Source organism: Neodiprion lecontei, chromosome 5 (assembly GCF_021901455.1).
Source record: "Neodiprion lecontei isolate iyNeoLeco1 chromosome 5, iyNeoLeco1.1, whole genome shotgun sequence".
NCBI lineage: Eukaryota > Metazoa > Arthropoda > Insecta > Hymenoptera > Diprionidae > Neodiprion > Neodiprion lecontei.
The window spans coordinates 11,544,785-12,121,500 of NC_060264.1; the positions used below are offsets into that span (position 1 = coordinate 11,544,785).

The window sequence follows — 576,716 nt, forward strand, 5'->3', positions numbered from 1 at the left end:
GAAAAATAACAATTGAATACTAAGGGTTTTAGACCCTAATACAGCTACATACAGCGTATCTCACCATTGAGTAAAGGTTACAATTTTCATTCATTAGCACAACACATTTTTCCAAATTAACAAATGTCAACTAGTCTAAACAGATTACTGCCCCTTTCTGAAAATTACACACCAATGGTCATAATATTTATGACCTTCAATTTATATTTTACTCATTCGATTTCAATGAAGAACTTAAATGCAGTAATAACCAAAGATTCTAGGTGAATAGCAACGATAAAAGAATCAAAGTGAATAATAACAATCAGAAACTTGAAGTGAGTAGACAAAATTTAAACATTATTTAATTAATTAATTTCATTAATTACAAATCCTAAAACGATTAAAAGTAAACGAACATTATTCATAACAAGATCATCTCCATTGATCTTATTAAACGTAAATCTGTTATCAATTCTTTAAATCCATACGTCGATGCTCTGGTAAAATTAAGGTTTGTTACAACTTGGAAAAAATAGTAATAGAGCATTGACCTAAGTTATGACAATGAAGATTTAATCTGGTCAGCATTCATTCTTGTGACTGCGTACTGAAAAATATTTAACGTTAGTTAGTTGCGTTACTAACTAACACTTATACGATTGTTTTCCTGTGCCAAGATTTATTTGAGAATTACAGCCAAAACAGTGACTAAGGATATAATACTCCCAAGTTCTTCATTCACCGGGGTTTTGAAGTTGTTAGGAAACTACTACATATGAATAAGGTGATTTATCGGCATGTGCCTTTCAGAGGTTATAATCGCCGGTATAAGATAATCAAATGAAGAAATAAATTTGAATGAAATCTACGCAAGATTTATTGACATCGAAACTCTCAATGAGTATGTGGCAATATAAAATACGAAAAAGAATCAGAAGAATTCTCTATGATGATAATGTAAAAAATGATATTTACGAGGAGTCTTATCACGTCTATGTAGATATTATTCTGTAAGGCTTCTCGTGATCCTCTTTACCATGGCGTACGAAGTATATAATAACTCAAGCTTCCAAATGACCCGATTCTTTTTCTGCCGGACTGGTAATCACTGGTATCCCATCAAAGATCGCCAAGAGCTGTAACCTGCATTGCTCAAAATGTTAAGTTACTAGAGCCACTCGCGTGCCAGGAATTCACCGAGGTTTTCTTCATGAACGACCATCAACTATTCAACGTTCGTCATTAAAACGGTCTGTTCGTCCTGTACGGTTTTGACCGAACCGTTATCCCATGGGCTCATCAAGTGCACAAGTGCTTCACGTGTTCCCCATAATACCTATGTGAGCACGACTACGGGAGATCAAGACAGTGACGAGACGGTTGAAAGTTAAAACGCACGAAAATTATACGGAAGGCAATCTTGACCTTATAACAGACCTTGAACCCCCCATCGACACGGTGACACGCTAGAATCTTCTCCAAGTTAAATTCACTCCTTTCATCGTGCGCAGGTGTATGCTACGTGAATTAAGTATAGGTGTAGTTTTAGCAGCTCACTACTAATTACGCGCTTCGTGCTGTGAATTATTTATTATCATTGCCGTTCCACAGCGCTTCGAAAAAACATCACCATGCTATCTTGTGGCACGTATCCCACTCGTGAGGCGCATCTTAGTTCAACACTCTATTTTTTTCGATTAACAAAACTGCGGCAGATTTGTGCATGTTCATTTTCAAGAAATGTAATCTCTTTTTTGAACTGCGCACTTTCGTGGGCAGTATGAAAAATACTCCGTTCACGTGTGAAATTCTGCACGGGGTGTTAAATTCGAATTTGCGTGATCCAAGTTACCTTAAAATCGAGAATTCGATCGATAACATTTTATTATTAATGTTCTTGAACGAAATAGGCAGCGAAAAAAGCTGGTGCGTAAATCTATCTGACCTCCGTTTTCAAAACCGTATCAAACCTCTTGCTGAAAGCGTAAATTTTCTTGTCATGCTCTGGCAGGTTTACAAATTTCAGTGGTATGCCCATCAACTTAAGAAACTTTGTTTCATTCTTTACAATCCGCAAACTAATTTTGTCTTCTTGAAGTCGCGAAACATCCGGAAAGTAAAAACGAAACCAGCCTTGAAGTTTTTTTTTCAGTATAATAAAAGTACTTTTGTCGTTGTCTGAACTACATTATGGGATTATTAAAGTCATACGTTTCTTTTTTGTGTTCTATATTTCACTCTATCCATCACTCCAGGTCCTCCGCATCAGGCGCTACATCGTGACCTTGAGTTTGAAAAAAAAAAACTAATTCCGCATAGCAATACGATTATGCCAGCTCTCCTCACGTTGTTCTTAATATCTTGTTAAGCACATAACCTACTTCAAATTTCAGAAACCGACGAAGTATCTTGCGCAAAATATAAATTCAGTCTACTCTCGAGATCTCAATCTATGAATTACTGTAAGGAACGTACTTTAATTTGTTCAGAATTAACCGCGGGCTTCATTGTTCAATGGCAAGCAAAAGGAAATGGTGGCAAGTAGTTTTCAAATTGAGGTACACCTTTGCACGAAACATACGCGTACCGTGAAATGGAAGTCAATTGACCATCCGTAAACAAAAAATTTCACACGTGAATCATTAGATTTTTAATTATTACATTTAGTAAGTAATGAGATAAATTTTCAATTTTCAGGTGTCATGTATGATCTTCGGAGCATTGTTTTTGGATTAAAATAAACGAGGAATTTCACAAGGACGATACGCATGGGTAGTAATATGGTCACAGTTGGGGATGACATCATATGAGATCTCTCGAAGAGATAAACACGCCGTACCACCTGTTATAAATCCAACTACGTCAATAAAAATCTTCTCGATTCATGACAACCCGCGTGAAGATATCCTGCCGCGTATAAAACTCTACAACCAGCCTCGACGTTGAAGCTATCTACAGATCCCGACGCTGTCATGAGATCATCAAAACACAATTATATGCTTATACAATCATAGCGTCATATGCCAGTCGATGAAATATGAGCAACAATGCCGAATCGCTGGTGAGCTTTGATCTCACCGTCCCAATTATCTTCTTTCACGATCAAGGCGATTTCACTTTTCTATATTCGGTAGGTTACACGGTGCGTTTTATGGGGAAGAGACCATTTCATGTGGTCATGTTTTATAGCAAAAAGTTGGTAAGTTTGCGACACGTGAGCTTATCACTTTGGTTAAGAAAAAGTTTGATGAAGTTCAGAAATCTGTATATCTACGCATTTAAGTTTTTGGGAACCTTCGTGTTCTTGGTAACAATTTACTCTTTAGCAACGACACCAGCAATTATATCTGGCACCCAGGATTCTGATATAGGTATACATATGTATAGACTGTGACCACTGACTAAGGGAACTAAGCACCCAATTGCACATATGCCAAGTTTGTCATCTGTTTTGACAGGCTGACCAACTTTGTCTAGTTGAGCCTTGGCGTGCAATGCCAATACGTGAAAGCGTTTCCAGGCTATGATGACTTGAATGCAAACCTGTCAATCTTTTCTTCTTTAACACTTAATACAACATAACCTCAAAAGGCCGGTGAATTTCAATAGCTAGCATTTGACGACCAATCAATTGGACACCCTGATTAACAAACAAAAATTCAAAATGAATTAGCAGAATCCAGTAATGCACGCACATAATTTGGTCCATGCACATTTGGGTCTTAAGTTTCTTGACTATGATGGCCGTATTGTACATACATGATTATTAAAATTGTGCAAGACAAAATAAGGCGTACGTGGGTGTAGATTTCACGAAACGTAACGAGTTGTAATACTACAGTGAACTATCTTTGTCGGAAGTTTAACTTTTATTTATCTTCAATCGGCACAGTCTACATTTTTGATCGATAACGGAATATGAGTTCACGAAAGATTGGTCACCACAACGTGAACGTTAGCCAAGATTTTTGCGAACGTATTGTTACTAATGGTATTTTTTTACCGATTCATTCTGAACAAAGAAGAAGCCTCCGTGTGAAATATAAAGGCTGTGGCCGGATGCCGGTGTAATTTAGATAAATCTCGTTACCTTTATCAGGATACATATTTTTGTATCGAAATTCAACGCGATGTGTGGTCCGAAAAGCGATAGCCGTGGAATCGCCTAGACACCAACCGTATAGTACTGAATTAGTCATTTAACTGTAAGTTGCAATGTACTCTATTGAATCAAACGTTATTTCTTCTTTTTTTAGTCTCTAACAGTACTTCAGTTTGGTTGATTGACAAGAAATAAATTTGACAGGCTTGGTCTTGGATTTTATGAACGGACTGTAAGCGTGTAAATACATTAGCCATTCGCACTCTATAGGAGATAGTTCAGAGTGGAAGTTGAAATTTTATTCACTTCTTATCGTATACCGAGTTAATGATACGTAGTCGTATCATTTCCTTCCATGCAAACGATAGATGGAAAGAATTCAAACAAGAAAAAAAGCTAATTAGCCTCGTATGTGCCGCATATCTACCGTGCACGAATCGTGGGAGGAGTATCAAAAGTACACATGCACAGAATGAAATGTAAATTCTTTGAGATTAAAGTCCTGTCGAGTAGATCCGAGATACATGGCGTGGAGAGGGAACCTCCGCCAACAAGCGCAAATGATAATTAACAAGTCTTTTGGAAATGTGTCGACGGTGGATCAATGGCTCTGCTGCCCGCTCTTTGAAACACGAGTTACGTTTTAGTCCAGTAACTTCCATTTAATGGACTCCCCTCGTCATCTTCTTGTCGACCAAGTTCCAAGACATGCCTTTCGACTCTCCGTACGCAGGATTTCATCTGTGTTTGATAGATGTGTTTATATACATGACCGCATCGACGGAGATCAATTTGTTATTCTCCTAATCAATACCTCAAGATATTTAGTGCGGTTTACAGCGGATCGGTTATCTCATTTCTGTATTTTACACGCAACGAACATGTCTGGCAGGTCAGTTATTCACTTAGAATTTATTTTTGTCACACAAAGTTCTTCTCCTTTTCGAGTAACGCGATAGCAAGTACAAGTCGGAATTTGTCGTGCATGGTAAACCGTCTCATGTGATTCTTTCCTAGAGCTCGAAAAGTTTGGTGCATGGTATGGATAAATAATGGAAAATTCTTTTTGCCTACTCACAAGTAAAAGAACATGGATGATATCACAACACTCGCCGGGGTGACTGTGTATGCTCCGTATCACAAAAGAAGTTTACACAAAGCCTTCACGTCCGCAGCGGTAAATGAAACGTGAAAAAAATAAGCTGGAGAAAGAATAAAATGGAGAACCAAATCTTGTACAGTTAAGGACGAGAGGGCTGACGTGAAGTAGAATTAAAAAGGCGTAGTGCCCGGAGTGTGTGCCTTGTTCTTAACCTCGGGGGATGATGAGTCAGGTGTACTGTTACACGAGTACAATGTAATCACGTTTAATAATAATCGGATCTCGAAATAATGCCCACGTATCGGTTTGACCAATCTTTTAATCTTGATGGTACAGAGGCATGAGGCACGGGCTGGAACAGCACAAAAACCGGCTCTTTTCTGTCGATTCTTGCGCCCAGCTGATTGTCCGACTCGTGAGCCTCTCCTTGGCCATCCCGTGCAACTTTCGATAAATTACCCAAATTACATACCATTTCAGCCAGATGCTTCACCCTGAATATGTTCCAGGAATTCTCTGATTCTGCTTGACTTGACTCGTGAATTTCAAGCAAACAAGTTATGCGTTATTTCATACATGATACGCCATTTCTAGAATTCTTTTTTACAACTTTCAGGAGAATATTAACTAGCGCCAATTGCTTCAGAAAATGTACGAGGGAATTTTTATAATTTTTATGATTATTATCATGTATTATCCTGTATAATCTTATTTACACAGCTTTATCTTCAGCAGATCTTCATTGCTTTTCTTTTACTGCTAGACATTAATGCCAATTTCTTGGAGTTTCTCTGATACTATAGAATCAAACACTGTGAATCGCAATGGTTTAACGATCGTGCGGTATATTTGACCATACGGCATGAGAGCAACAAGGCATAGTTTTACAAACACGTAGAACACATTCATTGGGGGTATTTCAGATAATTTCAATGCAAGAAAATTGAAAATTGAATCAGTGAGATTAGTCACCGCTGGCAACAAGTTTCTAACAAGTTTATTAGTTATGTTTGAATTATTTTGAATCATAGATCTTTATCTGAATGAAAATATTGTACGAAAATAGATCGTTGATACTGAACGTTATCGTAACTTACTCACGTACCTGATTTTGAAAAGTGTCATATTCATTTGATGGATATTCTTTGAGAAACGTATCGAACAAATCGCTGTTTGTATTTAACAATAGGTGAAAATGGATAGGAAGACAGGATTAGCTGGCATTGCCAGCATAATTCGATGAGTGAGTACTATAATTGCACGAGCAAAGAGTCCGAGAGGAGAGCGTAAAATAATGACTGTCCATTTATCGCCGACAATGTATATATAATTACTACATTCTTGGTTGTACACTCGTGGCTATGTGCTTGTTACAGAGGTTACTCGAGTGTGCATGTATTCCAAGGTGTTATGTACCTCACGATTAGACGTGTATTTGCATACATGCGACAGGCGGATGCACATCGGAGAGTTTTGAGTAAGTCGGCGATAAATGAGATACAAATTTTCATTTCTGTTAAACGCAGACTGCGCGATGTGCCCACATTAATGGGACAAGGCTGCTCGTCGTCGGATCATCATGCGCTTATGTATACATATTACACATGTTACACCTTGAACCGTGTAATCGAGAAAGTTGAAATGTATTTCATACCAAAGCTTACGTGCAGCCTCCAGCGATTACCCGGAAAGTTATTTATTCCGTATTCCGCGAACGTTCTGACCATTTTTTATAAATATTTGCATACCTCGTTTCTTCTCCTTCCCAAGTAGATGGCAATGTTTTTTTTTTGCCCCGTGAATGTACACGCTACAGGTACACGCGGGGTGCGTTAATCGGATGAATCACGCAAGCGGCGAAAATAGAGGAATAAATGGGGAAAATGTGGGAGAAATCTCATTCAGCCGGGGAAGGTATTGTGCGAGTGTCGTGTGTGCCAAGTGCCAACAATGGGCGATGCATGGGCTCGCGCTGTCAGACTAACGAATATGCATACAACAATGGTTTGAATCATTGCGGCATTCAGTTAGGCTCAAATAATCGGCGTGTACTGCGACGAGGGATGCATACTACGTACCTACCTGCGAAAAAGCTCGCACGACTAGACATATGTGAATACCGCATGTAATCGCATTAGAACGTATTCACGCTCAGAAGAAATTTCACCTTGTAATAATTACTAGAAAATTCTGGTGAAGTGGGTAATGTTGCAATAGTAGCTTTAATATTGCTGGAAGTACAAAATTACAAAAAAAAAAATAGGAATAAAGTAATTATTCTATAACTATATATACATTAGGGTGATCCTTACTTAGGGTGCTGATGATTTTTCTTCAGACCACCCCACAAATCAACTATAAATAATTCAAAAACAATTTCCTAATTTTTTCAGATTTTTATATCAATTCTAACCCGTGCCTGTAAATGGATGGATATCACCATTTAAAATACACCTGTTTCAGATACATTCTCAGCATATAATTTATTGTAAGAGTGACGATGTTCGAATCAATCTGTAATTGCGGAGATTTAGTGAGTATTAGTGCTCTATCTGAGAAAAAATTCACATCATCATACCAACCAATCTCGACGAATTGCACACCCTAGAAATTTGACTTTTTCTTTTTATTTACAAGAAACGCAATTGTCTATATTACCTGGTATGATGATGTGAATTTTTTCTCAGATAGTATCACTCATGCTCACTAGAACCTCACATTCGTGTATTTTTTCGAACATTATTACTCTTACAGTAAAATACTATATACTAACAACGTGTTCGAAACACGTGTATTTTAAATTGGGAAATCCTTCCTCTTACAGGCACGGGTTACAGTCGATATAAAAATCTGAAAAAAATTGTGAATTGGTTTTCAATTATTTATAGTTGATTTGGTGGGGTGATCCGGAATAAATTCGTCAACATTCTAAATGAGGACCACCCTAATATATATGTTAAAACTATATTCTTTATTTATTACAGCAATAAATCTGTTTAATTTACTATATTTTTAACTTTCAGGCCAGCCCTTTTTTATTTAAAAATTGAAATCGGAATTCATTAAGATCACTACGAATTTGAAAAGTTGCGTTTTCACTGGATCTCGACATTTCAAAGTCTAGAGAATTAACTTCGACTATTTTCGGATGGAAGCGCTTTTGTGGGTGTGATTAATTTTTCTCCCGCCAAATCTCAAAAGTTAATGAATTGATTTGAATGATTTTGGTCTCAGTTGACGGTGTTCTTCAGGGGTGCCCTGGTTGATTTCGACGTTGACGTATATATGTCTAAATATCAAAGTCCATGTATCTCAACCGAAAGAAAGAGCTTAACAGCCCCATTATTTACACAATTTTCAACAAAAACACTTTGAACACATTTTCATTTGAGGCAGAAATAAAGAAATGGTACGAATTCTACGAGATCGCAACATTCGTAGAATTTATGTCATTTCTTGCCTAGGACACCCTCTTAACTTAAATCTCAGTAGATTTTGGATATGACTGGTTACGTAGTTTTCAGTTACTCGTTTAACAGCATCGAAAAAGAAATAAAAATATTCTTGAGAATAAATTAACGGCATTAGATTTTAGTCGACGTAGATTATTGTAGCTCGGCACTGACCAAATTTTATATATCATCAGTCGAGTAGCTTTTGATTTATTTATTTAACAAAATCAATATAATAAAAAATACAATTTCTAGATATTTTTGGGGTTCGAAATGCATCTGATCGGAAAGTTTTTAGGCTGGTTCATCAAGGTCAGCCAAATTAACCACTCTTTCCATGTCAATAAGACTTCAACATCAATTCATTGTTGCACCAATATCAAATTATTTAAATATTTACAAGAATATATGGTACGAGAGATCATTACAAAAAAAAAAAAAAATAGTAACATGTACTACATTTTCTGGCGATGGCTACAAAAGTCATTTTCATTTTATACCCAGAACTATATTTTCCGTTATCGATAACAATTAAAATCAGTTAAGGACTGTGCAGTCAGAGCAACTAGAGATTTCCCTCGGTGCAATGATAATAATTCATACAAATTACTGCGATCCTCACGCAAATTAAAACTAGTTCGCCTTTACCATTTTATCCATAACGTTCAATAGTCGATTACTTCATTTCGTAATCTGACTTAAGCAGACTGTCGAATAAAATGACGTACAGAGAATCGTAACTTCCATTTTTTCCATTTCTACCAAAATCGAAAAGTCCTTGCAATATTTTTACTACATACGATGGGCATTTGTTTTTCAAAAGATTAGAGATTCTTGTGATTGAACGGTCAAACGAACTCACCTGCTGTGACGTTTGATCGTCATTATACGTAGAGTTTCATTCGAGATACACGTATAATTATGTAGTACTGCTAGTCTACGCACGATGTCGCTACGATCTCCAGCCTCATAAGTAAAGGTGGCGCTTGTAGCACCAGCTACCGGACTTGTGTATGAAAATACGAAGCATGAGGCGTGTAGCTTATGATGCACTCTAGGCTTCAAATTGCACTGCTGAAAAAGAAGCGTCCATAAATTACGTCATTAAATTTTGAGGTTTTTTGATCTCCTCCCCCCGCTTTTGCTATCTTCTATCAGATTTAAAGACCCTTCCCCCCCCCCCCCCCCCCCTCCACCGAACGTTCAAACCTAGACTCCCCTTGTTACCAGAAAGAAATAATCACGCGCAGTATTCATTCTTACCTTCCGAAAATTTTGATTTGTGAATTTCGCTTTTTACACATGAGGTCATAATCTCTGCACGCCTCCCCCTCCCCCTCCCCCCCTTCAAAACCGAGAGATATCTATGATCGGGTAGCAGTAATAAATTTGCAGTGGCACTATGATCTCTTAAAAGAAACTCCGCATATAATTATGTGAAAAATTCATTGCAGGTATATTTGCTTGATCATTATTTAAAGTAGATGCATCTAAAGCGGATTTCTCTCGATTTCCGTGTGAGGGACAGCAATTGCTGCATGTCACGTGATATCTTGACGCGAATGGATCCACCAAAGGTGGCTCGAATGACTTGAGTATAACTGAGGACGCTTTTCCTATTCGGTGTCTAAATTTTTTATGCCTGGCCCCCTATCAACCTCAGTATTTTCTTTCAAAGCAATATGCAAAACAAACACGAATATCCTTCTTTCCTAGCACCATCCCCATACATATCTCACTATATCTTATTTGGGATAGAGGAATTGAATTCCGCCCATTCTGTTAATACATATATATAAGGCCTTTGACGTCATCTTGACCAGTTCCAAGCCTCATATTTTTGGTTTTTCCAAACATTTTTGTATGCATTACTAAAAAGGGCGAATAAGAAGGCCCGAAATATTTTTTATACCTATGCAATTTCCTTGTTAGTCCAGTATCCTTGAAATTGGGAAGAACCAATCGGAGAGTTCGATAGATTCTTCAAATCACAAAACGAACTCTAACGGGAACATTGCTCAATTAGAATCACTGTACTTAAAAGAGATCCTTCTGCCAGAGCAGTTCCAAAATACCTTCTCGTGCAACTGGATTTCTGAAAACCTCTGATCAGTACAATTCTGAAAAACCTTTTTGTGCAACAGTACTTTATCTCAAAGACACACTTTGAAAATTTATTTTAAATCTTCTTAAATAGTGTGCGAATAAAACGAATTCATATTGGCGATTACCAGCCTTGTCTTCTATCAATTAATACATTTTTAAACAACTACGTGTTACTTTTCTTCTGAACCATATTATTGTGAATTAATTTTTGTTACTGTGTTTCAATCCATTTATTTTTAATAAACCTCTTAATTCTTATCCATTAAATTTTTATGGCAAGTTGGTTCTTCCGTAAACAGACAATAGTCAAATCCCAGCTGAATTGCACGACCAGGCCACGATTTTTGCAAGCCTTCCGCCATGTGCAAATGTTTTATTTCACACCTCGTGCGAGCCTGACGTCCGGTATGTTGTCAACCTGACATATAGTTACGATAACTATCTCGAAGATTTGTTTTGTAAGACGGGTCTCCTCTACGAGAGTTCTCCGCGACTAGACTTCTCTCCTAACTCGAAATACGGCGGCCGTTGTAACGGTGACCGATGGTATCCCCGGTGAATCTCCGTAAAAGTTTTTTTTTTTTTTTGGTTCTTGATGTAATTTCTCAAGGTCTCTCGCCCAAGATTGGGACCATGATCTGGACCACTTTCTAAGTCTGTTCCTTTGAGACGTTTTTTGCATTAGTCGCTGACATTACTTCATTAATATAGGTACACGAGGATAGAACTGACGAACTGACTCGTAGCATGTATGACGTAAAAACATTATGAGGAGTAACTGCACGAGGGGTGTATATCTACTATCTAGTAATACAAACTCCACTTGATTCCTAACGTTGAAGTTCCTAACGCTGATGTAACTAACAGCGATGAAAGAGATAACCCGAGAGCGCCTAGATTAAGAAAAGCACCACTTTTAACTTTTTAATTCATTTTGGAACGTTTGGCATCCCACCTTATTTTTGGAACTTTTTTTTACTTAACTACTGTTTGGCAATAACTGCCGAGTTTTCTGGTTCCACATGATTCCTGAAATACTTACAAGTGTGAAAAATATATAAAATTTATGTAATTATTTATTGCAAAAATATCCCATATAAAGAAATGGTCAAGTTTCGTACTTTTCCACAAACAAAAAGCATTTTCTGCGAATCTACTATGAAAATTCGAATGTCAATTTTTACCACAAACATATTACACATCAAAAGCATTTACAGAATTTTTTCAAAGTTTTCTCCGGGCTGTTTTTGTTTGTCGCGCCAAATTGGATCCGTCATTTTGAATTTTCGAATTTTGAGTTCAGATTCGTAACCAATGACCCTAAAAATCATGCGATATAAAATTTTATCAAAATCAAATAATCTTTTGAATTTACCTCCGCCATATTGGATCCGCCATTTCGAATTTTTGAATTTCGAGTCGAGATTCGTAGTCAGCGATCTCAAGAGCCAACGCATGTAAAATTTCCATTAACTCGCATGTAAGGAAAAATGTATGTATGAAAGGGTTAAAAAAGGAATACGTTTAATGGTAAAATAAATCTCTGTACACATGTGATCAACGATAATGAGACAACTAATACTTTGGAGAACTCAGTTACGTTGACAATGAAGAGTCAACTCGCAGCAACCCATTTGAGTTTTGTATTGTTGGGTTATGTTACGTTTACGAAGATGGAGCCCGTTTCACGTCCGGCCAGCGGTGGCGCTGCGGGATGATTTTCCATTGCCAACGTAATCGACTTGTCTAAAAACTCAGCCGTCTCAGAATCACCAACATCATAATATACGTACAGAGGTTTCTTACCGTTAGACGTAATCCTCTTTTCCGTCTGGCGGTTTTCTCATGAGAATATGACATAACTCACCGTGATATGACACTTACACACGTTTGTTCTCTATCTAGATTTTACCCTCTGCGGTGTCAGTTTCCCTGTTTGTCGAAAGCGGTTCGAAATACGACTGGGATCGTTTTCACTTCAGCTTGCGAATAAGGCCTTGACGATTCCTATCCGCGTCTGCAAATCCCAACAATCCGTGATTCATCATCCAAGTTTCAAGAGTGAGGTGCAGGCACATAACAGTCGTAAATCAAGTCCCAAGTTCTGGAGTCAAAACGACCGGATCTTACGGGTCTCAATTCTTCGACCGGGGATGACGTAATTACGCTTTTTGTCTAGCCACGGAGAACGTGACTTGTAGATACAACAATCCGCCGGAAGATTCTAGTAAGGATCGTTACACAGGCAGACGCAATGGCCAACAAAAGCAAGTGTGTACGATCATGAACCATGCACATTTATATACATACAGCCGTACCCAGGAAGACGGCCCACGGTCTTGCGGACAACACCTGCGAGACACCCATGCGAAACCGCAGACACTTATTGACGATAAATTAGTTGTGAATTAAGCGGCACTTCACGGCGATGATGAGTTGTAAATAAAAAAAATAAAAAAAAACTAAATTATGCAAATTCACAATTTTGTAGTATAAACATTATCCTATTACAACGCTCGTAGTGTCTTCGCCAGCTGCCTTTGGCACGGCTTATCGTGAGAAAAAATTTGATCTGTGTACCCGCGTGTAATCATGCAGCTATCTATGGATACGAAAATCTGTTCTTATCAAAAATAATTGAATGAATCAACTTCACACGTTCATAATCGGGTAAATATGATACTGAAAAATAAGCCGCAACTTTTTCAAAATTCATAGAGTATAGCAACTTGCAATAAATATACGCAAGTCACGCAGAACATTTTTTACAAAAGTTTATCAACCGTTAGGGAGCACCTTGCGAACGAAGAATTCTCAAAATTTACGGAAATATTAACTGGATGGTGAATTATGACTCAGATACGAATGTAACTGTACCGATACGATATTTACATATTTTATTTTATCCGCTAAATTTGTATAATGAACACCATAAATTCGAGCCTATCGGTATTACGGGTGATAATTATAGTGGATTATGGATTACGTCGCGCACAGAATTTCATATCAGAGAAACGGTTATATTACCCCGATATTCATACACCTAGGCATAGTAACGTGTACCGTACTGTTACTCGGAGAATATACGTACCTATACTAAACGACTGAACCTTGTTTTGCACTTTAAATTCCATCAGAGTAATTTGCCGATATTTGTGTATGCTGCAGATAGGTTACACATATGGACAGGTAGTATGTGTATATACGATGCTGAAGTATTTCCCTCGGTCCAATATACACATGTCGCTGTTATAATAATTCTCGGTGTAACTGTTATTTGAAAATTTGCGTATCACACCGAGTCAAAATTCGCTCCAATAACAGACGTGATTAGCTGTGTTCGTAGGGGATTAATTTTTACTAAAACAGGTCAGTAGTCCAAACTCCAATACTCTTTACTACCTTTATTATGGTATAATCGTGCATTGAGCATTTATCAAATTTAAGATTGATATATTCGTTAATTACGAAAACCTCTAAAAATACAGAAATGCAAAATATTCGAATTATAATCAAGGTCACTGAGACGCTTGGTATTTTTTTCTTTTTTTGATCTAGTTTGCTGATTGCAACGTTTTTTGATTATTCAAAACGGAATCTTGATCGATCTTCTTTCACTTTTACATAATTATCTACTTTCCACTGTTGAAATCATCAGCAATCTGATAAAAATATGTTAAATTCGTTTTCACGAACAGTTAATCTGTACTTTATGTATGCACATCTGCTACGCGTTTAGCAGTTATCTTTCTATCAACACGATGTAAATTAGGATGTTAACTTCTCATTCCGCAGGGATGAAATAATGGATGACTGCAATGCAATGAATTGGAATCAGCATTCAAAGACGTAAAAGATAAGGATTTATTATAATATAATTAATACGTTTGAAAGAATCATGGGATTTGGGATGTTCACTACTAAATAGTTAATAGAAGTAATAGAAGGATTGGATGAAATTTTTAGATTTACTTCTCCGTAAGCACACTAGACTTGAAGTGATAGGTTAGACACTTTTTGTACTCTTAAATGTTCAGCACCACACTTGGTGCACAAAAAATCCAGTGGCCCTGTATAATATTGATCACTATTATTATAATTCATCTCGTGCTTCTCTTTAATTTGATAGTTCATATTTAAATTTCTTAAAGGGTTTATTACGTGATGTATGTAATTTTTCTTTTGTATCTGAAACATCATTTATGCATAAAAAATCCATTGGACCTGCATAATATTGACCATTATTATTGCAGTTGATCTTGTTTTTATTGCTAATTTGACAGTTCATATTCGAATTTCTCATAATTTTCTCTTGCGTTGTAATTAATTGTTCAAAATTTATATCTGAAATAGGCTTAACACTATCAGATTCAATATTTATAATTTTTTCTGAGGACTTTATACCTTCATAATTCTGTTTTATAATTACACGCCTTACTTTCACTTTTTGACGATATCTCTGTTGAGATTCCTTTTTTTTTTCCTCTTTCAGCAAATGCTTGTTTTTCTTAAATTTATGTTTGAACTCGTAGTAGTACCTTCTAATAAACGTTTTTTTTAGACTCTGATTGTGCGATCATTTCAAAATTATTCGACCTGTTTCTATTTATTAATTGAGTACTCTGATTTTCTTCCTTATGCAAATGGTCACCAACATTTTAATAACTTGCAGGAATACTGTTATTTAATAATAAGTACAATGATTATGTGGATTCAACGAATGCGAAACAAACTTTTCGGTCGCAACACGGTTTCCCAAAATTATCTCTAGAATGAGAATCAACCATCCAAATTTCATTAACAATTTTGCCTACTGCTACTGATAGTGATACTCCATTAGTACTAAGTATACTCCAAGTAAGATTCGTAAATAAATTTACTAAACCGGTATCCAACTTGGACATGCCATTCGATATTATCATCGAATCAATGACAAAATATCATATCTCCAAATTTAATCACAATATTTCCTATGTTGACCCTGATAAACAAACGGCAATCTTGAATTGATTACTGAAAAACGAAGGAAATCTATTTCAGTGTCGACTTTGCAGAAAATAGTCTTCCGAAAAAAACGAGCTCACGTATGTTGGTTCGCTCCTGCAGTTATACCGCATCCTTAATGTTAGCGGAGAACGTCAAGCGATACAAACGTTCTACAGTTGAAACTAGATGGCAACACTTTTCTACCCAGAGACTCAATTACAGATTCAAGAACCAGAAATCTGGATGGCAAAGCCGCACTTTTTTCTCATTGTCAGTGTACAGAAGCTGAGCAGGCGCGAAAAACGATAAATGGCAATATAATGGCGTAATACCTGTCGAAGATCGCATGATACCGCGTAAGCAGAAATCGTACATCCATGATGATAGTATCGCTTATAAGAATCCGAGTTATAAAAGAAGCGCGGAATACGACGACCTTCAGCCGTAATCACAGGCCACCTTGTATCAGTTTAACATCGTTAATGGACTTTTTCTAAGCGTTGTTACATCAACGCGTTACTTCTCGCTGTATTATGTGTGTAGTAGGCTGAATACGAGAAGAGGCAATTAAATATAACCGCGTTACAACCTGGTGAGTGCATTAATTGCACCTAACTCATCGGTATGGCGCGGCGTTACATACTTATAATATAATATAACAGCAATTATGACGCACTTAATTCAAACATAAATAATAAGATTAATAAAAAACGAAGAGGAACAAGTAGCAGATATGAGACGGCGATAAAAGCAACACAAAACTTCAGCTATTTATGCTGAATCATCAGGTGACGATTTAAACGGCCCATTGTTAACATCCGTGTGAAATGCGACGACGAGATTATCGACAAGTTCCTGGTCGGCGCCCCTGCATCGACATTGTTTACTTTCAAGTGTGTATTGATTTATTACACAAGATGACGCGCACTAGTGCATATCTTATACCAGCTCCTCTCTACCTGCATTTTTATACCGACAATCCATTGCTATTTTTAATAGCTCATTATACATGTACGAGTATATATATGTATACACTTATACCGCATTCTAAACTGGCGTCAGGTGCCGATGATGCGCTACAACTCGATGAATCAATAACTGTTATTTGTCATTGGTTTCACTTTTTTCGTCTGAGGAATTGCTGCTATAACTTGATCGGTTTTTCAATGCTGTTGCGACGTATGCGTTTGAATTGAAATATGTAGATTCGCAAGATTAATTCAATCATAAAAATACTATAAGAATTTATAACCCAAGGACTAACACAATAATGAAAGTCCTTACAGTTTCGCACCGTGGAACCGCACATTTCTGGTATTTTTCTATGTATTGTATCTAATAATGTTCAACCGTTACCGAAAAAACTACCCTCTGCCTATTTCTTCCCAGAATCCAAGAATTGTAACAAACTAACCGTTGCTGGTAACATCCCTCTCACATTTTCTCGGTCAACCCAACTCACTAAACAATTCACCCACTTTCTATCCTCAACCAATCCCAGTGTATCAACAAACTCCTACCCTTGGAAAAAATTCCTTTTTGCTCCTCCTACCGCTAACAACCAAAATATCCGAAAACCATTTCTTCAGTCTAACACTATCTTTTCGGTGGTACACACTACTACCGTCATCCTGAAACTTATACTAAAGTTCGTCAGCTCCGAGAATAACCAACGCTCTTTAAACTTATAGTCTCGTTAACAACTAAGCTATCTATCTAAACTACCACGTCAAGCAACTCAACGAAAGTAACTCGAAACCAATTTGTAAACCAAAACTGTAACTCTGCAACCAAACCGATTAATCCTAGATTATATTTTTGTAAATACTAGTCTGTGAGTTAATCAATTAATTATCTAACCCGCAAAAAATTTATAATACTGTAATTAGAATTATAGGAGTTTATGTTGTGCAGGACACCGTTTCAATAATTTTGACGCGGTGAACAAATCTAATATAATCTGATAAACAGGGTTCATGACAGGCTGAATAAAGATTACAGCTGCAGGTCTTGTATCAATTGACTCTATCGAGTAGGGATGATTCAGAATTTTTTGTTTTCAGCAATGAATGAAAACTTATCACTGAACGATATATTCGAGGAAGATTTAGGCTTTCTGAAACTCATGTTTCAGTAACTCGGTTTTATCGATCGCCTGTAGTTTACGATAGTTACACACTGTTCATGAGAATAGGGTCTCTGTCGTGTGAGCAAACGAAATTTTATCCCACTTGCAAATTTTCAGAACTATTACTGGCTTAAAATGGTTTTATAAACAATATTGATCAAAGTTACTGATTGACACAGCATATAAACTAAGGATGAATATTGCAATTTAACAGAATAGAACAAATGACGTGTTCTTATGTTACGTGAAACTATTTAAGGCGTGTTTCTATGATTCGTGTACATCATCGTATGTTAAAAAGTAGATGGACATTTTTTGACACCTGCTGCCTGTTTCGTGGGAGATAATTTTTGGACACCTGCTGTTCATTTATACAGCTATATCGCTTCGAACATCCTCGGATTGACGCGACTTCTGGGAGTTGAACGAGCATTTGATTGTTTTTTTTTTTGGGGCGTTTTGATACAGACTGTTGTCCATTTCACGTCTGAAAGGTTATACCTTCAAGGTTCATTCTGGAGTACATCTCTAAGTTAACCTAAGACGAGAGTTCTCTGCGTATGCGTAGTGTCATCCCTGCAAGAATTCTTAACCTTCTCATCCCTGCAAGCATGGTGTTAAAATGTTTTTATTTGAAACTACAAAAGAGTCGTTTTAGGAGGGTAACACATTTTTTTTTTACCTCAGGAGAAGGAAACAATGCACAGCTAATGCTGCTTCAGCTGTCGTAATTTCTACTTCAACGAATCCACTATTTTGGACAAGTGAAATTATTGACGATCGTTTTAAAATTAGAGACAAATTGTATATTATCAGCAGAATTGCGCATCATCGAGCTTACTCTAATACAATTAATTAATACTATTCGGCAACATCTGAGCTCTGACCAAGGAATATAGTGATTAATTCACGAGTCATAAATTAGAATGCAGAGATAATATGTTATTTGGTTATCAATTCCACGACAATATCAAAATTATATTACAAGTCTCGTTCTTCGAGATTACATTGGTAGTACCGCTACTGTTCACTAGATTGTGTCACGTTTCAGAGTAACAAAAACAAAACCAAGTTGCCCCTTCGGTATCCGTCATCCCGCCATTCTTCGTAAGGTTTTTTGTGCTAGTACGAGTCACACGCAAGAGTGTTTTATTTTCGTTTTTATTCTGAAATTCGAAAATTTTCATAAAATATTATCAAAATCGTTCCCTTTTGTGGTGAAATTTTCCGGTATATATATAAAGGGAGTTCTGAGTCAATCTGCTTTACCGATCGAATACGTCGAAATTCAGTAGTAACCGTCCAGGCCGTACTCGGTCGGTAAGGCAGATTGACTCAAAACCACCCTTATATAGCCACTATTTCCTTTTACGATGAAAAAATCAAATCAACACTTATGCGATAGAGATACAGTTCCAGAATTACGACGTGAAATAGGCGGGTTTGAAGAAAAGCTTCACCATCAGACAAAAGGAGCATCGAGGGACAAGGATAAAAGAAAATCCCCAATCATGACAATGATATTATACAAGGCAGGTTAGAAATGTTCATTATTAAAGTCCCGGAGAATATCGAAGCCGCGTACTCGATAAGAATGAGACCCAACCGTGCTTACGGACTGATGAATTTTGCACGAAAGAGGCAATAACCATCAGTGCTTTGAACAGATTTTTTGTTTACTCTCTCACAGACATCCTTGAGCATAACAAGGAGAATAGTTCTCAAAATGAATCGGGATCGGAGGGCGAAAATTTCACAGACAACCCGCCTACATTAAAGGTTCCGACAGAGCAGACGATCTGGATATAGGCAGTGCCAGTCTTGAGACTTGTCGAAAGATCAACACCTGATTTCCAGACAACGCTGTCAGAGCAAACAAATATGTCTGCTCAATCGAGTGATACAAGTTCATCTCCGCCAGATGAAAATTCTGGCCGCAAAGGAAAAACTTTGGATGAAGAGACTCGAAGAGCTCTTGATGAGGATCCTGCAATCCTAAAAAAGAGAGAATGAACCTTACACACAGATCTTGTGTCGTTATGGTCAACATGGCTTTGTTCTGGTCTTTCTAAAGAAATGAAAGAAGAAGTTCTGGACAAATATCCCAGGAAGGGAAATTTGTTGCTGAAAGTTCCAGAATTAAGCCACAAAATTGTAGTAATTTTGAACGAATCTGACAATAAGAGAGATAACCTTTTCACGCAAGAACAAAATTACGCAGGTTCTGCGATGTATATCCAAGGCGAAGCAATCACGATGATTGTTAACAATAATAAAGACTCCGTAGACGGGTTGAAATTACTGCAGAACCTTGTAGACGCTGGAAAGTTGTTCGCACAGTTACATTTCCAGATTTCATTAGTCCGGAAAGCCTGTATTACTTCGGTTTTATCAAAAGAAACGAAGGAATTCCTGTTATAAGACCAAGTCGTGTACACTTCTACGGTGAGAACGTTGGCGATACCACCTGAACAGCAAAATCAATGAACAAGATGGAAAAAGAGTTGAAAAATCAAACCCTAGCTCTCTGAGCATCAAAAGCACCTACCAAGAATACTCCTCAAAGAGCGTCGCGATCTGGTACCTGGTCAAACTGGAGAGGCTCTTTTCCCAAGGGGGAAACTTTGTATCACGACCATAAAATCGACCACCTCAGATCCAATTTCTCCGAAGGGTTGAAATACAACGGTGCAACACAAAACAATTTCCATAACCACAGCAAGGGCCAATCGCATTTAGGGGGAAACAGTAACAGATACAGAGGTATGATGATGATGACAGCGGGATGTCTGAACCGATTTTTTCGTTCTTGGAAGGTACCACCTCAGATAGGTTTGTTTTTGAGTGAATAACATGTTATAAGTAGTGATGACCAAAATTGATCTGCGTCTTGCGGTCTTGGTCCAAGATCGCATGTGAGCATCAAGACCAAGACCAACCCTGCAAGACTCGAGCAAGAATAAGACCGAACTGCAGAACTCTTGCAGTTTTGCTGTACACTTGTGCAATGTTTGAACTAGGTAAAGAATATGGAAGGGTCTTTTTACTCTAACTCGTACCGTAGGACTAACTAATATTAGTTAACATAGTAATAATACTATAGTAATAATAATAATAATACAATTCTAGTATATATTTTTGCGTTGGCCGTCATTAGTAGGGTAGAAAAAAGCAAGACTGCAAGAATCTTGCAAAAATCGTCTGAAAGTGCAAGACCGAAACCAAGACCCAGACTGTGTACGCAAGACCACTACCCAGGCTAAGACCACCATAGTCTTGGTCTTGGTCTTGCTTTTGCTCATCACTAGTTATAAGGTATTACTCAGCAGGCCACTAATAAGCACGATAAAACCAACAAATAGAGTTCTATCCGAAAATGAAATCAAAGACCTTGAGATTTCAATCCAGAGAATGTTAGATAGCGACGCTATCACGCGATGTACACTAGTTGCTGACCCATCTAGATCGTTATATTTCTTGGTACCTAAACCAGATGGTACAAGCCGGTTTTTTAATATGCTCAAGCACTTCAACGAATATATCGAAACTCAGCATTTTGAATTAGAAGACCAAAGTACTGCCACGAGTCTCATCGCACCTAGTGCTTTTATCGCCAGCCTCGATTTTAATGACGCTTATTTTTTAGTTATTTTGGACAAGGGAAGTTGAAAACTGTTGCGATTCATCATTCAGAATCAGACGTAGAAATTTACATGCCTCCTATTTGGTCTGTATACTAGCCCCTTAATTTTTACACAACGTGATAATGACAAAAAAATTACTCAATACATAAGGTTTTATCATAAACCAAGAGAAAAGCATGTCAGTTCCAAATACTGGGTGTAAATATCTGGGCTTCATAATAGATTCTGATGACTTAACAATAAAATTAACACTTAAAAAAGAAGAATCACTTCTGAAATGAATAGAGTTATACCTAAAAAAGAGAAAGTGTAAAATTAGAGATTTCGCACGTCTAATTGGCTACTAGTCGTGGTCTGTGGGGAGGGGGATACTATACGGAATGCTCGCCGAAAGCTACAAGTTAATAACTTGGAATTAATTGCGGCGTTTTTAGCGTTGAAGTGCTTTGCCTCATGCCTTGCAGGTCATTATGTCACCCGCTCCCGAAACAACCTACCCTGGTTGCCGCGAAATTTGACGGATGATCTATCGTAACAATGTCGCCATATCCGCAGCGAGCGTCAACGGCGTTGATATAAACGCGTTGAAACGCAGAAAACCACCAAGATTTTGTGAGATTTTTGAATGTACTGTCGAGCCAGACCGAGGAACCATTGCTTCCACTGTTCTGTGTGATGTCTAATAAACCATGTACCTACATTACTTCTCATAATCTTAAAAATCCGATCACCATACTTTTATTTTCATCATTATTAACATAAGCTTATATTGTTACTGCTAGTCAAGACGATACTAGTCAATCGTATAAAGTCTGATGAAAAAAAAAGGCAACTGTTGTTACTTGATGAAAGAGACACTCTGAACATCCACCAATGTAATTTCGAAAAACGAGACTCGAAGTATAATTAAAAATCAAACGAACTTAGCTGTAAGTGAAGTTCGACTGAAATTATATAAGAATCTGTGAGAGATGATTACATCCCTCCTCAAATACCCGCCCAAATTTCATTTCCTTTGTTTTTTAAAAATTAAGCATAGCTCTAAAATATGAATAATGGCAGGATTGTGGATACCAAAAGAGCAACATGGTTTTGTTTCTCTTTTTTTTGTTTTTGACTCTCTGAAACGTGGTTACAATACGGTAGAGAGTAGCGGTACTTTCAATGTAATCTCGAAGAACAAGACTCTCAGTTTGTTTGATTTTTAATTGGCATGCCTAACTTGAAAAAAGTTTTATTTAGCATTGGTTGATTCTACACAATCCTTGGACTTATTATTAAATAACAGTATACCTGCAAGAAATCAAAATTTCTGTTATCAATATGGTTCAATGTGAACGAGCTAAATATGAATGGATAAGGATATAAATAAAGATGAAAATCATAGTATTTAATCAATTAAAGAAAATAAGGCGAAAATTCTTGAAATGGTTGCTCAACCAAAGAGTAAAATAATAAATCGCAAAAGAAAAATGGATGACAAACGTAAGATAACAACAGCTAAAAAATACAATTTGCTGAAACAAGAAAAGAGAAGAGAATCTCAACAGAGATATCGTCAAAAAATAAAAAAAAAAGATATACAGTTACAAAGAGGAATTATAGAGGTATAATTTCATTAGAAGACATGATGAACATTGAATCGGATGGCGTTAAGCCTGTTTCACATGTAAGTTTTGAAAAATTAATCACTTTGCAACATAAACCTGTAAGAATATTAACTATCAAATTGGAGAAAAAATAAAATGAATTGTCGTTATATTGGTTAACATTATGCAGGGACATTGGATCTTTTATGCAGCAAATGTGGTGCTAATCATTTCAAATGAGAAAAAGTGTCCAACAAAGTATAACTAGAGAAGAGAGATATACCTAGAAATTTGACCAAGTCCTCCCGGGAATTGAAAGAACTATTTAATAGTAACCATCCCAAATTCCATGATTTTTTTAAATGTATCGCACGGAAATCTTGTCTTGGATTTAATGTGAAGCATGAATATCATTCGAGTTTACTTTCAGTAGCTGAAGTAATGATAGAAGCTAATTGAGCTGAAACAATAATTACAATAACTCTTTATCTTTTCCATCTTTTAATGCTAATTTAGCAAATTTACGAAGACAACGGCCTAGCTCCTATTGTATCAAAATACAGGGGCAGATATATTACCAAATAAATACGTCATCATATACGGCTGACAACGAAAACCCAAGTTACGGTCAAATTTGTCATGGACAAACAAAAGGCCTTGGATCATTGCTTGCAGAACAATTCAGAACGTGATATAGAAGCGATGCAATTACTTGACAAAATAATCTGTAGTAATAACATATTCGTTGAATCATATCAAATTTTACGAACGAATACATCGATTGACACAATTTCGAAGCCTGAAATAATTCTCTGGAAAATCTTTAATCAAGTATCAAAATTCTTAAGCTATGAGCCGGAGTTTCTTCTGTAATTTTCTTTGGAAAAAAAAGACATTAGCAAGTTCGTGACATCGTTGAGAATTATACTGACGACAATCCATATCCAGACCTTAATGCGAATGATAATATTAATCCACATAATCTGCATTTCTGCAAGTGTACAGTTTTTCTGCTCATCACGATTCTAACGTATAATTGATCTGCAATTAAGATTGTATCAATAATACCGGAATTCCACAATTTAATTGGTTGCGACATGACCGTTGCTATTGATACTGTAGCATTAGTTGTGCATTGCTTTTCTATGATATATTTTGCGAATCTCAGGTCACCTTGATCAACTGAACCTTAGTAACAGTTTCATGTTTTATTTTCAAGTGAATTGACATGTTTAATCGTTTCACGCGAAACAATGAGATCCGATTTTGCGACCCAGACGTGCGAGGCGAATGTAAAGTTTTTGAATCTATTTTTTAATATTACAACAGAGACTGGAGATTAGTTTTTCGCTCAGTTTCCTGTCCAACTAAAAACACTTGCGTGGCGGATTTGTTTTTTTTATTCTTGACGTTTATAAAGAATTTGCCACGTATTGAAATTGACTTTGAACCAAACCGTCACAGAAAATTTGTATAACTAAGCTGTAAAAAATTTGTAAAAATGTGTGATTCGAACATCTAAAAACTTGTGTACTGAAAAATAAAACTGTCCTATCAGAAAAATGTTTTGTTGTCGCTGTACCTACTATTCACGAAGATAGAGCAAAAATTTTATCATATCAACAAAATATTAACAACGTCAAGAAAATTGTTTTTTTTTTTTTTATCATATAAATATTGATCGATATCCATTCATATTTAGTTGGGAGAGGGCAAGTAATTATAGAATGTGATTGAATCTGTATTTACCGCGTTTGTCAGAATCGACTCATACCGGTTACTTTATAAGGATGAGGTGTACCAACGCCATTCGGGTACTGGAGTGTCTCCCATTATTTGCCGCAATCCAAGCATGGGAATAAAACGGCAAAAGCGAGTGAAAAAAATCTTCCAGTAAAAATAAAAATCAAAAATCAAATAAACGCCATCGAATGTGTACCTGGAAATTCTGAGATTTCTTCACGGAAACAATAACATTCAGTTAATTGAAATATACCTCCGTAGCACATCACGTGGATCACACATCCGAGTCCTGTTACTTTTACGTGGTTCCCTTTGTTCGCCGAGATGGAGTTCAGGCAAAGTCGAGAATATCACAAAGTAAGAGACGCTTTCTTAGCCCGTTCGTATATACACGCAAGTATATATGTACATATAGACCCGGATTTATGTCGTTGTAAAAAGGTGAATGGCCAGCGTTGAATTGGGATAGCTTTGCAACGCCTGGAGGATAGATAATAAAAAAAAATGTCTTACAAAAATATGTGCTTGGGAAAAGAATGATAATGGATTGCTTAGACGACGGGTGAAAAAAAAATAAACACTTTAACCGCTAATAAACGCCACCGCTTTACGTGCAGATAAATCATCATAGATAAAACAAAAAGATGGTTACAGAAGCTTCTTCAATAGCTCGTTAGCTTAATTTTAGAATTCATTCGAATCTGAGAAATTTTCTACACAGCAAAAACACCTCCAAAGTTTTGTTCTCTACTTTGAAATCATTTTTCTCTACTTTGCACATCTCTTCCTCAATGCAGACTTGCGGAGCTGAAATCGATACAGTAACGTTTAAAAATTGATGTTCCAAATGAATTAACCCAAGTCTTCTGCAGAATGATCATTGAAACAAATCTCCTCGTTGGCTGTTTTTTTTTTTTTTATTTTAACGATCATTACTTTTCATGAATACGCGAATCACTTTTATACTCACATCACGTTCATTTAATTCTGGTCTTGTATTTTTCGAGGTTATAACGATACAATGTTGTTTAAAGTTCCCAAATCTCTAACAATGAGACTCACTACATCACGCGTTCCAGAATTTAACGGAACCTCTTCGACCACGATTACCAAATGTTAATACCACGAAGCGATTTGTCGGCCTGTAGTTTTTCACAATTACGAAACACGTTACGTCGCTGATATTTTCGAGAATTTAAAATCCTCTAAGCACTTTGAGTGTTTTCGCTAATATTCACTGATTTTCCTCTGATGTCGCAGGAATGTCGCAAAACTGCTTTCAGCAACATTATCTATGACAAGAATTCCCTAAATACCTCAATTGCTGAGTTCTCTCATAAAAAGTATAAAACGAAGTAACTGAAATAGCCGCAGCTTTTGATATCTACATGCTGCATTGAGCATGAATTACACTTTTCAACTTGCCCCATATAAGACTCATTGGTCTTCTTTGTATAGTTTCTGTCGCTTGCGTTCAAGGTAATATTTTCAAATATCGGTACACTGGCCTTTGAATGATATCTAATTCTCGTATCACGGATCGCCTAAGATAGAATATTTTTTCCTATCGTTTGGGGGAAAACAAAACTAGCAAATTTTGTAAATTCATTATATTCAATGACTGCGTCTTGCCAAATGAAATATTGATAGTTATAGCATCTACATTCATGGCCTTGCATTACCTGGATTTCAAAAGAATTAATTGAAAACTTGGAATGACGTTCTGGTGAAAAATTACTGCAAAGAGGATGCGTTGCGAAATTTAAATATACCATCTTTCATCTAAGTCTAAAATTGTAACTCCCAGCAAAAGCAATCTACCATTGGAAGTTGATAATATGCAGAAACCGTAAACATTTTAAATCGAAGCTACTTCCATGCAATGGAAAAATGACATTTACGGTGATGCATAATTTTATAATTTCCATAATTTACACAATGTTGAACATTGCAAAATCTTCAAAAGGTTGCACTTTTTCCACGCTCGCGATATTTTCCGTCTAGAATAAATTCCACCTGATTCCTGATCATGAGTTTCAGAGTCTGATCTATTCCGCCGGCTCCTGTGTTATGTACATATTGTAGAAGGAGATAAGCGGAAAAAGATGTAAAATACATGTGCAGCCAAAATGAGCAAGTACACGATAAAAAATGTTGTGTTAAAATTGGTGATTGTTAACTACCGTGGCACAATCTTCGAGGTCAATTCGGAAGTAAAGTATCATAATATAGTGCTGAATCAACACCAAATTATAGTCTACGGAAGTACACTCAGAATTTCTTCTTTTTCTTTTTTTTGACAGTGTACCACCGCGATGTGATCCTGTGCGATAAATTTGACTTGACTAAACATATATTATAGCATTAAACTGCTAAAAGTGGCAAAAGGGGCTAACAACCTCGGGTGTATCGTGAAATAATTTGACTGGCGTGAAATGCGACGACAAAGAGTGAGATCGGCGTATCAAATCGAGCCAATGTTCCCCAACAATACCTTATTTATAAACTGGCTACGCCTGACAAGAGAGACGGAGAGAGTTAGGGAGCTGCTCGTACTCCTTGAGCAGCAGTTACGATGGAAGACAACAAGGTGAGGAAAGACGAAGAAAGACTGTCGATTCGTCAGCTTGCAAGCGATACTACCAGCGTTGCGGCAGCTGAAATTCAGGGCTAGGAGTGGAAGAAGACCGCCTCAGCCTTGGTTCATTGCACCGCAAAACTGATCAGACCAGACCACCGGGGATATCTACTGAGCACATTACACTAGCTTATGTACGTGGGTGTACATAGCTGTTACGAGATTATTGAATTATAATTATCTCGCAAGATCATGCCATGCGGCGTGGTGGCTGCACGTATTGTTGTTGGCCGGAACGAGTAGTACCAACACTACGTCCTGGTCTCCTGGGCCCGTAATTGGACCGGGAATGATCGGATGATGGTCGTGGCTGCGAGGCTCTGCACCATCGTGTACCTACAGCGAGTCGTGGATCATTAATTCCGCCCGTGTATGTTACTTATCGTTGGTTACTCCAGGAGGAGATTGTCCTACACAGACTGTTCCAGAAACCCGAACTGGGTTAGCTCCCCGAGTATGTGGAGAACAGTGGCCTGATGCAGGGATTTTTCTAACGCAATAAAGTATGGATGCAGGTTGCTCTTGATGCATAAAATTAATCGCAACGGAAAATAACTAATTTTTTTCTAGGGCGTAGGAACCAATTTTTTACTGACATAGAAAGCAAATTAGTACTTTGTCACTTTCTCATTTTGCCGTATTCGTTACAAATTCAAACCTCATCGGATGCAACACATATAGTCGTGTGTATCCGCCTCTTTTTGTACGTTTAATGCGACGAGTTCACATTTATGTTTTTGATTTGGAAAAGGTACAAGGTGATCGGTTATTCCTGTAACAAGGCAACATCTACTCTTCTATATTACGGATGTAACAGCCAAAGGAAAGAAATCGTAATTTGATTGATCTTGGACAATTGAAAGAACCTTCCTTCAAGGTGGCAAATAATGAAATTCTCATCTTTGGAAGAAAAACTAGTTGCTCATAATTTCACCGAGATGTAGTCATTGGTCCATTTACTTAATTCCAACATCGCACAATTCACCTGATTTTGGTAGATCGAAGCTCATTTTGTCTGTAAATAGATTCTTTAAAAACCGTGGAATGGATTGAATGTTTGATAACGAAAATATGTTTATTTTGATATGGCAGAGACGTATTAATTATAATCTAAAATACTGTTACATACAACATTTTAGTGATTGATTGATAAGCTACGGAAAAAACATGTTCGATTATTTATCATTTGGCGCAAAAAATTACATATACTTCATGAAAATTAGATGAATGTTTCTGAAATTAAAAAAAAAGATGGCGGAAATAGTATTGAAATTGTTTTACATGTATCAATAATCGAGTTCCATTGAAGAGTCACTACCACTGTTATAATTGAATTCAAGTTGTTTGAGTTGAAAGCTTAGAATTTTTTCGAAACTGTTCGACAATGCGCGACATTTCACAATCTTTTATGGTCGCGCTTAAGTCCGATAAAAGATCCACGATCCTTAGACTTCATCTTCATCCCTTTGTAATGCACTATTTCAATCATGAGATGAACATTTGAGCATGAATAAAATCAGGTCAGACGAGTCTTACCAAGAGCACGGTTCCAATTCTAATTATTTACGGCTATTTGCAGATTAAAACAAGTTCGAGACTGTAGGTGAGCGTGGCGGTACGCTAATTGCAGCCAACATTACAATCAATCCAGGGCGTATAATAATAATTGTACAGATATTGCACCCATCCCGAAATTAGGAGCCCTCCCTGTATGGGTGAATTTTATGAGTAAACCACGCGAACCCAGGATGCAGTCTGTCAGACCGTAGGTTTACGAAACTGAGTTATTCTCGTCATGGACATGAACTCGTGCTCTCAATCACCATTACACGGGTTCTTCAACGGCGTGCATTGCCACCCTAAATGCCCCCTCACTCTTCATCTCGTAAATCTGTAGCGTGTAGAAGTGGGATCATTTTTCACGAGCAGGATCCAATTTAGAACCTAATCTAACCCAACCCTTATGTCCCATTCCCCGTCATTAAGATCCAGAGAGGAGCTTATAAACGGGTATGCAGGCAAGGATTTTTACGCTTGCCAATTATTTGGGGGATTATATTCGGGGGACGATGCAAGTCGTGCCCCGGACCCGGCCATCTTTCCTAAGCCGTCGACATTAGCCAGTGAACCGGACCCCGATTGACTGCAAACCGTTTGCAATACCGCCATACATCATACTCGCGCAATTTTCTCCACTGTGTAATATTCTCGGGGTTATTTCTCACGGTTGATCCCAACCAGCCCAGTGCGATGCGATGCGATACGACGCAGCGCGGTGCGGCTTCTCGCCATAAATACCCGTTGCCAAAACACATGCCTTTTCCTTTTATCTTCTTGTGGTTTCAGCTTCACCGCTTGTTATGAGCACTCCCCTCAAGGAGCAAGGAATTTTTTAATACATCCCAACTTTCGGAACGATCGGATCTATGACCAATCGGGAAAAACCATTCAGCTACATTGTTATCCTTCCTTTTTAGACATTTAATTAACGTGCACTCTCCAAGCTGTCGAAGGAGTTTCTTAATTGCATTTTTACGGAGAACACTACACCTCATAAAAGTTACTTTTTATTATTTCTAAGGTAAACCCGTTCTTCGCTAACATTGGAATGTGCTAATGTGACGATATTGCCATTCATCGACAAGGCACAAGGAGTATCATTCTTTCTTTTACTTTTACGGTATTCACTAGATTACTACCAATACCTTCTGAAAGCGATGGGACTCCTATAATGAATATTTAGGGTAGGCCCGATAATCTGGAGCACTTGACACCATGGCGCCATTCACCCAAGGATATACAAATGGCTACAGTGCTTGGTGTACAGGTGTAACCATGCTTAAACCAAGGCCCAGGGTTTCGCAATCCATCCTGTAACTTAAAGTCTTCATTTCTTCATCAGCTGGAACGCAAAACGCATCCCGGTAACACGGCACTCGTCATCAGTGATATTATATTATCATCCTAAATCGGCACATTGTACTTGGGGCAGTCCATAAATTTTCCAGTCCAGTTCAGGAGTTTCAATTTGGGAATTAATTTTTCTCGTGATAGCCCCATACTGTAAGATAGTACTGAACTTTTTTTTTAGTTTTCAACTTATGGTTCGGAAGTTACAATTTTTGGAAAATCACATCCTACAACAGTCACGTATTTGTGGACGGTTCCAGCGCTTAAGATATCACATGAAAAAGCGACCCCTAGAAAAAGTGTTTGGCTTGTGATGTAATTTCGACTGAAAATTTCTTAAAATTGATTTTATACAAATGGAATTATAGGCTTGAAAAACTCAAAATTGAAAATATTCAAAGATGGCTGGTCTCGATTGTCTTGCAACTCCCACACCAAATTCTGCACGTAAATATGAAGATTTTAAGCCCTTGCGGAAGGTGCGCCGATATGGCGTTTCAGAACTACAGCCATTTCTTTCTTGTAAAGAAAAACCTGAACAATTTTTGAAAATTATTTTTATTCATTAACGATTAAAGATAGGCTCTACATTGCGATATCCATTCAGTCAATGGACATTTTTTTTTACCAAGATATACCTTCTATACTTTTCACCATTTCAGTCACTTAGTGCTGTGATCAGTATTCAAGATCGGAAAAAGGCGTGTTTTAGAACAAACGGAATGCAACAAATAAATATCCTAATTCTTAAAAAGCTTATAAAAATATGTGCAAAAATATGCCTGACGACCGAATAGACCAGCTTGGGTGTATCCTCTCTAACGGAGTTAAAAGAGGTTTCCTATCCTGTGGGTTCTGATATTCGGGTCGATCCCAAAAATAGTTGGACTTGGTACTGTCAAAACTTTAAGATGACCGAACATTAGCATTCCCAAAGCTCCTTGTCGTGGCATTCCACTGATTCGAAGATGTACAACGCGCGTGTCCTGCGAGCAAATTTTGGTCTCGAAAGTCCACGTGTAGTTTGGTACCTCATCTTGCGAAGCTATTCTAGCACTATACCACCGTAACAGACACGCCCCCGCGCCCCAGGGGCTTTCTGTATTCCTGCCCCGTCACTATCTGCACCTACGCGTGTCCGCTGACGTCAAAGTTTCAAACGGACGAATTTCATTACCAGATGACGCCAAGCCTCACATGTTTCAGGAGGCACGCGTAACTGGTGCTCGGTGGTTGCTTCTTAAAATTAATCCGTTCCGTCGTAACGGTGAATCCGTGGTAAAATACGGTAAAATCGTTAAACTTAAGTGGTACCATATATTTGTCTAGCTGAGTTTAACGGGGGTTACATGAGTTGAAACCTCAATTCAGGGTATTTGTGGACAGTCGGTATGGAAATGATTGTTGTAAATTTTGATTTTTTGATGAGATCAACACGTAAGGAAGATTTGGATTCTATTATCGATCCAAGTTCGAAGAATCGTGTGAAACAATAAATTTAACATCATGTTCAAAAATGTATTTAAACAATAAATGTATTCAAACTTAGTATTACAATGAACCAAGAAAGAGTTTAACCTACAACTATACTGACACAACGCTTGCCATGACTGACATGCAGATTTTTACTCTTTCATGTTTCCAAATGTCTATTTATCAAGATTTTCGTTTCAGAAATTTCAGATTCAGAAATTTGATCACCCATTTGACAATTTGCGTATAAAATGAATGTCTCATTATCAAGCTCACGCAATTACTTGTGATTACCGAGAGCACATGTGCACTTGAAAATGACAGAAATTACAAGTTCATTTTTAGAAATTTCCAGTTATTTCAAGAATTTTCAGAAAAATTTAGATATCTCTGGATATTTTAGAATTTAAGAAATTACTTAACATAATTGAAAAGGTTTTAAATCGTCAATGGTTTCTCAATAATTTTAAGCCATTGTCGCTATCTACCTGAGATTGACCGTAATATCTAAGCAAAATGTATGACAATGTTACGATTACGACATTTTACGATTGACTTCAATTTCGCAATAAATCCCAAAGTATTTCACTCAATTTGTCCCACATTTCTTTGCATTTCTTAATTTTTTAATTCCGTCTCGTACGTATATTTATATTGCACATCCCCTCAATAATTGCAGTTTAAGTAATAGAGTAAAATAGTATGATATCTGACAGCGTTGATATACGTGTATACAAGAAACATTAGACATTCCAATGGGTTGGATAATTCTCTGAATGGCTACATTTCACGTGAAATGTAACATCCGTGCCAATATCAGTACACTAAGCAGCTCGAGTACATACAAGGTATAATATGCAATGGCACAATGCATCCTGTATCGGTCAGATGAAACAGCGGGGTATGTAAGGGGCGATGTTCACACCCTACAAGCGTCTGTAAAAGTCTCCTGTTTCTTCACAGCTAAGTAATAAGAAGAATCTGCAGACGGTTTCTGATTCTGCATTGAACGTCAAGGAGACAGCATCCGGGTGTCTCTATTTGAAGTGCACGTATCCAATTTCCTGCGGCTGTCAACGGGTAGTAGTGTGGATGTATCCCAAGTAGCAACACACTGTCGGACATCACTGACTGCCGTGACCCCAAGCGGGACTAGGGGTACTGTCGGTAAATTGATATCCGATATCGGCGAGATGAAGCCCTTCGCCTCTTATATCTGTAGATATAAAGAAATATTGCCTTCTGAATCGACAAGTAAGTGCCTGCAGAGGCGACGACGGGACTCGCGATGTGAGACTGAAAAAGGCGAGGAAAAAGAAGTAGCAGAAGAGAAGTTATAGGAGGTGGAGCCGGAGAGTGAAAAAAACTCTTGGCGAAGTACCAGGTGCCTCTCATATAGCCACCTCACGAAAGGGTGTTACATCCCAGACAGTTCCGTTTAACGACAATTCATTGGGAATGCACGTCACGCTGGGTCAAATCGCGAGCCTCCACCCATTACTTTGAAGCAGCGAGCTGTACGGGCATTGTCAGCAATTCGGCATGCCGGTTGAAGGTGTAACACCAGAATATTTGAGCTTACGGTATCGGGTGCGGAGAGCGACAACATCTGCGACACCGGAACACTCGGTAACATCTTTCTATTGGCGATCCGTAGTTCACAGTATCCACTGATTCAATCCCCACCTTCCTCCCAGGACCACGTGGTTGTGATGTTTTCAATCTTCACCCCAGGAATTAAAAGCAGGTGGTTCAGGCAGTAGTCCAGATCCAATTTATTATAGTTTAATGTGTTGATCTTGCAAATTTGTTTCCCATGGTTTTGCTTATCATATTTGCATAACCTGATAAGCTGTATCAACTATGACGAATTTCATGAATTATACTTCCGGAGCAATGCAACAAGGACCCCGCGACGAATACTCACGAGCAGAGAATCTTTGAAAACATGTCACGTTGAAAAGGATAATGCCTTGCATCTCGATTTAGCCAGAGTTATGTTCACTCAATACTCAATCTTCATTTGCACAGTTTTACAATCAGTCGTGACCGTCCGCATTTCAACAGCTACGCGTTCATGGCCACACAAACTATTTATAGTGAATAAACAAACAAGAGAGAAAAAAACTGAGATTTATGTGGAGATAGAATGTGTTGAGACGTAGTTGAGTCGAGTTATTATTATTTTATTAATAAGACTAATTAGTTATTAAAGTGCGATACAGGTGTGTGTTGTGCTCGGCCGCAGTCAAGGCCTCAGTGTCGACTCCCTGACGCATGCCAGCGCTAGGTGATCGCAGTGTATTTTGCTATACTTGCATTTCGTACATTTCGCATACGCTATTAAGCTGTTTGCAATTAGGTACGGGATTTTTCAATGACTGTATATTGTGGGCCGGATTTTATTTTTTTAATAAACGACACCTACATAGTACTTTTGAGTACAAAGTGCTGCCTGCATGTAGGTAGCCAAAACTCACAAACCACGTTTTGTACGGACCTCCCCGACAGCGTGGGCGATTTCACGGCAAAGTTTCATTCTCTATTTTAACAAACTGTCAGTTACATGCTTCGATAGAAGCGGATAGTTTCGACAGTTCATTATAACATCGTTCAATCAAACTGTTGTTATGCTCGCCGGTAAATGATCATCCTTACACGTGGACAGATGGCGATGCTTGTATATGCAGTGCCATATTCTGTGTACCTTGGTGAAGTGAAGTGGTCTCTAAATCATGCCAAGTATCGAATAAAGCATTTCTGGGTTTTCCTAAACAGATTTCGCTACCATTCCTTCGAATGGAATTTCGCAGATATTCCTGAGACACAGATGTTGCGATGTCTGAACTATTTTTGGAAAACTACTGCTAATTCTTTACTCATCGCTGCTGAAACAGTCGTTGAATATACTCAGTTGCAAAGAAATGCCATTACGGACAACATTGTGGGCCAAGACTGTGTCAGTGACTTTTTTCTGAGCCTGAGTTACGAGTTTCCGTATAATGCATACGAATTGCTATTCATTTGGGAGACAAACGTTTGACGATGAACTAACGAGAGAGGCGGAGATTGTGGGCAGCGAAGTTGTGGCAACAATTCCTCGTCAGGAATTCTCTTGGCAGTCTAAACGACTACGGTGAGCTTAGTTGGTACGCAGTAAACGCGTTTCTCCGTCTGAGTTCATTGAGAGACTCCGTCGTGACGCGGTACAGACTCCGTTGCAATTCGTACAGAAATGTAGGAAATTGCTAGCCGAGGCAGCAACCTATGAGATCGACTCTGCATATAGCATCATTAGCCAGGTTCGTCTCGCGCGATCGTCTGCACATTGATGAAACTTATAGCCAAGTCAGGGCGCGTTCGGCTTTGCCAAGAAACGTCCCTGCCTTCTCGAGATACGGGGGTATCTCCCTCACGTCGTCTTTCGGTTCTGCTCTAGCATGTCGCACCTGCACGTTGACGTACTCTAGACTTAGGGTCTGCAGGAAAAGGGCATGTCGATTAATTCTCCACGCTAGGCTAAGCTGTTCACTCTTGTCTAATCACAATTCACTCCATCTTTGCTGGAGGCAAATTATTATAGCTTTCAAGCCATTTAAGATACCTACCGCAAAGGGAAACCGGAAACCTAATTAACGCCCTAACGGAATTGCGACGGCTGACCGCGATGAAATTCAAAACTTTCCACAACTTTTCGACTCTTAGATGTGGGACTTTCAGTTTTGTGGGTTTGGATTTTCAAGTTTCAGCTTACTTATGTAGAATTCGCAGTTATTATTTCATGTTTCAAAAGTACCTTTGTATGAAATATACCGCGTGGATGAGGAAAATAGTTTATGCATGAACTATAGATTTTTCTTCAAATCTTCTAGCTGATCAGTTGTATTTGGAATATCAATATATATAAATATTATATTTCTGAAGATAAATGCTCGTAAATTTGGAAAACCTTCACGCAATGCCATGTGATAAACACCAAGGGTCGTCGCGAAAAATGAAAGATAAAAAGATTTCACAGCCATCAATTGTGGCCTTCAGCAGAAATTAGCCTTGCAGTTGAAAGGGCAAAAAGAGTTACCTCTGAAATAATTTGTACGTATGTAACTCAACAGATATAAAATAGGATTCTTATCCAACGCCGTTTAAAATATGTCTCCTCTAAGAGCTTGAGTATTGTTTTATCAATAAAATTAAGTCACTTATATTAATAATGACGTATGAAGTAACTGAAAATATTAAATAATAACAACAGGAAAAACAATATGTAGGATATAAATTGAATTTTATCAAGCCACCGCGAAAATTTAAGATTATTATGGCATTCCAGTTTACAATTATAGCAGTTTTACAACACACAAAGCATAATTCTTATGGAGAAGAATCACGTCGTTCTTGTAACGAGCGTTGAGTCTGATGAACAAAGAACAACATCCCGAAAAAAAAGTTGTAGGCGGGTTAATTGAACCGATAGTTTTGTTTAGAAACAGTTTGACGAAATTTTTATTCATATAGCAAAACTTGAGAAATTTTTTCTCTAGAATTGAAAAATCTCAGACAAATATTTAATAACGTTATTATAATTGATTCGTCTTACAATAAGCTTTATTGTCGAATGACAAAAAGAAAAAGAATATTGACGTTTAATTATACAGTGAACGCTTTTTAATGAACAAGCTCGGTAAACCAACCACCAAATCACTCAAATTAACGAATTTATTTCGTTATATGTCGATGAATTTCAGAAGAACCAATCAGACGTGTACGAAACGACGAAGGAAAATTGACAGTTCCACTCCTTGACCGCGTCTGTCGATCCTCATTCGTTCCGCGAATTCAAATCGCCGATGCGAAGACGCGTGTCAATCCACCCGCGTTGGCCGCGGCGTGGCCGTGTGGCGGGGCGAATGCAAACGCCGGGAATGAGGCCTATCTAAATCGGTGCAGGACGAGAGCAGAGAGACTCCGTACGCCGGCATCGCCATGACACTTGACACTTGACATGCGGATCGCATGAGTCCGTGCCTTCACGCGTGACTGCCGCGTGGCCCCCACCGCCTACCCTCGTCGAATGCACTGTCGTGAGAACCATCGCCGTGCGGACCGACCTCCTGCCGCGGCTTGGCGCCATCGTTCGCGAACTAGAAATCACATGCAAAAATCTCATGCCTAGCGCTACCTCGGCTTGTTCGACTCGTTTCACCCTGCGCACCCCGATACGCGAAATGTCAAGTCTACTGCAGCCTACAGCAGATGCACATAGTTATACATAAACATAGATGGCCCCTGATAAAATTCACTCAACTTTACAGAGGTTGATATCATAAAAAACGTAACTTTGGCGTAACGATTGTGGTCCAAGTAACTCTACGGACTCCGATGATAAAACAATTATCTTCTATGCTTGGATACAGGAGTTAACTGTTTTATCATCGGGGTCCGTAGAGTTATGGTACTTGAATTATAATCGTCACGCCAGTTAGGTTATTTATAATCTACCTCTCTGAAGTTGAGTGAATTTTATTAGCGGTCATCGGCATATCGATCGGTATCCCCTCTCAAATTGGGCGAAGCCCGGTGATCAGGATCAACCGCAGACAATTTGCTATGTGAATTGCTGTGCAACTGATGAAAAATAATATACGATGAATTTGGGTTCGATGAGCCCATAGATTGGCGTACGATTCATTCATTCGGAAGGCTAGTTCGTGCGGTTATGTCTTTCGGGTAAAACAATTGGTAATTGTGAACCGTTTCCAGTAAACGTCACACCGTCATCAATGCTGCGCGTCGATGTTCTCGGTTCGGAATTTATTTTCGATTCGTGAATAGAGCATAAAATTTTGCAGCGTAGTCGACAACGTGGTATACGTATGAATTAACGAACGGAAATTTTTCCCGTGTGCAGGGATTCCAATTCTCGACCGCAAATTTTATCCATCGGTGCAACGTACGACCTGAATAAATAGAATGTCGTAGATTCTCTGGGAGCAACCCGATACTGAGACCTAGAACTACGGGCAATTCCGTCACGTATGGACGAATTGACCACCTGGATAATATAAATAAATAGGAGTCGTTGGTACGCATGACCGCCTAGCCGTTACGTGATCGATTGCTCGATTGATCGTCTTTATAGATCGGGTATAGCCGTTTCGGATACACGGATATACACATATATAATTCGCAGCTATTACGTGGGAATTAACGCTTATTTTTTAAAAGTATCTTCGCCTTCTATAACCGGCCACTACAGGTGCCCATGGCCGAAGCCGGTAAATAACTTCGTGCTCGAGTCGTGGTTACTAGACAGTCTCTATCTTTTCACATTTTTCACCAGAATGGGAAAAACATATAGTTTTGTATGTTATATTATATCCTGTTCATGGACATAAATATAATCACAAAACCATGGGCTAGACGTAATATGGGCACAAAATGAAAATGTATTTTGTAACTGTAACCAGAAAATCTAAAACGTGTTTCGATTTCTTTTGATCATGATCACAGATTCCATATTTCATGGTAACGATTGTAACAATTTCATATTGGCGCAACAATAAATTGAAATTAACATTGCATTCAACCAAAAAATGTGATAAACTAGACAAGTAGACTGAATGTAACAATAATCAGAAAAAATATTAGTGACAATCGTAATCGCACTTACAATAAATAGTTACTTTTACAACATTTTCCTATAATTCTAACGATATTAGAACCATTAGTCAAGCGATGCACGTTTTGTTAAACTTTTCGAGTAGAAATAGCAAATGAAATGTTTTATTGAGGAATGGATGTGACAGATAACATCTGTTTTTACTATTCATCAAAGAGATATATCATGATAGGTTGATGAGGCTAGAAGCTCTTTAATACTTTCTTCGTCCACGTCAAGGTTCAGTTTCTGCCTTATTATCATCGGCATGCACGGTAGTTTTAACAGTTTTCCCCATTTTTTCAATTCATTACCATATCAACGGGAAGAAATCTTCAAGTAGAAGTGAAATGATCTACATGAATATTATTCAACGTTGAGTGTACTGTTGAAAACTCAATAATACAACTATAAAGTCAATTTACATTTTCCCGATTGTGGAATATTATTGTCACCTGAGAAAAAATGAATGTTTACAAGATCAAAATCATCTCACACCGATTCAGCACCGAAAAAAATACCTAGTATTTAAAGCCAAGCAGACGATATCAAATATATCATTACACGATATTCTGCGTTAGACACGTTAGAAGAAATTTTGTTTGGCATCATATCTATTAAATTATAGTAAAATGATTATCGGTACATTAATATTTAAATATTTTTGTAATTACCGGAAAATGTGGTGCAAGTAGCGATTCGGTGTCATTTCAGCAATCAAAAATAAGTACAAAGTACAAAAAATATGGGATTCAGCTATGGAGAAGCGTGTCATAACCTGAAAGCAAGTGAGAATCAGTGACAAATATATTTTTCCAGCTCGTGTTTGGAAGGGTATCTGAAGGTCTCGCGAGCGTCATCGGTGGGTCAGTACAACGAATAAGCCAGGATTTTCTCTGGCGTCATCAAAATCGGGGATTCGAGCCGACGACGCGGTGAGGTGGCGGAAAGGAGGGAGATCTACGTCAGACGACGCGTCACAAACCTTACAGAGTGGCACTGTGACGGCGGGACCTGCACTATACACATATTAATATGAGGCGGGCTTATACCATGTCGAACGTAATGAACTGAATGGACGTAGCTGTGCCAGCGTTGACTTGATGCGGCTCTTAAGCGAGATTATATAAGTCCAATGGTGCTCTGGGATTCCCTGCCTGCGCACCATCGTCCACTCTCTATGATTCACTGAGCTATTGTCCCTCGCACATACCGTTGGTGAACCTATGCATACAATGCGGGCATATCCCAAGATCGAGAGATCCAAGCCTGATCTATGAATTACGAGCATCGCGGTGCGTTGTTGCCTGGTCGCTGGTTCGTTTTGAATGAACAATGTGCGTCCGTGCCGTTTTACAATCGGGACGCCTGCCGGGACCGGTGGATGCAGTGTGGATACGGCGAGCACGCGCATTTTCGATTTCTTGAAGTGTACATCCACCCTCGAGAGTTGGAGTCTCGGGCATAAAGGACAGTGAGGTGAAATTTATGTCAGGAGGTCTGCACAAGGCTACTCTGGGAGTCATGTAATGTTCGGTACCACTCTGTGCCCGCAACATGGCATCGATCAATGCAGAAGATCCCCGTCTATGTAGATTTCTATCTGTTTAGGAAGAGAGTCAGGCACCTCATCGCACGATCTATAGATCCCGCTCAATGCCATTTCATGGGATAATGCCTGTAGCCGGTTGTGCATGAAGGAGACATTCTCGCGGATGCTTGTAATCTCCGCGAATCCTTCCTACTTCTTGCGGCACTGGAGGCTACCTCTAAAGCAATCAAACGATACAACATAACCGTTGGAAGTTCTTCATTTTGTTGAATGAAGACCTGCACCTCGAACTGAGGAAACTGTCAAACTGTGAATGCACGCGTGTTTCAAAAGGTCAGTAAACTCAAGTTCGCCAAAGTGAACAGGGAGAGAAGAGACGCTGGGTTGAAAAGAGAGAGTAAAGTAGAAAATAAAAATGAATAACATTTCGAGTCCTGGGTAAATATACAGCCTCATATATGTATACACGGCATAAGAAAAGGGCGAGGCACGCCCGAGTCGAAAACCGAGAAGCGATAAAGAAAGCACTGGAAAGTCGCGAGAGGAAGAGGAAAAAATGTCGTAAAAATGGCTAAGGTAACAAGCTGCGAAATATAATAGGTCTGAGTTACGACTACAACTGTGTGGTCCAAGAGCGACCCTTGACCTCTCGGCTACATTCACATATCTCGAAGCCGAGTATAAGTACATACACTGCGCTTATACAAACTGATATAGTCGGTGAACGAAAAAACCAAACGTTTTGGGGTGTACGTCAACTCCGGTGGGTCTTAAAAATGAAGGCGGTTCATTGTTGGCACTCTGCCCATCCTGAGACAACCGGAATCATGTTCACCATAGGTACCTTATATGTTAACAAGAGTTGGTCTCATGTTTATTACCATAAACTGCAGTGTTGCTTTCGTGGAGGTAATTATTTTAAACAAGAATTTTTATACGGTTTTTTTTCCTGCAACGGTCGGATACGCCGTGTGCAACAGACTTTACTGATCTGGCTATCTTTCACATATCTTTGAACCAGCCCGTGGGAATAAGAACCAGAGAGGCAGTCGTCTGAATTTTTGGAATACGAAAAATATCTGGATGCAAACTATCGGAAGACGCCATCTACTTGCGCCGCAGTGGCATAAGATATATCACTGCGCCAAAGCCAAAGTCGTATTTAATTCTAATACTTATTTTGCGTGGCATTGCTATTTGTATATCAACTCAATGCAATTAAATATAACTCTCACATGCTTAGAGGTATGTTTTTTTTTTTTTTGTTTTTACATAGAACTTGAGATGCTCACACAATTTTTTTAAGCCTCCAATCGATCATTCTCTTTTTCGGATTTCACACAACGGAAAGTCGTGATTGATTTCTCTTCAGCTGAATTCTATGATATGCACGGTGCACCTCGGATAATCTTGGTTGTTCTTTGCTTTGAGAATTTGGGATTTTGAGGAAGTAGGAAAACTAGAAAAAACCTTCCGATAAATGGTAAAGAAGCCAGTGTAAGTCCAATATTACTCAAATCCTACAGTATGGTTCACCGTACTGTTGAGTACTCAATTTTTTTTAATGCTAAACGGTAGGTATTACTACCATTTTAAATTCTTAGTGTTTAATTTATTTACCAATTAACAGTGGATAATTTTGATTGTAACACAAAACAATATGGAACACCACAGAATTTGAGAATGTTAAATTCACGGCCTTATTTATTGCACTGTACGATAACAAAAGTCACCAAAATTACTCTAATCCACGGAGGAATACACAACTGGAACAAGTTTTTTAAACTCTCGTGCCAAGACTACTATTACTGGTCCAGTCTTCGTAGCAACAATGAACCATTAATGGTTATTCCCTAAATGGTGTGATCGTACCGGTGCTGGTGAAAGATACTGAACCTACATTTGTGTTATACGAACCAATGCAGAACTAATACCGACCACCCAACACTATTTTGCCAAAGCATGCAACATTGCAATATTAATAACGGATACCTAATATTGGTTTGCCCTTCACTATACCAGTACCTAGCCAAAATGGCATTGCTAGGTCAACATCAATGAAACAGTACTCAGCCGATTGTGTTGAACACCTGGGTCGGTGCTGTAAGCACAATCCTGGATGCCAGATAGACTTTGGCTTCGTTATCAGTTCTGGCAAATCCTTATAGAAAGGGTTGATTAGAAAAAAACTATGTCGGTTATTTGGATAATATTGTATTTCTTGCGCACAAAATTCAGAAAAAAAGTACATTTGGCTGACGTCTCATTTCCCAGTCCTCGTGCACGCTTGTCGACCTGGGACTGTGATGTGCATGGCTCTATGTAACACAGTTACCGCATTCGCTCTGCACCGCTGTTTCATAACTTTCGACCGCCCGCTTCGTCTCGCATACAAACGCGATACTGTTCCATAAATAACTGAACTCAGCAAAAGTCGACCCACCCACTATAACCGTGAATTGTATGCACAGTCTCTTTTTTCTCCTTGCACTTTTTCGACGGTACAGACGCGCGTAAATTTCTTCAAATGTTCGAGGAAAAGCCGACTTCATTCTGAAATTCAAATGATATCCGAGAGTAATGCTGTAGAAATGAAGATCATTTTGTTGAAATTTTTATTTTCGTTTTAGCTAGATGTAGATTAGGGTCTATTAACGTTAGAAAACAAATATGCACTATTATCATACTGATCATACTGTCGGAAAACATTCGAAATTTTTCAAACTCTAATAGTTTGCAGCAATTCCCAATTATACTTTCGAGTCCAACGTACAGGTTTTTTTCTGTAAATCAGACGGGCTTAAGAGGGCTGTTCACTTTAAAATCAATACTTGTTCGATAATTTTATTACAAAACAGTTGCACTTCAAGTATTTATTGAATTACTATATACGTTAGCTGCACCGTGTCTCCCTTAATAATGAAAATACGGGTTAAAGCTATGAAAAAGACGATATCGATTACTTAGACTACATTCGACTTTACTCTGCGATGCATCACCGTACTCAGATTATTCTCTCCAGTTCCACCATGACAATTTTTTCATCACATTAGTGTCATTGAATATTTAATTTTTCAAGATTGTACTAATATTGATTTTGATCAACAAGCAAGTAGCAATACTGAATTGATTATTAAGCAAAATGAAAATTTGGTCTGGTAAATTTGTGAAAAAACATATTGAAGTTTTTGTTGATAATTTTGGTTTTTTATTACATTTTTAGGGTAAACACCTTATCTTATAAATGTAATAATTTGATAAATACTTGACGTGCGATCGCCTCGCAATAAAAATATTAAACAAGTATAGATTTCTGGTTGTACAACCTCCTTGATTTACTTTCGTCGGTATGTACAGCGAATGAGATTGTGGTTAAGCTGTTAAGTGACCACATCTGACTTTTTGGGGGAGATCCATGATTCCGCGAGCATGAGAAGACCTCATGATTTGAACTTGCATGGGACTCATCTCCGACAGAACTCCTTTCACTTCCCGACCCTTGCCGCAGATGAAACGTGACTTCAGCGAAACACTAAAAATGGCGGGATCGTATAACCAGTAAAGCTCGGTTCCGCTCTTACTAATGAATACCGCACAGCGTAAGCCTGATCCTAATTAACACTGGAAACCAGATGCTCGGAGTGAAACTTGGGCAAGCAAGGAGATGGAGAATATCACAGATACGGACCAATTATGATCTGCTTAAGCCGTTGGAAATATTACACGCATGAACACGACATTTTTGTTCAATTTTAAATCTCATGTGTGTTACTTTTATGAAATATACCTGATCGAAAATTAAATACTTTTGAAAATTCCAGCACTAATCGCTTTCTTTCACCTCACAGGCATCTTTGAATTGCACTATTTCATTATCGAATAGACACGACCCACTTCAAGAATCAGATGGTAGGCAACTTTATGTTACCTGGGTTTATAGATACCATATAAATCTACAAAGAGTTATCAACAATGATGTCTATGATACCGACCTATGTAATAGCATGTACCACTCTTTGCCTACAATCGTCCCGCCATTACCCTACTAGGGGTAGACCATTAGCCAAGCTAGGGTTCATAGCCACAGAAATCAGCATTCAGTAACCGTGCCTTTCGAGCTCGTCGGCCAAAGACTTTACTTCAAATGTTTCCGCGCCCTGGACCGATCGAAGGCGAGTTTTCAGTTCTCGAAATGCAAGGTCATGTCAACGATAACGATACTCTTTCAGGGCTCGTGCCGGACCATAATATACCCGTCTACGCCGTCATCGCCGGTTCAGTTGGAGCTGGCTTGGCTAGACAAGCATTCGTGGCGTCGTGGCGCATTCAGAATTCGTTGAAGTAATGCTAATACTAAACTCATTCATTCATGGTAATACAACACTATTCTGTATAAAGGTAAGGGAACTCATGAAATCTTCTGATCTCACATTCTGGGCTTCAATCTACTCAATTCGTGAGTACCTAATTGTACCACAACCTGAGACCACAAAAAAGCACGAAGCGTTGTAAGAATATAGCATATTTCTCTGCAATAATATTTAAATGTATGGTCTGACAAGAAGTGACTTAAGACTATTGGCGAACGCTTTCTCTTGTAAAAAAAAAAACCAGATGAGCATATGAAATTATAAATTCTAACTTGTTTTTCTAGTATGCGCAATTTTCCTCGAAAATACAAAGATCTAGGACTAGCTCAATTTTTGTGCTACATTGGGCTTATCGTCAAACTTAATTCGTAAGTTCCCTTTTTATCTGATTTGAATCTACAGAACTGGGCAAGTGGAATAAGAATATCGTGGGATCAACGCCTCAGAAAATATTTCAAGATTTCCCAATTTTTCTCCTATAGCTTTACATTAATACGTACCTTGTTCATCCACAATTTGTTCGTATTAAACAAGAAGTTGAAAGAGCAACAAGTTGTTGTTCTTCTGTCTTTTTTTTTGTAATATCACGTTAAAACATATACCGCAGTTTGTTTTTGTACGTTGTAACGAAACACCCTGTCTACTATCGAGGCGGCAAATGCTCGAAGGCATCAAGGGATAAAAAGGGGTAAAATAATGCACCGGAGCGTCACGGTCCTCCGGTGCGAAGCTTCTTCACCTTCTTACTTTATGTGTTGAGCGTCAGGTCGGGTTTTTTTATTCTCATTTAGCCTCGAACCAACCTAGAATTTGCCGACTAGCTGGAGCTGATGGCCCGAGGGTCGTGTGTTCGCCGACTGAAACACGGCTATTCGAACGAATGTTGGTGATAATCTTAAGGGATAAGTGATCGGGAGCGGGACGCATGAAATAAGGGCAACTCACGGATATTTTAGATTTCGAACAAGAAAATCTCATTTATTACCTTAAACGCCCAGGTGATATAAAGATAGGTTGCACTCGCTAATTCTCCAACCTTTTAAACTCTTGCACACACGCTAACCTGTGACCTGTGATACTTTACTCTTAAAGGTACGTCTTTATTTACAAGGTGTTATCATCTGACTGATGACCCGTATTACCGGGCCAAGGCGACTTGCAGCCCCCCTCCACCTCCATCCCCCTCGAGGAGTACGTAGGCTCGAATACCTATATTTTTATCCCTTCGCGTTACAATATATACAATAATCCCTCTATTGAAAAACGGCATGGATCGAATCACAGAGGTAAGTTGAAGGTTGACTGAATCAAAGTAGCCACGTTATACTCAGAAACACGGTGATACACGGCAGGAGTGACATCATGTGCAACGCCAATGAGAAAATGCAATTCCTGTTCAAATCAAGGTTTTCCAACATGCGGGGACCCATTCCTGATAAGGAATCTCGGTGCAGTTCTTCCAATGCCTAGGGGAAATTGCAGGGAGAAAAGAGAAGAAAAGAAAGGGGAAAAGGTAGTGGGACAAAAACGGAGAACGGTGTGTAGTATCTCGGACTAAGTGTTCTAAGGGCGTATTATTTCCTCAACGTGACAATAGGTAAATTACAGTTAACAAACAAAAGGTATTTGTTAAAAAAGGGCAGTAAAGTTAAATACAGTTATCGCTCCAACCACAGAGCAGGACTGGCGAGATTGAATGAAATTATTAACTACCAAAATCCGAAATATTACCTGTTAGTCATGAGAATTCCTTATTGTTGCAACAGAGTCAAGTAGACCTGTTGGAATTGTAAAGAAGGATTGCAAAGTGAAGTGCTCTCGACCGCAGTTTCGTGACAACTTGTTTCTAAAAAACGTTTGCAAAATATGGTTGAACTATTAGTTCAGACTGAACCCGAAGTTGGCTGAGGGCGATCGTCTGATGACCAACTGCATACAGTGTATGCATCTGGTTTGACCAATTTTGCGAGGTACTGAGTTGGCCTTGGTGATATAGATTTTTCCGTTCCCTTCATCAAGCTCGGTTATTTGTGAACGCTATGAATACGCGACTTTATGCAAAAGTGAGTAATAAAATTTCAGATCTGGTTGGAATTGACTCTTCTTAAAATAATAAACTATTATAATAAAATATCCTGAGTGCAGAATACTCGGGTGTGCAGGACCGAACACGGCGGCATTTGGAGTCGTAATATACTCTGCAGAAAGTCCGCGCCTCGTAATTGCGCTCTTTCTCTACTTGACGATCATCGCTATCCTCACCTAGTTCTATCTCTGAATTCTTTAAATTTGATTGATTGTGTTGCTTCATATCTCTTTTTATTTCATTGCATTGAGCGGAATTGAAGAAATAAAATGAAAAACCTCTCGTTTCCCACGTCAAATTTGGTGACAATGTACAGTTGATTGATACAATATACGTGAAAGAAAGCTATTTTTCCAAGGATCCCAAGTTTTTAGTAATAAAACAGAATTAAGGAGTGAGCGGTCAGAAGCGAATTAATCAGGTTTTCCTTTTCATCTCAGAGATGCAAAAAAAATTATTATTTGACTATGCTAACGACTTATATGACTATGTTTTTTACGATAAATAATAAAACTAGTCTCTGTTATGTGTTGTGTTTTATATGGTTTTCAAATATAATTTTAAGGAAAATGCCCTTAAATGGTTTTGAAAACGATTTGGGATACATCCGGTTTTGGCCTATCATAATAGGTGTGTGCGATTGTGATCGAAAATAACATGGGCAATTTTACTTGATCACATGAATTTCAACTTTTTCAATATTTAATATATTCACGGAAGTAGTCTATGAAGGTCTTTTTTAAGGCTGACAAACGAGTTAAAAGGCTAAATGAAAGTTTATTCAAAAGTAATGTTTTTGAAATTACAAAAATCTAGTATCAACATAATTATGGATACGTTACATGAAGTCAACAAATTGATGAAAGGCTATAATTACTAAGATTTAAAAAAAAAGTAAAATATGTAAAATCATTTTTTTACGGAATAAGCATGAAAAAGTTCTTTTTGGGGGCTGGTTTCATTCCGTAAAGTGATTCTTCACAGGGTTCATTCCGAGTGAGATGGTTATAAGTATAAGTTCTTATGCACTTCACTGTATTGGACTATACTATGAGCCATCTCTTACCCATGGCTATCTCACCTGGAATTACCTTACCTCTAAGTTCAAAGTTGCGGTATGAAGTCTTTAAACCGTAACGTTGAAGCGCAGTTCGAAGTGCGCATCAGAACTCACGTAGTATCTACAGATGGAATTTCTGCACGACCCACAATAACAGGAACGTCAGGATCACCAATATGAAGATAAACAGCTTCGAGTTTTCGCATTGCTTCATGAACAACAATCACATCAATCGCAGTATCCGCGTCTACGAAACCAGCTGCAGCAGCAATCGCCGAATTTCCAGCAATCATCTGCCGTGACGGAAACAATATCGCATCAACGCAACCAGCATAAAATAAGATAATCCAGCGACAGAATAGCTGGCATTTTGGATACGAATCTGAGTCGTTGCAAAAACAACGTCCAAATATCAATTCAAACGAACTGTCAAGCCTGCTCAAGTAGAGGGAATATCAAAATTACGTATGGCTACAAATGCAAAATAATGCATTGCAATGATGCGTGCCCAGGTGCGCATGCGCGTTGTGCTGCTATCACGCTACCGAACTGACAGATCGCCATAACCTCAATCACCTCGTGTCATATTCGTTGATTTTTTACCACACCTATAATTTCGTTTGATATTGTTTGAAAAAGTCGGAACCTTTCTATGTACAGCGGGATATGTTTACTTCTTCTTACATTCCAATACTTGTTAGCCTTTTTCAGAGTTCGATTTCCTAGATTATTCTCTGTCATACATACCTCTCTATGTCGCGTCCTCTAAGCCGCGACGTCCTTCTCAGCATCCGTTTAAATTCTGTTATCGATTGTCATCAGCGGATGCACTCGCTCCCGTTCTTCGAGTATAGAGCGTGTCTCATTTTAATCGATTCAGTGAAATATCTCGAAAACCAAAAGTATGCATGAAAAATGTTTCAAACAAAAGTTGTAAGGTTTGAAAGAGAAGAAAAGATGAGAATTTCAAATTTTCCCTAACCGGACCCGCCAAGGTCAGATGCAGGTCAATCCTGTTTTTTTTACGTAAAATAGTCTATTTTTCATCGGAATCTGAAAGAGCATCACATTCTGCATCAAAAAGTATTTGTAACTGTATTCACGATAGCAAATTACGTACGGTTATAAATCACTTAAATAAATATTCGAAAACATTTCCACGTACTTACTTCAGCACCACTGAACTCTCATTTGACATTATTCGACTGTGGATAGTAGTACAGTTCTAGGAATAGTGCGACGCGCGTTGATAGTTCGATAATTTGTTATCGTAAATACGGTTTACGAATAACGTTTTATTCCTCAAGTTTCCGACAAAATAAACAAACATTCTTTGGAAAATAGTTGAATTTAGAACATTTTGAATTGATGAAACTTTGCTGAAAAATTAAAAAATTAAAGGTAAAACTAAAAAAAAAAAAATATTTAGAAAAAAGGTAAAAGGGGGCCACAGCGGGAGCGTTCACGTCGCGATCAGTCAGAATTGTTCGGCTGATACGTCTCATCATAAGTCGAGGTTACGTGGTAAGTATGAAAGTATTTATGGTATGGTCGGCTTACGGAAAATCTGATACTCTCATCTTTTCCCCCCTTTCGAATTTGACCACTTCTGTCTGAAACATTTTTCACTTACATTTTTAGTTTTCGAGATATTTGATTATATTGATTAAATAGAGACACCCTGTATAAGGGAGCTCTGCTCTGGATCGTGGCTAATTCTCGACCAGATTTTAAGAGAGCAACCGAATGGATAATGAGCTGAATTAGCAATCTCTCATCCACACTCTATCTTAGTTCAGTCGATTTATTATCTTCTACAGAGAATAGTACTTACGGTTTCAGTTTGCATTCAATGGTTATCAATGAGCGAATACTATCTTCTTTCGGTGCTTCTAGGCCAGAAACTCATTATCACAAGGTCTCAGTCGATTCTCAACCTTGCTAGCTACCCTTTAGTCACTCTCAGCATCAAGGTTACCTTGTGAATATCTGGAAGCATCTCTAAACTCATATGTTCAGTGTATTCTTAGCCCGGCTGGCCACCCTCTAGTTTCTCTCATCCTCAAGGCCTACTCTTCCAAGTATCTAAAGACCTCTCGATTATGGTCGCATCTGTAGGGACCAGTTATCCCACAACCTAACAGATGGACCATCTCACTAAGAATCACTCTAGGTCTACTCTTCCGAGTATCTAAAGGCCTCACGATTATGGTCTCATTTGTGGGGACCAGTTACCCAGCCACCACATAGATAGACCATCTCACTAAGTCTTACTCATGGTTTCTTGATTCAAGATTTTAATTACAGATCCCTCTCAGCACTTTCTACAGCCAGTTCTGACTCCAATCGTCAAACCAGATCTTCGTACTATTTTAGACAGATATAAAACGAGAAATTTCATGAAAAATGTGTTTAAAGCAGAGGTTAGAATGTATTGTACGCGCGTACGTCTACACTTCCCCCTCTTCCCATACACACTTATCCATAGCGAAAAGAAACTTATGAATATAATCAAATTAATTTCAGCAAAAATATATATATATATATTTTATGATACCTGTTTGAAACATTCAAAATTATAACGTATGTAGAAAGTATAACCATTAATAATGTGCATTTAGTTATGCGTTTTTGAAAATCAATCAGTCTATAGTAAGCAGTCAGGGAGGAAATGATTTTCTTTTTTGTTTTGTGATGCGGTATTTGCATTGTGTGCGGGAAGGTTCACGCATGCGCGGTAGTTAAGCGCAGATAAACGTCACTTCCTTCCCGCTAAACAGGGTAGAAATACGAACTCTCTGTCGAGGTGTCGTAAAAAAAAATAAAAGTGTTTTTAGCGGTAGGAGATAAGAAGTAGATGTTTCTAGGGCAAGGATAATGGTTTTAGTACTCGCAGTACCCAATCCGGACATACCGCATAAAGTACCTACTAATTCTCAGGATTGACTTGACCGATTCGTTTCAAACTTCAATATGTTATTGACGGAGTGGAGAGCTTTTACAGACACAATGGATCGATTTTTAGCCTAATGAATTTATGATAAAAAAAATTGTTAGCTCTGAAATTTTTTCTACTGTGATACTTTCCGAGAAAAATTATGAAACTATCATTTCATATTTTCTTCGGATTCCTGAACCCATATTTTTTTCAAAGTTTTAGTAACGGTATCCCGTAGTAAAAAAAAAAAAAATTATAAAATATTTTTCTAGACAAACTGAATTATCAAACAAGTTTTATCGATCCTACTATCACAGGTATGAATACGGAGTGATTTGTATCCAAAAAGATGTGTAATGTTTTCCTTTGGTGTAAAAACCAGTAATACCAACCTGCTCCACAAGACGTTGCAAATTCCATATCGCATCTCTAGGCGTTGAGGTGTGTAAAAGTCTGACATACAGATGTTGCTCACAGTGGTAAATATCTTATCCACCCGGAGTCAAGCGATCGAGGAGGCCATACGTCAATGCCTTCGGCACGCATGTCAACGGCTAACAAGAAATGCGTTCTCAGACTGTAGGCCAAGAGAGGATTCCTCTCAAGAGGAGGGAGAGGACATAACGGTTCGCACGGGTGACGTTTCGGTAAAAAGCGTGTTTCTCCTTCAAGAATCACCGCAAAGAGATGCGAACGAGCGCGTGTGTCCCTTGTGTATCGTGTGCCTGGAGGTCGACAACAATAGTCGGTCTAACGGGGTCGAGAGTGTCTCCTGTCAGCAACGCGACAGTACGCGTCCTCTAATGCCATGCAACGGCGGCTCCGATATGCTGATGTTATAGAAGATTTCGTGAGTCCCACCCAAGGCATACGGAGCTGCAAACTCAATATATCAAGTGGTGGATTAACAACGAGCAACGGAGAACAAAAAAGCCAGGAAGTAGATATTGTTGAGAAACCGGGTGCAAACATAAAGTGTCCCGCGGCAACTAATCGCCAGCGACACTAGTCAAGGAATTATTCACCGGGTTCAACCAATTATCATGTTTCACGTATTGCGACAGTCTCATTGTCAGAAATTTGGACGTCACTTGCGCATGCGTCAAATTTTTCGTCTGTTTGGACAGGCTGGCCAACTCTGTCTGGTTGGGCCTCGGTGCGAACTGTCAATACGCGCAAGCGTTTCGAGTGTATGTTGACTCTACGCAGGTCCGTCACATTTGGACTATATTAAATTCCCAATCCGACGTAACCTCGAGATTCCTGCGAATTTTGATGGCTAGCGCCTGGCGGCAGCTGATTTAGTCAACCTGATTTAAGCAGATGAAAAAGTCGATTCGAACTAGTTGAATATAACAATGGAATAACGTGATCCAGCGCGTACGCATTTGGATTCTCAGTTGACTGAGACTGTCACGGTATCCGAACAATCTATCTTATATCGAAACTCACCTATCTGTTTTGGACAAAACTTGAACACTCAAAAATTCCAGGCTACTAGTTACTACCCGTAACTAAAAATTGAAATCAACTTCGAAAGTTCTGAGAAAAATGACTTATTCTCCTTCTTTGCAGTTTTGTACATGCCTTGATGATACGATATCTGTCAAACTGTTGCATGGACTTTTAATTCCAAACGTAGGGTTATACTACGGAAATTTCGTTGACATTTGATTTTGACTACAATTCAACAACATACAGCAAAAGTGACAGCAATTTTGGCAAAATACTGTGCCCTACTATCTTTGGTGAAAAGGCATCGGTCTCCTGTAAAGTTTCATGTTTCTCTGCATCTTTTGTAGTAAGTGCATTCAGATATTAGTGAAAGTTTTCTACTGTGTAAATAATAGTGCCTCTATAAGTGATATTTTTTACTGCAAACGAAAATTACAGAAGTTATGCTTTTCAATTGACCATTTAGAAAATCTAGTTTTTCGTGAAATGAATGCTGCAACATGATGATTGTACGTAATTTGTTGCTATAAGTACATTCTCTCTGTTCCTTGCCGTCATAACCTCAAAATTCATTGTGGGCACGAGTATGTCAATAATTCACATTGAATTCTCATTTGTTAACATTGTGAAATAGTAAAAAAAAAAAAGAAATGGTTGAATTAAGCGCATCTTATATTTGACTTGTTCCATGTTAGTTTTCATTCATTGTTTTGAGACGCTGTAACATTTCACAAAATCAAATGGGACACTGACTAGGGCGCTACCAAGCGGCAGAAAATTTTGATAATCTTACCTATGAGGTGAACGGGTATTAGAGAGTAGTACTTAGCTTCATAACTCAATTCACGTAAAACATGCCTTATACTTGATTTAGTATCTATAAGCTTTCGCTTTATAAAACAGCGACAGTTTAAATATTTAAGTCAACGTTTAAATATGTAAAAAATAGGGAAATACAGGGGACACGTAAAAATCGGGAGTTGAGAATTTCAACATTATTCTTTTCATTTATTGACATAATCAAAGTGGTAATACTACCTATAGAAACATGAAATTCTAACTACATTATATTCTAATTCGTATCAATTACATAAGACTCTGTTCCTGAGTGTGAATATAATATAATATAATAATAATAATAATAATAATGATAATATGTACATATATATTTTCACATATAGGTGTGCAGATACATATGTGTGTGTATACGTAGAAACCACAAGACAAAAACAATCTCTTGCATTTTCATGTTTACGTACACATGTAATGTCTTTTGTACATTGCGTCTTTGGTGGAAACGGCAATGTAGTTTGTTTTATTGATTTATTTTATGTCTCTAGAATTCTAGATACATGCATTATGCATACACGTATAAGTCCGTGTTTGTCATATATCATGTGTAACATATGTTTCCTTTTCATTTATTAGTATTATTATTTGTATCCGTCAAGACCACATGATGGTTAGGATTGTGTACACTGCACAACACAACGGCGTCGCGTCGCATGGATAACAATAACGCAGCATTTTGGAATAATACAGTCAGTACGATAAATCTTCACGTTCAACATTAAAATAATATGTAATATAATTATTATTAATATTATTATCATTATTGTTATTATTATCAATAATGAAAGTAGATATTATCATTACTGCTGTTACAGTGATGATTGTTCAGTACAACTATTAGTATCTTGTGGTTGCGATTTTTCTGTTATTCTTTTCTTTTTTCGTCTTTCCGTATCCTACAGTTATTTGCATAATCACTAATTAAACGCCGTATAAATGCTTAGACCATCTACATAGAACTATTGAACTATCTACTTACCTATCTATTAAAATGATGAAAACATTCATGGTTTTAGGTATTAACGGTTCCAGTAGGTATACGATATTGCATCAACACGTAAGTACCAGTCATTGAACAATTGATTTTTTCTTAACTTTTTTCCCTCTAACTGAACAAATTTAAATCGATTTCTATTTGTTTTTATTAGTTTAACTTACTTAAGTTGATACATATTTATGCCATACATATGGGGGCGTGCCATGTGAGCTCAACAAGATCCTAACCCTTGCATTTTTGTTTTTCCTGAAAAAATTTGAGGGTATCGTAGAACCTTAAAGCCGTCTAAATTATTATTAATTTTTTTTTTTCTGAAAAAATGCTCCAAAATTCTGTGCTTTATTCCAAACATTCTGCCACAAGACCGATGATGGCTAATAAACTCGTTCTACGTGTCTAGACACCTACAAAAATTTTTAATCGTTCAAGGCACGAAAACATGTTGTTTCTGTATATACTAATTATAAAAATTAAATCTTAAATGTTTTCCGACCAGCAAAAATTCTTTCAAACTCCCTTTAAGAGTAAAGTTACTATTTCTTGGATTTAGAATCGAAAAGTTTATCAAACTTTCAAGGTGTCTTAGAGAATCTAAAAAATGATAATTATACGTAATTCGACCAAAGCGTGGACACAATAATAGATTGTGTATCGAGGAGGCAAAGTAGTTCACTTATGTAAAGTAAGTAAGTTTATAACATGAGTCGTAGGGGAGCAGGCATACGAGTCGAAGCCAGGTATGCTTGTGCGAGCCGAAGACGAATATTGCAAATACGCGAGGCAAACGCACGAAAACGCAAAAGCACGAAATTAACTCTTAGGATTTAAAAGTGGTCTGTTCAGAAATTTTCCACGCTTTTGTTGAATAAAAAATCTTGGTCTTTAAACACTTAGAAGTAGATCGTTTACCATCCTGGCTCTTGTGCCGAAATGATCGAAATAAAAAGTAGCATTTTTGCTACTCACGACAGATTTTATAATTGAGGTGTTTCTTCAAGACTTTCGACAGTTATTGTTAAGAACAGATTTTTCATGAAAATATAAGACAGTTGTTTTAACCTTTAGCTGGCACCCTTATCTGGCATAACAATGCTGACACCTTGGGGTCGATTAAAATAAAAAATTACTGTTGCGACCTTTTTATCTTTTAAAAGACACTTAAGTGAATGGTCTAAAAAAAATGAAGTCAAAATATTAAATTGCTTCGTTACAGCAAGCGATTTTCGGCTAGGGTCTTCAACGACCCCAATGTGCCAGCAATGTTATACCAGATAAAGGTCAAGTGTTTCTGATCTCCCATTATACCCACGAAAAAATTCGGAAAAAACAAAAATATGAGAGTTAGGTCCTAGTCGATCATTAAAAATCGGTATAATGTGGCAAAGAAAAGACAATTCCGAAAGCGCAAGGAGATATATTTTTCTCTACACAGTATCGCTATTTTCAAAAAAAACTTCATATTGCCACGTGTTCCGTTTACACAAAGTCGATGAAAGTGATGATAAACTTGTTTTCTTCTCTGTCATTCTCTTTTCTAAATTCAGCTTGCATGGTGTCATGTCAATGACCATTTTTATTATTACGGCTTTTCTATATATATTTTTCATGACGCGTGGCTTAATTTTAAACACGTAGCGTGCTGACTGGCAAACCGACTATGCAGACACACATTATTATATAATATATGAAAATTGAGCTGAACGTGATAAAAGATATATATTAGGGGAGCTGTAATACTGCAAATTATTATTGACGTTACTCGATGCCGATTTAATTTTGAAGAAAAAAAGAAAAAAACGAGTTCATTTTCATTGTCATAGATCTTGTGTAGGCGGCACAAATAAAAAATTGAGGTAATTTTGAAAATAGCGATACTCTCGATAAGAAAAATGTATCTAGTTGTGTTTTTAGAGTTGCCATTTCATTGACACATTGAAACGGCTTTTAATGATCATCAAAGTGTAAACGAAACCGCAAGATAATGAGAATAAGCGAGCTACTTCTTTTTCTATTAAGTATTGCCCTTCTTCGTATGATTAAGATTCTGACGTTAATGTCGGTCTGACCTTATTCCACTTTTTAGCCTTTTTCCTTCATTTAATTCATTAAAATTCGTTCGTGTCATCGAAATCGTACCCTTACGCAATCCGACGCACACAGCAGCATAGATTTCACTAAATATCGGTTGCAATCATCATTCTCGTTTCACTATAAAGATACAGATAAGTGTAGTGTAATGTTATCAAGTTACCATGTCTCTATGGCTTGTCAAAAAATAGGATACTACCATCATGTACATAACGATAATGATGCTAATAGAGCTTTGTCTATATGAATACGTAACAATAATGATAAAAACTGTACTGCATGCAGTGTGATTTAAAGTACATATGTGTATACAGATATATATGTATGCGTAATTTAATTGGTGGAGAAATGTATTGTACAACGTGACAAAAGAAATATGAATTAGCTACGAATTAAATTAGCGACAAATATTTCCTTTTGTTTTTTTCTCTTTTCTTTGCTAGTTACACTTGATTCAGTTATAAAATTAGATTAGGTATTGAAATAATTTTAGGAATGTATGCATATTTGCTAATATCTTCCTTAAAAGTTCTTAACGTATAACTATAACGCTTACGCTATGCTATCGTATCTTATCATGTCGTTCAAAGCATTAAAATTTAATCCTAATAGTCAAGTAGTAGTGTAGTAATAGTAATTTGATGAAAAAAAAATAATTAAACTGACAATTCAGTGTCTACGTTATGTGTCGATATTCACAACATACACGTGTGTAATTTGATACATGTATAAGTATAATTACTACAGCAATAACATATAGTAAATCGGTGTTAGAAAAATACGAATGTGATTATTCGCGTTATTATATCATTAAAATAGTGCGTTAAGAATTACTCCAAAACTTATCCAAAGAACACGTAATCAAGAGTTCTAGTTATTAAATTTCCGCCAGAATATTGGGAGTTTTATTTTCATTCTTATACCTTACTTCCCTTTTCTAGCCCCTTGGCGTTTCTGTTCTGCTTTCGAATTTCGCGCTCAGGTTGATACATCGATGAGAACAGTAACATCACAATGATAGAAATGAAACCTACCATTCTGAGGATTAGCCTATAATTGGTAAATATATTTATGTAGTAGATATAATATTATAAAAAGTGGTAAAAAATACAATCTTTTTTTTGAAAAAATTCTTTTTCTTAGTTTCATTCGTTTTTTTTTTTTTTTTTTTTTTTTTTCAACCACAAACGATCTACATGCTAGCCATTCGCCTTGTTTCTTAACTTTTCTCAATGTGCCGTTGCGCAGTTTCCGTTGGTTGATTTCTTTACTAAATTCCTATGGAATTTTAAATTGAGAAAAAAATCGTGCGATTTAAGTATTATAATCGTAACTGACGACTCGCTCCTTTCTCCGATTAATTTTCCATTATACACAATCACGGTGTCGAAAATAATGCAAATATCTACTTATGCACGATAAAAAGACGTACTAGAAATTTATTTCGTTCATAGTTAGTTGATTCATAGTTGGAAAGACCCGATTGATCAGCGATAAACTAAATCCGTTCATCAATACTGGACCACTAATAGTCATAATAATTACGATAGGACCGCTTGAAGAAAAAAAATCAATAAGTGTGTCTGAAAATCTCGGAAATTGTAGATATTTGTAGGTTTATCTACATGTCTACGAATGCGATAACTACTACGCGTATAACGAGGCATTTGTTATTTTTTCTTCTCTTTTCACTCGGTTTTCTTTGACTCGTTTTATTTTGTTTTTTCTTTTTTCTTTTTTTTTCAATGTAATCCATCTGTATCTAACCGCAGGATGGGAGTCTAAGATACGGTGAGAGTGAGATGTGCCGCGATTGAAATACTTGAGAAAATACCAATGATATCACAATGAAAATAACATCAAAAGACTCAGTAGATTTATGCGCCAAGTATCAAGTATAACATTTTAAATCTACACGTCTATGGTGTATAACGATGGAATTAAAGCCATCCGATGTTTCCACACATGAATATGATTTCATTTTTAAAAAAGACAAGAAATAAAAAAGGTATAACAAGTGTATATACCTATAATAATACACACGATCGAAAAATGTTACAAATTATATACATAATATTATAATATTATAAACATGATTACAAATAATAATTCAGTCACAATAAATGACCTGCGCGATTAAACAATAATAGGTATACGTTTACAGGACTTAGGTGTCTACACCGTAAGTGAAAATCAGAGAAATGCCAGTGTTTCAATGTCCGATCGAAGCCCTCGCTACTGGTGTGTGTCTTCTCGTTATCTTCTCGAGATGTCTAGTTTCATTCCCACTGAATTTTTTGTTTTTCGTTCTGGTAATTTTCGTTTAGTCAATTATTAAATGGTTTTCTCTGTACTTTAAGATACGGTGTTATGTATACGCACATATAAAACCGCCACTGCAATTCTCAGCTGCGCTATGATTTGTCAATATTATTAAGAAGGGATTCACAGGTTCGCTTTCGCTTCGTTAGGTATCGCGGTGATGGCTCTAAATATCGGGGGATGGGAAAAACAGGAACAGATCACATTATGCTGTTCAAATAGGCTATGACCATAAGTATGATAGTATATAGTAGATCGAAAAAAGAAAACAAAAACTTGACTCACATCACACTAGCCCCAGAAATAAGCGAGGGAACTTACGGAAAGGAAAAAAGAAACAGCAAGGACGCTTCGATAAAAGTAAATCACGAAAAAGTCCAGACTTAGAATATAATGTTAAAATTAATCACCCTATGCGTATAACACGTAATAAAAGACGAAAGCCTTGGTCAGCACACGAACACACACAACACACAAAATTCTATTATACTGCGTATTCTCACTTTCGTTTCGTGTTATCTTACCATCGCTATTACAATACACACGTGTGTGAATATACATACTACGAGATGAGAAAGAGAACGGCCCAGTGAAAAAAATTCCAAAAATTCATTGACATCTTAAACCTGTACAATTACTATTTGAGACATTGGTAATAATAATAATAGTAATAATGATAACAACAATACTAGCGTAAGGCTGACTTGTTTCTTTTCCTCCCGATCGTATGGGATCGAAATCATAAAGTACTAAACGACAGCAACGTGTAACAAGTCCAGTAAACGTCCCACTAAACACCTTGAAGCAAGGATATGATACAACGCGACACTTACGTCATACCAACGGCCAGATGCATCGTCTTGGTGGCAATGAAGATCTCTGTCTGCTGTTGCGAGATGGGCCGATGTTTGATTTTATTTCATCCATTTATCTTTATTTCCATTGATTTTTCTGTTCATTACTATCCTTATTTTTTTATTACTTTTTTTTTTCTACTAGAAAGCGAACTTGGCGGTCGGCAATCATCCAAGACTGGCCCACTGCACGAAGTCTAGTACTTCACGGACAGGGACATCTCGTGCCAATGCTTTCACCCGAAGATTTCTATCTTCCGTAAGTAATACTACCTCGCGTCGTAGCCTACGAGGTTGGCCTTCTGCTGAAAAAGTTTGTTTTTTTTTTTTTTTTTTTTATTTAAAAAAAATTAGAAGAACAAAGAACTGGATAAAAATTGTACAACTTCCTAGATACAGAATGCACATATGCTTTTTAAAATCACACGTGAGTGGGAGAAAAAAAAAAAATAGTAATTAAAAAATATGTAATTTAAGAATTGAAATTTCTGTATCGCCACGATCGCTAAGCGGAGTGCCTTTTATAAATTCTTCGTGAAATAGTATATTGCGTAACAAGGAGGCAAACTCGGTATTTTTTGGCCTAGCGTAAGTTTGCAATATGAGTTGTAGGTGTGTGTGCATACGAACCGAAGGCGAGTATTACAAAAACGCGAGGCAAAAGACCATTACCTCCTTGTTGCACACGATTCTTTATATAAGAAGAGTGCCTGTGTTACGCGTTCTTTCACGAAGCACGAAATTGAGGTTAGGGTCGTGTAATGTCAGATTGATTCGTGACTGCGCATGCGCGCAGTACAGAAAATACCACTTTCAACTCCGAGGACTTACCGGCGCATGCGCATTCGCAGACTCACTCGACCGTCATAGAAACGCATACTTTCTGTAATGAAAACATAGATGGAAAAACGCGCAAGGCATCCTCGCGTTATATAAATGTATTCTACAACTTGAGAACGTGTTTCGTTACTTGAATATAAGTTTCCCTATCTGAAAAGTGACCGTAGAAACATGGAATCTGAAATTTATTGTCTTTTCCAAGTATTCCAGAACCAAATTTGAATGTTTTTCATGATTATTTTACAATAACAATATGAATATATGGGGATTTTCTTGCGGTTTCCGCTAGCGTCAAATGATAAGCGTTCAAAAATTTGTTGCCACTTCAATACATACCGATGGACTTGGAATTTTCACGTTACTTTTAAAAATTTTACGAAATCACAGAAAATTGGATGCAGAATTACAAAAATTTGAGTACCATGCAAACGGGGTATCATTGAGTTTTTCGGGACCGTCTGAAACACGATAAAAAAATTGTAGAGAATTTCAGGAGTCATTGCAAAGCGATCGTAACACCCTGTCAGATGTGGTGTTTGTAGTTCTTAAAATCTTTGAGACTTTGCCTATAAATTTTTCAATACTATTTTCAGATTTTTCGAAGCATCCCGAAAGTTCTAAAACAATAAATTGTAATCGTAATAGTAGTTAAGAAAACATAACTTTTTTAAACCGGCTCAAAAATTAACGAAGAATGACAGCAAAAAAGAAAAAATGACAAGCTCGTTGTATGTACTTTAAGGTACTACTATACCGTTGACGTTACCACAACAAAACCGCAGCGAATTCCCCATATTGTACTGAAATACTTCGATGTTACAACATTCCAAAGATTTATATTTGTCATTTAGATGTTATTTGAAAATGAACAAAAGTTAGGAATATTCAACTTACCTAATATTACTGGCTTACACACATGGCTAACTCATTGTCATATCATATTGTACTTTTATGCAAAGTTTTCCTCGTTATGGATGAAATTTCCTGACAATCCCATAGTTCTCGGAATTTTAGGTCTTATGACCGCCATATTTTATTCTCATACCGTGTTCTAACTACCGTTACGAATTTAGTGGTTTTCAAGTAAAGGATAAAAGACCATGGTAAAATTTGATCCACGACAAGAGTCATTTAGAAAACCCGACCAGTCTCCTTTCCCTGATGATTTTTCAATTCATTTTCTGTGTCAAAGCTCCTGATGTAGGAATTAATGATAAATAATTTCAAATTTTTTTCGAGAATTGCTTCGTGAGATATGATTTTTTCAAAATCTTAACTTGGGGAATACGTTTATTTTTCAGGTTTTTTAGTTCGTTACCCAGAAGTCACATGGAAAAATCGAAAATGTCTTGTACAAAACCGGTCAAGTTGTGAACCTCATTCAATTTTTTTTTCAATCTTTTTCTGACACCGAGAGTACACAATTTTTCCGTACTGCAAAAAAACTGTGTAGTTGCAGAATCCCCATTCCGATTTTGCGTAAATTTTGACACAAAATTCTGCACACATTTATTCCTTTTTCGAAACCTTAGTGTAGATGGATGGACATTGAGTTTGGGAACAATGACCATTTATATTTTGTATTACCGTGATGAAATTTTCAGGAATTCTCAGGAAAAATCCTTTATAAGGACACAAGGATTACCTCGTTTTATGAAAATTCATCTGAGATCGGAAAATTAGTACTTCCGGTGTCGAAGAGAAAAAAAGTTCTGAAGACAGTTTACGACTCGATAGGTTTTGTAAAAAATATTTTTCCATGCGCCGCCTTAATTTCAGATTTGAATTGCTTAAAAAACAATTAGTTTTTGAAAGTGAGGAAGAATCTGAAGAAATTTGTCAGTATAGCCTAAATTTCAAGCGTTCGCACAAAGAAACAATTCAAAAATCGAAATAGATGAGGGTTAGAGACTCGTTGAAGTTTTTCGAAATGCCCGACTGACTATAGATCATGATTTTATATCTTCGTAAATTTCTCTAACACTCCGCTTTAGCGGGTTTCGAAAAACCGAATTGACTCGACCAACTCCTATGAATTAGAAAAATCCGGCACAAAATTCACTAACCACTAATAATTTTCAATTTTTAAACTATCTCCCTTCTGAGTTTGGAAACTGATAAACATAACTCTCGCAATCTGCGATGCGATTGAGCCTGATATGAGAAATCGGAGGTGCTTTAACCACCTAATGTAAGTAATTTTTTACAACTTACCAACGCTGGTATACTCCTTGCTGCTAGTTCGACATAAGCTTAAACAGGTTGCCAGAATTCTGTCGTCGTTCCTTGTTAAACCGCCCTGAAACAAATAATGCAATGCCTGACTTTTAGGTACCATGAACGATGACTTTTGACGTGAGAGAGTGAGCATGAAATGTAAGACTGGCGGCGCATTAGCAATGTCGCTCAGATAATATCACACGAAACGGTGAGTTAGAATTTTCACGTCGGAGATTCTAATTTCCAATAATTTCAACGTCGTTTAGCCTGTCAATTAAACTATAATTGATATTAAATATAGACCAAGTTCAGTCTGATGCTACCGGGCTAGACCTCAAATGTCGTTATAGACTCCAATGCTCAAATCAAATGTCGTTGGATAAATTTTTCAAACCAAGTCTACGGTAAATAATTAGTTGAAGTTTTGGCAATCACTCTTATATTAATTTTTGGTATAATAATGCCCTCGATCCTAATATCCTTTTCAGCTTCAACAGAGTATTTTACAAGAAAAAACTTACTGTTGCATTTACTGATTTGGGGACTGGCGCGCTTTTGTTGTTTACGTTACTGTTATTTTTGTAACTACAATTTTTCGCCGTGGTGAATTGGACTGTCGATCTAGTAACTCAAAGCATTTTTACAGAAACTTTGATAGGAAACTTTAGTAACATCAACAAAAAACTGCACTACTCTCTCATTTTGCCGGAATAGTGAACACGGCAGTAATTTTTCCACTTTTACCAAATGGAAAAAGTTTTCAGAATATGTTGACTATATTCTAAACAACAGACAAATAACTTTGTGACCTGCCATGGCAATATTCTATCGAATATTAAAAATAATCACAAATTATAATTAAATGTCTTGAATTCTTGTAATATGGATCAATGGAAATTACTTGAATTGCAAATCAAGTTTTTGAAAAATTGCGGCAAATATTTCAGATGAGATTTATACATGACGATATCAGTTGAAAGCGTTCAATCTTTATCGTACTGAATTCATAAAAATGACCTACAATTCAGTTTAAATTAATCTAACCTGTCAAAAATGATGCGACAGTTAAATTAAAGTTTGAATATTTACCCATCGTTTCTCAATAAGTACACAGATACAAATACCTTCATTATCTTGTCGTAAATATTGAGTTTTTCTTCAGAATATAATTCGTTGCAAATAAATTTCGTTCGAATACATTCTGTTTTGTACAATGAAGTGAAGCTAACTATTGAAATGAAACCCGATTACGCAACGCAAAATCAGAATTGATGAAACCACTAATCAATTTGCTGAAAAATAGTAATTTATACATTACTGTCATTGCCAAAAAATGTTGATGTTCCGCTTCTGATCATTCTTCGTAAATATCACCAATTGCTCTCATTCTAAATGACATAAATTGAACTCCCTGAGAAAACGTTGATTCCAAAAATATCCCGACGTAACTGACTCTTCATTTTCCTCATTTATCAAATTCGATTTATAATTAGGCGTCCATTAATTGTAAGAAATGTATTTGATAAGAGGTTCTGAGAATGATCGATTAAATTTAAGAAAATAGTCGGTTTTAGCCAAAAAGCTCATCGCTCGTTTGCATAAGGCATGATCGCACAGTGCGTATTTACCTGATTTTTTTCCGATCATAAATTAATTTATATGAACAAGCCTTTATTAATATTGACACAATGGACTCATCTGCATTGCTCCCAGCATTTCAGAGAGAGACTTTGTATAAGTGGCATCGAGAAAAAAAACGAAGAAGACATGAGACAGGTAAAACACACCGTTGAATTGTATGCCAAAGGTCATTGCATAATGTAACCAAGAACTTTCCGCTGAGATATGTTTCATCCATTCATTCGTTTCAAAACATTAACAAATGTAATATTGTAAATAAATGTAAAACAAGCGGATTTGGGTTGACTGTGAGCCAGCCTTTGAACTTCCAGTTATTTGTGCTCGAAACTAGTATATTTCGATACGAGAGGCCAAACGAGCGTTTTGCGCACTGCGAGTCTGACGGCAGCACGAAGTCGAGGTAGAGTCTCGAATTTTGAATCTGCCATTATGCATTTCGCGAATCCGACTTCAGATTCGTAATCAGCGACCCAAAGAACATGAATTTTTCAATTTTCATCAAACTCCGAATGTTTTAATTTTTTTCGAGCATATTTACTACGTCAAATCTTTATTTTACAAATGTGACTTCAGATATGTGATCAGCGACCCCAAACACCTTCGGATGCCAATTTTCATGCAAATCCGTTCATCCGTTGCGAAGATAACACCTTTTTTTATTTTATTTTAGTGAATTTGATTTTTAAAAATTATTCAAAAACTACTAAAGCAATCTCAGCCAAAATGTAATCAGGTCTAAGTCTGAAAGAGGTGCGTCGATTAAGACCAAGTTCATCAAAATCTAACTACTCGTTCTCGAGATATCGTCGGACAAAAAATTGATCACGCACGTACATACATACATACATACATACATACATACATACATGCATACATGCACACACACAGACCTCCATTTTAAAATGGTTGAAGGTAATTCTCCGGACCTCAAAACGTGGAGATCTATTGAGAACTCAACTTTTCATTTTCGGGGTGATTACAATAACTTCCTATTTTCTCTGAAATCAGAGAAACGGGAAGTTAAAAAAAGACACGCACACCCACACATGCAAAAATGGTAAGAGATGATTCTGTATCTTGTATCCTCGAGATCTCGTGAAAACTCTACTTTTTATTTTTGGGGTGACTATAATAACATCGAAGAAAAGGAATGACTATTGTCGACGTGGAAAGCTCAGGAGTATGGCTTGTTACAGTTCTGCAATAAGCATAACATAACCCATGAACGTTGAATTTAATATTTTTGGGTTAGATCGACGGACGGATTCACCATTGTCAACGCAACCAACCAGTCCATGAAACTGATCGTCTCAGAATCAGTGACTCCAAATTTACCGACGAAATCGTCTCTGAAGGTCTCGTGTGTGACATCCAAAGCGATGTCGACCATGGGCGCCTGCTGGGTCCAGTATGCGCACTAGCTAGAGATATAGGTATGTATCTATTATATATACCCACTGTCATGCACCACCATGAGAGGTACGAGCCAAGAACTGATTTTGCTACTCACAAGAAAAGCATCCCTGATTGATCTCTCTGATTTAATTTCTTTTGTAACATTTTATAGTAAACTAAAGATTAAGCGACACGTATTTATTTTTAACTGCCATTAAACACTCTAAGGTTGTAAAAACGACCCCTAAAGATGGGCACCCATCTGAGTTTTATCGGATAAGATTTAGAGGTTCCGCTTTCGAGTTTTTGTTTTGACATTGAAGTGATAGGTAAAAAAATGCCTCACTTAACTCACCGATGATTTCGCGTGAAAATATAAACGAAACTGAAAAGTATTGAGATACATTTTTTGTAGGAAACAATATTTGGTACCAAAACGGTGTCTAAATATTTTTGTCAATTTTGCATATTTTAAGAACTGTCGTTACTTAAAACTGAAAAAATTTAAAATTCACAAATAACAGTATCGGATTCAGAGAAGATCAATTTTTATTAAAATGATAAAAACGATTAAGACGAGTCGTATTAAATTCAGAGAAAATGAAAGTTTTCTAAAATGTTAAAAACGATAAAAAATAATCGTATTTAATTCAGAGAAAATAAACGTTTGTATCATTCCAACCACTTTTATTTTCTCTGAATTTAATACGATTATTTTCGATTTTTCGATTTTTTTTAGTTTTAAGTCACAATTATTCTCAAAATATGCAAACTTGAATAAAATATCTGACGTCCTTTTTTATACTAAATATTGTTGCCTACAAAAAAGGTCTCTTGATATTTTTCATTTTCGTCTATATTTTCAAGCCAAATCGACGGTCAGTTAAGTTAAGCATTTTTCTACGCGTTATTTCAATGTAAAAATGAAAACTCGAACGTGGGATCCCTAAATCTTATCCGATCGAACTCATGGCGGATGGCGATTTTGAGAATTTTTGAGAAGCACCGAAGGCGCGATGGATAGCGCGTAAAATTGGGGGTGATAACTTGCGGCCAATTACGCAGTGCGTAAAATTGAGTTTTTCGAAAGTGCGCATACGCAAAGAAAGCCCTAGTGTGTAAAATGGAGAACTTCGATTGTGTGCATGCTTCAACGGTTGTTTCTCCGCACTCTTTGGAAATAAAACATGTGGAAAATACACTTTTTCAATATTTTTCCCTCGCCAACAAACGCATATATTTAGTGAAACGTTGATACACGAATCTTTTTACTGTGGCCTAAAACTGTACAAGCTTTTATTTTGATGATTTTAAGGATCTACATGTCATATTGTGCAACTTCTCTTTAGAAATGGAGAATAAACGTAAACATGTAGATATGTAAATAGAAGAGGCAAATCCTGGATTGGAGACTGAAGATACGATGGACCAATCTTTTGTTTGCAAAAAAAAAGTTCCCTCCGATTTTTTCACTGACGTGGGATGATGTCACGAAATCGATATGCGGGAATTCCAAGCAAGGTTAGTGCGGCCGAATAAATATACAGTGAATATTACCTGATCGACGTCTTCCTCGACGGTAAAGGTGCTCGACGTTAGGACCGTTCCCCTCGTTGTAAGACAACGCACTGCTGGATTTTTGCTGCGAGCAAAGGCCAGGGCCACCCTCGATCTCTCGGCAACCCTGGCGACGTGCTCAGGGTTCAGGGCAGCTCTCGAAGCCGGCGGGCAATCGCGAGCGTCTCCTCCGCGAGCAAGACCCTCCAGCTCGTTGAGAACTAGAGTAACAAAAAGTTAGAGAGGTTGAATAAGGGGTTTTTCAAGTCTCAAAAATTATTTTGCATCAATTACAGTATTTAGCATCAATGGTAAAAATATTAACTTTCTCCGAGGCACATTTCGACTATCTTTAAATCAAACAAACCTCATTTCTCAAAAATTGCTACAGGTGCAGCTAACAAAGCGGAGGAAGGCGCGGTACATGGCCCAGGAATAGGCGATTCAATGTAACTTAAAAAATAAATTTCGTATCTGCATACAAATCGTACTCAAAACTTTAAACGCGTTTTTCTCGAAACCATGTTTCGAATTCGGTGATGACTGTAACTCGAGAACGGCTTTACCCATCGGTTTGAAATTTGTCTCACTTGTTCTATACATAGTTGTCCTCCGGATGAACGAAGGATTTTTTTTGGACAATTATTTTTTTTTTTTATAGCCAAAAATGTGAATGAAATTTTGGTCAAAAGAACACTTTTGACTGTCAACGTCCGCCATTTTGTAAAAAATTGAAATTTTTCAAAACCCTTCGCTCATCCGGAGCATTATATCACTAACTAAAGATCCCCCCCTCTTTTGTTGGTTTCCGATGATCCATTGCGGCGCGAGAGTGATCACCGCAACATCTGTTTTTTGCAGACGTCTCGCCCATTGCTCCTATCGGCTTATTTTTTAATATTTTTCTTTGAAAAAATTGTAATGTGTACTTTAAATATATATAATTCATATGGAAAAAATTTTGTTATAAATTATTTTGTCGTTTGGACAAAACAAAATTTGGAAAAAAGTCTTTTTTTGGACGTTCCAACTGCCCCCCCCCCACGCCCCCCTTAAAATAGTCAATGTTTTCGCAATTTCATTTAATTTTGCCCAATTTCAATAACTTAACATTTCAATGAATATTCATCATTCTTACTTGAAGGGAATAAGCACATTGTGGTGTATATACGTATAATTGCATAAGCGAAAGTCATACTAGAACGTTTTGAGTTCAATAGAAGCAAAATGTCTTGAAAAATGTGAGCCAATTTTAGTACTTGAGTCATTTGCGGAATTTTACATGTCTAATCAAGTTAATAAAAAATGAAGTTTAGTTTAAAAATATAATTTTTTTGTACGTAAATTTTTCCTATCGATGTACGTACCGACTAGAATATTCGAAATTCTAGGAACCGTACCAAAAGTACCTAATGTTTTCTGGGTTTTTATAGTTTGCGCGATATCCCCTGACATTTCCAAATTTCTCACAAATTCTCTGACGCTACGCACCCTTTCAGACAATTTTCGATGCTTGGTATGTCACTGCTATGGAGTTTATTATTTTCATTACGATTGGTTACGGATTCCAAACTTCGCGAAATTAAAAAAGTTATGAGCAGATACGTTGAGTCTCGTTAATACAACGTTGCAGTCGAACATTTTTTCCATATTCATCGAGAATATCAGTCAACTGCTAGTTTTTCAAGCCGTGGAATAGAGACGGATTCTTCTTGATACACTTGTATCAATTTCCAATCACTGCGGGGACCAATCTGAAGCTTCAGACGTCGCTATCTGAGCGAAACCACCCTACTGATAACGGTGACCACGATTTCATAATAACCGTTAATGTGATTAACGGCTTGAAATTTATAAAAGAATTTCACATGATTATAGAGTAGTCTTCTATGGAACGAATATTCGATGGAAGACGCCATTCAAATTAAAAAAACATTAATTTCAAATTCGAAAATTCGAACTCTGTTAAATTTACATAAATTGAAAATCGACTCCACAAAAGACTAGAGAATACCTTCATAAACGTCTTTGGTTTACGCATTTTCGTTAATTCGTTGGGCGAAAATCGTTGGTCACCGTTTTCAATACTGCTTTTTGCGAACCATACCTTTAATTTTTGTGTTACTATTTCAATTTTCAATTTTTTACTTCAAATTAATGCTGGATGTACGTAATTTGAAACACTATTTCTTCAAATTTTAACTCTCACTACCCCTTAATTTATATGATTTTGAAAACCGAGCACGTTTTCCAATGCTTTTGGGCTGGGAACTCGCCCAATTGTCTGGTGTGGTAAAATCGCAGCGTGAATTTGATGAGAGTTGGATGACGATCGTGGTCAGGGTCTGTGTTGGTCAGATTCCTTCCGGTTGTCTAGGATTCAGACCTCCTTGGAACGGGCATAGCCCCTGACTGTGGCAGTTCAAATAGGCCGTTGGGCGAGATTCAAGAAAAGTAGGTATTTGCTCAAAATCCGTTCCTCTTTGTTTGGGAAGCAGACAGGCGTTCCCTGTCCACTAACATGCCTGAATGCCGTTCGGCATCGAAAGGGAATGAAAATGGCGGTGTTGATGTAAATAACAAATAGGAGAGAGTAAACAGCAGGCTCTAGGGCGTCAAGAGAAACGAGGAAGGGGGATAGACCGCGGGCTCACCGGCAGCGAGTGAGAGTGCGAGAGTTTAAGAGTGAAAGAGGTGAGAGGCGAGGCGACTCCTTGGTGCTGTTTAAACAGTCGTGGGTCTCGATTGTTAGACCCTAACCTAGAACAAGCGTTACCACCTAGGATTGTCTAGCGAGAGCGTTGAGAGAATCCATTGCTCGTTCGTCAAGGCGCAAGTTCATTGCCAGATGTGAAACAAGATGAATAGACCGAACTCTTTCCAACTCCGTTACGCATGTGACAAGCTTGTCTTCTGCGCACAAGGTTCCCAATTCATCTAGTTAAGAGTGCGCACTCGATGTTGTATTAACTCAAGCTGTGACACTCTGACTGAAGATACACTTCCATTATGGACTTTACTCTCATCCGTGTTGTTTTGATGCATGGCAAGGGAGAGAAAAAAAACTTTTCTCTTTCAGAATGGGCAAATGGCGTTTGCTTGTATCATTAAAACCCATGGTGATCAAATGAGTCGGAGTCCTTGGAAGCCCCTCCACATGTTCCCGTCTGACTGTGGGGAAATTGAATCTTCGAGAGCCCCAGTTGCACGGGCGGCTTAGGAACGATATCCAAGTCCATTACGTCCAAGTACAAACGCGATTCGTCAGTTGTCAGATGCGGGAGTACGTGTATAACCAAGTTTGTGAAACGTGTGTAAACCCTAAGAGGATTTATCAGACCGACTCAAGTTTCGCGGTGATCCGTTATTCACAGACCCCGGGAGGCTACAGGACGGCGAAATTATTTACGACCCAAAATAAGATTCGTTAGACTTTCATCCCATAAACCTTTCATCGATTTCGCCAAATCCACTAACACCTGGCACCCTCATAAAGTTTCACGGCTTTTTAACGGGGCACGTCTATCTCAGCGAATAACTTAACAAATGGTCTCCGAGTTATTATAAATCGGTTAATACACACGTAAACCGTTTGCAGTCTTGTTGTGGAACATTTTTATAGAACAGACCAGAAAATGATTTCTAGCAATAATGAAAGGAATCGTCTGGCTTATTTCTTCTCTTCGAACGTGTTACCACAGAGTGAAGCTTTGATCACTATTCTGAAAAATTCAGATTCGTCACGAATCATGAATGAATTATTGTGAAGCCGTACCTTTGGTGCAAGTTCATACGGTTGAAATATGGTAATTATATGTAAAATTAAGTAAGATCCTGAGTGTTTTCAGTCGATTATTGCTGAACCGTTTCATTTGCCGACAGCGCGTACTTGCAGTCTTGTTACCAATCTTTTTGCACCGAACTGATGCCAACTTGACCAGCTATGCATAAAATTTACTCGAAACTGAAGATTGAAATAAGAAAAAAATATTCCGTGATGAGCTTGAAATTAATAATGTTAGACGACTGTTATCAATGCTGACTCATACTATACCAACCAGTCTTCGCTTTGCCATTTATTGGGCGTCAAGAATAATTCAGCCACATAATACGCATAAATAATTGTGATATTCCAATTTGCTAATAAGTTCTTCCATGCGTGGTACATTCATTATGTGTCAACTAGACACGATAGACTTTCTCAGGAGCATTGAACTACACTATAATATATGTAACTAATACCATGAATTTTTTGTTAATTTTATGAGTTATCTTGAAAACAATTGTCCAATCAATTTTTAAGGTCTTAAATCTAAAAATTTCTCCTTTGAACTACATATCATAACCCAAACATGGTAGAAAAATAATAAGAATCGATCAGTTTCCTTCAAGACTCTCTGTAACATAATCTAGAAGTAGAATTTTCACTAAGAAATTTGTTCAGTTTTCATCAGGGAATATAATTCTGACGATATGATTGCAATGTGGATTGGAGGCACAAAGTTTCATGAGATCAACCAATGAACAAATCAGTCTACATCATTTGATAAGCGACTGGAATCACTTCACATTTGCATCTGGTATCATCATTGGTAAAGGGCTACCGAGATCCTGTATTTCTTTGAAAGTTGTCTTCATTTCGGTGTGGTTGAAAGAATTTTATGACACCCTGTAGACGCATGTTCCTCCGAACCTCCCATGTGGCAAGGAGAGGGTAACATGTAGAGGACGATAGAGGCATGGAACGAAAAAGTCTGGATCTCGACCTGGACACGTTCGGGCGCCGCTATATTTCACCAGGCAATCCGACCTCATCCTCGTCGGCAAGGCGAGTGCCGCGCACCGCCCACGCCCGAGTCTGAACCAGCCTGAGCGCGCATAAACCGGCATGCATTCATGTATGAACCGTGAGAGCGTAACTGTGAACACTGAACTCTACCCGCGCCCGTTGCCAGACACGCCACGCGGGTAAAAGGGCGATCCTTGATTCTACATAAAAATACACTCTAGATTTTCGGACCGGAGGAATCGACTGATGAATAAAATACGCCGTGAAAGAGAAGAAAAAAGAAACGTACATTTAGATTAGCACATGATTGAGATCTGAGCTCGGGCATGTTCAGCCACGTTGTAATCGTTCTTTTGTACACGTCACTTTTCAGATAGATGAAAAATTCAAGTGGCGTGAACAGTTTCATGGTTTCTAAATTTCGTTACGGTCAACTGATCATCGGCAATTAAAGATAGTATCGTAAAAATTAGAAACAAATGATTATTTCTAAAGAAACTCGCTTGATTCCTGCAAAGTTAGCGAGATGATTTCGATTGTCAAAGTTCTCAAGTAACGAAAAAGTGATGCCAATTTTATGTACTTGAGTAGACGTTTTTTCTTTTTGTAATATGTTTAAACGTTCACAGAAGCACTTTGAAATTCAGCTTTATTAGGAATCACTCTATCGACGTCTATGGATACAGATTTTCTTTTCTAAAGCATAGAAGGTCTTAACAGTTTATATTAGATCAATTGATTCGAAATCTCACAACGATCGAGTCATGGATTTCTGGTTGGAAAACGGTACTTCATTCGTTTCTGCGCGACTACATCACCACCGGCCGACGATCAAGAACTTGAAGAGAATTTGAAGGTGCCACAACTTAATTTACACCACTGATTTCGATTTGTTACTTGGACAATTGAGTCGTTCATAAGTTAATTGCAGCCTGGTTGTACCTGTATTCTTCTGATCAAAAAGCTCTACTTGTACCGCGTTTTTTAATCTCAAACGGAAGTCTTTATAATAATTTCGAATCTTGTGTTTCCTTAGACGGGCTTATTCCTAAAATTTGATACGCAGCTTGATGGACGCTCACTGGTATTCTTCATCGTTTTCTTGAGCTAAATCGTTGACCTTGATTTCGAGGTGGGCAGCGGCCTCAATGGTTCGTGTATGGTCACGACGCGCCTTCGGCGGTGCGCCGTTGGACTCGAACACTTCGAACGCCAAAGGCCATGCATCAGTGCGTTGCCCTGACTCGCGCAAGAACCTACCCCGCGGGTTTTCCTGGTCTCTCTATAGCATGCAGCTGCAATGACTGACGGAAGAACATAGCTCGACGTAACGTCTTGGAAGACGATGGTGGTCATTATTTTATGCATCCCATTTGGGCTTGGAGTGCTAAAATTTAAATGTTTCATCACTCTGAGTGAAATGCCATTCGGGTTCGCTCTTTCGTTAGTAATCATCGGTCTATTTACAACAGCACTAGTTGAGAAAAACCGGCGCCTTTGTTTGTCGAGTAGCAAAACAAATTTTTAGAATTGATTTGGTTACATTAAAAAAAAAAGTAATAAGGAATCAGAGAAAAGTTGAACCTGGCACGAGAATTTCCCGAGTTATCGAAAATATTACAATCTAATTTTTTACCCCGGAATAGGATTTTTTGAGGAAGAACGGTTGCCAGGGAATCTCAACTGCATTCGGTATGCATTAATTGGCCAGACTAACGGCTTACCCCTCTCTCCCTCTCTCTCACCCCAATTCCGATAGGAATATCAAATATCAAGTAAATCACACGATGAAATCGATAGAACGAAAAGTAGATGTGAAAGTGAAATAAAGTGTCGGCCAGATTGATTGCAAGTATTGCAAGGTTTGTTATCGCAAGGTTTTAATACTTTGCGAGGATCTCCACATTTATGAATTGCTGCGCTATAAAAAAAAAAAAAAATATATATATATATACATATATGGGGTATTCTATGTCAACTCAACCAATGATTTTGCCTCAATATTTTTGATTCTCTTTAGAATTTTATGCACAATCCTCCAGCCTCAAAAAAACACTCCTGAATTTTTTTAGACTTTTATGTCCAATCGTGAATTTTCTACGATTATTCGAATCCGTTCGAGAAATGCCATTTTTTTTAAATCTCAAAAAATTCTCAAAAATCTTACTTTCCATGTCAATAATTTTGACACCCGTCCCATGATGAGACGATTTTTTTTATACTTGTTTTTGCATATTAAAGGTTTTGAAGAATCAAAACACCATGTTTCACCGTTCCGATAATTTTCAAAAAAATACAAAAATTACGGTACAGAATTTTTAGAAGTCTTTTTCTTTTGTAATAAATTTTGCTAATTTTAAAAAAATTTCGGAACCTTAAAGCATGCTGCTTGGTTCGTTCAAAATGTTTAAAGTGCAGAGAGAAAAAAAATTAGAACAACATTGTGCTATCATGAGACGGGTGTCGTAATGATCGGAATGGAAAGTCAGATATTTGAAAAGCTTTTGAGATTTCACATAATTGCCGTTTTTGGATAGATTTAAATAACCATAAAAAATCCACGATTGGAGATAAAAATCTGAAAAAATTCAGGAGTGCTTTTTTGAGGCTGGAGAATTGTGTAAAATATTGTGAAGAGATTCAGAAATGGCGCGTGAAAATCATTGGTTGAGTTGACATGAAGTTTAATTATATACGTATGTCTAGGTATGTAATTGCAACGTGCCAAAGTGGTGATTAATTATTTTTACGCATCTCCGACGTGTAAAGGTCAATGCGCATCTTAAAGTGATAAAATCAAGGGCCGGACAAGCGTGGGTGGATTCAATTGTAGATCTGCATCCAGCGTTAAAATCCGATAAAACGACAGGAGAACTGCAGACGTGGTTCCACGCGATCGTTGGAATATTGAATAATCCCCGCATGTGCGGTTGAAAGTGAAAGTATGTATCAAGGTGCCTCAAAAAAGAAAACTTAATTATTAGGGTTCCGTACTTCAAAAGCAAAAAACGGAATCCTTGTAGAATTACTTCGTCGTCTGTCCGTTCGTCCGTCCGTCTGTCAAGACCCTTTTTCTCAAGAACAATTAGAGGTATCAAGTTGAGATTAATATCAAATACTAAGGTTTATGGTCCCTTGGATGTGTAAAAAATTCAAGCTTCTAAGTCAACGCAATCAAAAGATACGGCCATTTATGTCACATATTTTCATACTCGCAAACTCACTCATCAAAATCTATAGGGTACTTTCCGTTGACTTAGAATTCTTAAATTCGGAGAGAAGCAAGGTCTTACAGCTCAAGTAAAGAAAAAAAATCCGAAAATAGTCAAGTTGTAGTTATATCACATAAAAAAAAAAAAAAATCAAATTTGTACGGAACCTTCAGCACGCGAGTCCTATTCGCACTTGTCCGATTTTTTTTCGATCGGCCACTCCATGAAACCATAGTTAATAACGTAATACTGAACTTGTTAAAAGTAAAACGCCGTGCAACGTTTCTTGCAGGTTTCGTATCAACATTTTGTATTCACCGTCTGATTAACATGTAAGATATCCAATTCGGACGAATGGATGGAGATTACCATTTCTCTATACAATAGACGGAACTTTATATGGTAGCGTTTGACAAGTCATTCGGTTTCCTACAAATCATGGCTATGGAGATCATTTGAAGTTCTACGATCTTCGAGATATAGAAATATGAATATTCGCGATGAATACGTCGAAATCAGATAAAATGGAACGTTATATTAAATGTTCAGCTGATGTATGAAACACTTGGAAAAAAGTCTCCTGGTAAAATGCTTCAGGGTGATGAGACCTTTTAATGGGATGAAGGCACTATCAATTTACCAACTTTGAACATTGGATATAAGTGACTTGCAAAAAATTAAGACGCTGCAAGTTTAAAATTAGAAACCGTACGAATAATATTGCACATTCCTGATTTTTATTAAATTCAGTAGCGTTTTAAAGACTCCTATTATGAAAAGTTTTGCACTGGATTGTAAAAGTATTAAGGTGTAATTTTCCACCAGGTAATTTGGTACATTTATGAGATTCGAATTACTATGACTTTTAACAATTATTGTATACTACATCACATTTCTTATAGTATACACTACATACTAAAGGAATCGAATCTCAGTATAGGAGCATTTTTTCAGCCAAGCCATCAAAAAAACGCTTGTTAAACGGTCGGTCTGGGTAAGTCTGGGGCATCCAGATGAAGCGTAAGCCTGGTGTACCATGAAGAATAGAACGGGTACGAGTGAAGGTGTCGATCGCGATGACGTTGTGGTGGCTAATATCGTCCTTCGTTCCAATCACATCCCTTAATCGCGTCGAATCGTTGGATTCCTCTTGGAGAGAACTTCCACGCTATATCTTCCGGAGTTTTACCGTTGGCTTTCGATTTCATCAGAATGATCCTTAACCCCGAAGACGAGAGCCCTCTCTCTCCGTTTCTCAGTGCCGTTTCCTTTTTTTTTTTTTTTTTTGCTCCAACCGAGCAAATTTATCACTCTCTCAAACTTCGAGTCTGTCTATCATCGCCTTGTCATTCTCTCGAGGAATTACACACTGTAAGAGAGCTCGCTTCGCACTATTTTTACGAGCTTGAAGATTGGCGGAATTCAAGTTAAAGTAATGGGATGTCAGAATTATTTAAATTTAGACTTTATGGAAGCATCACTTATGATCGCACATAAAGTAGTGACCGTTGCTGAAAATTGTGGTAATCCTACCACTGCGCTAATGATTCTCAAATTAAAAGGTGGTATGACTATACGAGTTTTGTCACAATAGACAGTCAAAGTTCCTTAGCGTCTGACGATGTTCTTCATACTGCTGTTTGTTGACCCTGTTTGGTTTAACTCTTAAGCAGGAAGAAAAAGATTCTTTGTACCACTGCATTCGAACTCAAGCAAAGGGGAATCTTGACCAGGTCAAGTTTGACGAACATCTTGCCCTGGGCCAACTAGGGGCAGGTTGTACACGCCACACCGGCTCCTCTGGCGAGGTATTACACACGGTCCTTAACTAACTCGAGACTCTGAGCATATCCAAGCCAGATGGATTGGTTCCAAGAGGATGATGTACGGCTGGTAATCAGGAGGCTGTATATCATCGATGGGATCTGACAGTCACTCGGACTACGAAATTTATTACAAAGATGAGTCAGCTCCGCACGCCGCGTGACCCTGACTCCTGGAGATGTCCTGGCCACGGCTGCAGCTAAAATCCATCCGAGAGCGCGGCACGTCGACTGGCGCAGCGTCGTTATATCGGATACCGGATACAATTCTGACCTTTAAATTGACGATTGACGTAGTTTCCGGTACGATATTTTCAGAAGAGAAACCAATTTAACTGGTAATCCTCCAAGAACCTATGGAATCATTGTTGACGGCACCGCGCGCATCACTATCAAAGTCTGCGTTGAACTGTAGCCAACATTGAAAGAGGTATGAAATAGTTGTTTTTCCATTGTTTATACGGTTCACGTAATAAAACTTTTAGAAGCTTTTACACTCTCGAGCTGTAATGTATTTCACAGGCAGGACACAGACCTGGTACTTTTGGAACTAAAAATTTTTACACCAACAAAAAATTATTTACCACTGCCTCAACGACGTTGAAATTTCGAACAAAGGCTATTTTCGGGAATTTCAAAATTGAGAAATCTTTATATCGTTCGGTGGCTATGTTTTGTGCAACGGAAAAAAAGGTGTTGTAAAGCCTGAGATGCTTGCGATTTTTTGTAGTACTGAAAAATGTATGTTGAAATTCGTAAGAACTTATTTTTCTAACTTTCAAATATTTCACTGCTCTTTATTTTTCTTGTTGCTTTATAGTGAACAAGAGCTTACGCGAAACTGGAGGAATGTGAGCCAATATTAAATACTGCCTCATCAAATTATTATCATTATTATTATTTTTGAAGTTTATAAAAATCCTTACAACGAGATGTTTATTGGTTTTTTAAATATTTTTACTGAATATGAATCTCGTATACTAAAACCAAATACACGCATCTCACCTTTGACAAAAACTTTTGTTTCGTCGTACAAAATATAGCCACCGACGGATTTAAGGGTATCTCAATTTTGAAATTCCCGAAAAAAACCTGTTCTTGAAATTTCAACGTCGTTGAGGCAGAAGAAAAACAAAATTTTCAGTCCAGCCCTTTCGTGTGTGCGATTTTTTAGTGAAAACATACAAGAATCTCGGAGAAGAGTGAAATCTAAAGATGGGCCCTTTTCTGATCCGCCCTAATATACACATGGTTCAATAGTTTGAATATGCATACCTATCGTCTACCTTCGTACAATTGACACGCCCACATATTTTTATCGGCCGCAATACCAGTTATAGCGATATTCTTGAAACCAATAGCTCTACTTGATGAAAGAGAGGAACCTTTAAATGAAATAAATACCTGTAACTAGATAGCTTATAAAATTACGGTGTACTTGGACACGATTAAGTGGCGAGGTTGACAGACAAGGTTCTGGTGACATATGGGCGCAATTTAAACAGTCGGCAATTGTCAGTTGAGAGGTAAATTCTTGATCATTAGAAGCGTAGCTGTCCAGATACGGAGATAGCCACGAATGCCATCTAATCGCTTTTGTTTTATTACCTTTTGCAAAACCCATACAAATGGGTGCAAGCGAGGTCCAGAGTGTTCAGCATCTGTTCAAATGATTCTCTATGATACAGTACGTTCGAAACCGTTCAAAAACGTTAATCTCACTGCAAACTTCAACCTCCTTACTGTCACTTTAATAATGTAAAAAAATAGCCTTGTCTCTTAAACCTATAGACCAGAAGTCCAAATACAAATTATACAAATACCGCATAAAATGTAGGTGATATACGCGATGATCACGTATTTTGTGTTGTAACTAGATAAGTATATATGCATTGACAAAGTAGCGACAACTAAATAAACTCAGTCACTCAATCTCGCGACTTTTTCATATCGTACCCAGTTACAAGTGATGGAAAGTGGTGGAGGAAAACTGCACAGCACGGCGAAAGCAAAGTAAGCTTCTCGAGAAAATCGAGAGTCTTAAGAGACATTGATCGATTGATGGCTAGGGAACATTACAGGTTCTTTGAAGGCCATGAAATCTGAAAGAATGTCAATCGGGAAGGCTAATATGGATAGTTCGAATGTAACAGGTAAACCTGAAACACATATATTCATGAAAGCGTTATTCAATTAATTGCCAATATTGATGCGTCAATATGATCGGTAGTGAGTCAGGTATTTGGAACGCACATCGAAGAGTCTCTCACTGTCAAGTGGACATTAGACTCATGTGAAACGATGAATTTCAGTTATATGTAATTCGGCAGGTGTTTTCCGGCTGATTGCACGATAGAATAAGGCACAACTGTTTATATACGTATAGATGAAATCTCACGATACTCTGAAGTGAAAACTTATGAATAAATAGGAGGTATTGAGTAATTTTTTGTTGTGAGAAAGGCTTCAAATCGCGTCTTTACCTCCCGTCTATGAATTTGTGTAATATTCTTTCAAAATTGTCCTTGGATGTCCATTACATCGGCGGTACAATAGTAAACGCGCGGATAGTTTGACGAGGAATAGGTACGAGGATCATGTAAACCAGGGTCAAAGGTCATGGTGTAAATCGTCGGCGTAACAGTCGTGGAAGCAATTCTGCTACGGCAGAAGTTAATATTCCGCAGGTAAAATCAGTCACGCAAATTACTTGGCACTTGGTAAGAAGTGGGATTACAATGTTTCATCGACGGGTTTTAAATCCGTTGAAGCGTGAGTCAAGTATAATGCTGCGTTTATAATTCTCGAAAAATTGATACTATGATGCAAAGAACGGTATTAGAAAGTCATCACGCCGAACGATCATAATGGCCAGAACTTGGATTACAAATAAGATAACGCTCCCAAGAATGACTATGCTGGTTCCAAATCAGTTATCGAGACTTTGTGCTAGGTGAAAATTTTTTCAATCCCTCAATCGGTAAAATGGCCGTTGCATTAATTCACATCAGTTGTATGTATGTATATACATATACATAGAAGATGGCGGACAACAAAATACAAACATTGCACGACTGTCAATTAATTTGATGTAAATTAGATTGAAAATTCATTTAATGCCGCGTTAATAAGTAGTAACAAATTGAGGTTTAACATTGCCTGAATAATTGATTCGAAAGAGGAAACAAGCTGACAGTTTGCGCGACCATCGTAACTCATTGGCAAATGCTTCAAAACATTTTGTACCCAGGCGCATGGTTAGTTCAAAGCGTAAGCAAATAACATACAACTTTTCCTCAGGGTCTAGGCACGACACGAAACGTATTATTGTAGAAAGAAACATACGTTATCATCGCAGTGATTGTTTTGTGATAGAAGCGAATCTTTAATGTCCTCATTCGAACACATCAATTTGCGTAGGTAAGACCTCGCTAACAAGTACAGTACCAGAGATGTACCTCATCGATTTTCTGTATTCTATGACAAGGTACAGTATATAAAAAAAAAATTGAAAACATATTTCCTTGGCGCGACAATTTGGTTGTCTAAGGGGCAAGAAACACCCTGATGGTTTACCACCAAAAAATAAGGAGAGCACCCCCTGAAGGTCAGAATACCGCGCATATTTTAATCTGTTGATGGTGAATGATGTTCGATTGGCTTCATCGAGAACATTTACGTCACTATCGAGAAATTGTAAACAGTATATTTTTGGGAGTAAATGGTAGGGGCGGTTTTTCCTCCTTGAGCAACTGACCGACTGACAATTCAGTTAGCAATAAAAATGCCTTTTAGCCAGACAGAAAAATGACGGCATTGATGCACTCGTAGTCTTCTGTTTCACTAATTATAAAGTCGCCAATTAGACCGATTACGACCATGAATCTCACCGGAATTGGGGTCTAGATCAAATATAAGGAGCGGTTCGATTACTTTGGAGTCAAAAACGGCTTCATTACCAGATCTGATACTTTGACTTATTTCCAAAAGTCTTTAGGTTTTTTTCTCGCGAGTATTCGCCCAAAAAGTGCAAATATAGCACACCGTTTCCTTCTGGAAACACGTCGTTACGAGTGTTTTTCGAAACTCGATTTGCAGCACGAAAACTTTGAGAATTGCGAAAGAATCTTGGGTCTGGGTTGCTTATGAATTTTTCTCCGTACCCATAACCCTACTGCTGGAAAGACTGCAACTCCTGCCGGGCTATAGGTTATTGGGTCGCTGCTATTACGCGATCTTCGTGAGAATGAGTCGCTCGGCAATCTCTATGAGCCTCTTATCCAAAAGGGGATCCTCTCTAGTTCCTGCATCGCCCCTTCATTATTTTTGACTATTCGTTCGTTAATGCGCCTGACGAATTGCCTCAGAGGCACGCGACCGCACGGAATAAATAAAGATCGTTAAGCTTCCACGGAAAGCCCAGGTCAACATAAAATAATCCTCAACCATGTCTGAGAACGAATCGGTAAGTCGAGAAGATACGTTTTGCAATTTTAGTACGTAGATCGCGGAATTTCAAAGTAGTTAGAGGTACTAATTGAAAAAAGGACGTGAAAAAGGACAGTGGCTCCAAAGTTTGAAGCCGGATCCATTTCTCACCCCAACTAGGATTGAGAAATATGAATTCAATGAAATTAAATAGAGAATATCATCGAACTAGCGTATATAATTTTGGATATATGTCAAAACGTTTAATCTTCTCTTACGCGCAAGGCGAACATGGAGGGGATACTAATAATGAACTTTGCTAGGATCGTGATAAAAATCGCAACCTTCAGTGTTATTTATTCACTTTGATGAGACGACGAGTAAAACAGGCCCCATTATGAACCCAATTAAAATAACATGCACTATTATTTCCATTCTTTCATCACCGTCGACCGGGTTAAAAACTAACAAAGGCTGGATGAGTTTTACACTTGGTGAAGATTACTTTCTTCGTGGGTTAAAAGAAAAAATAAAAACCAAAAAAAAAGTTACGTACGGCAAGTCGGAGAATATGTGGCAGAAAAGTGAAACAAATCTCAAATAAATTGCAGTAAGTGTACTCACCGACTAAAGGCACCATTAACGTGTAGATCGGTTGTGAACCGGAAGTTGCCTTGGCGATTGCCTGAAGCTGAGGCAGATAGTCAATGAAACAATTTGTGTCCGGAACCAGTTGCCTTGGTTTTACTTCGATTTCCACGGATACTGTAGACTTCTGCAATATCGCCTGCAACAGAAGTTGAAGAATTAAAAATGAGGGCTCATACAAATAAAAAATTCACGACTTTTCAGAATTATACACATTTTTACTAATTTTTTTAGTATTTTGCTTCCGGAGTGCAACGCACGTTATTATGCTTGCATCAATGTGTGCATAGGCATAAAGAACTACCTCATTCTTGGGGATAATAACCGAGCATTTTATTTATTCTTTTGTTTCCTTAGGCAAACGAGTAAAACGTGTGCATTGCAGTAGCGGCGATACAGACGGCTCGTTAGCACGTCTGAGTAATAATTAGTACCCTTAAACCTGTGAAGAAAAATTATCACGGATTTAGTTCACTATGGTACCAAGTAACCATGTACTTATTTGAAACGTTTGTATTCAAGTGCTGGAGAATTCACCGACTATCCTTACGTTTCGATACTTAAAAATGTTCAATTGTCTCCCCCTCGGATTGTACTCTCATTCTAAAAATATTTCAGGCTACTGAAATAGTCGGCTTTCCAATTTTATTTTCATTGGAAAAATGTCTTCCATTCATATTTTCAAAAGTTTTCCGAAAAATTTGCGACAGTAATAATGGATGGGTTGGTAATCGTCTTAAGAAGTTCGTTGGTAACACCCGCATTCCCACAGAGGATACTAAAAATCCCAGAAAACACTGTCCATTTGTGGTCGGACCGATTTGAGACCTCAACTTGCCGATTTCGCGCTTGACGGACGAAACCCATCTTATAAATTTTACGCGTTGCCACTCAGGTCCTCATCGACACGCCGAGGAAGTGAACTCGGAGGTGGGGGACAAAACTTGGAAAGTTCAATATTGCGAATGGTCGATATATCGAAACCTCGAACATGCGAAAATCAAGATTTCGAACGATTCAACTTTCGTTATTTTATTTTTGCATTTTGAAGTTTCGATATATCGACCATTCGCAATATCGACCCTTCCAAGTTTTGACCCCCATTCGAAATCAGATCCTCGCGTTCCACAGTCTCGCACGATATGCGCGACGCTGCTACGGTCGGTAGTACATAATTACAAATGGAATTTCATCAACGATCTCAGGTACCTACTTATTTTCATGTTGCACTTAGGAAATCAGCTTTAATTTGACTAGCAAACTGGAATTGCATTCTGCTATCGTCTGTAAATAGCGAAATTCGATAATTCCGGACGTTCGAAGTCTCCCACGGCGCTAATGAACCAATAGTATACAACCATGGACTTCGCAGCTTTGTTCTCGCGGAACGTAATATCATCCTGCAGGCTCCTTATTATGAATTGTAATGCCAGCTGGCTACGAGACCTGAGATATTTCTCACAAAACGGTAGTCGACAATCTTACGCCGATTATATTATACAATAGTCAAAATAAATGAGACTGTACCAGAATTATGAAAGTTAATTTTTTTACATTTTACCTCTCTATATTTCGACTTTTCGGTATTTCAACTTCCAACATTTAAAATATTCTGTATGATGGATATTAGGGTCTTTGAAAACTCGACATTGTGTTTCTTCTCTTTTTTAATTTTTCTGCATTCTTACCCCCAATCGTCAGTAAAAACAATAAAAGGGAGGTAACTTAGATTTCGACTTGAACGATGAATATTTCTAGCGTCGAAACTTGCGTCCAATATCGGAAAAAGAGAGCACCGTGAAGTCGATGATATAAAAGTTATTTCAGGTATTGAATTAAAGAAAACGAAATGGTGACTTTATTTCAGGGTATTAGTCGTAGTCTCGTCTTAGTTATCTTTTCACATACTATCAGTATGGAAGATAACGCAACACTATTCGGTTCAACTAACAATAGAAAATAAATCAAACTTCAACGTTCACAATGGAACTGTACAACTAGGTAAATCCTAGGTCATCTCACTCACGCTCACATTACTATAATTAGAACGATTCAAACTAACGAAGATAACTAAGAAGTGAAAAATAACGGTGATGACACAGCGGCGTCACACACAAACTACTCACACTTTTGCATATATATATACATGCTTATCACGGGTTATACAAGGGCAGAATAAAGAAATAAAATATCATTTGCAAAACGAAACAGCTCAATATAAGGTACAATTTGGTAAATTGAACTTGAAATAAAATACGGTGCCAAAACTCGAGTAATGACAACCGATCGCGAAACTTTTCTGTTGGTAATCTACTGCGCAATCACACGTACAGGCCAATTACGCCTAGAATTATGAGCAAACGAGTAGGAGAGTCAAGAGTTAAATAAGAGCTTACCTAACAGGGTTCCAAAACTCTATTAGAAACATAAAATCGAAGGGAACTTGATATAAAAAAAGAAAAAAAGCAAAACAAAGGTATTAAGGGAAGAGTTCACACGTTCGCCCGGAGTTGCTGGTCGTGAAGAAGTCCGGTAATTTTTGAGTCATGCCTTCGATGAGTCGGAAAATCGGGGAAGAGCAAAATTGGTACAGTGTATCACCGTGAGCAGACAGATGCTCACGTCATGTTTTCTGGCGAATGGAGCTGATTTTACTTCGGAAGGCGATAGAAAAAAGCTTCGATAGTAAGAATAGAGTAACAACATTTTGACAGTTTCGTGATACGGACCCAAGAGCTTTTTAACGGGCGCTACACAGCTTCATGAAGATTTTTAGGTGCTAATTTTTGCCATCGAAGGTGGATGTCTCTGGTATTGGCTGACTTGTAAGCCGGACTATTATTCATGCCCCCTTTCAGCGGGTTGCTGATGTACAAAATTTGACTAGCCGAAGCAATAAGCGTTGTGAGAGACACCGCTACTCCTGCTGAAGCATTAAGAATACCTATCGGCATGGAGGTGCACGATGGTGGTGCTGGTCCTACGAAGACCAAGGATGCTTGATGTGTTGCGGGCAGGGGAGGCAGTGAGGCAAAACACACTATTAGTAATTGTTCTATGGAACTAAATGACAGGCCATATATTGAGATCTTTTGATACCATGAATGCCGTGTACGACAGAGTTTGAGTAAATATAGCAAATGTTTGGGAGAGGAAGCGAGGGTTGTGTACGAAGTGATTTGCCACGTCACGAACATAGTGCCTATCAAAATAACGCCGACTCATAAAACGCCAGTAAATATACCATAATACGAAGGGTCTTTGTCTAGGTAAGACTACTTTATAATCATACAACAAACTCGATTTATACTGTCCGCTGTTAACTTTTTAAAGGGGTATTCTGGTCTAGAGGTCTGGATTTCTGGCGTTTTTTCGCGCTTGATATAAAAAGAAATGGAAACATTTTCACCATCCAATTTTGCACAGAAATTTGGAAAATTTTCAAAGAACTTGCAGTTCAATTTTTGCGAAATAAAAATGTAGATAAAGCAATTGCCATCAGAGAAGCACAACTTACCAGAAACCAATCTAAAAGAAGCAGGAAATCCTCCGTAGTAGAATCGGTCTCATTTTGAACTTAAAGTCTTTCAACACTTTTATCCAGCCAGAGCACTTCAAGTTAGACGATATGCGCACACCCAACGATCTTATTAAACAAAACTGTTTAGTAGCAACGTTAGATTTAACAAATGCTTATTGTGTAGTTCCAACTCCATTTAAAACTCCTTTGAGGTTTCAGTTTCACGGCCAATTTTTCAAGTTATATGCCTACCCTTTACAAAGGTAATAAAGTCTGCGGTACTCCACGTTAGAGACAGAAAATTTATACTGGTTTTACAATTAGATAAAATTAGTTTTGTCAAAAATTCAGCCAAGCTATGCGCGAATAACTTGAAATAAATCTCGTATGAATCGACTAATCTACCGTTTATCCTCAATGAGGATCAAAGCCGCAGATTATTTGCTTTCATTTTAAATTCACAAAAAATGACAGTCAAGTTTTCACAAAATACAAACTGCAGCTCATACCAATCTATGAATACAGATTGGAAAAAAAAGCAGTGCGAAATTGGAGAGTTTGTATCACTGGTACGAACATTCTGCTGATGCTTTCCAACTGTGGAATACAGATGGAGATATTTGAAGGATTTTTAAGAATAAAAATGTCTAGCCTGAAATGCAACAAAGCATTTTTAAGCTTGCATGACTTCACTTACAAGAGTGGAAATGAAACTTTATGAAAGCCATCAGCCCAATAGATGTTTTGGATTTTGCTATGGAAATCTTCTCTGACGTGTGCTTACCTGGATGAAATGCTTTTGTGGGTAGAGATAGAGTCAATGTATTCTAGGAGCTTAAATATGATCACATCACATTAATTATTTAGAGTTGATGACAGCTTTCTATGCTTTACAAGGTTTTGCAACAGATATAGGAGATATTACCACATTTCGGTGGTAAACAATTTGAAGAATTGACTAAGGTAGCTAAGGAAATCTAGAAAAAATGTGAGGCATGCAGGGTGTGCATGCTCAACTGTTAAATCTTTCTGGTTCGTGTACTATTGTGAAAGGTTCTCAGTTTTCTGACTCTTTCTCCACAACCCTTGCTGTCTGACTTTACTCAACTTCTTCTCGAGTCAACTCGGTCGACTATTCTTTCTCGAATCTTCTTTTTAATTCTTCCCAACTGACTCTCCATCTCTAAATTTGACTTTCGCTAGCCAACTGTTTCCTCGTTTGTAAAAAAGGCTTGCTATTATTTCTTATTCTCAAGGAGTGATTGATTTTTCCAAAATTTATCTCACCTGGACCTATAATGAGCTAAGCTTATCCCCAAAACAGTTATTTTGAAATCTTGCTAATTTTTCTTTGGATTTCACTCTTGAGCCAAGGGTAGGTAGTAGGAAAGTTACTTCCACTTCAGCTCTTTTTAAAGGGATATTTGAGTAACAAGCTTTTATATACATGTGGAAAAAAAATATTTATATGAGCTAATCTCAGTTCTGTAAGCGTCGTATTCGATAGCAAACGCCACTTGTTGCCTGAAAAGATTTACTGCCGCACGTGTATGTGAGTTGGTGAAAGTTCGAAAATATCATATAAGCAGATTTTTCCCGACAGCGGATGAGAAAAAGAAAATATATTGAAGATATTCGCAAACACAATAAACGTTGGTTCGCGATTTTCGGACAGGGGACCCGGTGTTCATTCCAGCTACTATTCGTTGAGTTGGAAAGAAATATTCTGTGCTGATAAATAAACCGTTAAGCCTTACTCAAAAGTGAAAGATGCTGTATATATCTATAGTGTTCTAAAGCTCTTAGCCTGCTAGCGTGTGAAAGAATGCGCTGGTTATAAAAGACACGTGTGCGACCGTTTCTAGAATATTCGTATGTTATTTTACTTTTTATCTAACTATGATTTCGAGTATATTCTCCATAGTCGATATGTTACCCTGGAAGAAAAAACCGTCGAATTTACCAGGAAATTCGAGTTAAATGGGTATCGACACAAAAATAGTTTCTATATTGTTAGAATTACAAGTACCTATTCAGGGTAATTATAATTGTCAATATTATATTTACTGATTATTGCAACATTAAATTTTTTTATTTAGTTTAATACACTTTCTCAATTGAATAGTTAATTTGTTTTCGCAACAACATTAATTTCTCACAATAGTTACAAGAAAATATCGTACGATTGACTATATCAAGAAGAATAGTAAGATTTACTACATTTTCTGATTGCAGTTAAAAAAATATGTTTTTTTCGATAATGGTAGCAGAGTAAAAACGTTAAAGATTGTGCAATAACCACAGCCAGAAATTTTCCTCGTTGTATTATGGATAAATGCATTACATGCCAGATTTTGAATAAAATATTCGTGTAATAACCCGGATTTGGATTCGCTTCGAACCGTAAGAACACACGAAAAATAGCCAACGAGTGACCTTCGTTTGAATTCAGGCCGGAATTCGCATGGACGATTATTAGATAAGTCTTCGACGATGGCATTTGCCGAAGCAGCGGTGCCTCGAATATTGACTGTACGACTGAGCGAGGCATGCGTGGAATCTATAGCAATTTCAATTGCTGTTTGAACGCAAACAGCATAAGAAGTGCTTGCAGCCAGTGGCAAATGTCAGACATGCTTGACGATGGGTTACAATGTAAAAAGAGGCCAAAATCGGAACATACCGTGGCGGTATCAGGAAACTGAACATCTAACTGTGCACGCACCAAATCATGTGGTTCCAGTGTCAGATTTAGCTAATTTCCGTTGAATTTTCCCTCTGCTTGCCAGGTTGACCAACTAATTACGGTCAGACGTAAGTCATGAGCATTGGTAGGTGTCTCGAAATTATGTTGCATCATAAATTTAAGCAATCCCAAACCAAACGATCTATATTTCCGTGAACTAAATTTCCTTTCCGCTAAAATCCCTCCGAATAAAATCTCTCGGACGGTTCTCCCTGGCTAAAATCTCCGGGGTAATGAATAACAAATAAATTAGCATAAATAAATATACCCAGCATACATGGAAAAACTTGTGAAATTTAAAATAAACGACTAGATTAAAATTAATGTCCGGGGAAATTTTGTGATGCCGAGGATTATGCCAGTGGGAATTATTCGAGTACGGCGATTTTTTCCTGCGGGAGAATTGATTCATTGTCGGAGGGATTCAATCCTAGAACCACACGCGTGTGGGAATCGTTATTTTCGCTTAACTACTCAGAAACAATTATCATTTGCGTGTGCTCCAAATAGGAATTATAATTTGCCTTGCAAACAGCAGAGAAAGGAGTAATTTGTTTACACTCCCATGTCGATCGAGCCCATTGCTACCAAACATATGACGTTTTGCCTGTTCAGCCTCTCGGTCATAGACAGAGCCAAGAGATTCATGAATGAATGCGGACTAAGCTTTAGTATTCTATCGGCATGCAACGTATTCATATTTAAGCTTATGTACACGTGTCGCATCAACTTACGTACGTATGTGTGAATGTTTATCGGTGCAGCGAGTCTATTTGAAGACATAATAATGGATGGACCTTACGAAAGTATAAGTAATGACGTACGTATAAAGTTTGAAGGATTAATGCTGTGATAAAATCACGAGATATATTCTCTTTGGTTTACTTTCTTATATCTTCACGTTTTGTTTCTCTCACCATTCTTTCTTTCCGTCACTTTTTATTTTTATTCCGTATATTTTTGGTTTCTTTTACTGGTTTCGAATGGAAATTGGTTGACTATTTAAATTCGTAACACAGTTCAGCGGGTCAATGACCCCGGCCAATGCTCAGCAGTCTCCGACTTTTGAGATCGAGATCCTTATCGCCAGTTTTATTACTTCGGAAATATATCTGGGTACGTCAGTTTAATTATGCCAAGACGCATCGCGAAATATCATATGCGAATTAATCTGATCGTGAGAAGCTTAGATAAAGAGATGGACGGTGTCGAAGAATCTCACCGTGATTATCGTATAATTATAACGATCGTTGGACATCCGACTGGCGCTATAACTGTTTCACAAACTCCAAATGCATTTGTTTAACCGATTTTCGAATATGGGTATAAACAGAGCAACTCGTTCATCAACGGTCTGCGCATCTAAGAAGCTTCATTATCCGTAAGGTAAGTTTGCCGTGATAATAACTCGGTCGGTTGCAAATAAAAATTCGATCCGAACATACCAGAAGATGCCTCCAGCTAAAGTATCAATAATTTTTACTCGAGAACGAATATTAATTCACCAAACGGGCTAGTAAAGAATAATTAATTATCAAAAAAATGCTGCTGACGTTCTCTAAAAGATTACGGCGAATTTCAGTAGCATTTTTTGTCGGTTAATGATTTTTTACCAACCCGTTTGGTGAATTGATTTTCTCGAATAAAAATTATTGATGCTATGGTTGGGAACAAGATCTTGTGTTTCAGAATTCCGAGGTAATTTGGCGAAAACTGGTTTGCATTAGGTATCCGAATGTGATGAAACTCATCGAGGAACGTTTCCATGGACATGAAATTTTGTACATGCATACCAGCCATTCTCGGAAACGTGCTCGGTCTCATTACCAACATCAAAAAATTCCTCATCATTTCGGATACTTACACATCATAAAGTAATTTACATTCAATTTTGTACTATACTGATTTTCATGTACGTAAAAAAACGAATAAATGAAAGAAATATGCAAAATTATTATTAATAGCATCATAAAAAGAGTTTAGCAATTTATTTTCTTGTACTGGCAACATGCAACGTTACTTTATCTCTTCTCAACTGGACCAGAATATTAACTACATGAATCTGCACAATAAATAGTATCGCATAAGATTTCAACCGCTAGAAGACTCAAACGTTGTATGAGAATTAGATATATTTGGTACATTTTACTAAAAAACGTTAATTTCTTTTATTGTGGGGATCAATTTTGGATAGCCACAAATATCTGGAAAGAAAAGTCACCTATTTTCTCAACTTTAAAAGGACTTGAAATTAGGATCTTTTTACTGTTTTCCACACACACGATTCACCAAAAGCTTTCAAACATATTTTCTCTAAATTGTTGTAAATTGGATGTATATATTTTTTCAATTGTGAGGAATGACTTTGTAAATTTATGAATCAATTTTATACCGTGGGAGTTCTGTAAAATATTCAGCGACATAATTAGAAAAAATTGATTGATAGAAATACATTGATACGAATCACCATTCCTTCGTCAGATCGTTATGTTACTTGAGATACAGGGTCGTCGCTTTAAATAGCCCTAGGCCAGGGTTGTGAAATTTTTAATGGAAGAGTAACGCATTAACAATTCAGTTTTTATTCTGTAATGTGAATAAGTTTCATTCATAATTAAAATTTAACGAGTAATGGAAATTATTTCCCATTAAAAGTTTAAATATAATGGTTAATGAGGATTATTTTTCATTAGAAATTAAAATTTAATGGTTAATGGATATATTTCGCGTTAAAAAAAAGTAATGCAATATCTACTATCATGCCCCAGGCGAATATCGCAGAAACAAAAAGAAATGTGAGTCTACTTTTGGAGTGTGCTGTTTTCAAATTTTGCAAATAGTGCCCGATTTTTGATAGGGAACACTTATTTTGGATATCAGTAGCTGATAGCGAAATCCCAGAAAAATCCAAGGACACAGAAAATAAATTTTTTGTTTTAAAAACTTTTTTGTGATATTTTTAGCCTCACCTTTTCTATCCCAATTTCTCAGAATTTGTTAATCGAGTTTCTTTTTTACCTTTATCTCTGCACACTTTGATTTCGTCATCTCAGTAACATTGTGTGACACATTTTGTCAGGTCTCTCAGTTTCTAAAATATTTACTTGTGCTAATTAAGACCGTTCTGTATAATAGTCGAGTTTACAGTTTGTTTTGGAAATATTGATATTAATTTTTTTCTACGCGGATTAATATTCCTTTCCTTTTCGAGTATTTTCAAGTTTAGCACAACTGCACAACAGCCGTATAGAATGTTTATTTTACGTCGTGACAAAAATTTTTACGGTTTCAGTTACAGTCAGGAAATTTTTGCGGTCAAACCAAAGAATCATCCTCCTTCATCCGTCCATCGTAATACGGGGAAAACCGCTTTTTTCCCCGAATGTCCCATTAGCAAGGAAGTTGATCGACGTCTGAATCTGTAATCCATACGTCTTTACTCCGGTTTTAAAGACATTGGTAAATTCCTAAACGGCCATACGTGTACCGTTGCTCAGTGGTTGGCCACTGCCGGATAGCGCAGGGCAGCCAAGTCCTGGAGGCAAGCGGTGGTCGTCTGCTACTTTCGTCGTGAGAACTTGGCTCGGATCACGCACGAGACCCGACGCCCGCGCATATTAAACGCGCACCGATACGCGCACCGAGGCGCAGCGCAACGAAACGCGCCGTTCGATTACGCATGCGCAACACTGGCTGTACGAATATATTCGAATAATAATATTTTCACGTTTCTACTGCCCGCCGGCACGCCGTCCGTATCAAATTTTAACACCACCCCGTGTCGAATCGGTGTCATACATACGTACAACTATTGACCCAGTGAAGACTGACGCGTCCGCACCGACGTTTCCTGATCGTATAAGGTATGGTGCGAAATAGGCAAGTGGAAAATGAGGAAAGAGAAATGGAAGGACGGCTGAATAACATGTACAACCACGCACATGGCTCGTCTTTGCCTTGTATCTGTAAGACAATAATGAAAAGTGTTGAGATTTTGTTTCTTCGGCACTTCCTTGCGATTGGCGAACAGGTCCTGTTATTATTATTTTCATATACTCATTTTTTTATAGTATTCATTTTTTACAATGTCAAGGTACACGTCAATGATGCGAAGGAATCAGAAGTGCCGGACTTCTAAAGATGCTTATTTAAATTATTAGCGTTTTTGAAAACTGAATTTTGGGTACATTTCTTCAATGACAAAGTTACTTATCGGAATTTTTTGTTCTTTTTTTTTTTTTTGGCGTATCCAAATATTTTCGACTATAATCAAAGCATTCGATGAGTTTTTAAATAAAACTTCCGCCCTTCGTAAGCCGACAAAGGTCCATTTCTGAAATTACGAAAATCCTAGTGAAATTACAATCGGACAAATTGTTGACTTTAAACCTTATTAAATAACCGAGTAGCTTGGCTGAAAATGGTGACCAGTTAGTTTCTGCATTTAATTAATTATCATCAACGTGACCCGTATGAGGTATAGATTTATTTTTAGAAAATAATCATGACCTCACTAAATCCGTGTATTTTACCAGTTTCTCAGCAATTGATATTGCTTCTCTAACAAAGAACGACTTCAACTTGGGACCCCACGCAAATAGAAAAAATAACACCTATAATATATTTAGACTTGGGTCGAAAGTATAAACTGCATTTTATGATTTACATCCGATTACATAAATTGATTTTCTTACAGGTTTTCAACGATTTATTGTAAGATTTTCAAGTCTCAAAAATTGTCGTCGTTCGTTTGTAATTGGTGAAAATAAAATTGCAACGTTCTTGTCACTCTGGCATACTTATCGTTAGTTGTTTTTTCTTGTAAAATTTAATCGGTCCACGATGAGGGAAGAATTTTTTTGATTTATTCAATCATTCATTATTCATCAACTCAATTATTTAACCTGAGTCTATAAATGTATAATAAAAAAAGTTCGAATAGACAAAAATAATCTTTCCGAATTCACCAAAAATAAATTGCTTTTTATATTAACGTATCGCACTTCATTAGGATAAAATTTTGAATCGAGCTTCCATTATGAGCGATAAACGATATGAGAATTTGGAATTCACGATACGTATCGTCAAGATGGTTACACGAAAATCGAGCGATGAATTTCTGGTTTGCATATCTGTTTCAAGAAGTACATGTGTGTACAACGGATATAAATTATCGATCGCGTAACTACGCATACATGTGTAATATTCTTTGCACGCGATACGAGTCTGCTATATTACGCATAATAAAGACTAACGATTTACGATGTACCGGTACATCAATTTCTTCCAAATAAATAGGAATAAAAATCAATTAAACTACGCTTCGGCTCACTTATAAGGATTACGTAATCCGAGGGGGTCAACATCCTTCGTTTTTAACCACGTGTATAATTATCGCGGAACGTGCGCATGCGTGAGAGCCGTGCCGTGTGTGCACACATTGCACGCGTGAGACACAAGCCTTGACTCGCTCGCAACCCTCTGCTGCATTGCTACGGCAGCACTGCTTATCGAGTCGTTCCATAATTCGTATTCTTACCTTTCCTGCGTTGCAAACGTGTCTCTGCAAAGTCTGAAATACGATGAAATCTGAGGAAGATATTTTATTCCACGGTGCATAAGCTCGGTAGATGTAAAACGGAGTAGGTAAGAGTTGATATCCCTGCACGCGAGATAATGCGCTTTATCACGTGAATTATCTCGGTTTGTATGCTTGCTGATTGTACTTCACATTGTTTCAATGAAAGGAGCAAGACGCAGGAAGGATGGGTTTTTAATTTCCGTTTTTTTTTTTTTTTTTTTTTTCCCCCAAGGTAAAGGAGAGAAGGGGAGACTATTATGATCATTCTGAAAATAACAAGTTGAGTTTTCACTAGATCTCGACGTTTACCGAGGCTTTTCTCAACTCACAACTAATTAAATTTTCCATGCGATCAGTCCAGTAATATTCAAGTTATTTGATTAACATGAAAATACAATAAATAATGCTACCTGGAGAATAGATCGAAGGATTTTGATAAGTTTTTGTTTCAATCGACGCAGTTTTTCTTAGCTTAGGACTGAACAAATTTTGTACTTTATCGGTGATATACTTTTTGAGTTATGTATATGACAAAGTAGTTCTTACGCTGGCCTCATCGACGTCAGCGAACTTAACCACTTGGTCAATTTCTTGTCACTAGGAAAAGTGGCGAGAGTGGAAAAAAGAGAGAAAACAGAGGAAAGGAAGAGATGCGGTGCTTAATTGAATGATAATACGGGGGAGGATAGTCATTATTTGCATAGGCAAGCGCGCGCATGAAGAGATGTACGCTATAGCTGTATATGAGGTATTCCATGCCAACTGAGAGGACATTTTCCCTGATGCCCGCCAATTTGTTTCATTATTTTTTATATGATTCTACAACCTAAAAAAGGGACTCGCCATTTTTTTTAAGATTTTTCGTTCCACCCATTATTTTTTAAAAAATGTTACAAACCCTTTTATGGTCCTAAAGAAAAACGCCATTTTTTATTTTTTTACAAAAATTCACATAATTTCTGGGTCCCAAAACAAAAATTTTGAGCCTTAGTTCAGAGTGGAGAATTGATTTTCTGAATTTTTTAAATATTTTTTTACAGGAATAATTTGTCTTATTTTGTATGTATACAAATTGTAAATTTGCTTCATTATTTTTTATGTGATTCTACAATCTAAAAAAAGCACTCAGAATTTTTTTCAGATTTTTCGTTCCAACCATTCTTTTTTAAAAAATGTTACAAACATAACACATGTTTTGTATACGTACAAAATAAAAATTATTCCTCTAAAAAAGTATTTAAAAAATACAAAAAATCAATTCTCCACTCTGAACTATGGCTCAAAATTTTTGTTTTGGGACCCTGAAATCATGTGAATTTTTGTAAAAAAATAAAAAATGGCATTTTTTTTTTTAGGACCATAAAAGGGTTTGTAAGATTTTTTAAAAAAGAATGGTTGGAAAGAAAAATCTGAAAAAAAATGGCGAGTGCTTTTTTTAGGTTGCAGAATCATATGAAAAATAATGAAGCAAATTGGCGGGCGTCAGGGAAAATGTCCTCTCAGTTGGCATGGAATACCTCATATATATACGCGTGCCGCTACGAATAGAAATGCCCTGATTATAAAGCGCGAGCCCTACTACGTCTCACTCTGATGGCTGTTTAATTATGAATACATTACTTTAGACGTTCCATGCCTGATACGCGTTCTACCTTCTCCGGTGCTACGATCTACGCGTTGAATCCATTTTTCAAATTTGCTCCAGTGCATAATTTGTATCTGGTATCAGGTGTTTATTACTTATGTTTACACACTTACACACAACCATGTGCCATGTACGCGTTATATAATATACTCAGGTATACAATTTAATTTTTACTACTCGATGTACAAACATGCTGTTTCAATCAAATTTCGCTAAACGTAAGTATAAGAAATGTGAAAAGAGTTTTGTTGCCAACTGAAATTGTTTCTCGTTTCTAACTACCAAGTTATGAAAGGTAAGAATTGATTTTTCCAGATAAACAAAAATATCCAGCGTATATATTATGGATCGGAGGACTTTGAGTAAAGAGGTAATGACTAACAATAAGTCACGATTATTTGTAACCCCATCTTTTTTTACTCCACCATACTCCACATCCTTCAATAGTTCCTCTTCTGTTGCATACTCCTACCCTATTACAACGTTTCACTCCTATCGCATTTCCCTATCCTATTCCACAATTTCTCTCCGTTGTTTTTGAGAAATTATTAACTCGACCGTGAAAAAACTATCACTCTGAATGATAAAATGACTGTTCCACTCGTTACATTGGCATTCATGAATACGAGAATATTGATTTTGATTATCTTTGGCATCGTTCAAGACTGTTGAAGTTGATAAGATATTGAGAAAAACTGCACGTATCGTTTTTGAAAAATTACAACTTCGGAATGGCATGGCTGTATTGGAAAAAAGGAAGACAGAATAGTTGTTCGTAGTGTATAAGATAATCGTTAATTTCGACAGGCAAATATTTAGGGTACCCACTAAAAAGATTTGCCAGGTAAAAGGTACAGTCCTCCGAACTATGACTGCATCTTCCGCATCGATAGTGAGTGAAGAATATTTTATAGTCCAGTTGATAAACTACAATGATATTAATTTTTTTTATAAATTAAAAAAATACTCGAAATTTATTAATAGTCAATGATAAAAATAGCTCCGAAAATGAGACTGCTTTTTTCTTTACGCAGGTAAGCAACTTAATCAAAAATTAGTAATATTTTTGTTCCTTTATCTATTTCCATGCATTCATTCGGATAGCGTCATATTTAACGGTTAATAACTTTTGACGTATTAGTCTGTGAAAATAAGTTAAATAGAAAATCTGTCGGAAATTTGATGACAAATAAAACAGATGATACGAATTTTATCAGTGCATCGACTTTTAAGGGAGTTTCAGGGGAAATGAAAATACGCGACATTAAAGAAGCTGTAATTGAAAAACGGTGAGTTGAATTAAAAGGGGAATTTAATTATGTGTAGAAAAGGTCTATATGTTTTTTATCCTAAAGTCAGCCGTTTTCGAGATGCGATGTAAAACACGTTTTTCAAGATGGCGACTACGCAGCAGGGGTGTAACCGCAGACTTTTTAAGTTAAGCTTCTTACCTGTCAACAAAACGAATCCAACATTGAAAAAACTTGTTCAGAATTTTACATCACGGGCCTATAAATTTAACCTCTATCGATTAGACTGACAAGTTTCAGGGTACCAACATAGACCTCCCATATGAAGTCAATTTCTTACAAATAATTACCTACGTGACAGCTGTTACAACATAGCGGCAAACGCATATCTGATACCGTGCCCTCTATCATTATGGTTTCAATTCCCATCGCCCGAGCATTACTTGGTCCGTCCAACAGTAAACACCAACGCTATTGCATCCGACTATATCTGCCTGTCTGTCGTTTGGACAAACTTACGATAGGTAGATATATGCAAATTCATATGCCACCAAGCTTCTCGCTCGGAGCCCAGCTGTCGGTCCTCGAGAAAAGGGCTGTCCATCCTTGAACGAAAAGCCTCGAGGAAGCAAGTTATTTTCGGCTTCCTTTTTACTGCCCGTCGGCGAGTTGGCCAGCATTCTTCATTCTTTGAAGACGTGTGGGCAGAATTGAGACACACGAAAGCTGGCATCGCTATCAATTACAGTCCATTGAGGTGGGTCCAAAAATCGACAATTTTCATTTTATCGAAGTCACACGTTTAATAGTTGTAGGAAGAGGAAATAAGACGCCTGTTGTAATTTGAGCCCTTAATGTTAATATTTAGTGGTGCCTGGCCGTAATTTTCCATTTTCCATTTGATCAACACTCGAAAATAATTTTAGTTATTTCTGAAATTTGTAGGTCAGTAACGAGGCAATGTACATAAATGTCTGATACATATTTTTATGGGGAATTCAATGCTGTACAAAAAAGGTCTGATATAATTTTTTGTAAACTCGACTCTTTCAAAAGTTATTCAAGGTTAGAGTTGAAATCGATCGGGTCATGTAGTGGTTGTAAATAGTGGAAATCGGGTAGGCTCGTAAAGCACACCTACATGTTATAGACCTACACACAATACAAGGTAACCCGGCGCCCCGGCGGCAAGGAAGATTGGACATGTACACCTGGCCACCCGGGGCACGTACCTCCTTCGGGATGATCTGTGGATCTTCAGGATCATCTCGAAGCGGCATTTCCTCAAGGACGCAACGCGAAGCAAAGCGACAAGGAGAAGATCGCCACGTGGCGGTAAGTGCAGCCCGCCAAGGAAGAAGACCCGCGACGTGATCGCGATCCTCATCCTTGGATAAGAACGAGAAGTACGAGCGACGTAACTTCTGATTCCTGTAAAGCTGCTCGAGCTCTGACTCTGCCTGAAGTAATCCTAGAAGTCCAGATTGATGAACCTAGTTCTTTAGTCCAGCAATGCTCGTTTCTGGACCAGATAAAACAATTCGCGACAGACTTCGTGCACTCGGTGACATCCTAAAAGTCCCTTAGAACTTCCGATAAGAAGTCATACTTACTTTTCATTACACCCTAAAGTGATCAGAAAAATAGTGAGCTACTACTCAATCTCGCAACAAGTCAGTTTGAAATATTCCTAACATTTGAGGATCTTTATATGATTTCACTAAAATTGAACTTTGTGAGGCATACGGAGAGGACAGTTTGGAATCAGCTAACATAAAATCAGGATGAATTTATATCCAAGTGATCATACTAGTTTTGGTTCAAAAAATTTACTTGTATTGTTTCGAATCGTGTTGCGATGATTATTGATTTTTTTTTTTTTTTTTAAATCCAACATGTTTATGGACAAAACAGTCTGATTCTTTACATTATTCCTTAATATCAACAATGACTCGCAATGTGATACAAAATTTGGAACTCGTGTGAATGATTTCTCGCTGATTGTGTAAGAGGATGGATACGTTAGTAAATATCGTGTGAGGTTTTCTCGGATCAAAACTCAATTATAGGAGCAGAAGTTGTGCTCTTTTTTTTTTGGGGGGGGGGGGGCTATTTCAGAAGTTAAGCATTTATTAATGGTTGCATCAACCCAAGAGGTTAAATCAAAGTCATAGCATAACAAATATTAAGATACTTACTATTATAATATACGTGACCTTAAAAGTAGAATGACGTACCAAGAATTACTAATTTTCTTTGCCAAATCGAAGCACAGCGAAATCTGTATTTCTCTGGGTCTTGTTAGACCATTGTGTCAATTTTGGAAGTAATTATAATGACAGCAGAAATTCCGAGATTGTTTCAAACGAACATGTTTGTTATGGACTGCCGAACAAGGAAGGGATAAGGAATAAGCAGCTAAAAGAAGAAATTTATAACCTAATAACTACTTGAAAAAACGCCAAAACGTAGACAAAAATTGTCGTCCTACAATTGACCTCCCACACCGAAAACCCTTACACCATAATTACGATAAGGTGGAAAGAATTTGCCTACATCAATAAACAATGGGTTTTGGTGGAATTGCAACCTTTCCAATAAGCCCAGGTGCCTTGCACTTTTCCGGTACTTTAGACTGATGCAACGAGGCAAACATTGACATTGTCACGCATTGCCACAACCTGACTCTCTGACGTGTCCGAAGTGTCTTGGGGGAAAAACACCTGCAGGGAATCACGAGGGTGTTTGTTCTATCAATCGCTGAGCTAATAGAGCAATTGACGACCTCTTCGTACGCGTTGGTACCTGTGACTTTCTGTTGTACACAGCCTGCAACATAACGGAGTATGTCTGTTTCCGTGATAAGAAGTGCAGGCGGTACTGTCCAAGTTTCATCGAAAGGTTGCAGATAAGAATTTTCCGATCGACATGTTGCCTGTGGTTGTGGATTCTAGATCACATGGGTCGTGAAAAACACTATAGTCGGATACAAAATTGAGCACACCTACCATTTTCGGTTTTGCGTTCGTTTCTTGGTGATTATGTGATTCTAAATTGATGCCTGATCAATTTCTCAACTGTACAGTTACAATTTTTCCGGTGATCATGTCTGGTTCGATCCATCAGCAACGTCAAGATTACTCTGTTAACTCACGTTAAGGTTCCCTACAATTGATTGCCCTCCCCTTCTATGAAATTCAGGACACAGAGGATTCGTAGCGAGAATAGGACACGCACTTTATGAGTTACAATATCCAAGGGCCATCTTTAAGGAAATTTCCACCGATATTTTTACATAATTAGAAATAGCTGAAATACCCGGGAGATGGGGGGATGATTCCTCTGAGTTTGAGGTAGATACGGCAAATACGGTAAAACCGACAAAAGCAGTAGATCTGAGAATGTTGATGAATCAACAATTTATGGAGATTCAGCCCAATACTGGGAGTAGATACACTTGCAGCAACATGTCACGCCCTTTTTTATGCGTATTTATTTGTTCTTATGCTCGGAAAATTAATCTTCTCCGTCATATTATTGAGAAACTTTCAATTGTAAGAAAGAGGGTTGAGGAGGAGGGGGGGAATGTGCGAAAACGAAGTAAATCACATCACGTCGAGAGGGGTGTAAAAAACTGTGTGACTCCCAAGATTCTCTCAGTATACAAGCCGTTCATGCAACTAACAAGTAATCCAATAATCATGAGGAAAATAATTTTGCGGATGAGGTGCAAGGACAGCCTAGCACCGCAGATAACGTAATCAAGTCGTTATCATAAGATTCAGTCGCGGGGGTGTCAGGGTAAGGGGTGCGAAAACACGTGGTAGAGAAGAAGTCTTCAAGTCCGCTGGATAAGCTTTTGGCTTCAAGTCGTGCAATCGATCCCCAATAAGTAGGCACTCAGCGGTTAATCGATCTCCTTCTAGACATGATGCACACTTCGTTGAAGTTTCCATTGATAAGTCTTCAGATTCCCATAGGCGTGTAACCTACTACCTAAAGCTACCTACCGTCGCTCTTTGTCTCTTTGGATTGTGTGAGATATTAAAGTCAAATATCTCTGGAAGATTCAACCTATCTCTACTCAAACAAGCAAGCATTTTTCTTGAAGTACTTCTATGGATAATTTTAATACCGTGGGAAGCACTTTGAATATCAAATGCTATGAATGGATATAAATGCGTCATCATTAAACTGGAGCCTTTGCTAACACTCTTATCCCAAAGGAAACTGAGGATTAAGGAAATGCCTAACCTAAGATCGTGAAAAGAGAAGACTGCCTCTAAAATTTCACAGTGGTTATAATACAGTAGAGCCTCGACTATCCGAGCCAATTGGGACCGGGCGTAGTTCGGATGGTCGAAAATTCTGATAATTGAATAGTAATGTTGGGTGACACAGTGTTCAGGGCTGCGAAATATTCAAGAGTTGTTACGGAGTTTTTTACCGGACACCATAAACACAAAAAAGAAAAACAAGTTAAGGCTTGCATAATAGAGGGTTCGGTTAAAGCGGTTGTGGTTCGGATAATCGGGGTTCTACTGTAAGTGCAAGACGAAAGTGGCGATGTGTTCATGTTCTACCTACACTACGAAGCTCGACGTTTATTTAGTAACGATAAAATCAAGTCTTTAATCGAATTCGTCGTGTTTGTGGCTGATTTCAAATAAAATCAAGTCTACAATTGAATTCGTCACGTTTGTGGCTGATTTCAATACTTGGGTCATTTTTGGCGTCAAGGGCCGTATTTTTGACGAAAAATAATTCGATATTCATAGAGAAAGTAAGATCCCCAAGTTAGCTGCTTTCTCTATTATAATATTAGTATTGTCAAGCAGGCCAAGGAGTGGTGCCATTATAACTGCAGATATTTTAGTCCACCAGATCCGCCGGGTGTCGATGTGATAACGGAGTCTGGCCGTTACTTAACCCGAACAATAGAGGTAATGTTCAGCTCCTCTTGGAGAGGATGACAGCAGAGGCTATCTCTGGTCAACAGATGATGCGAGGGGTCCACCACTATCCCTGGAGACCAAGAAATGGTTTATGCTTTAACACATGAAAGTTTTATTCTTCTTTATTCCCTCAGACCATGTACGGCCCATTGATGTCTACACGAGTTGTCAGTGAATGAAGGAGGTAGAAATTCGGTTGACCGTTTCTATGATAACGTGAATGATTTTGGTGTTGGTGGTCGAAGAAAATGAAAATCAAAATATCCTGACATTTCGGTTCCAATAAAAAAGCTCTTTTCATAGCGATTTACAAATTGTTTTCTCACTTACATTTCTTGACACGTCCCAAAAATTAATCGTAAAAGTTGAAGGACAATACATGAAGATAATTTTCGTAATTCGAACTCATAGTGAAATGTTGAGCATTGTCGTGATGTTGTTTAGGGAAAAAATATGGTCTTCCACTTAACAAGTCAAACATCATAACGATATTTTTCCATCAATAAATCGATCGTTTAGCTCCTTGATTTATTACAGATATGTTAATGATATTTTATTGCTATTCCATAATGAAAATGTGGAGAAATATTGGACATAATATATATTATTCTACAGCATTCTCTTTTTCTATAATATATTTGTGCAGTAGGATGCCTGTTTTACAACATTAACGGGAAGCTGCATTGAAATTAATGCGAAAAATTATCAAACAATGTCAATTCAATAGTTTAGAAGTTGTAAAAAATTTCAATAACCATTACATTAGAAATGGTCCGTTTTTTTTTTTTCAAGGATGAAAACTTTTCTTACATATTCTAATGCAAGTGAATTATGTCTGTGTATTATTTATATTCAAATAAGAGTACAATTTTCAATAGTATGGCTGAAACGTGATTGAAGATTCAGTCTCTCTAAACGAAAATCCAAAAATTCGGCTTGAAATCCCTGACATTTCTCTGATTTCTCTAGATTGTGTTAGTTCCCTGACATTTTCTAAACTTTTAGAAACTCTCTGATGCTAGACGCCTTGAATTAGTAAAAAGTGACGAATCTCAAGTTCCAGACTATAACCTTTGGTCCATGGTATTAGGTATTCTGGGAAGAAAATAAATTCTCTGCAATGAAAATGTAAGCGTGGCATACATTTAAAAAATCTCACTTGCAGGCTGTGTTACAGACATTTCCCGTATGTACTGTGACGTGGCAATTTTAATCAGAAATCTGTACACATTCATTTTTATGTCAAATATCTAGCATCACGATTCAGCACTTTTCACTAAAAAATAAGATTTTTGCTATTCATTTCTCTGTGAAATTTGATTGGCGTTATTTCATAAGAAAAAAATCCCTGCATATTAGATGTTTTGATTGGAAAAAGTTTTTTTTGTCTCCAGACAATTTACAGTCTACGAAATTGTATTCGGTGTCAAGAATTGCCACGTTTAGTATTAAGATTAGATAGTTCGAACAACAATTAAAGAAAAAGTTTCATTTTTTATGGATTGTTGATTGACGAAAACCTATTTAATCACTGAAGGCAGGATAAAATTCTCAATATTACCATATGCTTCAAAACACTACATCGAATTAGGCTACTCAATGTGAAAAAAATTTTCTTTAACGACAGTTTATGCGCAGGAACCGTTCTGACGTTTAGTATCGTAGAAAATAGAAGTACCGTATCTCTCGAAGCATTATGTTAATCGACTGCAGATAAAATGATACTTCAAGAGATCTGAAAAATCGTTGCAAATGTTAATTGAATTGATAAATACAAAACATGTTTTAATAAACAATCGTCGACCTTTATAGAACTATTTTAAACTACTAGGTACTGAGATACAGTGGCGTAAGTATTAAAATTCCTCTCATACGATTTATTAAATAATCAAGATTGATAAGAACAGGTTCAAAGAATACTACTTGAAACTCATATTATCATTTCATTTTCTACATCTGTATTCAAACATTTCCTATAAGTTGTACAAATATAAACGTTTTCAAGACTTACTCATAGTTCCAGAGTACCACGTCAAAGTGGATAATCCAGCATCGCATTGCAGGCGTAACAATAAATTAAGTTTCTTATAAAAAGTAGTGATATCCCCCCAAAAGAACCTCAAGTGCAAAAACCTTTTGCCAACTATATTAAAATTGTGACTACCTGCAAACATTTTTCGTTCATTTACGAAAGTACCGAAATAACTATCTACAAAAATGTTTCATTCAACTACAAAATCTTTCTAACTCTGGACTATTCCCAAGTTCATTTTAACACTTGTTTGGACGAAGAATTCGAAATCAAATAATGCGATTAACATGTATTTCAAGGACTTAAAAAAAAAAAAGTGGTAAAAGATAAAACATGAAACATGGAATTTTGAATTAACACTGCGTAGCATGAAGTCAACCACTTTGTTTTCTTATTTTGTATTATGCATAATTATGCATGAATTAATTACTGGGCCGTCAAGCACGACCAACTCATAATTTTGGATTCCATTTTTACTGTTTCTTTTTTTTTCACTATTCTCCTCTTGAAATCCATTAAATGTATGACAATTTCATTATTTGCTTACGAACTTTTTGCCTCGGCAAACGCTAAATGGACTCGGCAATCATCTAGATTTGAACATTTTTTGTAGATGAATGAGATATTTTTGTAGATAGTTACTTTGGTACTTTCGTAAATGACTGGAGAATTTTTTATAATGGTTATCATTTTATCGTACGTGGCAGAATCTTTTTGTCCCAAGGGAGCTTTTGGGGGGATTATGTATGAGCCAGTCTGGTCATTTGAGAATGCATTAATCTTGGCCGTGGCGTCAGATAGAAAAGAAAATAATCGAAAAAAAGGAGATAGAGGAGGAGGCGCATCTCCACTCTATCCGAATATCTCGACCTCAAGATAGGGTAACCTTAATTGTATATATTTGCAGGGTATTTATACGGCCATTCTATTCAAATTGCGAAGATGCCGTCGGCGGTAGCAGACAGGATGTGGCCCAGTCTATTTCAGGCTCATCCAGCGGCAATTCTATCTCTGAACATCGGGAGACCGTGCAGGACAAAGAAGTAACGTTTGCATTCTCGAATTGCTACCTGTCCACATGAACTAGTATTTTATTGTGCGAAAACAACTCTGGCTCCAGAACAAATAATTTCTATACTCATTGTTAATTACTATTCAGCGAGACGTTGGGATGGATATTTTCTACAAATACCTATAACTATGCAAACAAAGAATTTTGATCTTAATCTGAAGAAAAATTCACTAAAAATCAATCACAAAATTACCGACATCGGATGGGTTTAAGAACTTTACGGATATTTTTTGGCATTGTGTATGGAACATTTTCAGAGACGATTGATTATGGTAAAAGGGCCAAAAAGGAAGATTATCAACATGTATGATCAAATTTACGCAACGTGTAATGTAGTATCAATATTGAAAATCATCGGATCCTCCGTTGTTCACTATATTCATCGTAGTATGGAAAGAGAACAGATATGATCTGCCTGTGTAAATAAATAAGCGTTTATATTCTGGTTTCGATATCGACGAGCATCGGTTTCTACAGCAAGTATAAGTATTCGATAGGTGGAAGCTGCTGCGCGGATAAACGCGATGTACAGAAACGCATTTGACATACAAAGAGGATAGTTCTTTCGTATTCACGGCGTGGCTGCAGCGATTATGCAGGATCGTTGAACACACAAGGGGAATCTCCGTTCGCGAGTAAAATAAGGAATAATTATCGAACCTCTCTCTCACATCCACCGCGAATCGGCAAAGAAGAATCATCCAAGTATGACGACGTATACGAACGAGCTCTCGTCTATCCATCGCACGTAAAAGCCGACACGTGTTCCGTTGCAATTAAGCGAAGTACCTCATGCTCAATATTTACTAATTGACTTTTTGTCTTTCTCTGTTTGCAGCCCCATTCGAAAGATACTTGAGAAGAGACGCATAACCTTCGCATGAGGGATCGGAAGAATGAAATCGCTTAGTTAATGGGCGAACCGGCGAATAAACTAAAAAAAGACGCAGGGATGCCAAAAGGGGAGAAACGGAGTTGCGAGAAGCGAATTGAAGGCAGCAGACGCCATTGCCGTGAAAGATGTTTGTTTCTGGATCAATTATACTCCGCACGGAATATTGTAAGCCCCGGAACCTATAGACGCGAAGAAAAATGTGCATCTAGGGCTTCGGTTAAAATGAGCTTTCAGTCCATTATACGCAGGTGTGTGTACGACCTTGTTTCTTTTAACGGCTTATTCACGATCGCATTATGGAGGAGAACATAACTTGAAATCCAGACCGTGTCACATTCTTCTTTATTGTTCTTTCAACAAGTAACCACTCAACTGCCAAGGCGTCATAGCGGCGTTAAGCGCACCAATACCTTAACTGCCAAAAATCGCGGAATGGCGTCATAAAGTAATTCAGTGTTTTTGATGTCTCCGGTAAATATTGACTTTTTAAAGCATGTGTTTTAAGTACTCTTGAGGTCAAAGAATCCGATTATGATCATGGAAAGTTATTTTTGTCGCGCATTCATACAGTTTCGAGTCCTTAGAGTTAACAAATTTTTGATAATTTTCTCAAATGGCGTCATAGAGCGTTATTATCAACAACGGAATCTCGTGAAGTATGCTGTTATAATACGTGATTCCGGAAAAGTGTTTCAAAATCGTGATAACAATGCAGCGTTGAATCTATTAAATTGAAGCATGAATATTTTACGGTAAAATGGTTCGAAAACTGCTTCCTTGATATGGTCAAATAATCGGAGAACTCGATTCTTCGTGGATGCTGCATTATTTTTGCAGGTGAACAGCGTCACTGACGTGAACCTGATTGTTAACTGACCCGAGAGACTCACCACTGGAATTCGCAAGGTTATGGGGATGCCGCACTTTATTGCTGACCGATGTCGAACCGCATCCAACTTCGTCCAAATTGATGAATATTTGACTTTTGTCCAATTTCTCATGAGTAGATTGCAAGCCTGACGTACTAAAGGTAGGTTAGTTAAAAGTGGCACGTATCAATTATTATTATAAATTCTATCGCGATCATCCAAATTGAAACTAAATGGTGAAGGAGGTGGTACTGTTCTAAGTTGGTATACGTACCGCTTCATGCCCACCAACGTCTAGACACTTATGCTATCAGATACCAGCAACTTCAAACATACTGTTATCTAGCTGCTATGCTAGAAGCGATATCTTAATTCAATATTTGGATATTTATACCGGATTCAAGATCAATTCAACAAATGAAAACAAGGTAAGCAATCTATTCCAAGAAAAGCACAAAGGATCCAGTATCCAAGTGTCGCCCGTTTGTATACATAAAATAAACTAGGCTAATATTATTAGAAACAGGTTCAAGAAATTGAAAAAAAGAATTGTCTATGATCCTTCCAAAGTAATAATCATAACTGACGGCTGACGAAAAGTTTTTTTTGTGGTTCATAGAAAGACAGTTTCGTAACTTCAACAAACAGGAAACGTTGATTTACGTTCAGAAAGAGCATTTCGGAGAAGCAATGTAGTCCGGATGAAATTCTGAATTCATAATTCTCCTTAAAGCTCAAGATGACCTAAGGCATTAAACAGAAATTTAGATCATTCTTATCGAATGTTTCGTTTGCATTAGACGCATAAGTACAGTGTGCGTTAAGAATCGTGTGAATAGTTACAACAACTGGGATTTCCTTGCTCTCCCGTTCATGTGCCCAGTTTAACTGACGTCCTGCTTTGATGGATAGAGAAACGAAGTACATTTCTTTAGGGATAATTTCACTAGTACTGTTAACGCTCTTCTTGCTAGTCATATTGACTCAAGTTTAATCTACTCTGGTGTGTCATGTGAAATTGTATTTAGAGAATGAATCTCAGAATATAATAAATTCCACTGGACTTTACATTATTTTCGTTGGTTGGAATGATTTGAGTCCAGCGTAAATATCCAAATATTCAGTTCAAATATTGATTTTCACGTAACAGCATGGCAGCAGTATCTGTACACTTATCGTCTGTAACGTAGTTCCCTGGACGTTAAGGCCGTCGATCAAAGCCTACATCAACTTAGAACACTACCACCTCCTTCGCCTTTTCCTTTCAAGTCGCCTGATCGCAATCGAATACATTACAATAATCAATAAGCGCCACTGACCTACTTTAATTGTCAGTACACCAGACTTGCAATCGACTTGCGAGTAATTGGGGGAAAATCAAACATTCATCAATTCCAACGAAACTGGGTGCATTTCGACATGGGTCAGGGATTAAGTGCGGCATATCCATAACTGCGAATTCCAGCGGCGAGTCGCTTCGGTAAATTTTTGTTTTTAATGTTTATCTGGAAAAATAATTCCGGATCCACAAAAAATTGCCTTCTCAAACAATTCGAACCGGTTTATCGAAGCATTTGCGTTCTAACTTGTCGTAAAATATTCGTGTTCAAATTTAATAGATTCAATTCTGCATTGCCAACACAATTTCGAACTCTTTTCCAAAAATACGTGATTCTACGGTACACATGACGAAACTGACTTGTTAACAATGGCGCTCTCAAATGAAGAGTTGATTTCAGAAACTACAGCCACCGTGCACGGCATGGTTACCGTCCTAACAAAAACTTAACATTTCAGCTGCAATTTTGGTTGCCTATCTGCAGGCGTAATGTCGTTTGCATCGTGAAATTTCAAGGAATCCTCTCGGTATGCCTTTCTGAATTTTCCTTGCCGCGAATCAGCAATTTGCCACACTTAGAGGTGGACAGAAAAAGAGTGTGGCGAAAAACGCCGGACTAAGTGTTGACAGTTTATGTCAATCGATTGTTAATAAACCTTATGATAATATTAATACCTGTCTATTAACCTTTTAACGGTGGGGAAATATCAGTTCACAACGACCATTTATTAGACATGAAATTTATAAATAAGTTCAATGAATTTCTTAATCGGAGTCCCCAACCTGACTGCATCGCCGTTAATAGTTTAAACATAACTCGTGTATAACATTAGTTATATGATTTATACCGTATTATTATAATCCATGTACCTATTTTATTAGGGATAACGTACCGCATCTCCATAGCTTATGAAGTACATTTTTCACCACATATCATTTTCTATCTGCTCTTCTGGGCAATTCAATATATTTGTATTTCCGTAACACGGCGGGACTATTGCACACTTGACACGTAATAGGTTCTTACAGGTATACGAGACTTAAGTTTACTTAGAGAAATGCCGTTTAGTATTTTTGCCCAAGACACGTGAAGAATAGTTTATCTTCATTTCAAATGATATTCAACAAAATACAAGGGCAGATTATAGAGCCTCTCCATGTTCCACACCAAATTCATATCAGAGCTTACATTAAACGGAGGGGGTACGCAGTTTCCAATTCCCAGAAAGCTGTACTCGTTGTTATTAGCTTAAAGAAACTAGTAAAAAGTCCGATTGAGACCTGCGTTATCTTACATAGATTGTATAAGATTGGAAGTTTTCGGGCTAGAAATGCACTGCAGAAAATAAATTCACAATCAGTGTAAAAGTTACCTCGCCCGGAGAGCTTTATTGGCGATTCAGTGTGTTTTTTTTCTTGATTTGTTCTGATTCATTGACGAAGATTTTGCAAAAGAGTTCGGGAGCGTTAGTTTGTTGGGGAGGGGGGGTTCACGCCAAGAATATACCGGGATGCCTTCTATTGGAAGATGTGACTGCTTTGTAGGAGCCAGCGGGCGAGACATCAACAAATCATGAATGTAAGCATAAGGGCCAAGAGGAGCGTGAGGAGCAAGACATTAACGGGGGCCTCTGAACGTGGCTCTGGTAGTAGTCGAACATTTTTATGAATAGCTTATAAATTTCAACTTAACAGGGTGCTTCAGTCGATTTTGATAAAAATAGTACGTTGTGTACCAAGGGGGTATGGTGGTACTTTCAAGGCTAACCGCGCAAGGCGAAGACGAGTACTGAAAATCGGGAGAGGCTTTAAAAGGCCTAACCTTGACGTGTACACCGTGCTTTATATAACACACCATGTTTTCCGAGCTTCGCATTATGAAACTATTATGTATGCGGAAACGGTGTTAATGACGAAATGTGCTTGTTACTAAGGCGCAGGGGACCCGGTCGGAGGTCAAAAGGTAGGGTCATTTACGGGGGATTGGGGGGGGGCGACGGACTCTCTAACGAGGCAAGAAGAAGAAGAAGACAAAAAAATAACTTTCACTTTTAAGCCATGGGAGTCCGAAGGTTCAAAAGTATACTTTTCAGTCGTAGAACTTAAAAGTACTACTTTAGTCCCTGTCTAAGCGCACCAAAAAGCGAGGAAAGCATGTGATATAAACTAATATATCTCCAAAACGATGCCATGTATAGGACTGTTCCTTTAGGATTCGATGATTTATGAGTAATAGGATCTAACGAAGTCATATAATCATCGAGATCGAGAAAAAAATCTTGCATGATGAAACATCTCGGATGATCGGATCATAGTTCTCTTTCCCTTTATTTTCAACGTGTTTGAGGATTCGTTTGCGTGAAGTGAGTTTGATTGACATAATAAAGCTTTAAATAGACGCCTGCTGGTTGAGCTGTGAAGGAATGGCGTGCTAAGCAGCCGTAACTACTGACTTTGTTTTTTCATTTTATTTTCTATGACAGAGAACTCATAAGCACATCGGGAGAACTGAGGTTATTATATCCGCCCCTTTTGATAGGCTATTGCTGCATTTACTGAAACCGGCGTTTCAACTTTATTATTTGCAGCTCGACGCTGTAATTAATGCTGGGAAATAGGCGGTTGAACTTTTTTGAACGTAACGAAACTTCCTGTTTTCATTTTTTGCCATTGGGCTCGGTTGCATAGTATGTACGTTGGTAAGAATATCTTTTAACAAGTTTTTCCCATCTATACATATACATTGAAAATATTCTGAAGTTGAGCTTACGAGTGAAATTTTTATTGCAAAATGGGATCGAATCTGAAACCTCAGTTTTTCAGCCGTATTAACTAGGCAATGTCTGGTATAATTGTACTAGAAAAGCTCATAACTAAAGTCCTCTTTTCACAAAAGGGTGGATTTACGTAAATTGCATTTACGATTGTCATCGTTAGAGGTAACTAAAAACGGTTTTTTTCTCGCGCATAATGAGATGTGCAGTTATGCCTCGAAAATTGCCCCGACGCTCAAGAGTCGGAAAAAATATTGGTCTTTGTCGAGTGTTGGAAGTGAGTAATCGATTCTTAAACGGTTGTTTCTTTGAGAGATAAATATATATGAGAGTGCCTGCAACCCGACTGACGATGAAGCTGCATGCACCGCATCCACATATGAATACGCTTGAAACGCATTTGAGCGAATCACTTTCTACCACTTTGAGAAACCACATTTGCACGATGAAGAACGTTCCGAGCTGATATCTTACGCTAATGAGGTGGAGACCCCGTGTTTATATGTATGTGCGGTTATCGCAACTGCATTAAAATTCTGTAACAGTTTCGACGAAACAAGAAACAAAATCGTTGGAATCATTTTGGAATTTATCTGTCTTGTGTGAAAATGCGTAATTTATAAGTTGCAGCTCAAAGAAGATGCATGCAAAATATCGTTGACGAATGAAGCATATTGAGTTCCGGCAAAGTTACGCCCCGTTAAAGATTTGTTGGTTTACATGATACATGGTAAGAATATTATAAATGTCAAAAAATCAACAGGCTGCGTATTTTTGGATTTATGTGAGCAGAAAATTGAGCGCTGAAACTAATCGGCAGTCTCTGTTGTGAAATAAGAAAATAGATCCCAGCATTATACATCCGCCTGACAAATTGCACCCCGACGACGAGAGTGACACACTTGGCATTTTGAGTTGAGAGTTGGATTTGCAAAGTTTCAATTTATAAGCTTGAAAAGTGAAATTTCTGTAGTTACAAAATTGGCCGCTACAGAGCACAGAACAATAGGTTGCTTCCGTAAGCATGCAATGCTTTCAGTCACAGTTATTTGCTTCCGCTGAAAAATGACTATTTTTGAGTTGTGTCATTCTGGTCGCCGGGGGGCGAAATATGGAGCGTGAATTCAGATCTCACTGTTTCGTGTAGTCGTTTCGAAAAATTATACCACAACGACATACTTGACAGGTGCGTTCTTTTTCATAACCAACTTCCATTTCTTTCTTCGACTAGCGAAAAAATAGTCCATTATACTCATACTAAATGATAACCGACCTTGAGGTACACTAATTAGTAAATAGAAGCCCAAAAATCGTTCATGGGTAGGTATTCTGGATGCGATCTGAACTGAGACCATTCAAAAAAAAATAAAATATTACCAAATCGATCTGATACTCTTCTATGAAAAGATATAATCTTTGGTTCCTACATAATACTGTTGTGTTTCCAATTATTTCGAATGCCATTAACGTTCAATCATTCTACAACACTTTATAGGTTTCTCGAACATGAAGTATAGAAACATATTAATGTCAAATCATGTGCTGTGATGAGTTTGTTACTTATATTTAGAGTGACTATTCTCACTATCTGGAAAGTATAAAATACGCCGTTTGGACTGACACTGATTGTTAACTTCGGGCCTGATCCACCTCTCAGAAACATGGTCATGACTATTTTGGTATAGATACAATTTTTAACTATATCTGTACATAGTTTCTACAATTTTATTTTCAAGAGTTAAAGCACAAATGAGTTAGTTTGAAATTTTCGATTGATATACATGAATCTCTGTGGAAAAAATGTCTCATTCTGTCCCTACGAAGATTTCGCTACAAGAATTAATCAAATTTTAAGACAAAACAAATACAGCGCTGAATTGGAATGAAGAATATGCCCGCCAAGTAAGTCGCTGTAGAAACATTTTTGGATATCACTAAACGAAATAATGAGATCCAAATTCACGATCTATATTTGCAAGGTAAATATATAGTCTTGGCCTCATGCAATCGTTTCATAAGAAAAATTAGCGATTAATTTCTGTGCTCATATTTTTGCTTATGTAAGTCTGAAAAAATGTATACGGCGAATTTTTTGACATTTATGATGTTTCTGCCATGGGTTTCATTCATTTTTGTACGTCTAATATGATAGTGATGTCGTAACATCATACGCTGTTCAACTAAAAATACGTACTTGGTAGATTTTACGATATTCATAATGTATATGCGTAGCCGCTAAAGTTGTTCTTTTTCCGTGAAACGAAATTGGTTATTGTCATTGTAGATATGAAACTGTTCACCATAAGCCTGTGGTTCCAATTTTACAGACCATTGAAAGCCGGACTTATTGTAGCCCTTGGGCTGCGACAGTCACCTTCTACGTTGTTACTGAGAGATGGTGTGTTGTGGTTTCAATTATGCCTCTGACAAACGGAGGCCCAACTAATTCTGGCCTTTGGGCTGTGACAGCCACCTGCTACGTTGTTACTAGGGGATAATCTGTTGCGGTTTCGGATATGCCACTGACAACCGGGGACCTAACTTACTCCAGCCTTTAGGCTGCGAAACTCACCTTGCGCGTCGTTACTAGGGGATGGCGTATTGTGGTTTCGGACAACTGAGAGTCAAAGTACGATGCCCAGTAAAAGATCCGTAATAAATTCAAGGATATTTCCATAAGATTTTTAGGTTATTCAAGGACATTCAGGAAAAATAAAAATACATGAATGCAGAGGGCAGAGGACACTGTACATAATCTGCGCGATGTACGTGATATATGTTATTTCTACTACACCTGTTAGTAGGGAAAAACGAAAAACGCAATTCGAGGCAGCAATCTACTTTTTAAATACCGTTACTCAGTGAACACAAATAAATATATCATTCGCAGCAAGCCTTAAATATAGAATGTTTCCAGGATACAAGAAAATTTCAAGAATATTGCCACGGCTTTTTAAGGACCAGGAAAATTCCAGGACCTCAAGGACTTCCAAGATCATGCTAAGGTATTCTGGTCTTTTTGGCGATAAAGATCACTGAAAGCCTGATTTATTCTAGTCTTCAGAGTGCTATAACCAGCTTCTGCATTCCTACTAAGCGAATGAGTGTTATAGTCTCGTATACGCCAATAACTACCAAAAGAACAAATCAAATTAGCCCGGTAGATGCCAAAAGATCACTTAAGGAGGCTATTAAAATTGAAAAAAAAAAAAAAACTCTTCGTAATTAGTTTAAAATTTTCTACGACATCAAATCGAGTTACTTGATGAGAAAACATGTTTTATGTAATACACTATACATTGTATTTACTACAATGTTTCGATTGGAAGTAACTAGTCAAAAGATGAAATATGGAATCAGTTTTGTTTTCTGATTATCGCATTACGTTGGACAGGAAATTTTACAAAATCCTCAAAGATTCTAACACACAGATGATAAAAAATGACGCCGGTACGAGGGTGATATAATTTGTTTGGGCATCGAAATTTTCATCACTAAATCATATTTCTCCCCAAGTCTATTTTAGAAATTTTATTGGATCACGGAGCGCAACTCGTACAGAGAGATGAGAGAGCAGTGCGCTCACCCGACATTCAGTACTTGTCAGTAGTGTAAAGTAATTCAGTATTATGTCCATTTTTGGGTGTTACCTGTATCTCTCAGATCTTATTGTAGAATTCCTAACACCAAAACATATACAGAGTGAATTGCTAACGACAAAATAGTCCGTCCTTTGCTATAGCTTAAGGGAGTGCCCTGGTCAATTTCGATGTTGTATATATCTCCAGATATTGATGTCCACGTATTTTAAACGTAAAAAAGGGCTTGACAACCCCATTCTATACACAACCCTGAACAAAAACACCCCAGCACATTTTCATTTGGGTCAAAACCAAATAAATGGCACAAATTTTGCGAATTTACGATAGCGATTTCATAGAAACCATGCCATTTCTTTATTTTTGCCTTAAATGAAAATGCGTTGGAATGTTTTTGTTCCGAATTGCATATACGATAGTGTTGTTAAGCCATTTTTGCATTTGAGATACGTGGACTTTGATATTTGCAGGGATATACGTCAACGACGCAATCGACCAGGGAACCTCCTGAATGCGCATGCGCTACAATTCAAGAGCAGATCTTTGCCAGGGCAGCCAACGGTTACAAATTTAGAAGACAGTTCGTTGTGAAATATATAAACTTAAAAAGTTTGACAACTGTCGGTCTTGAGTATAACCGTCAGCGATAATTGTCAAAAATTTTGAGGTTACGTTCATGATGGTTCATGATCGCCCTGGAAAACAAATGTCCTCGAATTTTAGCGCATGCGCATTTAACTATAGCAGACGTCGGAGCATTCTATCGTTAGTAATTCACTCTGTATAATATGTGAAATACCCGTCGGTTCAAGCTTCGGACGATTTTCATTGATATCGCTTCGATTGAGACATATAATTTGGCGCCATATAATTTTGACCACCTCTTTTGAATATCTATTCACTCATACAACTTTGGAGCGAAAACTAGACTGACGAAGATGAACGGGACGGAAAAGTTTCTTGATTGAACCAACTGTGTAATACTAATAATTAACTGTCCATGCATCGATTGTATTGGAATTGGGCTCAAATGAAAACTTTTTCTCCCCCACTCTTTAAGATGAATCACTCAACCCTAGAGGTATTGCGAAATTAAAGAGGATGAGGATCAAGAGAATTGGTAGTCTCATTCCAAGTGCATTAAAAAAATAATATTATTACCGTGTAGGCTGTTGCAGTACATAAATTCGGTCGAGATGATATTTAAAATTTCCTCAATGTACTTTGCACAAAATTCTATCGAATTTCTTGAATACAATTTTCAACAGACGTGATGATACGCCTAATTCAATCATTTAATACCACTTGAAATTTACGCCTGTTCCGCTCACGTACTTTGGAGCTTATTCGATAGTTGTTGAAAGACTGCCCAAATAATTCACGGCAGCCCTTTTATACTGATGATTTCTTCAACAATTGCTGGCGTTATTTTTTGAGATCGCGTTGTTTATTATAAGAGTCTCCACTGATTATTCATTGGATGTATTGCATTCCACAGATAGCACCTTGAAGTCAAAGTACAATTTGAAATTTCATGTCTGTGCTATGCAGTCATTAAGCGTGTCAAAAGTATAAAAATACATAATGGGGTGGTGTCAAAAAAGGGTCCAACATACTTGTATTCTTTTAGCTCAAGTGAATTATTTTCACCTCGAAATTCCGAGAATTAATCCACGGATATCATTCTTCGTTGGGCGTCTGTTTGACAATTGCAACTGTTGATGCTGAAAAATTCTATGTAGCCGTTCTGTGTTCGATGCTAAAAACTGTGATTTGATACGTCAGATGGTAAATTATTGATGTGACGAGCAAGTTGAAACTAGCAATGTGATTTCACCAAGTCGGTAATGTCATCACTAAAACTCTTGAGACAAAGTAGCAACCCGTTGAAGGCAGGAGTCTGGAGTCAAGGGTGTTTTCGTCAAGAAAATTCCTGCATGCGCGTATTATAAAGAGGCATCCTTGAAGTCAATATGGGATTGAGCAAACTTGTATGAAAAATATAAAAATCGAAACCCGATATCCGGGGAATTTATTAACATTTTAGATGCCGAACCATCATACCGATGTGGGATTCCGTAAATCACTTTAGATGGCTTCAATCTCTTCGGACACTTCTGGAAGACAACTCGTTATCTCCGCCTTACTAGTAGAGTGCATTCTACCTGCGTACATTTCAAATTTCCCATCTTTGTTTGTGTTATTATTCAGCTCCAATTTGAAGGATCTAGATGCAAAGGGCAGGTAACTTTCGAGAGTCCCTACTACAAAAAAAGTACAAGTTCTATCTATACCGGTTTAGTCGTTTTCATGTCAACTTGAAACAAAACCGAATCCTTTACTATTTCAATAATATTACATAAATACATATCATGTAATAGTCTATGTCAGATGTGAATTTAAATCGAAAAATTTGGGTACATAGATTTGAATTATCAAAGTTTTCTCTTTGGTTTGGTTTTGTTGAGCTGAGAATCAACGTGGAATATTATAAGGAATGAACGAAATTGAGTTTTAAGATGTCGAAATTTACATTAATTCCGTTGAGTTTCATGATCAGTTTGAAAAATAATTTCTGTTTTTCCCAATCCTTAAAGCTTATTCAATTTATTCGATTTACTTTTCAAAAAATTGAATATCCCGTACAATCATTAAATATCGTTAAATCAACCTAAGATGTTAAGAGCATTTTATTTCCCTTGCTTGAAATAGCCACACAATATCTACATTGGTACAGAGGTTAAGACTCTGAAAGTCATGGTATTTTTTATCCATTTTAATTACTCATTTTTATGCATAACCGTTTACCATAGGATGCGAGGAAAAACTATTTTTAGTTGGTACAGGACACCCCGCAGTCAACCATATATCAAATAATAAAGTTTGACAAACTGTTTCGATACCAGCAATATTACGAATTACGCAGATAATACACCATCGATCTGTGTAACTGTATCTTACAGCACGTATATAAAATAGCAGGCGGACCGTCCGGTCCACTCCATCAGGCGTATATTTTGTATACCGTGAGTTCTTCTTGAAAGGCCCTGCTAGTAGCGCGCGCAGTTCAACTTGCTTGATTTTGATTGGCTGACATCCGTGCGCGCGGCCTGAAGCAAGCCTTCGCTGACAAGATGAAATTCCCTAGAATCGTCTGGTTGACAAGTGGCAGTCAACCATAACCTCACACCTATTAAGAATCGCCGGGTCACGGCACCGTCGCGATCCACTACGCATCGGTCATTCTGCCTGCCATGCTGGTAACATTTCTACGAAGTTGGCTACGCTTGTAAACTAGACGAGTCGCGATTGTCCAGCAAGTCCTTTCAAGAAGAACTCTCGGTACAAGGATGGTATTTTCTACAGAATTCCCTGTAGGCTATTTATAAACATATAATTCGTCGCGCCAGCGTTCCGCATTTATACACCTCGTAGACTTATATTCGTTCATTCTCTCAATTTTTATTCTCTTTGACAACCTCAAACGTATGATCTAGTTTCAACGGTTATATACGCCGTTATAACTCAGTGGCAAACATATTTTACAGTGTGTATCGTGCTCCCGATATTCCAACTTTTTGCCTCCATATCTTCTTTCTATGTACCAATCTCGGTAACTCCGTCGTTTATCCTGCAATCCGAATTAGCAGCGGGGGATTTTTTCTACTTACTGTAACGAACCGATTCACTCTTCTACGCAAAGCATACTTTTTTTCTCTTGGTAAATTAGCAGCGTAAACAGCCGCGAGCAAATCGCAGAAGCGGAAGAAATAACTTATGATTATCGCAGAAGATAATCGACGTGTTTACCACGAGAGTACGAAGACCGAAAACTATCTTGTAAAACTGGTATGAGATACAAACGCTTCCGGGTATACGTTGCGTCGAAAAATGTTAATCAAATCGTTTCCCTACTCTTTGGAAAACGATGATATTGTAATTTGATAGGCATTAGTAGGTAGAGAATTCACGATTTTGTACCGGCGATTATTTGTTCGGTTTTAATTATAGATTTGTCAACACATTTCCTTCAAGATTCGGTTGCTCAATTTTTGTTTGTGCGGAATTCCACGGAAAGAGATAATCTGCGATTGAAACAAAAACAGCAAACAAGATGGTGCTCGGAATGATGCATGAATTAGTAACAAATTGACGAGAATTGTGTCGAATTTAACTACATCGCCATGTTTAATTGATAATAATGATCAAAGTTTAATCACTCGTCGGCAACGAAGAGCGTTATAAAAGTAAACCAGAACATAAAGGTCAGTTGTTTTACATAGTGACATAATTCCCCCGATAAAACAGGTTTTTTAAGGGATTGTGCCATCGGACCGAACAGACTGCAGTAGCCACAACAAGCGTAAAACATACCTAAATGTTGAAAACGTTCCACATTAAAACAGGAATGTACACTTACGCCGATACTGGTTCTCATGCATTCCGGAACGTGTGTATAAATGATACCTGTTACATACGCTAATTAACCGTGTATTCAAACAAAATAATCGCCGGTTGCCAGCAGGGAAAGCAACGTAAAAAGAGCAAGGAAAAAAAAACCAGTGTGAAACAAGCACTGGATATCGGCAATCCTCATGCTATAATTTGTTTTTTTTTTCTTTTTTTCTCAAGGGGTTAACAAACGAACGGTGAGAAAAGTAAAATACCTTTATCGACTAAATAAATTTGAAGATCCGATTAAAAAGCTGCTGCAGTGTCGAACTACTACGCATATTAATGGGATCAAGACCCCGATTCCCGAATCCCTGCTGCTAGAGCGGAACGACATACGTTTGCAAATTTATCGAAGAACCGAAAAAGGCTCCGGACGTCGAACATGAAGTCTGCGATAGCGAACTGATAAGTTCTCAGTATCGAGAGCGAAAAGAGTTTTTGCGGTGTGTAAGAAACGGAGAACCAAAGAAACTACAACTTTATTATGCGAGATCGAGACCACTAGTAAAATCAAAGCGGGTATTTGCGAATGCAAAAGGTAAAAAATGAAACTCGATATCCTTTCTCTCGCGTTGATTTTTTAAATTTCTTTTATTCTTCCGTTGCGGGTGAGGCTTTTTCAGTACGCGATTTCGCCATCCCAATATTTTGCGAAGTTCTGATAACGATGTGCAAATGAAACTGCCCGAATTTCACCTGATACGAACACACGCGCAGAGTGTGTTTTACGAAACGTATGACGAGAGTGGGAGTTCTGCACAACGATTAGTGAAAATTGAAGTCATTTCAGAGAAAATTTCATGCCGTGTGAAAAACTCCGCATAATACATACCCACTGCAATATTCGTCCAGAAAATTTTAGACATTGAGTTGGTGAAGTTGAAAATAAATATTTTTTCTGTAAACAGTGATTTGAATTCGAAAAACTGTAGACGTGGAATATGGTTTAAGAACTTGGGGTGAATCAACTTATTTTACTGACAAGTCACTGCCAGTTGGGTGATCAACGATTATAAAATAATGCATTTTGTTTCAACATTATCTTTTTTAAAAAATCTTAATAAAAAATCAGAAATAAAAATTGGATGGATGAGAATGAAAATTCCTAAAAACACAAGGGTAAACAAAAATCAAGAGCGAATACTAAAAATTCTCAGAACTTCTATAGCAATACCGACTAACCTAAAGCGTTCAAGATCAAAAGAACTGATCAAAAAAGGTAAAATGAGCGGAAATTGTGTTTTAATGTTAAACTCGATCGACACAAGAATCTCGGTTTGGTTACAATTCTGTTGGTTTAATTGTGCTTATTCTTGGACTGTGTGCTCAATCGTTTGATCGATCAACCATCGTTTCCAATTAATCATTTTTTCGATTAATTGACGAACCAGCTTTTTCAATTATCGATTAATCACGCAGCCTTAGTTTATTCTGCTACAGGAAAGCTTCCAAAAGTGAGGAGAATGTGTGCCACGATTTCCTGGGGATGGAGACGGTGGGACTTAAAAATACAGCCAAAAGCCAAAAAGAGTAACGACCAGCACCAATATATCGTCGGCATAGCTATTTATAAGATGTAAACGACGCCTGGTGGTATGAAGTAAGAATTAATTCGCGAGCCGTTACATCTCATTCCCACATCCCGTCTCACATATAAGTAGTTATAATACCTCCGGGAAAAACGGCATCACACAGCTGTTTAATACGGAGGAAATTTTCTCGTTCTCGTTCTCCGCAAGCATCACAGATAGAAGGGAAACTTCATTAAAGAGCGATAAATAATAACGAGAAATGAGATTCACACGAAAACGCGAGAGTACAAAAAACGAGGGAGAAAAAGGAAGAGTAAGAAGAACGGGAAAAAAATTCCCAACATCCTGCTGCATGTTTTTTTTTTGGCCAGCAAGCCTTCAGCCAAACTTGATTATCAATCTTCCTTCTGCCTGCTCCTGCGGTCTCGACTCGACTCTAACTCACCCGGTTACCGCTTTTCCGGTCAATCTATACATAACTACGTGATGCGTATTAATGCACAGTTGCCAAATGGCGAAGAAAGGTAGTGGTTTTTCAGACGACGCGTAAATACGAAGCTAATTATTTTTAATAAGCCGTGCCTGATAGAAATTTTTTAATCCGAGATAATTCACCATGTTGAAGTTATAGTAACGTTATCGCAACGATTAATGCTGAGGAAAAACCGTTACTTTGTGATTTTTTAATTGCTTGAAATTCGGTAAGCCGTAATAAAACAAGATTTCCTCGAATTTTGAAATCTTCGTTCTTTCAAAGTCATTGGAAAAATAAAAAACTACTGATTTTTTCCCAATATTTCGTTACGATAACGTTACTAACTTCAATCTCGAGGTAATTCAGCTTTTAGAATTCTGCACGCTGCATCTTCTTCAGCTAATACACATCTCATGATAATCTCAGAAAATTGAACACCGAATTGTGCACGCGTAAAGTTTTTCGCCTGCTTGGACAGGCTGGCCAAATCTATCTGGTTTGGTCCCGGCGGAAACTGTCAATACGCGACGGCGTTTTGAAGCTACGCGGACTGAAGCGTAGTCCGGTCACATTTTTTTCATCTCAAATTCTTAGTGTAACATAAGATCAAAGCAACAGCGAATTTTTATATCTAACGTTCGGCAGCAACTAAGCAACCTGACAGACAGACGGGACATTTGACGCGAATTAGTTAAATCTACCAATGGAATCACATGATTTGATGCATGCGCATTCGGCTCTTCAGTTTCTTAAAACTGTCATTGTTGATGACACACATGAATTTTTGATATTTTATACCCGAGCGAGATTGATTCACCGTTCAAAAACCTGCTGCTGAAAACTTGTGGAACAGTTTGCAATGACGAAAGAATCATATTCAATAAATTCACAATTCGTCACTGAATCTTCTGAAATCTATCTCATTAAACATCGATGAGTATTTCTAAGATTTTCAGCAGCTTTTTTTACACCTCCAACAGTACATTTGTGCAAGTAGACACGCAAATTTATGTGGGTACAACAAAATGTACCTTCAACTCTCACTGACCTGGACTCGCTGCCGATGACGTTCCTGCTTCCTCTGGCGCCTTTCGAGTTCTTCTTTGCGTTCTATGAGTGACCTGATCTCCCCCGTCGGTGCTGTCGTCCACAACGAATTCTCGGTCGATGCACCGGAATTCGAGGATAGCCGTCTCATCACCGGCAAATCCTCCTCACCTTCGCTGTAGCTTTCGACGAGGATTTCTGAGTCACTCTATACGCGACAGAATTGGAAGCAACCAACGAAAAATTAGGAAATTGGGTATGGAACTGATGAAAAAACATAGGGACGTGCTTAAAAATCAGGGAAAAAGTTGTAAAATTGCAGATAATGAACTTCAGAAATGTTTATGACGTATTAATAAATTGCTGCTTCTCTTAGACGTGATGCGAAAGTAAAAGATTCTCTTTGTGGGTGCTTGAATTTGAAATCGGAGAGCTCAAAGTCTCGTTTGCACTCACTTGTTCAGGTGGTGAGCTAGGGGAACTTGCTGTTGAGGTTTCCACAACAGAAACGTACTCGCTGTCGCCAGTTTCACATTTTTGTAGCTTAAGAACCGGAGTCTCAAGACCGCAGAGGAACACTTGTCCGAAGAAGAGTATTTTGTGTATCCTCAAACAAACTTGGGCCACTTCCTGCGATTGAAAAAAAAACATACATTATATAGGTTACGTGATGAATTTTTATGATGACATAACTGTATACCCGTGATTTCTCCAATATTCGCAAAGAGAGACAGTATAAAAATTTACAAATAAAAATTCTAGTAGCTAAGTTTACTACTGCAGCACGACTCAATAACTTACCATATCTTCCTCTTTCTTGACGAAAACCGGCTCCTGAGGATTCGACATGAGAGGAGTGAATCCTGAGAGCGTGGAGTCTTCTGGTAGCCTGACAAGCTCCAGTCCTGGAACACAAAATCCGGCAAAGATGATGGAGAGATTCAGAATTCATATACACGCTTATAGATACTTATATAATACTATGAATTTCTATATATGCGGAACGATGCGTGCGCCTTATTTGAGCAACTGGAGTTACAACTCTCATTTCAGGTTTGACTGCATCATATTCCGCCACGGCCATCCCAAACATTGTCAAAACAAATAATATCAGACGTTTGGAACGACTGTGGCAGGATACGAAGCTTAAGCAATGATGATACAATATAAGTATGTATTGGGAGCTTGAATGCTCTATTGCTCGATACAAAACAAGAATATACTGAGCCATCACAGGATGTTTCGTGACAGAGTTCCAACAAGCCGCTTCGTGTAAAGTATAACAATTCCCACAACCATGACATGTCTTCGAAGACCTTCTTTCCCGATTTTCATACAGATACCGAAACGTCTGCAAGTCCCTACTATGCATATTTAGACGACTTGATACTTGAGTTTTAAAAGGTATTCACTACATTCTAGTTCTCTTGTTCAACTTGAATGGTGAAATATGGTTAGATTCTTGAATTCTTGCAAGGAAGTATTTTTCTCGTCACGTTAACGTAGATGTATCACTTTTGTCCACCATAGTATTGTATGTGGTGAACGATTGATCCATTTGTAGCTGTATTCATTTCGTAGATGCGAATAAAAGCCTGGTCAAAAATGTACAAAACTGTTTGGCCGGCTTTTACAACTGTAAACTTTGATTTTCAAACAATATATGGGTAAAAAGTTCCGTTTAATACTGTACGATATGTTTCTGTGAATTATTTTTCAAAAATGATGAAAAGACTTTACATAATGATAGAACAAATATGGCGCAGTGACCACAAACGGCGTCACTACCCTGCATGTTTGTTACCAGTTGCACCCAATTCTTTGATGTTATGACCACGTATCCGCATAAGAAAAAGTTCCAAGAGCGAAGCAAGCCATTAAGTAGTTTAGCATAGTACCTGAAACTTAGGGCACAGGCTACATTTGAGCTGAAATCGATGGAAGTTAGGTGGAAAAAGAGTCCTGTGACGTGTGGAAGGAATGACGCACGTGTTTGATCAGAGGTAAGGGTACTTTTGTCGCAGAGTTCAAGGTCTTGAGTTCATATTACTGGTTTGTGGACGACGACGCCGACGGTTTTTCGCGATAGTCAATAAATTGGGAATCGCCAATTTGAAAACGCAAATGGCAATCGTATGGTAATGCCCCCAGTTTCCTTGATTGTCGACATTCTTGTTGAGCACATGGGTTCAGCGTCCGAACCTCTCGGCGATACGTGATAGTTTTTTTATCAACACCGTGATTGTAACAGTATAGGAACGAGGCGGCTACAGTTATTCTCTGATGCGAAGAGCCTGGGACATGAAATTTAGTGTATTGTATACGTGTCGCAACTTCTGCATAATGAACTTCTTTATGCCTGTGTGAAGCGCCGCAGGACAGTGCAGAAATAATCAGACGGTGGGAATTCGGTGCACGCGGATACTCGTAAGCGCATATTTATCGCCTTCTTCGTGCTACAAAGTATCAGTAATGGACTCATCGAATCGTCACGTAGCCGCGTGCGTTATAAGAACAACGCTGCACTGTCAACTTCTTGGTATAATAAACTGCTTTTCGAATCCTCCGTACTGCACACTTCTGCATCATTCGCGTGGACAACAAAAGATTTGTAACATTCCAACACACGTTCAAAAATAAAATCAAATCCTGCTACTGCATACCGAATATTTCCGTGAATGAAAATACCTCTGTCTATTTCATGACTAAAATAGATGCAACGCGGAAAAAAATATAATGTAAATTTGACATCTGTTGTGGTGAATACAGGGACAGTACTTTTATCGCGTCAAATCTATAATACTTCAGTTGTGGCAAATCTATTCCATCTAATTGGTACATCTTGCTACAATTACTGTAGATTTAATTCCATAAAAGTGCTGTCCATGTATTCATCACGGGAGATGTTGAAATCTACAATATTTATTTCCCGTGTAATAACGATAGTGGTATAAACTGGCTATAATACTTTTAATATAATTCGATACGATACTTGGCATAAGTGCACCGACGATAGATGGGCGATCCCAACAAGTTTATTGAAAACTGTGTCCTCTGAATATTCCATTAATTTTGATATTTACGGTAATCAAATGTTGTGAGATGAATTAGCAAAACAACATGAAACGGAATTGAGTAGTTTTCTTTGCAGGTTCGTTCATTTCTTCCGAGTATGCAAAAGCAGATTGAAACAGAATTAGTTACCTGAAAAACATTCTGTTTCAAATTCAAAACTTCTTTCGTCACTTTAAGACAATGATTGCTCACTTGCAGAAAAATCACAAAACCATAAAAGCTAGAATGCCTTGACTTTCACAAATTCAGTCCAGTAAAAATTAACTCTTGTGCTATTTATCTCGCAATAAGAATTATAGGTTTTTCATAAATATTAATCCGTCATAAAAAATTGTCATAGGTAATTCGAGGAGAACGGTTATATCAAGAATATGACGATGATATTTTACTTGCGGAGTAAAACGCCACGGATCTTTCCATGTTTCTCTCTATCTCTGTCTCTTTTCCTCTCTTTCCGTGTAACTTTTGTCATCCTATTTTTCGTTTATCACGCGTGTCTATTTTCGACTTTTTTCAACGACCTTTTTAATTCAGGAGTGGAGAAATCGAAGCGAGAAAAGAAAGGGAAGGGATCGGAGAAGCAAGTCGATGAACGTACCGTTCATCTTTACCGACAGTACACGGTCGGGGAAAAAACTTCTTAATCTCCCGAAACACAATAACATTCCTTTTCACCGAAGAAGGAGAGCATGTTGCAACTCGGCGCGAGAACCAACACTGCGACTCTATGCTTCTCGCATTTTATCTTTTATATTCATTCCGTCATTGCTTTTCGTGTGTGCGTCAGCATGCAGCGTACATCCGCCCCGATACAGTAAGTAGGTAGGTATAAGTTACACACGTCTATATACCACAGCTGCTGCTCCTTGCCTCTCTTACAACTCGTTCAAAGAAGGAGAACCGAAACCCGACAAATTGGCATCACGGCGCGTTACTTTCGGCGTACCGTTAACGTATCCCTTTCTGATTTTTTATTTAAAACAGAGATAAATTTATACCGATAACGAACTGCTACAGATATTCGCTTCGTGGAACAGGACCGTGTTCGAAGAGGAAATGGATTCGGTAAAAATCAACAAGTTATAGTCATTTTATAACGAGATAATCGCAGATTCGGTATTTATACAATCGATGATGTATGCGAGGTATAGTCAGGTAAAAAATTCGTCAAATCGAGAATATGACGAAACAAAAGTTGACCAGGGCAACAGAAGCTGATCAAGTTGAATCAGATTCAAGAATCTCTCTGTGTTCCAAAAAAAACGTATCAACACTGAATTTCAATGATAATCGCCTCGTTATTAACAGTGTTAGTGAAATAAAATGATTACACTACTTTTTCACCGAAAAATAGGCATAGTTTGTCCGATTCTACTGAAAAATAGCTCATTTTATTTGTAAATGAATTTCCTATAAATTATCTGAGATAGATTTTTTTCTTTATTTTGTCAACTGACGTGAAAGTCCAACAGGTACAATCGTAATTATTCAAAGATGTCAAACTTGTGATTCAACAAGTAATTCATTCTTGATAATCACAGATTGACTATGATGATCCGTGGAGACTTTATTTACCAATAAAATCAGCTATTGCTCTTTAAAATAAGAGAAGCAATATGTATTTGCTCGAAAAAAAAGTGGAACAATTAGATTTCTATAAAGTAGTTGAAACAACGAAGTACTTGTAGCTGAGTTTTGTGTTGTAACATTTTTTCCTCCATCGTTGGGAATTTTATAGTCAAATGTAGCAGTAGAGTGTAGCAGCAGTCGAATGCAACAAAATTAGCTTCAGTGGCACTATTTGAAGCTCTATCTAATCATGTTTTTGTTCTAATATTTTTCTAATATGACTGTACACTTAACGTGTTCGATTCTGAACGGTTCAAGGGCACGCATGTTTTGATCAAACACGAAAGCTGATGAGAACTATCTGATAACATCGATAAACCGATCGATAAAATCGCGCGCCAACATCTCAAGCAGGTTTGATAGTATAAAGTGCCACTACGCATGTTACCGACGTATCGAACGGTTCCCATCGCATTTCGTGTTTGAGCTGAATGCGCATTCCCGAATCCGTCAGAAACTAACGCGTTAGATGTACACCCAACATCTTTAATATGTCCTAAATTCAACGACAACGACAACGACAACAGCCAAAACTACGACGACGACCCATACGCGAAAAAGATCTCTTTAGCGCTACGAAAATGGGAAATACTCGAGTTATAAACAAAAGCTAAGAAATTGATGTTTTACTCAAAATCTCTACAAAATGATTAAAAGTCTAGTAATAATCGTATTCGTGATTATTCAATGTTCCCCTTGGGGTTTTAAAGGCTTTTATCTCTACAATTTTTCTTATATTTCCTTAACCTAGCTTTACTTTATCTCTTGGCTAAAAATCTGGTGGATACGTTTGAATTCACTGTCCGACGACTCATTTTACTTGGAAGACTACTCGTTGAAATTTTTTTCTTGCTACATCTGCATGAAAGTTCGATTTTCAAAGCCTGTAGAGTGTGCGTAAAGTGCACCATTTCCGAACGTTGCGATGAAAGGTCGTTAACGCATGCACACAAATAAAGTGCTTGATTTTCCGCATTAAGACTTTCCGTAGTAGGTACGCGCATTCAAATGGCTCAATTTTGGATACTGTGTCATTGAGCGTAAATTTCCTAACAACAATTTTAAATACTATCAGTTGCACCTTTACTGCGTCTCAAATGAAATGTTAGAAAATTTTCAGCGTGAACCGCAAAGGCGAATGGTGATTCAGATATTGTCTATTCGCATGTGTGATAGACGCTATTTTTTCCAACATCTGTGAAAGAAAGTTTGATTTGAGAAGCAATGAAAGCGCCACTCACGGCGCATAGAATTGGGGTTAGGTAACTAATGCTCAATGACACAGTACATACAATTCAGTTGTTTGAAATTGTGCATGTATCAAAGAAACCTCTAGGGTTTAACATATAGCATTTCAAACGAGTGCGCCAATGTTGGTTTACCGCATTGTTCGGAAATAGGGAATTTTAGGCACGCTTCACGGTCTTTAAACATCAAAATTTTCAAAGAGATGTTGCAGAAATTATGCTTTGAATACAAGTCAAGGGAGAATATTTTCAGTTACGGCCAAGGAAAAATTTTGTTGTAACAGACGATGTTTTGACCAGGGCTGCCCTATAATTTTCAGGGTAGGAACGTTGATTCCATCAAACGACTGAATTGACACTGAATTTTTTCAATCTAAGTCAGAAGAGTCGATGTCGCAAACAAGGATTCAGACTTGCAAAGAGTAGTTTCATTTCGGGTGAAATCACCGGCAATTGATAAAAGTTGTACAGAAAGGTAAAAAGTCAGATGTTCCCCAAAATTGTCTCATTATTGTGGGACTTGAAGTTAATCGTTGCTTTGACTTTGATCATTGGGCAAAAAGCTTGTATTGTGATAAACAATATATATTATAGCAGGGATTAACTTCCGTCACACAGATATTTCAATTGTAGTCAATAATTTGTGAAAATATTCAACATAAATACCATCTCTCTAATACTCGATATAGTACATGTATACATGCCACAGCAATATTGAAGAAGACGACCACTGGTCTTTCAGATGTATAATACTAACTAACGGCGGATCGTCCAGTCAGTCAATAGAGTAATATCACAAAAGGTGAACGGGAGAAGATGAACATAAAATTGTAAAGTCGTGTGAAACAGAAAACTAAGAAACGCAACCCAGGTCCTGAAATACTGTGCATGGCAATCCGAAGAGGGAATGAGCTGGGGAAACAGAAGGAACGATTCAAACAGATATGAGCTATCAAGATACGAAAAACTCGACGACGACAAATTATCCTATAAGATGAGAAATCAAGCTGTCCACTATCAGCCTCGTTACCAAACTTGTAGCCAGCCGGTGCGGGTGCTCCAAATTAATCAGACAAGATTTAAGCATTGATCGAATCATCGAAAACAGTAGACACATGACCCCACTTCAACGTAGCGGTAAAAATTAAATTAGCCAAGAGCGCGATTGTTCAATATTTAATGAGAAAAACAGTTAGAAACTAAAGATTATTTCAAGAACCGTAAGTGACGAAATGATGTCTTGATTATTCGACAGAGAGCAGGAGAGGAAAACATATCCAGTTCCCTTATTTCTCGTTAAAAATTTTCAAGAATTCATCAAAACGTTTTTGACGTTCATTAAAAAAAAGTCGTAGTTCAAATTACTGATTTTTTTCCATCAAACTTGAAAAATTTACTTTCTTAAAAACGCAATAGCAATGAAATTGGTTTTACACGTATATTGTACTTCTCTATTATTTAAAACATAAGTTGAAAAGTCGAATATCTTCTCAGCTTTCTTTGGCTATATTACTCCATTTCAGTTGTAACAGCGACCTTCAATAAATCAGGAATGATTAAAAACTCTTTAAAAAACCGTAATATTCGAAGCATAACCATTTCAAAATTGGAGTGAAATTTAACGTTTTACCGCATAATTTTGGGATTCAAAGAATGGAAGATTTTAGAAGCCTTCTGAGGAAAAAAACAAAAAAAAAACAGGTAATTACATATAGGTGAAGAAAAAAAAAACTATCAAAATCAGTAAAAAGAAAAAATGAAACTATAGAAAAGTTAGCGGGCGACAAAAATATTGACAGGTAAAAAAACACCCAATAAACCACTAGACCAAGTTTTACACTCTTTTTTTCTGTAGCTCTTATGAGGTGAACAAATTGGTTGACGGGCAGGGGATACTGTAGGCATTGGATATGAATTTTTTTGTCGTTGTTTATACACGATATTTTTTCTCTTTTTTTCTCCGGGTACTGCAGTAATTAGAGGTATACGACCTTGGAAGCGAAGACCAGTGTGCAAAAGAAGGACCAAAGGATTTCGATTCGCCTCTTAGGAGAAATTAGAGCTGCCTTTTATACCTAAATCAGAACGAGAGAGAGAGTCTGAATTTCATCTATTAGATACAAGTCACCACGTGTGAGAGAATAGAAAGAAAAGCGAAGGAAAAAAGTAAGAGATGTCAGCTTAGATCGAACTTCGGTTGACTACAGCGCGGACTTGATCCTGTGTATATGTGCATCGTAGTTTTCTGCGTATGTGTATACAAAGGTGGACATAATACAGGAGAGTATAGCGAACTATACAACGCGTTATACTCTAGACACATTCACCGTTACGCTACGTCGAGTGTTTCCACCGGAGGTCACGACGCGGCCAAAGACTCCTCATCCTCATCCTTCTCCTCCTCCTCCTTCGTCTCCTTCTTTTTCTGCTTCCTCTACTTCTCTGCCTCAGCCTCACGCGTATACGGGACATTCCGTGCCAACTTGGCTAACACTCAACACTGACCATCTCGGATGTGATCATCCATTTTCAATATTTTCGTTCTAATACTCTGCACTTTTATAGTTTTTCCGATTCAATCGGAACTCAATTTTTACGATTACAATTAGCAAAAGTTCAGTTCGGAACATTTTTGGAGGAATATTGTAAACTGAATTCTTGTAACAGGAATTTTTAGCCGTTTTTAAAAGTTGAGCGAATTTTCCTTTCGTTATTTCAGTATTAATTCATACAACGGTATTTCAATCAGGGACGAATCGTCAATAAATAATATTTTCAAACAGTTCATCAAAGTAATTTAGCTGGGTTTTTTATTAAGTATTTTAAAAATACTTTGCATTTACAATTCGCCCATAGTTTGAAATCATGGGTCCTATTGGTACTATGCATCATGAATAAATATATTCGTAGTCAGTTTGTTAAACTAGAGAACATTATCAATGTCTGCAGCAATCCCATTTTATAGATTTAATAAACGCAGTATGTCTTAATCCTGTATCCCATGATTTTATAATGAACACAGTTTTTTGATGAATAGTATCTCGCCAAGGAATCGGATTAAAAAAATCTAGCCAGTTTATCAGCGTGCGAGACCTCACCACGGGAGAACTTGATTGTGAGTTGAAATTCCCAGCCTGTCGAGGAGGACCTGAGCAGCAGCTCGCAAAAATTGCAAGACTGGTCTCGTCGTTCAGGTTTCTGGAGATATACCCTATCGGTTATGGGCGGCTATTGGCAATAACTATGATTATTGTCATTATTATTTCAAAGTCCTCGGTCGATTCCTTTTGAAACTATGATAGCTAAATACATCGCTTATTGTCGAACATCACAGAATACGTGAGTACTAACTTTATCAATCGATATTTCTCAAGGTCCGTTTAACAAATGACAAAAGAATGAATGAAATGCCCGACGATATTTGAAGATTGTGGTTCCGTTAAAAATTAAAACCAGCCAAAGAAGAACAATGAGATTACGGTTCTTGCCAATATGCAGAGTTTTGAGATACTTTCCTCGACATTTTCAAAATAGCGGTATGTCTGAAGTGATAATAAAATTTTTTTGAAAAATTGATTGTGGCTGAGTTTCAGTCAGAACAATCCTACGAAACAACATAGATGAAATTCTGCGACGGTGGCTTGGAATGCCCCATACACACAGCTAGTTGAAAGAACCGAAATGATTCTGCGCAGACAGATGGAACGTGCAAAAGTTCAACGTCAAATTCCTGGTAATGAAAATTCTGGCCGCAAGAATTAATCATCAGTAGAAGGTAAAAAAAGGTAAATTAACAAAAATCGAAGCAGTACAAAACAAACAGAAAAAAGATAACAAATAAAGAAACGTGCATGGGTAATCGACGACTCGGATGGTTTTTCTTGTCGTTTCGTCGATGCTGCAGGATGATAGTCCGTGTTACATTAGCCTCGGCGCGTACACCTTCATACCGTGTAATATAACCACTGGCCAGTATCTCTCTATAACTAATTGCCACGTGGTGCAGTAATTCGGTAAAAAATTTATAAGTCCCTCTGTGGACGACGGTATGTATCATGGGTTGCATATAATATGTATAAAGCGACAGAGTTCCCGGTCAGTCGACATCATTACGCGTATATATATAATGCTATGTGCTAGAAGGTGGGACAAGATGATGTATGTCACGTAGTTTTATTGTTAGCAGACGTAAATCGAGTCTATATATTGAGATTCTTGAACTCTCGTATCTCCATACAAGTTGGATTCCTACCGTGAGGAAACGATACATGTATTGTATATCAGGTAAGTACCCACAACGTGGTAGCCGGAAAAAACAAATTGCACGGGAAGAACGGAGCGTAGTCAAGCACAGGATATGCGAAATTTATTTTCATGTCGACTGAGAGGACGTGTTTCAGATTTTTGAAAAAAATAATATATTGTATTACAAGTGTCGAAAGTGGGCAATTTCCGACGAGTGTGAAGTTTGCAGCATGAGACGGCAAAGTCACGTCGAATATCGCCTAACCACACGTGCGACACACGCTATTCCTTCCCACCTGCCTGACGCTGTGTTCACACTAGTACTCGTGCGATTACAGCACTCGCTGTGGCAGCTTACTTTGCGAACTTTTTATCTCTCAAAGATCACCAATTTTCCGCACTTGTAACACAATATACTTTTCTTCTTGATACCGAAAACGAGATCTACCCGTCAGTTTTAAGAAATATTAGAATTTCAAAATAATCACGAGTTTCGAAGATCGAACTTAGTTTATTTTCTTGTTTGCTTAGTATTTTCATTTTTCGATTAAAGGACAAAACGTCTGAGAAATGATATTCTCGTCGTCTCTTTGGCACGTCCAAAAGGAAACCGGAAGGTTGCGTGTGCATTTTAAATTAGCAAAATATGAGCGAACTTACTCGTTCGAAAACGAGAAGAAAGATCGTGATTGGTGAAACAACCCGGAATCTTTCAACCCTGAGATTTAATCCCAGAAATCCGACAATGCTGCATATTCAATTTCCAACCCATTACATGACACCTTGCAGCATTTCACCTTGTTTTGTAGTTAGAAACTTATTCTATGCAACACACCAGTATGGTTGGTTTACGCTTCTTTTTTTGCCTGCATTCCGTACGTGAAGTAATCGTTTATGCGACAGTAAAATTAAAAAGAGCATCGTACTACATAAAAGTGCACTTTTACGTCCTAGTAATTAAAATTTTTCTTTTCCGTACTTTACTGTAAAAAAAAAAAAACTTGTAAACAACACTTTTGTTATATGAAGTATCCTGAGCACCATGGAGGCAATCTTTTTCGCCACACGTATTTAAAATATTCGGTCAATACTTACAACAACTCATATTGCCAACTTACGCTGGATGTAAAAAGACCGACTTTGTTTCCTTGACGCACAATTTACCATTATTAGAACTCACCTTCGGCCTCACTGTCGCTAGTAAATGCAGCTGTCTGATGGTCCAGCTTATCCAAGAGGTTTACCATCGTGGCCAATCTACTCCAAACATCTGCGGGTGGTCTGTAAAAATATGATCGACAAGTTAATCAGAGTTTAGATCCAAATCTCATCCCTAAAGATGATAGAGGTATGTTGAATTATTATAGTTTGAAGGATGAAAGACCACGGAGGAAATAACACATAAATATTAACAACAGCGGGGTTTGCATTTGTGATGATACTGAGTAATCAGAGGGAGAGGAACGCGGAAAGCAGAAATGGAAAAACGAGAAATTTTCCAATTCCGATCTTTCATCTGCCATTAACAACTTTAAGGGGGTGAAACAACTTTCCAAAAACAAAAACATGTCAAGGAGAGATTTGGCAGTTTTACTCACAAGAACATAATATTTTTTAACCAATCCAACGCAATCTCGAAACCCGCTCGAATACAGAATGGCCAAAATGCCGAAAGGTTGGACCACGTCAAAAACACATATATTCTCTGGTACCTACGCTATACATATCCGATGTCCGATGTCTAGTGCCATCTACCATAAGTCTACGAAACTATGACAACCGTATTGCGGCCTTTCAGCTTTCTCGCCCTTCTGCATTTTGCGGATCGTAATTTCGCTCCATCTGACTTTGATTGGCGATAGCTAATTATTTGGTTTTGCGGCTGTTCGAAGTATTAGCCGGTCTCAATTTTTAATTTCGGGACCTTCATTTTTCTGCACTACCACATTCTATGCTTTGGTCATTCGGAATGCCGACTGTTCTGAAAATACTTTTTCGGATAACAGAGCGTTTGGTTTAATGAACCTTTGTGAAAACAGTTATTCTACTGGGTGATTTATCGAAAATCCCAATCTCGGTACGCTGATCATTCGTTGTTTTAAAATTCGTATCTGGAAAAATTTACTTTGTCGACCAGTCAATCTTTTAGTCTTTCGGAATTTTGACCCCGATATAATCAGTGCAGACTTCGATTTTTGGTGGACCGTCCGATATTGCAGGTCTGGGTCTACAATGCACATGTGGAAGAGTATTTTAGTATTTCACCATATTCTGGCAGGACGAGTAAATGACTAACATCTCAACCTGCAATTGATACGTCACTATTTTCATTAAAAAACTAGATCTGTAATGAACAAATAGGCTACACATGTACTGGTTTTGTTCAATGTACCAGTTGAGGACAACATTGCATGTATCGAGCGTTTTCTTGTCTGAACTTTGGAAACTACAATCACTGACTATATTTTTCGACATTACCAGTGCCGGTTTTCGCGTGTAGGTATAAGTTTGCGAATAAATGACTGAAATTTCAGCCGTCAACACGCTGGTGACGTCGAAGCAATTGTTTTCGTGACACATTTGCTAACGAGTATAGGTAAGTTTGTAGAAGCTCGCAATTATAATCGACTTTGTTCATTGTTACTCCACCGAGGAAACTTGAATGGGTTCAAATTATATACATATAGCGCATCAATCTTTTTCTATAACCTTGGGTAACGTGCACACAACCTATGACCACAAACAGTCGAAAAGATCACACCGATAAAAGCAGTACAATTCAAAAAAAAAAATTATTCAATTATTTACCGACAAAAGTTCTTTAAGCTCTTACTGCAGCTGAAAAAGAGATGTTAATCACAGGGCCTAATAAATTATTATTGGGGTTCCTTGTCCAAAATGAGCTCGGAGAGTTTATGGACGAATTCTATCAACACCTAGACGTATTGGGCCGTCGCTTATTCTGGGTACAAAGATCGAAGAGAAGTTATCTAAGTGGCTGATAGTATTGAGTCGGATGGGCTTCATGGCAGACGAAGATTATTTGTTATACACCGTGAAAAATGAAACAAGTAGTTGGGGCTGTAGGTGTAACGACATCCTTTGAAAACAAAGTAACCGGGCGGAAGTGGTTTGAAAGTTTTATGAAGCAATACCAATTTTGTCATAAAAAAGCACGGAGTATTTAAGTGGATCTGTTGTTAAGGTTACCACGTCTAGGAACGGAGCATAATTTTTTTTAAATCGGACCACTTTTAGCAGGTAATACAGCAATTTTAGGAGAACCAACGAAAATATTGAACATGGATGAAACAGTAATATTCCGCGTACCAAAAGGCAGTCTTGTTTTTGGTCAAAAAGGAAAACCTGTATACGATGTTCATCAGCCAGTGATAAATAAACGATTACTACACTATTTACAGCTAGAGTCGATGCTGAAATGGCACTACCTCTCAGTTCATTCAAGTACATGCGATTAGAAAAATCCTGTGTCAATGCAGCACCCACTGAGAAGGAAATGGAAAAACAGAATGGATGGATGATAAGATATGCTGCGTTTAATGAATATCTAATTAATATATTCCACCGTAATTTTCTGATAGTAAATATCCCTCTGCCAGTCGTTGTTTTTGTAGACGTGCGTGTGTCTCATCTACTATACGATTTAAATATATTGTAAGTGGTTAGGCCATTCGAGAACGGAACAAAATATGGTAATTTTAGGATTTCTTTCTCACCGAAATAATATAGTGGATCGAAATTTTGTCAACCTCATTTTATGATACTAACAATGACCTGTAGGAATCATTTTTTTTTTTTTTTTATAGCGATTGATAGCAAAATGGCGGCGTACAGTATTTCTTTGTTCACGTCATTTTTTTGAACGATACTTCAAAATTATCGTACGTACTTCCCTAGCTATTCTCATGCACAATTAAAAAAACTTGTTTTTTTTTAGTTCTAGGTCAAGAATAGCTGGAAACAGTGATCCGCCCGTTTACCCTTCTAAAAAAGGTGTTAATGAAAAAATATTGTACATCCACCACTTCGTTATCAATCACTAAAAAAAAAAGTATTTTTTACAGTTCATCAGTGATATAATAAAAGCCTGTTCACAGAATTATGATTTATTCCATCATTCCGGTGAAAAGAAAATCCCAATATTTTACTGTTTTGTTCCATTCTAGATTGACTTGATCCCGTAAAAATACGCTGTTCCATTTTAAAAAATACATGTATGTAATTGAAATTTCATGGCCAAGCAACTGTGACGAGTGCAATCGTTGCACTATTTATGCCAGGTTTGCTATTATTCATTTCTTCGATACGAGACTACTTCACGTGAGTAGATGCACTTGTCACTTTGAGTCGGGAGTTTATTTTCAGAACACGCTTTCGCAGTTTATTTCAAAATGAAGGCAGATTTTTTATTAAGTTAGAGATAGAACTAGAAATTACTTTTTTTTCTCTCAGGTCTGGAATGCGAATCGCACTACTGTCGAAAGTGTTAATTATATTCACTTATATTCGTAATAGGCATAGCTGAAGAATCGTCTTGACTGCCTTATAATCCAATTCCCGGCTGAACAACGTTTTTCATTATATCTATAAATTGCGAGTCTTATCACGGAGTTGTTGAAAATCATTAGAAGTCGTTACTGGTGCTCAAAATGACGGAACACTAGACATCTTCAAGCGACGCCAATTTGCTGATCTTTGAGAAGCCACGACCAACTTGTTCAAGATTGCAACTGAATTAACCAATGCTTGGCTGGCCATACAAATCACATGTAGGTACTGAAGGATCTGCAGACGGGGCTTAAAACTTATCAAGCACCGAATGATACAAGCAAAGTTGGCCACCATCGCACACGCATCTCGAAAGATACAGAGCTGAGTCAGTTCCTGTGTCACTAGTAAAGCTGACACCGTTTGTTTCGAACGTTGAACTCGCTGTTCACACATTCTGGCATTTTCACGGTGTAACGTGTCCGTCACGCCTCATCTCGTTCGCTGTCAAGTAGCTACCGATCTTGGTATACCTATCCACCGCAGTTCTCAATTTATCGGTTAAAACGATTCCTCGGGCGACATATTAAACTCGAGATTTCCCTTACCAACCTTTTGACGAAGAGAATGTGATTTTTCCTTCTTCAGTTTTGGCAACTTTCTGATTAAGTAATTCAAATCAATGTATCCTTCGTGGGTAATTTTTCAAACAGACACTTCGTATCACAGTGAATGAGTTGGTGAATACGGTGAATAAGGTGAATACTTGGACATTTGTGGTAAAAGAAAAATCGTAACGAATGAAAATAATGATATGCTTATTCATTCATTCATTCATTCACTGGCGCAATAAACCGATGCAAGATTGCTGTCAAAATGGGACTTTAATGGTATCGTCTTCCTAGAAAGTCTTAGGATTAATCTGAATGAAACTTTAATTTTTAGCACCTTCCGACAGGAACGTAATATTTTACTGTGTCCTCTGTGATCCACAAAATTTATCTTGTGTTTTGATAAGTTCGAAAAAAAAATCGATTTGGTAGACATTAAAGAGTTGAAACATGACACTGTCCGCTAAAGATTGAATATTTTTTTTATGCTGGATGTTTCCCGATGCTGAATACAAACCTGTTGTCAAAAACTATTTATCACGTTACCGTTCCGAGAAGAATCGGTCTGAATGAAGCACAGCAAAAACATTGAATTCGGATGAAAAAAACCAATGGATGTATTATAAGGAGAATGCATGATGAGACACAAATCAACGTAAGTACTTGAGAAGACAAAAATTTTCTTCAAAACTTCGATTCATACCGAATCAACAGTAAAGTAACGTGATTTAATGATGATAGTAAATTTTATTCGGGGAAATATGGATGAGATAGTTATTTACTGACTAAGTACTCGGTCACAAACTAATTTTGACAATTTCTGACCACGAATCTTTACATCTAGCAGAAGTCGTGATAGTGTGCGTACGTGCCTCATACATAACAACGCTATGATAATAATCACTGAGTAATAATATCACGTTGGTTCATGAACAACCGTTGATAAGAAGGCACCGAAGATAATTTAATCACGCCTCAAAGTGTTGCAAGAAACGTACCGATGCTACCTGTAGAAAAAGTTTAGGCAGCTGCCAACAGGTGTTCGGGCTACTACCTATACACCGTCAACGCAACGCAACAATCAGAGGTGTTGATACCGAGAAGGTAAGAACAGCATGGGAACTTCGATTCCGTCACGCAGCATGTAACTGCCTCACAGTTGCAAGGTAAAATATATACAAATATGCAAACTGAGCAGAGAGTAGAATAAATAATTGTACACCACAGCATCGCGCTGTAATTTTTCTTTTTTGCAGAAATAATAGAATGATCAGCAACAGTGGACATCATCTAGAGAGTTAATATCCTAAGATCTGCTATTTTGAACTGTCATATAATGTACAAAGCTTGAGAAAAGAGGTGAAATAACCTTCTATAAAGTATTCGGGTAAGAGACGATGACTCATGTAATAATATACCTGTGCAATATAATCAGTATTCCAAGTGATCCAGACCTGTGATCGGCGACGGCTGCCCGAAGAATGCAAAAAGAAGTAACGCTCTGAGCTCTCTTCTTTTGCTGATCTCTAAAACGGTTTCTCCGTGCAACCCTAGACAGTGAATCAGTCGACGTGCTTCCCCGAAAAATGAGAAACTAAATAGAAATACGTCGACAAGAATGAGTCACACACCTGGTCAAAGCATAGAGGTGATCATCTTGATCGGTTGGGTTATTCCTATTCCGACTTCTAACGGCCGAACTGGATAACCTTCGCCAAATTTTGAACACGGCTCTAAAATGAAGGGATTAAAAAAAAAAATCAGAGGAATCAAGAGGGGGATGATTTCTCGTCAAATTCTAGTTGCTCAGGATGCAAACGTCGGAGTGTGGCGATCAAGCTTCTTTTCGAGAGTCAAACATTATTCTACACGCCACAATTGTTGTATTGAAACAATATGAGTGAAAATGTAGTGCACAAGGCAATGGTAGCGTAGAGCCGATGATGAATTGTAAGTTTAGTTTGCAATTGGACCCTTATTTAATAACGTCCGCAGAAGATGTATCAAAAAACAAGAAAAACGACTAAATAAGTGCTCATTTGAAGAGATTTTACGACTGAAAAAATAATGATCCACTCAGGCTGCAGTTTAGCCTCTATACGCGCACTAAACCTAGAAGGAAAAGTACAAAGTACGAAGGCCCAAAGAATAAACGATTTTTATTTTTTGTGTCAAAAAGTAAATACTTATAAATACAACAGTGAGGTAGTTAAGAAAGTGAAAAGGGACAAGAACGCAAGGACAAAGAAATGTGAGTGTTCGTAACAACTATCGTCTGTACGCGGTTGAAGTTTGAACCTTGCAGAAGGTCGAACGGTCATAAAATATTCTATCACTCGCGGCAATGACACCTGGCAATTGTTTACCATAACTTACGGCAGAGATGGGAAAAATGAAAAAGTTAGCGAAACACGTCTCGTTTAAGCAAGGCAATACCATTTTGAACGGGTCTCAGTCATAAATTAAATGAAATACTTGCCACCTCTGACATGTTTCTTCCATTTTGCGATCGTAAAACCGTTTTCCGTCGATAATATGTAGTCGTAGCTTCACGATCTGCTCACATCAACGCCACACGCAAACCGATAAAGTAACAAACCTGGTCTATCCTGGAATATCCGTCAACATAGAAAAATGTGGCAGATTTGACTTGATTTTAGTCATCTTCTGACACCATTTCTCCCACAACTTTCATCCAGTTTTCTTCTGTGTAAATGGGAATGAGGTTAACCAGAAGTAAACTGTTTGTGAGTGGCATAAATAATGTTTTTCCAACACATGCATGAAACGGGGCCTGTTTCGTGCACGTAAGGTGGATGCAAAATTGCGCATGTCGGTCGTCGACTTTATTCCCTAGGGCAACATCCATTTCATTACCTCCCTATGGCGGAAATATACTCTTCCTCAAAGTTTTTCAAAACTTTTAACTTGTGCGTAAAAAGGTTTATACATGCATTTTTCTAAAAAAGTACGGCGTGCAACATGAGAGGAGGCAATTTCTGGCTCTTCAGCTCTGGTAAGATCATGGTGCAATTGTTTTCATCTCAGGCGCCTTCGGTACTCTTAAATCTAGCTTGTACACCTTCATTTGGCCCTCGCTAGAAATAGCCCATTTACCCCCCTTTGTTGTAGAATGTACTATTTATTCCCGACGTAACAGGAATAGTCACTTCATTGACCTGAAAAGCGGGACAAAAGTAACATTTATTTCTCTTACATACTTTTTTCTCCTGAATTTGCGGCAGAAAGTCCTTATTTCCCGTGTTACGTCCGGCAGAGTGCCAGACTACCACTTTTGTCCCTCAACTGTAATCTCATACTTCTCATCTCATCCGTCTATTTTTCACCTCTCCTCCAGCTTGCAGAAACTGATGGGTAGAATGCTTCAATAGATCCATTTAAAATGAAAAATGGAAAATGCTTCCAAAAACATAATTTAAGTGGGTATAAATAAGTGGTTACTTTGAGAACATTTAAAATATTAAATGCAAAACGCCATTTGAATTTCAAATGCCTATTCTAAATGAAACCATTTCAAATATTACTCAACAGTACTTGCAGATAGCTGAAGAGTTCCTACTCAGCTATGTACAACCCCCTACTTCTCTCATACCTCCTCTGACTATCTCCTGTTTTCATTCATTGACTAACTCCTTACCTACCTTTCAAACTGCACACTTCGTTAGTACTGTTTCATCAAGATCCTCACAATAAACTTATAATTATATTCTAAATATACCTCAAGTTATTCAACCCTCATCCTAACCTCCGGTTGTCCTAAAACGTAAAGGTGAAACCGAACCAGTTTATTCCTTACCGCTCATGAATAAACGACCTTCACGGACGTAACACCCGCTTATTTCCGGGAAAAAAGTAGCATTTTTTTCTCGCTAATAGGGCGACCACTTTTCAAGTCAATGAAGTGGCTACAGTCAAGTCAGGAATAAGATCATCTATGCAACAAGGGAATAATGGTGCCGAGCGTTATTTTCTGTTATTTTGTGCACATGTGGACAATAATTCTGAGACGGCTAATTTTTTGGCCAGTCAGTTACATTGGGAATACAGAATCAGCCCGCAGCGTCATTGTCGGCCAGTCGCGAAACAAGCTTGATCTTAGTATACGTAACATAACCCAATGGTTCAAATTTTACGTCAAAATTCACTAATTTTCATCGTAAAAGAGAAAAGCTAAAGACAGTGGATATCTCGCTTTTAAACCTTGTTTGGAGGGAAAAAAGTGGAGAAACTCGGGCCGAAACGTCAACAAATTGACTTTTTTTTATTGATCCGCATATCCAAGAAAATACTTATTTCATCATTATCGAGGTCAAGAGAATCACATTCGAAAAAAGTGAGAGTAGGAAACATGTACATTTTTATTTATCAAGCATATTTCAAAACGTGGCACAATTGGTTTACTGTTACGTTTTATGTCACGAAATTGGCTTTTATTTTCTCGGTTCGTTGGTATGTTTTTCGAAAGTGCACATACGCCAAAAAAACTTCCATTATGGAAAATCGAGAATTTCAGTAGTGCGTGTGCGTCAACATCACTTTACCATACTGTTCGGAAATAGGGAACTTTATGCACGCTTCACTAGTTTCATCAATCGAACTGTCTAAGCAAGTGCTGGCAAAATATAATTATTTTGCGATAGAGGTTTCGTACACGAATACTGTTAGCTAAAATTAGGAAACCACTTAATGGCATTAGTAAATTCCGGATATGCGTCTAAAAGTTAGCCATTCTAGAATAGGAAGCTAACGTGATTAAAGTTTTGAATATATCCATTGCAAGTTACAACAATCATTAGCACCACAGCGTGAGCATCGATAAGTGCTTCTGTGGACTAGGACTCATTGAAATTTTATACCCTTCCAGATGCTGCTTCGGATTTTGATACGAAAGAGACAGTGATTGCATAAAAAATGCAATTTCGACCACGCTATTCAGCCCCTCTTGCTAATCATCGCAACGCACATAAGATTGCGATCTTCAAAATTATTTTATCACTGTCAGACAGTTTGCTATTTTCTGTGCTTGAAAATCGAATATCAAAAAACTTGTCATTACTTCTGTAACCGTCGATTAAATTCGTGTCTCAATAGAAATTACATACTAGTTGTGAGAAGATTCCTAGAAGGGAATCTGCGAGTGATTTTCAGTATGATGGTAAACAGGGGACCGTGCACATCGTCGGTTACAAGCCCGTCCAACTTAAGCACTTAACAGCTGATGTGAACTTTGATAACAGAACTTGTCACTGTCAAAAATTGAGCTTCGTAAGATGTGTTATAAAATTACACAATTTCGGGAAAGTTCCGAAAACTGTAATAGCAATGCACAGCACTGAATTTGATAAAGTTAAACATGATTATCTTACGGTAAGTTGGATTGCAAGCAACTCCATTAAAATGGTAAAATAGTCGGTGAAGTCGATTTCTTTGTGAATCCTGAATTATTTTCGCAGGTTAATAACAGCCTCACGACCTGTAACAGATCGACAACGATTCCAAGACTCACCACTCGAATTCGAAAAGTTATGGAGATGCCGCATTTAATCGCTGACCGATGTCAAAATGCATCTAGTTTTGACAAAATTGTCGAACGCTTGATTCTTGTCCAAGTACTTGTGATTTGATTGCAAGTCTGTCATAGTCAAGTTAGGTTAGCACGTATTAATTGTTTCAATGGATTTGATTGTGATCAGGCAGAGGAGACCGTATTGTTCTAAGTTGGCACAGGCTCTGATCGATGGCCAACAACGTCTCTTTCAATGCTACACCTTTATAACGGATTCGAGTCAATTCAACAGACGCAAATGAGGTACGAAATTCACTTCACCTCCCTATCCTTCATCTGAGCAGATTGGGTAAGGATATTTACCAAATCCTTCGTTGCTTCAGCAAAAAATTATTTGCAGATAACAACATATTTTATCCACCACTCACAAAGAAATATTGGCTGCGCTCAAACGATTTCTCAATGTTTTTAAATAAGAATGAAAATAATCTCATCTTTTACAGACACAACTGCATGTGATCCTTTTTTTATTTATTACGCAGATGAATTTATACGTGAATAATCTTATCTTCTGCAACATAGAAATACTCATTATCTTGTACAACACTGCACGCCGCATTCACTTCTAATCATAATGAAACATGCAACAAGACTGTATTAATTTCTGTTCAACACCTCAGGTCGACTGGCTCCCATCATCAGCTTCGAGAAAGATGATGGATGTTCTGCGCTCTGGCCTGCTTTACTGAGATGCTTTTACTGGACGCTGATCAGCGTTTCCTGTTCAAGAAAGTTTTCTTTTTTGAAAGTTTTCCGGTTTGCCCATGTAGAAGGAGTTGGTCTATTTGGTCGCACCACCACGGAATAATCTTCGATACGTCGATAACTGAGTTCTTACGCATCAGCTACTTTCACCATGGAAAATAAAAATTCATCTGCAGCACTTGTCAAACTTTTAGCCACCAATCAATCCGTATATGATTTTCAAGTACCAAAAAGAACTTTGGTTGAAATTTTCAGCCCTGTTTCAATCAACACTACCATAGTTTCTTTCATGTAAGAGTACAGTTATATTACACTCATTGTCAGCCAACCTAAGTCGACATCCCGCTCTGTTGAAAGATAGGGAGGTGGAATTAATTTCTCACCTTATTTACGTCAAATGAATTGACTCAAGTTCGGTATGAATGTCTATCCATTCATGCAAAATATTGTTTTTAGTGTAGTAGTTTGACAGCAATATCTGTGAGCTTGGGGCACCTGCTAACGTAGGTACCGAGATGTCGGTAACCATCGATTAGAACCTATCTCGACTTTGAATAACCTCATCTTCTTTGCCTAACCACAATCAAATCCATTGAACTTTCATTTTCCGTGTGAATTAATTTGTTCTATATACCAAGCAACAAGTTGTGGGGGCACTTGGGGGGGGGGGGTACCAAGAGCTTTCTTAATATTACAGAAAAAAAATATTGGATAACGACAAGTTATTCCATATACTTAATTCACCTGTATAACTAAGCAGTCCTTCATTTATTGTTGGTTCGAAATAGTATTTGCAGTAGACTAAACGACTGCCAAGCATTATTAAAAAGTAATCGTAGTGATGTATAGATCAAGTAAAATAAATATTTAGACACGACCATTTGTAAACCGTGTGTCTTGTACCGTTGGGCTTTTTGGCCAAACTTGTTTTTTAAACTTAAACGTTGATTTCAAATTTAACAAAATGAATATAACATTTATTTGTAAGCTATATAAAAAATTTCATTTCACAGTCAGTCCTCTGTTTCTTGATATTCATCCGCATGGACAAATGCAGCCAGTCGTTGTCCCATTCGTGTACGCAATATTGGTACGACACGGCTCTATTTTTGATTCCGATAAATTCAAATAAACTTTGTTTAAAACAAACAACGTGCACAATTAATTCAGTCGAGTAAACGCGGTCACATGTCGCTGGGATTATTTTACTTTCAGTGTTTAGGGCAACGTAACTTCGGATGTCATTTGATTAGTCTTGTAGCAAAAACGGTTGGAAATGGAACAAGTTTTGCACTGTACCGGTATAAGGCGCGTGCCCCGATGAAAATTTACAGAATGAAAAAATCCTCGACGGTGCAGATAAATGGTTGTATTTTCACAGAGGCAAGAACTGCAAGACGCGTACTCGGATTCCAGACGAACGGCCAGCACGGCGGTCGACCATGACCCGCGCAACGTGCATCTAGCCCCTGCCCGCTTGCCTCGACGCATACTTTATCTCGACTATTTATTAGGGCCGGAAAGCTAGTAGCAGAAGCAGCAGCGTTAGCTAGCTGTTCGCTTTAGTTTCTGCCCAACTTCCGCGACGGTATTTCTGCTGTTGCTCGAGATTCAAATCTGAAGATCTCTTGGATAGAAAAAAAAAAAAAAAAACTAAACGGTAATTTTCCGTCTACATGAGGCAACGCAACACGCTGAGATACTGTCCGAGTGCCAAAGCGGGCAGTTCCTGAAAATACTTCCGCACGCATGCGCGCGCGCGAGCACCAAGCGATCGGGGACGTTTACCCGAATTTTTGACCGCTTAGTGGCTCTGTAGTCGATGTTTTGTTTGCATACAAATGAAGATCACGCTTCATTCAACCATTTTTCATTATTCCATATGAACAAATAAATGCGATGGAAATAATAAACATATTTATGCTTACAATGAATTTTGAGGTTATGGCAGCAGCGAACAGTGAATATGTACTTATGGCAAGAAAAAATGTATCTTCATATCCGGGCATCCATTCTGCGGATTTGCATTATTGAAAGACTTAGCACTTGTATTTTGTTACGATACTTTTGTAAACGAAAATACATTCGATATTTTATTTTACAGAATCGTGACATTACGGAAATAATATCAGCGCCGCTCACGGTGGATAAACATCACAATTCTCGCGTAGATTCGGGTCTTTTCCGCACTTGCCAAATGGGTCACTCTTTTCCTCAACTTTTTGGACGTTTCATCGTCGCTTTTCACATTGCAATGGTAATGAGGGTTGTCACAGACCTCTGTTTTCGATTATCTAACGCTTGTTTAGGTATTCCAAACTAAGAATTATCGTCCCACGAGATTTGTAAAGCGTTGATTGTGCAAGATGTATGGTAAAAAACTGTCTTCGAAGTGGTATTCATAAATAATTATGTAAAATCCTTAAATTTAAAATATTTGTATCTATAAATGAAAAAAATAAATAAATAAAAACAAAAAAAAAACAATAATACTGCGTCACAAGTTTTTGATTTCTTAAGAAATTTCCGGCCTTTTATGTGAGCTCAAGAATTTGCCAACTTTTTCTAGTTTTTTAGATCTGTAATAAACTTGAATTGTAGTAACTACGACTATCCCTTCCTGTAAAATTCTTGTTTTTAAACACAGGCATTTTGAATAAGCTGCACCTTCTTTTTCCAGTGAGTTCAGCTTGAAAACCGTTGCTCATGACACAAGAAAAGGTCGAACATTAAGTACTGAATGTTCTCTGTAAAATCGATACGAAAATTACTGGTGTTCCATTAGAAAAAAAGTTCAGATCTAGTACTGGACACAAGAAAAGGCTAGACGAGACTTTTGCAGAGTTTCGTGTTGGCCTCAAAAAATCTCAAATTTTACATATTATCTCGGGCTGTGAAGTTTTGTCTTGGTCTCGGAAAAATTAAGACAAGACCAAGATGATACTAATTGTAAGTCCGGTCTTTTTGTTGTGTCTATCACTAGTCAGATTAAATATTTTGCTGCGTTTAAGTAGAGTAACGCCATCCAGAGGCCAAAAACGCTAGTATTTAATGACGCCATCTGTAAGACCAGCCGAAAAACTGAAGTGAAAAGAACACAACCATCTATGAGAATTTGAAAATATAATTGCAAAAAATAGAAATGTTGAAAACCATTGACGTTTAACAAAGTCATTTGTTCATTTTTTGCTTCTTTAGTACCGCAATTGTTTTACATTCCTAAAATTTACCATCGCATCCATAAGTGTTGTCAATTTTTCGGGGAACCATTAAAGACGTATAAAAATGCATAAACTGGTGATGCTAGCAGTTCTAAAGATGGAAAAAACATAATTCAGAAATTTTCCGAATCATTTGATTCAGTTTCTTCGAAAGTGTTATAACTGCTACCACACAAGATATGTTTTACGTATTTGTGCTAAAAAAGTACTTTTATATTGTTACGCTATACCTACTTCTATGAATTTATCTTGATTCCATTTATCTATACATCTATACATTAGCATAAAGCATTTCAGACCCCACACGAGTTTTTCTACATGTTTCGTACACCCTAAAAATGAAAATCATTGAATAATCTCAAAGGTGGTCGAGTTATACGATAACATTCTTTATACCTACATGTCCTACATCTATCATTTTAGCCCAAACAGCTTAATCAATCGTTATTGAAATTTCCGTTACAACGCGTTCAAAAGTTTATAAAAATTTTTCTGCATTAAAAAGTTTCACGAATCATCGGGTTATCCATATGGATGAAAAAAGGTGAACTCCAAGAGGAGTGATCTTGTTGATAACAATCAGGGATGGTGTTTTAGATAGCGAAATTATGAGGAAAAAGAAACCTGTAAAGGATTAGAGAAAAGAAGCCGGCTTCACAAAGAAAGTCCAAAAATACATTCCGATACTCATTATAAACCTCGGGCCGTGAAAGGCCGTGACGTTTCGTACAGTGAGCTATAGCTCGAAGTGTTCGACCTTGCGAGCAATTTGCCCGACGGTGTGTATAATTAGGGAATGTAGTTTTTTTTCTCTCGTTTCATTCTCTTTCCTTGTCCGTATACCGCGCCATAAGCCCATTTGTGCTAATTATACCTACAGCTCGCGGTGTTTTTTTCATGGGTAGGTTACCTAGGCCTGGGCAAATACCCGGGAGGTAACTTATTTATCATATATTCATACCATTGTATACCGGGGTTCTCGCTTGACAATCGCAAAGTCCACCGAATTATATGCGAATAAAGATATTCGGTAGGTAGCGGACGCTTGATGCTTGGGTTACACGTCAACCAGAAGGACGACGTTAATCCAATGATCTTGAGAGCTTGCTATACGTGCAGTTGCATCACGCTTAAACGGATGCTGCACATATCACCTTCCTGGCGTTTGCTCCACATCGCAATTATAACAAGCATCAGAGAATTTCAATGATCATACATTGATTACAAAGGATGAAGACGAAACAACGACGATTTGAAATTACGTTCAGTGTCACTCTAACAGGGGTATAAAATATTCATCCTAAAAAACAAAAAAACATGTTTGCATTTTCGAAACGTTTTTTAAATGCTACGATATTTTGTTTTAAAGATCGTATACATTGAAGTTTTTTGTTTCAAAGCAATATTTTTTAAGCTTCTACCTTATAAAATTGTACATATGAAGAAAAATCTTCGCATAAGAGTATCTCTTGAATAGAATTCTAACAAAAAGGTTACTTCGAAAACTTGTAATGTTCTTTTATACAAAAACATGAGAGGACTTCATTTTTATAAAATTTTTTACTACTCAGCCGCATTTATTTAGACGGACTTGACCGTGGAAGAATCTTACAGAGTTGAAACCTCTACAAAAGCGTCCAATGCGTAAAATCCATAGCTTGGACGGTTGAAAAGTTAAAACTCAGGATTGAACGCCTTTAGCGTGTGGACTGTTAATTAGACTACAAAATTTCCAAAATAATTTTATGGAAAAGTTGATTTTCTTCAAAAAGCTTCTAGGATCAAGTCCGTATCGTTACGTCACTATATATAAATAATGGAAAGAAGTTTATAAAACATAAATAGTTCGGGATACAAAAGGCCAGTCAAACAAGGAAACTTAAAAACGTGTATGTTGAAGTACACTAGGATGAACACACATTCTGTTTAAACATCAGTGTAACTCAAATTTGTTGAATAAATGCCTTCTTAACTCTTTGAGGCATACATTTTTCTAGTGGACGAATTCTCGTGAAAATTAATATTCAGGACTTTATGAGGTGGTAGCTGAATTCAAATCTGCCATCAGACAATTAAAATTCAAAATGGCGGATCCCAATATGGCGGACGAAACTTCGACAAAAGCCTTAGAAGTAGCTAATAATAGATACACTAGTCGAATCTTACTACTTACCACAGAGAAGCGAAAATTTTCACCGCAAATTCACAACATCAATTCTTGCAAACTTGCTAAATTTATCCTTAGATGAATTTGCACTCACCAGGAGAGTATCAGACTTTCAGATCATGGATTCTGCGGAAATTCTTCATTCATGGATTCCAACAAGGAAGGTATCCCAGATCGATCTCTCCGGTTTTATTTCTTTTGTAATATGTTAAAACTAGAGAAGAGTAGTTTCGCCCCCAATGATAGTGTTTAATGATAGTTAGAAAAAAAAGTGTGGCTTAGTTTTAAGTATGTTATAACATATTACAAACGAAATCTAATTGGAGATCGACCTGGAATACCTTTCTTGTAAGAATTTCTCTGGGGGCCCAAAATATTATGGTACTACTGATGATATATCTACTGGGCTTTTCATCGCGCAGTTTACAACAGATCAGGTCGTCTAAAATTCGGAGTCTACACTTCATTAGATCTGTGAAATACCTAATAATGTATTCACTCATTTCTAATCTAAACAACAAAAATTGATTTTCAAGGTAGAGATACACAACAGATTTCATTTATCATCGCATTTTACTCGTCAAATTGCTGATATTATCAATTTTACCCAGAATGAAGAGAGGCCTATGAGATGGAATCACATATCACAGACCGCATATTTTAGGCTAAGGAAATGATCCAAGGAGTTCGAGCAGAATCCATGTTTCAAAGGTGTGATACTTGCTTTGTCAGTCGTATGGTTTCATACAGTTTCGTGGTTGGTCAAGAGAATTTCAAGGGTTGAAATTTTCGGATTTTGAAATTTCACGCGAAATTCTTTGCGAACAAAGTGAAATACAGAGACGAAAGGAAGAGGGAAGAACTCACCCGACGCGATAATCCGTGCAAGATGGCGGTGGATTCCATACGGTACTGTGACACAGCATCCAATCACACCATATCTATAACCATAGAAAAACACAGATATGAAAATGAAACATAAATACACATATCCGAAGAGGGTCGTTGACAGAATATAATTATATTGTAAGATACGCGGCTTTTACAAGCCATCTTCCTCAGGTGGAATATATCGGTTATACATATAAAGAGCGATAGAATTCTGGCGAGGCTTGCATAACCCGTGGAAGAAAAACGAGAAAAAACATACACACACGTATGCGAAACAAAATAGGACAAAAAAAAAGCATTGCTGTTGAGTTAAAAAATGATAATACGAAATCCTTGTCGCGCAAAACAGTCTTGTAGGAAGTCTCCAGTCTTATCAAAGATATTTATAGCTCCACTCCATACGCGTATGCAATATCTTACAAAGTATCTCACTCATTAATCTCAATACCGATATGGGCAATATGGGCAACGTCAAACTGGACAGATTTTGAGAATTTTTGACCTCCTATTTTTTTTATTGATTGAAACTTTTTGCACGCAAAGTATAAATAAAAAGAAAACATACATGTTTCGTCATTTGTTCGAAAAAAAATTTTCCGAAAATTACAGAATATTAATCTCACTTGCGATAATGAGTCTACCTTTATAATTAATATCTCCGGTTCCATCCACCGTGGAGCAATAAACGAACGCGTACTTAAAAGCAAAAGGAAGCGATTTTGAAGGAAAAATGGCAGTTTTTATGAGAATTGGAAATTTGAATTGTTGTCAGCAACTGAAATGTTCAAATACTTTTTCATCAAATTCGGCATTTTTCCAAATAGAAAAAAAAAAACATTATTTATGTCTCCCTTGAAACTGTGAAATATTAAACTTTTTTTAGCATGTAATCTGGATGGAACAAATATTTTTTTTTTATATCAACTACCTGTAAGAGAGTGATACACTATACGAAGTGCGATTAATCGAAGTTCTTCATAATAATTCTGATCAACACGTATATGACTTGCAACTCATTTATCATGTTCAAACAATATTGGCTCTAACCGACTTATATAGAGTCTGAGTCATGACTCATATATACAAAATCTATATATGTCGGTCAGAGACAAGTATTGTTTGAACATGGTAAATGAGTTGCGTGTCATATACCAGTTTGCAGATTTTTATGAAACAACTTCGATTAATCGATAAATCGAAAAAACAATTAATCGAAACCATCGATTAATCGGAAACACGATTAATCAAAACTGCCGATTAATCAAAGCTGCGTGTTAATCAATTAATCGCACAGCACTAGTTTCGGGTTAGAATTCCAATTTTGCTAACCTAAAATGACAAAGTAGTGGCTTATTACGCTGTTGACAAGATCTTGAAAACTGTCGATCAGAATGAAAATCAGTACACAGGACACAGGACTTCTGAATTTATAATTTCAAATTAGAAGTCAGTTTCACAATCCAAAATGATGGATTCAAAATAGTGTTCAGAGTGTGCTGTTTTCCTACGATTTTAGTTTCGGTTTTTTTACGTAGGTACTTCGGAATTTGAAACTGTGTGTTTTTGATTGAAATTAATATATACCTTGCGAGAAAAAATATTTTAACGGTTTGTGGAATATTTCACGCCAAACGGGACCGGTTTCGGTCGATGGTCAGCGAATTTGACGTCCTGCTCGTTACTCGTTACTCACTATCTTGTGAAGAGACTTCCACAGTTTAAAGCCGCAAATAATTCTTGACTTCCCGCATATAGAGATTGAAGGAATTTCCCTTAGGTTCTACTCAATTCGCTTGAAAATTCTACTGATCCAAATTCAAATTGTGATAAAAATGTAGTATAATTTTCAATTGGACGTTTTATTTTGTTTGCCAGCGTGACGTCCTCCGGACTTCATATTCCTTTCTCAGTTTTACAGTCACTTTACACCCTGTATCCTCTCCTTATCTTCACAGCTTCGTCCCTGAACTACAAATAGCGAGCGTCTACCTTCTCTAAGCTCATCACTTCAATCCTAGCTTTCGCTCGAGTCACTCATAAACATACCTGTCATAATTCAATTATTTGAGCATTAACAATAAACCAACTATACCATTTCGATCGTACATCACTCGTAAACCGATCCCTTCCTTCTTCTGTCATTTCCTGCATTGAGAGTTGTAAGCACGTTAGTGCATAATCGACGCGTACGAACCGTGAAATAGCCAAATAACACCTTGGCTGGGCGTAGAGTAGGTTTCGGTAGTATTTGATGTAAGGTGGATTAGAAATTAGTCGTTTGGACTGAATGCGTAGTTGACAGAGGATGGATCAGAAGTGAATCAGTTGAATGATGGACTGGAAGTGTGAATCCGAAAAGGGGCACGAATTCACAATAGTGGGGAACAAAAGTAGATGAGTAAGAGCAATAACGATTGGCGTGACTTTTCAAGGCTTCAAAAATTCCAAAATCAACCGAGGAATAAAAAACAAATTTATTGCTGTTTGTAATAATAAAGAAAATAATAATAATAATAATTACGACCAGCCTACTATACCCTTTCGAATGTGTCTCCCGTAAGTGGATAAATTGTGCGGGATGAAGGAGGGATGAATTCGTAACCATTATGTTTCTGCAGCCGTACTAAAATTTTCATTAAAAACTCTCTCATTCGCAGAGAGAACAAAGAAAGATATGGCGTTTAGATGTTTTGGTTGATCCAGAAATAAAGGTTTTCTCGACATTTTGGACGAGTGAATAAAAACGTGTCTGCTTTATACGCATACTTTGCAAAAGAAACGTTTTGATCGATTTGTAAAATACGTGGTCACTTTTTGTCCAGTTTGACGTAGAATGGCCCATATGGAATTTACGATACTGCGCACGCACTTCTGGATACACTTTTCGACAGAAAGCCGACAACACGGGGCTGGGTTTTATTACGGCATTTGTCAAAAACTGCGGGTATTCATCAATCACCGAGTCTTTGGATTTATTTTCCATGAAAATAGCATGGAAATGTAACTAATTGTAGAAAAAGAATTTTTTTAATATTCCCTGAACAGTCCGCAATATGATGGAGCACTTAGAAGTTATGCAGAATGAAATTGTTCCTGAGAAAGACTCAGCCGAAAAATACCTGGCGATATCACGTCATTCTAATACGTTGATGGCTTAACGATTAGGTTAGAAGACGGCGAGAGAATAAACAATGAGTTTTATTTGAATGTTCCAAAAAGATTTTATTGAAATATGACACATAAATCTGAATTTGTATTGTAAATTCGCGCAATACGTGATTCAATCCTTTTTTTGGTACTCGTTGTTAACGAATCTGATTGTGAGCAACCAGTTACTGTGCTGATGAGCGTTTAATTCCAGATAAATGTCATGGTCGAGAGAAAATAACGTTAAAAAATTTCCGAATCACCAACATTGGAGAAAAAACATTTTCAAATGTACAAAATCAATAGGCGACCGCTGTTACTATCAACAAAGTTCTGAAAACTGTGAATTCATCCCGCGAAGTTCACTGGTATGCGTGTCCACGTGGATTCCATCAGAATAGAAAACATCACGTACGACTGATTCTTAAAATGAAAGCACAGTCATTCGATCAGGAATGCACCTAATCATGTAACCATCAGTACAGTAGTAATTACTGAAGAAAAGTACGCATGAAACTGGAAATCAAGAACTACAGAGGGTGAAAGAACTAATGCCTAAGAGCGCACAATGTGAGCTCCATGCGAGTCTGTACAATGAGTACAAAACGTAGTTTAGACAAGGTAACAGAAATGTAGGAATATAACGTCCCTCGATGCTGAACGTAGCTCTCTCGATGCATGCATTAATCCTGTCGGTTGCATAATGAGATGGTACACCTTGCCTGCTGGACACGAGGCTGAAAGCCCGACTTACCACTGACCACTAACCAGTGACCACTGACTAGCGACCACCGGCGGCTAGCGTGGGTGCGACAGCATATCGTTTCATAAATCCCGTCGGCGTGAACACGCCCCGTCGAGCGAACGAATCGCACTCGAAAAAAACAGTATTTCAGTCGAACTCGAAGTAACTCATGAAGGCAAACGATACCATGTACATGTAAGATATGAGGATGAAAATGCAAAATCGGAAAAAAAATATGTCGCTTCGTCGTCTGACGAGTTATTAAAGATTGTAATCGCCAGTTTGTCGCATTCTGTAAATAAACATTATCTGGGAAATCAGTCACGAAAAATTGGCAAGAATCAGGCAATTTATCGAATGAATATACGAGTAAGTAATTTGACTGATTATTGTCTCTAGAGAGAGCAACGTAGCATTGGTCAAGGCGAGCAAGGTTTTACACGAGTCAAATATCGCCCATTTACATGATGAAAGCACGCTATTGATTGCGACACTTGTGATCAAACGTTTGATTTGAGAAACTCCAAAGGAGTCACTCAGATCACGTAAAATTGAACCTATACACAATGACACAGTGCGTAAAATTGAGTTGTTATTTGGAAGTGCGTACGCGTCTAAAACGTATTGTGCGAAGTAACCCTTTTGTGTAGTAAGTGTACGAAGTAATTACTTCGCGCATTGAATGTAGGAAATGATGAGTCGAAAATGTCACACTTTACGCACGTGCTCCACAGGCTTCAAAAATCGAACCACGCAAGCTGGGGTTGCAAAAATTATATTTAGGGCTTTTTTGGCACATGCGCACTAGTACAAGACTCAATTTTACTCACAGCGTCATTGAACGTACGTTACCTAACCCTAATTCGCGTGCCATGAGTGACACCTTCGGTGCTTTTCAAATCAAACTTCGCTTCACAAGTACGGGAAAGACAGCGTTCGTCATACGTACTGATGGGCTATATTTGACTCTTGCGATCGTAGCACTCGCCTTGCCTCATGATTCACGCTTGACAGAAATCGTCTACTTTCTGCACTGGTAACATATCATACTAGTTGAATACTAGTTATGTTCATATTGAGTCAAGCGTTTGGAGTTGGCTATTCTCGGACGGAAGATTGGTATTGAAATAAGAATATCTAAAAACCCGTATTTTTGCGTCCACCGAGGGGGTAATAGCTAAGCAAAAATGGCTTACACTGATTCCAATTACATAGATCAGAAGTTGGTCACAAAGATTACAGCGCAGAATTACAAATGATCACAAACGATTACAGAGATTTTAATGGTTACAAAAAAATTCAAAAATTGCAATGATTACAAACGGTTATAGAGATTGCAAAGATTGTTCGCAGCGATCTGTATTATGATCAATTTTTTAAATATCCAGATTCAGAGAATCTAGAGGAAAATAATGGATATACACGATCAAATATTGACGGTGACAATTTTCTAAAATATATATTGAACATCAGATTCAAGAAATAGACGTAAGCCATGTAAAACGAGGGCTCGAATATTTAACAGATACTTTACCTTGATGGCAGGGAGTAGAACTTGCATGTCTTCATCAACTATCAGTCTGGGGTGTTCATCACGTTGAAGCTGCACCCTCAATAATGAAACAGCCCTCTCGAGGATCAAGCTGAACATTTGTAAGGATACGACTAGTGCGCGTTCTTGAACCTCGGATCTGTAGCCAGGTTCCAGTTGTGTTTCTGAAAAAGTAGAGACAAAATGAGGATAAAAATTATTTTGGATTATTCGAATGATCCACGCATCATTTTCCATGTTTTTTACGTTGAAAATATGTATGAATTTGAAATATTTAACGGATACTGTATAAGCTAAAAAAATTTCTAGTTAAGAAAAATTTTCAAGATTTACGATTTTTCGAGTAAGCTCGACCTACGACGTGGCGTGTGAACTCGAAAGACTGTAAGAGTTCACAGGACTTACAGTTTCAAGTATATAATACAAGATGTTTGCTTAAGATAGATTGAATTTAAAGAGTGAAAAAAGGGAAAACAAACTTGGACCGAGTTAGATGGATTAACGAAAATCTCCAAAAAGCACCTCAGGTGCAAAAACCTTACACCAAGTACATTAAAGTGAAAAATATCTACAAAAATGTACTTTAAAACTTGTAACCCACCAAAGTAACAATACACAAAGGTTCATTTCGAATCACTTCAGTATTCAGTTCTGTTCTTCACGGCGAAATTTGTCATAGTTAAACTGTAGGTACTGATTTTTCTTTTATTGACTATGGTATGGTATGATGTGGGAGGACTTGCTGAAAATAATTGGATGCCCATACAAACATACAAGACATGATAACCATGCTGGAAAGTTGATGCTTTGTTCACCATACTGAAGTTACTTTGTTACTCGAATTGCGTTAGTGGAATACAGCGATTCATGCCCGTCCTTTCTCCTGTATCACAAGTTTAAAGGAGTCCATTTCATTTTCTGAAGTGTTGCTAGAAAAATTCGGTTTTATACGTGTATATGTCCTTCGTAGATATGTGCAATATGCTTGCATGCATCGATTGTACCCACAAGCTTCTAGAGGAAATCTTTTACAGTAGCACCAAAACGCTTTATCGAGCTAATCAAAGCATGATGCATTCATGGAACAATAATGATACGGTTTAATTTATCCCGTGATATTTGCCTAAAAAAACCCATCAAGTACTAATGACTCCAAATTTCTCGTTTCGTCGGTAATTCTTTATTTTTCGTGTTGATAGTTGAATAACATACTTGACAATAAGGATTAATTTCAATATTTTTTGTACGTAAAATTATACGTACGATTATATTTTTGGGAATGGATCGTTGTGGATTGTTACTGTTTCCCCCCTTCATAAATCGGATAAGGTCAAAAAAAATTCTGCGTATACTTCATAAGACTGCTCGCTATTTGCCTAGGCTATGTTTGATACATTGAGCATGCAGTGCTACATCGCTTTGTTCACCTGAAGTTTTAATTGACCGAGGTCATTTGCAAAGTTTTGAACCATCCAAGTTTCATAAATTCTTCATATATTTATAGTGGAATCTCTATACCAACAGCGGATTGAGTTTTCGATTAAAATTGACCGATTGGAATTTTAGATACATATCATTGCTAAATCAGACTCTATGAAAAGAAAAACCTTAATGACGGACCACACGTGGTACAAGGCGTAATAGTAAAAAGCTACACAGCATCAGATGTAGAAGTAATCTGCCTCCGTTTCAACTTTTACTTCGAAGTGATCAACATTTAATTACATAGAAATCAACCGGCATAAAGATTTGCTCTCGCATTAGCATCATAATCACGCGGAAAGGCTCGACTTTAGATTGTAAAAATTTTGAAATTTAGAACCTTACCAAAGCCGTATCGTAAACTTTTGATGCATCATGAAATTGAATTACGAATTCTGTGGACACATTCTACGATAATGATGTTAAATTCTACGACTCGCCATTCCAAGTTTGGAAATACCTTAGCTGTTAGTGAGCAAGATGTGTTGATTTCACTTCAGTGCAAGCTTTAAGTATCCAAAATCTAAATAGAAAGTATTAATGTTAATTACTGATTTGGGATTTGTTGTAAAAACCGTACCGACATGAGATCCTTCTAACGTTAATGAGTTATGGCATCAGTTTATTATTTCTATGTACTCCGTTACGCTGTTATCCACTCTTTTGATGTGAAAATAAATAACATCAAATAGAATATTATATATTTCAAACCTTTTTTTACTCAGAGTTCCAACTCGAAGAATACGTCAAACCACAAAAGTTGTTGAAATAATTATTCGCGAACCTTACAGCTTGCATCGTGTAACGCAAAAATTTCTAACCTACCTACAGATGTGATGATAACTGAACGAACAGAAATTGCTTAAATGAAAGCTTTTCGAACCCACATTTGGAATGAAATCTTCGAATTTCGCAGCCAATAGTGAAAAAGGAAAAAATACGGGATGATATTCTCGCGTACCGTACATTGCCTTCGCGGTAAAAAGATTGGCACAAGTCTTTGATTTGATTGAATTGTTTCTCATACTACCGGTACGAAACTAGTCTCTTGATTATAGATTTCGACACGTTTAAAAATTTAAATTCATGTCGAGAGCGATTTCGTGCGGCTCTTCAAGCCTCAGTGAATAATAAATAAAAAGAACCGTGATAAAAAATGAAAATCTAAAAAAAATAAAAGACTCAAAATTATGCACAGAAGTCCCGTGCATTCTGGGTTCGCAAACGTGTGTTAATATTTTATACAGATCGAAAAGTGCTCGAGGTAAGGCATAAAGGTAATACAAGAATCAAATGAAGGAAAAGGTTTAAAAAGAACTGGGTCGAAGATGAAACGTTAAATATGTGAAATTGTAAAGAAGAGAAAAAGAAAACGGGGAAAAGTATACCGAGTCTGAAACTATGTTTGGAAAAATTCGAATCGTATTAAATTTCACGGTATTTCAAAGACGAAAAAAGAAACCCATCAAGTTCCGCATCGAACAAAACTTAGTTCGAATGGAAACCGCAATCGATTGAGAAACTCGCTGACTTTGGTCATGTATAGCTACACGATAACTCATCCTCACAGTCGGTACAAGGGTCTGTAATCAAACCAGCAAACAAAACTCATAGACCAGGATATGTAACTCGATCCAACCAATCAAACCGGGGGGCAACGATCCGTGGCCAATTTTCAGAAGATTGTGATTGACGCCAGCGCCGCAGCAACGCAAATCATATGCGATCCCAGGCAACGTCAGTAGCACCGCTCGAGTCACGTGTCGTAAATCACGTTACGTTGTACTGAGTTGTGCTGCGTTGCATCAACCGTGATGTCATTACGTGCAACTTACAAGATTATACATATAATATGTTGTACAAAAAATGATGTAGACAAATATCTACATATTTGTTAGGGTTAGGATTCGTATTTGGGGGTGTGAAAATTTTTGATTGGGACACCACCCAGGTCTGTTCCAAGTCATTAAAAAAAAAACTGTGCAAAGTTTCAAGCCTCGGTGTTAACTGGAACATGAGCTTCTAAACACTGAAGGTTTTAAATGTAAAATACGTGAAGTTGTTATAACCAATTATTTCGTTTTGTATGACTTTGGTATAATTTAAAAGACCGATTTGAAACTTGACAGGTTATTGCTCATAATGATAAGAACAAACCCGGGAAATTTAGAAATTTCATCATCATGTCATAATATAATTCTTTTTTTTTTTTAAGACATAATTATCACAAATTTTTGAAATTTTCAGGGTTTGTTCTCATCATTACAAGCAATAACCTGCCAAGTTTCAAATCCGTCTCTTAATTTATACCAAAGTCACACAAAACGCAATAACTAGTTGTAAAAACTACATGTATTTTACATTTAAAACATGCGGAGCTTAGAGGTACGTGTTCCAGTTGATGTAGAGGCTTAAAACTTGTAGCAAATTTTTAAAAAATGACTTGGGACAGCTCTGGGGTCGTCGTATATATCCGTTTGCTTCCTACGTACCGACAGCGAGTTTTAAAAGTTAACAAAAAATTTTTATTTGTTCTTTCTTTTTCATTAACGTTTTGTGACAATCATATGAAAAAACCGAGATTCCTTATCTCCTCCCGTGATATAAATATTAGGTATGCTGGAGTAACAAGTGTAAAAGAAACCAATCTCGAAGAAGGATATACCAATTAATTATCATTGAACATCATTTAACATAATCACGCAACCGCAGCAGTCGTTGGTTTTTGCAGGTTTCAGTTACACGCTTGATAAACCGGGAGTCAAAGGGACTTCTGCAGCGCAGCGCAACGACGCAAAGCATGGGGCATAATACAGCGACAAAAATGATCGTAACTTAATCACGAGTGCCGCGTGTGAGAATCGCTAAGACTTTAGTCAAGCATAAGACGTATGGCAGTAAAAACATGAAAATGTTATACCGGGAAAATCTCTTAAAACTTGAAAATCAACTGCGTATGCGCCAAATATTTCAATTGTATTGGTCGGTGAAATCTTCACTTAGCGATATTTTCATCTGCGATGCAGGGAGCCAACGTGCACAAAATGTGTACGTTTGAATTTTCGAAGAGCATAAGCATTAAATTCCGACCATTCTTTGAAGAATACACTTTCCGAACCAATAACAAATGCTTCCGAAGCCTTAACGAGTCACTACCTCAATTATTTAAGATTCTAACCTCGAAAATTCGTATCAACTACAGCGCCGCCAGAAACAGTTTGACAGCTGAAACTCGAGTTGGCCAGGCTGTGCGAACAGCCGATAAGACTCGCGCATGCACAGTTGATTTTCAGGTTTCAAGAGATATACACTGTGACAAAGTGCGACTCTGACACCTAAATTTCTCGTAAACGCCCGACGTACTCCACTGCATACAACATGCAGTATAGCTTCAGGAGTTGAACAATTTGTATTATCGGGCTGATGTCGCTGCCCGCTGATCGTCGCGCGAGGAATCAAAAAGTTAGGTTAGTTCGACTATACGTGCAGTGGTTCCCACACCCCGTGTATAGCTCTCACAGCTATACTGGGACAATTATCACACTAGTTCAATATCGTATCTCAAATAACTGAAGAGCACGTTTCGGGCTCATTTCACGTATTATTATAATTAGAGATGTGTAAGCGACTAACCGGTATTGGTGTTGTAGCAATACGTAATCCTGGTACGGCAATGCTCATAGTTCGAGTAAAGTGATATGCGTACGACTGCCATTTACTTTGTTGCATGAGCCGCTCTTTTTTCTTCAGGAACGGAAGCAATCCTCTTGGTATTTCACTATATCGTATATCTGTCGCTGTTACCACCATAAGCACTCGGACGATACCTTCTGGGGTTTCTTGGGCTGAGTTCAAGTGAACTGAACCCATGCGAACTTAGCTTACGACAGCCTGATCTAGCGAAGCTTAGAAAAGGTGAGGCGAGGTTGGGTAGGGCTAAAACGACGCCGGGAGGAGAACGATCACTGCCCGTTCCTGGCTCTTTATGAGGGCGACATTGCGCGGCGTCTTTCATCCACCTGAGTATCAGAAGATACGCGACGATACCGGAAGATGCTAGGAGATACCATGGCGCAATCGCGTAAGAACCTTACGTAAATACTGCACATACCACCCCGCCATTCCAATAATGCGTTTCTTCTTCTCTTTCCATGCTACCATCTTTTCTTAGCGACAATACCCCGTCAGTCGTCGATTCATCCATGCGGCTTTATTAGCAGAAAACAAGCTACCGGCTAATTATTATCGCCTCTGCGTTACATTTCAGTCCGCAAGCAACGTAAGCATCGGTAGACCAATTGACGAGATTATTGCAGTCACCATGTGTTCAACACGTGGGTAATCTAGAATTTTCCAAGACTACTATTGCGAGTTCACATTTACAGCTTCGTACGTAAGTGTGGTCCGTTACGTGCACGGAATAACTGACTGTCAAAAAACATTAAGTAAAAATATGAAATGAACTTAAAATTTGGAATACTCAATCTTAAAAATTACAAGTCATACTTTATCCGTGCCTGGATTGAACTTTGACTGTCTTCCAAATTTTTTATCGAAATTTGGTAGTATGAATTAATATTAACTCGAAATAGAATTTAACGGGCTTTAAAGCTTGTGACAATGGATATGCATACATAGCGGACTCTAGGCGTGAAGATGTTTCAAATAATCGGAAAGAGATTAACGGACATGCGCTAAGAGAAGGCAGAGTTTTGCGGACTTTGGGTGAGTGAATTTTGAGGATTTTTTGCGTGACGATAGTCTTTTAGACAGAAAATGAGGTTCTTCAACCTTGCGCGAGATGCTATAATGAGTCTATCACAGCTGTGGGCGTATGAAATTGTTTTAAACGGCAGTCTGATTGAAAATGACGTGTACGTTACGTTGACAAACCCTCAGAGGCATTAAAACAAGTTAAAGCCTCGGTAAAAAATGTGATGAGTTACAGAGAGAGAAAAAGAAAGTAGCATAAACTTGTAGAAAAATTCCCTTATTTGTTGATGTTGAAAACAGTCTAGAACAATACGTGATGTGTGCTGCGTATGCAAAACTGCGGCGATAGAAAAATATGTTAGATGCTCGCTATCAGTGTGAAAACAATTGATTGAATACGATCAAACAAACTAGCGGAAAGCAAAATTTTGAACAAAAGGTAGAATATTGTTCAATATAAGTTGCAAGATACCGCGTAACACGAAACTATAGGAGGTTTGAAAACGACGTGGATAATGACATACGAAAAAATGATCGATTATTAAACGTTCACAAAAAAATTATACTTGCTTATAAAGAAATTGTATATTTTAGAGTACAAGGGACGAAGAGCTGAAAAAATGGCGAAATGGATTCATAAAAGCCGTTCAAGATGAAAAGCATATTTTTCAAGGAACAGAATGAATTATTCGAAATATTAAACTAAATGTATGTTGTAATAAAAATTGCAGAGTTCGGAAGCAAGTGCGTGCAACAGACGCGGGTGCCATAATTTTAGTGAGATCAAAATAGAACAATAGCGGATACGCGTATCAAACCAGTCACGAGTTAATAAAGGTATAAATAATTCAGAAATCAGGGATATTCAGTGTCAAATGGGTCAATTTTTAAATTTTCGTTAAATGCGATTAATTACGTATAGACCTATTCATTATATTATGTTGAATAGATCGATTATCAAATTAGGGACCAGATAATGTGTAATTGCAGAACAATATCAGATACTCGTACTGTCAAATTGATAGTAAAATATGTTTTGAAAAACCAAGTGTAAGGAATTGAATAACATAAAGTTTTAAGCTGATGAAATTCATTTTAGTTAATTCTCCACGACAGAAGCCTCCTATTGTATGACAAGCGAAAATATTGGTAGTTTATTTGGTGAAAACGATACTTAAATTTCAGAAAAATTCTCTAATAGTAAAATTTTTTCGAGAGTATTTTTTTCTCAAAATATGGAATACTTTAGCGTGCGCTTAGGACAAATACTTTTTTGGTGATAAGTGGCGGCTACACTGACATTGGTAATCGTATCAACTCCACAACTTGAAACCTCACGACAGCCGATTAATTTGATGGCCGGTGCCAAATAAACAAAAACAAAATTTCCGACTGTACTTTCCCTATTTGTCGAAGTCTGATAATACTCGTAGTTGAATTCGCGATACAGTGCAGCTTGCAAACGGCGACAATTCCTATTCGAAATTACTGAAATTCGTCAAGTTTGCTAGGCACCCTTAGACAACACTGGCAATTCCCAGTTTCTAGAACAATAGCAATTTTATTTGTAGATGCCTTAGGAGCGCGGAGAGTTGTCTGTCATTTCAAAAATCATTAGTCATTCTTCGGCTGGAGATACAGCCCGCCTGTTATACTTGGGCGTTAGACACAGAGAGAATAATTTTATTTCGATGAAAGGGTTACTAGCCAGCGGGATCAGTAATCGGACTAAATAAAAGAATACCGACCATTCGGAGACTCGACAGGGGTAATTTTTGACACCTGCTTCAGAAAGATGCCCCCCCCAATACGACGCCATGATTTCGTTCACGTGTATCGAACACTGATTAGTCAGCCTAGCGAACTATCGGGCACAAAAGGAAGTTTCAATATTACGTTGCCCGTAATAGCTCGCAGCGTTCATTCGCAGTGGCGGCTGGATCGAACCAGCGTGGGCTGTTTTGATTTATCATACAGGAGGATAATTGTTAGTATTTAACCACCACGGCTGGGAGGACACGGAGCACTTCGTTATGAAAGATTTATATTGAGTTGAACCAATTAATAATGCAATTATTGTTTTGACAAGGCTATAACGTGAAACAGCCGATGACATGTTTTATTCACTTTCTATGGTATATTACTCGGTATGTGGTATCGTTATTAGTTCCAAAGACAAGATGAAATAGTCTTACAGCAAGTTTTCCCGTCTCACGTAGGTATTATTTATACGAATCAACAAAATGGTGATTGGATCAAAGCATAGATGTTCATCTCAAACTGAATTTCTTTTGTTTGTATTAATAGTTAAAGGAAATCTTCTTCGGTTTCGCTTTCGGTAATTTCGAAATATTTTTAGCTAGAAAGTTTCGGCCAGTATTGACAGCCGTCCATCTTCAGCCTATTATACATACAAATATTACAATAAAGGATAATTAAATATAAACAAAGTCAGTAAGTGTATATAAATGAAACAGAAATATAAGAACAATAATTAAATCAGTGCTTTTGTTAATTACAACTCTATCTGCAACAATGCACATATCTTATTTTAACAATTTGAGATTATATAGCTCGCTACATGAATGTGACGTTTATCTTTTGAAATCACATGATTCAAATTAAAATCTTTGTGCAATTCACTTGAAGAACGCAGTCGAATCTTTCCGCAACAAGAAAGAAAAGCAAAGTTGTAAATTTCCGGATTAGGGGAAAAAGCTGCAGACTAGAGACTTTGGGTAAAAGTTAAAATCGATCCTGCAGTTAGTCGACCCATCCGTCCTTCGGTATTAACCCTCTCACCCTCGTAGACGGGTGTAATCAACTATTTTCTAGGATGAAGTTAGCCGTTACTCTCGTCGCGCCGTCTGAGTAATCTCTCATGTTCCTTCCGGCTCTTAACTCTTTAAGCCCTCTGCAGAAGTTAACGAAGTCAGTCATGGTCAGCCCTTCATTTTCCACGAGTCGAGCTCAATTTGACTATAGTGGTAATACAAATTTAGGGCAAGAGGTTTAGTGTGGTTGCCGTCCATTACAGGCAGCCGTCGAATCTGCCACGGAGTGTCATTTCTGATGGGGGTCTGGGAATGAGTATCGTTTTCACCATTTGAATAGTGCTTCACGGGTCAGCGTCGGTATGGGTTACAAAAACCTGACGCGATGCAAGAAGAATAAGTCGGAGGAGGTGGGTGAACTGGACTTGTGGCGGAAGGTAGAAGGCGGCTCTTAATTATTAACTGATGCGTCAACGCGGTTGGCGCCTAGAGGCACAAAAAGGACCTGGGAAGTTATCAACACGCCCCCTGTCAATAACAACGGGTCTTAAGGCTCACATGCTTATTACCAGCCCGATCATCAATATTCTTTATCCTTTATTCTCGACTGTCACTTTCTTTTATTCATCCCTGGAGTCACTGGAGATGAGAGTAGGGTGATCAACGTCCAAACTGGTTCAAAGACGTACGAATCGTTCTCTACTTGCTCGTTAGCTACTCTGAACTCTTGGCAATTCAATTGATTTTTTAGTCGCACACTTTCCATCACTCTCAAATCTCGCCGAGGTGATAAATGAATGTAGAAAAATCGAGGTCTGATCACATACAATAGCTGCTGAAATAAAGACTTTCGATACCATTCAGGAACATGCAAGTTCCTAAAAAAGTTGTTTGAGTAAAAACAATTACATTAAAACAACACTTTGATTCAACGCGGATTTATGATTGATTATCGTAGTATTTTATTTCACACATTGGAAACAGTGTCACAAATTGGCTTGTTCATTGTCACACCTCAGTTTAATTTCTGACAAAACTTTTAAAAAATGCATGTTTTATTCCTGTTCAATATATTTTTAATTAAATCATGTTCATTTTGCAAAATTTATTTTTGAATAATCGAATGACGTTACATTTCCGCAACAATCTCCCTGTCGTGACGAAAAACTGATGAAATAATACACATGGATGAAACGCGGTCTTTGATATCATTTTCTCAAAACCTAACTTGCATAAAACAATTTCTCGCCTTTTAATGTCAGTAATTTTGTTCTTACAGTGAACGTCCGTCACGTTTCTCTTTCTCATTTTATGAATTGTTATGTCTTTCGTACATGTCAATCTTTAATAATTTTTTTCAGAATGCCACGATCTACCTCATATACAAAATTTAGAGGATTTCACTTAAACCCAATCTCCATAAGATTATTTCGGGGTTCTTTATTCAAATTTGCCTAGGAGCACTGCGTGGTATGGTACGCGTCTTTTACGGCTTCGTTCCATACGTAAAGTAACCATTTTAGCGAAAGTACAATAAAAGCGCATCGGAATGCGTAAAAGTGCACTTTCACATTCTAGTAATCAAAAGTGTTCTAATTCATGTACTCAGCTATCAAAAAACTTGTAAAGCACACTTTTGTTACATCAAATATCGTGTGCACCACGGAGGTAGTCTTTTTTCCATCGCGTCCTTGCAATATTGGTCTTCGACTAGTACACGCTCTCGCCTACGACTCATATTGCCAACTTACGCTCGGCGTAAAAAGACCTACTTTGCCTTGTTGGTGCAAAATCTATTATTCATGTGTATATTTTTTTTCTCCGGCTCCATTGTGTTAATTTTGCATTATCGCGAAATTTCTTTGAATACCCTTTGAAGATGCAAAAAAGCTATTGTAAATATCCAAGAAACGATATTTTGACTAACCCTCACGAAAAATGAAATACTTTACAGTTCGGACACGGAACACAATCCTGTGGTTGGATCTAAATTGATCGACTGCTGTGGCGGCTTTGGCGAGTTCTTTATAGTACACTGGCCTGTAAAGGTGTGTAATAATAAAAGTGGAGTACCAAATTGAAGACGATAATCACTATAACTACTGAACAGATTTCATCCATCTTGAAGCCAGTGCATCGGAACTTAATAAATTCAATTTTATAGGCTTTCATCTTACACTCGGCTGGTTTTAATAACATCGTTAGAACAAATACACGTGCGTAGTTAGCCTAACCTAACTTATTTAATTTGATTATAATTCCGCTTCGATCGGTACCATTTCATTGTCACCGCATAAAGATGTACCATAGTTAAGCTAAGGAGGTGCTAAGAAGATTGTCTAGGAAACCCGTCACGTGATTTCTGTGTATGTAATGTTATAACATCTGCTCTGAAATCACTTGCATTTTCACCAGGATATTGAACTGAGAATTAAAACTTCTCGACGTCGGTCATTCTGATGAAAATAGGCATATCAGTCTCGTAACGGTGTAGACTTCGCATCTTCAGATTCTTTGACTGCCGATTTATTTACAGTACATGCTGGATCCCGAGTCCAGTATCCAGAACTGTAATGATTAATTGCGATGTGCGAAAGACAGTTGTTGTGGGGTGACTTGACTCAATTTAAAACCAGATCCAATGATTAAATGATTGAGGGAGATGGATATGTAATCGTGGGAATATACAGTAGGATCAAAATAGTTAAAACATAAAGAGAGCAGCTGATCATATCAGGTATTCGCGTGATGATTTAATATTGCGTAATTCATTCTTGCGTAGATAGGATAAGGTATTAGATTTCGTTCGTAGGTACATTACTGGAGCGTCCAGAGGAATGGATTTGAGCACTTTTTTAGTCTGTGAAAGAGGATCACTCTCAACCGTGGAACGTGCAAGAAGACACACCTGCAGTTCAAGGATAATCGAGCCGAGAGCCGCCAAAGAGAATCATTGATTGTATAAACCACAGTCTAATTCTTCGGTCAAAATTGTACGATATATTAATTTGGTAATTTCCACCATGCGATTTCGAAGGCGTCGTATGCGTTATACGTTCAAGTTCGTTAGTCCAGCGCGAGTGGCAGATGGATATTTTCGTGGTAATACCTCGTTGTGCGTGAAAAAATTTCACCAGCTCCATTTCGTGCCTCTACAGAAGCTGGACTTACAGTTACCAAAATTACGATTGTGAAACTAGAAAAGAAGGCATCGGTGATGATGCGTGTGGCAATCAAGAGCCGGACGCAGGCTAATCATGACAGATACTAAAGTTGCTGTTCCTACTGCCATCGCTTCAGTGCAGCCGTTGCCACGCACTTTCACCATAATTGTCCCTAGTCGCGCTCAATAACGTCTGGTGGAAGCACCGCGTCGAATTTTTCTCAAGTGAGGAGAGAAAACTCCAATTACTTTTTTCAAGGTTGTTAAATCAACCTTTCGCACTTCTGATTGTAAGTAGACGCAATCTATGGAATGCGTGCGGAAGAGACGAATGGTGCAGAGTTCCGCGAAACCGAGGAGCTTTTTGATGCACGCGAAAGGGAGACTCAGGTAGCAGGGTCAACTACTGATATGCTTTCAGCCACACGCATAAAATTATACGTCACTCGTGGGACTTCAAACCGTGCCGCTGATCATCCTGTAGATCGATTCGAAACATGTAAATGTGACAAATCGTGCCATTCAATTGGACTAGACAAAAAAAATTCAATTGCATCCTGTTCCGCTGAGTTATAGTCTCTGAAATCAAACGGTTACCTCTTCCCGAGTCTTGGTACAAAGATCCCAAGATACAATTTAGGAGTTAGTGTATCTCTATGCGTTGTCACCCATACAAAAGTTGCGAGAACCCGAAGTGGCTGAACTGGCTATGCACAACGATTCATTCAACTAGTCACCTATTTTTATACATATACTAGCCAAGTATTCGCCTCATAGTTCCTAAGCTTACAATCAGTGCTTGTAAGGAGGTCGACTTACCGTACTTCGGATTTGCATAATCGCATGAAGATAGGCATATAGTAGCCTATGGGCGTATAGTATAATTCCGTTTTGCATCTCGGCATACGCTGGGCCTCTGCAGGCACAGACGTGCCCGCTGCATCGGAGGCTCGTTTTTTCTCCCCGGTTTCCTCCCACAGTAGTCGTCAATTCCGATTCGAGTAAACATCGGCTGTTGCGTACGACACGCACGTTTTATACCGTAAATTTGCTATCATCATCCCGTGGATGTTCACGAACTGCGATTGCTTCCAAAATATTTATCGGGTCTGAGGTGTAAAGGAAGTGAGAGCAGCCTCAAGTTTATACCTTTGTAGAATTCACTATAGGCTGGCTTTTTCACGGTGAACGGAATAGGATATACTAGTCGTAAGTTATGGGGTACTGATTGTCCATTACATAATGGCACTTGGTTGGGTGAAGAAAATGTAAGAATTCTACTACCATGACTTCAGAGTAGTTGAACAATGTGTGATTCTCTGAAGGCGGATCGTTTGAGTTCAACAATGTTTCCCACTGGAACCAAGATTTCAATCTCACTGGCTGAATATTATGGCATTTTACAGGTTACAGTGGGATGCTCAACTCAGAGCTCGTTTACTGGTTTACATTTAGAGACAACAGTACTCACGGCTATTCCCTGACGCGGTGAAAACTAAAATGACCAGAGAATACTTCTGCAATATTTCACTGTGCTTAATGTTAATCAATTATGAATAACCTTAACATAAGGCCTTATTGCTTTTCGAGTGGTTTGGTTTTATACCAAGGAAATTTCAACTTAAGGTCTATGCCACCTGATACCAGAGAATATTGAAATGAGCATAGTTGTAGAATTCAAGCATCATTGGAATAACAGCGACATTGTTTTTACCTATTCTTCTCGAAAAAAAAGAAGGAAAAAAAAGAAAAGAAAAGACATCTAGCAGAGTTCGAACGAGGTCGGTCCCCTTAACTAACGACGATTCATCGGTATCCTAGTGAGTCACGGTCCAGCGCACTTGAAGGGGGGAAAAGTTAGCAACGCCTTCGCGGTTCTTATCTGAAATTGATGTAGCCCGAGGAACTGCTGCTCTCTCTAATGAACCTTCCCCGGTTTCAAGAAGCAGGCTTCCTCGCAATTTGCCTATCACTGAGTCGTCAGCTATTCCGACGACACACGGCCCCATTCCCTTATCTTCTCCCTTAATCTGCCCACTGTGCAAATGAGTCACGAACTCCATGGATCCCGAGAAAATCGCCGTAACCGGGAGGTAAGAGTCACGTTGGGCTCAATGTACGGCCTTGACAAGGCCTTGTGAGGTCACCGACGTTGCCCTACGCTCATCTCGACACGTTTCGTGTGGAAGGAATCGCTTCCAACCACTCGCGGACCGGCTGATAGTAATGACGCCGGACAAGAAATGCAGTTTTCATCGCCGAAAGGAATCAAATTCACGATCGTTTTACGTAATGGCTGATGGAAATTGGCGAATGAGAAGCTGATCGGGAAAATTCTGAATTTTTGAGTATTAATGACGAGTAAATTTTCATTATTTTAATGGTACCTGTTGTGTAGATTTTCATACTAATACAACAGGGTTCATAAGCTCACAAGTGATTGGGTGACTGACACCATGTTAGCATTCTTCTCCTCTCCCTTTGAATGAGAACATGAGAACAGGTGCTCATAATGAAAGAGCACCATTTCTGAAGAAATCGTTTCAACAGCAAAATAATCCCACGTTGGTCGGTTGAACGCAGTTCGTTTCTGCTGAAAGTCAGACCTAACTTATTCCAACTTTAGGAGTGACACAGTCACCTTCTGCGTATTCATCAGGGAAGTGTACGTTGTGGTATCGGATATGACTTAACCTCTTCCCGGCCATCGTTCCATATTTGGAACGGACACGTGCAAAATTCGGCCGGGAAGAGGTTAACTAAACTAATCTTTAAGGTGCCACAGATCCCTTGAATACGGTTTTCGGGGTAATGATGCTGAACTTTTTTAAATAATTTTTCTGTGAATTGAACTGTATAAAAATAAACTCTGTAAAGACAATCTCTGTAAAAACGAACGCTGTAGAAACAATTGCTGGAAAAACAAACTTTGTAAAAACAATTTCAATAGAAACGGTCCTCCTCTCCTCACACTTGATTTAAATGCTTCGGTAACTTGTATCTAAACACTTCTCTGAATACTTTGCTTGAAAATATTTAAAAAAATAACGGCTCCCAATTTCTAGAAATTGAGACAAAATCTAGATGATTAGTTCCAAACAGCCTTTAAGGTCATAATTTTATTATTGTGATAACTCGTATCAACAGAAAGGCAGATATCCATCAGCCACAGATCTTTGAGTTATTGGTAGTCTTATTTCCGTCTTCAACTACCAACTTGCAAACAATTTGTTTTCGGGTTTGATTCCAAGAACCAGGGTTTAAGTCACTTACTCACTGCGGTGGGGTAAGAAGCGGACGATGACCGTCACATCTCGTTGCGTCTCTAACATGTAATTGTTGTCCAGCGAATTTTATCAAAGATACGAATCGTGGTATCCAAAGATATGGATGAAGTCCTAACATTACTAAGGCGCAACAAAAAATATACGTGTACACGATTCAGCTGATAAAATCATCTACTTGAATCCTTGAATACATTACAATCTAATTTTAACCTATGTAAATACTAATTCAGCGGCTGAGCGTGTGTCGGGCAACTCAGCGGCGATACATCAACCGTAACTTCCCAATCAGCTCCTTATCGTGATTCTCGAAGTAACCTTCTTACATACTTACATGCATCGACATACAGCTGTTTGATAAATATAGTTGCATCAGGCATCGTTTCAAAGCAGTTATTGATAAGCAAATGAAGTAAGTACCACATCTAATAAGTAGCAGGGGAAAATTAGCCTATAAGATTTTCTACAATTTTCTTTCAAGAACCACTCATTCGTGGTTTCCGCTAAAACAAAATTTTGCTCAATGCGCTCTACAGGAAACTGCAAGACAATGTAGGACTGTTTCCATACAAATATTTCACTCAAAACTCAAATCTAAAAAAATCTGTGTTCTGGTTACCAAAAAAGTAATACCTCAAATCATAATGTCATTATACCTATTCGCGACGTTTTCAATCAAAAAATCCCTGAATTTTTGTTTTCAAATTTCCAAATACGTAACGAGGTCTTGCTGTTTTGTTCGAAAGACTGTTCGGTTCTAGATAGCAAATACGAAGCAAAAAACGCAAACTGGAAATTTAGTAAAGAAGTGAAATCGGTGAAACGCGGGTCACGTTGTTCAGGCACCGAATCAGCAAGCTGAGGTTTAATTTTGGTCGGGCTACACCTGGTTAAGGTTTTTTGCAGTTTTCTTTGTTCCCTGTTCGATTGCGGGTGTTTCTATTGAACAACTTAAGATGGCTGCAGATACATAATGATAGTCACTAATCCGTCCCCTCCGTTGCCCTGCAGAAGCCTAACAGCCCATGTGGATGTACCCTACAGCGTATAGCGGGTGTTGTTAATGATTCTTATTGTTATTATCATTATTATTACGCCCTGAAAACAAAATAAGACTTGTAAGTTAGGGCGGAGTGAAACCAAATTATTTCCAAAATCAGTCTTCCCTGTACACTGATTGTGAGAAGTTGTATTTTAAAATTCTGAAACCGCACCCGAAGCAATTTGGCTATGGGACCTTATCTTCAGATTCCTAGATCATCCTCTATTTTTATAATTTGAGTAATAGTCGTTCATGCTCTCCATTAAAGCTTATATACAAAAATATTATACTAATTATGTATGTAAGACGCTTCTCTTTCGAAGAAGTAGGATAATCAAATAAATGATTTACCAAGCATGAAGAGTTTATCTTAGCTCGACGCAAAATTATAAGGATGTAGATTCAAGTTTCAAATGGTCAAAACCCGGATCCGTTAAATCTCCAAATGGTAAAATCTTCGAAGGGTCAAAATTCTGAATGATTAAGACTTCGCACGATCAAAATTCATCGTCAATAATCAATTTTCTCATATGTGGTAGAACCTTCACAGGATACCGGCAATTTTTTGTGAAAGGTCCCAACGTGAAGATTTTCCATTGGCAGATAGGCAACTTACAACATGCCCGCAGTAAGTATCTCAGATGTAACTGTAGTTCCCTATCTGCCGGAAAAACCTCGTTCGCTCCGAAACCCTTCATCGAAAACTTCCGGTAAGTGAAGATTGATAATGTTCGGAGTTTTGACCATTTCATTTAATGGTCTGTCTAAACTTTCACCATTCCGAACTCTAACCCAATCACTTATGTTTTTTTCTGATAAATGAACTGGAACTTTTTCCTATATCCGGTGAACTGTTGAGTTCATTGACCTCCTCTTCGAAGGAAAGTACTCTTACAAACGTAATTACTGTAAAATTTTTTAGATATAAGCAATAACGAAAAATACAAACGACTGTTACAATAAAATTAGAAAAATAGACCGTAATCTAGTATCCGTAGATACATTCTCATAAAAAAAATTCCATTGGGTGGATTTTCAGAATTTCCACAACTTTTCAGCGTACGGGTGAAACTGATTTTGAAAACAATTTTTTTTCTGCTCTGCTCTAACGTAGGTACGATCCGTAACATTTGTATTGAAGTAAAGACTTTACGAGAGAATTAACAGGTGAAACGCATGAAATATTGTTGACTGATTACGGAGTGCGAGACCGTGAAGCGTTAGAACGAACTGAGTAACTGGAAAAAAAATTTGAGCAATTTTTCAGTCTGTCGCATATGCGCTTGCCTGTAACGTGAATGTACTGCTAGTATCATTACGTCGACTATGTTCAAAAAAGACGATCTCCGAGTACGGATGATGGCTTGGCAAAAAACATGATTTTGATTTTGGTGAAGTAAAAACTAAAGAGACGAATCAAATAGAAAGTAACTGGAGACCATTGCTCGCCACACTTTCTTTACTCCACCCCATTTTTGCAGAACTCTGCTTGGAACCTCATAATCTAACGAACGGCTTCACGCATTAACTTCTTGGCGCATGCTTTTCCTTGCGAACCCTGAAAAGAATCTCATGAATCTGATGTTACATATGAAAACATTTCAACAACCACCCACAGTAAATTAATTAAATTTATTTTCCTTCAAAATTTTTAGAATTTTTCGTTCAAAAATAACTGTAAAAACATTTGAAGGGAATGCCGACGCACTCCGTGTCAAGGCTCAAAAATTTTTACATTAGACACATAATTTTTTCAGAATTATCTCAGATTTTTTAATTTCGTCAATCAAAATGGTTGTTTCAAAAATAAATTGTAGTTGACACAAATCGATAAAAAAAATTTCGGAAACAAAGTAGTCCTATTGAGAGTCAAAACAATCATATAAAAAATGACTAGTAAAATCAGACAGGTCACTAAGACGGAATACCCCATATACTGAAACCAATTTCGAGGGAAGACTAGACTGACGACAAAGTAAAAAATAAAAAACTTTTTTGTCAAATTAAACGTTCAATAATTCATGTAAATTATATCTGAGCTTTTCATGCATCGATCGCATTGTTATTATCCTCAAATCAGAGATTTTTACCGACGCCATTGTTTTATACCCGTTAAATCACTAAATTCCATAAATATTGCTGAACTGTAGTCAACGAGAGTAATATTACTACCGCGTAGACTATTGAGCTCCCGTTGCGTACCTGCCAAGAACTGGAATTTATATCATCACAGAAGAGATAGCAGCTGAAAGAGAATGCTACAGTTGAGTGAAAAGTTATTTGATGTGCTGTAATGCTAGTTGAACCTTGAGATTATGAATTATAACTAATCAGTATATTATAAACTTTTATTACTTCGCTTATCGAGCCAGAAACAAATGTATTTATGGCAAAATGCAGAAATTAAGGGTCCCCACCAAGTACGTAGCTCTTGGAATGATGTTTCATTGTCAGTATCACTACACCCAACAACAAGGTCAGGCTTGGCGCTTTCATGGTTTCCTGACAGCGATTGCCTATGAATTCTTTACCATAACATAAATTGGTACTTGGAAAATTTTTTTACACTGCAAATGTTTTGTTGCCGATCAACATTTTACGGAGTGGATCGATGGCGTTAAAAATTACGGTACGGTACAGTAACATTGGCAATTTGGACTTGAAATGAAAATCTCAAAAACTGAGTGGCGTGAATTTCAGATATGAAAAAATCGAACCAAGCGTTGATCTTGAGTTCTGTCCTCTTGAATAGTAAAACTGTTAGACCAATACAAATTAATTGTATTGTAACTGTTATTCACTAACGAAAAGAGTCGATACCGCGGTTCGTCGTAAAACAGCAGTAAACATCATACAAGTAGGTTGGTGTATTCCTGTAGCACTTCGCCCCAAAAATTATAGCCAAAATCTCAAACCAAGTTCAGAGCAAACTAATAAAGCGCTGTAATCTCGATATTTACTGTTTCCGGTAGACGAGTAAAGGTCACTGCCCCGAGTTTCGACAGCATTAGGCTCACAGTCCGAGATTGGAATCCGACAAACATCGGCGTCATTTCGAACCTGTTTTCATACGCTGTATCTTGTGATTAACGCAATTTAACTAAAGTTCGCACCAATGACTATGACCCGCTATTAATTACCCGCCATAATACCGTTCCTGGCTAACGCGTTGAGTAAGTCATATCTCCTTCGTTATTCTAGACCCGGATTATCCCAGATTCTCGTGAGTTTCAGGTCTTTTTCTTCATTTATACATCACTCTTCTCAATCATTTGGAATGAATATCAGAAAGCCTGGAGCTGCATTGATACCACTGATATTTTTTCATAATGTGAAAAAATTATTTCCTCAAAACATGATCGCAATCCCATTGAAGGTAAAATTCGATGGATTTTAATGATGAAGACACATCACTCACGATCAGATGAAGAACTTTTTCCTCTCTTTGTACGATAATTTTTTCCTACTTGAATCAATTATATTTAAACCTTACTTGCCACACTGGGGTCTAAACGACCCCGTGCCTATTTTTTTTCAAATCTTGAATAGATATCATTAAAGTAATTAATAAAATGAAATTTTGGACAAAAACACATGGTTCATTTTTTCACAAAATTCCCGTATACATTTCTCAGAATACATACTTTTTTTAAGAAGTTACTTGACTACTATTTTTTGCTTGTAGTGATACATCAGTAGAAGACTCACTGTCAGCTAAGATTTTAGCCTTTAATATTAAAAAATATAAAAATTATGAATTTTTTTGTAAAAATTATCATTTTGCCATTTCTTTCACATTAGTATTTTTTTAGTATACTTCAATTTAATTTTTGAGTATATAACCTGAATGATCTTTTAAAGTAAACTTTCAATAAGTTCTGAACACTTTTCTTTTCACTGTTCAGAAAGTTACACGTCCTTAATATTCTGGTGAAACATTTTCAGGTATGCAGGGCTCATAGCAGTCTCCTTGGTTAGAAAAAGTTCCAAATATTAGAAAAGTGACCATCTAGTGAGAAAAAAGTGATTAAAAAGTCACGTATTTTAGAAATTTTATAATTTAATTTCGAAGTACATGGTTTACACCTACTATATACCGCGTGCTTGTCCAGTAGGGTGGAACAAAAATACAATTTTTTTTTAAAACGAAACGGCCGGATGTGGCAAAATTGTAGGTACGCGTGTAAGTACAGAAACTTTTTTGGCGTACTCCAAAAGTTGAGATATTCAGCTCTGAAGAAAGCTTTGAAGATTTGGTTTTATCGACCAACACAAAATGCATACTTGTTCCGTACGTATATACGTATACACGTACGCACGATCATTATGTTCACTTCTTTTGCATCAAATTAGGATATTCTGAAATTAAATGAAATTTGTATCATTCTCGTTCATTACATATTATTATGAAACCTGTTAAAGAAACCCAAAGTTATGGTTCTAAGAAATGGAAACTTCTTCTGTTGGCAACCAGGCTTGAAACCGTCATACGCAGTTGTTTAATTCCGTCTTTTTTTTTAAATGTTTTTCTGTACTTTTTTCCAATTTCTATTCATTTTTGGCTGGTTCGATGTGATACTTTTTGTAATATCGTATTGAAAAGAGCCGTTTTTTGAACCATCGAGAAAGTAATTGAATGGATCAGAGAATTGGGAAATAATTGTTTTTCATTGCAGGCTTTTCCAAGAAACTGGTGAATCTCAAATACGCTATTCATGATTCTCACATGAGAGCAATTGTACCGCATACGTCAGTTATTGTAATATAACGGTGTGCCATGTCCATTTAGTCCGACAATTTCTGCTGACAGCTATCCGTGCAAAAGTACGGGATGTGGTATTTGTAACGAGGTCAAGACGTAGACTGCTCTCATTTTAATTAGTGATACAGTTGTTAAAGGAGAGTTATAGTCATTGGGAGTAAGTAAAGATTATGGTCTTCAACTTTACAACGTATGCTGAATATAGATCACAACAATGGTTTCTGAACCGTTAGTAATGGCTGGTAAAATTTTACTGAATGTTACCATTTTGCTCCTGAATGCAATGATCATTAATCCCAAAGATTCCTAGAGATTATTATTGCACTGATTGCTCATCGCTCTTCAGGATCACTTAACACTTCTGCTACCATGATACACATCTCAGCAGGTTATGTGAGAGAGCAAATGAAGTTCAAACAGGCCGACGGTTATTTCGCAATGTTAATCGTAGTAAATTTCCAGTGTTAATTCTTCAGATTTGAAAGCTTGATGTTCAGTCAATCGCATTCTATCCCTGCATGTCAAAGTAAAACATCCTGATGACTGTTCTTTTCAGCGAATTTGTAGCAAAGGTCCAATCCATTCATAATATATGCAATGCGTATAATAATTTGAATATTTAGTAGAATATAGGCTGAGTAATCGATCATAAAATTTCGAAGCTTTCAGTTAAATTGATACTATTTACAGTAAATACGGTCACTAGTCGTCTACCTCATTTTCTCACAACGATTCACTTGCAATCAATAAACTAGAATAAATAAAACTAGACTTTAATGCAGCTCACAATACGTCAACAATCTTCGCGTGTGACGCAAGGGAGGCCGGCTCTTGGGAGCGGATGGCACTCGGTGGGTGAACCCAAATTTGCAGAAAAATGCTTCTCCTTACCGCCTTGTCCGACTTCATTCAGAGGGTTCGCTGTAGTACGCGACATGTTTCGAGCTCAATAGTTTCCAGAGTACCTGATATGAAACCATTGTCATGATGTAGGGTAGGTAATTGAATAAAATTTTGGCGAAGGTGTAAAAGTCAACGCAGAAAAATCTGCCACGTGGTAGGGATAAGTTGGTGAAGTTTATTTCGACACGGTGGGATAAGTTACAGCTTGTTTTGAAATGGTCAAGTAGTTATTTGGCATGGACTTAAAGCCAATTAGGAAGAACACATAGCAACAAAGCGAGTTAGCCGGATAAAAGAGAGTCGAGTGCTATGGACATGAAGAGGAAGAAAATCGTTGAAGAATTGAAAGGCGTGGTACAAGGTAAGCCAATATCGCAAAAGGGCACACTTCCGTTGTTCCTGGGAGGTTAGAGAGCAACGCGAAACAATTCCATATTTTAAACGCAACTTAATTGTTTCAAACGCATACAGCGCAACACTGTGTTTTTGTCCGTTACAAATTACTTTCGTGAAAAGCTGTTAACTCAACGCCAACAAGGTTCTTTGCCTTTGGAGGTTGAATGTCCCCGTCTACTGACACGCGCCTATATAGGTGGATGCACACCTACTTCATCTTGTGAAGCAAAATAATATGCGGAAATAAGAATATCACAAGGTGAAACTTCGAAATATCAGATCAGATTAGATATTTTTTAGTATGCCGTGGCCTGGAATATGCTAAAGGGCAAGCGTATACGTACAAAGCTCATGATCTGTCGGTATTAATGAAGTATAAATAAAATGCATATAATAGTACGTATAAAGTAAACAGTAAAGTAAATCAAATAAAATAAACCATAAATTACAGTTGCAGAAATTCTATCAAATATAAGAAGTATGCATCGGCCGCAATAGAAAAATAACAGGCGTTGAGTGAACACGTTATTATTCAGTTGAATAACGAAACATATACGTAAAAAAGGACGTGGTCATTGATTGCAAAAGCATTCATACTTAAGATCGATCAATATGGATAATGACGGTGCTGTTCACATAGATCTTGATATACTTAAGGACAATACCTCGATCACGGTAATAGATGTCAGTTAAATTTTACCGCAATGCGGTTTCAATATTCCCCTTTTTGAAGAAAGAGTCCACCACATATGACATTTACGCGGTTTTCTGAGTGGTTCAATTTTTTCTGAGAGCACCCCTCAAGCCCGAAACGTCAAAAATTTTGGTTTGTTGAACAAGCTGACCTCTCACACCGACAAAACTTTGTATAAGAATCCAAGGTAAGGTCGACAATTCAATCAACACTTGATGTTTAAGCTTGGGTCGACTTATATTCTACGCGGGACTGGATTCGGTGGAAACAGATATTTGAAGGTTCTGGTCTTACAATCGAACATTTCTGAAGAGGACAATTCACGAATAGGTTGAGATATGCTGTTCCATAGATAAATAGTCGAGGGAAAAATGTAATGACGATGGTAAACGGTCCTATGGTTCGAGATTTGGAATACTGTGTAGTTACCAAGATTAGATAGGCCTGAGGTTAAACAAGGAACACCAGTTTGGTATCCCGTTTCAAAATCATTGCAACTCACATATGTTGTAAAACATTGGAAAATTAAAAAATCGTGTGTGGCAATCACACGCGACAGCGGTGAAACTTCTGAAATTTGCACACGTGATTTACCGTAACTGCAACTACTGAATAGTATATATTCAATAAATGAGGCTGAGAGAATAATAATGAATGAGAGAGAGAGAGAGATTGATTGATTGATGTAGTTTATTAGCTTCGGTAGCTACATTGTAGGTTACAACTCTGAAGTATAACTTCTACGTATTAAGAATTTAATTTTACGCGGTTTTCGTTAAAAGTGAGAATTTAAAAATGTAAGCATTTTTAATGAAATGAAATTCTTAATACATACATACCAGGCACACGAAAACAAATTCGAATTCACAGGTGATGAGAAAAATTAACGACAACGGAGTCAGGGCGGCTAAGTGGTCTAGTGGAGTAAGGCTCCGGCTAAGCATCTCTAGACGCCAGGTTCGATTCCTGGCTCCGTCGTTAATTTTTCGAAATCACCAAATTTTCGAATTTACATTCTTCGATAAAAAATATTATTCAATATTGGTTTTTTAGGGATTCAATATACGCCAGACTTCGATGTGCCGAAAACATATAAAAAAAAATGCTAAAGTAAAAATGGCGCCACAAAAGAAAATAATTTAGCCGTTACTTCGAAAAAAAATCAACCTATGGGAATAATTTAACGAACGAGCACATGAACTACGAGAATTTACTTCTGAGTTCATACTTCTGCCAAATGTCGAAAACGATGTCGAAAAGATCATTGTTAGCGCGAGAAGAAAAAATAAAAATTTGCGAATAAAAAAGTGTCGAGGCTATCAAAAATACAAATATTTTATCTATCAATCAATAATTATTTCAATAAGCCGCTCTGTAAAATAACATTATTTGATTTTCCGAAGTTGTCTATGCACATCTTCTATGTTTAAGTTAGCCCCCCACCCACGAACGTCCTTAGAATGAAATTTTTTAGACTACCTATTCAGTTATCTACGAACGAATATTGTATGGTTGGTATAATTTTTTATACCCTATGATATTTAATTTTAAATAACAAAGCTGACCTGTTCAAAAATTCCCATAACGCGGGGTAAGCCAATCTCAGGGGAGATTTGAAACTTCATTATTAGCTTGTGCCAAAAATTCACGTATTTGCAGCGTTCACAATTAAACGTACTTAAGGAAGGTGTCGGGAAATGCCAATCATCAAGACAGATCATTTACCTTTTCTAGTTAGTATAAGCCTTAGCTTCGGTCAAACAACCAAGGGTCGCATAGACGGAAAGTCCAGCAATCAGTCACGCAGCTAGCCAACGAGTTTTTTACCCTCGGTGCGCTGGTGATGCACCTTGTCTCGAACTTTACACTCTGACTTGAACAGGCACCGTGGTACCTAGCATTACCTCCTACCCGAATAGTTTCATAATAATTGTTTAAACGTTTTAATAGTATGTTGTGTGACAAGGGACGAAAGTTGGCGATCACCACAAGTGTAAAATCACACGAGTTGCGATCATTAACTTTTGGACCCAGTCACACACGATACTTTTTACAACAAGTCAATGAAAAGTGATGGGCTTTGCGTGGCAGTTTTACGGGTCTAAATCGAAAAATATCGATCCTAAGAGAAAATGGATAAGAACCAAAATTGTAAGAAATTTTACTTCAAACACCTTTGTTCATTACCATTTTTCGAGTAAAATGGAAAATAAAGGTGATAATTGAATAACAAAATTTCACCTCCTCTTTTCGGGTCTAAATAAAAAAATATCGACCCTACGAAAAAATTGATAGGGACCAAAATTGTAGGAAATTTTATTCCAATCAACTTTGGTAATAATCATTTTTCGTATAAGATTGAAAATAAACAAGTTATTCAAGAAACAAAAATTCACCCTTAAATTCAAGATGGCGGAAAATGCAACGCCGTGCGTACCCCGAAAACCAAAATGTAGACTGCCAGCGAATTCCCCCCCCCCCCCCCCCCCCCCAACGATTTCCGAAGGAAAATTACTACTGGCAATTTTCAAGATGTCAACCTCTTATTTGATCTAATTCGACTGGGCTATACTTTCATCCCACCAAACTGCTGCGCAAATCCCCACTTTTCGAAAAATTTATTGTTAGTCTGAAACTATTCGTCAATTATAATACGAATCGTTTGCTGTCAAGCATACGTCAGCGCGTCTTCAGGTTTTGTCCTTAAAACTCTGCACTCCATCAGTTTCAAGTATCTTAATAGGAATTTATTGGACCATTTAATAAAATTGAATTGTGAGGATTTCACATGCATAAGCGCATACGTGCGCAAGTAACGACGGTGGATTGGTTTAGCAGCTTGTAACGGACGATCATAAGTCTTGGGGATAAAAAATGTAAAGAGATTTTTTCAAGTACGCAGCTATGTATATCATCTAGCAATTTATAATAAATCCTGGAGGGTTCGATTCTATAATCGTAAATTTCACCTCGTGCAGGTATGAATATTTTTTCAGATCGAGTACAGCTAATGGTAATTAAGGGTTTGTCAATTTGCAAATTGCCATTTTCTCTCGACACGCGCGTTCACAACCACGAGCAGTCAACCAGTTTGCGGTGAACCAGGCCGTAAACGAGGTATGGATAATCGTGTATATTAATTGATCAATTAACCGGCACATAAACTAAGTGGCCAACACCGCACTGTACTGCATAAGATATTGAACACACGTCGTAAAGTTCACTGCCTAATAACACCAAGTCTTGCATCTTTAAAAAAATTTGAAAAATTCATATTAATAATTTCCCGTAACAGACGAATATCCAGATACGTATGTCCAGTAATATTTGCTAGTTCCTTCCCCTTCCGGCTAACTTGTTTTCGGTCAGAAACAAAATGCGAGTTCGATTCTATACGAATTATTTAACAATGACTCCCATTCTCTCACGTCGGCTGCATCGCCAGTCGTTGTCACAAAATTCGTATAGAATCGAGCACGTATTTTTTTTCGGACCGAAAACAAGTTAGCCGGGAGGGGAAGGCATTACTGAATATTACTGTATGTGATTTTAATTATTTAGCTAAGCACATGCTGTCACACCAGTTTTTACGTCGTTATACTTTCCGTAATTAGCACATTCCGATCAAAATTCACCGAGGATCCCTGCCGTGCCTGTCGGTAAAGTAAATACAAATTGCCTTTGTAATGAAACATCTTTCACTCCAACCGTTTCTCGTTCTCTTACTTCCTCCGACTGAATCCCATTTAACCAGTTGAAAATCAATCGCAGCGTGATCTATAATTAGTATACCGTGATGCGATACTACCGTGACGTAGTCGGAAGAAATGGCCTCTACACGTGTACGTATGTCCAGACTCGGCGTTATTGCTTCAATTAAATACCATGCTTAAACCTGAAAATGGACCAGCTCAGCGCCAAGCACAGGCAACCGGATTTACAATTTGCCATGTCGCGAGCGAAATTGTAACTCCGGTTGCCTATCTGCTTGGCGCCGAGCTGGTCCATTTCCACGTTTAAGGTGCCGCTGACCTGGCTTGTCATAAATCTACATACTTCGTGACGTCACAAGCGGGGATATTTCTTCGTTCAATTGTGCGAGAACGAGGGTACAAATCAGAATAAAAATTTTTTTAAATCGTATCTTGAACACAAGTGTACGTCCCTAACTCAGTCGTTGCTAATGTAGATCGCTGATCATGTTCATTACGAATGATGATGAAACAAATCAAATCGCTTAACATCAAACATGGCCGATTGGAATTACCGACTTGTTGAATATTCACCGGTTCTACGATTTCAGAATTTATATCACTTCCGACAGCGAGTTAGGGACGTATAAAAGAACACATGTCATCCGGGAAAACCTTTTCTATCCTTTCCGTAAATGTAGCACACTTCAACGAGGAATTTATCAAGTGACAGGAGCCCGTTCATGATGCGCGAGAAGTCTACTCGACTTGTAAGTGATCACATTGGTCGGATCTAACGGAACAAGCCAATGAAATCAGCGGCCTTAGTTCAACGTTGAATGTTCAGAAACGTCGTAGTGCTTATGACGTCATGAAATATATATTTGCAAGCCGGGTCACCGGCACTTTAAGCACCGTATAATATATCGACAGGACGGAAACATTTGTTTTTATTTATGTAATCAAACAGTTATCCGCGGGTATAAGGCATGCTCGTCGCGAATCCCAAATCGCTTATGGTCACGGTTTGATTTAAACGCGATATTATAACGTCGTTTCAAACACATTATAGGAAATCCCTGCTTTATTTTATATCAAAGAATACGGTAACGCAATTCTTTAATTAACGCACTTGTTTGCCAATTGAGTCAAATTTCATAACTTAAGGGAGCTGCAACACTATCAGGAGTCAAGAAAGCGTGGTAAACCTCTTGACGTGAATTGCGATATTTTAAAACTGTATAAATCGTTCGTCTTCACTAGATTTTGTTACTTTTTCACCTAACAGTGTTTTTAAGCCCCAAAGCAACAGCGAGTACCTGCTATTGTCGAGCAAACCAATGACTTGTGTTGAATATTCAACCTGTTTAGGTCAATCTTCGTAATCTCACTGCACTGACTATACTAAAAATAAAATAAAATAATACCGATACACCTAAAGAACCATAAAACTCGAGTGAGATTTGAAAACTTGATTTAATTATTCAAACCGGTAGCATTATGTCAAAATAATATATGTTTATTAAAATCACTAGGAACGTAGCCTCAAATTGCGTGAGGATGTGCAATTTATCTTACGCAATAACAAACAAAAATAAGAAACGTTGTGGAATGTTGTTTTCGTTCACATCTTGAAATTCAAGTATTTACAGCTAGGAAATATACAAAAATAATTTCATTATGTACAGTTACAGAATCTTTTCTTTCTCGTGCTTGTTTCTGAATATGCTCAATTTCTTTTCAGGTAACGAGAGCAATCGACGCACGTTGATTGCCGTTTCGCCAATGATCGTCACGTTAACACGCGTTGGTCAAAATTCGCGCAAATTTTTTCTTTCATTCAAATTCATCATATTTCCCAACTTTTGATTCAGACTGTGGTTTCCATCGATTTTCAAAGTGTGGAAGCAGCGCTAAATATTATCTGTAATTGGAATCTGTTATAAATGAATAAAAAATTTTGTGCCGTTCAAAATTCCGCCGTACCTCTTCCTACCACAAATAGATGTCGAAAAGTAAAAAATAGATCGGGCGTGAACAGCAGCATATCACAACCGTCTCTTGGGACTGTACCAAGACGAAATCCGTGATCTTCGCACAGCATCCTTAGGCGATGTTGCACCTAGGCAGCAGCGGCGTCACCCGTCCTGCTTGCGGCTGTTCGTTAACCCGACCTTCGCAAGGTCACGACGATGCTCGAGCAGAAAAAAGGAGATGAAAAGAAGGGGGGAGGTGGGTAGCGGGACGGTGGAGCAGGGACCGGTACGTGGGCCAGGGAATCGAGAGGTCTAATCAACGCTTTGCGTCATGCTCCAGAGAGCACCGGGCGAGAAGAATCTTCTCTGTATCTCGTGTATTATTTTCCCTGACTCGCTGGCTTGCTGGGCCGCTTACGTGCGTGCGAGCGTGAATTTGTGAGCTGCGTGCGTAAGCGTGCGCACTGGTCCAGCTGTAAATTACTTGCGGTATTGGTATTTCAAGCCTTGGTCTTTGTCGTCTTCTCAAAACTTCGAGGTGGATACGTTTTTCCCCCGACAGAAACGATTGGCGTGCAGATGACGGCCTCGAATGTTTTCGAAATGACGGTAATTCTTCGAACTTTACGCGTCGCTCATTCGTGGTAATTTTAACACTCTGAAATTATGCAAATGGATGCATATTCCTAGAATTCTTGGGGTCAATCGTGGCCGTTTCTGTTTAACGTTCACCGACACATTCGTTGGCAACAACTCGATTAATTCTGTTTTCCTATTAGGAGTTAAATCAGCGTTGCTCATCGCAGTAAATCTGTAGCATGTGCATTGTGCAGACGGTGAATCAATGGCCGGTTATCGCTAAGACGCATCGCCAACCAACTGCAGCTAGAAACGCTATAATCACTTGCACACATATCGCGATGGACTCCGACCAATTGAGGACCAACGGTATCATCAGCCGCCGTCTGTTTAACCCGCGTAGCAGACGACACATGCGGCCCTGAATCGGTCAGAATCCAACATGTTATGTGAACAGTGATACATGCAGCCAGCGCAATATATTTGGTAAGTAATTTCATTAGCGAGATGAATATGATGCTGATCTTTGGCCATACGTGCAGATACGTACATGCAATGCTGACTACAACCACTCAGCCAATCACATTCGATATTAAAGCATGAATCAGGTGTACAGTCCAGTTAAAACAATGTTCTAACGAAAGAGATACGAAATATCAAAGACTGAAGAAGTGTAACCGAGGTTGATTGCGTTGAATGTCTTTTCAACATAGAAAAACAAAAGGAAACCCAAGGAATTTGATTCTTCGAAAGTATTCTGTCTTCAACCCTCCGTTGGCCACCTAGGACGAATTCGTCCACTCGTAATTTCTCCTACCTCGGTATCTCAGGCGTGGCGCATGGGCGTGGACTCGGATTCCTAAAATATTTTATTATTTCGACTGTCGAAATATCAAAAAGAAACCTCCAACTAGTTGCCTGATTTTTTTTAGAATTTTCACACACCTCTGAGAGGTTAATAAATAGCCTATGACGAAGTGTTTCTAGGTGGCCAACAAAGGGTTAAATTAGCAGTAACCCTATTGCGCTGTTTTTTAAGTACCGCGGGTACTACAAAGCATTTCATCGAAGAAAAACAGCTGATGTTGTCGATAACTACGTTTCCTATTAATTGAATCTATTAAAAAACAATCCGTAAAAAGTTCTTCCACGGTAGTTTTCATCACTTCACAAAGCAATTCAATTACTGAAACTATCATCAAGTATGATTGAAATTTATTATCGTTTGTACTCTCTTCTTTCATAGGATGGTTTCTTTATTTTTCATTAAATTGTTTCTTATTGCATTATTTTAATTGTTTTACACTAATTTGTATGATACTTTTTATTAATGTCATACATACCGTGTCGGAGTGATTAAAATTTACCAAATTTCTATTTTCTTTCGATAGAACCATGTACGTTAAAAAAAAAACGAGACATGGGAATTTATTACATCCATAATTTATTATCGGACAGTTTGCCAGGGGAGACAAACCGACTGACCGGCAGAAAAGATAGATAAGAATTCATTGAATTTGGAAAAAGTGACTTTCGACTGAATCCACTATATTTCTTGAAACACCATAGTATGAAAGAGTAAAAAGGATATAAATGAAGGTCAATCTTCACACTTTCATTAAAAAAAAAAAAAAAAAAACGAATCGAATTGAATAACTGGCTATCGAGATATAAATTTCCAAAATGATTTTTAACATAACTTATCAGACCCTAATTTGCTTATTCGTTTCAAACCTATAATACATATTTTTTCCATTCTGAAATGGTTTTGATTAAACTGTGCACCTGACACATCCTTATAGGTACGCAGAGAAATTTTTACTTGCGGTTAGTACACCGTTTTTGACTATTTTTATTCTTCACCACAACCGGAAAAATATGGTTATAAGTAAACAATGAAAATTAGTTATGTAGCTGTAATCAGAAAACCTCGGCTGAGTAGACATCCTTCTCGATTATGATTACTCTTCCTATATTTTCATATATTCTATATTTATTGTCAACGCATGCAACTAAAAACACAAAGTAAACCAAACAAATTAATTTTGGGTTGCATAATATTCACAGATATAATAGTACAAAATAGTTACTTTCGCCTGATTTTCTTGTAATTTCAACAATATTCAAACAGTTGTTGTAACGATACCTATTTGCGTAAAAAATTGCTAGTAACCATAACAAATGACATTTTTCTCGTCGCATGCTTTTTAACGAAGACTGAGACTGCATCCTACCAAATTCACATTAAACTGAAAACGCTGGAATCAAAAAAGTGTAAAAAAGTCCATTGAACCCCGAACCTTCTCCATTGGCTGCGTTGCACGATTACTCGAGGGTCTGGCACCTGATAATGGATTGAAATATTGACGGAGATATTAATGAGTTGGCCGCGTAGGTGTGGATAGGTATAAGCCAGCGACTATTTGCGGGAAGTACGTGGGCCTAGGGAAATGATGAAGAAAGATAGAAGGAACAGCGCAGAAAAGGAAGGAGGAGTGGCAGCAGCACGCGAGAGCAAACGCAAACACGCGACGCAATACGTAAGGGATTTACGCGGGAATACGTGGGCGCGTCGGCGCAAAAGACACGGCTTTAAAAATCCGTGTGGTCGGCCTTGCCCTCGCCAAGCGGCCCAGCTCAAGGCCACGGATTCTCGGCGCATTGCACCCGTTTCTCTTTAATGTACCGTGCAACCGAGCGCTTCGGTCTCGTTGCTTCGGCTTGCGGCTACTCCGGCACAGGATGCGCTCGTACGCCCGTACGAATCAGCGCTATAAATACCACCGAAGATCATTGAAACCTCGGAATACGATAACCCTTCGCGATAACGCCCCTGGTACGTTACAGTTCCGCGAAAGGTTGGCAAACTTTCATTTTCGAGTGACTGGTGACTCTTACGAGGTTATGTAATAATGTAATTTCAATTTTCCACTCAAGGCTGGAGCATTTGACACTTCGTGCCCAGTTTTGAATAAGTGCGCTTTCCCTGTTTTGCAAATGAAAATATTGCCGTGGTACGATTTTACCTAACAATAGGGTTCGATTGCTTAGCGCGTGCGCAATCGGTCGCTTAGCCTCTGCTAAGTCCAACAGTTTTCTCGGCATCGCACTAATATTACTGTATAGTTACAAATTGGTAATGGATATTGGTAAGGATATCGATTTTTGATATTCCAAGGAGTCGAGTCCCGAGTGGTCTTAAATCATTGTTGTGTGCCTTTCGCGTCAGTTTCCTCGAGGAGAGGGTAGCACGATATTTGTATCTACGCAAACGAGGTACAAAAATATCTTTCGACTGATTCTGAATTCCAAGTGGTTTTGGATTTTTATTCCTTCCAAAATTTTTTCATAATTAATCATAATCATCTATTATTTTCGCCCGGTAGAAATCATTAAATTGAAACCATTGCGAATTTCAATTGTTCGATATTCCCAACCAGTTGTAATTTCTGACCGTTTGGAGCGATGAGATTCGATGTACTATAAAGCTATCTGAATGTTGATGATTCAAAATTTTTACCCGTCGCTATAATGGGCACGTACATCACTTACGCGCGTAGTCCCTATGATATAAATTGCCGGCTTCAATTATACCCCAATTTGGATTCAAAAAGCGATATCTTGGTTTTTTATCAACAAATCAACATCGCTGCCTTACCTACCATCGCCAGGGATGCCCGAGACAAAATCGGGTAAGTGAGAATCCTGGAAATTTTCCAGCTTGAATAGATTTATTCGTGGCACTAATTTTTAACTGCTCACCGCTCCTCTTTTTCAAAGGAACAAGTGGTTAATTTGGCTTACCTTGATGGGTCAGCCTAAGAACTTTTCGTTGGGATGCGTTCCGAACTCATGGAACACGGAAACTCGTTTTATGTTTCGTTCCCCACGAGCAGATAAGCGATGCGCGTAAGTGACAAGACTGTACTTTAGAGGCACAAAATTGTACATGTGCGAACGATAGGGTTAATTACTAGCAGTTATACACGGGTCTATTCTGCGGTGAATAAGTGTTTCCACGAAGAGCTGCATTTTTATTTGCGCGTTAATTTGCTCGTTTCTTTAATTTGAATGAGTTGTTTTATAATCTTCTGTTTCCTCTTACTCCAGACTTGAATGCACGCTACTCGAGGTGTATGCTTATTTTTTATACCTGAAGACACTCCTGCTATAACGATTTATATTGTATAATGAGTGCTTGGATTATATATTATTAAATTGAACGATTGTAATGCGTTCAGAGAAGGTGAGGCAAGAATACCAACTATCCAGATCTAAACATCATACCCAGCATCCACCTATCAAGGAACACGAAGCGAAACTATGCGTGACAATACACTCATCGATCCTCCAGGCAAAGAAAATGAAGAAACAGAAGGAAAAAATTGAATTATAAACTCAAGACTCTCATTCTGCCTCCCTCTACATCTCTTTCTCTGATTTTCCGCTCAGCAATTATATATTTCTCTCATTTCGTAGTGCCAACATATTTTCTAACGAAGTCTGTCACAATTATATTTCTATTATAAACAGTATTGACCTTAGAATCCTGATGAAAACCACACCAACCAAGCATGACGAAAGTCAAAGAACAATACTGCCTGAGCCAGCTCAAAATATGCAACTTATTCTTAATTTCAAATATTCGATGAACCGTTATGTACGAAATTCTCGTTTAGCTAGTAATCAGCTTGATATCAAAGTATTAATACAAATGATCAGTTAGATTTTATTTTAAAAAATGCATCGCTCCGCAATTCAATGATCGACCATCAGCTAGTAGCTATGTGCTTTCAACAGATATATATTTGGTTGGTCTTCCCGTCATTATGAGCCGTTCACCCATTAACGCCCGAAATGACACTTTTCGTATAGTCATGTTTGACCGATTGCCAACAACGCTAGGACAATGGGATTTTAATAAAAATTGGTACCCTACTATTTTCAAGGGTGCTCTTTCAGAATATCGAGGTTAGAAGCCATGAAAATTAGACTTTCTGTGGAAAATTTGCAATTAAAAAAAAAAAAAAACAGCGAAATTTGGGTGTAGTTTTTTTGAAAAACTATTTATATCGAACCTTTATAATACTCAAATCAGACTCTTTTCTGCAAAAATCGTGGAATTTTTATCTGTACTTTAAAAACCTATTGGTTAGGAATTTTTTTTTTATCAATTGTTTGCAAAATAGCGGTTCGAAAAGGGTGAAATTTCACGTAAGAATCAAATAATGGTTTCTTGCTTGATTTCTCGAGCTGATTGTTATATCTTGGGTTCAACTTTGGATATAACCTTGATTCAGTGTTTGAATGTCGAAAATTGTGGAAATTTTGAAAATTAAAAATGGCGGATGAAATCATTTAAAAAACGTTATTCGGCGCAAAAACTTTGTCCCTGGGGCTTTCGGGGTCGCTGATTACGAATCTCAGGTCACTTTTGAAAAAATACAAAATGGCGGATTCGATATGGCGAGCAAAAAATCAAAATTACGTGATTCTGCTCAAAAATATGTGATTATGTACCGAATATATTATGTAAAGTGCAAATAAGTGAATAAAAATTCACATCCATATATATCAATAACAATAATAATATATCCACAATTTAAAATTTCTGAAAACTGACTTCAGATTCGTAATTAGAATCAGAGATCCCCAAACCCTAAAGAGCAATTTTTTGTACAGAATTATCTAATGTCTATTTTTTGTCCGCCATATTTGACCAAATCTTATGAGTTTTCTATACCTAAACTCATATTTGTAATTAGAGACCCCACAAGCCCCTGAGAGCAATTTTTTGCGCAGGATCGTGTAATTTTGATTTTTGGTCCGCACTATTGAATCCGCCATTTAGTATTTTTTCAAAACTGACCTCAGATTTGTAATCATCGACCCCAAAAACCCTAGGGATAAAGTTTTTGCGCCAAATAACGTTTTTTCAATGATTTCATTCGCCATCATGAATCCGCCATTTTTAATTTTCAAAATTTCCATAATTTTAGAAATTCAAATACTGAATCAAGGTTATATCCAAAGTTGAACCCAAGATATAACAATTAGCTCGAGAAATCAAGCAAAAAACCATTATTTGATTTTTACGTAAAATTTCAGCCTTTTCGAGCCGCTATTCTTCAAACAATTGATAAAAAAAAAATTCCTAACCAATAGGTTTTTATCTGTACTTTAAAAACCTAGTGGTTAGGAATTTATTTTTATCAATTGTTTGCAAAATAGCGGCTCGAAAAGGCTGAAATTTTCCATAGAAAATCTAATTTTCATGGCTTCTGAAAGAACACCCTTGAAAATAGTCGGGTACCAATTTTTATTAAAATCCCATTGTCTTAGCGTTGTTGGTAATCGGTCAAACATGACTATATGAAAAGTGTCATTTCAGGCGTTAATGGGTTAATGATAAAAATCGGTTTTGGTTACCGAAAAGTCATGGAGACGTAGCTCAATTTTTTGTCATCGTACGCCTATCGATCGAGAGATGACGTCAATTTTCAAAATTGATCAAACTTGTTTTCTCTCCGATTTACCTTTACTCGAAACTCGAGTTACCTTGTTACCTTGTTTCCTCTTATTCAATCGCATAGTTGAGAAAATCGTAAATCGGCTTTTCTTCTGGTAAAAATATAACGAACAGCTCCCGGCGCAGTAAACCCGATTTCAATGAGCAATCGACAACGGGCCGTCGCACTGCCGCAATTTTGCAATGATTTGCGGTGTATCCTCGGTAGTCTTGAAACACGTAACCGATCCCGTTGTAAAAGCCGCCAAGGACACCCGATCGCGATCGAGCCGCTCGTAGCCATCAGAATCCTTGGTATTATCGAAGATATCTCGTGCGATCGATCGATTTTACAGCGCAGCGTACCGCTATGCCGTGAGTTTTACGGTAAGTTAACACTTACATGTTACGTTGTAATACGCTATGTATACACGGTGATGTTACGTATATATTTGACGGAAAGTTGGTAAGAAGTTTTCCAATCAAGGTTTACAGCCGTAGCCGATCGGTGAAGAGAAAATTATTTTTCACAGCATCAAGATTCGGTTTTAGGATCTTAAATTGTTTATAACTTGTAAAAAATGTTCTCATTTTCTCGCAGTTTTTTGTGGACGATATCGAGAATAAATAAAACTTTAACGGTATTAAAATTCTGAAAAAATCTCAAAAGCACTTATGTTTTCGGAACGTTTGTATCTTATTTGATGTTACAATGTTTTTAAAAATCCGATACTCTGGATGATCAAATGATGTTGATAAAAATACGGAAACTTTCAAAAAACTTTGTATTGTGTTCAAATTGAGAAACGCTGCAACAGGTCAACGCCCATTTCTTCAGTATACGTAATTTACAGTAGACGAATAATTAAGGGAAAAGATCGGAGATTACCTTCGCCAGTATGAAGTGAAATGATAAAAATCACCCCATTCGTGTCTATGTCTTCAAGACTGTATCTACCATCGACGAACAGATTTATCGATCGGTGTAGTGGCGCATCGAAATAAATAACGAAATCTCGATCACGGAGTCATTACAGCTGGGGAGTACCTAACGGTACTATATATAATACCCGAGACTATCAATCGAGATTAACTGATCGATTTATTTCGTATTTTTTATTGCTAATCATGTTATAATACGTCAAGTTTGTATCGATCTGATTACCGATCAGAGAGTGGATCGATCATAACATCTCTCCAACTCTATATCATCTCAACGTCGAGCTCATATCGTTTTCAGCTTTTAGTTGATAGGATATTTCATGAAGAAGGAAGTGACGAGGTTGCGATATTTCTTGGATCAATGATTTATTTATGGAAATAGTTTTGAAAAACAGGTTAAAAAAATATTAAGGTTAAAATCGAAATTCGCACAATGTCTAGGGATACTTTATACGTGTAAGTAGATTAGGGTGGTTCGAGAAAAAAAAATATTAAATTTTTTCGCTAACACCCATCAAAACCTTAGTTTTGGTAGAAAAGTACATCTTCGCACCGACTAACAACAAGCTCTGTAGCTTGGCGGGAAGCTGCCGCTCACTGGACATTTCTAATAATAGCAGCCAATTAACGTCTATGACGTACTTTTTGGATGCAAAAAATTCTGAAACCATGAGGATTGTGTTTCGAATGAAAAATAAAATACTCATTCGATGAACAAATTTTGTCATCGCACAAATCCAATTGTTTATATAAAAAATTGAGAACATATTATTTAAGTCGAAAAATTATTATTAATAGAATTGATATGAACTGTCAAAAAAAATCTTTAAATCACAATTGTTCATAATTTTTAATGATTGAAAATTTTGGCTTCAACTCAAAATGCAATCGTCATGGTCTCAAAATTAAATCCTTCCTAAAAGTTCGCCATAGACGTTAACTGGCTGCTACAATTAGAAATTTTCAATGAGCGGCAGCTTCTCATCAAGCTACAGAGCTCGGCCAGGGCGAGTGATTTTTTTTTTTTTTAACGAAAACTTAAGTTTTGACGGGTGGGAGAAAAGAATCAATTTTTTTTTTCAAAAAACCCTAATGTAGTCAGATATATTTAGACAATAGATAGTGATAGATGTAGGGAAAAACAGTGACTAGACAAGGACTTACGCTGTGGCCGTGATTCATTATCTGGATTTAATCCGAGAAGGTGCAAAAAGAAACGGTGTTAGATTTATGAAAAATAAAATAATAAACGACAAATAAATGCTCTTGGAGCGATAAATCGATATTAAATATTGGAGACTTGACGAGTCGGTTGAATATCCGGTCTTGTTGTAATTGACGGCTAATTGTGTAAGGATATCCTCGGCGTGACCAAATCGTTTGCCGACTTTTTTCTATTATAACGTCGAGGCTCTATAAGTTTGGAAGTATGTAATTACTCGGTGCGCGCAAGGACAGTTTTTGCCTATACATAAAAGCGACAACGGCTGCTGGTATATCCCGATGCAGAGGATATTCATCTGCGAAGATTGGATCACATCAGCGTTAACCACGAAATTGAGCCGGTGATTAACCATTGAATTTACTGTTACATCGTCTACGGTCTATATAAAACACGGTTTTGATTACATCCCGAGACACCTCGCGAGCTCAGCGACGGACCGCGCTCAAAATAAATAAGGAGTCAGTCCAACGAATGACAATGGGCGTCTATATTTTTCGGGATCTGTTGAGCCGTTAGATCGGCGCAAACGTAAATCGATTATGATTATTGTTACGGTATACGGTACGGGTATTTTCATTGGTAAACAACACTTCTTGCCTTGCAAGTTAACGCGAAACCCCCTGTTGATGTAAGTCATTCACCATCCGGACCGTGATCTCGTTGATCCTGATTCTACATCTTTCATAATTTCGAAGGCGATCCGTGCAAAGGAACACGAAAAAGTTGCATTTTTACACTGAACGTACGGTCCGAGTTCGATAGTTGAGCCCAGTTTTCGGTCAGTGAATTGATTTATTCTACAAGCTGTTCTGCACAAGGCAGACACGCCAATGACTTTTAGTGGGTGTGCATATGTCAAGAAACTTGGCACGCGGTAAGGATAGCAGAAGACTATTAAGTCAGTGATCCAAATTTTCGCCGGAGGCGATAGTTCTCGAGATGATGAATCGACAGTGACGTGAAATTAGAATAAGCATTCGCCACCTGGAGCGTCAAGGTTTTAGTTTAGTTAAAACACATTGATTACATTAGAAGATCTTCTAGTCATGACTCAGATCACAGATAAACTCGGGTACCAGATCTACCGGTATGTACCGCTATAAGACGCAGCGAAAGAGCTAACGAATGCGGACTGATTATTTTTAACCGCAAAGAGCTGAATGAATAATTTGGAGAATTACTCTCTGACTACCAATTGGTGCGTCGTAAAATCTGGAATAGGTAGGTGATTTTTATTGCTAAACGAGTTGAATCATTGCCGGATAATTTACGGTTAACGTCGCTTTACTAGTTATCTGGAGAGGAGGTGAGTTCCGCATTTATATGAAACCATTACCGTTGCTGATAGAACGCGAGCGTTATTCTTACCGAGCAGTAGTTGAAGCTTCAGAATTGCTAATAGAATTCATCTACGTGCCACACGGGTCGCTTGTACTCGAGCTAACCCGAAAGTTCTGACACTTGTAGTTTCTTTGTGCAAAAACGTTTCCTGATTTAGAACATTAGAATAGCTGGTTATCCGATTAAAAAGAAAAATAAGATGCTTAATATTTAGACCTCAGGGAACACTGTTGCAGAAAAAACCAGAAATTCCGAAACTTTCGGGAAAGCCTGCGTTCAAACGACCCGAGGTCAGTGCCAAGAGCATGCAAAATAAAATTCCATTCAAACTTGTAAGCATGATCGTGGGTACATTTCAGGACGATAAAATATGTTTGATTACGCGTTAGAGTCTAGTTGCTTGGTTATTCTGTCGAGGTAAGAATATCGACTTGTTTTTCAAGTTAAATTTCGTAGGTGTTTTTGTATATCTAACTACTCATTATTTATATTAGTTTACCGTTCATGGTAAAGTAACAAGTGCGCAAGACAGAGTGATGACTGTTTCAGAAATTATGCTCTCGATCCAAGCGTGCTGCCTAACCACGACCACTGTGATCTGACAGCTTGTAAGGTAGGGGAATAAGATGAAAACATTTTTGGTACTGTCCGTCCATTTTCAGCTCGATTTTTGGTGCATGTTGAACGAGTTAGTATGACTTTTTCATCACGTGTATCGTTTACAGTTCCAAACTGAAACCGACGGTTGATAATCGGCACAAGATACTACCCTCAATACAATTCCATTAAATTTTTTCGTCCTTGCCTTCAATTTTTTGACCAAACAAATTTGACACTTATTGCAAAAGTGTAAACAAGGCGCAAGTGAAAGTAACAGAACTTTCATCAATCGGGCAAATTTTTAGAAAAAAGACTAATTCAGAAAGCGCTGAATCAAAAATTTAGTACAAAGTGTTCGGCACAACAAAAAATAATATACGAGACAAATCCGGTGCCACATGTTACAGAACTGAAAGGTTATGGACATCGGTCGGAAACATATCCGGGAAAAGACAAGGCGCGGGCTGAGGGTGGATTAATGAAAGAAATGAAACCACAGCGACGTGGGAACATCATTGGAAGATGAAACAAAAGCAGAAACAGCGACAGCATCAGAATCTATCGGTCAAGGATACACCGAGATCAATAGATGCCGTTACAAATCGATAACGCGATGCCGAGAGAAGAGTGGCGAAGCATGATCTATGATCTAGAGCACGTATAACGTAGGCATGGTACACAGACCAGAGTGCGCGCTGGCCCCCAAGGAGTTTCTGTCCTCCGCTCACACCTTGGCGATATGTAAATACAGTATATTGTACCGTAGAGACAGGAACTACTATATGCGAGCACCCTGAAGCACGATGCGTTCCTTTTTGATGTTTTACATCTAGAAATAGACTAGGAATAAACCGGCAGCCAAGTATCTACAACAGATAACAGGCTCCAAGATCTCGGATCTCAGACAGTGTTCAAGATTGCCAATTATCTGTAATGTGCAATTTGATTCTGAGTCCCTTCTCTTATCGCATTGGCACATCCGCAGAAAGGTAAGGGATCTGACAGCATGCAAAACAAGCTGCGCAGCCCAGGCTACCTATTTCCAAAATGTACTCATCTCCGTGACACTCTTTATTTAACAATCGTTGATCATCATTTTCTGTGTCCAAAATCTACGTATGTAAAAATTATCGATTTACACTTATTGAATACGGAAAATCAACATTTCTATTGCTGACTTTTATTCACGCCCAATTAGCTTTCTACCGCATTAATGGTTGATCAAAAAATCGCAGTTTGTGACATTGACAATGAAGTTCAGAAATCCAAAACTGTTAGCAAGCCTGAAAACATCACACAGCATCTAGTCTAGGATACGAATGCGTTGTTATTTTTAATGCATGTGTAAAATTCATTTGACTTCCCAACTTTATTCCTAGATATATTTCAGACAATTCTGAAGTAGCAAGGTGATGCTTCTTCCGAAATATGCATTGTTACGCGTTAGCTTTACAAATTCGAACCTCGTAAGACGAATAAAATAAAAATGCAAGGACGACTGAGGTAGCAAGCTGTATTCCGGATTCGCTGAAGTCAAAAGGAAGTCTCAGTTATTTTCAGAGCATTGACTCTGCATTCGAACAGGTTTCTATCAATCACGGACAAGCTCTTCGCAGGCCTGAGAAGTACCGAAGCACAGCGGGATTCAAACACTTATCTTCTAACGACTCTGATATGAGAATTATTTCTCGTTTTTATTCACAATTATTTCAGGCTGCGGGTGTTCGTTACCTGCCACTTTTGACACATCACGTCTCGACGTGCCACCGTTCCCATAGCCCCTTCACAACATTTCACACTACGTTCAGTGCAAATAACAGTCTGAAGCAGAATTTATTTTTATTTCTTAACGGATAGGAAATATCGCGGTGCTACCTGCGTTTATCAAGAGGTTGTAACATTTAGTCGGACAGCTTACAGTGAATCTTCGGGGTTCGTCAATTATATTATTCTTAACGGCCTTCTCCTGGTGTCAAGAGACCACGGGCGACCACTGAGGGAGTTAAAAATGGTGAGGACAAAAATAACAATCTAAATTGAGCGGTCAATATTCAACTGGTGGGATAAGGCGATATCAAAAGCAATTATCCCAACGATCTGTATTATATTTGACAGGTTGATTTGATCATGCCTACAATAATGTGGCTGAACGATGTTGTAACGCCACTCTAATCTGGCATAAATTATCTGAATGAACTACAACGAACGTTGTTGGTACTTGACGAAACGTGGCCAATGCTACGGTGACTAGGCCCAGGTGTATCAGAAAACGGTACATTCATATTCCGACATTCCAACTCCCACATTTGATACTTATGGGGTTCCATTTCGCTAGCGCATAATCAATTTTTGTCTTCATTTGTCTGCATCATGTCGTCGGCCGTGACTGACTCTAATTTATCATGAAAGTCCGTCCCAAGCACGGTGGATAAAAATTATGATGAACCTTCAGAAACTCGCCGCAGGCTCATTGTCAATTAAGATTCAATTTTCACGTACGCATAATTCGTGCGTACTACGTATACGCATAATAAAAAAGCGGAAACGAAATGAAGATAAGAAACGGAAAGAACGTAGTAAGAGGAATGAGAAAGGCATGACACACTACGTGGGAGAGAAAAATTATTAAATTGTAGATGAGCACACACGTTCTTCATCAAGATTACTTTTTAATCGTACCTTATAAACGAATGTGAGAAAATGCTTTTTTAATAATCATAGCATTGCACGAGCCGAAATAGTTTTGAAATTCGGACAGTTATGATTGAGTCTAGTACACAGGTATGCACGTACTCTGGGTTCATAAGTAGACACCGTGGGAATCACAGGGAAATTATCACAGCACTAAAACAAATATTCGTAACACAACCTCATCATTGGGAACCGTTAAGCTTTTTTATCTTAAAAATATTCCAAATTCCTTTCACAAGTTGCGCACGTAACTTCATCCTGTCAATACGTATGTACGGGACAAACCGCGGACGTCTCTACTGATACGTCTCTCAATGATGATTCTTACATAAATATTATGCTACTGATTCGCAGGAAAAAATTTGTAAGGACATACAGTTTATTTATTGTTTTGCTCAAATTGTGCGGTGTGATATTTATACCGAGAGGATTCATAAAGGGTCGACGATACGAATGATGCCTTGGCGGTAGATTGGCAACCAAAGTTACATCTCAAACGCGGTAAGTACCCCAAGTCCAACTCAAGTTGCCTGTTTGCCGGCGAGGCATCGTTCACATCGTTAACCCTCAAATGTGACATATATTACAAATAAATGTGGCATATGTAGCCAATTTATGTGTAAGATATTATTACGAATAATGATTGAATTATTTGACCTGCGTCGGGTCACGTGGTGTAAAATTATTTCTCCATTTACTATTTATTTCTTCATTTAATTTCCTACTCTTCATACTTTTTGCTACTTTCGATCGAAGTGAGGTGTCTGGTGATTAATAATAAGCAAATTTTGATGAGTATATGATTTTGAGTCTGGCGATCCGTGAACGATAATCTAGCTTAGTAAACTGAATTAAAGTTGAGACAAAGAAATTGAAGTTTTGAATTGGAAATTATACAGTACTTCGATACAAAATTTGAAATTACACAACAGTTTACATTTTTTATCAGGAGAAATTAAATTTTTGATGAAATGTACACATTATCATGAATTCTAAGCTTCAAGGCACGAATATTCATTAAAAGAAAAACAAAACTTTAACTATGCGAATTGGTTGAAACGAATTGATTCAATGAAATATTTCTTCAACCATACTTGAGAATCACCGCATGCTATGTAAATTCGATGAATTGATTAGTTATTTTTTTTTTTTTGTGTTTTGGCCTTCAATGAAAATTGTTGCAAACAACAGTCTTTTTTCTACCTCCTCAAACTCAAAAAGCACCATGTCCAATTCGTTACAATTCAACGCTATTCAACGAATTTTCGATAATTATTCCACGACTGAACAAACATAAAGTTGTTAGCATGAAAATCGCATATTATTTACAGAATTAAATACTCCAGTGCAGTAAAAAACGACGCTTATTAATTTCGCAAAGATATCGGCGCTGAAACGGTAGTCCGCAGATCGCACGAAATAACTATTAAAAAACAATTATGTTCTCAAATACGCACACAGATTCTTAATTACTCGATCCCTGTCATCGCTCTGGCTCTGTACCAACTGGAGGTAGATACGGTAAAAACGGTCCTTTATCCGGAAAAAACGTAGCCAAGCAAAGTTTGGGAGCAAAAAGTAATTGCCAGCGAAACAGAGTGGGAGTTGGAAATAAACCGATTGGTGCATTATACCATCACGCGAAATTTCAGTTGACCCATTCCCTACAACCATATCTAGATATACTCGGTATAAACCTAACTTAATCGTTGCCCGGCCAATCCACCACATCAAAAATCGCCGAAGGCTTGTCTAATTTGATTGTAAGTCCGTTTTAATTGCTTGAGTTTATCACAGTAGAGATCTGTTAATATAGAAAAGTGCTTTCAGGAATCAGGTTATCCTGGACAATGACCCAGGACCCTACCGAGAACGCATATTCTCGTTGGAGCAGGAAGAGAGTCTCTTCTCTGAACGGATATAAGATAGAAGATTGTCGAGTAAATCTTTACTGAAATAGCTCTAGTATATCAAGTTACGTTGAAATAACCAAGGAGCTATCCCAGGCGATATTCTGACTGGGACTAATACGGTACCCGCCTGCAGGCTACTTCATGTACCTACGTACCTATGTACCTATAACCCAAGTTGAAACGCGACGTGAAGAGAAGCAGTATGCAGCAAAAGTAAATGTCAGACATGGGTGGATCTCTTGGCGCCACGTTGCAATCGGGAAAAGATTAATCTAATTATAATTAAAGGCCTTAATCTCTCGCGAGAAGGAAGTCAAGTGGTAAAGGCTGATACGCCATGGTGTATAAGCTGGCTGACATAATAAATGGCTCCGAGTTTTTTTTAGAAAAACTACCGCTCTAGTATATAAGGTAGGTGCTATACGGTTGAGTCCGAGACAAGAAGGCAGGGTCTCGTATAGCATTTTTTTCGTATGGTACTCGTCCTCAACCACGCCTACGTATCCACCACCCCACCACCCCGCTGCGCTCTCGCAGACTTCTCGCTAATTATCATCGGGATCATCAACCCGACTGTATAATTCATGCATTGCGAAGTGGTCGCGTGTAACTTTACCACCACCACCCGTGCCACCCCATCTGCAATCGCATTGGTTCAGTAAATATGAATCTCCCTAACCGGTCTTTCATCTTTTATACGTAGGCACCGACTGGGCAGCGTCGTATTTATTCCTCCTTATTTACTCACCTTTTATACACTGATATTCGAAACCCTGCACATCGTTACCTACTCCCTGGGATATTTGGTGAAATACTTTCAAAGAAATCTACATCATAGGTCAATAGTAACGGAAGTCGATAATTCTTGTTCAAAAAACAAATGGCAGTCTATTACACTCCGTTGAACGAAGTTTTAAGCAGTGGTTAGGTAATGGTATACTGACCCGAAATTGAAACAGAATACATGTCAGACAAAACATTGTAACACTAAGGTTTCCTTTCACAAAACCATGTGCAACGCGCCAGCGAGCATGATGACTCTTTTTAGAGACGTAGTCAGACTACTGAACGTGTAACACGAAAACAGCATTGAGATTAGATTTCTGAATATTTTAATACACACGAGAAGCGCAAAGGCAAAAATGATGACTCAATAAATATCAAGCCAGAAAAGTGTGCCGAAAAAAGTTAACCTTGGAAGAACGACATGCTTGATAGAATGTCGGGAAAAAATTTGCGAATCTTCAAAGGATCTGAATTTTCATACACTCTAACAATAATTATACACTCATTTCTCCCGCAACACCGAACCGACCGGTTTACAAACATTCAAACTCATCTCTGAGTATATCCTGGAACGGGAAGAATCCGCGAATCCGATTACGTCCGACGATACTTAATCACACTTTGTTTTCGATCTCTTTTGTTACTTAAGTCAGTGCAATTTTCTCACTTTGCCAACAACATTTTCCAATCAATAAATTATTATAACATTTTCTGGCAAGACGAAACGTATATTACTCCAGACATAACTGGACAAATTTTGTGCGAAGAAGAAATACACACCAGCAGACCTGCACATGGCTAGGCGGTAGTCGTAAGCGTTGAACAATATTGCTTAACCGCATCACGGTGGTGTTGCAATTACGTAATTCATGCTCAGATAATCTACATTAAACACATACCTGCCTACGCACGAGATTGGTACTTGGATATAACGTTAAACAAAGATACATATATGTGTGGTAATTGTAACCCAGGGCAACTAAACGCACTGGCGATGAACCTGCCAGGTATTGATTATTTTTGCATACTCCAAGCTATTATTATCCTCGGGGAAGATTAAACCTCCGGTGAACGAGCGAGGAACGAGTCAATGATGAGCCACGAGTGAATGGCCCCGTCGTCTAATTGATTAGTGCGTACTACATACACTATGCTCCGTACGAATCAGCATTCGGCTTTTTTGCTCCCCTATTTCCGTTTCTCCTTTTTTCTTGCTTTTCTGCCATTCGAATTATTCTCATGGCGTTTCTGCCGAATTTCCGATGTTACCAGATACTACATCTTCTAACTCTCTACTTCCTCTTTTATCTTTCCTCCACTCCCACTTACCCTCCTTCTCTACGTTATTGCTTTACGTTCTTTTTTGCATATTTCCACCATCAATTTCAATTTCTATTTTATTTGTCTGTGGTTCTGAAACAGTTATACGAGTAGGTACTCCAGAATCAAATAAATTTCATCTACCTTCCTCTCCCTCCATCTTTCTTTCTATCTTCCGCGTTCTCAATGTTCCGCAGGAAATGGCACCACGATCTTCAAATTTTCTGCGTCTCGATTCTACCTCATTCATGCCCAAAGGATAATCGAGTTGTGGTTTATATGAACCTGCGAACGCCTACAGTCAATACCCACTGTTGAGCTCATGGAGGATGAAGGTATTCGAAATAGAAATATGCAAGGTTTTTAAGTAGCCTTGACAAAATTGATACCTTCCGAGATTGATACTCGTGAGCTAGATGTCCGGACTAGTGTTGGTTCCAGCAGAAAATGGGGTCTTCGGGTTCAAATTCTATCTCCGAAAATTGTGACGGTCATTTCGATTCCGACAGAGGGTGGAAAAGAATCTCATTTTCTCAGCTCGACGATAAAACAAGACGTTTAATCTGAAATTGATCATTTCTTGTCAGAAGAAATACGAATGTACACGCATATTATCATTTCTTACCACAATAATTTCGTTACGTAAAATTTCGACTACGTATATAATTTGCTGTTCAAAATGCTCAAAGTCCAGAGGCAGTAATCTTCGTACCAGTCTTACTCGGTGTATTGCCTCTCGATTTTTTTACTTCGTAATTTTTTTTTTCTCATTTTCTTTTTTTTTTTAGAGCCCTCCCCCCTGAGACAGGCTCGTAATATCAAATTCTTCGGCGTTCATCGGATGTCAATGAACTCACATCCTCCAAATATCTACCGGTTTACCATCTCCGGCACGCGTAGCGGTCCCAAGTCGGGAGTGTACGTTGCACCACGTTTCTCCAAAAAATTCACGTTTAATTTGCGCAAATTACCTTTAACAATCGCAAATGAACCATTCGTCAAAATCAAACTCCTTCATCCCAAACCTCCGAGGGGCATGTCGAATTATTAATCAAGCGAACAGGACTGCGCCCATAAAAAAATCACCGATTACCCTCGAAACGAAAAAGAAAACAAAAACGCAAATTATTCGCATGGACTCTGTGCCACCGTTAGAGGTCATGTCGCTCAAGGACGCCACTTGTGCAATCCTCGACTTCTGGTCTCGAGGACTTAATGGGTATCCGATTACTGTAGCAAGATAAATGCTAGAAGAAACACGGAATCGCACTTATCTCGATTCGCGGATCTTCGCGCTGTTCCATTTACAACTGTTCCATATCAGGTGGCGGTAAACACCGATCAACTACCACTGTTTCTGCGCGTTCGCACGATCTTATATCATCCTCAATTAATGCGGACGACGGTTCGAATTAATGGCGAGAAACACTACATATTTGAAATTCGTCCCGAGAGGCACATTTCAGACTTGTGTGTGTGTGACTTGTTGAAATGTGCACATTAGACATCTGTATGTGGCTATTAATGTGTGTATATCATAGTACATTACATTATTTTAACCAATTTGAACGGCCCAGTCGTTCATTTTAAATGATATGAAAGAATCATATCAATATTTAAGTGAGAAAAATTTGACAGAAAGAGTACAATTTCGAAAATTTTCAGGTGAGTTGAAAAATTAACGACGTAGTCAGGAATCGAACCTGCTATCTTAGAGATGCTTTACCGGAGACTTACTCCACTAGATATGTATATATTCAAGGCACACCAAAATAAACAATTTCGAATACAGGTGATGAGAGAAATTCATGACACTGTAGTCAGGGCGGCTAGGTGGTCTAGTGGAGTAAGTCTCCGGTAAAGTATCTCTGGATACCAGGTTCGATTCCTGGCTCCGTCGTTAATTTTTCAACTCACCTGAAAATTTTCGAAATTGTACTCTTTCTAGAGTATCACTACGTTAAGTCCGTATAAATCCACGTGGTGAAAAGAAGACTAATGACAATTCCCATGATTGATGATAAGCTGTAGGTAACGATAGTAATAATTTTAAGAAGAATTTTAAGTTGCTGATCTCGAAACTAACCCCGTTTCTCACGCAAACAAGAACCGGTAATTACATTCACAGATTCATACATTTTGATCTTCGGAATAAATTTTGACTACCCATTTCAATTTTTGGATCACCTCACAACTTGTCAACTTTCTTCACATTCTACCTAAAAAAAAAAAGAGTAAAAACTGAGTAAGGATACACACGACATCTTTAAATCACATCCGCTTATCCATGAATGTAACGGCCAAAAAATATAATGCAGATTTCAGTAAATTAAAGGGACTTGAACTATCACGATGTGAAACTTTCCAGTCGACGAATGACTTCTGCGGGTCCCACAGTTGGATCGGGTTAACGGTTCACGACACTAATTGGCCCAGAAGTTTTTTTTAGTGGTGTTTGCTTTTTTTACTTATTATTCTCATTTGTCTTTTTTCTTTCTCATAAGTCAAAGTTTGTACCAATTAGCACACCGACAAAGACAATCGTCAGCAACCATGTATAACTGTTTAGTGAAACAAGGAGCCATCTCGTCGATTATAAAACTCCCTACGCTGCATTACAGCATCAAGCCAATTTCAGACAGTCTCAAGAAGGCGTTGCACCACGAAACGCAAATCCTTTGAACGGGTAATCACTGCTGATGTACCGAATAAATCAACGTTTTTACGCTGGATTACGCGAATTAAAAGCAAAAAGTGGGGATTATTCGCCGATTGAAGTGCACCTCCTAAACTACAAAGATATCACTTTTTCATCGAGAATTATGAAGCCTTGTGTTATTGGTCAAAAATTCACAATTAGTGAACATCGATTGCTGCTAAATAAGGTTGTGAAAGAAAATACACACATAGACTTTTGGGTATACTCGTACATGTCAGTTACGAATACTCAAGTATCAACATCAACTAAAACCCAGAATTAGTCGATATGAAGCAAGAAGAATTTTTTTCAATCATCTAGATCAACCGTCATCTAAGACGAAGCTGTTTCTATTAAAACCAGTCAACATGGCTAGTCTTTAAAAAATACATAATAATAGAACCTGTTTATATTTATCGATTTATAACTTTCACTTTCATTTTTAGAACTCGAAAGCGCCCGAGCACGTCGTTTTTACGTAAATTTTACGTAAAATGTTTTCAAATTTACTTTCTGAGCACTCCTGACCGTTTTTTTCATCTATAACTTTATTGTCGTCATTCTCACTACCAAAAAGTTCAACGTGATCACTATGTAGTTCCATCTCATTTTCTTCTGGTTCACTTCTAGAGTTATAAAATTCAACATCCTCGACATCCGAGCATTCCATTGGTATATTGTTCCGCTTTTGCAATAATTTACAGATTTTTAATTGCTTTGCTATTTTCAGAACTTATAAAATATAGTTGTATACAGATCTGAATGAATGAGTAAAGATATTTTCGAAGAATGCATTATTAAAATGTGCTGCGCTGGCCGCTACTCTGGTTGATATAAATTACCGATAATACAGCCCTTGACTGTCGCGGGGTAGAAAGTTTGCCGTAGCGTGTTTAAAATATGGATTTCGCCAGTAACGGCAGCGACAGCCCGAAGCCTGCAAACCCCGTTCCGTACTGACGACATGACCTCTCTGTACGGACGTTCAATGACCTATGAACTCTGCCCCAAAGCTTTACGCCACTAAATACTGCGACGGTGACTATGGGGCTGGGGTATCCGGTTTCTCGAAGATTTATAATGCTTTGTTGTGAATTCTGATAAATTCTATTTTTCAGTATATTCACCCGTCGCTGGATTCGAGCTTTAAGTCCACATACCGGGACAATCTCTTGAAAGTAGAAAATCAACTGCGCATGCGCGAGTTTTATTGGCCGTTCGTGCAGGCTGGCCATCCCGTGTTTCCATTGTCAAACTGTTTCTGGCGGCGATGTAGTTGATAGGAATTTTCGAGGTTAGAATCTCGAATAATTAAAATAGTGACTCGGTAAGGTTTGGGAAGCATTTGTTATTGGGTCGTAGAGTTGATTCTTAAAAACAACGGTCGGAATTTAATGCTTATACTCTTTGAAAGTTCAAGCGTACACATTATGTGCGAAAATGCCGATTAGCCAATTCAGGTAGCCGGTCTTACCCCACAAGTCGGGCCTAACTTCCCCTACAAAAAATGGATATTTTTGTTAAACGCAGCAAGATTCTCAATACGAACGAAACACAAACTCACTTCTAAAAAGCTACATAATATCCGAAGTGCTAACCTCTCATCTGAATGGACTGCGTAAAAAGCCCAAGAGATTACTCGGCAGAGCTGGACTCTAAAACTGAGAATAACGTAGGATCTTATGCGGACCACAACAATACTGAGAGGTTACATCCAAGTTTTGGTAGGGTATTAAGCATGGAGCCATGAATGGCGTCTGTCAGAAAATCTATCTGACTTAAGCAATTGTTGCAGACTCTACATACAGAGATTAGCTTGCGGTGTCGAAAATTAAAGAGCTCGAAACCGTAATGGCATCGAGTCTAATAAATTTGAACATGATTATTTACGTTCAGTTGGATCGCAAACGACTTCATTAAAACGGTAATTGTAAAGTAGTCGAAGAATTCGATTGTTTGTCAATTCTACATTACTTTCGAAGGCAAACAGCCTCACTACTACTGCAAGCCTGATGTACTAAAGGCAGGTTAGTGGCACGTATCAATAATTTCAATGAATTTGATTGTGATTAAAAAAAGAAAATGGTATTGTTCTCACGCTACGATCGATGGCCAACAAATTCTCGACACCTACGTTAGCAACTGCAGCAAACACGGAGCTATTGTTGTTAAACTGCTACACTAGAAACAATATTTGAAATCAATAATTGAACATTTATTATATATCGGACTCGAATCAATCAGCTGACGCAAATGAGGTGTGAAATTTACCACACCTCCCTAATCTTCATCGGAGCAGGAGGTTGTTTCGGATTGGGTAAATTTAATACAATTGTACCTCTTACATTAAACTAACTAGGACAATGTTGACAGAAACAGGTTATAACGAAATTCAACAAATTTGTTTGTGGTATTTTGAAATCATAACGGTAGTTGATGGGTGTAAAAAACTTACATCAATGCCACATATGAATTCTCATTTTGTATCGTGTAATTTAGTGATGTGCAAGAGCTCAGTCATCTCCGTATCGCATTCCGAAGATCTTCTCCGGCAGCGTCGTAGAGATGTAGTTGAAGAAATTAGAGAACAACTCAAGGTGTAGTAACTGTTCGTCAGTAAACGAAATTCGTCGTGAAAGTTTCAACGTCTCTACTCGCATGGCAAAAGACATCAAATTCCTAAGCAATTTTCTAGGCCGATTTAGAAACTCCAGAAACTTGGGGCGTACCGTCCTTGCAAATCAAAGGATACTAAGATTTAAAAGGCAACAGCGTTTTCTTACTCCGCAGATTGTTATTCGGTGCCAGAATTTTCATTGGCATCTTTACTTTTATATCACAAAATGCTATCCATTGTAGGTTGCCAAAGATATAACGATACGTAACATTTACTATTTAACATCAGATGATAGTGAATGTCTCGACTAGCATCATCTCAATAAATCCGACCATCTGGGTTTGAAGTTCAATGAAACAGAGGAAAAAGTGTTAGTGCTATGAGTAAGACAGTATTAGAAAGATGAGAGTTTTCTGCGTTCAAGAAGCCTGCGTTCGTTCTTCTACAAAATTTAGGATCAGAGTTATCGGCCCTTGTGCGTTGAAAAACGCAGTTTTTGCTTTGCCAGTAACTTGTCTGCAACTGATCAGAGTTCCGTCAAAAATAATTAAAATTATCTTAAATGATTCAGAAACGTTCTTTCAGGTTCCTCGACTAGGTCAGTTGTTGAAAAATTTAAATATATCGAAAATCATAGTAGTTGCGGCCAGTTATAGTTTGAAGAGTGATGTCGGATAGAATTAACGGCAGCAATAAAAATCACGACGATTTAAAAAAAAAAAACCGTGAGAAATCAATCTAGATAATTATTGGTCTATTACGAGGCCCAAAGATGTGGGCAAGAGCGGTGGAACGATCCCACTATGCAACCAAACATCGTTCGGCAGATCGGAACTTCGATTTCCGAAGCCTGTTGTGCGTGCGTAAAGTGCTGCATTTTCAAACGATTCGGTAAAACGACGTTGGCGCATGTGCACAACTCAAGTGCTCGATTTTACACACCAGAGCTTCCTTTGACGGATCCAAACTTTCGAATAACTCAATTTTACGAACTGTGTTTTCAAGTATAAGTTTCTTAACCCCTGTTTTATGCGCTGTCATTAGCACCTTTATTGCTTCTCCAATTAAACTTCCATCAACAGATGTTAGAAAAAATAGCGCGAGTCTCCTTAGCGTCTTCCTTTATTTCTATGTTTCGCAGCACCGATGATGTTTCCTATACTAACAAGTTACATACCTCACATCAATCGATCTTTACTTTATCTAAAAGGTGTGAGAAAAAAAAGAACAAAAAATCGATGAATGCGTATCGTGAGGACATCTCAAAATAAAAATTGCTCGATTTCCGACCGACACAGGTATAAGAAGGGTAAATTATTACCTGTCTTGCATGATGAGGAAGAAAACAGTGATTCGTCCATGGTACGAAATACCTGCTGCAGACTAAATCGTAAATTTAATTTCGTTTTTTAATCGGCTTCGATACAAATCGGATGAGAAAAACGCACGGCGATGCGAAAAAAAAAGACAGAATTGTATTTTACAGATGTTGATCGTTCAAAAACTTCTCAGTAATCGACTTCTACCTTGTGATCGTCGATAGTTAATAAACATCTCTGGAAGTGTTAATAATTATGCTACCTCGAGTTGTCGAACCGACCGAACCCTAACTGATAAATACATTTTGTTTTGATCTTTAAATTTCAATTTACCTGTTCTGATAAACCGATGATAAGAACTAAACACGTAAAGCATGTAGCGAACAACTCACGATCCCCAATTTCGGAAAACTGTTCGTGTGTTAGGCCAAACGTAGTAAACCAATAATTTTGGGGTGCAATTTAATTTATTGGTCAGTTTTTTCATGAGTTTTCTGCATTTTTACATCCATTGATATGCTGGTGAACAAAAAAATGTGAGCGGAAAAGTAAATGAATAAACTACTTTTAAAAAGGCTTCGAGATTATCAAAAATCAATTTATTTCCAAAACGATGTGAAAAATTTCCTTACCGATTATAGCAAATGTTTTCCTATTCGCAAACATAAAATTGTTTTGCAAGAAAATAAATAATTCAACAACCTGGTGTTCAAGTGAATCTTTTCAATTTCCATACAATTATAACACTGCTGTTCCATAAATTTTCTTACTATCAGCGAAATATGGCAGTCAGTTTTTTTCATTTTCATCAATGATACGCACGATCGCTTTGAGCAAAACAAAAAATATAATTTCTAACCGATGACCGTGGACACCAAGGAACCCATGTGTATGATAATCTGCGAGAAGGTCAAAATGCTGGTCGAAAAAAAGAATAAGACAAAAGCGCAGGGATAATAAATGAATAAAAAATATTAGCAACGAGTCATCCAGGCGATGCCCTATAGACAGAAGACATCTGTTTCGGATACAGTTATACGAAACCTGTTCATTCATGCGACGTAAAGTGACATGTCATCGTGTCGAGAAACGCGATTTACATATCAACACGTATCGTAGCTTATACAAGAGACACGGTTACATATAATGTAAGCGCGCATTTATACGAGTGTGAACAATAATTTACATATTGGCGCGCAGAAATGAAGGTCTCTCTCACAGCTGGGGGCACATTGCCATGAATCAGCTAGTCATCTTTCATTTCTTTCTCCCTATAGGATCTCCATTATTAGGTATAACCGTGCCACAGATCATGTGATAATTATTTTCTGAGTTACAATCTAGATATAAAAAGCCGGCAATGGCAATAAGTTTACGTAAATATATCGCGGTGTACGAAACTTCACGGATCCTTTTTTTTCTCTCATGCATGCACGGTAACAAAACGAGACTCTTGACATACAATGTTGCGACTGCCATAAACTCCATTTGCATTTATTTCTTGTTTCAGACACAAAATATAATGTGACATGAACTTTCGGGACCAAATATACGAACCCGAACCTCTTTAATTCTTGAAACAAACTAGATTTTAGAACTGGTTGAAGCGTTAGTGTTTGAACGGTTTTATCCATCTCAAACATTAAAACTTGTCATACCTAATTTGCGTTTTTCTATTCGAAGATGAAACGACTGGTCACAACGTATACCTAGTCACTATAATTTCTCACGCTTTTAGACTAAGTTTGCTTCGGTCTATCTGGTGAGCATAAATTTACTGAAATTCAATGCCATCTCATTTCCTGTATAGTCCAGATTCCATTACCAACAAGTAATTGAATTTCAGCATAAGGTTCATCAAACCAGGAAAAATTACCCAAATAAATATCCACTGAGAAAGTACGTGATTTAACGGGTGCCCTGGTCGATTTCAACGTTAACGCATATATCGACAAATAGCATAGACTACGTACTTTGAACGTCAAAAAGGACTGAACAGCCCCATCCTATATGCAGTTCTGGACAGAAATACTCCAATGCATTTTCATTTAATGCAGAAACAAGGAAATGGCATGAAATTTATGAATTTAATATTACGATTTCATAGAACCCATGCCATTTCTTTATTTCTGCGTCTATGAAAAATGGATTGGGGTGTTTTTGTTTAGAATTGCATATAGAATGCAGTTGTATAGCTCTGTTTTGCACTTGAAATACGTGGACTTCGATATTTGGAGATATATAGGACAATGTCGAAATCGACCAGGGCACTCCCTTAACTTAAACAGTGAGAAAAAAATATGCATACGGGTGCTCATTCATTTCCTTTACTCCAAAGTCATAAATAACCGCTGTAATTGATAATTGGCAAGGTTCTCAAATATACCCTACAGATATACTTACATCAAATGACACAAGCTTTTTCAAACGAAAACGAACTGCAGGATTCGCAATACATTGAAAGCACCAAAATGCTTGAGAAGGTCCTACTGCTTTCGGAGAGCATCATCTGTACAGAGGATTGCTTGAGGGTATTGATCACATCGCAAAATTGCTTCTATTAAACGAAAATCTGAAGCTAGAATACGAACGAACCAATCTTGGTGGGGGAAGCAAGAAGTAAAAAAAAAAAAGAAAAAGAAGGCAGCGAATTACCGTACTGCCATAAACACTCTAACGTCCTTAATACCTATGATCTCGAATTTTCTGCATATCGATGTAATTCTCCAAGTTCTTTTACGTATCGGCAAGTAAGCCATTTCTCTTTCTGATTCTCTCCTCATCTCCCTTGCTTCGCGAATCTCGAAGTTGCCGTTTTCATCATCGTCAAGTTCGGACAAACCTATCGAAGAAGGCGCAGATCGGTCAAATTGTTATTAAATTGTTTCACCAGGTTACTTTCGCTGTACTCCCGTGTTTCATTCTACCCTTATTGCCTCCGCCTTTGTGGGTATTATTTATTACAAGCAAAACACAGCCCGGTCAATGGAATCTGGCATAGGTATTGTGTAATACTTCTATCTGAAGCTGCGAAGGATCACGCTCCAACTTCTGCTTCAGCATCTGTTTCTATTTCTGCTTTTCCGACAGCTTCTGCTCATACATAAACGCTTTTGTGCGCTTTCAGCATTCTTGAATTGCCGGCGAATGAATGATATTTCATCGATTTCATTTTTTTTCCCTCCTAAGATAGGTATACAAGTATCCAAAAATATCTTAGTTATGAAAATTTTCCAGCCTACAGTAGAAGTGGATCGAATTTGGACATGAGGTCAAAGACACTCGTCGCCGACCACTGACATAACTTAGGTAGGTATGTACACATGGGGCCGTAGATTCCCGGCCGAATAATTTTTCGGCCAAGTCGATTACATTAGCAATGCAAAATCAACCCGCCGTGGCGTTGCCGGCTGGCGCCTGGCGATTCAAATGGGTTTTCGGCTGGCCGGCGGTGGCGCTGCAGGCTGACTTCATAGTCAACGTAATCTAGCGGACTGGGCCGAAAAATTAGCCATCTGGGAATCCATGTCTCCATGTATAGAAGGTGTTCCGCTTCGAAACCCCGAATCTTTATAATAGCGCCCGATTGCTTATAGCCAATATAGTGTTCAATGATCGTCTCCAGGGATCAACGAAGCTGCGGCGCAAATCCGTTCTGTGAGTCTTCGTACTTTCTCAGACCATGCAATGATCTGGCAGATGATCTGTAATTATACTCCCGCATCCGAAGTCAATTTTAAATCAGATAAGGTGGGATTGTGTTTAAGACGCGATTTGCTTGCAATTTTTTAAATCTCACCCTCTCCCTCTCCCTCTCCGTCTTTCTCTCTTTCGAAGACTTAAAACTGATGGTATGTATAAGACTTACAAAAAGGTTAGCAACAGTGCCCAAAATATGTTTAAAACTACGAAGCGTAATTGTTATAGTAAAATTCTCTAAAAAACGAAGATCCGAGAAAGATGTGGTCAGAAATTAGCTATCTTGGGTTTGTCGTTTTCGGGACCTGCGTGTACCTTTAGATACCTTAAACTCATTTTTCAACTTCTCGCTTCTTTGTTTTCAGAGAAAAAGGAAGTTATTGTAAATACCCCGAAGATAAAAAGTTCAGTTTTCACTAGATCTCAACGTTTCGAGATCTAGATCACTAAGACATCTGTATGGTAAATGTATACCGAGGCAATCTCTTGAAACTATACATACAATGCGCATGCGCGTGTTTTATCGGCTGCACGGGCAGGCTGGCCACTCCGAGTTTCAGCTGTCAAACTCTGTTTCTGGCGGCGATGTAGTTCATACGAATTTTTGAGGTTAGAATCTCAAACAGTCGAGATAGTGACTCGGAAAGTTGATGCTAATGCTCTTTGAAAATTGGCTTTATTCGACTGAAATGAGAAATCTGTTTAAATGTTGGGTGCTTGGAAGAAACGCAGCAGGTAGGTGGGAACACTTTATTTTATCACTTTTATTATTTCGTATATTAGAAATAACAATGAAATTTTTTTCTGTCAACAGGTGATACGGCCAAAATAATTGCATCTCTAATATTTACTGTTATCTGCCTATTCAATTTATCACACGTACAAAGACCATCGCCACTTTCAAGCAACTAAGCGACTTTCTCACTCTCTTGTGATTTCAGGCGGTAATATTGAATTTTATCACTTTTGAAAATGGAACATTAAACCGAGTGTTCAAGAAATTTAAATATCACACTATTTGTAACAGAACTGTGAATCATTTTTTTTCTCGATAGTTCAACAAAATTTACAAATAGTCGATAGTCAATGTATTTTTTCCGATCAATAAATTATTGCTACTACTATTAAAAATTTTTCAATGATTATCAGAGTTCATTTCGCAAATTTTCAATGATGTTCGATGAAATAAATGGAGGGAACCTAATACTCAAATTGAAAATTTTTTTAAAATTAACTAAAAAAAGAAAAAAATGATGCCGAATGCTCTTTCTATGTTTAGTTCACCGTGTAATTTTTTTGAAACCTTTTCCATCCGTTTTGAAAATGATGAGCAAATTCTCAAAAATTGTTACACATGAAGGAGAAAGCGTTTAATATTTGGAAGCAGATGAAGAGCTTTTTTTCAATTTAATATATGCATTAGAATTCTAATTGAATTCCGTGTCAATGTGTTATGGAATGCTCTTTCACAAGAGATACAGAACTCTTCCTCGCCTGTGGTCTTTGAGGGACAGTTATTGAATGGTTTACCTAATAAGCAGGCCGCTATTTAGCCTAACCTTGGCTGCGACCTGTCATTAAATTTAAATAATTAATTGAGAGAAGTGCTTACTTGTATTTTAGACAGGGAACTGTAGAATCTACTATCTATTACTTTATTGATATTTGTATTTTTGTTTTTCTGTGCTGAGGGAACCTCATCTCATTACGCAATGATATATCTATCTACCTATCTATCTATCAATCTATCTATTTATTTATTAAACTATTTATCTATCTATCTCATCCTCCCTCCTTCTCTCAGTTTTCATTCTTCACTCGGGTGGAGAAATGAAGACGGATTATACGCACGACTTTTCGCATCCAAATCCCGAGAAGTTTTCTTAAAAGGACTTACTCTTAACTCGCCCGATCAGCTTGCCTAATTTTGATTAGCTGACGTCCATGCTCGCAGCCTGAAGCAACCTTTCACCAACAAGAACAAATTCCCTAGAAATGACCAGTTTACGAGTATCAGTTAATCATGATCTCTCGCCTATCACGAAAGATCGGCTCACAGCGCAGCGGCGAACTACTACACATCGGCCATTCTACATGTCATGTTAGCAACATTTTTACGAAGTTGGCTACGCACACAAACTAAACGACGGGCACGCTTGTCCGTAGACTTATAACGTGTGCCCACAGGTAGCGGTGGTCTCCTAGGGACATTTTCTGACAGATGCGATTGGTATTGCATCGGCTGCTCATTAAGGTAGTAACTGTCAGCCAATAAAACTCGAACGACTTGACGCACGCGCATAAGGTGCGCACTTTCCTCATGGACACACGGTAGATAGACAGCGCGGTCTTGCGGGGCCGCTGAAGCCGAGACCGAAGGACAGATCTAACCTGCCGGAGTTCTCTCTCTGTCACACGATCGGAAGAGTGGGGAGCAGCCACCAAGTGAGGAAAGGGATCAGGCCAGCCGGGCGGTATACTTGTATGAGCCTACGTGTTTCCCCCGCCAAGTCCTTGATTGGAGTGAGAGAAAATGTCTGCAGCTATTGTTCTATCTGTCTTGTCACGGCTTCAACTCAGTGCGCAGTCTATCTTTATAACTATTGTCCTGTCAAATATAGACACTCGTAGATGATACGAGGCATTTGATTACTTAATGAATCTTCGACGAGGTCAACGCCACTTTTCATCTTTTCTGTGAGTTGAATCAATGGTAATAAAATTGATCCTCGCAGTATTACAGATTGAATAAAAATTGTCTCCGTCAACTTAGAAGCACATATTACTGGTTTTCAATATTTCGACCATTCCGCTTTAATCTGGCCCTGTATACAAACAAAAATTTGTAATTCAAGTTACAAGACAAACAACTCGACCGATTTCGAGTGAAATTCGACGAAAATTCACGTTTTCTGTAAATAAATTCCATGAAATAGTTTAAATCCTGATGAATTGACGTCACGCCATGGCGACCGTTTGAGCTATAAAAAGAAGGATTAGTGTCACGATTTTTTGTGAACCTCGAAATAATTTGCCATGCGACCCTTTTTTGTCTATTCATAAGGTTGAAATCGATGAAATAACTTATGATCAGTTGATTTCAATAAAAGTCAGACAAAAATTACATTTCACAATGCAATAAGCTTTTTTTCTACTTCCATTTCAAAATGCGACCCTTGCGTTGAACTTTTGCAGAATTAGTACCACTCGGGATACCCTGAACACGGTGGTACCTGTTGCCAATTTGACCAACTCAATTTTCGGATTTGGAATTGCCGGATTCACTGTCAGACAAGGCTTACATTACGAGGTAAAAATCGAGTACGTGTATGAAAACAAAACACAAAAGACAAACAGGGAAGAAATAGAGTACGCCTCAGATTCGTAACTACAGGAAGTAAGGACTGAAGCGAGCTACACTAAAAAAAAAAAAACAGAAGACAGCAGGCGCGACAAGACTGCAGACTGTTCGTATGCGCACTCAAGGGACTAAGTTTATCCCAGTTCTTACGATTTTAATATTTTTAATTACAACTGTCTTCGTATAATTGAATGGTAATAATTCCTGCTTCGGGCTACTTTATATTCTTTTATAGTCGTAATAAAATGGCTCGGTTGTTTCTTGTTTCATCTTTTTTTTTTTCATCCGTCCACCTTTTGCTATTTCTCTCTTTTTTATTCCGTCTACCAGCATGTAACGAAATGAGAAGGGAAAAAAAACAATCGCTTCGCTTGGATGAGAAATGCAGGCCCGTATTTCATAAAATTTACCATCAATCTAGATCAAGTTTTTTTCATATTATAACATAACTAATTTTCTGTATCTCTATCAAAATATGAGACTACCTACCCAGTAAACAGAGAAGAACTACCCTTTTAATGAGCCCGCCTGGGAACGCTGGTACAGCGTTAACCTGGGCATGCCTTTATTTTACCAGTTCAGGCACAGTAACTGATACTCGGCAAATTTCACCAGCGACAGACTGTCAGTTCGTACACATCGATAGCCGGATTGCCATCGCTTTGCCCTTACGGTACGGCAATGCTATTATTTTCATGGCCCAGCTTAGGTAACACCGACTGATATATATGCCTCAAGGTATTTTTGAAAAAAGGCCCGCCAGATATGACTTACTAATTTAATTTTTCTTTTCTAAATTTTCAATTCCATTAGGTAGCAATTGCCAGTTCTGCAATAGCCTGCAATCATGTAGTGCCAGCAAGGTTCGGTAGCACACTTATAGTGGGGCGTCAAAAGCACAGATAATATGCACTCCTTTTGTTGGAAATTAGCAGACATGTACTTGGCAATAGTACGTGATTTCATTCTTTTTTAGAGTTCTGTACCTCAAAAGGAAAAAACGGAACCCTTATAGGATCGCGTCGTTATCCGTCTGTCTGTCCTTCTGTGAAGACCCTTTTTCTTAGGAACGGGTAGAGGTATCAAGTAGAATCTAATATCATATACTGAAGTGTAAGGTCCCTTGGAGGTGTAAGAAATGCAGGCTTCCAAGTCAACGCAATCAAAAGATACAGCCATTTATAACACATATTTTGATAGTCACAAACCCACTCATCAAAACCTCTAGTGTACTTCCCATTGACTTAGAATCATGGTTTCACAACAGAAGTAAAGGAATAATAGTCCGGTCAATTTAGACATAAAAATAGTGATAGAAACACAATAATTCCGACAGAGCTGAATTTTGGTAGAGACCTTGGGTTCACCATTGTAAAGAAAAAGAAAAAAGTCCCCATCGATACCATGTGTGCTGAAACAGTTATTCAAGGTCAAAGGTGAAAATTTTCGGTTTTTTCAATTTTTCTCGTTAACGGTTAATTTTATCAAAAAAATAGCCCAGACCAAAATTGTAGATCATAAAGTTATCCACAAAAATGGTCTCTATACTTTTTTTCCTAAGAATTATCATTTTTGAGATATCACGATTCTAAAAGTCGAACGAGTTACATTCTATATAACATGCACGCATATTATATGTGTCACGGATATACATAGTATATGTATAATATATATAGTATATATACATAGTGTATATATCCGTATAGTATATATGTCGCATCACCATATTGTATGATTGTTACATTTTGATCACCGGTTGTATGACGTTGATGGATCTTCGAGTATCTAACATATATATAGTATATATTAGACTGGCTCAAAAAAAAACTATTTTTTTTTCGATCTCCAGCTTCATGAAATCATAGTTTATAACATAATATTAGACCTCGTGAAAGGAAATCGCCGTGCGATTTTTTTAAGCGGTGCCGCATCGAGATTTTGTAATTCCCATTCGATTAACACGTAAGAAATCCAATTCTGACGGTTGGAGGGAGATAATAATTTTTCCATGCTACGAACGGAACTCTACATAGTAGCGCTTGACAGTTTATATGTTTTCTTTGAATCGCCGTATCGGAGAAATTTTTTAATCGCACGATCTTCGAGTGATTCAACATTGCGTAAAACGTGGTTTTTCGCCTTTTCGAAAAATGGGTACCTAGGATAAACTCCCAGCTTCCTCGACTGGCTCACATTAAAATGTTGAATAATATCCGTCAAATACATTCGAAGAAAACATATAAACTGTCAAGCGCTACTATATAGAGTTCCGTTCGTTGCATAGAAAAATTATTATCTCTCTCCAACCGTCAGAATTGGATTTCTCACGTGTTAATCAGATGGGAATTACAAAATCTCGATGCGGCATCTCTTAAAAAAATCGCACGGCGATTTCCTTTCACGAGGTCTAATATTATGTTATAAACTATGATTTCATGAAGCTGGAGATCGAAAAAAAAAATAGTTTTTTTTTTTGAGTCAGTCTAATATACATATACTATATGTCTGTTAGATACTCGAAGATCCATCAACGTCATACAACCGGTGATCAAAATGTAACAATCATACAATATGGTGATGCGACATATATACTATGTATATCCGTATATATACTATAATATATACTATATATACATTATGTATGTATACTACATATATTATACATATACTATGTATATCCGTGACATATATAATATGCGTGCATGTTATATAGAATGTAACTCGTTCGACTTTTAGAATCGCGAGATCTCAGAAATGATAATTCTTAAGAAAAAAAGTATAGAGACCATTTTTGTGGACAACTTTATGATCCACAATTTTGGTCTGAGCTATTTTTTTCATAAAATTAACCGTTAACGAGAAAAATCGAAAAAACCGAAAATTTTCACCTTTGACCTTGAATAACTTTTTTAGCACACATGGTATCGATGGGGACTTTTTTCTTTTTCTTTATAATGGTGAACCCAAGGTCTCTACTAAAATTCAGCTCTGTCGGAATTATTGTGTTTCGAAATGTCTAAATTGACCGGACTACAAGTCCGAAAATAGTTAATTTGTAGTTATATGCCATAGAAAAAAAATAATTAAATTTGCGTGGAACTTCCAGGGCGCGAATCCTACTCCCACTTGTCCGGTTTTTGATAAAGGATGAGGATATTTATTTGTCTATAACGTTCTCGTGAAATGAGTTTTTTGAATACAGCGATTGCACGCATACGTTTGTTATCAAAGAAGGTATTTTTGTGGGTAATAACCACACTTAATGTCCTTGGCGAAAGCTTTTTTGCAGAAGAGGTGATTTTTGGGAGGATAAATGTTACCATGACTCATTCCTCTAATAACGAAGTGGTCAATACAATGTACGGAATTTGACTCGCAATGTGTGAAGGTGAAAATTGGCATTTTTTCTGCAAATTCTACCGAAGAACTAGTTGAAATATTTACTATTTGATGATTTTTATTGTGACCGCAGCATTTCTTTCTGTGCAGCATCGATAATTCCTTCTGGCATAAATATTGTTGCAACTCACCCTTGAGCTGCGTCGTCTCGATGGCAAACATATTAAGCGCTAGCAGCTGAAGAAGCCGAGTTCCCGGTAGAGGAAGAGGCGAGTGTTGAAGGAGAGCCCGGAATTCTCTGAGCATCTGAATACCAGCCTCCTGAAAGGTTTCCATCCTGCAACAGAAACGAAGAGAGATACGATCAATAATTTATTTCATTCTCTGTCGCTTCAGATTCAGCCACACAAAAATACATTCCCGTTTGTCTTTGGGTGATTCACTCACAATCAAATTGTACACGTATAGACAAAACTTATGCAAGTCTCTCGACCTTCCTCACCTTTCATTATTACAAGGTCATAAACCTCGCAACAGGATTCTATAGAGATTCATATCTACGTATCACTTTTTTTCTGATTCTTTATCAAGTTACCGCGATGTTCGTGTTCAAATAGAATCATCAGAATCGCAGTTCAAGATACATTCACGATACAAGAATAACAGTCTCTAGGGAAGAACGAGTATAGACATTATTGAATATTGGCTGGATTTTTCACAGACTAACTACACATGAAAAGGTTGAGTAAAATCTGTTCCTTAGAAATTAACATCAAACAGACAAAACAGATTAAAGGCTGCTAAAGACTTTCAGTTTTGAAAAAACGATGACGTCTAAAATTTCTAAACATGCTGTAGAAAATTTCACGAAAATTTTCGTTTATCTAGCTATAAATTAAGAGAACCAATGCGGTCAAAGTTTAATCATCCAATCGGAGCAATAATAACTAATTTTACTCTCGGAGTTTCTTGAATTCTACTTCATACAATTAGTAAGTCATAGATCATAATAAAATCGGAACAGTTCAGCTTGCAACAACGACCAGCATATGCATCGGAAATGACTTCCTGGTGAATAGTAATCGTCCAAAAAGCGCCACTGCCGACTTTCAACAACTTAGACTCAGAGAAGGAGGCATATATTCAAACAATACACCACATTCACGGCATCGAGAATAAAATAATCTGCTCAACTTCTCCAGTATCTAATCGTGAGCCACATTTGTTTAGTATTGGTATTTCATGATAATCATACTAGTGCATACATTCCGAATTAATTTTTTTCATACTTCCATTCTTATAAATTTTATTTATGGATATAATATTCAATCTCATTTTCATTTCGTTGATTATCATAATACATTTTCTTCTATACGAACAAATTCCACGAGCATACTCTTGAGCAGACTACGTACAATTGACCGTGATTGAAAATATTTTTTCGAAGATCAATACTAATTTTCTCTACGTTTGATCCCTCAACTTTATTTATTGTAATTTCAAATGCTAGTTCTATGGGAAATTGCCTTCACTTGACTCTGAATGGGTGTGCATCTTCACAATATAATGTGACTTTATTCAAAAGCACTATTTCACTGATTTTTGATGATTGAAAATGATTTCCAAATTCTATAATCAGTAATTTCGTATCATTACGAATGCCTTCGCTAATACCGAAAGTTCTCGTAAACATAATGATGCTATTGACTTGCAGAAGTAATTTATGAGACGGCAATGATGACATTGACAAGCTATCTGAATATTCTGGCAAAATTGCATCTCTAATACTGTCGTTAGTACTGTTTCTAATATTGTTTATACTGGCACAAATTTTGTTCGTTCGCAGAGTCTAATAAATCCACGACTTTCTTGATTAACCCTCGCATGCCACGCTGGGGTCTCAGAAGTCCCAAAGTGGAACTCGCGATTTTAGGCACCAATTTGTATTCGACTTTATCTCAGAAAACCTCAAGTCTAACGGCTGTGTCAATGCATAAACAGATTTCTCAGCCAATTGGCTATTGTAAGTGCAACAAGCGTTTTGGCAAAAAAGATGTACGTTTTTGCGCAACAAACGACCCGCACAGTACCTGCTCCGTTCCTTCGCGTACTTGATAATTTGGGCGATAATAACAATAACCATAAAAATGACAGTACGCTGTTCCTTCGGGTACTTGACAATTTGGCTCATGATAAAAATGATGATACAACTGACAGTAGAGACGATGCCAAACTTTTTTCACGATCTATTATCTGAATATGCACATGAGATACATAAGTTACTATTTTGTACGGTGCGCACGGTCACAGACACTAAGCAGATGATTGCAAAGGATACTCGGATATAGCGGCACAGGCGCAGGAAAATTTTCGGCCCACAGAACCCGCGTGGAAGGACGTTAGCTGCCAAAATAAATGGGGTTGACATCGAAATTATCAGGAAGCCGACAGGATTGACGCTTGAAATTCTACGGTCCTGCAATTTCATTATTCGAGCATTGGTAAAGATAAAAACGTTTCTGCGAAAATGGTCTTAAATTCATAAATGATACGTAACATCAAAATTGTATTAATGTCACGTAAAAACACAATAACGATTAAAACTTGTTCAACAGAACGATTCAATTAATTGTTACCGTAAATAAGAACTGTAAATAGTTGATAGTCTCCGAAGAGGCGCTACATACAATTATGATAGAATTTTACTTGGTAAGTTTGCTAATTGCTTGAATCAGTGGAGATGTTGGATGAGGCCGGCGTGATACTTAAATTTCTCAATTCCATTAAAGCGTAGAGAGCTGGTGTACTCCGGACAGTTGAGCAAGAATACAGTTCAAGCAGGGTTCCGAAACACGCCTATGAATATCATTTCTGACCTTTCGGTACCCCCGCACTACGACTTGCATTTTGGAGTGCTTATAAAACGAATAGAGCGTATCCCTCATACTTTGCAGAAGAAACAACTCCTCCGAGATCCAGGGGAGTTTTTTGGTCTCCCGAAAACATACCACATAGGGACCATACAGGTCCAAGTCAGATGTGATGTTATCCTGCAGACATTCAAGCCTACTGCTAATAGTGGGGAGATGTTCGAATAACTGCCAGTCGCACGTCACGAGATCATTTTAAAATGCCTCCAGTTCAATACTGCAATATGAACGAACCCGATATGACCCTGATGAAGAAGAGCGGATGGCACAGAGTAGTAGTTCAACACTGATCATGTCATATGCCGCAATGAATGAAGCTGATGACTGACAAAACGATCGTATCATATCTGGATTGCTGAGCATGTAGAGGTCAAGCATGATATCGGTAGTGTGTTTCCGACATGTCGTGGAGAACGGCACAAGGTACAAAACACGAGCGGAGTGAAAATCGTAAATACTGACTGCATCACAGAAATTATCAAGTTGATTGGCATTAAAATCCCTACGAATTACCACATAGTCATAGATTATGCAGAGTACATTATAGTTAGCTTGGGAACTGTGCGTATGAGAGATACAGGAAAATATAGGTCAAAAGGGCAGACATTAGTTGGATTGAATCTACTTCAAATTCATGTTGTGATAATCGAGTAAATTACAAGGCAGAGTAGGTTTATTTTCGTAGACTCTCACCTCAACGGGCAGAATAGTCTCAGTGTAAAAATGAGTTATCCAGGGTGCAACAGAGGCAGAAGCACCGGTGATCGGAACACGGAGAATAAGATATCGGGATACCGAGTTGCTCATTCAGGACTGCTGCTGCTGCGAACGGGGGCAGGGAGAAGAAGAGCTTCGTCCGATCTCGAGCCAAGAAGCAATCCGTCGGTAGGCAAAGTGAGTGTGCGTGCTCAGATACGGTCGTTACATGTCGGATTTAATTAGATGTACAGCGTTCGTGTGGTATTCTTCATTTCACACGCGGAAGCAATATTATACGATACTCACGTAACATCCCGACTCAGTACACGTTTGTATGTTTATTTATTTCAAGATGTGCTCTAAATATATGTGTGCTCTATCCTCGACTACGAAGAGGACGCCACGGAAGTCTAATTCTCCAAGTCCACTAAGCGGAACGACGTAAACACTTCAAAGTTACAAATATCATTACTATAATTTCATTTTTCTTCTCTACGAATACCTTAATTCTGCTACTTATTACATGATCAAAAATTCTTGCAAAAGTGTGAATATTACATGGTTACCAACATCTGACCAGAAATATCATCGATACCTCCAAGTCATTGAAATAAGTCATGTTAGCAACAAGTCTGTAGCTATCCTCGTAACACGAAGAAAAAAAGTTGTCACGAAAAATCCATTGCTAATGAGAAATATAATTTGATAGTTAACCACTGCATATTAGATAGCGACTTACGTGCTTAATGGTACCGGCATAGCTGCGGAATTATTTCATATATTCACGCAAAAAGTGTAACGCGAAGACCTTGTGGAAAAACACGAGTTTTTAATATCACTTGAACCAATATTAATTTAGGAAGACACTAAATACGAGAAATCCAAACCGGCGGTAGAGTGTTTGTTTCATAAAACTTCGTCGATAGTTAAAATGTTGAGTAATTCAAATCGAAGAAGTTTAATGGGTTTTTTGACGTGTTTCCTCAAAGCTTCGAATTATCGGTAAGGAATAATCACTATGCAAAACTTGACTTGCACTATGCACTATGCTACATATAATTTGATTCTGCTTCACATGAAATCAGAACATTCAAAGATTTTGCAAGAATTTAACAATGCCATTTGATTTCGACTACCTATATACACCGAACTTCAAGATTATCGCTTCCAAAATAAATGAACTTTAAGAAGAGGTCAACAAATTGAGCAAATCAAATTTTACAGTTCTGCTCTATCTAAAATAAGCTATCTGGCTTTGACAAATGATAATTCGTGCAATTGCGCTTGAATGCTCATCCAAAACTGATATAAAAAAAATTTATGACACACCAACGCACTTATAACGTACTTACTTTGAGGATATGATACTCTGTTGGTATCTGGATCCTAGATTTTTCGTACTCTTACAACATATTTCGACACGTTTCTCAATTACCACACAAGCATAACAACTACAAATACTATGATTTCCCAAAATTTCTAAAATTTCATTAATCTAAGAAAAAAATGTATATACGATTTACTCAATCTGTCGTGCTGGCACTCCAAAATCCCATAGAGATACAGTTAAAAATTGCTACGAATTTATAATCAAAATGTCTCTGTTCTCACGTCTTTGTGGAAAGGTTATAAATTATTTCGCGCTGCGATGGATATATTGCTACAAAACACGTTGCGCCTTATGCCCAGGTTTTTGGTAACACCATTTTATGTTTTGAAATACACACATAGCAATTTCCTAACTTATCCTTGGTGTTCCAGGCTCCGGACAATTGCGACTAAATGCACTTGACGTCTGAAACTTGAGAGGGTACGACTGGAACAAAAATCACGTTTTGTTGGTAATAGCGAGCTTCATGTGCACAAGCATGACGTTATATCTTGCGAACGCGTGAATATGTTGAAGTGAGACTTACATGGCTCGTATCCCCGACCCATACAACCACAGTGTTAAAGTCTAATCGAAATCGGTCAAGCAGTTTCGTATTTGTTAGCTATCGAAGATGATGAAAAAAAAATTTTTCTTCTTCTTCACGCCGGAGCGCCTTGGCTGCACGATTATGATTGAATGCGTATACCAATCGAATAAAAGTTTATAACACAGATATTTGGCATCGATATCCCACCGCCTATTGATTTTGGCATGAATCTGAATACGCATTCAGTCAGCAAGTGATCACAAAGTCGCGAAGTGAGTCGATGAACAAGATGGCCGCTGGATAGAGCTGTTAATAATCACCGGCCGATGGCGCTGTTGCCCGTAAAGGCTGCCTAATGGCGCTGTCACGCTGTTAACCGTGAAAATATTTCCAATGAATTACTATTATTGAATAATATGTTATGCAATTTTGGGTTTAAATCGCAAATTTGGTGAAACTTGGCCATGCTAATGGAGTTATATAAGTAAATAAATGAAACAGTGATCGAGTGTCGTAAGAGTGAATTAGTGGAAGTACCGTGATTTAGTGGCATTTGTTTATTATTACTGACTTGCGCATTACGGGCTCTTGTGATTGCACAAATCAGATTCTCTTAGCAATACGATACGATATATACAAATTTAAAAAACAGCCTGAATAACAGACAGAAACATTTGTGGCACGCACGAATGGCTAGTAAAAAAATACCCATACGAAGGATGTTCGCTTGTCATGAATCCGAGAAAATAATGCTAACCAGAGCTAGTGGAAGAATAGTCGTGATGCCTCAAATTAAACAGTATGTTACGTACGTTAATTCTCATTCCATTACATTTATTCACGTGACATGTAGAAGATGAATAGATCAGCACACCCTGTTCATTTCCACCAAATGCATGACTCATTTGTTTATTGATTTCTTGTTTTCTACCACCTTGAATATGTTCGAATTACTGAAACAATAGACTAGACGAACATGAAGCTTCAAATAAATAACGAACGACGCAATCGAAAAACGAAATCTGCTTACAGCTCCGAAGCTCACAGTTGACATTGATACCCTACCATATTCCATATATGTTACGTTACTTTGATTCACGTGGCACACATTAAAAAATGAGAAGCAATAAAGTGGAACGTTTTTTTTAATTGCTTATTATTTTGTATGCTTCACAGTCAATTGGACCATTCCTATCCTTTATAAATGCGTTGAAACAGACAAACATTACACTTCAACAAGACAACGCCCCAATACAAAAAAATAGCCCATAGTTGCTCCAAAGTTGGCACTCTATGGATCTCTCATTATTCTGAACCAAGTTCTACTGGCCTGCCAACCACTAACTGCATCTGCCTATCCATCAGTACCACTGACTTTCCAATGATATGTGATATATTCCCAATATCTCGCTTCAAACGGTATAAACTGAGCGCAATATTATTACTAAATCACCTGGCATCATTTAAAAAGACTACAAACTTCATAACCAATCAATTAAAATATAAATTCGTGACTACTTGCATCTTTCTCGTTACGTATGTAACTGTTATTACGTATATTTTTCTACGGATACTTAGATTGCTCTCATTATATAAAAGTCGATCTGAAGCGATCCTAAGCTATCTAGAAGGAAGCCATAGCACCATACTTTTAGACTGATCAAACCAATATCGGTTACGACAAGATTGAAGCTTCAGATACTAAGTTGTCAAAATACGAAACACTACACGTAGCAATTGTTTTTGAATAAATAATAGACGATGGTCATATTATACAGCAGATATTGTGGCGAGACACAATGGCATCTGCTCAATTTGATACGCATTCAATATTTAAACGACATCAATTCATAGAATTGAACGTTGATTACAAGTATTTACAATCTAACACCATCACAAATTATTCTCCTACCGATTTGATACCCAGCTCCGAGTAATAAACAACGTCACAACTAGTACAAATCGGCGGACAACTGGAGGTAACACTATTACGTTTTGCGCAGTAGCAGAGCTCATCGCTTTAGAAAATCCGGGAGGGCCCCAGGATAGAGTCCTAGCGTTCAGTTGTTCCATCTTCAACGGTGGTCAGGCAACGTATCAGTGCCCCATTATGCCAGTTGCCCTCACCAAACCTCGAACTTCAAAGTCGTATTAGAGATCCACGAGACTGTATTAGCTATAGATTCAAAATAAGAGCCGGTGGTCCAGGGCGACTGGTATTAATTCCTTTGACGAGTTACTGGGTAAATATAACGTTCTCAGATTGTCTTAATTCAATTATCAAATCACCATGAGTAACATATAGGATTAAGAAGTGGCTGCCGGATTCATAAAAATTTTGTCCGAGTACCGGCCTCCTCCATACCAACAGGCGATAAAGCATATAATCCCGTATACTCATGATTACACGAACCGTCACATCTTTAATTAAATTACACGTTTTTCAATTTAATTTTTATGGTTTTACGGTAGTTTCTTTTTTTTGTTCACTTCTGTTTCTAATTCTTCCCACGTTCAACCCCAACAAACACTAAAAACATCTTCTTGGCTAATATAAACCAACCAATGCAAGACAAAACTTGTTCTACCTTATGAATTCTTCAAATTAATACTTCACGACTAGGTAGTATCAGAAATCCAACACTTTTTTAAACAAAATTAAGTGAATAAACCTGAAAATGAATATACAGAAGCACACGGTTGCAGTATCAGATGTGACAAACAAGTTTTGCAACCTGGCATCAGTGTGAAAAATCTTATCACCATGGCTAAATTTGATTGCGATGCAACAGAACGTGCTAAATTTTTAAGACGAAAATTCGTAGAAACAACAGTATTACACAGCTAAATGTCAAGGGAGATTTTTGCAGTAACTCAATTTCCATTTTCAAACATTCCAAACGATTCCACGACACTAAAGAATTTGAGTATCGAAGTCGAGTCACATTTGGGCTACTCCGAAGAGTTGTTAGATTCTTCGTTCACATTGAATTGCATAAAAAACGCCAAATGGGAGCATTAAACACGAGACAATCTGGTCCGTACCGACAGTTTATACAATGGATCAGTGTTAATTGAGAGGTGTGATGAAAGGAGGGCGGTTTTGAACATTCTTCAATGAGCAACGCGAAAACTTTGCTTACGTAGCATTCAGCCTCATTGGATGCTGACTTCAGAAAATGTACCGATGAAAAGATGTGCTCTACCTCGAATAGGAGGTCATCAAGGAAGAGGAAGATGGGGTCACCGGTATTCTCACGCCCGCAAAACTAGCACCAGACAAGCTGGGTGCAAAAATTAAGCGTCTTGACCGTAAATGCAAACTCCCTCCCTCCCTCTCTCCCCCCTCTCTTTTTAACTCATTCTCTCTTTCCTGACGGCATTCGACCGAGATATGAAGAACGTGGCACGGCAAAGTGGGGATTAGTCGTGACTACAGTCCACGAGGAAGAGGAAGACGAAGAGGAGGATGTAGTGCCTATATTCTTGTGGGAGGAACGCAGGGTAACAATAAGTGTAACAAACATCATCTGCGCAAACTGCAGGGCATGGGATACACGGATTTACCAGGCTTATCGCGACTAGCATCATTAGATGTATTCTTGCTGCGAAGTGGGTCCAGCTATTTCCTCCTAGAGTAGACAGGTTTCATTCCAACAGAGCGTACAGAAAAATCATCAATTCGAGTTTATTACCAGCGCAAGGTAAACTTCATTCGACTTACTAACTCGTCGATCACAAGCTGTACAAACTGATAAACAAATAAAATTTCCTCACTGTGGTTCATCAACAATTATTCTAAAAATCACATTGCTTATTATATAATTGATTTAATTGTGGTTTAGTTATGTGTTTCCTTTATATAGTAAAATTCTTTTTTTCAATAATGAGATACTCATGTTCTATAACTAAACATTTGTCCGTCCCTACAGTGAAGACCAGCTGTGCCCACCGATCATTACGTACAAGGAATGATCATATGCAGCGTGCAATAGACCGCGAAAGAGATTTCCAATGCTGAGACGAGTACTTGTCCACGAGGGATCAACCTTACCACCTTTATAATCTGAATAACACGTATACATGAAATCGCTTGGTGTTACTTGAAGTTTGGAATTTCAATAGTTCTCAAGATTTTTCTTAAATCTTCGATATCGTTGAAACAATGTTCGATTTTATTTGCTTCATGCTAGAAAGAGGGAAAAAAGGCAAAAAAAGAACAGAGCAGAAAGACAGATCCATTAAAGCTCTGAAAATTCTCATTCGATACCACAATCTTCCGTACCTTATGAATTCTTATCGTTTGCAGTCTCTGGCTCTGACAAAAATCACATCACTACATTATAAACTTAGAAAACCGATTAACCTTACAGCTTTTTGATAGGCATTCGAAGCGTCGTTATCGACGAAATACGGTCTGCTACTGGTACGCGGCCCTCTCACTTCATTACAGTAGATGCGCATGTTCTTCTACAACTATCACAATACACGATTTACTTAGTTCACACTACGTTTTGTTCCACTTAATAAAGTTGGTGGAAAGTTTAGTCGGTCGATCAAGAAACCCATTCAAAGCGGTGAATCTTTATAGCTCGTGAAAACACTTACTAGGATAGATACTCAGTTTATTATCGTTTTTCCGATGTATGGACAGTGGACACCTTATAGTCTAGTCGATAAGCTCAAAATGGTCTAAAATAGAGATACCGCTGTTCAAATTACGTGCGATAGCTCATTGGATTCGGAATGACGCCTAGACAAATGCACTAAAAAATTTTATCAGCACATAAAAAATTGCAAAATTTATAAACAATTAAAGGTGAAAAAAAAAGGCATTTCGTTTTTCGCCAATATCTCATAGACTATTCATATTTCTGAAATTTTGAAAAAAGATTCTTAAAGAGGAGGAAATTTCCAATAAAAAACTACTAGCTCCCGGAACTCTATCTCCATTATTTATAATTTTAATTTAACGCTGAAAATGGGTCTCCGCGCTTCGTTTTTAGGTCGCGCGCACGGCGTCAAAAGCAAGTACGACACGTTGATTAACTTTTTTAAGGTATTGAATATTTTTTAAAAATTTGAAAAAATTATGGTATATTTTGAACACTTCAAAAAATTTTTCCCCGTTGGAAATTTTGCTTAAAGATAATTTTTCAACAAGTTAAACGACTGTTAAGTAACAAGATTTTCTTCATCTTCCGTCTTTATTGTAAATGAAAAAAAATGTTTGAATAATTGTCGCAAAAATATTTCGCTTCTTGGAGCCTTTCTTATATACATGCTCAACAATATTACGCCGTAAAAGTTAGAGAAATATTCATACTTTGTTTATAATAATTTTTGTACTCGAAAAAAAATGAAAAATCCAAGTAATACTGTTGAAAGAAATGTTTTTTTTCTTAATCATGATATTATTCTTTTTTTATCAATACAAGATATCAATTGATTTGCAAAAAAAATTTTTCCGCCATTTGTTCATAAATTTTTTACAAACAAATTGATTATTTGAATATTTTTTCAAACTTTTTTTTCACAACTTTATTATATTAAAAATATTATAATTTAATAAAAAATTTTTTTTTGCTAACAACAATTTTTACTCGTTTACAATCGTTTTTTTTAATATTTCTATTGTTTAAATAATTAGTTAAGAAATTATTTTTTATCTAAAAATCATAATTGACAGCCCTCTATCAAGTAACAAAAAAAAAATTTCTTTATCAACAATTCCATTGTTTATCAACTTATCAATTTGTTACAAACAAGTTTTCAACTTTGTTGTATTTTTTTCTCAAACTTCTAAAAATTGCAAAAACAACCATGTATAACAAAATATGGAAAAAATTTTTTTTCAATTTTCTATTGTTATTTTAAAAAACACGTGCTACAAAAGTTGCAGCGGCTGCTTCATTTGTCTACTGAAAAACTAATATAACTTTTAAACTATTACAGATACGAAAATGAACATTCTAGTCGATTTTATAAAGAATTAAACGATCTTTCGAATGAGTTACTAAAAAAATTTGTAGTTATTGTCAATCTGTTGTTATCCGCATTTGTTTATAAAATCTGATGTTTTTTTCGATATTTTTGGAACTTTTATGACTTCTAACTTTTTAAATAATGCAGATGCGGTTATAGACCTTCAAGGAAATTCTGTACAAAACAAGAAAAAATTGTTGTTAGCAAAAAAAATTTTTTTTTTAAATCATAATATTTTTAATATAATAAAGTTGTGAAAAAAAAGTTTGAAAAAATATTCAAATAATCAATTTGTTTGTAAAAAATTTATGAACAAATGGCGGAAAAAAATTTTTTTGCTAATCAATTGATATTTTGTATTGATAAAAAAACGATAATATCATAATTGAGAAAAAAAAATTTTTTTTCAACAGTATTACTTGGATTTTTCATTTTTTTTTCGAGTACAAAAATTATTATAAACAAAGTATGAATATTTCTCTAACTTTTACGGCGTAATATTGTTGAGCATGTATATAAGAAAGGCTCCAAGAAGCGAAATATTTTTGCGACAATTATTCAAACATTTTTTTTCATTTACAATAAAGACGGAAGATGAAGAAAATCTTGTTACTTAACAGTCGTTTAACTTGTTGAAAAATTAACTTTAAGCAAAATTTCCAACGGGGAAAAATTTTTTGAAGTGTTCAAAATATACCATAATTTTTTCAAAATTTTAAAAAATATTCAATACCTTAAAAAAGTTAATCAACGTGTCGTACTTGCTTTTGACGCCGTGCGCGCGACCTAAAAACGAAGCGCGGAGACCCATTTTCAGCGTTAAATTAAAATTATAAATAATGGAGATAGAGTTCCGGGAGCTAGTAGTTTTTTATTGGAAATTTCTTCCTCTTTAAGAATCTTTTTTCAAAATTTCAGAAATATGAATAGTCTATGAGATATTAGCGAAAAACGAAATGCCTTTTTTTTCACCTTTAATTGTTTATAACTTTTGCAATTTTTTATGTGCTGATAAAATTTTTTAGTGCATTTGTCTAGGCGGCATTCCGAATCCAATGAGCTATCGCACATAATTTTAAGAGCAGTATCTCTATTTTAGACCATTTTGAGCTTATCGACTTGACTATTAAACATCAGCATACATCTTCTATGTCAAGTTTCAGTTGCAAGTATAAATGGGTGACGCTTAAGTGAATGTTGTAGGTGAAACATGGGTGGGTGTGTCACCGTGAATATTTAATGATCGAGTCGAGATTCTCTAGTAATTAGAACTCGAGGTAATTATTAATTACATTACCTGGAGGCGTGTTACGGTGAGACCGCGGTTTTAACGACGGGGTTCAAAGGTCAGCGCATTCAGAATTCCTTCTGAGAATGGGATTCGCGATTCAGTGGATCGTGCGCAAGGCACCTGCACCAGCACATGTCGGCTTCTCCGGTATGAACGTACATACGTAGGCACCTGAGGCAGCCCGCGGCCACACGACATTAACCGTCAACGTAATTGGACAGTTTCTACTGCCTGCAGGGTATCTCGTACCCACAAACACATATATCAGATTTACGATTCGCTAATTATCATTTTACTGCCACCCAGGGTACCTCACTCTAATAAATTACCAACGGTTACTTCAATGACGGTGAAACAACCCTGTTTTACACGGCAATTAAACTGCGTTATTTTCTTCTCCTATTTTGCACTTTTCTCTCCTCTCTCTTTCCCTCCTTCTGTCAGAGGGGACCTGTCGCAAGATAAATAAAACTACCCTACCGTACTCTCTCTATCTTTCTCTGCGTTTATACCGTTATTGTAACAGTACTAGGCCACATAATCACTGAGGAATTACTTGACTCTTTATACGTCAAGATACTTCTCATTAAAATATGCTAAGACAAAAACAGCATTTTGAGAAAAATATTTTATTCTGTGTTATACCTACAGACTTTATATTTCAAGAAATATTTATGGCCTGTTTTATACTGATGCGGTCAGGGATAAATAGTAGTACATTGTGTATCTAGGGCGGAAAGTGAGCGACTGACGCGAGTGCGAGTTTCAGCTGAGTTTCGGCGACCCTCTGCACACCTCGGCTCAGCTGAGACTCACACGAAAGTATATCACTTTCCACCCGTGGTGCACGCGATACTTTTTGTTCACAACATGTACCGAAAGTTTGCCTTTGAGTGCACCAGAGAAGCGGTACTCCACTTCATTTTGCGCCCGGCATTCTTCGAAGCGGCGCCCTCCTACGATAGGTTATTTGCGCCCGGTCATTTGTCACCGGTCGGGAAAAAGCCACTTCAAATGCACGAAAAGGCATACTTTCCGTGCAGGTTGGAAAAAAAGAATTTTTCATTCATTTCATTCATCTGTGTGTGTGTAGGGTGCTTTTTTTGGACTATTTTTTTTTTCCGGTCCCATCGTGAAATTTTGTTGGAAATACAACAAAAAAAATTCCCTGAAAGATTGAGCCCTTAATATATTAATATTAAGTGCTCGCCCAAGGCATGTAAAGATTTCCCGCTTAAAATACACGTAAACTTTAATTTTTTCCTTCAAAACATCTACAGTTCAGAGGCATTCTATGGTGTAGTCTAGGACGTCAGTAGGTTTTCTTCGGAATGAAATGCTCTACAAAAATGCTCATTGCGGTGAAGTCGTAACTCACACCGGCGAAGTCGTACGGGCCACCCAAACCCAATTTTTTCATGAAATTCTTGTCTTTTTGCCCGTATCTCGTAAATAACAAGAGCTACAAAAAAAAATATTCAACAAATTTGTAGGAAATTTAATTTCCTACAAAAAAGTTCCAGAAAACCAAATTGCTAACATCGATATTTATTCAGATATTGGGCTTTTAAGGTGAGGAAGTATGGAATTTTCATGAATTATTGAGTTAAATTGTCGAATTATTGATTGTCGAATATTTTTTTTTTTTTTTTTTGTAGCTCTTCTCATTTACGGGATAGGGGCAAAAAAACAAGAATTTTATGAAAAAATTGGGTTTGGGTGGCCCGTACGACTTCGCCGGTGTGAGTTACGACTTCACCGCAATGAGCACTTTTGTAGAGCATTTCATTCCGAAGAAATCCTACCGACGTCCTAGACTACACCATAGAATGCCTCTGAACTGTAGATGTGTCAAAGAAAAAAATTAAAGCTTACGTGTATGTTAAGCGGGAAATCTTTACATGCCTTGGGCGAGCACTTGACATTAATATTAAGGGCTCAATCTTTCAGGGAATTTTTTTTGTTGTATTTCCAACAAAATTTCACGATGGGACCGAAAAAAAAAGAATAGTCCAAAAAAAAGCACCCTAGTGTCTGTGCGTGCGTGCGTGCGTGCGTGTGTATTCTTGTTTTCTTGGTCAACAATTGCAACTGAGGCAGAGTGATCAATGCGTAATGAATCGCGGCTACACCGTGACCCGACGATCAGATTGGGAAAATGGATGTCAGCCAATCAAAATTAAGCAAGTTGAATCGCGCGCGCTACAAACAAAATCGGTGTATACATAATAATAGTATAATCAACCTAATAGTATACATATTTGAGACGGACATTTCCGACACACATAGTACTAATCTTGGGAGAAAATTACAGTGGCGCGTGGTTACGCGTATCAGGATTTACCATTTGGTTTTTTTGGGAAACGGTGCGATGCGGTGAAAATGACGAAAGCAACAGAAAGCGAAGCATCAAGGAAAGAAAAGAACCGGAAGAATCGAACATATAAGAAAAGAAACGAAAAACGGATCACGAAAGAAACGATAAGGCAGTGAAGGAGCGACGCTGGAGACTCAAGACTTAACGCTCAGCACTTAACGCTTAACACTCAACACATCTGGATGTTTTAAAAGCACATCCCTGCGGTAAATGCGGTGGCTACATGACTAACAACTTTGCACTTTAGCGTCTAACGGCATCATTGGCTCCAATACATCACGAGTATGACCCTATGATTGCAAGGGTCACCCTGGGCCGCGTTCACAACGTACTTGGTCTTAGCGGCGTCTTGTAGGCGGTTACCTTTGCCGACGTACTACGTATATGTGCACTAGAGTTTCTATGGCAATAACCAGGTATCGGCGTCAGCGTCGACGACTTACTATCTCGACCTCGTGTACCCTCCCGACCGTGCCTCTCATTAATTACTCTTTCATTGCCACAAATCAAATTCTCAATCGAACCTGGGATTTTATTCGACGTTCAAACTTCTGCGCCACCTCTTACAGTACGCTGCAAGTATAACGTATCCTAGATCCAGGACATTATTATCCGGACACTTCGATACATGATAAATCGAACGAGACGCGCGATTCTTGGAAAAGTATAAAGTACACTTAAAATTGTTACCATACTGTGGGAAATACAGTCCGACCTCTCAATAACTCCGCAAAAGCCGCCGCGGGGAAGAGTTTTTCCGGGAATTCGAGTACCCCAGCCATGCGTGCGCTCCTAACTCACTGACTCTCTCTTTCTCTCTTTCTTTTCTTGTAGGCTGGACGTTCTTATTGAGAGGTTCGCACGTGAATAATTGGGCACGGTGATCATAAAAAGGCTTCTCCGCACGAAATGCGGTAAAAGTATTGTCCGCAGACAGAAAGCGGGATGAAATAAAAGGTGTCAAGTAAAAAAATAAAAAATACCACTAACTAAACCTGTCAAAAGTCAACTTTTTTTGCTTACATAATTTTCAAATCAGATTATTAGTTAAAGTAATAATTAATAAAAATTGTATTTTTCATCGCGTCCAAATTCTTCGTTTTTCAAAACTCAACTCGCCAATTCTCGCTCAATAACTGTTAAAAGGATTTGAAATTTTTTAAATATATTTAGAATACATACGTCACACCTTCAAACTCGATAGAACACATGAATATTGCGTTTGTTCACTTATATTTAATAACAAATGGCGAGGTACCGGTAACTGGGTTTCGGAAACTTTGGCGGTAAAAAGTATGCGACGAACTTCAAGTTTGAGAAAACTTCCAGCGAGCCGTTTTCTCCGTGATGTTTGAACAAAACTTTCCGAAAATTTCAGTATAATCGGGTCACATATATTGTCACTATGGATGATTTTATAAAAAACGCCGGCGCGCGAGCAGCTCCTCCAGCGTTCTCGCGTGGCGGTAACGAAATATTATGCGTTTTTCGCAGATTTTTTCAACAATGCAACAGTCCATTGCAAAATTCATTATTATTTAAATATTTACAACATTTATATCGTTAATCATATTCACGAACCATTCTTCTCGCCATTGATTATTGTAGGAATTGTATGAAATGTAAGAATTGTAAATGATTATTAATTATTAAATACAATTATCATTTTATTATTTGATACCTTTTTTTTACATCCCTCTTTCGGCCTGTGGACAATACTTTCACAGAATTTCGTGCGAATAGGCCCTTTTATGATCGGCGTGCTCATTTGGAGCTTGGAAATTGAGTTGGAGTGGGGGAAAGTTCACGGCGAGAAACTGGGGGGGAAGCGAGCTTGTTGAGAGGTCAGACTGTATATTGATTTGCTGACGGCATGTTCCAGTGATTAATTATAATATATTTTACAGTAAAAATAGTTGGGCGTGATTTATGTCAATGATAATATACAAAGTTGAATCGCATAAGATATCCCAAAAAGTACCTCCGGTGCAAAACCTTTCACCAAGTAAATCAAATGTGGCCATTACCCACAAAAATACGTTCCTTAATCAAAAATGTATGCATTCAATCACGTTATGCAAAAAAAAATCATTTCACGAGAACATTATATACACAAATAAATATGTTCATCCTTTGTCAAAAATGATTGAAATCATATTCCACTGCCAAGTCCATGCCTGTTAATTTATAATAAAAGTCTGTTTGAAACTGGATATAACTTTACGAGCGAGATGTAAGCAGTGCATATTGTCTGTACTTTTGATGCCCAACTGTGAGTGTGCTACCGAACCTTGCTGCCGCTGCGTGATTGCAGGAAAAGGATTAGCAACTGCTAGTACTGCTACCCAATGGAATTGAAAATCCAGAGTAAAAAAATTAAACTAGCAAGTGGTAATTAGAGGGCTATTTCAGAAAAATACCTTGGGAAATATATTAAATTCTAACATTAGTGTTTCACGTATTATAATTTCGTACACGTAGATTTTAGAGCACGGTCAAATGCTTTCTTACTCATTATTCCAATTATATCATCAAATTGAATCTTATAACCCTAAAAGCGAAGGCATTATTGTTCAATAAAGTGAAGCGATAATCGGTATAATTTTTATACCACAATATTATTATGACTGAAAAAAAATTGATGTAAATGACTCGCGGATTTGTATCTTACATTCAAAAACTTTTCAACACTAGCGCTGATATTCTTTCCTTTCGTTCATTCGCATCATGTGTCACGCAGCTGACGGATTGTTTACAAGATCGAATCGTATACCGCACTGCCACGTTGCATTATTATCGATCGAGCGCGAGCGATCGACACGCGCTCTTTTGTGCTATCTCCGTAAACTTCCTCGGGGAAGCTATTTTTAGCCAATACGTCATACATACACCTCAATTGTAAGTCATATATTTTTGTCTGAAAAAGAACTATTTGAAAGTGAAGAAAATTCTAAATCGAACTGACAATTTCGGCAATATTAGAAATACTACAACTGGTATATATTTGCTTGTCTCGTATGCGTTCCTATACTATCCATCTGATTACGATGAAATTTTAATGAGTTGTTGTGCGCATGCTCGCGAAGGTTTCTGAATTAGTAAAACCATTTTACGATAGGTGGCGCGCGATTCTTTTTTTAATAAATAAGTCTATTTCACATAGTTTAGCGGCAGTTCGTGTATTTTCAGTGTATGAGTGCGCATTAAATTGAAACCTTGAATGACATTACAACGATAAAACCTTACAAAGTACGATGCACGTAACGCGTCTTGGTGAGAGAACAGGAAAATATTGTACTGTGATACAGTTATGAGACTACACGCATCACACGCCAATATGTTTCTATTCTTATACACACAGAAAACTGAGAAGATACATAGCACAGAAAAGGTAGATTAAATAAGGCAGGAGAACCCGGACAAAACTTAGGTGACCCGGAGGTCCGGCCATTGACTTCAGGCAAAGATCAATGATTTTTTCGCAGACACGTGGCTCATTGTGGCGAAGATACCTTGGTTTTTGGTCGCATCATTGGCCCGTGGAAATCCGTGTGACTCGTCGTTTTATTCATTCTATGTTTAATTTAATTGATATCTTTTCATAATTTATTTCAATTTGTGTCTTCGGTTCATCATTTTTGTGTACATTTTCGCGAAGAATTTACGCTTTTTCTGTTTATTCGCAATGAACTTTATTCCGTCATTTTCAATTTTTTTTTTTTTGTAACCCTACGTTCTCCGTACTCATCGTGGAGCGACTCGAGTACTCATACAAGCTTGCACGACGAGACGAAGCGATGAGGTATCGCGAACGGCAATGAAAGTCCACTAAAGTGAATCTTGTGGTTATAGATGACTGCTGCCGATAAATCACGTGTAACTTCCTAAGGTACATTGAGGATCAGGAGACAATGAAACGATTACGGTATACATTATACACACAAGCAGAAGAGGTATATTGTACATGTACGTATAAAACACTGGATTCGCTCCCGTCGATCCATCACTGATTGAAATCCGTACAGAAAAATACCTCTGAACCGTCGATGGCTACTTTCAAGGCTAAATGATATAATCATTAGTATTCCGATGACAAAAATGTCGAAGACCCAATAATAACACACGATTAGTCGCTATTATTGGTTACAGCGCCATTGACCGACGGTAACCTATCATTTCTGAGTAATTACCAGAAATGACGAACTGGTATAATTGATCCACGATGGTAAACTTTCGTTGCTGTGAAAGTGCCATTGATCACAGTACTTGTCATCTACGAACGGCAATTCAAACTATGCATCAATCGCTGTCCAATGATCACTGTTCGAATTATTGCGGAATGCTTTCAGTGGTCAACTTCTTAAGAAAATCCCAGTAACATGATTTTGAATCATGTAAGTCATATATTAATTCCGTCAACCAAGAAGTTCTCGGTTTGTGCAGATCAAGGTAAGCTTTGAACAAACTATATTTTAGTGGCGGTAAAAATAACGGCGAACAAATAAACGTTTTGGTTGATCGGAGGAACAGCAGCTACTCCAGTAGATAAAGCATATTCGCTAGGCAGGCAAAATGACTGAGAATATAACACGTATAAAGAGGGAAAAGCATAAGACAAAATTGTGATTGTCGGGAGGATGCCAGGCGGCGAAAAGACGACGGCTTGATGAGCCTCGATCATGGGGTATCTCACGTCCTGACGAACGATGCCTTTAGCTTTGGCATCGCAGTCTTATAGCCTTAGCATAACAGGTTAAGAGGAGAACCGCGCGTGGATCTTCGAGGTCTTTGAATCACGACAGATGCTGCTGCTGCAAATCCTGCTGCAGATGATTCTGCGGGTACAGGCTGACCAGACGTGGCAGCGGGGAGCTGCATGCGGGGGATAGGACCCCGTCTGCAACATTTTATTTTCGGTCCCTGATTCCCAACGCTTTATTTCGGGTCCTTGAGTCGAGACTCGGCGTACCCACAAAGAAGCAATTACGTATACATGCCGGTACGAGTATTTTTAGAGACGAGGTTCGATTCTACAGAAATCAGTTCTACGACGAAAATATTCTACAGAATATGTCCTACAGAATTGTTTCTACAGAAAAAAAAAAAACGACGAAGAGATAAAGGAAAGTTACAGTAACAACAAGGATTTGCAAAATAGGGGATAAAAACGTGACGTCAGATGTTTCTTTGTGATTTTTTTTTTTACCTTTGCTGCTTCTCTCTCGCAATCTTTTCTCGTGAAAAAAGCAAAATATCCGCGTCACAGCGTCATTATTCATATAATTTAGAAACGGCCTTCAAAGGACGGTTCTGGCCTCCACTGTGAAACCTTTCATTCGAAAAGAAAAGGATGAAAAGAAATACAAGTGGCAAGGGAGGGATGAGAAATTGAGCAATTTGATAGGAATAATAAAAATACATAGAAGAACACAATTCGAGGTTACCGAGGAAGAAAGAAAGGGCTGGTTGAAAAAAGATGAAGTGAAATGCTCTTTAATATCTCTTCGTTCTTCACAACGCATGCCAACCAATGAACGCGATGGAGTGAATGCGTTTTTGGAATTCCATAAGAAGAAAGTAGGTACTAGCTACGGGTTACATCTTGGCGATGAATTTCTCTCTCGAGAGTACCTGGAATTTACTTGAAATCTATATCTGTACTGTAGTCTATTTGACCTACGACATATTTACACCTATACCTATCACGCGTATGAACAATTATGGACTCAGATCGTAATACACATGTTTTTGCCCTAAACACGTAACTGATGAGTACCTAAAAGGCCGTTCGAATAATACGTAACACTTGAGGAGGAATATTTATTACGTATTTTTTCCGAGGGGAGTTGGCAATCGTTACAAGCTGTTACGAAAGAATAAACCTAAAATTAATACTAACCACGAATATGAACAAGTTTCAGAAGCTAATGAATTTTTTTTCGTCAAGAATTAATCCATTAGCCCTTATCAATATTATATTCAATAACGGATCAACATTTTTTTCCATAATTTCCAGAATTCTTGCTGAATGAAATAATTAAATTAATTGCAATCAAACATTTTTACTAAACATTATTTTTTAATGCAGTTCGTGGAACAGAGGACGTTAATCCACCTTTCTCAGTAGAATATATTTTCTACTCAGCAAGAATTTCGAGGTCCACGATGCCAATTTTTTTATAGGTTCCCAACATACTGCCAAATACCGTCTAAAATTCGCAGCGAAATCAAAGGTGTCGCATTAAAAAAAAAAAGTAATTACCATTTTTTTCGCTGAAAATAGCCTTGTTGCTTCCATCAAAAATATAACATATATTGCATTGAATAGTTCATGGAAAAATATGATTCTTGTGTTATAATTTGTTATGTTCAACATCAATCTTCCATAATATACGGATAGAAAAAAAAAACATTTTCGAAACGAGTAAATTAAAAGATCTGAAAACATTCACAGAAAGCACCTTCAAGTAGTACTACTATATAACCAATTATGGAAGAGATCCGAGGGGATGAAAAAAAGTGGCTGAATTGGTGGAGACCATCTCTTACGTGTGTAGCTGTATGCTTTTCCTTGACCTTGAAGTTCTACACACGTTTGCATGCAATAGATTTATCGAATACATTCTACCAATAACATCCAATTGTGATGGGCGACGTTCCCATTTAAGCATAATTGTTTTTCTCTGCTATTTGAAAACGTAAAAAGTTTGAATGATTGCATATCGATATTGAGTAGCTCAAAAATCACGTGCATTTATTTCAAAACCATCAATTAACACGATTTTTTTTCTATAACAATCCCATTCAAATTATCATTACCATTCATCTACATGACTTGTAATATTTTGCTGACTCAGTAAATAGACAGGTGAATATTAGTTTAAACTGAATGAAGTATAACTTTACTGGATGAACCATACAAATATTTTACTTTTCCGTATGCAATGTTTTTTGATTCGGTAAAAGAAAACAATTGAAAAAGGAAAAGCAAGTATGCTAGTACGAGTAAAATGTTACAATGCTGCTTTATACACATTCCGATACACCGCTTAGGTTTTGTGAAATAGCAACGAAATCTCTTTCGTTGATCGGATTCGATATTCGATATTCGATATATGAAGCTGAAATGAATCGGACCAATCGTATCCACGGAAAGGCGGCTTCAAACCAGCGAGCACATGAAGCTGGTAGTAAAGCGATTAACAAACTGAAGGGATTCCTACTACTCAGTGGGAACGCGATTCATATTCATTCATCAATCTGATATACTCCTCTTCTTCTTTTCCATTTTTCTTGACTCGCAGACAAACCTAACAATAGCCTTCTATAAATAAGGAGTATTTCACAAACAAAGGAATATATGTGCTGATACGTCCAACGATAACGCTGCTGGCCTCATCACTGCTCTTTTTTCTTCAATTTTCTTTGCCTTTTCACAGGAGAAAAAATCCCGAACAAGGATCGACACATTCAAATGGACAATGTTGATTTGATTCATCTATTCGCCCATTTTCCTCCAAGTTCTAAGACGGAACAATTTGTAATATCTTATGATTCTAGATCTGTTTGTAAGGATCAATAGTTCTTAATGACTTCGCAAGAGAGCGTATTTCCCTACATCTATAAAATTTGTACCCCAAATGTATTTACATTTAAAAATATGCAACGGTGAAAATAATTTGTTAAGTAATGCATCATGACAATTCACGTCAAGATATCACTTGTCTCTGTGCAAGCAAAGTTAGAATTTCGTGCAATTTACTGCGAAAAGATTCATTTTTAGTCCATCAATTTGTCACTCAACCTAGGGTGCATTTTATTTTTTTTTATTTTTTGTTTGCTTTTCCCATACATACCAATGCACGATATCACGATTCAAAAATTGGATAATATATTGAATAATGATAATAATTTAAAAGAAATATTGTATCTATTCTAGCTATGTCCAGCTCTATTAGGCGACAATTTTGTTTGTCGACTCCTATATCAACAGGCGACCAGATTTCGATGCCAAATATCTGTGTTTCAAACTTAAAGATGAGTCGTAGACGCGTTCTATCACAATTGTGCAACCAGACGTCCCGAGATAGAGAAAAAAAATATTTTTTTCGTCATCTTTGACAGCTAATGAAGACGGAACCACTTTTCCGATGTTGATCAGGCTTTAACACTGAGGTCCCGGGAGTGCCAGCCATGCAAGTCACATTTGCAAATATTCACGTGTTCCTGAGTTATAACGCCATGATTATACACGGTAAGATAGGGAAGTAGTTGGGCCGGTTAAATGATTCTCGGTTAGCGCTCGCTTTTAAAGTAACTTGGTGGCGTTGCGTTGTCGCGAATCTTGATACAAAGTCCTGATTCTAATGAACGTTTAAATTCAACCGCGAGTGACAAAACCTTCCGTTTTACCTGCCAATGACGGTCAAGCAATGAAGCAAAGTGTTCGGAATATAGGGCCAAAGAGGCGATGTCATATAACATACTTCAAATCCGAGCAACGGTTTCCAGGCTCCGCTGTCATGAATAAGGCACTTGACGAAACGTTGTATTGTAAAATGGTGTGCCGATGCAATTCTTTACTTTATATTCTCTAGCAAACCCATCCAGAAGGGTCATCTCTGTTTGAGGTAGAATGTTTATTAATCATTTTTTTTTCTCACCATTATATCGTAATAGTGAATATACACCACCTTCATTTCTGTTCAATATTGTGCAGTAAGAATAAATAATAAATTGTTAGAAATTTCTCCTTAACTGGACATTAAGCACAGCGCGTGATTTAATAATCGACTAAGCGCAAAAACAAGAAATTAGACAGCAGGCAGGTAGGCACGTCGCACATTGGTCAAAAACGAGTCAAAACGAGTCCAAAATTATAAAAATAACCTTGAAATCAATTATTTCTTTTACACAGCCCTAGAAATTACAGATCTTTTGATGAGTTGAAAATGCGTAATGATACATAGAATATAATGTCTTTCTCGTGTCAAAAAAGGCTACCTTTCATTTCATTTAACGTACAATTTTTCGGTGATGCAACGCTCGGTTTTTACTTTCTTTATATAGCAATGAATATTATTGTTGTTATTATTATTATTATTAGCAGTTTTATTTTTTTCACACATTGGCTTATGTTCATTCGTAAATTTTTTTATACGTATTTATTTCAACTTTCGTTTTCGGAATACTCGAATATCTTAATTCTGGTCTGGATTATCAGCAAAGTGCGATTTTTGTATGCAAATAAAATTGAAACTTCAACTGAATATTGTACAATACTTTTGATTCTCACTCGTTCTCACTTAGAATCTCTTTGGATACTGAAGTAACAGAGAGAATAAATTTATTTTCTAATGCTTGCGAGTTTGGACGCCCTACATTTTCTAATTTGACAAGTACGCGTTATGAAATTGAAATTGTTTAATTGAAAACATTAAAATTAATTCCATAACATTTATGCTTCTGCTTTCACATCAGACTCAATACAGGTTATGCAGTCTCACACCTCTGTAGATTTCGATCGGTGATGAAAAAAAAAAGAGTTATACCTAATACTAAACAGATAAGTTCTATTTTATGAATTGTTTATAGCGAATTGGTTGTTACGAAAGGATTGACCTGATTGTCACTTTTCATGACATGACTGAAAGGATGAGATCAACGCAGAAGAGTGTAATGTGAGGACGCCGAAATATGAATCCTAGTGTTGCACATGTACGAGTTTTTGTATCAACTACTCCAAGGTCTGAAATCCACGCTTAGACTTTCACCCACAATTTTCGTCCGTCGAAATGTGTCTACTATGCCTCTTTACAAAGATATTGAAATTCACGCATTATCTGCGCGTACTGAGTCATTTTCGACCGATGCGCGTCGTCCCTGAACTAGCACGTTTCGAAGAGACAAGGTCGAGCTTCGTTGTCGTTGAAATAAAGAGATGGCAGAAGTACGAGGGAAGAAAGAGAAAGTAATGATTCCAAGAACGATCGATCGTGATCGCAGATGAACAGGACTCGGCTGATCGAAGCAGAGCGGAGCGGAAAGGCGATTAGAGGTAGCGGTGAGTTATTGCCGGAGCGCAACATGCTCGTTGCACAATCACGTCTCCCGTTCTTTCATCGATCCATTTATCGATTACCCGCCAGATTCCACAGATTGTCGGTATAATTGCATGTCGCCGTTCGTTAACATCCCATCGTCCTCGCGCCCCGAGCGTCCGTCGTATCGTCCGGCGAGAAGGTAAAGGCACGAAGATTACCATCTTTCGTAAGCGCTAGACGCTTAGATCACTCCCTGGATATATGCAATCTAACGCTCCACTCTGCTCTGCATCTTCACGTTTTGCCGGGAGACTGGTAATTTGTATTAATTACTAATCGCCGATTAGCGATTACTAATATCGCTAATTAGCATCGATCAGTTCTCGGAAAGCATGTCATTAGGCTGGAAGACACCAGGGTAGGCTGTCACACCAGAGTTGAACTGGCTGGTAAAGGTAGATACAGAGCAGATCGTCCAACGTGATTCCCGTACTTCATGTTGCTATTATTCTCCATGCTCCGGACGAAGAAGGAAAACCGAAGCCATCAAGTTCGCCGCGTTTGCCCTCCCGGTAGAACGCAGATAGTGTTCGGAATAATATCAAATATAAGAAGACGTATCGTTTAGTTTCGTACTTTGATTCGATTACTAATCTGGCTACTAATGAAACGTTGGTGTTCTTCACAGAACTCTAAAGTTCTTTGTGAGACTTGAACGGTTTTGAAGACATGTATAATTTTCCATTTGTATTCAAGTAAGTAGAAAAGACCTTATATTGTGTCTGTTGTAACGAGAGGACATGATTTTTGTAGAACTCGTTTTTGCAAAGTTCGTTCCTACAAAGACCGTTTTCACAGAGCCTGTTGCCACGATATACAAAGTTCGTTTCTACAGAAAGAGAAGTCTAACTCACTCGAGGTTTCAAGGGTAACGTAGTCACTTTCAGTGGAAATGAACTCTGTAGAAATGATCTCTGTAAAAACGATCCTCTCCCGTTGTAATTTGACAGTACTTTATAAATTGAAACACGTCTTCCATTCAAGGGTGTACGAGTAATACCTATGAGAAGAACATGACATCAATAGTCGTGTACAATCAATTACTAACCAGAAGTAATTTCATAGTGCAAGGTGGAATGAACATTTGTCATAATTTTAAGATTCCAACATCCCAAAGTAACTGTCTCAGCATTTCATTCCATTGTTACGTCCCACCGTGTAATCGTGGTTTCAACGCTCTTACCATGAGGTCTTAGATCTATATCGATCCACACAGATACCATCATAATGTACATCCCAACTGCATTCGTAATTCTAGTGCATCATACCATCTGTGATCAAGCAATCCAACTAGTAACTACGTAATGCCGAGTAGTATATCTGTGTATAATGTATATATACATATACACATATACATGTATACATATATTTTTTCAACACTAACCTGCACACAGGATGCACAATATCAGATTCGAATTAATAAAATCTTGCAACACATTTTAGACAATAAAACAAACAGGTGAGGCAGGAAATTCGTAAGCATGCCTCAACATCCTCTACTCTTAGAATGCGAATAGACAAAACGTCCTGTCGACTAGGTTAACATCTAACGTTAAGAATTGATCGGAAAGAACCTGTTATTTGTTAATAAATGTGTATTTTAAATTAAAGTGTTTGCGTAAAGAGAATTGTTTCAATCACGAAGAGTGATAGTTGGCAAGAGCTAAAATAACCGAATTCACAGATAGTGAAGAGCTGAACCAGAAACCTGAACGATCCGAACATCAACATTCGCACGCATGGACATCGAAAGGTTTGTGAACCTAAATTTAATCTGAATCAAGCAACGAATCGAAGATCTCTCGCAGACGCTCTCCCAGAACGTAACGCTATATTTGTCACAGGTAATTCTCGCCTGAATGGAAAAGGTTCTGAATTTAGATTCGCAATACTTTTTGTCTACTTACTTCTTTTTAAAGTAAAACTATGTTGAAGTTTTTTCACAGTATTTATTTATTTATTTTTTTGATTAAAATTATTTTTACTAATCAAGTGTCAAATATTTCAATAAAATACCAGTGGAAAACTCATTACATTTTGTTCTCAAAGATGACTCGTTCTGGGATAGAATTTGCCATGATCTAAAACCAATTTTCACTAGAATTTTGCGTAAAAAGACGAATCGAACTCCCACCATGACAGTGACGGAATATTTTCGAATATAAACACAAAATTGAAGATTCTGAAATGAGCCATTTTTTATTTTGTCCACTGTTGATTTTCCAAAATGTATGATATAACTGTTTTAAGACTGCAAAAAAATTTTCATTGAATAAAATATGCTTCTAAATACGAAATCTTGATTTTGATTTAGTCGATTTAACGAAACAATACTTTTTGCATTATGTTATCAAAATATTGAAGCAGCCGCTAGTAAAATCAAACCGAATTGCTTCGTGAAGTTTATTAAATCTATTCGGTGGGTAGTGATTATTTGACTTTACAAAATCATGAAAGTCACTAGCTGATTAAAGCAATCAAATAATATTTGACATCGTAAATCTACAGAACGGTCTTCAAAGTGGCAAAATACTCTCTGTGACCCATCGATAATCCTTTTTCGCAAAAGAACTGAAATGAGCAGTTATCAAGATTCCCGGCAGCGAATCGTCGCCAAGTTACCCTAAAGGCGAGAACTAGCCGTCAATCGTAGTGTCCAATAAAAATCCGTTACAAATTCGCGAAGAATTCGAGGACATTTTCAGGTTATTCAAGGATATTCAGGAAAAATAAAAATACACGGAAATGATGGTTATTACCTAAATATTACTTTAGCGATCAGACAAATCGGAGAATACCTGTGACGAAAGAAGGCACTGTACAAAATCGACGCGACTCACGTGATATACGTTATTTCTACTATAATCTGTTAGCAGGGAGAAACAGAAAACGCGATTCGAGACATAAATCGACTTTTTTTAAATAGTTACTTAATGAACACAAATAAATATATCATTCGCAGCAAACAAGAAAAAATCCAAGGATATTTCCAGGACTTTTTAAGGACAAGCAATATTCAAGGACATTTCCAGGACCATTGGATACTATGTAGATTATTTACCCGGGTTCGATTCCCGTAGTCGTCCATTAATTCTTCTCATCGATAATTTCTGTCGTTCTTTCTTCATGAAAATGTAGTTCATTTGTTTGATGATAAATGTCGATTTTATTGTCTGAGACGACATTGTTACACGGGATAACAGGCGATACGACAAGTATAATCTTTTCGATAAAAAATATCAAGTAAATGCGCCCGCCAAGTACGCAGCTCTTGAAATAATGATTCGATATCACTACACGAAACAGCGAGGTCCGACTTCACGACGGAACCATACTTGCTGCGAGATCCTAGGGCTTGGGGTTTTTTCTTAATTTCACGACAGAAACTGCCAATACCCAACAATAATTTATTTTTGTATTTTTATTGTGATGTGGTTTTGGTAACTTGGTGAATTTTGTTACATTTCAGATATTTTTCCTAGATTATGAGGGACTCCAGACATCTGTCCAATATAATCAGCAGAACCAAATCATTCGTGGTCAAATATCATTGAATCAGTCTCTCTATTCACAATGGCATATTTCTTTGTCGTTGATTGATGTGGATCATTTTTCAATCTTAACGAAATGATTTCAATTGATAGATCTGATTTTTCAATTGCAACAGAATGTGTATGATTGTGGTACCAAGCCTTTTTTGAGCGAGGGCAAAAACATTTTCGTTTTGGGTACAAAATGGTTCGATTAATGTTTTGGTCGGTCCGACACAACGTTTGGTTCGTTGTGTATTGGTATGGTCGTTAAAAAGGTCACTTTTGAATTTTGACTATCTCACCGCTCAAATCGGCTCTAAGTAGTTGAAAGATAATTTTCTAACTTTTTAAAATTTTTAACTCCATTCTAACCCGTGCCACCATAGGGCTGATTTCCCCATTTAACCCTTTCAAGGGAACACTAAATCTACCAAACGGATTTCGATGAAATTTGTTATAGGATGAATTTTTGGATCGGTGATTGGGAATCTGGACTCGAAATTTTGAAATTTAAAATGGCGAACCCAATATGGCAATACCAAGTGACTTTTGAGATGTTTATTCGTCATTTTGAATTTCGAAAATTCCAGTTCAGATCCGTAATCAGCGACCCGGGAAACCCTCCTGTATCAAATTTCATCAAAATCCGATTGGTATGATATCGAGGTAAATATACTATTTCCTTGAAAAGGATTAAATGAAGAAATCAGCTCTGGCGGAACGGGTTAAAGTTGAGATAAAAATCTGAAAAAACTAGGGAACTATTTTCGAATTGCTTGAAGCCGACTTGAGGGGTGAGAAAGTCGAAATTAGGAAATGAACTTTTTAAGGACCACCCTATTGTATCAACCCTGAAATTTATTCACGGTGACAAAATTTTTGTTGCTTAATCTGAATGTTTTTCTGATTGGTAGTGTACGTAAAGTCGCGATTTTGAAAATAATCCGAGGTCGTGACTGGTGTGGTAATACTACAGCATCCGATCGTGTCCTTGAGGTGGGCTGGGTCGTCAGTCAAGCCTTGCCCCAGGTAAACGACCATCAGAAACCCATGTGCGCTGCATGTTCTTTCTCCCCATCTCTAACCACCGCGCCTCGCTTCCAACAACAGCCTGGTGTGCGTATGCGCACCTACATCCGGAGGTAACTAGTAGATCTCCGGCGTCACGGTAGTCGATGGAGCCGTACTGCATGCAACGTGCTCTACCAGTGTTACGAAATGGTTTTTCCCCCACCCACCTGTGCAGTACGTCATCCTCCACCTCTTCTGTACCCTCGGAATGATCACTCCGAACAGATTTACGGCTTTAATTACGGTCGAATGGAGGTGCCGGGCAAGTAGACACACTTCATTTTCACCAATTATCTCACCCGGTTATAAATAAGATACGCTGTACGACGCTCGAAGCAACCGACCTAGGACAACACCCACGTCATGCGAGGACTACGAGATTGTATTTATTATCACAGTTTTACGGCTCGGTAAGATGGTATGGAAAAGCGCCAGTAAGATGTTGGTGCTGTCGACGACCTATCGGTAAGTCAGTCGCTGGTGATGGAAATAATTGTCCATAATGTGTCGAAAAAACATATGGCTACTGCTACTATTAAATGTGAATGTGAAAAATGATAGAGTATGAAATTTGTCCCCCAAGAAGTAATTTGTACTTCATTTCCCTGTTCCATGGCTCTTCAATAGCCACTGAGTTTCCGGTCTTGAAATTATTGCGTTGACGTTACAAACTTCAACCTTATTACAACTCAAATATGAAACATGATTAAAAAATGGCCATACCGAGAACTCCAATTTTTTCCAATTAATCTAGTTTTGATGGTACAGTATTCTTGTAAAAATTCATTTTGAAAAGTACGTATGCACTTCAATTTCGAACGGATGTGAGCTTCATCTCACACGTGCGAGTTTCATTGCGAGATTGCGAGTTTATGAAGTTGTGAGTGGCTGATTTATAATTAAAACTGTCCAAATAGTCAAATGATTTTGTTTGATAGATTATTTCATGCGAGAGTCGTAAATGGTTCGTTAGGGAAAATTCTCTACTGTAGAACACATAAAATTGTGATTTCATCGAATAAACACAACAAGAATCACGGTGAGTTTAAATCTCAAGTTAGGGTAACATGCGAGGTCTCGACGCAATTATGACAGACGAAACAGAAACACATAACCAGCCGTTGCCACGAACAGAAATGCAAACAAGCTCCCATACGATTTCCACGGAATCAGTCTTCTGACACTAGACCCAATTCACTGTAAAGGAAAGTGGCCACTATATGTCGCTGCCACTACGCAGAGCTAATAGTCATTTGATCCTGTTTGCAGTATGCTTCCTATTAAACTTAAAAAGTTTTTAAAATAAGTAAAGTATAACCGATGAATTGTTATATGAAGTTCTAATCTTGCCAAATCCACCATATTTCAGTTTATTGAATATTTCGATCCGTGATTCATCAAAACGATTAAGACCCGCGAGACTTGATCGGATAAAACTACTACTAGTGCCGCGAGACAGTAAGCGACATTATGCGGCCGGCTGATTGTAAGAGGCATGTGCCGGGGAACTACACGGATAGAGAAATAATGTCACACGAACACATAACCAACAGTTAGCGCAAGAGTAATCTAGAAAAAGTGGGCATGTTAGTAGATTATTTTTAATTGAATGCATGGGATGAGCAAGCCAGTCTTATATTACTATTCTGGAACCCCCTGTTACTGTTCATTCAAAAAATATTAAATGAATGGTAAATATGTAAGGAGATGGGAAAACGCAAATCTCTTTTTTTCAATTGTTCTGCGCAATGGCAGATAGTGAAACTGAATTATGGTTACGGTCACCAGCCGATAATGTCAATTTGTACCTTAAGAGCGCAGTTCCAAAGTCAGATGTGTTCTAGGGTTGAATCTCATTGGTAGAATGTATTCGGTCAGTCCAATAGAAGTAGAATTATTCCATTTACGACTGCTGCTTTTGAACATTACAGGTGCAAAAAGTTTCAACAAGGACAAAACTGTTTGTTGTAATGTTTACCAGATATTTACAGAAACGTATTCGGCGCTGGGTTTGATTGAAGATGAAGGCGCATGGTAACGAACAATGTATAAAGCTATAATTTAGATGATACCGAAACAATTTCGAAAAACATTCGTTCGTATTCTCATTCATTGTCAATCAGTTATTCAAAAAATCTTCCCTGAGAGTATAAAATTGAAATGTCTGAAGACTAGATATGTAAAGATTGTTTTGAACTCGGTAAATTGTGGGCACATGCTAAAACCAGTAGTATGCTAACTACGAACGGCAGAAGTTCATCGGGTTTCCAAGGAATTGAGATAATTACAGAAATAATAGGAATCAATAATGATTTACTTGGCGATTACTTCGAAATAGGAGGGCAGAGTGCCGGCAATTAACTGAAGAGGAAAGAAACTTATGGATATCGCATTGCTTTTATTAAATAGTATGGCTTGTCACAAACCAAAGTACTTTGATATCGATGGTCTCAGATGTACAGGTAAAACTTCTGTTTACACTATTTTGCGGTGCTTACTGAAATGTAGAAAAAGAGATTTCATCACGATGGCTTTTACAGATATTGCTGAAACTTTATTACTTCGAGGAAAGACATTTTACAAAACATTTGAATCACCACACCATTTTATGCAGATTCAACCATTCTACCATCAAAATACAACCTGCAGAAGGTGAATACCTTCAAAGAGTTAATGTTTTCCTTTGAAATTAATCTTGAGACTTCCAACATACGACATTTTGGGATTTTTTTTTTCTTTTGTTCGTAGCCAACTGTGTTGTATGTTACTAATTACGAATTCAATGCTTTCTTTGGTTTCAGATGACTTGTCAACCCAAAATCGTGAATACCGCAAATGACGTTTTTACTTTTCATCACAACTGATGATTTGCAGTTTTTGCTAAATGAGATTAACAATAACAATGCTATACCGATTCATAGACAGTACCTATAAAAAATTATGCAATTGACCTTGACAGTTTATTTCTATTCGTCTAAGGCCTATGAGGCCCAACGACAATATTTATATTTGCCTCATTCACCATCAGGAAATGGATGTTGTCATATAATTGTGAGCTGGGTTTATTAACTGAAGTTTTTCATTACTTGAAAGCAGAAACTAAGAAATCACCCTCTTTGAGGAATATATCTTTGGTATTCGATGCAATGTCAATACACGCAGAGACTGCTTATGATGTAACTGAAGACAAGTATTCTGACTTTGTCAATTATGGTGACCTTATTGAGGGAGAATCTTATAAATTTGCATCACAAGTCTTGGTTTTGCGGCTCATGTCACGATTTCTCGCCAGAATTTCTTCCCAGAACGTAACACGACTACAGAAGCAGTTTACAAACCTGGAACTTAGTGCCTCGGTTAAGAAACGTTATATTTTTATTGATGAGAATAAATATTCCTCAGCCGATAAATGCGCATATCTAACCGAAATAAACAGCGCGAACAAAACAACGGTGAAAGCGCTATCGGCAGTAATAACGGAATAGAAGATAATATTAGCGTGACCTCGGGTATTACCGTGGCGCCCAACAACATAAACAAACGAGGAGCAGGAATCTCTGTCTGCCCTCTTACAAAAAGTCCCAAGGGTAGCAAAAAATCGCGACATTTCTTTAACAAAAATTACAAGAACATGATCCAGCTTCCACGCATTAACAACTACCTCCCAAACTAACCCCCTCAAATTTATCCTCTGGAATGCAACTGCCTTTAAGAATATTAGAATCATAAATTAAATTGTAAATGAAGGAGACTTTGTTTGTGTGACTCAAACATGGCTCTCTGCGCAACCGGGACTGACCTTCTCCAAAAACTACACAAGAATAGCCGTCAACGCGAAGATTTCGAGCAAGTGGGAGTATTTTAATCACCTACAAAGAAGATATGTATAGGAACGTGGAATCCTTACACATTAGCGATAACTACATTCTAATCAAACCCTCTTATAAATAATTCTTGTTGCTTGTAGTCTCTGTATATATTAAGGGACAACACCACTGTGACCCCCTGTTTTTGTTGCCGTTTTTCAAGAATTTTTTTTTGTGGGAAAAAAAAGAGATATTTCCAAAATTTTTTTTTGTTTTGTTCGTTGTTTATTAAAGATACATAACAAATTTTTTTTAAATTTTCACGCCCCATGGTAGCGCTGGGGAAGCTCCCGCGTCAGGTGCCGTTGCTTCTGCAGTGATTCGCGGCACGCAGCAGAACTGTCTTCAAAGTCGATCTGAAAAAAAATACCGAGTGTTTTCGTTAATAATATGATATTTTGAAGAGAAGTACATAGGGATTTGAAAAAATATTGATTTTTAAAAAATTGGGACGCTTTTGAAATTTGAAGTCGATTTTCGAGCAAAATTTCTCGTCGAAAAAAGCCTATAATTTATTTATCTATTGAGATATCGAAAAAATCCTATGTACTTCTTTAGATAATCTAGTTTTATTGATGCAGTCCAAATTTGAAGTCGATCGGATAAGAATTGCTCGAGTTCTACTGCGTGCCGCACTCAAAAAAGTGGTTTTGAGAAAAACGTGTTCAAAGTTTGAAGTTCGTTTTTATGCGATAAATTGAAAAAAAAAAATTTCTTACCTAGTCAGCGATTCCGGCACCATATAGCTGGCCTTCAAGAAGCAAATCACGGTCTCCAGTAACTTTTCTCGAACTTGTAGAGGCTCTCCTTGCCTCTTTTGCAGCATCCGTGAGCGAGCGCTCCGCCTGCTCGATCCGTGCTGCGTCGGTTTCAACGCAGAAATTGAAACAATTTGGGCCGATGGTTACCCCCAACGTCTCCAAAACTTTCATGAGGCTTCTCAGGCCATCGTTGAATAATAATACCGAGATATCAGCGGCAATATCGATGATTTTTTTTCCCCCGGACTGACACTTGGGGGCTATTGCCCAAACCGATTTGTTGAAGCTCTCGTTCTTGTTTTGGGTAAAGCCGCCCAAACAACGCTGCAGCAAATCGTCTCTGCTCAAATTTTCATATACTGGCGTAATTGCCTCCAATACTTCCTTAGGAAGAGGCGGCTTATGGCGATATTCAGAAATATTTCCGCTTGCAACCGCTCGCTGCCACGAACACCACGACTCGGCTCCCTTTGGGCAATCGTCATGTTGTGGCTTACTATCTGTGGATATTTTATGCTTGATAGTTGCCCAAATATCCTTCCTCATTTTTTCAACATCATCGCTGTTCCTCCGAATAGCCAAGCCGTAATATGTGCTCAACTCGTCGATCAATTTTCCAGTGAGCTTTCCTCTGCCAGACAATCCTTTTTGTTTTTTCACGATTTCGCGGAGGCGAGTCCCCATGCGTTTTTGGACATGATCGATGCACTCTTTTTTTTTTATCTCGAAACCATTGTATGGATCGCTATTCGATATGCCCAAAAACGTTTTGGAATCGCCGTCACCAATATAATATTTATATTTTATGCCATAGAGCTCTTCAGACCGTTGAAACATTTCGACAGCTGAGTCGACTTCCATTTTTCCGGAGGAGCCGCTATGGTTCGCCTGGCACTCATCGTCGTGGGTACTTTTCCATTCCCAGTACTCCGCGGTGCCTTCTTTTGCTTCCCAATGCTGGCAAGCTTTGCAATATTTCGATTTCACAACAACGTCGATCACTTTTTTAGTGTACCAGCCGATAAGCGATGTTATGCCGAATAGCGAACTAAAACCGCGCTTTCGCCACGATCCATCGCCTGAAACGATAATTCCGTCCTCCATCCCATTTTCCAACGAAATTCTCTTCTCTTCAAGTGCAGCCTTTTTTTTGCTCACTGCGCTCACAGCTTGAGTGGCAATCGAAATCGAATTTACGATTCGATCGTAGAAGGATTGAAATATGGGGCGCGGTAGGTCCATAAATGCACAAAACTTCATCAGGCCATTCAAACCGACGCCAAGAAGACGCATACTGAACACGATCCGACGATTTATTTCGTATGCATTGTCAATCATAGGACACGAATTAATTTGCACTTTTTCACAATGGCCGCAATCGACCTCGATTTTGAATCCGAGTCCGCGCAAACTTTTTTCAGTGAACTTTATATCGTGATCACACACTTTGCACTTCACTAACGTCGATATAATGTTCAATGCATTAAAGAGGTGTACTATACGATAACCAAAATCGTTAGTAACACCGATCTCTAAATCGTCCGACGATTTTAACTTTTTCGCCGACGTGCTCACATTCTCTGCAGAACGATTTTCAGAGCTATAACGGTTCGGAGGTTTTCGATTCGAAATTTTCGATCGAGACCTCGTCGGATAGCTCCGTTTCGTACCCTTTTTCCCCGCGTACACTTTCTCGTTATTCATTTCGATGTTAAAAGAATAATTTTGAGCGTTCGATATTTGTAAACGAAACGATTCGGAGCGTTTAGATGCGAATAGCGTGGTTTCTATTCGTAAACTGTCGCTGTGACGCTATCCCTATACCTGCCTTGACAATTTCTCAACTATTGCCACCTATATCTTATTTCGAAACGAAATTTATGACCATAGTCGGCTTTTGTGAAGGGAGACAAAAGAATACTAGCCGACCGGTTGAGACCCGCACCTGGCTGAGGCGGCGCGGGACCCCGAGCGTCACGGAGCGCTGCACCGCTCCACAAAATATTCAATATCTCCGAAAATAATTATTTTTTCGACCTGCAACCAACGGCATTCGATTCCTAAATGTATTCTAGATTTTCCTAGATGGTTTTCAAAAAATCGATTTTTTGAAGCTGTCACAGTGGTGTTGTCCCTCTCTGTATATATTAATCAAACTACTGATATTGGCTTAGTCTTTAGCAAACCAACTGATACATTAAACCTGGAAAAAATAATCCTGAATACTTGTGTCATCATAGGCGATCACTTCAATGCCCGCATTAGTGGAGTAAATAATGTAGAAGCTGAATATATAGAATACTACAACCATGTACATAAAAAAAGACTGAGTTCTGACGATAATATAAATTCAAGAGGCATGAGCCTCCTAGATTCCCTATAAAAAAACAACCTTATAGTACCGAATGGCCGCACCGCCGGCGACCATCCGGCAAATTTCATTTATGCCAGCAATGTCGGGTTATCAGTCATTAACTTAGCCATGTGCAACTTTTCTGCCCTCTCAATTATAAACGATATGGAAGTCTGGGACGTTATTACAAGACCAGGACATTTCGCCGTTGTCGTTAGCACTATATCAGTACTTTACTTAACAAAAATAAAAACAAACTACTTAAATGGGATGAAAGCAAGGCAGAATAATTCTTCCTTGCCGTGATTTATTCACCCAATGTCTCACAAATCAATGGCTCATTAAATGAAAGTAACAATAACCTGAAAAAAACAATACTTGGACTGTCAATAGACATCAATCTTTCCAAACCTGCAAAAAATCATTTCAACTTCAGAGAGCTGTGGTTCAATACAAAATGCTCAAAGCTCAATCAGCCACTAATTCTGCAAAAAAAAAGAGAAGAAAAAACAACTACAGCCAACATTTGTTGGAGAATTTAATAAATTCCGTAACTGTTTTTTTTTTTCTTAGACGCCCTATGTGACACAAAGGATTCAGAAACCTATTGGTCAATTACGCATAAAAAAAGGAACTTTAAAGGTGCCTCTGATACTCATATTGAGTTAGACGTCTGGTCCTCCTACTTTGCGAATCCCTATCCCACTCCTTATGAACCCTTGACTCGAAGACTTAAGCGTAATGTCAACATCGAGCTAAGTGATCCTATGCACTTTGCACGAATTATGCACGAGTATAGGACACTTAAAGTCTTGCAGCGTCCCGGGACCAGACGGAATCTCAAACGAGTTCCTTATGAACCTTCCGGAAAACTGGTTGCAATATACTTTGAGCCTTTTCAATAGAATAATGGAAACTGAAACAGTCCCTGTCTGCTGGTACTCAACTTTGATGCAGATGATACGCAAAAAGGGAAATATGCTATATCCGGCCAATTAACGCCCAATAGCGTTAGCCAATACCACCATGAAAGTATTTACTTTAATAATGCATGAAAGAGTATATATATATATATATGAGCGGAAAAAAATAATAAATTACCGAAATCGCAAGCGGGTTTTAAAGAAAACATGGCTACATATGATCTTATTTTTACTTTAAATACCTTAATCCAGAAAGTACTTAAGAAAAAAAGGAGGTAAACTTTATGCCATGTTTGTGGACCTGAAGCGTGCTTTCGATTCAGTCTGGTACAGCTCTCTATGGAATAAGCTCTAGACACTTGGTCTCAGTTGAAAATAATCAACATTCTAGCTAGTTTATACAGCAAGGCCAATTTAAGAATCAAAATGTCAGATGAGCTCTCCAATCCCTGTCCAGTTTCATTGGGCGTACTATAGGGCGAAGTGTTGAGTCCTTTGCTCTTTGCCTTCTACATGTTCGACATTGAGGCATTTCTTATTTCCAGGGACCTGAGAAGAGTTTCTCTGAACCATGCGGTAGAAAGAATCATGCTAGCCTTTGTGGATGATATGATATTTCTAGTACTCATCAGTTTGGCTCAGAAGAATCATAAAATGCTAGGAGACGTACTTCGAGGCAAATGGGCTTGAATCTTATAAAAATAAAAACTGTTTTTTTTCAAAAGGGTGGCTTTGGCCATAATATAAAATTTCAAACCTTTAGCTTCAAGGGGAATCCAATCGATTCTGCCAAATCGTACACCTATCTAGGGGTCACTTCCACTCAATCTGAAATATTTGAGACTGCCTCAAAGGAATTTACTAATGAAGCTAAGTTATACCCGAATCTGTTCTGATTCTCAGTAAGATCAACATCTTAAATCGGGGGATCTGCACGAAACTATTCGCCGACGTATCTCCTCTCCTTCATTATACTCTGCCCGTATATGGTAACTTCAATATGTGGAAAATCTAGAAGTAATATAAAATAACTTTATCAGAGGTTTATTACTTCTACCAAACAACACTCCGTGTTACGCCCTTAAGGGGGGAGCTTGCTTTAGAGGCTTCAAAAAATCGGTTTTTTCGCGGATTTTTTTGGGAAGGAAAGAAATATCCGATTAAAACGAAACTTTCAGGGTTTATTGTTATGTATTTCAACAGTCTTCTCGAATTTTTTCATTAGGATACATGTCATATTATGCCTGGTACAAGCATTTCACCAAGGCGTCTCGAGTATGCATTTGTCGTGCGGCGGGAAAGGTGCAGGTCACAATTTCCATCTGAAACAAAGAAACCAAAAAAATTTTTACCTCTCAATAGTATAGCTTCTAGTTAAACCAAGAAAATTCCACAAAAAGTGAAAAATTCAACAATTTTTCGCAAATTAAAAAAAAAAATTCATTTTTCTTGGAAAAAGAATTCACTTTAGATTGTTTAAAAAGTGGGTTAATCTTAACTTTCTTAAGGTTTTTAGGTTCAACTAGAAGAGAATTTCATCCCAAGTACAATGCAATTTGTCTCGTTACGATAGGACGTTTAGTTTTTTCCCTATCTTTCCCGCCAATTAGGAAAAAGCGTAAAAATGAAAAACGGAGAAATCGTGCGTCAAAGTTTTCGTACATAAAAAATCGGAATTTTCTTGAACTTACCGCATTAATATGCTAATCAGCGATTCCTGGTCCATAGAGTTGCCCTTTAGACTCTTCAAAAAACTGGTTCAAAACTTCAAAAAACTGGTTCAGACTCTTCAAAAAACTGGTTGAAAACTTCAAAACACCGCTCGTATACCTGCTCGACGCTTGCTCACTATTTCTTCTGTAACTCCGAAAATATTTCGAATTTGCGTCAGAAATTTTAGGGACACATTCTTGGATAGTTTGGGAAGACATTTATGCAAAAAAAAAAAATCGATTTTTTGAAGCCTCTAAAGCAGGCTCCCCCCTTAAACATGAAACGGGCAATATAAGTCTGAAAACTAGAGTTTTTAAGCATTTGCTAAACTTTGTGGAAAGATTACTTGAAATGCCACAATATAGTTATGCTAAAAATAGTCTCTTCATAACGCGTGATCTTGCGTCACTTACTAAAGTGGACATGAAATGCAATTGGTACTTACAGGTGAGACGTCACGTCTTTGAGAAAATTGATGCCGGTCAGCTGTGAAATAATATCAATCTTGATACTCTCAAAAACGAAAAAAATTATATTATTGAAAGATTTAACAAAGATATCCGAGATAGCGATTACTTACGTTGTAGAAATTCAACTTCACTAACAATATACCCTCTTGTATTTGATAAAGAAAAGAGAAATAATTACCCTAATCTTAGAGTGCCCCTTTAAGAAAAAAACATCATTGCACAAATTAGATTATGCAACGATATCAATACCAGATTTGTGACTAAGAAAGGAAGACACCAATTTAGTACTAACGTTTTTTTGTGAATATTGCTCTGATCCTAATACTCTGTTTCATAGATTAATAACCTGTCTAAAAAGCAGAGAAAAATACGTTTCTGAGCTAGTTAATCATAACCAAAACTTTCTCACCTTCATAACCAATATCAAAACATCAGAAAGCATTAGGTTTATTAAGTTCATAAATGTTGTAACTTAACGGTAGGAACCAGAATACCTCTATTTCACCTTTTTATAACTTTCTGTGTACCAAACAATCTCCAAGATATAACCATGTAATTTCTACTTATTTGAATCGTAAGCAATGTTTGGTTTGGCATATGCCGTCTACACCTTATGAGGACATACACTACCTTGTGAAATTCTATTTATAATGAATTAAACAAATTAGCTTATTTTACTTTAATTGTCAAATTGTTCAAATAAAGAAAACGGATTAGGATGCTTGTGCTCTGCCACTCAGATTTCTGGTTTTTGAAGCTATAATCGAGTCTTCGGGTACCACACTTTTTCTGTCTAGCTACAGCGGTGAAACGTTAGCGCTCCTCGTACTCCGCGTACCTGAATGATGCCATATAGCAGCAGGAGCTGAACAATTCGTACTATCGCGTTGATGTCGCTGCTCGCTGATTGCCGTATGAGAAACCACAAAGTAATTTCAGATAGCTGTGTGTTCCCCGTACCCTGCGTATAACTACCACAGCTATACCGGGACAGTTACCGTGTGAGTTAAAAAATTCTTTTTACAGTAACTAACAAGTATCTTTCTCGGTCATTTTACGTACTATTACAGAAACAATTGCATGCGCGACAAAACAATATTGCTGTTGTAACAAAACATAATCCTAATGCACCAGTGCTCATAGTTGTAATAAGTATTATGCGTACAATCATCATTCATTTTGTTCCATGAGCCAACCTTTTTTCCATCCATAGATGTTATCAAAGGCATTTGCTAAAAAGTATAGTAAGAGGATAAATAACAGTACAAAGAAACGTAGTGGTACGATCAGTGTTGTAAAACGCGATTCATGATTTTCTAAGCAAAGTCAAAAACCGCCTACAACCGCTTACAATAATAATAGTAGTTATACACGCTGCGGTTTTTTGTCCTTGTTTAGAACATGAAGAAGACACCTTGAAATGAGGCAGAAGCTGTTAGCCTCGCCACAAGCATAAAAGTCGAGAGTCAGATACAGATACCAGGAAGAATAACCGGCATTTGTCAGAGTAAATGCTTTCTTCACTCACAGCCGTATAAAAAAAGTCTCAATATTCAAGATTCAACAATTCGACTGTCCGTTTTTTCACAAAAGGTCAGACAAACGATAGAGATGCCATCTTCGTTATCTTGGAGAAAAACGAAGCAATATTCCTGGGTGTCCGAAACAGTGGAACCAACAAAATCCTATAGGACTGACCCAACGTCCTCTACAGTTGCTCTTGAGACACCCGGTTTGCCGTGGGGACTCCAGGTAAGTAAGTAGGCGGTTACTAGTCCCCGATGGTCCCCAATGCTGCTACCCACTGCCCACTGCCCACTGGCGCCACGCAATTGTCAATTAACATTTTTACCGCCGCCCAAGAAACACGATGCTACGTGCTGCGTACCACGTGCTCATCCTGCTGCCACCCTGCCCCTACTCTATGTTGTTACTCTCCGGCAAGCTTCTCTTTTTCCCTCCTTAACGCAACAACGGCAGATCCAACAAGGATACGTTTCACGAAAATTACATAATAATATGTAATACAGGTTTTTAAGCCGTCGCGCGAGTTTCTTATCTTTAATCTAACGATGAAAATCTATCAAATCCATAATTTAGAGAACCCCAAGTGACGAGAAAGAATAAAAAAATCACCCGATTTTGGCTCCTTCACCTTCTTTCCCTACCGTTGGGGTCTTTTGTGAACAAGTTTGGCCCAATTTTTATTTTGAAAATCTTCACACATAGATATTTTCATAGACGGAGCTGATTTTTCACCAAAGAGGAGCGCGTACATTTGAACTAACTATGTTCTGTTTATTTGAGATTATGCGATGAGATTACTGTTCAATTACTTTCTAACATGAAAAAAATCTAATTGTTGGATGATGTATGGTAGACTACGCTGATAACCCTATGCGCACATTAAAGTGAGTAATATGGATTCCTCAATTCATTCTAATCGTTCTTCATAATGATAAAAATTACTAATTTTGCATAATGCCATGACAAGGAATGTGGTTTGAAATATCTATCACACGGCCTTAAGCATTAAAGTTGTATCAAGATCCGCGACAGCGAAGCGCTGCCAAGTTACCTTGAAGGCGAGAGTTAGCTGAGAAACATTTACCCGGCCCAACTACTTCCCTAACTTACCGTGTATAAGCATGGCGTTATATCTCAAGAAGGCGTGAATATTTTCGGATGAGACTTACGTGGCTGGTACAATAGACTTCAGATAAGAGCCCATCTGACGGGGCTGTAGGAGTGGGAATTTTTTTGAAATGGCCTCTAACTGATCACCCCCTCATCGTACGCTACGAGTGCGCGTTAAGCGCGACAGCGTGTGCGCAAAACGTGCCGGCGTGGCGGCCCGACGGAGTGTCATGGTGGAGAACGTTATGTTAGTGTGCGTGATCGTGTGTATGAAAGGGAAGTCACTCGATTGGCCTCTTATGGAATGGCCTCTTATCTGAAGTCTGCTGTACTCCCAGCTCATATGACCTCGCTTGTAAGTTCATGTCAGCCTTCTGATGAGACCTGAACTCGTTCCAACGAGAGGGTGAGCCAGACAAGCTCTTTGCTATGCTCTGCTGCCGAGTTACCAAACGTCGGTGAATTTATACTCTTGGGCTCTACCATCTGCGGTTTGTCGTCGTCAGTTGTGCGTCGTTCGTGCAGTTTCCCTGGCATGGCAGTCGTCCCCTGACCCTTCCCTCGCAACTCTCGTCGATCCGTCTACCGGTGTGCTCGGCCGAGCTCGTTGACCGTCGGCCAAGTTCGTCGCGCCCCAACTGACATCTATGTGCTGTATCAGCTGACCGTTACAATATATTAAAAAAATCCAGAAAGTGAGGAGCTGTTACATCTGGCCTACCAACCATACGTCTTTCCTATCATCTCCAACCATTCGTTATCTATTGCTTCTACTTGCTAACTTTTACATATTCCTTATAGTACCTTATAGTGTCTGTCCTGTCCTCTTATTTCCATCCAGTCTCAACTTCTGCTTCGCAAACGAAACAGATAAACTCCTAAATCCATGTATCAATTTCACCTATTCCAGAATCCAATTTGCTCAACACATTTACATTCCTCGCTATTCCATTAAAGCATTTAGACATTCAGAGGCTATCGGTTCTACACGGATGAATCCTAAAAAAAAAAAGTTTTACAAGTTCGTTCATACAAGTGGCGATCCTACAAGTTCGTTTCTTCCAATTCGCTTTAAAAGATTCATTTCTACAAGTAGAGGTTCTACACGTTCATTTCTACAATTCGTGAGCCTACTACTTCGTTTATCCAGATTTTTCTCGAAGAAAGAGCATCGATTATACAGAATTCAGTTCCCCAGGGCAAATGTTCTACAGATTCATATTCTTCAAACCCGTTTCAACAGAAATATTTTTCTACAGATTGTGTTTGGTACAACGCACATGCAGAGTAATCATCGAATCGTACAACCCATATATTTGATCGTCAATTTATTATATATATTTTGATTTAATTTCATTTAATTTAAATTAATTAGTACAAAATTTATGTGTGTATTGTGTCGAACGGGTATTGTGTTGAATGTGTAAAACTAGAAAACTATTCTTTAGGAAAATTTCTGCATAAAGATGTTTTGTAGAAAAATATTCTGTAGAACGAGTCTGCAGAATATATTCTGTAGAACATTTGCCCTGGGAAAAGCATCGTCGAAATCGTCAGTTTGATAAAGAATTTTGATCTCCGTCCTCAGACTACAAATATATGACATACGCTTGAAAGTTTTATGACTATAAGGAACATAGAAGGGCACCGTCTCTATGCAGAAGTTACATAGATCAATATACATAGGTTAGTGAGAAGCTTACGAAGACAAAATAGGAGCGGGTGTTGGATCTCGCTAGATTTGACCAATAGTACAGGTTCGGCCCATGAGTAAAAATGAGATAGAAGTCCCTCGACTCATAATTTTTAATCATTCGACCGGGTTGCCAGCAATTGATCTCAGAGCAAATCAAAATCCGTCTACAAAAGAAAGTGAACAATCGCATGCACCCGGTAGCAGCGACCGTCTGCATCTACTCGTGATCATAAATTACCCATAATCCAAGGCTCAACACAGACGCATCAACCATGTTGTATACACGCGATCCAAATTTTTCTTCGTGCAATTAGTGTTTTCACGAAATTATTATCGACATTGAATTCTAGAAGGTAGCCTCAAACAACTTGCCGAAAATTGATGTGAGTATTGAGAAAGAGTTTTCCGTAAGAACGAAAATTTTTCCAGAGCTGAAGCACGTGGAGTAGAGCCGGCAGGTAAGCCATGTTTTATATCATTGAAATACGTCAGTATATCATGTTGTCTGAAATCATGATATTTGGTCGATAAATCGTGGACGGTTTCTCTTTCATATACCCGGAGATAATATCTTGAAAGTCCGCAGTCGGTCACCGCCGACTCGGCACCACTCAAGTTCTTCGTCTGTTTCTCGCAGGCTCGCCAACCCATCTTTAATTTTAAACTATGAAAGGCTGTAAAATGATTGCATCGATGACAACGACCATTACGTTTCCGTTTTATTTATGGGGCATTCCTTGTCGAATAATAATCGTCGTCGTCATTGATGCAATCATTTTACGACCTTTTACAGTTTAATATTAAAGATGGGATGGCCAACCTGCGAGAAACAGATAAAGAACTTGAATGGTACCGAGTCGGTGGTGACCAACTGCGAACTTTCAAGATATTCTCTCGGTACGTGTACTTCATTGATTTTTTCAAAATTTATTTTATGCAAAGTTTTCGAAACTGCATTATAAGCTCACAATAAACATCAATCGCAGTCTGCTTCATTTATTATGCTTTCTGTATACTTCTTTATATCCGGAAAGTAGGTATACAGAAATTATTTGATTGTTATTATCAATGAGAATCTATATTTACCACATAAAATATATAACCTCACAGATATGACCGAATCCATTTTAAATCGGGCAAGCAATCGTGATGTCACGGAATTTTTCCCATTTTAAATATATTGTTTATAAACGAAAAAAAAGCGATCATATTTTTCTGTTTTCGAGAAAAAAATTTACTACGAAGTTACGGCCGTTTGAACACTTAATCGCACGCTACGAAGTACTTGAAAAACGAACATTTTTCTTTTTTTTAAACGCTATGTTGGAAGGAATCGTCACCACTGCTCGATCTTGGTCTAACTTTGTAGGGTTTTTTGCATTTTTTTTAAATATTGAGAAACACTTCAAGATTTTCGAAAACTGACGAGATGACGTTCGTTTTTCGAAAATTGGGGATACCTAATTTTCTTGAAAAGTTAATTTTTTTTCTTGAAAATTTTACACAGTATATGTGGTGATACGACGCATATATCTTATAAGTTTCGTCGAAGCTAAAACACTACTTCATATCGAGAAACAATATTTCATACTTCACTGAAATTCGTCAATTTTTCTGCTGGTGTTGACTTTGTGGGTATTATTGAGATTTATTCAAATTTTTTAGTCCAAATAATATTACCCAAACTTGATACATACATACCTAAGAGAGTAGGTACATGACCAAACATCATATGATGTATGACATCGAAGACCATATATCTATCTACCGATAAAGAATAACAAGAGAGAAACACAAAATACCGGTCAACTTTCTAATCAGGGATTGATTGTAGTAATAACAATATCGTGTAAATCCTAATTTCTAATCAAACAGCAGTTCAATCGTCTTTTTTTTACACCTTTACTCCTGGATGCTTGGCGGTTCTGAATATGACACTGGTTCTTCGAATTGGTTCATTCACTTCCACGTTCCACGCCTGACATTTTTATATTCTTTTAACAGGTTTCACGTTCACCCAGTTCTTTGCCCTCGCAACTTGAAAAGAAGCTAAAGTCTTCGTTTTCAAACGAAATTTAAAAAAGAGCAAGTTGACCTTCATCTGACCTTGGCGGGTCCGTTTACGGAAAATTCGACACTCTGATCTTTATTTTCTTTTCGAACTATACGACTTCTGTCTGAAACATTTTTCACTCACACTTTTGGTTTTCAAGAAATTTGACTGGATTGATTAAAATGACACAACCCTGTGTAGTATCCTTGATACGAGTAAACTAAAAAAAGCAATTTTTATTAATCCATGAAAAGCTTTTAATTTAATAAATCAGAAAATACTTTTTTTAAATCGAAAATGTTAGGTTTTAGTAGAATAGTATCAGAACAAATGAAAAGCTATTTCAACAAACGAATACAACAACGTGTCAAGTCTGGTGAAATATATAGATCCGAAAAATATACTAATATTGGCCTCCAAGAAGGGTCCACATTAGGGCCTTGATTTTAATTATCTCCATAAATGATCTAATTACGTAATTGATGATGTGTCTGCAATTGCAGATGATGAGATGACATACGTATCAGAAAACACGTAGGTAACAGCGGAAACTGAAGTGAACCAAAATATAGTTATAATAAACTCGTGATTCTACTATAATAAATTATTATTAAATAACGACAAAAAATTATACACAACATTTAGAAATGGAGTAATCAGCTCACTTATAAATCTGGACATTTATATTAATACTGAATCAATAAATAATTTAAAAATGTAAAATACTTAGGTGCAACTTTCGATGAAAATTTGAATTGGAAGGTGTTTTTCTTTGCTGGGCTAAACGTTTTCAAAAAGCCACGAAGGACTCAAATTATGAAGTCATATTCTTATCGTGAATAATACGAAGAATCGTATGTCCAAAAGTTAACATGATCAACGAAGGCAGGCATCAAATACTTCCAAGTAGATGGTGAAAATAATACGATGCAAGGATCACTTGGTTGCCAGAACGGTTATTCACAACGCCAAGAATATAGAATCCTTACGTAGAACAACTGTGAATAAGAATGCTTAGGTAATCTACAAGCTGGGCCATAGAAAGATAATGTTCGCATAAATGAAAACTATTGAATCAAAATTTATCACCGTCCGAAATTACAAGACAAAACATTTCAGAAGCCACACACTATGAATTCGGAATTTCGAAGATTCCAAATTAAGGTTGCTTGCTCGTAAGAGAACATTCGAAAACAATCATCATGCCAGGTCAACAGTGGTATTTTCTGAAAGTACTCTCTAATGCCACAACAATGATATCGCTAACTCGTTTTTGATAAAAAAAAATTAAATAAAAATTACCAAAGCGGTTTTTTCTCTAGACCCTTCGTCATCATGTGTTTGCATTACAAACTCCGTTGCTCGAGTACCGCAAATACACTACTGCATTTACTATGTAATGGTGACTACTTCACTGCCATCTAGTGATGTCACGTGGTATCCTGTTGTTAGCATTTTGCATAGGTATTTGAACTCTCTACACTCTAGTTTTCACAGTTGTTGATCTTTTGAATATTCGTATTTTGAAGATTCTGACTTGTTACATTTTTACGCACAGTGATTTTTCACTAAAATATTTGTACGCAAGTTATGATACGTTCAACTCAGAATTATGAACATTATGAACTTGTTATATATATACGATATATTATAAATAAAATATTGATTTTCGAATGAAGCATTATGGAACTCTATGCTTTCCAGATAATAATTTTAGGATGGGTAAGACCTCCTTTCAATTGCAGTTGACATGTTTCTTCATATTTGGAAATCACATGTTGCACTTCTTATACTATTCCGTTATGACCGTTTCCGCGTTTTTTCTTGTGTGATTACGTTTTTCAAACACTTCACCTGTCTACTTAACTCTAATGTATGATTTAAATATCCGAGAAAATTTGAATTCATTTTAAAAACTTTAGCAATTTTGGTGTTCCACAGCTGTTAAAATTCATAATTCCAATCCCGCTCCAACAGTAGCCGCTCAACGATTTCAGAAATTGTTATCACTCCAGACTGTGAAAATTTATGCATTCTTCGTTGGGCAAGAGAATCCTGATGGCACCATTCCGCTAAAAAATATTCTAGGCGATCGTTCTTTCTTCGCCGATGAAAACTGTAACTTGATACACCAGATGATAACTTTTCAATCTAACGAGCAAATTGAAACCTGCAAAGATGATTTCAGCAAATCGGTGACGTCATCATAGAAACTTTTGGAGAACAAATATCAACCCGTTGAAGGTAGGAGTCCAAAGTCAAGGGTGTGACGTAATCGTCAAGGAAATGCTTGCATGTACGTATTCTGAAGAGGTACCCCTTGACAGGGTGCCCTGGTCGATTTCGACTTTCATGTATCTGTTACTAAATACCGAAGTTCACGTATCACAAACTCGAGAAAGGGCTTAACAGCCCCATTCTATACACAATTCTGAGCAAAACCAGTTCACTATCATTTCATTGCCGCGCAGAAATTAAGAAATGGCACGGATTCTACGAAATCGCGATAGCAAATTCGTAGAATTCATGCCATGTCAAAGGAAAATGTGTTGGAGTGTTTTTGTTCAGAATTGCGTATAAAATGGGGTTGTCGTTCTTTGTCGCGTTTGAGACACGTGGACTTCGATATTTAGAGATACATGTACGACATTGTCGAAATCGCCTATGGCACCCCCTCAAGTCAATATGGGTTTCAGCGGATTCGTACAGATACAAAAATTTAAACCCGACCCTCCACAGAGGCTTCCACAAGGTAACGACTCGATACGATTAAAGACACCTGATGGTGGTATGCGGGGCCTGCCGAAATATCGTTTTGAAAAAACATAATTGATTGCTGAAATTGCATCATTTCATCCCTGACCGTCACCCAACTGAATTGAATCTGTAGAGAATATATATATATATATATATATAGTCACGAACATCAATCTCATCTAACCAATCTATGTATGTATGTATGTTTAATTTTATGCCGCAGCTTGTAAGCAGGCCATTAGACAATACGAAAGTACAGTGAACAAATTACAATGAAATTATAGGTTACAGATGAATATACCGTACCAAATAGGGTAACAAAAGCCAATAGGGCAACAGCGACACAAAGTAAAAATAAAGAATACGAAGGAGAAGATGAGGCGAGCTGGGTAAATATATCACATAATTAAAAGAGCAAGAGAACGATGAAATAAAAATCTACTAACATATATTGTGGGTAAGAAGCGAAGAACTTGCATTCTTATCTGGAACGAACCTGTATCAATATCGTGACACACTTCTGTACAAATGCGAACCTATTTATCACCGAATACCTAAATATTATCGCAATAATGTGTTAAGTGGTCAGTCTTCCGTTCTTGATTGATTGAAATCCCCCCGACCTTGGTGCAAAAGTAAGCTTTTTTTCATATTTGTGTAGAGTATTTTTAACCACGAGCCGCCCTCAACTGTGCTACAAGTCCGCGAAAATCTGAGTCGGGTACATATCGGTAGTTCATCAAGTATTCTGAATACATATGCTGTATGAATTCCACTTCAACAAGAACTACTTATATGTTTGCTAATCGTGGTATATACATGTCAAAAAGCTGAGCTTATTTAAGAAATTATAACTCAGTACAGTTATACCTACTCCAAAAGTATTCACGATAGACACTGACCAAGGTTCATTTCAAGTATGAAGATATTTAAATTTAGCAGACGTAAGATTCGACAAAATTCGCTCCGGACATCAGCGTATTTTTTTGAAATTCAACTGCATTCTAATTATTCAACGTCTCGTTTTTTTACGTTCTTTCAAGCTACGTAGATAAAGAAAAAAATTAGTATAATTTTTTCATGATACCAGAATGTACACAATGACTGGACATTCTAACCACCTTATTATCGAACTAATGCTATAATCACCATTTATTCTGCAGCTGGGTTACACACATTAGAGACACTAATGTGGACTAATGAATAATAGTGCGATGGAGAAGATCATCGGTGGCTTACAAGCTTAAGAAAGTTCTTCGGGATCTTGGGGAAGATCCTGCGCCTCCCCTGAGTAGATAACGGTATGGACCAGGGAGTCGAGCGACCTGGGACGCGAAGGGGTCGAGCTCTCAGCTCGTTCCTTGCCGCTGGTGTGACGGGTCAACGAACCCAACAAGTGAGCATTGTGTGTCGCCCGTTGCCTCCCGGGAACTGTCACATAAGCTCACATTCGCGACAAAGAGAGGTTCCAAGAAGAGAAAGAGAGACGGATGGATCTGCTCGGCTCACTCGGACGCCAGAGCAATAGATCGTTATGTAATTGCGAGGATAATCGAGACGTGTAGACCTAGGAATAATAGCTGGAAGATTGCTATTGGGGTCTTTATTTATCTTTGCTCCTTTTACCCTCAACTAACTGTCGAGCTAGTCTCATCATTCGAGTTTGTCAATTGCACGAAACATTTTTAATTTTGCAATGCCGGTCACCGACAGCTGCTGGGAGAAAAACAAGAAAAGCGAAGTTTCATGTGCAAAAACAACCATAAAGTGATTTACATAGTTTGCTGCACGTTTGTTATAGTACATAGAAAAGATAATTACACTGTATCGAAATTTGGTGGACGTCTACATACGTGAACAATTTCTTCAAAGAACGCCATTGCCAGATGATCTCAGAAAAACGATATTTTCAATTGAAAAAATGATTCCAGCACGATTTACCTTTTATCAACATTTTACTTATTTGTTCAAAATAGTTAATGAAATACTGTGTAATTTGCACGGTATATAAATTGTACAAAGTAGGGCATACGGTTTGGACGAACTGATTTCGAAGACTGTTATGAAGTGAAAAGTAAAATGGTTAATTTCATTGAATTTCAAAGTAAGTCCCTATCAGTTCTGTATTGCAGACTATAAGAGCGTGGAAGCAAAACTTTACATCTGCGCCACTTTGAATAGATTTGTCTATAAGAATTGCAACCTTTATTATAATTACATAAGACTTTCAATCGTGGTTAACCCTTCAAACGTTCATGTGAATTCACAATTTTCTTTCGTTTACTTTGACGCGTCTTGTAATTCAATTCGATTATATTCGCCACCCGGATACGTCGTTAACGCGGATTACTTGAGCCATCCGTGCTGGCAGGAAAACACTAAAGAAGCCATCCATCCACATCTACCGCGTTGTCCAAATCTTGTCTTCATGTTACGGGTGTTCATCATACAATAATTTTTTAACATGTACAGATCTAATTCTTCGGCCCTCAAGCTTTGTGAAATTCATTATGTGCTTTATCGCTTTAGAGTTCCGAACTTGTTTTTCACAGGATGTTGAGGTTCTCCCGAGAATTTGAGGGTGTATTCCGATGAAAAAATTTTGAATTCTCGATTTTTGTTCTTCATATTTAAAAAGTAAATATATTAAGAACATACTATAAAAATTCTAGACCAAAATTAGAAACGTCAACAGAGTTATATTACAAAGGAAACAATGAACGCAACAGCACAGCGACCGTCGCAAAGTAGGTCCCGAAACTTTCCCTGAGACTTGAAGACACGCAAGGGCCGCTTAAAGGACAGCCAAATCAGCTGAAAGTTATACCTTTTTCATATGCACCAGACATGGCCGATTAGCGTAACTATAAATTTTTATTAAAAAAATCTATTACTAAAACTTTCAACGCGTTTTTTTCGAAACGACTTTTTTCTAGTCGATGCCTGGGTTTGACAAGATACTATCCAACAGATTGTGCTAACATTTTAACACGTTCTTCTACACACCGACAGTTCTGGCCGCTTACGAAATGACGTGTTTTTGTTAATAATGAATCATATGACAACTTTTATAATAGCTCATATTATCGATCATATCAATTGCAGCACAGGATGCACATATGAAATTTGAATATGTATACAGGAATTGCATTTGAGTTGAAAAAGAGTTGATGAGAATAGTCTTCAAGGCTATTCAAAAGACCAGACTATACGTACACACAAAATTTGAATTCGTATGAAAAAGTCGCATTTCAGATTATCTGAGTTATTTGCATAGAAAATATGACATAGGAACATGACCCCGAAACTCAATGCGGTTGAAGGGTATGCCCGCTATTCGTAACGACATCGTGGTTACTAGAGATCACATTGTCGATTATAGGAAAAATGAAGATCTTTTAGAGTTATAAAAGAGGTTACGAGAATGGTGTCTACAACTATTCAACAGCTGCACGTTATACGCATAAAAGTTTAATTTGTGTAAAGAAATTGTATTTTGGATTATAGGAATTGCCTCAAACATTAATCATTGTTGAAGACAAATTTCTTGACCTCAATTATGTACAAAAAATCTAAGATATGTAGGTCATAGAAACGTCGCAGTAATTTGAAACGTTTCCGCCACACTATGGACCCTCCTCAGGAAATTTCAAAAATTTCAAATTTTTAGATCATAACTATTTTCATCTCTAGAATGGTTCATAATCTATCATCGATCTAATGTGGATCTATTTTCTAGTATAAAACGGTATACAAGTGATTTTGTTCAGATTTTTAACGAAGAAAATTTTTTTTTTTTTATATAAATTAGTATCCCTTTAACAGCAAAGAAGTTTCACAACACCGCGTGTAAAGGACCCGATTTTTCTTCATCCGAAGATTGCTTCTGGTCGTGGTGATACGTACGCAAGCTCCTTGATAAAAATCCTAGAACTGCACAAGCAGCTATTTTCAAAGTCTTTTACTTCGTCTCGTCGACGATTGTAGACATGGCTACAATGGTGGGCACTCGACAACCGGGCTGCATGTGCAAAGCCACCTTCAACGGCATACATCCACCAGCGGTTTCTACGAATAGTTATAAAGCCGCCTTTCTCTCATAGAAGCGGAACCCCTCGCGAGTTAACACAGGTTTATCCATAACTGCGCCGGCGCACGCTGTAATAATTAGGTTTAAAAATAGCTTAGGCTCAGCCTTCGGCTTCCGAATAAGGAAGAACAATCGACGGTGTCCATGGCCAGTAGTCGTGTCTCTTCCGTAGATCCTGTTCACCCTATTACTGCCTCCCTTTACATTTTACGACCCTTCTGGATGGCGCTGCTTCTGCAGCCTCGCCGCGGAAATTGCCCTCCAACGACTAACGGCGAAACGGCCATTATATTAGACTTTGCAGACATTTTGTCCACCTATACTACGTATTTATTTCTATCTCACAACCCTTTGTCCTGATCCGTGCAACTCAACCGGACGTGCCTTGAACGGTTTTTGCACTCCTGGTAATTTCAATGTCTCTCCACACCCCGCGGCAGACGGTTTTCAGGATTGGCTTTCATCATTGATCCGGCTTTTATTGCTGAAATGTTTTTCCGTTCCTATGAACATACAGTGATAAATCGGGAAAACCAATTTAATCGCCAATTTAGTTTAAATATAAGAACATACTTTTCCATAAATAACTCAAATAAAAATTCACATGCCAACTTATTTTTGACGTGTTACAACCTCTGACAAGTGAAATCGAACTAACGTGACCGAGGTCAATTTTTGAAACCACCACACAGTGATTTTGCAAACAAACAAAAAATTATTGTAGCTTCCATGTTTTGTAGCTAAATAATAACCATAGTATCGGATTACAAGTATTCGCTGTCGTAAATTACCGCATTTAACTTACACCCTCTACCGCCGGACCTCTCAATAAGAACGCAAAGGCCCCTGCGGGGAAGAGTTGTTCCACGAATTCAAATACCCCCACCATGTGCGGGCTCCTTACTCACTGACTCTCTCTGTCTCTATCTTTCTTTTCTCGTAAGATGGGTGTTTTTATCGAGAGCATGGAGACTAGAGGTAAGGAGGCCGAACGCAATGCTGGCAAAATGGACTGTGAAAGTGATCCGCGGATTTTACCCGCCTGGCGGCGCTACCAAAACCAATCCTCACGTATGTATCCTATTCGTAACCAGGCGCTGGTATCGCTTGCGGATATATCCCGAACTACAAGATCTTTCACGATCCGCTTTTCGACGATTCCGCCATATGCGTTCGGCAGACGTTCGGCCTTCTTACCTCTAGTCTCCATGATCGAGAGGTTCGCACGCGAATAATTGGAGCTTCGAGAACAAGCCGGAGTGGGGGAAATGCGCGAGCGAGAAAGTGGGGAAGCGCTCTCAGTGCGGGCTTTTTTATTTAGAGGTCGGACGGTACAATGTTGCAACTTCATTCACAAGGATCAAGACTGTCGTTCTTCCAAAATAAAAATTATCGTGTAATTGAGTTTGTGGTTATTGGTATCCGTAGGAATATACGAATGCATCAATGTAAGCCTGAATAATAAACTACGCGCGATAATAACTTGAAAGATACAAATTTCAGTAACTAAAATAACAAAAAAAAAACACATCTGATTTCCAAATTTTATAGGAAAAAAAAGTAACAGGCATAAAACTGCGGTGGCCCTTAAAATGGGCTTGGGTGGAATTCAACCGAACTGCCTTGAAATCAGGGCAAAGAAAGTTCAAAAAACCTTTGCCAATGCGCAGCTACTGTTACAAATTAGAAATGATGCCTTAAGAAAGTTTTGTTTCTCACTTGAATAAAGGGCATAGCCGGGTAAGCATGCCAAAAGAGCCCCCGCTCAGAATGGATTTTGCAAGTGACCTTCTGTTTTCTATTGATGAATGATTGACCCATACCAAATTTTAGCCTTCTAACTTCATTTTTCTCGAAGTTATCGCAAAAAAAAAAAACGATTTTCAGTCGTTTCGCGTTAGATCTGCCATTTTAACTCCGAAAATTATGAAAAAATCAAAAATCTAGCAGACAAATGTACACATGTCAAGGATTTTTTTCAGATTTTTCTTTTGCGGATTCCAACGATCCGACCTTACATGAGACTGCATCATGAGGCTTGAGTATTTATTTGTGAAATAACAGACCGAAGATTGGAAATGTTATCTAGTCATCGATGTAAAACGGCGTTAGAACTTGCGATCGGAAGTAGCTGCTAGTGACAATCGATACACAAGTTTATCTTGTGAAGAATATATTGTATTTCAGAACATTATGGTCACAGACTTCAAAACTAACATTAAATCGGAAACGTTCTTCCGAAAAAAAAAAAATTACACATCACAGTTACCAGCGTTATTTCTGTATGTGAAAAAAATTATCTTGAGGTTGTGCCCGTAAAAGAATGAAAAATATCGGTTTTTAATTTTTTTTTTTAACAATGACGCACCTTTAGGAAAAATTTGAAAAATTTACAGAACATTATACAAAACCAGACATTCAATCTATCGAAAACAGAAGGTCACTTGCAGAATCCATTCCGATCAGGGGCACATTTGGCATGCTTACCCGGCTATGCCCTTTGATTTTTAAACAATTTTTTGGTTTATTAATTTTCTCCAAGTCTACATCTCAAAAAACAACCTAAATTTCATGATCTTTTGTCGGTAATGGTTGGGAAAAAATTTTTGGACCCCTGATGCAATATTTCGCATGGTAGCAGAACTATGTACTTAATGCTATGTAATACCTAATTACCAAGACTATAGCCGTGTAAAATATTACAACAAGAGTCATCAAAATCGTGTTCTACTAATACAGATGGTACGCCTGAGATTAACTTGATGTTTCCATTTTTCAAGTGTTGGCTGAAATTAGAGGAAAACAACTTCAAATATTCCAAAATCAATGTTATCCTATAAGGGTTGATAAAATTGTATGTGAGATGCAGATTTGTTCTTTTGTAAACATGTTCATTCATTCATTTGAAGCCGGTTTAGACAGCAACGTGGTTGACATTCGCCCAAGTCGGTTTCAAAGACCACTCTAATGTGAGCGAGAAAATATTCATGTTATTTTCAACTTAACTGCCAGTGTTGAAAGGGTAAAAAAAATCTTGATGCGGAATACGAATGGACCAGCCTTGGGTAATTCTAATAGATACATAAATTAAACCGAGAAGATTCGCATCGTGATTATAAAATACCAACTCGATTGACAACACTATTGTTTGCAATCAATTTGCCGAGTGTAGCATCTGTTCACGATACACCACAGAATATATGTAGGTGCCAGGTGGGGTCTAAAAACTCAAAGTAGCAAAATTCTGTTATCGAATACCCCAAAGTTTTTCAACAGAATGTACCAAATTCAGAAATATTGAAATTTTGACTTGTCGAGATCCGAAGTCGCAAAATAGTGAAAGATAAATTCTCAGAATGCCAGAATTTTTCCAAACAAATCCCCAAAATTGTAAGTCGCCGCAATATTCAGTACATCCAATATCTAGAACGATGACTTGCTCCACCAGCAAGTCCTCGAAGATCACATCTGTTGCATATGTGTACGACGGATTTTATACGTAGACGTTCGGAACTTTGCCACATTGGTATTCTGTTACTCACAGTTATGGCGATTCCGACTTCTGCGCATTCGGGATTTTGGACCTTCGGGGTTTAGACGTTTGGACTTGAAGTCTTTTAGGATGTTAGGTGATTGGGAAGTAAATCTTGGCGATTTTAGTTTTCCGTACTCCACACGTTCCGAATTGTTGCGCCTTCAGGATTTCGAGTTTTCAGAACTTGGGGTTTCGGAATGTGACACTGAGAGAACATTATAGTCACCGTAACTATATTTTCACTATAGCGAATAATGAAATAAGACCTCAAGCATATTTTTAAAGTCGGAGCAGCACGACAGTTTATAGTGACAACGCCAATAAGTTATGATTATCCTGACCAAACTCAGTTACCATTTGAATATTATATTTTTGACTATATATCTTTACTATGTTTGTTACAGTGTAACTGTTGAAAATGTTTGCGGAAAATTCACTACACATGTATTAGAAAGCTTTATGCATTGTAACACTTTTTTTAGGCAAACCTATTACAAGCGTTACACGGGTTACCGCATATCTTGATGGGTGGCGTCAACTTCCAGGGCATATGTGAACCCGATGTTCCTGAAAAACCAGCTCACAACCTACGTTAAGCTAAGTTAACTAGTTGAGTTAATTTCTTTCATTTTCCCCTTTTGCCTACGTAACGCATCTGATGCGAGCTACGACTACCGTCAACGAGAATAACTACCGGAACATAACGCCAACGAGGACCACTGTCGCCACAACGGACGATGAAAACCATCGCCGCCATAAGACCTGGGACATGTGCGAAGAAGCTCCATGGGTCGTACGACCATTCAGGCAGATAGACCACCACTCCAACGTAAAGATAAGTGCCTTTCTTAACTCTACGTACAGGGTCAGTACCTGAAAACATGGAACGACTTCCGGAGGAAGAAGACTTCTCGGACAGGTGCTGAGTTATCGCAAAAATATCGCACTGCCGCTAGATGCCTAGATGACGGCGTGCAGAGCCGTACGTAAAACTACAGTAGCACCTCCTGCTATCGACGACTTATCGGCCTGATACCTGACTACCACACGACCTACTTCGCGATGACACAACTAGCTAAAAGATGACGCCGTGATGAGGATGCCGTTCTGGTTGACCACGGACGTAAAGCCTAAAACTATGATGGTGGAGCTACGCCATGATGAAAGCTGTCCTGGTGGAACCATGAGTGCGCGGGAGATACGGACACGATCACCTTCGGACTCCCGGCACCCAGCGAGGACGCTCCGCTGGTGTCATCCGGAAGCACTCGATCGTGAGAGGAGTACCAACAGCGAGACGTCGGAGCAGGATCTTTCCCTGAGCGCACCGCACCTTATCCCCCTCATGCGAGTAATGCACCTTATCTTACAGCAATCACGAAGTACCGCACAAAGAGAAATCCAGAAGAAGACACGTGACCGATTAAACCAATTACTGAAGGTGAAGGATCACGTGACGTAACGACAGTCAGCGATGTCGTCAAGATCGATCATCGACTCACCCCAGTTCACCAAACATCAGAATCGACGTCACTCGTGCCTCGTTTGTCAGCTTTCTTTCTGGTTCTATATCAATTGTAACCGTATCTAGTTCTCTCTTTTCTATCATAACTTTTCTTCACTACAATCTCATCGTTTATATTTCTTAAGGTAAAGTATTTCTTGTTCTTGTTTCCACGCATTTACTTGAAACATATGTTTGCTTTTTCTTTTCTTTAATGTAGCTTGACTACCGACGTACTATAAGTTCGAATAGCTTAAATTCTCTTATCACAAGTGACTTCGTGACTAGCTACCTTTCTCAATTTTATCGTATCTTCTGTTAACTTTGGACCTCATGTCCAGTTGAATCTCGAATGATTTAAGTAAGAATTGACACCTTAACTCTCTTGTCTTGTCTCTGCACTTTAACACTTCATCTTGTGATTTCTCTTACCTAATATCTGGTATCTTATATTCATCGCACTTCTTGTGTCTAATCTGCCAATTTCTTTCCGTCTAATACCGCAATTCTTTACGTAAAATCGCAGTATCTTGTCTAATATCTTAACTTCTCTTAACGGCTCTCACGCTTGCTATATCTTTCTTACACTTGAGCTTAGGTATAATTACTGTATCTGATAATTATCTTTGTCATACCTTGATTTATCGCCAATAATTTGTCTAGAATAAGTGAATTGGTTTCCAGCAGAACGTCGGAAACCCCTGTCGTAACTGTGGCCGTAGATTCATCTAGTTTGTAGTATCGGTAACAAAATCGTAGAGAGTAACTTTGGTATCTTTTCTTGTTGTATGTATCGTTGATTCTCTTATCTATAGCGAATTCTCTAATTATCGCAACCGATTCCTTACCGCAAAAGTACCGTAATCTAGATTTTCACCTAAAACTGCCGTTAATTAGTAAATTCACTATATCTCGAACGTACCGTATCGTCTGTGAAACAATCTCTTAATTCTCGGTCTCGCAATTCAAATTACCTAAAAATTCGTGAATACTTCCTAAGATTGATAACTTTTCTCAACAATATCTTAGCTGGTTTACCGCAATAAAATCATTAGTTGAGTAAGAATTATTTGTTACCCGAATTTTCGCACTCTTACTGTTCTATTCATTAATTGTAGAATCGATCTAAAATATCGCCTACTCTTTAAGTTATTAACTTCTGTCAATCTTTTCTTATAATTATCGTACCTAACGTATCTTACCTTATCGTTTACCTAATAAATTGGTCCATCACAGCATATACGGTACAGTAAATTCACGATACACTTTTTTCGTCATATTAGAAAGCAAATTTTCAACTATAATGCACACAGATACAGTAACTCAAAAAAATTACAAAATTTATAAGAATTGCATGTGTTTTTTTTTCTACTCAGAATAGTTGCTCGTTACTTTTTTTAAATTTATTTCAATAGATATAATACGACTGTCATGGCTCACAATGGTGGCGTACCGACGGAGTCAATCCCAATTCCTACCTTTCCATCTGTCCGTAAGGCAGGAATTTTTACCCACCTCGTGTGTAACATATCGACTGTCAGTAAGATAGGAATCGGGGCTAACTCCATTGGTATACCACCATTGTGAGCCAGAACTGTGGTATTATATCTACTCATTTCCATTTCAAACAAGTTTATTACAAACAAGTTATATGTGTGGAATAAGAATCGAAGACTATAAATAATTATTATCATTACGAATTAGATATTGTAGGTGGTCATTTATTCGTCGATAAAATAAATATTGATATTATTTGATAGTGATTATTCAATGACTAAATTGAAAAAATTTCCTGAACTTGTTGCAGGGTAACGGTTTTTACATATTTCGGTGAATATAACTTCACAACAAAATCTTATTTTAACTACGTCAAAGCCTCAAATTAGAGCTCAGTTTTTGAGTTTTAATTTGCTATCTTTAAATTTTTTCAACGCATCCAGTTACAGAGATATTAACATTTGAACATTATGCACGCGTATCGGATGGTTGCTGACCACCGTGCGACGGTCAGACGCAACGACGACACTACGAACTTGGTTTTACAAAGTCCCTATCTTTACACTATTCACCTGTTTTCACGATAAATTGACATCTCAATTTGTACAAAATTTATATTCAAAGTGATTAAAATCAGTGAAATGCAAGGAAAAACGATCGAAATTGTTCTGGATGGTAATTGCCTATTCAGAGCAGTATCGTAATGCTAGTTTAATACACAAAAGAGCAAGCGCAGGTATGGGAAGTATTGTTTAGCACGTTACACAAAATTGGCAGGAATATGAGGGTACATCGTGGGTAATGAATCGCATCGGATATCGATCTAATCTACGGCTGATTATAAGTGTAATACGAGTAAAAATAGTACTGAGGTGATGTCGAACTGACCGCAGCCGCAAAAGTTTTCAAAATGCATCTATTTGTTTACCATGCAAATACGTATATTTTTATCCTTCTGATATTATAGATCATGACAAGTGAGAACCAACTCGAAGCACACCTACTTCACCTACTTCGATGGAATGTTAAGAAATTTGTTGAAGCAAATTCAATGAAAGAGAAAGAGACGAGAGAACTTGTTGCTACCATGTGAAAAGAGATAGGGATGCCGGTGAAGCTTTATTAGCCGTGGAAAAGTGAGTCGCGCAGTGGCAAAGCCCCTAGTGATTAACAAAGTTGAGAACGATCTCGAAAAATACAGTCAGCGATCTCAGTAGAACCGCTCTCGGGACTGTAAGGGAAGATAATCCCGCTCGGTGCGTTCCCCACTCTATGCGCGGCCTACAAATCAATTTCCACACGACATTTAAGGGGGGGATTTGCTTATTTTTTCGCAAAATTTACCGCTGTTTTCGAATTTTCTAGTGAAGCATTTATGTAATGAATCAATTTAAAATTCGGCATGTAGTTTTATTGTTATTTCATGTATGCACAAAAAATGTTCAATCGTATCCTCTCGAGAATGCGCCTCCTGCCGCCGCCCCCCCCCCCCCCCCCCCTCCCTCGTTCACGACGCCGCAGTCACTGGTGTGCATGATTACTCTCTTCTCAATGATCTGAAACAAAAAAATCAAATACCATTTTACTCCATACACATGTAGCTATCGTTTGATGAATCGAAAAAGCAATAGGTTGAAAAGTTTTTTTTTTTTTATAACAGAAAATCGGTAATTTTTTTTTCAGCTAAATCGATATTTTGAGTTCAAAACATCGCCGTATCCTCAATTTTTTTTTTTTCGATTCATTAATCGATAGCTACATGTGTATGGAGTAAAATGGTATTTGATTTTTTTGTTTCAGATCATTGAGAAGAGAGTAATTATGCACACCAGTGACTGCGGCGTCGTGAACGAGGGGGGGAGGGGGGGGGCAGGAGGCGCATTCTCGAGAGGATACAATTGAACATTTTTTTGTGCATACATGAAATAACAATAAAACTACATAACAAATTTTAAATTGATTCATTGCATAGTTTCTTCACTAGAAAATTCGAAAAAAGCGGTAAATTTTGTGGAAAAAAAAGCAAATCCCCCCTTAATGTTCGAGGACGGATTAGGGGAAGCGGCCCTACCGATTGTGAAAGCACAAACTTCCGATCCGGCTCAGAAATATTCGACAAATTATCGGAAATTTAAATAATATAAAGAGTAATTCTTTTTTTTAATTGTAGTTGCAAGATTATCATTTCACTCACTTTATTTCTTTTTATGCGTATTTTGCAACAAGGATTCTGAAAATTCGGATGTTGGTATTATATTCATAAAAAATGTATGACAATTCTACTTTTGCTACAGTTTTGTGTGTAGCATATGTGTAGTAAACTCATAAGTACTACTATGTATATACAGCCTGGCCATAAATTTTTGAGACAAAAATTTCCCGACATTTTCCCAGTTCTTGTAAATTAGTAAAATCTAAATCGTTCAGTTTATTTAGGGGAGGGGGGGTATAGCTTGGACGATTCAAAATGATACCTATTTTTAAGTGGATTTTTTTTAAGAAAGTGAGAACTCTTAGATCAATTTGAGTTTGAGGGTTTCATTACTTAGTTTCGAGAATATTTTGGAATTTTTTTATTGAATTTAATAACAGAAATGAAAAACTCCTAAGAATAGGTACGATTTCAGACTATCCAAGCTGTAACCCCCCCAGCCTTAACTCTATATTCGGTTCAAATTCAAGTCGAGTAGAAAAATATAATGTTCAAAAAAGTCAGTTAAGCCAAATTTTTTTTGACGCAAAAAAGTAAATTTTGCAACTCAAGAAATCATTTATAATTCTCATGATAGAAAACTGATATTCTCTGTATTTTCTATGACAAAACAAAAATTCCCTGATAGTTCCCAGTTTTCAATAACCCCATTTAAATTCCCATTTTCAGGTTTTCCAGGTGTGTGGCCACCCTTAATAATTAACAATAACATGTGTGTTACTGTATAAATTGTATAGAGAAGAAAATTCCATGTTTTAGGTTGTCCAGGATTGGAAGCTTTTTGGCATGAAGTTTGAGGTCATCCATAAATTACCTCACACAAATTTTACGGTTGCTAACCCCCCCGTCCCTGTCACAAGCAATCGCATCCATGGGACCCCCCCCCCCCCCCCCGCCCCTGCCCCTCCCATCTCTGTTGTGATATCACTCATATTCTTAATATTATCATTATTTATATTTTTAAATGAAGTAACAATTTGTATATTGTCAAACAATAGATAGGTACTCAAAATCAATAGAAAAAAATTATATGGCATGGCTTTACCGATCATTCTATTGTAATTTTGGCACGTCAATCTTCATGAGATTCTATGAGACACTTATTTCTGCGTTTTGGCGAAAAACAAATTTTTACCGATGTTTCGCCATTTTTTAATTTTCATGAATATAGTGTTTTTCGAGAGTAAAAAATCAAAATTCTCTTCTAATTGCCACTATTTTGTTCCCAATCACACAATCGTAACGATCTTTTTTTTATAATCTACGGACTTTCATAAGCTTTCAGCTCATGTATCATAAACCGTTATTGAGTGAAAAAAGTGAATTTCAAAAGAAATTGATTTTCTCAAAAATATCATCTTCGATCATCGCGAAAATTTTATATTTCTCAGCAACCGAAAAGCATCTTTTTCCCAAGTGGCAACATGCCATCATCCCTATCACGTGAGCTACAGCGTCGCAATGAAAATAGTGTTTAAGAGCAAAAAGTGAGCGATTGATGGGTGTACGATTTTTCGTCATGGTAGGCGTAAAACCGGATTTTACGCACACGAAGCGAACCGTTAATCCCGTTTACGCCTAGTCTGACGAAAATAGCTAATTCAGGAGGTCAAGGGACCAAAGCTCCCGAGGCTCACCGGAAAATCGCACGATCAGCGTCAATCTATATATATATATATACCTATATATATAATCTATATGCGGGCAGATCCATTACATTTCGCCGAAAACTTGCGGGGGTGGGTCACCGATTTGGCTGCCGTTTTTATTTTCTCGAAAGCAGGCCAGAAAAAAAGGTGATCCTGAAAATTTGAGCTCGATGCGCCCAATTCCGGCCGCTGGAGAATTTTTGGAAATTTGAAAAAGTCGATTTTTCAGTCATTTTCAAAAATTTATATCTCAGTTTCTATATGACTTAGAAATTCCAACCAAATGGGATCCTTCTCTGTCGACCTTACATTTTCAAGAAAAAAATAGTTAGTTCACAATCATATTCGGTTTAGCTGGGAACTCCCAACTAGACTGCTATTTTAATAAAATTTTCCATATTTTCAAAAGGCTGTCAAATACACATTTTTGGAAAACGAAGGATGGTTGATCTTATATTTTTCGTTAAGGTATATTCTGATGATATCTGCCCTATTTTCGCTTGATCGCTTCCATTTCACTGAGATGTAGCCACATAAAGTAGGTCGATTTTTGAAAAAACGCTGTTTTTGAATAGCTAGAACTTTTTTTTTATCAACTCGAAATCCCTTAAAATTTTCACGAATTATACTTCATTGTATGCCGAAACAACCTTCAAAATTTCAAGTTTGGCTTAGAACTGGTTTCCGAGCTATGAATTTTTAAAAATGTCAAATTTTCGATCTAATATGATATTTTTGTGGTTTATTCTAAGTTTCGATAATTTTACGCACTTAATTAATACTTACTCAAAATTCGATTATAGAGTATGGGGCAAAATGAGCCAGCTAAAAAAAAAGTAAAGGAAATAATTATTCCATCTGACTTCTTCTTCTCGTTGTGAATTAAATATTTAATTTTTCTACATTTATTCAAATTACATAGTTTGAAAAAGTTTTTGAAATTTCATAATAGACTGGCGGCAAATTATGAACGAGGCATAATAAAATAATCGGTTAATTTTGAGTTTAATAATTCTTAAATACTTTATAAACTTTTTCAAATTATGTAATTTGAATAAATGGAGAAAATTAAATATTTAATTCACAACGAGAAAAAGAAGTCAAATGGAATAATTATTTCCCTTAGTTTTTTTTTTTCTACCTGTCTCATTTTGCCCCATACTCTACAATCGAATTGCGAGTAAGTATTAATTAAGTGCGTAAAATTATCAAAACTTATAATAAACCACAAAAACTGTCAGATTAGATCGAAAATTTGACATTTGTAAAAATTTATAGCTCGGAAACCAGTTCTAAACCAAACTTGAAATTTTCAGTGTTTAGGGATGCAATGAAGTATAATTCGTGAAAATTTCAAAGGATTTCGAGTTGATAGAAAAAAGTTATAGCTATTCAAAAACAGCGTTTTTTCAAAAATCGACCTACTTTATGTGGCGATATCTCAGTGAAATGGAAGCGATCGAGCAAAAATAGGAGAGATATCATCAGAATATACCTTAACAAAAAATATAAGCCGTCAACCATCCTTCGAGTTCCAAAAATGTAGATTTGACAACCTTTTGAAAATAAGGAAAATTTTATTAAAATAACAATCCAGTTGGGAGGTCTCAGTTAAGCCGGATATGAGTTTGAACTGACTATTTTTTTCTTAAAAATATAAGGTCGACGGAGAAGGATCCCATTTGTTTGGAATCTTTGAGTTATATAGAAGCTGATATATAAATTTTTGAAAATGACTGAAAAATTAACTTTTTTCAAATTTCAAAAAATTCTCCAGCGGCCGGATTTGGGCACATCGAGCTCAAGTTTTCAGAATCACCTTTTTTTCTTACCTGCTTTCGAGAAAAAAAACGGCAGCCAAATCGGTGACCCACCCCCGCAACTTTTCGGCGAAAAGTAATGGATCTGCCCATATACATATATTAGACCTGTCCTTAAGAAGAGCAAAATCGAATTGTAATGGTCTTACCCCCAAATTGTTTCGTAATAACTCAAAAAAAAATTCTGAATTTTTAAAAATTTTTCCCTCCATATTTACCCACCGCTAGGAGGTCTTACTTTTTCCCATAAGAAAAGCATTGATTTTTCGTGATTTTTAACCTTTTTTTTTACCGCTGCCCTAATTATCAGCTAAAAAATCGTAAATTCTCAGAAAATGTTGACAGTTATGTTAACTTTTTATCGAATTTTTTGGAATTCGATACAAGCATTTTTGGGCTAGATCAATCACATTTTTATTCTCTGTATGTTGCGGAAAACGCGGAAAAAAGTCGAAAAACGTGATTTGGAGAGTAAAATATCGAAAGAATTCAATCGGAGTAGTCTTAAGACATACGGAATTCTTTGTACAAAATAATTAATCATGTAAACAAAATGCAAGGCCACCCCTGCAGTCAAATCGATTATGCCATGATTTAAAATTTTTCTGTTTTTCCTGCTTCACTTGCTGTTCGAGCACGTCGCACCCCCACAAAAACCAATTTCAAGAACCCGGCTGAGAATAAAGATGTGATTAATCTAGCCCAAAAATGTTTGTATCGAATTCCAAAAAATTCGGCAAAAAGGTAACATAACTGTCAATATTTTCTGAGAATTTACGATTTTTTAGCTGATAATTAGGGCAGCGGTAAAAAAAAGGTTAAAAATTACGAAAAGTCGATGCTTTTCTTATGCGAAAAAGTAAGGCTTCCTAGCGGTGGGTAAATATGGAGGGAAAAATTTTTTAAAATTCCGGCATTTTTTTTGAATTATTACGAACCAATTTCGGGGGTAAAACCATTAAAATTCGATTTTACCCTTCTTAAGGACACGTCTAATATATATAGAAGTTGCAGATTTGTTCGCAAGAGGCACATTTGAGATTTTGTGTATGTGGCTTGTTTAAGAATGTAACTCAGTACAATACCTTAAATAGCCAATTAGAACGGACCCAGACGTCCATGAGAACGATATGCAAGAATCATCAATTATTTCGCGAGAATGAAAGAAACCTTCAGCGCCATAGTCAGGAGTTTGTTTCGCACTCGGCCGACTATGGCGCTGCAGGTTTCTCTGTGTTGCCAACATAACTGTAGAGTGTAAAAAATTAGCCGTCTCAGACTCATTGTCCCCAAGTGTACATATAAACGTCGAAAAAAATTGATAACATTGAATTTGTAGTTTTTCCGAAATAAGTTGCCAAAAATTAGCCTTTTACGACGCTGATTACAGTGGGATACCCCCTTAAACGCGAAAACGGACCCAACAGCCCCATTCTATACGCAATTCTGAACAAAAATACTTCAATACATTTTCATTTAACGCAGAAATATAGGAAAAAACAGAAAATAAAATTTACTGTTGCAATTTCGTAGAATCCATGTCATTTCTTTCAACTATTTAGCAAAAATTGAATATTTTGTAATTTTCGAAAAAAATTAATATTTCGTACGAACAAAAAAAGGTATCTTCTTCTGTGCGTAAATTTTGCATAAAAGGAGTTTCATTCCATTTATGATTTTCGATTTGATGTAGATTTTCCCATATAAATTGTCGTTTCCAACTCCGTCATATTGCCGTTTTACAACTTATGTACCTGCAGAATGATAAACATATCAGATAAAACTGACCCAAGATATTCACTTTTGAGCAATTAATGCCAAATATTGCATTTCACTTCGTATCACTTCTCAGGATAGCAGATTCTAAATTATATAATACAAATCAAGAATAATTGAATTTGAAAACCGCGGAAAGCGTCGGCAGATGATTGGGCGAGTCAATCTATTGTAATTGAAGAGATAAAATCGTGGGCATGCATTGCCTGAGATTTGAACAATGCGAACGATGAGTTGAGATTATGTAGCCCGTAAGGATTGGCTGAGGCACGGTAAAACGTCACTTAATAAGAGTATAGCTCGCGTGTATAACCGCAGTTGCAGTGGAAAAGGCTGAATGTTCAGTTCGCAATTAGTTAACTGATTAAAAGCAGTAACTAGCTTTGGTGAATTATAAATGATCGGTATAGTACACTTAAAATTGTATACGTAAATTGCTGTTTAATTTCCACGCTATTTCATCTTATCAACTAAATTTTTCAACCGCGATGTGATAATAGTGTTCAAAAAGTTTCAATTAAACATTCAACTTTAAACATCCAACTAAATTACTGCAGGATTTCTTGAATGTTCCTCAGCATATGTTGAACATTTTTTGAAAGATTTCACCAAATGAGATATGCATGTTTGACGAGGTTGAAGATACATTTTTTGAATAAACATTATTGGGCACAATAAAGTCCGTTGGAACTGCTTAGAACTAATTTACGAAAATAAGAACTATACATTTCCATGCGCATCAATACTTAGTACACTCAATCATTGGTGAAAAGGATCAATTAAGAGAAAAAAAAATTTGTACATTCGAATGTTTTGTATATCAACCCGTTTCTAAATTCTAGAATTCACCATCATTTGAGACTATCGTTAAATACGGATTATAATTTCAGTTTTAGTAATGTATAAATTTCTTAGATTGTTGAAAAATCGAGATTCAAACACTTTCGATATATGTGGAAGCCATACAGATTAAACACTTCATTATCAAGAACATAAATAGGCATGGACTACACTTGTTTCATTGGATTTGCATTTCAATTCCCTTTTATAAATATTATACAATGAGAAGTACTGCGAAACTTTTTTAATGAAACTCACCCAATTTTTGTGATCAGCTTCCCATGAACATGGAGGTAAGACGTTACAAATCGTTTGTTCACCTAAAAATAAAGTGTCAAAGGTAGTTTCAATGTAATTAACTAGTTTATTTGTTTATGGCCGATTTTTTGGAATAATCCTATTGGTTATGTCAATTTATATTCTGAAAACTAGATTAAACATCTATGAATTGCAGCGAGAATTCGTGATATAGTAGCTGACAATGAGTTCGACGAATCAAAAATTTTTGTCAACTAGATATTGTAGTCACAGTGTTATGTAAATTAATTATCCCTAATAGTCGGACAACTCATACGAGTAAAAAATATTCTTACCTCGACACTGGTCAACTTGGAAAGTTCCTCAGGGTCACTGTGAGCTAGTCTTGCTTCACTTGCCGCAGCAGCAGTTGTTGTTCGCGTGACCCTCCTGCCCCCAGGATGAATCCAAATTTCTCTCCTCAATCCTCCGCCTCCTCCACCCGCCCCTTCTTTTTCTTTCATGCGAGCTCGTTCCTTCCATTCTCTTTCTTCCTTACGCTTTCGTTCCGTAGACTCATACTGTATGAAGTATAACAGAGAATGAGTAAAGTACGTATTTACATGAAAGTCAAATCGTGCTAAGCGCGAATCCTGGATTCAAGAGGAAATAGAGGATTGGGCCAGTGAAAATTTATAATATTTTGAGCAGATTACTAAAAAAAAAATCAAATCTGTATATTCGTGCGTGAAAATTGTCGTGTGGAGCACTCTACACCAACTCAAACAGTCGGATCCTCACCGTTTTTGATTTTAGTCAAAAATTTGTATGCATTTGTGCCAATTCTAAAACAGTACTCAAAAAATTTTACAGACATAAAATTTTGCCCAATTTTTTCAGATTTTTCCAATAAGATTTTTTATTCAAATTGAAAAAATTATAAATATCTAATTAGTTTTAAAAATTCATATTCTCAAATATTCAGTGTTATGTATGAAAATAGTTGAGCAACCGCCCATAGTAAACTGTCACTTCGGACAAATTACTCGAAAAAATTTGAAAAAATTCAAGGTAGTTCCGGAGTTGGGACAATGCATAAAAATTTTTGAACAAAATCAGAAAACCTGAGTGTCTGACGTTGGTTGAGTTAGCGTGGTATGCCCCATATATAGTTCTTTGACATTACGGGTAAACAATGAATTTTGTGAACTAGTATTTCTTTGAATGCTGTTCAATGAGTGGAGCTCCCAGATACTACGCCAAATTTCGTATCGGCTTAAATCCTCACATATGATCAACAGCCACCATTGCTACTCTCTTTACTCTTGACTACTCTATTCGTGCTGCAGAAGTTGAAAGTACTACGTGTATATTTTAGCATATCAGAGAAAAGCAGGGCCCAGATCTGGTAGTCGATTACTTTTCTCGAAACAGTGTAGTGCACCAATTGTGATCTCAATGGTCATCCTACTGGTAAAAGTTAAGTTCCCGTAATTTAAACTTTGCTACTAATTTACTGATACGTCTAAAAAGGCTTATGAAGTATCTTGTGTAGTATATTAGACTAAGTCATGCATATGGCTGATTGTCAATATTATTGGTCTAAATTCTTTACACTTTGTTATTGGAAATTGAACATTGTATTATTTTGCTTAATTTTCAAAGTCACTATTTTTCAGAATATCCTCAATGATAATGATAACGATAACGATAATAATAAGAACCAAACCCTTCATACCCTTTCGAGTATGTGCACATAAGCAATTCATTTGTGCAGAGTGGGGTAGGGATGGGCTGGGTTGGTAATTATCACTATGCGTCTTCAGCTGTCATAAGATGTTCAATAGAAAGACCCTCGTTCACACGGGGATGATCATTGTCTACAAATAATTAATGTCAATGCAAACCATAGACTGCAAAGCATGGAAGAAAAATCGGAAAGTGTGTTACAATGTTTGTCCACTCCAGTTACTTGAAATTGAATTTAAATTTTCGAGACTCGTTTACAATAAAATAATATTCAATCTTTCAGACAAATGACACATTCATACCATTCTCATTAGGAAATTTGTGTCCAGTACAAAACTTGTACGAAGCACACCACATGATTGCAACAAAAAGTTGATGTCAGTGACCATTTTATGGGATAATTAGCCAAATGAAATCTAAAAGTTGGAATTTAAACGGTGGGCGTACAATGGGCGATAACTATAAAAAAAACTTTGGTATAGTAAATAAAAAAGATGCGAGGTATTCTAGATGCAGACAATGCTTTACTTGGAATTAAGGCTTGAACAAATTCCTACAAATGAAAGACTTGATCCGAGTTTACAATATAAAGTACGATCTCTGACCACTAGCAGCTTGCAAGCATCTAAATGAAGTTCTGCACGGTACATTATAAAGTATATAAGGACTTACATCTCTATCCCAAAACAATAACAAAACTAGCACTTTCGAACGCCAAATATCCCACAAGAGTTAATTATCAATAAATTGCGGATTGAAAGGGTATCACTGGCTATGAGGGGCCAATTGTCCCTGTTTCGAGACTTTCAAGCTACCTGTTAAGAAATGTTTCTTAGGTCATAAAAACATGTGCCTAGCGGTTTGTAACTCAGCGGTTTGTAAAAAAAATTTTTCTCTATTTATTATTGAATTTTAAAATACTTCACCCCAAAAAATTTTTTTTACAACTCTGATGCACATGGCTGTATTTGTAATTTTTTAAAGCAACGAAAAAAAATAAAATGAAAATATAAATTTGTTTATAACAAATTGTTTATAAAATAAACAATGAAAATTCAAATAGAAAAAAAAATTTTTTTGATAATTATATTAACAATTGTAAATGATGATTTTTAGAAAAAAAATTATTTCTTAATAAATAATTTAAATGGTGGATAAATGAAAAAAACAGTTATAAACAATTAAATAATTTTTTTAAGAAAAATTTTTTTTTTTAAAAATCATTATTTCACTAAGACAATAAAATGACCAAAAAAAATTTTTCAAAAATATTCAACTTGTCTATTTGTTTATAATAAATTTTTAAAAAATACACGTTAAAAAATTTTCAGCCAAGCTAATAAACGCAACATATTAATTTAAAAACAACCAAAATTCAAGATTTATGAAAAAAAATTTTTTTCATAACATTAGCCGGATTTTTCCATTTTTGATAACTTTGAAAAATCATTATAAACAAATGAAAAAACTTTTATAAACTTTCACCACTGAATCTTGTTTATTATTTATATAAGAAGAGCTCACAAAAGAAAAAAAATTTATAGACCCATTTTTTAAACTTTTACAAGTGATTTTATGAAAAGTCAAGTCTACAAAAAATGAGTTAATTAACAATGAAATAACTTGAACGAAAATCGAGTTAAAAATTTTTTTTTTTGTAAGACTACATTCCTTCAAGTGTCTAGATAACACTATAATTTATTCAAATTTTTAAATTAATATTGAATGTTATAAAAAAATTGTTTCGTGTTGCATGCTTCGCTAGGCGGTGACGCCTAGGCACCGAAACGCCGCGCGGAGCCCTATTTTCAACGTTAAATTAAAATTATAAATAATAAAGCTAGAATTCCGGAAGTAGGGACTTTTTCATCGGAAATTTCCTCCTCTTTTAGGATCTTTTTTCAAAATTCATTTATCTTTTATATTTTCGAAATTATAGCTATAAAACGGAGACTCCCTTTTTTTCTTTTCGTTTTTTTGTTTATAACTATTGAAATTTTTAATGGCGGATTAATTAAAAAATACCGGTTTCATCATTTTAAATTCTGAATCCAATGCATCAATCGCCATATTTTTAAGACCATTCTAACGATTTTTCTCAGTGAACTCACTTCTCGACCAGACTATTGATAAATACCCGCCGAAAGATAGGTGGTATACGAGAGCAACTACATGAGAGCAATATCCAATTGTTCGCAGACCATTTGTACAGCTATAACAGTACCCTATGACTACGTCAATACCAGCATCATCCTCGTCGTAATGTACATAACACCTGTACGTTTTTGATTGAAATGCCTTGATTTTATTTAAAATCTTATGATTCCAGGTCCTTCCTTCAGATACCTAAATGAAAGCGAATGGTCTACTCCAAGCATTTCTCCTAGGTAGGATATAGCCTAGCAAAATTGATATGATCCAGTGACAAGGACAAAATATCATCTCCACTGTAAATGTTTAGTTGCAAGGAATATTTACAGAGTTATGGGGTAAAAGCATAAAATAATTTCTTTCTCATATTTGTCCAGAATAGTGACTGCTAATTGCCATTAATAACGTATCCTGTAATGATATGCAGTTACGAACGACTTTCATACAAGAATAAAACCTGTCAATCCCATATATTATCATCATAATCATCACCAGTATTACATTTTATTAAAAAAATCTCACTTTGACTTACAGATGAACTAAAAAACTGGAAATAAAAAATGAATACGACTTATTATTTTTAGGCCTGAATTGCGACATTTCATCAACTCAGAGCTCTCATATACAGGGAGGCAAAGCTGGTTATAAGGTATAGTAATGTTTAGAAGGTAAATCTTCATTTTCTTGAGGCACATTTCAGCCTTCTTAACCAGGGATACCCTTCGGTAAATTGTATACCTTCTGGCCAACATGGTTATCACTAATCCATGTTGAAACAATCACATCTCCACATACATAAACTATACATTATATGATCAGTATAGATATAAAATGCATGCCACTTGTACTAGCAAGTACATGGTTTACAGATTAAGAAACGATAAATCTAGGCCCAGCATTTAAAAATATTTGCGAAGTCAGTGTTTTATCGTTAAAAAAGACATCAAGCACAGAATAGTACCAGTAAATAATGGAATCTGGCGGTGGAATTATCACATTAAAATTTTTGCATGCTGAATAACATTTATTAGGTATTCTTTTTTTTCAAAAAGTTATCGACGTGGCCAGTAATTATAGTTGGAAATACAGAATTCATCATCTGCAAAAATAGATATGAAAAGCTGTAACTAGTTGCGAGATCGCAAATACATATTTCCAAGGAGTCAAAAAAAATGGTTTATAAAATTAAGTAGACGAATATAACTAATGCGATGTGATAAGTTGGTTTACAATGCAAAATGGAATAAGCATCTGCCACGTCAACAAGAGGTAAATAAAGTTACGGGAATCATTTCACACCAAGTATTTGATTTTACTTACGTAATGTAGATACTAGGAGCAAAGAAAAAACAGAAATTCGCTTGTTAATAATAGCATTATACATGGAGATTCAAATAAATGTGGGTACATGAATCAGATCCACTCACTTTTTTTCTATTTTCATCAAAAAGTGCTATCAGACTTTCCCTGGCGGAATGAAATGGATTCGATGCCATCAGTGACCGCATGTAAAAGTAAACTGCGTCTAATTTTCGTCTCTGTAACATAAAATACATCGGGCAAATATAACGGTTATGGTATGAGATTATAAAATCTCTAAAATTAAACAAACTATACTTACAGCACAATATGCTAAAACTGCTAATTGATTGTATGGCCGCCCATTTTTAGGATTAATTTGCTGAGCCTTGACGTACCAGCTGTGGAATATCATTTACTTTTTTAACTATTTCGCTTGAATAAAAACAGCAGTTCCCTGTGAACTTCTGCATATATACATGGGTATATTAAGAGGTAGATGAATAATCAGAACACTTTATAAAATATAAATTCAGTGTTTATGCTTAGTGATTTCGCCTTTGGAATACCAGTTTGAAATTGTATAAACCAATATTTTCAAATATACTCCAATTAAAAGTATCTATTATTCAGATTTGAATTCAGAGGACAATTATCTTAGAGTTAATTTTAAAATACCGTATTGGTTCAAATATAAGCGAAGGTTTTTTGTCGTTGACAGCACCCACCAAAATCGTACTCATTTTATACATGGACCCATCTTTTATGCAGGTAACTAAGAAATACACCCTGAAATACTGTCTCAAAATTGGGAGTCTGATATCCTATATCAGCTTATACTCGAAACAATACGATAAATACGAAATATTATGTGAAATCATATTATGGGAGTACAGTGATCACAAATAAGTTGAAAGGTGCCAGAAATAAGAAAGACCACTTTGCAACTGAGAATACTTACTGCCTTGACTTTCCGTAGTTGGTGGTTTCATTGGCCTGTTCTTTGTATCTAGCCAAATCTCCAAGATATAAAAATATCTTCTGTGCACTGACCAAAGCCAAGCCAACAGGTCCAAGTCCTTTGGGTAAGGATGGAGATACCAGAAACGTATCCAATTTAAATTTGTAACTAGTTTCGAGGACGGTTAGAAGATTTTCTAAGTATACCGTTCCCTCTTCAATGATATCTATCATTATTTTTTTGTAATGATCACGTCCTTCCGAGTTCTCTTTAGGTATACCCTTCCGTAACATTTCAATCATGTTATGAAATAATATCTTCCAAAAATGTTGCTCCACATTTTCAGCTTGGCAAAATTTAATGTCTGTTTTCAATAGCATTTGTAAACTTTCCTGTAAAAACCGTCGAATATAAGAAAGCCTCTCCCAGCTAGCCGGGAAACCACCTGAACCTAAAATCCACTGTAGCTCCAAATCTGCCCGGCCTATGTCCAAAAGTAAATAAGGATTCTTTGCTGATCGGAAACTGTAATTAAAATATAAAACAAAAATCACATCAGGGCGAATTAAATGCAAAACATAATGCACAAATGCCTTATTTTTTGAAGAATAAAGTTTGCAATAAACGAAAACGGATTTATAACAGACCTTTCTGAATTAGGATTATACCACGATGGTCGCATATTTCCGAACTCGTCAGTAACGTAAAGTGGCATAGTATCCGATTGAGGTGCTTCAAAACTGTGACCTGGACTTGCAGGATGAGATTGGAAAATAGGTACACCAGAGGACTGGCTTTGAGCTTCATTTTCCCTGTTAATGACAAAGGAAAAAGTAACCAAAACTCTCAAAATTTAGAGCGACTTATCACAGAACTATAGAAATTAATGTATTCAGATTACTCAAGGCTTAACCATTACCTGGCCAAGGCAGCTCGACTTCCAGGTGACGTAATGATGATTGGTTTGTTGGGATTATTAGGGTCGAAGAGAGTTCTCTGTTGCTGAGATGAATTTTGTCTCGGTGGGGTGACACTGGGTGGTGAATGGCTGGTATCAGGTAAAAATAGAACACCAGGTGGTTGAGCGTTGTTATAACTTGGCTGAGAATTATTTTGTAGCAATACAGAGTTAGGTGGGGATTTTGATATTGGAACAGAATGAGGAGATTGTTGACGAGTGTGAGTAGTCAGTGAACATGGAGTGCGCCGACCCTCGTCCGAATCACATATCGAAGGCTTTCTTCCTGCCCTCCAGTTTTCATCTGTATGTGAGTCCGGCATTCTGGAGAGAAAGCTAATATTCAAGTTTTAATGAAGTTGCCAACTCAGATGGAAAGCTTTTACTGCCAGTGGAATTTCTAATTACCTGCTTCTATGAAAATCATCAGGATTCCGGTTACTGCCTCTGAAATTTCTTTCTTTACTTGTTTCACGACTCCGTTGGGCATTGTTACTCTGAGTATGGTCCCTATTATACCGCCTACTGGCACCAGCGATCTTCTGATTGCTATTGTAAGTGTCATGATCTCTATTCTGTTGGTTTTTATCACGTTCTCTACTTTTTTGTTTTACTTTATCCCTGCTTAAACTCCTACGAACAGAAACGAGAGAATGCGTGAATTAGTAATACAATTTACTCATGTTTTGCTCCCAATTATTCTCTATTAGTACCTACGTGAACGGTTGAAGAGTGAAATTTTCAGTTTTTGTCAAGTATCGAAACAGTTTACCTGTCACCAGTGTGTTGTCTTCCTTGTCTCTTTTTCCTTGCTCTATTCCTTCCTTTAGATGCTTCAGCAGGTGGTTGACTACCAGTTACCCCACTCGCATTATCACGAAGACTAATCATTGAAGAGCTACGACATAGCTGTTCAGCCTCAAGTTTCTCAGTTAATTCTACTTCTTCACTCCAATCCTGCGAAAACAAAATCTACAGTTAATGATTTTTCTACATTCTACAAAATTGGACATGACACTATCATTTCTAAAAGAAATCCGTCCATTTGTTAATTGATCACACTTGAATTGTCATTTCTCATATCACTTACCAACGTATGTTCCGAGGACATATCTGGCAATGGACTGAATGGTTCGCTTTTAGATGGACTAAGATTCGGCATTTGTTTGTGATCCAATCTTTCCTGCATGGAGCTTGAAGGCTCGCACGAGTTGTTGCCACGTCGTCTACAAAAAAGATAAGCCAATTAGAAATCAGCCGTGAAAACAGTCAGGGTGTACAAGAGAATAAATAAATTTAAATAAATTGATTAAACGTAATATTGCCATTACGTCTGATAAGTATGCTGCTGTGACATGGTAGGAGAAGATGCCCCCCTCCTCTGTCTTTGATAGTTGGGAGGTGACTGACGTCTGTTCCCAATTGGTATCGACGTTGCTGGTGACATCGCCGGAGCTGGAGGAGGCATCGTGAAGCTATCTATGTGGCTCAAACTCTCTATGCTCGTGTACATTGTACTATTACTACCTCGACGATCATAGGATCTAAGAAAAATATAATATAATATTATAAGGTAAGAACAATGTCATTGCATCTTTGAGTAATTTTATCCTCAAAGAACAAAGCTGAATTAAGCTCTACATTTTCGATTATTTTTATCACCAGTTACAATGATGATGTTGTCGACATATTTATCGGCTCAGATGGCATGAAACCATTTCATGTTATACAAACGTACACCTGCATACTAAAAGGCTTGCATCGAATAAGCACGCAAGATTTCATCAAACTTCCTTTTTCAAAAATCAATTAAAATAACTATGTTGGTGTTTACATTAAAGTTTTTAATAAATTATAGTCACCCAAGTTTTGTAAGTTAATTTTGAAGAGGTTCAAGTGAACATCGAAAAGGATTAAAATACTTTCGCTGTCTTATAGCTAACCCAAACGTCATAAGTTGGTTCTTAAAAAGTTAATAAGAACAGGCTAAAGAACAGGTTTATGAAACGAAATAAATATAGAAACAAATCACAAAGGTATTACTGAACATTCTTCAAATGAATTTCCGGGTGATTCGAAAATTTCCTTGATGTTTCCATACGAAAACAAGCCGAACAAACAGTTTTTCGAGATACTTTTCATCACCATATAAAGAAAAGAGTTGGTCTGTCCAACAAACTTCCGCACTGATCTCGAAAGCGGCAGAGTGAAGACTTTGTAACTGATGGAACTTGACAGCCAAATAAAAAAGTTTTAAAAGAAAAATTAGAAAAAAAATTTGTGTAAAACTAAAAATATATCAATTCCTAAAAAATAAATATATAAGCTGGGAAAAACGTAATCATTGATAGAAAAAAAATTACGAGAAAAAAATATATGTTTGTCGGTATAACATTAAAAATCAATTCATTTCCGGTAAAACCGGAAGTTCAAATTGAACGAGGCATGGCAATTTGTCACGTCCATCATTTGATTGTAAAATCCTGTGAGTTTACAATTTTTTCAATGAACCGTTCCCAAGATCATCGCGGAAGTTTGTCGGCAGATCGACAGACCGACATGCGGACCGACATTTTCCTAAAAAACTGTTTCCGGGATTCTAAAGGTTCAAAAACGTAAAGATTCGTGGAAATAACAGAACTCGATCTTCGACCGCAACCAATACTTTTCTTATAGCACCAAAGGTGATGAAAAGTAAACACGGAAGCCTAGATATTTTGTGGTTTATATTCATAGTCTATTTTAAAGTTTGATATAAAAATTATCAAGATTGATAATTTTTTAATTTAGCTACCGGATCATGTAATCTTGATTAGGAGTCTGAGGTCTTGTATTAGGTGCAGAAAACTGCTCAGGTGTAACAGATCTAAACATCAGAGACTGAGCTTCCATTTCATCCAGTCTGAGTCTTCCTCGACCACGGCTGCGGGCAGGAATAGTATTTGCCCAGTTTTCCTGAGCTGGCAAGGGCCCTGATGGTCGCAAATGCTGCATTGTTTGAGAATGTTGCATTGCAGATGAATAATTATTGCAACCAGAGGTACCCTAATGAGAGTTGAGAAAAAAATTGTTGGTACAGAAATTACTAGTGCTATACCATTAATAGTGGACTTTGATGAGTTGTTTTTCTAATTAAGTATCAAATTAACAGATTGACCTAATTAACAATTAATTGAAAAATCTGATTAATTGATGAATCGGAATTACCGATAATCGATCAGTTGGTAAACCGAGTTATCAGAATTTCTGATTCATTCAACTGTTGTGGAAATTACAAAAAAATTTGCTACGGAATTTACTACATCTAGAAGATGAGAAGTCTAATTAGGACATTCTTTCAACAACACACAAACATTTAAGTTTAATTGGAACCCTGCGAGTATGTTCATAGAGATGGTTAAAGTCATACATGAAATTCACATCATCGAAAAAACAAAACAAGTTATCTTTGTCAACTATTATAGTTACAATGATCTAACAAAGAAGTATTAAATGATGTAAACAGGTGACAGTAAATGCAAATATGCAAGATTAATTTTGACCGGATTGCAAAAGTTGAAAATTGTACCGTTTTACAAAATTTGGTCAACGACAGGATAAAATAAACTCACCAAAAAAATTCAAGTGACACTTGAATTTTATACAAATTACAATTACTCCTTTGCTATCTGGATGTAATTGAAAAATTACCTGATAAGTAACTGTGCTTCCATCCCATTGTGTATCCTCTGAAGTAGTGCCGATGTAGCTATTTTGTGTTGAAAGTAATCCATTCTTATCAAGTAACTTTCTTTGCAATCTTGGTGGGAGATGATCAAAGTTTTTCAAGTTTCTATGCATTGAATTGTCTTTTATACTACCACGCCTCCCTGAGGGTGGCTTCCCTTGAAACTTTTCTGGATATCCGATTGGTTCAACGCTTCTAGTGTCTCGAGTTCGACTAGTATCGCCTGTCGTGTTTGGTGAATCAATGAGAGGCTCTGAACCCTAAAAAATTGAATCGCTGTTAGTTATTTGACATCACATTACCTTATGCAAACTCTAAACATTTTCTACAGCTCAGCTTCTCAACTAACTTGTCTAATCTCTCGATGATTGTCCCTTTTATTTCCATAACTTCTCCCTGAAGATGGCGAGTCTGGTCTCCAACGTTCTTCACAGTCACTCGGGTTTCGGTTACGCCGACTTCCTCCACCACGTTTTCCATGCTCTTCCCTGCCTCCACTACGATTATTTCCACCACTACCATGAGCTCCCGCACGATTGCGATGATTCTCATTTCGATGGCTGTGATTGGAATGGGTATCCCAATCTCTGCTGTTTTCTCTTTCCCTCTCTCGTTCTCTGTCCCATCCACCAAGCACTGGAGATCTGTAACCATTTTTAAAAACCTATACAATATGTGTCAAATATGACAATAATGAAGCAATACAGTGTAAAACATATGAGGAAAATATATTCAAGTAGCAGATCGTAACTTCAGGAATAATAAAATTTGTAATGATTAGTATTGGGAATTCAGAAAAGTTTAAACATTAATTTTTAATATAAAAAAGCAAGTAGAAGCTTATAAATAATCATGAAAATAGTTATTTTCTGAAATATTCTGCTAGTTGTTCTGATTTTTATATGTTTCATTTTTGGTTGTTATTGCAAAACAGGTGATGAATATGAGTAATAGGAAAATACTGAAGAAGATATACAAAACATGTGGAAAACCCCAGAGCAATAGAGACTACATTTACACATGAACGTGGATACAACATCACCCGTGTACCTATTTTCCAAAAATAATGTAATCATTTTGAACAAAGAAGTCACCATTTCCAAGTAGCTATAACAATCTCAATTGTGAAAGTTTTGAATGAATTCTGAGAAACGTTGAGCAGATTTTGTCTTGAATATTCCATCAATAAATATTGACCCAGTTTCTTTGACGCTGAGGTTGTGTTTAATTTCACTCAACAAAGTACAAACGAAGCGACCCGGTGGCAGAATTTTTTTTTATTCTGTTAGAGATGTAGCTGTAATTATCATGTTCAAATCTTTTACCTATCAGCCACTTCGCGCCCAGCCAATGACTCCTTAACCTTTTTTGGCACATAAAGAGGTTGTTCTGGTTTTTTATTCTTCTTTCTTGGATCACCCCCAACCTGATTATTCCTAGATGATGCGTGAATCTGTTCGTTGCTGTTGTTTCTGAAGTTCAGTCGTACATCAGTCAATTTATCAGAATTACTTTCAATTCGAGATGAAAGTGGGTTGTCCTGCGCTAGAAAAGGACTATTGAACTGGTGTTGCTTCTCACGGCCTTGAAAGAAAGATGACTTGGGCTTTTCCTGTGGGTTGTTCTCACTGTCAAAATTGTCCGAGCTTGATCCTGATTTACGTAATGGGCCGCATCCTGGCCTATATAAGGGCTGAGGAGGAGCCCGGCTTGCACCGCCACGCATTTCCAATGTTGATCTATTCTTTCCCAATTTAGAATCCGCCATATTTTCTGAAAATGAGAAATTCATGACCTTGACCTACTACTACTACATATTGATTACACACGCATTAAGCCATTTGAGATACTGACCACTATGGATAGTAAGCAATCGACAAAATCTTTAGTCATTTCCATTAATAACCTGATTAAATTAAGTGGTATCTATGTCAATTCTTCACAAAGTGATATGAAATAACTAATACTTTGCTATTCTCAGGGCCAATTTACAGTAAACAGTTAGGCTTATGAAAAAGTGTACAACAAATTTTAAACTAGACCATTTAGAGTAAAGATACTTCACTTTTTTTTTTTTTTTTGTTATTTCAGTGACATTTTTACGATTATTTAGTGTTTTAAAAATTATTTGTGCACATATTTCCTATGTATAACCTTATTTCTTGAATGAGGTTATTCACCATTTGTGATCTAAAATAAAAAGCACTTTTACCTGATTATATATTTGAAAAATATGAAAAAATAATTTGTCTGTTACGAAAATATGAACTGATTCATTAAAGACTAAGTCTTTTTCCTCCTTTTTTTTTTCTTTCTCTTTTTTGACAATACCATAGACATTATGCTGAGGTCAATAAGATAGAGGTTTATTTTTTTAGGATGACAAAAGGTAACACAAGCGTGTAACAAGCAGAAAAAAGCACAGAAATGAAACTGTATTCTTAAAAGAGTACCAACTCATCACCAACATACCAATATAATGACAAATAAAACTTCAATCAGCTAACTTTGTTCCACCAAGCACTAACAGCTTCAGAATATATAATTAGTATTAGGTTGCTGATGTATGTCCTGAAACTAGCAGTAACGCTTAACGTGCAATTATTAACAGTTTCGACAAACTAAAATCAAGAGATTTTAAAAATTCCAAATCTCGAAAAATGAAGAATGCAGTGAAGTAAGCAATGAAAAATAAGTAAATGTAAAATATAAAACTGACAGGAGAAATGTAAAAAATTTAGAAGAGAGTAAAGTAAGGTGCAAACACACCTATATAAAGAAATGCATCACTCAGCACAGCTTTGAGTGTTACAAATATTTGGCATCAAGTTCCATCGACTAAGAGTAATTATCAAGCTCGTGCAATCTGTCAATGGAAAGTGAAAGGTTCACCTCAAGTACATCGAATATGATGCAGGATATGTGATATATACACAAAACGTTATGATAAGAAATTGGTCTACATAGAAAAATAAATGCAAAAATAACATTGACATAAACATATTTACATTTAAATGTAATTTTTTGATGAAATAATTGGAGTTCAAGACAAAGAGTTTGACGTGAGATAACTTATTCGTCAAGTTGAAGCTCGGCTGAGATCCTGTATGTGCGATCAGAAATAACCATGAGCAATAACTGTTTTGATGAATCAAATTGTTGACACATAGAATAAGAAAACTACGATATTATCCGTGTTGACATGTACTTACAGCGACAATACTACATACACGATAGTCAGAAAACAGTTATGTAATGAATCGGATACGAGAAAGAAAATCAAAATTGTGATGGATATTTGTATAAACTCCCTGGAAGAACTATCTTTTATCAACGAAGGCCACGTATTTTGGGAAACGATCCTTGAAACTAGCAGTTCTCACAGCAAAATTTTAGGTTAGCTTGTTTTGTTAGGTTAGCTTTAGATTAACAACGATGAATATTCACGTTAATCATTCTGTCGCTACATCAAAATATTAGCTACTTTTGGTGATCTTGAACTACAAATAATTTTATATTATATACAACGGCACAACGATACATCATGCATTTTTTTGTAAATCTTGTTTAAATTACCTTGTGAAATTTTTCCCCACTTTCTGCGTCCTTTGTCGTTGTTCGCCATATTAAATATTGTGTACTTATGCAGAGTGCGTTCCAAAATTAGCTGGCAGCGCTATAAACTCCCTAGGACAGAGGCAGATCTTAGGGTGCTATTTCATGAGCAGTAAAAGGCAGCAGTGGTTTAGTAACTTACTAGTTTTCACTAGCATCAGTCTGGTAACTTTACGCAGCAGCAACGCTGCTCATAGAGACCGTGTTCGAAAATTGACTGACAGTATTGTCAGCAATCTTTCATCTCTTTTGCGCTTCCAAGTTTGTGAATAGCTCTGACTCAGTCCTAGGGAATTTTCAGTATTGTCAGTCAATTTACGAACACGGCCAAAATAGGTCGTGGCTTCTTGTGGGGAGCTTTCCAGCAACGACACAGAGCGACACAGGGCGACACTGTGTCAAACATGGTGCTTTCCAACAACGACACAGAACGACACAGTCGAACACAGCTGCGGAGCATGGTTGGACACTGTGTCGGATTCATTGCTGCCAATTTTTTAGTTAGAGATTTTATTTTCGACGCATGGTATTGTTTATATTTATTTATTAAATGCAATGATAATCTACACGCGTTTCACAAATGTTTTTTTTTTCCTGGAGCACTCAGTGTTCCTAGATTTTTCGTATAATACATGAGCGGACTCTAATGACTGAATTAAAAACCTCAAAGCGTTCCAACAAGCGCCAAGGCACAGTGTTCGACCGTGTAACACAGTGTCACACTGTGTCTCCTTGCTGGAAAGCTCCCATGATTTTGTGGCTTGTCGCTCGAGAAAATAAACTGCGAGCGGCAGAAATTTGCACCGGAAGTGATAGGGAAAACTGCTGCTGCTGCTTTTACTGCTCATGAAATAGCACCCTTGGAGCATATACAGTATATGATCTTAAGAGGCAGATCCACGGTCTTGCCATAGACTTATAAAGATAGACTGAGCGCTCCTAGAAGAGGTACTAAAGCATGATTGTAAAGGACAGAGATATGTCGGAAGTACTGCTCTCTCTTTTCAATCGGCTTCATACCGGGAGACAAGGGCGCAGTGGAAGTGGAACGGCTATAGATATAGGCGCATAATTTCGTCTCATTCTCCTCTACCGCCTTGATCCCCACCACAAATATCGTCAGAAAGAGAAAGGAGTACTCCCGGCATATTTATGTCCTTTAAATGTTTGCTTCAAGCGACTCATAAGAGAGCTCAGTCTATCTTTATAAGTCTATGGTGCGGATGAGGTAAACAATAATGGCGGCGATTTAACCACACAGTATTTACGAAAGTTGAGAGGCAATCCGGGACCGACGATTGAGTCTCTGTCGTTTACTCAAAAGACAAAAAATGGTGAATTGTTGTTTCCCGATTGTCGGAGCGGATGTTTAGAAGCTGACGAAACAATCTCCTTGTTTCATGCTACCAAGGATCCTATTGTATTTCAAAAGTGATCCAGTGCTGTGAAAGAATTTAGAGTCGATCTTAAATTCAGTTATTTTATAAGCGAAAATCATTTCAATATGGCGTACCTAATTTGTAACAGGTGACAGTTGATGATTCTCTAATAGATTGTAAGTTCTCGTTTCCATGTGATTTGCATAAGGAAGATGTCATTGTATACTGTCTACAGTACTATACAGTCATGAGGATGCGTCAACCAACTAAAACAAAAAGTCGGGAAATGGTAAAGACTAGTAAGGTAAAAAAGAAACAAGCCAAACTATACTCTACGTATAAAAAGCCACATAAAATTTATGAAATATTTTAATGTAATAATAATAATATTATATATAATGCGTAATTACTATATTATTACACCACACATTTATTATTGTGCATCCTTTGCATGATTGATTCAGTGTCATTACCGTTTTCTTTTTATCATGAAAGCGTACTGATGGAATTTTATTTGATCTTTGGTCTTTCGATTCATCATGCATTACATTTTCATTAATATATTGTAGCTACAGTCATGTACATTCATCGTACAATTATTTTCATTTGTCAAATATTAATGTACCTATGTAATCTTCAACAGCAAATTTGATTTTCCGTATGCGAACGTCAAACTTTCGTGAATACTGTCTGCTATATCGCCGCCATTATTGTTTACCTCATCCTCACCGACACCTGAGGTCCCTGGTGGATTTCCGCCGTACTAAGACATAATAACACAGGGAGTATGGGGCAGTCAGACTACCTCTTATTCTTACACCGTGGCGAGGAGCGAGGCAGGCCAACATAACCTCGGCCTTCCCTTAAATTATTGTGCTCATCGTGCTGTTATTGTTGTGACCAGCCCCCTGACACACGCTGCTAAAAGTGGTTCGCAAAATGTCCCTCGATTCTGTCGCTAATTTTCACCACTAGTGGCGCTAGTAGTTACCTGACGAGCTTGCGCGCGGTCAGCGACGGCAGCGAGCGTGTCAGAAGTCTACTAGCGCCACGTAGAGGAACTAAAAAATGGGGACAAGACGCGTACAATTTTTTAGTATACGAACAGTGGCGAGTGTCGGGGGGCTGGTTGTGACCATGGTCTTACATACAGGTCTTACAACGAACTGAAATTTGAGTGGTGGGGGTAGCCGCGTTATTGTCCAAATATTTTTTGCCACTGTAACATCCGACCGGAACGTCCGTATGTTTTATCGACTATTACTACTGCATGTTACTTTTATCAACTAACCAAACTCGGAATACGAGAATCTTGTAACCATAAGGAATTAAAACAACTGTCCAACTATTTGGAATATCCCTAGATGGAAATAACTATGACATTCACTAACCAAAGCTTAAAAACCATGTTACGAGATCTTCGCACTACAAAGAGCTATAATATTATTATACGTTATTATATATCACTATCATATTAATACCATAATTAACTAACACGATTATATCCAATTATTATATAGCAACCGACAATGCCATTTGTGCATTCGAAGCTGAGAGATATACTATAAGCAACTTACGCTATACCATATAGCCTGGAGTATAGAAGACTGTAAAACCATAGATGAATGTATAACCAATATAATGTAAAGATAGCACTGCTCCAATAATCCATAAAACCAGAGACTGCAAAACCTTCAAAACCGTGAATACTAATTATCCAGCATGAACTATACCGTCCTCCGTAACGCCGTATTGTAGGCAACACGCGCAACGTTTTGAAGGCAATGCAGATCTCCAATGTGGAGCCATCCAGAGCTTCATCTAGAGAACACATTAGGAAACTTACCGACGAAACGATCGAAGCTAAATCAACTCACAATAAACTCAAAGATGCATACGTGGCAACGCCCAATAACAGGCAACCAACAAACATAAGAAAAACGTTCTAGAAGCTTCCAAGCCGATTTATATCAATATCAGAATTAATAATTACAAAAGAGAATTATACACGAAAGCACACATGTGAATCTGCTCTAAAACTATGAATTATCAAATTGTTAAATACCCTAAATCTGTTAGGATAGTTATAACACAAACACCTAAGAATATTCGCAGCAGCGCGATTCTAATAATGTTAAGCAAATAGCAACTATGTCTCATAAACAATCGCTATTGTACTCCAGGTGAATAACGACAGTAATCAATTATAATACATATGTAATTTTATATGTATAGATACACGCTATAAAACCAACAAACGGCGAGTAACCAATATGACAATCTTAATATATAGACTTTGTAACGAACAGGATAGTAGGAATATTCAAAAAGTAAACAGGAACTAGAATTCAGCGCATCGTGACCCCGAAAATGCACGCGGCACTAACATACACCACGAAACATGGGTCACCACTAGCGCATACGCACTGCGATTACCATATTAGGAAATAGCTGCCGAAAGCACGAGACGGGGGGAAGAAGTACGGTAGCCGAGGGGCCAAGGGGGTCTTGCGCCCCAACAACAAAGCCCACGCAGAATGGAAAATTACAGAACAACGACCCCGCACCTACACCACCGCACCAGTGCAGCGTTATACCATATGTAAAAGCTTGCAATATAGTAATAGCTAAAGAACTAAGATCACAGGCGTGCATGCGGCGGAGATGTCGTGCCCTAATTATAATTCCTAGAAAAAGGGGGAGGTGCGCAAAAGTTGACAAAATCTAAAGAAGGGCATCGTTCTGCGCAACGATCGACACCTATAAAAACGGCGACCGATCATCGGATCGTCCTCTTGGTTTCTACCACCAGATTCGTCATCTTGTTCCGGTACAGTCTCGCGGTAAAATCCTTTTGCCTTTTGCATTTAAACTTTTCATACAACGTTACTCTGCCCAAAAGTCCAGCGAGCTTTCAGCTCCATTTTGTCATATTAATTTAAGATCTTACACTGTGTAACTCCGGTTTTGTGACTTGAAATATTGAACTTATAAAATAAATCCAAGCTAATCAAAGTATCCAAATATATTAGAATCAGTTATTCCGTTAAATCCTCTCACCAATCTACGCTGCAAGTCATCATATCCAGAGTAATCTCAAGAGGTAAGCCAATTAATTAAATCTTTTATCCAATAATTATTCCTTCCTCGGTTCGTTCGATTAGAGCGACAGAATGCCCGTTGTCCGGTGTATTTCAATACTTTATCGGTAATTGGTGACCCAAACTACTGATGTGAGTCTAACTGTAGCTGTGTGAATGATTCCGGTGTCTAACATCTGGAAATTTCCACCAGGTACCGTTCCGACATCACACCAATACTGGCCATTACAAGGCGCTATCAAGTTATTCATAGACATTTGCATGGAGACTAGAGGTAAGAAGTCCGAACGTAATGCTAGCCAAATGGTCGGTGAAAGTGATGAACGATCCGCGGACTGTAACCGCCGGGTAACGCTACCACTGCGGGCTTCGTCAGCGCAGTGATTTTGAATCGTCGATCCTCACGTATGTATTTTATTCGTAACCAGGCGCTGGTATCGCTTGCGAATACATCCCGAACTACAAGATCTTTCATAGCTTTCACGAACCACTTTTCGACGATTCCGCCATATGCGTTCGGTCTCCTTACCTCTAGTCTCCATGGATCGAACATCGACGGCGCTAAATGCGGCAAAACGTTGTACTAAGGAACCGTGCGCTGAAATCTGGCCAGACTTTGTTTGCCGGAGTTCCGTCTCCTTATTACTTCCTGACTTCTGTACATCTTCAACACCTTACTACTTTATTCTTATAAATGTTATTTCGTATTGTTCGGATTTCTGTTACAAAAACATTCTGGGATTCAAAGAATAATTCCAGTATAAAAGCCGCATGTAACAGGAATTTTCAAACTTTATATTATTTCCACTCAACTTATGTAATAAATTAACAATCGTCAACAATTTCGGCGAAATATGTACATGTTTTGTGTTGAGATTCATATAAGACTAATCTTCGATTATCAGCAGTATTTTTACTTAAAAGAAATAATTCAATTTGAATACCTAGTTAGTGATATAGAAATTTCATCAGACGTCTACAGAACTTGTAGTACTAATCCGAAATTAAACTAGTGGATAGTTATATTTTATACAAATGAGTCTCATGCTTTCGCTATTTTCATACATGACAAGTATCGATGCTAACAAGTGTATCAACAGTTCAGATAACACGCATTACTGTTTCTATACTTAATTTGGGCTATTTCTAGTACCTGTAAAGTTATAAATCTAATACCATGCAAATATTGTATGCCTAACTGTGTTGTGTCCAAAAAAAAAGGAAAGATACATGTATCAAATGTCGCAATTGAAGTTTCATCCAATTATAGGCACATTCATTTGTATAGCGATATGAAATCTATGATGTCACAGGGTACAGAGTATTTTTAGTGATCAGACTAATAGTTTGAAAGACTTTACTGATTCGTGACAAAACTGTTCTTAGAAATTTCTATAAAATGCTGCAGGAAGTATAAACATGCATGCCAACGTCTAAAGAAATTAATTTTTTTATTCCTAAGTAATTTCAATGTCAATGAGGCATGAAAGCAGTCTTGGTCTTATCCTGTGACTGTTGATCATGCTGCTTTGTTTCAATAGGATCGATTTCTAATTTATTATTATTTGTAAGTTGACTTTTTTCCAAAGACTTCATGTAGGCAAGAAATGATGTCCACATTAAACTGCAAACACTTACATAGACTACACGATTTCTTTCTGGGATGAGGGTAAAATTGATGGTTTGAAGTATGGGCCATACACATATTCCAGTCTGAAAGAGATAATCGTTTACGATAATAAGAGAAATAAAACAGAAATTAAAAATAAGATCTCAATGAAATTCTGGAATAGATATAATAGTAATAAATTTTACCTTCCACGTGGGCCAAAACTTCTGTTTGACCTCTTCTACACATTCCGAAATAGGCTTGAATTCTAGTAGGTTAATACCAAAGAAGAAACAGCACATAGCAGCTGGACCATAAGAAACTTGTTCTACAAGAGCCTGTTCAAAACACCATAAAATTTTCAAAGTGAAATTTACCTAAACAGTCAATCATGGTCATGATAAGGCATAGGGCAGAGGTAACGTTCGTAGCATGTAAACCATTTCTGGTGGTGTAAAGCGGTTCAATTATTTCTAGTACTAAGAATCTATTCAGTTATTGATTCAATCAAAAGAACATTTTGGGCAGTAAATGTCAGTGTAGTTTTTGACTATTCAATTGTTTTAAAATCAGAATTTTAGCTCTCAAAGTCATCTAAAGACATTTATGCCGTTTATGGCAAGGCATTTTTTTTTATATGGTATGGATATGGTACTATACAAATGGTACTATTGACAGTCAGGCCACATTTGGTACGATGGTAGTCAAAAGTGGTACATCTACCTTAGTTCAAAGAGTAAAAAAGATATTTTAGTTAGTTAGTATTGACATATGATGAGCAGCGATGACTAGGAATTGACTATACTTCGTAATGTGGGTACTGCGGTCGATCTCTGTATACGCCAGTTTTTCAATCACATTATTAATTGAGATGGAATAACTTCCCAATGTTCAATGGTTTTGGAATTCCCATGAACTTACTTAGCTGCATTTGCCAACCACAATTATAAATGCACCAAGTGGGTATTAGGATAAGTGCATGATGATTGGTGGATGATTCAGTTAAACAGTGACCATACAAAATACAATTTTAAATTCTTGACTTTACCTTGCTATTGTTTAATAAAAATCGTACTGGAAACGCAAAATTTATTTCAAAATTTTTTTTCCATAATGAATAATTTCTTAACTGTGTACCAAATATTCAACAAACCCAAGTTTTTCAAATTTATAAATTTCACCATTACTTTATATGAATAAGATAATTTCTGTTTCAAGTATGAACAAACTGACAATTATGCTATGAATTTTACCTTCACAATTCCAGACTTTAGGTCATTCTTCGGCCAGATATACGAGGCAAATTTGATCCAACAAAAAAGGGTCGGTGCAACAAAGAATCCGCCATACAAGCTGAATCTCAGTGCTTGCATGTAGTTCAATTCTTGATTACTAATGAACTTTTGTTGAAGCAAACTCGCTGCTGGCCATATTACCGTGTATGATGCCATTCCACGGATAATCGGATATTTGGTAGTGATCTCACGGAATTTTAACAAAATGACCCTCATCTTTAATATTTAGACTCTGAAACAAATCTTTTCGAATTATGTGTCAAATAATTTCATGGCAGGACCTCAATTACTGATAGGTAATCTTTAAAGACTATCAAGCGATTATATGTTTGACTTCGACTGTATAACTCATATACATATAATAACTCAGATTCTTTTTTCCTTCACAGTTTGAAATAAAGTGCCATAGGTAATATACATGTAACAAGTACGTGCATGTTACAAAAACATATGAATATCGTTTAAGTAATCATGAAATTGCACAAGTATGTAATAAGTTCCATTCAACTGCAGACCAAGATAATTACTATTCTGTTACATTGATTGCTTATCAGAATTTAAAAAATATACATGACCTATGTAGGTTTATTACTCGTCGAGTATCCTATAACTTACAAACACGCTTGAAGCGTCGCAAAGTTACGTCAACTTTGCATATCCCAAACGCGTGTCATCACGTAACGCACCCCGTTGTTGAAAACTAAAACATGATTGAAAAATGCATTACGTAGATAACTTGAGTGACATGTTTTCGCAATGTCATGAAATACGTAAATCACGATGTTCCGTTTTACCTTGTGCTCAACGATTATCGGAAAGATACACGTTGAACTTTGAAACACTCCAAGTTGACGGTCACATGAAGTTAGATCACTGTCAAATATACGTATTCTGTAGCGTTCTACAGCAGACCTTCGCGTTGCTGTGAATATCGCATCCGGTATGATGATGACACAGTAAGCTCGATTTAATCGCCCTTGAATAATATGCCTAACTACTCTTTTGGCAACTGTCGCGGACGAATAGACACTGAAATTTTGTCTTGAATGGCTCGAGTCTGGTACGAGTCTCGGACACTGTCTGCTCACTCAATGAGCTGACGATCGCGCGGCGAGCGCGAAAGCGCAAACACTCATATTGGCATATAGACAACGCCAATAAGTAGCGTATTCAAGGCTGTTATTGGTGTTGGCATGCGCTGCACCTCGCACCTCCCATCCCGCCGCCGCCTGCCGCCGCGATCGAGCGGTATAAGTGATCAAAGCGCGGTTTTTTGCGTGGCGAGTTTTAATTATTCGTCCCTTTAACTCTTGATCGCGGAAACGTCGTAGGTGCATCATGGTTAACGTTGAAGAAAATGAAACGTACTAAGTTAACAAAACATTTTGATCTGTAAATGAATAACCGAAGACATGCAGTTCATTCAGCAACCATAATGCATTTATGCATTCCCTTGGTGAAAATGATTTCTACGCCAACTACGATAAAAGGCAGTTCATCGAACACTGTAGAAAATAGTCGTAAAAAATCGTAGAGAATGAGGTTGTGAAAAATCATCGAAAATTGTAGTATTTTGCATATAAAACTACGAATTTCTACGAAAAGTTGTAAAAATCTACGATTTACAAAAAAAGTTAATTATAATTTCCCATAAAAAACAAAATAAATTTAGTTTCGTAGAAACTTGTGGAATTTTATTAAAAAAACTACCAGTTTCTACAAAAAATTATGCAAATCTTCAATTTTCGGTGAAAAATAATTACAATTTCGGATCCAAATATCCATTTTTTTTTCACGTATTCTAAGAATTTAACTGGAAAGTACAACTTTTCATAAACTCCATAAAGTCTCATAAAGAGTATGCATTTTCACAAAAAATTGTAATGATCGACAATTTTAGAATTCGATTTAGATCGATAATATTACAAATATGCATAAGAAAGTATGAAATATTATTTTTGAACAACCGTCAGATGTTTCATCTCTCTCACAAGGAAAACTTATTGCGGACAGGTCAAGTATCTAGCAGAATTTAACCTCGAGTCTACGTCTAGAGACTAAAGGTCTCATCTTCTGATCGTAAGTACTATCTAGATGCATTTAGAGAATCTGTCGTATATTTATGAACTCATCTCATGCCAATTAAATAGGTGAATCTCATGAAAAAATTAACATTTGTTAGTTTACTAAACGAGCAATGCTATGATTTTTACAACAAATTATATCCATTTCAGCATTTGATATAAAACAAACGATCGCTCAATTGCGCTCAATCGTAAAATCAAATTCGTAGTTGGGCGTAAAAATTATTTCCTCCAGGGTTGCCACAGAAGTCAAAGTTCGCTCTGTTGTGTCCCGTCGTCGGACTTTGACCACTATTCCACGTGAACACGAACGATGAAAAATGAATCCTGTTTCAATTGGGAAATTTGTTTCCATTGAGTGAATCACAGAAATTTTTCTTAATCAAGAATAAGAATTGGATACAACAATGATCGAGAAACACTGCTATAATGAATTTTAGAATACAGAAATTCGAGTTTTCCAGTAATCATGCACCTGTAATAAACAGAATTGTACTACCTCATTATTTTGTCTGTAAGCCATTCGCAAAATAATAGCAATAATGAATTCGTTAGAGGTTTGATTCTTGAAAAAATCTCTTACAAGTTTGAAGCACAGATTGACCTTGCTTTCAATAATACGTCGCAAATATAGGATATAAGGTGTGTTGTTACAAGGATAGGAAGAAAATAATTTTATGGTCCGACTGATCTAAAATCTGGTCATATTTCGAAGTTTATTTTATAAAAAGACATTCTATTTTCGTTTTGTCTTACACTCTATTTGTATAATAGATAAAACAGCAACACAATGTTGTTTCGTACATCTGTATGCACCTTATATGATCTCGTTAGCACATACACATTGTATGCAGACCCGAGTAGTAAATTCTGACCCTTTCAGTTCAGTGGGTGAGAAATACGGCTGGCTCTGGCAGCGCCTCATCGAACTGGCGCGGCATCTGTTGTTCAATGTGCGCGTATGTTAGACACCAGTGCAGCCAACCCTATTTCCAACCTACTAAAATTAGGCAGCAGTAAGGCAGAGTCGACTTTACTCAGGTGTACATGAGCTAGTTAGCAAATTTAACAGGTAAAAACTCGAAAATGTATATAAGACAGACAGGTATACCTTTTTGTCGTCATCGTTACACAGGGGGTTGTTTTCTCTTATAAAATACTTAAAAATTTCATAACATAGCCTTCCTAGATTTCGTAAACTAAATCAATGGCGCTAACAAAGTGTGTCACGTTATTCATGAACCCAGGCATTGCTATACAAATTGTGAAGATACGATATTAGGTAATACTTTACCTAGCATCCCAGGTTAAAGGATGCTAATCACTAATCCTTACTAACATAAGACACGTGGAATTCTTGTGAGTGTAGCCAAGCAAACATTACAGCGTGTGAATCTATTGCCTAAAAATAGACATCGCTAACTGGCAGTTATTTTCACGTATGTAATACGCCAAAAAAGGTACTTCACAATATAGCCATTTAATTAAGGTATCAGAGCCAATAATTTTGCATTGGCCCGCAATTTTCATTACTCAATTATACATATTACCTACGTGATTTTATATATATATATGTATATATATATATTATATACATGTATATCAATACAGGGTGGTCGACAATGATCTAGTGTGATTACGGGTATGACGCATTATTGTCAAATCCAATTCACATCAATTTATTCATCAGGCGTAAAAACACCTGAAAATTGAACTTCACGATACCGCGGAGCCATAAACTATTTTTTTTTAATGTATTGCCGTCAGTTTGCAACTATGTCAAACAAGTCACAGAGTCCTTCGTTTTCACTAAGATGAAAATGATAGTCCTTCTCTCCCGGTGGTGGACTGAGTCTCACCAAAGGTCCGCAAACTGTAAAAATATATGTAAACAAAAACTTTAACATGAAGTTGGATATTGTAATTGATGTTTTCAACTTGAAAAAAACTCAATAACTGATGTTTAGATGTTTCGAAATCTTGACACGAAAATGAAGAGAAGTAATCATTTTTATACGCGAGTTATGCCCCGTTTGACGAAAAAAATGTAATATCCATATTTTCTATGTTAAGACAATATTAAATTTCAAATTTGATACCCACATTTACCTTCTAGTGTGAAAAATACAGGTATCGAACAGTGCATGAAATACCTTTCAAACTCATGCCATATAATTTTTTTTCAAACGGTAATTTAAAAACGAATACTACATCGTGGTTTATACCAGTATGATCAATGTATATTTAGTAAATGAATACAATTTTTTTTTTCAAGATTTAAAAATTGGCAATCGACAAAGAAGAGCATGGTCGAAGAATTCAGATAATCAAGTTTACAGCAGATTGGTATTAAAAAGAAATTATATTATATTACTTCAAAACCCGATGCCTCTTTGTTTGTTCAATTATCTTAACTACTTTGATAGATATAGCTGCTAGAAAATAGCGTTTGAAATAAAATTGAAATTTGACGTATTACATAATCAAAAATACAGATACCAATTTTTGCAGTTAAACACCTCTCATTTGTTCATTGAAAGCATACACAAAAAAGTCTCAGGAAAATTAAAACTGTCAATCGATATTTTACTCGCAAAGTGTCCGGCTTGACATGAAATAACTCATACGAAATTTTCATTCCAATGCTCGCAAAATTGGTGAGTTTGCCTTTCTTTTGTAGATGCAAAAGCCAAAAGGAAGAATTATTTGACATATACTGACATCAGGTTTAATCATAAAATAAATATGGCTTATAATACTATGGGTTTCAGAAGATCTATAAATTACTTTATCGAAACAAAAACTTCATAAGCGACTTCGAGAATGGCAAATAAGAAGACATAATAAATCATTTACAGTTGTGTAGTAGATGTAGTAAAAATTAAAAACGACAATATAAACTTACAATCTGAATAAAACTCGTCCAGTAGGTCCAAATCTGTTCTGACAATGTCTAAGAAAACACAAAAACAAATGAAAACACAAGTGATGAAATGAATAAAATTCAGGACATTTTAAACGATATGAATATTTTGTGTTTAAGTATATTTTACCTGACGTTGCTACATCGCTGAGTATAATTTTCGCTTCGAGTAATTCTGGATCCTCTTCCTCGTCTTCGTCTGATAATACAGGGTCTACTTTCCCAGCCCCTCTAGGTGGCCTGAACAGAAGCAAAATGGAATTAGTTTTAATTTGCATCTCAGGCAATTGATTTGCAAGAAACATTGTATTGAAGATTTCTCTTCAATTCCAGTTGATAAAAACCTACACAGGGAACAAGATTTGTGATCAATGAATAAAATTTCTATAGAGGATATTTGTAGGGTCTGATCCAATTGAACAAGCCTAAATTTACGACTTTCCATCCCCCAAATAAGACCCTCATCATTATTTTTCGCCTTTTGCAGGTCAGAAACGTGAACTCACCGGTTCTGATGCGAAAGCGGCGCAGTACCTTTCTTCAACTCATTTTTTTAATTAATAATATTTAAATGCCTTATGTTTTACCTTCCAACTTTTCTCTTTGGCTTGGATTCCTCCTTCTTATCATCTCCATCCTTTTCCCTCTTAGTACCTTTAGATTCTTCTCGAAGTCTGGCCTCAAGTACTTTGTTGTCATAACATTCAGCGAGCTCTGGCTGAATCATGTACACCTTAATTTCTTCCGATGCACTCTTCATGGATATCTCGTAATTAGGATTCTTAATTTCATCAAGATTCTCTTCTATTAACTGAATGTCAAAACAGAGGACCAACAGTTAAATTATAAATTTTACAGCCATATTTACTACATTTTTTTCATTTCGCTCCTCTTTACCTTTGCAATATTTGGTACATTGAGTAATGTGTCCGGTGGAGCTTGAATACCCAACACAACTTCATTCTGAAACTTTTTCTTGACATCCTCATACGTGAGGTAAGCGTATCTCTTATTTGTTAAATCACATTCGATGTTCTTTACACTCTGTTGAATCCACTGGGTATGCGTGTCCAACAACTGTTCGTGTTCCTCTAGTTTCTTGATTTCATCCTTCAGTTCGGTCAGCTTTTCACCAACTTCTTGTGTGTTACACCCAGGTCCAGCACCTCTGATGATACGTTAAATTTTGTAATACCATAATCATTAATTCATCAGTGTAATGAATATTAGATGGTAAATTCGAAAAGAGCAATGGCCAATGAAGAAAGAGGTTCAGGGCAAAAATTAAATGCGGCATCATCATCAGCAACAAGTATTGAAGCATAACTACAAAATTCCTGTATACATTTAACTCTGAAGGGTTGGTAGATTTGGAGTTCTGTAAAAAAGGGATATTTCTTAAAAGTATTTTTCTATAAACCTGATGAAGATATAGTAGAAACTCGATTATCCGAACGAATTGGGACAGAGACTAGTTCGGATAATCGAACCGTGGGTTTTTTGGATTGAGATCACAAACAACACATTTTTACACAAAAACAGTACATACATATATATATTAAGATTTGACATACATAGTAACGTTGAAATATATGTGTGTGCGTGTGTGTGCGCGTGCGTGTGTGTATGCATGTATTTTAAACACCTGAAAAAACTCGAATGCCTTTGTTTATATTTTTTTATGACATCGTCAATTTTATATCAACGAACGTCTGTAACGCGTTTTTGCATGCCCGCGATTTTCGCGAAGATACATTGTTGCTCACGGCGGTGGCAGCGAGCAACAATGTATCTTTCGCGCCAATGTTCAAATAATTGAGGGTTCGGATGATCAAGGTTCTACTGTATTTCAATTTTATTTCTATTTTAAATGATAAGTCTCTTGAAGCCGTATGAATGTATGCATAACTTTGTTGAAGATCTATAAAAATAAGGTAAAAAAATGATGTTTCTAAAAAGTTAATGTTCCAATACTCTATCCTCAGGCAGCCAAACGATTCCATGATATCCAGATTCTTCAGAAAAAATTGCACAAAAAACTGCCACTGAAAATTCATTGTTAAGAAGATAAGTGAACGAAGATTCGAAATAAATATACATGAGCCTTAACCACTAGCATTAATACTTGTGGAAGTTAGAGAAATTTAATCTCCAAATTATCATAAATTTATACCACGGTAAAACACATTTCAATGACAGTTTCTTATGCAACCTTTTGTGAAAAATCCGAAAATCAGGTTGCGTTGGTCGCGTGAGGATTCAAACCATTGAAATATTGATTGTTTGGAAGCATATTTTTTACGTAGTTTCCTTAGCTTTTCGATAAAATCAGGATTAACAAGGTGAATATACGGTTATTTTTACATGAAATAAATATATTGATGAAATTGAATAAAATTCAATGACTTCTTTCAAATTTTCGAAGTTTTCAATATTTTCTCTGAAATTTTGTATGACCAAATCTATTACCAAATAAAAATCTGGACGAAACAACATAGGATTGGAACACCAAATAAAATTCACTGTATAAGACAAGTACCGAGGATCATTATCAAGCGGGAGGATCCAGTAAACTGAGGTAACTCCATGGCTTGCGTTAAGTGCCGTGATTATGAATCGATACATAATCAAGCAATTGGATGGTGTGAAAAATCTTATCACTGGACGGGTTTGATGTTGATTGCGAAGATCTCTGATTGCAGTGTGTTAGAATCATCAAAATCTTAAATCAAACGGTCTCTCAAGCATGGTTTTTGAATTGTATCACATTCAAATATGTCACATTTCCTTACAGATGTTGGGTATGTGGTTTGGCACCGTCCCATTGAACCAGCCATTCTTCTGAAATTACTCTTTCATTTAATTAAACCACAATTGCAAGACCATCATTTCTATATAAAGTAGAAATTTTCTGAACTTTACGACATGTTTGAACTTGGAAACTATTTGATATCTGTAGTACACTTTCATCGTAATACTTTTTGTTTTTGTTTATGTGTATCCAACAGCTTTTTCTATTACTTATAATTCGATCAATGATTTATAAATAATCATACTCTAGTCTGAAAATCAATAGCAACATTGATGTATTGAAGCAAACGGAAATTCGAGTGATATTAAACAAAACGAGCAAATGTACATTGAAAAATTAAAAGCCCGAAATTGAAATGTGCACATTGTTACAAATATGCAAGTAGCTTGTGCCGTGCCTTACTATTTGAGTGATAATGCAATGATATTTATCATGTCCAAACTTACTTCCATTGTATGCTATTCTTGCTTTTTTTCTCAATCAGCCCAATTCCCTCGAGTACATTAGTGATGTCGTATATTCGTCTCTTTTGTCGCACCTCCAGTATATCAGCGGCCTAAGGGAAAGTGTTGGCACAGATTAATGTATCAGTCTTGTAAAAGTTTGAACGTTTCATGTAATAACCATTGAATAATCACACGCAGTCAGAAATTTTATTCTCATAATATATAAATTCAAATTTCGAGTGCTTTATCTATCATACAACAATAAAAATGTGTTACAGGTTAGGAAACTAACGAGATTAGTTTCTTCATTATGAACTCTGTATTCAACTGTGGTTAACTCCAAACCCTTATAAAATTTACCCGCATTGTAATTCATGAACTGGAACTCGTGATTTGCACATTGTCTGGCATTTTTGTCATGTTGTTTTTTTTTCAAAATTCCCGCAAGAGGAACCACACCAGCAGAAAACGTACACATATATGCTCATAATAAGTTAACCTAGATCTCGCGGTGACTTTTTGCTAGCTTACGTATCGACGCCGCTCACCACTTTCAGGTCCAATACTCCGTCTTTCGCCTTTTGTAACAAAGTTACAAACCGCGTCGTCAGCAAACCGAGTGACTTTTCGAACCTGCTCTGCTGATTGTCTGCCATTTTAAAAGGCCGTTGTCAAAATTTTCAAAACGAAACGCACTCCTCTTCGAAATTGCCGCACGCGATACGCCATCACCGACTGGCTGAACTCAAACTCGGGTTTAAATCATAGAGGGCGTCTTCTTGACCGAAGCAACATAAACGTATAGGTATGTGCTGGAAACGGCCGCAGGACCGATTGGAGCCTATAGCACGGTTTACAATGTCTGTAACCGTAAACGTAACCGCTTCAGTAGGAAGTTAAAGGATATGAAAAACCGTACTATGGTTTACAACGCTGTCTGCTGGCGCTTAAGTATAATCCGCTTCAGTAGAATCTAGCCGAATTTGAACGTTCTACTGAAGCGTTTCTACGGACAGCCAATCAGAATGCAGATTATATCCGTCCATCTCCCCACCCCCAAGCACACAAAACGAAAGGAAAAATAAGTCATTGAAGATACGACAGCAAGCAAAACAATGGAAAGCTTCGATATGAAATTAATTGGACTAGTTGAAAAAGCCCCGTGCTTGTATGATAAAAGTAGCGGTGATTATAAAGATAGGGTAAAAAAAAAACAATACGTGGTTCCGTATTGCCCGGGAGTTGAATATTTCAAGTAAGTGTTTAAGGTTACTTCATTTTGTATGTTTATATATAAACATATATGTATAAAATTTATACATAAAACATTTTATAACAAATTTAATAAATCTTTCCCAAATTCATTGACGACAAACTACTATATTTCTTCATAATGTGTTGTAAAAATATAAGATACAAGCTTAAAGTTATCTTGATATTTTGTAGCTGAGGATTGTGAGAAGAGGTGGAAGTTGTTGCGTGAGCGTTTTTCACGGGAAAAGCGCTGTGCCAGAATTGGTCCACCATCGGGAGCTGCAGGCGGTGTTTCCGACAGGCAGCCATCAAGCTATTTCAAAGCGATGCAATTCCTCGATTTGCACGTCAAACCAAGAAAGTAAGTTTCATTTTTCGTCTGATAGCAAATTAAGACTGTTTTTATCTTGGAAACATAATTGTCTTTTTCTATCAAATTTATTGACCAAGGACAAAACGATGTTTCACAGCTGAAATTCGCTTTAATGATCATTGTTGAATGTATGTTTTATACGTCGACTATTTTACAGGACAATTGGTAATATTCCACAATGCTCTTCCCAGAAGAAAACATTGTCTTCGGATGAAGAACCAGATATGGACCCGTCAGCGCATGATTGGGATGTGTATGAATTTCTAAATTCGAATGATGAAAATCAGTACAAAGAGGACTCTATCGGCATGATTATAACAGATGAAAATGGAAAGGTGAATTTACCGCCCAAGAAAAGGCGAACTGTCCCATTAACGAATCCTCCACAAGAAGGAAATGGAAAAAAAGTGAAAAAAAACAACAATGAAGATCTGATCGAAACGGTGAAAGATACATTGAAAACCGTACAGCACTTTTTGAGCAACGACCAAGATACAAAATCTGATATAAATTGGAATTTTTGTATGATGTTGTACAGTCAAATGAAAAAATTATCAAAGAAAAATAAGATGGCACGGAGACGCATACTAGAGCTCATGGATGTAATTGAAAGCGACGATAGTGATTCTTGTATATTTAAAAAATTTGAATAAACTTGAATAGGTTATTGTATTGTCCTTTTTCTTTTCTGTCGAGTAGCATAGGACGAATCCACCAACGCCGTTTTCGCCTTTGTTTTTTTCTTTTCTTTATCAGAAAATATAACACTGTTACTAACCCTAAAGTTGCTACTGCGTACGAACGCTTTCGTTTCATTTTAAACTGAGCTCACACTACGAACCATAATTAATTAGCAAAATTTACTTCAGTTTGAGGTTAGAAATATTATTCTGCACGTAAAGAAAAGCTCAAACGCTATCCGTTGCAGATGCAACCAACAGCGAGGCCATACCTTATGGAGGTTGTAAACGAGTCTTGAAATTTCTACGCAAAATGAAACTTCTACGGAAGCGGTTACGGTTACGGACATTATAAACCGTCCTTATAGCTGAGGCTGAGATAACTCGACTAATTTCATCAATAATTATGCCACATCAATGATCCAGTAATGCAATTTACCCCATTTTATTTTAGTGCGGTTAAAAAAATAAGTTTCGGTACTAGTGAAGCTGCTGAAATTGTACCTTGCGCTGCTACCACTGATATATATATACACTGGATTGGATATTACCGTATACTCTACGTGTAAGCTCGTGCGTCCAATTGAACAATTGAATTTCCGCCATCTTGTACAGAAAGTTGTCACAAAATGCGCGCTAGATTTGAACTGCGTAATATATGCTATTTAGGTCTAACGATATATTCGTCACACAAAAAAGTTTTTGACGAGTAAAATAATGTTTGATACATTAAATGAAGAACAAATCATTTTTTCGAAGGTATGTTATTATTTACAATTATATGATGTAAAAGATCATTAAATAATATGACGAAAAACTTGTATTTAAACGTGATTTTTCTTCATGTTCAAAAGAAGTCCTCAATTCTAAGAAGTTTCCGTCCATTATCCTCTATCCTATGGTGGGCTGAATTCCATACGGATTATTCAAAAATTTGTATAACACTAATTCAACCGTTAGGGAATCCATTTACCATCCATTGATCATCAAAGTGGAGCTTAAGACATGTGAAAAAAGTTTTGAATTAAATTATATCGAATTGGGTGAGTAAAAACTTTATTCAAAAATATGGAGAATAAAACATTCCTTGCAAACGTTAAGGCATTTTTATAGAGTTGCGTGCGATAAACCACAACCGTAATATAATTAGTAGTATCAATCCACAATCCATTCACATGAAGAAAAAGTTACAAGCACAATCAAAAGAAAATAAAAAAGATGTACATACCTGAGCATGCAAATCAGGTACAAATGTGTAGGTGATCATGTAATTTGGTTACATTCACTGTGGTGGGCCGATCGGATTCATCCTGAAATTCGGTCTGCTGCAAGTTTTCACCTACAGATAAGTTACTAATAAATAACGACAATGGAAATACACAGAAATGTGTCACACACGATTTTTCTGTAACAGAGCACTTTATAATCTGTAGGTAATTAACCGCTTCGACGGCATTGACGCAATAGTGCATCACATCAACGTGTCTTTATGCACACTGAGTTTTCTCTGACCTAAAAGGGATTAACAGTTTCAGATCTTACCAAATAACGTTGGGATACTGCCTTTTGGTAAAGTTATATAATTTTTACTTTTCTTCTGAAAGCAAGAGGGTTCAAAGTGGTCGGAACACAGAAAGCTATCACTTGATGGAGACCACGGTCCAATGTTTATATTTGCGATCCACTGCTTCATAATATCAGGTTCATCCAATGGGAACCTACATAACATGCAGAATTTAAATTTATTAATTCACACGTTATGTTGCATTGAGTAACGGTACTTACTTGAACAATGAATAGCCATGTCCACATTCCCTTAATCGGTGACAAGATGAACACTGATTTTGGGTTGTCAAATATAGTTGGTACACTGTTCTTTTTCAATGTAATTAGGAATCCTGTCCTATCAAAGCAGTCATTTGCAAAATGAGCTGAACACAATGTGCTATTTCGGTTTGACTTCCAGTCCTTCCTCTTCATTTCTTTTAACCACTGCTGAAGGCGCAACACATCTTTCACGGGAAATCTACATATCGAATTATAATTTAATCCCTCAGTCAATAATACCCGATTTTTCAATTTCAATTATAATAAGATCGGTTCATAATTCAAATATTGTGAATTTTTACTGACAAGATTCGTACGTTATAATACTCGTTAAATATAATTAGTAAATACTTCGTATGCTGACATAACCTCTGCAAGTTATCATTTGCAGAACGCTTCAGCGTTGTATACTCACTTGTGAAATGATCGCCCACGATATTTTGATTGCTTTGTTTTGCAAAAAACGCAGGTACTCATTGTTACCTCAATAATTGTTACTGTAATTTTCCGTCGCAATCGATTAGATACACATACATATATCACGTATATATATATGAAGTGACAAGAATCTGTACAAAATGGCTACCGTTCAATTGGCGTGACGGCACCACGCTTAATCCAATCCAGTGTACATATATATCAGTGATAACGACGATTCGTTATCCCATTCTGTAACGTCGAAGTGTCGCTATTCGTAGTTACGGAATCGCACCGTCGTTATGAGATTGTCGTTACACGCGGCGAAATTCGTTATCGTTACGATAGCGTTCCGAATCGTTATTCTTATAGCGAGTTACAGAATCGCGCTACAGGCTTTTACGTCCGTGGACAGACTCGAAACGCAGCAATACATTTTACTTTTTGATTTCGTTGGAAAAAATCTTTCTCTTGAACTGTCTTCCATTTTTTTTTATTCAAATTGGGTATTTGCATGATTTTTATATTTCTTAACTTTTAATGTTTTTCGATTCTATAAATTTTTTTAGAATTTTTGAAAAAAAAATATTTTGTTTTTGTTTATAAATATTTAAATAATTTAATAAATAAAAGTGGTCCTAAATCACATAAAAGTCACGTGACATAAAACGGAATGTGATTGGTTTGACGTCATTGTGCTGCTACTGGCGCGTTTATTTGAATCCACAAAGAGTAATGTACAATATTTTCTAGCGCTAAAAAAATTTTAAGTAAGTTTTTTAAACTTTAAGTTTGATACATTGTATAATTAATGTCAGACTTCGGTGAAAATAATTAAAATAGAAATCAATTTTTGTGTGGTGTTTTTTTTTTTTTAACTCACACGGATAATTGTGTGGAGGTTATGATCACGTCAATGTTATTATACTAAGAATGTTAAGCAAGCATTAGTTTGAGTATTTTCACAAGTTGGTACTATACACCAACAAAAATCGTTTTTTAATGACATATTAAATAATTTAATAACTTTAGTTTATAATAAACAGCACTATCAGACGTTCTTTTCATCAATCACAACACAGAGCAACAGCTGATTACACGTACGGCGTGCTTACAGGAGAACTTGGCGCTAAAAATTTCAAAAAAATTCAGCATTGTGACGTCACATACGCGAGATGGAGCTACTTATTCATTTAAATATTGCCTTTTTTTTATTTATTAAATTATTTAAATACTTATAAACAAAAACAAAATTTTTTTTTTTCAAAAATTCTAAAAAAATTTATAGAATCGAAAAACATCAAAAGTTAAGAAATATAAAAATCATGCAAATACCCAATTCACGTTTGATATTATGAAATGTGTATTATACGACTTCTTTCAATCAGTTTCGAATTGAAAAACCGATTTTGACCATAATTTAACTGAAGTCTCCCCGTAAAACAAAATTAGTCATGTTCAACAGAAAACTGTAATTGTGGTGCGTGTGTACGCATAGTCACTTAAATTCACATCCGATTTTATTGGCAAATCTCGTCAATATTTGCTCAAATTTCTGTGGCATATGTTATTTCTCATAACGACATCATTTTTTCTAATAATGACTTTGAAAGAAACTCTGTTCTTGCAATATCAGTTTCGTAGCCATTTGCGCGCATAAAAAAGCGCTCTAAAGATCGCATCTTAGGATTCAACATCTTTAACCCCTTGCCCTACAACGAGTGAGACTCGTGGTTAGAAATTTGGGCCAAAAACAATAAGCACGAGCCTAACTCGTGGTATTTTGACACGTGGTCGACCTTATTAGTTTATTGTGGCCCGAGCAATTGGAAGTTAGCAGATAGGACAAAGGGCTTAAACTCTAAACTTTCAGGTAAAATCGCAGAAATAGGACTGCATATATCCGTGGTGAAACTCGAAAGACACAGATAATAAGCCAAGCAATTTTGTTAGTATGGTCGAGTGTCCCAATTGTAAATTTGCAAATTTTGTTCCAGTAGAATAAGACAGATATCATCTCAGATATTGTACTTGCAACCTATATTGTTTTTGCTAATGTTTTCTGACATATTCATTTAATTTGTTTTTAGAAGTCTCTGAAGCTGCAGGAACAATTGTAAAAGTGCGATTAGTTATTTACATTAACAATATGTTCTTCCTATTTTTCAATTTCGAAATTAGGAATAATGTGAAAGTCAAGTACACGTCTTACTATCCAGCTGTTGCAAATAAATGTTTCGATTTTTTTGGAGTCAAAATTTTCATTATGCTATAACTGTATCAACCTGATGTTGAGTCATGAAATTTATTGCCTGACTACATGCCAGCGAACTTCTAGGAATTTGAAAGCCTACTTCGCACCGAAACGGCAATGCTTGAATAGAAAAATATAGCATTCGATCCACATTTGATCTCTCCGCGCTCCGGCATGAAGCGTGGGCGATTCATCGAGAATACCACGAAGTATAGATACAAGGAGTCTGAACGTAATGTTGAACGAATGGTCGTAATTTAGGGGACAGATTTTTTTGCCGTTAGAGTGCGCCACTTTTTAAGAAGCACTCGTTTAAATTCTTACGCGGGAAGTCTTGTTGCTATTGACACCTCTCTGGAAAAAAATATTCTGAGAAATGTGGAATTAAATACAAAGTTTTAGGATTTACATTTAACTTTTCTCTCCGTAGCACTTTTATTAAAACATTTGACTAGAAAATGCCCCCGCATTATTATGAAATTGTTAATTCTTTTTTATGCTCGTCACAGCCAACAAAAATTGATATATTTCTTGTCGTATCGTCATTTATATCAGAGATTGTTGAAGAATCATTATTTAATAGTAAGCTACAATTGTTTTCATTGTCGTCATTAGTATGTGATTTTGGCTCAGCTTTCTTCCTCAAATGAACTTTCTGGTATTCATACACATATACACTACCATCTTTTAAAATCTCTCGATCAGTTTTAATCACATTCTCTGGATTGAAGTGTAATTCGCAAATAAAACTGCTAGTTTTTAATTCTTGTCCCAAAGCTGAGCTCCATTTACTACGCAATTCAACATCCTTAAAAATAATATATATTTTTATATTTAAGCAGATAAATAAAAATATTTTTCAAATATTAGAAAACTACATAAATTTTAGAATTATTTGTTAATAACACAAATTTTCAATATTATTTTGAGGTTACTCACTTTTTGTGCTTTGAATAAAGCCACTTTCTCTACATTCTCACTTGCCTTTCGGCCACTAAAGAACCATGAACAGCACAACACCTACCCATTGTTTTCTTAAAATTAATTTTAAATAGATAAATTTTTATTTTATATTTAATTTAATTAATTTTAACATTCGCGAGCTAGTATATGGTGTATGTTTACGTGTAATAATAATAATAACAACGGTACGTCCTGAGTACTTGCGCAGCCAGTGGCAGAAAAGAGAACTATGATTTAGGTTTATTATTGCGTACATTAATACTATGAAAACCCTGATGTGGAGAATACTCTCGAACCTCGATCGAGCGTTCGGTAGCAGCCACTGATATATATGTACACTGGATTGGATTAAGCGTGGTGCCGTCACGCCAATTGAACGGTAGCCATTTTGTACAGATTCTTGTCACTTCATATATATATACGTGATATATGTATGTGTATCTAATCGATTGCGACGGAAAATTACAGTAACAATTATTGAGGTAACAATGAGTACCTGCGTTTTTTGCAAAACAAAGCAATCAAAATATCGTGGGCGATCATTTCACAAGTGAGTATACAACGCTGAAGCGTTCTGCAAATGATAACTTGCAGAGGTTATGTCAGCATACGAAGTATTTACTAATTATATTTAACGAGTATTATAACGTACGAATCTTGTCAGTAAAAATTCACAATATTTGAATTATGAACCGATCTTATTATAATTGAAATTGAAAAATCGGGTATTATTGACTGAGGGATTAAATTATAATTCGATATGTAGATTTCCCGTGAAAGATGTGTTGCGCCTTCAGCAGTGGTTAAAAGAAATGAAGAGGAAGGACTGGAAGTCAAACCGAAATAGCACATTGTGTTCAGCTCATTTTGCAAATGACTGCTTTGATAGGACAGGATTCCTAATTACATTGAAAAAGAACAGTGTACCAACTATATTTGACAACCCAAAATCAGTGTTCATCTTGTCACCGATTAAGGGAATGTGGACATGGCTATTCATTGTTCAAGTAAGTACCGTTACTCAATGCAACATAACGTGTGAATTAATAAATTTAAATTCTGCATGTTATGTAGGTTCCCATTGGATGAACCTGATATTATGAAGCAGTGGATCGCAAATATAAACATTGGACCGTGGTCTCCATCAAGTGATAGCTTTCTGTGTTCCGACCACTTTGAACCCTCTTGCTTTCAGAAGAAAAGTAAAAATTATATAACTTTACCAAAAGGCAGTATCCCAACGTTATTTGGTAAGATCTGAAACTGTTAATCCCTTTTAGGTCAGAGAAAACTCAGTGTGCATAAAGACACGTTGATGTGATGCACTATTGCGTCAATGCCGTCGAAGCGGTTAATTACCTACAGATTATAAAGTGCTCTGTTACAGAAAAATCGTGTGTGACACATTTCTGTGTATTTCCATTGTCGTTATTTATTAGTAACTTATCTGTAGGTGAAAACTTGCAGCAGACCGAATTTCAGGATGAATCCGATCGGCCCACCACAGTGAATGTAACCAAATTACATGATCACCTACACATTTGTACCTGATTTGCATGCTCAGGTATGTACATCTTTTTTATTTTCTTTTGATTGTGCTTGTAACTTTTTCTTCATGTGAATGGATTGTGGATTGATACTACTAATTATATTACGGTTGTGGTTTATCGCACGCAACTCTATAAAAATGCCTTAACGTTTGCAAGGAATGTTTTATTCTCCATATTTTTGAATAAAGTTTTTACTCACCCAATTCGATATAATTTAATTCAAAACTTTTTTCACATGTCTTAAGCTCCACTTTGATGATCAATGGATGGTAAATGGATTCCCTAACGGTTGAATTAGTGTTATACAAATTTTTGAATAATCCGTATGGAATTCAGCCCACCATAGGATAGAGGATAATGGACGGAAACTTCTTAGAATTGAGGACTTCTTTTGAACATGAAGAAAAATCACGTTTAAATACAAGTTTTTCGTCATATTATTTAATGATCTTTTACATCATATAATTGTAAATAATAACATACCTTCGAAAAAATGATTTGTTCTTCATTTAATGTATCAAACATTATTTTACTCGTCAAAAACTTTTTTGTGTGACGAATATATCGTTAGACCTAAATAGCATATATTACGCAGTTCAAATCTAGCGCGCATTTTGTGACAACTTTCTGTACAAGATGGCGGAAATTCAATTGTTCAATTGGACGCACGAGCTTACACGTAGAGTATACGGTAATATCCAATCCAGTGTATATATATATCAGTGGTCGTTATGGATACCGACAGGAAGTGACGTATTGTAACAAATCCTTAGTAAGTAACTAGAATTTTATCGAAACTCGCCTTAAAATAGTTGAAATTCGTGCCGTGGTGGCGCGCATGAAGGTTTAAATCGAGGCGCGCACAATCACTCAGTCACAGGCAGTGCAAATCCATCGTATAGTGAACATTGTAAATATAAATATCATCATTGTTATTATATCTTAACACCGTTTAATACTTTTAATAAATTTTAATACAAGTAAAAAAATTTATTTGCACTCATACTCTTAAAAGGAGCCCTTTGACCACGTGTCGTGAATCCCCATGCAGCGTTTACTGCTTCTACGTTTTCCTCACTATTCTTTTTGCATGGACCACCATTGGGTTCTTCACGTAGAACCAATATTCTGAAGAGTAAAATTATATAACTACTCCCATTTTTTACTAAAGATCATAACTGTAGCTGTAATATTTTCAATACTTCAAGAAGTCTTTGAGTTTGTTAATTTCATGGAGGCAAAGCTATTTAAAAACAATACCACTTGAAAAAAAATTGAGGTCTAGTTTAGAATAAAGATTTTTCGCGTTTTTATTTTTTGTTCAGGTTAAAAAAGGTGAATATTTTTTATAAAATAAAGTTATACTTTAAAAACACAATTGAATATTTCTTTATGTACAATCAATTGTAAACATTATAGTTGAAGGAATGTAAATTCGAAAAATTGGTGATTTTGAAAAATTAATGACGGAGCCAGGAATCGAACCTGGCGTCTAGAGATGCTTGACCGGAGCCTTACTCCTATGAGCCTATGAGATTTTGATGAAATAATATCTGTGCATTGAAGATATTAAAGAAATGAAATGACATGGAATTTTGAAAAAGGTACGCCAAGGCGGTACGTCGGAGCGTAACACCGCCCTGACTCTGTTGTCGTTAATTTCTCTCATCACCTTTAAACATTATACTTGTTGGCAATTTAACCATAAACATCATTCCATATTCTGTATTCTATTCTTCCGCATCACGGAAGTTGGTAAATCTTTCTCTCATAATTTGTTGTTGAATTCGTTGAGCCAAAGCGCGTGGTCCTCGTCTGTTGTATTCTTCATCTTGATCCATCGGATCAACATCATTCTCTACAGGATGAGCTATCAGTGCTAGTTGTTCATCATCATTGTTTAATCGTAGTTGCACTCTCATGTTGTGCAGTACTGCACACGCATTAACAATTTTCGCTGCGAACGCTGGTTCGTGCATCAAGACTCGCTGGTATGACAAGCATCTCCATACAGATTTAAAAACTCCAAAAAACCGCTCGACGACGCTTCTAGCCTTACATAGTTGTTGTGTATATTGATGTTGTCGCGTATCTTCAGGAAAATTGGCCAGAGGTGTTAACAGCCAAGGCTCCAACGGATATCCAGCATCACCTGATGGAAAATATGTTGATTTAGAAAAAAGTAGACTAAATATAATATGCATATTATGTATATAAAACTCAAACTGAACCTATGCTGCTTTGCTGAACAGTGAAAAATATTTTCGCTTTGACTGCGCTTAAGGTGTTAACCAAGATTCATCACAGCTTCTTGAGGCAGGCGAAAAAGGCTGAGAAACTCTTCTCGTGGTAGCTGAAAAGGATTCTGAGCATCTCTCAGTCGCCTTCTTTCCACACGACGTTCGAGTCGACGTAATCTTTCCTCAAGAACGAATACATCCCAAGCAAGGTATTCGATAGCCATGATCCTTTGAGATTGAAGATAATCAAAGAAACAGCGTAAATAATAGACTTAATAGTAGAAATGAATTATTAATGAAATTAATGAATAATTATATTTGTGGAAGCAACTTTGTGGGTTCTTCGGAGCAACACTACAATTTATAGGTTATGTTATTCTTTTTTAGAAAATAATGAAATCTATTCTACAATTTTTTCTAAAGTCAATCTGCATTGATAATTCCTAATTACTGCAAAATTCAACTTACTTACTTGTTATTTCAAACGTCGTAATTATTTTTCATTTTCGGAGCACTTTTCGAAGCACTTTCTCGGAGTAGAGAAAAATATGGGAAACGCACACCACTCCTCTAGCTCGTGTGCAAAGTGTCGTTATAATCGTCGTTATAGCGTACCGAGGGGGTCTCTGAGCCTCGCTCTCCGCTCGCACCGTAACGACATCATAACGACACTTTTCGTTACTAATAACGACAAAACTCGCTAAGAATAGTGTACAGAATCGCATTTGTCGTTATAATAGCGACGCGGTCGGTAGCATAACGAAACTTGTTATGAGTCCATAACGACAGCATAACGAGTACAGAATCGCGCTACTGGTCTCTCTCACTCTGCATTTTATTAGCTGACAATGAGAGGAAACGTGTCGGCCAATCAGCTTGTAGAGCAAGAGAGACAGGTTGGACATGATCGAGCAGACTGTGACGTCGAACGGTACCTGGTGGAAATTTCCAGATTTTGGACACCGGAATCGTTCACACAGCTACAGTTAGACTCACATCAGTAGTGTGGGTCACCAATTACCGATAAAGTATTGAAATACACCGGACAACGGGCATTCTGTCGCTCTAATCGAACGAACCGAGGAAGGAGTAATTATTGGATAAAAGATTTAATTAATTGGCTTACTTTTTGAGAATACTCTGGATATAATGACTTGCAGCGTAGATTGGTGAGAGGATTTAACGGAATGACTGATTTTAATATATTTGGATACTTTGATTAACTTGGATTTATTTTATAAATCCAATATTTCCAGTCACAAAAACGGAGTTACATAGTGTAAGATCTTAAATTAATATGACAAAATGGAGCTGAAAGCTCGCTGGACTTTTGGGTAGAGTAACGTTGTATGAAAAGTTTAAATGCAAAAGGCGAAAGGATTTTACCGCGAGACTGTACCGGAACAAGATGACGAATCTGGTGGTAGAAACCAAGAGGACGATCCGATGATCGGTCGCCGTGTTTATAGGTGTCGATCGTTGCGCAGAACGATCCTCTTCTTTAGATTTTGTCAACTTTTGCGCACCTCCCCCTTTTTCTAGGAATTATAATTAGGGCACGACATCTTCGCTGCATGCACGCCTGTGATCTTAGTTCTTTAGCTATTACTATATTGCAAGCTTTTACGTATGGTATAACGCTGCACTGGTGCGGTGGTGTAGGTGCGGGGTCGTTGTTCTGTAATTTTCCATTCTGCGTGGGCTTTGTTGTTGGGGCGCAAGCCCCCCTTGGCCCCTCGGCTACCGTGCTTCTTCTCCCCGTCTCGTGCTTTCAGCAGCTATTTCCTAATATGGTAATCGCAGTGCGTATGCGCTAGTGGTGACCCATGTTTCGTGATGTATGTTAGTGCCGCGTGCATTTTCGGGGTCACGATGCGCTGAATTCTAGTTCCTGTTTACTTTTTGAATATTCCTACTATCCTGTTCGTTATAAAGTCTATATATTAAGATTGTCATATTGGTTACTCGCCGTTTGTTGGTTTTATAGCGTGTATCTACACATATAAAATTACATATGTATTATAATTGATTACTGTCGTTATTCACCTGGAGTACAATAGCGATTGTTTATGAGACATAGTTGCTATTTGTTTAACATTGTTAGAATCGCGCTGCTGCAAACAATCTTAACAGATTTAGGGTATTTAACAATTTGATAATTCATAGTTTTAGAGCAGATTTACATGTGTGCTTTCGTATATAATTCTATTCTGTAATTATTAATTCTTATATTGATATAAATCGGCTTGGAAGCTTCTAGAACGTTTTTCTTATGTTTGTTAGTTGCCTGTTACTGGGCGTTGCCACGTATGCATCTTTGAGTTTATTGCGAGTTGATTTACCTTCAATCGTTTCGTCGGTAACTCGCCTAATGTGTTCTCTAGATGAAGCTCTGTATGGCTTCACATTGGAGATCTGCATTGCCTTCAAAACGTTGCGCGTGTTGCCTACAATACGGCGTTACGGAGGAGAGTATAATTCATGCTGGATAATTAGTATTCACGGTTTTGAAGGTTTTGCACTCTCTGGTTTTATGGATTATTGCAGCAGTGCTATCTTTACATTATATTGGTTATACATTCATCTATGGTTTTACAGTCTTCTATACTCCAGGCTATATGGTATAGCGTAGGTTGCTTATAGTATAGCTCTCAGCTCCGAATGCACAAATGGCATTGTCGAGTGTTATATAATAATTGGATATAATCGTGTTAGTTAATTATGGTATTAATATGATAGTGATATATAATAACGTATAATAATATTATAGCTCTTTGTAGTGCGAAGATCTCGTAACATGGTTTTTAAGCTTTGGTTAGTGAATGTCATAGTTATTTCCATCTAGGGATATTCCAAATAGTTGGACAGTTGTTTTAATTCCTTATGGTTACAAGGTTCTCGTACTTCGAGTTTGGTTAGTTGATAAAAGTAACATGCAGTAATAATAGTCGATAAAACATACGGACGTTCCGGCCGGATGTTACAAGGCGTTGACTGAAGATATATGAAGACCATAGACACATGTCTATGATAAAGACTAATAGCCTTATGGGACTTTTCGTAATCGAAAATGGACGAGATGCATTCATTGTCAAGCGGCGCCCTCTACGTCCGTAAGCAGTCAGGACATAAAGACGACAGGAACTGATGGTATCATTGCTCATCGCGTGTATCCAGATAATGCAGAGTCGAATATTATTATGCCTATGGAATGACGAACGGAAACAGACTGAAATCGAATATAACCCCGTAAGGACGCCGTACACTTTTTAACTATGCAAATTCATTTGAGCCAATTCAGTAACGATAATCTAACTCCATCAGCTCGACAAAAATAATGTTATCTAAATAGACGTACAATAAACATACACCTGGTTTACTGTTAGCAGCTGTCAAAAACCTTTTCTTGATGTAAACAATAGGAGAAATAGTCGAACAAGTTGCCCAAAAGATGAAGATCTATAGTTGTTCCTGCATGTTGTACCTTATGTAATTTGTGTATGTACATACATGTTTAATATTTAATTCATACTGTTGACTGACGATAGACATCTTCAGTCACGCTCATACTTTCATTGCGAACGAAGATGCAGCTAACATATAAAAATAATTTCTCAACTTACCTTAGATTTTCGTGGTTTTTAAAGAATACAGTTTATTTGCATCGGAAAACCGAGATCATTCTACACAAAAATACTTGGTGTAAATAATTTTTGGAAATTAGGTAATACTTGATTGTTATTAATGTTAGAGTCCATGCTGTAGCGAAACCCGATGAATCTCAGGCAATCATTATCACAAAAGTAATAAAAAACAAATTTAAAGATGATCAGGATTCCATTTTTCAACTTCTACTTATATTACCTGGTTAGATTGCGACGCTGTCCGCTGAGCCCCAAACACAAGATTGTTTAGAAATTTATTATCAAGTGGCTCAGATTATAATTGTCCATATCTGTCCGCTTTATTATACATTTCTGTCAGTGTCCGTGTTGATTATTAGGAATTTCGAGTTTGAGAATATAATACATAAACAAAGTCGACACTATTTTACCGGAATTTCAGCACCTTTCGGGAAGTGCTAATAATAATATTATCCGAGGACACAGTTGTGTAATAATTTCAATGCCTGAATTTTGCCTGTGGGAAAGTGGGTAATTTTTGAATTTCATTTCTTAAAGAAAGTGAGCTATATCATCATCGAGAAACTTTTTGTAACATGAATCCCCATACTGACTACTAATTTACGGACACCTCGTCGACTTTGACGATATTTTTTATTGGAAATTACAGGAAACGCTCGTATTTTTTTGTGATATTATTCGTCACAAAATAATTATCTTTTCCTATTTTTACCAAAAAATATTGTCAAAATGTACGAAGTGTTCACAAATTACCAACCAAAATGGAAATTTGTATTGCACGAAGTTTCTCCGAATAGTAATAATGATATAAGTTGCAATTCCGTCGTTAAGGACGAAAGTGGGAAGTTTGCTGACAATGAGTGTTGTAGCGTTGAGGAGGTGAAATTTATAAATTATTATGAATAAAAGTCAATTAAAATCGTTCATTATCCAATTCGGTAGACAATTACTAGTCGAATGTTGAAAGTCCGAGAGACAGAGGTTCAGTATCAAAAAGTAACATGATCTAATAAATAATATCCAAATAGGGTTTCTCCGATGCAAAGTAAATTAATAACAATTGAACGTAATTTAATGCACGTTGATCCCTCGTTTCAATCATAAAACTTTTTTGAAAAGTGATGTTAATTAATTACAATTTTAAATTGGGTATAAGAAACCAACGACTGATGTCACCACAAGATATCACAAAAGATGGATTTTCCAGAACATTTGCAATGAAATCCTTATCAACTATATACGGATGGTTTCATGCTGAACATTTTATCGCATGATTGAATGCGTCAAAGGTTGATACAGGAAGTTTGGATACGTGCAGGCTTTAAAGTACTATTTCTCTGTCAAAAAAGGATACAAGAAATGTTGTACATTTCGGAAGCTTCAAGAGTGCTCTGCTTCAAACAAACCATCGGTATTTCCTGAGACAAAATTCTGACGTCAAAGTATCACCAGCAGTAGGTTGAAAATCGTATTTTTTAATTTTTTGTTTAATTTGCAAACCTACGCCGCAGTTGGAGAATAACATGGAAAACACCCCAAAAAATCAGAGCCTTGCCCTAGAAATTACTTATTTTCAAACTAATGTGGTTCGAAATTATAAGGAACTTCGAAACCGCTTTGAAAAACTGAGTCCGCAGAAGATTGAATAAATCAAAGCGTATGTATCTTGGGATCGTATGAAGCTATCAGACGAAACTGAATATTTAAAACAATGAAATAAAAATTAACACTACTTACTTCACAGGGATTTTAGTAAACGCACTGTACATGCAAAATACTTGTCTCCTTCGGACAATATGTTCATATTGATTAAAGAAAGATCGCTCGAGTGCAAGAATGGTGAAAATCGATCCAAAAATAAAGTATTTGGCCCTCGTACAAATGCAATCAAATAAGGCTGGTACTAGGTATACCATAAAACTGTTACTTTGTGTAGACTCGGCCACCCCCCTCGGTCCGATACACACGACCGTCGTTCGAGATGAGCCTCATAGAGAAGTCGAGGATGGTTTACACCGCAAGTATAAAGAGACGCATAATCCCCATCAGGGCTAGATTTAGGGGGGGGGGGGGGGGCAACCGGGGCCTCCACGAAAGAGGGGCCCCCACAATTGAGAATTCGAAAAAAAAATTTTCAAATTCAAACTAGTACGAGTATATAAACACTAGTAAAAATTTTTTTACGCTTTTTTCGCTTGTAGAAATTTTTCTTTCGCTGTTTTACCTTGCAAGTAGCAAGTGTGAGTTTTGTTTCTTTTTATTGTAATCTTCAAAAGCCCTTTGCCTGTTCGTGGCTATCTAGAATAGAATAAAAGTTGCCAATTCGATAAGGAATTGATAGAGTATATTCTGCGGATTTTGGCAGCCTATTCCCCGTATTTGCGTGTCGATACAGCGATACCCGTTTCCCCCGTTTTTTGTCTGTACGATCCGTTGTAGCCTCGACAAGTGTCCGCTGAGTGGCGTGCTTGTAGCAGGGAATCCCGGAGTTTTATACATTCACGTGTGTCCAAGAAGCTACGAACTTGCGAAAATTGTCCAACAAATGTAAATTCTTTCGAATTTGTACGGACAGACGTAAGTATTTTCATCTTTATCTTGTAATCTACAATACAAACTGAACGTGATAGTTGATTGTGCAATACGAAAAGAAAAGTTGTTTTTCTCAACATTTAAATATACGAAATATATGCAAAGAACAAAAACATAAAAAACGGTTACGGAGAGGTTATGATTTATTGTTTATCATGCGTTTGTTTGGTTCTGCGTAAGTTAATTATTTAATCGTTTAGGCGACTGGAATATCATGATCAAATGCCAATATTTAAAAGGTAAATTAACGCTTGCTCATTCAATTTTGAAATACTTTTTCTCAATTCACTCCTGTTTTTGTCTCTTATTTTTGAGGGCATGCACATAACTGGTCAGGTTTCGATACATAGCTCGCAGCTTTTCTATTCTTTCCATTTTCCATGTGTACTGCTCGTAACTCTTTTTTATGTTTCTGCTAATATTTTTGTTTGCTCGACTGTCATCTCCAGAACTATTTTCCTATTGGTTAAGGGCTTTTTCAGGCGTATGTTTTCTTAACATTTCTTTTATAGTGGAATCATGAGTGATCGTCACAAAACTCCTCGAGTTTTTGCCAGTGGCTCTCAGAAGAGGAAATTGCAAGCAGAACGAGTCAAGAAATCCGAAGAATCTTTAGCTAAAACACCCAAATTGACCAGTTTTTTTACGTCGTTGAATAAAGAAGAAATCCCTCAAGATCCTAAAAAAACAACAGGAGATTCAACAGTATATAGAGACGTCGATAATATCCAAGATAATCCTGAGGGCCCGGAGGCTGAAGTTTCATCAGGCGACACCACACAATTTTCTGTAACCGAATCTCAAACCCAAAAAGAAGCAGAGTTGAGCGAGGAATTAAGCGGTCTCAAAAATGACATAGGTCTTTGGCCTGTTAATATAACAAAGGAAATGATCGATTATTGGGCGAAAAAAGGTTCCACGGAACTTCAAAATTGCGATCAAGTATCGTTGCAGAATTCAGTTCCTCAAAATCAACCTCGAGACACTTCCAACTTTGTTCGGAAATGTACAAAGAACATGTTTACACGCCGCAATAAAAATCAAGAGACCGTCAATCGATTCTGGCTTTGCTTTTCTCCAACTACGGGGAAAATATATTGTTACGCATGTAAATTGATGTCCACTCAAAATACGAAACTCAGTGGAGAAGGCTTCAGTGACTGGAAGCATGCATCTGATCGTCTGTGTGAACATGAGATTTCGAAGACTCATTTGGAATCAGTAATGAGTTTACTGCAACGGGGAAGAGTCACAGGACGCATCGACCAAGAGCTAGCCATGCAAGTGGCACAACAAATCGTGTATTGGCGAAAAAATCTCAAAATTATCGTTAGTACGATCAAATTCATTGCTGAACGCGGATTGGCCTTTCGAGGTGACAATGAAATTGTTGGCTCACCGAGAAATGGAAATTTCCTGGGAATTTTGGAATTGTTAGCCGAGTATGAACCAATCCTGGCTACCCATTTAAAAACGCATGCAAACAAAGGGAGTGGTCATGTCAATTACCTTTCGTCCACGATTTGCGAAGAACTGATCACTTGCATGGGAGATAAAGTCCTAACTGAAATAGTATCCAGGATAAAAAAATCCAAATATTATTCGGTATCAGTGGACTCTACTCCCGATGAATCTCACATCGATCAGCTAACTATAGTTGTTCGATATATGGAAGGATCAATGCCAAAGGAAAGATTTCTTACTTTTTTACCAAACTGCGATCATAGTGGCAAAGCCACAGCAAACGCTCTACTCACATTTTTAGGTGACCATCAAATAGACATAATGGATTGCCGCGGCCAATCGTACGACAACGCTGCAAACATGAGTGGCAAATACAAAGGGATGCAGGCTCTTATTTTGGAGAAACACCATTTATCGGCGTTTGTACCATGTTGTGGTCATTCCCTTAATTTAGTTGGAAAGGCAGCTGCCAACTCTTGTCCATCAGCTGTTCAATTCTTTGATTTCGTCCAGAATTTATATACGTTTTTCACAGGAAGTACAGAACGATACGGAATTCTGATCGAGAAATTGTCGAAGAAAAAAAGCGGACAGTTTTACGTCTTGAAAAAGCTAAGTGACACTCGTTGGTCCTGTCGAGCTGAAGCTACGAAAGCCATAGTCGACGGCTATTCAGAAATCGAAGAAGCTCTAACCAGCATATCTTCCGATAAAGAGCAAAAAGACATCGCGAGGAATGAAGCAGCGCACCTTCTACAGAAGATGAGTAGTCTCGAAACCGCTTTATTCGCAATCTTTTGGAACGACATCTTGGAGCGATTCAACGCTACAAACAAGATGTTGCAAGACCCGCAAATGATTCTTGAGTCGGCAATGCGTGCATTAGAATCATTGAAATCATTCGTGGAATCTAAAAGGAATGATTTCGATAAATACGAGGAAGCTGCCAAAAAAATATCTCAGACTGACAAATACGTACAATCACGCACCAGGACCAGAACGAGAAACGTGAGGTTGAATCCGCTTGATTACGGGAAAGCACAAGACGCAAATCTCTCACCGAAGGAGAAATACAAAGTATCCGCTTTTATCCCAGTGGTCGACTAGCTATGCGTTTCGCTTACCGAAAGATTGCATGCTTATGAAACTGTACGTTCGAGATTTGGATTTCTCAATCACATCGACAAGATGGATGCTGAAAATCTGCACGCTGCAGCAGAGGCATTGGTGAAAGTTTATCAGGATGATTTAGAACCTAGTCTTGGTAATGAGTTGGTTCAATTTGTATCTTTGATCGACTCATACAAAAAGGACTATGGAAAAGACCAATCTCCGGAACTATTTTACTACCAAATTCTCGAAGATCAAAATTTCAGATCTACATTCCCAAACTTTGAAATTGCACTGAGAATGTATTTGGTTTTGATGGTATCAAATTGCACGGGAGAGCGCTCATTTTCAAAAATGAAAATTATAAAAAATAGGCTTCGAACCTTGATGGGACAAAATCGTCTATCAAAGCTTTCTCTCCTGAGTATTGAAAGTGATCTACTCCGGGAACTGGATTTCAGTGAGATCATCAACGATTTTTCGGCAAAAAAAGCTCGGAAGATTCCGTTTGTTAACGCTAGAATTTAATTTCAGATAATTCTCGTTTCCGATTATATTCATATGTTTGTTGAATAATAAAATAATCTATCCTTGGTTCCACAACAAATTATTCATTGAAAAGCTCAACGGAAAAAAATTGTCCACTTTATTTGGAAAATAATTTGTGGCCAGGGGGCCTCCACTCCTTTGTTGCCCCGAAGCCTCTCGACCTCTAAACCGGCCCTGATCCCCATCACTGTGCTGCTTACCTCGTTACTCACAATCAGTCTGGCCCACTGGTCTGGCCGCTGCCGTGTAGTATTTTTAAGTAGTAGTTAAGTAGTAGACGCCTTTCGTACAAGAGACTCAGCATAACGCTTGGCTTCAAAATAATATGAAAACAAGAAACATCAACCGATTTTCATTCTGTGAAATGGATTTTGTTTCTCACGGTACGTCCTAGGACTTTATTTAATTCAATAAATAAGAAAATAATAAATAAATTAGTAATAATTAAATTGTGTAAGCACATTTTTTGCTGAAAAATCAATTAAAAAATGGCATAAGTAAAATCCCCTGCAGTCCCCCGCGACGAAACAAATTTTCATAGATAGATATAATTGTTATACACTATGTAAACAAATTTCAGATCCTCACCGTGCCGACTGCCAGTCTTATATGACTTTTCGTAATCAAATTTGCGATTTGAATACATAAAAAGTTACAGGTTTCAATGATGAATTACTGGATAGATTTCATATAATCCTGCAAGAACTTACTTTTGGATTCGAAATTAGTAAGGAACTCTTTGAGAATTATTGATTAGTTATAACAAGAAAGTACCTAGAAAAGTATCCGTGGTATAATATGCCAACATCTATTCAGAAGATTTTGATTCATGGTAAAAGAATAATTGACGCAAGTATTTTACATGTTGGGTTATCATCAGAACATGCTCAAGAGTCTTCGAATAAATATTTAAAAAAGTTTCGGCGGGACTACACTAGAAGATGTGATAGAAGACAGGCAATGAAAGATGTTATGCAGCGACTGTTTTGTTAACTCTGATCCTCTTATTTCTATGAAATGTGATTTGAAAGTAAGAAATAGAAAATGTTTCCGTACACAGGTAACTGAAATGTTACTTGCTTTAAATCCTTTTAGTAACAGATCAAGTCCGATTCCATCGTCAAGCGTTACTGGTAGTTTAAGTTCTTCCAAAGACGAAATCGATTCCGAAAATTCTGGAGATGCATTTGGTTAACTATGTACATTTTTAAGTAGAATACTTATCTTTGTATAACAATAAATTTGTGTACAAAAAGTTTTTTGTTAAAATGTATCATATTTTATCGCGATCTTAAAATACCTTCGAGTTACTCATTATAAATAAAATATCCAACATAAGTAAATTATTGCAAATTAAATTGTATTACCTAGACTTTTTTTTGAGTCGAATTTGATCTGATCAAAACATTTGATTTTTATTTTTATATAAATCACTCATTGTCAGTATGAATGAAAATTAAAGTTTTTCTGACATTTTTCGCCTCAATTAAATCCGCTATACGGTTGTTTCAGAATTTATTCTTTTCAAACAGATTCAGCGACCGCCAAAAACTACGGCCTACGCATTATTGATAAAATAATCGCAATAGGTACATTATCACAATCAAAACAATGTGAATTAGCCTATTTTCCGGTCACATATGGTCCGCCATTTTGTTTTATGACACATTAACCTTGTAAATATTTTCAGTGCTCTTATAATACTATGAAAATTTGGTTTCAAACAAGTTGGATGAAAACTAAGGATATTAAATGATTTTTTCAACATTTTTCGCCACTATCAAATCCACCATTTTCTTTTTCGAAATTTGAACTTTGGATTCGGATTCAGCGACCCCGAAAACCGTTGTGTAAGTTATTTCGTTTAATTAGATCAACTTTTTTACGAATGCTCACCAATCCTTGATTTGGCCACACAGTGGGACGCCCAGGAGCCACAGGGACAGCCGCTGCCTTATCCCATTCACTGTACTTGGGCCGGCAAACGTAACGGCTTGCAATCCGCTGCCTGCATATTTTTCGCACAACTACGTAATAAAACGTAATAGTGTCGGGCTATTCTTTAGTTTCAATCTAAAAATTATGATTAACACCGTTAATTTTTAATCACGCTAACGAAATTTAGCCTGTAAAATTCTATAAATAAATAAATAAATAAATAAATAAATAAATTCATAATGTAATTTGTGTTTTAAGGGTAGTGAACTAGTTCCGACAAACGGCTGTCGAACTCGTGGGTTGAACTGAACCTTGAACTAAACAGATTCGTCGTCTGCGCGTAATTACACGTCATTTATACTCTCAAATTCTGTACGCAGGGAATGGACGGTCGAAAAGACAATTAGTATCGAATGGAAAAACTAGTTTAAATTAATATCAATCACTGTTGAGTGTGAAATTGTTATTCGTAGAAAGTTGATTCTGAGATTTGATGAATGTTGGAATCGCTACTTCCAGAGTAATTAGAACTTAGAAAATGAAAGGAGTTGAACTTGATCAAGAATGAGTTGTAAATTGGCTTGTTGGAATATGCAATAAAAGCATATTTGTGAGAGGTAGAATAGATCTACATACTTGTAGAGAACATTGACGAAAATACGAGAATATATTTTCAGTCAAGATTAATATCCATTGTCGAAATGCATATAATGTGTCACGTCAGAGCCTGCTGCAGCAGCTGACGATGAACTCACAAAAGAGCCTCGCTGAAATTCTAAAACGCCAAAACTGATTACAGCGAGTTGAGCAGCGCGATCGACTTGCTGTTAACTAAATTAAATAGTTTTAATTCCTTTGCAAAGTATGGGCAAAATTTTGGGAAAAACTCATAAAATAAGTGGATCCTTCTACATATCTTCAACGTGTTTCTGGCAGAGATAAGTGTTTCAGAATTTTTTGGATATTTTCAAAACTTGTGATCTCGCATTTTTTCAATTCATAATTTTAAAAATGCTGAACAAAGCAAATTAAAATTCTTTATAGAAAGTTTCTTGAAATGATTGAAACTAAAAATGAAGTATTTTCAAAATTTTCCAAAATGTATTCAGCTCAAAGTTGACTACTTTAAAAAAAGGTGAAAAAATAAATTGAGCGTCTTAGAGATGCTACTGTCGCCTGTAAAAGATTTGATATATTCATGTAAATATAAACGATGAACGTTCATGTATTTAATTGACCTTTATTTTTCCGTAGTATAATTTCGGTGTACATATTTTTTGTATGGGATTTTCTCAACTTTTCAACTTCACGATGACGACGGTATGTTACCAATGTTTTGGACGTAATAGTATTGTTGGTTATGAAGAACTTCTTTGACCGGCGTGGTCAGTTGCTTGGTTGATAATACGTGAAACTGCTGATCCCCCCAACCCCGGGGGGAGTTTTCAACACTGGGGGCTTCGCTTCGCGCGCCAACACCATGTAACATCCGACCGGAACGTCCGTATGTTTTTATCGACTATTATTACTGCATGTTACTTTTATCAACTAACCAAACTCGAAGTACGAGAATCTTGTAACCATAAGAAATTAAAACAACTGTCTAACTATTTGGAATATCCCTAGATGGAAATAACTATGAAATTCACTAGCCAAGGCTTAAAAACCATGTTACGAGATCTTCGTACTACAGAGAACTATAATACTATTATGCGTTATTATATATCACTATCATATTAACACTATGATTGACTAACACAATTATACCCAATTATTATATAGCACTCAACAATGCCATTTGTGCATTCGGAGGTGAGAGCTATACTATAAGCAACATACGATTTACTATATAGCCCGGAGTATAGGAGACTGTAAAACCATAGATAAATGCATAACCAATATAATGTAAAGATAGCACTGCTGCAACCCATAAAACCAGAGGCTGCAAAACCATCAAACCGTGAATGCTAATTACCCAGCATGAACTATACCTTTTTCCGCAACGCCGTATTGTAGGCAACACGCGCAACGTTTTGAAGGCAATGCAGATCTCCAATGTGGAGCCAACAGAGCTTCACCTAGAAAATACATTAGGGAACTTACCGACGAAACGAAAACGTTCTAGAAGCTTCCAAGCCGATTCATATAAGAATTAACAATTACAGAAGGGAGTTATATACAAAAGCACACATGTAAACCTGCTCTAAAGCCATGAATTATCAAATTACTAAATACTCTAAATCTGTTAAGATAGTTATAACACAAACAGCTAAGGATATTCGCAGCAGCGCGATTCTAATAATGTTAAGCAAATAACGAACTATGTTTTATAAACAATCGCTATTGTACTCCAGGTTAATAACGACAGTAGTCGACTATGATACATATGTAACTCTATATAGAAATAGCCATAAAACTAACAAACGACAGGTGACCAAAATGAAATATGGGCCTTGTAACGAGCAAGATAGCAAAAACATTAAGAGGTAGACAGGAAGAAGTTAAGTGGCTGACGGGCGCCAGAAAGGGGGCTGGCGCCTCAACGAAAAGCTCACGCAGTTCGGAGAACTACGGAACAAAGTCCACGCACCTACACCACCGCACCAAACAGCGATATACCATACGTAAAAACCTACAATATAGTAATAGCTAATGGACTAAGATAACAGGCGTGCATGCGCGAGGATGTCGTGCCCTAATTAATTCCTAGAAAAAGGAGGGGGGTGCGCAAAGGTGACCAAAAAACTAAAGAGGGGGATCGTTCTGCGCAACGATCGACCCCTATAAAAAGGGCGACCGATCACTCGATCGCTCTCTCGGTTTCTACCTCCAGATTCGTCATCTAGTTCCGGTACAGTCTCGCGGTAAAATCCTTTAGCCTTTTGCATTTAAACTTTCATACAACGTTACTCTGCCCAAAAGTCCAACGAGCTTAAACTCCATTGTGTCATATTAAGTTTAAGATCTTACACTGTGTAACTCCGTTTTTGTGACTTTTAAATATCGAACTTATAAAATAAATCAAAGTTAATCAAAGTATCCAAATATATTAGAGTCAGTTATTCCGCTAAAACCTCTCACCAATCTACGCTACAAGTCGTCGCATCCAGAATACTCTCAAAAAGGTAAGCCAAATTAAATCTTTTATCCAACAATTTCTCCTTCTTCGGTTCGTTCGATTAGAGCGACAGAATGCCCGTTGTCCGGTGTATTTCAATACTTAATCGGTAATTGGTGACCCAAACTACTGATGTGAGTCTGGCTGTAGCTGCGTGTGAATGTTTCCGGTGTCTAACATCTGGAGATTTCCACTAGGTACCGTTCCGACGTCACATATAAAATTTTCTGGTGCATCGGCCGGGAAACCAAACGTTATAATCGCGAAAAACTTTTTGTGACGCGAGTAGCGACCGACGGACGGCGGAATTTTTGCGCGCTACCGACACGAACTGAAAATCATCCTAATCTCGCTCGATTTAATAAAATGATTAAATAAACCCGAATTTTAATACCCGTTAACTCGCCAAAATTCTAAAAATCAATGAGTCAATCAAGAATTTTTCCATCCGCTCTGGAAATTTCCCATTCAAATATTTCTTCAATATCGCAACTACTGGGATCTTGTATCGCCGAGATCCCTCGTTTTCATCGAAATACTCTGTCGAACCAGGATTTCAACCTTTAATCGAAACTTCTGACAAATACCTTTTGTTCTCATAACGAATGCTCCCAAAATCGAACGAAATAAACGGAGGAAAACGCGGAACCATAGCGAAGCTTTGGGAACAATATACTCAGCCGATTATATTAAGCGATCCACACGAAATCCCGGACTCTGTAAAGGAGCCTTATCTCAATAAACCACAGAATTCTAACCACACCATCGGAACTTCTGAAGATATTTGCTATTACGAGGGAGATACAGAAGAACGAATAAAAGAAAGAAATAAGCTGTTCGAGCCCCCAACGCGACCCAGAACGATTAGCGAAGAAGACGCAAAGATTAGGAAAAAGGCGAAAATTCTTTCTAAATACCTCCCGTTCAAACTTCCAACGATTCCTACCTCCTTTTTCTCCGACACGGGATCTAAAATTTAAAATAGACCTTATTAACAAAAGATTGTGCAATCCCAACATTAAATGGGAAAGGAAGACCCTCCTACCGATAAAAAACGCACAGCCGTAGTACATAGTCCGCCTTCAGACCGACGACTCAGATCACAAGTTAGTACACAGGGCACCCAATTATTTGAAGGACAATTAGAAAATTTAGTGGAGACGAACGCGTCGGGAACCTCAGGTCTAACTCCTGAACAGTCGCAAATCTCCAGCCAAAACTCTAATCCAACGAATAGAAATTCTCCGGAGAACTCGAGAAAAACAGAAAAACCCACTCAAATACTTATTCAAACGCCTGATTCGGAAAACCAATCCCAAACACATATTAAAATTCCTCCGGAATTTAAAATGGTGAGCGAACCCGTTGCAAGTACAGGCGCAACCGCCTTACCCGCACCGACTTATCATTATATCTTAATTAAGGATGCCTTAGAGGCAGTCCCGGTGTTTGACGGCAATCCGTCCCAGGTTAGAAGTTTTGTGCAGGGATGCAAGGATGCACGCGAAATGGTCCCGCCTCAAGTCGAATTAAGCCTCGCGCGAATAATACGTAATAAAATCAAGGGAGTAGCTCGACGTGTGATCGAGAACGAACGGTTCGATACCATAGACGAATTAACCGCGCGAATAAATGAGCTTTAGGGACCAGCCAAATCCGTTAATCTGTGTCAGGGTGAACTAGGGAAAATTTTCCAAAGACAGAATGAAGACGTCGTGACGTACGCCTCAAGGGTACGCGAAGCGATGGAAAACATAAGACAGGCATTCTTGCAAGAACAACGTACGGACGATTTCGAAATTTTTACGCGAAATACCGAAGCGGACGGCAAAGCCGCTTTTCTGCGCGGATTAAGACCTGAAATCGACGGAAAAATCCCCAGAATACCCGGTACTCTGAAGGAACTGGTCGACGCGGCGATGAAGATAGAAAAACAGGAGAAAATTAAAATCCAACTTAGACGAGGAGATCAACCTAGCACAATTCAGGACGCTACAATAAATTACGCGATGTTTCAACCATATAATTGCGTTGTATGTGGAGCAAACGACCACGATAAATACGATTGCCAATACAATTCAGATAAAAGCTATTACGACCACCATAAACCTCGGAATCAAACTTATGTTATCCAAGGTAATCGAGCAGACTATCGGAATGATTATAATTCGAGAGACGCTTATTCGGATCCTCGACGTAACTCTAACACCTACCAACTTCAAAATAATACTAACTCGAGAAATCAATTTCCGAAGCATCAAAATCGTCAAATAAATTACCAACCGCAACCCGGTTACGATTCAAGAGAAAATCGTCCCAATCGGCAACAGGGACTTCCGAATTTTAGTAACCGAGACAATTATAGTAATCGAAGGTCGAATTCCCCTAATCAACAAGGTTATCCTAGAAATAATCAATACCGCGGAAACATTTATCCCAGCAATAACTCGTACCGTGAAAGAACTTATCCAAGGGACCCTAGCCCGCAGAGGTCACAACCAAATTTCAGACAGGGAAACCAGCGTCCGAATCAGTACGACGATAATCAAATAATTAAACAAACGCGTTATACTCCGCAAACGAATTATCAGCCCTACAATTCGAACCGACCTGACGAATACCAGACAGAACAACCACGCGAACACTGTCGATATTGCAGAAACTACGGTCACTTAATCAGCGAATGTCCAATTAAACAGCGAAATGAAAGATCAAATCAAATACCGCGAGAAAGTCGCGTTTCATTTTCGGGAAACGGGGAGAGCCTGCCGAACGACGGTGCGACCTCGGAGGCTCCCAAAATACCCAACCGCACCTTATCTATTATACAGGGCGTACCGATAGAAAACTAGTGACGTTGGCCAAAAGGGATATGGAACAAATAATTATAAATCCGCCTCAAAATTCCGATGACAAATCAATCAATACGATCATAAATCCAGAGAGTATAATCCCTACGATCAAATTAGAAGCGAGTGAATTACAAAACCCGAGTACTTTCATGTTGGATACAGGCTCCGACCTGAACATTATAAAAAATAATTGTGTAAGTAGTATGGCTATGAGAGTTCTGCGTCCAAACACCTTCTTTACCGACCGCGCCGCTCCGCGTAGCCCAGACTCAAACCATTTCCGCGATGACGTCACAGTCTGCCGTACCGAAGGTCAAAACCGTGCAACCTTACCGACAATTGTATCGATCGAGGGTCAAAATCGTGCTGTTTTACCGACAATCTTACCGACCGAAGGTCTGTAGTGCTCGCCTACCAACGGTAGAGGGCGCAGCGGGGGCGAGAACTGTTTTACCGTCCCGCATTCTTCTCCCACGGTAGGACTGCTGATGTGTAATATCAACCACCCCACATTCCTTTCCCACCTTATCAGCCCCGTGACATTCCAAAATTAATGGTTCCGAGAATTGTTTTTCACTTACTCGGATGTCGGTTTGATTCGTCCTGGGAATGCCAAAAGGTGCGCGCGCATACGTATTTGATATCAGCCCCGTGACATTCCTTACCCTCCACCAAATTATGTGGTGGGGGAACGTTATGTAAACGAAAAGTGAAAACTTCATCGCCAGTCTGAAGCTGTTCTTCTTGCAAATGAGAAGTGCTCTGGAACAACAACGTGAGTTGAAGAAACGATTAGAACTGCTCCTCAAGAATATCGGAGAAGTAAAACATCTGTTGAAAATCAGATCCGACCTCAATCAACTTACAAGAGATTTCGAGCACCTACAACTGGACCGTAACGACAATGGACTTTTCAAAATTGAACGAAGTCGCTCGTCTGGAGACATTTCTGCCGTTGAAAAAGCTCTCGGACCTCGAAGTCTACTTCGAATACCGGGTCAGTGGCGTACGTCGGGTAAAAACGAAATTTGGAGACAAAATCGTTCTGGACTTGGATGACGCTTTCACGATTTTTCTGCCCAACCGACTGAACAAAGCCCTCCACGAAAATGAAGATTTGTTCCAGAAGGTGACGACAGCCAGTAAGGAGATACGGCTGCATCTACGCTATCTTGGCGGACCGTACGGTCAACTTGAATTTGTATACGTATAATATTCAAATATCCAATGTTCTGTGTAAGTCTTACGTTCAATAAAAAAGATTTAGATTATGAATATTTTTTCATTTATCCATCTTGTATACCTTTAATCCTACGTACCTTGTAATTGTATCTAGAATTAAGTCTCAAAATCTAAGAAAATGTCCGAACACCACTAAGCAAAGACGGAGGGTTTCGAGCTGCGTCATGTGAACTCTACGATGAGTATTTGGACAGGTTCAGACCGGAGTGCAAGGTCGGCCGATAGCCGCGGTCAGAGCCTGCGGTGTTGGGTTACTATCGCTCTAGGAATGCAAAACTCGGTTTGAGTACAGCTCGGTCAAGGATGGAGAGCAAGGTCGAATCTTACATAAACTTCTGAAAAAAAATTCTCTCTCTTAAGAGCTAAGGTGAAGGTATAAAATTATTTCATGAATATTATTTAAAAAAACAGTTTTATTGAGTACAATTTTTAGAGTACGGTTGACAATTACTTCACAAAAATAGTACAATAATTCTATTCAACAGTATCATGACCAGGGTGATATATTCGCCAGGAATGCGGGACCGTTCTTGTAGACGCTTCTGCGCAGTAACACAAATCGTACAGCCTCGCCATCCGGATAGTACGATGATTTTGTAGCCAATTCTGAAGTATGCAAACGTTTCGTGCTGCACAGATTGCGTTGGGAATTGTGTGAAGACCGCATCTCAGAGCTGAAGTTTTTTGCAGGGTTTCAAGCGACGGGCAGTCAAAGTCCAGCATGTCGATGATTTGAACTTTCGGAACGATTTTGAGCAACCAATCTCGTTTTTCTTCTCCTTTTACGTACACGGTTTGAGCTTTGCACAGCCTGTCTTGAATGGTCCGCTCAACTTCCTCAAAAGGTATGGTTCCACAGCTCCAACGTAAGCCGTGAAAATCGCGTTCTAACCAAGAATTTTGGCTTTTATATTTGACGTCCAGTAAATTCCATTTGTAAGGTGGTTTGAAGAAAAACACTGAAGGAGATGCTTCCGAGTAGATTGAAATTACAGCCAATTCTTTTAATGTGAAGGTGTTGTTGAGAGGTCTACAAAAGCCTTGTATGTCAACGATGAGCTCCATCTTTGAACTGTGCGAGATGGTGGGAACGAGTCAGCTTTTATACCAACTTTTTCACCCCACCACTGAGCGGGTTGTATTCGACAATACGATCGTGAACGATCAAGCAGTACGCCGATGTTTCAGCGGGAAAGTTGGCTTTAGCTTCAAATTCAAGACGGATGTCGACAGGTCCGTACTTCAAAGATTCGTTTTGTTTTGAACAGTCGATAACGAATAAGGGGACGTCTCGAAGAAATTCACTCTTTGTCAGCAACGGCTCGGGGTTCTTGTCGTAGTAGGTAGCTTGGAAGTTTGCGTACATCTCGTACAGGAGCGCGTACAGATTACGACTCATGTTGAGGTTCAGGTTACCGTACGGATAAGATTGAGAGTTTAAGAATAGCTTGACGTCCGTGATATTGCAATGATCGAAATGACTCGCGTTCTTGCCGGTCTTGTTCTTTCTACTTGTTTGGAAACTCAAAATGACGTACCGAGGTTTTTCAAGCTGAGTGGAAGTTTTCACAGTCCAAACGTGTTTCGATGTTGTGGGAAGTAAGGGATATTCGTACAATTCCCAACTGCGGAAGCTCATCGAAATAGGCGGATCTCTCTGAATGAAATTTAGTAGATCAACTTTTTTCTGATCCGCGAGTTTCAAATACGGTATTAACCATTCCACTGCATTGATCGTGATTTTGAATTCCTCCTCTTGAGTCTGCATGATGGCGTTGACGTCAGTTTTTGATCTCGTCAAAATTAACTCATGTTTAGCGTTGACAACGATCTTGCGGTAGTCTTCGGCGAAACCCAATATCATGCTGAGCGGTATCAGTACGTCAAAGTTACCATCGGCATCGGTTAATTTTTTCTTCTCTTCTACATCGAGCCATCCAGCGTTCTCCATCACCCAAGTCTGACCAGGGTGCAGGGAAGCGTAACCCTTCATGAGACTTGTCAAGCCAACGTTCTTGCTTCTATCAACCTCAACTGCGTTAATTTCGTAGCGAATTTCTTCAAACAGATGACAGATGGCGTTGTTTACGAGCTGTGTGTTCACAGTAGCTGTACCATCAGGTTTGAGGAGTCGTCCGTGGATATGTACCGAACTTTTGCTGGGTAATATGCATAAATCCTGATGCTGAACGGTGATTCGAATTTCATCGCTGTTGTTGAAAGTTGACGAGGCGTAAGGTTTGTGAGCGTGAATCTCGTAATGCGCAACGGATTCGTCAAAGACGACTGATGTTTGAATGCCCAAGATTTCCTCCTCCATGGTACGTAGCAGATGATAAAAAAGCAAAATCGGATTTTTATTTGTCGGAAATTCCTCTTCCAAAAGGTGTCAGTTTCAAACCCAGAGCTATCAGGAACTCCACGTTTCGAGGTGTTAGCGGTTCGGGAATCGATCGACGACTGACTTGATCGGGGCATGTCGACTTACTGATATACCTACTCTTTGACAGTCTGTTATATACAATTCCCATCGTTTATTGCGATTTGATGTGTAGTCTCACAGTAATAACTTCTCCACGAAAATTAACCAGGTCTCCGTCTTGATCCACTAACTGGAGCTGAACGTGATCTATGGTCTTGACGGTGATCGAAAGGTAAATGACGTGCGACGGTACTTCCAAGATCTTATATCCTGGTGGGACGGTCGGGAAAAACTCGTGAATAGTGTGTACTTTGTATCCGTTGACGTAGGCGCCCGTTGTAATGCTACACTCGACTCGCAACGCGTTGACCTTGAGTATAGTTACAGGCACGTCTGATTCGTGAGTTTTATCAACCTCCAATACACGTGGTGTAAATCCCAAAAGTTGAGCAATGGAATCATTCGGCTCAAAGTTAATCGTGTGGTTGCATGTGATTTCGCTGCGTAATGTATTATTGTTGGGTTTGATGGCGAGCCTGATATCAGTATTTCTTAGCACGTTTTGAAGATACTTCTCTATGTCCTCGATCTCGTAGCTGCCGGTAGGTATGGTGATCACTTTGTCAGCTACGTAAATTTTATTGTGACCGACATCAACGTTGGGAATCGAATTAAAGGTTAACAATTCTACCAAGCCAAGATCATAACTTTTATCACGAGCAAGTTCGATCGGTGGGAAATATTGTGCCTCGAGTATCGAAGAGGTTCCCGAAATCGTTAACGTTAACGAATCATCCATGACTGCGAGTGGTAGACTGACTTTGACGAATCACGCACCATGTTTATATAGCTCGCCACTTAGAAATTTCAGACACAAGTGTCCGCATTCAAATGTATCGTAATCCTGGTACCTCTCATGATTGTATTTCACGCTACCAACGCCGAGGTATATTATGAGGTCTGAGGGTGGTTGAAGGTTGCCGAAACTGTCAAAGTAATCGATATTATTGTCGCGTTTCTTGTATGCAACCCAGTGTGTTCCCGGACCGTCTTTGTCGTCAAGGTTGATTATAGCTGACTCGTTTTTTCGTGGACCGTTTCCGGGCGTTTCGTTTCGCATGAAAACACCGCGAAAATGCGGAACCCTCAAGATTTTTGCATATTTCAACAAGTCCCAATCAGTCAACGCTCGACGTGGTAGCATCGCATCTAGTTTTTTGGAAGATGGAGACCAAGACCTGTTTTGTACGGTTTCATGTGAAGCCCTTTGCCCAACGCGATAGCTTCCATAGTTTTGTTGTGTCGTTTGCTTTCCTCCAATTCTCGTTTAGCCGCGCTCGCATCGTTCACAGCTTTTGCTATACCTGCCGCACCACCGGCTAACGCACCCGTAGCGCTGAGACCGGCAAAAATAGGAATCAGAAACGGTAGAAAACCACCGACTTTCGAAGGTACCGGTAGGACGCGAGGTGTTCGCACTTTACATTTACCACCCGCTTTTTTAACGGCGTTCTCAGCCCCCTTCAGCGCAGATTCGATAGCTACTTTTGCATCGTTGCTTGGAACCATAGAACGTTTTGCAGCATTTACAATTTTTCTCAAGGTCACATTTTTTGACTTTCGCATTCCCATTCCGAGTTTTGATTTTACTTTCATTGTATTAGTTATTGCCCAAGCGGCTGCCTTCTCACCCAAATTTGCGTCCTTTGCGAGAACCCGTTTCCAAGCTTTCTCAGCCAACACCCTATCAGCCTCGTTTCTAACCTCAAGGTTCTCACGATTTTTCGAATACGCTATATCGTGTTCCTTACACGCTGCATCGAGAGGATTGATACCGGAGTCGCCTCTCGCGAGTCTTTTCGTCAACTTCGTACCAGGACCGCAGTACTGGTAACCGGGAACATGCAACTCGATCGGAAGTTTGTTGATGATTTTATTCACCAAACCCTTGCCACGATGTTGCCGCCTGCTGCTGCTTCGTTTACCTCTGTACGCGATCATGTTCGTGCGTTGGCTGAAGAAAAGTGCTTTAAAACGGGGTATTTATAGCAAATCCGATCAGTCATGTCCGAGATGCGGTTTGAGAAACAACCTACCAAGCTTCCCGTGATGAATTTTGACAAACTTTCGGAGCAAAATGTCAAAAGTCACAAACGTCACGGTGAATTACTCCCGAATAGTGTACGTGCAATATTCTGTGGACCGTCGAATTGTGGTAAAACTAATGCGTTGCTCACACTTATAACCCATCCCAACGGACTCAGATTTGAAAATATCTACATCTGCTCGAAATCTCTCAACCAACCTAAATACCAATTGTTGAAGCAATTGCTGGACCATGTTGAGAATACGGAGTATTTTGCGTTTACCGAGCGTGAGCAAGTGATTTCACCGGAAGAAGCACGGCCCGACTCAATAATCATATTTGACGATGTAGCGTGTGAGAAGCAGGACAATATTAGAGCCTACTTTTGCATGGGTAGACATCACGACGTTGACTGTTTCTATCTCTGTCAGACGTACGCGCGTATTCCCAAACATCTCGTGCGCGACAACGTAAACTTACTCGTGTTATTCAAACAAGACGATATGAACCTGAGACACGTATACAACGACCATGTAAACACCGATATGTCTTACACAGAGTTTAAAGACTTGTGTGCGGCATGCTGGAACGGTGACAAATACGGGTTTCTGGTGATCGACAGAGACAGTGAGCTCAACGAAGGACGATACAGGAGGGGATTCGATTCTTTTGTTAGCCTGGAAAAGAAATAAAATCTACCGTTTTCGAGCGAGAGACGCAGTAGCGTTGCAGACTCAGTTGCGTCAACATGCAGAGCTCTGAAATTTCCAAGCAAAAAGATGTCCTACATCAGATCGCTCAAGCAAGTGCTGCGATCCGTCGAAAACACAGATTGCTCAAGTCGGGCAGGGAATCTACGACTTAGAAATTGAGTGACGTTTTCAAACCAGTAGTGACTCCGTTGCAAGAACTGGTGAATGTTACAAAAGATACCAAACCTGTCAAACAAGAGGTGGAAGAAATTAAAGAAGAAATAAAGGAGATGAAAAATGAAACGAAAAATGAAACTGTCTCGGAAATGGACAATTCCTTTGCTTCGGCGGGGGATGAAACAGTCGTAGAAACACCGGTCGAGGACGAGTATTTTGCACTGATGAGAGATGCGAAGACAAAAGGCGAATTGGACAACGTGTACGGTGTACGCAACCTCTCAAACAAACTAGTGATTGGTGATTCGTTGATATCTTTTGAGAGTGACTACGTTCGTATTGGCGACACGCGTTACCCGAAAACGAAGGGTTTGCTGGAACTTTTGTTCAAAAAGAAGCCTGACGGTTCTTCTGTGAGCGCCGGAGATCGGGAAAATTTTAAAAACATAATCCTCGCAACGAACGCGCATAAGAAGTATTACTCATCCGATGGGGCTGTTCGAAACGATAACAGTTACAAATTTAGAAATGTCATTGCCGAATTAATGGATTGTTCCCCATCACCTCGCCGAAAGGGTAAAGGTCTACTTCCGCAAGCTATGATCACTCGACAAGGTGTTGAAACGGAATACGTCTTCTGGGATGATCCAAACGAGTTAGTGGAGCGTCTTCGTTTACTCCTGGCATCTCAGGCAGCGGGAAATCCGAGTCACAATAACGAAATAATCTCCATTATCGAAGAGCTACGCGAAGCAGGAATCATTTATTAAGCAGCTCCCGTCATTTTTGCATTCATTACCGAGATGAGCGTCGACGTGTTTGGACGTCAGCTGAATAAAAACACGACCGCGAGCCCTCGCGGTCCTCCGGGTGTCGGGTTTCAAATAACAGCGGACGGGCATTACGATATACGGAACAAGAGACTGTGCAACGTCGCAGATCCCGCAGAGCCGAACAATGCTGTAACTTTAAAAACCTTGAGACGAAAATTCAACGTGCTGCAAAAACAAATCGACAACCTCGATCAAATGATCAAAGCTTTGGAGATCACCACGGAGAAAGCCTTGGATACCTTCTACACAGACTTTAAAATAGGCAGAGACTTGTCGATTCGAAACGCGGAAATCATTTCCAAATTGGACACCAGACTAATAGCGTTGGAATATGAACGAGGAAAAGCAAGCACTGGTGACGGAACTGCATAAGCCTGCACGCCGGAATTACCCGCGTCGACGTGTAGACGTGCGCGGCATCGACGAGACCTGGCAGGCGGATCTTGTTGATATGACGTCGTACGCTGGACAAAACAAAGGCTACAAGTACATGCTCACAGTCATTGATATCTTTTCAAAGTATGCGTGGGCTATACCGATAAAGAGCAAGTCTGGAGATGATGTTACGAAGGCAATGGAATCTGTGCTTGTCCAAGCACGGGTACCGAAAAATTTACACGTCGACAGAGGAACGGAATTTTACAACTCGAAATTCGAATCGCTTATGACACGCTACGGAATCAAACTTTACTCCACGTACAGTAGATTGAAGGCTTCGATCTGTGAACGTTTCAATCGCACGCTGAAAGGTAAAATGTGGACACGGTTCAGCATGCAAGGAAGCTACAAGTGGCTCGATATCTTATCCGATTTGGTTTCGGCTTACAACAACGTCAAACACCGAACCATAAGAATGAAACCGTCGGATGTCACCGTTGCAAACGAGAGGCTGTTATTACGCCAGGCGTACGGAGGGCTTCGAGCGATACCTACCGTATCGGCAAAGTTCAAATCCGGCGACAAAGTTCGAATCAGCAAATTCAAAAATGTCTTCGAGAAAGGTTACACTCCCAATTGGACGACTGAAATATTCACGATAAGTCGAGTGGAAAATACTCATCCTGTGACGTACAAGCTCAAAGACTACCGAGATCAACCCATCGCTGGTGGTTTCTACGAACAAGAGCTCCTCAAGGTTAAGCATCCGGATATCTATCTGGTGGAGAAGGTGCTCAAGAAGCGCGGAAGAAAAATATACGTTAAATGGTTAGGTTTTGACAATACACACAACAGTTGGATAAACGAATCGGACATGTAACATTTTAATAAATAAATTTTTTCTAGAAACGTAAGTCCCTTTTTATTTTATATCCGACACACAACAAGTATGCGTCTTTATTTTTTAGACAATCGACAGACATGGTACAGTTATAGAGCTAAGGTGTAGGCTTGTAGCCCCACGGAAGCGTGTCGGTTGTATTTTGAAACACGATCCGTTTGTCGTCATTCCAGCTCAGTGCTACTTTCTGCTGTTCTACGGTGTATACCTCGTGCTTTCGACTCAATATCAAATGCTGATTTGACGATAGATTTTCACGTTTCAACGCACAGTCCAAATAATCGTTGAAGGTTATTTTTCTTAACGTTGATCCTCTAACACCTTTGGCACGTTTATTGTCTGTCTCATCTCCCAAGACTCGGAATGCGTACAATTTAGCTCGTAACCCTACAAATTCCAGCATGATTTTCCCGTTATTCTCGTCTTTCATCAAGCCGAGAACTTTTTTGTTCGCTAGAGGCATTCCATAAACGTTGTCAAGAGGATAATCAGACGTGTCGAATTTGTGCAAGTCCTCCTTAATGTGTTCGTATATGTCGGGGACGGTAAAATTGTAAATCAAACTGTCGGTATCCGTGTACATTAATTTTGCTCGGTTGCCGAATTTCTGCTTAATGTAATTGTAATGAAAATCGTAGATATATGTTTTAGCCAGATCCATGATGGAGAAACCTGCGTACAATGGTTTATTCAACTTGACTTTCGTCTTACTCATTTCAACGATAATTATATCTTTGTCGAAAACGGTGCAGCTGTGAAAATTGGGTTTGGCTATGGTAGCTCTAGCACCGTATCTTCCATCCCATTTCGTGATCAGCCTGACATCTCTATACTTTCGCACGTTTTCCATAGTTTTACCAAAAACTGCGTTGTTCATCAGTTTGTAAAAGTTTTTCTCAAATTCGTTGTGAGATTTTTTCCGCAAATCGGTATTTAAATCTATATAATTTTTGAGCCACCGGGTTTGTCTGAATTTGAGAACTCTATGAATTTTGAGTAATTTTAAGCCTAATTGTAAGCATTGTTTCAAAACGCGGTAGTGAACAACGTAGTTTTTCTTGGAAAATAGCGTGGGCGTCAATTTCGGTTGCTTACTATTCGAGATCGGAGGTATGTAGTGCTCCGGACACAGTGGTAAATCCTTATGAATTTCATGCAGTTCATCAGGATATTCCAAATCCACCTCCAGTATGTAACCAAACTCCGCATCGTCCGAGACGGTAAGAACGTCGCATTGACCGAAGTCTGATAACCATTCGAAGGAACTGTATGGCAGAGCAAAGCTCATAGCAGCACCGTACAAATTATTAACGTCAAAGTACATGAGATAAGATTCTTCGACCTCAGGATCGAATTCCTCTCCCATGTATCTATTGTTGGCCTTTGCGTATCTGTTCGAACACTGTGATACACCACCACGAATACCCTTTTCGATAAACATAACCATGTCCATGTCGGTGAGAAGCTCGAGTTCGATGCCTGTACATTTTAACATTGCATCAAACGACAGACCGGGCGCTGTGTAGTAATGTAACGGGTCCAGTTTGTACGTCGTCCAACAGCTCTGTCGAAAATTTTGAAAAACGTCGGCCAGTAAAAACACGTCCGTCAGTAAATACAAGTCCGAATACTCTCCCAAATTTTGAACGTTAAAAGTTTGCCAAACTTTACATGCATGTGCATAGTCGTCGTCTGATATATCCTGATCATTTAATTTTGAGTAAAATTGTTGTTTGGATGGTAGCCGTCTGTCCTCGAGCTTTTCCCAACTGTCTATGTATTCGTACGGGAACACTCCTTTTCTGGTCAATAACTGAAATTTATCTGAGCTATGATAAAATTTTCGTGTGATTGTTTTTTGATCATCACCGAGATACGTTGCTAATTTCTCAAGACTACTGGGCATGAAACGGTACGAATCTACGAATCTAAACTTTATATCTGTCCCCTCGACATATTTTGTAAAAGAAATGTACTTTTCTTTGTTTACGGGTAGAAGCTCAATTCTGCCCTCGAACGATGTGGCCAGTGCTTTGATCAGAAAATGTGAATCGTAACCCGACAGATTGTGGAATATCACTGGGATAATGTGCGAATTTTGGTAATTCAGATTGCAACCTCGGTGAGCAGCACCACGGTACTTTCCCGTGAAATGGCAGTGATCACGATGTTTCACGTCTGCGAGTGTAAACGGTTTTTCACAAATGTGACACACTGTTGTTGAGTGAAATTCGTTGATTTGATTGAAATTGAGCGGTTCCATCGGTACAACAGTCTTGTAGTATCCCTCTAACGAATGTGCCAATTCCGCTAACTCGTTCACAAACCATTGAACGCAAGTCTCTCCACGATTAATTTTGAAATTCGAAAGCGAATCGTCAAACGCACAATGTAGACAGTAAGCTATACTATGCGGAAGATGCTTCTGATAAATTGTTCTATTTTCCCCAAAACTTTCATGTGTGGGTTGCAGTAAACATTCGAGATCCGCGTAAATGCAGAATGGAACGGTTTCTTTGTGCTTGAAATTTTTGAATTTCAGTATTTTTTCCTCATCTGTAGGTAGAATAACTTTGGTTTTGTTTAAATTCATGCAATCTACATTGTGCTTTGTTAAACACTCTTCAGAATGAAAGTAAGTCAAACATCTATCGCACAACCAAGTACGACCATTGCGTTTAGAAATTTGTGAACTTGTCAACCGCGATAAATTTCGAATCCATGCAAAATGAAAGATTCTATTTTTTTCAATATTTTCTATACTATCATCGTCATCGTCGTTTTCAGACTCTATTACTAAAAGATGGATTGTAGGTTTATCAGACTTGTTTCGACTCAAATAAATGGGTACAATTTCACTGCGCTTTTCCGCACTATCTATACGATAAACGTTAATTGAAAGACCGTTAAGCTTCTCAAATTTTGAAATGGTGTTTTTGTCTAGAGACATAGGAAACTTTATACCATCATACCGTAGCACTGAGCTGAAATGTGGATACGAAGTAATTTTATTGGGATTTTTGTTGTTGGCTGGGAACAGAGCTGCGGTGACCGACCAGAGGAAGCAATACGCGTCTCTGTTACGGATGTTGACGACAGCCTTCTTATCTTGAATATCTTTGGGTAGTGGTGTGTATGTGAAGACACCGCCTCGTAGTGGCACGTACTTGTTGATATTCACAGTCAAATTGATTATTTCAGTCAGCGACCAGCCTGAATCCTTTTCCTGGAAATCTTCCACCTTTTTCAACAAACGCTCCGTCGCGTTTTCGGTGAACCATTCGTTGATATCCGTTGTCTGGAGGATGATTTCATTTCTCGTATTAAAAAATTTGATCTCTTCCACCGTGCGATCATCCTTTCTAACTTCAAATTTACAAGCCAGGATAACGTTGGCTTTCAAGCTCCTGTCTTTCTTCAGAGCGTTTTTCAGTCTGGTCACAGCTAGTACCTTTGCGTCTTCTAGAAATCTCTCGACATCTTTATGCTTCAAATTGACGATGGATCCAATTCGAATTCTCCGCTCGAAAGCTGATTCCAAATCTTCCCACCGTACTCGATCGCTTCTTCGTCGGCTTCGTAATCCATCACCCACTTTCTGCAATTGTTGAAATTTGACTGTCAATGATTTCAGAATTCCAATTGTAGTCAAAATTCTTGTCTTCTCCCCGATCGTTGAGGCGTTGTTGCGTGAGATTTTGTTCAAAAGCCTGATATTTTGGGTTCCGAGTCGAATCCATTTTGCAATTTCTGCCGGCGACGATTTTTCCGATAAAATCTTGAACGCTGATTCCATAATATCGATCAATCTCAAACACTTCGCGGATTCCATCTTGAGCTCTTTCCTCACGTATGCTTGACAGCTTGTGACGTAATGATCGTTTGCAGTGATGAGCGTCCTTTTTATAGGGCAGCTGTACGGATGCGCGCACCTTTTGGGATTCCAAGAGCGATAGTAACCCGACACCGCAGGCTCTGAATGTACCGCGACTATCGGTCGACCTTGGATATCAAACCGAGTAAGTGAAAAACAATTCTCGGAACCATTAATTTTGGAATGTCACGTGGTTGATAACGTGGGAAAGGAATGTGAGGTGGTTGATAAGGTGGGAAAGGAATGTGAGGTGGTTGATGTTACACATCAGCAGTCCTACCGTGGGAAAGGAATTCGGAGTGGTTCATGTTACACATCAGCAAATTCTCGGAACCATTAATTTTGGAATGTCACGTGGTTGATAAGGTGGTTAGACAAAACAATGCGTTCGACAAGTTTCGACGGTGAGCGGCACGCGGTCAAAGGATTTCGGTGCGACGTTGAGACAAACAATTCTCGGAACTATTAATTTTGGAATGTCACGGGGCTGATAAGGTGGGAAAGGAATGTGGGGTGGTTGATATTACATGTCAGCAGTCCTACCGTGGGACAGGAATTCGGAGTGGTTCATGTTACACATCAGCAGTCCTACCGTGGGACAGACGAGCACTACAGACCTTCGGTCGGTAAGATTGTCGGTAAAACAGCACGATTTTGACCCTCGATCGATACAACTGTCGGTAAGGCTGCACGGGGTCGGTAAGATTGTCGGTAAAACAGCACGATTTTGACCCTCGATCGATACAACTGTCGGTAAGGTTGCACGGTTTTGACCTTCGGTACGGCAGACTGTGACGTCATCGCGGAAAAGGGTTTGAGTCTGGGCTACGCGGAGCGGCGCGGTCGGTAAAGAAGGTGTTTGGACGCAGAACTCTCACAGCCATACTACTTGTGTAAGGTCAGAAATCGAAATAAACGAACAAAAGAAATTTAATCTTAGCGGAATAGTCCCCGCGTGCGTAGAAACTATGGGAAAAGTTCCCATAAACGTAATAGGAACCGAAGCTCAATTCCATATAGTTCCGGAAAATTTACCAATCCCACAGGACGGAATAATAGGATCCCAGTTCTTCAACGAAAATCGAGCTCAGATAAATTTTGATAAAGGCACATTAGAATTCGGTAACGTGCAAATCCCATTTCTAAACCGGCAGGAAAAAACGACTCCGTATAGAGCGCAGACTGGCAACTGCGACAAACTCGCGGAGACCGAACTAGGCACCGAGGTTTTACCGCTCCTGGATGTAGAATCTAACGGGTGTCTCGGTTATACAAAATCCGATTTAACGACGGAAATTTCCGAACCTCTTAAAGGAAAGGAAAAGGTCGAAAATCCGGAAGATGTTATCGTAATTCCATCGAGGACACGGCTTGGCATCCGTATCAATCTCGAAAAAACTGAGTTAACCGAAGGGTACGTACCCCTGATAGACGCAGGTGACAACGTCTACATAGGGAACGCGTTAGTGACAAACCGAGATGATAAAGCGTACCTTTATGCAATTAATACTTCAGACTCGGAAGTAAGACTGAGGATTCCACCGCAAATCCTGGAAGAAATAAGTGAAACAGAGGACTCCTTAGAATCAGATACCCAAAATTTTAAAATCAAAAGTGAGAATGCAAAAGAAACCGTTAATTATAAGAATATACCCACAAAATATCAAATATATCCCGACGAATGCATGAAATACGACAATGAATCCGACGAATCTACGAAATATTCCAATAAATCGATGAAAAATAATGACGAAAATGCGATAAATCCAAATGAATCCAATGAATCTACGAAAAACGATAATAAATCTACGAAATATTCCTATAAATCTATGAAAAATAATGATGAATATGCGATAAATCCAATCGAATCCAATGAATCTATGAAAGATAATGATAAATCCATGAGAAATAATAATGAACCTACGTTAATACAAAGTGAATCCAATGAATCTATGAAAAACGATAATAAATCTACGAAACATTCCAATAAATCGATGAAAAATAACGACGAATCCGCGATAAATCCAAATGAATCCAATGAATCTACGAAAAACAATAATAAATCTACGAAACATTCCAATAAATCGATGAAAAATAACGACGAATCCGCGATAAATCCAAATGAATCCAATGAATCTACGAAAAACGATAATAAATCTACGAAACATTCCAATAAATCGATGAAAAATGATGACGAAAATGCGATAAATCCAAATGAATCCAATGAATCTACGAAAAACAATAATAAATCTACGAAACATTCCAATGAATCGATGAAAAATAACGACGAATCCGCGATAAATCCAAATGAATCCAATGAATCTACGAAAAACGATAATAAATCTACGAAACATTCCAATAAATCGATGAAAAATGATGACGAAAATGCGATGAATCCAAATGAATCCAATGAATCTACGAAAAATGATAATAAATCTACGAAATATTCCTATAAATCTACGAAAAATAATGATAAATACGCGATAAATCCAATCGAATCCAATGAATCCATGAAAAATAATGATGAATATAAGATAAATCGAAGTGAATCCAATGAATCTGTGAAAAACGATAATAAATCTACGAAACATTCCAATAAATCGATGAAAAATAATGACGAAAATGCGATAAATCCAAATGAATCCAATGAATCTGCGAAAAACGATAATAAATCTACGAAATATTTCTATAAATCCATGAAGAATAATGACGAAAATGCGATAAATTCCAGTGAATCCAATGAATCTGTGAAAAACAATAATAAATCTACGAAACATTCCAATAAATCGATGAAAAATAACGACGAATCCGCGATAAATCCAAATGAATCCAATGAATCTACGAAAAACGATAATAAATCTACGAAACATTCCAATAAATCGATGAAAAATAATGACGAAAATGCGATAAATCCAAATGAATCCAATGAATCTGCGAAAAACGATAATAAATCTACGAAATATTTCTATAAATCCATGAAGAATAATGACGAAAATGCTATAAATCCAAGTGAATCTAATGAATCTGTGAAAAACGATAATAAATCTACGAAATATTCCAATAAATCGATGAAAAATAATGACGAAAACGCGATAAATCCAAATGAATCCAATGAATCTATGAATGATAATGATAAATCCATGAGAAATAATAATGAATCTACGTTAATACAAAGTGAATCTAATGAATCTGTGAAAAACGATAATAAATCTACGAAATATTCCAATGAATCCATGAAAAATAACGACGAATCTGCGACAAATCTAAGTGAACCCAACGAATCTGTGAAAAACGATAATGAATCTACGAAATATTCCAATAAATCCATGAGAAATAATAATGAATCTACGCTAATACAAAGTGAATCCAATGAATCCGTGAGAAATGATAATAAATCTACGAGATATTCCAATAAATCCATGAAAAATAACGACGAATCTGCGATAAATCAAGGTGAAGCCAATGAATCTGTGAAAAACGATAATGAATCTACGAAATATTCCGATAAACCCATGAGAAATAATAATGAATCCACGTTAATACTAAGTGAATCGAATGAATCCGTGAGAAATGATAATAAATCTACGAAATATTCCAATAAATCCGTGAAAAATAACGACGAATCTGCGATAAATCCAAGTGAATCCAATGAGCCTATGAAAGATAATGATAAATCCATGAAAAATAATAATGAAACTACGATAATACCAAGTGAATCCAATGAATCCGCAAAGTACGAAAATAAAACTACGAACAATAAGTGTAAAAGTAACTCCGACGAATCCGAGAAAAATAATAATAAATATTCCGACGAATCCATAAGAAATGATAATTGGGTATTTGCATGATTTTTATATTTCTTAACTTCTGATGTTTTTCGATTCTATAAATTTTTTTTGAATTTTTGAAAAAAAAATATTTTGTTTTTGTTTATAAGCATTTAAATAATTTAATAAATAAAAAAAAGGCAATATTTAAATGAATAAGTAGCTCCATCTCGCGTATGTGACGTCACAATGCTGAATTTTTTTGAAATTTTTAGCGCCAAGTTCTCCTGTAAGCACGCCGTACGTGTAATCAGCTGTTGCTCTGTGTTGTGATTGATGAAAAGAACGTCTGATAGTGCTGTTTATTATAAACTAAAGTTATTAAATTATTTAATATGTCATTAAAAAACGATTTTTGTTGGTGTATAGTACCAACTTGTGAAAATACTCAAACTAATGCTTGCTTAACATTCTTAGTATAATAACATTGACGTGATCATAACCTCCACACAATTATCCGTGTGAGTTAAAAAAAAAAAAACACCACACAAAAATTGATTTCTATTTTAATTATTTTCACCGAAGTCTGACATTAATTATACAATGTATCAAACTTAAACTTTAAAAAACTTACTTAAAATTTTTTTAGCGCTAGAAAATATTGTACATTACTCTTTGTGGATTCAAATAAACGCGCCAGTAGCAGCACAATGACGTCAAACCAATCACATTCCGTTTTATGTCACGTGACTTTTATGTGTTTTAGGACCACTTTTATTTATTAAATTATTTAAATATTTATAAACAAAAACAAAATATTTTTTTTTCAAAAATTCTAAAAAAATTTATAGAATCGAAAAACATTAAAAGTTAAGAAATATAAAAATCATGCAAATACCCAATTCTATAGTAAACCTGAGTGAATCCAATAAACCCACAACGAGTGAATTAAATAAAATCAAACTAATGGGACAGTATATTACTGACAACGCAAACAAGGCTGTAATAAATGAACGCACCTCGATATTTAAAGAAGAAATAGATCGATGCAATAAAAACCAAGAGACAAATAAATATAAAAGAAGACAAGAAATAAAGAAGTCTACGCGAATCCGAATTTAAATTCTATACGAAAACAGCCGAAGACGAGTATAAAAGGAAGATAACATGCGCAACCCCACGGAATATCACTACGCAAAACACAAACCGATCTAATAAAATAAATATCCCGAAAATAAAACGATTATTTATGGTTCAAAATTCCCACAACCTAGTCAAAGCCAGGGTCGAGCCTTTGGAATCCTTATTGAGATTAGAACACTTAAATGCCGAGGAGAAAGAGAATGTCTATAACCTAATCCGAGCAAATGCAGATATATTTCGCCTACCAGGCGATAATCTAGGATGCACTAAGCATGCATACCCTGTACTCAGCAGCAACGTACAAGTTGCGGCAGAACTTCGTAATGCGCAGGCACACAACACACGTACAAACATACGCACACATTCAACTCTCAGCCCAGAGGTAGTGAACTATACAGTGAGACTACGAAGCACCGCACAAAGAGGAGACCCCGAGTATAGGATACGCTTTGTAATATATCCCATCTCATTCTTTTGCACGTTCAATCTTACAGATACATATATATTTGTCTCTTTCTACTTAACGCCTCAAGCTTCCGAACGTTACACTTGAAATTTCCGTACCAGGCCTTATAACTCAAATAGTTTCTTAAGGAATAAACTCCAAAAATTTTAAAACTCACGCTTCCCCTACTCCAAGAAGACTAATCGCTGGCTGAAGGAGTGCCTCCACGGCCTTTCCTGGGAAACTGGATCAAACACTCGCGCTCAACTGGAAGAATTAATAAACTCACTAAACCCCGATGAAACCGTATACGTTAAAGGCAAAGAGAAACAAATCATAATGCGTGAATATTTTACCACGGTAATCAACCTAGAAGATTATGGATGCCCAGGTATTCCGGACATAAAGAACTACGGAACCTCGTGCGACGAACATTCAAATTTGAACCCAGACTTCAACTGTTCATACCAAAACACCGCAGCCATGATGTACTGGATGAAAACAAAATTCTGTGGACCGGTGCCTTGTAGCCGATGGAAACCCAACGCAGACATCGCTTCAGAACCTCCTGTAGCTTCAGACCCGACGAAACTAGAACAAGCGCTCACCACAAGGAGAAGGCTAGACGTCTTGGAACAAGTGGTCGAAGCAATCAACGGAATTAACTGCAATACTAAGGAAGACGAAGTTTAAAATAAAAACCAGCCATCTCACAAACACTGACGAAATATAACAACCACCAAAATGTCCCAACCTCCTCCACAACCGCACACCCCCGCCAGAACGAAAGACAATCCCATCGAACACCAGAGTGCTCATTAATCACCGTCGATTTTCTTTTACGACCACAGAAGACCGAGATGGATCTCCGGCTAGCAATCCTGCCCCAACTGATCTGGATGACCACGGCCCTAATCGCCTACGACTGCGGATCAAAAATGATGAACCTGACCACGGTATCCCTCCTTGAAGTGGGAACATGCGACCTGCCGAAGCTACAACCCGTAACCAGCACCATCAAAATGCAGCTCCTACAACTCACCGACTACTCAGAGGCACGAATCATACAATGCAAGGTGGAGATACATCGATCGATTTTCCACTGCGGAATGCATTCGCATATTTCAGCAACTAGCAACGGACAACTCGAATATATACACTTTGTATCGAAAGAAGAGTGCATACAAATGCATCTGTACAAATCATGGAGATTCGGAGTCAATAGCGTCATATCCCTATTAAAACCAAATGGAACAACGACAAAAACCATATCACTCGGCGGAGCAACGAATTTTGACGGGACTTGCGAAGGCATACAATACTCCGACGAATACGGAACATGGAGCGACGTAATAGTCCAAGGATATGTAAAGATCAGTCTAGCCGAATATACTGCAAAAATAAATCTAAATTCAAATAAAATCATATTTCGATCCGGAACAACGTGTGAATTCAGCAACGGTAATTGCGTAGATAATGAAGGAGGAAACACGTTCTGGGAAACCTTGCCAAAGGATTCCTGTCAACTGGACCGATACGACGTCTTATACGACGGCAGAGCCACAAAAATCAAAAACAGCGACGAAACCTATGACGAAGTGTATACAGTTACCACCCAAGACATAACCTTCGCCTTTTCGAAAAGGGGACGTCAACAAGTATGCGGGTACGAATTGATTCGGATCGAACACCCGAAGCTACTCATCATCGAAGAACCAACTAAAAACGCGTTCACTCACAAAAAAACCCATAGCAACCAGCAACTTGGACATTTTTACCTATGTAAATTCAAAATTCGTATACGTGGAAAGACATATGAGAATGCAGATGTCAGCATTATACCGAGACGTACTCTCGCAGAAATGCAAATTGGAACAACAAGTTTTACGGAACTTATTGACAACCGCAGCCGTAACGCCCGACGACTTCGCGCATCAATTAATGAAAGGACCAGGCTACATGGCAACAATAGCAGGAGAAGTAATCCACATAATCAAATGCATACCAGTTGACGTAAAAATTAGGAAGACGAAGAACTGTTACCAAGAATTACCGGTATTCAGAGGAAACGCCAGCATGTTTGTATCACCGAAGAGCCGCATGTTGTTAAAAACCGGGGTACAGATAGAGTGTAACCCTTTCATCCCAGTAATGTTCAATCTCGATAAGAAATGGTATAAATTACTACCAGAATTGACCGAATCAGTAAAACCAGGGACAATAGAACCTTTAACCACACCAACATGGAAATACATTAACCCCAATAACCTAGCAACCAGTGGAATCTACTCCTCTGAAGATCTGGAACGACTGAGAGATCATATCATGTTCCCAGCAGAGAGATCTGGAATACTAAACGACATGGCAAGGGGAATGTCAGGACAAACCATAGCAAATCAACAATTATCTATCATGCAATTCCTAACCGAAGAAGCAATGCAAAAAATAGCCAAGAACACATGGACAAAGATGTGGGGTTGGTTCGTAAGCTTCGGCACTCTCACCGCAGGAGGAATCGGGATTTGGATAACCATCCAAATAACCAAATTCATCCTCGACACAATAACCCACGGATATGCTCTGAGAAAAGCCTACGGGTGCAGCTTTCACATGTTCGGAGCCATATGGAATTCCCTGACCAACCTGCTCTTACATCTAGCCAGGCAAAAACAAGAGGATGATACGGAATCCAAAGGACCATCTAACAATCAAACTAAACCGCCGCCACAACCAAAACCTTTAGACATATCCTGGAACCAAGAACAACCAAAACCGAAACACTGCTCCGGAATCCCCGAGATACACATGGACATGTCAATCAAACACGAATACGCAATACCCGGATCCTTCAAGCAAGAAGCACCAGCGCCAAAACCTACGGTCAGGCGATATTATGAACCAATGGGAAACAACGCGAGAAACGTTAACCAGACCGAACCAACAACAGAAGGAAACGGAGGATACAAAACACACCAAAGAATGCCGATACCCGGATCCCTCAAGCAAGAAGTACCAACGCCGAAACCCACGGGCACACAATATTATGTATCAATGGGAAACAACACGAGAAACGTTAACCAGACTGAACCAACAACAGAAGAGGACGGAGAACACAAAGCACCCCAAGGAATGCCGATACCCATATACCCCAATTTAAACATGAAGCCAGCAACCCAATCACCAATTGCAAAAAACGTCTCAACATCGACCATGGACCCCAAGGACAACCAAAGTACCGTATGGATTGAAAAACCTACAGCACCCAACGACCGTCAGGAAGAATGATCGAGCAGAGGCTCGCCATTCTTGCATAAGGGGGGAGGTGTAACATCCGACCGGAACGTCCGTATGTTTTTATCGACTATTATTACTGCATGTTACTTTTATCAACTAACCAAACTCGAAGTACGAGAATCTTGTAACCATAAGAAATTAAAACAACTGTCTAACTATTTGGAATATCCCTAGATGGAAATAACTATGAAATTCACTAGCCAAGGCTTAAAAACCATGTTACGAGATCTTCGTACTACAGAGAACTATAATACTATTATGCGTTATTATATATCACTATCATATTAACACTATGATTGACTAACACAATTATACCCAATTATTATATAGCACTCAACAATGCCATTTGTGCATTCGGAGGTGAGAGCTATACTATAAGCAACATACGATTTACTATATAGCCCGGAGTATAGGAGACTGTAAAACCATAGATAAATGCATAACCAATATAATGTAAAGATAGCACTGCTGCAACCCATAAAACCAGAGGCTGCAAAACCATCAAACCGTGAATGCTAATTACCCAGCATGAACTATACCTTTTTCCGCAACGCCGTATTGTAGGCAACACGCGCAACGTTTTGAAGGCAATGCAGATCTCCAATGTGGAGCCAACAGAGCTTCACCTAGAAAATACATTAGGGAACTTACCGACGAAACGAAAACGTTCTAGAAGCTTCCAAGCCGATTCATATAAGAATTAACAATTACAGAAGGGAGTTATATACAAAAGCACACATGTAAACCTGCTCTAAAGCCATGAATTATCAAATTACTAAATACTCTAAATCTGTTAAGATAGTTATAACACAAACAGCTAAGGATATTCGCAGCAGCGCGATTCTAATAATGTTAAGCAAATAACGAACTATGTTTTATAAACAATCGCTATTGTACTCCAGGTTAATAACGACAGTAGTCGACTATGATACATATGTAACTCTATATAGAAATAGCCATAAAACTAACAAACGACAGGTGACCAAAATGAAATATGGGCCTTGTAACGAGCAAGATAGCAAAAACATTAAGAGGTAGACAGGAAGAAGTTAAGTGGCTGACGGGCGCCAGAAAGGGGGCTGGCGCCTCAACGAAAAGCTCACGCAGTTCGGAGAACTACGGAACAAAGTCCACGCACCTACACCACCGCACCAAACAGCGATATACCATACGTAAAAACCTACAATATAGTAATAGCTAATGGACTAAGATAACAGGCGTGCATGCGCGAGGATGTCGTGCCCTAATTAATTCCTAGAAAAAGGAGGGGGGTGCGCAAAGGTGACCAAAAAACTAAAGAGGGGGATCGTTCTGCGCAACGATCGACCCCTATAAAAAGGGCGACCGATCACTCGATCGCTCTCTCGGTTTCTACCTCCAGATTCGTCATCTAGTTCCGGTACAGTCTCGCGGTAAAATCCTTTAGCCTTTTGCATTTAAACTTTCATACAACGTTACTCTGCCCAAAAGTCCAACGAGCTTAAACTCCATTGTGTCATATTAAGTTTAAGATCTTACACTGTGTAACTCCGTTTTTGTGACTTTTAAATATCGAACTTATAAAATAAATCAAAGTTAATCAAAGTATCCAAATATATTAGAGTCAGTTATTCCGCTAAAACCTCTCACCAATCTACGCTACAAGTCGTCGCATCCAGAATACTCTCAAAAAGGTAAGCCAAATTAAATCTTTTATCCAACAATTTCTCCTTCTTCGGTTCGTTCGATTAGAGCGACAGAATGCCCGTTGTCCGGTGTATTTCAATACTTAATCGGTAATTGGTGACCCAAACTACTGATGTGAGTCTGGCTGTAGCTGCGTGTGAATGTTTCCGGTGTCTAACATCTGGAGATTTCCACTAGGTACCGTTCCGACGTCATAACCACCTCGGCGCTACGCGCCTCACTATTTCCTTATGCATTGTCTATGAGACAGGTGAATTCATTTATGTTGATTTGATGACAGGTCTGGAACTGTTGATCGGTTGCTTCCGATCAGCCTGACATTGCTATTGGCTCCCTACGCAGGTCTGCGCAGATTATTTTCGTAAACGAATCCACTCACATGTACAAAACTCCCGATGCCATGCAACCCCAATTGCATTCGGCGACTTATTTTGCTATAGTCAATATTTTCAGATTTTTTTACTTATATCTACGTATAGAGATATAGTTTACTGCGTCTGGTTTATAAGTACAAATAATTGATATCAATCCTTTTTTTTTCAAATAAATTTATTTAACATTTTTCACTTTAAATTTAGTTCGAAGTTGACTTCGAATCTCATTGATTGATGAAAAATTTCGATCTTCGCCTTCGCTCGTCTGAGCTCAGAGTAGATTCAATTGTTTATTTGCGAGTTTCCCCAGAAACTTCTTTCGCCCGAGTCAGATCCCGTTCTCGTGAGGAAGAATCGAACATTTATTTAGAGCTCCTCAGAACTATTCATGAGGTGCATGAGGATTGGTTGATAAAACAAACCTTTTCTTCTGTATCAGCTCCCATCTTGGTTATTAATGCAGAAGCTACGACTGATCAAGTTTTTAAAGATTTTTGTACTTCCTTGACATGCGTAGGTTAACCTACACTTGCTTTATGAAGGAATAAACCTAATTAAGTGAAAGACAAAAAAAAGTAAAATAGATTTTCTACATTGGAATAACACAAAGATTACATGAAATTGTGTTTCAAAAATTGCTTTCCTGCAATCATTATTTTGTGCAGCTGGTCTCCATTTTGTAGGTTCGAGGCGGGGTGACGCTTTATTAGTCGAAATCGGTTTTCGGTCAGTTTGATTTTCTGCGTTGTACCTAACGCTTAGTCGGAATCGGGTTTCGGTCGACTTGATTTTCTGTGTTCAATCGATGTCCACAGTATTGAACAGGAAAGATTTTCTTGTTTTTTCCTACGTGTTTCATATTATAGCTCCATCCTAAATCACCGCTCGGAAATAGTAATGGAAAAGTCATTGGATCAACGTGATGCGAATATTTCGGCACATATCCAACTGCACGGTCTTGTTTTGGAAATACTTGTACTTCTATATTTTCAGATACTGCCCCGTCATCTGAAACGATCAGAGCTGCTAGCTCACCACAAGTTGGCGCATTGTACCGCCGTCTATCGTCTTCCTTGAGTGCTATAAAGTTTAATCTCACCAGGCTTTCTCCCTTAACAAATCGCACGTACGTTGTTTTAAAATTTGCTGCATAAGGATTGATATCTATTATCAGTCTACCAATAATTTCTAACAGATTTGCTCTTCTTGCGTCATTTTCTCTCAGCGCTAGCTGAGTTTGTGCGTCGTAGATGTAAATTTGTCCATATCTCGGTCGGTTATTGTTTGCGGTCTCTAAACTTGTAGATATTTTGTAACTCACATCCCCGATTATTTTCATCACATATGGTCCTGGATTCCCCAGATCTGCCACGGTACAATTGAATGATGCAAACGCAAACGCGTCATTATATGATCGTATATGTTGTCTGAAGTGTCCTCATACTTCGTCATTCCCTTCTCGCAGACGTTGAAGTACATCAGGATATTTCGTTAATGATGGTAATGTTATTTTTCCTCCATGACAGCAATTATTTGCCACCCTTCCTGTTTCATATTTGAACCTTTCTGCATTACAATGTTTACATTTTACGTTCATTTCACCCATGTCTAGTTGCTCCACAGTTTTGAAAATGCCTTTTTCAATATCCCCGTTGTAACGATGCTCAGCAATGATTGATTCACTGTTCATTGCTTCCACTCGTTCTCTGTGTCTGTCTAATTCCAACCTGTCTCTGCTATCTTCTATTGTTTGACTGAATACAGACAGTTCCTTTTCCATCGATGTCAACGTATTACTGTCACTTAATATTTCATTACAGACATGAATTTCAGATACGTTATTTTTGCTCATAAGTCGTTGATACACTTTTTTTTCGTCTGTCGTTTCATCTACTCGTTGTCTCTTGCTGTCCAGTTCAATTCCTTCTGTGCTTACTTTTCTTTTTTTCATCAATCTAAGCTTCCGTTCGTTGGTTGAAAATTAGTGTTCCTTCTCCATTGATATCAATCTATCTCCTTGACTTGCTGAATTATTTTTGCTACCGCTCTGCCTGTTATTTTCCAAAATCACCTTCTTTATATTATTTTTTTTCTCTATATTTGTGTTGCTGTTCACTCCGCGAAACACCTCTTTCTCTTGTGGTCAACATAGATCCTGGTCGTCCTCTTGCCTGGTTATAGGAATATTTGTTTATTATTATTCTATGGCTTATTTGGTTATTCGCACTTACAATTTTATTTTCCTTTTTCTTTTGTGATACGTCCGACCATCCACCGTCTCCATCGCCTTGTCTGCTGGTTGAAACTCCTCTTTTCTGTTCGTTGGTTGAAAAGCCAGTATGATATTTTTTGTTCGCTTCCCTATATTTTCGCTGCTGTTCTCATCGTCTAATTTTTTGCTCTTCTATGTCCATCACATTGGTTGGTCGTCCTCTTGATTTATTTTCCAAATCAATAATCACAATCGATTCTTCTAATTCTTCGACACCCTTCGTTGAATTATTTTTACTAACGCTCTGCCGGTTATTCTCCAAAATCACCTTCTTTATATTATTTTTTTCTCTATATTTGCGTTGCTGTTCATTCCGCAAAACACCTCTTTCTCTTATAGTCAACATCGATCCTGGTCGTCCTCTTACCTGGTTATACGAATATTTGATGGATATTATTCTATGGCTTATTTGGTTCTTCGCACTTACAATTTTATTTTCCTCTTTCTTTTGTGATACTTCCGACCATCCACCATCTTCATCGCCTTGTCTGCTGCTTGAAACTCCTCCTTTCTCCATTGTCATTGTAAATCCTGGCTGTCCTTTTGACTGTTTGGTGATATATTTAGATTTACTATTATTTGATTGTTACTTTTGATACTTATGACTCACTATCTGAATTTTATTTTGGTTCTGCAAGACATCAAAGTGTCCACTGTCTCCGTCGCCGGTGAAGAGTAGCGACAATTGTGTTTCATTTTGGGATCCGATTCGGTGTGGATGAATTTGTTCTTCGCGATACACGATTAAACATATCTTAAAAATGTCCACAGCTGCAGCTAATTCTGCTTCTCCCCCGTAAATTCCATTTTTATTCATATGTGATTTGTAATCACCAGGTGACCTAATCACGGCACCGTTTGACTCATTACCTGTAATAAAACCCGCAAATCTAGACCAATTATCCACTATATTTGAAACGATACTCAGTCTCACCTCTGCGTGTCGATCTTGAGTGCCGTATACACAATACGCCAGCGCGCGTAAAGACAAATCCCATCGGGAATCATGTTGATAATTTTCGTTTGCATGTTCATTTTTTGCGTGTCAGAAACAGATACCTATGAAGATATTTGTCAAAGACTGTCATAAACAGCCGATGACAGCTGTCAAAGAAAGTTTTGTTTGCTAGATGCTTTTTGTTTTGTTTTCGGCATCTCACCCCACCGCCAACTTCATGCGTATACTATTGTTATTATAATCTTTTTTATACTACTAGGGGCTTCGCCCCTGCGCGCTTCGCGCGCCAACCCCATCTCGGCGCTACGCGCCTCGGGCACTCGGCGCTGCGCGCCTCGTTGTTCGGCGCTTCGCGCCTCACTATTTCCTTACGCATTGTCTAGTAGACAGGCGAATTCCTTCATGTTGATTTGATGACAGGTCTGCACTTGCTGTCCACTTCAATTCCTTCTGTGCTTACTTTTCTTTTTTTTATCAATCTAAGCTTCCATTCGTTGGTTGAAAATTGGTGTTTCTTCTCTATTGATATCTATCTATCTCCTTGACTTGCTGAATTATTTTTGCTACCGCTCTGCCCGTTATTCTCCAAAATCACCTTCTTTACATTATTTTTTTCTCTATATTTATGTTGCTGTTCACTCCGTAAATCACCTCTTTCTCTTGTGGTCAACATCGATCATGGTCGTTCTCTTTCCTGGTTATACGAATATTTGATGGATATTATTCTATGGCTTATTTGGTTCTTCGCACTTACAATTTTATTTTCCTCTTTCTTTTGTGATACTTCCGACCATCCACCATCTTCATCGCCTTGTCTGCTGCTTGAAACTCCTCCTTTCTCCATTGTCATCGTAAATCCTGGCTGTCCTTTTGACTGTTTGGTGATATATTTAGATTTACTATTATTTGATTGTTACTTTTCATACTTATTACTCACTATCTGAATTTTATTTTGGTTCTGCAAGACATCAAAGTGTCCACTGTCTCCGTCGCCGGTGAAGAGTAGCGAGAATTGTGTTCCATTTTGTGATCCGTTCCGGTGTGGATGAATTTGTTCTTCGCGATACACGATTAAACATATCTTAAAAATATCCGCAGCTGCATATATTGCATTTTTATTCATAAGTGATTTGTAATCACCAGGTCACCTAATCACAGCACCGTTTGACTCATTACCTGTAATAAAACCCGCAAATGTAGACCAATTATCCACTATATTTGAAACGATACTCAGTCTCACCTCTGCGTGTCGATCTTGAGTGCCGTATACACAATACGCCAACGCGCGAAAAAGACAATTCCTGTCGGGAATCATCTTGATAATTTTCGTTTGCATGTTCATTTTTTGCGCGTCAGAAACAGATACCTATAAAGATATTTGTCAAAGACTGTCATAAACAGCCGATGACAGCTGTCAAAGGGTTTGCTAGATGCTTTTTGTTTTGTTTTCGGGATCTCACCCCACCGCCAACTTCATGCGTATACTATTGTTATTATAATCTTTTTTTACTATTGTTATTATAATCTTTTTCTACGTTCATTTGTTTGAAACTTTTTTATTAGATAGAGAGATTGTTATTACTAGGGGCTTCGCCCCTGCGCGCTTCGCGCGCCAACCCCATCTCGGCGCTACGCGCCTCGGGCACTCGGCGCTGCGCGCCTCGTTGTTCGGCGCTTCGCGCCTCACTATTTCCTTACGCATTGTCTAGTAGACAGGCGAATTCCTTCATGTTGATTTGATGACAGGTCCTGCACTTGCTGTCCACTTCAATTCCTTCTGTGCTTACTTTTCTTTTTTTCATCAATCTAAGCTTCCATTCGTTGGTTGAAAATTGGTGTTCCTTCTCTATTGATATCTGTCTATCTCCTTGACTTGCTGAATTATTTTTGCTACCGCTCTGCCCGTTATTCTCCAAAATCACCTTCTTTATATTTTTTTTTTCTCTGTATTTATGTTGCTGTTCACTCCGTAAAACATCTCTTTTTCTTGTGGTCAACATCTATCATGGTCGTCCTCTTGCCTGGTTATAGGAATATTTGTTTATTATTATTCTCTGGCTTATTTGGTTCTTCGCACTTAAAATTTTATTTTCCTTTTTCCTTTGTGATACTTCCGACCATCCACCATCTTCATCGCCTTGTCTGCTGGTTGAAGCTCCTCCTTTCTGTTCGTTGGTTGAAAAGCCAGTATGATATTTTTTGTTCGCTTCCCTATATTTTCGCTGCTGTTCCCGTCGTCTAATTTTTCGCTCTTCTATGTACATCACATTGGTTGGTCGTCCTCTCGATTTATTTTCCGAATCAATCATCGCAATCGATTCTTCTAATTCTTCGACACCCTTCGTTGAATTATTTTTACTGCCGCTCTGCCGGTTATTCTCCAAAATCACCTTCTTTATATTATTTTTTTCTCTATATTTGCGTTGATGTTCATTCCGCAAAACACCTCTTTCTCTTGTGGTCAACATCGATCCTGGTCGTCCTCTTTCCTGGTTATACGAATATTTGGTGGATATTATTCTATGGCTTATTTGGTTCTTCGCACTTACAATTTTATTTTCCTCTTTCTTTTGTGATACTTCCGACCATCCACCATCTTCATCGCCTTGTCTGCTGCTTGAAACTCCTCCTTTCTCCATTGTCATCGTAAATCCTGGCTGTCCTTTTGACTGTTTGGTGATATATTTAGATTTACTATTATTTGATTGTTACTTTTCATACTTATTACTCACTATCTGAATTTTATTTTGGTTCTGCAAGACATCAAAGTGTCCACTCTCTCCGTCACCGGTGAAGAGTAGCGAGAATTGTGTTCCATTTTGTGATCCGATCCGGTGTGGATGAATTTGTTCTTCGCGATACTCGATTTAACATATCTTAAAAATTTCCGCAGCTGCATATATTGCATTTTTATTCATATGTGATTTGTAATCACCAGGTCACCTAATCACAGCACCGTTTGACTCATTACCTGTAATAAAACCCGGAAATGTAGACCAATTATCCACTATATTTGAAACGATACTCAGTCTCACCTCTGCGTGTCGATCTTAAGTGCCGTATACACAATACGCCAACGCGCGAAAAAGACAATTCCTGTCGGGAATCATCGTTATAATTTTCGTTTGCATGTTCATTTTTTGCGCGTCAGAAACAGATACTTATAAAGATATTTGTCAAAGACTGTCATAAACAGCCGATGACAGCTGTCAAAGGGTTTGCTAGATGCTTTTTGTTTTGTTTTCGGTATCTCACCCCACCGCCAACTTCATGCGTATACTATTGTTATTATAATCTTTTTTTACTATTGTTATTATAATCTTTTTCTACTATTGTTATTATAATCTTTTTCTACGTTCATTTGTTTGAAACTTTTTTATTAGATAGAGAGATAATCTTTTTATACCTGTTCATTTGTTCGAAACTTTTTTATTAGATAAAGTGAAATTTACAGTAGCTGTAAAGGAAATAAATACATACAATGTTTATTTCTAGAGGAACGTCTTTGCTACACCTTGTACAGGTAAGGAAAGTATGGTCGAATCTGTCCTCTGTGAAATGCACATAGCAGAGGTATGAAATGAATAAATAACGATGTCAATGGCAATTGTGTACACTCGAGCCATTTTAGTCTCTGACCCTCAGCCTTTGAATTCTAAATTGTATGCTAGATGAAAGTTCGCTATCTCATACATAGCACAAATGGTAGTAAGTGAAAATACTTTATGCCGAAGAAATAATACCAGACCGTTGAACTGTTTCATTTCAGGTTTTGATTTGGTTAGGTTGTCTGTACGTTTTAAATTGTCATATTTGCTTTGTACAAATTGTAAAATTCAAAAAATTGATGTAGGTATGCATGGAGATGAGGCAAACTGTCGGTGTATTTATCTACAATTTATTTAAAAATATATTACTTACCGTTTGAAAGTAATTTTCGATGTTTCTTTCATTAGTATTTAGGATTTACTTTTCTGGAAAATACGATTAAAACACCCTAAGACTGCACAACAGGATATTTTGCGTGGTCCTCACCTTCACACGATAGTCCGTAGACATCATTTAAATTTTTGTTTATCCTTAACACGGGCCGCACAGATGTGAACGGAACGCAGTGTTCCCAACCCGTCCGTGGGGGGCTATGTGACCAGGGCCGTGGCATTATAGTACCGAACAAAAAATTATAGTACTTTTTTGAAAATGTTAATAATGCAATAAAATCACGGAATATTATTTTTATAAGTATATTATCCCTATCCATTACAATACGCGTGCGTACTTACATTTAATTGTACGAATGACCAGAAGGTACTTATTTGAATTATTTTTGTACACACTAGGAATGACGGCAGGAACTGGCGGGAAGTGGGAAACGGGGCGCTCAAATCAACACCAACGCGCCTGAGCCCGAACCGTGCATGTCAGCGCCCTCCGCTATAATGTGGTTAAAATTAAAAACCACATTATGGTGAATGGCGCTGACAATTTTTTGCCTAGCGCGAAAAGATTTGAATACGTTTCTTTTGAAAAGTATTAAAAATCTTTTTTTTTCGAAAAGTATTAAAGAATTTTGTCCCGCCAGTTTTTGTATTACAAAAAAAAACTTCTTTTTACACAAATTTCCAAATTATAGTAGATTTCCGTCACATAATGAAAGTTCTATGTTACATAGTACGAAGTTCATATTTATGTGACATCTACTATAATTATGTGACGGTTGGGAACACTGACGGAACGCGGACTCTGAGCCTGGAAACTGTCATAGTGTGGATTTCCACGGGGCGTCGGATAACGCGGCGTCGGGCGGCGCGCGTCATCCGACGCTTCGTGAAAATGCATCGGCGGCGACGGCAAGACGCTGCCCAGCAAACGCAGCCGTATGTGACGTCGGAACGGTACCTAGTGGAAATCTCCAGATGTTAGACACCGGAAACATTCACACGCATGTAACATCCGACCGGAACGTCCGTATGTTTTATCGACTATTATTACTGCATGTTACTTTTATCAACTAACCAAACTCGAAGTACGAGAATCTTGTAACCATAAGAAATTAAAACAACTGTCTAACTATTTGGAATATCCCTAGATGGAAATAACTATGAAATTCACTAGCCAAGGCTTAAAAACCATGTTACGAGATCTTCGTACTACAGAGAACTATAATACTATTATGCGTTATTATAGATCACTATCATATTAACACTATGATTAACTAACACAATTATACCTAATTATTATATAACACTCAACAATGCCATTTGTGCATTCGGAGGTGAGAGCTATACTATAAGCAACATACGCTTTACTATATAGCCTGGAGTATAGAAGACTGTAAAACCATAGATAAATGCATAACCAATATAATGTAAAGATAGCACTGCTGCAACCCATAAAACCAGAGGCTGCAAAACCATCAAACCGTGAATGCTAATTACCCAGCATGAACTATACCTTCTTTCGCAACGCCGTATTGTAGGCAACACGCGCAACGTTTTGAAGGCAATGCAGATCTCCAATGTGGAGCCAACAGAGCTTCACCTAGAAAATACATTAGGGAACTTACCGACGAAACGAAAACGTTCTAGAAGCTTCCAAGCCGATCCATATAAGAATTAACAATTACAGAAGGGAGTTATATACAAAAGCACACATGTAAACCTGCTCTAAAGCCATGAATTATCAAATTACTAAATACTCTAAATCTGTTAAGATAGTTATAACACAAACAGCTAAGGATATTCGCAGCAGCGCGATTCTAATAATGTTAAGCAAATAACGAACTATGTTTTATAAACAATCGCTATTGTACTCCAGGTTAATAACGACAGTAGTCGACTATGATACATATGTAACTCTATATAGAAATAGCCATAAAACTAACAAACGACAGGTGACCAAAATGAAATATGGGCCTTGTAACGAGCAAGATAGCAAAAACATTAAGAGGTAGACAGGAAGAAGTTAAGTGGCTGACGGGCGCCAGAAAGGGGGCTGGCGCCTCAACGAAAAGCTCACGCAGTTCGGAGAACTACGGAACAAAGTCCACGCACCTACACCACCGCACCAAACAGCGATATACCATACGTAAAAACCTACAATATAGTAATAGCTAATGGACTAAGATAACAGGCGTGCATGCGCGAGGATGTCGTGCCCTAATTAATTCCTAGAAAAGGGAGGGAGGTGCGCAAAGGTGACCAAAAAACTAAAGAGGGGGATCGTTCTGCGCAACGATCGACCCCTATAAAAAGGGCGACCGATCACTCGATCGTCCTCTCGGTTTCTACCTCCAGATTCGTCATCTAGTTCCGATACAGTCTCGCGGTAAAATCCTTTAGCCTTTCGCATTAAAACTTTCATACAACGTTACTCTGCCCAAAAGTTCAGCGAGCTTCAACTCCATTTTGTCATACTAAGTCTAAGATCTTACACAGTGTAACTCTGCGTTTGTGACTTTTAAATATCAAACTTATAAAATAAACCAAGTTAGTCAAAATATCCAAATATTAAAGTCAGTTATTCCGCTGAAACCTCTCACCAATCTACAAGTCATCGCATCCAGAATACTCTCAAAAAGGTAATCCAAATTAAATCTTTTATCCAACAATTTCTCCCTCCTCGGTTCGTTCGACTAGAGCGACAGAATGCCCGTTGTCCGGTGTGTTTCAATACTTAATCGGTAATTGGTGACCCAAACTACTGATGTGAGTCTAGCTGTAGCTGCGTGTGAATGTTTCCGGTGTCTAACATCTGGAGATTTCCACTAGGTACCGTTCCGACGTCACACGCAGCTACAGCTAGACTCACATCAGTAGTTTGGGTCACCAATTACCGATTAAGTATTGAAATACACCGGACAACGGGCATTCTGTCGCTGTAATCGAACGAACCGAAGAAGGAATTATTGTTGGATAAAAGATTTAATTTGGCTTACCTTTTTGAGAATATTCTGGATGTGATGACTTGCAGCGTAGATTGGTGAGAGGTTTTAGCGGAATAACTGACTCTAATATATTTGGATACTTTGATTAACTTTGGTTTATTTTATAAGTTCGATATTTAAAAGTCACAAAAACGGAGTTACACAGTGTAAGATCTTAAACTTAATATGACACAATGGAATTTTAAGCTCGCTGGACTTTTGGGCAGAGTAACGTTGTATGAAAGTTTAAATGCGAAAGGCTAAAGGATTTTACCGCGAGACTGTACCGGAACTAGATGACGAATCTGGAGGTAGAAACCAAGAGGACGATCGAGTGATCGGTCGCCGTTTTTATAGGGGTCGATCGTTGCGCAGAACGATCCCCCTCTTTAGATTTTTGGTCACCTTTGCGCACCTCCCTCCTTTTTCTAGGAACTAATTAGGGCACGACATCCTCGCGCATGCACGCCTGTTATCTTAGTCCATTAGCTATTACTATATTGTAGTTTTTTACGTATGGTATAACGCTGCTTGGTGCGGTGGTGTAGGTGCGTGGACTTTGTTCCGTAATTCTCCAACCTGCGTGAGCTTCTTTGTTGAGGCGCCAGCCCCCCTTTTGGCCCCCCTCAGTCACTTAACTTCTTCCTGTTTACTTCTTAATGCTTTTACTATCTTGCTCGTTACAAAGTCCATAAGTCATATTGGTTACCCGTCGTTTGTTAGTTTTATAGCTGTATCTATATAGAATTACATATGTATTATAGCCGATTACTGTCGTTATTAACCTGGAGTACAATAGCGATTGTTTATGAACATAGTTTGCTATTTGCTTAACATTATTAGAATCGCGCTGCTGCGAATATCCTTAGCTGTTTGTGTTATAACTATCTTAACAGATATAGAGTATTTAGTAATTTGATAATTCATAGCTTTAGAGCAGGTTTACATGTGTGCTTTTTGTATATAATTCTCTTCTGTAATTGTTAATTCTTATATTGATATAAATCGGCTTGGAAGCTTCTAGAACGTTTTCGTTTCGTCGGTAAGTTTCCTAATGTATTTTCTAGGTGAAGCTCTGTTGGCTCCACATTGGAGATCTGCATTGCATTCAAAACGTTGCGCGTGTTGCCTACATTACGGCGTTACGGAAGAAGGTATAGTTCATGCTGGGTAATTAGTATTCACGGTTTTGATGGTTTTGCAGTCTCTGGTTTTATGGGTATTGCAGCAGTGCTATCTTTACATTACGTTGGTTATGCATTTATCTATGGTTTTACGGTCTTTTATACTCCAGGCTATATAGTAAAGCGTATGTTGCTTATAGTATAGCTCTCAGCTCACAATGCACAAATGGCATTGTCGAGTGCTATATAATAATTGGGTATAATCGTGTTAGTTAATTATGGTGTTAATATGATAGTGATATATAATAACGTATAATAATATTATAGTTCTCTGTTGTACGAAGATCTCGTAACATGATTTTTAAGCCCTGGCTAGTGAATTTCATAGTTATTTCCATCTAGGGATATTCCAAATAGTTAGACAGTTGTTTTAGTTTCTTATGGTTACAAGATTCTCGTACTTTGAGTTTGGTTAGTTGATAAAAGTAACATGCAGTAATAATAGTCGATAAAACATACGGACGTTCCGGTCGGATGTTACACGTAGTTGATCACAAGGCTCAGCAGTGGATCTCATTAATATTGATATTCGCTTGCGATTCGAGAGCTGCGATCCGTTGAGAACGTTTTTATCATTGCCGGTTATCACTACAAGGCGAGTACACAAGAGAAGGCAAATTGTGATCCAGGTGAAAGAATACTTAAATTTTTGTCTCATTATTCTGTAATTGAGGGCATGGGTGGAATAACTGTATGATTGAGCAGAGCAACTTTGATGATATTGTTCTTTGTGGAATTGCGTAAAAGTGATAATTGCTCGCAGACTCTACACAATTTGTTTTATTTTTTTTTTTTTCTATTCTAATACGTCTTGTTGTGTTGTGAAATGGGACAAAATGTAAGATGGCGGCGACGTTACGAGCGTGGTGTGAGTATACGTGGTGTGCCTAAGAGTGCAGCTTCTCTCTCTAAAAAAGTTTCTCTCTCGCGCTGGACTGAACTCGAGTAAATACGGTATCAATGGCGTCAAAATACCCTAGATCTGTGGTGATTAATTGTTGTAACGTTGAATCTGCGCGGGGAAAAGATGAGCGGGTCTTTTGAGTATCTTCGGAGTTGTAGCGATAATGTTACGGGATTCGTGTTCAGGAGAATACATTTAATTTTTGAAACATTTGATAATTCTAATATCAATGCGAGGTCCAAAAAATGAATTACGGAAATTAGGTGTTACGCAATGTGCACGATGTCATTACTGTTATATATTAATAAATGAATAATACTAGATTTTTGCAAGTCTAACCCGAGTTTGAGCTCACTTTAGTCTATTTCCAAAGTATACAAAAAAAACTGAGCCCCATTCAAGAATGTATAGGAAGTACAATCACATTCATAACTTCATAGTTATGACTGCACAATACACGAAAGCGAATTTCCGCTATAAACTTTATATTTATCTGCGATTAACATTTGAAATAATCTATTTTCGATTCACACCACGAATAACCTATATGTTGCACAATACGTAACCGTCAAACTGTAATGGCCGCTGTGAGTTACGTACTCAACACGAGCTTTGTTCGTTTTAGTTACACTTTTCTACACTTTTTATACTTTTCCTGAATCTAGCAAAAGGAAGGTGCCCTTTCCTAGGGAAAGTGTAAAAAGTTTAGAAAGTGTAATAGCGTTTTCCACCGGTTGCACTGAGTGCGTACTGGCTCGAACAGTAGCGGGATTCTGTAACTCTCTACCGACAATTATCGCTGTCGCTAGCTAGCGACAGTTGTCGCTTGCATCGACGATGCTAGCGACGTAGGGTGATTCTGTAACTTAGATGTAACGATATTCATCGATGCAAAACTAGTCACAGGTGCATCGATAAATGTCAATAGATTTTCAGCAAATTTGACAACGTCGCAGATATTATCACTAAAAATCTAGTAAGTTCGGCCAGATTATTTGCGAACGCAAACAAAATCTGTATCTTTGCCGTGATCTTTCCTCGCGTTGTATAAAAAAACTTTCCTCCGATTAATCAAAAATGGAAAAAAATGGAATAGTGCAAGTATTCTGAGCCCAAACAGTTCCAATGGTTTTAGCTACTTTGAGTACTATCAACTATATAAATGTTGCAATGCTCAACTAAACTGATTTGGAGAAAAGGCCTTATATATGTCCTCTGTTTGTCACCTATTAATGATTAGAATCACTCCGTCCAAGTAATTGTATAAAATTCTGAAATATTTTTTTAGGTTACTTTGACTGAACCCTCTTCATAAGTCTATTTCTCAGCATCGAAATAGTTGATTGAATACTATTATTTGATCAACCCTCAAGATATGTTATAAATGTACTTGTATATTTGTAAAGATATTGAGCATTGAGTTAACGTAACCTTAAAAGTATGTATTTGAATTTCATACAATTACTTGGATAATTAACACCGTTTTATATAGAAGGTTAAAACGATTATATTATTGTGCTGAAAAAAATAATTGCTTGTTAAAGTGGATCTTCATATTCACTTGCATGATGAAGTTTTCAATCCGTTTTAAATCTAAATACTATCTTGAAGGCTAGAGAAAAATTCACGCGCAACCAACATATTGACATGTGTTGCACCAATACTATCGTCCACTGTGTCACTGATTATCGTTACGCCTTAGCGAGACTTCCATATCCATCGCTACCCGACCGACAATTAACGTAACCTAACGATTCGAACTAGCGACAAATATCGTTAACAGCGTCGTACAGAATCACTACTAGCGACAATTGTTGATAGGAGGCGTTAACGATAGCGATAATCGTCGCTAGAGAGTTACGGAATCCCGCTACAGGGGGCACTCATTCCGTGCATGCGTTGCCCGGCATCGGGGCAAACCTTCTGAGTGGAATACGCCGTACGGCATACAGGGATGTGACATTCTACATAAGAAATCAATTTTTATAATTATCAATTTTTTCCTAATTTTTTAATTAATTTCAAAACAAACACCATAAATATTTTATTTATCATGTTTTTATTAATTAAAAATAAACAATAGAAATTGTTGTAATATACAGACAAATTTATATTCTTGATTAATGGCCAGTATGAAGCTTGACGAGCCATCTATTGGCCAGCGATAGTTTTGCGTAGCGAGACGAGCTCAGATAGTGAATCAAGAAATCAAATTCGTCAGGTGTATTTGGAAGAAGCTAAGAAAGTTGTAATTCTGAAAATTTAATATACGAAAATATAAGTATAAGTGAATCGAAAATGGCTAAGCAAGTTAAGATGGAAGATATTATGATACCCATTTTTGACGGGGCAAATTATTCAAGTTGGAAAATAAGAATAATGTTATTACTGGAATACAAAAGGTCTAAAGATCCAGCAGTTAGTAATATCACCAATAAGTTTAAAAATAAAGAAGAAAATTGTATAGAAATGGATTTAAAAGCAAGAACGATAATAGTCAGCTCAATCTCCGATAAACAATTAGAATACGTTGGTGGATGCAAAACAGCATTAGAAATGATGACAAGATTTGATAAAATGTATACGACACAATCAACAGCACTGCAAATAATGTGCAGAGGAAAAATCGATGATATTAGATTGACAAACTACCAGTCAATAGAAGAATTTTTTGTAGAGTTTGAAAAATTAACAAATGAATTTAAAGCAGCTGGAGGAAAGATAGACGAAACAGAAAAAATGAGATATTTGATCAAAGCTTTGCCACCAAGCTACAGTTATATTGGCGACTTTCTTGATGTAATACCAGAAGAGCAAAGAACCGTTGATTACTTGAAGTCCAAAATAAAGGAAAAGAATTTGAATTCGAACGACACAAACAGTAAAAGTAATGTCAGCACATTTGGTGCAAAAACACAAGATAAGTGCTACAACTGTGGTATACCAGGTCATCACAAGAAAGACTGTAAAAAGGGACAACACAACAACAGAGAAAAGGGTATTCAAGTCAATCAAGGACAGCGAAGTCATCAGCGAGGCTATTACAGAGGTGGATATCACCGAGGTCGAGGCAGAGGACAAGGTCAATCCAGAGAAAACTATTCCAGCAATCAACAGGGCAACTACTCATCGGAGACTTGGTCAACAGAGGTATGCAAAGAAAAAGCAGCGGACTACAACGTCAACAGAGAAAAACTTAGATATTATAAAATGAGACAGGTAAATCATGTAACAAGTTTGAACGAAAATTATACCGAAATAAGTTGGTTACTAGATAGTGGTTGTACAGACCATATTATGAAAAATGATAAATTCTTTTATGATTATGTGGATTTGAAAATTCCAATTGATGTTAAAATGCCTGATGGAAAAAATTTGAAAGCTACAAAAATTGGAAATATTAAAATTTTTCTAAAAAATTATTATAATCAGGTACAAATTGATTTAAAGAATGTATATTACGTTGAAGGCATAAGACAAAATTTATTAAGTTTTTCTAAGATAACAACAAATTATACAATACTAGCTAAAAATGAAAGTGCCAAAATTTATAATGAATCAAGACAGTTAGTAGCTGTTACAAACAAAGTAGATAATTTATACACTTTGAAAAGTTTTATTTCAAAAGGAAACAATAATACAACGTATGTCAATTCCATAAAAATTACTGATAAAGAGAAATGGCATAGAGCATTAGGTCATGTAAATTTTAAATATTTAAACAAATTAGTGAAGGAAAAATTAGTTGATGGATTACCGAATAAAATCGAAAGCACTGATATGAAATATGCAAATTGTATAGAGAACAAAATGCCTAATGTACCATTTTAAAATAACAGAACAAAAACTAGTGAAATCCTAGAACTAATTCATACAGATCTAAATGGTCCACATAGCACGATTGGCTACGGTGGAGAAAAATATTTTTTAACATTTGTAGATGATTATAGTAAATGCACAAGAATCTTTTGTATCAAAAATAAATCAGAAACAGCGAGTTGTCTAAAAGAATTCGTAAATTTGGTAGAAAATAAATTCAATAAAAAAATAAAGAAATTACGCTGTGATAATGGCAAAGAATACGTAAATCGCGAAATTTATGATTTTGTTAAATCCAAAGGAATTGAATTGTTACCATGTCCACCCTACGTCCATGGATTAAATGGAGTAGCGGAAAGATATAATAGATCTGCAATGGACATAGGTAGATGTCTAATGCGAGAAGCCAAAATACATAGAAGGTATTGGCCAGAAATTATGAAAACAGTAGCATATTTAAAAAATCGTACAATTGCAAATACGGAGGAGAATAAAACTCCCTATGAAATATTTTTAAAAAAAAACCAAATGTAAAAAATTTGAAAATTTATGGAAGTCGAGTTTTTGTTAGAATTCCGGAAGCTTTAAGAAAAAGTAAATGGGACGACAAAGCACAATTAGGCGTACTAGTAGGATATATTGAAAATGGATATAGAGTTCTAGTAAATAATAGAGTAATCAATGCTAGACATGTACAAATTGTTGAAGAAAATACTAAAATAATATGTTTGGAAAAACTTGATGAAGAAAGCGATAACGATTCGGAAAATAGCGAATCTAAAACCTCAGATCAGGAAGCGTTTGGAAGCAATGAAATTGATTCAAATGAAAACAATCCCTTACATTCTACTCATCCTCTCGAGGAAAGTAGAAGTAATAGAACTAGAATTAATTCAAATCAAAATGATATTGAAAGTGAAAGTGATGAAAATGCAACAGTAAAAAGAACATCACACAGAAATAAAAGTCCTATAAACAGGTACGGAAATCCTGTATCACATTTTATTTATGTTCATTATGTTGATGCAAATGTACCAAATACTTTCGAGGAGGCGTTAAACTCCAGTGATAGTAAAAAATGAAAAATAGCAATGGATTCTGAAATAGATAGTTTAAAGAAAAATAATACATGGAAAATTGTTGAAAGACCAAAAGATAAAAAAGTAATTGATGTCAAATGGGTCTATAAAAGAAAAGATAATAATATTTATAAAGCAAGATTGGTTGCAAGAGGATTCCAACAAAGGGAATACACTGAAAATGTTTATTCACCAGTGGGTCGAATGCAAACATTGAAAATTTTATTGTCATACAGTTGCAAAAATAATCTATTTATTGAACAAATGGATGTTGAAACAGCCTTCTTAAATGGCGATGTAAAATCAGAAGTGTATATAAACGAACCAAAAGGTTACGAAACAGGGGACAATAAAGTTTGTAAATTGCAAAAGGCACTCTATGGTCTAAAAGAAAGTCCAAGAGCTTGGTATGACTGTTTCAATAAGTTTGTCGAAAAATTAAATTTTGTAAGAAGTAATTATGATTACTGTTTATATGTGAAAAATACAAGCAAAGATCCAATATATATATTAGTATTTGTAGATGATCTTTTGATCTGTTACAAAGATAAAAAAGAAATAAACAAAGTTAAAGCTAGTCTAATGGAAAAATTTGTTATGAAAGATTTAGGAAAGATTAAAAATTATATCGGAATAAATATTGATTATAACAAAGATAAGGGTAAAATGACTTTAAGTCAAGAAACATATATTGAATCATTGGCTGTAAAATACAATTTAGAAAATTCTAAGTTATACGATACTCCAATGGAGACAAATCTTAAATTAGAACAAGCAAATGAAATCAATGAAAATATAAAATATAGAAATTTAATCGGCGAGTTGTTGTATATCAGCACAGGCACAAGGCCAGATATAGCTTTCAGTGTAAACTATTTGAGTCGATATCAAAGTTGTTTCGACCAAACACATTTCAAATATGCAATGAGAATTCTAAAGTATTTGTATAAGACCAAAGGTTTAAAACTAACATATTACAATAATATAAATTGTGAAATATTAGATTGCATGGTAGATTCTGATTACGCAGGAGATAATGTAGATAGAAAATCTACAACGGGTTTTGTAATAAGATTATATGGAAACTTGATTTTCTGGAAAACTCATAAACAGAGTACAGTAACAAAATGTTCAACTTTTGCAGAATATACTGCTATGTCAGAAGCAACAAGAGAAATATTGTTCGTTAGAAATTTGTTAAGCGAAATGTTTAATGTAAAGTTTGATAAACCGATAAAAATATATGAAGATAATTCAGGCGCAATCGCGATAGCAAAGTTTGGAAATTTTACAAAAAACTCAAAGCACATCGAGGTGCAATATCATTATATAAATGAAAATTATGAAAATGGAGTAATTGACATTGTAAAAATAGAGTCAAATTTAAATATAGCGGATATGCTTACTAAGAGTCTAAATAAGATAAAATTTATAAAGAATCGAGAAGAACTCAGAGTGATTTAAAAGTTCCAAAGTAATGCTAATTATGTTAGAATCAAGATTATAAATTTAAGGAGGCGTGTTGTAATATACAGACAAATTTATATTCTTGATTAATGGCCAGTATGAAGCTTGACGAGCCATCTATTGGCCAGCGATAGTTTTGCGTAGCGAGACGAGCTGGCGCGGGACCGTACGCGCCAAGATTCAATCCAGCTCTCTTCTCCTGGACTCCTTGTTAATAGGACATGTCGCACAGTCCTTTATGTAAATAGTCATTATACGTTAATAAACTACTTTAATATTAATTCCATAGAACCACACTCCCTCTTTTATATCCACAGAAATAATAAACATAAATTAAAGTTTTAGAATAATCAACATTAAAATTAAAAGGTTTTTCTTTCTTTCAACATAAATTAAAAAAATTAAACTATTCAAATAAAAAAGAACTAGAAATCCGTAGGCAATGAGTTGAGGAATAACAGCTTAGGTAACCGTTTGGATAAAATTCGGCTCTTGGTCTTTGTTAATATGGCGCCAGCTTTCGAGAACAATCTCTTTGCTGGAGCCGAAGAAGCCGGTACCAAAAGGTGCTTACACGCCAACTGTGTCAGTTGGGGATAAGCTCCTTCATATCTTCTCCAGGATTCTAAAGCATCTTCTTTTAACTCTATTAGAGGCGCAGCTATGTACAAGCTTAATTCGGATGTCTGGCTGTAACTTTGACTGGTTTTCATAGTCTCCACGAACAGCTTGTTGTGGGTTTCCCAAATGTCATCATTATCGACTTCATCAGCGGCCGAAGTTATTGACAGTGCACAATGCTCAGGTTCGCGGTTTTCTTCAATGGATCGTCTAATGTAGTTTATAGTTCTTGTCAATGATGCTCCATCATCAAGGTGTAATTTTTTGAAACGAGGATCTAAAAATGTTGCAGTAGTAAATAAATGAACTTTTTGTATATGCTCAAATCTTTTCTTAAATTCATTTAATAATGAACTTTTTAATTGGATGGCCAAATCATGTGATGGATCTGTTTTTTCCAAATACTGTTTCAAGCACTTTATCATGGGAATAGCTTTGCTTGCGCTGACATATTTTTCACTACACATCTCCTCGGTTACTTTTTCAAACGGTTTGAGTATTTTTACGACCTCTTTCAGTACAGCAATTTCACTAGCTTGAATCATAGGCGGAGCATTAGGGTGATTCAATAAAATGCCACCCACTGTCCTACTCATAGCTAAAAACCTTTCAAGCATGTGCAATTGAGAATTCCACCGTGTTGAAACATCGCCTATCAGGTGTTTAATTTTTCCTTCCGGTACATTTGCAGCCTTTTGAGAATTCATCAATTGGTCTGCACCAACTCCGCTCTGATGGAACCATTGTACAATTTTGCGAACTTTATCAATGAATAATTTTATTTCTATCACCATGACTGAATTTTGCACAACAAGGTTTAACGTGTGTGCTATGCAGCGAATATGCTTTGCTCTTCTAAATGCAAATTCAATGGCTTTTACAATATTTGCACCATTGTCGGTAGTGACGGCCACAATTTTTACTTCAGGTATTTCCCATTTTTCGCAAATATTTTTTATGGTGGTTGATAGGTATTCGGCGGTATGACTCTCTGAAAGTGGCTCACAAGCTATATTGAAAGAAACAATCTTAAAATTTTTGATAAAATGAATAGTTACTCCCAGATAGCTTTTCATTTGCAAATCTTTCCATTTGTCAATCGTTAAACATATATTGGTAACGGATTGTAACTTGTTGATTATAATAGCTTTTTTCTCTTCGTATTTTCCATCAATCATGCCGGTTATCGTTTTGCGACATAGGATTTTATATATTGGTGCACGTAATTTAATCAATTTTCCAAACCCTTCTCCTTCGACCACGCTGAAAGGAAAATTATCGCGGTATATCAATTGTGCTATAGCGTCTGCAATCTGTTTGTTTTTTGAACCCCCTGATCCAAATTCTAATATTTTTGAGAATGATGCTTCTATGCCCATTTTTTGTCGTTTAGGAGATGAAGGCCCTACAGGATCTTCAATTTGAGATGCGGAAGTGGTCGGCATCATAATCATAGAGTCTTCAGAATATGTAGATGTCGATGGCTTAGCAGACAAAGCTGCAATTGATTCTTCCTACCAATTGTTTCCCGACTTGGCTGCATGATCCTACAACAAAATTAAAATTGGTTAAAAATATCCTTTAGCAAATGGCCACTAAACTAAAAAAATATTACATATCATAAATAGCCAATTAAAATAAAAATAAATTTTGACTCGATTAATCACTGTTTAGATCGTAAATTGATTTATTATCTGAATCGGTAAGTATATCTTCCGATTTGTAAACACTCAACCCTAAACTACAAATCTCAAAATGAAACTTTGACTTGCATGTCATTATTCATATTGCCCGGGCATTTTAAATAGTGCCCTGATTTATCATTTGGTTGGTTCAAAGAAGAAAATAGTAGGTACTTACCTCTTTATTTTCAATACTACTTATGATACCAGAGTGTTTCATTTCTATGTGTTGCTTTAAATTGGTTGTATTAATACACGTTTTTAAAATTTTAGGGCAATATTTACATTTAGCATTGCCAGATTTATTGTCAACATGAAAATATTGACGCTAACTACTTGTCGCTCTTTTGGTTGTTGACATTGTTAAAAACAAGATTTTTAGAAACACTAATTTTTTTTTTGTCACGAAAAACTGTCAAAATTGTCGTTTGAAAAATGGAGTTTCAATAACGAATAATGAATGACATATCAGCCGAATGTTGGTAAAATAAATAGTACAATCGTTGACTAACTCCATCTAGTGAATGTTTGATTAGCTAAATTAATGAAGTAATGTTTCAAAAGCACAGAAGGGCTGTCATCGTAGACGCACAGATGGCGGTAATATAATATTATCTCCATAGAGATAGTATTCTTTCATAGTTCGCGCTCCGGGTTATAAAAGACCAGGCCTGATGTCGGGGGGTGGCAGATAAAAAAATCGACTATGATTGATTTTTTATTATAAAAAAAATCGATTATTAATCGATTATTTGGAACATTAAAATCGAGTATAAAAATCGATTTTTACTTAAAAAAAATCGATTTTAATCGATTATTTCCATAATCGATCATTTTTTCACATCACAACGGCCGTACCCAGGTAGCATTCTGTCGCAAGTTCACGTTATGGTGGTCACGTGGCGCGTGCATTGCTCTGGCGGCAGACCACTATCTGCCTGTTTCCGCAGTTGTAGGATGACGTGCGCATCTGTGCTTTCGACAGAAGCTTGCTGCAGATCATGCATGATTCTCGAAGGGACTGCCGGTATTCACGAAGAGCAGAATGCACAGGTTCTCATTGGCAAAAAAAAAAAAAAAGAAAACTACATATTGTAAGATTTATTTCAAATATAATATTCAAAATCACAGAACATGGCAGGTCATTCGTTCACTATAATCGTTATACTATATAATTATAATAATATTTATATTTTATATCATTAATATGCGGCTATAGTAAAATATATGATATATTACACCCATATACATATATAGGTATAATATAAGTTTGCATATTTTTTACTTTTACTTAAAGATAATTAGTTATAAACGTGTTACAGTTACTCGCGAGCAAAAATGAACAAGAAAAACACTGACTTACAAATCTACGTCTACAACAAAACTAGAAGAGAGGGTCTCTTCTACCGTTGTACAGTTATTAATATAAATATGTCTAGTTACATTTTTATAATAGTATTGATAAATTGATATCAAATGAGTAGAACAGTAGATAATAATGAAGTAGTTGAAATCAAAAAATAAAAATTAATACTTTATATAAATGTCAGAAGACTAAAATTTATACCAGATACCAAAAGCGTCTACAGTATCTAAATGTTAGCTATTTTATAGCTATGTTAGTACAAACCCGTCGCATTTGTTGATATAGGTATAATGTTTCATTGGAAAACATATAGCTACATGTCACTTGTGGATATTACAGCTGCAGTACCAATTATAAATACTGTGCTTGAGCATAAACATAAAAACTAACATCACAGCTATACGTACTAAAATATTTCTTAGTCAAACAAAGTACATAGGTACGTATGTTTGAATACACGTAGGATCTTTAATAGGCAAATTGTGGGTCTCTTATTCCGCAGTGTCATTGTCCTGGGTGTTCAACCTCGTAACGATGAGCCATTTCAGCCATATATTTTTGTCTGCGACCCTCCACATGGACAGAGCGATTGGCACGTCGTTTTGCATCCTGCAATCTTTTTTGTGCGCCCCGAATTGCCTCTTGTATCAGTCTCGCAAATTCTGTACTATCATGTGGCTGTGGTATCGACACTCACGTAAGGCATCTGCGTAAACAATCATCGAAACCTTGCATTGAATATAGCGTAACGTATTATTAGTCAATAACGATAATCTTAGTCATACACACCAAAAAATACCTTTCCGATACAGGTATTAAATAACGATCGGAGATTCTCTTTATCTGAAACAGACTTTCCAGTCCAAGAGAATTTTTGTGTCAGGCTATCCGTCATGGTTTCCTTCAGAAATTGGTTGAGAGCATCTCTAGATGTGACACCACCAACGTTAATAAGATAGTGTTTCTGAAATTCATATCACTCGTTTTTAAACTTGCTAGAGATCGTTGTCTTTCAGGATCTTCTTCAAACTCTTGGAATACCTCCAAGGAATCAATCCGGAGCATCATCTATGAAGCATCTGAACTTTATTTTTACTAAATGATTCTTGAAGTGGATACCACCGCTGGCGAAAACCTCTTGGACTTCATTTGTGAACATTTTAAAGAAATTGTTCGGATCTTTCGGCTTACCCTTCCCATAATAGACACCTGCGATAAGTATAGAGCTATCAGGAATATTTATTATTCAGAACTGGATAGGACAATACTGAGTTGAACCGTCTTTTGCGCCAGCAGCTCCATCAGTACTAACATCGATTTCTAAGATATTAGGTATGGCATATGTGTGTTTGGAAAGCTCTTTTAAAATTCCAGCAACAAAACTTACATGCCAATATTTTCCGGGTTCAACATCAATCAATTCAACGCGACGATTGCAAGTCCCAATCAATATTCTTACATCTTCTGGACGAGAAGCCAAACAGCAATGTGATCTGAGAACTGTAAGTATTGAGTTCACTTGAACATTGTCGATGTTATTCTCAATAAAACAATCAGCTAACTGTTTTCGAAAGCAATTTTTAATCGAGTACTGCCTTCTTCACCCATAGACTGACTGTTACTATCGTCTTCACAGATAGCATCTGAATTTGAACACCCAGATTCGGAAGAATTATCTTTCGCCTCGTGAGCTAAGTTATTCCACGTAACTGAACTTTGCGGTTCGTAAGGAGGACTGTCATTTGGTAAAAAAGATGCTACAACGTTTCCATTATTCAAAGATATTTCCCCAGAACTATCATTATTGACGATATTGCAACGTAAATAAGGATTAGCATCGGCATGCCTCGCCATTCTACAGTCATTCAATCGATTATGCCGTTGCCTTTGTGAGTTGACGAAAGGGGTTTCGTTTCAGCCTAATCATGATTCAGGCATGTATATAGACAAGCTACAGAAATTATTAATAATATTGCATATAGTTATAGTAAAGATAAATAAAAATCTCTGAGAATTACGTGACTTTAAATAAGACGAAATATCACTTTCGTACGTAAAAGTAATAGCAATGGCCAAAAATTTAGCTTAAAAAGTGAGCTAATATAGGTAATATTGTATTATGTGACAACATTTGGACACGACATGCAGGTCTCCATATGTGCATTAATTTTGAAAGATAATTTGAAACAACACTTACGCTGTGAAATGAGGTAATGTATATCTTTCTGTTTTCCTTCCAGCACGTGTATGTCTTACGGCTGATAAAATATCGTCGACTATATATTTACACGTTTTACTGGGAAGCCCCGATTCCCGCTATTATTGTATGTAATATAGGTATAGGGTATAAGCATCCTGCGCGTACGTGCAGGAAGCTTGCGAAGTACGAAGAACATAATTGCGGCAGACGTCGCATGAATGCTGCAGCAAGCTCTGTTTGACAGTCCCATACAGCTTTGCTGTTTGCTCGCTTGTTTTGAGTCGTCATGAACGTAATGTTGAACGAATGGTCGTAATTTCGGGGACAGATTTTTTTGCCGGTACAGTGCGCCACTTTTTAAGAAGTACTCGTTTAAATTCTTACGCGGAAAGTCTTGTTGCTATTGACACCTCTCTGGAAAAAAATATTCTGAGAAATGTGGAATTAAATATAAAGTTTTAGGAAATTTTAAGAAATTTTTCAAGTGCTTTAAATTCAACAATATAGAGAGGGTTAAGAGATAATCTGCAAAGCTGAAAACATCTGGTATTAATGAATAATAATAATACAAAAATTAGCAGGCACCATACCATTTTTTTCAGTGAAAAAAAAATAAATAAATACTAAAAAAGGTTTTGAAATGAGTAAAGTAAATAATAATGCAATTTTTTTTTTAAATTTTATGGTTAAAATATTTTTCAAAATTACCAAATGCCTATTTATTTCAATATTACGATAAATACACTTGATGAAAAAAAAAATAACTAACAAGTTATTGTCAAATATATTATTTATTAAAATAGTTTAAATTACAAACAAAACATGTTAAATATTTAAAAACCAAACTATTCAAGTTTTACGTGTATTATTCAGCATATTGTTTTGGTGATCAAAAATTTTGAATTAGTATTTAAATTAGAGAGAGATAAATTATTTTTCTTATTAATAAATGCGAGTTAATGTAATTTAGAATTTTTACGCCCTTTTTTACATTTAACTTTCCTCTCCGTAGCACTTTTATTAAAACATTTGACTAAAAATGCCCCCGCATTATAATGAAACTGTTAATTATTTTTTTTGTTAATTCTTCAGTTATAACATAAAGCTGTAAAACATAATGTAAATTAGTAGCGGGTTAATTTTCATAGCAACAACATTTACTCATCAAATATTAATAAGGTTTATGTTATTTCTAAAAAATTTGTATTAGGAAAAATGTACGATAAATGGTTAATCAACTACCCAGCAGTAAGTATTGTATAATGAAGTACCCCTTTTTTTATCAGTAGTCATACGTGAGCCTTTGAGTTTGAGAGTGTCAAAAATTGCTTTAGGAAACCCAAAAGCGCTATCACATTAAAGTGTCTTTACATGGTAAAGGTAAAATATTTTTTTTCCTAATGTGTTCATACAGAGCACTACTTTTAATGCTCATTAAAAGGCATTCATACACCCATTCAACGGAATACCGGCGTTGTTTTGCAGTCTTAGCTTTAGCAGCCAACAAACAATTTTTAACTGTTTCTTGCTGTAAAGCTGGTAATTCGGCAATTTTCTCCAACAAAACTTCTTTAATCTCAGCACATTGGTTTTTTAAATTAAATAATTCTTGCTTTAAATTTTTATTCTGAAAAATAAATATCCAAAAATTTGCAGAAAATAAATACAAACAATTAGAAATGATCATACCTGCGTCAAACGTTAAAAATGAAAAAAATTTATCAGATATTATCATCAACAACGGAGAAACCCGGAAAATACCAAGTACAGAAAAATTTCTGATTACTTCAACTCCGCAAAATTGAAGTTACAGCCTTTGTAGATTCTAAATATATTCATATCAACAAAAAATTGAAGTGACAACTTAAAAATGCTTACGAAGCTTGAAAGCCATAGATAGAACGAGTTGCATACTCCGATTTTCTTTTGGAATATATTTCGGACTTACAAGGACAGTAACATCTCTTTAAGAGAAAGTACGTGACTAGAAAAAATTATTTCATATTTATTACTATCTTCAAATTCTACAGATTTCACAAGAATATGAAAATATTTCTCATTTTTCAAAAACTGTTAGATAAAGTTTTAAACTTCAAGCGCACTCATAAATACATACATAAATACATTACGCGTTTTCAAATTTATTCTGTGTTTGAAAAAGCCTTGTCGCAAGTGTTTATTTGCAATTAATATTTTTCAGTTGCAAGATATTCATTAAGAATTAAATAAAAATAAAACTTTACCGACTGAACAACTCGTTTGAGCTGTCTGCGTTGCAAATCATGGCGATGTTTAAAATTCATCCATCGAGCTTCATTACTTATTGTATGACTCTTACGCTTTTGAATCAAACGTCTCAATTTTCGACAAGTAATACATCTATACTGCTCAACTTTTCTTTTATACCTTTCCTCCGGTATTAAGGTGCCGCTGACCTGGCATGTCCTATATATATTTCGTGACGTCAGAAGCGGGGAAATCGCCCGCACAAATCCTGATAAAACGGGGGTAGAATCTGACTGGGAAAATTTTTAAAAGATAGCTTGAATAAAATTGTACGTCTGTATCTCAGTCACTACTATCGAAGATCATTGATAACGTCTAATAAAAATAATGATGAACTCAATAAAATCACGTCGCGTCAAACATGGCCGATCGGGCTAGCGACTTGTTGAATATTCACCGTTTGTACGATATCAGAATTTCTTTCACTTTTGCCAGGGAGATACCGACGTACAAAAACACACACGTAATCCGGGAAAACCTATAGCACCAGTCAGTTTGCTGTAAATATGGCACGATTTGTGCGGGCGATTTTCAGGTGACAGGAGCCCGTTCTGATGCACGAGAAGTCTGTAATTTAGTTCAACGTTGAACCTCCAGAAGCGCTGTAGTCGACCGAAGCGGTACCAGATGATAAAACGACATGGTAATACGCACACGTCCTATGTTTCTGCCAAAGCAACAATCTGCAGTGCCGACGAGAGCATAGGCTTTTAGGTGGATACGAAAAAATGTACAACTCACTCAGAATAACCGTTAGATTTCGAAATTCGTGCATATTATAAGGCATCGTTGGGAAATGGTAATATCAGTTCACAATCGCGGTAACTATTCGTAATCACACGTAGCCCGACTATACGTGAACGGGGCATTCCATGCGAAACCGACCAACCCGTGACCTCGACCAATTTTTATTCTATTGAAAATTTTACACTTTCTTGTACCTGCCAAAAGCAGTCTTTCTGAAATATTGTAGATGTTTGTCTCAACCCATCCAAACACCATAAATTTATCAAAATATCGCACAATTTTTTTTAAATGCTCATGGCTTTTCCAAAACCCGATATTAAAATAACATACTGTTTCTTTTCTCGTTTTGAGTCGTAGTTCCGCAAAGAAAATTATTCTTTTTTATTTTATTGAAGGGTTTTGGGGCATTCTACATCGAGTACGCACCACTGAAATCTACCTTTTTTCATCGATTTGATAGAAAATCATTAACAAAAACGAAAATAACTATCCTTTAATTCCTGTTCGTCGAAAAGGCAGATGTAAATGGCGAATAATTGACATAGAATGCCCCATATACGCTCCGGATATCCTCATCTAATAGTAGCATCAATGTCCGCAAAATTGTCATACTTACAGATTATTGACCGAAAGATTAGATGCGGCAGTAAAATAAATACCGAAATTGCAGGAAACACGCAAGTATAGGCGTGAGGGTTTAGGGTTGAGATAAAAAATTATACTCTTGAACAGACCATTATTTATTTATTTATAGCAAATTTGGGGGGGGGGGGGGGGGAGCCGGTTGATAATCGTCCGAGCCTGTTTTAAAGATTACCCTAATACATACGCGAAATTGTTTCTGAACCGGATGTGTTTAACAATACTAGAAATACATCCCGCAAAAAATCTATGTCATTGTACATACATACAATTACTGCATACAACGGTTCAAGATTCGTGGCAAATATTTTACAGGGCCGATCCTTGTTAAAATTCTGATGAAGAATTTGCTTGCCAATTTTTTCTGTTTTTAATTCTCAACAAATAAGGATTTCATACTTTATTTGCTTCGTTTCATTTGTCAATTACGCCTAGTTCTGAATGATGCTACCAAAATTTTTTTTTACATTAGACGAACTACCTGAATGTTACTCATTTGGTGGAAATCGTTATAAAACTACATACCGTGACTTCTCGTAGATGGTATACGCTACGGATACGCTAGCGAGTTTTGGGTTGGTTTCTGCATCGTATACGACCTACGAAAAGTCGGGGTATGTGTTACTGTTGTACATCAAATCCGGCACAATCCTATAAGATTTCACAGAAATTTGGAACTCTCGAAGGAATCAACTTCTTCGGATTCCGAGTACTATCCCTCACACCCCACTGTCCCCACTATCCGAGCGGCCGTCACTTCTGCGTTTCCTCGCGTACCGTCCACATTCACTTTTCGCGGCGAACGAAGCAAACGCAAGTGTTTTGGTAATTTGCCGTGTCACAAGTTCTAATCACGTGCAAATTTTCACGCGGCCAGTGTGTATACATATATTTGTTACAAACTACAATAATCTTGTGAGTGCAACAATGGATGAGTTACGTCGCACGGCTGAACCGAAAAAAGGTTAAATTTGACGCGCCGACGAACGAATCGTTCGTTGCAATGGTAAGTGTTTTATACTGCAAATTTCTGTTATGCAATTATACATATCATTTACAAGAATCCTGCCAAATCTGCACTTGCTATGCAGGGTGATTCGTAATTCACAGCAAATACTTGACAGGGCGAATCCTTGTCAAAATTGGAGTCGACAGTTCCTAAGAAATTTTTCGGGAAAACGTCTTTTTTCATTCAAAGAAATGGAAATTTAATTTTTTCCGATTTCTGTTTCGATCAACCTTTTAATTTCTTGGGTCATCGTCAGATATTGATATCGAAATTCCCCGGTTAATTTGTAAATAATTTTGTACGTCATGCATGTAAATCATGCTTATGCGTATATTCGAAAAATGGTTTTTTAGGTTAAAATGGCTTTTCTTGAATAACTCGGCCGGTTTTGATTTTACAGAAAAACCGTGGAAACAAAAGTTGTATAAATTTTGATTTCCTACAAGTTTAGTTCCTACAGTTTTTCTGCTAGGATCAAGATTTTTGGAATTAAACCTGAAAATAGCGACAAATTCGAAATATTTCCATTATCTCGTTTATTTTCAACTTAATGGCATAAATTAATAGCAACAAACTTGTTGAGAATCAAATTCTGAACAACTTCGGTTCCCACCTTTTTTTCCAAAAATCGATATTTTAGGAATTCAACCCGAAAAGGAAGGATTCTCCGTCAACTCGGCCACTTTTTTTTCGACCATCTCAGATCTGCCCCATAATTGGTTACATCAAAGTACTACTAGAAGGTACTCTGCGTGAATTTTTTCAGATTTTTCAATTCATTATTTGAGAAATTGCCGGTTTTTTTTCAAATGAATATACACTACCGTTCATAAGTATGGAAAAACTCGCCCCAGAGTGTTCTCACTGTACCCATGATGCTCATTGTATTTCTACGAAAATGTATACCGTTGAAGAGTGGTGAGGGACTTCCAGCATTTTCATAGTACAGAAAAAAAATGTAGAAAACAAATCGTCTTGTCTTCGAAAGCGTGGCGTTCGAAAGATCGTCGTTTTGTTGACATTTGTTTCGATCATCGTTCTGTTATACATTTTTCAAAATATTGAGTAACCAAATTGTATACGTGTTTCAAATTTTCTTTTCTCTGTTCTCTTCATATATAATGATTTTGATTTTTCGTTAGGAGTGTGCAGAACATAAGAATTGCTGAATGCTTCGTTGTGAATACCACAATTTTATCGGAGCCTAGATTCGAATGCTCGGAGAGTTCAATTATTATAATCGTACGGTAATTTTCTTTTCCGATAATTGGAGAAATTTACACGTGTTGACATATACCCTAAGTACGATGCAAATATGCGAGAAATTTCAAATCTTAAGGAAAATAAATATTACGACTGTTATTATTTCATCATGTAAACCATAAAAAGTCAGTTGGGACGAAATTTAGGTTCTTGAGTCAGAAATATCATTCTGACAAAATGTGACCGCGTATTTTCCAAAACAATGAAAGCTTTTTCGAAGTGATATGTGAGCATAAAAAGTCAAAACCTATTTCTACGATTTTTTTTTCCGAAAGCACCGAGTCATTCAATTTTGTTGCAAAATGAGCGCGCAGCAAACTTGAAGAATAAATATCTTATCTCCGGTTCTACTTGACGTAGAAAAATTATTCACAGCACATTCGCGAGCAGAGAGGATAAGCTTTCGTAGAAAACTTTGGTTTATCCGGAAACATTGAACATTGTAATTGTTATTAACGAACGAATTGTTTAATGGTACCATTTTTTGGCGAGGCTTCTACCATTTTATACATTCTGTAAAAAATCTTTCCGATTACAAATAATCCGTCGGGTTTGACGAGGAATTTCCCATTCATATTCATTCCAAATGACCATACATTAGATATCTGCTATCGGTAGTAAAATATTGAATATGGTGAAATTTAGAGTGATTCGTAAAAAATGAATATCTTAATTTCAAAAGAATTATCTCAACTTTTCGGATTATTCAAGATGATCAAAATTTTTAATCACACTATTCCATTTCGTCAGATTCGACCATTCACTTTTAACATTTTTGGGTATAGTGAGATGGCGCCGACACATGGCTGTAAGAGAACAGAAGAGGACCCATGTATTTGTATGTGTCCTTATAAGATAAGGAGGGGAGGGCACGAATTCTCTGCCAAAGTATATTTTTATCGACAAGTACTAATCATGTTATGGATTCTGCATTGAAAAAGCGAAACAACCAAATGAACACGCTTATATTTTACAGGATAATCCGTCGTAACCGTTGGACGGACGCAATGTCACATGCCGCGAGGATATCTTCATGGAATGGTGAACTATGTTCAAATGACATTACTTCGCAATGGATGTTAGAAACTCCCATCAACCGGGAGAAGGAAACTGTTTCGCACAACCCGCAGCTTCATAGTGACCTCGAATCTCAGATACTAATTCTTTGCATTTAATATTTCAGAGGGTATAAAAATAATCCTCAACGTCGATGTCAACAATTATTTCATATATCCATAGTAACATGAATAAAGTGTTCCAATATTATATATAATCATTTTTTGAAACCATTTTCACTAGTAAAATAGCTTCGAACATAAAATTATTTCATTATTGTCAGTAGAGTTGTGTGTAACAAGCGATGTACAATTTCAGAATGATTCCGATACAGTAATACCCCGAAGTTACGCTATGGGTCGTTCCGGCATTGACGGCGTAAGTCGAAAAAATTTTAAGTCGGGGTGCACGTTTTATACAACTGTATAATGTACATATATATATATATATATATGTATAAATACTAACCAGAGATAATCATGTATGTACCTCATAGAAAACCTCTGAAGAAGAATGAGAAATACTCTGTATTTTGGAAATACAAAATGTTCGAGCACAGTCGTCTGCCGACACAAAGATTTTTTTTTCTCGCGCACAGTCACTATCCGTAGACTGAGCGAATAATCGAATACAATGTAATGCACGGACGGAAAATAAACATGACCATTCAAGTTTGCGACAAGGAGAAGCGGAGTTGGCTGGCGGAGGGGGGGGGGGGGGGGGGACGACCGATGGCGTAACTTCATAAAACGAGACCACAACGATTCGTACCCGTTTTGTTTCAATCGTATTTTTCGAACATGTTTCCAAATATTTACAAATGGTGAATGGTGATATTTATGAAATCATTTTGACAATACTTCGTGCTGTATAAAATTAATATTGCGCGATATGTTTTAATGTATGTGGGACATTCTTTTACAACCAAACACCTTTGTGACCGACACATTTTTGATTCAGCTGAAATTTTTTTTGACGAGTTCTGTACCGAGAAAATAGGGATACGTATTCGAGGATTTTTTATTTCACATATTTCGTAAAATAGAGGGGATCGAAAATTTGATAATTTGGTGTTTGTTGGCTTGGAAGACTCACTTTCAAAAATTCATAACGCCGGTTCTATTTGAGCTGGAAAGTTCGTTTTTTTCATCTCAAAGCTAATGAAATGAATTTTATTACAACAATTCTTTCATTAACGATTACTCCGAAGTTTATACTGTTATAAACAATTCATATGTTTCGATCGATTTTTAAAAATTGCCTCAACCTCGTAGCGAGTTCTTAGCACAACCATCGTATTCTACGTCAAATTTTTTATCCATAACGTATTTTGAATTGATGGAGAATACGATGGTCGTGCTGAGAACTCGCTACGAGGTGAAGGCAATTGCTAAAAATCGATTTAAACATATTAATTATTTATAACAATATAAATTTCGGTTAATCGTAAATGAAACAATTGTTGCATTAAAATTCATTTTATTAGCTTTGGGTTGAAAAAACGAACTTTTCAGTTCAAACAGAACCGGCGTTATGAATTTTTGAAAATGAGTTCTCCGTGCCAGAAAACACCAAATTATCAAATTTTCGATCCCCTCTATGTTACGAAATATGTAAAATAAAAAAATCCTCGAATTCGTATCCCTATTTTTTCGATATAGAACCCGTGAAAAAATTTTAAGCTACATCAAAATTGTGTCGGTCGATTTTTACCTAAATCTCTCCGATTCGTCAAAGAATGTCCCATATTCAAGGGTGTTTTACGGAACAATAAATTGAATTTGCTATATTCACCGTAAAACCATCAAAATAATCAGTTCGGTCGTGATGCAATCGCTACACACATGACGTCATTATTTGCATGCAAAATTCGGGTCAATCCTGTTGGTATGGTTACTGACTTAGATTCAGGCCTCTTACCGACCGCGTTTTGTCTAATATTGTGTTGCGCTACTCCCCGGTGGAGAGTACCACCTTCGAATGGTTTGGAACCGAGGAAACTTACGCAGAGGGCGCTTCGATCGATTACAACTTTTAGATCCAGGTCAGCGGCACCTTAATACACCAGTACAAGTGCAGGGCCGAATTTAGAGGTCGAGAGGCTTCGGGGCAACAAAGGAGTGGAGGCCCCCTGGCCCCAAATTATTTTCCAAATAAAGTAGACAATTTTTTTCCGTTGAGCTTTTCAATGAATAATTTGTTGTGGAACCAAGGATAGATTATTTTATTAAAGATGAAGGTTCGTCGAAATTCCGGTCAGGAAGAAGAAGAATTTAATAATTAGAAAGACGTGAATATAAAAAGTAAATAGATTATTTTATTATTTAACAAACATATAAATATAATCGGAAACGAGAATTATCTGAAATTAAATTCTAGCGTTAACGAACGGAATCTTCCGAGCTTTTTTTGCCGAAAAATCGTTGATGATTTCGCTGAAATCCAGTTCCCGGAGTAGATCACTTTCAATATTCAGGAGAGAAAGCTTTGATAGACGATTTTGTCCCATCGTGGTTCGAAGCCTATTTTTTATAATTTTCATTTTTGAAAATGAGCGCTCTCCCGTGCAATTTGATACCATCAAAACCAAATACATTCTCAGTGCAATTTCAAAGTTTGGGAATGTAGCTCTGAAATTTTGATCTTCGAGAATTTCGTAGTAAAATAGTTCCGGAGATTGGTCTTTTCCATAGTCCTTTTTGTATGAGTCGATCAAAGATACAAATTGAACCAACTCATTACCAAGACTAGGTTCTAAATCATCCTGATAAACTTTTACCAATGCCTCTGCTGCAGCGTGCAGATTTTCAGCATCCATCTTGTCGATGTGATTGAGAAATCCAAATCTCGAACGTACAGTTTCATAAGCATGCAATCTTTCGGTAAGCGAAACGCATAGCTGGTCGACCACTGGGATAAAAGCGGATACTTTGTATTTCTCCTTCGGTGACAGATTTGCGTCTTGCGCTTTTCCGCAATCAAGCGGATTCAACCTCACGTTTCTCGTTCTGGTCCTGGTGCGTGATTGTACGTATTCGTCAGTCTGAGATATTTTTTTGGCAGCTTCCTCTTATTTATCGAAATCATTCATTTTAGATTCCACGAATGATTTCAATGATTCTAATGCACGCATTGCCAATTCAAGAATCATTTGCGGGTCTTGCAACATCTTGTTTGTAGCGTTGAATCGCTCCAAGATGTCGTTCCAAAAGATTGCGAATAAAGCGGTTTCGAGACTACTCATCTTCTGTAGAAGGTGCGCTGCTTCATTCCTCGTGATCTCTTTTTGCTCTTTATCGGAAGATATGCTGGTTACAGCTTCTTCGATTTCTGAATAGCCGTCGACTATGGCTTTCGTAGCTTCAGCTCGACAGGACCAACGAGTGTCACTTAGCTTTTTCAAGACGTAAAACTGTCCGCTTTTTTTCTTCGATAATTTCTCGATCAGAATTCCGTATCGTTCTGTACTTGCTGTGAAAAACGTATATAAATTCTGGACGAAATCAAAGAATTGAACAGCTGATGGACAAGAGTTGGCAGCTGCCTTTCCAACTAAATTAAGGGAATGACCACAACATGGTACAAACGCTGATAAATGGTTTTTCTCCAAAATAAGAGCCTGCATCCCTTTGTATTTGCCACTCATGTTTGCAGCGTTGTCGTACGATTGGCCGCGGCAATCCATTATGTCTATTTGATGGTCACCTAAAAATGTGAGTAGAGCGTTTGCTGTGGCTTTGCCACTATGATCGCAGTTTGGTAAAAAAGTAAGAAATCTTTCCTCTGGCATTGATCCTTCCATATATCGAACAACTATAGTTAGCTGATCGATGTGAGATTCATCGGGAGTAGAGTCCACTGATACCGAATAATATTTGGATTTCTTTATCCTGGATACTATTTCAGTTAGGACTTTATCTCCCATGCAACTGATCAGTTCTTCGCAAATCGTGGACGAAAGGTAATTGACATGACCACTCCCTTTGTTTGCATGCGTTTTTAAATGGGTAGCCAGGATTGGTTCATACTCGGCTAACAATTCCAAAATTCCCAGAAAATTTCCATTTCTCGGTGAGCCAACAATTTGATTGTCACCTCGAAAGGCCAATCCGCGTTCAGCAATGAATTTGATCGTACTAACGATAATTTTGAGATTTTTTCGCCAATACTCGATTTGTTGTGCCTCTTGCATGGCTAGCTCTTGGTCGATGCGCCCTGTCACTCTTCTCCGTTGCAGTAAACTCATTACTGATTCCAAATGAGTCTTCGAAATCTCATGTTCACACAGACGATCAGATGCATGCTTACAGTCACTGAAACCTTCTCCACTGAGTTTCGTATTTTGAGTGGACATCAATTTACACGCGTAACAATATATTTTCCCCGTAGTTGGAGAAAAGCAAAGCCAGAATCGATTGACGGTCTCTTGATTTTTATTGCGGCGTGTAAACATGTTCTTTGTAGATTTCCGAACAAAGTTGGAAGTGTCTCGAGGTTGATCTTGAGGAACTGAATTCTGCAACGATACTTGATCGCAATTTTGAAGTTCCGTGGAACCTTTTTTCGCCCAATAATCGATCATTTCCTTTGTTATATTAACAGGCCAAAGACCTTTGTCATTTTTGAGACCGCTTAATTCCTCGCTCAACTCTGCTTCTTTTTGGGTTTGAGATTCGGTTATAGAAAATTGTGTGGTGTCGCCTGATGAAACTTCAGCCTCCGGGCCCTCAGGATTATCTTGGATATTATCGACATCTCTATTTACTGTTGAATCTCCTGTTTTTTTTTAGGATCTTGAGGGATTTCTTCTTTATTCAACGACGTAAGAAACTGGTCAATTTGGGTGTTTTAGCTAAAGATTCTTCGGATTTCTTGACCCGTTCTGCTTGCAATTTCCTCTTCTGAGAGCCACTGGCAAAAACTCGAGGAGTTTTGTGACGATCACTCATGATTCCACTGTAAAAGAAATGTTAAGAAAATATACGCCTGAAAAAGCCCTTAACCAATAGGAAAATAGTTCTGGAGATGATAGTCGAGCAAACAAAAATATTAGCAGAAACACAAAAAAGAGTTACGAGCAGTGCACGTGGAAAATGGAAAGAATAGAGAAGCTGCGAGCTATGTATCGAAACCTGACCAGTTATGTGCATGCCCTCAAAAATAAGAGACAAAAACAGGAGTGAATTGAGAAAAAGTATTTCAAAATTGAATGAGCAAGCGTTAATTTACCTTTCAAATATTGGCATTTGATCATGATATTCCAGTCGCCTAAACGATTAAATAATTAACTTACGCAGAACCAAACAAACGCATATTCAAATGTTGAGAAAAACAACTTTTCTTTTCGTATTGCACAATCAACTATCACATTCAGTTTGTATTGTAGATTACAAGATAAAGATGAAAATACTTACGTCTGTCCGTACAAATTCGAAAGAATTTACATTTGTTGGACAATTTTCGCAAGTTCGTAGCTTCTTGGACACACGTGAATGTATAAAACTCCGGGATTCCCTGCTACAAGCACGCCACTCAGCGGACACTTGTCGAGGCTACGACGGATCGTACAGACAAAAAACGGGGGAAACGGGTATCGCTGTACCGACACGCAAATACGGGGAATAGGCTGCCAAAATCCGCAGAATATACTCTATCAATTCCTTATCGAATTGGCAACTTTTATTCTATTCTAGATAGCCACGAACAGGCAAAGGGCTTTTGAAGATTACAATAAAAAGAAACAAAACTCACACTTGCTACTTGCAAGGCAAAACAGCGAAAGAAAAATTTCTAAAAGCGAAAACAGCGTAAAAAAATTTTTACTAGTGTTTATATACTAGTTGGAATTTGAAAATTTTTTTTTCGAAGTCTCAATTGTGGGGGCCCCTCTTTCGTGGAGGCCCCGGGGCTGTAGCCCCGGTTGCCCCCCCCTAAATCCAGCCCTGTACAAGTGGCTGAACATCTATAATAATAAAAGTCAAAAACTTAATGACATTTTAAACACGGCACTTGAAATTCAAAATACTAGGTAATAATTGCATTTATTATTATAAATTAATGTGTCTGGATTTATAGTTACTTTTTGTTATCGTATCCAGTTCCACTACAGAAAAAGGTGTTTTCTAAAGAATTTAATAATTGCCAAACACAAGCTATTGATGAGATATTTACATCCATATTAATAGCGATGTTTGTTTTTGCATTGATTACCTATAATACAAGAAAAATTTTATGATACTCTTTGCATAATTATTTTCATTACCGTTTCATTATTTTCAAACTTCTTACCGTTACTTTTGAATACATATCAATTTTAGCATGGCAAACTAATTCTAATTTTGAATTTATGTATGACAATGAAATAAAAGAATTTTTTATGACTGTTCAACTCCAATTTTTACGTAGTGGTTGAGCTTCTAAAATTCTTTCTATTGAATGAAAAGAGAAGTCTCCAGGCTCATTTATAACCGGCGAATTGTCATCAGCAATAACAGTATTTGTATCCTCAGGAGAATTCGTATTTGCAGCATTTATAACTTCAGGCTCTATAGTTTCACCATCAGGAGAATTCGTGTTTGCAGAATTTACATTTTCAGCTTCTATTGTTTCATTGACAGTTACTGTCTCAACGGAATTAAAACTGCAGTCACCAATTGTCGTATCGTCATTTATATCAGAGATTGTTGAAGAATCATTATTTAATAGCAAGCTACGATTGTTTTCACTGTCGTCATTAGTATGTGATTTTGGCTCAGCTTTCTTCCTCAAATGAACTTTCTGGTATTCATACACATAGACACTACCATCTTTTAAAATCTCTCGATCAGTTTTAATCACATTCTCTGGATTAAAGTGTAATTCGCAAATAAAACTGCTAGCTTTTAATTCTTGTCCCAAAGCTGAGCTCCATTTACTACGCAATTCAACATCCTTAAAAATAATATATATTTTTATATTTAAGCAGATAAATAAAAATATTTTTCAAATATTATAAAACTACATAAATTTTAGAATTAATTGTTAATAACACAAATTTTCAATATTATTTTGAGGTTACTCATTTTTGGTGCTTTGAATAAAGCCACTTTCTCTACATTCTCACTTGCCTTTCGGACACTAAGCAACCATGAACAGCACAACACCTACCCATTGTTTTCTTGAAATTAATTTTAAATAGATAAATTTTTATTTTATATTTAAATTAATTAATTTTAACATTCGCAAGCTAGTATACCTATGCAACGCAGGAATAAAAGTCGACTATTCTCTTTGGTAATTACCTACCGCCCGAGCGAAACGAAAATAACTCACCGGCGGAAATAATCTCCGACTTTATTCCCTTGTTACATAATGTACTATTTGCTTAGACAATACACATATGTTTCGAGCGTGTAAAGAGAGATCCAAAAATTTTGAAAGCAAAAAAGGACACGCTCGCCGGATGAAGAAGTCGGTGGATACTCTTACGGGGAAATGATTAATCTGAAACAAAAAAAACGTTACGAAACGAGTTGTTCAAGTCAATATATTTTATAATTCGTCGAGAACCGCCATTTTTTTCCTTCAATTTTTATTTATAAATGGCGACTAAATGAAATCTTAGTACGAACAATTCGTGTGAAATTCCGCCGTCTTGGAAAAATTTTGAAAAAATGAAGGTCAGTTTTGAAAAAGTAGGATCGTTAACGACCTCCAAGTGTGTCTCCGCCTATTTTGTGTACATTTGAAAAGAATCTATCGAGCGTTTATCGAAATATCGTGTTCACCGGTTTCGAAAACATTGCTCCGAGAAAAATGCGTTTAAAATGCGGTTATGCTCTTGTTGTGAGAATGGCAGCTTGACGAAAGGGTCGGTTCGGTCGTCGTCTGCGGGTGATTCTTCCCGTGAGCTCGAGCGCTCGAACAGTCGAACACGTGTCATACAAAATGAGATAATTATGCCAATTTTGTACATATGAATGTGAAATTTACAAAGAACATTCTTAAGACATGGAACTTTCAGAAGGTGCAAAATAAATCGATTGTTTCAAACTCTCCAGGTACATCTATCCCCTTAATCAAATATTTAGGGTTGAACTTACACCTCTTACGTAATTCATTCTGCCACCGTTTCTAACTGATACTTATTACCAGAGTTTTCATGTAATTATAATATAGAAAAAAGTGAGAAACGTGGTTTTCATTTGAAAGAACGATAATACTGTACAAGCTTCTGTTCAATTGTGTAAAGATACCTCAGAGTTATCTTTAATGTAACTTATGGGGGTGCCCTTGTCGATTTAAATGTTGATATACATACCTCTAAATATCGACGTCCACGTATCGCAAGAGCAAAAAAGGGCTCAACAGCCCCATTCTATATACGATTTTAAACAAAAATACTCCAAGATATTGCCATTTGACGCAGAAATAAAGAAATAGCACGGATTCTACGAAATCGCAATAGTAAATTCGTAGAATTCATGCCATTTCTTTACTTCTCCATCAAATGAAAATGCATTGGAGTGTTTCTGTTTAAATTTGCATGGAATAGGGCTGTTGAATCCTTTTCCACTTTTTAAATACGTGGACTTTTATACTTGGAGATATATACGTTAACGTCAATGTACATTAGGGAACCCCCTTATGTACATTGTATGTTTTCGCAATAGCTATGGTTCCACCCACGTTCTTGAACTGCGGGCTCTGTGGTAAGATATTGAGCGACACAAATCTGGTGAGGCATTCTTGTTGTTTGAGCTGTAAACAACTTTATATGGAGGAAGACGGAACATTTTATCCAATGGATGGTATATTCACGATATCAATATTCTTCTTTTATAGTAGACAAAACAATAAATTATGGGTACTTCTATTATATGATAGATGGCAATTAGAGCATTCTGCTCATGGTATTTGTTATTGCACACTTACATAATAAAGATTATCTGAAAATCATCAAACTTGTTTAATTAATTTATTCGACAGATGAGAACAACATTCATATAGCAAAAGCACACTCAACAGATAATCCACCGGTATGTATGTGTAAGGCATTCTATATCAAAACGAGACCGTCTGAACCTGTCGGTTACTGATTTTTTTAACAGATGATTTCTTATTGTCCTTTAGGACCCAAACGCATACGCAATAGCGGTTTCGAATGACATAATTTTTAAATTACGAGTTTATGCATATTCGTTCATTTTACTGTAAACATAGAAATGTCGCTAAGGTTGATGAAAGAAAACGAACAACTTACACCTTTATAGAAGAAGCATATTAGAAATCTGTCATTAAAAAATTCCAGCTTTAATTGAAAATCACAGCACCTTCGGGTATGTATGGTGTTTGTCCTTGAACACAACGAACAAAAAAACATTAGTCTCACGCTATTCACTATCGCGCTTACTCATCAAATTCCATTCCCTACTTCTAGATTGTCACACCTTTTCTGCACCCGTACGTTTCACGTCTCGAGGGACACTCCTATTCTGACTCTCAACAACGTCACATCTAGACTTCTTACATAGCTTCATACAGCACACTTCGTTTTTACCGCCATCTGAGCTTCCTCGAAATAAATATATAAGTAATATCTCAAACAAACCCTACGTTATTCAATCCTCATCCTGATTTCCGGTTGACCTGGAACGTAAAAGCGAAGCCAACCAGTTTACTCTTACCGCTCAGGAGTAACTCTACTCACGGACGTAACATTGGTGGCAGCGGTGGCCTTCGCTTTCCGGAAATCCAGTGATACAATTTTACGTGTGTACTACGCATGAAGTGCCATCTGATAGACCGGTTCCGAAGTGTGCAAGCTCAGTGATGTTAATACAAAAGTAATACCACTGTGTGATAGTGTTGAAGACACTCTGAAAGCCATATTATACGTTAACGCAATCAACGATCTCTGATTCACACGAACGTCACAGACAAATCCGTATCTTCAAATCGATATTGCTGAAAAACTATATCCTGCTGCTACTAGAACAACATCTTCATTTTTCACGACTTCTAGTACAACACTACGCACACCGACGTCATCACCGCCTACAGACACGAAATCGCTGGACCAACATCCTCACGGAAGAATGTAACATTTTCTTCCATTCCTTCTCTTCATCTTCACTTTGTAAGTCGACGAATCCTAGATTAAAATTTACAACATGGCTACTGAAAGCACTTTTCCGCACCTGCCTCTTAAAGATGCATTGGCTCTGATTCCCACGTTCAATGGCACTAATATGCCCGTATCCGAATTCATAACTAAAGTAGAATGCGCAAAACAAGCTGTCTTAGCCAGAAAACTGAATTTATTCTCCACACTCATTCGCACGAAAATCGAAGACGACGCGAGTAAATATATAGAGTCAGATAATCCGGATTCTCTTCGAGATTTGCTAGACTGCCTAAAACAGGCCTACGCGTCTAAACAACAGCTCCCACATATCCAGCTAGACCTCGCACAATCGGCACAGAGGTGAAACGAGAGTGTTCTAGATTACGGTGCTAGAATAAAACATCTGTTAAGACAAGCGTGCGAATCAATAGATGCCTCAGAATCTATCAGTGGTGCTCAAGTGCTAAAGAAAAATATCAAAGAGACCGCAAGACTAAGACTTATCAAAGGGTTACTAGACGAATTAAAAATAAGAGTAGCTCATGAGAATCCACAAACCCTGCAAATGGCTATAGACACGGCCACCAAGACTGAAAAACTATTATCAGATAGACGTAAACTAGCCTCATACCGTGATACTAACTACGAAACACAAAACCATATAAAATGTAGTATATGTAAATTAACCGATCACATCGATAAATATTGTCCTGAACAACCTTCCGTATTAGTAGTGTGTAGATACTGCAAGAAGGCAGGTCATAGTATAGAAGAGTGCAGAACGAGGCAGCGCAACAACACAACTTGCACGCAGTGTGGTCGCAAAGGCCACTCAAACGATAAGTGCCGCTCAAACCGGTCCCAATATCCCCAGAATCCAAAATTCCACCAAGATTCAAGAGTTTTCCAAAATAACACCATTCGTCAACAACAGAACAATCCCAATACCCAATATCGAGCAAGAGACCCGACAAACCACCCTTTAGACCAGACGCGAAATGACAGTCAACGCTCACAACAGTATAACACACCAAATCCTTCACGATCGAACTTTAGGGTTAATTACGTAACACAAGACTACTCGAACGAGAATTGCGATGCAGGCGTCCACCCGGAAGTTTCATACGAAGCAAAGCAGCATCGCGAATATTCAGGCAACGCGAGCCATTTAAACGAGTTCAGGGACGGCCGCGCGGACGCATCGACCTCCCTCAAACCGGAGCAGCGTCCAAACCAAACGTCAGCTCCGTACAAATAGAATCTGGCCCTCCACAGATTCGAACACAATGCCCGCAGTCTTTGAATGGGTACGTGACACTAATAATAGATACTGGCGCTAATATTAATTTCTTAAAAATCGATAAAATCGACCCAAGAGTCCACGTTACAAAGACGGACATCAGGCAATTTCAGGGATAACGGAAGAATCCATCAGAACAATAGGAAGTCTCTACATCGAGTTTGCTAATACACGCCACGAATTCCATCTTGTCGATAACTCCTTCCCTATCATCGAAGACGGTATACTGAGTGCAGACTTTTTACGTTCGGAAAAGGCGACTGTCTGTCTCAAAAACAACTACCTTATGTAAGTGCCGATGCCCAGTTCAAATATTCGCGGCCTTATTAGGCCACTAAGATGGCAAACTAGAGGAGATCGGCGACGCGGCGCCGAGTAGCGTTAATAGCCGAGACGTTCGCGGTAGTCGCTCGGCCAGCGAAAGGGGTAAGATTTTCGGGGACCACGGGATCTCTTTCTCTTTCTCTCCGGGGACGTTGAAGAGATCAGACGCGTGCCAATTTATAATAACTGGAGAAGGAGGAAGGGAGGGTAACGTGGACTGGATACGGACGGCCCATCCCGATCGAGTCGAACATCGGGAGATTCCACAAATTAATTCTCCGCCAAATCACCATCCGAGAGTCCCCGGAGTCTAAAAGAAAGAGCCAACGATCGACGAGGCATCTAGAAAAGATAAGTTGCTCAGACCATTGTAATTTCGCCCTGTAGGGATTGTACGGCTAGTGAACCGATATTCTAATATTTGATTGTTGTAAAGAAAGAAAAGCTGACGTCGGACTGGTGAAGCTAGATTCCCAGAATTAAATATACTTGGTTATTTGTATAATCTCATAATTGTAATTTCGCCCTGTAGGGATTGTACGGTTAGTGAACCGATATTCGATTATTTAATTGTTGTAAAGAAGGAAAATCGGACGTCGGACTGGTGAAGCTAGATTCCCAGAATTAAATATGTTTTGGTCTTATGTATAATCTCATAAATAATATATTTTTGTTATTTCTATAATCTCACAATTGGCGCCCAACTTATGGCACGAAACCGACGCTAATATATAATAAACAAAAGATTAATTTGTTATAAATCGTGATAAGGCGTATGGAAGAAAAGCGTACTGAAACCTACGTGACAAAATCAGGTAGAATAGCTAAGCAGAAATTTAAGCGTTACAATTTTTCAAATAGGTGTACAGAAGAAATCAAAACAAACATGCCGATACTGCGTGATGACGAGGTCATAGCGACCGTACGACGAGAGTTAGAAATGGAGCAGCAGAATTTGGAGAGACAGCGACGCGAGCTTGAACAGCTACGGGCTGAGGTCGAAGCACAACAGGCAGCTCTGGATCGCGGACGGCAGCAGCAACAACAACAGGCGGCTTATGTTAATCCGCAAGTCGAAATAAATCAAGGCCAGTACAATAGGTTTGAGGAGATAGCAGCGATTGTAGGTAACGTACAAAATTTCCATGTGGAAATTAAAATGCCCAAATTCGATAACGAAATAGAGCGAAATCCCGCAGAGTTTCTCGAGGAGATGGACAAATTCTTTAAGATAAAAAATATAAAAAATGAAAATAGAATGAATATTATAGAGCACGCGCTGGAGGGTAAAGCGGCGTTATGGTTTGAGTTGAGAGTAGCTTTTCGTGATTACGAGCACTTCAAGGACGATTTTCTAAGTGAGTTTTATTCAGTTCCTATTCGAGTTTTATTTAAAAATCGTTGGCTAGAACGGAGGTGCAACGCGAACGAAGAGTCGTTACAAACTTACTATTATCGTCAGCTCAGAGACTCGAGATATTTCAGTCCGCGCCCAACCTCATACGAAATAAATTATAATGTAATACAACAGTACCCGGTGTGGATAAGAGAGGCGTTAGCTACGGTTGACTTTAATAATGACGCGTTGATAGGCCAGACGCTCGGAAGTTTGGACGGAATACGTAGGGAACGAGCAAAATTTCGGGATGATCGACCGGGAAATCAGAATGTGGCTATGAGACCTCCGGTTCGAGTTCGACAAGTGAATATGGAGCAACAGGAACGAAATAATGGTTACCGATATGAAAATAGACGATTTTCGGACAATAGACGGTTTTATGATCAGCCACGAGGCAGGTATAGATACGGGCAATATAGCAACAGTCATGCCCAGGCTCAAGGCTCTCAGCTGAGTGAACGGTGGCCAGACACGCGTTTTCCACCGCCGATGAATACGCGGGCACAGACAAGTCAGAATGTTAGTTCAAACAGTCAAACGGAAAGAGCTACCGGTCATTTAAACTCTCATGCGACGCGCTGAATAAGGGTCCGGCAACACGTCGTTACGATTTTGATTTCATTGACGAACTTTCAGAGGGAGTGAATGGAAAAATGGACCGCGGGAGTAACGATAATTCGAGTCCGTTGGTAATGAGATGTCCTCATCTTAAAGTAAAGATCTTGGGGGAGGATCGGACTATTGTCCTTGACTCGGGTAGTCAGGTTACAGCAATATCTGAGGTTTGCTACAAAGAAATATCGGCTAAACAAAAGTTAAACGTCTTGCCTGTCTCGAATTTATTCGTCACGACGGCTATCGGGAAAAAATCCACGACTATAAAGCAACAGGTTTGGTTGGATATAGAGATTGAGGGTAGAAAATTGAGCTTTCCTTTTTTGATAATTCCGTTATTAACGTCTACAGTTATATTGGGCAACGATTGGATGGATCGAAATAGCGTGGTATTGGATTATAAAAATAGCGAGATCGAGGTTGCGGGTAAAGTTCTTTCTGCGTCGACGGTGATATTCGAGCGAAGCGTTTCCGAGACTCTTCGCTGTTCACAAAAAAATAATAATGAAACTCTTGTGTTGGTGATAGACCTCAGGGGTTTTCCCGTAGAAGAGGAGTCGGTTGAAAATGATTGCGAAGGGTTGCATAAAATAAATTCAGTGAATGATTTTGAGTCTAAGGGGGAAGGGGTACCCCCAAACGAGGGGGAATGGCCTGAGAGTCGATTCACTTGTGAAGAAATCTCGAAAACGACAGGGGGGCTTCATAATCACGAGGGAAAAATGAGCGAGATAGCGGCGAGAGTGATTCAATCAGACAAGGACTGTTTCGTGATTAGCGAAATCGATGAAAAACCAGAATTTATGAATAGTGAGGAGTTCGCGGACGCTCTTGGCGCGGTCGCGTGTAAACTAATATCACTTGAGATGGCGCAGAAAGAAATTGTGATAAATACCCTCGCGAGATTCAGATTGTTCTTCTCGGATAAACCAGGGTGTGCTCGAGGATACGAACATCAGTTACGCCTGATCACCGCGCGGGCCGGTTTTCGACACACCTATCCGGTCCCATTTCGCCTAAGAGAGCCCACCAAGCAAGCAATAGACCAAATGGTAGAAAACGGAGTCGTAGAGCGTGCCGTGAGTCAGTATTGTAACCCCTTAAGGATTGTTATGAAAGGAGACGGTTCCGTGAGGGTGTGCCTAGACGCCCGATTCTTGAACAAACTTATCGAGGACGATCATCAATCTCCACCGCTGATAAACGAATTGTTGCAAAAGTTTCATGATGCTAGGTGGTTCGCAAAGTTGGATTTAACGCAGGGCTATTGGCAAGTCCAATTGCATAGGGATTCTCGACAATATACAGCATTTTTATTCGATTCGAATCTGTATCAATTTTGCCGTATACCTTTCGGGCTTAAAACCGCCGGTAGTGGCTTTATGAGAGCGCTGGGGTATGCGCTAAAAGGAGAATTTGATGAATATATATCGTGTTATATTGATGATATATTGATAGGTACGAAGACGTTCGACGAGCACCTGGCGGTACTCGAGGGAGTTTTCCGACGATTATCCGAGTTCAATTTTACAATTAAGATATCAAAATGCAATTTCTTCCTCAAAGAAGTGCCTTTTTTAGGATTTATTATTTCCGCTGCCGGAATTACGCCGGAGCCTAGGAAGCTGGACGTGATCCAGAACTTTGAGGAACCGCGAAACAAGAAACAGCTACAACGATTCCTGGGAGTTTGCAACTACTACCGACAATTTAACGTGAATCATAGCGCGGGTATAGATAAATTACGAGACCTTTTGACAAAAGATAAAGACTGGGCATGGAATTCCGAACATACGGAGTCATTCAAAAAGCTGAAATATGATTTTGCGAATTGCATTGCTCTTAAACACGTCATTCCCGGCGCACAGTATAGATTACAGACAGATGCTAGTGACCGAGGAATTAGTGGAATATTATACCAGCAGGATAAACAGGGTTATCACAATGTGATCGGAGTAGTCAGTCGATGCCTAACGAAGTACGAGGTCAACTATACAGCAACCGAAAAGGAGTTGTTAGCGATCGTATATGCTATAGGAAAATTCCGAGTGTACCTACTGGGCATTAGCTTTGTAATTGTGACGGATCACCAATGTTTAACGTTTCTAGATAAAGCCGTATTTCAAAATTCGAGATTAACGAGATGGACATTGCTCTTGCAGCAATATGATTTCGCAGTTGAGCATTGTCGTGGAATTGATAATACAGTAGCCGATTTTTTCAGCCGAAATCCGAGAGGGAAATTCGAAGAGGAGGTGTCGGAAAGGTTAATTATTTCTGCCTTGCATCGATGTTTTCTTCCGGTAGAGAAGGGCGTTGAGGATCCTACATCTTGGACCATAGCTCTCTTGGACTGCGATAGTAACGTTCATCAAAGTTTCAGGGAACTAGGGAGGTTGCAAAATGAGGATCTGAATATAAAGAAAGCGATTGATGAATGGCGGAATAATCCTGACGGACAGTCCCAATATCTTTTACATAATAATATCCTTTTTCACCGGGAAAAAATCGGTGATTGGAAAATCGTAATCCCGGAAATTCTCCGAAATTCATTGATTGAAGCGATACATATAAAACTTGGTCATCCGGGAGTCTATAAGACCCAGAGTCATTTAAAGAAATTTTATTATTGGAGGGGATTAGCTGCTCAAGTAAAGAAATTTGTAACGAGTTGTGATCTATGTCAGAGGGTGAAGTATCTATCGAGATCAATGGAGGGGGAATACGGTTGTGTCACGTCAGAAAAGCCTAATGATTTAGTAACGGTGGATTTTTATGGACCTCTCCCGAGGGCTCGAGGGGGTATGCAGTATATTTTCGTGATCCTGGATGCATTTTCGAAGCTCGTTACCCTATATCCAATGAGAAACGCGACCGTGAGAACGACGCTAAAGAAAATTTTCACCCAGTTCATACCGAAGTTCGGCAAACCCGAAAGAATTCTCTCTGACCATGGTACGCAATTTACCTCCCACCTATGGAAGGCAGAGCTAGAAGCGAATCAGATTAAAGTATTATATAGCTCGATTCGACATCCACAGTCCAATCCCACGGAGAGGGTTATGCGCGGATTGGGGAGGTTGTTTCGAACGTTATGCGCCGTTAGACATACGAAATGGGTCGAATATATACCAGACATAGAAAGAATTTTAAACGTGACGGTACACCAGAGCACTAAGTTCTCCCCATTAGAACTCCATTTTGGGAAGCCTATCCAGGAGGAGATCCATAGCATTATCAGTTACCCCCCAACGCATGCCCTGTCTCACGAGTATATGATAACGTTAGCGCGCGCGAATATTCAAAAAGGTTTTGAGAATCGTAAGAGAGGTCAAAAACATGCTTCAAATGTTGAGTTAGCTGTTGGCGATAAGGTGTTGTTGCGAGTGAGGCATCTCTCGAACGCCTTCGATAAAGTGATAAAAAAATTTTTCCATCTCTTCGAGGGGCCGTACGAAATTCTCCGAATAGCCGGGCAAAATGCATTCGTTCTGGGTGATCCTAAGAGAGATCTTGCTGAGGTCGGTACATACAATCGCTTTAATTTACGAAAATACTATGAGCCGGTCGTTGGTGCTGCTGAGTCCGACGAGGAGGCATGAACAAATTTTGAATGAGCGGAATGCGAAGTTGTCTGTCGAAATTCTTCTGTGATAGAATTCGATAGTTAGTTAAGATAATTGTCATATCATTAGGTATGTATGTGAAAGGACTGTATTAGAATTAGGTAGTTAGGTAAGATGACTTTATCATGATAATATAGGGATGAATGAGGCGTATGTACAGCGCCAGGGACGAGAGTTATATGACTCAGAAAAGATTGTCTGGAGATATGTTTAGGTAGTTATTCAAGATGATTGTAAATAGTTAAGTAGTTTAAGATGACTTTGTTATTGTAACATAAGATTGAAGGTGGGGTGTAATACACCAGGCGCAGGATTAGCACGGCTTAGAAAAGAGGAGTAATGAAGGTCAGAATGTATTGGGCGAAGGTTTATTGTTTCGAATGTAATAAATAATTCAGCGCCGGTCGAAAAGTTCGCCCAGCACAGAAAGGGGGAAAATGTAAGAGCCGATGCCCAGTTCAAATATTCGCGGCCTTATTAGGCCACTAAGATGGCAAACTAGAGGAGATCGGCGACGCGGCGCCGAGTAGCGTTAATAGCCGAGACGTTCGCGGTAGTCGCTCGGCCAGCGAAAGGGGTAAGATTTTCGGGGACCACGGGATCTCTTTCTCTTTCTCTCCGGGGACGTTGAAGAGATCAGACGCGTGCCAATTTATAATAACTGGAGAAGGAGGAAGGGAGGGTAACGTGGACTGGATACGGACGGTCCATCCCGATCGAGTCGAACATCGGGAGATTCCACAAATTAATTCTCCGCCAAATCACCATCCGAGAGTCCCCGGAGTCTAAAAGAAAGAGCCAACGATCGACGAGGCATCTAGAAAAGATAAGTTGCTCAGACCATTGTAATTTCGCCCTGTAGGGATTGTACGGCTAGTGAACCGATATTCTAATATTTGATTGTTGTAAAGAAAGAAAAGCTGACGTCGGACTGGTGAAGCTAGATTCCCAGAATTAAATATATTTGGTTATTTGTATAATCTCATAATTGTAATTTCGCCCTGTAGGGATTGTACGGTTAGTGAACCGATATTCGATTATTTAATTGTTGTAAAGAAGGAAAATCGGACGTCGGACTGGTGAAGCTAGATTCCCAGAATTAAATATGTTTTGGTCTTATGTATAATCTCATAAATAATATATTTTTGTTATTTCTATAATCTCACACTTATCTCTCGCGAAACCGGCGTTATTCCCTTTAACAGGCATAGAACCAACACAAAAGCACCACCGCGTATCCTCATAACATCTGTCACACAAACACCGAAGGTTCGAATAACCACCGGTGAACTCACACGACAACCCAGCACATTTATAGTTGACACCGGTGCTGATGTGAACATAATTAAACTCGGAGCAATACATCCGCATGTTCCGTGTAAATTACTCGAAGGTCAGATCCACGTTACCAGTGCTATACATGAGCCAATAAAAGTAGTAGGAACAACTAGCATTCGAATCGGTGACAACCTTGATATATTCCATGTAGTCGACGATCTGTTCCCGATACAAGAAGACGGAATCTAAGGATCGATATTTTTACGGAACGAAAATGCAACGATATCTTTCGATACAGAAAAAATAATACCGAACAATACTAGCAAACCATTCAAACTCCTAAACGAAGACTACATATTGATACCACCACGAACGGCTCAGGTGATTGCACTAAAAATTTCGAATCCCTCGGTAAAAACGGGATTCATAGAACAGTTGGAAGTAGGCGCTAACATATTTCTGGGACAGGCCCTGGTTACCAACCAACAAGGGTTTGCTTACGTTAAGGCAATAAATTCCAACGAATCAGCTGTGGAAATAAGAAGACCAGTCGTAACACGAGAAGAAGTCGATGATCTCGCGAGCACCGCCACGCTCAGTGCAAAAACACACCCAACGCATACAAGTACTGCAAGCAGCGGACAGGTCTTACTAGCACAGGTCTTACACGAAAAAAAAAAGGATCGAGAATCGCGTTCTTCCCACATCCCCAAATTACGATTCGAGACGCCTTGAGATTTTGAAAGAAAAGTTACGATTGGATCATTTAAACGACGAAGAAAAACAATTAATAGTTAATCTTGCTATCGAATTTAACCATTTATTTTTCCTCCCGGGTGACACCCTGGGACATACAAACTTAGTCAGCCATACGATCCCTACTACCAATGACGCACCAATTCATACCAAACAATACAGACACCCAAGAGTACACAGAGACGAAATACAAAAACAAGTGACCAAACTCCTTGATCAGAACATTATCACGCATTCTTCATCTCCTTACAATTCTCCGGTCTGGATCATCCCCAAGAAATCAGATGCTAGCGGCGAAAAGAAGTGGCGAATGGTCATTGACTTCCGGAAACTGAACGAAAAAACCATTGGCGACGCTTACGCGCTTCCAAATATCGTCGATATCCTAGATCAGCTAGGCTCCGCAAAATATTTCTCAACGTTCGACCTGGCTTCCGGGTTCCACCAAATTCCAATGCATCCCGATCACAGCACAAAGACCGCTTTTTCGACTCCTCACGGCCATTTCGAATATACTAGAATGCCATTTGGCTTAAAAAATGCCCCATCCACCTTTCAACGTCTAATAGATCAGGTTCTATCGGGATTACAGGGTACAGATATGTTTGTCTATTTGGATGATATAGTCATTTACTCCCGATCCTTGGAGGAGCACGAAACCAAATTTCGGAAACTCATGAAGAGATTGTCTGATGCAGGACTAACCCTGCAGCCAGATAAATGTGAATTTCTGCGTAAAGAAGTAGCATACCTAGGTCACGTCATCACTCAAAATGGATTGAAACCTAATCCGGAGAAGATATCAGCAATAAAAAACTACCCAGTTCCCAAGAATCCTAAACAGATTAAACAATTTTTAGGCTTGATAGGCTACTACCGAAGATTCATTCCTGACCTCTCAAAAATTGCTAGACCTATTAATAATTTGCTAAAGAAGAATAGCCCTTTCCTATGGACAGCAGAACATCAATTTGCGTTCGAAACACTACGCGATAGTCTGTGTCGAGAACCGATACTGCAGTATCCAGACTTCGAAAAACCCTTCGTCCTAACAACCGACGCGACGCTTCAAAGTATGCAATAGGAGCAATACTTAGTCAAGACAAAGATGGCGAGGATTTACCAATCGCGTATGCATCGAGGGTGTTACAAAAGGCCGAAATCAATTACTCGGTGTCCGAGTAAGAATTCTTAGCAGTCGTTTATGCCGTCAAACATTTTCGTCCTTACCTTTACGGTAGAACCTTCACCCTGGTAACAGACCACGAACCACTAAAGTGGATCAAAAACGTACGGGACCCGACTTCTCGTTTAATGCACTGGAGACTGAAGTTGGAAGAATATTCGTACGTCACAAAACATAAAAAAGGAATAGCGAACTATAACGCAGACGCGCTTTCCAGAAATCCACCTGTCGACTCTTTCCGAATTCTACCTATTACCTCAAAACGGCCACGACCCAATACAGAATGCTCATCTACTGACGCCCACAAGCGCGCCAAAGTAGCTCACCAACACCCAACACGTGCTCGCGAACCAGATACGCTATCTTCGTCTACCAGCGCTCACAAACTCACCAAAATAGCTCACCAACACCCAACACGTGCTCGCGAACCGGATACGCTATCTTCATCTACCGGCGCTCACAAGCGAATGAAACATGTAGACCAGCACCCAATACGAGCGCATGGATCTGCACATGAATCCACCAGCCCTTCCCCACGAAGACGAAACAAAGCATAACAAGACACTTCGACTTCTACTGTTACCTCTGACTCAAGTGCCAGTATGACTGACAATAGCAGCGCAACGGAGGCACCGATCGTAGTCGATAAAACGATCAAGCAAACTACGGAACGAGTTCAACTACTCACCTCATCTAAATCAAACCAAAACACCGGTAAGCCCCAGGGTCGTAGTGTTAAAATACGTGAAGAACAGTCCGACACACTGAATAAGCCGACACCCGAAGCCACTACCAGTAAAGGACGAAATTACGCCGCTCGATTCACGGAATTCGTAACAGATCTTAACCACCTACCATTAACGCATAGTAAATTTATTCAAGAGATACGCGCCAATCTCCTCGATAGACAAGATAACCTAGCCCACTGCATCTCGGCAGACTGCAAGACATCACGAGGAGTCGCGGGACAACTAATCAATAGGAAAATAATCACCCGAGATCAACTACAACAACTAGACCCTGAAGTAACGAACGTATTGATACTGCCACATGGTAACCGCCTCATTTACAATCTAGTAACCAAAAAATACCACTACCAGAAACCAACTGAAGAAACGCTGTTCAGCGCCGTAGTAAATCTAAAGAATTGCTTAGAACAAGACAAAGTCAAATCGCTCTCGATTCCAAGACTAGGCTGCGGCTTAGATAAGTTAGACTGGAACCTTGTTAATCGGATGATCCATTACATATTTAAAGACTCCGACATAACGATCACCATTTGTAATTATCGAAACCCGACTTATGACTCGACATCTTCTGAATCTGAAGCAGACGCATCAACACCCAGAATCCCTGCTCCCCCTTTAACTCGTCGGCCAATGCGTCGGACCGGCACTAGAACAGCTCCAAGACATGCTCCGGTTTCTACTCCCTCGCGCTACCCAACTGATATCTCGGAGAGTGACACATGATCCGGACTCAGCTGTTGAAGACACGGATAGCGATGCCTCCGTTGTACCTACGGCAACGCTACTACCTTTAGGCTCACACCGTCGCCACAATCCCGAAGAGCGAAAACCGGACCGCCCCCATATTGACAATGACAACTTTTGTTGCTTAGATTACTTTATACAAAATCAAAATGACATATTACCAACACCCAACGTAACCGAAACTCATGACGGACTTCTCATGTTGTGCGACAATTACGCTCATTTCGTATCAGCTAATTGTGGTTGGACAGAAGGACTAGAAAAACAGTTGATAGACGGAAATCTAATAAGCATGGAATCCTTTCAAAACCAGAATCCAGAAATATCCGACGTAATTAAAACTCGGTTGAAAAACAACAAATACATATTTACCCTCGTAGTGAAACCACGTCAATCAGACCCGGGCAGACTTGACGACATTTTCTACACGTTAGTTAACTTGAGGATTATCTTGTCCGGACTAGACATTCGGTCCATATCATTCCCCATGTCAGGCCAGGAGTTGATGATATTCTACGATCTATCTTTAAAAAACTCATTTATCACATTTTTGCGGATTCAGACATTCGAGTAACACTTTGTAGAAATACTACAATTATATCAGACGAACGATTACGCGAAGTCATGATCAAAGAGTACCACGAGTCACTGATCGGAGGACACCAAGGCGTTACAAAAATTTTCAATAAAATAAGAGAAAAATATTTTTGGCCAAATATGAAAAAGCAAATTCAAAATATCATCAGATCTTGCGGCAGTTGCCTGAGGAACAAACTAGTCACGATCAAAACAACATTACCCATGGCAATCACTGACAGCGCGATGCTTGCATCGTTCGCTTGTCGCCTAACCTTGTTGCAATATTTTCGTTTAAAATGATAGTGAGAACATTTCCAGTACAGTGGTTTTTCGTGATAGTATTAATACTCCTAATTCTATATTTCAAAATAAGAATCAGTTACCTTGAAGAAAGTACTAAAATCCTGCAGAATGCATTGGCTCAGATGGAAAAACGAAACAACATCGAATCGCTTAGACACACTGAGGACAGCCCATTATCAAGTGTCGATGATGTGGTCGTGATATACAACAGAGTACCAAAGACAGGCTCCACAAGTTTTGTGGGCATAGTATATGATCTATGCAAACAAAACAAGTATCATTCCTCACACATCAACGTCACCAACAACATGCATACACTTACTCTTCCAAATCAGGGACAATTTGTAAATAATATTACTCAATGGGATGCAATGAAACCAGCTTTTTATCATGGTCACGTAGCTTTTTTAAACTTTGAAAAATTCGGAGTTAAGCGTACACCGTTGTATATAAATTTATTACGAAAACCTTTGGACAGATTCGTATCTTATTACTACTTTCTAAGATATGGAGATAATTTCCGACCACACTTAATAAGAAAAAAGCATGGCGACACCAAGACATTCGACGGGTGCGTCAGACATGGACAACCTGACTGTGATCCAAACAATATGTTGCTCCAAGTTCCGTTCCTCTGTGGACACGAACCTGCTTGTTGGGAGGTCGGTAATCCATGGGCAGTGGCAGAAGCTAAAAGAAATTTAGAAAAACACTACCTCCTAGTTGGAGTCACAGAAGAAATACCAGAATTTGTACAAACTCTTCAGGCTACACTACCACGATTTTTCAAAGGAGCCTATGATCACTTTATGCATAATAGCAAGTCCCACTTACGACAAACTACCCAAAAAATTGACCCTCTCTCAGAAACTGGGAAGAAAATTCAAAATTCGCAAGTATGGCAGATGGAGAATGATTTATACATGCATGTTTAAAAAAAAAAAAAAAATAGTATTACTTAGGACCCAGCGAATCAAACAAATCATTGTTGTTTAATCTTAAGTGTACTAACCCGCTTCCATGCGCATTAACCCTAGGCGCCTAGCTTTAAACAACAATATGTAACCATAGTATTATAACTATATGCCTTACGCTCATACGCAATCCAGAATATGAACCATACTATCTCAAACATAAACTTACTATTACAAACACTTATCCTCAAATATCCAACTAATGTTGCTAAACGCATCAATCAATATTCAATCTACATTCATACTGCGACTACATACTTGTAAACGCACACCAATTATCATTTTCATATATACGGACAACATATTATATTCAGATTATAAATACCATACACTACCTATAATAAGAAAAATTGTAAAACTAATTTTAAGCACATACTTTGGAATCATGTTTCACTACTGTATATGACATTTCCACCTTCTTGCTTTCCATATTCGGGACCATATCTACCGCTATGCTCCCTCTGACGGGGAGGGGTGTTACGTCCAGCATACCACTTCTCTCTATTTTTCCTACTCGCTAACTCTCCCACAGTTCTTACATTAATCTCATGGTCTCTGTCCTGTCCTCTTATCTCTACGTAGTCTCACGCTATTCACTATCGCGCTTACTCATCAAATTCCATTCCCTACTTCTAGATTGTCACAACTTTTCTGCACCCGTACGTTTCACGTCTCGAGGGACACTCCTATTCTGACTCTCGACAACTCCACATCTGGACTTCTTATATATCTTTCGCACAGCACAATTCCTTCGTACCCGTATCTCAACTTCTACGCAATAAACATATTGTTACAAAGGGTGAAATCACCCGTTTTGCCCCCTCTTTAATGATCTAGTAGTCATCATAGATAAAAGACGTTTATAAACCTCTTATGTCTTTCAAAAGAATAAGGTTGCTGCGTCAACCAACATTATTATAAAAACAGTCTTGTTTTCGACTTTAAACGAGAAACACATATTACGCAATTAAAGCATTTTCACAACATTCATTCACGCTCTTGATTTTGACTTGATAATTAAACTCGCGGATCCATATTTATTTTCCGTAACGTCAAAGAACGTTACAATATAATCGATTTATCAAACATACTCCAGTTTATTCAATCCTCATCCTCCTTTACGGTTGACCTGGAACGTAAAAGCGAAGCCAACCAGTTTACTCTTACCGCTCAGGAGTAACTCTACTCACGGACGTAACAAGGTCAACATTTTTCTGATCCGCGAATTTCAAATACGGTATTAACCATTCCACTGCATTGATCGTGATTTTGAATTCCTTGTCTTGAGTCTGCATGATTAAGTTGACGTCAGTTTTTGATCTCGTCAAAATCAATTCATGTTTAGCGTTGACAACGATCTTGCGGTAGTCTTCGGCGAAACCCAATATCACGCTGAGCGGTATCAGTACGTCAAAATTACCCTCGGCATCGGTTCATTTTTTCTCCTCTTCTACATCAAGTCATCCAGCGTTCTCCATCAGCCAAGTCTGACCAGGGTGCAGGGAAGCGTAACCCTTCATGAGACTTGTCAAGCCAACGTTCTTGCTTCTATGAATCTCAACTACATCGATTTCGTAGCGAATTTCTTCAAACAAATGACAGATCACGTTGTTTCCGAGCTGTGTGTTCACAGTAGCTGTACCATCAGATTCGAGGAGTCGTCCATGGATATGTACCGAACTTTTGCTGGGTAATATGCATAAATCCTAATGCTGAACGGTGATTCGAAATTCATCGCTGTTGTTGAAAGTTGACGAGGCGTAAGGTTTGAGTAGTGTATATATGACAGTTCTAAATCAAAGATGGCAGCGCTCCCCCTTAGCTCCCCCCCAGCTCCCTCCTAGCCCCCCCCCCAAAATCCACGGTGCTCCCCCATAGCTCCCCGTAGTCCCCTCCCCCCCAAATCCGCGGCGCTACCCCTCCCTCAAATCCGCGGCATTAACCCCCTTCCCCCCCGTTGATAATTTTCGCGGTTTGCCGCAAGATGGCTATTTTCATAGGATTTGACACACACACACACACACACACACACACACACACACACACACACACCTGCGGCAGAGGAGAAACTGCTACCAGGCGCGTCTCCATGGGAATTGGAGAACGCTCGCTGTCCTTGGATGATACTAGGAGACTGAGTCTCTTAGTTAACAGGGTACAGAGGGTAGGGGCTAAATAAAATACACCCCCGTGAAACAAACTCCCCTTAAAAAGGGTTGGTCATACCACCTGACCTCAAGAGGGCAGGTCATCCCATCTGACGCTGCAACAAGAAGATCGTTCTCTGCTGTGACCCACCTGGAGTGTCCGGAACCTGTATCGTAGTTTCCGACGATACCGGCTAAGGCTGATGTGAGCTTGCTCTGCCGAGGTGTAAGTTATAGCAGTAGTTCAGGAGCCAGCCACTTCGGGCCTTGATCAGGAAGTACGCAGTGAGTGATAGAGATCGGAATCTTCACCGCCTCGAGCGAGTCTAGTCCGTCCGTGTATTCCGGGACTGGCTAAGTGTCGACTAGGCCCCAGGGAACTGGGGTAGGAGTACTACTATCTCCGAGGGTATACCCGTTCCTAGTTATGACAACCCGCTCCTCTCCGTACGATGCGCTGGTAATATTAAAAGGATATGAGTAATATAAAGGAAATAAACATGAGTGAGAACGGGTTACACGCCCAACAAGCAGCGATCGAAGCAGGCGCTGAGATGAAGAGGACGCAAGCACTGGAACGCCTCGAAACGCTGACCAGCGAATTGCATGAGTTTGTCAAATCAAAGGTCAACATCCACAAGGAGATAAAGAGCAAGACGACCAGTGTAGTCACCGCCCTTCGCAGATTTAAAACACTGGACGAAGAGTGGCAGTCGTCTCGACGACTCACTCCTCGTCTTACTCCGGAGAAAAACAGTCCACCTGCTGTGGAGATTGAAGGAGAATCAATGGACACCGGATGCGATGGTGACGGTGAATCTGTTGCTGAAGAAACAAGTGGAAGTGTCATCAAGTCTATCAAGAGAAAAAACCGAAACTCCCCGGGCTTAACAGATAACAGAATGACAAAGAAGAAGGACTTGAAACCAAGTCCTCTCAAAAACCTGACGAAGCAGAATGCTGAGAAAAAAGACGCGAATGTTTGGACAGATGTCCAAACGAAGAAAGAGAAAAGGAGGCTAGCCAAAGAGCAGCTCCTAAAAGAGTCTCTAAAGAAGACCAGGCCGGAGCCTAAGCGGAAAAAACCGCACAAATGGATCAGGCCTGACGCGCTGATCATCCGCCCAGCAGACAAGGCGAAGTATGCCGAGATATTGCGGCGTATTAAACAGGACGTTCCTGAAGACCAGGTCCGTGATACGGTCGACAAAGTACACAAGACCAACGCCGGAGACATGTTGATTACGCTCTCGAGGAAGAGCACCGACAAAGGCCAAGCCTTACAGAAGGCCATTGCGGGCATCCTCCAAGAAGACGCCAAAGTAGTCTGCAAAGGGCCACAGGAGACAATCGAGATTCGAGACATCGATGACACCACGACGAAGGAAGATATCCAGGCCGCCCTGAAACCGGAAGCTGGCGAGATACCACTAGAGGCAATAAAGATCCGTAATGCCTTTAGAGGTACGCAGATGGCTACAGTGACGCTACCAGCGACAACAGCACGAAAACTACTGGATGGAAACGGCAAGATCCGAATCGGTTGGGTTAACTGCCGAATAAGAGCGACGATGAGACCGGTTCAATGTTATAAATGTTGGCACTTCGGGCACATTGGATCCCAGTGTAAGGGCAAAGTTGACCGGTCTAAGCACTGCATGAGATGCGGAGAAGAAGGACACAAAATTGCGGACTGTAAAAATCCAGCCAAATGTGTATTATGCGCTGAGAAGAATAGCGAAGAAGTTGCTGCTCACCATGCCGGCATATATAGATGCCCGGTATTCCAAGAGGCGCTTCAGAAGAAGACAAGCAAGAAATAATGAAGATATTACAGCTCAACCTCAATCATTGTGAGACTGCGCATGACCTGCTTATGCAGACCGTGCGTCAACTACAGCTAGACTTAGTACTAATAGCAGAGCCGTACAGACACCTGAATAACCAACCTTGGGAATCTGACAGCACCACCAAAGCTGTCATCTGGTCCTGTGGCAAATTTCCTTTCCAGAGCGTAGTGAGCAATAATAGCAACGGCTTTGTAGCAGCATCTGTTAACGGTATCCGCTTTTATAGCTGCTATGCACCACCTAGCCTCCCTATTGCTGACTTCACAGAATTCCTGGATCGACTTACTGAGGATGCAAAGCAGTACTACCCAGTAGCAATAGCCGGAGACTTCAACTCCTGGGCGGTAGACTGGGGCAGCAAGCAGACCAATGCGCGAGGTAAAGCATTACTTGAAGCAATGGCCACGCTGGACGTAGTTCTCCTTAACATTGGCGAAACACCAACATACACCAAGGGAGAGGCTAGTTCGATAATAGACCTCACATTCGTCAGCAGCAGTCTATTGAGAGGAAGCTATTCTTGGACAGTTATGAACACCTACACCGCCAGCGACCACAATGCAATACTTTGGGAAATATCGGCTGGTCGGAACCCTCGAAGAGCAACTAGACAAACTAATGCAGTTGGATGGAAAGTAAAAGACTTTGACTCGGAAGCTTTGGTAGTAGCATTAGACAAGGACTCGACCATCACAGGAGATGCTGAGGAGAAGACGAAGAACCTAATGACGAAAATCACCCAGGCGTGTGACACCTGCATGCCTCGTAAGCGTGGTATAAATCAAAGACCTTCGGTGCATTGGTGGAATGATCAGATTAGCGCCCTCAGAACAGCTTGTCTCAAGAAAAGAAGAACATCGCAACGTGGCTATCGAAGACCTAACTCGGTGGAGCTGGTCGCGGAGTACAAAAAGGCCCGCCGAGAACTGAACAAGGCCATCAAAGATAGCAAAAAACGCTGCTGGAAGGAACTTGTCGAAGAAGTAGAAAGGGACCCATGGGGCAGACCGTATAAGGTGGTCATGACCCACCTGAAATACCAGCCAATACCGTCACCTACGTGTCCACAGCTCCTAGAGAGGATCGTCTCAACGCTGTTTCCGCGGCAACGTGAGTTTATATATTCATCACTGCAGATTAATTCTGAAGACATTCCACCTGTCACAGAAGAAGAACTGATGGAGGCATGCAATCGCGTAGGGAATAATAAGGCGCCGGGATTGGATGGGATCCCAAATATTGCACTAAAAACATCTATTAAAGCAGCGCCAAAATTATTCTTAGAGACCTACGACTCATGTCTCAAAGAAGGGATCTTTCCTCGAAGATGGAAGCAACAGAGACTAGTACTGCTTCCCAAAGGAAAAAAGCCACCAGACGAGCCATCATCTTACCGCCCACTCTGCATGCTAGACACGGCGGGTAAGATATTAGAACGAATCATCCACCAGAGAATAGACGCTGTAGTCGATCCACTCCTATCAGAAAATCAGTATGGCTTCCGGAAAGGACGATCAACCCTGGATGCTATCGACCTGGTTGTCAATACAGCCAAGGAAGCGATAGCCGGAAAGAGATGGAGACGTGGTACAAAAAAGTACTGTTTGGTAGCAGCATTGGACATCAAGAATGCTTTCAACTCCGCCAATTGGGACTGCATCATGCGGGCCCTCGAAGAGAAACAAGTTCCAGGATACCTGTGTAGGATGGTAGCAAGCTACTTCACGAGCAGGGTCCTTAGATATGACACACAGAGTGGTCCTAAGGAGTATAATATTACCGGTGGTGTGCCACAAGGCTCAGTCCTAGGCCCGCTACTATGGAACGTCATGTACGATGGTCTCCTGAAAATAGCAGTGCCAAAAGAAGTCAAACTGGTAGCATATGCCGATGATGTAGCCGTGGTGATTGTCGCGAAACATCTGGAAGAAATAAATCTGGCCTTTGATATCACATTTAGCCGGATCAACCGTTGGATGGATATGATGAACTTGGAGCTAGCCAAGCACAAAACTGAAGCGGTGCTCATCACCAGCAGAAAGATTGTCGAAAACATCAAGCTGAATGTCGGCGAGCATGAGATCACATCGCAACCATTTATCCGATATCTGGGAGTGATGCTTGATGCCCGACTGAACTTTAAGCAACAGGTCGAACACGTAAGTGCTAAAGCATCAGCGGTGGTAACCAGCCTATCAAGACTGATGCCGAATGTTGGAGGCCCGAAGCAGAGCAGGAGACTATTGTTGACTTCAGTAGTCACATCAGTGCTCACATATGGAATATCCGTTTGGGCAGACGCGCTGGAGACCCAAGAATCATGGAGGAAAGCCGGACCGGTTTACCGATTAAGTGCACTAAGAGTTGCAAGCGCCTTTCGCACAATATCCGAGGAAGCAGTGTGCGTCATTTCTGGAACTCTGCCTCTTAGAGTTCTAGCTGAGGAAAGACGGAACCTATACCACCGAAAGAGGTCATCTACACTGAGCGCTGAAGATCTGAGAACTGAAGAGCGACGATATAGTATTGCAAGATGGCAACAACTATGGGATGCTGCAGAAAAGGGAAGATGGACATATCGACTTATACCAAGGATTGACGTTTGGCTGGGCCGGAATCACGGCGAGGTCAACTACTATTTGACACAGATGCTGTCAGGACACGGCTGTTTCCGGGCATATCTCCATCGCTTTAAGCATGATGATTCTCCAGAGTGCCCGGCCTGCCCAAGAGTTGCTGAAAATGCAGAGCACGTTTTTTTTGAGTGCCCTCGTTTTATCCCTCAGCGTGATGAGTTAGAGAAGATCCTGAACAAGAGAATCACACCAGAGTCAATAGTAGAAGAAATGCTGCCAACCGAAGCTGCCTGGAACGCCACATGCACGTTTGCTACCGAAGTGCTTACAGAGTTGCGTTCCATTGAAGGAAGAAGAACAGAAAACAAGATCTAGAAGGAAGGAAGGAAGAAATAACACCTTAGCTACCAGAAGGAAGAGCAGCAGCTAAACCTCCCCCTGCGAAGTAATACTTCACAGTCGTACCGCAGGGGATCAGAGGAGAGAAGAAAAAGGGGTTTAGGGTTTAGTGAGTAGTAGCTAGTGTCAAGTTTTTTTTGTATGGCGCTAGTTGAGTCTCACATATCCAGGCGAATAATATATGCAGTCCACCTATGCAAAACATCTAAGGAAACATCTATGCCTGGAATGCGTAAAAGCATTCCCCCCCCTTAATAAAAAAAAAAAAAAATAAAAAAAAAAAAAAAACACACACACACACACACACACACAATGATTCCTGTCGAGACTTGTTTGGCGCCGGAAAGCCGCACATAAATCGGATAGGGTAAAAACCCGCTAGATCTATTGAAAAAATTCCAGGAAATGACTCCTGAAGAAAGGTTTAAAATGGCGTTTTGAATGCTTTCAACAATTTTTTTATTTAACATCAATTACATTTAGTTTTCTTATTGTATTCTCAATTATCTTATTCTAAATTTTAACGAGTAAAATTATACATATTATTTTCAATATCCATATTAATTAAAACATATTATTATTCCAAAATTGACTTATACCAATTTTTTAACAGTACCACTGATCGGATTATATTCAACAATGCGATCATGCAAGATCATGCAGTAGGCAGAAGTGTGTGGTGGGAACGTAGTGCTAGAGTCAAATTCCAATCGAATGTCCACAGGTCCAGTTTTCAATGTTTCGTTCTGCTTGGAGCAATCGATGACGATAAGGGGAGCTTGGTTTATAAATTCACGCCTCGATAGCAAAGGCTCAGCTTCTTTGTTATAGTAGGTCATTTGAAACCGAACATACATATCATAGAGAATGGCGTATTGGTTATTGTATATATCAATATTCATATTTCCGTAGGGATAGCACTGTGAGTTGACGAAGAGTTTTACATCTCTGATCCGACAATGATCAAATACGCCAGCATTTTTCAGCGGCTCGTTTCTCCTCGCAGTTTGAAATCCTAGAACGACATATCTCGGCTTCTCAAGCTGCGTCGATGTCTTGACTGACCATATATGCCGCGTTGTTGATGGGAGCATCGGATACACGTACGTTTCCCAAGACCGAAAACTCATGGATATGGCCGGATCCTTGGCGATGTAGTTGAGTAGCTGGATTTTCGGTTTATCTGCCAGTTTGATGTAGGGCAACAACCACTCGATTTTATTCAGGGTGATTTTAAAGTTTTCCGTCGCCGAGGTCTGAATCACGGCATTCAAATCAGTGTTGGAACGTGTGAGAATTAACTCGTGTTTAGCGTTGACGATGACTCGACGATAATCTTCGGCGAAGCCTAGCACATAATTTAACTGTAAAACAACATCGAAGTTTCCAGCGGCATCGGTTAGTTCCTTATCCCCACTCAACCACCCGGTATTCTCCAGACTATATTGCTGGCCTGGAGTCAAGGATACGTAACCCTTCATAGTGCTGGTGATGCCAACATTTTTATTCCGATCAATCTCTACACCATTCAACTCGTAGCGAACTTCCTCAAACAAATGACAAACGGCCATATTGATCAATTTTTTAACCGTCACCGCAGCCACACCATCATCCTTTGTGATTTTTCCATGAATGTGTAGAGAGCTTTTACTGGGCAGTAGACACGAGTCTTGATGTAGAACAACAATATGGATTTCATCGTTGTTCTGGAAGGTGAATGATGCAAACGGTTGATGAGCATGAATCTCAGAGTGCGCGATCGATTCGTCGAATACCACAGGTTTCTGTATTCTTATTTTTTCTTCCATGGTAACACACACAGATGCAGCGAACACGAATTCTTATTTTCCAAAATTTCCACGTAATCGAAGACCGAGGCTCTGGAGAAACCGAACGTTCAGATGTGAGTAGTACAGCAAGGCGGGTTCTGAGTACAAACACCTTCTTTACCGACCGAGCCGCTCCGCGCAGCCCAGACTCAAACCCTTTTCCGCGATGACGTCACAGTCTGACGTACCGAAGGTCAATTACCGACAGTTCGAGGGTCAAAATCGTGCTGTTTTACCTACAATCTTACCGACAGTTGATCGATCGAGGGTCAAAATCGTGCTGTTTTACCGACAATTTCACCGACCGAAGGTCTGTAGTGCTCGCCTGTCCCACGATAGGACTGCTGATGTGTAACATGAACCACTCCGAATTCCTTTCCCACGGTAGGACTGCTGACGTGTAACGTCAACCACCTCACATTCCTTTCCCATCTTATCAACCACCTCACATTCCTTTCCCACGTTATCAACCACGTGACATTCCAAAATTAATGGTTCCGAGAATTGTTTGTCCCAACGTCGCACCGGAATCCTTTGACCGCGTGCCGCTCACCGTCAAGTCGAAACTTGTCAGGTGCGCGCGCATACGTATTTGATATCAGTCCCGTGACATTCCTTACCCTCCATCAAATTATGTGGTGGGGGAACGTTATAAAAGCGAAAAGTGAAAAGTTCATCGTCAGTCTGAAGCTGTTCTTCTTGCAAATGAGAAGTGCTCTGGAACAACGTGAGTTAAAGAAACGATTAGAACTGCTCCTCAAGAATATCAGAGAAGTAAAACATCTCCTGAAAATCAGATCCGACCTCAATCGACTTACAAGAGATTTCGAGCACCTACAACTGGACCGTAACGACAATGGACTTCTCAAAACTGAACGAAATCGCGCGGCTGGAGACGTTTCTGCCGTTGAAAAAAGTTTCGGATCTTGAAGCCTACTTCGAATACAGAGTCAGCGGTGTTCGTCGAGTCAAAACGAAATTTGGAGACAAAATCGTTCTGGACTTAGATGACGCTTTCACGATTTTTCTGCCCAACCGACTGAACAAAGCCCTCCACGAAAACGAAGATTTGTACCAGAAGGTGACAGCAGCCAGTAAGGAGATACGGTTGCATATACGCTATCTTGGCGGACCCTACAGTCAACTCGAATTTGTATACGTATAATATTCAAACAATGTTCTGTGTAAGTCTTACGTTTAATAAACAAAAAAAAAGATTGAAATTACGAATGTTTTTTCATTTATCCTGTATACCTTTAATCCTACGTACGTTTTGTATCTAGAATTAAGTCTCAAAATCTAAGAAAATGTCCGAACACCACTAAGCAACGACGGAGGGTTTCGAGCTGCAACTCTACGATGAGTATTTGGACGGGTTCAGACCGGAGTGCAAGGTCGGCCGATAGCCGCGGTACAGAGCCTGCGGTGTTGGGTTACTATCGCTCTAGGAATGCAAAACTCGGTTTGAGTACAGCTCGGTCAAGGATGGAGAGCAAGGTCGAATCTTACATAAGCTTCTGAAAAAAATTCTCTCTTAAGAGCTAAGGTGAAGGTATAAAATTATTTCATGAATATTCTTTAAAAGTTTTATTGAGTACAATTTTTAGAGTACGGTTGACAATTACTTCACAAAAAAATAGTACAATAATTCTATTCAACAGTGTCATGACCAGGGTGATATATTCGCCAGGAATGCGGGACCGTTCTTGTAGACGCTTCTGCGCAGTAACACAAATCGTACAGCCTCGCCATCCGGACAGTACGATGATTTTGTAGCCAATTCTGGAGTATGCAAACGTTTCGTGCTGCACAGATTGCGTTGGGTATTGTGTGAAGGTCGCATCTCAGAGACACAGCTGAAGTTTTTTGCAGGGTTTCAAGCGACGGGCAGTCAAAGTCCAACATATCGATGATTTCAACTTTCGGAACGATTTTGAGCAACCAATCTCGTTTTTCTTCTCCTTTTACGTACACGGTTTGAGCTTTGCACAGCCTGTCTTGAATGGTCCGCTCAACTTCCTCAAAAGGTACGGTTCCACAGCTCCAACGTAAGCCGTGAAAATCGCGTTCTAACCAAGAATTTTGGCTTTTATATTTGACGTCCAGTAAATTCCATTTGTAAGGTGGTTTGAAGAAAAACACTGAAGGAGATGCTTCCGAGTAGATTGAAATTACAGCCAATTCTTTTAACGTGAAGGTGTTGTTGAGAGGTCTACGAAAGCCTTGTATGTCAACGATGAGCTCCATCTTTGAACTGTGCGAGATGGTGGAAACGGGTCAGCTTTTATACCAACTTTTTCACCCCACCACTGAGCGGGTTGTATTCGACAATACGATCGTGAACGATCAAGCAGTACGCCGATGTTTCAGCGGGAAAGTTGGCTTTAGCTTCAAATTCAAGACGGATGTCGACAGGTCCGTACTTCAAAGATTCGTTTTGTTTCGAACAGTCGATAACGAATAAGGGGACGTCTCGAAGGAATTCACTCTTTGTCAGCAACGGCTCGGGGTTCTTGTCGTAGTAGGTAGCTTGGAAGTTTGCGTACATCTCGTACAGGAGCGCGTAGAGATTACGACTCATGTTGAGGTTCAGGTTACCGTACGGATAAGATTGAGAGTTTAAGAATAGCTTGACGTCCGTGATATCGCAATGATCGAAATGACTTGCGTTCTTGCCGGCCTTGTTCTTTCTACTTGTTTGGAAACTCAAAATGACGTACCGAGGTTTTTCAAGCTGAGTGGAAGTTTTCACAGTCCAAACGTGTTTCGATGTCGTGGGAAGTAAGGGATATTCGTACAATTCCCAACTGCGGAAGCTCATCGAAACAGGCGGATCTCTCTGAATGAAATTTAGTAGGTCAACTTTTTTCTGATCCGCGAGTTTCAAATACGGTATTAGCCATTCCACTGCATTGATCGTGATTTTGAATTCCTCCTCCTGAGTCTGCATGATTGCGTTGACGTCAGTTTTTGATCTCGTCAAAATTAACTCATGTTTAGCGTTGACAACGATCTTGCGGTAGTCTTTGGCGAAACCCAATATCATGCTGAGCGGTATCAGTACGTCAAAGTTACCATCGGCATCGGTTAATTTTTTCTTCTCTTCTACATCGAGCCATCCAGCGTTCTCCATCAGCCAAGTCTGACCAGGGTGCAGGGAAGCGTAACCCTTCATGAGACTTGTCAAGCCAACGTTCTTGCTTCTATCAACCTCAACTGCGTTAATTTCGTAGCGAATTTCTTCAAACAGATGACAGACGGCGTTGTTTACGAGCTGTGTGTTCACAGTAGCTGTACCATCAGGTTTGAGGAGTCGTCCGTGGATATGTACCGAACTTTTGCTGGGTAATATGCATAAATCCTGATGCTGAACGGTGATTCGAATTTCATCGCTGTTGTTGAAAGTTGACGAGGCGTAAGGTTTGTGAGCGTGAATCTCGTAATGCGCAACGGATTCGTCAAAGACGACTGGTGTTTGAATGCTCAAGATTTCCTCCTCCATGGCACGTAGCAGATGATAAAAAAGCAAAATCGGATTTTTATTTGTCGGAAATTCCTCTTCCAAAACGTGTCAGTTTCAGACCCAGAGCTATCAGGAACTCCACGTTTCGAGGTGTTAGCGGTTCGGGAATCGAACGACGACTGACTTGATCGGGGCATGTCGACTTACTGATATACCTACTCTTTGACAGTCTGTTATATACGATTCCCATCGTTTATCGCGATTTGATGTGTAGTCTCACAGTGATAACTTCTCCACGAAAATTAACCAGGTCTCCGTCTTGATCCACTAACCGGAGCTGAACGTGATCTATGGTCTTGACGGTGATCGGAAGGTAAATGACGTGCGACGGTACTTCCACGATCTTATATCCTGGTGGGACGGTCGGGAAAAACTCGTGAATAGTGTGTACTTTGTGTCCATTGACGTAGGCGCCCGTTGTAATGCTACACTCGACTCGCAACGCGTTGACCTTGAGTATAGTTACAGGCACGTCCGATTCGTGAGTTTTGTCAACCTCCAGTACACGTGGTGTAAATCCCAAAAGTTGAGCAATGGAATCATTCGGCTCAAAGTTAATCGTGTGGTTGCATGTGATTTCGCTGCGTAATGTATTATTGTTGGGTTTGATGGCGAGCCTGATGTCTGTATTTCTTAGCACGTTTTGAAGATACTTCTCTATGTCCTCGATCTCGTAGCTGCCGGTAGGTATGGTGATCACTTTGTCAGCTACGTAAATTTTATTGTGACCGACATCAACGTTGGGAATCGAATTAAAGGTTAACAGCTCTACCAAGCCAAGAGCATAACTTTTATCACGAGCAAGTTCGATCGGTGGGAAATATTGTGCCTCGAGTATCGAAGAGGTTCCCGAAATCGTTAACGTTAACGAATCATCCATGACTGCGAGTGGTAGACTGACTTTGACGAATCACGCACCATGTTTATATAGCTCGCCACTCAGAAATTTCAGACACAAGTGTCCGCATTCAAATGTATCGTAATCCTGGTACCTCTCATGATTGTATTTGACGCTACCAACGCCGAGGTATTTTATGAGGTCCGAGGGTGGTTGAAGGTTGCCGAAACTGTCAAAGTAATCGATATTGTTGTCGCGTTTCTTGTACGCAACCCAGTGTGTTCCCGGACCGTCTTTGTCGTCAAGGTTGATTATAGCTGACTCGTTTTTTCGTGGACCGTTTTCGGGCATTTCGTTTCGCATGAAAACACCGCGGAAATGCGGAACCCTCAAGATTTTTGCATATTCCAACAAGTCCCAATCAGTCAACGCTCGACGTGGTAGCGTCGCATCTAGTTTTTTGAAAGATGGAGACCAAGACCTGTTTTGTACGGTTTCATGTGAAGCCCTTTGCCCAACGCGATAGCTTCCATAGTTTTGTTGTGTCGTTTGCTTTCCTCCAATTCTCGTTTAGCCGCGCTCGCATCGTTCACAGCTTTTGCTATACCTGCCGCACCACCGGCTAACGCACCCGTAGCGCTGAGACCGGCAAAAATAGGAATCAGAAACGGTAGAAAACCACCGACTTCCGAAGGTACCGGTAGGACGCGAGGTGTTCGCACTTTACATTTACCACCCGCTTTTTTAACGGCGTTCTCAGCTCCCTTCAGCGCAGATTCGATAGCTACTTTTGCATCGTTGCTTGGAACCATGGAACGTTTTGCAGCATTTACAATTTTTCTCAAGGTCACATTTTTTGACTTTCGCATTCCCATTCCGAGTTTTGATTTTACTTTCATTGTATTAGCTACTGCCCAAGCGGCTGCCTTCTCACCCAAATTTGCGTCCTTTGCGAGAACCCGTTTCCAAGCTTTCTCAGCCAACACCCTATCAGCCTCGTTTCTAACCTCAAGGTTCTCACGATTTTTCGAATACGCTATATCGTGTTCCTTACACGCTGCATCGAGAGGATTGATACCGGAATCGCCTCTCGCGAGTCTTTTCGTCAACTTCGTACCGGGACCGCAGTATTGGTAACCGGGAACATGCAACTCGATCGGAAGTTTGTTGATGATTCTATTCACCAGACCCTTGCCACGATGTTGCCGCCTGCTGCTGCTTCGTTTACCTCTGTACGCGATCATGTTCGTGCGTTGACTGAAGAAAAGTGCTATAAAACGGGGTATTTATAGCAAATCCGATCAGTCATGTCCGAGATGCGGTTTGAGAAACAACCTACCAAGCTTCCCGTGATGAATTTTGACAAACTTTCGGAGCAAAATGTCGAAAAGCACAAACGGCACGGTGAATTACTCCCGAACAGTGTACGTGCGATATTCTGTGGACCGTCGAATTGTGGTAAAACTAACGCGTTGCTCACACTTATAACCCATCCCAACGGACTCAGATTTGAAAATATCTACATCTACTCGAAATCTCTCAACCAACCTAAATACCGATTGTTGAAGCAATTGCTGGACCATGTTGAGAGTACGGAGTATTTTGCGTTTACCGAGCGTGAGCAAGTGATTCCACCGGAAGAAGCACGGCCCAACTCAATAATCATATTTGACGATGTAGCGTGCGAGAAGCAGGACAATATTAGAGCCTACTTTTGCATGGGTAGACATCACGACGTTGACTGTTTCTATCTCTGTCAGACGTACGCGCGTATTCCCAAACATCTCGTGCGCGACAACGTAAACTTACTCGTGTTATTCAAACAAGACGATATGAACCTGAGACACGTATACAACGATCATGTGAACACCGATATGTCTTACACAGAGTTTAAAAGTGTGTGCTCTGCATGCTGGAACGGTGAGAAGTACGGGTTTCTGGTGATCGACAAAGACAGTGAGCTCAACGAAGGACGATACAGGAGGGGATTCGATTCTTTTGTTAGCCTGGAAAAGGAATAAAATCTAGCGTTTTCGAGCGAGAGACGCAGTAGCGCTGCAGACTCAGTTGCGTCAACATGCAGAGCTCTGAAATTTCCAAGCAAAAAGATGTCCTACATCAGATCGCTCAAGCAAGTGCTGCGATCCGTCGAAAACACAGATTGCTCAAGTCGGGCAGGGAATCTACGACTCAGAAATTGAGTGACGTTTTCAAACCAGTAGTGACTCCGTTGCAAGAACTGGTGAATGTTACAAAAGACACCAAACCTGTCAAACAAGAGGTGGAAGAAATTAAAGAAGAAATAAAGGAGATGAAAAATGAAACGAAGAATGAAACTGTCTCGGAAATGGACGATTCCTTTGCTTCGGCGGGGGATGAAACAGTCGTAGAAACACCGGTCGAGGACGAGTATTTTGCACTGATGAGAGATGCGAAGACAAAAGGCGAATTGGACAACGTGTACGGTGTACGCAACCTCTCAAACGGACTGATGATCGGTGATTCGTTGATATCTTTTGAGAGTGACTACGTTCGTATTGGCGACACGCGTTACCCGAAAACGAAGGGTTTGCTGGAACTTTTGTTCAAAAAGAAGCCCGACGGTTCTTCTGTGAGCGCCGGAGATCGGGAAAATTTTAAAAACATAATCCTCGCAACGAACGCGCATAAGAAGTATTACTCATCCGACGGGGCTGTTCGAAACGATAACAGTTACAAATTTAGAAATGTCATTGCCGAATTGATGGATTATTCTCCGTCACCTCGCCGAAAGGGTAAAGGTCTACTTCCGCAAGCTATGATCACTCGACAAGGTGTTGAAACGGAATACGTCTTCTGGGATGATCCAAACGAGTTGGTGGAGCGTCTTCGTTTACTCCTGGCATCTCAGGCAGCGGGAAATCCGAGTCACAATAACGAAATAATCTCCATTATCGAAGAGCTACGCGAAGCAGGAATCATTTATTAAGCAGCTTCCGTCATTTTTGCATTCATTACCGAGATGAGCGTCGACGTGTTTGGACGTCAGCTGAATAAAAACACGACCGCGAGCACTCGCGGTCCTCCGGGTGTCGGGTTTCAAATAACAGCGGACGGGCATTACGATATACGGAACAAGAGACTGTGCAACATCGCGGATCCCGCAGAGCCGAACAATGCTGTAACTTTAAAAACCTTGAGAAGAAAATTCAGCGTGCTGCAAAAACGAATCGACAACCTCGATCAAATGATCAAAGCTTTGGAGATCACCACGGAGAAAGCCTTGGATACCTTCTACACAGACTTTAAAACAGGCAGAGACTTGTCGATTCGAAACGCGGAAATCATTTCCAAATTGGACACCAGACTAATAGCGTTGGAATATGAACGAGGAAAAGCAAGCACTGGTGACGGAACTGCATAAGCCTGCACGCCGGAATTACCCGCGTCGACGTGTAGACGTGCGCGGCATCGACGAGACCTGGCAGGCGGATCTTGTTGATATGACGTCGTACGCTGGACAAAACAAAGGCTACAAGTACATGCTCACAGTCATTGATGTCTTTTCAAAGTATGCGTGGGCTGTACCGATAAAGAGCAAGTCTGGAGATGATGTTACGAAGGCAATGGAATCTGTGCTTGTATAAGGACGGGTACCGAAAAATTTACACGTCGACAGAGGAACGGAATTTTACAACTCGAAATTCGAATCGCTTATGACACGCTACGGAATCAAACTTTACTCCACGTACAGTAATTTGAAGGCTTCGATCTGTGAACGTTTCAATCGCACGCTGAAAGGTAAAATGTGGACACGGTTCAGCATGCAAGGAAGCTACAAGTGGCTCGATATCTTATCCGATTTGGTTTCGGCTTACAACAACGTCAAACACCGAACCATAAGAATGAAACCGTCGGATGTCACCGTTGCAAACGAGAGGCTGTTGTTACGTCAGGCGTACGGAGGGCTTCGAGCGATACCTACCGTATCGGCAAAGTTCAAATCCGGCGACAAAGTTCGAATCAGCAAATTCAAAAATGTCTTCGAGAAAGGTTACACTCCCAATTGGACGACCGAAATATTCACGATAAGTCGAGTGGAAAATACTCATCCTGTGACGTACAAGCTCAAAGACTACCGAGATCAACCCATCGCTGGTGGTTTCTACGAACAAGAGCTCCTCAAGGTTAAGCATCCGGATATCTATCTGGTGGAGAAGGTGCTCAAGAAGCGTGGAAGAAAAATATACGTTAAATGGTTAGGTTTTGACAATACACACAACAGTTGGATAAACGAATCGGACATGTAACATTTTAATAAATTTTTTGTAAAAACGTATGTCCCTCTTTATTTTATATCCGACACACAACAAGTATGCGTCTTTTTTAGACAATCGACAGACATGGTACAGTTATAAATTACAAAGCTTAGGCTTGTAGCCCCACGGAAGCGTGTCGGTTGTATTTTGAAACACGATCCGCTTGTCGTCATTCCAGCTCAGTGCTACTTTCTGCTGTTCTACGGTGTATACCTCGTGCTTTCGACTCATGATCAAATGCTGATTTGAGGATAGATTTTCGTGGTTCAAAACACAGTCCAAATAATCGTTAAAGGTTATTTTTCTTAACGCTGATCCTCTGACTCCTTTGGCACGTTTAGTGTCTGTCTCATCTCCCATGACTCGGAACGCGTACAGTTTAGCTCGTAACCCTACAAATTCGAGCATGATTTTGCCGTTGTTCTCGTCTTTCATCAAACCGAGAACTTTTTTGTTCGCTAGAGGCATTCCGTAAGCGTTGTCAAGCGGATAATCCGACGTGTCAAATTTATGTAAGTCCTCCTTCATGTGTTCGTATATATCGGGGACGGTAAAATTGTAAATTAAACTATCGGTATCCGTGTACATTAATTTTGCTTGGTTGCCAAATTTCTGTTTAATGTAATTATAATGAAAATCATAGATGTACGTTTTCGCTAGATCCATAATGGAGAAACCTGCGTACAATGGTTTATTCAACTTGACTTTCGTCCTACTCATTTCAACGATAATTATATCTTTGTCGAACACGGTGCAGCTGTGAAAATTAGGCTTGGCTATGGTAGCTCTCGCACCGTACCGTCCATCCCATTTCGTGATCAATCGAACATCTCTGTACTTTCGCACGTTTTCCATAGTTTTGCCAAAAACTGCGTTGTTCATTAGCTTGTAAAAATTTTTCTCAAATTCGTTGTCAGATTTCTTTCGCAAATCGGTATTTAAATCTATATATTTTTTCAGCCACGGAGTTTGCTTGAATTTGAGAACTCTATGAATTTTAAGTAATTTTAAACCTAATTGTAAACATTGTTTCATAACGCGGTAGTGAACAACGTAGTTTTTCTTAGAAAATAGCGTGGGTGTCAATTTTGGCTGTTTATTGGTCGAAATCGGAGGTACATAGTGCTCCGGACACAGTGGTAAATCCTTATGAGTTTCATGCAGTTCCTCAGGATATTCCAAATCAACCTCCAGTATGTAACCAAACTCCGCGTCGTCCGAGATGGTTAGAACGTCGCATTGTCCGAAGTCTGATAACCATTCGAAGGAACTGTATGGCAGAGCAAAGCTCATAGCAGCACCGTACAAATTATTAACGTCAAAGTACATGAGATAAGATTCTTCGACCTCAGGATCGAATTCCTCTCCCATATATCTATTGTTGGCCTTTGCGTATCTGTTCGAACACTGTGATACACCACCACGAATACCCTTTTCGATAAACATAACCATGTCTATGTCGGTGAGAAGCTCGAGTTCGATGCCTGTACATTTTAACATTGCATCAAACGACAGACCGGGCGCTGTGTAGTAATGTAACGGGTCCAGTTTGTACGTCGTCCAACAGCTCTGTCGAAAGTTTTGAAAAACGTCGGCCAGTAAAAACACGTCCGTCTGTAAATACAAGTCCGAATACTCTCCCAAAGTTTGAACGTTAAAAGTTTGCCAAACTTTACATGCATGTGCGTAGTCGTCGTCTGATATATCCCGATCATTTAATTTTGAGTAAAATTGATGTTTGGATGGTAGCCGTGTGTCCTCGAGCTTCTCCCAACTGTCTATGTATTCGTACGGGAACACTCCTTTTCTGGTCAATAACTGAAATTTATCTGACCTATGATAAAATTTTCGTGTGATTGATTTCTGATCATCACCGAGATACGTTGCTAATTTCTCAAGACTACTGGGCATGAAGCGGTACGAATCTACGAATCTAAACTTTATATCTGTCCCCTCGACGTATTTTGTAAATGAAATGTACTTTTCTTTGTTTACGGGTAGAAGCTCAGTTGTGCCCTCGAACGATGTAGCCAGTGCTTTGATCAGGAAATGTGAATCGTAACCCGACAGATTGTGGAATATCACTGGGATGGTGTGCGAATTTTGGTAATTTAGATTACAGCTGCGGTGAGCAGCACCACGGTACTTTCCTGTGAAATGACAGTGATCCCGATGTTTCACGTCTGTGAGCGTAAACGGTTTTTCACAAATATGACGGACCGCCGACAAATCAAATTCGTTGATCTGATTGAAATTTAGTGGTTCCATCGGTACAACAGTCTTGTAATATCCATCTAACGAAAGTGCCAATTCCTTTAACTCGTTCACAAACCATTGGATGCAAGTTTCTCCACGATTAATTTTGAATTTTGAAAGCGAATCGTCAAACGCGCAATGCAGATAGTAAGCTATACTATACGGAAGATGCTTCTGATATATTGTTCTATTTTCCCCAAAACTTTCACGCGTGGGTTGCAGTAAACATTCGAGATCCGCGTAAATGCAGAATGGAACGGTTTCTTTGTGCTTGAAATTTTTGAATTTTAGTATTTTTTCCTCATCTGTAGGTAGAATAACTTTGGTTTTGTTTAAATTCATGCAATCAGCTCGGTGCTTCAACAAACATCTTTCGAAATTGAAATGAGACAGACACCTATCGCACAACCAAGTTTGACGTTTATGCTTGGAAATTTGGGAACTTGTTAATCGAGACAGATTTCGAATCCATGTAAAATGAAAGATTCTATTTTTTTCATAATTTACCATTTCATCATCATCGTCATCGTCGGTTTCAGACTCTATCGCTAAAAGATGGATTGTAGGCTTATCAGACTTGTTTCGACTCAAATATATGGGTACAATTTCACTACGCTTTTGTTTTTCCCTACTATCTATACCATAAACGTTGATTGAAAGTTTGTTAAGCTTCTCAAATTTTGAAATGGTGTTTTTGTCTAGAGACATAGGAAACGTTATACCATCATACCGTAGCACTGAGCTGAAATGTGGATACGAAGTAATTTTGCTGGGATTGTTGTTGTCGGCTGGGAACAGAGCTGCGGTGACCGACCAGAGGAAGCAATACGAGTCGCTGTTACGGATGTTGACGACAGCCTTCTTATCTTGAATATCTTTGGGTAGTGGTGTGTATGTGAAGACACCGCCTCGTAGTGGCACGTACTTGTTGATATTCACAGTCAAATTGATTATTTCGGTCAGCGACCAGCCTGAATCCTTTTCCTGGAAATCTTCCACCTTTTTCAACAAACGCTCCGTCGCGTTTTCGATGAACCATTCGCTGATATCCGTTGTCTGGAGGATGATTTCATTTCTCGTATTAAAAAATTTGATCTCTTCCACCGTGCGATCAACTTTTCTGAGTTCAAATTTACAAGCCAGGATAACGTTGGCTTTCAAGCTCCCGTCTTTCTTCAGAGCGTTTTTCAGTCTCGTCACAGCTAGTACCTTTGCGTCTTCTAGAAATCTCTCCACATCTTTATGCTTCAAATTGACGATGGATCCAGTTCGAATTCTACTCTCGAAAGCTGATTCCAAATCTTCCCACCGTACTCGATCGCTTCTTCGCCGGCTTCGTAATCCGTCACCCACTTTCTGCAATTGTTGAAATTTGACTGTCAACGATTTCAGAATTCCAATTGTAGTCAAAATTCTTGTCTTCTCCCCGATCGTTGAGGCGTTGTTGCGTAAGATTTTATTCAAAAGCCTGATATTTTGGGTTCCGAGTCGAATCCATTTTGCAATTTCTGCCGGCGACGATTTTTCCGATAAAATCTTGAACGCCGATTCCATAATATCGATCAATCTCAAACACTTCGCGGATTCCATCTTGAGCTCTTTCCTCACGTATGCTTGACAGGTTGTGACGTAATGATCGTTTGCAGTGATGAGCGTCCTTTTTATAGGGCAGCTGTACGGATGCGCGCGCACCTTTTGGCATTCCAAGAGCGATAGTAACCCGACACCGCAGGCTCTGTACCGCGACTATCGGCCGACCTTGGATATCAAAGCGAATAAGTGAAACACGATTCTCGGAACCATTAATTTTGGAATGTCACGTGGTTGATAAGGTGGTTAGACAAAACAATGCGTTCGACAAGTTTCGACGGCGAGCGGTATGCGGTCAAAGGATTTCGGTGCGACGTTGAGACAAACAATTCTCGGAACCATTAATTTTGGAATGTCACGTGGTTGATAACGTGGGAAAGGAATGTGAGGTGGTTGATAAGATGGGAAAGGAATGTGAGGTGGTTGACGTTACACGTCAGCAGTCCTACCGTGGGAAAGGAATTCGGAGTGGTTCATGTTACACATCAGCAGTCCTATCGTGGGACAGGCGAGCACTACAGACCTTCGGTCGGTAAAATTGTCGGTAAAACAGCACGATTTTGACCCTCGATCGATCAACTGTCGGTAAGATTGTAGGTAAAACAGCACGATTTTGACCTTCGAACTGTCGGTAATTGACCTTCGGTACGTCAGACTGTGACGTCATCGCGGAAAAGGGTTTGAGTCTGGGCTGCGCGGAGCGGCTCGGTCGGTAAAGAAGGTGTTTGTACTCAGAACCCGCCTTGCTGTACTACTGATGTGTCAGTCTCGCAGGCGGTGTAAACGTTGTCAGAGGTGTCGGGCGACTGATGATTTTTGACCATGACGTTTGACTTTTATAACTTTTGCCCAACTTTCTCGTCTCAAACACGATTCCCATTATTTGAGTGATTTCACGTGTAAACGTACAGTAATCATTTCGCCGCGAAAATTAATCAGCTCGTCGTCTTGATCGACTATTCTCAGTTGTAAATGATGTATCGACTGTACGGCGATTGGCAGGTAAATGACGTTGGTAGGCAGTTCGACAATCTTATATCCCGATGGAACGGTTGGGAAAAATTCGTGAATCGTGTGAGCTCGATGCCCGTTTATGTACGCCCCTGTGGTTATGCTACACTCAACGCGTAAAGTATTAACCTTCAGTATGGCTACGGGTAATTCAGATTTATAAGTAACGTTTCGTGATAGCTCAACCGCCTTAAATCCCAATAATCGGCCAATCGAATCTTTGGGCTTAAAGTCTACCACATGATTGCATGTGACTTCACTGTTCAGCTCGTTGTTGTTAGCTGTCAGACTAAGGGTGATGTCGGAGGGTAGCTCCTTATGCAGAAAATTTTCAATATCCTCAATTTCATAGCTTCCCGTGGGTATCGCGATGCTCTCTCTGCTGTTGTCCGCTCGTTTCAGGTAAAATTTATTACACCTCTTATGAATATTGGGTATTGAATTGAATGTCAGGAAGTCGACGAGTCCGAGAACATAGTTCTTCTCTGGTGATAACTTGATTGGGGGGAAATATTGAGCCTCCAGCACGGAGGATGTACCTGACAGTGTTAACGTCAACGATTCCGGCATGACTAATGCTTGCTCATGTAACACTTGTCTTTTTATAGTTGTTCGCTGAGAAATTTGAGGCACAAGTGGCCGCAAATCACAGTATCATATTCTTGATACCTCTTATGATTGTATTCAACGCTACCAACACCGAGATACCTCATCAAGTCCTTAGGCGGTGTGAAATCACCGAAACTATCGAAATACACAACATGGTCGCCATTTTTCTTGTACGCAACCCAATGTGCCTCCGGACCGTTTTTATCATCAAGATTAATGATTGCGGATTCTCGCATTTTTGGTCCTGATTTCGGCAGATCATTCCGCATGAAAACACCTCGAAAATGCGAAATTTTCATATTTTTAGCATAGTTGCGTGAATCAATGTTGGTGAGAGCTCGGTGTGGCAGCTTTACTAGTTTTTTGCCAGACGTAAGTACAGGCCCATTCCGCTGCGGCAGGGTCGTAGGTATAATCCCTTGCCCAAAGCAATCGCCTCCATTGTTGTATTGTGCCGTTTGGCCTCGTTCAACTGATGTTTGTTGACACTAGCTTCGTTAACAGCTTTAGCTATACCCGCAGCACCACCCGCAAGAGCCCCAGTAGCGCTTAGACCGGTCAGAATTTGAATGAGAAACGGCAGGATGCCGCCAATTTTATCAGGCACAGGTATAACGCGAGGCATACGAATATTCTTCCCAGTCCCACGCGCAGCCGCACGAGCACCCGCCAACGCCGACTCGACGGCTTTATAACCCGGTCGCATGGCGACCTTTGCTGCTGTGATGATGGATTTAAGATTCACAGTTCTCTTCCGCTGTTTACTCTTCCCGCCAGTTCTAGATTTCTTCTTCGCAGCCACTCCAAGTTTCGACCGCTTCGCAGCTAAGCCCATTCCGAGTTTAGATTTAGCTTTCATGGTGCTGCTGACTCCCCAGGCTACAGCCTTTTCACCCACACCAGCGTCTTTGGCCAAGACGCGATTCCACGCCTTCTCAGCGAGCGCTTTGTCGGCAAGATTTCTCGCTGCGTTATCGCGATTCTTTGCGTATGCAATGTCGTGGTATTTACATGCGGCATCCAGCGGATTGATCCCCAAATCTCCACGAGCTAACCTCTTGGCCAATTTCGTTCCAGGTCCGCAGTACTGATACCCTGGCACATGCAATTTAACTGGGAGATGATTGATGATTTTATTTAACAATCCACCACCGCGTTTCTTCCGTGTGCATATCCTCATAGTCGGGCAACAACTAACGTGACTTCTATAAAAGGCGGAATTTATATACCGTCATCTCAGTTTTTGTTGTCATGCTAACGAAGCATCATGAGATTTCAAGATCAGCCCGATAAACTACCTATCGCAAATTTCGATAAAATGCTTCGACGTGGTAAGAGGAAGATAGGAAAACGAAATGGAAAATTGCTGCCAAATACCGTGAGAGCAATTTTTCGCGGGCCATCCAATTGCGGTAAAACTAACGCTCTTCTCGCACTCATCACCCACGGCAATGGATTGCGATTCGAAAATGTCTACGTCTATTCGAAATCTCTCATCCAACCAAAGTATCAATTTTTGCAAAAGTTACTAGAACCCGTGCAGGGAGTGGGTTATTTCCCGTTTCGCGAGAACGATGAGGTTGTAAAACCGGAAGATGCTCTCCCCAATTCTGTTATGATTTTCGACGATGTGGCTTGTGAAAAGCAGGATAATATCAGAGCATACTTCAGCATGGGCAGGCATTGCGATATCGATAGCTTTCATCTAAGTCAAACGTACGCGCGCATTCCAAAACACCTAGTGCGTGACATTGCAAACTTATTGGTGCTATTTCGGCAGGATGATATGAATCTGAAACATATCTACAACGATCATGTGAACACGGACATGACGTACCAGCAATTTAAAGACTTGTGCTCGGCATGCTGGAATGATGACAATTACAGTTTTACCGTAATTGACAAGGATAGCGAAATCAATGGGGGGCGATATAGGAAGGGGTTTGACTGCTTCATAAGCCTAAAATAACATAAACTTGCACAGTTTCGTTGCAACAATCGAGCCTGCAACATGGAGAGTGCCAAGATTCGTAAGAATAGCGATACATTGAGTGAAATATCAAAAGCATCCGATGTCATACGGCGGAAGCATAAGATGCTCAAGTTGGACAAGGACACGACCGAACAGGTTATGGGAGAGGTATTCAAGCCGTTAATAACGCCGTTGCAAGAATTGGTGGATACTTCAAAGCTGCAGCAGCAGCAGCATATTAAACGTGAAATTGAAACGGAACTACCGGATGTGACAATGAAAAAAGAAGAAGAAAAAGAAGACGCGAGTACCGGGAATGATGATGATGATGATGATGATGATGAGGAGGATGAGGATATGGATTAGGGGAATTTCATGGATGCAAATGATAAAACACTCAAGTTTAGTGAAATTTCTACTACAAGTACGCCGGTGAAGAAAACAACAGATTCCACGGCACAATATTTGAAAATGTTCAGCTCAAGTAAAAAGAGGGATTTGGATATCACATACGTTGTTCGAAAGTTGACAAGCGGTATGATGATTGGCGATACACCGATCAATTTCACTGATAATCTGGTCAATGTGGGGGATAGAAGTTATGAGAGAACACCTGGATTACTCGAATTACTGTTTAAAAAATCACCCGATGCATCGGTTGTAAATGACGCGGACAAGAATAATTATATAAAAATTGTAACGACGACAAATGCGCATCGAAAACGTTACCAAGCCGATGGAAGCCTTCGAGATGATTTAAAAAGTGCAAAGTATAGAAATTTCATTGCACAACACGTTGGCTCGCCGAAAAATCAGGTAAAGGCTTACCCGACTATTAAATTGCGCGAAAGGAGGGGCAAGATGTCGATTACGTCTACTGGGATGATCCAAATGAAATTGTAGAGTGTCTCCGGCTGCTTATGGCGTCACAGGCTGCAGGCAATACCAGCCATTCCAACGAAATAGTTTCCATTATTGAGGAGTTGCGCGAGGCTGGAATCGTTTATTAGCGGCGTGTAAACATAAAATCATCATTTGTTCAGTGACCGTCCAGTGATGAGCATAGACATATTTGGACGACACTCGGAGCGTGGTGGGGGTAAAAAATTTATTCGAGGGCCTCCGGGTGTTGGATTCAAAACCACCAGCGACAATCAGTATGACTTGGACGGTAAACGATTGTGTAACATAGCTGATCCGCAGCACTCCACCGACGCCGTTTCCTTAAAAGTTCTCAATACTGCTTTACAGTCTATGGCTGTGGATATTGTGGATACTTTTCAATCAAATTTTGAGAGTTTCGCGCATAATCACAACGAGGAGTTGAAACAGCTACGCATAAATAACAAAATCATCGAAAATACGTTGAATCGTATCAAACATATTGGGGAGCAGGCAACACCAACGTTGGGACAGACCAGCAGGGAATTAGTATCGATTGAGGAACCAGAGTGGTTGGACAGCAATTCGAAAAATTGATAGGTGAAGAGTTGGGAACAATGAAGACTGCAATAGCTGCCGAACTTCACAGACAGGCTCGACGCAAATATCCGCGCCGATTCGTAGATGTACGCGGACTGGATGAGACCTGGCAAGCTGATCTCGTCGATATGACCGCATACAGCTCGTGCAACAAGGGATACAAATACCTACTAACAATCATCGATATATTTTCCAAGTACGCGTGGGCGGTGTCGATAAAGTCCAAGACTGGGAAAGATGTTGCTGCTGCCATGAAATCTGTACTGATACAGAGTCGTATACCTACACATCTGCACATTGATCGAGGCAAAGAATTTTACAACAGCGAATTCAAAGCCCTCGTGAAGGATCACAATATCAACATGTATTGGACATTTAGCAACTTAAGGTAGTACCGTGATAGCAGCAGTCCTCAACTTCCAGAGAAATATCCCTTGTATAAAACATTATAACTAAAGTAAAAAGTAGTTGAGATACAGTACACCTTTGGGCTTCCTCTCATATGCGCAGAAATATAAAAATTTTACCATTGCGTCTTTTGTCTGACTTGGCAACGTTGCATTCTAACTCAGTATCTCTTGCCCCTCAAGCATGTGTTGTAGAGAAATGTATTGTTATGAAATCAATTTGAGGTTAGTTACAATTGGAGACTGAAAATAATACACAATGACTTCGCGATTAAAAAACGGCAGATTTGTCAAAAAAAGGACTGCTGATAAAATTAATAATGCATTAGCAGGTATTTCTAATGCTAAAAAATCAAAAGTTGAAATTGCACTTGACGGAAAGGACGGAGATAAAATTCCTGACGAGAATGGGATAGTTACGTGGAAAGTAATTGCGAAAAATCTGAAATGCACAAGCTGCAGAAGTCTTTTGGATTTGGAGAAGCTTTATGAGTTCAAAACAGGAGGTCTGCATTCAAAATTTAAAATAAAGTGTGATAAATGTGCAAAGCTTAATAAGGTCAACAGTGGAGTAAAAACCAAAACAGTCTCTGATATTAATTCATCCGTGGTACTTGGTAAGTCATAAATATCATATTTCAATCAATATAATTAATTATACACCTAATTATTATCAATTTATTAATATTTATTATATTAATACAGTGTTATAGTTTAATTAAAAAATACATATATAAATATACTTAGTTTGTTATATAATGTATTAATTAATGATATGTTTCAGGAGCTATCCATTCAGGTGTAGGAAACACCAGCTTAAATAAGATTCTAGCTTGTGCGAATTTACCTCAAATTAGAAATCAACAATATAAAAGATATGAGGTTATAGTTGGCAAAGCTATTGAATCAGAAGCAAAGGACAGTTGTAAGCGAGCTGCATCAGAAGAAAAAGAATTGGTCGTTAAAAATGTAAAGAAATTATGCGATACATTGTAAGCATTTATTTCGATTTATTTAAAATATTGAAAGAGCTCATGCTGATAAAATAATGATTATAAATCACATTTTTACTCCAAGGTTTTCTGATAGGAAAATATTATTGCATTGTAATTAATTGAACTGTGACATAATCATGGCTGAAAATTGTAAATATTTTTGTGGAATTTTTATCATATATTTAAAAAATTGTACATTATTGGATGATTTATAATTATTATATTATCATCAAATGTATAATATACGGCAAATTAAATCTTAACTTGAAATATGACTTGTGATTTTCTTGTTTTACTGTCACAAAAGAGAAATTGAGTATTGCTGTCATAGCTTTAGGTAAATAGTATATAATTGTAAATCGCGCACTTTGAAATTATGTACTTTACAGAAAAATTTTTGTTGTATGTTGTACATTTGATATTGAATTGAATAAATAAATAAAATAAAAATAAAAACATGATTAGAAATTAAATGAAATTTTTTCTTCCAATTTAAGGCCTCCGGAAATCGCCAACGACATTTTTCCTCAACTTGACATCCTCAACATCTATTCACAGAATAATCATTATTTATTTGATAATGCTTTAGGTGAAATAATAAATATAATAGTATCATTTGATATGGGTTGGACAAAACGTGGTAATGGACGTAGCTATGACAGCTTGAACGGTTATAGTACAATTACTGGATTTTTATCGGGAAAAATTTTGGATTACACGACGAAAAATCGAAAATGCCGGAAATGCGATATGGGTCGTAAAAAAGAAGACCATGACTGTCGATTAAATTTTTACGGTAGTGCTAAAGCGATGGAGGCTGCGGCAGGAGTTGAACTTGTCAATCACAGCAGCATCTTAAAGGAAGCTGGTCTTCAAGTACGAGCCATCATAGGAGACGAAGACAGTTCTATGATTGCTGCTGTACGAGCAGACAATCCAACTCAAGAATTTCATAAATTATGTGATAAAAATCACTTGACCAAGAATTTTGGGACAGCATTGTGGAAAATGCAATCGAGTTATAAAGAGTTGGCTAGACAGGGTGTTTCTCCTCATATTAAAAAATGCTTCTCATATGCTGTGTCTCAAAATAAGGGGAAATCTGAACAGTTGGCTTTAAATTTGAAGCAAATACCTGATCACTTATTCAGTAGACACGAAAATTGCGATAATTGGTGCAATCCTAATAAAAAGCATACACTCAATCTATCAGATGAAACTTTATACGGTGCATTAGTTAACTTATTTGAAGTATATGCCGCTAACTCACATAAATTCTCTGTAGCGGCTTCAAGCCAAGGCAATGAGAATTTTGATAATGTTGTAGCTCATAAAGCTCATAAAAATAAATGTTTGAGTACAAGTGCTGCTTGTGATATCAGAGTTGCATCTGCTGTTTGTGTTAAAAATGATGGTGATACGAGTGTTTTGAATATTCAAAAAAAGTTAAATCTTCCTAATGGACTTCAAACAGTTAAATACGTTCGTCAAATGGATGTACACCGAGAGAAGATAACGATATTTAACCAGACAAAGGGTAAAAAAATACGTCGATTAGAATTGAAGAGAAAGAGAGAGCTTTTGAGGAAAAATAATGAAAAAAGTGAGGGTATTACTTATGAAAGTAATTGCGGGATTAATAGATTAAATGATTATGTTCGTGATAGCAAAAAGAGTAACATTATTGATGAACATGAAACAATTGTCGTTTACTTCGACATTGAAACTACTGGATTTGCAGCTGATGCTCATATTCTACAAATAGCTGCTATCTGTGATACAGAAGTTTTTAATGTTTACATTCACACCAAAACTAACATCTCCGCGTCAGCGAGTGCCGTTACTAAACTTCACCATGATCATGGGAAAAATTTATTTCATGATAAGAAGAAGGTACAAACTCTAAAGATTTCTGATGCATTAGAATCTTTCAGGCAATTTTTAAAAATATTGTCTAAGGGAAGAAAGAAATGTTTGTTAGTAGCGCATAATGCCCGGTTTGATGTTCCTCGCCTTTTACGTGCAATAAGTAATGTAAATGCTTCGACTATTCTAGATTTAATTATAGGTTTTGGGGATACTTTAACAACGTTTCGATCAGTATTAAGTGATAGAGAAGGTCCTGGTAAATTTAAATTAGAGAGTCTTGGTCAAGATTTTTTAACTAATTCAGATGATGAGCCGCAATCATTTCACGATGCTGCTTATGATGTTTTAATTTTACAGAATTTAGTCGAAATACTCGACGTAAAAAAAAAGTTGTTAGCTTCTTACAAGAAATGTCAAGTTTACTTGCAAGAATTATCAAATGCAAAGAAAACCAAAATCAATTTAAAAGTATTATGCGAGTTAAAAGATATTATTTCCTTGAACATGTGTAAAAAATTAGCTATAAATGACATTTCAGTTGATTATTTAAAAGAAATTTTTGAGCAAGAAGGTGATGACGGCGTGGTATCATTGTTTACTGCAAAAATTGATAATAAAGTAAGGATAACCAAAAAAAAAGATATTATAGAAAATGTTTTAAAATTTTTAAGAAATGAAAACGTGCCAAACCTAGTGATTATTAAACCAAAAAAAAATATTTGTAAGAAAGAAAGAGTTTCTAAAAAAAAGTAAAATATTAGTAGCATTTAATATTTTTCTAAAGTTATAAATAAATGCCTTTGTTAAAGACTTTATCGAAAACTGTAATTTTAAGTAAATAGATATTTAATATATTTGTAGTGTAGTTATTTATGATTTATCCACTTAATTATTAAAAATATTAACAATTTTAATTTTTTCTGTACCGTAACCTATATCCGCAAAGTTTTGACATTTATTTCATTTCGTTGGGCCTTTATGGCATTTTAAACATCCCGCGTAGGGCAACGTTGCCAAGTCACTATTTCTCACGGGTCAGGTTATGAGAGAAAGTTTGAAAATCATTAAAAGCAACAAACTTTAAGAATTATTTGCAAAAAAATGAATACCGCTTGTTTATGTTTTTTTTGAAAAAAATTACTTGTTATATCCTCAATTAATAATTCTCAGTTTCTACAAAAAATTCTAAGAAAAGTATGGCTGTTATTAAATAAAATGCTCACTCTAACTACGGTCGGGATAGGGAATACATGTAAATTGTACGACTTTTGATCGCTAATATTGCAAAATTTAGTACCGCAAGGACTATTAAAAAAAATTCCTACGTATAAAGGACACTTCAAATTATGTGTATTCAAAAATTGAAAGATATTGTAAGAAAAGTGATTTATCACGGTACTACCTTAAAGGCGTCGATATGCGAACGTTTCAATCGAACATTGAAGAATAAAATGTGGAAGCGGTTTACTCTCCAAGGATCGTACGAGTGGATTAATATGTTGGATGATTTAATGAAGTCCTACAACAACACCAAACATGGCAAATCAAACGAAGTGATCGAGCGCGGAAATTCAGTGTAGGCGATCGAGTTCGAATCAGCAAGTACAAGAATGTATTCGAAAAAGGCTATACACCCAATTGGACGACAGAAATATTCACCGTGAGTGAGGTGAAAAATAGCAATCCACCCACCTACAAACTTACCAATTATCAAGATCATCCCATCGAGGGGGGCTTCTACGAGGAAGAGCTCGCCAAAGTGAAATATCCCGACGGCTACCTTGTGGAGAAAGTATTACGCAAACGGGGGAATCTGTTCTATGTGAAGTGGTTGGGTTTTGATAGTTCGCACAATAGTTGGATGAATAAAACAGACACGTAACATGATTTGTATGTATTTTCCGAATGACAATAAAAGATTTTGAATGTACAAATATTTCCACATTTTATCTCCTTTGTACGCACATGTGCCATACTCTGTACTACGAAAATAATAATAACAACAACAACAACAACAACAACAACAACAATAATAATAATAATAATGACAATGTGCAATTTTGCCATACGATTATTACACCTTTTATTTTTTGGAGAACTTTTTTCATTTTCTGAAAACTTTTTTTCGTTTTCAGAAAACTTTTTCAATTTTCCGAAAACTTTTTTTACGTGTTAATCAAATGGGAAAAAAGTTTTCTGAAAACTTCTTTTCATTTTCCGAAAACTTTTTTTCGTTTTCTGAAAAGTTTTTTTCATTTTCTGAAAACTTTTTTTCGTTTCCTGAAAATTGTTTTTCATTTTCTGAAAACTTTTCTCGTGGTAAACGAATAAATATGAATAATTGCTTGATATATTAATAATAAATAAATAAACAATTGTTGAGTATATGAATTCGCATTTTGAAACTTCAAATCCATTAAATATCGTATTGATTGTGAAACGTTTCCGCCCGATGGTGGATGGTTCGGGGCGTCAAACATCAAATATTTACATCAATTCTATGTCTACGGTTTATCCTATAGCTATTGGGGGGCTAGGACAAACCCCCAAGGTACGGTGTCGGTCTGTCCAGTTATCAATTGCCGCTTGTCATCCTGCCAACTCAGAGCCAATTTTTTTTGTACGATCGTGCTTACTTCGTGTTTTTTGCTGCGTATTAAACACTGTGAAAGAGTCAACTGTTGGTAAGCCGTCAGACAGCGCTTATAATCATCAAACGTGATGCTATTTATCGATGAATTTCTTACACCCTTGGCGCGCTTACTCACTTTTACGCCACCGTCATATTTTTCCCCATCCTCACCCATCGTAGTAAATGTGTACAGTTTTGCTCGCAGTCCCGCAAACTCTGTCATAATTTTACCATTATTTTCATCCTTCATTAGCCCTAGCTGTTTTTTGTTTTTAAGGGGAATACCATACACATTGTCGGGCGGATAGTCAGAGGTATCAAACATTGTATCTACATCACGTTTGATGATATTGTAGATATTAGGCACATTGAATTGATAAATAAGGCTGTCTGTGTCGGTATACATCAATTTAGCCTGTTTATTCGAAAAGTTGGTTTTAATATAATTATAGTGGAAATCGTAGAAAAAGATTTTTGACGGATCTAGAATTAATGCGCCGACGTAAATAGGTTTGGCGAAGTGAAATTTGTCACCATTCATTTCAATGATAACCATATCAGTGCCAAATACGGTGCAGCTGTGAAAGTTTGCTCGGGCCATAAGCGTTCTCGCACCATCTCTTCCCTCCCATTTTGTGACCAATTTGACATCTTTATGATTTCGCACATTCTCCATAGTCTTGCCGAACACAGCGTTATTCATGAGTTTGTAAAAGTTTTTCTCAAATTCATTCCTAGACCGCTTACGCATGTCTGTATTGAGCGTGATGTAAGGCTCGAGCCATGGAGATTGTGAAAACTTCAAGATTCTGTGCACTTTCGTTACTTTTAATCCTAAAATCAAACACTGTTTCAAATTTCTATAGTGCAATATATACTTTGTTTTGGGGTGAAGGGTGGTCGCGAGTTTGGCATTTTTACTACCTGGAGGAGTAAAATGTTCGGGACAAAGAGGTAAGTCTTTGTGATCCTCGTGGAGTTCCACAGGGTAGTCCAAATCTACCTCCAGAAAGTAGCCGATCGGCGAATCGTCCGGATGGTTCGTTATATCGATGTGCTGATACTCCCATTCGAACGAGCCGATTGGTAAATGCACGCTCATAGCTGCACCGTATAGGTTATTCACGTCAAAATACATGAGATACGATTCCGCTTTGTTTGGATCAAAATCTTTTCTCATGAATCTATTATTGGCCCGAGTGTGTCGATTGGAACATTGCGCTTAGCCGCCTCGAATGGCTCTTTCAATAAATAACACCATTTCAGGGTTGTCTAAAAGTTGCAAAACATTAGTATGCTTGAGCATCGCGTCAAAAGCAAGTCCCGGTGCAGTGTAGTAGTGCAACGGATCTAAATTGTATGTTTTGAAGCAGCTAGCGCGGAAATTTTCGAAAATATCGGCAAGCAAAAGAACATCGGTCTTTAAATATAAATCTGAATAGCCCCCCAATGACTCTAAATGGAATTCCTCCCAAACAGTTTTCGCGTGCTCGTAATCGGTGTCTGAAATATTTGCATCGCAGAGGTGCGAGTAGAAATGCTTCTTTGCAGGTGATCGCGGTTCATCGAGTTTCCCCCAACAATCGACGTATTCATAGGGAAAAACGCCTTTGCGGGTCATCAAACTGAACTGAGTCGGGTTATTATAAAATTTGCGTGTTATGCGTTTATCGGCATCGATCAAATATGTGGAAAGTTTATCGATGCTGCTAGCCATAAATCGGAACAAATCGATGAATCTCAAGTGCATCATTGTTCCATCGACGCGTTTCGTGAAGAATATATATTTTTTCTTATTTATGGGTAGCAGTGTAATTTCACCGGGAAAAGTTGACGCGAGGGATTTTACTAAAAAGTGAGAATCGTAACCGGACAAATTGTGGAAAACTATCGGAATTGTGTGCGACTCTCTGAAATTCAAATTACACCGATTATGAGCAGGACCACGATATTTACCCGTGAAGTGACAGTGATCGTAACACTTTTTCTCCTCAGGGGTAAACGGTTTTTCACAAATATAACAATTCTTTGCGCGCATGTGATGATCGCGTTGCACTTGGGTAAGAGACTTCATCGGAATTATGTTTTTGATGCGTGACTCTACATGAATTGATAAATCTTTAAGCTGTTTCATAAACCAATCTATGCAATCGACACCGCGTTTACCGTGAAACTCCGATAAAGTCTCATCGTACGCGCAATGTACATAGTACGCTACACTGTGCGGGATATGCTTTTGAATTTCACAAGTCTTACGAGTTTAAAATTCATTTACAGGTTCAGGAATGATTATACATTCGAGATCGGCGTATACGACAAATGGAACGGTGCCTTTGTTTTGAAAATTGGAAAATACTAAATCTTTACACTTGGGAAATTCCATGCGTACTTTATTTAGCATAATACAATCTTGTCGATGATTGTCGTAGGCGTGTTTCACGCTAAAGTGGCACAAACAATTGTCACATAAAAACAGTCGACCATCATGATCAGACAATTGTTTGCTCACCAATCGGGAAAGATCTTTAATCTAAGCAAAGTGGAATCTCGGTGCAAACTCACTAGTCATATCGTCTTCCGGATTACTCTCAACCATTAGAAGATGAATCGTGTCAATGTTTACGCTATGCAAATTTTTACTCAAATAAATTGGCACGATGACGCTTTTATTTGATTTTGCATGATGCGAAAAAGTTTGAGATTCTATACCATATACATTGATGCGCAAATTATTCAATCTCTCAAGCTTTTTCACATCATGTAGAGTAGCAGGGAATTTGATACCTGTACAGTCCACTCGGAAATATAGCAACGATAGTTGTGAGTCTTATCGGTGTTGATCTTGACCGGGTGGAGGGCTGCTATGACGGACCAGAGAAGGCATCTTTCGTCCTCGTTCCTCACGTTCACCACAGCCTTCTTCCGTTGAATGTCTTGGAGCAGCTCGATGAATGTTGAAGCCCCCGCGGCGAGAGGCTGGTAGCGATTGATATTTACAGCGATGTTGAGGATCTCAATCATACTCCAGCCGGAATCACGTTGCTCGAAATCTTCTACCTTTGATAGCAGATCACCCCGTGCACGTGTAAACCAACCATTAATATCGCTCGATGGGAGAAGAATCGTCACGTTGGAGGTGTTGAAACTCTTAACTTCGGTGGAGATCTCTTCGTGCTTGACATTTTCGAATTTGCACGATAATATGAGGTTAACCTTCACATTTCCCTCCTCGCGCAGTATCAGCTCCAACTTCTCGGTGACGACGCGCTGCACATCGTCCAGAAAGGCGTCCAAATTTTTATGACGGAGATTTGTGACAACCCCCGTTCTGATTCGGCTGGCAAAAGCGCTATCCACGTCGTCCCATTGTATACCCGCAGGAGTACCGATATTTCCACCCGTCACCACTGTGCGCTGCTGCAACTGCTTGATCTTGGTCACCCAAGACTGCAGGAGTGCGATCGTATGTTGGATCCGTATTTTCGCACCGACGGTTGTTCCTCGTTACACTTACACACAAAAGCAGGTGGCGAACAGTGTTTGGCGTGAGAAAAATCTTGTCTTGCCCGCTCTTCACCGGATGGTATGTGCACATGTAGTTTTTGGGTTTTACGACTCTTCATAGCGAACAAGTCCGAGCCTGCACATCCCCAACCATATTAGCGTGGGGTATGCAACGAGAAAGAAATCGGCAAATGAAAAGCTGGTAGTATACAATACAATAATTGTAGAAAAATGGGCGAATGAAACTATCGTAATAATTATAGATGTCGAAAATAGCGATGATGATGATGATGATGATAATAATGTTAATAAACAGGATAACGATAATGATTTTATGGATTATTTCGAGGAATAAACCACGCTAAATTCATAATTATTGATTATATATGTAAGCTTGTGCGTAATCAAACTTGGCTGCGTCACTTATTGACACGCGTGTGAGAGTCAGTATGTAACAAGACTCCGAGCTGTTAGCATCAATGTTATTATATTGATGTATACAAGGGTTTGCTATCGGCAATTGTATAGATTCAGGTTAGCTATAAGATTATTAGTAAATGGTAATATCTCTGTATTTCACTAATTTGTACATATTTTTAATATTTCAGTTGTTAACTGCATCTTACATGTGTAGATTATCACCCTAATCTTCATTCCTTTCCAACAATATAATTATTGGCTTACAAATCTATACAATGGAGAGTAAAGCAAAGTTTTATTTTGTCTCGGAGGCTGGTGTAGATTCAAAAAGCACCGTAGTTAAAGTGAAAAGAATACAGCTGCTCGGCCAAGAGGAAATTTTTTCGTTTCCGGCAGATAAGCAGACTAGTGCTCAACATAAAGAGCTTTTTGAAAATCCAATAGTGAAGAATGTTGTTAAAAGTTTGAAGATCCGCAATAAATTTCGCAATGTGGTATTGACCTTATCTGAAGACCTTGAGAATATTTACTTGGATACAGAAGGAAACGTCGTGTTGTTTGATGAATACTTAGAAGAAATCACAACAGAGCAAGAGTCAGAGGTAAACGAACGGTCAACGATCACATTTGAAAGAAAAACTAGCGATTTGATAAAAGATATAGTGATTGAAAAGTTCGACACGGAAAATATAAATGCTAGTGTGTGGATTAATTTATTTGTGCAGGAATGTGACAGAGTAGGGATTGTAAAAAATAAATACGCTGAAGTATTACGATTGTTTTTAGAGAAATCCGCTTTAGATTGGTATAATGTATTTCTTAGGCAGAACTCTTTGTTAAATTGGGAGGCATGGAATAACGCCTTCATTGATACCTTCTCTGTACAATCCTGGACGGATATAGCGTATGCCTATAATTTTAAATTCTATAACGGCTCGTTATTAGAATATGCGTTAAAAAAAAGGAGATTGTTGTTGGAAGCGGATGATAGCTTATCTACAAACACACAAATTAATATGATTGTAATCAGTTTACCAAAATTCATTCAAAATAAGTTAGATAGGAAATCTATCGCAAATATAGAAAATTTAATGTCAAAATTAAAACAACTAGGTAAAATCAACGATCCGAAAAATGATAACATAAACAAGAGAATGCAAAGTGAAAAAAAACCATGCACTATTTGTGAGAAGTTAGGTTTCAGAAATAGATTACATCCAGAAAATATATGCCGTAATAAAGATAGGCAAATTAAAAATTTTAAAAATGAAAATATAAAAGTTACAAATAATAATGAATTACAGGAAGTAGTAGCAAGTTATGAGGAAGCAAAAAACGAATAGTTCTCCCACTTATTAAAATTAAGCTTTTTGCAAATGGTTGCCCAGCAATTGGTTTATATGATTCTGGATCCAACATTTCTATGGTTAACGGTTTTTTTTTGAATGATAAAAGAAATTTTAAACAAATAATAGGTGGGAGAGATACTATTAAAGGTGTAGCTGGAACGGCGAAAACAGAAGGGATTGCAATAATACGTACTAAAATTGGTAACTTAGAAGAAGATTTTCCGTTTTTCATAGTTAAGGAAGGTATTGATTGTGATTTTCTACTGGGATTGGATTCAATAAAAAAATTCAAACTCTGTCAGAGCGAAAATTTGTGTATATCACAGAAACAACAGAAAAATAAAAACTTAGATAAGAAAAGTAACAATAATGAAATAAGTACTAATAAAATAGAGGATATGATAAAGAAACATGAAATAATATTTGCCAAATCAAAGTTTGATATAGGAATAGTAAAAGATTATGAAGCCACAGTGAAATTGACAGAAAATAGATATATTTCAAAGAAACCTTACAGATGCTCTTTCCAAGATAAATTAGAGATTGAGAGACAAATAGAGGATTTGTTGAATGCAGGTTTAATAGAGGAGTCAAGCAGTCCTTATGCAGCTCCTGTAACCATGGTTTTTAAGAGAGAAGAAGGAAAAAGATCACGCTTGTGTATCGATTTTAAAGAGCTAAACAAAATTGTAGTGCCAGAAAGACAACCTTTTCCAAGGATAGATGATCTCACAATACGAGCCAGAAATTGTAAATTTTTCTCAAAAATTGATGTAAACTCGGCGTTTTGGTCGATTCCGGTGCGTGCAAAAGATAGATATAAATTGGCTTTTGTAACCCATCATGGACACTGGCAATGGAGATGTTTACCTTTTGGTCTGAAATCGGCTCCTGCTATATTTCAAAGAGTCTTAGCAAGCGTAATAAGGAAAAATAAATTAGATGCTTTCACAGTGAACTACATAGATGATATATTGGTGTTCTCCAAAACCTCCGAAGAACCTTTATATCATGTGGAGCGAGTACTGCAAGCATTGTATGAACAAGGTTTCAAATTGAATAAAAATAAATGTCAGTTCGCCCAAGAAAAAATAACTTATTTGGGACACGAAATTGGAAAGAATATGATTAAACCAATAAACGATAATTTAGTGGCTATTAAGAAGTTTCCAATCCCTACGACAAAAAAACAAATTAGACAGTTTCTAGGCAAGATAAATTTTTATCTGGAGTTTATACCAAATCATGTTGGCTTACTACATCCTTTAAGAAACTTGTTAAGGAAAAATGTATCCTTAGAATTGTCTGAAGAGTGTAGGAACAGTTTTAATTCAACAAAAGAATATTTGTGCACAGTTCCCGCTTTGGCAATTTTTGATCCAGAGGCTCCAATTTTTATTTTCACTGATGCAAGTATCGAAGGAGTTGGGGCAATATTGAAGCAGCCTCAGGAAGATAACTCGTTAAAGTCGGTGTTTTTCTTTTCTAGAAAGTTGACAGAAGCTCAGAAAAAGAAGAAAGCTATCTTTATAGAATGTTTAGCTATTAAAGAAGCCATTTTATACTGGCAATTTCATTTGATAGGCAAGAAGTTCGTTGTATTTACTGATCATAGACCATTGGAAAAATTCAATATAAAAAAAAGTAATGATATGGAACTTGTTCAGATTTTGAATTACATTTCACATTTTGATTTTGAAATTGTGTATAATCCAGGTAAAGAAAACATTGAAGCCGATTGCTTGTCTAGAAATCCGGTTTTGGAATCACACGAGGATACAATAAGTGATTCTGTGATAAAAACTACAAACTTACTAAAATTGGAGGATATCAAAGAAAATCAAAAAAAGTTAAAAACTGATGATAAATGTGTTATTAAAAGGGGAATAATTTATAAAATTCTAAATAATAGAGAAAAAATATGGATCACTGAAGAATTTGGAAAGTCTCTTATCATCAAGGTACATGTTGATCAAGGTCATATAGGCACAAAACAGTTAATTTTAACTTTTGGCCAAAAGTTTTATTTCAAAAATATGTATAAACACATAAAATTAACTTGTAGAGCCTGTGAAACATGTATTAAAAACAAATCGAGAATAGGCATCTTTAAAGCCCCTTTATCTCAACTTGGACCAGCAAAAGAACCTTTCGAAATAGTGTCTATAGACACAGTAGGAGGTTTCAAAGGCAATAAAAAAAATAAAAAATATTTACATTTGGCGGTGGACCATTTCACAAGATTTGCATACATAATAACCTCAAAGACTCAAGTTGCAAAAGATTTTATAAATCTAATCAAGAAAGTAGAAAAAAATGGAAGCATTAAATTAGTTTTATCAGATCAGTATCCTGGTATAAATTCAGCACAGTTTAAGCAGTATTTAAATAAACAGAAAATAACATTAGTTTTTACAGCAGTGGATTGCGCATTCTCTAATGGATTAAATGAAAGGACAAATCAGACCTTGGTAAACAGAATAAGATGTAAAATTTATGATGATAAAAATAAATCATGGCCTCAGGTGGCGGAAGAATGTGTAAAGGATTACAACAACACAATTCACAGTTCGACCGGATTCACTCCTAATTATTTGCTGACAGGATTAAACGATTTATTTTTACCCAAAGAAGTGAACGACAATAATTTAACAAACTTAGTCAACAATAGAGAAATAGCTTTTATGAAATCAAAAGAAATTCACAACAAAAATAAAGAATACTATGATAAGAATGTAAAGTAAATAAATTACAATGTAGGAGACTTAGCTTATGTACAAAATGTAAATAAATTAAATAAAAATAAAATAGATCCAATTAGAGTAGGTCCGTTTAAAATTAAAGGGAAAATTTCTGATGTAATGTTCTTGTTAGACAGTAGATTGAGAAAAAGGGAATCAAATATTTTTCATGCTAGTAAGTTGGTTCCTTACACCGACGGAACATACCCTCGGTCTTAAAAAGGGGGGATGTAAGCTTGTGCGTAATCAAGCTTGGCTGCGTCGCTTATTGACACGCGTGTGAGAGTCAGTATGTAACAAGACTCCGAGCTGTTAGCATCAATGTTATTATATTGATGTATACAAGGGTTTGCTATCGGCAATTGTATAGATTCAGGTTAGCTATAAGATTATTAGTAAATGGTAATATCTCTGTATTTCACTAATTTGTACATATTTTTAATATTTCAGTTGTTGACTGCATCTTACATGTGTAGATTATCACCCTAATCTTCATTCCTTCCCAACAATATAATTATTGGCTTACATATATTTTTCACAAGTAAAAATTCATAACATTTACATTTTGTATGACGAGAATGGGTGAAAGTTATAAAGATATATATTTGTAATGTATCCTATTTCTAGATTATAATTTTATCGAATAGTAAATTTTTTTAATTCTATGTATGAGCTATGATATAATTGAGATTAATTCTATTGAATATTCTACATATTAACCCGAATATAATTGTATATATTGTAATAAATTCTATTGTTATTTTGGTAAATATTATCCATATTATCTATACACACGATTGCAACCTAAACAGTTTTTAATTAGAGGATTCGGTCCATCCACGATATCGCCATCGGGTCCTGGTGTGTAATGTATGCTACATCTGCGGAAACTTGCGATGACGTAGTCCATTTTCATATTCTCTGGTGGTTTATCCCACGCATCATTGATGGAGTTCGATGCGAACGTGCGGATAAATTCTTTTAGTAAAAAAGTTATATCCGCGGACATCATTCCCCTTAAACCGTCCAATTCTTTGTACAGATGGAAGGATTTCTCGAGGGAGCTGGTACACTCCTTCGAATACCAACTCCTTAGTCGCTGCACATTTTCAAAGGCGCAATTGTATGCCGGGATGTATTCAGAGTTGTCATCATACCAAATTGAGCCTGGCGCTGCTGCTTGCTGGAGGTTATTCGCTGGAGAGTATCCATGGTTCACGTCATGCCACGGTGCCGCTTCCATATACCTCAATTTTTCCATTGCAGGGGGTATGATGTGCAAATCTTACATATTAATAACCCTCGTTGTACCATCGACGATCTCCGTCAGCCATGCTTTCTTCTCCGCCCCTTTGACGTATACGTAACACGCATTTCCAACCATTTTTCTCACAATCTTCGTCACATCCTCGTGAGATTTGTGGCCCGCATTAGTAGTACAGCAAGGGGGGTTCTGAGTACAAACACCTTCTTTACCGACCGAGCCGCTCCGCGCAGCCCAGACTCAAACCCTTTTTCGCGATGACGTCACAGTCTGCCGTACCGAAGGTCAAAACCGTGCAACCTTACCGACAGTTGTATCGATCGAGGGTCAAAATCGTGCTGTTTTACCGACAATCTTACCGACCGAAGGTCTGTAGTGCTCGCCTGCCAATGGTAGAGGGCGCAGCGGGGGCGAGAACTTTTTTACCGTCCCGCATTCTTCTCCCACGATAGGACTGCTGATGTGTAACATGAACCACTCCGAATTCCTTTCCCACGGTAGGACTGCTGACGTGTAACATCAACCACCTCACATTCCTTTCCCACCTTATCAACCACGTGACATTGCAAAATTAATGGTTCCGAGAATCGTGTTTCACTTATTCGGATGTCGGTTTGATATCAACCACCTCACATTCCTTTCCCACCTTATCAACCACGTGACATTCCAAAATTAATGGTTCCGAGAATTGTTTTTCACTTACTCGGATGCCGGTTTGATTCGTCCTGGGAATGCCAAAAGGTGCGCGCGCATACACAAACTTCGACATCAACCCCGTGACATTCCTTACCCTCCATCAAATTATGTGGTGGGGGAACGTTATACAGGGTGTCCCTAAATTGAGGGACACGGACCAGCGAGCGTGATACCTGACTGAAATGCAACCGAGAATTTCTTTACCGGAAGCTCGTCCGACGCATAGTTTTTGAATTATAAGCGATAGCGTTAGGCCAATCAGAGTGCACCATTTCATCTGGATTTGCCGCCACGGAAATTGCTGTTTTGTTCGTCTGGGTGAATTATTATTATTCGGTTACAAAGTAAATATCGGCACCTCCCCTCACTCGCTGTTGTACCCCTTCTCGAGCGCTGACCTCGGTATTGTTGCCGCGGCACACGCTACCGGCCGCACACCCACGGACGCACACTCGTGTGTGTGAAAATAAGCGAATGCCCAGCTCCACAATACTACGAAACACACATACACGAGTGAAAATAAAAACAAATCTCGAAATAAATCAGCGGATTTAAGATTTAATGTTATAAAACACTTCCAATCATCGACGTATGCATAAAACTAGAGATTTTAGATGATTGATATGCCGTTAGGGTTCATAATTAGTCATTCAATCAATCTGAATTATGCTTTCCGAACATTTTTTGTGTCTATGCAACATAACTTTTCCACTAGTTTGAAATTCATCATTGACATCCGATTTTTCAATAATGCGAGGGAACAACAACTCGCTGAATTGACGTGTCAATAGGTTTGTAAATCAATTACAATTCACCTGAGTTAACACAAAATAACTGAATAAATGAGAATTCACTGAATCACTAAAAATGATAACTGAAATCATGAGAATTATTTGAGATATAACTGAATAAGGAAGAGTTGTGATAAGTCAAGTTACTTTGAATAACTTTAGATTCGTGCCAAAATTTTATGTTTAGAGAGAAAAATAATTAAATTCAAATAAAAAAGTAATTTTAAATCAAGAAGAAGGAAATTCCCAAATACCTGAATTCAAATGAAGCAATTTCAATTTAATAAATCTATCTGAATTTAAGGAAAAATAATTATTATTATTCGGAATAGAAAAATGAAGTCGAATTACATGAATAAATTCAATCAATTCAACTCAAAAAAATATGGTGTCATTCAAATTCCCAGTTATTTTCTCGTCGATTCAATGTGGGTCTGGAGTGGCAAGTAACGTTGAAATTGTTGAGATCAATGCTAGTGATGGACACTTATCTGAGAATAATCGATGTATCGATTAATCGATTTCGACAAAGTAATCGGACATGGCTCGATCAAATTGGTGAAAATCAATCAATTTGGTAAATTTCTGCGTGTAGTCTTAATATCAGAAGAGATATTTCGATAATTCATAGTCTGATTCAAAATATTTTTGAGTTTGACAAATTTTGAGTAATTGATACTTAAATCACATACATCGATACTGTATTGCATCGTTCGTGTGAGTAAACAAGCGGCTCCAGACCCACATTGAATCGACGAGGAAATAACTGGGAATTTGAATGACACCATATTTTTTTGAGTTGAATTAATTGAATTTATTCATGTAATTCGACTTCATTTTTCTATTCCAAATAATAATAATTATTTTTCCTCAAATTCAGATAGATTTATTAAATTGAAATTGCTTCATTTGAATTCAGGTATTTGGGAATTTCCTTCTTCTTGATTTAAAATTACTTTTTTATTTGAATTTAATTATTTTTCTCTCTAAACATAAAATTTTGGCACGAATCTAAAGTTATTCAAAGTAACTTGACTTATTAAAACTCTTCCTAATTCAGTTATATCTCAAATTATTCTCATGATTTCAGTTATCATTTTTAGTGATTCAGTGAATTCTCATTTATTCAGTTATTTTGTGTTAACTCAGGTGAATTGTAATTGATTTACAAACCTATTGACACGTCAATTCAGCGAGTTGTTGTTCCCTCGCATTATTGAAAAATCGGATGTCAATGATGAATTTCAAACTAGTGGAAAAGTTATGTTGCAAAGACACAAAAAATGTTCGGAAAGCATAATTCAGATTGATTGAATGACTAATTATGAACCCTAACGGCATATCAATCATCTAAAATCTCTAGTTTTATGCATACGTCGATGATTGGAAGTGTTTTATAACATTAAATCTTAAATCCGCTGATTTATTTCGAGATTTGTTTTTATTTTCACTCGTGTATGTGTGTTTCGTAGTATTGTGGAGCTGGGCATTCGCTTATTTTCACACACACGAGTGTGCGTCCGTGGGTGTGCGGCCGGTAGCGTGTGCCGCGGCAACAATACCGAGGTCAGCGCTCGAGAAGGGGTACAACAGCGAGTGAGGGGAGGTGCCGATATTTACTTTGTAACCGAATAATAATAATTCACCCAGACGAACAAAACAGCAATTTCCGTGGCGGCAAATCCAGATGAAATGGTGCACTCTGATTGGCCTAACGCTATCGCTTATAATTCAAAAACTATGCGTCGGACGAGCTTCCGGTAAAGAAATTCTCGGTTGCATTTCAGTCAGGTATCACGCTCGCTGGTCCGTGTCCCTCAATTTAGGGACACCCTGTATAAGCGAAAAGTGAAAACTTCATCGCCAGTCTAAAGCTGTTCTTCTTGCAAATGAGAAGTGCTCTGGAACAACGTGAGTTGAAGAAACGACTAGAACTGCTCCTCAAGAATATTGGAGAAGTAAAACATCTGCTGAGAATCAGATCCGACCTCAATCAACTCACAAGAGATTTCGAGCACCTACAACTGGACCGTAATGAACATGGACTTTTCAAAATTGAACGAAGTCGCTCGCCTGGAGACATTTCTGCCGTTGAAAAAGCTCTCGGACCTCGAAGTCTACTTCGAATACCGGGTCAGTGGCGTTCGTCGGGTTAAAACGAAATTTGGAGACAAAATCGTTCTGGACTTGGATGACGCTTTCACGATTTTTCTGCCCAACCGACTGACCAAGGCCCTCCACGAAAATGAAGATTTGTTCCAGAAGGTGACGACAGCCAGTAAGGAGATACGGTTGCATCTACGCTATCTTGGCGGGCCGTACGGTCAACTTGAATTTGTATACGTATAATATTCGAATATCCAATGTTCTGTGTAAGTCTTACGTTCAATAAACAAAAAAAAAAAAAAGATTTAAATTATGAATATTTTTTCATTTATCCATCTTTTATACCTTTAATCCTACGTACCTTGTAATTGTATCTAGAATTAAGTCTCAAAACCTAAGAAAATGCTACTCCGAACACCACTAAGCAACGATGGAGGGTTTCGAGCTGCGTCATGTAATGTGAACTCTACGATGAGTATTTGGACGGGTTCAGACCGGAGTGCAAGGTCGGCCGATAGCCGCGGTACAGAGCCAAGGATCTGCGGTGTTGGGTTACTATCGCTCTAGGAATGCAAAACATAACTCGGTTTGAGTACAGCTCGGTCAAGGATGGAGAGTAAGGTCGAATCTTACATAAGCTTCGTATTGAAAAAAATTCTCTCTTAAGAGCTAAGGTAAAGGTATAAAATTATTTCATGAATATTCTTTAAAAAAAAACGGTTTTATTGAGTCCAATTTTTAGAGTACGGTTGACAATTCCTTCACAAAAATAGTACAATAATTCTATTCAACAGTATCATGACCAGGGTGATATATTCGCCAGGAATGCGGGACCGTTCTTGTAGACGCTTCTGCGCAGTAACACAAATCGTACAGCCTCGCCATCCGGACAGTACGATGATTTTGTAGCCAATTCTGAAGTATGCAAACGTTTCGTGCTGCACATATTGCGTTGGGTATTGTGTGAAGGTCGCATCTCAGAGACACAGCTGAAGTTTTTTGCAGGGTTTCAAGCGACGGGCAGTCAAAGTCCAACATATCGATGATTTGAACTTTCGGAACGATTTTGAGCAACCAATCTCGTTTTTCTTCTCTTTTTACGTACACGGTTCGAGCTTTGCACAGCCTGTCTTGAATGGTCCGCTCAACTTCCTCAAAAGGTATGGTTCCACAGCTCCAACGTAAGCCGTGAAAATCGCGTTCTAGCCAAGAATTTTGGCTTTTGTATATGACGTCCAGTAAATTCCATTTGTAAGGTGGCTTGAAGAAAAACACTGATGGAGATGCTTCCGAGTAGATTGAAATTATAGCCAATTCTTTTAATGTGAAGGTGTTGTTGAAAGGTCTACGAAAGCCTTGTATGTCAACGATGAGCTCCATCTTTGAACTGTGCGAGATGGTGGGAACGAGTCAGCTTTCATACCAACTTTTTCACCCCACCACTGAGCGGGTTGTATTCGACAATACGATCGTGAACGATCAAGCAGCACGCCGATGTTTCAGCGGGAAAGTTGGCTTTAGCTTCAAATTCAAGACGGATGTCGACAGGTCCGTACTTCAAAGATTCGTTTTGTTTCGAACAGTCGATAACGAATAAGGGGACGTCTCGAAGGAATTCACTCTTTGTCAGCAACGGCTCGGGGTTCTTGTCGTAGTAGGTAGCTTGGAAGTTTGCGTACATCTCGTACAGGAGCGCGTAGAGATTACGACTCATGTTGAGGTTCAGGTTACCGTACGGATAAGATTGAGAGTTTAAAAATAGCATGACGTCCGTGATATTGCAATGATCGAAATGACTTGCGTTCTTGCCGGTCTTGTTCTTTCTACTTGTTTGGAAACTCAAAATGACGTACCGAGGTTTTTCAAGCTGAGTGGAAGTTTTCACAGTCCAAACGTGTTTCGATGTTGTGGGAAGTAAGGGATATTCGTACAATTCCCAACTGCGGAAGCTCATCGAAACAGGCGGAGCTCTCTGAATGAAATTTAGTAGATCAACTTTTTTCTGATCCGCGAGTTTCAAATACGGTATTAGCCATTCCACTGCATTGATCGTGATTTTGAATTCCTCCTCCTGAGTCTGCATGATTGCGTTGACGTCAGTTTTTGATCTCGTCAAAATTAACTCATGTTTAGCGTTGACAACGATCTTGCGGTAGTCTTCGGCGAAACCCAATATCATGCTAAGCGGTATCAGTACGTTAAAGTTACCATCGGCATCGGTTAATTTTTTCCTCTCTTCTACATCGAGCTATCCAGCGTTCTCCATCAGCCAAGTCTGACCAGGGTGCAGGGAAGCGTAACCCTTCATGAGACTTGTCAAGCCAACGTTCTTGCTTCTATCAACCTCAACTGCGTTAATTTCGTAGCGAATTTCTTCAAACAGATGACAGATGGCGTTGTTTACGAGCTGTGTGTTCACAGTAGCTGTACCATCAGGTTTGAGGAGTCGTCCGTGGATATGTACCGAACTTTTGCTGGGTAATATGCATAAATCCTGATGCTGAACGGTGATTCGAATTTCATCGCTGTTGTTGAAAGTTGACGAGGCGTAAGGTTTGTGAGCGTGAATCTCGTAATGCGCAGCGGATTCGTCAAAGACGACTGGTGTTTGAATGCTCAAGATTTCCTCCTCCATGGCACGTAGCAGATGATAAAAAAGCAAAATCGGATTTTTATTTGTCGGAAATTCCTCTTCCAAAAGGTGTCAGTTTCAGACCCAGAGCTATCAGGAACTCCACGTTTCGAGGTGTTAGCGGTTCGGGAATCGATCGACGACTGACTTGATCGGGGCATGTCGACTTACTGATATACCTACTCTTTGACAGTCTGTTATATACAATTCCCATCGTTTATTGCGATTTGATGTGTAGTCTCATAGTAATAACTTCTCCACGAAAATTAACCAGGTCTCCGTCTTGATCCACTAACCGGAGCTGAACGTGATCTATGGTCTTGACGGTGATCGGAAGGTAAATGACGTGCGACGGTACTTCCACGATCTTATATCCTGGTGGGACGGTCGGGAAAAACTCGCGAATAGTGTGTACTTTGTGTCCATTGACGTAGGCGCCTGTTGTAATGCTACACTCGACTCGCAACGCGTTGACCTTGAGTATAGTTACAGGCACGTCCGATTCGTGAGTTTTATCAACCTCCAATACACGTGGTGTAAATCCCAAAAGTTGAGCAATGGAATCATTCGGCTCAAAGTTAATCGTGTGGTTGCATTTGATTTCGCTGCGTAATGTATTATTGTTGGGTTTGATGGCGAGCCTGATATCTGTATTTCTTAGCACGTTTTGAAGATACTTTTCTATGTCCTCGATCTCGTAGCTGCCGGTAGGTATGGTGATCACTTTGTCAGCTACGTAAATTTTATTGTGACCGACATCAACGTTGGGAATCGAATTAAAGGTTAACAATTCTACCAAGCCAAGAGCATAACTTTTATCACGAGCAAGTTCGATCGGTGGGAAATATTGTGCCTCGAGTATCGAAGAGGTTCCCGAAATCGTTAACGTTAACGAATCATCCATGACTGCGAATGGTAGACTGACTTTGACGAATCACGCACCATGTTTATATAGCTTACCACTTAGAAATTTCAGACACAAGTGTCCGCATTCAAATGTATCATAATCCTGGTACCTCTCATGATTGTATTTGACGCTACCAACGCTGAGGTATTTTATGAGGTCCGAGGGTGGTTGAAGGTTGCCGAAACTGTCAAAGTAATCGATATTATTGTCGCGTTTCTTATACGCAACCCAGTGTGTTCCCGGACCGTCTTTGTCGTCAAGGTTGATTATAGCTGACTCGTTTTTTCGTGGACCGTTTTCGGGCATTTCGTTTCGCATGAAAACACCGCGGAAATGCGAAACCCTCAAAATTTTTGCATATTTCAACAAGTCCCAATCAGTCAACGCTCGACGTGGTAGCGTCGCATCTAGTTTTTTGAAAGATGGAGACTAAGACCTGTTCTGTACGGTTTCATATGAAGCCCTTTGCCCAACGCGATAGCTCCCATAGTTTTGTTGTGTCGTTTGCTTTCCTCCAATTCTCGTTTAGCCGCGCTCGCATCGTTCACAGCTTTTGCTATACCTGCCGCACCACCGGCTAACGCACCCGTAGCGCTGAGACCGGCAAAAATAGGAATCAGAAACGGTAGAAAACCACCGACTTTCGAAGGTACCGGTAGGACGCGAGGTGTTCGCACTTTACATTCACCACCCGCTTTTTTAACGGCGTTCTCAGCTCCCTTCAGCGCAGATTCGATAGCTACTTTTGCATCGTTGCTTGGAACCATAGAACGTTTTGCAGCATTTACAATTTTTCTCAAGGTCACATTTTTTGACTTTCGCATTCCCATTCCGAGTTTTGATTTTACTTTCATTGTATTAGCTACTGCCCAAGCGGCTGCCTTCTCACCCAAATTTGCGTCCTTTGCGAGAACCCGTTTCCAAGCTTTCTCAGCCAACACCCTATCAGCCTCGTTTCTAACCTCAAGGTTCTCACGATTTTTCGAATACGCTATATCGTGTTCCTTACACGCTGCATCGAGAGGATTGATACCGGAATCGCCTCTCGCGAGTCTTTTCGTCAACTTCGTACCAGGACCGCAGTATTGGTAACCGGGAACATGCAACTCGATCGGAAGTTTGTTGATGATTCTATTCACCAGACCCTTGCCACGATGTTGCCGCCTGCTGCTGCTTCGTTTACCTCTGTACGCGATCATGTTCGTGTGTTGACTGAAGAAAAGTGCTTTAAAACGGGGTATTTATAGCAAATCCGATCAGTCATGTCCGAGATGCGGTTTGAGAAACAACCTACCAAGCTTCCCGTGATGAATTTTGACAAACTTTCGGAGCAAAATGTCGAAAAGCACAAACGGCACGGTGAATTACTCCCGAACAGTGTACGTGCGATATTCTGTGGACCGTCGAATTGTGGTAAAACTAATGCGTTGCTCACACTTATAACCCATCCCAATGGACTCAGATTTGAAAATATCTACATCTACTCGAAATCTCTCAACCAACCTAAATACCAATTGTTGAAGCAATTGCTGGACCATGTTGAGAGTACGGAGTATTTTGCGTTTACCGAGCGTGAGCAAGTGATTTCACCGGAAGAAGCACGGCCCAAATCAATAATCATATTTGACGATGTAGCATGCGAGAAGCAGGACAATGTTCGAGCCTACTTTTGCATGGGTAGACATCACGACGTTGACTGTTTCTATCTCTGTCAGACGTACGCGCGTATTCCCAAACATCTCGTGCGCGACAACGTAAACTTACTCGTGTTGTTCAAACAAGACGATATGAACCTGAGACACGTATACAACGACAATGTAAACACCGATATGTCTTACACAGAGTTTAAAAGTGTGTGCTCTGCATGATGGAACGGTGAGAAGTACGGGTTTCTAGTGATCGACAAAGACAGTGAGCTCAACGAAAGACGATACAGGAGGGGATTCGATTCTTTTGTTAGCCTGGAAAGGAAACAAAATCCAACGTTTTCGAGCGAGAGACGCAGTAGCGTTGCAGACTCAGTTCCGTCAACATGCAGAGCTCTGAAATTTCGAAGCAAAAAGATGTCCTACATCGGATCGCTCAAGCAAGTCCTGCGATCCGTCGGAAACACAGATTGCTCAAGTCGGGCAGGGAATCTACGACTCAGAAATTGAGTGACGTTTTCAAACCAGTAGTGACTCCGTTGCAAGAACTGGTGAATGTTACAAAAGATACCAAACCTGTCAAACAAGAGGTGGAAGAAATTAAAGAAGAAATAAAGGAGATGAAAAATGAAACGAAAAATGAAACTGTCTCGGAAATGGACGATTCCTTTGCTTCGGCGGGGGATGAAACAGTCGTAGAAACACCGGTCGAGGACGAGTATTTTGCACTGATGAGAGATGCGAAGACAAAAGGCGAATTGGACAACGTGTACGGTGTACGCAACCTCTCAAACGGACTAATGATTGGTGATTCGTTGATATCTTTTGAGAGTGACTACGTTCGTATTGGCGACACGCGTTACCCGAAAACGGAGGGTTTGCTGGAACTTTTGTTCAAAAATAAGCCTGACGGTTCTTCTGTGAGCGCCGGAGATCGGGAAAATTTTAAAAACATAATCCTCGCAACGAACGCGCATAAGAAGTATTACTCATCCGATGGGGCTGTTCGAAACGATAACAGTTACAAATTTAGAAATGTCATTGCCGAATTAATGGATTATTCCCCATCACCTCGCCGAAAGGGTAAAGGTCTACTTCCGCAAGCTATGATCACTCGACAAGGTGTTGAAACGGAATACGTCTTCTGGGATGATCCAAACGAGTTAGTGGAGCGTCTTCGTTTACTCCTGGCATCTCAGGCAGCGGGAAATCCGAGTCACAATAACGAAATAATCTCCATTATCGAAGAGCTACGCGAAGCAGGAATCATTTATTAAGCAGCTCCCGTCATTTTTGCATTCATTACCGAGATGAGCGTCGACGTGTTTGGACGTCAGCTGAATAAAAACACGACCGCGAGCACTCGCGGTCCTCCGGGTGTCGGGTTTCAAATAACAGCGGACGGGCATTACGATATACGGAACAAGAGACTGTGCAACGTCGCAGATCCCGCACAGCCGAACAATGCTGTAACTTTAAAAACCTTGAGACGAAAATTCAGCGTGCTGCAAAAACAAATCGACAACCTCGATCAAATGATCAAAGCTTTGGAGATCACCGCGAAGAAAGCCTTGGATACCTTCTACACAGACTTTAAAACAGACAGAGACTTGTCGATTCGAAACGCGGAAATCATTTCCAAATTGGACACCAGACTAATAGCGTTGGAATATGAACGAGGAAAAGCAAGCACTGGTGACGGAACTGCATAAGCCTGCACGCCGGAATTACCCGCGTCGACGTGTAGACGTGCGCGGCATCGACGAGACGTGGCAGGCGGATCTTGTTGATATGACGTCGTACGCTGGACAAAACGAAGGTTACAAGTACATGCTCACAGTCATTGATATCTTTTCAAAGTATGCGTGGGCTATACCGATAAACAGCAAGTCTGGAGATGATGTTACGAAGGCAATGGAATCTGTGCTTGTCCAAGGACGGGTACCGAAAAATTTACACGTCGACAGAGGAACGGAATTTTACAACTCGAAATTCGAATCGCTTATGACACGCTACGGAATCAAACTTTACTCCACGTACAGTAATTTGAAGGCTTCGATCTGTGAACGTTTCAATCGCACGCTGAAAGGTAAAATGTGGACACGGTTCAGCATGCAAGGAAGCTACAAGTGGCTCGATATCTTATCCGATTTGGTTTCGGCTTACAACAACGTCAAACACCGAACCATAAGAATGAAACCGTCGGATGTCACCGTTGCAAACGAGAGGCTGTTATTACGTCAGGCGTACGGAGGGCTTCGAGCGATACCTACCGTATCGGCAAAATTCAAATCCGGCGACAAAGTTCGAATCAGCAAATTCAAAAATGTCTTCGAGAAAGGTTACACTCCCAATTGGACGACTGAAATATTCACGATAAGTCGAGTGGAAAATACTCATCCTGTGACGTACAAGCTCAAAGACTACCGAGATCAACCCATCGCTGGTGGTTTCTACGAACAAGAGCTCCTCAAGGTTAAGCATCCGGATATCTATCTGGTGGAGAAGGTGCTCAAGAAGCGCGGAAGAAAAATATACGTTAAATGGTTAGGTTTTGACAATACACACAACAGTTGGATAAACGAATGAATGAATTTTTTTTGTAAAAACGTATGTCCCTCTTTATTTTATATCCGACACACAACAAGTATGCGTCTTTTTTTAGACAATCGACAGACATGGTACAGTTATAAATTACAAAGCTAAGGTGTAGGCTTGTAGCTCCACGGAAGCGTGTCGGTTGTATTTTGAAACACGATCCGCTTGTCGTCATTCCAGCTCAGTGCTACTTTCTGCTGTTCTACGGTGTATACCTCGTGCTTTCGACTCAATATCAAATGCTGATTTGAGGATAGATTTTCATGGTTCAAAACACATTCCAAATAATCGTTGAAAGTTATTTTTCTCAACGCTGATGCTTTGACACCTTTGGCACGCTTGTTGTCTTTTTCATCTCCCAAGACTCGGAATGCGTACAACTTAGCTCTTAATCCTACAAATTCGAGCATGATTTTCCCGTTATTCTCGTCTTTCATCAAGCCGAGAACTTTTTTGTTTGCTCGAGGTATTCCGTAAACGTTGTCGAGCGGATAATCAGAAGTATCGAATTTGTGCAAGTCCTCCTTCATGTGTTCGTATATGTCGGGGACGGTAAAATTGTAAATCAAACTGTCGGTATCCGTGTACATTAATTTTGCTCGGTTGCCGAATTTCTGCTTAATGTAATTGTAATGAAAATCGTAGATATATGTTTCAGCCAGATCCATGATGGAGAAACCTGCGTACAAAGGTTTATTCAACTTGACTTTCGTCTTACTCATTTCAAGGATAATTATATCTTTGTCGAAAACGGTGCAGCTGTGAAAATTGGGTTTGGCTATGGTAGCTCTAGCACCGTATCTTCCATCCCATTTCGTGATCAGCCTGACATCTCTATACTTCCTAACATTTTCCATAGTTTTACCAAAAACTGCGTTGTTCATTAGCTTGTAAAAATTTTTCTCAAATTCGTTGTCAGATTTTTTTCGCAAATCGGTATTTAAATCTATATATTTTTTCAGCCACTGGGTTTGCCTGAATTTGAGAACTCTATGAATTTTGAGTAATTTTAAGCCTAATTGTAAGCATTGTTTCACAACGCGGTAGTGAACAACGTAGTTTTTCTTGGAAAATAGCGTGGGCGTCAATTTCGGTTGCTTACTATTCGAGATCGGAGGTATGTAGTGCTCCGGACACAGTGGTAAATCCTTATGAATTCCATGCAGTTCCTCAGGATATTCCAAATCAACCTCCAGTATGTAACCAAACTCCGCGTCGTCCGAGATGGTAAGAACGTCGCATTGTCCGAAGTCTGATAACCATTCGAAGGAACTGTATGGCAGAGCAAAGCTCATAGCAGCACCGTACAAATTATTAACGTCAAAGTACATGAGATAAGATTCTTCGACCTCAGGATCGAATTCCTCTCCCATATATCTATTGTTGGCCTTTGCGTATCTGTTCGAACACTGTGATACACCACCACGAATACCCTTTTCGATAAACATAACCATGTCTATGTCGGTGAGAAGCTCGAGTTCAATGCCTGTACATTTGAACATTGCATCAAACGACAGACCGGGCGCTGTGTAGTAATGTAACGGGTCCAGTTTGTACGTCGTCCAACAGCTCTGTCGAAAGTTTTGAAAAACGTCGGCCAGTAAAAACACGTCCGTCTGTAAATACAAGTCCGAATACTCTCCCAAAGTTTGAACGTTAAAAGTTTGCCAAACTTTACATGCATGTGCATAGTCGTCGTCTGATATATCCCGATCATTTAATTTTGAGTAAAATTGTTGTTTGGATGGTAACCGTGTGTCCTCGAGCTTCTCCCAACTGTCTATGTATTCGTACGGGAACACTCCTTTTCTGGTCAACAACTGAAATTTATCTGAGCTATGATAAAATTTTCGTGTGATTGATTTCTGATCATCACCGAGATACGTTGCTAATTTCTCAAGACTACTGGGCATGAAGCGGTACGAATCTACGAATCTAAACTTTATATCTGTCCCCTCGACGTATTTTGTAAATGAAATGTACTTTTCTTTGTTTACGGGTAGAAGCTCAATTCTGCCCTCGAACGATGTAGCCAGTGCTTTGATCAGGAAATGTGAATCGTAACCCGACAGATTGTGGAATATCACTGGGATAATGTGCGAATTTTGGTAATTTAGATTGCAACCTCGGTGAGCAGCACCACGGTACTTTCCCGTGAAATGGCAGTGATCACGATGTTTCACGTCTGCGAGTGTAAACGGTTTTTCACAAATGTGACACACTGTCGTTGAATAAAATTCGTTGATTTGATTGAAATTTAGTGGTTCCATCGGTACAACAGTCTTGAAATAAACTTCCAACGAATGTGCCAATTCCGCTAACTCGTTCACAAACCATTGAACGCAAGTCTCTCCACGATTAATTTTGAATTTTGAAAGCGAATCGTCAAACGCGCAATGCAGATAGTAAGCTATACTATACGGAAGATGCTTCTGATAAATTATTCTTGTACCCATCTTTTTGAGCGTAGGTTCCAGTAAACATTCGAGATCCGCGTAAATGCAGAATGGAACGGTTTCTTTGTGCTTGAAATTTTTGAATTTCAGTATTTTTTCCTCATCTGTAGGTAGAATAACTTTGGTTTTGTTTAAATTCATGCAATCAGCTCGGTGCTTCAACAAACATCTTTCGAAATTAAAATGAGACAGACACCTATCGCACAACCAAGTATGACATTTATGCTTGGAAATTTGAGATCTTGTTAATCGAGACAGATTTCGAATACAAGTAAAATGAAAGATTCAATTTTTTTCGTAATTTTCCATATCATCATCATCATCATCATCATCATCATCAGGGATTTCAGTTTCGATCGCCAAAAGATGAATCATAGGTTTGTCAGACTCATTCTGACTCAGGTGAATCGGTACTATTTCACTTTTTTTCCGATCACCTTGGTCTATACCGTAAACGTTAATTGAAAGGCCGTTGAGCTTCTCAAATTTTGAAATGGTGTTTTTGTCTAGAGACATAGGAAACGTTATACCATCATACCGTAGCACTGAGCTGAAATGTGGATACGAAGTAATTTTGCTGGGATTGTTGTTGTCGGCTGGGAACAGAGCTGCGGTGACCGACCAGAGGAAGCAATACGAGTCGCTGTTACGGATGTTGACGACAGCCTTCTTATCTTGAATATCTTTGGGTACTGGTGTGTATGTGAAGACACCGCCTCGTAGTGGCACTTACTTGTTGATATTCACAGTCAAATTGATTATTTCGGTCAGCGACCAGCCTGAATCCTTTTCCTGGAAATCTTCCACCTTTTTCAACAAACGCTCCGTCGCGTTTTCGATGAACCATTCGTTGATATCCGTTGTCTGGAGGATGATATCATTTCTCGTATTAAAAAATTTGATCTCTTCCACCGTGCGATCAACTTTTCTAAGTTCAAATTTACAAGCCAGGATAACGTTGGCTTTCAAGCTCCTGTCTTTCTTCAGAGCGTTTTTCAGCCTCGTCACAGCTAGTACCTTTGCGTCTTCTAGAAATCTCTCCACATCTTTATGCTTCAAATTGACGATGGATCCAGTTCGAATTCTACTCTCGGAAGCTGATTCCAAATCTTCCCACCGTACTCGATCGCTTCTTCGTCGGCTTCGTAATCCGTCACCCACTTTCTGCAATTGTTGAAATTTGACTGTCAACGATTTCAGAATTCCAATTGTAGTCAAAATTCTTGTCTTCTCCCCGATCGTTTAGGCGTTGTTGCGTAAGATTTTATTCAAAAGCCTAATATTTTGGGTTCCGAGTCGAATCCATTTTGCTATTTCTGCCGGCGACGATTTTTCCGACAAAATCTTGAACGCTGATTCCGTAATATCGATCAATCTCAAACTCTTCGCGGATTCCATCTTGAGCTTTTTCCCTACGTATACTTGACAGGTTGTGACGTAATGATCGTTTGTAGTGATGAGCGTCCTTTTTATAGGGCAGCTGTACGGATGCGCGCGCACCTTTTAGCATTCCCTGAGCGATAGCAACCCAACACCGCAGATCCTTGGCTCTGAATGTACCGCAGCTATCGGCCGACCTTGCACTCCGGTCTTGTCTGAACCCGTCCAAAATTCATCGTTGAGTTCACACGGCAGTTACAAGCCAAAAAATGTCACGTGGTCGATATCAAACCGACATCCGAATAAGTGAAACACGATTCTCGGAACTATTAATTTTGGAATGTCACGTGGTTGATAACGTGGGAAGAAATGTGAGGTGATTGACGTCACACATCAGCAGTCCTACCGTGGGAAAGGAATTTGGAGTGGTTCATGTTACACATCAGCAGTCCTATCGTGGGAGAAGAATGCGGGACGGTAAAAAAGTTCTCGCCCCCGCTGCGCCCTCTACCGTTGGCAGGCGAGCACTACAGACCTTCGGTCGGTAAGATTGTCGGTAAAACAGCACGATTTTGACCCTCGATCGATACAACTGTCGGTAAGGTTGCACGGTTTTGACCTTCGGTACGGCAGACTGTGACGTCATCGCGAAAAAGGGTTTGAGTCTGGGCTGCACGGAGCGGCTCGGTCGGTAAAGAAGGTGTTTGTACTCAGAACCCCCCTTGCTATACTACTCGCATTCCATGATATTCCGTGGTGATTGCGTGTCAACCATACATTGGTAGCTCTACATTCAAGTGGTAAGCTTGCCAAATCATAGGGCGGCTTGAAAATGATGTAATCCAGACCCGACCCGTTTACATTCACGACTGCGACTTCCTTGGGTACAAACTTCATGTTATGTCCGATAAAACATTGCACGTCTAGGATCATCGCCATGTTGAGGAGTGGGAATGTTGCGCTCGATTATATACTGACGGATGGTATGTGGAAGATTGACTATTCCATTCCTAGCACACCCGCTTTTATTCCCTCGCGGATGAATTTTGTGGAAGTAGAGGGGGATCGCATAGTTCATTTAAGGCACATATATAACTGCATGAAAATTCAAACTTGTTGAATTGTCCACGAAGGTATTTCATTTGCAGACGATTTTCCCTGGCCATGCTACACATTTCAGTCAGCTGACTGGAATCTTCTTGTAGAACTCTTACGATTCTCGGTGGTGAGAAGACGTTGTATTCTCCATTGATCGTCGCGAGAACGCGTACCCCGAATTTTGTTTTGACCAGTCGTAACCCGATGACGTCATACACTCCCCTAATTCCGAGTTCCGTCATCTTCTTGGTTGGCAGATTCTCCAGGCGGCTGACGTGGTTAACTTTTGCTAGATCCATCGCGTTTCGAGATTATTTCACGAGCGAGAACAGTTCACAATGAGAATACGATGAGAATAGAGTGACCATCACGATAGACGTACGCTCTATATGCCATCCACCCCCACTACAACTTTTCCATTGGACAAGTCTCGACACGCATATTGTGCGAGGAATTTTTATGGGACCACTCCTACTGCCCCAGATTGGTTTAAGTGCATCACCACCAACAAAGTTCATTGTCGGCACCATCTCAAAGAGCAATTTCCTGGAATTTTTTCAATAGATCTAGCGGGTTTTTACCCTATCCGATTTATGTGCGGCTTTCTGGCGCCAAACAAGTCTCGACAGGAATTATTTTGTGTGTATGTGTGTGTGTGTGTGTGTGTCAAATCCTATGAAAATAGCCATCTTGCGGCAAACCGCGAAAATGATCAACGGCGGGGGGGGAGGTAATGCCGCGGATTTGGGGGGGGGGGGTGGCGCCGCGGATTGGGGGGGGGCAGCGCCGCGGATTTAGCGGCGGGGGGGGGGGAGCAAGGGGGGAGCGCCGCGGATTTCGGGGGGGGGGCGGGGGAGCTATGGGGGAGCGCTGCGGATTTTGGTGGGTGGGGCTAGGGGGAGCTGGGGGGGAGCTGGGGGGGAGCTAGGGGCGAGCTAGGGGGGAGCGCCGCCATCTTTGATTTAGAACTGTCATGTGTACACTACTGGTTTGTAATTGTGAATCTCGTAATGCGTAACGGATTCGTCAAAGACGACTGGTGTTTGAATATTAAAGATTTCTTCCTCCATGTTACGTAGCAGACGATAAAACAGCTTGATCGGATTTTTAGTTGTCAGAAATTCCTCTTCCAACAGGTGTCAATTTCAGACCCAGAGCTACCAGGATCTCCACGTTTCGAGGTGTTGACCGTTCGAGAATCAATCGATGACTGACTTGATCGGGGCATGCCGACTTGCTGATGTACCTACTCTTTGACAGTCTGTTATATACAATTCCCATCGTTTATTGCGATTTGATGTGTAGTCTTCTCCACGGAAATCAACCAGGTCTCCGTCTTGATCCACTAACCGAGCTGAACGTGATCTATGGTCCTAACGGTGATCAGAAGGTAAATGACGTGCGACGGTACTTCCACGATCTTATATGCTGGTGGGACAGTCGGGAAAAACTCGTTAATAGTGTGTACTTTATGTCCATTGACCTAGGCGCTTGTTGTAATGCTGCACTCAACTCGCAACGCGTTGACCTTGACTAAAGTTACAGGCACGTCTGATTCGTGAGTTTCATCAACCTCCAATACACGTGGTGAGTAGTATAACAAGGGGGGTTCAGCGTAGAAACACCTTCCTTACCGACCAAGCCGACCAATCCGCCTATCCGTGCATCCCAGACGCAAACCCTTGAAGGTTACCCCCACTCTCGTAAGATGAAATGTGCTCTGCCGACCGCTCGTCGGTAAGAAAATCTCCCAGATGACCATGATCGTCGGTAAGAAAATCTCCTAAATGACCATGATCGTCGGTAAGAAATTCTCCAAATGACCATGATCGTTGGTGAAAATGCTTGAAATTGCCGTGGTATTGCCCTTGTGGGATAAATTGTGCTCTTTGTCGGTAAAGAAAATCATGCCATCGAGCGGGATCGATAACTGCATTACCGAGCGCACTCCGTGAATCCTCAGGCGTTCGAACGGACCCCGTGGATCCTCGAACGTTCGACCGAGAATCCTGCCATGTGTCAGATTTTGAAAGCTTCCAGAAGGTTCGAGAAGTTTCTCACGGCCTTGAACGAATCTAGACTGACAAACAATTCGTCCGACGTGTTTCAACTCGACGGTGAGCGGCATGCGGTCAAAGGATTTCGGTGCGACGTTGAATTCTGAAAGATGCGCTCTGGCCTTGAACGAATTTCAGACAAACAACTCTCAGAATCGTCCGACGAAAACAATACTCGGAATCGTCCGACGAGTTTCGACTTGACGGTGAGCGGCCTGCCGCCAACGGATTGCGGTGCGACGTTGAATTCTGGAAGGTTGTGAAATTTGTATGCGGATGCTTCGACCCTAAACGAATGTAGGCTGACAAACAATGCGTTCGACAAGTTTCGACTTGACGGTGAGCGGTCCGGGACCGTGAGAAAGAGGTTCTTTGACCCTGAAAGATTCTCGGAATCATCAGACGAAAACAATACTCGGAATCGTCCGACGAGTTTCAACTTGACGGCGAGCGGCCTGCGGAGGACGGATTGCAGCGCGACGTTGAGTTCGTGAGCCGTGTGAAGGAGCCGCCTCGACGTGTGAGTCACGTCGGTGTTTACCAATAAAAGGGACCGTGTCAGCGTACAGCGGTCATTCTAGAGTAAGCTTTGCAACTCTATCTTTGTCAAGTGCGTGATCGAAAGAAGAAGAAACATGGATTCCGAAAAGTGTTTGAAATCAATAAAAATTATGGAAACGGCGTTCAAGATTTTAAGTGAAAATCGTCATCGGGAGAGATTCAAAAGTGGATTTGATTCGGAACCCAAAATACCAGGCTTTTGAATAAAATCTTGCGCACCAACGCCTCAACGATCGGGGAGAAGACAAGAATTTTGACTGCAATTGGAATTCTGAAATCGTTGACGCCCGAATTTCAACAATTTCAAACAGTGGGTAACGGATTACGAAGCCGACGAAGAAGCGATCGAGTACGGTGGGAAGATTTAGAGACAGCTTTCGAGAGTCGAATTAGAACGGGGGCCATTATCAATCTGCGGCATAAAGATTTGAACAGGTGTTTGGAAGATGCGAAACACCTCGTCGTTGTAAGACTGAAAAAAATGCTACGAAAAGTGGGAAGTGTAAAAGCAAACTGTGTCTTGTGTTGTAAATTCAATATAACCAAAAACGCTGAACTTGTTGAAGAAATGAAATATTTCAACACCAGAAACCAGATCATCCTCCAGCCAGCTGACATACGCGGTTGGTTCGAAGAGGTCGTAAAGCAAAAAGTGTTAACCAAGGTGGAAGATTTTGAAGAAAAAGACTCTGGTTGGTCGCTGACTGAAATAATAATCAATTTGACTGTCAATATCAACAAGTACGTGCCACTACGAGGCGGTGTGTTCACATACACACCACTACCGAAGGATGTTCAAGACAAGAAGGCTGTCGTCAACATCCGCAACAGAGACGCGTATTGCTTCCTCTGGTCGGTCACCGCAGCCCTCTTTCCGATCACAACAAAAATCCCAATGAAATTACTGCACATCCACATTTCAGCTCAGTGCTACAATACGACGGTTTGCATTTTCCAATGTCTTTAGACCAGATTCCAAAATTTGAGAAACTTAACAAACTTTCAATCAACGTTTATGGTATAGATAGTACGAAAAAACAAAAGCGCAGAGAAATTGTAACCATTTATTTGAGCCGAATCAAGTCTGGTAAACCTACAATCCATCTTTCAGTAATAGAGACTGAAAACGACGATGACGATGATAGTATGGAAAATTATAGAAAGAAGTCAGTACATCATTTTGTATGGATTCGGAATTTATCGCGGTTGACACGTTCTCAAATTTCTAAACATAAATGTTGTACATGGTTATGTGATAGATGTTTGACTCACTTTTAAACTGAAAGGTGTTTGTTCAAGCACAATGTAGATTGCGTGAATTTGAACAAAATCAAAGTTATCTAACCAGCAGAAGAGGACAAGATTCTCAAATTTAAAAATTTCCAACACAAAGAAACGGTTCCGTTCTGCATTTACGCAGATCTGGAATGTTTACTGCAGCCCACACATAAAAGTTTTAGGGAAAATAAAACAATTTATCGAAAGCATTTTCCGTACAGTATAGCTTAATATCTACATTGTGCGTTTGACGATTCGCTTTCAAAATTCAAAATTAATCGCGGAGAAACTTGCATTCAATGGTTTGTGAGTGAGTCAAAGGAATTGGCACATTCGTTAGAGGGATAATACAAGACTGTTGTACCGATGGAACCACTAAATTTCAATCGGATCAACGAATTTGATTTATCGACGGTCTGTCATATTTGTGAAAAACTGTTTACGCCCACAGACGTGAAACATCGTGATCACTATCATTTCATAGAAAAGTACCGTGGTGCTGCTCACCGCAGCTGTAATCTAAATTACTAAAATTCGCACACTATCCCAGTGATATTCCACAATCTGTCGGGTTACGATTCGCATTTTCTGATCAAAGCCCTGGCAACGTCATTCGAAGGTACTGTTAAACTTTTGCCTAATAATACAGAAAAGTACATTTCCTTCACTAAATTCGTTAAGGAAACGGATGTAACGTTCCGTTTCATAGATTCGTACCGTTTCATGCCTAGCAACCTCGATAAATTATCATCGTATCTGGACGATTGTCAAAAAACAATAACACGTAAATTCTGCAGTAGCTTGAACAAATTTCGGTTATTGACTAGGAAAAGTGTCTTTCCGTACGAATACATAGACAGTTGGGAGAAGCTCGAGGAGAAACATTTACCATCCAAAGAACAGTTTTATTCAAAATTGAATGACCGGAATATATCAGACGACGATTACGCACACGCGTGCGACGTATGGCTAACTTTTAACGTTCAAACTTTGGTAGAGTATTCGGACTTGTAGTTACAGACGGACGTGTTTTTACTGGCTGACGTTTTTCAAAATTTTCGACAGAATTGTTGGACGACGTACAAACTGGACTCATTACATTACTACACAGCGTCCGGTCTGTCGTTTGATGCAATGTTAAAATGTTCAGGCATCGAACTCGAGCATCTCACCGACATAGACATGGTTATGTTTATCGAAAAAGGTATTCGAGGTGGTGTGTCACAGGGTTCGAACAGATACGCAAAGGCCAACAATAGATATATGGGAGAGGAATTCGATCCTGAGGTCGAAGAATCTTATCTCATGTACTTTGACATTAATAATTTGTACGGTGCTGCTATGAGCTTTGCTCTGCCATACAGTTCCTTCGAATGGGTATCAGACTTCAGACAATGTGACGTTCTTACCATCTCAGACGATGCGGAGTTTGGTTGCATGCTGGAGGTAGATTTGGGATATTCTGCGGAACTGCGTGAAACTCATAAAGATTTACCATTGTGTCCGGAGGACTATGTACCTCCGATTTCGAACAATAAACAGCCGAAATTGACGACCACGCTACTTTCCATGAAAAACTACGTTGTTCACTATAGCGTTTTAAAACAATGCTTACAATTAGGCTTAAAAGTACTCAAAATTCACAGAGTTCTCAAATTCGGGCAAACCCCGTGGCTGAAAAAATACATAGATTTGAATACCGATTTGCTGAAAAAATCTCACGACGAATTCGAGAAAAATTTTTACAAACTGATGAACAACGCAGTTTTTGGCCAAACAATGGAAAACGTGCGAAAGTACAGAGATGTTCGATTGATCACCGAATGGGATGGACGGTACGGTGCCAGAGCTACCATAACCAAACCTAATTTTCACAGCTGCACCGTTTTCGACAAAGAGATGATTATCGTCGAAATGAGTAAGACGAAAGTCAAGTTGATTAAACCCTTGTATGCAGGTTTCTCCATCGTGGATCTGTCTAAAACATATATCTACGATTTTCATTACAATTTTATTGAACGGAAATTTGGCAACCGAGCAAAATTAATGTATACGGATACCGACAGTTTGATTTACAACTTTACCGTCCCCGACATATACGAACATATGAAGAAGGACTTGCATAAATTCGATACGTCTGACTATCCGCTTGACAACGCTTATGGAATGCCTCGAGCGAACAAAAAAGTTCTCCGCTTCATGAAAGACGAGAATAACGGGAAAATAATGTTGGAATTTGTAGGATTAAGAGCAAAATTGTACGCATTCCGAGTCTTGGGAGATGAGGAAGACAATAAACGTGCCAAAGATGTCAAAGCATCAGCGTTGAGAAAAATAACTTTCAACGATTATTTGGAATGTGTTTTGAACCGTGAAAATTTGTCTACAAATCAGCATTTGATATTAGGTCGAAAGCACGAGGTATACACCGTAGAACAGCAGAATGTGGCACTGAGCTGGAATAACGACAAGCGGACCGTGTTTCAAAACACAACCGACACCCTTCCGTGGGGCTACAAGCCTGCACCTTCGCTCTGTAATTTATAACTGTACCATGATGTATAAAATATTATTATGTAGGATGGTGAATGAAAACGCTCCGAAATATAAAAAATTGTACAACGATGCATATGTTTGTCGATTGTCTAGAAAGTAAAGATGCATACTTGTTATGTGTCGGGTGTAAAATAAAGAGGCACATAGGTTTTTTACAAAAAAAATTCATTTATTCAAATGTTACATGTCCGATTCGTTCATCCAACTGTTGTGTGTATTGTCAAAACCGAACCATTTAACATATATTTTTCTTCCACGCTTCTTGAGCACCTTCTCCACCATATAGATATCCGGATGTTCAACCTTGAGGAGCTCTTGTTCGTAGAAACCACCAGCGACGGGTTGATCTCGGTAGTCTTTGAGCTTATACGTCACAGGATGAGTATTTTTCACTTGACTTATCGTGAATATTTCAGTCGTCCAATTGGGAGTGTAACCTTTCTCGAAGACATTTTTGAATTTGCTGATTCGAACTTTGTCGCCGGATTTGAACTTTGCCGATATGGTAGGTATCGCTCGAAGCCCTCCATACACCTGACGTAATAACAACCTTTCGTTTGCAACCGTGACATCCGACGGTTCCATTCTTATGGTTCGGTGTTTGGCGTTGTTGTAAGCCGAAACCAAATCAGATAAGATGTCAAGCCACTTGTAGCTTCCTTGCATGCTGAACCGTGTCCACATTTTACCATTTAGCGTCCGATTGAAACGTTCGCAGATCGAAGCCTTTAAATTACTGCACGTGGAGTAAAGTTTGATTCCGTAACATGTCATAAGCGATTCAAATTTCGTGTTGTAAAATTCCGTTCCTCTGTCGACGTGTAATTTTTTCGGTAGCCGTCTTTGGACAAGCACAGATTCCATTGCCTTCGTAACGTCATCTCCAGACTTGCTCTTTATCGGTACAGCCCACGCTTACTTTGAAAAGATATCAATAACTGTGAGCATGTACTTGTAGCCTTTGTTTTGTCCAGCGTATAACGTCATATCAATAAGATCCGCCTGCCAGGTCTCGTCGATGCTGCGCACGTCTACACGTCGACGCGGGTAATTCCGGCGTGCAGGCTTATGCAGTTCCGTCACCAGTTATTTCAACGCTCTTAGTCTGGTGTCCAATCTAGAAATGATTTCAGCGTTTCGAATCGACAGGTCTCTGCCTGTTTCAAAGTCTGTAAAAGGTGTCATGCGAATATTACGCAACGATTATATATACATATATTCATACGTTTATTCAAAACAGAGAATTGCGTTGTAATTGATAACAACAATGGTGAGTGCGGGCCTTAACGCTATATTAAATTTATGTATAAGCAAAATTAGGCGTGCGTTACGCCGGGAAGCAGTATTGAGACTGACTACCTGGCCTCTCGCCGGGCTCAGCGACAGTGCATATAATCGCGTAATTTGAGCACTGCTGCCGATAAGGAAGCCAAGCGTGCAAGGCGGGCTATGCTGCACGATGAATTTCGCACTCATTTAAATAATCCCCGGCATGTTCCTACGAGAGGATATAAAACTGTTACATTTTATGACAAATGTTCCAGCTCTATCACATCCCCCGACGAAGATAAAGGCGCGTCTCTGCGGCTTCCGATTTCTCGTACGACTCTTTCGTTACGTTTAGCCTGTTCCTCAATCTTGCGTTTTAATTTCCTTCGTTTTACTACTTGCAAAGCAAAGGGATTCCTTTGGCAACAATATCCGGTGAACACTGAAATATAGCTGGGTATATTGAATTTCCACAGCAAGAGTAGAATAGACAAAACGGATATCGTTCCAGAAATGGCAGCTATTGATGGGATCTTTATACTTTTGAAGTTAGCCCATGTATTGCTGACCCGAAGGGTCGCTTTGTTACTCGCGAGGACACTCTCAAGGTCTAAAATGGCTTGTGGTTGATCCTTGAGTGTATCCAAGTTAATCACGTGATGCAATACACTTTCCCGGCCTGTTACAAATTTGTTTAGCGGGGAAATAGTATCTGCGTGTATTTCTGTTAATTGAGAAGTCATATATTCTACGATTAATTTGACTTGCGTTTTCAAAGTTTGAAGTTCACAGCTCTGATTTGTGGTTATCAGGGATGGCTTGGTGATTTGAATAATAAAACTCTGCATTGAAGAGCATGTTATGGTTACCTCAATTGGCTTTGAAGGTAAGATTATTTGTGATCTCTGCGTAGATGTACGTATTTGTAGATGTACGATGTTGTAGAATCTACGTATTTACATCTTCAACTCGACATAGAAATTTTTGGCGGAACTCGGTATCAGTACATTCAATTAGTTGTGAATTTAGTTAGAAATTTTGTGGATTATAGCCTGCTACGATTTTTTTTCGCTGGTCTACTTAAATAAAGGCCTTCAAGCTCGTTTTTACCATTTGGCTCCAATATTAAACTTTGACCCTCTTGGGCCACGGGTAAACGTTGTCCGATTGGGCTTAAACTTTGCACACATTTTTTTTTTGGCAAATGGGAGATATGCAAGGGGTGAGAGGTTTGAAATTCCGACTTACCCAAAATAAGGACCACCCTAATATATATATGTCAGAGTATCACAAATCTCGTTTAATAATTCCATTTTAAAATGTATTTAGTGAATAAAAGGATATTTCTTGTGAAATTAAACTCTCGATGAGTCCACCGTATCAAGCGTCAAGCGTTATTAGCAAGCTATGAGTATAGCTGAATGACGGAACCTTAGCAACAAACAAATGGTTTGTTTATAACAACACTTGGATGAAATCGACAGTTACGGGTTAGCTAGAGAGCATACCAGACGTGTCGGGATCGTCACGCTAAATATGAATAATCAACGCCCAAATGAACACTTTACATCTTCTCCGCCTTTCCGAGGCTTTACGCCGACATCAGAAGTGGGATCTGGATCTGTTAACCCACAAGGAGCAAGTGAGGATAGCGAAGAAAAGTTGCGATTACTTCTTGAACAACAGAATCGTAATTTTCTCGCGTTATTGCAAGTGATGAAAACTCCTTCAGTGAATAATAATAATAATGTGCGTCTACCGGAGTTTGATCCTGATAAACTGAAAGTGAACGCGAGATCATCGATAACAACCGCGGATATTTGTATGGCTGATCAACCATTGCAAGGTGCATCCTTAATGATTGTGCTGAGTCGTGCCATGGGGGGACAAGATTCGGCATGGCTGTCGCAAGTATCATATGCCGGGACAACGCGGATGGAATTTAAAGAATTGTTCGTATCAAGGTATGATTGTCTGGAAATTTCTGCTGCATTCTTGATAAATTTATCCACCCGTAAACCTTAAGAAGGTGAGTGTATTACGTCATATGCTGCATCGTTGATGAATTCATTGATGAATCAGTGGAAAAACTTGACCACTGAAGAGATAGCATTATCAACAACAATGGCGCATATTGCACGTTTTGACTCACGTGTTCAACGTCTTGCTTTCACTACTAATATTGTCACAAGAAATCAACTCCATAACGAGTTGAAAGCTATGTCATTTTTGAAACGAAGATCTTCAGATAGCCTGAATGAACGAATGAGGGATCCGAGTTCAAACGATACAAGTTCACGCCTTCATCTCCTGCAATCAAATGTTTTCTATGCGGAAAAATGGGCCACAGAGCATCAACGTGTCGGTCAAGGAAGGAAAATCAAGAAAAGGAGAGACAAATTGGTATTCAAAAGGAATTGTGGAAGAAAAATTCTCCAGTTCGATCTTGAGATTCCAATAAGTGTTTCAAATGTTAGAAGATGGGTCATTATGCTTCGCGCTGTCTCGAGAAAGCTACAAAGGAGGGATTGAAAAACGGTAATGGCAAAATTATAGAGCGTCGTGTTGACATGTGTGAAATTAATACGCCTGCTGGAGTTTTACAACAAGCCGGTGAGCGATTTTCATTTTACTATGACTCAGGATCTCAATATTCTCTTATCAAGGAGTCAATTTCTTGCAAAATTCGTGGAAAGAGATTAAATGATGTCGTTACTATGACTGATATTGGGCAAATAAGCGTTAATAGCACTTTGCAAATTTTGTCGACTGTAAACATTGACGATATTACTATTGAAATACTTTTTTATGTTCTGCTTGATCGACATTTACGTCACGACGTTATGATAGGTGCGGACACGGTCTTACATACAGGTCTGGTAAGTCCGGCACTTTTGAGTGGTACGGGGTGTCACCGTTAGTGAGGCACACGGTCTTCTTTCATATCTATCCGCTAGGGGCGCCATTGGCCCGGGGTATGATAGATATAGATATTGTGAGGTGGATTTTTCCGCTCCTCGGTCACTCGGAAAAGATGACCGAGAACTTACCACGTGCACAATAATTCGGCGTCCACGATGTCCCCTGAACCTGAAATAATACCGCGAAATTTGTTGGGCGCCTGGCGTGATCAACACGCCTCGAAATCGGTAATACGATATACCGCGACCATATGCTCGGTAGCTCAGTACCACGGAGAGGGGAGGGGTAATTTTTGGGTAGAGAGAGATACGCCACACGTACGCCGACAAGTTATTTCACAAAGCAGCAATAAAATTAAACAACATATTTCAAAATAGCGATAATACAAAAAAAAAATAAAAATAATAACAATATTGCGAAAGTTTGTCCTCGCGATCCCAAACGCGAACGCTTAGCTTAAAACAAAAGGAACGAGCAAACTAAATGTTCAATAAAAAAAATGAAGGGATCCCGAAGACCTCTACGGCCTACGTGCGCTAGTCGCTATACTAATCGTGACCGCTAATTTACACACAAAAAGAAACCAAAAGCAAAATAGGACCCGACGCTCTACTCGCGATCGTCCTCTACAGAATGGCGCTAATCGCCAACTTAATACTAACGGATTATGCAAAAAAAAAACTAAACGGAAACGAGGCTCGTCGCGTCACCCGCGACAGGCCGACGCGGTCCGCGATCGGCAATAAATTAATCAAACGAAAAAGAGATGAAATTTCTTATGCCTACGGGCGCTAGTCGCCAACTTAATAATACCCTAACTCGCAAAAACTAAAAACCAGATTTGGACTCGATGCACTGCCCGCGACCGAATTAATAACTCTAGGAAGCTTTTTTGATCGTGCGGGTGGGTAACGTATTATGACGCATCCGAGCTCCAGTCGTAGTCACTAATTACACAAAGTTCGCAACCCTTCCCGCTAAACCGAGCATCTACGCACAGTAACACGCGACCCCCTTCCCGAGAGGTGACCCTTTTTACGTACGCAGACTCGACGAGACCCCGTGCAGCGGAATTTGGCTGCACTCAATTTCGAACCGAAATTGTTCCCCACTCGAAACCGTGACTCTACGCGAGACTTTACAGGGATCCACTTGACTCTACGCGTTATCGTGAAAACTCAGGCTACGGTCATCATCAAGGAGATCGGCAAACAGATTTCGAGCGCTACTCTAACTCCAAGATTAAGTGGGCCGACCGTGTATCAGTGTGCCAATCTAACTCGCGCTCCAAATATGCCCGCAAAGAATTACAAGCGCTTACCACTTCGTAGCCACCCGAGGAATTCCCCGACTCCCGTTGCAGCCATGGCACGCGATTTCTCTCTTTTTTTTTTTCTTTTCTCACTAAGCTCGATCCACGACCACCCACTACGTGATGTCGCCAGGACTCAAGTGACGAGTCCTGCAAATCGGAGCCGCAATTCGAACATGCCCCGAACATAGGCGCTATCCGTAGTCAAAATTCCCCTGATCTAATTGGGGTTCTCGTTACGAAATTCTTACAGTCTAGCGTATCGCTATCGTTGAATTCCGCTGTCGCGGGGTGTTGATTGGCTGGCCAGTCTCTGGTACCCCGTAGCTTGGCAGTGGCGTGGTGACGACTTCGCGAGGGTACCTGTCGTCATTTGGGAGACGGAGAGGGGGGGGAGGGGGCTACGGCTCGCCGGCCACCAACGGGAATCTCGTCCGCCTTGAATTCCCTCGCGGCAGAGCTCTCCGTTGACGCTTTCTCCGTAGCCTCGTGTGAGGCCCTCCTTTCGTCGCGATCCGCCGCGATTGCCATCCAGTAACGTCGTTCGGATTTGCTGCCGATCCCCTGTCTGAGGCCGCATTTACTCGCCACCCAAAAAAAAAAAAAATAAACAAAAATCCTGAAAAGTCTTATTCGCTAGACCGACGATGGTCCTCTCTTAGAGTCTCGGATGCGTGACTGTTGTCCTGGCGCTCTTTTTCGAAATGAGCCGCGGTCTGCTCCGCGGGCTCCCTAAGTTTGTGGTCCGTCTAGAGTTCGGGGAGCCGTGTGGAACGCGCAGTAAAAATGCCACGTTACAATATACCTATACCGATAAGATAACCTGCTCATCGAAGTTTTTCACAGTTCATAACTCAGTGTAAAGTGTGTAAACGGTGTAAAAAAACGATCCATCCGCGTTGAGAAATGCCGAAAGCCTGCATCGTCCCGAACTGCTGAAAAACGTTCAAGAACGGCAGTGGAAAGTGTTCCGTGTTTAAAGTTCCACAGGATGAAGAATTGCGTCAAAAATGGGACACAAAAATCTACACAAGATCTCAAACTGTCTCAAAAGTTGTGAGCCCTCGCTTGATGTTTATGGATTTTATTGACTTAAACATTTGAGGATTCCATTAAAATAAAACAATTATCACGCCCACCATGGAATGCTAGTAAACATCTCAATCATTTTCTATACGCATCTTTCTTAATTTTTGCGTGTTATTCAGGATTGTTGATTCCGAAAAATCAGCTGTTCGGATCTGATTTATGATTGGCTCACCCCGAAGGGGCAGCGCTGCAGACGGTGAAGACGAGAACCACGGTTTTGCCTCATTATCTGAGTTATTCCCCACCCTACTAGTTTCCGGACCTGTATGTAAGACCGTGGGTGCGGAAATCTTAAGTCAGGGTTTGTCTGTACTAATGACAGTTGACACATTGAAGTTAACCAAAACACATGTTATTAATATGTGTAATGTAACGGTTTATGAGTTCGACCTTGACAGTGTGGACACCGATATTCCTTTGGAATTTAAATCAAAATTAGTATCCATTTTGAACAAATTCAAGAATCAATTTGTGTATGGTACTCCAAAAGGTCGTGCGGATGTTGAACCCGTAAAAATCCGCCTCAAAGATCCAAATAAAACAATTTATCGTCGCCCATACCGGTTGACTGAAGAAGAACGAAAAATTGTTCGTGACAAAATAAACGAACTTTTAAACGCTAAAGTGATTCGTCCCAGTTCTGCTCCTTTCGCAAGTCCTATTCTTCTTGTCAAGAAAAAGGATGGTTCAGACAGAATGTGCATCGATTACAGGGAGTTGAATGACAACACCGTTCCCGAAAGATTTCCGTTGCCCCTAATTTCTGATCAAATTAACAGACTCCATAGATGTTATTATTTTACGATCCTAGACATGGCCATTGGATATCATCAGCTGCTGATACATCCTGATTCAATAGAAAACACAGCATTCATAACCACAGAAGGACATTTTGAGTATCTCGCTTTACCTTTCGGTCTTCGTAACGCTCCTGCGGCTTTCCAACGTGCAGTGATAACTATTGTGAGATAGATTGCATGGATTATTGGGATAGATAAATAAACGTGCTCTTAGTTAGGCTTGCTATACAGGAACTGATTTATATGATACTAGTGTATGGTGTAGTGTGTGTCTGTGTGTGTATGTGAATACATATATAGATATACAAATTATAATAGTTTCAAGCTAACACTCCCTCTAAACTATTAATAACAAAAATAAAAAAATGAGAAATGTAATGAGAAAAAACTAAATAACATTTTTGTAAGCAATTTTAAAATAAAATAAATGTTCTTTTGTTTGTTGTGATAATAGAAAAAGTCTTATAATTAATTATCACTTGTTTCTTCTAATCCTGAGTTGTTGAGGCAGAATAGATGTTTTTCTTTCTTCAGCGGCTTCGTCAGATAATCAGCTACCATCTTCGTACTTGATACATGTTCAATTTCAATGATGTTGTTTTTCCACATATCCCTTATGAAGTGGTGTTTGATGTCGATGTGCTTGACTTTACTTTTGTAGCTTTCATTCTCTGCTAGATTTATTGCACTGTTGTTATCTACTTTTATAATTATTGGTTTAGAAGCTACTTCTGGATCAAACTCCATGATTAATTGTTTCAACCACTTAGCTTCTGAGCAGGCAGCGGATAAAGCTTGATATTCGGCTTCACAAGTAGAGGCTGCAACTGTCTTCTGCTTTTTTGTTGACCATGAGATTGGAGAACCGTTGTAAAAGAATATGTAGCCAGAGATTGATTTTCTATCTCTCACGTCATTAGCATAATCTGCATCTGAATAGCCTACTATCTGATTAGATTTGTCGTTTTGAAGCTTCAGTCCTAAAGTTCTTGTTCCATGCAGGTACTTCATCAAATGTTTAAGCGCTGCAACATGAATTCTCTTTGGATTAGCGTTGAATGAGCTAAGATAACTTGCTGCAAAGCAGATATCTGGCCTGGATGTTTGGCTCAAGTATAAACAGGTACCTACTCCTTCAGCGTATGGAAAATTTGGCGTTACAGGACTTGAGTCGCTTCTATCTAATTTCACATCTGGTTCTAGTGGAGTGTCTTCATCGTTTGCTCCCTCTAATCTAAAGTTACTTATCATGTTATTGATGTAAGTCTCTTGTGTGACGTACGTTAGAGCCTTCTCCCTCTGAATTTCGAATTTTATATTCAAAAAGAACTTGATTAATCCTAGATCCTTGATCTTGAGTTTTTCTGCTATGGCTTGTGCAAAGTCTTCTTTTAACTGTTTCGACGAGACTAGGACCATTTGGTCATCTACGTAAATGGCGACGATGATCCAATCTTGATTGTTTTTATACTGGTACATACATGTATCAACTGCACTTTGCTTGAGGTTCATCTCTACTAGTATTTGTGTAAACGTCTCGTGCCACGCTTTTGATCCTTGTTTGAGTCCATATATTGCTTTGTTCAACTTTAATACTTTATCTTCACTTCCTTTTTGTACAAATGGTTCTGGTTGATTGACGTAAATTTCTTCTTTTAGTAAACTTTTCAAGAATGCAGCATCCACATCCAAATGATAAATCTCCAGATCATACTTCATGGCTAGACTCACCAAAAATCTAATTGTAGCGTAGCGTACAACTGGTGCAAATGTCTTGAAATAATCGATGTTGATGGTTTGCATGAATCCTTTGGCGACGAGTCTTGGTCTGAGTCTTACTATTTTGCCATTTTCATCTCTCTTGATCTGGGACACCCATCTTACGTCAATCGGTTTTCTATCTTTGGGTAATTCTACAAGTGTAAAAGCTTCATTTTCGTTAAATCTTTCCATTTCAACTTTCATTGCATGGTACCACTCATCTCTGAGTTTTGAATTCAGAGCTTCTTGCCAAGTTTTAGGCTCTTTTATCTCTTCTGTTTCCTCTTATCTTTTTCTTTTTGTTTTGACATTCGCAGTCATAACGTAGTCTTTAAACTTTGCTGGTGGATTCTTGTTTCTCGTAGGCCTGGTCGGAGTCTGTGTTATCACTTGCTCTCTGACTTCTTCTTCTTCTTCTGCTTGCCTATTTTCAAGTTGATTTTGCTGTTGATCGTCCATTTCTTGTCTATGAATTTCAACTGTTTCATCTAATGACATATCCACTACACCTGTTGAGTCTCTTTCTTCTTCTATTTCTTGATTTAAATTTATTTTTTTTAGGCACTTTTCAAGTGGTAAGTATACAAGTTCTTCTTCTTTTTCTTCTTTTTCAGGTAAAGTAACCGCTGGAGCTTCCTTTGGTTTGAAAAACATTTCCTCTTCTATGAAAATTACGTCCCTGCTAACGGTAATCTTCTTTGTGTTGTGATCAAACAACCTGTAGCCTTTCTGAGTTTCACTATAACCAATAAACATTCTTTTACTTGATTTTTCATCCCATTTCTTTCTCTGTTCTTTTGGTATATGTTTCATTGCTGTACATCCAAAAACTTTTAAGTGACTTAAGTCTGGCTTCCTGCCTGTGTAAATTTCAAATGGCGTTGATTGAATACTTCTTGAAGGTGAACGATTGATCAGATAGTTTGCTGTATATGATGCCTCGGCCCATAGATACTTTGGAGCATTTGACTCTAATAAGATTGTCCTTGCTTTTTCCACGATGGTTCTATTTTTCCTTTCAGCAACTCCATTCTGCTCTGGTGTGTAAGGGCATGATGATTCCCATCTTATGCCTTTCCTTTTGAGAAAGTCTTGAACTTTTTTGTCCTTGTATTCCAGTGCATTGTCAGATCTGAGAGTTTTCATTTTCTTATTTGTTTAATTCTCGGCCAAATTTACATAATCTTGTAAATACTCCAGTAAGTCTGATTTTGCCTTTAAAAAATATACGTGTGTGAATCTGCTCATGTCGTCTGTGAAGGTTAGTATATACCTTGCTCCACCTAATGAGCTAATATTCATTGGGCCACACATATCAGAATGCACTATCTGAAGTAATTCTTCTGCTTTTTGGCTTTCTTTTGGGAATGGCAATCTTGTTTGTTTACCTTTGATACAGCTTTCACATGCCTGATGATCTATTCCAATAATTTTACATCCAGTGGCCATTTCGTTTAACTTTAGCATGTCATGCCTGTTCAAATGGGCTAATCTTCTGTGCCATATAGCGTTTGGCACTTTTGAAGTTTTGGCTAGAGCTGCAGTTTCTTCATCTTTTCTGATAAACTTCCACATCTTTCCTTCTTTGATTGCTGTGGCAACAATTTGATTAGTCTTCTTATTTATAATATCACATTTTTCGTCATCAAAACTTGCTCGAAATCCAGTCACAGTTAGTCTGTGTACGGAGACTAAGTTTGCATGTAGTTTAGGTACGAGTAGTGTGTTCTTTAAAATCACTGGTTTGTCCATGTTTGATAGGTTAACTTTAGCAACTCCTTGGCCAGTGGATTCTACTAACCTATTATCAGCCAACCTTACCATCTTTGGTTTTGTTGTGTTAAATTCAGATAAACACCTCTGAAATGGTGTCATGTGTTGAGTACAGCCTGAGTCCAGATACCAATCTGACTCCTTACACTTTTCATTTGTGATCATCCATACAATAGCGACTGCTTCTTCATCGTCATCTTCTTTTGCCAAGTTGCTGGTTTCTGTTTTCACTCTGCAGTCTTTTGCTATGTGTCCATAGGTGTTGCATTTGAAGCATCTTCTATTCTTGTTGCTATTGTTATTGAACTTGTCGTTATTGAACTACTTCTTGTAGTTATTCTTCTTGTTGAAGTTGTTATTGTTGTTGTTGAACTTCTTTCTGTTAAAATTCCTTGCTGCGTAAGCATTTTCTGTTGCACTTTTCTCATCTTTTATCACATCTTGAAGGATAATAGATTTAACTGTCTCTGCTGTAAGCTTTTGACCTGATCCTTCAAGCTCCATCACCATAGGATCATACTTGTCAGGTAAGCCAGCCAGAAGCAGAGCACCTACCAGTTCACTATCCAATTTCATCTTAAGAGATTCCAACTTCTGAACTGTGTCAGATATTTTATTGACGTAATCTTCTGTATTAGGGTAATCATCAAGTTTGGTACTTACTAACGTTTTCAGTAGACCCACTTTTCTATTTAGGCCACCTCCATCGAATGTACTCTTCAGCTCGTCTCACATTTGCTTCGGAGTGGAGCACTTTTTAATATGAGAGTAGTTTTTCACAAGTATTGAGCTGATGATTCTAGATTTCGCCTTATTCATTTTGTTTTCATCACGTGTATAGCTTTCAGTATCTTCTATACAACCCCACAGATCTTGGTCTTTTAAATAATATTCCATTGCAAAGGACCAGTCTGAGTAATGTTCTTTCGATTGTAGTTTAATTATACCAGCTAGCTGTACGTCAGCCATCATCACTTAGATCTGGTATTTACTTTTTGGTTTTGATCAATATTAACACCTAGCACTATATTGATTCTCTTGTCTCAATATCTCTATGCACAAAGTTTTTGACGTTTTAACTAATATTGTAACGCAAAAAATGAGATAAATGAGAAAAATGTTTGTATAGCATAAAACACAGCACTAACACACCACAAAGGTTAGAAAAATTTTCAGAGCAACGATCACGTGCGCACTTAGCCACACTATAGCAGTTTTGGGGTTAGAATTTATTTTGTCCAATTTCTACTACAAATTCACTGAAACCACCAAAAATAAACTTTTATCTCGTTAAATCCGAACGGTGCAATCAATAATTTAAACAAATTATATGGCCCATAACCTATTGTGAGATAGATTGCATGGATTATTGGGATAGATAAATAAACGTGCTCTTAGTTAGGCTTGCTATACAGGAACTGATTTATATGATACTAGTGTATGGTGTAGTGTGTGTCTGTGTGTGTATGTGAATACATATATAGATATACAAAGTATAATAGTTTCAAGCTAACAATAACAGCTCTGGGTGAACTTGCTAACACGTATGTGGTAGTCTACATGGATGATATTCTTGTTGTTGGAACACAAGATGTAGAAGAATCTTTAAACCGAGTGGAGAACGTTTTAAGCACACTCACAAAGGCAGGTTTCTCTTTTAACATCAAGAAGTGTTCCTTCATGAAACAAAAGGTGGAATATCTAGGCTATGAAGTAAATCGAGGTGAAGTTAGGCCGAATCCTCGGAAGATCGAGGCCCTGGTAGCTCTACCTCCTCCACAAACCGTATCCCAGTTACGTCAATTCATAGGATTGGCGTCTTATTTTCGTCAATTTCTGCCTAAGTTCTTCCAAATTTTGGCGCCACTTTTTGCCCTAACAAGTTCTACAAAGAAAAATCTCAATTGGAAACTTGATCACGAGGCTATACGACAGAAAATCATCACTTTTTTGACAAACGAACCAGTACTAACAATATACAAACCTGAGAATCCAACTGAGTTACACACGGACGCAAGTTCTATAGGGTATGGGGCAATCCTCATGCAGAAGAAGGAAGGCAAGCTTCGAGCGGTGGCTTATTTTAGCAAACGCACTAAGACCGCAGAATCAAAATATCACTCATACGAGTTAGAGACGCTCGCCGTTGTTAATTCGGTGAAACATTTCAGACATTACCTACAGGGCTGTAAATTTACCGTAATAACAGACTGCAGTTCGTTACAAGCGTCACGAAAGAAATTGGATCTCACACCACGAGTTCATAGGTGGTGGGCCTTCTTGCAGGCATTCGATTTTGACATTGTTCATAGAGATGGAAAGCGCATGAGTCATGCTGATTTCTTCTTTAGAAATCTTTTGCCTGAAGCTCATCCAAAGACCTTCAATAAAGTCGAGCAAAATGAAGTTTATACCATAGATCTTTCTGGAAATTGGTTGTCTGCTGAGCAGCAGCGGGACTCTGAAATTTCTAAGCTAATAACTGATTTAAATGAGAACCGACTGAACGAGGAAATGTGTAAAACCTTGGAGATCTGATCGGGCATTTTGTATCGAAAGATTCAACGTAATGGAAGATCACGGTGGTTGCCCATTTTACCTCGAGCTCTTACTTAGATGGTCAGTCATCAATACCGCACACGAATCCTTGATGCATCTTGGATGGGAGAAAACTTTTGAAAAGTTGTATGATCTCTATTGGTTTGAAAAAATGTCCAAATTGACCAGAAAATTTGTGGATAATTGTGAAACTTGTAAAATCACTAAATCTCATTCAGGAAAAATTCAAGCAGAATTGCACCCGATTCCAAAGATTGCCATACCATGGCATACAATACATATCGACGCAACTGGCAAGTTCAGTGGTAAAAACGACAAGAAAGAGTATGTTTTTGTAATGATTGATGCGTTGACAAAATTTGTAATTTTACGTCACGCACTTCGCATCGACACAGTAAGCAGTATCAAAGTCTTGTCATACTGTGTATCTTTGTTTGGAGCTCCTATTAGGGTGATTGCCGATCAAGGACGTTGTTTTGCGAGTACAGATTTTCGGGAATTTTGTGAATCTCACAAAATTAAGTTTCATCTGATAGCAACTGGGAGTTCTCGTGCAAATGGACAAGTTGAACGAGTAATGAGTACACTCAGGAATATGCTGACAGCTGCAGAAACAAGTACAGAACGATCATGGCAGGATGCATTATCTGATGTTCAATTAGCTCTGAACTGTACTGTCAATCGAGTAACTAAATCCAGTCCACTTGAACTTTTAATGGGCAAGGTAGCTACGCCATTAAAATTGATGCTTTCAGATGATATTGAATCGCGAATTGACTTAGACAAGGTCCGAAGTTTGGCTGTAGCAAATATGGACAAAAACGCCGAGTATGACAAAACTAGATTCGATCGGACAAAAGTAAAGGTTCACAAATTCGTGATTGGAGATTTTGTATTGCTTCAAAATGAAGAACGCAATCAAACGAAGCTAGACCCTAAGTATAAAGGACCGTTCAAAGTAGTCGACGTGCTTGACGGAGACAGATACGTTCTCACAGCCTTTGATTCGAATAGAAGATACAAATACTCTCATGGACGATTAAGAAAAATGCCCGATACCAGCATTCAAGTTGACATTCAAGATTAACACTTCTTGCTAGGCGAATTTGGTGAAATTTCAAGTGTGTATACAGTCTTAGAATCTTACAAATGAAGGTATATAGTTCAGGCCTTTCTGATTAGAAGCATGAACAAGGGGTTGAATCTGTAATATTTATAGAACTCTAGAATACGCGGTATGAAACTGAATTTAAAAGAGTGCGCCGTGGTTAAGGCATAATAAATGAGTACCTGTCACTGGAAGGAAGTGACAGAGGTATCGTGTACCCTGCTACTGGTCAAGGGCGGGAGATCTCATCACTGGATTTAAGTGATTTGAGATATTGTGTACCCTGCTACTGGTTAAGAGCGGGAGGTCTCATCACTGGATTTAAGTGATATGAGGTATTGTGTACCCTGCTACTGGTTAAGAGCGGGAGGTCTCATTATTGGATTAAAGTGATCTGAGTTTTTATGAGAAATTGAGTGTAAGAATGTTTCTCACTTGAATGGCCTGAATTATGTTATTAACTTCAGAATACACAGTTTTCCCATTTGAATTCGAATCGAAAGGCCAGGGTGGCCGAGGCGAATAATTATTGATATTTTGTTTTTGTTTTCTTTTGTAGATGAATCACACGAGGATGTGTGATAGATCAGAATTGCCGTGTCGCAGTATCACAAATCTCGTTTAATAATTCCATTTTAAAATGTATTTAGTGAATAAACGGATATTTCTTTTGAAATTAAACTCTCGATGAGTCCACCGTATCAAGCGTCAAGCGTTATTAGCAAGCTATGAGTATAGCTGAATGACGGAATCTTAGCAACAAACGAATGGTTTGTTTATAACAACGCTTGGACGAAATCGACAGTTACGGGTTAGCTAGAGAGCATACCAGACGTGTCGGGATCGTCACGCTAAATATGAATAATCAACGCCCAAATGAACACTTTACATCCTCTCCGCTTTTCCGAGGCTTTACGCCGGCATATATAGGTATAAATGCAGGGGGTATACTTCGGGTGCAAAATTTCAAGCGAATGCATGCATTGAGAACTTTTGTATATTTTGGGGACTGGTCTCAAAGTATTGTATATGGGGCATTCCATGCCAAATCACCGAGGTTTCGGCCCGACCCCCTTCGATTTCGCTGAAAATTTTTTATCATTTTCTGACCTACCAAAGACATTTTTCTGAATTTTTTCAGATTTTTTTACCCAACCCAAAAAAAAATTCGAATTTTTGGAAAAAACCGCTCTTTTTTTTTTAAAAATGCTAGAACTTTTTCAAAAATTGACCGTTTGGGACCTTTTTTTCTTATAAAATTTTGTTTTTAAATGCAGTTTTCAGAAAAAAATACAAAAAATTTTGCAGATGTCAGGATCTATGAAATATTTCAATATTTAAAAAAAAACGTTTTTTTTTCGAAGTCCGAAACCTTTGATTCTCAATTTTTTTGTCTCAAAAAAAACTTCAACTAAGACAGTATTTAACCCCCCTATTTAGATTTTGTGCCGACTTTTCTTTCTATTTTTTTTTTTAGACTGAAATTTTGTAAATTTGCTTTAGTAATTCCTTATGACATGAACTGCATACACGGTCATCAGTTGATAGATGGAAATGAATAGCCAAATACTCAGGCAGACTTCGTAGAGATTTTGTCTTATTATGTTTATCACGATTCATTGGATTACAGCAACGATTAAAAAATTTCGGCATTTTAATTATTGATAATCAAGAAATTAACTTAAAATAATTTTTATTAAATGACAATTAGCTTATTAATACTTGATACACATTGGAGAACGCACTTGTCAACGAGTTGCAAGAAAAACACTGACATCGTTCAGAAAACATAGCCTTAAAATGATTAAGAAAAAATTAGAAGTTACCTTCATTATCGGTGGTGAATTGTTTATTGGCGATATGAGCAGTTGGTAAAAAATTCCTTATTTGAAAATTTGAAATTTTACTCATCATCAGGCGGCGAAAACAAAACTGAATAGATAGAGAAAAATTAATAACACTATACGTTAATAAAATATTTTAAGCTGTTAAAAATAATTTAATACTTGCGCAGATACACTTAACGATTGTTTTTGTACAATTTTTTTCAATTTCTAAGATTTTAAAAACAATCCAAAAAAATTTTAACGCAAAGTTATGTAAAATACCCTAATTTGAGAATTTTTTTTTTTAATCGAAAAAAAAAATAGAAAGAAAAGTCGGCACAAAATCTAAATATGGGGGTTAAATACTGTCTTAGTTGAAGTTTGTTTTGAGATAAAAAAATTGAGAATCAAAGGTTTCGGACTTCGAAAAAAAAACGTTTTTTTTAAATATTGAAATATTTCATAGATCCTGACATCTGCAAAATTTTTTGTATTTTTTTCTGAAAACTGCATTTAAAAATAAAATTTTCTTTAAAAAAAAGGTCCCAAACGGTCAATTTTTGAAAAAGTTCTAGCATTTTAAAAAAAAAGAGCGGTTTTTTCCAAAAATTCGTATTTTTTTTTGGGTTGGGTAAAAAAATCTGAAAAAATTCAGAAAAATGTCTTTGGTAGGTCAGAAAATGGTAAAAAATTTTCAGCGAAATCGAAGGGGGTCGGGCCGAAACCTCGGTGATTTGGCATAGAATGCCCCATATGTAAAGCATGATTTGGGAACTTTTGCGATATATATGTTAAGCATGCTTTCAGACTTCACTTAGTTCCTGCTCTGCCGCCAATAGATGGCGCCACGATTAAGTTATCAGACCAATGGACCACCTAAACAAAATTCTCAAGTATATCATCTCTAAAGTGGTAGTGTCACGTTAAAAACGATAAGTAATTACGTTCATCAGAATTTGCAAGGAAATGATGAAATGACAATTTGTAAAATATAAATATGATGTTTCGAGTAATCATACACCTTCAAAGCATGCGCACCGTACATGACATGAAAATAATGTATCGGTCTGCCCGTGAATCCGACCACTTTTCAGAGCTTGCCACTTCCGGTTTTTCCATTGCTGGTAGCTATTGTATTATGTGGAGAAACTTTTTTTTCAATATTTCCCAAAGCAACTGATTTCAAAATTCATCGAGTTATAAATTAGTCGTTAGTGTTCACATCCAATTTCGGAATTTGATACACTGAATTATATGTCGAACCACCGATCAACTAGTGTTGAATACCAAGCTATACCAAGAAATCAACGGTATTTCATCTGATCACAAGAGATCATCATTCCCTATGTATAGTTGTTACACGGGTTCCAGAGTATGCGTTGGACTGTCGTGTGTCACCTAGTTCCTGCATACATTGGGAACTTTACTATGTGCAAAATAGTACACGGTAGAATTATCTCGTTGCGCTGATCTTTAGACATAGGTTGAGAACCAGTGACCGCAGGACGAAAATTACAGTATGAAGCTTTGGATTTTTTATTACGTGTGTACTGGAGTAGTTCAAAGAAGTACCTTTTTTATATTTCGCTTTTCTCCGAGATTCTCGTACTTTTTTACGAGAAAATAACTTACCCGAAAAGACTGGGACAAAAAAAAATTTCTTATTAGCTCAACGATGTTGAAATTTTGAAAAAAGGCTATTTTCGGCAATTTCAAAATCGACATGTCAAAAAGTTTTTCGGTGGGTATCTTGTGAATAACAACACAAACCTTCGATTGAAATCTGACAGCTGTGTCGTTTTTTTTTACTACTAACAAGGGGAATCCACCAACTTCCCCTCATCGATTCAATTCATATTTTTCAGGCGCGTAGGTCATGACTAGCACTGTAACAGGTGCAAGTAGTAGGACGCGCTTCTCACTTATTTCGAAAAATCAGATCTCAAAATATTTTAGTGCCTTCATATACTTTCTAGGTTTCCAGTGTTTCAAAGAATGCGTAGCGCGGCGGGTAAGCGCTCTGCTTCACAACCGCAAAGTTGCTGGATCAAATCCCGGTGTATGCAACACTTTATTTGTTTATTTTTTCATCCTTTACGTTGTCATGAAATTAGATGTATTACAATTGTGCCAATTATTTATTTTCAATCATTCAATTTATGACGATAGAAAAATTAGATTATTTTTATCACGTCTCATTTGGAAAATCGATTTTGCTACGAAAATATACAATACTTCATTCTTGTACAATGTCAATAATTTTTAATATCTTATTCACAGTTGATTCTAAACATAACAGAGAATAACGCGGAATTGGGAATATTATGTTTTTTTTTTTCTCAGGAAATTGGGAATGAAGAAAGTATACACGAAAATTTGTGCAAAATCAATATTTCTATTTATTTTATGCTATTATTAAAAAAAAACATCATAATATTCACAATTCTGCGTTATTCTTTGTTATGTGTAGAATAATGGTAATCAACTGTGAATAAAATATCAAATTATTGACATTGTACAAGAAGAAAGTATTGTATATTTTCGTGGGAAGTTCGATTTTCCACATGAGACGTGAGAAAGATAAACTCATTTTTTTTTGTCGATAAAAAGTGAATAATTATGAATTAATAATTGGCACAATCGTGATTCATCTGATTTTAGAATGACGCTAAGCATAGAGAAATGAACAGAAAGACAAAAAAAAAAAAATTACATGTAGCGCGCAGTGGGATTCGATATAGCAATTAAGGTAGTTCTGGAGTTTTTGTCAAATCTTAGGAATCGCCTGAAATTTTAGTATAGTGTCGACACAACCTTCGTGAACCGATTCCTATAGTTTTTATTCGATCCACTACTTACAATTAGTTTGTGAGATAAATGCAATTAAAAACCAGTCTCTTTGTACGCGATGCCTATACCTAACACGTGAACGGATAGGACTTTGCTCACGTTTTTCATTATAGACGCTAAACGGATCTTAGGATTTTCAAATAAAACCACTCGTGTATGCAATAATATTTTGTGATTATCATTTTAAAAAATGGCAATTTTCGACTACTTAGTTTCGGAGATATCGACTTGCGAAGAATATTAATTCAATTCGACACGGAACGGAGACACAATCAGCTGTGACGGAATGGCAACAGTGTACGCCGCGGCGAACTGATGGACGCGCGGTAAACACTGACACTTACACTCGAACTTGCGACACAGGAGAATTGTGCTGTTGCCACGATTACCGCTCGTCGTGATCTAAATCATCTACTCCGTAACAGTGCGATAGGTAAGAAATTTTTTGTTTTTCGTTTTGAAATAATTTCAAATTTTTTGTGGTATCAAAATATCTATATGGAAATTTTTAACATCTAATTTTTTTTCATTCTCAGCAGTACTTTCAAATTTTTTCAATCAATCTTAAATCAACATAGATTTTTTAGGACCAAATGTGATTTGAAAATATTTGAATGTTGAAAAAATTACTTCCTACAAATTTCAGAATAGATTCTTCGATATTACAAGAAACAAAAATATTCAGAGTGAAAACAATTGTTTTTACGGATTTCAACATATATTATTTGGTTGTAAAAGAAATCGCACATATCTGAGGTTAGAATCGAAGGTTTGTATCGTCATCCACAACATACCCACTAAAAGATTTTTTCATACATCAATTTTGAAATTCCCGACAAAAGCCTTTTTCAAAATTTCAACGTCGTTGAGGTGGCAGCAAAAAAATTTTTTTCAGCACAGCATGTTTGCCTGACCTATTTTTCAGTAATAAGGTACAGAAAGTTCAGAGAACAACGAAATTATAGAAAGCCAGAATCCTATTTTCTCGATGGTGGTGCTGAAGATACGTCAAGGTCAACTCCACTTTTTGAAATAAAACCATGTATTTTTTTTCTATGACACTTTAACTGATTGAGACGAATTCAGTGACCTGGAATAATAACTTTCAAAAGATTCACTAGTTTAGGCTCTTGCTCGGACTTGTGGCTCACTTCAAGTAATGAAATTTTGTCAAAATTTGTGGTATTTTTAAATAATATGTGATAAAATTGAAACAATTGAGTTATTTTATTGATGTAATATTGAAGGGACAGATTCACGGAAGATTTCTTAAAAATATTCCGCAAAATTATTTAACTTTTGGATTTTTTCTATAAAGAAATCATCAAAAAAGTTTGACCCTCAATTTCTGCAGGTAGACCCAAAGTATAAGTTGAGTGAATCCCTTAGAAGCGATTATTATTACGATTTGATTGGATTTTTGAACTCTTCTTACACTTTACATGACTAGAATGACTTCGTATTGTAAGTCACTGACAATGAATTCGTCGCAAACTGAGAAATAATGTTGAAAAAAATACATGGTTCTGTTTAAAAAAGTAAAGTCCCCTTGACGTAGTTTCAGCGCCTCCACCTGAGGAAAACAATCGTGTGCGGTGGGAGGACCCCTGTCAAGAACGCAGTTCTCTATGCTGCTTCTTTAACTCCGAATGTGATTTGATATGGAGATTTAGACTATTTATATTAGTATATTTTCGTCACGTCAAGAAAAAGCAGAATACTCCCTTCATCCGACTTTCTCTCTCTCTCTTTCTATACTTATATATTGTAACGTGTACGATTTTCGCCAAGAGCTCATCCATCTCGTAGACAGAATCGAAGCGTTATTGTGAGTATCTTTACCGCTTGTACAAGTTGAATAGATGAAATTTAATTAAGTTGTGGCTTCCCTTTATTATGCGAGAAAAGTATGGATCGATCTCGTCGAACCGAAACACCCTATTCTGATTTCTGATCTGTGGATCAACTTAGATTTTTCACGTCAAAGCGATTCCAGTTTACTTAATCGGAGATATGGTGGTATTGACCGGATCCTGACAACCCACTGCGAATCTTAAAAAGGTCCAAAGCGGCCCTCGTTATCCCTAGTCTGAACAACCGTCCTCGCCGATCGAAGCAGCAGGTGTTTTACGCCAGCTCTGCTCTGAAGTTGTGCTATGCTAAAATCAACAGCTACCGAAAACCCAGGATTTTTTACGTTGTGGTTGTTCGTCAGAGCCGATCTCTCTTTGGGTTCACTCAGTGGTGTTTTATCCTGATCGAAGCAAGAAAACCTGACCTTGGCGGTTAAAAAAAAAAACAGAACCCTGTGTGATTTTGAACATCAGGTTTAATCAATGAAAACAATAGCTCAAGCGAAAGCACAGAAATAATTCGAGGAATCAATACAATGAAAAACAAAAATCATCCAAAGAACTTAAAATAAAAAATAGAAAATAAATAGAATAATGCAAGTATTCTTAAGTACGGCTCCTGAATTATTTGTCGTAAGCGCTATGCTTATACAACTTCTAACATTTGAATCTGCTTTTGCAAAATCTGGTGGCTATGCCGAAATTTTACTGTAAGTTTAAATTATAATTTCTCTGAAGTGGCGTTATGCCACCCTACAAGTTAGTTGAAATGAAATGATTCCAAATTAGAGAACAGCCTCAAGACGAGACTGCCTCTTTCCAATAACGTGTATGCCTGCAGCGAGCGCTATGCTACATATGAGTGCCGAGAGCACGTGAGACACCTGTATTTATACAATTCGTACTGTTCGAGGGCGGCGATGTCTCAGTCGTCGGCAGTTAAGGCTGAGTTTCGCGTCGAAATCGTCCGTCCTCGTCTCGTCGTGTCTCGCGCTCGGACTTTCGCTCGCTAATCTTTGTTGATATTTTGTTCTGCTGCGCTGCCCATCATGTATACGGCTCAGCTGACCGTGTGTGCGTGTACGTGCAGCTGGTCGTTATAATTTTGTCATTGAACATTATGTTATCTCGTTTATAGGCATGGACGATTGGGGCATTCCAAGTGAAATCTAGGAGTCATTGGCCTCATGTCATCGGATTCTTGCATAACTTTTTTTTCGCATTTATTCCACTCCAAAAGAAGCCTCATTTTTCGAGGATTTTCTCGCTATTCCTTCAAGTGGCGCGGCGATCGTTTTTGTGTAAAAAAGGGATAGCTAAAAAACGCTATTTTTTAAATTCTGAAATTTTGTCCATAGATTTTGAGTCAAAAATAAGTAATATCTATCATAATACGAAAGTGGGCTGCAACTAGTTTATATTTTTTTTTCTACATTTTTTTCAAGTTGCGAAAATAGAAAAAAAAATTAAATAAATCAGATTCTAATGGTCTTTATAGGAGTGAAAAAGAAAAAATAAAAATAAAAAATGTCTTAGAAAATATTGATATTTTGCATATTTTCCAAAACAAATGTGAAAAATCTTTTTTTACCTTACCAAACGTTAAAGGTTTGTATCATTTATTTTGGAAAATTCGCAAAATATAAAAATTTTCCAGGATATGTTCTATTCTTCTTCTTTCTTTTCCACTCCTGTAGGGCGATTCTGTAACTCGCTATGCTGTCGTTACGGACTCATAACGACAAGTTTCGTTATGCTACCGACCGCGTCGCTATTATAACGACAAATGCGATTCTGTACACTATTCTTAGCGAGTTTTGTCGTTATTAGTAACGAAAAGTGTCGTTATGACGTCGTTACGGTGCGAGCGGATAGCGAGGCTCAGAGACCCCCTCGGTACGCTATAACGACCATTATAACGACACTTTGCACACGAGCTAGAGGAGTGGTGTGCGTTTCACATATTTTTCTCGACTCCGAGAAAGTGCTTCGAAAAGTGCTCCGAAAGTGAAAAATAATTACGCCGTTTGAAATAACAAGTAAGTAAGTTGAATTTTGCAGTAATTAGAAATTATCAATGCAGACTGACTTCAGAAAAAATTGTAGAATAGATTTCATCATTTTCTAAAAAAGAATAACATAACCTATAAATTGTAGTATTGCTCCGAAGAACCCACAAAGTTGCTTCCACAAATATAATTATTCATTAATTCCATTAATAATTCATTTCTACTATTAAGTCTATTATTTACGCTGTTTCTTTGATTATCTTCAATCTCAAAGGATCATGGTTATCGAATACCTTGCTTGGGATGTATTCGTTCTTGAGGAAAGATTACGTCGACTCGAACGTCGTGTGGAAAGAAGGCGACTGAGAGATGCTCAGAATCCTTTTCAGCTACCACGAGAAGAGTTTCTCAGCCTTTTTCGCCTGTCTCAAGAAGCTGTGATGAATCTTGGTTAACACCTTAAGCGCAGTCAAAGCGAAAATATTTTTCACTGTTCAGCAAAACAGCATAGGTTCTGTTTGAGTTTTATATACATCATATGCATATTATATTTAGTCTACTTTTTTCTAAATCAATATATTTTCCATCAGGTGATGCTGGATATCCGTTGGAGCCTTGGCTGTTAACACCTCTGGCCAATTTTCCTGAAGATACGCGACAACATCAATATACACAACAACTATGTAAGGCTAGAAGCGTCGTCGAGCGGTTTTCTGGAGTTTTTAAATCTGTATGGAGATGCTTGTCATACCAGCGAGTCTTGATGTATGAACCAGCGTTCGCAGCGAAAATTGTTAATACGTGTGCAGTACTGCACAACATGAAAGTGCAACTACGATTAAACAATGAAGATGACGAACAACTAGCTCCGATAGCTCATCCCGTAGAGAATGATGTTGATCCGATGGATCAAGATGAAGAATACAACAGACGAGGACCACGCGCTTTGGCTCAACGAATTCAACAACAAATTATGAGAGAAAGATTTCCCAACTTCCGTGATGCGGAAGAATAGAATACAGAATATGGAATGATGTTAATGGTTAAATTGCCAACAAGTATACTGTTTAAAGGTGATGAGAGAAATTAACGACAACAGAGTCAGGGCGGTGTTACGCTCCGACGTACCGCCTTGGCGTACCTTTTTCAAAATTCCATTTCATTTCATTTCTTTAATTTCTTCAATGCACAGATATTATTTCATCAAAATCTCATATTCTAATAACGGCGAGTTCCACCCCTCCTGGAAAAAGTCACGTAGAGACCAACAATGATCCCTAGTATAAGGATCAACTTTCTTCTATTTAACTGGTACCAAGAACGGAGACAAGGGACTGCTGAATTAGCATCAGTAGCGCTCAGTCTGGAAATATCCCTCTTTTTAAGTTAAAATTATAATCAATAATCGCGCTAATTCGTTAAATTTGAGCATTCAGTTATTCTGTTAGCTGCAAAAGACTCACTATCTTCTACGTTTCCATCTTTTCTGTGCTTTACTAAATCTCATCATTTCGAGAATAGACATTTTTATGCCATTCCATTTTCCATAATTAAATTGAGTTCGGCCCTGATTCAACCGAATCAGGTAATTTTAAGTGCTAATAATAATAACTACATTAGCGTTTTAATAAATAATCGTTGGAATCATTTTTAACATGTATCAGAATCAGCAAATTGACACTTTCAACTATAGCTTTCGATAATAAGATATCATTCTAAATCTACAAAGACTAAGTGACCGACGTTCAACATCGTTCGATTGATCAACTCTTCCGAACTTGAGGTGAGGCTCTGGTCCAGAATTCTACTGACGCAGACAGACACGATCCGACGCTCAGTACACTCTTACCCGCACGTAACAGCGGCTAGGTGGTGTAGTGGAGTAAGGCTCCGGTCAAGCATCTCTAGATGCCAGGTTCGATTCCTGGCTCCGTCGTTAATTTTTCGAAATCACCAATTTTTTGAATTTACATTCTTTCAACTATAATGTTTACAATTGATTGTACATAAAGAAATATTCAATTGTGTTTTTAAAGTATAACTTTATTTTATAAAAAATATTCACCTTTTTTAACCCGAACAAAAAATGAAAACGCGAAAAATCTTTATTCTAAACTAGACCTCAATTTTTTTTCAAGTGGTATTGTTTTTAAATAGCTTTGCCTCCATGAAATTAACAAACTCAAAGACTTCTTGAAGTATTGAAAATATTACAGCTACAGTTATGATTTTTAGTAAAAAATGGGAGTAGTTATATAATTTTACTCTTCAGAATATTGGTTCTACGCGAAGAACCCAATGGTGGTCCATGCAAAAAGAATAGTGAGGAAAACGTAGAAGCAGTAAACGCTGCATGGGGATTCACAACACGTGGTCAAAGGGCTCCTTTTAAGAGTATGAGTGCAAATAAATTTTTTTACTCTTATTAAAATTTATTAAAAGTATTAAACGGTGTTAAGATATAATAACAATAATGATATTTATATTTACAATGTTCACTATACGATGGATTTGCACTGACTGTGACTGAGTGATTGTGCGCGCCTCGATTTAAACCTTTGTAGAATTTATGATGCTAAACCGCGCTATGCTCGAGGTCGTCACACGCCGCGGACACGCGCTACACTTTCCGAGAGTGGGGGAACGAAATGACATAGTACACAGAATTGTAGTTAATTGAGTTATGTATTTTACAATATTTACAAGTGTGTGCACGCTATAGCTGTGGCGATGCACACGGATGAGTTTTAGATTATTATAGATTTTGTTATTAATAAAGGGCGTCAGCCAAGCGATGCTGGTAGGTACGAGGCTAGCCCGGGAGTGATGTGTCCGTGAAGTCTGCGCGGGGCACCAGTTGCTGCTTGCGCCGTCGAGTTGGTGCCTGGATGGTGTCGCCTCCTGGCGCTGGTGTGGTAAGGCCGGGCCGAGGCGCCACAGCCACTCCCCCTCTGGAAGTTGCCTGGTCAGAGGGCAACTGTTGAGTTGGAGCTGGTGCTGGAATCTCTTGAGCGGGTGGCTCAGGGAGCTGGAACTGGACGGTGGGCCTCGGTTGAGGAGCTGCGTCCTTCGCTGGTTGTTGAGGTGTAAGCTCGTCGGTGACGTACCCTGGTACCAACAGGCTTGTTGAGACGGTTGATGGTCTTCCGTCGACGTCTATGACGTATCGTTGGTCATCAAGTCTGCGTAGAACCTTGTGTGGGCCTGTGTATGGTGGCGTGAGCGGCGGCTTGACCGGGGCCACACGTTTGAAGACATGTGTGCATGTGCGTAGATGTCCATGCATGAAGACTTTGGCCTTGATGTGGTGAGCCGTTTGTCTTGGCTGCAGGATTCTGAAGTGGCTTCTCAAGTTGTCCAAGAATGAACTTGGGTTGACTGGCATGTCGTCGGTGACGAAGAATCCTCCTGGCACTCTCACAGTCGTGCCCAGTAGGAGTTCTGATGGTGAAGCCTTAATGTCTGGCTTGTATGTTGTTCGTAAGCCAAGCAAAACAGTTGGTAGGACGTCTGGCCACTTGGCAGTGTTGTGGCACATGAGAGCGGCCTTGAGTGTGCGATGCCAGCGTTCGACCATGCCATTGGACTGCGGGTGGTACGCTGTGGTGCGGATCTTCTCTGCTCCAATGAGTTTGGCGAGCGAGGTGAAGAGCTCGGCCTCGAACTCCAAACCTTGGTCTGTGGTGATGGTGAGCGGTGTCCCGAAGAGTGCGATCCAGCCTGAGTAGAAAGCTGCGGCAACAGTGTCGGCCTGCTTGTTTTTGATGGGTATGGCTTGCGGCCACCCGGAAAATCTGTCGATTATTGTTAGACAATACCTAAACTCGTTGACCAGTGGCATGACGATGAGGTCGAGGTGAACATGGTTGAACCTTGCTTCTGGGACTTCAATGTGGTTTGGCTGCGTGCGAGTGTGCTTGTGGATTTTAGCACGTTGACAGAGAATGCACTCGCGAGCCCAGCGAAGTGCGTCTTTTTTTATTCCTGGCCAGATGAATCGTTCTTTGAGCTGCCTTGATGTTTCTCGGCCGGATGGATGCGATGGACCATGTACGCCTTCGAATGCAGTTTTTCTAAGTGAAGGCGGCAAGTAAGGGCGAACTGTGCCTGAAGAGACGTCGCAGAGGATGCTCACACCTTCGATCTGGAGCGGCTGGAGCTTGAGTGATGTAGCTTCTGCAAGCGGGAGTTCAGCGTCTGGCTCAGCTTGTGCCTCGCTGATGGTTTTGGCGTCAAGGCGAGTTGGCATTGTGATTGAGCAGATGCGTGAAAGTGCATCCGCAACTGCATTTTCTTCTCCTGGTATGTGCACCAGGTTTGTGCAGAACTGGCCAATGTAGTCGAGCTGATGAAGTTGGCGTGGTGAAGCTTTTTCTGGTCTTTGCTGGAAGGCTTTGACGAGCGGCTTGTGATCCGTGCGTATGATGAAGTCTCGTCCTTCCACAATGTGCTGGAAATGTTTGAGCGACGCGAAAATAGCGAGAAGTTCTCGGTCGTACGGGCTGTACTTTTGCTCTGCTGTTGACAATTTTCTTGAGAAAAAGGCGAGTGGTTGGCGCTTACCCTCGATGAGTTGTTCAAGCGAACCACCTAGTGCTGTTGATGATGCGTCAGCTGAGAGAATAATTTTGGCGTCTGGATGCAGAAAACTTGATGACGTTGAGTCTGCCAGTGCTTTTCTCGATGACTCAAATGCCTCTATGAGTTCAGGAGTCCAGTCGAGTGGCCGTTTGTCACGTTTCTTTGCGCCCTTGAGTTGCTCGTTGAGTAAGGCTTGGGCTTCAGCGGCGTGTGGGATGTGTGACCTGAAATAGTTTAACGCTCCCAGATAGCGTTTGAGGTCCCACACTGTTGCTGGTCTGGGGTACTGAAGTATAGCCTCAACCTTCTCTGGGGGTGGTCTGAAGCCTTGGGCGTTGACTGTGAAACCCAGGAAGTTGACTTCTTCTTTGCCGAAGGCGCATTTGTCCCAGTTGATGCGCAGCTTGTTCTCGAGCAAGATGTCGAACACGATGCGTAGATGCTCTAGATGTTCTTCCATGGTTGTCGATGAGATGAGAAGGTCGTCCAAGTAGATGGTGACAAAGTCCAAGTGTCCGAGGATGCTTTTCATGTATCGTTGAAAAGTTTGAGAAGCGTTCTTGAGTCCTAGTGGCATGCCCAAGAATTCGAAGAGCCCAAACGGCGTGGTTACGGCCGTCTTGGGGATGTCCTGCTTTGCTATCGGAATTTGAAAGTATGCTCTCTTCAAATCAATAGTTGAGTATACTCTTTTGCCACAGAGTTGAAGAAGCAGGTCTTGTATGCGAGGAAGAGGGAACCTGTCTGGTTTTGTTTGTGCGTTGAGACTGCGAAAGTCGCCTGATGTGCGCAGTTTGCCGGATTTCGATGCTATCATGTGAAGCGGACTTGCCCATTCGCTGTCTGAGTCTTTGATAGCGCCCATTTGTTGAAGAATGGCGAAGTCAGCTTTGGCGGCCTTGAGCTTGGCGCCTAGGAGTTGGCGAGGTCTGCAGAACACAGGCGGCCCTTCGGTGACGATGTGGTGCTCGATGTGTGCTGTTGGCCCAGTGATTTGCCCTTCGATGGCGAGGAATCGGTTGAAGTAGCTTGAAACCAGGGCTTCAATCTCCTGCTATTGGCCCTCTGAGATGACCTGGATGGGAGAGAGTGCGGATATCGAGTGCACGTGAGTTTGCCTGACCTGCCCAGGCGTAGAGCACAACGTTGTCTCGTCGATGAGGCGTTGGCGTTTGAGGTCTGGAAGTAAACCAAAATATGAGAGAAAGTCGGCTCCTATGATAGGTATTTTGATATCTGCTAAAACAAAAGACCAGGTGTATTGACGTGGGAGTCCCAGGTCTATTTGTGCAACTCTGCGGCCAAATGTGCGGATGGGTGATCCGTTTGCTGCTGCAAGTGATGGCTGGTCCTGGCTTTTGCTGCCTGCGTTGATGGTGTGTGGCAGGATGGAGACTACCGATCCGCTGTCGACCAGAAAGCGTACGCCTGTTGAGCGGTCGTAGACATGGAGTCGGTTTTCTCGTAGGCGCTTTGTTGGTGAAGTTTGCGCCGTTGTTGTGCTGCGGCTTGGTGATGTTTGAGCGACATCTGGGCTGCTGCTCGGTGCTAGGCCGGGCAGCAGCTCTACGGGTTGAAATTTTGCGGCTGCTGCTGCTGTTGTTGCTGCTTTGGGCGGGCCAGCGGCCCTGTGTAGTTGCACGGCTGGAGACATCTCTCTGTTTTTCCTCCAAAGCGGTTGTGGTAGTAGCATAGGCCATTGGTGTTGTTGTTGTTGTTGTTAGAGCGGCTCCTTGAGGCTGATCGTCCTCTCGGTTGACCTCCACCTTGTTGATGTTGTGGCTGGCTGGCGGTGCTGCTCTTTGCGTACTCCAAGGTTTGCCTGGAAATTGTAATTAATTCGAGTAAGAGCTGTTTTACTTCAGAGAGATCCGAGGATCTGGGTTGCACTGCAAGCACTTCAGTAGCATTGATCACAGGTGCGTTGCTCACTGCTTGGACGGATGGCAGGATCGGCGTCTCTAGCATTTTGTCGGCTGCGGCAAGGAGCTCTTCAGTCGTGGCTTTGTTGAGTATCTTCAGGATGTTTGCAACGTTGACTGGTAGCAAGCCAAACCATTTGACCTTGGTGAGATTCTCAGAGGCATCCTTGCCAGCTAGATCTTGTATCTGCCTGTAGAGTTGTGAAGGTTTCCTCCCGTCGAGATGGACGTTGTTTAGCAACTTTTCGAGTTTTCGCTCCGGTGAATCCGAAAAACGTTGGATGATGCGTGCTTTTATGGCTTCGTATTTGTTTTCCTCTGGCGGGCTATTGATGATGTCGGCTACCTCGAGTAGCTCAGCTTGGCGAAGTGCTCTCACAACGAGCAGGTATTTTGTTTCGTCTTTTTTTATCCGATTTATGTTGAAGTCTGCTTCAATGTGATGGAACCAGGTGAGACGTGTGTCGGTCCAGAGTTCTGGCAGTTTTATGTTGCTTATAGCTGCCGCGTTTGGCTCATCAACTTGAGTAGGTCCTGTCATGATTGATTTGTTTTCAGGCTCGTACTCGAGCGTTTTTGCTACCTCTTGTAATGCTAAGGCGCGTTGTCGCCTGGCCACTAGGTCGATGATGGAGTCGTTTAAGCTTTTCGATGCCGAGCCGAAGTTCGATTCAAACTCGTCGTCTGAGATGTCCTGGAGACTGCGAAGTGTCGCGTTTAGGTCGACTGAATGATCCCAGGTTGGCGTGGCCTTGGGTGTTTCTTCGTTGACGTCGTTGCCTGGGTGCGGTGTGTCGATGTGCTGTGCGTTGCTGTTGTGCTCTGGTGTTGTGAGAGGCGAGTTTGGCCTTGACATGCCACGTAGGCTGGTACGCGCACGGCACTGACACTCGTAATGGTTTTTTTTTTTTGTTGATTTTCTCTTGGAGAAGCGTTTTAGCACTTAATTTTGTTGAAACGGGGTCACCACTGTAGAATTTATGATGCTAAACCGCGCTATGCTCGAGGTCGTCACACGCCGCGGGCACGCGCTACACTTTCCGAGAGTGGGGGAACGAAATGACTTAATACACAGAATTGTAGTTAATTGAGTTATGTATTTTACAATATTTACAAGTGTGTGCACGCTATAGCTGTGGCGATGCACATGGATGAGTTTTAGATTATTATAGATTTTGTTATTAATAAAGGGCGTCAGCCAAGCGATGCTGGTAGGTACGAGGCTAGCCCGGGAGTGATGTGTCCGTGAAGTCTGCGCGGGGCACCAGTTGCTGCTTGCGCCCTCGAGTTGGTGCCTGGATGGTGTCGCCTCCTGGCGCTGGTGTGGTAAGGCCGGGCCGAGGCGCCACACCTTCATGCGCGCCACCGCGGCACGAATTTCAACTATTTTAAGGCGAGTTTCGATAAAATTCTAGTTACTTACTAAGGATTTGTCACAATACGTCACTTCCTGTCGGTATCCATAACGACGATTCGTTATCCCATTCTGTAACGTCGAAGTGTCGCTATTCGTAGTTACGGAATCGCACCGTCGTTATAAGATTGTCGTTACACGCGGCGAAATTTGTTATCGTTACGATAGCGTTCCGAATCGTTATTCTCATAACGAGTTACAGAATCGCCCTACTGGAAGGACCACTACGATTCGCCTTTTATATTTTTTTTTTATTTTCGAAACTTAACGAAAATGAAAAAAAAAAATATAAGGCAGGCGCAGCCCTTTTTTATATTATGATAGAGATTACTTATTTTTTACATAGAATATGTGGCGAAAATTTCAGAATTTTAAAAATGGTTCTTTCAGTTATCCCTTTTTTTTACACAAAAACCATGGAGACTAGAGTACAGGAGTCCAATCTCTAAGGCGGAGAGGCAGAAAAAGCGTCCACGAAACTCCGAGATTTAATAATGCACGGTTTTATCACCAGCGTCGCCCCGGACGTTCTGATCCTATAAATATAGTAGTACAGTGATATTGTGACCAAAATTATAATAATTATAATAAACGTAAATATGTGCGGCATCATGGACACTATTAAATTTAATATACATATAGCTATCGGTCCAGAGTGACGACAGCGCCGCTGTAGCGGAACCCTTATTTCTCATGATTTTGTGGACGCATCTTTAATACAGAGATTGGACTCCTGTACTCTAGTCTCCATGACAAAAACGATCGTCGCGCCACCTGAAGGAGTAGTGAAAAAATTCTTTTAAAAAATTAGGCTTTCTTTGGAGTGGAATCAATGCGAGAAAAATAGTTATCGAAGGATCTGATGACATGAGGCAAATGACTCCTCGATTTCACTTGGTATGCCCCATATATATGTCAAACAAAGGTCAACGCGCTCTAGACGAAAGCGAAGCGCGGCAAAGCAAAGAAAACAGTGGCTATCACCCCAAGCGTCAACAAAGTATTGTTGTAATTATGTTTCCTGAAAATACAATTGATGACAGCCACTATTTTGTTCGCTTCGCCGTGCTTCGCTTCCGTCTAGTGTGCGTTGACCTTAATTTTATTTCTCTCAACCCCGATGATGCGAGAATAGCTGCGATGATAGGACGGGTTTACAACAAAATCACGTTGCAGCGACCAAATTTTGCTAAATGCTGCAAACGAATATATTAGGGACAACTACGAATTAATTGCCTGCAATCACTTGGGCTTGAAAAAAATGGGATTATTTTACATATATATGTGCTCGCTGATAAACCAGCTAAAATTATGTTCAATGAAAAAATCCTACCGTCACTGAAATACCCTAAGTAAATTTGTTTTCATTTATATAAATGAATGTTTGACCATCAAACGTCGGATACGCACTATCAAACACCTACAATCAACCTACAAATGATTACGCATTGAAAAAAAATGAAAATTTGTGATAAATAAAAATGCACTAAAATCAGTCATGGAGAAATTCCCTACTAATTCACTGCCGACTGTGACGTCATGCAGTCGATAGCCAACCGCGTGCCGTTTTACACTATCTCCGAACGCGGTTGCCAGTACTGCAAGTATATTTCGGAACACATCCTACATTACTGTGGGTCAGTGGTGCAAAATTTCAATCTGCACACGTGACTATGCAGCGTGGTGAGCGGCATCGCGGAGAAGCAACACTTAAAAAATTTAATTCTTACTAGCACTATTTCGATTCACATTCCAAGTATTTTAAAAAAGTTTACAAGTACGTTCCAGAATCCTTTTCAATATGTTCTCTCTCGTCAAATTTGATAACCTCAAGTACTACGTCATGCCGTCGAAGAAAGTCAAAGTTGTACAAGATGATATTTGTCTTGTGAAATACAAAGAAATATTTTGATATGAAGCACATCTCATAGCTGTGGACGGTAAGAAATTTCTGAAAATATGAACATCATAAACAACATTTTCTTTCATTCTGAGTAAGAGATTTTCGATTTCGATTGTTGATTAAGGTCTGTTAACAGACAATCGAGTCGTAAGATATTCACGCCAGTTCATAGCACCGGTTGATTTTTGGACTATCTACTAACGAAAATACACGTACTGATCGAATATAGTATGTATGTATGAATACATATATGAAGCATTACACCTCAAATTGAACTGTGTGTAACTCCTAACGATTTATAGATTTGGTCCACAATTTTTCATGTTGTTCCAACTCTCAAGGGCACTCAAATTTTTGTAAATGATAGTATTCACTCATATAAAGATGTTAGCAAATTCTCGACAATATTGTATCAGATATGAAAATAATGAAACCTAAATCCAGGGTACGCCAACCGTTACTTTTATTTTTTTTTGTTTTTATTTTTTTTTTTCAGAAGCAGAAATTAGAAATAATCGGCCACAGTAGTTGAGTCTAGTGTAGGCTGCTGCTTAAACAATTTTATATACAACCCAGAATTTATAAGAATTTTTTGGGATTTGTCAACAGCATTTTTATTCTCATTATGTGTCTAAAAATCATGTTCTAGTTGTGAGTGATAAAATGCCTGATTTCTTTTTTTGCAGTGTATTTTTAAAAAGCTGGTTTATAAAAGATTCTATTCGAAAGAAATGAAATAAAATTAGGGCTTTCAGTTACTTACAAGTTAAAGTTGATTCTTTATCTAAGGCAAAAGTGGTTTCGGAGAATCGTCAGAAATTCATAAATATTCTGTGTTAAAAAATTTTCGAACAATAGAATACAATGGACGGCATACAGCTGCTATTAATTTCTTCAATTTTTGCTCCTCGCATTTTGCTCAGTAATAAATAAACGCCAACGTCCAGCTCTCTCTAGGTCTAGACTTCAAAATTCAGATATCTGACACAAAGTTTTTGAGATCCTTCGTGTGTGATATTTGGATCATGGGTCGATTCGATGAAGGAGACACTTTTTTTTTAACCTTTAACAAACGTTTCTTTATTTTGTACAATCATGGAACGTTGAGCTGTGACATGTGCCTTGGCGGCCATCTTGCTTGAAAATCTAGTGATAAACATCGAGTCGGTTGGACAGCGGTCACCGGCTGAGCGCCGGTGGCGCCACAGAGGCTATGCGGGAAATATGTAAACTACACGCTAGGGAATAGACACTGAACACTTCGACCAGAGATGAGTAGGGAGATCTCCAACGCTCGGCTTTTCGTGATACCAGCTAGATTGGAGCGTCGACGTGACGCCTAGGCGGCCACGCACCGGAGGTGGCCCATTTCCGACCTGACACCTAGGCGGCCATGCACCGAAGGTGGCCCACAATCGTGTATATATAGATATACTCGGTCGCTCGAGCAAGTGGGTGCCAATCGCATCCTTGTCCCCGCTCGCACAGATGTTTCCAGGAATGCAAGAATTGAGATTTTTCTTGTTTCAATTGTGAATGTCAGTGAATAAAAGGATCTCCAGATTTGATAAATTTTGGATTCAATTAGCGGACGCTGAACCAAAATAATTAACCATTCCCAGTCCGAATACTTTTTTTTTTTTTTTAATAAATATTATTTTTTTATTGATGTGAAAATATGTGACGCCTGGTGTTCTCCAATATTTGTACACGCAGTCTATGTAAAACTATACGAAGCCAGCTCGATAACATTTATGCAAAATGTGCAATGGGCAAGTGGTTGGGGGAAATTATTTTTTTCTCGAACTGAATCTTCCAAAGAATCATCAGCGAACTCCGAGCAAGTTCCGTAAACATATCAAGCAAACAGACGTACACGGACGTAGCTGTAGCGCAGCTGAGTGGATACCACATGAGGGTGGGGTATTGCGGAACACGGGTTCGATCCTGGGTCGCTTTTTATTTTTTTATTTTGTTTTTTATTTACTTATTTTTTTCTTTTAGAAGAGAACAAATAATTGAAACAATAAAATACCGAGAGTGAATCGATTTGTTCCCCGTTTTTGGCGCCTCTTTTTTTTACTTAATCCCCGCCCCTTTTTCATTACGGGTAACTCAGAAGAGAGAAAATAAATGAAAGTGAGAGTGGACCGACTTTTTTTTTCCTTACATTTTTTTTTATTTCATATTCTTGCTTAATCCCGCTTTCTTTTTTGTGTTTTTGATAACCGAGAAGAGAAAAAAAGAATGAAAAAAAAACAATTCCGAGAGTGTGTAGATTTTTTTCCATTTTTTTTTCCGTTTCGTTATTTGGTAACCCAGATGAGAAAAAATCTGAAGAAAAAAAATGGAGACCGGGTCGATTGTATAAAAACTCTCTTTCAGCTGTTTAATAATATTACCCCCATTCAGCCGTTTCCCCACCGAAAATCTTGAATCCAATCATTGTTTAATGAGATCATGCACAGTACTTCGAAACCTGTAGAAAAATCTGATTTTTGGAGAAATATTCAAAAATGACTGTACAAAAAGATCAGGAGGGTTCCCGAACATTTAAACAAGAAAATAATTATTCAAAATTAGACTTTTTCATGGCAGCAAATGGACCGTGACTTTCGAAACCAATTGAAGAGGGCGTAAATGCTGGGAAAAAAGTGAAATTACCTACGCATCCGATGAACATTATTCTTGTTATGAGTCTTATAAAAATGTTAGCTAGCCGCAACTTCGAGGACAAAATCATGAATTAATTACCGTGACGACTCATGACTTCCGGTCTCGAGGCGAGGTTATGCACTTGATAGCTGGCAAATTGACGTTGCTAAATTAACAAGTAAACTAGTCAAATTTATACTCATAACCATATTTTTTTTCATGCAACAACTAATTACAATAAACTAATTCATCATTTATATTAATTTTTTAATCTACACATTTTGAGGGGATTATCACATCAATCCGCAAAGATCAAAATATACTACAGTTGTTCAATACACGCGTGGTCAGCATGATCTCATTAATGAAGGCGTAATGGGATTTGGGGAGGAAACAAAGTGAAGGTAAAGGCATGTAGAATTGTCAGATGAATGTCCGTAAGAGTTTGTTTTTTCCAACTATTGAAGCACTCATGAACATATACTATTAAAATTTTTGTGACTGAATAACGTCTGGATTTCACAGAACGTCAATAAGAAAAGTGTTGAAAGAATTCTGTGAATCATACTTTTGTTGATTGTTTAGCCGAGTGCACTATAATTGGAATGAAATTAATAATATTCCAAACTATTCTTGAAACAGGATAATAAGCATGAACATTTAACTTGGTATTCAGCAAGAAAAATTAATGCACTCGTTTTCGGGGGGCACCACGAGAAGGCAATCAACACCACCCCCCGTTCCCGTATTTAAATTTTTGGGTTAAATATAGAAACATTATGTATAGAGCCAGTGATTCGCCAGTTAAATCATTATAGCATGTAAACTAGCTAGCCATTAGGGCTATATGCCATTTTCCGATATTCAACCAAAAAATTTATATACGGGTTGAAGCGCAGCTCGCAGAGCCTCTGTTAATTGCCAGGTACGACTTCAAACCAAAAAAAAGGAAATACATGAAGCGCAGCTCATAGAGCCTCTGGCAATCGGCAGGTACGACTTCAAACCAAAAAAAAAGGAAATACATGAAGCGCAGCTCATAGAGCCTCTGGCAATCGCCAGGTACGACTTCAAAAAAGGAATACTTAAGCGCAACTCACTGAGCCTCCCCGGGTACGTCTTCACAACAGAAAGTGTCATGGAGCGCAGCTATGGAGCCTCCGGTTGACGTCAGGGTACATCTTCGCATTGAGAGCTTTCGATTCAATTTAAATACCTTTAATTTTTTGTAACTCACTGTTCGGCTTGTGTATAGTACGAGCTGATGCGGACTGTCGTACTGCCCGATTGTTGAATGTAGTCTGAGCGAAAACCTTCACTTTGACCATAAAGCGTAGAAGCTCTATGCGATGCTGAAGGCATTCATCACCTTCGTGAAACCAGTCAGGATACAATCTGGCAGTATCTGTAATATAATATCATCTATAAGATTGATCAAAAGACCTTCGCAAGCCCAGTGCGTCTTCCACAATCGATAAAAAGCTTCGAGTTGCGATCTGACGATGCTTTCGAACTTGTCTGTGGGCCGGCTCAGATATGACACCAATGGCGCATCAGCGTCAGCATGTTCATATTCCCGAAGTTCAGTATACACCTCATTCGTCGATGACGCTTCCATCGGAATTTTAACGGTTTCAAAACGACATCGATCGCACGGAAATTTGCGCAGGTTGCGCTGAGCTACGCAACCAGCAAAATAATTGATTGCACAAAGTTCGTAGCTCGGTAACTTCGTTTCTTTCGACGTCTCCGTGTTCGCCATTTCTGTTTCCTGCTCTTGCCTCAGAGCTTCCACAGCATTTTCAACTTCTGCCGTATCCTCGTCGAATTCGTGTTTGGTGGGATCCGCAGGCATACTCTCTGGCGTATCGAAAGCTCGAGCTACCATCGTGCAGGGTTCTATCAAAGCAACGGCGTCAGGACATTGTACATTTCCTCTGCTGCCGCTGCCGATGTGTCCGGTAGAAAGGATGTGTCTCAGAGACAAGCGAACCATCCGAGCCGTGGGATTTGGGTTGTGACCACCTCGCTGGCGAAATTTCGAGAAGAGGTGTTCGACGGAATCTTGGTTGCACAGTCCGGCTGCCAACTCGAATCCGGGATACTTCTCTTTTATCGTCGTATACGTAAGTAGAATAGCTCTTACTGTCAGAGGCAGACCTCTCAGACAAGGCACCTTTTTCATTACCGGTGGTTGCGAAGTATTTTCAGCCGTCCCCTTTCTCCTTGGGTCAGCAATCGTCCATTCCGAAGAAAACTTCACGAACTCTGTCAGCGTTTCCTCGATCTCGGGATTCTTGTCGGCAAGCGGACGCTTATCAGGATTTCGGCACAAAAGCTCATAGGCATTGCATGAATCGATGACTTTATTCATACGCTCAGCAAAAGCTGCGCTAGCCTGCCACGTTTCCGTGTTGAGCCCGTGCGGATCCTTGCCTGCAGTTGTTATTGCCGCTGCAAAACGGCGGCTCAAAATTTAAAAAGCACGCTTAACGTTCATCGCCTGAAAGGACGATGGAAACAAGTGCGCCTCGGAGATGTGAGAGAGTAGATTCGAGGTACTACTGCAGTTATCGTATCTCCAAGTTTACACAAAATCTTCGTACGAAGCGATAATCTGACCCCTCCAGTACAGTATTTTGTGTGTTCGCAACGTGCTCAAAAGACGTTTTATCAAATGAGGAAAGTCGAATGAAGCAAAGTAATTTCGGCCACCGCTCATAAAGCACGGACTCTCCTCTGACACTTTTAAACAAGAATTGAACAATTTTTGGTTCAAGGGACCCTGATCACATGTCACGAGGTGAACTACGGCTCCAGCTTCATGCAATCGACGGAGGCATTCATCGACCAAGGTATGAATCTCCTCGGCCTTCATGCCAGTCCCGGGAAGAAAATACGCGAGTTGTTGACGCCATGATTGATTTGCGTTCAAACTGTCGACGCAAAAAACGAAGACGTAGCGCGCGCGTTCATCCCTTCGACCGAGTGGGCCGAGATCAACCAGACCTTCGATGCAATCGAATTTCTCCGAATATTCTTCAAATTGTTTGATTGTCATCTCGTCCCATTTTAGAGCGCATACCCTATTTTCGATAGGCAACTCTTCAATTTTGACTTTCAACTTCTGGAATATGAAATCGCAGAAGCCGGGTTTTATGTCAACCCCCGAGATCCAATTGCGCTCGGTACTTTCCGCCGGAAACATGCATCCTGCATCTCTCAAACGCGTATACGCAGACGCTGAGTAATAAAAAAGCTGCTTTGCAAGATCTTTTTCTTCCTCCGAGTAAGGAGCATTTTTCCAGTGCAATTGGAGCTTCATCATCGTTCTTGCTGCCGGCCGCAAACTCTTTTGCTGATCAAGAAAACTATCAAGGGACAATTTTTTTCTCTCCACACGTGCACCTGTCCTCAAAGCTCGTTTCAGCTTCTGACGGAGTTGTCGAATCGTTTTCGTCTTCGATGCATTTTCCCGTATCAAAGCGGCATTTTGTTTACGCAGATGACGCAACACTTTTGCATGAAGTGACAGATCACCCACACATGACATGTGTCCCTCAGGCGTCTGACATGCAGGGTTACTATCATCGGGTTGCGGTTCTACGCTCATCCACGTGCAATTTTCGTCATCCGAATCAGCAAAGCTCACCACTGTCTTCCTATACTTACGCGCATGCTCCGAAACGTGCAAATCTTCTTCACCTACGCCCGTAGGCACACACGCCGATGCCGACGAGTGAACCGTATCAAAGGCGGACTCACCTGTGCTTTGTACCTCTACAGAGTCACAAGGCATAACAAGCACCGTTTCCGTCAAACCGGAGGAAACGGTATCCGCCGGTATGACAGAGTGGTTCGCCGCAAACGCGGAAATGAACGGCACCGGTTCATCGGCAGAATCGTTGAGAATCAACGACTCGAACACGACCGGGTGCGGCGTTGCGAGAGAAATTGCATCACTTACCATTGTACGGACTGCGCAATCATCCACTGGACCTTCCACATATGTGGATGAAGTTCGGACTTCCGGGTGGGCCTTCGAATCGTCAACACTCTCGAGAAACATAAGAGGAATCGCCTGTTGCGAAAGTCTGTTGCCAATGAAGTACATCAGGCTGAAATGCTCCCGGCATAACCCCCACGTCCGTAATGTTTCCGGTGATAAAGTCAGCAAGTACTTATTGCCTGCGATTTCGGAAAAAATGTACCTGCATTAACAAGTGACTCATCTGCGCCAAACCGCGCCGTGTGAATATATTGACTTTGAAACTCGATAGAAGAATTTTTTTTTCCTACCAAAAGTGAGTTTTGGTGATAATTTTGAGTACTTTGCGATAAGGTAAAAATCAGTAAAAAAAAAAACATTCTGCAGATGCGAAGAACATTTTTTGTTGTCATCGTAAAGTGAAAAAGTTTGAAATCAATCGTTTAAAAAAATGTTGTTCAGAAAACTTTCAGAAAACTTTATTTTTTCTACTATGAAATTAATGTAAATATTTTTGCAAGCAAGTGCAATGATTTTTTTTTTTTTTGTCTCTTTGCGAAAATTTCTGTTTTCGAGAATTCTTATAGGTTTAATTTCGGATCGTTTAATACCCCGCATACTTCTTAGATGCAACACGGAATATTTCTCCTAACATATATCAAAAATTCACCCTTTACGATTTTACCAAAATTATAAAAATTGAATTTAAAATGGAGTGAAAATTCTGAACAATTTCATACATGTTCAGAGAAAAGAACAAATTCATTCTATAATATAAGAAAGGAACATGAACGGAAATTTGTTCAACAATTTTTTCCCAACACAATTTTTTTACAAGTTTTTTGCATTATCAAGAAACACGGCATACGTTTCTCGGCAGACGTCTGCCACAGGGCAGACGTTTCTCATGATTCATGAAAGCACTCATTTTTCATTTAGGAATTGAAATTTAGAAAAAAAAAATTTGTATGCTGGATAGAATCGAAAAAAATAAAAAAAAATTTTTAAAAAAATTAAGAAATAAATAAACCAAGCATTCTTCAGTACATCCTTTTCCGCATAGCGTTAGTTATTTTGGATTTCACTGTTCTCCGAGATTCTTGCACTTTTCCATTTGGAGAAAAAATGCGAATAATTACAATGCAACACTTACCGGTATTTTTTACCCACGCATCAAGGCGGCAATCTCCTGCCACAGGAAATCTGTATAGTTTTGTTCCCGTAAATTTAGAATTCTTACAACCACGGTAAGCGAAGAGATCGCGCGCACGTTGCGGTTTGTTTTTATCCATTTTTGTATGTTTTTCGACGCAGCAAAGCACATACAGAAGTCACTCCCTTATTACGAGATTACGATGTTGAGTATTTGTAACACGAGTTGCGACTGACGATCGAAAAATTGCTAGCTAGATTTGGGGGAAGCCGTGATCGCATACAATGTAATACATTGTAAACTTCGTCGTTTCGGGATATATTTCGAGATATACATGCAAATTTTCTCATAAATAATTGAATCGAGAGTCGACCGGCGAAGTCGAAGTATAATGCAAAAAACAATAAACCGAGTCGATTGTGATAAAAAAAAAATCAATGAGCTTTCAATTTTTGGATCCAACATTTTCGGTGGGTAAACGACCAAAGGGGGGTATATTAGGGTGCTTTTTTTCGACTATTTTTTTCTTCGGTCCCATCAGGAAATTTTTTTGGAAAGACAAAAAAAAAATTCCCTGAAAGTTTGAGCCGTTAATGTTAATATTAAGTCCTAGACCAAGGCGTGTAAAGATTTCCCATTGAAAATACACGGAAACTCGGATTTTTTATCTTTAAATTTCTGTAGCTCAGCGGCATTTAATGGCATTGCTTTGACCGTAGACAAGTATTTCTCAGAATTAAACGCTCTACAAAAGTGCCCATTGCAGAAAAGTCGTAACTCACACCGGCGAGGTAGTACGGGCCACTAAACCTGACTTTTCCATGAAATTCGCGTTTTTTCGCATTTATCTCGTAAACGACAAGAGATACAGAAAATTATTATTAAAAAACAATACATGTGTTTTTAGTAATCTCTATTTTCCATTACTGTCAGAACTTTTCCTCATTAAAAAAACATACGCCCATTTTATATCAGTCTTGACGAGTATTTCTTAAGAATTTTGAGAGATGTGAGATCGGAACGACAAAATTATTTCAGTCGCAACAATGTATGGACCCCTCTCCATTTCTGATATAGGCAGCCAGTTAAGAGGCTTCACAGTGTTCAGTTTAGTGCCAGCTCTCGAGGTATGAAGATGGTAAGTAAATAACATAATTATTTTACATGTATGGAAAAACCGGCAGGTTTGACGCTCGTCTATTTACTTAGATTAAGAAGAGTAATAAAGGGAAGGACCTGTAGTTGTATTTTATACTTTATTTAATTTTCCTTGAATTGGCAAAGGTTTTCATTTTTGATTGTATAGGAAGATGTGTGGGGAATTCCCTTCTAATGCCCAAGAATATAGTACACATTTTCGATTATTTTTTTTTTTTTTCTTTTGGGAAAACATTTTCCTCAATTTCCAAATATCCTTAATTTTTTGGTATTCAAATCGATTCTTAACAATTTTGCGCACAGGTGGGATTTTTTAAATAATTTTTTCCGTAATCCTGAAGATATTTCCTATCTGAGACCACTGTCAATAGGCAAGATTCCGGAAATCATAAAATTCCCTTTTTTTTTGATTAAAAAGAAAATCACTGACCAATAAGGCCACTAAAAGCTCGAAATGAAAATCTGAAAAAATTAGAGATGGTTTTTTATGTTCGAAGCCATTAACGTAAAAAATTCGTTTAACGACCATCGTAATAGATATATATTGTATATGGGGCATTCCACGTCAAAGTTACAACCCATGTACCTCACCCTCTTCGATTTTGATCATTGTATGATGTTGCAACCACGATTTCAACCGACTTAAAACAGTGTCGGAATTTTTTGCAGATTTCTTTAGCCACCACTGAAATAGAAAAAAACTGAAAAACCAATTCCGAAAACGCTTCTTTTAAAATTCTGAAAAAATCCACACTGATTTTATAATTAAAAATATGATTTGTAAGCACGACACGATAATGGGATTGTATTTTAAATCATAAAATCAGTGTGAATTTGTTCAGATTTTTAAAAATGTCGTTCTCGAAATTGGTTTTCCGTTTTTTTTTTAAATTTCACCAGTGGCTAAAAAAATGTGAAAAAAATTCAGAGACCCTTGTGGGTCGGTTGCAAGATCCTACTAACCAATTATCAAAATGAGAGGAGGTGAGGTACATTGGTTGCAATTTGATGTGGAATGCCCCATAGATATTAGATTGGTCGTTAAATTGCTTCTTTGCAATTTCAATGTTAGATTGTCGTAGATCGGCTTTAAATATATGAAAAAAAATTTTTTAATCTCTTTCAGATTTTTATTTTAAGCGAAGAAAATTACGGGCCAGCAGGGTCACTAAGGGCTCAGAATGAAAATTTTTAAAAATTAGAGATTCAAAAAAAATATATTTCAAGCTGATCTACGACCATCCAACATTGAAATTCCAAAAAAGCCATCTAACGACCACCCTTGTGTAGATAGTAAAACGAAAGTAATTTTCAGACGAACGGTAAAATCGCTAACCCGCGTACGCAGAATCGTAAGAGTTGAGAAAGAATATCCTGTATCAACATTTCAGTATGCGTTGTCGATTAGCATTTTAATCGTTCATAGGACGAAACAATGGCAGTCGTAATAAACTGAATGCTGCAAACAGAATTATCTCATATTCCTTGTCTTATGTACAGACGAATCCTGTTGACAATTTGGCGACTGAGATGGAGGCGTTAAACCGGATCGTCAACCAGGACGAAATGTGAGTACGCGCACAAATCGCTTTGGAAATCCCAAATCAGCGTTTGTTGGTAACCGTTCAACAATCATGTCATCAAATATTCACATCGGAATCTAATAACTTGTAGGAGATGCATTTTTTTTAAACAAAAAAAAATATTTCCTAAACAACGCTTCCGACAATTTGTTACATACCAATTTCAATTTTTCTAACACGCCGATTGAAGCATTTCGAACAATCTATCGTTTCGGATTGTAGATACGACTTTTGTTTCCATAAATAAAAAAATGTTAAGGCCTCTATGCAGAGTCCCCCTTCCTCAATAACAATTGACCCGACATGTTCGCATCCCGACTTATTCCGGTCTTATTCCCTACACCCCGTCTGTACAAAGAATATTTTATTCATTGCAGGATGGATGAAAGTACAACGCCTCAACCTGGTGTTGCCTTGGACAGCGCGGAGGTCCCAAAAACTCCGAATCGTAAGTACTTGTGCGATGCATGCGGTGCGCTTTTTTATTCACCATTTCAATATCGGCATTCCAAACATACAGTGGAGCCTTACACATAGCTTACACAGACAATGCTGGAGAAGGTTGTCAGTTTTCCATTCGGTATTGCGAAAGAGTAAGAGGTATAGCAAGCCCTGCTCGCGGATGGATACTTTATGCAATTTGCATATTTGGATTGTTTTTTTAATAAGAAGAATACACTTATTTTGTAACCAACTTTAGTAAATCTTCGGCCAAATGTGTAGATTCAGTAAAAGAATCGTCAGAATGCAGTCGTGTACGGTTGTGGACTCTAAAAAAAACATTGTACAGTCGCATGATTTGATTTAGAATTTACTTTTTAAGTCCAGAACTTTAGGCGGGCCCGATCTGGTGATTTTTTATGGAATCTTACGGAAAAGTGGTCTGTCTGGAGAAAACAATTCAAAAAAAATTGTTTCATGGAAAATAGAGTTTACAGGGCCGTCAAAATTATGATGCCAATGTTATTAAAAAGAAGATCGAAAACTGCAACTTTTACTTTCAATTTTTTTTTTACAAATACTTCAAAGAAAATTAAAAAGAAATCGGGTGAAGTCGTATACGACCTTATATGGTGTTTTTTTTAATTTTCCACGCGGACCAGCGTAGATGATTGTAGTGGACTGCAATAGGTTACTCTCAGTTGTGTTGTTCTGCTTTTACACCTATCCCGAACGAGAATACGGAGAAAAAAAAAATTGGCGATGGTGGGACAAAAAAAAGGCCAGAAAACAAAAAGAAAAAACGTCCGCATCTGCGTCAGATACTCCGCAACTACACAAGGTGGCCAGATCCACCTCGAACTAGCGGGACAAGCGAGTGTCTCGGAATCCGCGGTTCCGAAAGACTCGCACTGACGGTCCGTCGAAGCGGACGTCTTCGGACCCGCGGACGACGGAGGAACGAGCGTTAGCAGTAGTGGTGAACACGATACTCAATCGTATGTAACAAAAATTGATGCAGTAAAAATAAAAACCATACAAAAAAGACTAATAATAATAATGATGATATTCCTGATAGTAATAAGAATAATAATAATATTGGGTAATGACAACATTTATTCTATTTTCTGACGTACGTTCGTTGATTGTTTGGCCAAGTGCACGTCTTCCTAGTGATTGTTCTGTTTGAAATGACAGCACAAGGAGTGGACATGGTGCATTCGACTCCATGTTGACCATTATCCCAACACAACCAGCTTTCGTGCGACATTCTTTACATTGCTCACCCTTTCGAATAGAGCATACGCATTTTATTCGTGGTGCCTACAAAAAAATCCATAAAAAATTCAAGGATATTTTCAGAACATTTTCAGGGTATTCAATGATATTTAGGAAAAGTAGAAATCAACTGCAATGACAATTAATGATACGTGGGTGATTCTACTGAGTCCAGACACAAGTCAGGGTCCTCGATATTTGATTTAAACTTTTATGGTATAAATTGTAAACTTCGTCATTTCGGGATATATTTCGAGATATACATGCAAAATTTCTCATAAATATTTGAATCGAGAGTCGACCGGCGAAGTCGAAGTATACTGCAAAAAACAATAAATTGGGAATATATATATATACATATACATATATATATATATATATATATATATATGTATATATATTCTCTTCTAAGAGCACGCGAGGATTGATCAGCCGACACATGATTGCGAGAAAGATAGCTGAAATTTTTCTGATCCGGGCTACCAAATAACGAAACGGAAAAAAAAAATGGAAAAAAATCTACACACTCTCGGAATTGTTTTTTTTTCATTCTTTTTTTCTCTTCTCGGTTATCAAAAACACAAAAAAGAAAGCGGGATTAAGCAAGAATATGAAATAAAAAAAAATGTAAGGAAAAAAAAGTCGGTCCACTCTCACTTTCATTCATTTTCTCTCTTCTGAGTTACCCGTAATGAAAAAGGGGCGGGGATTAAGTAAAAAAAAGAGGCGCCAAAAACGGGGAACAAATCGATTCACTCTCGGTATTTTATTGTTTCAATTATTTGTTCTCTTCTAAAAGAAAAAAATAAGTAAATAAAAAACAAAATAAAAAAATAAAAAGCGACCCAGGATCGAACCCGTGTTCCGCAATACCCCACCCTCATGTGGTATCCACTCAGCTGCGCTACAGCTACGTCCGTGTATGTCTGTTTGCTTGATATGTTTACGGAGCTTGCTCGGAATTCGCTGATGATTCTTTGGAAGATTCAGTTCGAGAAAAAAATAATTTCCCCCAACCACTTGCCCATTGCACATTTTGCATAAATGTTATCGAGCTGGCTTCGTATAGTTTTACATAGACTGCGTGTACAAATATTGGAGAACACCAGGCGTCACATATTTTCACATCAATAAAAAAATAATATTTATTAAAAAAAAAAAATAAGTATTCGGGCTGGGAATGGTTAATTATTTTGGTTCAGCGTCCGCTAATTGAATCCAAAATTTATCAAATCTGTAGATACTTTTATTCACTGACATTCATAATTGAAACAAGAAAAATCCCAATTCTTGCATTCCTGGAAACATCTGTGCGAGCGGGGACAAGGATGCGATTGGCAACCACTTGCTCGAGCGACCGAGTATATCTACTGTAACGTGGCGTTTCAGAATCGCCCGTCACAAGGGCACACAACCGCTATTATTTTTAGTTTACGCGTCCTCAGCAGGGTACTCCAACCGAACTCGATACAAAATAGGCAATAACTACTTTCAACTAATTCTTTTTTGTAAATTCTTTATTTCGCGCTTCGGCGCACGCTAACAAGGTACTTGGACGACAACGATCCCGACCAACAAGGGACCACTAGCTACCGCTTGCAGCTCTCGACGACTTCGCCTACTGACGGTCTCATCAGACTACACTGGCTATCTCGGTGCACCTTTATATACACCTGGGGTAGCATCCACCCGAACCTTCCGTATCGCCTCGACTGCCGGTGAACAGGGAGATAAAAATCCTCCCGGCGGCCGAGGGCACCGTTTCTCGAAGAGGAACCAGCCGCCAGCTCTATCGGATGCCGTAAGGATGGCGTGAAGGGCAGACCGTAGCCTGCCATCCTCCGACTTACCGGCCTGGTGCCGGACCGACCCCAAACCACTACGTCCAGGTTGATAAAGCCATCATTCTGAGGATCGACGCTGCCTTCCTATCGGCAGGGACTAATTGTGTGGGTCGTGGTCCACGGTTTGGCCAACCGTCTGACTGCACGACCTCAGGCACAGGCAGCTAGCTACTGTCTGTGCAAAAGCCGGTGGAGGTGAACAATGAGGCGTCACTCTCCACCCGGTAACTTTGGCCGAGAGGCACCCTCTGTATGCCTCTGTCAAAGAAGTCCCCGATGATAGGCAGCCTGGACCGTAAACCGAAGCAGCTACAAAATCGTACGAGTTGGTGTCAACGACGAAATCGCGAGCAGCACATTACACCACATCTAGCGGTAATTTTGGAAAACGTATGACCACGCAGTAACCAATATTCGCCACAGGGGTATGGCCTATTTGCGGTGGGGGTCAACCCACCAATCAAAGAAGAAGAATCACCTCACGACAACCGCGAGATCGGCGAGACGAACTACGACCTGCTATTCTACGCTTGACCTGCTGAGAGACAGCAACGTTTTTCCGCATCCTTCCGATTATTCTCTCGATTTAAGCTACCGATCCTTCTTCCTTTCATTCTACCGTTATTGTATCTACCGTTTTTCCATACTCTCTATCGTTGCACTACCGTTAACTTCTTCCTGTAAATTCAAGTCCTTTCCTTCCTTTCTACTTTCGTTTTATTATTCTAAGTTTGATTTAAATTAGAGTCAGTTTGTGTGCCTGAGGTCAACCGCCAAGGTAAGGCTTCCGCCTTTGAATTGTACCGTTACGAAGTTGCTCATAATTTCTATTCTTTCTTCTGGTATTTATCGACTTTGTGTGAATCATGGTCCACGGCTTAAAGTTGCAGTAAGCCGCCGTGTGGCTGCATGATTTCAGTCATTTATTATTTTCGTATCTGAGCGACCTCGTAACTGCCAAATAATTACTTCTCTTGTATTTATGATTTTTCTGATTATTTGTGAATCTCTATTAGCCTGCTTCGGTACCTTCTATCGTATTTTGAGCCCTATTGGCTTTATATTTTATTTTATACTTTTTTGTAATAGTAGTGTGCTTTATATTTTATTTCTGTTATCGCTTATTATATTTTTATTTATTTTTGTGCCTATTGTATCACATATCGAGTTCCTTGGAGTACAAGCGAGCGTAGAATCAGCCCTAGATATTACCGCGCATTTTCTTTATTGCTATTGGCAATTTCATATTATTTTTGCCTGTTATTTATTTCTCTGTATTTTGTTAAATTAAGTTCTGTGAATTATTCTTTCGTATTGCGGTGTATTTTAGTGTATTTCTCTATTTTGTAAACTCTCCGAAATTCTCTCACTCTCATAATTTTGTATTTTGTATCCTCTCAAAAGTTATGTTTAGGAATTCATTATTCAATTCCTCAAGTACGTAATCATTATAAATTATCGAATCTACCGTTTCTGAATAATTCTACCGAAGGCTATCTAGTCGATCGTTTGCCGACTGGGTAAATTGTTACTGAATGTCAATCTCTCATACTGGATATAATTTATGGTAAATTTGTCGTATCATCTACCGAACTATCGATACGTTGTTTTCTACCGATCGCAGTAAAGTTCTCTCGTTCTAATTGACAGAATAATAATTTTCGTAGCGTCATTTGCGACTTGGGTAAGATCACGTCGCCCAGTGACGTGTAGTTTTAAGTCCATTCTTGCATTATATCGCATCTCCTGACCTACGTCCATTTTTCTCTGTTAACTACCGTCTTTCGTTTCAAAGCTACCGTTTACTGCTATTCTACCGAAATTTTTGTGAACAACGATTACTTATTTTATTAACTACCGCTGTCGATACCATCTTATTTGCCTGTCATGTAACCTTCTCGACAATATATGATCGATTGACCTGTTCATTTTCCTTTTGCCTGGAGTTTATTCTTTATTTTGTTATTTTCTTTAATTCTGGAATTACTGTTAGCTACCTTGAATTCCGCCACTCTACCGGGATGTACGCGATCGTACCTGTGCCTAGCCAGCCATACAACGGGTTCTCTATTTATCTCTTTTGTACGGTTTTGTGTTAATTTTATTGATTTACATCATTGTTTGAAAATCGACGCTAACGCGTCTGGCGCCCAACGTAATTATTTTGTTATAGTTTGATATTGCGGATAAGTAGAGAATCGCGCCAAAGTGTCAACGGTAAGTCCTCATCCGAGGGTAACAGAATTTAGCGTTACACTATATATACACGATTGTGGGCCACCTTCTGTGCATGGCCGCCTAGGTGTCAGGTCGGAAATGGGCCACCTTCGGTGCGTGGCCGCCTAGGTGTCACGTCGACGCTCCAATCTAGCTGGTATCACGAAAAGCCGAGCGTTGGAGATCTCCCTACTCATCTCTGCTTCGACTACAGTGAATGATATATTCGTTTGCGAAAATGATAAGTAAAAGAAATGAACTCAAGAGAATCTTTGAAATTATCTTACTGCCATTGAAAGTTTCAAAACAACAATGTGAAACATCGTAGACCAAATCTAAGAGGTTGTGGATTAGACTCAAGTCGATTTGACGTGAATTGATCTCAACGTGGAATTGTATTTTCATGAAATATTTCTGAAGTTAAATATTCCATATGTGTAATAAGGTGTCCCATATTTAGGGTGTTCACAAATTTCTTAATGCGTACCCCTTAAATCTTTTGCACACTCTCGGAATAAAAAAAAAGTCGGAATTTCAAGGTGTGCGATTCGTCGAGATAGCATGGTATGATGATGAGAATTTTTTCTCAGATAGTAGCAGTAATGAATATTGAAATATCGCAGAATTTTTCTTGGCCGTAGTGGTAATACAAAATAAATAAAGCTTCGTGGGTGTAGACGGTCATGACAGTTTATTTGGTGCTGACGTTTCGGTCGATGCAAAAAGGTCGACCTTCATCAAAGTCTAGTTAATAAAGTAAACAATAAAAGTAAAAAATACACATGCTATTGCATGCTAATGCATGGAGTTTTATTTTAATAAAACCAAAAACACGAGTTCAAGAATATACCTGACGTGATGGAATTTTTAGAGTATTTCTTTCGCTTTCAATGACTAAAAATTTTTAGAATTACTATGAAAAACCTGTGCAATTTTTCAATTACAAACCTGTGTCATTGACTTAACATTTGAACTCATAATGCAAGATGATGTGGGGTGCAAAATTGTACAGTTTATTTTGAAAAAACGCTCTCATTTCTTTCTTTCAGACACAGAACATGAATTAAAAAAATTACAGAAAGAGCTCGAACACGCAGGTAGCTCAACTGTCGATACAGCTCTGTCTAAAGCATGTGAATACCACATTCTGCCTCCGATGAACAATTGTATTTCCCAAGAGACATCAGACAAATCTTCTGTATTAGTTGACATTCAGAAAGGCGTCAGTCGCACTAACAACCGTCAGTCGCAATCGCTGCAAATGACTTCTGGGTGTTCAACAGCAAGCAACAAAAAAATATTACCAAATTCAGATGTAGCAACTGTCTACAAAGTAGTGTGAATATTGAGGTAAATGAAAAGCAGATTCCGCCTCCAACGAAAAGGACAATGTCGAACAGGCCCCGGATGAATCTGCCATGTTGATCGAAATTCAGAGAAGCGTCACACAGGCCGTCACACACGATCAGTCACGATTAATGAAAGGAACTTCTGGATGTTCGAAACCTATTGATAAAATAATTCCACCACATTTTAGACATGAGATTTCGCTTCCAGTGCTTGGCAGAGATATGTCATGCACTACTACAGATTTCAATAACTCGGCAGAAAGTAGTGAACCACCCAGTGGTGCCACGGATGTAATGAACCTTCTGGGTAATGACTGGATGAACGATTCTGACAAAAACGAAAATAACGGTAATAATATTGAAGAACCTGATGTATTGAAAGGCAATTATATTTACGAGAGTAATGATGCTGCTGACTTTGATTATAACAACAATGTTCACAACAACATTGAGAACGCAACTAGTTGGTCGCGCGCCTTACAACCCACGCGAGGCAACAAGCCTTTCACACTTTCTAGTCGCGCGACCCAGAAGAAAGTGTTACGTCACACGCGCCGCTCACGTCACCCACGCGGCCGAGCGCGTTGCGTATCAGCCAACGTGGTCTCCCGCTGCCAAAGACCAACCGAGGCTGCGATAAGAGACGACCGGTCGGACCGATCGGCAGGACACTTCGGGTTCGCCTAGAATTGACCGCCTTTACTGACGCTACGACGCTTTGCTGACGCTACGACGCCACGCTGACGCTACGACGCTACGCTGACGCTACGACGCTACGTAACACGACAGACCGGACAGCAGCCTTCCTGCATGACGGACCCTGTTTATCTGGCTTCCGCCAGCCCATACCGAAACACAACAGCTACCAACCCTCCAGCTCCGTGGGTATTGCATCCCATAGACATCCCGTCGAGGCCTCTCACCAGACTCCCGGCGGTGCTACTCTCCTTGTGGGACGTAAGGAGAGCAGGACTGACGTCACCGAGCTATTTCAGACGCATTCCGGCAGCGGTTTCCCCATTTCCCGAACCGCAGCGCTCATTCGTTTCGACTGCCACCTAGACGACCCAGTCGGAGAGTGAGTGGGAGTCTCCGATAAAAAACACCGAGAACCGCCGTCCCCCGACACCACCGAGCTCTCCGGATAGCCGGTATACGCCACCACCGAGGACCGAGACTGAGCCCCTTCAACGCCCAACATCCGCACTACAGCCTCCACCGCAGTTCAACAGGACGAAGACAACTCCTTCCCTCGCGTGGCAACCATTGTGCTAATTATGTATATATGTAAATAGAATAACTAATAAATAAGATGTACATATAAAATAAAACCAAAAAACTCATCTTTGACTTCAGCGACCCACTCCTTCCACGCGGCTCGGTCGAACTACTAGCTAAGAACAAACAGCGAACAAACAATATTGAAGAGTCGAGCAGCGATGAGGAAGACAATGCTGATGATAAAGAAGAAAGGATCGACAAGGAAGATAATATTAACGATGACAATGAAGAAGCAGAATCAGATTACGTACAAGATTCCAGTTTGGTTACCAAGGCTTCACAAAGCACTAAAAATAATACGTCAATAGGATCTTTTGTCGACGCAAGCTTCGACATTTCATCGTTCAAAAACGTGCCACCTGTTGATGATCGCAACCTGACCTTCCCTCCATCTAAGGAAAATGACAACAGGACAGTAAAAAAATATTTTTGTCCGTACTGCAAGCTGCAAACCAAATTTGCCAGACACATCGAAACAAAAACAAGTCGAAACCTAAAGTCAAGAAATTCATACATCTGCCAAAGGATAATCGTGAGAGCGCCAAGATCATCGAAACAATTAGAAAACAAGGAAATTATCTGCATAACACGCAACCTGAGTTAATCGGATTGAGCTTGGTGGCTGCAACGTCAAATTGTCAACAGCACATGGTGAGCGAGCCGTCAGATTCGAAATACCTACGGAATCCGAAGTCACCGATTCAGAAGATAAGGAATCAGACTGCCCAGACACGGGTACCCAGGATGAGAACTTTTAGTCAACCGCCAAATGCCAGAAAGTGTATCAACCCACCATTGTAATGCAGAAATCCACATTCAACGGACTTAAAGCTATATTTGTGTGTGTCAACGAACGGCTACGAAGGCTTCAGGGTTTAGCCCATTTAGTAAACGAGTGAAAGAAATCATACGTCGCATACATAGCCGAGAAAGTGCATCTGACGCACCTCAAGGAACCGAGTCTTCATCGCATCAGGCAAATAGCGGAGAAGGAATACGGCGCTGTCCTAGAACACATCGCGTCGTCAGCGAATCCTACCTTTGCCGAGAATCACCTCAGTATTGTTCTCCTTGAAATTACGCGGCTGTTTCCATCATACCTCGCTGCTGAAATCAAGCAGGTCATCGAAACTGAGGACAAAGCCTTAGCCAGTCTCTGAACAAACTATTTCGACACTACCATCATTAAGCATCGGGATAACCTCTAGGCCCAGGGTTGCCATACGTACGATAACTATAGTACATGTACGATATATTTACCGTCCGTACGATACACGATTATCGTACTAATTGGTACCATAATTGTACCATATTATGTGAGATTGTCCGATATTTTTTTTTTGCTCCTTAGTCGATACGTCAGAACGTCACGCCGGTATTTTTGTGGTGAGTTTTCTTGCCGCTAGATGGCCGTCAAGGTTATTACTGAAATACAGACACAGAGAACAATAACAAATAACAAGAACAACAGAGAGCGATAAAGCGCTAGGCCGCTCGCTAGGCGGTTATTGGTCGATCACTCGATCTCGTCTATGTATTGGCTTCTCTGTTTCCAGTGTTTTCTCCTTTCTCTTACTGTTAGTAGTGCATGTTCATCTTGTGTCCACTGTCTCCTGTATTCAACAATGACATTGGGTTCAATTTTCATTTTGTCTACCGTTCGGTTAGCGAACTTCGGTATTCCCTCTCCTCTCTTCCGTTATAGAAGTCCGCGTCGAATCGTTTTCGCTACACGTGTTACCGGCTTAACGAGAAATTCCGTGAAATATTTTGTGATCATCGCGTAGTTAGATTACAACATTGTGATAAATACAAAAATCAGTGGAAAATAAGTACAGCGTAGCAATTTTATTTTCGAAAATTTCATCCTCTATTGTTCTGTATTTTTGCCAGCAGTCGGTATTCCGCTTAACCTCCTCGTCAGGACTGTCAGGAGTAAGAATCGATTTATCAACTCAATGCTTTTCTCCTAACAGAAAGGTGTATACCATAATTTAGTGCGATAATTTATAATAATACACGATAATTAGGACGATAATTTTTTTTACCATCGTACGATAAGTGTTCGATAAATTTATGCAGCCTGGTACGATATTTTCGCAACGGCCATCTGGCAACCCTGTCCAGGCCACTATTTCACAATAAAGACTAAGGGTACCGTACAACTCGAGATATATCAGGAGGAAATGTCAGACAACGTATGCGTTACCCTGAGAATTTTTTCGTGCGAAGAGTCTTAGATCAACACAGCTACACCCCGCCAAGTGAACGCAGATGTTGTAGATGGTACTGTCTTTACTCGTGACTGCTATAATTATTATGAGTATAGTAGTGATGTGGGGCGCTATAACTTGTAACGTGGCATTTCGGTTAGGCCTGCCCGTTACAAGGCACTCCCTGAACCCTGGGCGGAATCCAGGAATAAGGGTTTCGGAAATTGAGTCGCGAAATAATCATAAAGAGCGCCAGAACTGGAGTCACGCACCCGGGCTTCGACAGGGACGAAATAGCGAATTACGAAAGGATATTGCAGGCTTTTGTTTTTATTTCTTTTTGAGTACACCGGCTACCAGCCAGCGACCAACTCCGACGCCGAAGATATTTCGAGGTAAGGCGACACCGCGGAGATCTCGTGGGAAGGATACCGAGGCTGCGGAGGGGGAGACAACGCAGATCCCTGCAGCGCGGGAATCCAAGGCGGACGCGATTCCCGCTGGCGGCCGGCGCGCCGCAGCCTCCCCGCTCTCCCCGCCTACGCCCAACCTAGGCAACCACGAGAGACCAGCTAGCGACGAGGGAGCACCACCCCGCCCAACCCCAGGATCCCGTAGAGCTGCGCGGAAGACGACATCTCGATCTAGCCTTAAGTTCTGCGCCGCGTAGCGACGACGTCAATTGCGCAATCCCCGAAATCAATGACAGATCGATTGTTGCGCATTCTTGGGGTGATGACATCACGAAGGATTAGCGTGACGAGATCGGCGTTGCGGCCGATCGGCCATCTGAGATCACTCGAGTTCTGGCGACCAACTAAGGTGAACGTGTGTTGCGAGATCGATTCGTGTTCGAGTTTTTCAAAAAAAAAAGTAATCGGTGCGAGGAATAATGGCGAGCGTGAAGCACGAGGGAGTCGGGTCCTTCGTATCCTGGATGTGGAGCGGTAAGCGCTGCTAATATTCTTGCGAGAGAATTTTGAGAGATAATAAATAAATGCTTGCCGAGTAACGGATAGCCATTGAGGATTCGCGTTAACGAAAGTACTCGAAATTCTTTAGCCGATAAATCTGCTTGGTGACCGTAGCCTGAGTTGCGCGTACTAACGTAGAGCCACGGTTGAGCGACCGAGAAGGTCGAGTAGAGTCCCGGGTTTGAGTCGCGGCAAGACTACTATGATTTGAGTGCAACCAAATTCCGTTGCACGGGGTCACGTCAAATCAGTACGATACAATCTCATTTCTCGTGTAGGTCGCGAGCCGTCGAAAGGGGAGCGTTCAAAATCGCGAACCGCGTCCCGACGTCGCGGAGAAAGTTGAGCTCGGGTGCGTGTTAATAAGAGTCTTCTTCTGTAGAGGATAGTCGCGGGTGACGCGACGAGCCTCTTTTCCGTTTGGACTTTGGTATTATCAGTTAGTAATAAGGTGGCGATCAGCGCCCGTAGGCATAAGCAATTTTATTTCTTTTTTGTTTGATTTATTACCGATCGCGGACAGCGTCGGCCGAGAAGTCGGTTCCGTTTCCGTCGAGGAGTTTATTATTAAGTTGGCGATTAGCGCCATTCTGTAGAGGACGATCGCGGGCAGCGTGTCGGGTCCTATTTTGTTTTTGGTTTTTGTAAATTAGCGGTTATGATTAAGACAGCGACTAGCGCACGTAGGCCGTAGAGGTCTTCTAGATTTATCAAACTTTTTTTTGTTTTCTCTTTTCTTTTATTTTTTTTGTATTATCGCTAGCTGGAAATATATTGTCCAATTTCATTATTGCTTTGTGAAATAACGTGTTGGCGTACGTGTGACGTATCTCTCTCCACCCAAAAATTACCCCTCCCCTCTCCGCGGTACTGAGCTATTGAGTATATGGTCGCGGTATATCGCATTACCGATTTCGAGGCGTGTTGATCACGCCAGGCGCCCAACAAATTTCGCGATATTGTTTCAGGTCCAGGGTAAATCGTGGACGCCGATTTACTGTGCACGCGGTAAGTTCTCGGTCATTTTCTCCGACTGACCGAGGAGCGGGAAAAATCCACGTCACAAACTATAAGAAATAAAAACATTCTGCTCCAACAACAAGCAAATAAATAATAACAACCATGTATGTATTTGCACTTGCGTTGTCTGAATGAACCTGTGAGGATGAAATTTAATTTTTGTACGCAATCCACCATTGAGTTCTGTTTCCTCACCCACCCGCTCGGATCCTAGTACATCTAAGTATGCCTACAGTCTTACATTAAGTAAGAGAGAGAGAGAGAGAGAGAGTGACCAGGTCTATAATTTCCAAGCATACGTCAACTTTAGGATAAACACTGACGGCTGGGTAAGGTCAGTGACACGACCAACCGACACAGAAAGCAGGGATGGAAAAAGAACGAGAGCCGGAGTGGAAGACCTGTAACCCCAAACGTCCAAGTCACAGAGTTCGCTTCGTGAACGGAAGTAGCGGGGCAGAGGGTAGGTAGCCCCAGAGTCTGCCGCACGGCCAGGAGCACCAGGGTAAGGGGAAGGAAATCGTCCCATGGTCAGGGTGCAGAGGCCCAGAGGCCATCCAATAGAGTCCAGAATCCGCTTCGCGGTCAACGGTACCCGGGGTAAGGGGTCGCCACACGATATTTACCACTTGACGAGAAGGTCGCGGGCGAAGGGCTGACGAGCCGAGGAGCTTCTAGGCGGAAAAACCGCTCCTTGGCAAGGGGTTGTGGGGAAGGGGTGGTCGTCCGGCGAAGCTTCTAGAATAAAATACCTCCTAGACAAGGGGCGGCGGGCGGAGTGGAAGGCGCCTCAAAATTTTCTCCTCGGCGTGGGGCGGTGGGGAAAGGAAAGGCGCCCCAAAGTCACTCCTAGGCGAGGGGATGCCACCAGAGAGGGGTGCGACAATTTTTAACAGTGGGGGTATAGCCATAAAGGAAGAAGAAGAAGAAGAATTTTTTAGTATACGAGCAGCAGTACTGACGAGCAGTGGTGAGTGTCAGGGGGTTGTCCGTACCCATTTCTAACCTTATTTCAAAAACTTGAAGTTTACGGTGTGTGGAGTTTGAGGTTTGTAATATTTCATGGCTCCGAAAGGCAAAAGCGGCAAGCATTACACTGCGGTTGGTAAAAAAATATTTCTAGAAATTATGAAAAAATATAAAAATATATTTGAGTAAAAAGAGAGTAACAAAGCATCTCTCCGTGAGAAAGAGTCAGCGTAGAATCAAATTGCTGACAAATTCAATGGTGTACTACAAATCGGTGAGACGGTAAATTATTCAATTCACTTATTGGCCATATTTTTTCTACGTTTGATCACTTAAATGTGATAATAAATTTTTCGACGCTTCATTAAAGTCTACAGAATTGTCTTATATTTCATGTTCATTCTTTCAGAGAACAGTGCCACAACTTAAAAAGCTGTGGTCCAACATGAAACAGAGCCAGCGGGATGCTTTGACCCAGGAAAAGCAAGCACGTATGGCTACTGGGGGTGGTCCGGAGATTCCAGATGCACAGGTAGACCCTGACATTGCAGCAATTGTGCCGCACTTAATGACTCTTGCCCCGACCGAGTTCAGTTCGAATATTATTCCGGAGGAGCAAGCAAATGGCCATGGTTGATTACAACTTTTATTATATTACCAAATTATCTATCATATTAATACAAAATTGTTTTTCTGAGAAAACTATATTTTAATAATCTTTTCCATATTCCAGGTAGCGTTCTGGAGAATGAAGATAATTCACTTTTTGAATTTCAAGATGTCGACTATTTATTAGATGCGTCAATTGATAGACCACTGACAGAGCCTACTCCAAGCTGTTCGTCAGGTAAAAATCTCACATATTTTAACATATATCACTAGGGGCTTCGACCCTGCACGCTCCGCGCGCCAATCCCACCTCGGCGCTACGCGCCTCACTGTTTCCTTATAGAGTGTCTGTTAGACAGGTAAATTTATTTATACTGATTTGATGACAGGGCTGCAACTGTTGATCGGTTGTTTCCGATCAACTCGACAGTGCTATTGGCTCCCTATGCAGGTCTGCTCAGATTATTTTCGTAAACGAATCCACTCACATGTACAAAACCCCCGATGCCATGCATCCCCAATTGCATTTGGCGACTTATTTTGCTGTAGTTATTATTTTCCCTATAGTAGGAGAAATTCATAGCTTTGGTATAAGTAGAATTTCTATGGCTTCAGACAAATTGAAAACTCGTTATGATATTCGAGCCAGGGATATAAAATTGAATTCCGGAGATTCTGTCTGGCTCTTTCTACCTCGAAGACAGAACGGACGATGTCCGAAACTACAAAGAAACTGGGAAAGCCCTTACTTAGTGGTTAACCGGATCAAGGATTTACAGGATCCGAAAAGACCTATTTCTTCTCTGATATAACTCACCTCGAGTTCTGTTTCATTACTTCTGCTGACATGTTTGCCAGTATGATATATTTGAAACGATACTCAGTATCACCTCTGCGTGTCGATCTTGAGTGCCGTATACACAATACGCTAGCGCGCGAAAAAGACAATTCCCGTCGGGAATCATCTTGATAATTCTCGTTTGCATGTTTATTTTTTGCGTGTCAGAAGCAGATACCTATAAAGATATTTGTCAAAGACTGTCATAAACAGCCGATGACAGCTGTCAAAGGAAGTTTTGTTTGCTAGATATTTTTTGTTTTGTTTTCGGCATCTCACTCCACCGTCAACTTCATGCGTATACTATTATTATTATAATATTTTTTATACTATTGTTATCATAATCTTTTTCACCTGTTGCTACTTTTTTTTCATTTGTTCAGAAGTTTTTTATTAGATAGAGAGATTATGTAAACCTCTATGCCGGTTATTGATAAATAAATTGTCTTGATATGTTAGAAGAAACCCCGGTGCAGATTTGCAAAAAAATGCGTGTGGCGGCAAAGCGAACTCGGTCAGAATCATCGAGCCCTTTTTCAGCGTCAAAATCTGTAGCTCAGAAGGCGATGGAGGAAGCTTTGACAAAGAGACTAGACGCTCTCTCAGCTGAGAACAGAGAGCTCTTTGAGATGAAGAAGACCGTGAGGGAAGAATATCAAAATTGATGGAAGGTAACGAAAACGACATTCATCTGCTGAAAGTTCAATGCCTTTTACGAATCCAAGAACTTGAAATCCGGAAAGCCACAGCAGAAGTATAGTTGACTGAATTCAAACTTGCGGGTGAAAGGGACAACCTTTGATCTTCAAAGTTCAAAAGAGCAACTTTAGTTCTATTTACTGGCTCTATTTATAATGTGTTGAATATTTTTACGTGGACAAATTTTCATAAGTATTATCGTAACTATAAGTCTGACGCTTAGTACAATTACGTAAATATCAGTATTTTCATGAGTAAGTGAGGGGTTTAAAAATAAAATGAAAACCAATGATAAGTTATGAGTAAAATATGTATTCTAATGTAAACTGTTTGTTTCGGAAAAGTATCGAATAGTTAAATGTGTGTCTCGCGACACTCAAAATCGTCTTCGCACATGTACGCACACTCGCGTGCAATGTTTACTTGCCGTCTCTGCGTCAAATCTCGCCGCTTGCCCGTGTCGCGACTCAAAACCTATCAGATGTATCTCATGTATTGTCTACTGTCTCGAAATCGTGTATGTGTATAATCTGTGTGTTCTCTCGCTCTGTAAATCATCACTCTCTGTAACGTTCTCTTGCGATACGGTTTGTATCGCCACATCGAAACCAATAAAAGTCTCGTTTATCGGTAATCATTATCTCTCTCCATCTCAACATCATTTTCGTTTCATTTACACTCGTTCTCATCACTAATTCGCGGATCCCACGTCGATGATCCATATCCTTTTGCCATCTCTCTAAACACTGTTTATACGAATTAAATTCAATTTTATTGAATATTTGGAGTATATTCATTCTAAAATCAATTAGTCTTTACAATTAAATTAACTTGATATACATATATCTTGATCAAATGAATAACCGTTCGATTAGAGCTTCGCGTATTGCAGAACCCTCTCCAGGCTGCCAATGCGGTCCTTGAGGTGGCAATTCATCCGTTTCTACCTCTTCGATGCGATTATCTTCCAGAGGAGCAGTATCCAATGTTAGTGATAAATTGAGTAGTACGGCACATGCTACAACAATTGTGGTAGAGTACAACAATTTGGTTCCCAAGCCTCTGGATAGGCAAGGAAAACGTCGCTTCCAAACTACTAATGTTCTTTCAACAATTTGCCTTGTTCTGCTTTGTACGTTGTTATACCTATCAAGATACCGACTTGGTTAATTCACACATATATACTTTGTTAATTTTATGACTACTTATCGAAATCTAAGGTATTGCGATAATCTTTAACTTACCTTCGTTAAGCATCTGTAGTTGGATTTGCCAGTGGAGTCAGCAGAAATAGCAAGCACGGATAGCCGGCATCTCCAACCAGGGTTACAGTAAGTTGTCTCTCATGATACCGCATGTAAATTCGTGAGTTTTGGAATATTCGGCTGTCATGGTTACTTCCAGGCCATTCTGGAACCATATCCAAGAATTCCATGTTGGGACCGACGTCTGCCTTCGGTATCATTCAAATTAAAAGTACCGATTGTCATAGAATAGTATTGTTTATTTGTATCCTAGATAAAATTAATTGCAACTTATGGTATTTGTAAATGGTTATCGCGAACGCGACATACCTGTACATTGAGGGAAAAATATCCCTTACGATTCCTATAAATCTTCTGCAGGTCTGCAAATTTCGTATGAGATAATCGAATGTGAGTGCAGTCGATAGCGCCATCAACGCCAGGTAAACCGGTACCCTCCCTGCGTGCACCAAGTTGTCTGAACAGATCTCTTTTTGCGATCATAACAGCTTCCGTACTAGGAATTTTGATAATTGTGTGAATCCATAATGCAATTTGAGGCGATACTCTGTGTATTATCCTCGATACTGTAGACTGCGATAGAGTCATCAGATCTCCGTTGATGAGCTGTACAGTACAAAATGTATTAGCAATCATTTATTCCATGATCACAGGAAACAATGAAATCACTTTATATTTTCAGTAGATTGTCAAGAATTATAATAACAATGATCCTCACTTGAAAGCTAGCGGTAGCGTAAAATCGTAGACATATTAATAATTGCATGACAGGTCGAATTGGTAGACCACGATTAATCGCTCTGACTAAGGCAGCTTCAATTCTTGGTCGTATTCCGTACATAATACTATCCTTTGAAAATCGGAATCGCCGTTTGAACTCCTGCTCGGAATAAAACTCGAACGGATTTTTCACCATCTCTCATGTATCTTTTCGGAGCTTGCTGTACTTCACCCTCGTCTTCGTGATTCCGCCTAACGTTGACCATTACAGTTACCTCAATCATATTATTCATTTCTTCGATCTGATCGTAGAAATTAAACATATCTTGCATATTCGCCATGTCAATAGAATTCCACTATTCACTTCACTTCACAAATTTTTCAAAGCGAATGCTCTCATAACCTCTATTTCAATTGCAAGTTTCCGCTGCTACCCTTTTACAGTAAATAATCCCGTCCCACCTGCACTCTCCCAAGCATTCCTTTACAATCTATTCCTGTTAATTTATATTGTTCGAATACAATATTTTCCGAACAATTGGTAATTATCAATTCCGTACGCATCGGAATATTTGAGTAATATTTAGGCAACGAGCATTTGCTTAAGTGTAGTCCCAACTCGACTTGATCAAGATACGTTAATAAGACTGCGTTAATTGACTATGAAATGTTGCGTGCTCAAGACAATGCTTATTTCAAATAAGACTGGACTATGCAACCTTGTAAGCTACGCTTCGAATAAGATCGACTTGATGAAGATCATCTTATTTGCCGCGTATTAAGACCGTCTTGTTTGACGTCTATGAAACCAAACGCCATCTTAAGGCCTCGTATAAGACCGTCTTATTCGAGTCTGGGCTTAGGCACTGACTATGAATACCGGCTTTAGTATGTGGACCAGGTGCTCCGATAAATGCACGCAGTTGATGATGGTCGGTCGTTCGTCCATCGAGGTACGCCATTGCTTCCTGCAAACTTTTTGGTGATTCACGCACGAATACGTTGCGAACGAATCGGTTTTGTGCCGAATACGATAATCCGGCAAGTTGAGCGGCCGTGTCGTCAACCGTTTTTCTTTCATTGAGCCACGCTTTCAACTTCCTCCCTCTCTTCATGAAGTTCTCCAGCGTAAACTCAGTGTCCTCTGTCCACATTGTGTGTAGCTCCGACGTGGCGTTCTTGTTTTTTGCATACGCGCTTAAAGATTCGGCACATATTTCGACCTAGGTTTTCCCTGAGGGATCCATACCCGTAAACCACTGAGCTGCTTCGCCCTTGAATGCTTTCGCCAAGTGCTGGACCACCTCATAATCATCAGGGCTATGACGACGAATCCACTCGTCAACCATCTTCGCCGAACCGATTGCGTCCGTTGTTTTCGGATCGAATTTGACGAGATCCATCGGAGCACGTTCTCATCTAGAAAGCAACGCAAGAAGTCGCAGATTCTCCTCCTCCAATCTTGCTTCACGTATTCTGCGCCTATTCTTCCTTCGCATTGAATCGTCAGATTCATACTTGGACTCTTATGTCATCAGGGACCGATTTCTCTTCTGAGTTCGAGATTTTACACTGCTTTTCTCATGGTCAGTCATACCTACACTCTTTCCAGCGTCTCTCGCTGCACTTGAACTCTCAGCGTCTATCACCACTACACTCACACTCTGTTCACTGTTTCTTTCCATCGTTTTATCCAACGTTATCCACTAACACGGTTTTACCTACAATCTATACCGCTCTCAAATTACAGTCGATTGAACGTTCTGTATCCCACTTCTGATGTCAGATAACACAAAGATTAGCTCACTTACTGCCGCAGTGACACGGTTAAATACAGTTTTCATTATCGAAGTAGAGCAATGAAATAATGATCAATGGTACAATAGTAAAATATTGATTTACTGATTTAAATCGTCTTCTCTCGGTCGTGGTCCCAAAAGAAGTGCCTAAAGCCTCCTCTCTCTCCACTTCAAAAATCCCCGTGCCTCAGTCACACAATCCGTTCGTCGTTTATACACTCCACACCACCAGTAAGGGGGTGAGGTTGTTCCCAGGATGCACTCATTAGGCGCAATCTCTTCTGCAGCCAATTGTGGTTATATACTTGTAACGAAAGTATACAGTCGCTAAGTCGAAATAGGTCGCGCCCCTCTACGTCACCTTATTTTCGTGACCGATAATGAGGGATTATTGGAGACGTATCCCAAACGATCAGTCTCGCGTAAACAAACAGGGAAGAGACAACGTAATTTTAATAGAGTGAAATATAACCTTAATTTTCGTTTCTCTATTTGCAGGTGAGGTTATCGTTAATATTATTCCTATGTACATGATGTAACGTCATTATAATTTGATAACTAATAAATAAGGGAGTTTCTACACTCTATTTGCAGAGAAACACTTTTGGTTATTCTTTACCAACTCCGAAAGAATACAGAGGAACTTCCATAGGACCATTATATACTTTTTCAAGTGCTCCAATATAATTGAGGTTAACTATCCGTTTATATTATTATTTATAAATTATCTATTCAATTTCTATTCCAGTTTTCAAGGTAAAACAAATGAGGAAATGTGTAAAAACTATTACAATCGAAAGCAAGCTCCCAAGGATGCTGAAAAAATTTCGCAAGGCTTGTTTAATGATGCCAAATAAGTATAACTTCTTACGCGCGTACATAAGTACACGAACCCATTTTTTTTTTTTTTTTTTTAGCGGTGACGGAGAAATGTTCAAAAGACATCTGGATGTTCTTGGATGTCGTCAGATAGTGCCGGATTCTTACCGGCTAAAACCTATCCGCCGCTCGTCACCCAGGACGGCGCGGAACCGCTTGCGCATTACTTCACTTTGTCCCTGTGTCCGGCCGTCTCGCTTCAGGCCCTTTCTCCCGCCCGTAGGCGTGCCGTTGGCCATCTTGACCAGACTGTCACGCCTCCGCGGTTCTTCAAATCGTCCTGCGTCGTCGTGTCCTTCGTGCCCTTGTGTACGCTGCACGATGCGGGGCGTCGCTGCATAAGTGTCGGAATACCCCTGCGCTAGCGTACACGTATTTCTGTCTACTTCCGCACTCGCACTTGCACTTGTACTAGCATTAGCACTAGCACTTTTACCCCGCGTTTGGGCCTTGCGTCTCTTTTTCATTGTTTGGTTAGGGGATCTCTTTGCACCTAGTGTCCTGTACACCCCCCTCCGCATGCCTGCGTTGTCTCCTCGCCACTCCCTGCCTGCCTGTCTGACTGTCTGTCTGTCGTTCTGACGTGTCCCACTAATTGGAGACGTCTGTGTTCACCCCTTCGGGTTCTTGTCTCTGTCGCCGCTCCTCACCAGCATATTTTTCGCCGTTTTGATGTGGCTTTGTCCCTCCTTTGCCGCGCTTGTTCGCGTTGTCTCCTAGGTCAGCCTCCAGTCCGAGCTGGTCTTCCCATCTTCCACGGTGAATCGGTAGTGGGGGAACATTCGGTCGTGCTCAGCCGAGTTGCCGCACTGGCAGTGAGCAGTGAACACCGTTCCGTCCAGCACCACCACGTCTAGTCCTGGTGGCTGCATACTGAGCGAGCTCGCCGAATGGACTAGCTGCTGGATCCCGCCCCACCGTCTCTTCAGGTGGAGAATGGCCCGGTTGTTACCTAGGTAGTTAACGTTACCATAGGTCATCTGGACTGTCGCTCCTTCCGTCTTTCTCTCCCTCACGGGAGGCTGCCACCCCCCCCCCCCCCCCCCCTCCTCCCCCCTACCCCCGTATTTGTCTGGCCCCGTGTTTTTCTGCGATCCTCTCTATCCTTGATGTTTCTGCCGTGATGTCCCCAACCATCGGGGAATTTGCTTTGGCCTCGTCCTGTGGGCCGTCACCGCTGCGGAAGCACACCGCGTGTGTGTACGGTATGTCGCACCCACACCTGGCCTTTCCCACGTTCGGTCTGGCCGCCGATCTGGCCGCCGGTCCTCCGGGCTGTTCGCCCTTCCTCCTCGTCCTCTCGGCTGCCTCCTTCTCTTGGAGGACCTCGCTGATATACCGGGCAGCCGCGTCCCACTTTGCCCGACCCTGCAGCATGGCGCTTACCACTTCCTGGATGCTACGGACATGACCGATAGTCTCCGTCATTACTTGCCTCCGAACCTCCCAGGCCGGGCACTCGAACCAGGTGTGTTCCGGGTCGTCGCGTTCCGCCGCTCAGGAATGGCACCTCCTCCTCTTCCCCGATCCTCCTCAGGTATGTCCCGAAGCATCCGTGACCCGTCATTTTTTGGGTCAGGTGATAATCCATCTGGCCGGACCTTCTGTCTACCCAGGGTATCACTGAGGGTATGGCACTTTTCGTCCAAGTCCCCTTCTTCTCGTTCATCCACTCCTTGTCCCACTCGACTAAGGTCCTTTCCACAGCTCCACCTCCATTGCCCGCAATCCGCACTCTATCTGGTTGACCACGATAGCCGCCTTCGCCGTGTCTTCTTTTAGGCTCACGTGGGTATTCTTACGCTGCATCCTGAAATTCTTCATGCCCTCAATAAGAGGAATCAGTGCCTTCAAAGCCTCCCTCCCGGACCTGGTATAGACCTCCTCGATTGGTACTTGAGGCTTGGTTTTAGTTGCCCTCTCTAGATCCAGGGTTATCTCGATCCCCTTCAACGGCCGCTCCTGGTCCTCTCCCAATCCTTTCTAGCTTTGGGGATCGCTCCCCTTGGCTTGGGCGCCCTCTCCTGTGCTTCCGGCGTCGGTAGCTCCTGGTCGATGAATACCGGTGGTGTCCCGCTTGCCGACACTGACACCACTTTCTTCTCTTGTTTCTCCGGGTCACCCGTCAGTGTTGACGGGGGTGATCGGCGGATGCTACACCTCCTCACGAAGGGATCCACCTCGAACTCCTGAAACTCCATAGTGTCGTGTTTTCGGTTTGTATTATCCATTTTATGTATGTCTCATTTTAATGACGGTTCGGCCATCATGGCAGCTACCCCTCGGTGCAGCATCTATCGCCGCCGGAAAAGCCCTAACCCCATACTCGCACGGAAACTGCTGTCAGTTCATCTGGTGGTCTGCCCTATCCATGCGATCCGCCCTTCCCGTTCCCATCTTTCGAATCTTCCGCCCGGAGATTTCCCTGTCAATTCGACACTGGGTAGGCCGCCGTTCGGGTAAGACCTCGCCGGGTTTGCCCTACTAGACTTCAGGTATGAGGAAATACTGACGAGGTAATCCTCCATACATGCGCCCGAGACCCCAGATTCAACCCCCTGATTGGCTCCAGCCAGCTACGGAGAGCGGTTCTCCCACTTTGGGCATGTGGTTTCCAGGGACCTTCGCCAAGGGGTGACCCCCTGTCCGACGGTTACCCGTAGTACGCCACAGAGACCCGGTAAAAGTACTGACATTTTCCGCAGCCCCGGTTGGTCGGCCACTATTGCTCCCTTGGTGAGTCTCCGGGGAATATCCTCCAGGGTCTCGGCAACGTCTCATTTATCCGTTACCATCCACGCACTCATTTATAGACCATTCATCCTTGGCTGTCCTCTAGTCACTTCCTGCTTCCTGTGGGCTTCACCGGCTTGATAAACCGTACGGTCCCTTCGGCATCGCCCCAACAGTTCATGTCAAGAAGGCTCAAGCTCCACGCACCTCGACAAGGTCGACAGCCAGGCGGGAGAAGTTACCCGACTTTATCTGGAAATACCCGAACTTAACCCACACACACACAAAACCCCGAACCTACTCGGACCTAGCCAAAGTTACCCGAACTTGCCCGAATCTAGCCAGAAATACCCGAACCTAACCTACACACTACACATATCGAACTTAACCTAACCTATTCCGAACTGACGCGAACTTTTCCGAACCGTTATGGGGGTCGGCGCGAAGCCCCCCTAGTACATATTGTCACGAAGGAACCTTTTCACCCTTTAGGAGCAAACAAGAGAATATTATAATTAAATGAATTACTTGGTTGCTGCGTCAACCGTTATTATTGTAAAAACAGTCTTGTGCTGTACACAGTTCTGAATTGACGTATTTCTCTTAAATACACTATTTTACCAAATTTCCTCACCAGTTTTCACTACTCTGGAACCCTTTCATTTTAACAGTAACAATTGTTACATTGGTGTCAGAAGTGTTCTGATTCGAGTCAGTGTTAAGGTAGTACTACCGTTACCACAGGTGTCAAATTAGTGCTATGTGTAATTTGACTTGTGCAGTATTTTAACTTGGCAACGCCGCGTAAAAGTAAAAGAGGCAGAAGTATATTTTCTGTTTCACTTTGAATATGAGATGCGCAAACGTCTATTGCGCAAACATTTATTTATTTTTACAAATTCTTAGTTTATCCATGTCTATTTATTAAAATGTCCGATATAAATTTATTAAATCACACTAAAAAAATATTTCATTGGAAAGGTAAAAGAGTTAACGTAGCAAAGTATAAAAAAAATCTGAAACAGGTGGCATTGGCTAAAAAGTTAAATGAAAAACATGGCAAGTTTACGTCACCTAACCCTACTGTCAACGAAAATACTACTGTCATTGAAAATACAACTCTCAACGAAAATACTACGGACAACGTAAATGAAATTAACGTAAATACTGAGGAGGAATCAGACTATGATTATGGTCGTCGAATAGTCCACTTAAAAACCTTAGGTAAAAATATGTTTTGTAGTCATTGTGACTTTTTATTATCGCTGACAGATTTGGTTTCTGAAAAGCGTATTGGATTAGCATCAATTTTATACCTAAAATGCAGGATGTGTAATAGAGTAACTGGTGCGTCTACTGACATTCAACATATAGTGTCGAATGGTAATAGTCATTATGATTCGAATACTCAACTCGTACTAGGTAGGTGTCAATAAAAAAGTTTTAATTAAAATAATTTTCTCAGTGTTAAATATGTATAGGAATTAATTTAATCAAAATTTATAAAATCTAAATTATTATATTATCAATTTCAGGTTCTATGAACAGTGGAGTAGGAAACACGCACACAAATAAAGTTTTGACCGCAATGGATATCCCAGAAGTGAATTGGAAGAGTTTTAAAACCCATGAAAATGAGGTAATTATAGGTGTTGAATGCATGGCCCAGGAGAGTTGTCTTGCTGCTGCTAAAGAAGAACGACGATTGACAATCGAAAATTTTGAAAAATTAAAAACTATGTTGTAAGTAATGGTCTCATATTGAAGTGTATAATTATAGAAATATTCAGAACAGTATTGAAATTTTTACAAGTTTTTAGAGATAAAATTTACCAGATTGAAAATTATTAAACATACAACGATTATTGTTCAGATGTTTTTTAAAACGAAATTGTACAAAATATTAATTCAAATTGGAACTGTTAATTTCCAAAAAATACAATTATAAATATTTTTTTTTAATTTTAATTCGTCTGTCGAAGGTTTAATTATTATACAATTTTTTGCATCCATTGTAAATATTAATAAATCATAAAATATTTTGAAATATGCTGCTATTGGTTGTTTCTTTTATATTCAGATCTCCTAACTGTCAAGAAGATTTCCTTTTTCCTTCCTCGAGTAAAACTGACATTCAAAACAACAATATTCCTGATCATCATGTCGTACGCGTTGCAGTGTCTTTTGACATGGGATGGTTTACTAGAGGCACTGGAAGGACATATGATAGCTTATCAGGGACAGCAGCTTTGATAGGATACTTTACAAAAAAAGTTATTGCATATGTGACATTAAACCGTAAATGCGGAAAATGTGATCGTGGTCATTCACCCAGTGACCACGATTGTCGTATGAATTTCGTGGGCAGTGCTAAAGCCATGGAGCCTCATGCGGCTGTGCTTTTGACTAAAGATAATGCAATTTTAAAAGCCTGTAATATTGAAGTTGGCATATTTATCGCTGACAACGATAGCAGCTCAATTTGTGCTGTCAGAGCTGCAAGTGACCATGATGTCTTGAAACAGTCGGATAAAAACCACACGTGTAAAGGTCTTGTGGGAGAATTATTTAAAATTAGCAAAAATTTTAAAGAACTTACAAGCACTACTATTCAATACTTCAAAAAATGCTTTAACTACTGTATTTCACAAAATGAAGAACATGTAATTAATATGACAAAAGCCATAAAAAATATACCTTATCATGCTTTTAATCATCATAATGACTGTGGGGACTGGTGTAGTTACAAATCAAATCCAGAAACTTATCAACACACAAATATTGGTGATGGTTTCAAAGATGGCAACTTATTCGAGGCCTTAAAAAAAATATTTGATAATCTAGCTAATAAATCTAGTCAGTATGTGAGCGGAGCATCCAGTAATCCTAATGAGAGTTTGAATGCAATGATTGTTAGTAAAGCTCCAAAAAGTCGGCTCTATAGTAAATCTGCTGCAGGAGATGGAAGAGTTGCTTGTGCAATAAATAAAAAAAATGTTGGAGAAAAGTATGTTAATGATTTAATAAGTAATTTAAATATGCCATCAGGGAAACATCGTGACAAATTTTGTAAATACGTTGACTACTTCAATAAAAAAAAATACGACAATTCTGTGACGCGAGCTGCCAAGTCTAAAAGACTTGCATTAAAGAAAAGTAAAACAGCTTTGAAAAATAAAAATGAAGCCAAAGAAGGTACGACGTACGAAAGCAATATTGGACTACGTGATTTCATTCATGAAAGTATTCCTATTGTAACAATACAAGATTGCACGGATCCAATTTTTGTATTTTTTGATCTCGAGACAGGTAGTTTCTCAAAAAATTCAGATATTCTTCAAATTGCTGCGAAGCATGAGCAGTTTGAGTTTTCTGTTTATGTAAAGCCAACTCAAAAAATTTCTGAAGAAGCTAATAAAGTCCACGGTTTACGGTTAATTCAGGGTAAACTTGAACTTCATGGTAAACCTGTTATACCATTGAGTTTGCCTGAAGCATTAGCTAGTTTTTATCAATTTTTAACCTCGTTTGGTCGGAAGTGCATTTTAACAGCTCACAATTGTACATTTGACTATCCTCGTTTGATGAATGCTCTAGACAAATGTTTTTTTAAACATCATTTCCAAAGTATTGTTTCAGGGTACTGTGATTCATTGCCTGTGATTAAAAAAAAAAACTGGTTAAACTAAGAAAGGTGAAAATAAATTAGAAAATCTTGCCAAAGAATTGGAGATAAATAATGAAAAAGCGCATGATGCTCTTTACGATGTTGTGATGCTGGATGCAGTTATAAAAAAATTAGGTATTACTTCAAATGATTTAATTGCCAGTTTCTTTAATTGGCATGATGCATGCAATAAAATATCATTTTCTGAAAATTTGCCTGAAGCTTTGAAACATCTTGAATTATTGAGAGATTGTGTATCAGCAGGTATGAGGAAAAAAATGGTTGCTGCAAATGTGACTTACGAACTGCTTGAAGATGCTTACAAAATAAATAAATATGCTGGTCTAGTACAAATTTTAGGTAAAGATGAAAATGGTGCAGTAAAAGTTACCAAAGCTAAAAAAATTTTGGATAAAATTTTTAATTACTTTGAAAGTAAAAAAAATTAAATTAAGAAATGTTTTATTTGGAAGTTAACTATCATTATACTATGTATTTTATAATATGTTTATTTATTCAATTATTTAACTGCATTAACAATAAAGACTTACGTATGTTTTGTATTAAAAAATGTCTATAACACTGATATTCCCACATACCGTATTTGTTTGTGTTTGAATTTCGCGCGCGTCATAACCTTTTGGTGGCGTTGCCATATGTAAATTTTTTTTTAATTATTTATTAATTACTCTTATTACAAGCTCTAAAGTTATGGTTTTATTAATACACAATATTCCATTAATTTTTTTCTTTCTATTGATACCAATTTCATAAAAATCTGAACGTCCAATTTTGTGAAATAAAATAAAATCTGTGATTTCCCATAAGGATCAATGTTTAAGGCAAAAATTTTTAAACATTTTTATCTTTTTTTCAGTTCTCTGTAGGCTTCCAAAAATTTAACTGGTTAATTATGATATTTTAATGCACCAATATGCCAAGTTTCATTAAATTCTGAACGTTAATTCTAAAACCGGTAGTACTACCTTAATGAAAATTTGGGGATATTTTTGGGAATTTCCATTTGGAAGAGAGATATCGATTCAAAGATGCCTTGTACAAGATCTTCTTACCGACTCGCGGAAACGGCTCCTGAAGTCATTCCTACTATTTCGGTTGAAATTCAACCTCAACAAACACAGGATCAATCAACTTAGGTCTTGAGTTTAATGCAAGAAATTCTTCAAAATCAACATGAGGAACGTCTTGAAAGAGAGGGAATGATAGTTCAAATTAATAACTTGAAGAATCAGATCTAGGAAAATTTGTCTCGCAGGAATAGATCTCCTTCCCCTGTTGTTTTGAGAGATTTTCCACTAAATCAGGATCAGGTAACAAATGTTATCCCAAGGTCAGTGCCATTTTGCCCCTCTTATAACAGAGCTTCAGTAGAAAATAGAGTGTGTGAGAACAGAAATCTGCAGAGATTTGAAATCCCAGAATCCTCACACGCTCTAAATTATCATGAGATGAACGCTAGATCATGCCAAAATTTGGTAGATGACGTTAATAGAGACAATATTCTTCATTCTGCCTCTAATAACAAACTTAAACCTGTAACTTTTGACGGTTCGACTTCCCGAACTGACTAGAACGTCTATTCCAGATCATTGCTCGAATAAATAATTGGGAGCCTGCCATTAAAGCTGCTAATTTAACCAATTCTCTAAGAGGTCCAGCTCTGACTATTTTGTCTTCTCTATCGAATTCCGATTTAGAAGATTATGATAAAATTTGTTCTGCTTTAAAACTTAGGTTCGGAGATAAACATTTATCTAAATTATATTATATACAATTAGAAAATAGACGCCAGGGTCGAGACGAAGATCTTGCTACCCTGGGTCATGATATTGAACGATTAATCGGAAATGCTTTACCGGGTTGTCAAATTGAAATTCGAGAACAAATCGCTTTTGCAAGATTTATCAATGCTTTATCTGATCAAAATCTTCAACAAACTTCAAGATTGGCTGCTCCCACTTCACTTCATGAAGCAATGATTAAAGGTTTAGAAATAGAAGCGATAAATGAACAGAATCTCAGTTCCAAACATATTCGTCAAATTGAAACTCATCAACCAATAAATGAAATAAAAAAACAAGTCATTGAATATCAGAATAGAAATGTTTCTTTTTCAAATGATAATTCTCAGTCACAAAATTATATTAATAATGATTCTAGAAAGCTTGAGAGGGAATGTCTTTTCTGTAAAAAGAAAGGACATACTTTTGAATTCTGTTTTTCATTACATAAATCATTTCAACAAAAAGATCAAGAAAAATTGAAAAGGAAAAATATTAATAATAATAATAATAATCAAACCTGGAGAAATTCAAATTCACAAAATAAATCTCAAAATGAATTTGTTATTCGTAGAGGTATTGATTCTAGTCTCTATGCTAGAGGAACCAACAATGGGATTAAATGTGTACGGGTTATTGATAATGGAGCTGAGACATCTGTTATTCGTTCAGATTTAGTAAGACGTTTTCCTTTGAGTGCGTCTTCTTCGATTTTACGCATGGCAATGGGACAAACTTCCAAGGTCTTTGGCAAAATTTTTGCCGATATTGATATTGAGAAATATTTTCAAATGTTTTATGAATTTTTTGTTACTGATATTGAGGATGAAGGGATTTTAGGAATGGATTTTCTTTCAAAACATAATTGTAATTTGAATATACAGAGTCCTACTCTCACATCTAAAGGAATAATTATTCCACTTCTTCCAGTTAAACCTGCAAATTCTAATAAATCAAATCAAGACTGCTTCTTCAATAAGAGGAATGAAAGATATTTCAGATTTTCTCAATGACCTTTACGAAAAATCTTCAGAAAAATTAGATTCAATTCAAGAAAATCAATTGAAAGATTTACTCTTAGAATTTCATGAAGCATTTGCTAACGGAAAAAATGATTTGGGACGGTGTTCTTTGGCCCAACATAAGATCAATGTTGGAAATAATATTCCTATTAAACAAGCAGCTCGAAGAATTCCTATCAATAATAGAGAAAAACTCGAAGAATTGTTTAATGATATGATTCTGAGTAATGTTATTGAACCCTCTTCAAGTCCTTGGGTATCTCCAATAGTCCTGGTTAAAAAAAAAAAAATGGATCGCTTAGATTTTGCATCGATTATAGGAAATGAAATGATATTACTAAAAAAGATTCTTATCCCATTCCTGGAATTGAGGATACTTTAGACTTAATATCAGGAACGATAGTTTTGAGGAATTCGCTGATGACACAGTGGTAATGAGTACTGACACAGATTGGCGGAAAGCTCGTGTAAAAATGTTAAACTATCTCGACTCAGTAGGTGATTGGTTAGCTCTCAATCAATTGACCTTGAACGTTTCCAAGACGGTATTAATTACCTTTGGTGCCTACAGGAATAGCATCCCAGTGGAGATTCAATTAAATATAAAGGGACAAGATATAAAGCGAGTACACGCAACCAAATATCTGGGGGTCATGTTCGATTTTCAACTTGGATGGGATAGCCAGATTGAAGCGCTTGCTAAAAGAGTTAGGTATTTGCTGTACGTTTTCTGGAGGTTGTCACGTTTCGTTTGCGGGAAAATATTGATTATGATATATTATGCGCTTTTCGCAAGCATAACAAGCTATGGTATACTGGCCTGGGGAGGCGCCTACGACAACGTGATGGGTTCCTTGGAACGAGTACAGCAAAGATTATGGAAATTAATAAAAAAAAGAATCCTGGTTTATTGGAACGCTTAAGGATAAAGGAAAAATATAAGCTAGAATGTCTATCTTATCATTATCAAAACCTAAAAGATCAATATTCGCAATCCTCGCGGAAAACCAGACATAAAACTATACCAATATCAAAGATCAATAAAACTATTGGCTTTAAAAATCATGCAATAGAAGCAACAAATATGTACAATAAACTTCCACGTGAACTGGAAAGCCTAGAAGGTAATAAAAAGTAAACCAAGTCGGAAATTAAAAAATACCTGTTAGAGAAAGAATGATGGCAGGGACGACGGTTGGTAACGGCGAGGTGCCAGAGTCGGGCGCGCGGCATTCGCGGCTCGATCGCGTGGCTTACCAACCACGTGATCTGGTCGTGGGACTGGCGGAAGGACCCCACCTCAATCAGTTCGACGCGTACCGTCCGAGAGAGAACGTGCGAGTGAGAAGCGAACGTGCGAGCGAGGAGGCGAGTACGACCCACGATTGAGTGGAGGGATGGCGACCCTCCCTCTCAACGGTGCCTGTGTGGCCTGAATTCTCTGTGTGAGAGTCGTGGGTACGTGTGTGTGTTCTGTGTGAACGATGAGTGCAGTTGCGCAATTACAGTAAGCGGGAGGGAGACCGCATGGCGAGGACGCCATTTTGTAAGACGAAACGGGACGGGATGAAGCGGCGCGTTCAATCTCTCTTTCTGGCCAATTGTACGGCGAAGCTGAATAACTTCCCCTATGAATTGCAATACCATGATTGAAGTTAATTGTCTTTCAAATCCGTTGAAGAGAACGAATTCTTAAAGTACAAATCCCCTCCCCAGATCCTTCCGCCTATGCGTCATTCGGGAGTATGTGTTAATCTCTCTTTAAAATACCTTATCTGCAGAAGAACAGACTGAAAGAAAAATAATAATAATTAAATACTCCAAATTGCTCTTAAAACTATAAACAGCTGTCAAATTATATTGTTGTTATATCTATTTTTGTTTACTTATTTTCTATTTTCTCTTTCTATTTATACTTTACTTTTGCCAGTCCTGCGTACAGATTGAAGAATAATCTCTGCAGGATATACATTGTAGGTTATATTACACTTGTATATATGGGGCATTCCATGCCAAATCACCGAGGTTTTGGCCCGACCCCCTTCGATTTCGCTGAAAATTTTTCATCATTTTCTACCCTACCAAAGACATTTTTCTGAATTTTTTCAGATTTTTTTACCCAACCCAAAAAAAATCACGAATGTTTGGAAAAAACCGCTCTTTTTTTTTTAAATGCTAGAACTTTTTCAAAAATTGACCGTTTGGGACCTTTTTTTTAAAGAAAATTTTGTTTTTAAATGCAGTTTTCAGAAAAAAATATAAAAAATTTTGCAGATGTCAGGATCTATGGAATATTTCAATATTTAAAAAAAAAACGTTTTTTTTTCGAAGTCCGAAACCTTTGATTCTCAATTTTTTTGTCTCAAAACAAACTTCAACTAAGACAGTATTTAACCCCCCTATTTAGATTTTATGCCGACTTTTCTTTCTATTTTTTTTTTTCGATTGAAAAAAAAAATTCTAAAATTAGGTTATTTTACATAACTTTACGTTGAAATTTTTTTGGATTGTTTTTCGAATCTTATAAATTGAAGAAAATTGTACAAAAACAATAGTTAAGTGTATCTGCGCAAGTATTAAATTATTTTTAACAGCTTAAAATCTTTTATTAACGTATAGTGTTATTAATTTTTCTCTATCTATTCAGTTTTGTTTTCCCCGCGTGATGATGAGTAAAATTTCAAATTTTCAAATAAGAAATTTTTTAACAACTGCTCATATCGCCAATAAACAATTCACCACTGATAATGAAGGTAACTTCTAATTTTTTCTTAATCATTTTAAGGCTATGTTTTCTGAACGATGTCAGTGTTTTTCTTGCAACTCGTTGACAAGTTCGTTCTCTAATGTGTATCAAGTATTAATAAGGTAATTGTCATTCAATAAAAATTATTTTAAGTCAATTTCTTGATTATCAATAATTAAAATGCCGAAATTTTTTAATCGTTGCTGTAATCCAATGAATCGTGATAAACATAATAAGACAAAATCTCTACGAAGTCTGCCTGAGTATTTGGCTATTCATTTCCATCTATCAACTGATGACCGTGTATGCAGTTCATGTCATAAGGAATTACTAAAGCAAATTTACAAAATTTCAATCGAAAAAAAAAATAGAAAGAAAAGTCGGCACAAAATCTAAATAGGGGGGTTAAATACTGTCTTAGTTGAAGTTTTTTTTGAGACAAAAAAATTGAGAATCAAAGGTTTCGGACTTCGAAAAAAAAACGTTTTTTTTTTAAATATTGAAATATTTCATAGATCCTGACATCTCCAAAATTTTTTGTATTTTTTTCTGAAAACTGCATTTAAAAACAAAATTTTTTTAAAAAAAAAGGTCCCAAACGGTCAATTTTTGAAAAAGTTCTAGCATTTAAAAAAAAAAGAGCGGTTTTTTCCAAAAATTCGTATTGTTTTTCGGGTTGGGTAAAAAAATCTGAAAAAATTCAGAAAAATGTCTTTGGTAGGGTAGAAAATGATAAAAAATTTTCAGCGAAATCGAAGGGGGTCGGGCCGAAACCTCGGTGATTTGGCATGGAATGCCCCATATGTAAAATGCTGGTTCAAATGAAATAAAAAATAATTGGTTTTCTACTATCGACTTACGAAGTGGATATTGGCAAGTTCAAATGCATCCTGAGGATAGAGAAAAGACGGCATTTGTGACTGGGCTTGGAGGACTTTGGCAATTTAATGTTATGCCTTTTGGTTTATGTAATGCTCCTGCTACTTTTGGAAGATTAATGGAAATAGTTCTTAAAGATTTAACAGGTAAAATTTGTTCAGTTTATATTAATGGTGTTGTAACGTTCTTTGACGTTACGGAAATAAAATATGGATCCGCGAGTTTAATTATCAAGTCAAAATCAAAAGCGTCAATAAAATGTTGTGAAAAAGCTTTAATTGCGTAATATGTGTTTCTCGTTTGAAGTCTGAAACAAGACTGTTTGTACAATAATGTTGGTTGACGCAGCAACCTTATTCTTTTGAAAGACACAAGAGGTTTATAAACGTCTTTTATCTATTATGACTACTAGATCATTAAAAATGGGGCAAAACGGGTTATTTCACCCTTTGTAACACTACTCCTCCCCGAGGAAAAGAATCGTCTCGACTCGGGAAAGATAAAACAATTATAAAAGTGATCTAGCAGTCAGTGCTCAAAGGTGAGTTGGAGCTGTGGCTCTAAAAATTTAAAGACTCCCTTTTTTACTATCTGGCATTTGCCCACAGTCTCAAGGTAAACCACAGAAAACCTTGAGCAGATAGTTGAGCGTTGAATAATTTCAAAAATTTATGTGCCTTGTTTTTATAAAGATAAGTGTTGTTGAGTGTTGTGTGGCTTCATGAATTTGAAGTTATCAGCATCGGTCCAGATCGATGTCGAAAAGAAATCCAATCCTCTTCTTGAAGGATTGCCCAAACGAAACAGGTTCGGGTGAAAACATCGAAGCGGGAACCGAAAATTCCAGGACCAAACAGGATAAAAACAGACTCCTTTTCACAGGAAATGGGGAAATAGATGGGTGGCTGATCCTAATCTTCTTTGGAAACAGCTCACCCTAGATTTTTGGAAGAACAAATGTGAGTGATGGTATAACAATTCAAATTCACTAAGTGAATTTAGAAGAATACACGAATAAAATAAATGACATATGCATTCAAAAGAAAAGAAACGATTTTATCTGAATCATTTCCGCGTATTTCTTCAAAATAAGGCCACCAGTCATCCTGAGGAATTAGGGAATATTGGAAGGAAAAGGCTGTGTCAAATAACCTGAAAAAGTGCTCACAAGAACTGACACTTAAGGTTAATAAAATGTGAAAATCAAGCAATCGCTCATCGACCTCGAAAAATAATTGTGGCTCTATTCACATTTCAAAAGAAACCAAACCTATCCGACACAGAACTCGATTCCAGAGAAGAAGTTTCTAGAAAGAAACAACCGAAGAAAACAAATTTCAAATTGATTAGCAACTCAGAAATAACAAATCATTGTTAGAAAACCCTTCGTCCTAGTCAGTTGAACAAGATGTCTATCATAAAAACACCCTTTGTTTCTGCCTTCATTAATGCGGGTATAATTGCTCCAAACTATTCGTGGGAGAATGTCAAAAGCATGAGGCAGCAGGAATTTGAAATTCATTTTGAAGAACAATGGAGAATTCAAAAATGTGGTCGAGGTGAAACCATCCGAGAGAAGCACAAAATGGGGCTAGTGAGCTTAAACTGTTGGGTTACTCGGTAAGTTCTTACGAGAATTTGTAGTTAAAAATATATAAGTTCTCCGTGTTTGATTTATTTCAGCGCGGACATGAAGAATTTCCTCGAACATAAAAAAACACATTCGACCTTCGCGGGAGAAAGTAAAGCCTGCCGTGAATGCAAGAAGAAATTATTTTCAATAAGATCTACTGAAGGTTGTAAAGATTGTGAGGAAGTTGAGTCTACCCTTAAAATTATAGCAGAGCAAATTTTTGAAACTTGACTTTTTTTATACGTCACCTCCCGTTTTCACCATTCGTTCCTTTCTTCTATCGTATTCTAATAAAGAAAATTAAATTTTGCTTTTCGTCTTTCTTTTAATTAAGAATATTTCTTTATTATTCAAGTCTGAATTAACCCCCGCACGACATAGAAGTACAAAAATCTTTAAAAACTTGATCGGCCGTAGCTTCTGCATTTATAACTAACAAGGGGAGTGTCAAACTTGGGAATCACAGATTTCCATCACTTTTATATATATTGTAGGGCAGGGTCCCCTCAATAAATATATAAAGCGGCAAGACGCCATTCGTTTTTGTTATTGAGAAATTTCAACTCAAAGTTCTATATGTAAATTAAGTAGAAGGAACCTTTTTACCGGTTGCAGCAATAGTTCCGTGGCGTAGCGGTAACGCTCTTGCTTACTGAGCGACTTTATTTTTGATAATATTGATTACTTTGTTATTATAATTATTACAAATCCTATTTTTATCATTTTTTGTATTTTTTCCTAACTTAAAAATAAAAAAATAATTTATAGAAATATTAATTATTAATTATTTATTTTTGTATTAAATAATTTATAAAAAAAAAAAAAAAAGTAACTCTAACGGAACTTGAACAGCCGTTCGGTCCCTCAGTAAGCAAGAGCGTTACCGCTACGCCACGGAACTATTGCTGCAACCGGTAAAAAGGTTCTTTCTACTTAAGTTACATATAGAACTTTGAGTTGAAATTTCTCAATAACAAAAACGAATGGCGTCTTGCCGCTTTATATATTTATTGAGGGGACCCTGCCCTACAATATATATAAAAGTGATGGAAATCTGTGATTCCCAAGTTTGACACTCCCCTTGTAAGACTGGAGCCGATATATAAGGAAAGGTTTGTTTTACTAGCCAATCTTCATGAAACTCATGAATAGTTCTGAGTAGCTCTGAAGAAATGCTCGATTCCTCCTCACGAGAACGGAAACTAACTCGAGCAAAAGAAGTTCCTGGGGAAACTCGCAAATAAACAATCAAATCTACTCTGAGCTCAGACGAGCGAATGAGAAGATCGAAATTTTTCATCAATAAATGAGATTCGAAGTCGCGAAAATTACCTAACCTTCGACGAGCTTCAACAAAACAATTGCTACTGAATATCGATCTTTCCATCACCTTTACAGGCAATGAAGTCATCTGCAGATGTCTATCTAACATAACCATTTGAGCGAAATGCTGAAAATAATAGCAATAACGATCTGGGTCCCGATACAACAAATCTGAGAGGTTAATTCCAGCTACGTCTCGATATTCCTCAAGAGGTCCTGAAAGTGTACAGACCTGGCGATCTGCTAAAGACCTCTTGGTGAAAGATGTTTTTCCGCATCCGATATTTCCTTCAATAATGATCGTAAGCGGTCGAGTTTCACTCAAATGAATTCCAAAAGGCAAATTCTTCTCCCAATCGATGACCGACTGAGAAGAAGGTCAAGTCGATCACAGTCGTCAAGGGTGTTCGTTTGAAGATCTAACCTCGAAGGATGTTACTGGTCTTGCAGAGACTGTTCCAGGTTGATCTTCTTGAAATGGAGCAAGACGATCCAAGTAAACCACTTTTTGACGCGAATGAGGAGATCTTCGGATTCTATAAACAACATCGTTTATCCGGTTAACCACTAAGTAAGGGCCTTCCGTATTTCTTCGTAGTTTTGGACATCGTCCTTTCTGTCTTCGGGGTTAAAAACGCCAGACAGAATCTCCAGGATTAAATTTTAAATCTCTGGCTCGAATATCATAACGAGTTTTTGATTTGTCGGAAGCCATAGAAATTCTACTCCTAGCAAAGTGATGAATTTCTTCTAAACGTTGTTGTAATAAAAAGGCATAATCTGTTTGATGCTGTCTTTGCACAGGAACAGGCCTTTCTCTAAATCTGACGGAAGTCGAAGATTTCTTCCAGTAAGCATGAGGGCCGGCGTCTGCTTCGTCGTCTCATGAATCGCGGATCTGTAAGATAAGAGGAAGAAAGAGATCCAGGAGTCCCAGTCTCTCTGATTCTGCTCTACGAAGGACGACAAATACTGTAGCAAGGTTCGATTCAGATGCTCTATCATGCCGTCAGATTGCGGATGCAAAGGAGTCGTACGAGTTTTTCTCACCCCTAAAATCTGAGTAACCTCTTTCATTAAGGTTGACTCAAAATTTCGGCATTGATCAGTATGAAGTTCTAGAGGAACTCCGTGTCTACAAATAAACTCTTCAACGAATGCCTGTGGTACAGTGGAGGCTTCTTGATTAGCGAGAGGGACCACTTCAGGCCACTTAGTGAAATAATCAGCAATATCCAGAGCATATTTATTTCCAGAATGGGTTATCGGGAGAGGTCCGAGAATGTCCATCGCTATCCTTTTGAATGGAGCTCCCACGTTGTGAATTTGAAGAGAGCTTTGTCCTTTCGTTCGGGGTCCTTTCTTTGCCGTGCAGATTCGACATCTTCGACACCGATCTTCAACGTCCATCCGGCAACGGGGCCAAAAGTAGAAGTTGCGAATTCTGCCCAGAGTTTTATTTGAAGCGAAGTGTCCGCCTGCAGGAGAATCATGATAAAGAGCAAGAATCTCCGGAACTCGTGCCCTGGGAACCAAAAGTTGCCACCCGATTTCTTTCAAGTCTGCAGATTCCCATTTTCGGTATAAAATTCCATCAATTGAAAGGATAGAGTCCCATTGAGCCCAGTATATTTTCAAATCTGGCTCGGCTAAAGATATATCCTGCCAGTCCGGGCGATTTCCTGCTTCTTTCCAAGACTTCACTTGAGTCACAGTGTCGTCCTCTTGTTGCGATTTCCTCCATTCCTCCTGGTGATTTTCGAGAGAAATCTTCCGTATTATAAGAAAGGGGTCACGGTTTTTTTCTAATCGTGCACACTGTTTACACTCTGGCATTTCTTCGCAGGGTCTCCGAGAGAGAGCATCGGCGTTTCCATAATGAATTCCTGCTCGATGACGAATGTCAAAATCGTACTGACCGAGCCTTTCTAACCAGCTAGCTACCTGACCTTGGGGAGATTTGAACGAAAGTAACCACCTGAGGGAAGCATGATCTGTCCGTATCAAAAGTCTCCTACCATACAGATAATGATGAAAATGAACCACGGTCTTAACAGCAGCTAAAAGCTGTCTACGAGTTACACAATAATTCCTTTCAGTTTTACTCAAAACTCTGCTGAAACAACTTATCACTCTCTCCTGACCTCCCTGAATTTGTGATAGAACCCCGCCTATTCCTGAAAGAGAGGCATCCGTATCTAAATTAAAACGAAGTTCGACCTCTGGATAAGCTAAAATCGGCGAAGAAATAAGGTTTTCTTTTAATTTCTTGAAAGCCTCTTCGCATTCCGGGGTCCAGTCAAAAGGAATCTTGATTCCGGTCAAGTGATGGAGAGGTTTAGCTATACTAGCGAAACCTTTTACAAATCTTCTGTAATACGTACAAGGGCCTAAAAAGCTTTAAATTTGTTCTTTATTCTTAGGTGTCGGCCAAGAAGAAACCTTTTCTATTTTGGATGGGTCGGTCTTGGCACCTTGCGCTGAGACAATATGTCCGAGGAAGCCTACTTCTCTCTGGAACAGATGACATATTTTTGGGCTCATTTTTAGGCCTGCTTGCTTCAGCCTAGTGAAAACCTGTCTGAGATTTTGAACTTCACCTTCAAAGTTCTTGCCAAAAACGATTATATCGTCTAAATAGACGAGGCATATTTTGCCAGTGAGCCAATGGAGAGCAGCCTCCATCATTCGTTCAAAGGTAGCCGGGGCATTACTCAAACCAAACGGCATAACCTTGAACTGCCATAATCCTCCTAAACCCGCAACAAAAGCTGTTTTCTCTTTATCTAGAGGATCCATTTCGACCTGCCAGTATCCGCTCTGAAGATCAATGGTGCTGAACCAAGTTGCACCAGCTATCAGGTCGAGTGTCTCGTCGATTCTGGGTAGAGGGTAAGAATCTTTCTTCGTTATATCGTTCAGCTTCCTGTCATCGATACAAAACCGTTTGGATCCGTCCTTTTTGTTAACAAGGACGATTGATGAGGCTCAGGGGACTAGAGGATGGTTCAATCACATCGTTCATTAACATGTCTTCCACAAGCTTCTTTACCTCTTCTCGGGCGTTGAGAGCGAGTCTTCGAGGAGCTTGTTTTATTGGTGAATCCTCTCCGACGTCGATCTTGTGCTTGACAGAAGTACATCGGCCGCTATCACCACTATCTTTGGCGAAAGAATCTACAAATTCTAGCAAAAGAGATTCAAACTATTCTAACTGAGCGAGATTCAACGAAATCGAAGATTTCTCAACAAGGCTCTGTAAATGTGAAGGAAAGTGTTATTGAAAATCATCCTCAGAAAGTTCTATTTCCCGAATGCTAGGGGGAGTCCAATAAATTTCATTCCTATCCGTATAAAGAGCCATTTCGCGATTGTTCGAAGCTAGTGAATTTCTCTTGGTCGAGATAACACAGTTATGAGCTGTAAGAAAGTCTATTCCCAAAATACCTTCATCCTCTGTATTTGCTATAAAAACCTTATGCGGAGAGTCGACACACCCAAAAAGGTTAATTTAGACAGTAACCTGTCTCAAAACCGGGGTCGTCTCTCCAGTGGCTGTTCGCAGGGATAAAGAAGGAACAATCTGGTCATCGAATTTAAAGAGATCCGATCGAACTACGGTTACTTCCGCGCCGGTGTCTATTACTACAAGATTATTTGAAAATTAAAGATGAGGCTAAATCAATATTAAAAATCTTCTATCAACTATGAGTAGTAGAGTAAAAATTTTAATTTATTTATAAATATAACCACACATGAGCCGTCATTATGTTTAAAATTCATTCATTCATCCATTCCACAATTCATTCATTCCAGGTGTATATAGTTGAAAACAGTGTATATTGTTAAAATTGGTGGATATTGTTGAAATCATAAATTGTTGTCAATAACGGTTTTTCGTCGAGGCACTATATTTTCTGATTTCACTTTTGATGTTTTTCGTTTTATCGTCTCTTTTTAAATTTGGGCTTGGGTTTTGGAGTGTTCCATGATTATTTTGAACGGTTTGTCCTCGTAGTTTAGATTTACTTTTATTATTTTTAGATGGTCGATTTTTGATCGATTACGAGTTCTTTTCAGAGAGGAACACCTCCGCACCTCTTTCCTCCTGGAGAGACGTAGACCAAGCCACTTAATTTGAAATTTGTGACCAGGTTCCCCACTCCCTGGGTCTAACCTAATCCACTCGTGCCGTGTCCATTGCGCGGTCATATTTGAATCATTACAGTTACCCAAAGACAATCGACGCCATTTACAGTACCGCGCGCGTAAAGACCAGACTGTCGTAGACTTCTAATTAAAAACTGTTCTCTAAGAGGGCTTTCACTCTTAACAATCTGCGATGATTTTCACCCCGACAAATCATCTGAAATTAGTTTTTTGGACGAGGTCCTCTTGAAGAGCTCGATTGAGGATTTGCTTCCCCTATTTCTATATCTTTCTTACGCCAGTTATAAGAGTTCGGATTCGAACTCTGAATCGGTTCTCTATTAATTTTTTTAATTAGAAAACAATGGTTGGCGTCATGTCCTGTTTTTTAACAAAATATACAAGTCAAGCCGGTTTGATTTGTCATGACCGCGTTCTTAATTCCACGCTTGTTCTTCTGGTCTTGAAAAGAAACACGATTTCTTTGTTTAACACTATTATTGTTATTTTTATTTCTATAATTTTGAGGCTTTGACTCTTCCAAGTGCTCAAAACCTCGTCTTTCTGAGGTGTTTTTGGACACCTTGATCCGACGAAGCTTGATCAACCCAAAATATTGTTTTCGCATTGCCTCCACCTCAAGGGCTTTGGCCGTTGCCTCTCGTAGAGAAGTGAGACCCGATGTCCCAACGGCCATTTTAATTTCTGGATCACTAATTGCGTTTAAGAAAGCTTCGGTCGCTAATAAATTACGAGACGGCTCGTGGTCTGGCAAAGCTACACGAGAAAGTTGTTCAATATCTTAGCTGAGTGACGCGAGGTCTTCGTCTCGTCCTTGTCTTCTAGTCTGTAATTGAGCTGTGTATAATTTTGTCAGATGGTCATTTCCGTATCTTAATTTGAGCGCGGAGCTAAGTTCTTCATAATTGGAAATTTCTTGTTCAGACAATGCCGTTAAAACATTCAAAGCCGGCGTCCGAAGACAAGAGGCAAGGCTGTGGGCCCTCATGGCGGAGTCCCACTGATTATGCTTTACAATTGTGTTAAATTGACGTTCATACTCTGCCAATGGAATCTTTCCATAAAAAATTGGCGGTTTCAAAGGATCAAAGGGTTTCTCGTTATTTTGAGAAGCAAGCCTAGGAAATCTTGAATTATTTAATTGACTTAAATGGGAATAACGAGGTTGATCCTGAGGCAGAGGCTCGGAAAAGCCAACCTCATTATTTACGGTTGTTCTACAAATTGGGGATTCATCTATTCCCCTAATAAAAGGCACAGACCTTGAGTCTCGAACGTCCTGGAATCGTCCTGGATGTTGGACCTCCTGAACAGCGGGATCGGGAACAGGAGAGGGAAACGGAGTAACGACTCTGGAACCTCGAGAACTGACAGCCGGTTCTCCTGAGCCGTTCACCTGATGGACAGCCTGAAGAGCTGCCACAGTCGTCCGGAACAGTTTATGAAGACTGGTCTTGGATCGTTCTTGAGCTTCTCTATCAAGCCTCCGCTGCTCCAACTGAGAGGCAATTTCCCTTTCTCGTTGTTCTTGTTCTCTTTTTCGCTGCTCCAACTGAGAGGCAAGTTCCCTTTCTCGTTGTTCTCGTTGATTGACGAGTTCTTGCTTTCGCTGCTCTTGTTGATCAAGAACCAGCTGAAGAAGTTGCTGTTGATGACGTTCAGCGGCTTCTTGTTGTTGGGACATGATCTTCAGCAGATCAATCTGAGAGACCGCCGAAGGAATTGGAAGAGGGTCCACTGAAGGTGATGAGATTGTCTCGGGGACCCGCGGATTTTCCATAATAAAAGGTTCTTCTTCGCCACTTTCCCTTCGACGAGAGCGTGTCATTCGACTATTGCTCATAGTTAAAGTTCGCGCACTGAATTGACTCGATTGAAAAGAAACTCAAGATCCCGCTTCTCACACCAATGTAACGTTCTTTGACGTTACGGAAATAAAATTTGGATCCGCGAGTTTAATCATCAAGTCAAAAGAAATCAAAAGCGTGAATAAAATGTTATGAAAAAGCTTTAATTGCGTAATATGTGTTTCTCGTTTGAAGTCCGAAACAAGACTGTTTTCACAATAATGTTGGTTGACGCAGCAACCTCATTCTTTTGAAAGACATAAGAGGTTTATAAATGTCTTTTATCTACGATGACTACTAGATCATTAAAAAGGGGGCAAAACGGGTGATTTCACCCTTTGTAACAATATTATCGTTTTTGGTAAAACTTTTGAAGAAGAATTATCTCATTTGAAGATAGTTTTTGATAGAATCCTTAAAGCGGGATTAAAAATGAGTCCAAAAAAATGTAAGATTTTTCAAAGAGAAGTTAGTTTTCTTGGACATGTTGTAAGCAGTGACGGAATAAAAACTGATCCAGATAAAGTCAAAAGTATTAAAGAATAGCCTATACCTTCGAATAAGGTTGATTTGCAAAGTTTTATTGGATTATTCACATATTACAGAGGATTTGTAAAAAATTTTGCATGTATTGCTAAACCCCTGCATGCTCTCACTGGAGAGAAGGTGAAATTTAAATGGACAAATGATTGTGAAGAACCTTTTACTAAATTGAAAATGCATTTGATTTCTCCACCTATTTTAGCCTTTCCAATTCTCAATGTTCAGTTCATTTTGGACACAGAGGCGTCTTCAACAGGTGTAGGAGGAGTGTTATCTCAAATCCAAAATACCGAAGAACGAGTGATTCGTTATTTTAGTAGGGTTTTGAGTAAAACAGGAAGGAATCATTGTATAACTAGAAGAGAGCTGCTAGCTATTGTGAAAACAATCTCTCATTTTCGTCATTATCTTTAAGGTAGACAATTTTTGATTCGTACGGATAATGCTTCTTTGAAATGGCTTTTATCATTCAAAGCCCCTGAGGGTCAAGTAGCCAGATGGTTATAAACATTAGGAACTTACGATTTTGAAATTAAACATAGAGCTGGCATGTTACATGGAAATGCAGATGCTCTTTCACGAAGACCTTCTGAAGAATTGGGGGATTGCTCTCAATGCTCTCGTTTAGAGAAACAATGCAATGATTCAATACAGTTGAGAGTTCTTTTTCTTCAAAAGAAATCCAGAAAATGGAAATTACTCCAGGATCAGGATGAAGTTCTAAAAAAAAATTAAAGAGTGGAAGATGTTAAGATCTCGTCCAGAATGGCAAGATATTTCAATAAATAATCAAACTCTGAAAGTCTATTGGACACAGTGGGATTCAATATTTTTGATGGATGATTTGTTATACAGGAAATGGGAATCCCATGCTGGATAAGATATTATATGGTAGCTACTTGTGCCTAGACAAAAAGTTTCAGACATTTTGAAAGAATATCATGATTCACCTTATGGTGGCCATATTGCTGTCAATAAAATGTTAAATAGAATTAGAGAAAGATATTTCTGGGCGAGATGTCGTTCTGATGTTGAAGATTGGTGTTCTACATGTGATGTATGTATTTCTGGGAAAGATCCTCAATTTAAGGGTAAGAGCCCGTTGCAAATTCATGATGTTGGAGTTTCTTTTGAAAGAGTTGCTATGGATATTTTAAGTCCATTTCCTGTATCGAAGTCAGGTAATAGATATGCCTTAGTAATTTCTGATTATTTTACAAAATGGCCCGAGATTATAGGAATTCCAAATCAGGAAGCTATCACTATAGCAAAAGTTTTTGTCAAAGAATTCATTTGCAGATATGGTTCTCCTATTGAATTACATACAGATGGAGGAACTAATTTTGAGTCAATTCTTATGAATGAAGTTTTGAAGATTATGGGTATAAAGAAAACTATAACTACAACTTTACATCCTCAATCAGATGGTATGGTAAAAAGATTGTATAGAACATTACTCAAATATTTGTGCAATTTTGTAGATAAAAATCAAAGAGATTGGGACGAGTGGATTCATTTATTCCTTTTGTCTTATCGTTCTGCAATTCATGAGACGAAGGGTCAGATTCCAGCTAGAATGCTTTTTGCTTATAATCTTCGGCTTCCTTTG

The 576,716-nt window shown here is 38.4% G+C and overlaps 12 protein-coding genes, 8 long non-coding RNA genes and 1 pseudogene across 34 annotated transcripts; 11 read left to right on the forward strand and 10 right to left on the reverse strand.

Annotated features, from left to right (window-relative positions):
* Window positions 1–7,539: 7,539 nt before the first annotated feature.
* On the reverse strand, window positions 7,540–19,655 carry LOC124294521. Its single transcript, XR_006904406.1, has 3 exons — window positions 19,646–19,655; window positions 9,641–9,644; window positions 7,540–7,734 (listed from the first exon to the last, which is right to left on the reverse strand). It is a non-coding gene; the product is annotated as an uncharacterized LOC124294521 (long non-coding RNA).
* Window positions 19,656–52,958: 33,303 nt separating this feature from the next.
* LOC107216926 (telomerase-binding protein EST1A-like) lies at window positions 52,959–301,340 on the reverse strand. 4 transcript variants are annotated; one of them, XM_046742016.1, is made up of 28 exons: window positions 301,292–301,340; window positions 299,041–299,488; window positions 298,065–298,359; window positions 297,679–297,975; window positions 296,783–297,033; window positions 295,320–295,532; window positions 295,079–295,214; window positions 294,761–294,945; window positions 294,397–294,621; window positions 293,950–294,312; window positions 293,678–293,842; window positions 293,031–293,555; window positions 292,392–292,470; window positions 292,198–292,308; window positions 292,091–292,102; window positions 287,227–287,451; window positions 286,892–286,953; window positions 218,765–218,910; window positions 154,737–154,918; window positions 149,287–149,360; window positions 132,800–132,900; window positions 122,225–122,328; window positions 121,880–122,053; window positions 121,425–121,631; window positions 81,614–81,776; window positions 66,738–66,958; window positions 62,139–62,223; window positions 52,959–59,389 (listed from the first exon to the last, which is right to left on the reverse strand). In XM_046742016.1, the coding sequence occupies exons 1-28, from the start codon at window positions 301,338–301,340 to the stop codon at window positions 59,253–59,255; spliced, it is 5,235 nt and encodes a 1,744-aa protein (XP_046597972.1). In that variant the 3' UTR covers window positions 52,959–59,252. The 4 variants fall into 4 exon arrangements, with proteins under 4 accessions (XP_046597972.1, XP_046597971.1, XP_015509748.2 ...); XM_046742015.1 differs by having other exon boundaries at window positions 52,959–59,386; window positions 293,950–294,324; XM_015654262.2 differs by having other exon boundaries at window positions 293,950–294,324.
* On the forward strand, window positions 227,561–228,668 carry LOC124294803. Its single transcript, XR_006904731.1, has 2 exons — window positions 227,561–227,825; window positions 228,054–228,668. It is a non-coding gene; the product is annotated as an uncharacterized LOC124294803 (long non-coding RNA).
* Window positions 301,341–306,584: 5,244 nt separating the features above from the next.
* On the reverse strand, window positions 306,585–309,852 carry LOC107216927 (mpv17-like protein). 2 transcript variants are annotated; one of them, XM_046742020.1, is made up of 5 exons: window positions 309,509–309,852; window positions 309,330–309,414; window positions 308,673–308,957; window positions 307,626–307,757; window positions 306,585–307,523 (listed from the first exon to the last, which is right to left on the reverse strand). In XM_046742020.1, exons 3-5 carry the CDS (start codon window positions 308,928–308,930, stop codon window positions 307,284–307,286), a joined length of 630 nt encoding a protein of 209 aa, XP_046597976.1. In that variant the 5' UTR covers window positions 308,931–308,957; window positions 309,330–309,414; window positions 309,509–309,852; the 3' UTR covers window positions 306,585–307,283. The 2 variants fall into 2 exon arrangements, with proteins under 2 accessions (XP_046597976.1, XP_015509749.1); XM_015654263.2 differs by having other exon boundaries at window positions 308,673–308,946; window positions 309,509–309,850.
* A 1,643-nt stretch (window positions 309,853–311,495) lies between these two features.
* LOC107216925 (transcription factor E2F4) lies at window positions 311,496–317,761 on the reverse strand. Of its 3 annotated transcripts, XM_046742019.1 has the most exons (8): window positions 317,511–317,647; window positions 316,980–317,089; window positions 316,261–316,562; window positions 314,619–314,889; window positions 314,309–314,532; window positions 313,852–313,961; window positions 313,704–313,751; window positions 311,496–312,671 (listed from the first exon to the last, which is right to left on the reverse strand). In XM_046742019.1, the coding sequence occupies exons 3-8, from the start codon at window positions 316,344–316,346 to the stop codon at window positions 312,562–312,564; spliced, it is 849 nt and encodes a 282-aa protein (XP_046597975.1). In that variant the 5' UTR covers window positions 316,347–316,562; window positions 316,980–317,089; window positions 317,511–317,647; the 3' UTR covers window positions 311,496–312,561. The 3 variants fall into 3 exon arrangements, with proteins under 3 accessions (XP_046597975.1, XP_015509747.1, XP_046597974.1); XM_015654261.2 differs by lacking the exon at window positions 316,261–316,562 and having other exon boundaries at window positions 317,528–317,761; XM_046742018.1 differs by lacking the exons at window positions 316,261–316,562; window positions 317,511–317,647 and adding an exon at window positions 317,340–317,481.
* Window positions 317,762–317,997: 236 nt separating this feature from the next.
* Window positions 317,998–319,276, forward strand: LOC107216924. Its single transcript, XM_015654260.2, has 3 exons — window positions 317,998–318,234; window positions 318,426–318,594; window positions 318,764–319,276. Exons 2-3 carry the CDS (start codon window positions 318,560–318,562, stop codon window positions 319,257–319,259), a joined length of 531 nt encoding a protein of 176 aa, XP_015509746.1. The 5' UTR covers window positions 317,998–318,234; window positions 318,426–318,559; the 3' UTR covers window positions 319,260–319,276.
* Window positions 319,277–320,097: 821 nt separating this feature from the next.
* Window positions 320,098–321,820, reverse strand: LOC124294802. Of its 4 annotated transcripts, none has more exons than XR_006904729.1 (6): window positions 321,700–321,820; window positions 321,465–321,610; window positions 321,072–321,312; window positions 320,829–321,004; window positions 320,515–320,625; window positions 320,098–320,283 (listed from the first exon to the last, which is right to left on the reverse strand). It is a non-coding gene; the product is annotated as an uncharacterized LOC124294802 (long non-coding RNA). The 4 variants fall into 4 exon arrangements; XR_006904728.1 differs by having other exon boundaries at window positions 321,529–321,610; window positions 321,700–321,818; XR_006904730.1 differs by lacking the exon at window positions 321,465–321,610 and having other exon boundaries at window positions 321,700–321,752.
* A 3,245-nt stretch (window positions 321,821–325,065) lies between these two features.
* Window positions 325,066–326,730, forward strand: LOC124294570. Of its 4 annotated transcripts, none has more exons than XR_006904462.1 (6): window positions 325,066–325,126; window positions 325,216–325,361; window positions 325,514–325,754; window positions 325,822–325,997; window positions 326,201–326,311; window positions 326,543–326,730. It is a non-coding gene; the product is annotated as an uncharacterized LOC124294570 (long non-coding RNA). The 4 variants fall into 4 exon arrangements; XR_006904461.1 differs by having other exon boundaries at window positions 325,067–325,126; window positions 325,216–325,297; window positions 326,543–326,729; XR_006904463.1 differs by lacking the exon at window positions 325,216–325,361 and having other exon boundaries at window positions 325,076–325,126; window positions 326,543–326,729.
* A 1,114-nt stretch (window positions 326,731–327,844) lies between these two features.
* LOC124294569 lies at window positions 327,845–329,301 on the reverse strand. Of its 2 annotated transcripts, none has more exons than XR_006904458.1 (3): window positions 329,010–329,301; window positions 328,529–328,765; window positions 327,845–328,449 (listed from the first exon to the last, which is right to left on the reverse strand). It is a non-coding gene; the product is annotated as an uncharacterized LOC124294569 (long non-coding RNA). The 2 variants fall into 2 exon arrangements; XR_006904459.1 differs by having other exon boundaries at window positions 329,006–329,301.
* Window positions 329,302–335,292: 5,991 nt separating this feature from the next.
* Window positions 335,293–337,344, forward strand: LOC124294753 (zinc finger MYM-type protein 1-like). Its single transcript, XM_046741685.1, has one exon. The coding sequence runs from the start codon at window positions 335,293–335,295 to the stop codon at window positions 337,342–337,344; it is 2,052 nt and encodes a 683-aa protein (XP_046597641.1).
* Window positions 337,345–369,869: 32,525 nt separating this feature from the next.
* LOC124294754 lies at window positions 369,870–370,898 on the reverse strand. Its single transcript, XM_046741686.1, has 2 exons — window positions 370,703–370,898; window positions 369,870–370,483 (listed from the first exon to the last, which is right to left on the reverse strand). Exons 1-2 carry the CDS (start codon window positions 370,896–370,898, stop codon window positions 369,870–369,872), a joined length of 810 nt encoding a protein of 269 aa, XP_046597642.1.
* A 7,740-nt stretch (window positions 370,899–378,638) lies between these two features.
* Window positions 378,639–381,337, reverse strand: LOC124294589. Its single transcript, XR_006904493.1, has 3 exons — window positions 381,317–381,337; window positions 379,561–379,565; window positions 378,639–378,776 (listed from the first exon to the last, which is right to left on the reverse strand). It is a non-coding gene; the product is annotated as an uncharacterized LOC124294589 (long non-coding RNA).
* Window positions 381,338–388,151: 6,814 nt separating this feature from the next.
* LOC124294755 (E3 SUMO-protein ligase ZBED1-like) lies at window positions 388,152–389,792 on the reverse strand. Its single transcript, XM_046741687.1, has one exon. It carries the CDS (start codon window positions 389,790–389,792, stop codon window positions 388,152–388,154), a length of 1,641 nt encoding a protein of 546 aa, XP_046597643.1.
* Window positions 389,793–398,209: 8,417 nt separating this feature from the next.
* On the forward strand, window positions 398,210–400,965 carry LOC124294496. The gene is made up of 3 exons (XR_006904371.1): window positions 398,210–398,276; window positions 398,920–399,022; window positions 400,519–400,965. It is a non-coding gene; the product is annotated as an uncharacterized LOC124294496 (long non-coding RNA).
* Window positions 400,966–403,668: 2,703 nt separating this feature from the next.
* Window positions 403,669–407,748, reverse strand: LOC124294756 (zinc finger MYM-type protein 1-like). The gene is made up of 3 exons (XM_046741688.1): window positions 407,701–407,748; window positions 407,000–407,528; window positions 403,669–405,374 (listed from the first exon to the last, which is right to left on the reverse strand). Exons 1-3 carry the CDS (start codon window positions 407,746–407,748, stop codon window positions 403,669–403,671), a joined length of 2,283 nt encoding a protein of 760 aa, XP_046597644.1.
* Window positions 407,749–423,493: 15,745 nt separating this feature from the next.
* On the forward strand, window positions 423,494–424,558 carry LOC124294762 (annotated as a pseudogene).
* A 2,601-nt stretch (window positions 424,559–427,159) lies between these two features.
* Window positions 427,160–428,506, forward strand: LOC124294763. Its single transcript, XM_046741717.1, has one exon. The coding sequence runs from the start codon at window positions 427,160–427,162 to the stop codon at window positions 428,504–428,506; it is 1,347 nt and encodes a 448-aa protein (XP_046597673.1).
* LOC107216897 (putative 115 kDa protein in type-1 retrotransposable element R1DM) lies at window positions 428,506–431,484 on the forward strand. The gene has a single exon (XM_015654228.2). It carries the CDS (start codon window positions 428,506–428,508, stop codon window positions 431,482–431,484), a length of 2,979 nt encoding a protein of 992 aa, XP_015509714.2.
* A 19,965-nt stretch (window positions 431,485–451,449) lies between these two features.
* Window positions 451,450–452,446, forward strand: LOC124294614. Its single transcript, XM_046740621.1, has 2 exons — window positions 451,450–451,940; window positions 452,108–452,446. The coding sequence occupies exons 1-2, from the start codon at window positions 451,583–451,585 to the stop codon at window positions 452,317–452,319; spliced, it is 570 nt and encodes a 189-aa protein (XP_046596577.1). The 5' UTR covers window positions 451,450–451,582; the 3' UTR covers window positions 452,320–452,446.
* A 493-nt stretch (window positions 452,447–452,939) lies between these two features.
* LOC124294764 lies at window positions 452,940–464,836 on the forward strand. Its single transcript, XM_046741718.1, has 2 exons — window positions 452,940–454,211; window positions 464,618–464,836. Exons 1-2 carry the CDS (start codon window positions 452,940–452,942, stop codon window positions 464,834–464,836), a joined length of 1,491 nt encoding a protein of 496 aa, XP_046597674.1.
* Window positions 464,837–511,700: 46,864 nt separating this feature from the next.
* LOC124294608 lies at window positions 511,701–513,179 on the forward strand. Of its 2 annotated transcripts, none has more exons than XR_006904517.1 (3): window positions 511,701–512,024; window positions 512,265–512,501; window positions 512,581–513,179. It is a non-coding gene; the product is annotated as an uncharacterized LOC124294608 (long non-coding RNA). The 2 variants fall into 2 exon arrangements; XR_006904516.1 differs by having other exon boundaries at window positions 511,701–512,020.
* The last annotated feature ends 63,537 nt before the right edge of the window (window positions 513,180–576,716 follow it).

Bases quoted from the DNA above. Each gene is read 5' to 3' on its own strand.
- LOC107216925 (XM_015654261.2), bottom strand. From the start codon at position 317,635: ATGGCAGACAATCAGCAGAGCAGGTTCGAAAAGTCACTCGGTTTGCTG. The intron at 317,090-317,527 runs GTGAGCGGCGTC...ACTTTCCCTTAG, and splicing joins GAGTATTGGACCTGAAAGTG to GCCGCTGATATACTGGAGGT. The intron at 314,533-314,618 runs GTAAAGAGGAGC...TTTGACATTCAG, and splicing joins ATGTACCAAATATTGCAAAG to TTAATAGAAGAGAATCTTGA.
- LOC124294763 (XM_046741717.1), top strand. From the start codon at position 427,160: ATGAGTAATATAAAGGAAATAAACATGAGTGAGAACGGGTTACACGCC.
- LOC124294614 (XM_046740621.1), top strand. From the start codon at position 451,583: ATGACTTCGCGATTAAAAAACGGCAGATTTGTCAAAAAAAGGACTGCT. The intron at 451,941-452,107 runs GTAAGTCATAAA...GATATGTTTCAG, and splicing joins TAATTCATCCGTGGTACTTG to GAGCTATCCATTCAGGTGTA.
- LOC124294753 (XM_046741685.1), top strand. From the start codon at position 335,293: ATGAGTGATCGTCACAAAACTCCTCGAGTTTTTGCCAGTGGCTCTCAG.
- LOC124294756 (XM_046741688.1), bottom strand. From the start codon at position 407,748: ATGGGTAGGTGTTGTGCTGTTCATGGTTGCTTAGTGTCCGAAAGGCAA. The intron at 407,529-407,700 runs GTGAGAATGTAG...ATTATTTTTAAG, and splicing joins GCTTAGTGTCCGAAAGGCAA to GATGTTGAATTGCGTAGTAA. The intron at 405,375-406,999 runs GTAAAAATTGGA...AAAAAAAAACAG, and splicing joins TTTAGAAGCTCAACCACTAC to GAGATTCAACAGTAAATAGA.
- LOC124294764 (XM_046741718.1), top strand. From the start codon at position 452,940: ATGGGTTGGACAAAACGTGGTAATGGACGTAGCTATGACAGCTTGAAC. The intron at 454,212-464,617 runs GTACAAACTCTA...TCATGGCCTCAG, and splicing joins TATTTCATGATAAGAAGAAG to GTGGCGGAAGAATGTGTAAA.
- LOC107216926 (XM_015654262.2), bottom strand. From the start codon at position 301,340: ATGGCGAACAACGACAAAGGACGCAGAAAGTGGGGAAAAATTTCACAA. The intron at 121,632-121,879 runs GTGAGTGCAAAC...TGTCGCGTATAG, and splicing joins CTAGCTCACCACCTGAACAA to AGTGACTCAGAAATCCTCGT. The intron at 81,777-121,424 runs GTCAGTGAGAGT...CTTCTGTTGCAG, and splicing joins GTCATCGGCAGCGAGTCCAG to GCGATATTGCAGAAGTCTAC.
- LOC107216927 (XM_046742020.1), bottom strand. From the start codon at position 308,930: ATGAGGGTCATTTTGTTAAAATTCCGTGAGATCACTACCAAATATCCG. The intron at 307,758-308,672 runs GTAAAATTCATA...TGTTTTGAACAG, and splicing joins TAAAGTCTGGAATTGTGAAG to GCTCTTGTAGAACAAGTTTC. The intron at 307,524-307,625 runs GTAAAATTTATT...TATCTCTTTCAG, and splicing joins AGTTTTGGCCCACGTGGAAG to ACTGGAATATGTGTATGGCC.
- LOC107216924 (XM_015654260.2), top strand. From the start codon at position 318,560: ATGCAATTCCTCGATTTGCACGTCAAACCAAGAAA. The intron at 318,595-318,763 runs GTAAGTTTCATT...ACTATTTTACAG, and splicing joins TTGCACGTCAAACCAAGAAA to GACAATTGGTAATATTCCAC.
- LOC107216897 (XM_015654228.2), top strand. From the start codon at position 428,506: ATGAAGATATTACAGCTCAACCTCAATCATTGTGAGACTGCGCATGAC.
- LOC124294754 (XM_046741686.1), bottom strand. From the start codon at position 370,898: ATGGAAAAGGAACTGTCTGTATTCAGTCAAACAATAGAAGATAGCAGA. The intron at 370,484-370,702 runs GTAAACATTGTA...GTACCGTGGCAG, and splicing joins GGGTGAAATGAACGTAAAAT to ATCTGGGGAATCCAGGACCA.
- LOC124294755 (XM_046741687.1), bottom strand. From the start codon at position 389,792: ATGCCGACCACTTCCGCATCTCAAATTGAAGATCCTGTAGGGCCTTCA.